This window comes from Chlorocebus sabaeus, chromosome 2 (genome assembly GCF_047675955.1).
Source record: "Chlorocebus sabaeus isolate Y175 chromosome 2, mChlSab1.0.hap1, whole genome shotgun sequence".
NCBI lineage: Eukaryota > Metazoa > Chordata > Mammalia > Primates > Cercopithecidae > Chlorocebus > Chlorocebus sabaeus.
The window spans coordinates 16260354-16837069 of NC_132905.1; the positions used below are offsets into that span (position 1 = coordinate 16260354).

The 576716-nt window shown below is 46.5% G+C and overlaps 2 protein-coding genes, 2 long non-coding RNA genes, 2 other non-coding genes and 1 pseudogene across 13 annotated transcripts in view; 5 read left to right on the plus strand and 2 right to left on the minus strand.

Annotated features, from left to right (window-relative positions):
- Nucleotides 1–66744: 66744 nt before the first annotated feature.
- Nucleotides 66745–68302, plus strand: LOC140710248 (uncharacterized). The gene is made up of 2 exons (XR_012091198.1): nucleotides 66745–66895; nucleotides 67373–68302. It is a non-coding gene; the product is annotated as an uncharacterized lncRNA (long non-coding RNA).
- Nucleotides 68303–73137: 4835 nt separating this feature from the next.
- On the minus strand, nucleotides 73138–104239 carry LOC140708602 (spermidine synthase-like; annotated as a pseudogene).
- Nucleotides 104240–184394: 80155 nt separating this feature from the next.
- Nucleotides 184395–313110, plus strand: SULF2 (sulfatase 2). Of its 4 annotated transcripts, XM_073006046.1 has the most exons (22): nucleotides 185108–185236; nucleotides 186389–186462; nucleotides 212420–212694; nucleotides 232771–233010; nucleotides 268478–268629; nucleotides 280814–280983; nucleotides 286481–286631; nucleotides 287896–288071; nucleotides 292208–292336; nucleotides 293922–293978; nucleotides 294431–294560; nucleotides 298674–298869; nucleotides 304362–304590; nucleotides 304725–304821; nucleotides 305380–305474; nucleotides 306495–306554; nucleotides 307035–307204; nucleotides 307446–307588; nucleotides 308767–308890; nucleotides 311050–311083; nucleotides 311328–311381; nucleotides 312395–313110. In XM_073006046.1, exons 3-22 carry the CDS (start codon nucleotides 212520–212522, stop codon nucleotides 312423–312425), a joined length of 2613 nt encoding a protein of 870 aa, XP_072862147.1. In that variant the 5' UTR covers nucleotides 185108–185236; nucleotides 186389–186462; nucleotides 212420–212519; the 3' UTR covers nucleotides 312426–313110. The 4 variants fall into 4 exon arrangements, with proteins under 4 accessions (XP_008012966.3, XP_008012998.3, XP_037838595.2 ...); XM_008014775.3 differs by lacking the exons at nucleotides 185108–185236; nucleotides 186389–186462 and adding an exon at nucleotides 184395–184534; XM_008014807.3 differs by lacking the exons at nucleotides 185108–185236; nucleotides 186389–186462 and adding an exon at nucleotides 184636–184740.
- A 773-nt stretch (nucleotides 313111–313883) lies between these two features.
- Nucleotides 313884–468251, minus strand: NCOA3 (nuclear receptor coactivator 3). Of its 5 annotated transcripts, XM_073006036.1 has the most exons (24): nucleotides 468112–468251; nucleotides 411145–411340; nucleotides 384586–384664; nucleotides 345528–345629; nucleotides 343737–343909; nucleotides 342042–342142; nucleotides 340033–340207; nucleotides 339459–339647; nucleotides 339185–339286; nucleotides 333607–333747; nucleotides 333046–333193; nucleotides 331546–331937; nucleotides 330498–331369; nucleotides 329478–329613; nucleotides 328068–328262; nucleotides 327438–327689; nucleotides 327209–327335; nucleotides 325439–325610; nucleotides 324009–324302; nucleotides 322363–322455; nucleotides 319544–319823; nucleotides 318214–318388; nucleotides 317717–317858; nucleotides 313884–317403 (listed from the first exon to the last, which is right to left on the minus strand). In XM_073006036.1, the coding sequence occupies exons 4-24, from the start codon at nucleotides 345608–345610 to the stop codon at nucleotides 317392–317394; spliced, it is 4254 nt and encodes a 1417-aa protein (XP_072862137.1). In that variant the 5' UTR covers nucleotides 345611–345629; nucleotides 384586–384664; nucleotides 411145–411340; nucleotides 468112–468251; the 3' UTR covers nucleotides 313884–317391. The 5 variants fall into 5 exon arrangements, with proteins under 5 accessions (XP_072862137.1, XP_008012945.2, XP_008012919.2 ...); XM_008014754.3 differs by lacking the exon at nucleotides 411145–411340 and having other exon boundaries at nucleotides 319544–319820; XM_008014728.3 differs by lacking the exon at nucleotides 411145–411340.
- A 6810-nt stretch (nucleotides 468252–475061) lies between these two features.
- LOC119618747 (U6 spliceosomal RNA) lies at nucleotides 475062–475169 on the plus strand. Its single transcript, XR_005235107.1, has one exon. It is a non-coding gene; the product is annotated as a U6 spliceosomal RNA (small nuclear RNA).
- A 10548-nt stretch (nucleotides 475170–485717) lies between these two features.
- LOC119618749 (U6 spliceosomal RNA) lies at nucleotides 485718–485824 on the plus strand. The gene has a single exon (XR_005235109.1). It is a non-coding gene; the product is annotated as a U6 spliceosomal RNA (small nuclear RNA).
- Nucleotides 485825–576598: 90774 nt separating this feature from the next.
- The window catches only part of LOC140708889 (uncharacterized), an 8262-nt gene continuing 8144 nt past the window's right edge, over nucleotides 576599–576716 (plus strand). Inside the window, exon 1 of the long non-coding RNA XR_012089183.1 lies at nucleotides 576599–576716. This exon is cut by the window's right edge and continues 1163 nt beyond it. This is a non-coding gene — a long non-coding RNA (uncharacterized lncRNA).

Genomic DNA, 576716 nt, shown 5'->3' on the forward strand with positions numbered 1-576716 from the left:
GAGAGTGACTTTACTATTTTGACTATCTGGTATTTTTGCTTTTCTCTGCTAAATTTGATGACTTTTTAAAAATTATTTTTATTCGATCCTATCACTTGGGTACAGATCTGCAGTGTTTTTCTAAGCACATATTTCCATACCAACAAAAAATCTTAAAGAGGAGCAGAAATGGAGAATGGATTAACTTACTTTTATTCTATCCTTACTCTCTATAGACTCTCCCATGAGGTTGGGGGTTTTGTTTTTCTTCGCTTCTAATTTCTATTACGATAAGGACACATGGACTGACATGCAATCTGCAGGTTACCTGAAGCATGGCTGTGAGAGATGCATCCCAAACTGGGATTTTTCTGTGCATGGCCACGTTCAAGGGTGCAAAAGGCAGTAGCCACTCAGAGAGCATAGCTTGGGAGGGCTTTGTGTCACTGTCCAGGTGAGATTTCTCTCTCTGAGTCTCACCTGGTTGAAAATGTTCATCACGGTAACAGCAGACCCTTCAAGTCTGTGTCACTCTTACAGCAAAGATAAGATGCTGTGTTGAATTTTCATGGCAAAAACAACTGCAATTTTAGGTCACTGTAAAACATCTTTTGTTTTGTGCTGAGCCATGGAGAGTGACAACTTATGCAATAAATGCTCAGCATCCAGCATCTGCCGTCCTTCCAAAGCCTCTTTCTTTTTTTTTTTTTTTTTTTTTTTGAGACGGAGTCTCGCTCTGTCGCCCAGGCTGGAGTGCAGTGGTGCGATCTCAGCTCACTGCAAGCTCCGCCTCCTGGGTTCACGCCATTCTCCCATCTCAGCCTCCCGAGTAGCTGGGACTACAGGTGCCTGCCACCACGCCTGGCTAATTTTTTGTGTTTTCAGTAGAGATGGGGTTTCACTGTGTTAGCCAGGATGGTCTCGATCTCCTGACCTCGTGATCCACCTGCCTCGGCCTCCCAAAGTGCTGGGATTACAGGTGTGAGCCACCAGGCCCAGCCCCCCAAAGCCTCTTTCACATTCACTTCCCTCAATCCATTCAGAGCAGTGTCATACAAAAGTGATTTTCAGGCTGGGCACAGTGATTCACACCTGTAATCCCAGCACTTTGGGAGGCCGAATCAGGCGGATCACTTGAGATCAGGAGTTCAAGATCAGCTTGCCCAGCATGCTGAAACCCCATCTCTACAAAAATACACAAATTAGCCCGGTGTGTTAGTGGGCACCTGTAATCCCAGTTACTTGGGAGGCTGAGGTGGGAGAATCACTTCAACCCAGGAGGTGAGGGTTGCAGTGAGCCAAGATCACACCACTGCTACACTGCACTCTAGGCTGGGCGACAGAGCAAGACTCTGCCTCAAAAAAAAAAAAAAAAAAAGTGATTTTCATCGTCCCCCTCAGAGATTATTGGAGGGGACAACATCTTATTAATTTTTTACAATCTTATAATCAATTTTTAATTAATGAGACAATGATGAAAAACAGACTTTATGGAAAAAGAAAAATCACTCATGTAGTTGCAGCTACAGCCAATGTGTTTGAGACCGGGAGCCTTGGAATTGGGTATCTGTGTTCAAATCCTGACTCCACCATGTCCCTGCCATGTGACTCCGGGGACAGCACTCCCCTGAGGACATCACTCATATGACAGTGTCACTTACCTGAGAGGCCACTATCTGGGGAGGTCACTGACCTTCTCTGAACCAGTTTTACTCAGTTTTAAGGATTATTATGAAGATTCAAAGTCAAAATATATTATTAAGGTCTTGCTTCTTTCAGTGTGGTCTGCAAACCAGCAGCCTAGTCATCACGTAGAAGCTTGTTAAAAAATACAGAATTTCAGGGCCCATCCAGGTCCTACTGAATAGGAATCTCAATTTTAACAAGCCCCCCAGGTGGTCTGTGAGCACATTAATGTGTGAGAAGCACTGTCTTCAAGCACGTGTACACCGTTAGGTGCACAGCAGGGCCTCAACTTAGCTGCCTGATTGGTGTACATCTTATCACATTATACTATTTCTTACTTAACAAAATGCATTTCATGCTGTTTCACAGTTTTCACTTCAGTTCATGCTACTTCCTGGTCTACATGGAGTTATTTTGAATGTCTGCGTAATAGTCTACTGAATCATTATCTCACGCTTTCTTCTCCTATTTCCCCATCTTGATGGTTCCCAGCATTTTGCTGTTAGAAAATAGCACTTTACCGAGGCAGGAGACTCTCTTGAACCCGGGAGGCAGAGGTCGCAGTGAACCAAGATTGCGCCATTGCACTCTAGCCTGGGCAACAAGAGTGAAACTCCATCTCAAAAAAAAAAAAAAAAAAAAGAAAGAAAGAAAGAAAAAGAAAATAGTACCTTAGTGAGCATCCTTTTATATAGAGCTTTCCAGAGACAGGGAAGGAGAAGGGACAGGAAAAGAGAAAAAAGAAAAAAAAGAAAAGAAAAGCTTATATCTGTCTCTTTAAAGTCAGGAGTGTTGAACGTCCTCTTTGATCCCACTGTAAACTAAGGGAGAAAACCATGTCCCTGGCTGCATCCACTGGGCAGTGATGGGGGCACAGAGACAATGACCTCACTGAGTCACAGCACAGAGCTTCAGGGATGCAGGATGCGACCAGGACAGAGGTATCAGCCACACCTCCATGGCACCCATGCCTCATAATCACCTTATGAAAAAATTATTTTGAAATTGGCTTACCTGCTCAGGAACTGAAACTGGAGAGAAACCCAGATTACGGGGGGATGCTTGCATTGAAGGGCCTCCTCGTGAGCGGTCTCTGCACGTAGAAATCACCTTGCCGCTCAGGATTCAAAGCCCTAGCCTGGGACGTAATTCACAGGCTTGCAGGAGCAGACATTATGCATTAATGGGTGGCTCCATTGCAGGGAAACCTGGTGACAAGTGACTTCCTCACCACACTTGGAACCGGAGCCCCGCCTAGGCTTTCCCATGGCCTGTCCAGAAAGTTAAAGGCCGGCAGCACTTGAGCTCTGGTCTTCCGTCCCCGCAGCCTTCACGGTCCCCCCACCGCAGGTGCCTCTGACCCTGAGCCACTTCTCCAGTGGCCCGTCATAGCACTTCTCCCTCTCCAGAGCCGTAGCCTGTTTTACATGAGATAAAAATCTGCAGACAAAAGCTCTTGCTGCCCAGAGCATGCGTTCTAGAACTCAAATAAATAAATGAGCAAGAAACTGAGCGTGTGCAAGGGTAGCCATGCTGTGGGGGAAAGAAGGTGGAGGGAGGATAGTAAGGGGATCCCAGGCTCAGGGAGTAAGAGGGGTCAAGGGGATCAGGAAGAGTTGGGGGGGTCTTCATGCCTCAGAGCTGGGGGAGATTGGAGTGGGGATGAGGGAGGACTTGGGTCCTGGGCTTCTTGGCTGCTGGCATGACCAGGGATAGAGGGGAGATAAGAACAGTCTGCCAGCTTCCAGGTAGGTGATGGCAGAGCCACGGCTGTGAGCAGACAAGGGAGCTGGGTTTTGCAGGAGCCTAGAGCTCTGGGCATCTCTTCCATCCCACCTCTGGGGCTGAGCCTGGAGGAGCCTGGAGGTTCCATGTTGTTGCTGTGGAATTTCAGGAACCACAAGGGCTGCCCAGGGGCCAAAGCATCTCCTAGGACCTCCCCCTACCCAGCAGAGGGAGCACCTGGGACCCTCCTCTTTTGGAACACTCCTTCCAGAGGCAGCTGCAGGTGGATTCTCATCTGACAAGAGACAGCATCACTCAGAACTCCTAGAAAGGCCATTGATTAAATGCCACAGAGGACAGCAGTGATGAGGTCTGTGGAAGGCAGTGCACAGCCAGAGGCAGGGCCAGGTGATGGATGGCCCCTGCTGTCAGAAACGCCCCAGGCCCCGCTGCTCCCTGCCCTTGGGCAGGTCACTCTGGAGTTTAAGAGTCATTAAGAGAAGCAGTTCCTTTTTATAACCAGTTCTCTTTTCTCTCTCAGGTGGTTCTGGAATAAAAACATCATGAAAGCAATGTCAGGTGACAAGGAAGAAGCTGCCGCAGGTGAATCTGGCTTCAGAGATGGGGACTCCTGAAGTGAAGCTGGAAGTGAAGGCTGCCTTTAGCTGGCTTGAAATGCAGGAGAGGAAAATACTGCACAGGCTGGTCTCCCTGTGCCTGGGGATGGAGAGGTCTCCTTCCCATCCAGGGCTACTCAGAGCCCTCATCAGGGTCCCTCAGTGACTCCATCAGGCCTGAGAACATCCTCTGGGATAGAGACAGGAGAAAAAAACAGAGATTCATCCAAAGCTCTTTGGAATTTAATAATAAAGGAGATAATAAACAGGCACGGGGGCCAGGCGCAGTGGCTCACACCTGTTATCCCAGCACTTTGGGAGGACGAGGCAGGAGGATCACTTGAGGCCAGGAGTTTGAGACCAGTCTGGGCAACATGGTGAAACCTCATCTCTACTAAAAACACACAAATCAGCCAGGTGTGGTGATGCAGGCCTGTAATCCCAGCTACCTGGAAGTCTGAGCCATGAGAATCACTTGAACCCAGGAACTGGAGGTTGCAGTGAGCTGAGATCACACCACTGCACTCCAGCCTGGGCAACAGAGTGAGTGAAACTCTATCTCAAAAACAAATAAATAAACAAAATAAAATAAACAGCCAAGGGTTCCCGTGCCCCAAGAGGACCAGTAAGTGGTCGTCATGCCCCCGGAAGGGCAGGCAGCACTGTGCCAGCCATAACATGGAGCACTGTTCCATCGACCAGACATAGAAACAGTGTCCGGCCATGCCACTGTCCGGTGGAAATCCTTGGAGTCTGTTTTCACTTCTTCCTGCTGGAATGGAAGTCCAGGGACACAGCCCAGCTTCCCCCAGGCAGGCATTCTATTCTTCCCTCATTCCTTTTTTTTTTTTTTTTTTTTTAACATTATGATATGACTACTTGGGAAAGATGACTCACATTTACTTTGGTTTTAATTCATTTATTCAGACCTGTTTCACTTATGTATCCACAATTTTCTGAGCAAAATATTTATTTATTTATGGAGTGACTTCTCTGAGCACTAGAGCTGTGAGCAGACAGACCTGGCCTGGGCCCTCAGAGGGTGGGCGTTCCGGTAAAGGAGGCACAATAAACAAGGAAATACAAAACAAGATTGGTGAAGAGGGTGAAACTGCTCTACAGGAAATAAACTGGGAATTGAAAGGTTGAAGGGAAGAAAGGCCACATTGGATAGGGAGGTGAGGACGGCCTCTCTGAAGAGGTGAGCTTTGAGCTCAGGCTGAGCACTGAGAAGATTCTAGCCCAGTAAAGGCCATCAGGAGAGCACGCCAGGTCAAGCGCACAGCAGGTGCCAAGGCCTGGAGGCGGAACTGGGCTGGACAAGTGCAGGGAACAGAGAGGACTCCAGGACTGAGGACGTAGGGAAAGCAGGTTGCAGGGATGAGGAAGGGGTGCGGGGTGTGGATCAGGCAGAGCCTCCTGGGACAGGGTGAACCCCCTGGGGTTCACATAGGGAGCAGTGGGAAGTGATTGGAGGAGTTTATATGGTGGGGGCGCAACACAGCTGGTGTGCAGGTCTGGACAGCCACTGATTGGCTGCTGGGAGGAAATGGAGGGAATGAAGATTAGGGCAAAAGTGGAAACCGTGGGTCCAGGCTGAACCCAGACCTACAAGATGTGAGACCTCGTGCAAATGTATCTTTCCTGAGCCTCAGGTCCTCGTCTGTGAATAAGGGAATCATGAGCCATCCTGAGGCTGTTCTGAGGATGTAAGAAGAAGGCGCCCGCGGCAGAGCCCAGCACACAGGGCCAGTGTCTTTCTATAACGACAACAAGCAAACCTTGACCTTCCTAGTCTCATGCCCGTGACCCAGGACATAACTCCGACCAAAATAACGTGCCATCGGGTTGTCCCATGGGTGTGCTTGTGTAGACCCAGCCCATTGATCCGTCGTCCTTCATTCATTCTGTCTCTACTGTTAGGGTTTCTTCAGGTGCTGAGAACGTGACCCTGGTATTGGGACTGCAAACTCTAATTGACATCTCACCTGGGAAAGGCAGGGCAGCTCATTATAGTGACTCAACCCAGAGCAGAGCTGTTAGGGAATTTGATGGTGAAGCCTGGGAGCAAACACCTGCCTTGCTAGTTCAACAAGAATCCAGGAAATCATCTTAAAACACAGGCCGGGCACAGTGGCTCATGCCTGAAATCCCAGCACTTTGAGAGGCCATAGGCGGGCAAATCACGAGGTCAGGAGTTTGAGACCAGCCTGGCCAACATGGTGAATCCCCATCTCTACTAAGAAAATACAAAAATTAGCTGAGCATGGTGGCGCACACCTGTAATCCCAGATACTCAAAAGGCTGACGCAGGAGAATCGCTTGAACCCAGGAGGCCGAGGTTGCAGTGAGCTGAGATCATGCCACTGTACTCCAGCCTGGGCGACAGGAAGAAAAAAAAAACAACCCATACCTTCCTTTGCTCAAGCAATGGCTTGACGATGGCTCCTTTGAGCTCCAACACCCATTCTGGGTTTAATTGAAACTGACACACCTTGGCAAGGATGTCCAGTGGCATTCGCCTGTGGAAGGAATTGAAATGACACCATGAGGCAGCAGACACACAAATCCTGGATGTGGGGCATCCCACAGAGCAACTGCTCCCAGGAATTCAACAAGCAGTGGCATTAAAAGTAAAATGAAGGAGAGGGGATCACTGTCAACCAAAGAGAAGTTAGAGATTAACAACCAAATGCCATGTGGTCCTTGATGAATTTCTGGAAAAGCAACCAGAAAAAAAAATCTGTGCAACACCTGGGGGAATTTGAACATTAGACTTGATTAGGATATTGCAACTTTGTTAGAAAATGTCCAATTGAAGGCCAGGCACAGTGGCTCACGCCTGTAATCCCAGCACTTTGGGAAGCTGAGGCGGGTGGATCACCTGAGGTCAGGAGTTCGAGACCAGCCTCGCCAACATGGTAACCCCGTCTCTACTAAAAATACAAAAATTAGCCGGGCGTGGTGGTGCCTGTAATCCCAGCTACTCGGGAGGCTGAGGCAGGAGAATTGCTTGAACCTGGGAGGCAGAGGCTACAGTGAGCCGAGATCGTGCCACTGCACTCCAGCCTGGGCAACAGAGTAAGACTCCACCTCAAACAAACAAAAAAAAAAAGTTGGCCGGGCACGGTGGCTCACGCCTGCAACCCCAGCACTTTGGGAGGCTGAGGCAGGCGGATCACGAGGTCAAGAGATCGAGACCATCCTGGCTAACATGGTGAAACCCCATCTCTACTAAAAATACAAAAAAAATTAGCTGGGCATGGTGGCAGGCACCTGTAGTCCCAGCTACTAGGGAGGCTGAGGCAGGAGAATGGCGTGAACCCAAGAGGCGGAGCTTGCAGTGAGCCAAGATCAAGTCAGTGCACTCCAGCCCGGGCGACAGGTGACAGAACGAGACTCCATCTCAAAAAAAAAAAAAAAAAAGAAAGAAAAAGGAGAAAAGAAAATGTCCACTTGAGGTCTGGGATTTGCTTTAAAATAACTTGGCAGAAACAGGGGAAAGAGCTGGAAGGAAGGGGGCAAACCCTGAGAGCTGTTGAACCTGGGTGATGGGTAGATGATGATTCACTGTATGCCTCCGGTTGAAATAGCTATAGTGATTGTTTAATTGTGCTCAGTCTATTTTTAAAGATTGGAGTTTTCTTGAGAAAGTGTTGCAGAATATTGCAGAACACTGCCCAGGAATTGTCATTGTATCATTTTTGCTCCTGCCCCTGTAGCCCAGCATGAACAGGGCATTTCACGTGGACATGAGGCTGGGACTGTAAAATATTACCAACTCTTCAGCAGATGTGGTTCTCTCTGCAACCCCCGGCCAAGTCCTGGATGCCAGGATGGGATTTTATGTGCACGCCATCTGAAGCTACCAGCTTGCTCACTACACAAGTCGACAGACTGACGTGACTCTATGCAGCGCTGAGCACAACAGCCGGGGCCTGTCAACCAGTTTGCCAGTGAAGAGCCAGGGGTATTTTCAAGCAGAAATAATGGGCCACTGTGACTTTTTAAAGAGATATGATTTATCTCTGGGACCGCATCCAGGCTAGAGCTGCTGGAGGACAATGACAGGCTCCCGGGCCAGCGAGGAGGCTTTCATACCTCGGCTTGTCTGCAGACGGAGGACAGCTGGGGCTTCGCAGGGCGAGGCACCCAGGAGTTGCGGTGATCAGCAGGGGACACAGAAAAGCAGCCAACTCTGCACCCTGAGGAGGGTGGAGATTTGGAGAATTTCTAATGAATTTGAACCACATGACGGTTCCTTGGAGGAACCGGGAGTCCAGGTGGGATCTTTGCAGGCAGGGTCATGTGGTTTGGTCGCCTTCATTACTCAAAAGCAGGAATCTGTGTTTGGGAAGATGTGAATTATGTACTTTTGATTGAAAACAGCTGCACACCCAAAAATCCCTTTAGCCAGTTAATTGGACCATGACAGGCACTCCAGATGTCTACCCACATGCCCTTTTCTTACCAACAGGACTCTGACGATCACACGCTCCCTGGATGGTGCCCAGCTCCCTGACCGCTTAGCCTGTGTGACACAGCTCTAGCCCAGTGGTGGGGGGAGAACAGGCAGCTGCTAGGGATTCTGGGAAAGTGTGGTCTCTTATGTAAGCCCCTTCCTGCTCTCACCTCCTCCTTCCTCCTCTCCCATCTGGAGGCAGACAGGAGGCCAAGCGCGGCAGCACCAGCAACCACAGGAGGCCTTGAGGTAAAGGCACCAGCTGAGGATGGCGGCAGAAAGGCAGAAGGAGCCAGGCCCTGGGTGATATCCTGTGGCCCCACACCTGCCCTGGCCCCTCTGCCCCTGGACCTGCGAATCTGGAATAAGGCAACTTCCCCCCCGGAGATGCCACCATACCTAGGCTTCTGTGGCTTTGAGCTGAGCACAGCCCTGGGTGATAGAGAGAGACGGTAGTGGTCACCCTACCCAGCAACCACCTGCACAGGTATAAATTCCAGGTCAGCTGAAGCCCTCAAAGCTAAATCCAGAATTTATGAACCTTCTTCTACACCAACCACATCATCCTATGCCTTCAAGATTCTTTGCATGTGTGGCTGGGCTGTCCTGCGAGTGCCGTTAGAGGAGGGAACAGGTCTTGTTGCCTCCTCCTGCCTCCGCTTCCCCTTCCGCATGACAGAACCTGGTGAGCATGTGAGGACTCACCCTCCCCGCCCAATCCATGTGTCTGGGGTGAGCTGACCCTGAACCTCAGGTCCCAGGGTGGACACGGGAGCTGGACCTAGCCTAGCCAGCACCACTTGCCCTGGACAACGATGGGCTCAGTGAAGGAGGGACCTAAGCTGACCGTTCAAGGTGACTCTCATTGGCCTTTGTGGGATCCGCTCTTGTCCCTGGATTTGAACCTGAGAGTGTGAGGCAAGAGCTTCGGTGGGCAGCTGGCACCAGGCAGGGGCACCTGGAGCTGCTGGGCCTCCTCCTGGCAGCGGGTGGACACATGGAGGCCAGAGACTCGGGGGGACAGTGTCCAGGGGTCAGACCCAGCTTGCCTGAAGATCGAGCATGAGTGCTGAAGCCTATTAATGCACTCTCAGCTAAGCCACTGGAGCCATCAGGTCTTCCGTCACTTCTCCCTGAGAGAATCCTGCAGCTATTAGGGCTGAAACTTCACCGGCCCTTGGGAAACCTCCAGCCTGCCCAGAAACCAAGAGAACATTTCCGCCTGCTGAGTTTCCCACCACAATCATCCACCTCGGGGCTCACCCACCTCCATGTGGGGCCATTTCCTTTGGATGAATTCATTGGGCTGTCGGGGAACCGCAGCTGGGGTTGGCTTTGCTCACTTCCGAGTGGGAGAACACATTTTGGTCTGTTTTAACACCTAAGTGACACACGTATGCCCTGCGTAAGGCAGAAATGGAAAGTTCCTATGTGCGGAGGTCATCGTAGGCATCTTTGTTTCCGAGGTTTTGCTCAAAGAAAACAAACGTGCAGCCAGAGTTCCTTGCTGGGAGGTCAGACTCTACTGTTGCAGCTGCTCCGAGGGCTGACATCCCTCATCCCAGGCCCAGGTTCCCTCGGTGGCCTGGCGGCTCAGCCTCTCCTAAGGGCCTCTCCCCTCCCACTGCTGACTCCGCTCCCCACCACCAAAGGCTCTGGCCTCCTGCGAACTTTGTTTCTGAGGATTAAAAAGGCCTCGAGGATCTTGCAGCTCTGTCTGCGGAGGCTGAAGGAGCAGCGATGTCAGTGGCTGTTGGCTAAACTACAACCAGCCACTTCCTTGAAGGGGGTAAAATACTGTGAGCCCCGAAAGAAAGTCCACTCACGGAGGTTCCAAAAGCAGAGAGGCCAAATGCCTCTGAAACACGAACCCACCAAACAACCTTCAAAAACCATGAGTGTCAGGTCACGATAACAGGCGGGGCTGGCCGGGGGTGGCTGTTCCTAACAGCCTCTTTGTGTTTCTGTCCATGAAAAGACTCCACGACGGCCCCATGGCCACTTCTGCGCTTCCTTTCTCCTCTGCTTCCTGGAGGCCCCTGTCCACTTCCTGTCCTTGTGGTTGGATCTCCTTCCCAATTCCATGCTTCCGCCGGACCAGGGCTTCCCAGCCTTCCTGGGATTGGGCTATAAAGCAGCACATTCCTCTCTTTTCTGTATGTCTGAGGTTTTCTGAACCCTGTAGTTTTTAGCTGCCCAAAGATGACATGTCTCCCCAGACTTGAGGCCTGATCCTCCCACCAAAGACGCTCTATCCTATTACCCGCTCTCTTTTCATGTTGGCATTTATCATTTTCTGGAATTGTCTCATTTAGTGACTTATTTACCTCCCTTAGTGTCTGACTCCCCAGACTAAACGTGAGCTCTGTGTGGTCTGAGGCTACATCTGTCTAATTCTCTTGTGTTTCCCTGGAGCCCGCAGCCATAGAGGGTGCCTGATAGGAGCTCAATCAGCGTGAGGTGAAGAGGTGAATGAAGGAAGGGTGGAATGAATGAGTGGAGGCCTCTTGGTCACAGTTCCCCTTATTGTTGCTCTCTTTTTCTTGCTAGTGCCTGTCTCCAACTTGATGTCTTCTGGACTCAAAACCTTATATGTCTGTGTTGTTGAGTACAACTTTCTGCACATGGTGAAAATGTTCTGTGTCTGCACCGTCCAGTGTGGCAGCCAATAGCCACATGTGACTAAGGAGCGCTCAAAATGTGGCTAGCGTGACGGAGGAAGTGAATTTTTAAAGCTATTTAGTTTTAATTGATATAAACTGAAATAACCCCAGGTGCCCAGTGGCTACCATGGAGGACAGCGCAGGTATTGATCTTCAATGTCATTTCGAGCTGTGACCTTCGAACCTCATCCTGCGGTCTGCCTACATCTGGCCTGTCCAGATGCCTGGTTCTCACCCCACCATCAACCTGAGGGTCACAACCTCCCGCTAGGCAGGTATCTTATTCACCTTTGGTTCAGGGGCTCACAGAGATTGGACCGGGTCTCAATTTGATTAGAGCACCTGAGGTCATTTCAGTCTCATCTTAGGTCAAAGGTTTCCCAAGAATACAGGACAAACATGAATCTCCTCCTACAGCCTAGACCCCCCCACAGCAGACCTCCAAAAGCTCTAAAAGTCACTGAGACAAAAGTGGGGAACTGTCATCCATCGGGCAGCACTCTTTTTTTTTTTTTTTTTTTTTTTTTTTTTTGAGATGGAGTCTCTCTCTGTCACCAGACTGGAGTGCAGCGGCACAATCTCGGCTCACTGCAAGCTCTATCGGGCAGCGCTCTTGATCACAAAGGACAGAACACCCACTCAAACTCAAATGAGCCAAAACATGAATATCTTCACTCCAGAAACTTAATGGCCCAACAGTATTTGACTACAGGCACAGCTGGATCTTGGTGCAAAATGACATCATCAGGAAGGGGTCTTTTCCATTTCTCAGGCTGGTATCCTCCTGGGTGGGCTTCCTTCTGGGTCACACAGTTCTCATGAGGTGGCAAAGATGCCCCAGCAGATCCTGATCATCCCGTCAGCCCAGCAAGGACAGTAGAAAAGAGAAGCCTCTTCCCCAATTCCCCAGCAGAAGTCCAGGGACTGACTCAGATCAGACAAGCTGGACTCACGAACCCACCTCCTGATGCCATCACTGAGTATGTTTGATTGGCTGGGTCTGGGTCATTTGTCAGTCTTGGAGCTGGGGAGCTGGGGGATTAAGAGTTGGGGAAGGAGGCCAGGCACAGTGGCTCATGCCTGTAATCCCAGCACTTTGGGAGGCCGAGGTGGGCAAATTGCTTGAGCCCAGGAGTTTGAGACCAGCCTGAGTAACATGGCAAAACCCAAATTAGCCAGGCATGGTGGTGCACACTTGAAATCCCAGTTACTAGAGAGGCTGGGGTGGGAGGATCGCTTGGCCCTGGGAGGTGGAGGTTACAGTGAGCCCTGATCAAGCTACTGCACTTCAGCCTGGGTGACAGAGCCTGGGTGACAGAGTGAGACCTTGTCTCAAAAAAAACAAACAAACAGAGTGGAGGAAGGTTGTTTCTCACAAAGGGAAGCCCGCTAAGAACTAGCAAAACAGAGAGATACCATCCAGGTAGGTGAAACCCAGAGATGCCCCTTCAGGCTGTTCAGAAGACCCCAGCCCCATGTGATGCATGCTGCTCTCTCCTGCCTGCAGTGTCACGAGAACTGGGTCTGGTCAAGTGGAGCCCCAAAGGAGTTGACATGTCCCCACCACAGGTGAACACAGCCCCATGCACCATGTCCATGTCCCAGGAGAACCTGCAAATGGATGGTCTGTGCCAGGGTTGAAAGTCTTGTTTGATTAAAAACTGCTGTCCACTCCTCTACGCATTCTAGATTGATCAATATCATATTCCCAGTACCCCCAGCCTTCCCACCAAAATAGATTTAACCTAGAAAGAGAAGTGAGTTGCAGAAAATTAATCATTTTTTTAACCTCAAAGGATGCCAGCGTGATGAATTTAAGCTTTGATTGGGGAACTTAGAGTCACAGAAATGGCCAAGTGGAGCCTGGAAACGTGAGTTCAGGTGGCCTGTTGTCCACAGTGGCATCGAGAGGCTCCAGGAGATTGTCATTTCTTCTCCCTTGCCTCAGTTCCCTTATCTGTAGAAGGGGGATGATGTGGTAACAGCAGTGCCTACCACACAGGGTTGTTGCAAGAATTAAGTGAGTGTATATGCTCGGCACATAGGAAGAATTAGCTACTATTTATGGAGCCTGAATGGCAATTAAACAACATTAATAACATGCATGCACAAACACATCTGCACACACACACCGACACACTGCAGACTTCCGCCAGGCGGGCCATCACCATGCTCTTCCTTAGGCCACTCCCTGACTTCTACCTAGGAGTGGGCCAGCAACTTAACATGGTCACTTCTCTTTGTACAATTCTCCGAGTTGGCCAAGCACCTTGACACATGTGACCTTGTCTTTGAGCTCCAGCAGTCGTGAGTGATGGATACTGGAGTATTGGTTCATGCCACAAAGGAAAAAAACCTTGACCCAGAGAGGAGGCATCTCTCCCAAAGTCAGGTGCCTGGGAATAGCTGTATCAGGACTTGAGCCCAGGACTCGGATGCCAGGCTCACCCTCGGAGTCATCAGCATCATGTGCAGCCAGCACCTGTGGGCTGGGTACCCACTATAGGTGCTGGGGACACAGGTTCATAAGTCAGGTCAGTCCCTGATTTTCCTTGAGCTCACAACAGGTAAGGAGGGGGAGAGATGTTCCCCAAGTCAACACATGCTCAAGTTCATTTCAGATGGTGGTGAGTGATCCTGAGAAGAGGAAACGGGGTGACATGCTAGCAAGTGCCTTGGTGGAGGGGACTCCTGGGGACAGGGTGGTCAGGGAGGTGCTCACCCAGGAGGTGACACCTGGCAGAGCCCTGAAAGGTGAGAAGGGGCAGCCATGCACAGGGCTGGGGACAGCATCCAGCAGGAGCACGGTCGGTCACACAGGGTCCCTGGGTCGGCAATGAACCTGGTTGTTTGTGGCACAGAAGGAAGGTCAGCGAGTCCAGGAGAAGGGGGAGGAGGAGTGGACAGGCCCCCGGCGCCTGCATGTCTGGAAGCATCGCCAAGTTTCCAAGCATCTTTCCAGGGCAGAGAAGCCTCCCCTCTGGGCAGAAGGGCCTTGCTTCACCAGCAGGAGGGGTGGGGAGAGCAGAAGGGAGCCCTCATGTCCTGGCTGCAAGTCCAGGGCTGGAAAACCAAGTGGGCCTCTGCAGAGGCTGCTCCTTCCCCATCCGGTCTCTGCAATCTGGTTGGGGCATCTCAGACTGAGGAGCAGGAAGTGTGACTGTCACAGGCCAATGTCTGCTGACGAATCTCCCAGCCCAGGTGGTGGCCTGCAGTGGGCTTCCCAGTGCAAGTGGAGGCAGCTTTGGCAAGGGGGTTCCCTCCCCTTTCAATTTCCTGCTGGTTCTGCCCATGTGAAACTGAGCTGGTTGGCTGGGCTTCCTTGACTCTATTTGGTTTTCTTACTCTCTGAATAAAAGATGAAAAGTCAAAACATAGGCATAATGCAGAATTATAACACTTGGATTTGTTTAACTTTATCCCTGCCGTTTCTCGCGTATTCTTGCACTTAAAGCACCCATTGTATAGGATAAGACATGCTTTGGAGAAAGTGATGTGACTCCCGCTTCCAGGAATGGAAAGTATTTTTAACTCAGCTGTTCACAGTGTGAGTCTGCGTATGCGTGTATAGGTGTGTGTCATGTCTCTGTGTGAGTACTGACCGTGTCTTTTATTTTCAGTATTCTGATGCTCTGACATTTCCAGGCCTTGCCGACCCGGGACAGCATGCTCTTCCCATGCTTGCCAATTCCTAAGAGACAGGAAACAACTCACCTGGAGCATGTCTTGCAAATGAAAAACCAGATCAAGAGCCCACACCCCAACCACTTCTTTCATTGGGCTCTCCCTCTCCAGGGCCAGGTACCAGACAACTAGAACAGCCCCTGTGTCCCAGAGCCTGCTGGAATGACTCAAGTAACCACCCTAAGCCTGGTGACTCTGCCCGCCCATTCATTCCTCAATAAAGTCTCTTGCTCATGTCTCACTTCCTCCCTCTTCCTCTTGAAAGAAAGTGTTCCCCATGTGGCCCTGCACAGCACGGTTCCCCGGGTCCCCTGGTCCCCCGTGTGGCCCTGCAGAGCAAGGTTCCCCGGGTTCCCAGGGTTCCCCGTGTGGCCCTGCAGAGCACGGTTCCCCAGGTTCCCAGGGTTCCCCGTATGGCCCTGCAGAGCAAGGTTCCCCGGGTTCCCCGGTCCCCCGTGTGGCCCTGCAGAGCATGGTTCCCAAGGTTCCCCGGTCCCCCATGTGGCCCTGCAGAGCACTGTTCCCTGGGTTCCCAGGGTTCCCCATGTGGCCCTGCAGAGCACGGTTCCCCGGTCCCCCGTGTGGCCCTGCAGAGCACGATTCCCCGGGTTCTCTGGTTCCCCATGTGGCCCTGCAGAGCAAGGTTCCCCGGGTTCCCAGGTCCCCCGCGTGGCCCTGCAGAGCACGGTTCCCTGGGTTCCCCGGTCCCCCGTGTGGCCCTGCAGAGCATGCCATGTCTCCCGCTTCTTGGGACCTAGAGTGTAATGAATGTCTTCCCACATGACAGTCCTTTCTGTGTCTGGGGATCTTACCTACCTGATTAAAGCAAATCCCTGATGAATAGAGTGAGTCTCTGTGTCCCATTCTGCAGGCATGCACACAACAAATACACACATATTCACAGAGTCCCTTATGTGTGCTCAGACATGTGAACTTTGCATCACAAAACCACCGAGTGATGTCAGAGGTGCCATGAATCATAATGACAGCTCCTGGCCTGGTATCCAAGAGACCTCAACACACTGCTAAGTCACTGTCCCCTGCTATGAGAACCGGTCACTCTCTTTGAGCCTCCAGTTGAAGGGGACTAAATTAATCTAGGATGACCCATATTGTGCTGCAGCTAATGACCCAGTTCACCTCTGGTTAATTTTCTGCTTCTGGGTGTCCTGGGAACGGGTGGTGTTTACTCCAGTTGGGACAAACCTTTATTGATGAGCCGGAGTGTTGGCTGCCCTGGGCCGAGTGTTTTAATAGAAATCAGCCCATGGGCCAGGGCCTGCTGAAGTTGCAGAATATGAATAAGGCCCTTTTCTTTACCCTTTCTCCTCTGTCTTGATTTGCATGACTAAGCTTTTGTGCCTTTAAAAAAAAAAATGTGTTTGTTTGTTTCTTGATTGTCCCTCCGTCTCCTATGGAGGAAACAAATTACTTACTCACCAGGCAGGGACCTCAATTTGGCAGAAGTCCAGGTCTGTTCCTCCAGCAAAGGGGAGTGAGACAGCCACACTCAGCTAGTAGGACTATTTCAGGAGAGCTGATGTGGCCCAGGATGTGGGCTAAACGATTACACAGGTCTCCTGCAGACTCCTTAAGAGGGAGTGTTTTCCCTCTTAAGGAGTCCTAGCAAGGGACAGCGGTTGGGAGAGGACAGAAAGTCCCTCCTTGTAAAATGTGACTCAAACTAACGAAGAGCTCCAAGGTATCTCTCAGTGAGGCTGTGGGTTCCCTATGGAAAGAGAAGATGTAGCTAATTCTTTGTAGATGTGTGATTCTCAACTCTATCAGAGTCAATGCCAGGCTTTCAACACAAATATTTTATCACTTCCCCTTTACTTAACTGAAATGAAATTCATAGAAAATATAACCTAGCTACATGCATATTTCTTAATCAACATAATTTCCCCAGAGGGATATAAAGAGAAAAAGAAAGGAATTTAAAATAAAATAAAACACCATTCAACATGTAAGTGCCCTGGTGATAGGGTCTGGCTGTGTCCCCACCTAAATCTCATGTTGAACTGTAGCTCCCATAATATCCACGTGTCATGGAAGGGACCTGTGGGGAGGTTACTGAATCATGGGGGCGGTCACCTCCATACTTTTCTCGTGACAGTGAGTGAGTTCTCAGGATAATCTGATGGTTTTATAAGGTGCTTCCCCCCACTTCACTCTGTACTTCTCCTTGCTGCCACCATGTGAAGGAGGACAAGCCTGCTTCCCCTTCTGCCATGATTGTAAGTTTCCTGAGGCATCCCCAGCCCTGCAGAACTGTGAGTCAGTTAAGCCTCTTTCCTTTATAAATTACCCAGTCTTGGATGTTTCTTCATAGCAGCGTGAGAACAGAGTAATACACCTGGCATGACTAAGCTAGAAAATGTAATAATGTCATCAGATGCTTGAACTTGGATTCAAAATTGCAGTGAACGAAGCCACAGATGAAGACTGACTACAGCTGTACTGTTCTGGGCAACTCAGACACCACAAGAGGCTCTGCCGTTGATAAGGTGATCTTCTTCAAACTGGTGAGCAACATTCAATAAATCCTGACAAAAACTGAGGACAATCTTCCCTTGGTTTACACCATGGGAACAGTGTGGTAAAACTCAGTTTAAAACAGTAAAAATAAAAATGTATTTCTAAGTAAAATGGAATTCAGTTCTGGGCTCAAATCATTTCAAGTAGCTTTTTAACCTATGTGAACATCCAGCAAGGTATTCGAAATGACTGCCAATGCAAGAAGCAGCAGCAGCAGTGGTGGGCTTCGGAGGATGATCCCAGAGCTAGTCCCTCTGGCAGGTGTGGGTGTCCCATTTTTAGGCGATGAAATGCATGCAGAGAGAGAAGACAATCACCCGAGACCTCACAGCCAGAAAGGGCCAGAGCTGAAATAAAATTCTGTGGGATTCTAACCCCAGTGTGGTTTCCTGCCTTTCTTCTAATGTCCCTTGGCAGATCCTACAGTAGCCCAACAAATCTCACAGTCCCCATCACAAGACTGACCCATTCTGTCTTTGAACCTGAACCTGAACTTGAAGAGGACGACCACCTTGATCACTGTCTATTAACAGACTGTTGGAGTGGGAGTGGATGCTATCAGACCCTTGCCTGGATCCCCTTTACTGAGCATGTGCAACTATGTTTGTTTTTTGTTTTTTGTTTTGACAGAGTCTGGCTCTTGTTGCCCAGGCTGGAGTGCAATGGTGCCATCTCAGCTCACTGCAACCTCCACTCCCTGGGTTCAAGTGATTCTCCTGCCTCAGCCTCCCAAGTAGCTGGGATTACAAGTGCCCGCCACCACACCCAGCTAATTTTTTGTATTTTTAATAGAGACCATGTTGGCCAGGCTGGTCTTAATCTCCTGACTTCAGGTGATCCACCCACCTTGGCCTCCCAAAGTGTTGGGATTATAGAAATGATCCACCGCGCCCAGCCTGCCCCAGCCATTTTGAGTGGTGTCTGAAAATGGCTCACAAGCGTCCCCCTCCCCAGAGTACTGCCCTAGGCCACATGAGAACTTCCTTGTCCAATAAGCTGCAACCCCCAGGCTCACCCTAGGGCAGCCCATAGCCAGTGACTAGCATGGAGATGCAAATGCCAGCCCCCTGCCTCAGACCGGGGCCAACTCTGGGGTACAATTCATGCTCCCAGGCTTTCTATGGGACCAGGCTAAAGTTACTCTCCTTCCTTGCTTAGCTCTTTTTTTTTCCTGACTTATTCTGCACCCTCACTCCCTTCTCTCAGGAGCAGCTTCTCAATAAGTCACATGGATAAGCCCTCTGTCAAAGGCCCTGCTTCTAGGAAACCTGACCTAATACAGAGTCAAGACAGAAACCAAGAGCCTAGTCAGGAGACTACTGCAATAGTCAGTTGAGAGATGATGATGGCTTGGACCAAAATGGCAACAGTGGAGATGGAGAGAAGGGATTGCCGACTTTAGAATATTAGTGACTGCATGAGGTGCTCTTCCTGTATACCAATAAGCTAAGTCAGGGGTCAGCAAACTACCTTCTACAAGGAGCTCTAAACCCTATTCATAGGAAGGGGCCCTTTTCCAAGTTTGTCCTTCCTTGGGTTCATTCTCTTAGCCCTAGGGAGCCATATATGCTTTTTAAAATATTCTACAGTTATTCTTTTATCATAGTTTAATAATTATTTATGTAACATTTTCTCTGTTTAAATCGCTGTGTGGTTTCTATCCCCTGATTGGGCCCAGGCTGCTATCCCAAGTGGGTGGAACCCAGCAAGAAACAAACTTGATAAAGAATAAATGTAAAGTCTCTGCTCCAGCATTATAGAATGCAATTTAAAAGGTTGAGTTTGGGGATGAGAAACAGTAACTTAAGAACCAGCACAAGATCCTTTCCAGCTTTAACATTCTATTGTTTATAATCTTTCCAATCCTCCCATAAAAATGGCATATTGAAAGATCACTTACTTGGAAATCAAAGAACACAGATTCCAAGCTGGTGTCTGCAATGAACTCTCTGTCTAATCTTGAAAAAAATACTTCCCCTCCCTGAGTCTCAGTTTCCTCACCTGTCAAAGTACACAGCTACACTAGACAGCTACACTGGATGTCCCCTAAGATCCTTTCTACTGTGAATTGCCTGTGGTTAAGTGAGAGAGATGTATGAAGCAGCATTTCTTGAACTCTAAAGTGCTTAATGATGGTAATGGATTCTCCCATGATAATCTGTGTCTATTTGACTAAGACTGGCACTCACTTTCTCTCACACTCCACACCCAATCCATCAGCATTTTCTGACAGCGCTACCTCCCAAGTAGATTCTTCATCCACTCACTTTTCTCTTCCCTATCACCCCCACCTTTACCCAAGCCCTCATTATCTCTTGGTCGGAAAATTACAATAACCTCCTTGCTGCAAACAATGTGATTTAGGCTGGGCATCTACTTTCCTTCCATGTGTCTGGAATCCTGGTGCGTGCTAAGCAGCGGGTGCCGCCCCAGTAAAAACCCTGGATGCTAGGTCTCTAAACAGCTCCTGTTTTAGTCTGCTTTGTGCTGCTATAAAGGAATACCCGAGTCTGCGTAATTTATAAAGAAAAAATATTTGGCTCATGATTCTGATGGCTGGAAGGTTCAAGTTTGGACGTCTGCATCTGATGAGGGCCTCAGGCTGCTTCCACTCACGGCAGAAGGTAAAGGGGAGCTGGCGTGTGCAGAGATCACATAGCGAGAGAGGAGCCAAGAGCAAGATGGGGAGGTTCCAGGCTCTTTTCAGCAACCAGCTCTCATGGGAACTAACAGAGTGAGAACTCCCTCACCTGTGAGGGAGCACTTAATCTATGCATGATGGATCTGCCACCATGACTCAAACAGCCCCCATTAGGCCCCACTTCCAACATTGGGGATCAAATTGCAACACGAGGTTTGGAGGGGACAAACATCCACTCCACAGCAGCTCTCTACTCGTGTTAGGTGCCCCTGCTCCCTGCCACCCCCACAGGCTCAAGCTCTGCTTTCACAAATACACATCCTGATGTCACTCCCTTGCTTAAATCTCTGCAATGACCTCCTACTGTAGTGAAATAAAATCCAAACTCCTTAATGTGCCCGAGGAGGCTCTGCACGATCTGGCCCTTAGCGTTCCTTTAACATGGAGACCTTGCTTGCTCCGGACTGTTGCACTCATTGCTTCTCCCACCAGGACATGTGCTCCCCAGCACCGAACATGGCTGGATCCTCCACATCCCCAAGGTTGGCTTCCTCAGAAGCCTTCCCTGACCACCCTGGCTAAAGCAGCCTTCCACAGTCATCACTTTTTATCAAACCATTCTTCACAGCACTTATCACAATTTGAAAATGTCTTATTTATTCATTTTCCACCTCTTGCTCTCTCTCCAACCAGAATGGAAGCTCAGTGAGACCAGGACCTTTGTCTTGCTCAGTACTTTACCCCCAGCACCTAGCACAGTGCCTGGGATAGTTTGTGCACAATAAATATTTTCTCAATGACTAAATAAAAGGAAATGTGTATGATCGATTGCAGATAGCCCACCTCCTGTGCCGGCTTCCCGGTTCCACGGTCCTAGTTAAGTCCAAGTGCATGTGCCCCCTTTTATTCCCATCTTCCTCTCTGGTACTCCATAGGCAACTTCACATATCTGTACCATGTATGAGTCAGGGCTTTAGTTGCAAACAACAGAACTCTGTCCAGTAAATTTAGGCAGAAACTTGCTAAAACGTAGCAGGTAACTAGGAGATCTACCCAGAAGGGCTAGATAATTAGACTTAAAGTTACATAGCCAGGAACTTGGTCCAAATCTTACCACAGAGCTATTCACATGAAAATACCTCTGGGTACCAACACCATAGCCTCTACTACCCAAAATACTAATATGGGACTCTCACGTCTGATACATATCCCCTGTCAGTATATCCTGTGGACCTGGATGTAGCTCCTCCCACTAATGGGCCATCCTGAGAAAAGATTGAATGAGGCTGCTGTTTCTTAAAGTTACAAGATTCCAGTTCAAAATGTATGTCTATGGGTACATAGGATTAGTACAACGAGAGCCACTGGACCTAGCCCTTCCTGAGTAAGCTAGCATTGGATAACTGAGTAATTGAAGTCTGCAGAAGATGTAAAGTTTGCTGAACACAGGAAAGTTGTTCCAAGTTTCTATATGGCTGAAAAGAAGAATAAATACTCACTGAACTCTTTAAGCAAGCAGCCATGGATGATCTGTTTTTCCCCTTTAAGCAACTGGCTCTTATCACACCAGAAAAGGTTGCAATAAATCATCCTCTAGTTACCTCTCTCCTCAGTGGTGACAGACGGTGCCAAACCCACATGCCTGAAGGCCCCTGTCTTTTTAGATGATTGAATCGCCGTCGACGTGACTCCTGTCATTACTTATTCTTGCTCAACATACAGTCAACCTCAGCATTGATGTGGCTGTGCCTGGGAGAGTTTTGTGTGCTACAAATCTGGGACAGACATAGCCTTGGAGACCATGGGATCGCTCCCAATTTGCATGTATGAAAGGGGAAATCAGTGAAGAAAGGGTTGCCCTGGCTCAAGACTCACTTTTCCTCTCCTCCCTTCTCTCTTTTATAAATATTCACTGAGTATCAGCCATAGGCCAAGCAATGTGCTAGAAGCAGAACATACATAGATACATACAGAAGCTGAGAAAAACATAGATGTGGTTCCTACGGCCATGGACAGTTCATTTGGGGTAGAGGTGGGGGAGGAGAGATATTAACCTAGTAGCCATTGAAACAAATCTAATATGGAGACTAAGACAAGTACGCCTTTTTAAAGTCAATAAAATCATGTGGCTCCCCTGCTCAAAATCCTCCTGTGACTTCATCCCACACACACAGAGTGCAATCCAGCCTCCTACCAGCCCCCTGAGATGCAGCTCCTGCCTGCCTCTCTGCCTGTCCTCTTGACACTCTGTCCTGATGACTGGGCCCAGGCACGGGGGCCTTTTCTCTGTTTCTTCTACCTTATTTTGGCCTCTATCATTCTAGGTCTCTGCTGCTCACAATCAAACCCAATTCCACTGACACAGCACATTCAGGAGCTTCCGTCTTTATTTTTGGGGCCAGGTGATGCCATAGAAGCGTTTAGACAGCAGGGTTTGATGCACTGAATGATCGCTCTGGCTGCATGGAGGAGATGGGGTGGGTGTTGGATGTGGGGTGGGTGTCGGATGTTGGGTGGGGTTGAAGGAAGATCCTCTGTCCTCACATAGCATAGAGGATGCTGAAGCTTCCCAGACACTGAGCCTGCAGGCAGAGAGATTATGTCGAATGAAGCTGAGTCTTAGAGGCCAGGTAGACCCTGACTGTCCCATGGGTGGGTCACATTTCCAAACCCCAATGTCCCTGTCTGAAAATGTGAAGATTTGAGACTCTGGGACTCAGATAAGGGCCCTTCTGCCTCTAGTCTTATGTGTCTGCCCAAGCTCCCACAACCCATGAGGGGCAAATCTTAAACCAGATGTTGCCATCTGAGTTTCTTGCGCAGTGTCTTGGCTTATTCACTATCCCAGGCAAGGTCACCATGCCTGGTAACAAATGAACAGAAGGAGGTTGGGCAGGATGGCCCACACCTGTAATCCCAACACTTTGGAAGGCTGAGGCAGATGAATTGCTTGAGTTCAGGAGTTCAAGACTAGCCTGGGTAACATGGCAAAACCTTGTCTATACAAAAAATGCAAAAAATTAGCTGGGTGTGGTGGCATGTACCTGTAGTCCCAGCTACTCAAGGGGCTGAGGTAGGAGGATCGCTTGAGCTCAGGAAGCGGAGATTGCAGTGAGCTGAGATTGCACCACTGTACTCCAGCCTGGGTGACAGAACAAGACTCCAACTCAAACAAAAGAAGAGGAAGAGGAAGAGGAAGAGGAAGAAGAAGAAGAAGGAGAAGGAGAAGGAGAAGAAGAAGAAAGAAGGAAGAAGAAAGAAGAAGAATCCCAGTAGAATCATTCAATGCATTCAGCTTTCTGGGCTGAATGTGGCTGTGCCTGGAAGAGTTTTGTGTGCTACAAATCTGGGACAGACACAGCCTTGGAGACCATGGGGTTGCTCCCAATTTGCATGTATAAAAGGTGAAATCAGTGAAGAAAGGGTTGTCTCTGTTGCAACTACTCAACCAAAAAGAACCAGAAATGAACAGAAGGAGAGGTAGAATCATGACATCGGTCCTGCTTATAAGATCAGATATAAACAGGGGCAGGGGCATGGAATCCTGTGATGGCAGAGAGACCGAAGGAGAGAAACACCCCTGCTGCCCTCAGCCAGTGTTCGTCGATGCCTACCCTCCATGAAGGCCCAGGTAATGAGGCCCCAATCAGACAGGGAAACAGGCATAGACACGCAATTCACTTAACTAAATGCCTTTGGAAAGTAATCGTTGCTGTGATGGTGTGAGAGCTGCTGGTGCAGCCCACATGCCCTCCACACACGGCCAGTCCTTGCTGGGCAGGTATCTGACCACGAGCTCCAGGCTCCAGCTGAGGGTTTCTCTTGGCCCCTGGGAAGTGCTGGGAGCTGAAGCCCCAGATGCAGCCTTCTGCCAACGATCGATGGGAAGCAGGGGACTGGCATGATAGCACACACACACCCCCGTCCCACTGCCCCACTCCCCTGTGGGGTTTTCTGGAATCACCTCCCAAATAAACTCCTTACTCTCAAATCCTCGTCCCAGAGTCTGTTTCTGGGAACCCAACTCAGGGTTGATGGAAATCAAATGGGATAGCAGAATAGAACAGGAGCCAACAAACTTTCTGTGAAGTCATGGGCAGCACAGACACGCAAAACTTTAGAGGCAGAAGGGCCCTTATCTGAATCCCAGAGTCTCAAATCTTCCGTTTCTCAGGCAACAATGTTAGGGGCCAGAAATGTGACCACCCTTGGAGTGGTCAGGGCCCACCTGGCCTCTAAGACTCAGCTTTGCTCGACATAATCGCTCTGCCTGCAGGCCCAGTATCTGGGAACCCTCAGCATTCTCTGTGCTGTGCAAGGACAGAAGGTCTCCCTACAACCTCATCCAACATCCAACACCCACCCCATCTCCTCCATGCAGCCGGAGGGATCAGATAGAAAATGCTTTGGGCTTTCTTGTCTACATAGTCTCTGTCGCAAATACTCAACAAAGCCCTTGAAGGCAGCCATAGATGATACGCAGGCAGATCCACGTGGTTGTGTCCCAATAAAACTTTATTGACAAAAACAGGCAGCAGACTGGATTTGTCCCCCAGCTGTAGTTTGCTGACTTTTGGCTGGAGAGTGACCAGTGGTGGACAAAGAGCTCCATTGGATGGCTCCATCACATGGCCTGGCTGGGAGGCCTCCCAAGGGAGCAATGTGTGACCAGAAGTCACTAAATGAAGATCCAGAGGAGGTGAGGGTCACACAGAGGGAGCAGCAGGACCACCAGGCAGGAAAGCATCTAGATTACTAGAGGAACAGGGAAGCGGCCAAGGGCAGAGAACAAACAGAGACATGACAATGATAGGAATGGCAGTAATAGCTATGCAGCCCTTGCTGGGCTCCTGGTGCCTGTTGAATCCTCTCAATGTCATCCTCAGGTAAGTGTGACTATTTTCCCTACTTTCCAGAGGCAAGTGAAGGCACAGAGAGGTGAAGAAGCTGGCCCTGGCCACCCAGCTAGTTAGCAGTGGGCTGGAACACTCCCCCTGACCCAGGCTGGTGCTGCCTGAAGGGAAGGGGTCTACATGGCGTTCACCCCAGGGTCCTGTGTGGAGCTGGTGTGCAGCAGACACCTGGGGATCATGGCTGCTAATGACGTGTGTCCAGCACCAGTCCTGTGCCAGGCCCCATCTAAGAGCTTCATACAGACTAGTTCATCTAATCTTCACATCAACCCTATAGGTGGGGGGGCTATGATCGTCACCACAGCATGGAGGAGGACACAGAAGCACCACAGAGTTAAGTCATTTGCCTGAGGTTGTGCGCTAATGAGTAGCTGATGAGTGGGGTTAAATCTCAGGCCATCTGACCCCAGAGCCCCTTCTGTAACCCAGGTACACACGTGCACATGCACAAACACAATCACACACACGTACACACCCATACCTACACACATACACACATACACACACATACACGTACAAGCACACAAATACACACACCAGCCACTCCAGAGAAGCCGCAAGTGAAGCACCTACTAGGAGAGTGTTAACCCCCCACGGAGAATGGCCTACGTGATATCTGGGAGGCTGATCACGGTGAACTGTGACTGTTGGAGCTACAGCCCCAGGTATAGGCAGAGGCGGGGGCATCTTGGAGTCCTGATTTTTGTGGCTCCCACAGAAGATCGTCTGCCTTATTTTTCCAATGTCGGATTTTCAGATGCAATACAGCTTATAGCTATGCAGCACTTGCCAGGCTCCTGGTACCCATCCGATCCTCTCAACAGCCTCATCGGGAAAGTGTAACTATTGTCCTCACTTTCCAGAGAAGAAACCCGAGACACAGGGAGGTGAAACACCAGGGCCGAGGTCACCCAGCTGCATCAGTCAACCAGGGGGGCCGACTAGCACGGGCTGTGAAACAGACTGCTGCTAATCCAGGTTCCATCTCTTACTCACTCCATGAGGAACAGGAAACACTTCACCATTCCAGGCCTCAGTTTTCCTACCTGTGAAATGGGGCTAATAACATCACTTCTCCAAGGGCCGTCAGGCGGATTCAATGAGATCATGCCCGTGAAGTGCTTAGAGCCATGCTCGGTACACACCAAGTGCTCACTAAATGCCTGCTGAAACAAATAATGTCCTATGCAGAAGCAGTTCCCTCCCTGACCCCTCAGCACCAGACAGCCTCTAGGAGCCCTCCATGAACAAAAGCCATGGGTGGTATCATTGTTTCGAAGCATCACTGTTCCAAGAATGAAATCTCACACATCAACCAGAAAATTTCCCCAGCCTTTGTTCAGCTGTGCTGAGCTGATATGGATCCAAGGTCACGTGATTATTTTTTCCTTTTCTTTGGCTGTTTCTTTTCTGTATGAATCAATAAAAGAGATAACAACTGTACCTGGATTCCGTGTTTTAACAATTTTAATAATGCACAGGAAATTGGATGGCTTAGGGGCTCCACGTCACAAGGCGAGTCGTCCCTGTCAAAGGACCAAGTGGAAGATGAGATTCAAGGGCAGGAAAGAGAAGGGCTGAGGGGGTGGGAATGGAATAATTTGATGGGCTTCAACAATCTAAATTAAATTAAACCTTGTCACTGCTTTCTACACATCACAGTCTTCCAGTTAGGGGAAGAACGGCCCTGAAAGCAGTGAGTTGAAAATGAGGAATTTAGTTCATTGCATCTCCAGTTAGAATAAAGCCATGTCCCTTGCTCCACAGTTTCTCTGGCCCTTCTGTTCCCCAAAATACAACCACATGGCTGTCCCCACCTCCCAGCCTTGAACTCACTGTGCCCTCTGGCAGACTTAACACACCCGCCCTGTCCTCCACATCCAAGTCTCAGCCCTAACGGGTCAGAGGGGCTTCTCCCCAGATACCACAGCGAAGGGGGGCCCATCCTGCTGCCCCCACACCCCACTAGTCCACTGCCCTGCTGTACTTTCTTCACAGCACTCTCTGAAAAGGTCTTATTTACTCAGCTGTTCACCTATATTTTGGTGAATTTTCAGGGTAAGCCCCATGAGAGCAAGGGTCTCATCGTTCCTGTTTACCTCCCTCTCCCAGACACCTAGAATGTGGCCAGGTAAGTGGTGTAGGTGCTCAATACATGCTTGTCAGGTGAGTGAGTGAATGAATGAATGGATGACTTGGCCACTATCTAATAAGATTTGCTACTTTTCCCTTACCAAATGAATTGGGCACAAATCCCCAAGCCATGTGTGTTTGCCCATTGTCCTGTGATGCCTTAAACACAAATCAGATTCTTTCCTCGTATTTGCCTGTAAATACCAGCCTTCCTGGAAAGACCCAGAATGTCTTGAGGGCAAGGGGTGTGCTCTGTGCCTCTCTGCATCCTCCACAATGCTTTGCACTTGGCCAGCTCTCAAAAGATACCCCAGGATTGGATTGGAAGGATCGAAGCAGACTGGATTGAATCAGATTGGGTCAGTGTGGGTTGGATCAGGTGGGGTTGCATTGCATTGGGACATGAAAAGCTGAGTTATCATCTAGAAAGTTTGCTCACTTTTAGGGTATTTCAAATGACGCACTCTTCCATCAGTAGCAGCTCTTTGGCCTCCACATAGTGGACCTTTACATAGACCACTCCCTCTGCCCAGGTGCCTTTCCCTCTCAGTCCCACTTCTGGTGAACTCCTACTCATCTTTCTATTTCTGTCACTTCTTCTGTGAAGCCTTCTCTGATTTCTCCCTTGTTGTCCCACTCCCATCCTCAGCCCAAACATTGATCCCTCTGTCTCTATTATAGTTCAGTTTCCCTAGTGCCTCACCCAGGTTTTTCAAATGGTAAGAGAAACACACACAGAGAAATTGCTTGTTGAACAAATGATCAAAGTAACTACAAAATGAGGTAGAAGGAAATCTAAGAACTAGATGGAGATACAAGCCACATGTTTAATACCCATTTTCCCCTGTGAGAATGTCAGCTCTGGGAGGCAGGAATTCTGTTGTCTTCCTAGATCTAGTCTCCGCTTAGTGTAAAACCTCCCATCCAGAGGCCTCAAAAAGCATGTGTTGGCCACAAACATACGATGAGGCCATTGAGGGAAGAGGAACTGAGTCTGACGGGCATCCTAAGAGGATCAAGAAGGAGGCGGGTCTAGGCTGGTGCTTCAAAGAAAAGCAGACTCACGTTCAGTCAGTAAATATGGGTTGAGGTCCTACTATGCACCATCTTCTGTCCCAAGCACTGGAGCAAAACAAGGTTGTGAACAAAACACAATCCCTACCCTCTTGGACTTGACCTTCTAATGGGAGGAAAGACAATAACCAACTTCAAAAAACAGATATGCAATACGGATGATCCCCAACTTAGGATGGTTTGACTTAATGATTTTTCAACTTTACAATGTTGTGAAAGTGTTCTGAGCATGTTTAAGGTAGGCTAGGATAAATAAGCTATGATGTTTAGTAGACTAGGTGTATTAAATGCATTTTCAAATTAACAATATTTTCTATGTATGATGGGTTTATCAGGACATAACCCCATCATAACTCAAGGAGCAGCTGGAGTTAACTGTTTGATTTAATATATTTTCAGCTTACGATGATTTTGTCAGGACGTGGCCTCATCGTATCTTGAGAAGCACCTGCAATGTCAAATGAAAAGTGCTATGAAAAAATAAGGTGGGATAATGGGATCAAGAGGGATGGAGGAGGGATTTATTTATTTATTTATTTATTTACTTACTTGTTTATTTTTTTTGAGATGGGTTCACACTATGTTGCCTAGGCTGGAGTGCAGTGGTGTGATCTCAGCTCTCTGTAACCTCCACCTCCCGGGCTCCAGTGATTCTCCTACCTCAGCCTCCCAAGTAGCTGGGATTACAGGTGCCTGCCACCACACTCGGCTAATTCTTGTATTTTTAGTAGAGACGGGGTTTCACCATGTTGGCTAGGCTGGTCTCAAACTCCTGACCTCAAGGGATCTACCCACCCCGGCCTCCAAAAGTGCTGGGATTACAGGCATGAGCCACTGCACCTGGCCAAGGAGTTACTTTAGACGGGTGGTCAGGAAGGCCTCCTGAGAGAGAGGACATTGGAGAAGAAACCTGAATTCATTACGGGGAGGGTGAAACATGTAATTTGGCTCCCAGGGAAAGAGTATTGCAGAAGGGTAAACAGAGAGTAGAAACAACCAAGGTGGGCATGAATTTGGCCTCTTAGAGGAAGAAGAAGGGGCCAGGGTATTTGTCTGGAGGGAAGGAGGCCAGGAGGGGAAGCAGGTGGTTCAAGAGGCATAACAGGGAGCATGAGAGGTGCACAGCCACAACACATGGGAGCTGACACGTGGGTCACACACCGTTGTGCATTCGCACCACACTTTGGGGGAATTTTTAGTATTTTTGAGTATTTGCCAGCAATTATTAGTATTCTAATATCATAGAACCCTTCAGAAAAAAATGCTTTAGAAGCTGTTCTCAGTATTGGAAATATGTCCCACATTGATCAGGGTATAAGTATTTTAGGAAGGAGATCTCATCCTCCCTAGCCTGACCCCCTGATCTATTAGCAAAACCTTTCTTTGTCAGGATGCTAATTTCATCCAACAGGGCACAAAAAACATCCAAGCCTCTTTCCTGTTCTGCTGCCTACCTTGAGTGATGATTTCTGCTCCTTCCTTGTAAAAGGACCAGAGCTATGAAAATGGGCACTAAACCCAAAGATCAAAGAATGGTTACTTCCATTGCAAGTAGCCAACCAGAATACCTGGAAAATAGGAAATCTGCCGTGTCCCCCATTGTTCAGATGGAAGGAATTGAGCTTACGAAGGACCGCACAGGATCTCACCACTAACACTGTGGTCTGTTCGTTTATGAGCTGATTCTGTCAAGGTCTGTTGGCTTTGGTTTTGTGTGAGGTTTAACAGGATTTCAGGCTTGGGGGTGGTCTCTGGATGTTTTCCTTCTTCTTCCTTTTGATGCTTAAAAATATCCCACAACACTAAAGAAACAACCGTGGCTGAGAAGATTAGAATTATACAAAATGTAATTCCCTTTTATATAAGTGTTGAAGGGTATCTGGTCATCTCTGGAATTGTGATTTTCCTCTCCTCGTACAAAAGTCAAAAAGCTGAGGATTTGGGTTAAAGAAAAATGGCTATGAATAAAGTATGATCTGTAGGTGACCTTCCTGAGCTTCCAGTTTCAAGCCCTAAAATTCCAAAGCAGAACATTTGTAAAACAGCAGTGATAGAGCATTCAGTCGACTACCAGGTCACACGATACAAAGAGAAAATAAATTCGGTATCTGTAGGTTTATCATTTCTGTGTGTCTGTGTGTGTGTCTGTGTGTGTGTGTGTGTGTGTGTGTCTGTGTGTGTGTGTCTGTGTGTGTGTCTGTGTGTGTCTGTGTGTGTGTGTCTGTGTGTGTGTGTCTGTGTGTGTCTGTGTGTGTCTCTGTGTGTGTGTGTCTGTGTGTGTGTGTGTCTGTGTGTGTCTGTGTGTGTGTGTCTGTGTGTGTGTCTGTGTGTGTGTGTGGTCTGTGTGTGTGTCTGTGTGTGTGTCTGTGTGTGTGTGTCTGTGTGTGTCTGTGTGTGTATGTGTCTTGTGTGTGTGTCTGTGTGTGTGTGTGTCTGTGTGTGTGTGTGTGTGTGTGTGTGTGTGTGTGAGACGCACTGAGTCACAATGGGTATAGTATTGTTTTCTAGGGAGTTTTGAAATTATGAGGGGTGAATTTTTGGTTCCACAATGATTGAAATTATCAAAGGCTAATTTTTAAAGATAAAATCATGACTCAAACAAATATCAAAAGAATATGTGTCAACAGTTTTATTTAACTCAGTAATGGATGAGGGAAGTAGAAAGGTTTTAAAACCAATTCAAAAGGAAATTCAAAGAGCAGACACATTTATAGGCTATTAGGAATGCTGAAATGCATTTGATTAATAGATGCAAAACTGGCTTCTTTCATAATGGAGGAAGGGAGTGCATTGTACCTGACTAGACATAAAGTGTATCTCTATGGACAGGAATTGCATTGCTCTGAATTTGCTACAAACAGACATATCTATAAAGAACTGGAAAATAGTCTAGTTAGAGACAATGAAAGACAAAGATCACCTGGGTTGATGAGCTAGTCAAGACACACACTAAACTTCAAAATGTTCCCTATGTTTTCCTTACGAGGGCTCCTGGCATTTAGTAGACAGGAGCGCAGGACGTTATAACTACCACCCCACGCAAAACAATTCCACACAACAAACAATTATCTTGTATCCTCCATGACTTTTAAATGTCTTTCTGGATATTCCCGCAGATAAAAACTCTATTTATAATAAATAAGCCTCAAATCTAACTCCATAGGAACACAAAGCATTCGACGTATCTTTTAATACACATTAAACGTGTTTTCTTCACTCCTCCTATGCCTTTTAATTTTCTGTACTTCTTAGACAGGATGACTTTTGGTTATCTTGCATTTTTAAGTCCAGATGTATTCATCAATGGTAGAAGCAAATATTTCACTCGTATTTTATGCCTTGTAGCACATCTGTCCCCAAGCACATATTTATTATGCATTGATGTTGTGCCATTCTATTGTTTTGTTATTGTTATTATAAGCAATATTCTACAAGTTAGTTTCCTTTTTATTTCTCCTTGATATTTTAGCTAAGACAATAGTCTAATTTCTTTAATTTTATATATAGGTAGGTCACATTATTTATGAATTTCATTTCAGGGGTGTAAGCAGGCTTCATACAATACTTGTCATAAAGCTGGCTGTTGAGTTAGTCTGGTAGGGTTGACAACCACTGTTTCTTCAGGTGTTTCTGTTTCCCCAGTAACAGCATCCCAATTCTCTTTGGGGGAACAAAGCTTGCCCCCTTGGATACAGTCTGGAGGACCTGCCAATCAAGGTGACAAGTCCCACACTGGCCAATCTGTGCTCTCCTCTTAGAAGCTGCATCTTAGGTCGGGTGACCAAGACATCAAATGCAGTTGAAACTGCTTTACTCTGGCAGCCTGAGTCAGTTCCTGTTGCTTACAAAGAGCCCCAACCCAACACATAACAAAGAAAATAAACCACAAGCAGAAACCCAATAAAAGACAAGTCTTACTGGAATGTGGAATTTCTACCTAAAATATTAATAACGATGATCTTGAAAACCTAAAGAACTAGTTCGAGGCAAAGAAACCTTGCATTCGGCCTTTGACAAAGACTCTCCTTAACCAAACGTTAACCAGGTCCTCTAAGCCTTCTTCTCAACTAGACCTTCACCTTGGCCCCATCCTTGCCAGACTTGCCTAGCCCTATTTCAGCAAGAATCCTGATAAGTCAGTTCAGAAAGCATCCCCTCAATGCTCACCCTAGACATCTGGTCACCCTGGCCTGCCATCAGCCAGAACCTCACTTGGTCAAGTCCAGCAAGAATCTCTCCACTCTTGATGTCTCCTTGGTAAATTTCCATCCGCAACCTTGCAACCTGCTTCTTGGTTATAAACCCTGACGTGTTCTTATATTCAGAATTGAGCTCGATCTCTTTTCTCTGTTACAATCATTTTGACAGCTATTGCAGTTGTCTCGAATAAAGTCTTCCTTACCATTTTAACAAGCATGGGAATACTTTTTTCTTTAACACCGTTCACACAAGAAACATATCCTGGGCTCCTAATGTGGGGTGAGCCCTGTGCTGGGCAGTGGGAACGAAATGATGACAGGCCCAGAGAAGATCCCTGTCCCCATGGAGTGTATGGGGTGGCAGTGAGGGGACAGGACACAGGAAATGGCCAGGTTGGCTATTGCAGGTGGGCCTTATAAGAGGATGGAAGGAGGCGTCTAAATAGAATTTTTGTAAAACAAATCACATGCCGAGGTCTGCTGCTTTGTAAAAATGATAACTCTTATGTAATATGGGCAGCCAACCCCTAATTTCTCTTGTCTCTGAAGTTCTGGATTTACTGTCTGAAATGTTCCAGAAGTGGCAAGTCCTGGTTCAGCAAAGGTTGCTTTCATTTGCATTTTGAATACACCAGAGACTGCGGTGCCAATCAGCATGAGAAACTATTTTCTCATACAATCCTCAATTTATGTAAAACAGCACTTTTCTCTAGTAGTCTTTTTCATTCATTTATAGGCCCCTGGCTGAGGCGCTGTCAAAACTAATGGCTGTATTCTCAGAGGGTACAGGTGACCTGCGGATGTGGGCTTCATTCTCAAGGTCACTTTCATGTGAGATGTCCCCGACTCGTCCCTCCTCGGGAATGAGATCCTCTGCCCCACCACTCTTGGACCACAGCCACCCAGTCCTGGTCACCTAGATAATTCATTTCCTTCACTTTGGGCCAAGTTATGTAATTCCATGTATTTGATATTCATCTCCTCCAAGTTGGACCCTAAGTGTCCAAACTGAACTTAAGCAAGTGGGGCTGCCAGTTATTTAACTAGACTTCTGCTGGGAGTCAATTGGCTAAAAAGCAGAAACAGACCCTGGAAGCATGATGAAATTAAATATCTTGCAGCTTTTCAAATTGCCAGAAGTGCAGAAAGGCTGGAAGTATAAAACAACTGTTTCTGGCCTCTGCCCCCTCACCTTCCGTCACATCCAGGGCCAACCACTTTTGATAGTTTCTGAATCATGTCTATATTTCTGAAAGCAAGACATCTCAAAAGTAACAGCCCTTGTCCATGCTGTTGTATGGATCAGTAGTGTGTTTCTTCTTGTTGCCGAGTGGTATTTCATGGCGTGAACAGATGACAGCTTAGTCACTCATTCCCCTGTTGGTAGACATTTGGGTAATTTCCAGTGTGGGGCTATGATGGATGAAGCTGCTTATGAACATTCTTATTGACATGTTTTTGTTTTGTAGATATACCTCAGAGTGGAATTGCTGGGTGATAGGAGAGATGCATGTTTAATTTTTTTTAATTGCCAAAACACTTTTCAAAGTGGCTATCCCATTTCACATTCCCACCACCAATGTATGGGACTTCCAGTTGCTCCACACTCTCATTTGGTCAGCTGTAGACATCAGATGCTGGCTTGCTGCTGTAACATACGAAGGATTTAGCAGAGGGCTCTTCCCAGTAGCATAATTTTTACCTTCTACTTTAGAAGTAGGAAAGATGGCTCTGTGAAGGTAAACAGCACAGATTTACTACTGTCACTTACTACTGTAGAAACTTGGAAGAGCTGTTGCATTTCTTTGTGTCTCTATTTCCACATCCATTAAATGGGAAAATAATTGTTCCTACTTCGTAATGTCGAAAGTACCAATTTGAAGATTGCATGATATGTAGTAAACAATAAATGTTAGTTACTACTATTCTGTTAGTCTAGTTACTATTAGTTACTATTATTCTATTTTGGGTTATCCTGGTCATTTTAAGGATTTGAACATCTTTATTTCTCTGTCCAACTGTGGACAGTGTCTCTTGGCTCCCCGCTTTGTAAGATAATGCTCCTAAAATACGCATAAAAATGCCTTCTATGTGCCACTGTTTGGGAAACATTATTTATAAACTAATATAGTCTTCACATCAAATATCTGATTCAGGTATTATTAATTATACTCAGGATGGAGATAGGGAAATGTAGGAGCAGAGAGGGGAGATGGCCCACCCAAAGTCCATAGCCCAGAGGTGGCAGGACCAGGACTGGGACCCAGGCAGGTGGAAGCCAGGGCCCACACGCTTCCCCACTGCTACTAGATCTCCTCTTTGTCCCTTTGTCCAGGCCCTCCTTACCCTTACCCACGTCTCCACCTCCACCAGGCATATTTGTCTCTATAAATAAGGTGTACATCGTAAAAGTTTAAGAAAAAGTGGAGTTCTATTTCTTTTTTTTTTTTTTTTTTTTTTTTTTTTTTTTGAGACAGAGTGTCACTCTGTCTTCCAGGCTAGAGTGTAGTAGCACAATCTCGGCTCACTGCACCTCCGCCTCCTGGGTTCAAGCAACTCTCCTGCCTCAGCCTCATGAATAGCTGGGATTATAGGCCCCCGCCACTATGCCCAGCTAATTTTAGTATTTTTAGTAGAGACGGAGTTTCACCATGTTGGCCAGGCTGGTCTTGAACTCCTGAACTCAGGTGATCTGCCAACCTCAGCCTCCCAAAGTGCTGGGATTAGAGGCATGAGCCACCACGCCAGCCTCTATTTTCATATCAGATTAGACATCCACCCAGAAGGAATAAGAGGTATTTGAAGACATTCTCCCTGGCCTGGACCACAGAGACACCAGGTCATCTGTGGGTTTGCTGCTAATTGAGAAGAGTCTTCAGAAGCGCATAAGTTTCTGACATCCATGGGCATCCTGGCCCGACTGCCTTTCGGTCATCATTTGAGGGAGAGTCCAGACGTCCTGAACTCAAAGTGCAGCTTCCTCCACACCAGTCTGTGGACAAGGCAAGTCTTTGAACCCTTTGCTTCAGTTTTCACATCTGTGTCTTCCCTAGTCCTCCTACTTCCCAGGCGATCACATCCTGACTGAAGCCTATACGTACTCATTCTATGCTGAGCGTTCTAAAATATTTCAGTCCTACCTCGACTTCTTCCTGAAATCTCTACTTGTATATCCAACTGCCCACTGAATTCCTCAGACATGTTCTTAACAAAGCTGAACTATTGCTCAACCTCAGGCCCCAAACTTATTCTTCTCACAGTCTATCCCATTTCAGCAAATGGAAATGTCACCATTCCAGTTACTCTGGCTGCAACCCTGGGAGTCTTCTTAGCTCCTTCCTTTCTCTTGCTTGCAGCACCAGCTGAAAATATGCAGCCAGAAGAACTGCCCAGCTGAGCCCAGTTACCCCACAGAACCATGAAAGATAATGAAATCTTTGTTGTTTTGAACCACTGGTTTGTGGTTGTTTATTGTGTGGCTCTAGATAACTGAGATATGGTGCTTTCATAGACAAATATTTTAGCTACATCCTTGATGTAAACTACCAGCTAGGTCTTCAAATATGCCTGCTTTTCTATGTCCCAAACTTCAGAGCCAGCCTACCACAAGAACAGTTTCCCTGCCACTCCTGCATAGTACCTCTACAATTACTTAATATGTTTTCTTTTCAAATGGACCATAAAAGTTGGATCATTTGTATAATGTAGCCTGCCACTAAGAACTAGTAATACTAATGATGGCTGTGCATATTGACTGAGCACTTACCATGGGCCACCCATAGCTCTAAGGGCTTTCCATATGGTCACTTGTCTAATCTTTACCACAGCCCTATGAGGAAGATACTATTATTGTCACCATTTTACAGATGATGACAATGAGGCACAAAGAGGTTACCCAAGGCCTTACAGCTAGAAAGCCAGGGAGGTGAGACTTGACTCCCTATTGTCCAACTCCAGAGTCTAAATTCTCAACTACCCCTCTGAACAACAACAATAGCCACTGGTATCTATCGACTTCTTGCTACATCTCAGACACTTTTCTAGCTCATTATTGATTTCTCCCCACAGATCTTGGAGGTAGGTCTATTATTATATGCACGTTACAGGTGAGGAAACTGAGGCACAGCAGGGCTGAGTCACGCAGCTGAAAAGCCCACAGCAGAGTCAGGATTCAAGCCCAGGCATTCAAGCTGCAGAGCTCACACCCATCACCAGTCCCCTGTGTATCAGTGAAATAATATTCAAATACACCCATAACCATCAGATAGCGAGATTTTTCTTGCTGTCTAACTCATTTCATGAGCCACCATGGACAGGTAGATCACAATTTGGGAAGCATCTTCCCAGCCTCAGGTGCCTCCTACCTGGGGCACCAGTCTCCTCACCTGGGTGGCCTACCAGATGCTGGTGGAGCTTTATTTCCATCTGGGGCCCCTGCACACCCTCCATACCTAGCTGTCCCTGGATGCAGGGCCCTCACTGCTTGAGGCTATGCCTACCCAGGACCACATCCAGCTTCTGGGGCTCCAACCCCTTCTGGCCTGCCCCCTCCCTCCTACTCCCTCAGTTCAGGACTCTCGTCCTGACAGCTGCCCTCTTAGCTGGAGATGAGAACACCACTGGCATCCACATTCCACCTGGATTTGCATAATCAGGCACATTTTCTGCCCTCACTCTGTGCCATAATTACTGACTTGCTCTGCATTCGACACTTTTCAACTCCATGCACGTCCCTTCTCCCTCCTGCATTTTTAAGGTGGTTATTACAGATATGGCAGACCTTGGCTTTCCCAGACATGACTCTGGCTTTAAAAATGCAAAAAGATCAATGCCCTACTTCATGTAATTATTTCTGCCCCTAGAATCAAGGGAAGAGCAGATGGGGCACACTTTGGAGTCAGCATACTTTATAACTAGGGGAAAAATTGAGGCCTGTAGTATTTTCCACAGCGCCATCTGCTCCCTAAAATCACACAAATCCCTCCTTGTCCCCTAGAGAGGGGCAGAATTTCCTGGTCCCTGTGAGTCAGACAGGACTCCTGGGCCAGGGTTTTTCATGATATCTGAGTCAGACAGAGAAGTTTGCAAGGGGGAAGTGATCCAATTGGCTACGGAAAAAAAAAAAACCAAAAAAACAAAAGAACAACAAAAAAAGCAGTGTTCAAATTCTCTAGAGCAGGTTTTTTCTCCCAAATTTTTGAAGAAGGATGCATTATAAGACACACAGTTTTCATCAGAACATGAAATAAGTGTACACACATGCACACACACACACACAAAGGATGTTAGGAAAGTTACAGACTAACAACAGATGGAAGAAACAAAGCATGGGCCTTCACTGAATCTTTATTTTAAAAAGCAGCTGAAGAAAATTTTATGAGATAATCAGGAAAATTTGAACATTGACTAGATATTTGATAATATTAAAAGAATTATTGCTTATTACTTGTAGGCAAAATACTGGCATTGTATTTGTGTTTTAATAAGACTTCCGCTTTTAGAGACACATACTAAAGTATTATGATAAAAATGATACAAGGTCTAGGCCTCAAAATAATCCAAAAGAAAATAAACTAGTGTAAGGCGATATAGAGATGAAATGAGATTTACCATGCATGTTAAAGTTGGGTAATGGGTAAATAAATGGAAGTTTCTTACACTTTATCCTATACTTTTGTGTATTGAAAATATGCATAATATGTTTTATATTAATTAAATTAAAAAACCTGTGGGGAAAAAACTAAATAACTCCTAAACAAATCAAAGGAATTTCCAATCAGATAGTGTTTGCAATAATTATAGCAGGTAGTGTTTTAGAGGGTACTCTCTAAAACAAGACTATTTGGGTTTGAATCCTTTCTTTGACACTTACCAGCTGCATGGCTGTGGGCCAGTTACCTATCCTCTCCCTGGTCCCATTTCCTCCTCTGTAACTTGGAATAATAACAGTATCTACATGCTGGAGTTGTTAAGAGGATTCAACGTGTTAAGTGCTTAGAGGTGTATCTAGCACACAACAATTACTATCCCAGTAGTAGCCATAGTGGTGGCAGCAACAACAGCAACAGCAGTACGCAGTATTCAGAAATCTTTTTTAATATTGAAGCCATCCAAAAAACATGCTGCAGCTCTACGTGGCTTTGAAGGCATTAAAAAAGAAAACTTTAGACAAAGTTAATTTAACAGAGGTTATTTGGACAAAGAACAATTCAAAAATCAGGCAGCACTCAGAACCAGAAGAGGTTCTGAGGGCTCAACTCAGCAAGGTGGAGAGCAAGTGTTTATAGACAGAAGATGTAAATAAAGTACAAAATTAACTTGATTGATTACAGCTAGGCATTTGCCTTATTTGGATATGGGCTGACCTGTTGGCTGCTTCTGATTGGCTGAAGCTCAGCAGTTTGTGATTGGCTGAAGCTCAGCCACTGGTGATTGGCTGAGATCTGGGTATCTGCTACAAAAAATCTATACTCCTAAATTAGGTTTCAGTTTGTTTATATACTAAGGTAGGTTGCAGAGCTTTATGGAAGAACTCAAAGTACAGAGACAGCCTCAGGCTAATGGTCTCCTACTTACTTAATTTAACAAAGTTAATAGGGTGTAAGTGGAAGTGAGGTGTGACAGCTTCTTGGAATGTTCCTTGAAAAGAAACCTGATGCTTTGAGCCCTTTTGACTTCATACCTTCTTCATTCTGGTTGCTTTGGGGGCAACACGTCTGGGGCTGGGGTTGGAGCTGGAGTTGCCATCTTGGACCATGTACTGTTCCTGGGAATAGAAGCCACACCTGGCAGGGAAACCCGAATGAAGAAATCAGGTCCCTGGGTGCTTGGTCAACTAGTGCCAACATGTCAACCTTGAGCTATCGCCCCAGACTACCACGTGGGAGAAAAGTACATGCACGTCTGTTCAGATGTCTGTGACTGGGAGCACCATTACTCACGGCAGTAATCTGGATCAGGTAATCCTACCTGGTACATTAAGTTGTAATTTGTTTATCATAAATCATAAGAATTGTCATCGCAGAGGAGAGAACACAAATTGGCACAGCAAAATACTACACATCTGGAAATGCAAAGGGTGTTGTTCATCCTCCTTTCAATATATGGAGCTGAGAGGAGAGGCAATGAAGTCATTCTGAGTCATCCTGCCTCAGCGATTTATTTATTCTGCTCTTTTCTATTTTTATCAAATGTCATGGTCTTAGGTGAAGCAAAAACATGAGAAGAAGATTCATGAGTGTGAGCTGTGAAGCCATGTTTAAAAGGAACCTGACAGGTTGAGGTAGAAAATATCATGCTTTTTCCTAGACTGCATGCTTTGTCCTCGATCCTTGGCTGACAGCTCCTGATCTGAGCTTCCAGGCCCTATTTGAATGATACCCCTTCTGAGATGCCTTCTCTCAGACCCTAAGAGAGCAGTGGTCAGACGTCCAGCATTGGACACACACTAATACATTCTAAACATCTGCAAACACATCCTGAGCACTTTGTAGTCTCTTGTCCAATATCCATTCTCTTCTTTCAATATTATTAGCTTTTGTGGATGTTTTCCTTCCCAATTTCCAGTTCACATGACCTGGTGGGGCCCCTCCCTTAGCCTCAAGAATGGAAAACATCCTGAAGCCCATGCCAATCAGTATATACCATTACTCTGATTACAGTGATTGGTCCAGTAGTAGTCATGTGACCTAAGCTGGTCCAATCAGAATGAATCTTGAGACTAGGACTTATGCTTCTTTTACAGCCAAGTAAGCCTCTAGGAGGCCAGTCCTCTCACATACAACAGCTATAAACTCTGGACAAATTTTTAAAAACAACGACCTGAAAGCGCAGCAGGATGAAGAAAGGCAGACAGATGTGGGAGGGCAGTTGATGCTTGGACAGAGTTTCATCTGAGAGGAGATTTCAGTCTGCAAAAGGGGGACAACTAAAACTCCAACTAAAAATCAGTCATCTCACCCACTTGAAGAACCAGAGGACCAGGCTCTGGGAAACCATAGCCACTGGAATGGAGGAGGGAGATTACAAATGCAGAGAGACATCAGAGACAGGGAGCCCCAAATTTTATGTATAAACTTTTCAAATGTCTAGCTGGTCCCTAAACCACATATGTGTAGGCAGACTACAAGTAGCCCAGCTAAGGCTGCCACAGAATTGAACTGAAATTTGAGCTATTTCCCACTCCAGGAAACACAAACTTTTTCCTTTTTTTTTTTCTTTTACCTTTAATAATGGAAGGCAAGACCTTTTCAATTTGAGTTCAGCCTCTTTAGCCACTTGCTTAAAAAATCAACAGTTTTCACAGGAAAACAACAGAATCCAGAATTACTGTATTGGTCACAATATTCTGGATATAATGCAAAATTGCAGGAAAATATGACAAAGCCTCAACTTAAAAAAAATAAGAATAGAGACTTATCTGAAGATGACTTATATGTTCAAATTAGCAAACAAAGATTTTATAGTAGCTGTTATACATATGCTAAAGGACATAAAGGAAAATTCATTCATAAGAAATGAATAGATAGGAAATCACATTTAGAGCAAAACTAGAATTGGTATGTGAGCTATTGGAAAATACTTTGACAAAATGTGAAGCTAATTCTCAGGCAGTTCTTTTGAACCAAAGGAAGAGACTAAAACTTCCTGGGACCACAGAATAGAACTTGAGAAAGAAACAAATACAGCAGAAAGAAAATCTCAGAATTGGAGAGAAACCCAGTGTTCATAGGATTAAGTGCTTCAGTTTAGCCATACCTGAAGCCAATATGTCCCCTGGGCTTTCCTGTGAATCATAGGATGATTCAAGCAATCCTTTCATTCAAGCAACTTTGAGTTGAGATTTTTGTCCCTTGAGTAGGAAGAGCCATACTGATTGTCTTATGCAGGGTTCTCTCAGAGGCAGGCATGAAGACAAATTTGAGTGAAAGTCATTTATTTGGGAGCCATAAAACCTACAGTAGGGGAATAGGAAATTGAGACGTGAAAAAGAAAGGAAGCCATCCAAGGTGACTTAATGGGCAGGTTCTAGAATAGGCTATTCAGGCTGAAGACTGTGAGGAACATGGTGAATTTTCCCACTCAAAGGGCAAAGAAACTGGGATTTTGAGCCACCAGCTCACTTCCATCCCTGATTAGGGGCTGTCCCTGGGACATTAACTCTCTGGCACCTCCAGCCTGCCCCACACACAGGCTGAGCACACTCCAACAGCCAGAGAAAGTTCTTGGGCAGAGAGCTGCAGGTGCTCACAGTAGATGTCACTGACATTTATTTATAGGAACAGTGAATTCCCAGGAGAGGCAGGCAGGGTACCAACAGCATCTGCTACACATTACACATGACCTTGGCTTTTGTGTGATTCTGAGGGTCTTTGAAAAAAAGAATTAGCTTTTCTTTCACATTCCCATCCCCAGTGCATAGCAAGGTGTCTGACACGTACATAGTTGCGACCTAATAAATACTTGTTCTCTCTGAATGGCAGGAGGACTATTTCCTATGGGGGTAGGGAAGACAAGGTCTGCAGTGACTGATTATCTTCTTATTAAAGGCTAATGGAAAATCAAAATTAAAGCAGCAAGATGGCTGCCTTTAAATGATTTCCCACATGTTAAGAAAGTAGAAGATTTCCCGTACTCTTGAGAGCCAATGTTTTATTTAAGGAATGTTTTGGACTGTTACAAGTATCCCAGGGTATTGCTTTGCTTTATCTTCCACAGAATTAAAACGGAACATTTATCTCCTGCCTATGGTAACTGGAATGACATAGCAAAGGGTTGATATAGGATATTTTAGGGTAGATCTTGGTCTCTCAGGAGAGTTGCCAGAAAGTGAAAGAAATGGCTCCTGTACAGGTTTTGTGCCCTTCCAAAAACGCTCCCAGTGGGTCAATACCTGAGCATTCAGACAAATGGGGGAGGGGACAGGTACCATTTAATAAAAGAAATACTTTCAACTCAACACATTCATTGAGTAGCTCCTAGAATTTCAATCTACAGAATTCTAGAATTGTGGATTTTATTTGGTCTAATCCTTAACATCCTCATTTTGCAAGTCTCCAGAATTCCATTCATTCATTGAACAAATATTTTCTGAGCATGTACTATATGCCAGGTGCTGTGCTGCGTGCTGAAGATGCAGCAGTGAACAAGACAGAGAAAAGTTTACAGCCACGGAAGCTGGGTTATGGAGAAGAAAGTGATAATAGTGAATAATTCTATGGCACTTACCATGTGCCATGCGATAGGTTATGTGCCTTACCAGTGTTCTCTGGTGAAATCTTCCAGAATTATTCTCTAATCTGGTGTTCTTATTACCCCAGTTTACAGGTGGGAAAAAAGTAGCATAGAGACCTTAGGAAACTTGCCCGGGGTCACAAAACCAGAAAGTGGTGAGGTCTGGATTCAACCCTGCCCTCTGACTTGATTCCACGTGCTCAACCTCCACCCTCTGACTGCCCTGCAGATTGTTTATTCCATAAACTTTCATTAACTGTCTACTGGGTGCCACACACTGTGCTAGACACTGGGGCTGTAATGAGGAAAAATAAGTATGACTGCTGCTCTCATTAAGTTTACATTCTAGTCCTAGACAATGTGGGTCAATAAATTCATTCATTTATTCATTATTACTAAATGACCAGTATGCAACTATCAGCTCTAGGGTTGGCAAAAGTAAGAAAGACATGCTCCCAGTTAGAGTAGAGCAATTCGGAGGTGTGTATAATACTTACGTCACATGCCCAGTTGAGGGGGTAGAATCAAGATCTGTGCATTAAGGTGACCCCTTACCCCCAACTACATGTAGGTAGTCCAGCCATAGGGCAATGCTTCCATGTCCAGTAAATGGTAGATTCTGGAGCTTAAATTCATGTGAAGAGGAAGCTTCCCTGTGCCATTCTCAGCCCAAATCATAGGCAAGACAGAGTGAAGTGAGGGCAGAGGCTTCCAGAAAGCAAGGGAAGCCAGTCTACAGAGAAGCTCCAAGAAGCAACCAAGAAGAACAGAGATTTGATTCTCTCCAGCCCAAATATACCCATAGTTTGAATGGTTTTAATCCCTGTGGATCAATTGAGGAACTTTAAGAGGAAGCCATGTCCATACAGAACAATGCCAAATCCATTTGAAATTCTAACCAATTCAGCACAATGTGAACATGCATGTATACACACGTTGAATGCATTTAGAGTGCTAATCAAGGTGACCAAGATACCTTTGGAATCTGATGAGGTATAGTGAATACTGTTGACTGCCTACCCAACATTTCAATGCCATCTTCACACACACACACACACACAAAGTCCTTAACTTTTCAGGAATCCTGCTTTCCCTGCATCCCAGGGACTCAAGAAAGTTCATCCTGCTCCCATCCTAGCTACAACACTGTTCTAAGGGTGATTCCACTCATTTCATTGACAGGGATTTGGTCAAGAGTACACATATCATGCAATTGAGGTCAGGAAGATTTGAAAATGGGTTTGTTTGTGGTTTCTAGGAAACTCCCTGCTTGCTCTTCTGAAAATGCTTGCAAAGGGTACCTGATTACTTCTTCACCCAGAAAGAAGTCCATCCTTGGGATGAAGTCAACACAGAGCAGCAGGGCAGCAGAGATGGAAAGGGTCTGATCCGTGAAGACATCTTGGGATTGCTGATCACCTATAGATTATACAAACCAACATATTTTGTAATTGTTTAAGCCAGTTGCCGTATGAGTTTCTGTTATTTGTACCAAAAAACATCCCGATACACAGTTAATTTGCAGTATGCTTTGGAGAGCTATGAGCTGATTTTTATTTTCTCTCACATTTTCAACAAGAGTGTTCAAAGTTCAAACCACATTTGGGAGGTGCCAAATACCTTACCAAAACCAAAGAAGCCATACAAGGAAGAATATTCATTTTGAAAAGGAGGTCGTTTTTTAATGGTTGGTATTGGGTTCTATCTTAAAAGCATAATGCACCCAAAAATTGATCAACAAGGCCAGGCGTGGTGGCTCACACCTGTAATCCCAGCACTTTGGGAGGCCGAGGCGGGCAGATCACGAGGTCAGGGGTTCCAGACCATCTTGGCTAACATGGTGAAACCCCGTCTCTACTAAAACAATACAAAAAATTAGCCCGGCATGGTGGCAGGTGCCTGTAGTCCCAGCTCTCAGGAGGCTGAGGCAAGAAAATGGCGTGAACCCAGGAGGCGGAGCTTGCAGTGAGCCGAGATTGTACCACTGCACTCCACCCTGGGCGACAGAGCAAGACTCCATCTCAAAAAAAAACAAAAAACAAAAAAAAACAATTGATCAACAAAACAACCAAAAGTGCTGTTTCTTCAAAGGGTCCCTTTACCTGGGGCCTTGCTCAGTTCTGCTTACCTAACGATGCCTAGATAAATGCATGAAAAGTAATATTTACACTTTTGCTTGGTTGCTGTGTGTGACTAAGTGGATGAGACCGAGACAGACAGAGAGAGAATGAGGCAATGCAACAACTTCTCCAAATTCACTGTTTCCTGAGTTTTCTCTCTTCTGTTAAACTTCCCCAAACCAACTCTCCGAAATCACTGGTGTGATGGGGAATGTGGACACTATTAGCATCAATTGTTTCAGACCTGAAACACAGACCCAGAGAATTCTTTGTTGCCCTTGGAGCTATTTTAAGGTTTAAGATTTAAACCATATTCCTATTTTCTGTATATTTTCCAACATTTCCACTGAATGTAATCCATATGGATGGATTTTTTTCTTAAAAGAGAAAATATGGCCTTGGTGGGAATGCTGGTCTTGCAGCTGCTTCCTCCCCTGCAATTGACCCGTACACAGCCCTAGAATCACTCGGGCTGGGAAGGAGAGAGGCTGCGTTCAATAAAAATGCAAAATGCTCCAGACATTCATGATTATCTGTGCTGTGCATGAATAACGACAGCAGCTTGCAAGTGGGCAGGACTTGGCGGAGAGGCCCCGTCACAAATCCACTGCCACACCAACACGCTCCGACGAAGTGCCTGTGAAATCTGCCTTCAGTCACTAATTTCACACTCTAGGGACAGAGCTGCGAACAGCTCAGAGCACATAATTCTCATTTTAATAACAGTTTCCTTAACCTTCAGACATCCTTTTATGGCATTTCTTCCACCTTTTAAAAAATTAAAATGCTCAATTCCTTTAAAGTTAAGTCTCAGGTTTGCTTTCGTTTAATCATCTCTTTACTGTGTTGACTTTGCAAACAGAAGAGATTTTATTTTGTCTTTGGATCATTTGTGAAGCTGTTTCTGGCTCGGCTGCATTTTTAAAAAACAAAATGAATCGTTCGCATATTCTGCATTCATTTTTTCCCTCTCCTGCAGCTTTCTAAATAATGTAGGTATTTTGGATGCTTCTGTCATGAGCACGGAATGCATTTGCAATGCCTTGCTAAAATATGCTTTTCATCTCCCTTCAGATCATAAAATGAATTTTCTTCTCTGGGTTTCTGCAGACCTGAGAAATACCATCCTCTTCTGGAACGTGTTGCAAGACACAGGGGAGGGTCCTTTGGGACAGAGGAAAGAGTGAGGATCCTGAGTTGACAGATGGGCAGGCATCGACCCAAAGAGGGCAATTTGCAAGATTTCTGGTGGCTGGATTTATGAACCCCAAAAGGGTTTGCCTTGGGAATTCAGGTTTGATCATTCCTGTTAACTCAGTAGGGCATTCCCCTCAATGACTCAGACATAGTATCTATTCAGATGATTGAATATTGTGAAAATCTGGTTCAGTTGCTTTAGAAAATACATCACAGGTTTGTTTCTGATATAAATTAGCATGTTGGGGTTGTTTTTTGTGGTGGTTGTTGTTGAGACAGAGTCTCACCTGTCACCCAGGCTGGAGTGCAGTGACATGATCTCGGCTCACTGCAACTTCTGCCTCCCAGGTTCAAGCAATTCTCTGCCTTAGCCTCCCGAGTAGCTGGAATTACAGGCGCCCGCCACTATGCTCGGCTAATTTTTTTGTATTTTTAGTAGAGAAAGATTTAACATTTTGTTCTTTGTGGATTTTCTTGCTTTGGTTTTGACATTTAAACTATCCCATTACAATAACATTTATCTTGATTTTTCAGAGTTTTGGCATCCCCCCTCAAGAAAGCCCAGGGGAAGAACCGTAACTGATTAATCTTAGCCCGATTCCAGAATTTACTGCAAGCCCAAGGGTGAGGTGAGTTTAGGGGTCCCCTTCGGAGGACAGGAATTCAGGGGCCCCCAACCTTTCCCTCATCAAGATGGTGAGTTTGGATCTTGATATGGTTTGGCTCTGTGTCCCCATCCAAATCTCATCTTGAATTGTAATCCTCATGCGTCAAGGGAGAGACCTGGTGGGAGGTGATGTGATCATGGGGGCAGTTGACCTCATGCTGTTTTCCTGATAGTGAATGAGTTCTCATGAGATCTGACGGTTTTTAAAGTTCTCACACACACACACACACACACACACAGAGACAGACACACACCTGCCTCCATGTAAGACGTGCCTTGCTTCCCCTTCCCCTTCCACGATGACTGTAAGTCTCCTGAGGCCTCCCCAGCCAGGAACAACTGTGAATCAATTAAATCTCTTTTCCTTATAAATTACCCAGTCTCAGGCGCAGTTCTTTATAGCAGTGTGAAAACGAACTAATACAGCTCTGTCTTGGAAAGAAGGAAGATTTAAGAGTTTGTAGCTGGGCCAAGGTCTCAGCTCTCCTGAAGCTTACTAACGTCAGGAATTAAATCCCAAGTGAGCCACTGATACATGCCATTGGCTTCCCACCACCTATCTTACCCTCTCTTTTCCCCTCTCTCTATGTGTTCTCATTGTGACTTGTGGCATGGCTGGCATGGCACTTTCAGGATTATTCCACATCAGAGCAGCAGAGTGCCAGAAAGTTCTTTTTGTGAGGGTCTCTCAGATGAAACCCCCAAATACCAGGATCCCAGTATCATCCTTGTGGACACAAGGCACACACCTGAGGAGAGGGTGGGGGTTTTCCAGGCAAGAATTCCAGATTCAGCTGTGATCCTGCTCAGCCCCACCCTCCGCTGCTCCGAGATTGATGTAAAAGTCAGCTTTGTCACTCTCAGCGCCCTTAAGCGTCTCTACATCTACACGAAATACCAGCCACAAGTTTTGGATATTTGCCCTCCAAAAATGCCAACCCTTCAGACATGTGGGAATGTCTAGAAATGTATACTTGAGTAAGGAATCCCACCGACCATTTTCCCAGATGATTGAAGCCCTGGAGTTGTTTTGGATTGGTTATTACAGTGGCAAAAATGTTCTTTTAACCTCCCAAAACATATTGCCCTTCTTTTCACAATAATGCAGGGAAAAAAATCTGCCATGGCACCCTGATGGTCTTACACATATCAACATAGGCCACGCAGGCAAGGCTTGAACCGCAGCTCACTGGACTCTTGGCAGAATGTCTCAGGATCCTCCAGGAACATGAGGTACCCTGGGCATCTTCCACTCACCTCCCTCTCTCCCTGAGAGGCTCACGGGACAGTTTCTCACTACCAAGCAGGTTCCAGTAGGTTTTCCATCTTGCCCCTCAGAGCATCATTGCAGACCATAAAACTGCTCGCTGCACTCTAGGACTGGCTCCTCTGCATAGAGTGTCCCGTCAATCATGGCAGTCATTCAGGCCCTTGTATCTAGGTGTCACCTGCCTAAGGGCCCTAGGAGCTTGTATCAGGCTGCTATTGCATTGTTATAAACAAATACTTGAGACTGAGTAATTTATAAAGCAAAAAGATTTAATTGGTGCATGGTTCTACAGGCTGAAGCAATAGCACCAGCATCTGCTTCTTGGGAGGCCTCTGGAAGCTTACAGTCATGGCGGCAGGCCAGGCAGGAGCTTGCATGCCACATGGCAAAAGCAGGAACAAGAGGGAGAGAGAGTAGGGGGAGTAGGTGATGCATACTTTTAAATGCCAGATACCATGAGAACTCACTATCATGAAGATAGCACCAAACCATGAGGGGTCCAACCCTATGATCAAAACACCTCCCACCAGGCCCTACCTCCAGCATTGAGGATTACATTTCAACATGAGATTTGGGCAGGGACAAATATCCAAACCATAACAGAACTACCACCATTGGCTACTCTAGGTAAGTCAAAAGCCAGCCAAATCTAAATAGGGCTCATTGTTCCTTCATCGACCAAATCATTCAGGACTCAGCCTTACCTCACCTTGTGCTTGACATTCGGACTTTGTTTTGGAGAATTAACTTTCCCTGTTGTGAATTCTGAGGCAGATGGTAAATTGAAGTGCCCTGCCCCTCCCCCCTCACCAAACAACAGTAAGCATGAGACCTCAGTTGGGAGGACCCAGCCCTCTCTGGACCTCGGATCTTAAGAGAAGCAGCATGGGCTACAGAAACAACCAAGACCACCAGTGATGCCCTTCGGGGCCTGCCCATGACTTCCTGCTCTCCACGCCCCAACATGGTTTTGGTTCCCATGATTTTTCTAAACCTGGTTGCTTGCCTTTCTTTTGATTCTCTGAGCTGCCCAATAGCCTACTGATCAATTCTCCTCTGTGTGAGTACAGCCCAAGTTGAGTTCTGTTGTTTGCCATCAGACAATCCTTCCTGACACTTTCAGCCCCGTTGTTCCTTGGCAATTCCTTCTGGCTTAGTTTGGACCTTTCAGCAACCTGACTGTTACCAAAACACCAGGGGTTTGGTCTAGGTCCTTCTGCTAGCCACACAGAAAGCCGGCCGGGCGCGGTGGCTCAAGCCTGTAATCCCAGCACTTTGGGAGGCCGAGACGGGCGGATCACGAGGTCAGGAGATCGAGACCATCCTGGCTAACACGGTGAAACCCCGTCTCTACTAAAAAGTAAAAAAAAAAAAAAAAAAAAAAAAAAAACTAGCCGGGCGAGGTGGCGGGCGCCTGTAGTCCCAGCTACTCCGGAGGCTGAGGCAGGAGAATGGCGTAAACCCGGGAGGCGGAGCTTGCGGTGAGCAGAGATCCGGCCACTGCACTCCAGCCTGGGCGACAAAGCGAGACTCCGTCTCAAAAAAAAAAAAAAAAAAAGGAAAGCCAATGACTGAGAGGATGAGTATTGCCAAGGAAGAAGGCTTTAATCAGGTGCTACAGCCAAGGAGATGGGAGCTCAGTCTCAAATCCATCTCCCTGACCAACTAAAACTAGGGGTTTTTATATAGCAGAGAAGAAATGTAACAATGTGTAAGTAAACGGGAGTTACTGAGGGGCGAAAAAGCAATCATCTTGAATGCATTTCATTGTCTGGATGTGATGATCTGGTGAGTTTCAGTTCGTTGATACTTTTGAGAGGCCTAGGAATTCTTTCTTGAGGAAGGAACTCAGAAAAAACATGTAAGTTTCAAGCTTTAAGACCAGAAAGGCCAATTTCCATGTTTATTAAAAAAAAAAAAAAAACTGTCTGTGGGACTATTGGGTCAGTTTCATGATCAGTAACGATCCTGATCATTCTTCCTTTGTTTCCCACTGGCTCTTTTTTCATTCCCATCCTCCACCACAGTTTGGACCTCATGTCTTCTTGCTAACTATTAGAACCCCCCTCCCACCGACCCCGGCTGTAGTTCCCTTTGCCAACACACCCAAAGAACTCCATTTTCATGGAGTCTACTAAGACTGTGGCACTTTCCATCACCTCCCTCCCCTGTTCAGAAGACTTCCACAACTCTCCTTATCCCACTAATGAGTTCGAAGTATATGTGTCAGACCACAGGAAGACACTAGAGAATTTCACACATAACATGGACAAACGAGTTTTTTAAAGTCATGTTTAAGTCATGTATTTATTTCCATTCATTTTGGGGAAAAATGTATACTCAGTCATCAACCCCATGTTTTCACAGATATGAACACCGAGGGTGAAGTCTTCATTTGGAGTAAAGTAAATAGAGTCAATTCAAACAACAACAAAAAAATCAAGTAATAATATACAAGTTGCACGCTAATTGGGCAAGCACAGTATATGAGTTATCTATTGCCACTGTAACAAATTTCCACAAAGTTCATAGCTTGAAAAATCACACACAAATTATTATCTGGGGGTCCACAGAGCTGCATCCCTCCAGAGGCTCTGGGGGAGAAGCTGTTGACTTGCCTGCTTTGGCTTCTGCAGGCTGCTCGTGGTCCTTCCTCCCACTCCAAAGGAAGCAATGACATCACTCCCCCTTCCTCTTTCGTCCTCATACCTCCTCCTCTTTTCCCCTGCTCACATCATCTCATTGCCTCTGACCCAGGTTCTCCTGCCTCCTTCTTATAAGGACCCCTGTGATTACACTGGTCCCCGCCAGATAATCCAGGACCATCTCCCCATCCCAAGGACCCTCACTTAGTCACCTCTGCAAAGTCCCCTTTATCACACTGTGTAACATAGTCACAGATTCTGGGCATGAGGACATGAACATCTTTAAGGGACCATTATTCTGTCTACCACACATGGTGATGGTGGTAAATATGTTTTGGACATTTAAATTCTAACTTATTTAGCTTGGCATCGACTCTGGACCCATCTGTCAGTCCAGCACAAATGACTGCCTGACACACCCCTCTTTGGCTTTGGCCAGATGATCTCCTCAGCTCCTCCTGCCAACCCACCCACCCCATTCCACCCTGTTTCATGCTCACAAGTTCCCCCTAACACATACACATACACAAACCTCTCCTCCCTCTTTACTACCCCTATGAACCCTGTAAGGTTCATGCACCACCTCCTCCAGGAAACCTTCCCTAAGCATGAGAGCCCATGGGGATCAATTCCTCTCCTGATCCTTCAGTACCTCATAAACAAGTGCTCACTCAACACTTTCTCTCTGGTACATTTCTCCCTCATGGACCTGACCAAATGCAGAGTGTCCCTCTCACCATCCACACTGGGCAATTCAGAGAAAGTTCCTTTGGAAGGTCCATCCTAAAGGTACAGCTCTCCTTTGGGCAGAAAGCCCCTTGAAGACAAGAACAGAAACTCAAGAAGAAATAAGCAAAATGGATAATTATTGACCTGCATAACTTATGGGCAGTCTAGGATGGTGGTTCTTAGTGGAAGAAATTTCCCCCCAGGGACATTTGTCAACACCTGAAGATATCTTTGGTTGTCACCATGGGAGTGGCAGGTGGGAGGGTGGCATGCTACAGGCATCTAGTGAGTAGAGGTCAGGGATGTTGTTAAACATCTGGCAATGCTCAGGACAGTCTCTACAACAGAGAAATTCCCAGCTCAAACTGTCAATAGTCTCAAGGTTGAGAAAACCTGCCCTAAGGGTGATGGCTTCAGGCATGGCTGCATCCAGTCGCTCAAATGATTGATGTCTACAAGGCTCTATTTTCCTCTGCAGTGGCTTCACAAACAAGAAGTTTCTGCTCTGTGGCCCTGCTTACACTCTCACAGAAGCCAGTTCCGTAAAAAGAGAGGTGTTCTTTCTAGTAAATCAAACCAAAGTTTCATTGGCCACCCAGGAATCACTCGGACCTAAGAGAACGCAGGTGGAGGTGGAGAGAGAGAATACACTAATTGTCCAGGCCTGGGGCATGAGACCGAATCTAGGGCTGGGGGCTTAGTAGAGTCAACTCACACACATGGATTGAAGAGGAGAGGGGTCACTGCTGAGAATAAAATTAGGGCAGTGCAATTAGAAGGAGGAATGAATGTCAGATGGACAAGAGCTGAAGCGGCCCACCCCTACATGTTTATGAGTGAAAGAGAGAGGAGAAGAACTGGTTTGTAGCTAATGTTAAACACACGCTATGGAGAAAGGATGAAATGAGAGAAAAGGAAAGAATGCAAATGTGAGTTCATTGTACTGACCAGAAAGTATGTGCAACTGAGGACCTGCAGGTGTTTTCTTTTTCTTTTTTCTTTTTTTTTTACTTGGTTGGGAAAACAGCTATAAATATGTGCAACATGTAAATACCTTCCACATATTAAATGAGCACAAATGAACTGGTGCATGAGAAAATAGTTTTGGAAAGTGTAATACATTATACAAACAGAACGGAATGTGGAAATTATTGCCCCAAATGCTAGAGCTATTAAACACATATTTCCCTCGGGGTCCTGTTTCTGTAGAGTAATCATGTTTTATTTACCTGTATTTAAAGATTAAAGTTTCAATATGGCACCTTAATTCCTTAAGGAAGAGATAGAATGCGTATCTTGGGGTAATGGGGACCGGCAGCTGTGTGAGTCAAAGCTTTCTGTAGCTCGATCTAGTTCAGGGTCTGAGTGAACGTTTAACGTGCCTGCAAAAGCCTCTGGTAAGCAGGGAGCTGTGTTACAGGCAGCAGAGCCCAAGGGCTTGCCGGAGCTGATGGGGATTTCAGGGAGCAGGTTCAAGCTCCTCGTGAGGTGGAATGAGAGGAAGGCTCTCCCCGTCTCCTGAGTCAGGCTGTACTCAAAGGGGAGAGAAAACTGCTTAAATGAAACAAAACACAGTCATCGCAATAAAATGTGACCATTCTCTTCCCTTTTCTTTTTTCCCCTTTTTCTTTTTTTTTTCTTTTTTTTTTTTTTTCCGTATACATGAGGTCTCACCACATTTCCCAGGCTGATCTCAAACTCCTCGGCTCAAGCAACCTGCCCACCTCTGCCTCCCAAAGTGCTGGGATTACAGGTGTCAGCCACCACGCCTGGCTCCCTTCTCTTTCTATCTCACCTGACAGTGTCTCTGCATCCCCATCTCTTACCACTCTCCCGACTTCTTACATACCGTGGCCTCATCTCTAATCCTCCTGATCTCTGACCTTTGCACTTGCTGTTCCCTCCACCTAGCATGCTGTTCCCTCAAATCACCCATGGCAGCCCCACCTTATTCTTCAGAACTCAGCCCACATGTCACCTCTTCAGAGAGGCCCTCCCAGACCACCCAAAACGAGACAGCAGCTCCACCCCCACGACTTTATCCCATCTCCCAATCTGTGTCCTGTATTCTATTTTTCACAATCTGAATGATGTTTATGTGCTGACCTGTATGCTATCCATCCTCAGAGACTGGAACTTCCTGAGAGTGTCATGAGATCAGATGGCTCTTCCTCACCACTGTGTCCCAGACACCAGCACACCGGCCTGTGTTTAAAGGCGGTCTGTCAGTATTTGTTAAGTGACTGGACAGATACGGAAGTGGACGGTTACACTGGCAACTTTTACAGGGGGATTTGTTTGCCTTTGATTTCTTCCATTGATCTCATGTATAACGTGAGCCTGACCAGGAAGAGGTGGTGCCTGGACATGACGAAAAACTTTCACACGATCTGTCGGACAATAAACCATGTAAGTACCCCTTCTCTATCCGTTACTCTATACCTTCATGGATAAATCACTAAGTCTCATGTGGGTGCAAAAATTTTGAAATATATGTTTTAACAAATTGCAAATGTAGACAGGGATCCTAAAATATAGAGAGACATATAGATAGTCGCCTGGGCCCTGCACGCTCTACACATGACTTTGCAATCCATCCTTCGAGGAAGTCTGCAGTGAAGACAGCCCTTCAGAGCTGCGATGAATTGAGTCAAGGGGCTGGACCTTTAGACCCCCGTGTTTATTACCAGTCTTTGGAGATGGATGGACCCCAGGGTGACTGGGCAAAGCAGCTCCTGTTGGCCGGGGCATTTTCTGGGGAGGGTCTCAGCTGTGAGCTCTCAGCAGGCAATCCCCTGGCAGTGGGGCATGCATGCCTGCTCCTGAAAGGGGATGTGGGGGACACATCCCAGCATCTGGCCCAAGTCATGAGTCTTTCTCACCAAGGCTGCTATGCAAAAGCTTCCCGACAGGCCTCCCGTCTTCTACTCTTGCCCCATTTCCCTATTTTCCACACAGCAGCCAGAGGAAGCCTGTGAAACCGAGGTTGGGTCCTGTGCTTCCTCTGTTCAGAACCCTCCATGGCTCCCACACACTCAGAGTAAAACCCTGAGCTTCATGACAACCATGAGACCCGCAACTTCTGCCCCAAGGCTTCTCTGGCCTCACCTCCCGCGGCTCCTCTCCTCGCTCGGCCACAGCTGTGGCTCCCTCCCCGGTTTTCCTGGAACATGCCAGCGCACCTGTGGCCGGCTTTGGACTCACTGTTCTTTTGCCTGGAAGGCTCCACCCTCGATGTCATCCTGGCCCACAGCCTCAGCTCCTCCGGTCTTGGCTCAAATGGTGGCTTTTCAGTGGGGTCTTCCCTGATCATCCTACTGAAAATCACCAACCACCCTCCATAGGGGACTGAACAAGGGCCCCCCATATGTGTCCACATTCAAACCCCTGGGACCTGTGGGTATGTCCATTGCAAAGAGGCTTTGCTGATGTAGTTAAGTGAAGGATCTTGAGATAGAAAGATGACTCTAGATGACTTTTTGTAATCTCAGGGGTCCTTATAGGAGCGGGGCAGGAGGGTCTGAGTCAGAGGAGCTGTAGTGACAGGGCAGAGACTGGAATCATGTGCTTGAGGATGGAGGAAGGGGCCATGAGCCCAGGAATATGAGGGGCTTAAAAGAAAATAGAGGCCGGGTGCGGTGTCTCATGCCTCTAATCCTAGCACTTAGGGAGGCCGAGGCAGGCGGATCACCCTAAGTCAGGAGTTTGAGACTAGCCTGGCCAACATATACTGAAACCCCGTCTCTACTAAAAAATACAAAAATTAGCTGGGTGTACTGGTGCATGCCCATAGTCCCAGCTACTTGAGAAGCTGAGGCAGGAGAATCACTTGAACCCAGAAGGCAGAGGTTGCAGTGAGCCGAGATCACACCACTGCACTCCAACCTGAGTGACAGAGCAAGAGTCTGCCTTAAAAGAAAGGGAGAAAGAGAGAGAGAGAGAGAGAAAAGAAAATGAGAGACAGAGAGAGGAAAGAGAGAGGTGAGAAAGAAAGAAGGAAAGGAAAAGAAAGGAAAGGAAAGGAAAGGAAGAGAAAGAAAAGAAAGAAAGAAAGAAAGAAAGAAAGAAAGAAAGAAAGAAAGAAAGAAAGAAAGAAAGAAAGAAGAGAGAGAGAGAGAGAGAAAGAAAGAAAGAAAGAAAGAAAGAAAGAAAGAAAGAAAGAAAGAAAGAAAGAAAGAAAGAAAGAAAAATACAGACATTTGAAAACACAAACAATCCTGCCCTCAGCGCTTCCAGCAGGAGCCAACCCTGCTGACCCCTTGACTTAGCCCAGTGAAATTGAGGGCAGACTCCTGACCTCCAGAGCTAGGAGAGAGTCCATCTGTGTTGTTTGAAGTTATCTAGTTGGAGGTGATTTGTCACAGCGACCACAGGAAGCTAACGCACCCTCCCACACATCTGGAGCTTCCTATCCCCAAGCCTGCTGAATGTCTCCCCGTAGCGGGGATTAGCAGCTGACATGCGTACCTTTCACTGATTTGTTTATCCCTCTCCACTTACGGAATGTCTGCTCCATAAAAGCAGGAATTTTGTTTGTCGCGAGATCCCCTGCACCTAGCACACTGCCTGGCAGATAGCAGATGCTCAGCAAACATCCTCTGCAATGCTGCACCTGAGTCCTGAGGAGGGAGAAGGAGCAGATCCTGGGGTGAGCCAGGGAACAGAGCTCCCAGCAGAGGCAGCTGCAAGAGTAGAGTCTGAGTCACAGTCAATCCCATCCTTCCAGATGGCCGCTGTAGGACCCATGGATAAACTTCCACCTAGCCTGGCCTCCACAGAGAAGTCCCTTCAACTGAAGCCATGGAAACTGGGAACTCACTTAAGAGCCCTACAGTGAGACATTAAGAGCATAGACCCTGAAGCCAGGCTGCCTAGGTTCAAATCTCAGCTCTGCCACTCACTAGCTGAGTGACTCTGGGCTAGTTAATTAACCTCTCTGTGCCAATTTCCTCATCTATAGAATAAGGATAATGAGAGTGCCCATCTCATAGGGCTGTCGTGAGGATTGAAACAGCTAATGCATTTAGCACAGTGCCCGGCACACGGTATACATGGTCTACTGTTCCTATTTGGGTGGAAAAGTCCAGCAAGTTGCAAAGATAGCTAAAAGGCAACGAGAGTATACCAGGGTGTCTTAACTGACAAGCAAAGGGTGTGATTAAAAGACAAGCCAGGTTGGCAGCAGAACATCAGCTTTCTTTGTGCCTGAGCCATAGATAAGGAATTGAAAGGTAGCCTGGCAATGCTTTGAGAAAAATTAATCACCCCTGCTACCTGCCTGCCCCTGACCATCCCATTTAACCTGCACTCTCCTGCCCCCCACCCTACCCCAAAGGGATCCTGGAGCCTCCTGTTGCAGACGCCTGGCTGTGACATCCACAACACACCCCAGCTCGGCCCAGTGAATTGTCTCTAGCCCCATCTGCCCAGACACAGCCCCGTAAAGAGAGGGCTGAATGCAGAGCCAGGGCTGTGTTGACTGCAGAAGGGACAGAAGGAAATAGATGGGGGGGGGCGGTTCTGCACAGTGGGGGTTGGTGCATCCTGTGGGTCTCACATGTGGCTTCCCTCCAGCAAGCCCCCTGCACTCCCCGCCAGATGTAAGGAGGGAGGGAGGGGTGAAAATGGGGTTTCCCCCAGAGGCAGCAGAGCTGGGGAAGGGCCCGGGCTGCAGGGACCTGTGTACAGGGCATGAGATGTCACCGGGGGCTTCCTACACGAGACGCAGTGAGTCATCAGGGCGCAGGGTGGAGGCTCTGAAGGAAGAGCCCAGGGGAATACGGGAAAGAGGTGACATGAGAATCCATCAGCCACCACCCCAGTCCTCCCTCCTCTGTCCAGGAGCACGGCCAGGGCCCAGGAGACAGGGTGAGCTTTCTGCAGGAGGGACACCCGCCCTGAGAGGAACCCGGGTTGTCACAGCCGCACAGACACTGCAAGCCAGGAGCAGTGGCCACACCGTGGGGCAGGGGCATCAGAAGCGGACAGAAACAGAGGCTTGTCACCCGAGGGCTGTGAGCATGTGTTTGAGGTAATCAAGGGGAGACAAAGCAAGTGACAGAGACACCTTCTCATCAGCCGGGGTTCCCTCCACAGGTCTCCGGGGACAGTGGGTCCAGGGGGCAGGAACGGTGGGGGGCTGTCATGGGTGCCGCATCAGGATGTCCCCTTCTGCCCTGAGCAGCAGGCAGTCCCCTCAAGGACTCCACATCATCAGCCTCTGGCCCGAGGGCTTCCCAGCGCCTCCCTTTCTCTGTTTTGGGTGACTTGGGCAGGCACTGGCATCTACATCTGGCACTCCTGGCCCCTGGTGGGTGTGACCTGGGCCCTCTCATCAGACACGCTTCAATCCCATCCCACACAGCCCAGGGCCAGGCCCTGGCACCTCATGCACAGCCTCAGACGCTGCACCCGGGATGCAGGCACTGAGACTCTGCACGTGGCCCCATCCCAGTGTTTCAGACAGACATGAGGCTTGAATTTTTCCTGGGACACTGGAAACCCCACATCTCACGGTGTTGCATAAGAGGATGCTTGGCGCTGCATCCTCCCTGCAGTAACCATCATTTAATAAGGCCAGAAGAAGTGGAGAAGGCGCAGCTGATGGGGCCGCCATGTGTTCAAAAGCAGCCCCCACTCATGTACGAGCAGCCCTCAGAGGTACCAAGGCAGCTCCAATCAGCAGGTAACGGGCACCCAGAATGTGCAAAGCCAGCCCAGATCACAGCCTGGATCTCGATCTGCAAGAAAGAACTTGCCAGGTTAAGCAGCTGCCATGAGTCCGGTGACTTGGCATTTTCTCCTGGAGGCTGTTCTCAGAGCCAGACGGGGGGCGGGGGCTCCCCTTGGCCTCTCTGGTCCCCCGCAGTCTGCACCGAGCTTGGAGTCACCAGGCTGATTTCACGGACGTTTACGGAGCCTGCAGGAGGCCATAGCTTAGTGCGTCCCCTGCTAATTAAAGGACAGTGGCCAGTTGTTCCCTGTCAGAGATTACAAAGGATGATTGTTTGGGTCCCCAGGGAGCAGATGGGAGCGTATCAGACGCCAGAACCTGGTACCTGCCACCTGGCATTCTTTGGAAGTGACCCTTTGAGGAGCAGTGGCCATTGTCGGGAGATGGGTATTGGGGAGCCTCCCTCTCAGCTCTGGGGGCTCAACTCTGCCCACGTAGGGCAGGTGGACAATGTCCTGAAGCTATGCCTGTCCTTGTCCAAGGAGGGTTGGGGACTTTGCATGGGGGTGTGTGAATGCCTGCAGGCCTGGGGGTCAGGGGACCTGTGCAGGGTTGGAAGAGGGAGTCTCGGCCACAGGACCAGCCCTGCTTCAGCCAGTGAAGCCATGTGTCGAAATACGGGCCAGCATTGCTCAACCTTCCAGCAGCCAGGACAACTGGGTTTGAGTCCCTGCTACAGATAAAAGAACCGAATCTGACCATTTGTCTCCAGCCATTCTCAGCCTCTGCCTCCTTCCCAGCCCCTCCACCCGCCATGTTCAAGGAAGGCAGAGCCCAGAACCTGTCATGTGGGGCCTTGGGCTTTCCACGGCCTGATCAGTGCTAGCTTCTGGGGAGCACTTTGGGAGACACTTTCAGATTCTCTCGAACGCCTCATACCCGTTCCAGAGAACGGGGACTGGGGGACTGCAATCCCCCATTCCACCAGCAATTTCAGGACCATGTGGGAAATTTCATCAGATTTGCAAGTGTGTTGTTCCTCCTTTTACCCCTACTCTGTCTGTGAGATGCTCTAATTCACCAGATGTCATGTGTCTTTGGGATTCATATTCTATGTTAAGTCCTTTGAAAGCAATCAACAGCTGTAATCCAATTACTACTGGCTGCATCTTTCATGCTCTTTTGCCCCAAACCTCATCCTACCCGTGTGCCAAGCCCACCAAACACACATACACACACCCCACAACAGATGCCAGTTTTGTGCCTCGCCGCCTCACATAACATGGGAGCGTTGAGTAGTGAACAGCTGATGTGCATGGATTAACATGGGAGGTCGTGTGGGCCCTGAAGCTTTCACACTCACAAACCGGTGTCCGGCTGGGTTGTCATGGAGATCAGGTGGAGGGACACCAGGGCTCCCCCCAGGACTCTGGGCCTCCTCTGATGAGCAGGTCACATGGGGGTGTGGGGGGCGGCATGGGCACAAACTGCATATTAAATACACGCGACTCACCGTGTCTGTGAGTGCATGGGCGTGTGTGGGTGTGGGAGTGAGCACGTGTGTGAGTGCACATATAAGTGTGGCTATGTGTGTTGGGTGTGGGAGTGAGCATGTGTGTGAGTGTACATATAAGTGTGTCTGTGTGTGTTAGTGTGTGCATATGAGTGTGTCTGTGTGTGTATCAGTGTGCATATATGTGTGTGCATTGTATGCACACATGTGCATGAGTGTATGTGCACGAGTGTATCTGTGTGTGAGGACATGGATGCGTGAGTGTGTGTGGGCATGTGTATCTGTGTGTGTGTGTGTGTGTATGTGTAAGTGTGCTGATTTGCATGCACATGTGTCCAGGTCCCACACGGGATGAAAACTGAATGGCTCTGAAGATCTACTGGACACATTTCGGATCCTGACAGAGCTCTTAAGCTCCAAGGGGTCACTGAATGGACAATGAATGTTTCTGAGTCCAGGCGGCGCTGACTCAGCAATGCAGGAAGGCAGCTCCTGGAGTTCCAGGAATGACCTGCACCCCTTTTCTCTCCCTCACAGTCACCCCCCCCTCCTCACATCCCTTCCTCTCCCCCTCTCTGTTTGCCTTCCGAGCCTCTGCCTTTCCCGGTCTCATTTCTCACACGTTCATCACTTCATCCTGCGGTTCAATTCCCCTCCACCCCTCATTGTGGACTGTGGGATGAGACAGCCACAGCCTTATCCCTGACGTAACCAAAACTCTTGGCACCAGCTTAGGCCTGTTTCTCAGTCTTATAAACGGGTCTCAAATCAGGGACATGTAAGGTTCTGAGGAAAATGGTCACCACTAGGTGATTCCCCTTTGTGTTACCGTCAGGCCGTAAGACAGAGATTCTCTTAACGGTTTTAGTGCAACCCCCCGTAAGAAACCTATTGCAAACTGCCACCCAGCACACACACACATCCATTTATACAGAAACGCAACACGTTTCCCCAAACGACACTCACCCTCGCTGCACACAACGCGCTCTGATGTCTCCTGACCTAGTCTATTCTGGTCTATTGCAGATTTTCAATGCCGGGCTCAACGCTCTAAATTGATTTCAAGACCCACTAATGCATCACAGCTGCGATTTGATAAACTCCACACTAAGACACATCCCGTTGTGAGGTGTTCGACCCAGAAGCCATTTATCCTGCAGAGACCTCAGAGCAGGATTCACCCTGAGGCGCGTCTCCTTCTCAGTCGGGCGCTGCGGAGGGGGCTCTGTGCCATGGGACCCGCAGCGGTCCTAGTCTCAGAGTTTGTGCCCTGTAGCTGCTGTGTGTCCAGCAGCTGGCAGGGTGAGAGGGTTGTGGGGCGGGCGGGTGGGGTTTTCACTCCCACAGAACCCTGGCCTGAAGCTGCCCAGCCCTGGGGTGTTCCCAGCCCACCTGGGAGTAGGCCCTGGCGGACAGCTGTGGGGACAGGGACTCCCATTGCACAGAACGGGCCATGAGCTGGGCAAGCTGCTCCTTCCCATAACCTCAGACTTTCTTCTGACCCACTCAGACCAGCTCCTGGGAGTCTGCAGACAATCCTGGGCCCAGAGAAGCAGGCAGATGAGGCTGCTGGTAGCACTAATATGGGTTGTTAATATCATCCTGTGGTTATTACTTTACTTACGTCGCCCACCAGTACACTCGATCCTGCACATGTCCCCTCACTTCATGCTCACGGGGTTTGCATGATGGGACGAGCCCTCGCAGCAGGTGATGAGGGTGATAAATGGCACCGGACATTCCTGGAGCACCTTTTGGCACCCAGGGCGGGGCTTACTGCTCCATTCAAGTCTGGAGACTACTCTGCGATAGCAGCTGTGTGACCCCAGGTAAGTGGTTTAACCTTTCTGTGCCTCTTCTTTCTCAACTCTAAACGAGGACAATAAAGTTCCTGCCCCCAAGCAATCAAAGATGTGTAAGAAGGGCCTGGCACATGGCAGGCAGGCAGTATAGATGGCTGGGATTAGCCCTACTATACGGATGAGGAAACTGAGGCTCAGAGGCACTGGGCTGGCAGGAAGTGGGACCTGCACCCAGTCTCGTCTGGCACTGAGTTCTTTGGCCTCCCTACCTTACAGCTGCCTTCAGAAGGGACGGAGCAGAAGACCAACCCCTCGCACACACACAGGAGCTGAGCATCCAAGGACCCAAATCATCTGGCTGAGAGCACCCCTGCTCCCATGGGGACACTGACGGCTCCGTGTGCCCAACATTCAGGCCTTGAGCCACCCACTCCACACAGCACGGGGCTTCCTCAGAACGTGTCCCTCCCCAAGGGCCATTTCTCTGCGGGATGGCGCTGCTGCTGTGGGGAGGACCCCTCCTCCCTCCTTCACAAGGACCTGCCCTCACCTGGCTTGTCTCTTGGCAGACGCTATCCCACATGCCTCTGTCATTTGCACGCCACTGTGGTGACAGTCTTCCTGGCTGCAAGTGTGACAGAGCCTTTTAGTTTCTGACACATTCATAGCCCGATTTCACCTGCTTTCACTTACAAAGGCAGGTTTCCCTTCCCAGCCTCACATGGGGCTGGTCTCAGTGGAGTTCAAGAGGCTGTGGGCTGGGAGGGGGGCAGCAGAGAACCCAGCCCACCCCAAGCAGGAGGTGGCAGGGTCCCTCCGGCCGTCTGGAGACAGCCAAGGACCTCGGCCACTGCAGTTCTCCACACTGAGCCTGGCCACCGCCACTCCACGCTGGGACAGATGCTGGAGGGGCAAACCCCAAATACCCTCCCTAACCAGAAACCGAAATCCACCAGATCCCAGCCCGGCCTGGCCAGATAGGCTGACTTTCCAACGAAGTCGAAAATACAGATTGTTAGGATTAAAATGCAAATGTTGGCAACTAATTTATGTTCAATCGGTGTTTTTTGTTTTGTTTTTTCTGTTTTTTTTATTTTGTTTTGTTTTGTTTTGTTTGCATAGAGGGCTTTCTGGTGCAAACCTGACCCCACCTGGGAGCAGGCCCCGGGCTCCACTCCTGGTGAAGAGCCCTCAGACCCATAGGAGGGGCTTGTCAGTTTCACCTTCTCAGGTGAGCCTCATACACAAGCAGGTGCAGTGCGTTAACCAAGCCTACGTCTTTAACCATGTGATAACCACAGTACCAGGGTTCTGCCATCAAATCTTTTCTATCCTCAGTCCTGCCTTGGGAATTCAGACTAAACCAGAATTCAGAGTTTCACAGACCCAGAAGAGAATGTGATGCCAGATTGTTCTGAATTGTTTAGTTTTAAAGCAAGATCAAATGATTACATTTGTGATCTGAAATCATTTGTTTGTGTCATGCCAAGCTAAATCTCCTCCACATTATTTTCTTTAAATTCTCCCCAGAATGGGAAGCAGTATTAATTGTTTCCAATGAAAACACTGCCCCTTTCATCAAAGCTGTGAGCTTTCTCTGCTGCTTTTGAATCTAACGCTGGCTTGGGGAAAGGATTGTAAATAGCAGGTCTTCTTTGTGCACTTTATGCTTCCAAATGTGCTAGTTGGAATAAGGAGTGAAAAGTTAAAAAATCCTCTCTTGTAAATGTTTAGAAATTGCACTAGAGTTATGTCTTACTCTTCAAGGGGAGAGGTCACCCACCCAAGGCACAGTCACAGCTGTTCAGCTCACCCGGGTTCTGAATGTCACTAGATTTTGGCTTCCCCCTGACCTTGGCAGGTCAGACTGTGAAGGACACTCACTGTCTGTGTGACCTCACACCAGGTACAGGGATGGGGCAAAGAGGCACATCTGGCTCAAAGGACGGTCCTGCACGGCCACTTTTCTGGCAGGGAGGTGACACCTGCAAAGGAATCTCTCATATCTCCCAGCTCCAGTCAGTTTCAACAAGAGGCGGGATTTTCTTTCCTCTCAATTATTATAGTATTTTTTCTAATAGTCAAAGTCACAGCTCATTTTGAAAGTTTTGAAAAATAGAAGAAAACAAGCTTTTAAATCACAAGTGACTCCAACACCAAAGATAAGCAGCATTCGCATTTTGCTATGTAGTGCTCCTGTTAGACAATACACACACATATTATCGCACTTTCGCACTTACACATATTTGCTTCATTAAAATACAATAAAGCTTTATGGGCCAGGCTCAGGGGCTCATGACTGTAATCCCAGCACTTTGGGAGTTCAAGACAGGAGGATCACTGAAGGTCGGGAGTTTGAGACCAGCTTGGACAACATGGTGAAACCCCAGCTCTAAAATACAAAAATTAGCTGGGTGTGGTGGCATGCACCTGTAATCTCAGCTACTTGGAAGGCTGAGGCAGGAGAATTGTTTAAACCTAGGAGGTGGAGTTTGCAGTGAGCCGAGATCACACCATTGCACTCCAGCCTGGGCAACAGAGTCAGACTCTTTAAAAAAAAAAAAAAAAAGCTTTGTTTACACTAAACAATATTTTGTGTCCATATTTACACATTGACAACAACAGATCACTATAGTTTTTGGTGTGGGCATATGTAGATATAATTATTAAACGAATTTCCTACTTATTATCCAGTTACGGTTGTATCACCAATCAGTGATGTAACGTCAGCCAAGACAGAAGTTTATCTCATAAAAACCAAGACCGATCCAGGCACAGTGGCTCATGCCAGTAATCCCCACACTTTGGGAGGCTGAGGCGAGTGTTTCATTTGAGGTCATGAGTTCGAGACCAGCCTGGTCAACGTGGTGAAACTCTGTCTCTACTAAAAATTTAAAAATTAGCTGAACATGGTGGCATGCACCTGTAATCCCAGCTACTCGGGAGGCTGAGGCATGAGAATCACTTGAACCCAGGAAGCAGAGGTTGCAATGAGCTGAGATCATGCCATTGCACTCCAGCCCGGGCAACAGGGCAAGACTCTGTCTCAAAAAATAAAAAAGTGAACACAAAACTGAAGGTTGTCAGTCTAGGGTGGCGTTAGGGACTTTCATTTCCTTCAAGAAGACATTCTGCTGTCCACAGGGTAGAAGCTTAATCCTCAAGGTTCAAGGTGACAAGAATAGCTCCAACCATCATATGCTTATTCCAGGAAACAGGTCAAAGGATGGAACGACTAAGAAATGACAGTAAAGATATGTATCAGTCCATCCGCGTTGCTATAAAGGAATTCCTGAGGCTGGGCTCTTTATAGAAGAGAGGTTTAATTGGCTCACAGTTCTGCAGGCTGTACAAGTATGACACCAGCATCTGCTCCTGGGGAGGCCTCAGGAAGCTTCCAATTATGGCAGAAGGCAAAAAGGAAACAGGTACATCACATGGTGAGAGAAAGAGCAAGAGAGGAAGGAGGACATGCCAGGCCCTTTAAACAACCAGATCTCCCATAAACTCAGAGCAAGAACTCAGTCATTGCCATTGGGACAGCATCAAGCCATTGTGAGAGGGATCTGCCCACATCACCAAAACGCCTCCCTCCAGGCCCCACCTCCAACATCAGGGATCCAATTTCAACATGAGATTTGGAGGGGACCAACATCCAAACCATATCAAGACAGAGGTTATAGAAGGGAGTTTCCAAAAATGCCACTCAACACTTTTATTACCTCCCATTGGCCAGAACCTGGTCACATGACCACAACTCACTGCAAGGAAGCCTGGGAAAATGTAGCCTGTGCCCACCCACTAGGAGAGGGGAGCACTGGTGCCAGGGTGCGGGACCACCAGTGGGCATTCATGCTTCCTACTTCTTTTTATGAAAATCCTTAGAGATCCATCTTTCCATACTTTTCTGACTATTTCCTAGGGACAACTCCCTATAAATGAAATTTGGGACCAAAAGTTATGCACTTCCATTGGCCAGTTGCCAAATTGCCCTCTAGACAGGTTGTACCAATGAACTCACCAAGAGGTGGGGTTCTATTTCATGAAATGTTTCTCCACCCCACGTTTCCTTTTAATCCATACCCTTTGGCCTTTATTAGGCTTACACATCTCGTCAGAATCCCTGCTTCCTACATCATAACCTTGGGATTTAATACATGATTTTCATTCAGGTTATTATCAATATCAGATTTACCTGGCTTTGCATGAACCCAGCCACAGCTTTAGGGAAAGGGTTGTATCTTTCAGCAGTGAAGAGAATAAAAACTATAATCCTCAGAGATTTTGAAAAACTATACTGGGCAGGGAAGGGTGGAAAGAACCGATCTCATTCTATGAAGAACACGGAGGGATTTTCACAGCGCATGTGGTGCTGAGTACAGCAGACCAGGCTCCCGGGGGCACCCAGAGAGCAGCGTTTCCTCAACAGAAGAGGAGTGAGCACTGCACAGAGTTGCGGAAATGGAATCCCGGACAGGGGTAACAGTAGATGCAAAGGCCCCACGGCAGGCCCTGGCTTGGCCTGCTGGAGGAGCGGAAAGGAAGCCAGTGTGTCTGGAGTAGAGGGGACCAACTTGTCCAGGTTTGCCCAAAACTTTCCTGGTTTTAACACTAGAAATCCCATGTCACAGGAAACTTCTGAGTCTCAGCCAAGCTGGGATGCTTTCCCTGGAACTGCCCCTGTTATAAAACTGAAAGGTCTGTGCCCCATGGCCCTCCTCAGTCCTGAGCAAGCTGAGGCAGTGAGTCGCCCTAGACTGGAGCAACGTGCATGATGGTGGGAAGAGTCAGTGACTCTCTTTCATGTCCTCTCTCCCCTCAACCTCAGGAGTCACCCAGGTGGGCACTGGCATCCAGGATGAAAACTTCCCAGCATCCCTTGCAGCAAGCAGTGGCCACGTGACCAGGCAGTGGCCAATGCACATGAGGCCAGTGCACAGCAACTGCCTTTAGAGGAAGCGAGGTTTGTGTCCTCTTGTTCTCTTCTCCCCTCCCTGATGGCTGGCAATAGATAGGATGGACACTGTGGGGAAACTACACCCTAAGGAAGTCAGAGCAGCAAGATGAAAGTAGCCTAAGACCCTGAAAAATGCACAGAGAAGAATCACCCAACTGGCTTGGACTTTCATGTGAAAGGAATGAACCTCTGTCTTAGTAAAGCCACCGTGATTCAGGGTCCTTGTCACATTCACTGAGGCTGTAACGTAATTGTTAGAAAGAACAGGAATGGGAGAGGAGATGGAGTCGGAGGGGCAGGCAGAGGTCACGTCACATCAGGCCTGTAGGCCAAGGCGGAGGAAGAAACAGGTGACACAAGACTCAAGGACCTGTGAAGGGAGTTTGCTGTGGGTGCCCCTCCCTGTCCGTGTGTCCAGTGTGTGGATATTCTTTATACCTTACCCATATTGTACAAATACTTTTTCCTATTCAATATTTAGAAGACATTGCATTAAATAGCAAGATGGCAGATGAACATCAGGAAGGAATGTTAGCAACATCCACGGTGTTCCATCCAGGAACCTTCACCATGGAAATCCTTGTGCTCATGGGCCTGGTCTCAAGACGCAGTCAGCTGTTGGGGATCAGAGGCCACACTCATCGTAGCAGAGAGGCAGGACCAGCTGGGAGAGGGTCCTTCTGTGACACCGACGGCATCACCGGGCTGTGGGAAGTGACTCAGCTGCCAGAACTCACACAATATCATTCTGCACCAACACCTCATGGGAAAAATGGTAAGTTCTCAGTTTCTCCATTAATAACACCTCTCAGATGAATCTCTGTCCTCCATTGCTTCTCCATGAAACAACATTTTATAGCTTTGCTTGGGTCTATTTTTCAATGTATTTTTTATTTTATTAACTGACTGCAAGATATAGATATAGATATAGATATGTGTGTGTATATATATACATAGTGTGTGTGATTTTGCCTCTGCCAGTCAGGATAATCATGGTTTAATTCCTAGTATTATTATTACCAACATCTTTTAGTTTTTTTAAGCTTTTCAATTCCTAAGGGTATTAACCAGGATCTTTCTGCCTTATGAGACAGAAAACAAATCCAAACTGTGTAAGAGGAAAAAGAATGCACTCATCACTAGCATTTAGAAGTTCCCAAGCTTAGCTTGCTTGGGGTACAGCTAAATCTAGTTTCCAAGGTCATCCTGTAACTCTCTCTCTCTACTTCCCCAACTTTGGCTCCATGTTTAGCTCCATGAACCTCAGACTTAAACAGCAGCACTGGCTCCTCCCCAGATCTCCAGCTCCCTGACCCTCAAACTCCAACTCCAGCACCAGCTCCGCCCGGGTCTCCAGCTCCACCATCCTCAAACTACAACAGCAGCACCAGCTCCCACGTGGATCTCCAGCTCAATGACTCTCAGACTTGGGAGGCAGCACCGGCTCCCCACCAAGGCTCCAGCTCCACAACACTCAAACTAGAACAGCAGCACCGGCTACTCCCTGGCTCTCCAGCTCCCTCAAACTTCAACGATAGCACTGGCTGTTCCCCGGTACCACCACCTCCACAACCCTCAACTTACACGGCGGTAGCACCAGCTCCTCCCTAGGTCTCCAGCTCCACGACCATCAAACTTGAACTGCAGCACCAGCTCCTCTTCGGCCTCCACCTCCACAATCCTCAAACAACAACAGCAACACCTGCGCCTCCTTGAATCTCCAGCTCAACAACTCTCAGACTTCAGAGGCAACAACAGCATCTCCCCAAGGCTCCAGTTCCACGACCCTCAGATTTGAACAGCGGTAGCACCACCTCCCGTGCAGGTCTCCAGTTTCACGATCCATAAACTAGAACAGCAGCACCATCGCCTCCCTGGGTTTCCAGCTCCACGACCCTAAGACGTGAATGACAGAACCAGGTCACCCCCAGGGCTCCAGCTCCAAGACCCACAGATTTGAACGACAGCCCCGGCTCTTCCCGGGATCTCCAACTCCACAGCCCTCAGACTACATCAGCAGCACCGGCTCCCCCCTGGGTCTCCCTTCAGCTCCACAATCCTCAGACATGAACAATAGCACCGGCTCCTCCCTGGGTCTCCAGCTTCACTCCCCTCAGACACAAACAGCAGCAGCACCAGCTCCTCCCCCTGTCTCCAGTTCCACCAACCTCAAACTACAACAGCAGTACCAGCCTCTCCCCAGCTCTCCAGATCCAAGACCCTCAAAATACAATGGCATGACCGGCTCCTCCCTGGTTCTCCAGCTCCCAAACCCTCAAACTTCAAGTGACACACCGGACCCTCCCCACAGTTAAACAGCAGCACAGGCTCTTCCCCAAATCTCCAGATCCACGACCCTCTGACTTAAATGCTCAAAGCACCGGCTCCTCTCAAGGTCTCCAGTTCCATGACAATCAAACCATACAGCAGCACTAGCTCCTCCCCAGGTCTACAGCTCCACCACCCGCACACTAGACACCGAGACTACCTCCTCCCCGCGCTCCAGCTACACAACCCTCAGACTTGAAGAGCAGCAGCAGCTCCTCCCTGTACCTCAAGCTCCATGACCCTCAGACTTGAACAAGAGCAACACCAGCTCCCCCCCAGGGCTCCAGCTTCAGGACCCACAGATATAAACAGCAGCACCAGCTCTTCCTGAGACCTCCAGCTCCACTACCCTCAAACTGGAACACAGCACCAGCTCCTCCTTGGGTGTCCAGCTCCACGACCCTCACACTAGAATAGTAACACCGGTTCCTCCCTGGATCTGCAGCTCAATGACTCTCAGACTTGAAAGGCAGCACCGGCTCCTCACAAAGGTTCTGGCTCCAAGACCCTCAAACTAGAATAGCAGCAGCTGCTGTCCTTGGGTCTCCAGCTCCACAACCCTCAAAGTAGAAGAGCAGCCCTGACTCTTGGCCGAGTCTCCAGCTCCTCAAGTCTGAGGGTTGTAGAGCTAGAGACCCAGGGAAGAGTCAGTGCTGCTGTTCTAGTTTGAGGGTCGTGGATCTGGAGACCCAGGGAGGAGTCAGTGCTGCTGTTCTAGTTTGAGGGTCGTGGATCTGGAGACCCAGGGAGGAGTCAGTGCTGCTATTCTAGTTTGAGGGTCGTGGATCTGGAGACTCAGGGTGGAGCCGGTGCTGCTGTTCTAGCATGAGGGTCGTGGAGCTGGAAGACCCCGAGAGGAGCTGCTGCTGCTGTCCTAGTTTGAAGATCATGGAGCTGGAGAAATGGGGAGGAGCCATTTGAACAGCAGCACCGGCTCCTCCCCAGGTCTCAGGCTCCATGACCCTCAGACTTAAAAAGCCATAGTACGGGCTTCACCCTGGGTCTTCAGCTCTACAGCCCTCAGACATGAACAGCAGCAACACTGGCTCCTCCCCCTGTCTCCAGTTCCATGAACCTCAAACTACAACAGCAGTACCGGCCTCTCCCCGGTCTCCAGATACACGACCCTCAAAATAAAATGGCATCACCGGCTCCTCCCTGGTTCTCCAGCTCCCAAACCCTCAAACTTCAACTCACACACCAGATTCTCCCCACAGTTAAACAGCAGCACAGGCTGTTCCCCAAAGCTCCAGATCCACGACCCCCTGACTTAAATGGCGGTAACACCAGCTCCTCCCTAACTCTCCAGTTCCACGACCCTCAAACTACACAGCAGCACCGGCTCCTCCCCAGGTCTACAGCTCCACCACACTCACACTAGACAACGAGACTACCTCCTCCCCGCTCTTCAGCTACACGAGGCTTAGACTTGAACAGCAGCAGTAGCTCCTCCCTGTACTTCAAGCCCCATGACCCTCAGACCTGAACAACAGCAACAACAGCTCCCTCCGGTGTCTCCAGCTCCACAACTCTCAGCCTTAAACAACAGCAGCACCAGCTTCCCCTCCCCCAGTATCTCCAGCTCCACCACCCTCATACTAGAACAGCACCAGTCCTCCCTGTGTCTCCGGCTCCATGATACTCAGACTACAACAGCTCCACCGGCTCCTCCCTGGATCTCCAGCTCAACAACTCTCAGACTTGAGAGGCGACACCGGCAAATCCACAAGGCTCCAGCTCCACGACCCTCAGATTTGAACAGCGGTAGCACCACCTCCTATCCACGTCTCCAGCTTCATGACCCTTAAACTAGAAAAGCAGCACCGCTGCCTCCCTGGGTTTTCAGCTCCAAGAACCTAAGACACGAATGGCAGAACCGGCTGCCCCGCAGAGCTCCAGCTCCAGGATCCACAGATTTGAATGCGAGCACCAGCTCCTCCCAGGATCTCTACCTCCACTACCCTCAAACCAGAACAGCAACACCAGCTCCTCCCCCTGTCTCCACTTCCACGACCCTCAAACTACAACAGCAGTACCAGACTCTCCCCAGGTCTCCAGATACACAACCCTCAAAATACAATGGCATGACCGGCTGCTCCCTGGTTCTCCAGCTCCCAAACCCTCAAACTTCAATTGACACACTGGATCCTCCCCACAGTTAAACAGCAGCACGGGCTGTTCCCCAAAACTCCAGATCCACGACCTTCTGACTTAAATGGCGGTAGCATTGGTTCCTCCCTAGGTCTCCAGTTCCATGACTCTCAAACTCCACAGCAGCACCGACTCCTCCCCAGGTCCACAGCTCCACCACCCTCACACTAGACACCGAGACTACCTCCTCCCCTACACGACCCTCAGACTTGAACAGAGGCAGCGACACCTCCCTGTACCTCAAGCCCCAGGACCCTCAGATTTGAACAACAGCAACACCATGTGTCCCCCAGGGCTCCAGCTCCAGAACCCACAGATTTAAACACCAGCACCAGCTCCTCTCTGGTTCTCCAGCTTCACAAGCCTCAGGCATGAACAACAGCACCCGCTCCTCCCTGAGTCTCCATATTCACTGCCCTCACTAGAACAGCAACACCGGGTCCTCCCTGGATCTCCAGCTCAATGACTCTCAGACTTGAAAGGAAGCACCGGCTACTCCGTGGGTCTCCGGAACCATGACACTCAAAACAACACGGATCCTCCCTGGGTCTGCAGCTCCACCAACCTCAAACTAGAACAGGACCCTTCCTCACTGGATCTCCAGCTCAACAACTCTCAGACTTGAGAGGCGGCACCGGCAACTCCCCAAGGAAGGGTCTTGGGGAAGCTGGTCGCCAGCTTCCAGACCCTCAAACTACAACATTGCTCTTCCCTGGGTCTGCAGCTCCACGACCCTCAAACCAGAACAAGACCTCTCCTCCCTGGGTCGCCAGGTTCCAGACCCTCGAGTTTCAACAACATTGCTCCTGCCTGGGTCTGCAGCTCCACGACCCTCAAACTACAACATGACCTCTCCTCCCTGGGTCGCCAGCTCCCAGACCCTCTTACTACAACAACATTGCTCCTCCCTGGGTCTGTAGCTCCACGACCCTCAAACTAGAACATGACCTCTCCTCCCTGAGTCGCCAGGTTCCAGACCCTCAAACTTCAACAACATTGCTCCTGCCTGGGTCTGCAACTCCACGACCCTCAAATTAGAAGAAGACCTCTCCTCCCTGGGTCGACACCTTCCAGACTCTCTTACTACAACAACGTTGCTTCTCCCTGGGTCTGCAGCTCCACGACCCTCAAACCAGAACAAGACTTCTCCTCCCTGGGTCGTCAGCTTCCAGAACCTCGAACGTCAACAACATTGCTCCTCCCTGGGTCTGCAGATCCACGACCCTCAAACTAGAACAAGACCTCTGTGCCCCAAGTCGCCAGCTTCCAGACCCTCAAACTACAACATTGCTCCTCCCTGGGTCTGCAGCTCCTTGACCCTCAAATGAGAATAAGACCTTTCCTCCCTGGGTCAACAGCTTCTGGACTCTCTTACTACAACAACATTGCTCCTGCCTGGGTCTGCAGCTCCACGACCCTGAAACTAGAACAAGACTTCTCCTCCCTGGGTCGCCAGCTTCCCAACCCTTGAACTTCAACAACATTGCTTCTCCCTGGGTCTGCAACTCCACGACCCTCAAACGAGAAAAAGACCTCTCCTCCCTGGGTCACCAGGTTCCAGACCCTCAAACTGCAACAACATTGCTCCTGCTTGGGTCTGCAGCTCCACGACCCTCAAACTACAACATGACGTCTCCTTCCTGGGTCGCCAGGTTCCAGACCCTCGAACTTCAACAACATTGCTCCTGCCTGGGTCTGTAGCTCCACGACCCTCAAACTAGAACATGACCTCTCCTCCCTGGGTCGCCAGGTTCCAGACCCTCAAACTTCAACAACATTGCTCCTGCCTGGGTCTGCAGCTCCATGACCCTCAAACAAGAACAAGACCTCTCCTCCCTCAGTCTCCAGCTTCCCAACCCTCGAACTTCAACAATTTTGCTTCTCCCTGGGTCTGCAACTCCACGACCCTCAAACCAGAACAAGACCCCTCCTCCCTGGGTCGCCAGGTTCCAGACCCTCAAACTTCAACAACATTGCTTCTGCCTGGGTCTGCAGCTCCACGACCCTCAAACTAGAACATGACCTCACCTCCCTGGGTCGCCAGCTCCCAGACCCTCTTACTACAACAACATTTCTCCTCCCTGGGTCTGCAGCTCCATGACCCTCAAACTCGAAGAAGACCTCTCCTCCCTGGGTCGCCAGCTCCCAGACCCTCTTACTACAACAACATTTCTCCTCCCTGGGTCTGCAGCTCCATGACCCTCAAACTCGAAGAAGACCTCTCCTCCCTGGGTCGCCAGCTCCCAGACCCTCAAACTTCAACAACATTGCTCCTGCCTGGGTCTGCAGCTCCACGACCCTCAAACCAGAACATGACCTCTTCTTCCTGGGTCACCAGGTTCCCAACCTCTTACTACAACAACATTGCTCCTCCCTGGGTCTGCAGCTCCACCACCCTCAAACTACAATAACACCTCTCCTCACTGGGTCGACAGCTTCCAGACCCTCTTACTACAACAACATTGCTCCTCCGTGGGTCTACAGCTCCATGACCCTTACCCTAGAACAGCAGCACCAGCTCCTTACTGGACCTCCAGCTCAATGACTCTCAGACTGCAAAGGTAGCACCGGCTCCACCCCCGGCTGCAGGTCCAACACAATCAGATTTGAGCAGTGGCAACACCAGCTCCTGTCTGTCTCTTCCGCGTCATGATCCTTAAGTTAGAATAGCAGCACCATCTCCTCCCTGGGTCTCCAGCTCCACGAACCTCAAACTGGAACAGCAGCACCAGCTCCTCTGGGATCTTCAACTCCTTGACCCTAAGGCATCAGTGGCAGCACCGGCTCCTCCCGTGGGCTCCGGCTCCAGGACCCTCAGACCGGAACAAAAACACCAGCTCCTCCCCATGCCTCCGGCTCCTTGACCCTCATAAACCATCCCTTCTCCTGAAATGTAGCAGTCAGGAAAACTGCAGAGAAAGTAAATAAATAAATGTTTTCCTTTCTAATTGATGTTTCTTTTCTGTTCACGCAAGTCAGGAAATTTTCTACTTTCCATCAACCTTGCAATCTACTTATATTCAGTTGTAAGATGGAAATCCACCCTTTGAAATGACCTTTAAAAACTTAGTGGTTCTTTTTTACCATGATCTTATCTCACAGCTCTAGAAACCATCTTTCACTTTGCCTGTGCAGAAGTCTTATGAACATTCGAACTATGAATTTACTTGGTTGAGATTCCTAGAATACACATTATCCCCAAATGTTCCTGCCCTCCTTAAAATCTTCTAACATGTTCCCCTCACCCAAGAATAAATGCCAGGTCCCATCCATAGCCCACAGTGCCCAGCACGGCCCTGCCCTCTGCCCTGGCCTTATGGTCTCCCCTCTGTGGTTTCTTTCCTGCCAGACAGGCCTCTGTCACTTCCTCAAACCACACGACTCAGGCCTGACTCCGGGCCTTTCCCCCTGCGGTGCCCTCTGTGTGGAGTGCCTTTCCCCAGCTCCCCAGCCTCCTCTCAACCCGCTCCGCTCCAGCCTGCTGCTCACCCCTCAGGTCGATGAACACAGGATGTCCTCCCTGCATAGGCCTTTGTACATGCTGTTCTCTGTGCCTGAAACACTTCTCCCCAACCATCTGGGCTCACTTTCCTAATTACCATTCATCCTTGGAGTCTCCACTGAAATTTCACCCCCCACCCGCCCCCATCACTTGGACTTCACCTTGGTTAGGTTGAAAACCCCCATCTCCTGACTCCAGGAAGCTAGATGTTATCCCGGCACTTCGAAGTTTCCCATAGCAACGTTTTGCACACTCGTAATTTATTCTATTAGATTGGTGCAGAAGTCATCGCAGTTTTTGCCATTACTTTTAATGAACTGCGGTGCCGGCTCCTCCCTGCTTTTGATGGTCATTACCTTTAATGGCAAAAACCGGGATTACTGCTGCACCAACCTAATAGAATAATTTATATTTACTCATTCATCATCTGTCTTCCCCTCTAGAAAGTAAGCTCCATGAAAATAGGGATCAAATCTACTCTGATCATTCCACCTTCCTAGCACATCGTCAATAATTATTTACCGACCGACTGATAGAGAATATCTTCATTGTTGCTGAGATGAATCACATAACATGATGCGCCCTTTGAAAGTCAATGTCATGGACACTTAGCATTTGCTTTTCACCCCTGCACCCGTGGCTTGGCGGGGCTTAGGCTGATGTAGTCTGGGCTTGACTCCAGGCTGAGGGTTGGAACTCTGCGTGCTCCACATGCCTCTCATCCTGCAGCCAGAGCCAAAGTTCCCTGGGGCACGCTCATCTCGTGGGAAAAATCAGGAGCATTAGAGGGCAGGCCTGGCAGTGCCAACACATTCTAGGCTTCTGCCTGTGCCGTGTCTATGAAAATCCTCTTGGCATAAGCACGTCACCCAGCCACAAGCAATACATATGGGATGGATAAGCCTATCCACCCTCCCCTGGACCCCGGTAAGGATGTGGATGTGTCATACTCTTACAGGGGGAGTGAAATATTGAGGCCCAACATTAAATCACCTACAGCAAGAAGTGTCGGCCTTGGTGTCCCCACGCTAGAATCATGCTTCGCCAGCGGGTTTACCTGAGCTGACTCCCCTTTGCAATGGTGTCTGCAGGTTTAGGCCAATGCTCTTCCCTGTAGAGGACAGAGAAGCCTCAGTTGGCCTCCGACTGTTGGCAGGAACAAGATATTAGGTTGGCGCAAAACAACCACAAGCCCCAGGTGGCCCGTGCCCAGTGAGACAGGAGAGGGGCAGGAAGAACCGTGGGAGCTCAGGGAGGCTCCCATCCCCAGTCCCTCCCGGCTTGCTCCTATCTCTGCTTTCTTTTTTCTTTTTTTTTTTTTTTTTTTTTTTTTTGAGATAGGGTCTGACTCTGTCACCCAGGCTGGAGTGCAATGTCATGATCTTGGCTTACTGCAACCTCCACATCCCAGGCTCAAGTAATCCTCCCACCTCAGCCTCCCCAGTGGTTGAGACCACAGGGGCATGCGACCACACCCAGCTAAATTTTTTTTTTGTTTTGTAGAGACAGAGTTTTGCTGTGTTGCCCGGGCTGGTCTCAAACTCCTGGGCTCAAGCTATCTGCCCACCTCGGTCTCCCAAATGCTAAGATTACAGACATGAGTCACTAAGTCCAGTCTGCTTTCTCTTTACAGTACTTGGAACGTTCTAATGTGCTAAGTACACATGTATTTTCTTTCTTTTTTCTCTTGCCTAGAATAGGAGCTTAACGTGGGCAGGTATTTTTGTTTATCTCATTTATCACCCTATCCCCAGTGGCTGGAACAGTGTCTCGCACATGAATGGTGTTTTCTAAATAAATATTTTTAACAAATAAATGAAATATCCTACAAGAGAAAGCTAGCATTTGGAACTCACCCATCAACAGAACCAACAACCCGAAGACCTTTAGCCTGTCCCTACCTCTGAATGCACCCAGCCCCAGTAGATTAAAAACAGGAACAAAGCCGGGGCAGGGAGCAGGTGGTGCCACCCCCAACTAAGGACCCCGGAGGCTTTGGCTGAACTTGAGCTGGAAAAGGGACTAATCTAGGAACTGGGCGTGAGGTTAAAGTTTAGACTTATCTGGCCTGACAAGTCTAACACCGAACATGAGCTATTTTGTAACACCAAAACATGAGTTTTTGTTTTTTTTTGAGACAGAGTCTTGCTCTGTCTCCCAGGCTGGAGTGCAGTGGCATGATCTCAGCTCACTGCAACCTCCGCCTCCCAGGTTCAAGCAATTCTCCTGCCTCAGTCTCCTGAATAGGTAGGATTATGGGCGCCCATCACCAGGCCCAGTTAATCTTTGTATTTTCAGTAGAGACAGGGTTTCACCACGTTGACCAGGCTGGTCTTTAACTCCTGACCTCAAGTGATCTGCCTCAGTTATAGGAACTCAGGCCTCCCCACAGACACAATCAAAGAGCTTAGTTATTTAAAATGCAGCCACGTGTGGGGGTAGGATGGGGAATGATACTTATTTTTGACTTTATTCTCTTTCTCTGTTGCTTGGCGTCTCTGGCCATGAGCCCGTCATTTCTGTAATCGGAGCACAGAATGTGGAGAGGGGAAGGACAGGCTGCCTGGCAATGTGGTCCTGTTTTTCCTGGACCAGCCTTTGTGTGAGGACCTATGCCCAGTGGGCAGATTCCGGCCCCTGAGGAAAGAGGAGGAGCCGGGTAGTGGAACATTGGAGGTGACGGCCCTTCCCCAGCTGCCCAGGGCCCGCTTGGCACCGATGGTCATTCCCAGCATGTTGGGTTGGCCCTCGGGGATCTGGTCAGGACTCTCGGGGCCATCAGGGTGTGGCAGACCCAGGTCTGGGTGTGAAGACACCTGGGGCATCTCAGACGCCCTCTCTGGCCACTCGCACACCCAGCACTGAGAGGCCACAGCACGTCTGCCCACACCTCTGTCCTTGTTCACTTGGTGGCTGACCAGTCACCTTGGACACTGACCGTTGCTCAAGGGTAGGGTCCCCAAGTTCCTGCTGGGCCAGCATGAAAAGACTAAGGTTCCAAGATTCCCATCTTCTGGCCAGGAACCACTCTCGTCTCCTAGAGGCCTCCTGAGTCTTTGGCGTTCAGGCCCCTTCATTTTTAAGCCAATGGCATTTTGAATCACTCTTGTGATTTGAATTCCTAACTTCTGTCTCTGATCTCTAGGCCCAGATTCAAACAGCTAGTGCGATTAGGTCAGGTCCACCTGCTAATCTGCCTTCTGATTAGCTCAAAGTCAATTGACTAATAACCTTAATTAGATCTGCACAATCCCAGTTGTCATATGATGTCACAGGAGTAGGAGCCTATTCACAAGCTCCACCCACACTTAAGGAGAAGAGGCTTTACCAGGACGAGGGTCATTGGGAATCATTTTGGAATCTGCCCACCACGCCTCTGAACTCTTCAGTGATGTGAGGCCTAACATTCTTTTGTTTGTTCGTTTAAGGTAATTTGAAATGTTCCTCACTTCAAACCAAAAGAGTAGGCTGGGTGTGGTGGTCCACGCCTGTAATCCCAGCACTTTGGGAGGCTGAGGTAGGCAGATCACTTGATGCCAGGAGTTTGAGACCAACCGGGGCAACATGGTGAAAACCCGTCTCTACTAAAAGTGCAAAAATTAGCAGGGTGTAGTGGCATAGGCCTGTGATTCCAGCTACTCAGGAGGCTGAGGCGTGAGAATCGCTTGAACCCAGGAGGTGGAGGTTGCAACAAGCTGAGATTATGCCACTGTACTCCAGCCTGGGTGACAGAGCAAGACTCTGTCTCAAAAACACATAACAAAACAAAACAAAACAAAACAAAAGAGTTATCCATGCAATGGAATATTATTCAGCCATAAAAAGGAATGAAATGCTGATTCATGCTACAATGTGAATGAACCTGGAGAACATTATAACAAGTGAAAAAAGCCAGACACAAAAGATCACATCGTATATGGTCCCATTTATGAAATGTCCAGAACAGCCAAGTCCATAGAGACAGAAAATAAATTAGTAATTCCCTAGGACGGTTGGGGAATAACTGCTAATAGGTACAAGGTTTCTTTTTGGCAATGATAATGTTCTGGGATTGGATATCGGTGAGGGTTGCACAACCTTGCAAATACTAAAAAACACTGATTTGTATACTGTTAAAGTAAGAATTGTGTGTGGATTTTGATTTATATCTCAAAAATCAAAATGAAATGAAGAAACAAAGTGTCTCAGTGTAAAAGGAGAGCAAAAAAATCACAGCTGTGGTCTGACTGGGAGAAGCCAGGCTGTACGGCCTCTCTCTATGTGAAGACAGAGCCCTGCCTCTGAAGTCATCTCCATCACACTTGTCACAGCCATCCCATTCGCTCAAAGGAGGCAGAGGTAAGGAAGATAATCAAATTATTTTTTAAATTTCTCACATTATTGCGGCTTAGGCTGACACACTGCTTCTGACAGCTCTTGCTCAAAACCACCTAATATTTGATAGGCTTGTAAAAGAGAAATTCTTCTGGAATTCATTCCACAAAAGTAAAATGAATGGCTATGATGAATATTACAAATCCGTCTTAGTGCAAAGGGAAACAGACTTTGGCTGCAAGAACCAAAGTCATCTTTCCCCCTAGAGCAGTTTCCGAAGAGGCCATTCATTAAAAAGTAGTTTAGGCCGGGCGTGGTGGCTCACGCCTGTAATCCCAGCACTTTGGGAGGCTGAGGCAGGCGGACCACGAGGTCAGGAGATTGAGACCATCCTGGCTAACATGGTGAAACCCTGTCTCTACTAAAAATATAAAAAATTAGCCAGGCACGGTGGCAGGCACCTGTAGTCCCAGTTAATTGGGAGGCTGAGGCAGGAGAATGGCATGAACCCAGGAGGCAGAGCTTGCAGTGAGCAGAGATCGTGCCACTGCACTCCAACCTGGGCAAAAGAGCGAGACTCTATTTCAAAAAAAAAAAAAAAAAAAGTAGTTTGTAGATTTCCCCCATATGGGGCGGAGTTAATCCATTCAGCCATTCGGTGGGGAAGGTCCGAATGTTGCTGGCCACCATCCTCCCCAGCAAGGGGCACAATCTCCAGGGCTCTTGAAGGACGGCCTTGGGAACACATGCCCAGCCCTGACATCCTTCTCAAACAGCAGCCTCCTCACACTCTCAGGCGTGGCCTGCCACTGCCCTCTCTGACCTGACTCCTGTCCATAGCAGACTGAAGGGAGCAGAGCCCCCTCACCCAGGGGTCAATCAGAATCTTTTAAGGCACTCAAACTAAGGAAATGCACATTTGGGGACCATGGGGGCTGCCATTTTCAGCCATGTCATCAGGGAGACAGAAAGAAGAAAAGAATGAAGTAATGGGCCGGAGAGCACGTGAGGCTCCTGGGAGAGGGGCAGAGTGACCGCCAGGTATCCTGATGGCTTCCCAGGTCTGGTCCTGCCCTTCTAAGCCTGGACCCACCTCTCACCACTGACTTCCTCTAGATGGCCTGTGTCCTGGTCCCAGGTTCCCGTCCTCCCCTGCAGCTACGCTGAGTGGGTGCTTCCATGCACGACCCAAGGTCACCTCACTGAGACCCCTTGATTTCTCCCAGAGAGAAGATTCCAGAGATTCAGAGGAGGGCTCCTCTAAGAGTTGGCAGGGGAGGGGTCTCGCGTCTTCTGGCAGCAGGCGTGTGGGGAATCCAGGGATGTCCTCACCTGGAGGGCCAGACGGACTGCGGTGCAGTCGAGGGTCTCGCCCATGAGCAACAAGGATGCACCTGAAAGGCATGAGCAGAAAAGACCTCATGAGCAGGGTCTCCAGCCCCCAGAGCAGAGGAGGGTGGGGAAGAGTGGCAGGAACCACAGAATCCGCCAAGAGACAGCCCCCACCCAGACCTGGAGTGGAGGTCAGGATGCTGCATCTGGGGCAACAGACTCCCACCCCCGCCCCCACCATCTCCCTTCTTTCCCTCACTCACTCAAAACTCAAAGTCCCAGGAGAGCGCATGTGAGGGGCCACTTAGAATAGAGCTCACCTCTCAGGAAACCCACATGGGGGAGGCAGGGTTGTGCCCTCAGCTTTCCTAGGGAAGCATCACCAGGGATCCCCCTGACCCCTGCAACCTTCCCACATGGGAGGGGAATTCCCAAAAGGAAGTCCAGGCAACTTCAGGGAGGGGAAATGGATCACGGCAGCCAGAAATTATTTCTGTTCCCCTATGTGTCACCTGGGCCGGGACCACAGGGAGCCTTGAACGCTGGGCTCACAGCTCAGCTCTCCATAGAGCAGCACGGGCAGAAACACATGACAGATCTCCACATGTGACAGACAGGTCCATGCCACCACCTTTCAGCATCTCAACTCCAGGTGACATGTGGCAAGGCGGTGCTCAGGGGATTATTTGCTTTTATGATGAATTTTTTATGATAAAAGTGATGTTTTATTTAGAAAATTTGAAAGCTACAAGTTCTGAGACTGGCAAGCTAGCAGGTAAGGCTGATGGGTAACAAATGCCTCCAGCCAAGTCATCTGCACGGGTTTGGTCCCCATGGTGGCTCCAGCACTGTGCTTGATGCCCAGAGCTCAGAATAGTGAGTCTTGTGGACACAGCTGTCCCCAGGTGCCCAGCTGGGCTTCCCATTCCCCAGCAGCCCATCCTTTAGATTCCCCGTGAGACTAGATCAGGACCACAGCACTTGCTGCCTTTGCCCTGTGCAGACACAGCCAGCAAATACACGCCTCACTGCCAACATTTCTTGGACACGGCGTCTGTGAGATGTCCCTCTTCTCTGAAGCAGCCTCCTGCCTTAAGGCAGTCATGCCTCCTGCTGAGCAGAACCTCTTCAGGGTCTTTCCCCCATGCCCTGATGAGCCACTCAGAGGCTGGCAGCTTTGAGGACGTGTCCTTCACTGCAGACCTCCCAGGGCAGTGAGCCTGTGGCTGGGCATTAGTGTGGCTGGGAGTGTGCAGTGCCAACCTCACCAGTCTCCCTTCCTCGAGACCTCAGAGAAAGCATCCCTGGGCCCTAAAATGTCACATCTCAAAGGGGCCCTGGGACCATCTCACCCAGGTGTTTGTCTCTGTTTCATCTGAACTCTTCACAGGGGCCTGGCGGTGCTCCCAGGTCCTGCGTTTCTGGAGACATCACCTCCACTCCATCACCCAGCAGATCGAATGTCAACATCATGTCCAGTCCATCGTGCTTGGGAAAGGACGAGGCACGCGAGACCTGGGGCGGAGAAACACTGACCAGAGATGCTCCCTGGGTAGAGCCTGGATGAGTGACTGGGGCATTTTATAATTTGCAAAGGCCTGTCACACCCTGCTGTTTCATCTGACCTTCATGATGGTTGGCCAATGGCAGTGATCCTGCAGGTCACACATCTAAGGCCAGATTGACTGGATGATGCATCATTGTGCTATGTACCACTAAGAAAGAAAAAACATTGACAATTACATTCTGACACATGATCAGATCCCATCAATTATGTGACACAACCAGACTAGAGAGATATTAACATGGGGAATGCATCTTAGAATCAATGAAACTCAGTGTTCTCTCCATTTTATAGACCAGAAACAGATTGCAAAGCATTCTGATGTGTTCACACACAGGTGGTTGGCAGTCAAGCCTCTGTGTGTCCTCAGCTCCCTGGGGACCCTCCAGTCCACGGTGGACGTGGAGATGTGCTGCACTGATCCCCCTTCAAAGAAGGATTTGCTGCCCAGCGTGGGAAGTGTGCTCAGCAGAAAGGCTCCCTGTTGTTTAAGGCTACCCCAAAGCTCCCAGAAGAGCAACCAGGCGCACCGCATACTCGTTCCTACCCTAAAACATTGACCTTAAGTGGTGGAAGAAATGGAATGGGCTAAAGTGTTTGACCCAAGGCTGCAGCCATGAAAGTCTGTTCCCAAGACAGAGGGAGGAGGCTGGGGTTAGTGCAGAGACAGGGAGAGGAGGAAGGAGAAAGATCTTCACCATCCACCTGTCCACTTTGGGGAGAAACAGAGAAGGGGGAGAAGCCGCAGTTCACTGAAGACTGAAGGTTCTGCCTCCACATTGCCTTCTTCAAGATCACAAAAAAGAAATGAATATTGACAACTTATCCTGAAAAACTTAGTGTAATGGTTAATTCTATAGGTCAACATGAAGAGACTACAGGATGCCCAGATAGCTGGTAAAACATTATGCTAGGTGTTTTGGGAAGAGATGAGCACTTGAATCAGTAGACTGAGTAGGAAAGATCCACCCTCATTAATGCGGGTGGACATCCTGCCATTCATTGAGGACCTGGATAAAATAATAGAACAAAATGGTAGAGGAAAGGCCAATTTGCACTCTCTGTTTGAGCTGGGACATGCGTCTCCTCCTGACCTCAGACATAACTGCTTCTTGTTCTCCTGGTTCTCAGACCCTGGGACTTGGACCGAATTCTACCACCAGCCTTCCTGGTTCTCCATCTTGCAGATAGGAAATCACAAGACTTCTCAGCCTCCATAATCATGCAGGCTCATTCCTATAATATATATATTCTACCTGTTCTGTTGTATTTTTTTTTTTAAACAGAGTCTTGCTCTGTCGCCAGGCTAGAGTACAGTGGCACGATCTCGGCTCACTGCAACCTCCACCTCCCGGGTTCAAGCAATTCTCCTGCCTCAGCCTCCTAAGTAGCTGGGACTACAGGCGCCCACCACCACACCCAGCTAATTTTTGTATTTTTAGTAGAGATGGGGTTTCACCATGTTAGCCAGGCTGGTCTCAAACTCCTGACCTCAAGTGATTCACCCACTTTGTCCTACCTAAGTGCTGGGATTGCAGGCATGAGCCACCGCATCCGGCATATCTGTTGTTTCTCCAGAGATCCCTGAATAATACACCTAGCCTCAATAATCACATCTTCATTTTCCCAGCAAGGGTTGTTTAGTGAATGCATTGGTTCATTTATTTATTCATTCCATAGATATTTACTGAAGGCCTACTATGTGCCAGAAATCTTACAAATGCTTGAGATGTGGCAGAAGAAAATGCAGCCTCAAATTTCTGCCCTTAAGAAGTATACTTTCAGCTGGGCGTGGTGGCTCACACCTGTAATCCCAGCACTTTGGGAGGCTGAGGCAAGTGGATCACAAGGTCAAGAGATTGAAACCATCCTGGCCAACATGATAAAACACTGTCTCTACTAAAAATACAAAAAATTAGCCGGGCGTGGTGGTGGGTGCCTATAGTCCCAGCTACTCAGGAGGCTGAGATAGGAGAATCGCTTGAACCCGGGAGGTGGAGGTTGTAGTGAGCTGAGATTGTGCCACTGCACTCCAGCCTGGGAAACAGAGCAAGATTCCATCTCAATAAAAAAACTAAGTATATTTTCCATTAGAGAAAAACTGGCAAGCAAATGAGATGCAAACCATCCTGCTGTGTATCAGACCCATGCGGCGTGTCACCTCAGGTTTCCCCACCTTCCACTGCAGGAACTGACTCAGCACAGGTCCACAGGACGCCACTGTGTTCCGACTACCTCCTGCTCACCCCATCGGTGAAGGAGGCTTCCTCGCCCTAAGTAGTATGAGATGGTCAAGCACACAACAATCAGCGCTGGAGAGACGAGATGGGCAGCAGGTCAGTTACAAATACAGCCCGCAGGGGAGGACAACACGCGCCCTGCAGAGCCACAGAGGGTGCACCTGGGAACAGAGAGAACAGGAGGGGCTATGGGAGGCAGACCTTGAAGTAACAAGGGGGTGAGGTGCCTCTGGTTCCTGTGGGCAAAGAGGTGAAGCCAGTTAAGCTGAGGACCAGGTGGAGCATGGCTGCTTCAGTTGACAGGAAACCTGCCAGGAGTGGAGCCTTTCCCTCTGAGCTGGGGGCATATCGGTTAGGGAAGGGAACTAGTAGTCTGGCCTCTGCAGCCCTGTGAAGCTCAAAGACGTCAAGGCCATACTTAATATTGCACCTCAATTTCAGGACTTACACCACATATAGCCTGAGACCAACACCCCAAGATTCTGGATCCTCCACCAATTCTGGATTCAGCTAAGGTGCCACAAAAATGAGTGTGGGATCTGGCTTCCCCAGCAGCTGCCAAGGGACTGGGTGATGCGCCCTAATGTTAAGAAAGTGATGACACAGCCAGGTGTGGTGGCTCACACCTGTAATCCCAGCACTTTGGGAGGCTGAGGCAAGCGGATCACTTGAGGTTAGGAGTTCAACACGAGCCTGGCCCAACATGGTGAAACCCCATCGCTACTAAAAATACAAAAATTAGTCAGGCATGGTGGTAGGCACCTGTAATCCCAGCTACTCGGGAGGCTGAGGCAGGAGAATCATTTGAACCTGGGAGGCAGAGGTTACAGTGAGCCGAGATCATGCCATTGCACTCCAGCCTGGATGACAGAGCAAGACTCAGTCTCAACAAGGAAGGAAAGAAGGAAGGAAGGAAGGAAGGAAGGAAGGAAGGAAGGAAGGAAGGGAGGGAGGGAGGGAGGGAGGGAGGGAGGGAGGGAGGGAGGAGGGAAGGAAGGAAGGGAAGGAAGGAAGGGAAAGAGACGACTCCCTGAAGAGCAAACCTGGACCCCCGAGGGAGAGAAAAAAAAGAGAGATTAGCTATAAATGGCCCCTCCCAACCATCCTCGTATGGGCCATCCTGTGGGGAGCATTTCTGCACAGCTTGTCTGGAAATGGTCCACGTGACCTGGTGACCAGCTGGGTCTTTGGGAGGCTGTCACCAGCTCAGTCATCACTTCCCAACCTCCCCACCTCGCTTCCCATTTCCCCACCCTGGACCCCTGAGACTGCATCTCCCCCAAAGGCACGGTGTCGTGAAGGCACTGACTCTTTCTGTTGGCTTTGGCTCTGGGTGAGGAGACCTGGACTAAGATGATCTTCTCTGGGATCCCCAGGAAAGACTGAGTCAGACAGTGACAATGCTACAAAGGAAACTGACACAGAAACAGGGCAGGAAAGGCCAGAGAAAGAGGGCTCAGGCCTCATTTCCCACTGGGTCATGTAGGGCTAAGAGTCCAGGGGATAAAGGATGACCCAGGAGCCCCAAGCTCCACATGGAGATGAACTTCAGCAGGGATAGAAGGCATCCCGAGATTAATTCCATGCTCTCAGGGTGGAATGTGCTGGGGAAGGTGTGTCTTTAGGAGCGGGAAGGTGGGGATCTTTCCAGGCTCACGCGGCATTGTGGAGCTTCCCATCAGCCCCTGTCAACTGAGGTGTGGGCCAGGGAAGGGGTGGCTTCATATGGAGGCCAAGGGACTCCCACGCACCTCTGGACTCGCAGATGGAGTAGTGGAGTGTGGGTAGAGCTGGTCCTTATCAGAGGGAAATGCTTGCAGCAATAAGGAAAGGTCTGAGAGCCACACATAGGCAAGTCCCCTGCTGCTCACCTCGGCGACTTACTGCTGATGCCCCCTGGCTCCGCTCTCCCTTCCTCTGTGCACCAGCCTTCTCCTCTGCCTTGTGCCCTCATAGAGACAAGACAGCTGCTGTCTCACCTGCCATGACATCCACTCAGAGCCACGACCAGAATAAAGAAGAGAGAAAAGAGTTGCTCCTCACAGATCCCCTTAAATTAGAGACCCCAGAAGCCCCCACCAACAGACTCCCAAATTACATCTTATTGACTAGCCTTGACTCACATGTCCCCTCCAAGTCAATTACTAAAAGTAAGTGAGACTGCCATGATGGACTCAGACCAATAGTAATCCATTCCCCAGTGCCAGAGGGCACATTGCTTCCCAACATCTGAGGAAAATCAGGGCTCTGCTTGCAAGGAAGTAGGATATCTGAATGTTGGGGTCTACACCAGCAATTAACTAACTAACTGTAAATTACAGTGGAACAGCCCAATGCCTTGGGAATGAATGAGTAATGTGCTTGCAAAAAGACACATGAAGATTCCACATGCACTTCAGAGTCCTCTTTTTGGATTTTTGGCGAGGATGAAAGTTCAACTTTCCATTAGAGGCTGTGATTCCTACACAGTTCATTTGTAACATCAAGGATCCATTCTCCCAAGGACACACCTCAGGATGCCCTAAGATCAAGATTTTTCTTCTGGGAACATCAGCAGAAACAAGTTCAACTTTTCTGCCACCTCTCCTTTATCTTGCACTGGGCAGAAACAAGGAATGTCCAAAGGAATGTGTAGTTTTAAATAAGGAAACTGAAGCCCAATGAGGGAAGGTGGTCTGCCCAGCTTTCAGAAAAGGTCTTCAGAATTGAACAGGTGCAACTTGGCTCGAGGAATTTCAGTGATGCTTCAACATTTCCATTGAATGTCACAGGGACACTTAGCGTGTCCTTGTATTGCTAAGAAACTTGAGGCTCATTCACAAGAAGACATGATGGATGGACTATGACTGCATCTTCATGCTGTGCCTGGATGTCTTTGATTTTCTGATAGAAGTCTTTTTCACCCGAATTATCTGGGGCACCACCCAGCTTTCCCTTTCTTGGCGTATATTGGTTCTCACGAACACTTGGGCATGAAGTCACATTTGCATCTAAGCTTTCTGTTTGTTTTCTTCTACCCATTTGAATGAGGAGGAACCAGGGACATTTAACAACCTGTTTCCACTCACTGGTTTCATGATAGTAATGACTACACAGGATATTTAACACTTCACCACGGCAAAGACTCAATTTCATAGGTGAATGAGTCAGTGTCAAATGGTAGGAGGAGGAGGAGGGGGGCCTGACATGTTTTCCTGACACCTCTTAAATGGTTTCTCATTTCATATTGATACAGATCAGGGACCGTAGATCATGCTGACAAGCTCATCAATTACCTGCTACTCGCCAACAACACCAAGGTCTTGCTTTCTTGGTGGGGTAGTTGATGTTGATTGCTGAGGATGTCTGTGAACTTCAAATTGTGTTTATCTCCCTGAGACCTTGAACTTGAGAACTTCCCTCCCCACACAGTGGTACAGATGGCGTGCTTGGTGTGAGTATTGTCGAGGGACATAAATTAGAGCAATTGGAGTTGGGAGAGAAGGAAGGATGCTTTGCTAATTGCAGCATCATTACAGGGCTTCCTAGAAGCTAAAAGAGACACAGTGTCGATAGTGAAACCCCAGAAGTAACAGACAGTGTCTATCTGTGCAGAGACCAGTGACTGCATTTGGAGCCAGAGGTCATTACCACGGGCAATTTACAGGCTCTATGACTCTGCAGGGGAGAGAAACTCACTCTGACATGCAACAATATGTTAAAGTGGGCATTTTATTATTTTTCAGGAGCCATAATTTTCAAGTGACGACTTCGGGGATCCTTTAAGGAGGATAATTGATTACCTGACAAAGAACTTGTAGCATTTCCTCCTCACAATGGAAGAGAGAAAAACAGCAACAGTCAGTTCTTTTGAGCAGAAAAGGAGCGTTTTTCAGAGAAAACATTGCAAAGTTTATAACAATGGGAGCCCGAGGAAACACAAATACATCTTGCCTTCTTGACAAATAAGATTTAACTAAGACAACCTTCCTGCTGGAAAATCAGGTCTTGCCTGTGCCGTGCAGGGAAAAGCGACAGGCTTAGGAGTGAGAATCTCCTTGAAATGCGGTCCTGTATCAGCCTCTTAATTATTCGTGAGCATCCTTGCCACTGAATTTCACTGTTTCACCTATTTTTAGTTAATTTTTTTTACTCCAAATGTTACTTGTGTTACTTCATGAAATAGTTAATGCGTCCACAATAGGCACAGATGAAACGGAGAGGCTCGTGCTCACCCCTGAGGAATTCCAACAGTGTGGTGAGCACTTTGCAGGCAGGCCAGGAACTCTGCCGTGGGAAGCAGGTGTCTGAGAGCAAGGTCAGTGACACCATCTTGTTCTTGGGACTGAACCGGAGGCAGGGCAGCCAGGAGAAGCCCTGGGACCTAGATGTTCACCATGGGCAGGCAGCTGTTTGCAGAGAGATGACTGAGTGACCCCCCAAGTTCCTCATGAAAACCTACAGCTCCAGTAAAATCTGCACTTCCTGGCCTGGGATGCTTCCCACTGGATGCTCCCGAAGCCAGATGCCTTCATTCTGACCCCTTGGTGGGTCCCTGCATACACCCGCATGAATCAGGAGGGTCCTGGGGCTTCTCCTGGCTGCCCTGCCTCCAGTTCAGTCGCAAGTACAAGACAGCATCACTGACCTGGCTCTCAGACGCCCGCTTCCCATGGCAGAGTTCCCAGCCAAGCATTTCCTGAAAATCAGTCTTCTCAGATTTTCTCCTGAGATGTGGCCAAGGCCATAAAACAGAGGTCTCCCCTCCCACGCAAGTTCTTACCTGTGAAACAGGCCAGGGTGGGAATGGGGAGGAAAGGGTCAGCCCTAGACAAGGAGGCCCTCCCATGGGGACGTCCAAAGAGAAAGATCAGACCCATCACACCACAGAGGCTGCCCTTGGCCCTCAGGATGACGTCCAAATCCCCACGGGTCCCTGACCCCCTCCAGTAGCACCTTCCACCACTCACTCCTGTGTCCACTCGGTCATGGCCTTTCTGCTGGCCTTGGACAGACCAGACTTCCCGGAACCTCAAGGCCTTGGCACGTGCTGGCCCCTCCTCCTGGAATGTGCCCTCACCCCCACCCCAATCCTCACCCAGTTACCTCCAGAGGCCTCATCACCTGTCAGGTCTCAGATGAATGTCACCTCCTTGGGGGATTCTCCTGTGTCCTCATCACCTCCTCACCCTGGCCCAGGGCCCAGGTCAGGTTCCCCAAGGCCCCTCTTATCACACTGTGGTGTCTTTTCTTCCCAGCCAGGACCACGTGTAATGAAACAAGGCCATTGTTATCCGAGGACAACCCATACAACTAAAAAGCCCATTCAAGGTACGTTCAATTAAATTTAGTACCAGTTTCGCAACAAATGCTTTGTGATTTACTTAACAAACATTTACCTTGGATTCACTTTAGGCCAGGCGCTGTTCCCTGTACTCCATGTGTATTAAATCATGTACTCTCCAAAACACAGGCACTACTGCATCACCGCCCCATTTTCCAGATGAAAACACAGAGGCACAGAAAGGTCGTTGCTCGTGTAGAAATTGGCATCAGCAGGACTGGATCAGGTCACCCTGCACCAGGGCCACTGCTGTCAGCCACGTACTCACCACCTCTTCCGAAAAAAAAAAAGAAAAAAAAACGAGAAAGAAAAGAAAAAAGCTTAACTAGAGCTTTATCAAAAAATATGAAATTAAATTGGTGAAAATAAGTTTTTCTCTCCTATTCAACATTTAGGTTATAGTGGCAAATGTGCCCTAATTCTTGTTTTGTTTCATTTTGAGAGTCTCACTCTGTCGCCAGGCTGGAGTGCAGTGGCGTGATCTTGGCTCACTGCAACCTCCACCTCCTGGGTTCAAGTGATTCTTCTGCCTCAGTCTCCCAAGGAGCTGGGACTACAGGCACACGCCACCACGCCCAGCTAATTTCTGTATTTTTAGTAGAGATGGGGTTTCACTATGTTGGCCAGGCTGGTCTCCATCTCTTGACCTCATGTTCCTCCCACCTTGGCCTCCCAAAGTGCTGAGATTACAGGCCTCAGCCACTGTGCCCAGCCTGTGCCCTAATTCTTAATCAAAGAATGAATCAAGTTCTCATTTTTCCACATAATTCTGCTGATAAAATTGTAGCCACAGTCAACCTCTTCCCCCCCACCCAATTTGAGTTTTGCAGCCTGATCAAAGGAGTCATTTTCAAAAACCGTTACGGGCTCCAGAGCCTCCACAGGGCCGTCTCTTCCTCCTGACATGGTCTCCATTCCCCATGGGAGATCCTGCTTCATCCTCATCCCTGCTGGTTCCACTTCTTCAGTGTTCATTGGTCTACATCTGCCAGGTCCTCACTGCTGGACTTTGTGGGTGATTCAAGTAATGCTGCCCATCGCACGGCGAGATATACAGGCTCACCCACAGCCCCGTGGTGCACCCACCCCACATCCACTGTGAGACCCCCAGTAGGCACCAGACAGTCCCTCACACCCAGTGGAGTGCAGGCAGCCGGCTCTGAGAGCCAACTGTGAAATGTTCAGGAGCTTTGACAATGGGTGGCTACATCTTTGGCAGCTTGAAATCAGCCATGGTGGGAATAGTTACACCAGGGAAACTGGCAATTGCTACAAATCAGGGTTGTTGGAGGCTTTTTTCTCAGAAGAGCTGTTTACACTTTTTTTAACTAGCACCCACTGCAGTCATACCCACCCATGGCCCTCACTTTGAAGGGAGGCACTTGTTATCAAATCTATGAAATTTGGGGCACCCTAACCAGGGGCTCCAATATCCAGGCCCCAGCTGCCTCCTCTTCACCTGCTTCCCTAGAAGTGGACCCTGAATCCCAAAGCCCCTATGCTGACACCACTCCTGCTCCTCAGCACCGTCCCAGGCGGTCTCCCACCCAAGTACCAGCCAGGCCTGACGCTGCTTAGCTTCTGAGCGGGAAGCCAACAGCACCGTCCCCTACAGTGCCCCTGCCTGAGTCCTGAGACACGCATTCAGTGGGTCCACAGATGTTTACTGAATGCTCACTGTGTCCAAGGACTGTCCTAAGAACTAGAGCAATTTTCTTGGGAGTAGTTGGTCACCACGTAGTTCAGGGATCTCAGACATGTGAGAATGCACATTCTGGCTGAATGCACTCATCAGAGAGGAGAGGAGTGCAACGCTTTGCAATAAAATAGGCCTCTCCTTTGCCATCCAGGCACACACAAAGAAGAAACAGCGAACAGTCAGTACTTCACCGGGATTCAGGCAACACATCCCCCCCATGTGGTCTCCTCACTGTGACACAGGAACGGGGTGGGATGGGAGTTCTCTGGCCACTTGCCCCCAAAGCTCATTCATGGGAATGCACCTTGGTCCCAAGCTGTCAGGGAGAACCACAAAACCCCACCTCGGCCGGCAGGAACCTGGCCCCACCCTCTTCTCCATTCACCCTGGTCACTTTCTCCCTTCCTCCACTGACACTCCTCAACCCCCTGGACTGTCCACTCTGCCCCAGACCCTATCTCTTTTGTCCCCACTGTGGCATGACGGTCAGTCATTCCTGCCTGGTCCAGAACTGTCCATGAGGCCTCAGAAAAGAGCATCTAAAACATCGAAGGCATCACCTTGTGAGGTTTCAACTGCCAGCAAGTCCCATCTACCAAGTCTGTGTTCTTTGTACAAACAGTGTCTGCCTCCTTCCTGGCCTGTTGTTACCAGAATCTCAAGAGATGCCAGACCCCAGGAAATGTGGACAGAGTGGCTCTGATCTGTCTCATCTGTTTGACTATTTGATTAATATCCTCCTTTGCGGCCGGGCGCGGTGGCTCACGCCTATAATCCCAGCACTTTGGGAGGCCGAGACGGGGAGATCACGAGTTCAGGAGATCGAGACCATCCTGGCTAACATGGTGAAACCCCATCTCTACTAAAAAACACAAAAAACTAGCCGGGCGAGGTGGCGGGTACCTGTAGTCCCAGCTACTCAGGAGGCTGAGGCAGGAGAATGGTGTAAACCCGGGATGCGGAGCTTGCAGTGAGCTGAGATCCGGCCACTGCACTCCAGCCTGGGCGGCAGAGCAAGACTCCGTCTCAAAAAAAAAAAAAAAAAAAAATCCTCCTTTGCTCTGCCTTCCCCACCATTTCATCATCAGGCCCAGCCACAGGCCTGGCACATCGCAGGTGCTGAACAAATACTTTCCTGAATGAATGATGAACACTTTGGTTCGGACGGGGGCTATTAACTTTTTGACCTTGGGGTGAGAACCATTTCACACACTTTCAATAATCAAGAAATCTTTAATTATAATTCATTCATCAAAGGTATTTTTTCTTTCTGAGATGTTGATTTAGTTCCTATTTTTGTTTCTTTGTCTGTGTGGGAAGTAAACAGCAAATTGCCTGCATGTAGAATGTATTCAGTGGAGCTGCCTTAATTAGCTAATTTACTCATGTCTCACTGGAGAGCAATCAGAAAGAGTCCTTGTCAGTGCTGTTTAAGTTTGCAAAAGCGTCCTTCCCTCCCAGAGTTGCAGGTGTCCTGGGTAGCTGGGGCTGGGGAAGGGGCAATATATTCCCACCACTCACCCTAATTTCCACACCCAGCCGCGGACCCCACTGTAACAAAGCACTGGGCAAAGCCTTCCTGTGCCTAAGATTCTTTCTCGGGGGCATCTTCAAATTGCAGAGGAAGCCCCTGAGTTTTTGCCCGTGGAGCTCTGAACCCTGTAAAGGGCTGGTCAGGGGTGGGGAAGCTGTGCCCAGACCGGCCCCACCCTCCACTCAGGGTTCACCCCAGCCACCAAGTCCCCCAGGGGCTTCTGCTCCTCACTGTCAAGCAAGAGGTGGAGCTCCCTGATGGCGAAGGTCCTGCCAGGGTCATGTCCCACCAACTGTGTAAGAAGCAAAGGAGACAGCACCTGCTTTCCAAGGTCTTCCCACTGGGCCAAGGTTCAACTTAGGTGAGAAGGCCAGGCTGTCCCTACCTGTGTTTCAGCTCAAGGGACACAACCCTTCCTGCTACAAAGTTTCCTTTTACAAACAGATAAACCTTGGTCAGGTTTTTTTATTTTTTGCTTTTATTTTTACTTTGAGACAGGGTCTCACTAAGTCACCCAGGCTAGAGTGCTGTGGTACAGTCATGGCTCATTGCAGCCTCCATCTTCTGGGCTCAAGGGATCCTAACACCTCAGCCTCCCAAGTAGCTGGGACTACAGTTGCACAGCACCACACCCAGCTAACTTTCTTATTTTGAGACAGAGTCTCACTATGTTGCCCAGGCTGGTCTCAAACTCCTGGGCTCAAGCCTAGGCCTCCCAAAGTGCTGCGATTATAGGCATGAGCTGCCATGCCCAGCCAAGGATTTTTTAAATCTCTATGTCCAGGAAGCTTTCCACCAATATCAGCTTATGGCTAATTAGCTTAATCATATTTCTTTGCTGAACATCATTATTTGAGATGCCCAGTGTTTATTTTGTGGCCAAGGGACAGGTTTCTGGCTTCTCTTAGCCCTGATTTTCTTGTGTCTTAAAGGTTGTCATTGGAAGGAGATGAATAATGTAAAAGCAAGTACCTAACACAGTGCCTGGTTCAGACATGCTAATCGATAAATCCTTTCCTTCCATCCTGCCTCCCACCTTTCCTTCATTTTTTCTTTCCCTCCTTTCCTTCCTCCCTCCTCTTTGCTTTATTATCCTTCTCCTGAGTGACAGAGAGACAATTGCTTTTCAGCCTGTCCACATTTATCCTTCAGTCAGGAAAAAAAAAAAAAAAAAAAGGGTCTGCTTTCAATAGCTCACACAGGCAGCAGTGATAGGAGATATATTTACAGAGCAGTCAAAGGGCCAAAGGTTTGTCTCCAACCTCAATACGTGTTTCTTGTCTGATTTATTTGATTTTATTTTTATTTTCTCCAACTTACTATTTGGAAAAATGTGAAAGCTATAGAAAACTTTTGGCTGGGCATGGTGGTTCCCACCTGTAATCCCAGCACTTTGGGAGGCCAAGGAGGGTAGATCACCTGAGGTCAGGAGTTCGAGACCAGCCTGGCCAACATGGCAAAACCCCATCTTTACTAAAAATACACAAAATTAGCTGGGGCGTGGTGGCTCATGCCTGTAATCCCAGCTACTCAGGAGGCTGAGGCAGGAAAATCACTTGAACCCGGGGGGATGGACGTTGCAGTGAGCCAAGATCCCGCCACTTCAATGCAGCCTGGCTGGGCTAAAGAGCGAGATTGCATCTCAAAAAAAAAAAACAACAAAAGTTTGAATGGTAGTGCAGTGAATGCCCGCATACCACCTTCTCTTCTTTTCAGTCAGCAGCTGGCAACACTGCAGCATGCTGGCTTCCGTCTCTGTGTGTATTATTTATAACATGTATGTGTATTTTACTCATGTTTTCTGGGTAAACCACTCAGAAGTATGGCACAAATAACATATTTCTTACCTAAACACTTCAGTGTATGTGTTCTTATAAAATGATCTGGCCAGGCATGTTGGCTCATGCCTGTAATCCCAGCACTTTGGGAGGCCGAGGCGGGTGGATCACGAGGTCAGGAGATTGAGACCATCCTGGTTAACACGGTGAAACCCTGTCTCTACTAAAAATACAAAAAATTAGCTGGGCATGGTGGCAGGCGCCTGTAGTCCCAGCTACTTGGGAAGCTGAGGCAGGAGAATGGCGTGAACCAGGGAGGCGGAGCTTACAGTGAGCCGAGATCACGCCCCTGCACTCTGGCCTGGGCGACAGAGCAAGACTCTGTCTCAAAAAATAAACAAATAAATAAATAATTTAAAAATAATTTTTAAAAAATTATTACAAGGTTGGGCACGGTAGCTCACACCTGTAATCCCAGCACTTTGGGAGGCCAAGGCAGGCGGATCACCTGAGGTTGAGAGTTCGAGACCAGCCTGACCAGCATGGAGAAACGCTGCCTCTATCAAAAATACAAAATTAGCCGGGCGTGGTGGCTCATGCCTGTAGTCCCAGCTACTTGGGAGGCTGAGGCAGGAGAATCACTTGAACCCAGGAGGTGGAGGTTGCAGTGAGCCGAGATCATACCATTGCACTCCAGCCTAGTGAACAAGTGCAAAAAAAAAAAAAAAGATCTAGAGTCTCCAAACCATTTTCACCTCCAATAATGTAATGTTGATGTAGAAATACAGCTTATACCAAGCTTGTCCAGCCCACGGCCTGCAGGCCACATGTGGCCCAGGATGGCTTTGAATGCAGCCCAACACAAATTTATTTCTTAAAATATTATGAGTTTTTTTTTGGCAATTTAAAAAAACTCATCCGCTATTGTTAGTGTTAGTGTATTTTATGTGTGGCCCAAGACAATTCTTCTTCTTCCAGTGTGGCCCAAGGAAGCCAAAAGATTGTACACCCCTGGGTTATACAGTCCAAATTTAGAACTTTTTTTCCTCATTCTGGGATCCGATGGATAATCACGCATTATCTTTGGTTGTCATGACCCATCTCCTAGAACAGTGCACCCTCCTCGTTTGTTTCTCATGATATTGACATGTTGTTAAGATTTCATCTTGTACCAGAAAATCAGAAAGTCCTCAAAGGGGGACAATCAGAACAAGTCACAAAATAGAAGCTGGAAGAATGGGGCTCCCGCTGGCCAGATGTCGGAATGTAAGAACATAAAACAGTTTCAGTGGTGGCTGTGAATGCACGGAGTGAAAAAGATTCCCTGAGTCCATAACCACACTGAAAATAGTGACCGAGAGAAGGGACTGTTATTCCTGGAGGAAGGCCGGCTGGTAAATGTGTGAGACCATTTGCAACCTTCAATGTAATCATTGTATATAGACCATCAGTGGATGCAAAACACTGAGGGAAAGATTTTGACAAACAGCATGTCCACAAGGTCCCAAAATATCACCACACATGTTATTTGGCAATTTCAAAGGGAAAGGGATCCTTTACAGCAGAGAAATCTGATGGCCAGCACCTTAACCAAGCACCTAACTCAAACTCAGCACGAAGGGGGAAGAGACATCACAAGCCTCACTCCAGGCTGCGATGAGCCAGGTGGACGCTCCTTCTGCAGCAATCCTGGCCACGGCGTCGGGGCTGAACCTCCCCCAGGGAAAGAAGCAGACTCACGCAGACTTCGGGCCCTCCTGCAGGCCAGTGGTCCAGGCTCCCATCTAACCTCACTCGGGTGGCCCACAGACACACTTTGCTTTGAGCCCTATCTCCTGCCTGGCCCTGTGCTGGTGCTGGAGATGTGGAGATGGACGCTTTGCTTTCAAGGATGGGGCAGATGGTCAAGAGTCTGTGACTGGGGTCTGGGGCAGTTGGACAACTTCCAAAACAATTGTGACTCCTCCACCAAAGGAAGAAATGAAAATACACATATCTGTTGTTTCTTCTCCTGAACAAACCAGGTGGAACCGTTTCAAAAAAAAGAAAAATGTTGCTAGAGGTACACTCAGGAGCGATTTGTGGGCTCTTGGTCATCCTATCGAGTGAGACGCCGGGGGTAATAGGCACCATTATCGTTGCTCTGCCATCAGGATTCATGACTGTAACATCAAAGGGTAGCTGTACAGAAGCATCAGAAAAAACACCTGGTGTAATGGGAGCTTTTATCAGCGGTCTGAACCCCTCTCCAGAGTTGCTGCTGTTGGGAGCACCAACTCGGCCACAAACAGCATCAACAAGCTTTGGAGTCAGCCCAGAAGCAGCAGGAGTTCGGGTCTGCATCAGCCAAATCAGGGGTGATCTGGGTTCTTTAAAGATGCCAAATATCCATCTCAGAAGCCTGCAGAGGCAGACCCAGGAGGCGTCACTCACTCAGCGCATATTTAAGCAGGGCCAACTGTGCTGCAGGCACAGTTGTAGTCTCTGGCCACAGCAAAGAACAAAACAGACAGAGACCCCTGGCTTCAGGAAGCTCTTCAGGGAAGTGCACTGCACCTGGGAAGGGAGGGGGTGGCGGTGGGGGGCTGTGATTGCTCATGGACATCAGAGGAGCCCCCGGAGAAGGGGGCCTTGCAGCAGGTGCCTAGGCAGTGAGGGTGCAGCTGGCAGATGTCCCAGAGAGGAGCATCCCAGGGCAGACGGGGCAGAGGGTAAGACCCCAAGGCGGGAAGCTTCTGGCTTGAACAGAGTGAGGGGACATGGGAGAGAAGCAGGAAAGAGACCGACAAGTGGACGGCGCCAGAGGCTCAGGGCCCTGTTGACTGGTTGACTGAGGAAAGGCTGTGGTTGCACAGAGCAAGGCTGGAGACCCGGGCTTGGTGCAGGGTGTGGCTGATCTGAACCGTTGAATAGAATAGACTGCAGTGGAGGTTAAGCAGGGAGACCAGGGAGGGCCGCGGTGTGATCATCCTCCAAGAGCAGCCAGGCAGGGACTGCTGCAGGAGAAGACAGGAGGCCAGAGTGCAGGAATCGGTCCGTGTGGACAGCAGATGGACAGAGGTGCTGAGCGGTCAGAGGATGGGTGTCAGGGGAGAAGAGGAGCTGGCCATGCCGGCCTGAGCACCTGGGCAGGAAGAGGGGCCATCATGGAGGTGGGGGATACAGGGAGGAGGTGGCGAGGGAAACCCACGACTATTTGAGTTGGAGAGAGCCCAACCATAGCTGAATGCATGAACCTGGACATCAGTTAAAGGTCTGGGTTGGGCACAGAAATAAGCATTTAAAAATAAAAAATAAAAGGCTACTCCTGATGTCACAGGCAAATCACATCAAAATCCCCAAAACATGACACATGATACTTTTCATCAACCGTGGAACCCCTCGATCTGAGGAATGCATGGGCTTAAGGATGAAAACCTGGAATCAGGTGGGGACTCCTGCTGTTGGAACTGGACCACGTGGATCCCCCACGGTAGCCCCCACACCAACCCACTGCTCTTGCCTTGGGCTGGGGTCTCCAGAAGCAGAGACTGAGATGGAGTTTTCAGTGGGAGTTGTTTTTAGGGATCAACACTTGTGAAAGGAAGTGGGGGTCAGGCCAGGCAGGGGGAGACGCTGATTACGGTAGAGGCGGTTCCAGCTGCCAGCTGGAGACCGTCTGCTGACCATATGCCACTGCAGCCCAGCAGCAAATCCTTCCTTGAAAGGAGACCCGTATGTTGCTCTTCGTGTCTTCCTCTCTGCATCTGCTCATGCTGTTCCCTTTGGCTAGAATGCCCTCTGCACAGCCAAACCCAACTCATCCCTCAAGAACCACTTAGCTGGCTGCTGCCACTCCTGCAAACCCCGTCACCAGTTCCCCATGAGCCTCCCACCCAGCCGTAACCACTCACCTCTCAGAACTCCCAGAGTGTTCCAGCAATATTTCTCTCCTATTTTGCAGATTATAGATTTTGTATAAAGGCGTTCATATGGTCCAAATCTTTATGAATGGAGCCCCCACAGTTATTACAAAGTAGCATAGAGAGATGACGCCATCACAGTCCAAGAGTTCACTAATGAACTGGCTGCTTATCACATTCATCTCCAAAATCCACCTCTGCAGTCTCAGCTGCACTTGTCTCCCCTGTGCCAGCCCCAACAGGTCCTCAGAGGCCAGGCTTCCTGAGGGTGACATGAAAACATCTGTGCACATAACGCAAGTAGATGAAAACCAGTGCCAAATGGAAATGCACATCTTGCAAAGACGATGGGATTTCGTGAATTTCATGAAAGTGAAATTAGTGAGAACAGCTCATGAAGCCATGGGCACATGAAGACATGGCAATTACACCAGTTAACGACACACTACCTGATGGGTACTTAAAAAGAGAATTATTTGTGTACAAAAGAATTGAGTCCTTCATGGAAATGAATGAGCTATGAAATATTTTGCAAAGCTGAATTTCTTTTAGAGAACTGTGAACATTGAACATGAAGTGCAGGGGATTTATAGGAAAACGATAGCCCCAAATCAACGCCTCCCTTCGTTGCAATTATAGCATCAATTTTGTTAGAGATAAGAAATACACTTTCTCTAAAACTTTTCATTTGACTATTCAAGATAAAGTCTCAGTCACTTTTCCCACTCTTTATTTTGAAATATGGTGTCCCTGTCTTAAGTAAATTGACTTTAAGGGACTATTTTTCTTGGTTGACAAAGACCTCCTATACTTTTCTTATATCTCGTATTCAACCAAAAAGACCTTGAGGACATAGAATGAGCATGTTTTTTTAGCCCATTTCACATATTAAGCTGATTCTGCAATGCATAACAAATATCTTCATAGTCACAATCTATACAGCTTTGGTCATCTGTGGGGGGCAATAGGGGGCTCTCCAGATGTAACCCACAGCTGGAATCCAGTGCCTAGTAAGCCATAGTGTGGATTTGGGGGGTGCAGGGAGGCACACACAACACCCGGGATGTCTGTTTTCTTTTTATATACTGTTCATATACTTTTTACATAATAGATGACAACTAATGTCAAATGAATGAGTAAACAAACTAAACAGAGGCACCCCAGGATGTTCTGTTCACTCAAGCTGGTTAGAGAGAAAACAAAACTTATACCCAACATTCACAATGCTCACTGAGCTCTCGAGAAACCACCAGGTAACTTAAGACAGGAATTTATTTGCATAGGAAAAGGATAACTTGTTTAGCAAATGATGCCAGAACAACTGGTTTCCTATTTGCCAGAAAATTAAGGCTGAAACTAAAATGCATCCCTATCTCATGTCTTCTATGAAGCTAAATTCTAACAAGTTGAAGATTTCATTGTATGAAGTAAAATTAAAATTTTGCAAGAAAATCTAGGATTCTACAGATATAATCTAAAGGTTAGGGATATCTTACAAACCAAGAATGGAAATCCTGAAGCAATAAAAGAAAAAAAAAAGCATATTTGAATATTAAAATTTTGTACATTGTAAGATTATGTAAATAAAATATACATATACACTATAAATCTGCAAAATTATTGTAAAGCAAATGATAAGATAAAGGGTTAATTTCTATTACATGCAGAGAGCTCTTACTAACCAGAAAGAGGCAAAGGTTATAAAGAGACCGTTCCCAGAAGAGCAAATCTCAATATTAAAAAAAGAAAATTAAGGAAAGATGGGAGGAAAAGAGGGAGGAAGGAAGAAAAAGGAAAAACAGAAGAAAGTAAAGGAAAAGAAAAGATGTTTGAATTCCTCAGCATTCAAGAAATTTCATATTCAACTCTAAGTTATGGCTTTATGCCTAGCACACTGGCAAAAATGTAAAAGTGCCATAAATCCTATTGCAGCTGGGCTGTGGGGAAAATATACTTTCCTACAGTCTAGTAGAAATGTGGAATATACAATCTCTTCTGAAGGCAATCTGGCAGCATTTAGTAAAATTGTTAAAAGTGCATATACCCTGTGTATGTACCCAGCTCTTGAACCGTTGAAAATCCATCCTATTTGTACCAAAATGTACAAAGATACTTTTACTGCAACGTCGTTCATAGTGGTGCAGAACCAGAAGCAAACAAATTCCCATTACTAGGGGAATGGCTAAGTACTTTGTGAGTATATAAACTTCGTGACATAATGCACATCTGTTGTAAGGAACTAACTTTAATTTGGAACTATACAAGATGACTTGAAGATATTCCTACAAGATATTGAGTGAGAAAATCAAGATGCAGAAAAATGTATGTCATACAATACCATTTTTCCAAAACAATGACTCATTCTCCCTTAAAAAAAGGTTCCTTTTATACCTTTGTGTGTGTGTGTGAGAGAGAGAGAGAGAAACAGAGAGAAAGAGAAAGGAGTTCTAGAGAAAGAAATGAGCTTTGCAGGGTTATGGGGTTATAGAAATACAAAGGAAAACATGGAAGGATATGCTGGTTTTTTGTTTTTTTTTTAATACAAGTTATATTTGGAGATGGAGGGGCAGATGTGAGGGGAAGGGTGGAGAAGAAAAAAGTGTCCACACTCCAGCAGGAGTCATGTGATCCCTTTTATGTAAATGTACATGTGTGTCTCTACATAGGAATGTTACAACTAAGAAACCATCTGGCCTCACATATGTAGTGAGGAAGGTAAATCCTAACCTTTGTCTGCCTGAAACAGTGAGGAAGTCATGAATGAGAAGGGAATCTGAGCCAGAGGATAAAGGAGATTTTGACAAGCAAAGTTGGCAGCAAGATGGAAAGAACTCCTGGCAAAGGAAATATCTGAAACAAAGGAAGGCATTTGGAAGGGCAGGTGTTTTATCCATTCAACAAATGTATTGAGAGCCCATGTTGTAGGCAGAATTTTCTAGATGGCCCGCAAGATTTCCATCCCCACAGCGAACACATCCGGTATAACACCCTCTCTTTGCATGTAGGTGGGACTTGTCGATAGGATGAGATTTCACTTCTGTGATTAGATTATGTCGTGTGGCAAAGATGAACTTTGCAGATGTAATTAAGGTCCCTAATCAGTTGACCCTGAGTTCATCCAAAGAGAGATTATCTCAGTTGAGCCTGACCTAATCAAGTGAGCTCTTTAAAAGAGAATATCAGGCTTTTTGAAGGCAGAGATTTGAAGCCAGAGACATGCTCTCCCAGTGTCCTTGAAGAAGCAAGCTGCTGTGAGTTCTATAGCTATAAGGAAATGAATTCTTCCAACACCACAGGAGAGGAGCCAAGCCTCAAATGAGACCCCAGCCCCAGCCAACACTCTGATTGCCGCCTTTGAGACCTTGATCAGAGGGCCTGACTAAGCCATGCCCAGACTTCTCATCCCCAGAAACTGTGAGATCATAAAAGCACATTGTTTTAAGCTGCCAAGTTTATGGCAATTTATTACATTGCAATAGAAAATTGATCCAGTCTGCTTTGTGACTGCTCCCACTCAAGGCTGTGGAGAAACTGCATGGGATGGTCCAGACCTGGCTTTAACCTCATGGGGCTTATGGTCTGGTTGGGAAGAAAATCTACACTCAAGAATTTAAATCAGCGGCTAGACACGATGGCTCACACCTGTAATCCCAGTGCTTTGAAAAATCAAGGCAGGAAGATTGTTTGAGGCCAGGAGTTCCAGGCCAGTCTGGACAACATAGCAAGACCCCCATCTCTACAAAAAATAAATTTAAAAAAAATTTAGATTAAAAAAAACAACCGTGTGTAGTTCTAACCACTCAGAAGGCTGAGGTGAGAGGATCCCTTTATTAAGGCCAGGAGTTCAGGGTTGCAATGAGCTGTGATCACACCACTGTACTCCAGACTGGAAAATAGAGTGAGACACTATCTCTGAAAAAAAAAAAAAAAGTTAAATCAATAAACAAGCTAGTTAGGAAAAGACTTCGAAAAAACATGAGCATGGCTTTGAGTCAGAGAGTAATTGGGGCGGGGGCTGCATTAGCATGGCTGGTGGTCAGGGAGGGCTTTTCTGAGACTGCTTTGATGCCAAAATCCCAAGAAAGAGAAGAAACTGACTGGTCAAAGAGCCTCAGGAAGAGCAATCCCAGCAGAGGGAACAGTATGTGCGAAGTCCTGGAGGCACAAAGTGTGGTTCCATTTGACAGACCATGTGTATAATCACTTCTCACTGAACAAACCTCCAATTGTGGGTTTAGACTCGCACCCTTGAATAACATCTACCATTTCACATACTAAGCTGATTCTACAATGCATAAAAATACCTCCATAGTCACAATCTATACAGCTTTGGTCATCCATGGGGGGCAATAGGGGGCTCTTCAGATGTAACCCACAGCTGGAATCTAGAGACTAGTAAGCCATAGTATGAGTTTGGGGGATGCAGGGAGGCACACACAACACCCGGGATGTCTGTTTTCTTTTTATATACTGTTCATATACTTTTTACGTGTATGTATTTCCTGGGTGTGTGGTTGTGTGTGTGTGACAGGGTCTCACTCTGTCACCCAGGCTGGAGTGCAGTGGCGCAATCTCAGCTCACTTCAACCTTCACTTCCCAGGCTCAAGCAATCCTCCAGCCTTAGCCTCCCAAGTAGCTGCAACGACAGGCACAAGCCACTATGCCTGACTGATTTTTGTATTTCTTGTAGAGATGGGGTTTTGACATGTTGCCCAGGCTAGTTTCTAACTCCTGAGCTCAAAGTGATCCACCCACCTCGGCCTCCCAAAGTGTGGGGATTACAGGAGTGAGCCACTGCGCCCAGCCACATATATGCATTTCTTTTTACAGCTGCCTGAAATTTTGGCAGGGAGCACTGATTTTTCCATTAGAGTAATGATATAATGTCAGTTCTACGGGGGTATAATTTGCATATAATAAAAGCCACCAATTTTAAGTGAACATTTTGTTGAGTTTTGACAATTGTATGCAGTCATATAAATAACCACCATAACAATCGTAATCCAGAATGTTCCCTCATCCCAAAAATGTTCTCTCCCGCCCCTTGGCAGTCAATCTCTTCTCTCCACTATCAGCTCCTGGCAACCAGTACTCTTTGTCAATTTTGTTTTGAATTTTCTAGAATTGCATGCAAATGGAACCTACATTGTGCCTGGCTTCTTCCTAAACATACTATTTTGTTCTTCTTGTTGTTGTTGTTGTTGTTGTTGTTAATACATGTGTTTGGTGAGTGAAGAGGGTAACAGAAGTGAGAGAGACAGCGCTGTGCACAGCTGGTATAGGCTTGGAGGCTGAATGCCACACAGAGCAACAGAGACACACAGACAGACAGTCCACCCAGCAGGGCAGGCCGGGCAGCATTCTGAGGCCTGTAACACTCGGTTGATCGGTGAGAGCCGGCGGGAGGTCTGGCCCAGGGCTGGAGGCACCCAGGCACCCTGGAGACTCCCTTGTCCGAGGTCCCAGGTGGTGGTGGTGGTGGCAGTGGGGCTCAGCTCACACCATTCAGGGCCGTGCAGGCAAATTCAGGTGGCACAAAGGCTGTGCGGTGCGCGTCTGGGCTGTGGCATTTCAGCTGCATCTGCCCCACCTGCTGATGTGTCGGGTGCTGCACGGGCTCCCAGACATGGGTGCTCATGTTCTGCTGCACAGCATGAAGCCCGTCTGGCTGTAGGGGTAGATGGGGACCATGCAGTCGGTGTAGCCCACCACGGCAACTGGCAGAACTGCCGCATCTCCTTATGAGGTGAAGGTGCAGCCACTGGCGCGCTCTCTGGCAGCAGAGAATGCCGTCCTCCGCCAGGGCCACCTTCATCCGCTGACAATAGGCTTCCTTGAAGAGGCTTTCAGCCGGGCCCATGTGGTCTGAGAAGTCAGTGATAACGTCAAAGGCATCCTAGTTCTGCTTCATGAACTCTGAGAAGTCAGTGATAACGTCTGAGAAGTCAGTGATAACGTCGAAGGCATCCTAGTTCTGCTTCATGAACTCAAAACGGTCACCCACATGAAGGGTCAGCTTTGAACTAGAGTAGCAACTGGCCGTGCCTGGCAGGAACTTCGGAGAGACTTGGATGACGTCCTTGTCAATGTTACACTGGACCACAGACTCCAGGCAGAGGTGCTTCCCCACCTCGTGCAAGATAGCCATCTCTGCCCGCAGTGGTCGTGGTTGGAGTGGCTTTCGTGGGTTGGGGTGGCTGCAGAGAGGCAGGATGGCTACCATCTCCTGGCAGCAGAACTCATCCCTCTCTGTGCCCAGAATGATGCCATCCAACACCAGCACATTGCTGTAGGTTTTACTGCAGAAGACAAGGAGGTTCTGGGAGTGCGAGTGCTGGTCGTGGAGCAGAGACAAGGCCTGCCCAGACTACAGGCTGCACGTCTGGTGGAACCAGCCCTTGGGGAGGGCAGTGAGGCCGCGGGCAGCAGGGCCCTTAGGGTCAGGCTCCATGGCAGGCAGGCAATGTGGGCCACGGACCTGGGACTACAGGCCACGTGGAGCCACAGCACACTGGGACCGGCTGCATCATACTTTTGAACTCCATTCCTGCTGCTTTTAGCGGTAAATCATTTCTTTTGCATTGCTGTTGAGTAGTATCATATTCCATTGTAACTGCATACACTGGTGTGTTTACCCACTCGCCGGGTGATGTGCCTTTGTGTTGTTTTGTGATGAATAAAGCTGCTATGTGTGGACATATGTTTTCATTTGTTTTGGATAAATAGTGAGGAGTGAGATCACTGGGTCAAACAGTAAGTGTGTGTTTAACTTTGTAAGAAACTGGGAGCTGTTTTGACACAGCGGTGATACCATTGGAACAGCCACCCATCATGTAGGAGGGTTCCGTCTGCTCCAAATGTTTGCCTACACTTGGTCTTGTCAGTCTCTCTCGATTTAGCAGTTCTACTGGGTGTGTCGTGGCATCGCATGGTGATTTTACTTTGCATCCACAAAGACGTTGAGCATCTTTTCATGTACTCGGCTACCACTCAGATATCTTCTTTGGTAAAATGTCTGTTCAGATCTCTCGTCTCTTTTTCACCAGGTTTTTCACTTCTCAACATTGAGTTGGTCTCCATAACCTCCACCACCAGATGGGGCTTTCATTATGATGTTATATTGCAGAACAAAGGGGACTCCGTAGATGTGATTAAGATTAAATAGTCAGCTGACCTTAAAATAGGAAGATTATCCTGGATTATCCAGGTGGGCTCAGGATAATTATGTGAACCCTCAAAAGCCAACAGGGAAGGCAGAGAGATTCAAAGCATGGGTAGGACTCCACCCCCCATAGCCAGCTTGAACATAGGGAGGACCACATGTAAAACATGGGAAGGAAATGAATTCTACCAACAACCAAGGAACTTGAAAGAGGACCTGAGTCCCAGATAAGAACTACAGCCTGGCAGATACCCGGATGTTAGCCTGGTCAGACCCTCAGAGGAGAACCCAGTCACATCATGTTGGAAAACCTGTGAGATAAGACATGGTTGCTGTGTTAAACCCCTAAATTTGTGGCAATTTGTTACACAGTAGTAGAAAAGTAATACACCATCTCTTTACTAAAAGCAGGAAAAAAAAAAAAGGAAACCCACGAAAGTTGAGTTAAGAGATCCATAAATTTCAGCACAAATGAGAGTGCATACTCCTTTGTGGAACTAAAGTATTCACAGCTGTGTAGTGCTACGCAAACAAAACACACTTGTGTTGAAACACTACAGCCAACCCCTTCCAGGACATACACCTCCTACCTGGCCCCCGCGGGCATTTGAATTCATGACTCCGTTTTTAGAGTTTCTGGAAACTGTCTTTAGTTCTCCTCCTCACAGCCTCCCATCCCAGGAAGCCCAGGCCTCTTGGTTCTCAGGGAAAGTCCTGCTCACATTTTCCGGATGACATCAACCCCGCGGGAGCCAAGGCTGTATTTGGAGGTGTTTTCTTCCATTCTTTGTGTGTTTCGTTTTGTTTTTTACCTTCTTAGACCCAGGAAGCAGTCCAAGCAATGTGTCCTTCCCCAACATGTTAACACAAACAGCCGCTTCCCAAACTGAAGAGGCACATGTTACCTTAATTACGCGGTTGCTGTTGAAACACTCGAGTGACAGACAAAACCTTTCATTTGGGGAGAAAATTAATTGTACACAAACAAGAGCACATTTCATCTTGAATTAAATTCTTCAACATTCCCTTGGCAGAGAACCCTCCGGCCGTTTCTCTCCTTTTCTTTTTGGCATTAAGTCTCACCCCTTTTATGAGAGATTTTCTTGGCAAACAGGGCCAGCCTTTGAGGTCCCAGGAGGGTTTTGCTGTCACTTCCCTTTCTTGATCATTCTGTCGCCTCTGTTGAAGCTTCATTGGCTCCCGCCCACCCTGAGCCATGACCCAGCCACCCTAGCCCTGTTCCTTCCTAACGCAGTCCCCTCCCCTCAGCCTCTGAAGTGTCAAACTGTCCCAAGTCCAAGATACGCTGCCCTCCCCAAGGCCGGCAGCGGTCTGAGGTAAGTGAATGATTAAACATGATGAATAACAGAGCGGAAAATGCAGCGAGGGGAAAGAGCTCACTTTAGCTGCGACTCTGAGATTTATTGCTGAGTGCCACAAATAATGAAATCATCAATCTTCCCCAAACTAAATAAAGGAATCCACCACAGCAAGTTTGAAAAGGGCAGGGAGGAAAAGTCCTGCCTCCTCATTGGAGCAGTTTAGGGCCTGGTTGCTCTGTGATCTCGCTGCCCAGCTAATCCGCCCTGGACACCCTGGGAACTGTGCAGAGGGGACATCCTTGACCTGTCACCTGTCCCGTTGCTCTGATCCTGAAACTCGCTGACTCACTTATGGGAGGAGAGGACGGTCTCGGGTCTGTGAGCTGTGTCACTGGCACACCAGTGGGTGTTTTCTGGTTCACACATCATCACAATAGCACAGCCCTTGGCCTGGGCCAGAAAGGTGCATTTCAAGGCTCCCACATAGGCACTTCTGGGGCAGGCTTCCTAAATGGGAGGGCACCCAGGCCTGTGGAAATCTACTCTTCTCCAGCCCTTCTTTCCTTTAGCTGCTCATTATCCCCGGATCCTCTAGCAGCCATGACCTGGGGCCCTTTCCACATGTCTCACTGTCCTGGGTTGAACTGTGTCCCTTTCAATATTCCTTTCTTGGAATCCTAACCTCCAGTACCTCAGAATGTGACCTTCTTTGCAGAGGTAATCAAAGTAAAATGAGGGCCGGGCACCATGGCTCACGCCTGTAATCCCAGCACTTTAGGAGGCCGAGGCAGGCGGATCACCTGAGGTGTTTGAGACCTGCCTGGCCAACTTGGTTAAACCCTGTCTCTACTAAAAATACAAAAAATTAGCTGGACGTGGTGGTGCGCACCTGTAATCCCAGCTACTCAGGAGGCTGAGCCTGGAGAATCGCTTGAACCTGGGAGGCAGAGGTTGCAGTGAGCCGAGATCACACCATTGCACTCCAGCCTGGACAACAGAGTGAGACTGTCAAAAAACAAACAAACAAACAAACAAAAAAAAGTAAAATGAGGTGATTAGGGTGGGCCCTTATAGAATATGACCAGTGCCCTCATAAAAAAAAGAAGAAAGAAAGAGAAAGAAGAAAGAAAGAAAAGAAAGAAGAAAGAAAGAAAGAGAGAGAGGGAAGGAAGGAAGGAAGGAAGGAAGGAAAGAAGGAAAGAAGGAAGGAAGGAAGGAAGGAAGGAGAAAGAAAGAGAAGAAAGAAAGAAAAAGAAAGAAAGAAAGAAAGAAAGAAAGAAAGAAAGAAAGAAAGAAAGAAAGAAAGAAAGAAAGAAAGAAAGAAAGAAAGAAAGAAAGAAAGAAAGAGAGAGAGAGAAATTTGGGCACAGAAACACACATAGAGGAAAGATGCAAGGAGAAGATGGCCCACCTACAAGCCAAGAAGAGAGGCGTGGAACACAACATTCCCTCACAGTCCTCAGAAGGAACCAACCCCACTGCCACCTTCATCTCAGACTCCTGGCCTCCAGAACTGCAGAACGATAAGTTTCTGCTGTCAAAGGGCCCAGTCCAGGGTACCGGGTTACAATGGCTTTTGCAGATTAGTGCCCTCACCAACAGACATGTTTCATTTGGCCCTCTCTCTTTTGTGTTTGTTTTTGTTAAATGAGCCAACATTCAAGACTCAAATTATTTTACATAAGAATCTCTTTCACAGAAACTCTAGACACTGGCCAACCCTACTTGGCAGGAGCTGAGTGGAGGCCACACCCCCTCAAGCCCTCCAGAGCCCCCGGTACTGGTCGCTGTCTCCTTGGCGCCAAAACCGAATGTCAGACATTATTTGTCTCAGGAGAGTTGAGTTCCAGATACCAGGAACCACATTAGCCATGTTAGGCAGAAAGGGATTGAATACAGGGGACTAGGATCCCCTTGAAATCATGAGAAGGGCAGGGGCACAGGCTGCAGTCTGGGTCCTCAGAAGTGACACCAAGAATAGGACCCCAGAACTGATCTGCCAGGGACATAAACAAACCACATAGCCAGGCACTCCAGAGAAACGGGCTGTGGGGTTGGGGGAGCAGGGGTAGGAACTGCTGAGTTGAAGGACACACCAAGCATCAAGAAGCAACTGCCTCCAAAATGCACCCCCAACCTACACAGAGGAGCCAAAGATAGCCTCTGAGGATTGGCCCCTGGGCTGTCCATTTCTTTCTTTCTCTCTCTTTCTTTCTCTTTCTTTCTTTCTTTCTTTCTTTCTTTCTTTCTTTCTTTCTTTCTTTCTTTCTTTCTTTCTTTCTTTTCTTTCTTTTCTTTCTTTTCTTTCTTTCTTTCTTTCTTTCTTTCCTTCTTTCTCTTTCTCTCTTTCTTTCTTCTTTCTTTCTCTTTCTCTTTCTCCTTTTCTTCTTTTCTTTTCTTTCTTTCTTTCTTTCTTTCTTTCTTTTTTTTTTTTTTTTTTTTTTTGACAGCGTCTCACCCTGTTGCCCAGGCTGGAGTGCAGTGGTGTAATCTAGGCTCACTGCAATTTCTGCCTCCCAGGTTCAAGCAATTTTCCTGCCTCAGCCTCCCAAGTAGCAGGGACTACAGGTGCATGCCACCATGCCCAGCCAGTTTTTGTATTTTTAGTAGAGACGGGGTTTCACCATGGTGGCCAGGCTGGTCTCAAACTCCTGACCTCTGGTGATCTGCCCACCTCAGCCTCCCAAAGGGCTGGGATTACTGGCTGGAGCCACTGTACCTGGCCCATTTCTTTCTTCACAGCAAACTCAGCCCCATTACCTCGAAAACCCACTGGTGCCAAACTCGAATTTTTACACACCTGATTATTTTTAAAATAACCCAAAGTGATTTTTAACCATTTAGAGCCTGACTGCTTTGCCTACCCTGCAAAACCTCACGTGACAGCTCTTACTCATGCATAAAAGATAGAAAGCTTTGTCATTATAGGGCCCCCAAATGTTCTCTGCCCTTGGGAGCACCCTGACCCAGAGACTCCCTGGGCTATGGTGCTGAGCGACATCACTTCATCACACAAGCTCCTGCCCCTAGAGTTCCCTTGCCCTCCCTGGCTTCTGCTGCGAGGGACCTTTCCTGCTTGCAAACCTGTCAAAGTACTGCCCAGTGAGGCGAGTGTGTGCTACTGCCACCTTGTGGTCAGATTTTCCCCCAATCAGCTCCCAAATCCCGGGAGCAAACCCACAAACTGAATGGCCATGCCCTAGAACCCTGATGCAGAAGACCCAACCCTTCCCACTGTGCCCCCTGCTAGAGGCACTCACTGAAGCGGGGGTCTCAACTCCTCCACGTCCAAGAGCCTGGGAAATGCAGGTTTCAGCTTTCCGGCCTTTGCAGCTCCGGAAGCGGACCGGGTGGAGGTGCCCGCCCACAGTACTCATCACACACTGACCTCAGGCTGCAGCTTCTGCTTTCCTGACACAGGCCCCCTTCATTCATGTATCGGGGTACAAGGAAGCATCCTCATATGTGCCACATAGTGAGGGCTGGGAAACCAGGTGGGCTGGACTATGATCCTCCATCTTCCTCTCCGGGGTCACCGACTATCCAGGATCGCCTGGAACTCTCTAGTTTTAGCACCGATAGTCCCATATCCCAGGAAACCCCTCAGTTCTGAGCCAGTGAGGACGGGTGGTCCCCATGCTTCTCTCCCGGCAGAGCCACCCCTATTCTTCTGCAAATGATTCCAGTGAACAACAAGGGTTCTTTGCTAAAAGTGACTATAAATAATCAGTCTACATCCTCCCCCAGATAGAAAGGAGCATTAGTTATGATACAGGATTTCCCAAAACAAGGTACGCATACCTCCAAAGATGATTTGGGTCTTTCACAAATGAATGCTGCTTTTTCGTTTGTTTTTTTTTTTTTTAAATGGAGATGGGGTCTCACTGCCCAGACTGGTCTCAAACTCCTGGCCTCAAGTGATCCTCCTGCCTTAGCCTCCCAAAGTGCTGGAATTACAGGCATGAGCCACCATACCCAGCCTGTGCTGCTTATTTTAATAGTATAAGAGTACTTGGACATTAGACAGAAATAAAACCAGCATATGAAACATACTAATTTTTAAAAATTAATATTAGAAGAGATTGTATAATGCAAATGATAAAAATTATGACAGCAGTTCGGGAATGTCTGAGATTTGAGAGCTCTGTTGCAGTAGGAAAATCTGAGCCTGGGAGCCTGTGGGCTGGGCTAGGCACCCTCCCTCTGCACCTGCTGGTCGTGTAACAGTGGACATGCTGCATGACCTTGGAATTCAGCTCCTCATGTGTAGCATCATGAAGCTGCCATGGTCCTGTGGGTTCTTCTCCCTCAAATGCAAAGACCAACCATGTCGTGGATGCCAGGGTCTGCACAAGCTGCCCCCCAGTTCCTGCTGCTGAGACTTCCTGGTGTGGCCCCAGACTTGTCCTTTCTACTCCTGGTCCCCAACCCCTCCTATGTCTGAGAACTCCACACAGAGCCAGGCACGAAGTCCCTGTTTGGATTGAGTTAGGGGTCTGCCACTTGCAGCCAAAGGGCCCTAATGGATATAAATGGCTCTAGACCAGGGGTCTGCAACCCCCAGGCCACAAACCACTACTGATTTGTGGACTGTTAGGAGCCAGGCTGCACAGCAGGAGGTGAACACCTGAGCTCTGCCTCCTGTCTCATCAGCAGCAGCACTAGATTCTCATAGGAGGGCGAACCCTGTTGTGAACTGTGCATGCAAGGGATCTAGGTTGCGAGCTCCTTATGAAAATCTAATGCCTGATGATCTGCCACTGTCTCCCATCACCCCCAGATGATACCGTCCAGTTGCAGGAAAACAAGTGTAGGGTTCCCTTTGATTCTGCATTATGGTGAGTTGAATAATTATTTCATTACGTGTTACAATGTAATAATCATAGAAATAAAGTGCACAATAAATGTAATGCACTTGAATCATCCTGAAACCATCCCCATCCCCACCCCAGACCATGGAAAAATTGTCCTCCATGAAACTGGTCCCTGGTGCCAAAAAGTTGGGCACCACTGCTCTAGACAGTCCCATCATCCTGGATCGGGTCCCAGATCCTGTCCCTCTGGCCTTACTGGCTGCACCTTTGCATGTCCTGGTCCTGTTCTCTTCTCCTGGGACCTCCTTCCTCACTCTCCCACCTTCCCTTCTCAGCCCAGCTCACATGTTAGCTCCTCCTGGTAGACTTCCCTGACCTCCTTTCTCTGGGTCTCATGGAACCTGCTCCTCTGTACAGGCTCACCTGTGGCCCTGCCTCCTCCTGAACTGACTGACCACAGTGGGGTCTGGGTGATGTTACATCACCAGCCAGGGGCTGGAGGAACCACAAGGCCCTCCTCCCTCTGTGGACAGGGTACTAGACACCCTGCTTGGGCTCATTCATCCTTATAGGCTCCATCTTTCTGTCTCAACTCCGATTTCCCCCAAAACTGACATCTTTGCGTTTGTAGCAAGCAGCTTGATCACCTCCCAGCACATACACGGCCACGGGATGACTCCACTGATACCTGTGGGCTATTGCAGCACACATTTCATGGGTTGAGGGGTGAACATCATGACTGTGGGTCTCGCTCAAGCTTTGTTTTTCACCATGAGAACATTCTAGAGAAGGCCTGGAAGCTTGCGGCATCTGCCAACATACTCTTAATTATAAATTCATCACAGCTCATCAGTCCCACGTTTGGAGCATCTGCATAGGAACAGTGTGAAGTGACCTTGGATTTGCTCTCGACTCCTTTCTCCCTCACATCACTTCCAACTGATCAGAAAATCCTGCCGGCTCTATGTTCAAAATCAGTCCTGACTCCCACCACTTCCCCCCACCTCCACCGTCCCACCCTGGACCACCAGCCTGCCCTCCTCTCTCGCCTAGAATGTTCCAGAATCTCCTCGCTGCCCCCGACTCCTTCTCACCCTCTATGGAGCCATTTCTTCCATGACAGCCACAGGGCTCCTGTTAAACCCATTGAATCACATCCTCTCTCTGCTCAAAACCCCCCAGCAGCTCTGTCATGCTTGAGTCAAATCCACACTCCTCGCCATGGCACAAGGTCCTGCACGTGGTCCAGAATCTACCTAATTTTTGAATCTCATCCCTGACTTCTCTTCCTACTGCCCACTCCACCCAGGCCCACCAGCTCCTCAGCTTCCTGCAGCCCACGCCCGGCCCACTCAGGTCCTGCCCTCTCTGGAACATTCTCCCTAGATGTTTCCATGGCCTGCATCTTAGCTGAGACTTCATGGAGTGGCCTTTTCCAGCAGTCTTCTGGGGATATCCCTCTCTCTTTATCCCTTTATCCCAAAGGCTGTTACTTTCTCTCCATATCCCCTGTTCACCTTACTTGATGCCCCAGGTGCCTGGTTTCTAGGGATTTTTCCCAGCCTCTCTGGCTTCAGCCCACAGGCACTCTGGCAGGGGATGGAGGACGGGAGTAAAGACAGTTGCCCCAGGGTGCCAGGCAACAGCTGCGGCGTTGGCAGCAGCTGCAATTCTCAACACCCGCAGCTTCTGCGGCCCCTTCCCCTGGCTCACGTTCAAACAGGTTCTGATACACTACCTCCCCCTTTTGCCCTTTCAGGCCTTGGGAGGCTGGAGCTAGTCCCAGGGGCAGCACTCCAACCTTGGTCCCTGCAACCCAGCCCCACCGCTCATGGTCACTGAGCAGTCTCTTCCTTAACTCTCCCCGGCTCTTCTTTTTCGTGAGGTTTTCCTGTCTCACCCTGAAGAGAAGATTTAAAACACTGTCAAATATGCCATGACAGCATCAACTCATAAGATAGATGCCAATTTTAGAGATGTTAAAGATGCGGAAAAATGCACATCTTAGAGCCAACGAAAGGTATTAGACATTTATGTGTATCTGGTCTGTCTCTTTCAGTCCTCCGGCGGGAACTCCACGAGGCAGGGACACTGCCTACTTTCCTGTTGACTTCTCAGAGACCAGAGCGATGCTTGGCTTGCGGCAGGAGCTCACTACATACTTTTGGGGGGTTTTTTTTAATTGGGTTTTCTTGTTTTGTTTTTGTTTTTGTTTTGTTTTTGTTTTTGACACTGAGTTGCTCTGTCACCCAGGCTGGAGTTCAGTGGCGCAATCTCAGCTCACTGCAATCTCTGCCTCCTGGGTTCAAGCCATTCTCCTACCTCAGCCTCCCAAGTAGCTGGGATTACAGGTGCACGCCACCCTGCCTGGCTCATTTTTATGTTTTTAGTAGAGACGGGATTTCGCCATGTTGGCCAGGCTGGTCTCGAACTGCTGACCTCAAGACATTGCCAGATCGCTGTAAGGAGGTGATAAATGCTTGACCCGGCTCAGCGTGTTTTGGGCCAGGGTTATGTTCTGAGATATAGGAGGGTTAACTAAGCTGGGGATGTGGATTGTTTATACCCCACCACCTCCGCCACACAGTGCCTCAGCCTCCCAAGTACTGGGATTATAGGCATGAGCCACTGCACCAGGCCAGTATTTGAATAAAAGACTGAATCAGCAAGAGACATCCAGCCTCTGGTAGCTGGCCTCCAGTGAGCCCCCCTTTCAGGAACTCGGCCGTCCCCTACCATGTAGTACCATATTTGGTGGGGGTGACCAACAGCATTTGGGAGAAGTGATGGTGTGCCACTTCCAATATTAGCTTATAAAGGCAGCCACTTCCATCTTGGTCCTCTCTCTCTCTCTCTCTCTCTCTCTCGATCTCTCTCTCTCGGAAGCCATGTGGTGGAGAGGCCCATGTGGTGAGGGACCAAAGCTTCCTCCCAGTAGCCACGTAAATTATCCTGGAGGCCCATCTGCCTCGAGCTCTTACAAATCTTAAAAGACTGCAGCCCCAGCCAACAACTTCCCTGCAACCTCGTGACAGATTCTGGGAGCTCAGCTGCTCCCAGAATCCTGACCCTCAGAAACATATGAAATAATAAACGTTTGTTGTTTTAAGTCACTAAGTTTTGGAAGTAATTATTTACAAAGCAGTAGATAACTAATCCACAGCCACAGCTTAGTTAACCCTCCTGTATCTCAGAACATAACCCTGGCACAAAACACTTTGAGCCGGGTCAAGCATTGATCACCTTCTTACAGTGATGTAGCAATGTCTTGTCCTCTCCACTGCCAAGCCTTCCAGGATCCACTCCATTTTTCTCTTTCAGCCTGAGCCCTGGGCCCAACTGAAGGTGGGGGCTTCCAGACCTTCCCCCGCCAAGATCCCTGTGAGTTTTGCCCTTCCCCAGTCCTGACACTGTTGCTGGTTAACTTTCCTGCAGACCCTTCTACATGGGGCCCAAAAGACTCAGGGAAAAGAAACAGACGTTTGTTATGGTACATCTATACCATGGAATAGTATGCAGCCTTGAAACAGAAGGAAACCATGTCCTTTGCAACAACGTGGATGCAGCTGGAGGTCATTATCCTAAGTGATTTAACATAGGAGCAGAAAACCAAATACCACATGCTCTCACATATAAGTGGGAGCTAAACATTGGCTACAAATAAACATAAACATGGCAATGGTGGACACTGGGGATGGCTAAATGGGAGAAGGGAGGGGGGAAAGGGCTGAAAACCTACCTATGGGGGAGCCAGGCGCAGTGGCTCACACCTGCAATCCCAGCACTCTGGGAGGCCGAGGTGGGTGGATCACCTGAGGTTGGGAGTTCAAGACCAGCCTGACCAATATGGAGAAAACCCCCCGTCTCTACCAAAAATACAGGGGAGAAGGAGGAGGCACGCCTCAGGCATTAATCCTGCCTCCCCTCCTCCCCCCAACCCCACTTGTTGCAGGATACGTGGCCTCTGGGTTGAACACCTCACAACAGGATGTGTTCTAGCATGGAGTTTATCAAATCACAGGCTGTGATCCATTAGTGGGTCTTGAAATCAATTTAGAGTGTCGAGCCTGGCATTGAAAATCTACAACAGACCAGAATAGACTAGGTCAGGAGACATCAGAGCGCGTTGTGTGCAGCGAGGGTGAGTGTCGTTTGGGGAAACGCATTGCGTTTCTGTATAAATGGATGTGTGTGTGTGCTGGGTGGCAGTTTGCAATGTGTTTCTTACCGGGGGTTGCATTAAAACGTTACAGAATCTCTGTCTTACGGCCTCATGGTAACACAGAGGGGAATCACGTAGTGGTGATTATTTTCCTCAGAACCTTACATGTCCCTGATTTGAGACCCTTTTATAAGACTGAGAAACAGGCCTAAGCTGGTGCCAAGAGTTTTAGTTACGTCAGGGATAAGGCTGTGGCTCTCTCATCCCACAGTCCACGATGAGGGGTGGAGGGGAATTGAACCGCAGGACGAAGTGATGAACGTGTGAGAAATGAGACCGGGAAAGGCAGAGGCTCGGAAGGCAAACAGAGAGGGGGAGAGGAAGGGATGTGAGGAGGGGGGGGTGACTGTGAGGGAGAGAAAAGGGGTGCAGGTCATTCCTGGAACTCCAGGAGCTGCCTTCCTGCATTGCTGAGTCAGCGCTGCCTGGACTCAGAAACATTCATTGTCCATTCAGTGACCCCTTGGAGCTTAAGAGCTCTGTTAGGATCCGAAATGTGTCCAGTAGCTCTTCAGAGCCATTCAGTTTTCATCCCGTGTGGGACCTGAACACATGTGCATACAAACTAACACACATACACACACACAGATACACATGCCCACACACACTCACGCATCCATGTGCTCACACACAGATATACTCATGCATATGTGTGCATACAATGCCCACACATATATGCACACTGATAATACACATTCACACAGACACACTCATATGCACACACTAACACACATAGCCACACTTATATGTGCACTCACACACGTGCTCACTCCCACACCCACACACGCCCACACACTCACAGACACGGTGAGTCAAGTGCATTTAATATGCAGTTCGTGCCCGTGCCTCCCCCCAGATCCCCATGTGACCTGCTCATCAGAGGAGGCCCAGAGTCCTGGGGGGAGCCCTGGTGTCCCTCCACCTGATCTCCATGACAACCCAGCCGGACACCCGTTTGTGAGTGTGAAAGCTTCAGGGCCCACACAACCTCCCACATTAATTCATGCCCATCAGCTGTTCACTACTCAACGCTCCCATGTTATGTGAGGCAGCGAGGCACAAAACTGGCATCTGTTGTGGGGCGTGTGTATGTGTGTGTGGTAAGCTTGGCATACAGGATGAGGTTTGGGGCAAAAGAGCATGAAGAATACAGCCAGTAGTAATTGGATTACAGCTGTTGATTGCTTTCAAAGGACTTAACATAGAATATGAATCCCAAAGACACATGACATCTGGTGAATCAGAGCGTCTCACAGACAGAGTGGGGGTAAAAGGAGGAACAACACACTTCCAAATTTGATGAAATTTCCCACATGGTCCTGAAATTGCTGGTGGAATGGGGGATTGCAGTCCGGGTATGAGGCATTTGAGAGAATCTGAAAGTGTCCCCCAAAAAGTGCTCCCCAGAAACTAGCACCGATCAGGCCATGGAAAGCCCAAGGCCCCACACGACAGGTTCTGGGCTCTGCCTTCCTTGAACACAGGGATGGAGGGGCTGGGGAGAGAGGCAGAGGCTGAGAATGGCTGGAGACAAATGGTCAGATTTGGTTATTTTATCTGTAGCAGGGACTCAAACCCAGGTTGTCCTGGCTGCTGGAAGGTTGAGCAATGCTGGCCCGTGTTTCGACACATGGCTTCACTGGCTGAAGCAGGGCTGGTCCTGTGGCCGAGACTCCCTCTTCCAACCCTGCACGGGTCCCCTGACCCCCAGGCCTGCAGGCATTCACACACCCCCATGCAAAGCCCCCAACCCTCCTTGGACAAGGACAGGCATAGCTTCAGGACATCGTCCTCCTGCCCTACGTGGGCAGAGTTGAGCCCCCAGAGCTGAGAGGGAGGCTCCCCAATACCCATCTCCCGACAATGGCCACTGCTCCTCAAAGGGTCACTTCCAAAGAATGCCAGGTGGCAGGAACCAGGTTTTGGCATCTGATATGCTCCCATCCGCTCCCTGGGTCCAAAGCAATCATCCTTTGTAATCTCTGACGGGAAACAAGTGGCTGCTGTCCTTTAATTAGCAGGGGACGCACTAAGCTATGGCCTCCTGCAGGCTCCGTGAAATCAGCCTGGTGACTCCAAGCTCCATGCAGACTGTGGGACGCATAGAGGCCAAGGGGGAGCCCCCGCCCCCGGTCTGGCTCTGAGAACAGCCTCCAGGAGAAAATGCCAAGTCGCTGGGACCTGTGACAGCTGCTCAACCCGGAAAGTTCTTTCTTGCAAATTGAGATCCAGGCTGTGATCTGGGCTGGCTCTGCACATTCTGGATGCCCGTTATCTGCTGGTTGGAGCTGCCTTGGTACCTCTGAGAGCTGCTTGTGCATGAGTGGGGGCTGCTTTTGAACACATGGCAGCCCCATCAGCTGTGCCTTCTCCACTTCTTCTGGCCTTATTAAATGGTGGTTACTGCAGGGAGGATGCAGCGCCAAGCTGTCCCAGGAGAAATTCAAGTCTCATTTCCCTCTGAGACACTGGGATGGGGCCACGTGCAGAGTCTCAGTGCCCGGATCCCGGGTGCGTCTTCTGAGGCTGTGCATGAGGTGCCAGGGCATGGCCCTGGCCCTGGGCTGTGTGGGACGGGATTGAAGCATGTCTGATGAGAGGGCCCAGGTCACACCCACCAGGGGCCAGGAGTGCCAGATGTAGATGCCAGTGCCTGCCCAAGTCACCCAAAACAGAGAAAGGGAGGCGCTGGGAAGCCCTCGGGCCAGAGGCTGATGCTGTGGAGTCCTCGAGGGGACTGCCTGCTGCTCAGGGCAGAAGGGGACATCCTGATGCAGCACCCGTGACAGCCCCCCACCGTTCCTGCCTCCTGGACCCACTGTCCCCGGAGACCTGCGGAGGGAACCACTGCTGACGAGAAGGCATCTCTGTCATTTGCTTTGTCTCCCCTTGGTCACCTCAAACACACACTCACAGCCCTCGGGTGACAAGCCTCTGTTTCTGCCCCCTTCTGATGCCCCTGCCCCACGGTGTGGCCACTGCTCCTGGCTTGCAGTGTCTGTGCGGCTGTGACAACCCGGGTTCCTCTCAGGGCGGGTGTCCCTCCTGCAGAAAGCTCACCCTGTCCCCTGGGCCCTGGCCCTGCTCCTGGACAGAGGAGGGAGGACTGGGGTGGTGGCTGATGGATTCTCATGTCACCTCTTCCCCGTATTCCCCTGGGCTCTTCCTTCAGAGCCTCCACCCTGCGCCCTGATGACTCACTGCGTCTCGTGTAGGAAGCCCCCGGTGACATCTCATGCCCTGTACACAGGTCCCTGCAGCCCGGGCCCTTCCCCAGCTCTGCTGCCTCTGGGGGGAAACCCCATTTTCACCCCTCCTCCCTCCTTACATCTGGCGGGGAGTGCAGGGGGCTTGCTGGAGGGAAGCCACATGTGAGACCCACACGATGCACCAACCCCCACCCCATCTATTTCCTTCTGTCCCTTCTGCAGTCAACACAGCCCTGGCTCTGCATTCGGCCCTCTCTTTACGGGGCTGTGTCTGGGCAGATGAGGCTGGAAAACAACTCGCTGGGCTGAGCTGGGGTGTGTTGTGGATGTCACAGCCAGGCGTCTGCAACAGGAGGCTCCAGGATCCCTTTGGGGTAGGGTAGGGGGCAGGAGAGTGCAGGTTACATGGGATGGGCAGGGGCAGGCAGGTAGCAGGGGTGATTAATTTTTCTCAAAGCGTTGCCAGGCTACGTTTTAATTCCTCATCTATGGCCCAGGCCCAAAGAAAGCTGATGTTCTGCTGCCAACCTGGCTTGTCTTTTAATCACACCCTTTGCTTGTCAGTTAAGACACCCTGGTATACTCTCATTGCTTTTTAGCAATCTTTGCAACTTGCTGGACTTTTCCACCCAAACAGGAACAGTAGACCATGGTACCGTGTGCCAGGCACTGTGCTAAATGCATTAGCTGTTTCAATCCTCACGATAGCCCTATGAGATGGGCACTCTCATTATCCTTATTCTATAGATGAGGAAATTGGCACAGAGAGGTTAATTAACTAGCTCAGAGTCACTCAGCTAGTGAGTAGCAGAGCTGAGATTTGAACCTAGGCAGCCTGGCTTCAGGGTCTATGCTCTTAATGTCTCACTGTAGGGCTCTTAAGTGAGTTCCCAGCTTCCGTGACTTCAGTTGAAGGGACTTCTCTGTGGAGGCCAGGCTAGGTGGAAGTTTATCCATGGGTCCTACAGCGGCCATCTGGAAGGATGGGATTGACTGTGACTCAGACTCTACCCTTGCCGCTGCCTCTGCTGGGAGCTCTGTCCCCTGGGCTCACCCCAGGATCTGCTCCTTCTCCCTCCTCAGGACTCAGGTGCAGCATTGCAGAGGATGTTTGCTGAGCATCTGCTATCTGCCAGGCAGTGTGCTAGGTGCAGGGGATCTCGCGACAAACAAAATTCCTGCTTTTATGGAGCAGACATTCCGTAAGTGGAGAGGGATAAACAAATCAGTGAAAGGTACGCGTGTCAGCTGCTAATCCCCGCTACGGGGAGACATTCAGCAGGCTTGGGGATAGGAAGCTCCAGGTATGTGGGAGGGTGCGTTAGCTTCCTGTGGCTGCTGTGACAAATCACCTCCAACTAGATAACTTTGAACAACACGGATGGACTCTCTCCCAGCTCTGGAGGTCAGGAGTCTGCCCTCAATTTCACTGGGCTAAGTCAAGGGGTCAGCAGGGCTGGCTCCTGCTGGAAGCGCTGAGGGCAGGATTCTCTGCATTTTCAGTGTCTGTATTTCCTCCCTCCCTCCCTCCCTCCCTCTTTCTTTCTTTCTTTCTTTCTTTCTTTCTTTCTTTCTTTCTTTCTTTCTTTCTTTCTTTCTTTCTTTCTTTCTTTCTTTCTTTCTTTCTTTTTCTTTCTTCCTTCCTTCCTTCCTTCCTTCCTTCCTTCCTTCCCTCCCTTCCCTTCCTTTCCTTTCTTTCCTTCCTTCCTCCCTTCCTCTCTTTCTTTCTCCCTTCTCTTTCTCCTCCCTTTCCTTTCCCTTCCCTTCTTCGCTTCCCTTCCCTTCACTTCTATTTCCTCCCCTCCTCTCTGCCTTTCTTTCTTTCTTCTTTCTTTCTTTTTCTCTCTTTCCTTCTTTCTCCCTTTCCTTCCCTTCTCTTCTGTTCCTTTCCTTTCTTTCCTTCCTCTCTTCCCCTCTTTCTTTCTCCCTTCTCTTTCTCACTCCCTTTCATTCCCCTTCCCTCCTTCCCTTCCCTTCCTTTCCCTTCCCTCCCTTCCCCTCCTTTCCTCTCCTCTTTCTTTTTTCTTTCTTTCTTTCTTTCTTTCCTTCTTTCTTCTCTCCCTCTCTTTCTTTCTTTCTCCCTCCCCTTCCCTCTCTTCGCCTCCCCTCACTCCCCTCCCTCCCTTCCTCCTTCTTTCCCTTCCCTTCCCCTTCCTTCCTTCCTCCCTTCCTTTTTTTTCCTCTCTGTCTTTGTCTCTTTCTTTTTTTTAGAGATTGGGTCTCGCTCTGTCACCCAGGCTGGGGTGCAGTGGTACAGTCTTGGCTCACTGCAGCCTCTGCCTCCTGGGTTCAAGTGATTCTCCTGCCTCAGTTTCCCAAGTAGCTGGGACTACGGATGCACACCACCACGTCTGGCTATTTCTTTTTTTTTTTCTTTTTTTTTTTTTTTTGTATTACTAGTAGAGATGGGGTTTCACCATGTTTGCCCGGCTGGTCTCGAACTCCTGACCTCAAGTGATCCACCTGCCTCAGCCTCCCAAAGTGCTGGTCCAGCCTGTATTTTCCTTTAAGCCCCTCGTATTCCTGGGCTCGTGGCCCCTTCCTCCATCCTCAAGCACATGATTCCAGTCTCTGCCCTGTCACAGCTCCTCTGACTCAGACCCTCCTGCCCCGCTCCTATAAGGAACGCTGTGATTACACTGGACCCACCCAGGTCATCCAGAGTCAGTTTCTATCTCAAGATCCTTTACTTAATTACATCAGCAAAGCCTCTTTGCAATGGACATACACACAGGTCCCAGGGGTTTGAATGTGGACACATATGGGGGGCCCTTGTTCAGCCCCCTATGGAGGGTGGTTGGTGATTTTCAGTAGGATGGTCAGGAAAGACCCCACTGAAAAGCCACCATTTGAGCAAAGACCGGAGGAGCTGAGGCTGTGGGCCAGGATGACATCGAGGGTGGAGCCTTCCAGGCAAAAGAACAGTGAGTCCAAAGCCGGCCACAGGTGCGCTGGCATGTTCCAGGAAAACCGGGGAGGGAGCCACAGCTGCCGCCGAGCGAGGAGAGGAGCAGCGGGAGGTGAGGCCAGAGAAGCCTTGGGGGCAGAAGTTGCGGGTCTCATGGTTGTCATGAAGCTCGGGGTTTTACTCTGAGTACGTGGGAGCCATGGAGGGTTCTGAACAGAGGAAGTACAGGACCCGACCTAGGTTTCACAGGCTTCCTCTGGCTGCTGTGTGGAAAATAGGGAAATGGGGCAAGAGTGGAAGACGGGAGGCCTGTCGGGAAGCTTTTGTACAGTGGCCTTGGTGAGAAAGACTCATGACTTGGGCCAGATGCTGGGATGTGTCCCCCACATCCCCTTTCAGGAGCAGGCATGCATGCCCCACTGCCAGGGGGTTGCCTGCTGTGAGCTCACAGCTGAGACCCGCCCCAGAAAATGTCCCTGGCCAACAGGAGCTGCTTTGCACAGTCACCCTGGGGTCCATCCATCTCCAAAGACTGGTAGTAAACAAGGGGTCTAAAGGTCCAGCCCCTTGACTCAATTCATCACAGTTCTGAAGGGCTGTCTTCACTGCAGACTTCCTCGAAGGATGGATTGCAAAGTCATGTGTAGAGCGTGCAGGGCCCAGGCGACTATCTATATGTCTCTCTATATTTTAGGATCCCTGTCTACATTAGCAATTTCTTTAAAAATATATTTCAAAATTCCTGGGCCCACGTGAGGTCTAGTGATTTATCCATGAAGGTATAGAGTAACGGATAGAGAAGGGGTACTTATGTGGTTTATTGTCCGACAGATAGTGTGAAAGTTTTTCGTCATGTCCAGGTACCACTTCTTCCTGGTCAGGCCCATGTTATATATGAGAACAATGGAACGAGTCGAAGGCAAAGCAACACATGCCCCTGTAAAAACTGCCAGTGTAACCGTCCACTTCCGTATCTGTCAGTCACTTAACAAATATTGACAGACCGCCTTTAAACACAGGCCGCCGTGCTGGTGTCTGGGACACGGCGGTGAGGAAGAGCCATCTGATCTCATGACGCTCTCAGGAAGTTCCAGTCTCTGAGGATGGACAGCATACAGGTCAGCACATAAACATCATTCAGATTGTGAAAAATAGAATACAGGACACAGATTAGGAGATGGGATAAAGAGTCGTGGGGGTGGAGCTACTGTCTCGTTTTGGGTGGTCTGGGAGGGCCTCTCTGAAGAGGGGACATGTGGGCTGAGTCCTGAAGAATAAGGTGGGGCTGCCATGGGTGATTTGAGGGAAAAGTGTGCTAGGTGGAGGGAACAGCAAGTGCAAAGGCCAGAGATGAGGCCAGAGATGAGGCCACGGTATCTAAGAAGTCGGGAGAGTGGTAAGAGATGGGGATGCAGAGACACTGTCAGGTGAGATAGAAAGAGAAGGGAGCCAGGCGTGGTGGCTGACACCTGTAATCCCAGCACTTTGGGAGGCAGAGGTGGGCAGATTGTTTGAGCCCAGGAGTTTGAGATCAGCCTGGGCAATGTGGCGAGACCTCATGTCTACAAAAAAAAAAAAAAAAAAAAAAAGCCAGATGTGGTGGCACATGGCTGTGGTCCCAGCTACTGAGGAGGTAGGAGGATCACTTGAGCCTGGAAGGTTGAGGCTGCAGTGAGTCAAGATCATGCCCCTGTAATTCAGCCTGGGTGGGTGACAGAACAAGAAACTGTGTCCAAAAAAAAAAAGAAAAGGAAAGGGAAGAGAATGGTCACATTTTATTGCAACGACAGTGTTTTGTTTCATTTAAACAATTTTCTCTCCCCTTTGAGTCCAGCCTGACTCAGGAGACGGGTAGAGCCTTCCTCTCATTCCACCTCACGAGGAGCTCGAACCTGCTCCCTGAAATCTCCATCAGCTCCGGCAAGCCCTCGGGCTCTGCTGCCTGTAACACGGCTCCCTGCTTACCAGAGGCTTTTGCAGGCACGTTAAACGTTCACTCAGACCCTGAACTAGATCGAGCCACAGAAAGCTTTGACTCATGGAGCTGCCGGTCCCCATTACCCCAAGATATGCATTCTGTCTCTTCCTTAAGGAGTTAAGGTGCCATATTGAAACTTTAATCTTTAAATACAGGTAAATAAGACATGATTACAGAAATCATTTTCAGTAAAAATTCATCTTGAGTTAAACTTTCTGCCGCACTGAACTCATCTTTTGGGAGTGGATGGTTGTCCCTGCTGCAGATAATTGTGACCCTGACTAGCTGGACCTGTGTTCACTGTGAACTGTTTCCTCTGTGGGCCCCAAAGACCCTGGGTGTGAATTGCCCGAGTGAGTGGGATCTCTCACCTGTGAGTCCTCCCACCAGGGGCCCCGTCCTTCCACCCACCTTCCCCCGGGCCGGTTTCCCTTGAGGTCTGAGCTGGGCTGCCCAGTGAGGGGTCATCCCTGCTGTGAGATGAAACCAAGGCGTGACTCCCCACCCCTATGCAGGGCCCTAGAGGGCGTGCGCGGCTTCAACCATCTGATCAAGGACGGATCTGACTCCCTGCTCAGGGCAGCAGCTCGTGGTTCGTTCAGCCCCAGCAGCATCTCGATGGGGTGACGTGAGGGGCACAGAGAACCGAGGATTGGGTCTGATGGGATTAAACCCCCAACTGGTGTCCCCGTGTCTTCTCTTTGCTGACACCAGACACCAAGAAGAAACAGCCCCAGACACACCGGTGAGTGCATTCTGAAGGGTGAGTGGGGGCCAGGCGGCCTCTGAAGGCTCCACGGGGGTTTTCAGCTTTTGCTCTTTGCAGCAGCAAACCCCCTGCTCTGGGCTGGGAATTGGTGTTTGCTAAACACACAGGTGGTCTGGAGTGATGTTTTCCTTCTTTAGCAAAGTAACACATGTTCCTTACAGAGAGTCAGACATGCAAAGAGGCAGGCATGTTTTTTAAGGATAAGTGAAAACTTCAGCAGGTTCACGGGGACTGAGTGAAAGGTCTCCCCCCAGGTCAGCCCCTCAGCCTCCCAGTTTCTTCTTGCAGAAGCCAGTGCAGGGCCCCGCGGTGGGGGCGGTGGGTGGGAGGCGATCTCAAGACACCAGGACGTGATTAGAGGGTCTCAGTTCATTTTGACACCTGTGCTTGGGAGTCGCTGGCTGGGACTGGACTCCTGGCAGCACCCAGTGAGAAGGGGACAAACCAGGCTGTGACTCTGGCCGTTTTCTCCTCTGTGATTATGATTCCCTTGCTGCACCCCCTCTTTCTGGCCCATCCACAGAGCACAGACCTGTCCTTGCTGGCTGACATTTCTCTGCTCCCTGAGGCCGGGTGTGCACCCTGGGGTGCTCAGAGAGTGTCCCTGGATTGATTTCAGGGCCCTCACTTCTCGGAGGAGATGCCATTCCCTGCAGAGCTCCGTTCACCTGCTCTGAGCACTCCTCGTCCTGCCCCAGGACGTGCTCTCTGGTTTGGCTGGAATGAATGACCCCACCATGCCAACTCTGGGATTCAAGCAAATCAGAGCTGCTGGGCCAGGGCTGTGTTGTCCAGCTGGCCCAGGTGTTTGTACTAAAACACAGCTGTGTCCCCACTGGTTGGTGCAGAGACACTGTCTCTATCCCTGTGGAGACCCTGCGCTGGCACCCCAAGATACAGCAGCCCAAGGGGCACAATTGCTGGCCCAGCAGGAACTTGGGGACCCTACACTCGAGCAACGGTCAGTGTTCACGATGACTGGTCAGCTGCCAAGTGAACAAGGACAGAGGCATGGGCAGACGTGCTGTGGCCTCTCAGTGCTGGGTGTGCGAGTGGCCAGAGAGGGCGTCTGAGATGCCCCAGGTGTCTTCACACCCAGACCTGGGTCTGCCAAACCCTGATGGCCCCGAGAGTCCTGACCAGATCCCCGAGGGCCAACCCAACATGCTGGGAATGACCATCGGTGCCAAGCGGGCCCTGGGCAGCTGGGGAAGGGCCGTCACCTCCAATGTTCCACTACCCGGCTCCTCCTCTTTCCTCAGGGGCCTGAATCTGCCCACTGGGCACAGGTCCTCACACAAAGCTGGTCCAGGAAAAACAGGACCACATTGTCAGGCGGCCTGTCCTTCCCCTCTCCACATTCTGTGCTCCAATTACAGAAATGGCGGGCTCATGGCCAGAGATGCCAAGCAACAGAGAAAGAGAATAAAGTTGAAAATAAGAATCATTCTTCATCTTACACCTACACATGGCTGTGTTTTAAGTAAATAAGTTCCTTGATTGTGTCTGTGAGGAGGCCTGAGGTCCTATAACTAAGGATGTTTTCTCCTTTTTTTTTTTTTTTTTTTTTTTTTGAGGTGGAGTCTCCCTCTGTCGCCCAGGCTGGAGTACAGTGGTGCGATCTTGGCTCACTGGAGCCTCTGCTTCCCGGGTTCAAGCGATTCTCTTGCCTCAGCCTCCCAAGTAGCTGGGACTACAGGCGCACACCACCATGCCCGGCTAATTTTTCGTGTTTTTCATAGAGATGGGGTTTCAACTGTTAGCCAGGATGGTCTCAATCTCCTGACCTCATGATCTGCCTGCCTCAACCTCCCAAAGTGCTGGGATTACAGTCGTGAGCCACTGCGCCCGGCCTGATCAGTGAATTTTTTGGTGTCCCCTTAAACTTTATGCCTCACTTGCTGGACCCTGATAATCCAGAGATGAGCGCCTCCCTCCCCTGCCTCATCCTAGTCCCCATCCTGCTGATAGGCCTCTGGTCTCTGCTTCTTGATGACATCTGGGGAAGTTTCCCTAGGATTTTGGTCACTTTGATTTATCATAACAGACTTGTTAATAATGAATGGAATATGGCAGGGCCTGGTGGCTCATGCCTGTAATCCCAGCACTTTTGGAAGCTGAGGTGGGCAGATTACTTGGGGTCAGGAGTTCGAGACCAGCCTGGTCAACATGGAGAAACCCCGTCTCTACTGAAAACACAAGAATTACCTGGGCGTGCTGACACATGCCTATATTCCCAGCTACTCAGGAGGCTGAGGCAGGAGAATCGCTTGAACCTGGGAGGCGGAGGTTGTAGTGAGCTGAGATCACGCAACTGCACTCCGGTCTGGGAGACAGAGCAAGACTCTGTCTCAAAAAAACAAAAACAAAAAATGAATGGAATAGCTCATGTTTCGGTGTTACAAAATCCATGCCAGACAAGTCTAAACTTTAACCTCACACCCAGTTCCTAGAATTTCCTTTTCCAGTTCAAATTCAGCCTAAGCCTGGGGGTTCCCTAGTTGCGGGGGAACCACCCGCTCTTTTCCCCTCCTTTGTTCCTGTTTTTTCTCTGCTGGTTCCTGTGGGGCTGGGTGCATTCAGAGGTCGGGACAGGCTAAAGGTCTTTGGCTTTTTGGTTCTATTGATGGGTGAGTTCCAAATACTAGCTTTCTCTTGTAGGATATTTCATATATTTATTTGTTAAAAATATTTATTTAGAACACACCATTCATGTGCCAGACACTGTTCCAGCCACTGGGGATAGGGTGATAAATGAGATAAACAAAAATACCTACCCAGGTTAAGTTCCTATTCTAGGGAAGACAAAAAAGAAAGAAAATACATGTGTACTTAGCACATTAGAACTTTCCAAGTACTGTAAAAAAAATAAAGGAGGCTGGGCTCAGTGACTCATGTCTGTAATCCCTGTCCTCAGGGAGGTCGAGGTAGGCAGGTTGCTTGAGCTCAGGAGTTCGAGACCAGCCTGGGCAACATGGCAAAATCCTGTGTCTAAAAAAATGTAGCTGGGTATGATAGTATGTGCCTGTGATCTCAGCCACTGGGGAGGCTGAGGTGGGAGGATTGCTTGAGCCTGGGATGCGGAGGTTGCAGTAAGTCAAGATCACGCCATTGCACTCCGGCCTGTGTGACAGTCAGACACTGTCTCAAGAAAAAAAAGAAAAAGAAAAACGAGAAAGCAGAGATGGGGGCAAGCAGGAGAGGGGCCTGGGGATGGGAGCCTCCCTGAGCTCCCACAGTTCTTCCTGCCCCTCTCCTGTCTCACTGGGCACGGGCAACCTGGGGCTTGTTGTTGTTTTGCGCCAACCTAATATCTTGTTCCTGCCAACAGTCGGAGGCCAACTGAGGCTTCTCTGTCCTCCACAGGGAACAGCATTGGCCTAAACCTGCAGACACCATTGCAAAGGGGAGTCAGCTCAGGTAAACCCACTGGCGAAGCATGATTCCAGCGTGGGGACACCCAGGCCGACACTTCTTGCTGTAGGTGATTTAATGTTGGGCCTCAATATTTCACTCCCCCTGTAAGAGTATGACACATCCACATCCTTACCGGGGTCCAGGGGAGGGTGGATAGGCTTATCCATCCCTTAGGTATTGCTTGTGGCTGGGTGACGTGCTTATGCCAAGAGGATTTTCATAGACACGGCACAGGCAGAAGCCTAGAATGTGTCGGCACTGCCAGGCCTGCCCTCTAATGCTCCTGATTTTTCCCACGAGATGAGCGTGCCCCAGGAACTTCGGCTCCGGCTGCAGGATGAGAGGCGTGTAGAGCACGCAGAGTTCCAACCCTCAGCCTGGAGTCAAGCCCAGACTACATCAGCCTAAGCCCCGCCAAGCCACGTGTGCAGGGGTGAAAAGCAAATGCTAAGTGTCCATCACATTGACTTTCAAAGGGGTGCGTCATGTTATGTGGTTCATCCCAGCAACAATGAAGATATTTCTCTATCAGTCGGTCGGTAAATAATTATTGACGATGTGCTAGGAAGGTGGAGTGATCGGAGTAGATTTGATCCCTATTCTCATGGAGCTTACTTTCTAGAAGGGAAGACAGATGATGGATGAATAAATATAAATTATTCTATTAGGTTGGTGCAGCAGTAATCCCGGTTTTTGCCATTAAAGGTAATGACCATCAAAAGCAGAGAGGAGACAGCAATGCAGTTCATTAAAAGTAATGGCAAAAACTGTGATGACTTCTGCACCAATCTAATAGAATAAATTACGAGTGTGCAAAACGTTGCTATGGGAAACTTCCAAGTGCCGGGATAACATCTAGCTCCTGGAGTCAGGAGATGGGGGTTTTCAACCTAACCAAGCTGAAGTCCAAGTGATGGGGGCAGGCGGGGGGTGAAATTTCAGTGGAGACTCCAAGGATGAATGGTAATTAGAAAAGTGAACCCAGATGGTGAGGGGGAAAGTGTTTCAGGCACAAAGAATAGCATAGGCAAAGGCCTATGTGGGGAGGACATCCTGTGTTCATCGACCTGAGGGGCGGCCAGCAGGCTGGAGCGGAGCGGGTTGAGAGGAGGGTGGGGAGCCGGGGAAAGGCACTCCACGCAGAGGGCACCGCAGGGGGAAAGGCCCGGAGTCAGGCCTGAGCCCGTGTGGTTTGAGGAAGTGACAGAGGCCTGTCTGGCAGGAAAGAAACCGCAGAGGGGAGACCATAAGGCCAGGGCAGAGGGCAGGGCCGTGCTGGGCACTGTGGACTGTGGTGGGACCTGGCATTTATTCTTGGGTGAGGGGAACATGTTAGAAGATTTTAGGAGAGCAGGAACATTTGGGGATAATGTGTATTTTAGGAATCTCAACCAAGTAAATTCATAGTTCAAATGTTCATAAGACTTCTGCACAGGCAAAGTGAAAGATGGTTTCTAGAGCTGTGAGATAAGATCATGGTAAAAAAGAGCAACTAAGTTTTTAAAGGTCATTTCAAATGGTGGATTTCCATCTTACAATTGAATATAAGTAGACTGCAAGGTTGATGGAAAGTAGAAAAGTTTCCAGACTTGCGTGAACAGAAAATAAACATCAATTTGAAAGGAAAACATTTATGTATTTACTTTCTCTGCAGTTTTCCTGACTGCTACATTTCAGGAGAAGGGATGGTTTATGAGGGTCAAGGACCCGGAGGTATGGGGAGGAGCTGGTGTTTTTGTTCCGGTCTGAGGGTCCTGGAGCTGCAGCCCATGGGAGGAACGGTGCTGCCACTGATGCCTTAGGGTCGTGGAGCTAAAGATCCCAGAGGAGCTGGTGCTGCTGTTCCAGTGTGAGGTTTATGGAGCTGGAAACCCAGGGAGAAGATGGTGCTGCTGTTCTAATTTAAGGATCATGATGCGGAAGAGACAGACAGGAGCTGGTGTTGCCACTGCTCAAATCTGATTGTGTTGGACCTGCAGCCGGGGGTGGAGCCGGTGCTACCTTTGCAGTCTGAGAGTCATTGAGCTGGAGATCCAGGAAGGAGCTGGTGCTGCTGTTCTAGGGTAAGGGTCATGGAGCTGTAGACCCAGGCAGGAGCAATGCTGTTGAAGTTCGAGGGTCTGGAACCTGGCGACCCAGGGAGGAGAGGTCATGTTCTAGTTTGAGGGTCGTGGAGGTGCAGACTCAGGCAGGAGCAATGTTGTTGAGGTTTGAGAGTCTGGAACCTGCCGACCCAGGGAAGAGAGGTCATGTTCTAGTTTGAGGGTCTGGAACCTGGTGACCCAGGGAGGAGAGGTCTTGTTCTTGTTTGAGGGTCGTGGAGCTCCAGACCCAGGCAGGAGCAATGTTGTTGAAGTTTGAGGGTCTGGAACCTGGCGACCCAGGGAGGAGAGGTCTTGTTCTAGCTTGAGGGTCGTGGAGCTCCAGACCCAGGCAGGAGCAATGTTGTTGAAGTTTGAGGGTCTGGAACCTGGTGACCCAGGGAGGAGAGGTCTTGTTCTTGTTTGAGGGTCATGGAGCTGCAGACCCAGGCAGGAGCAATGTTGTTGTAATAAGAGGGTCTGGGAGCTGGCGACCCAGGGAGGAGAAATCTTGTTCTAGTTTGAGGGTCGGGGAGATACAGACCCAGGCAGGAGCAATGTTGTTGAAGTTTGAGGGTCTGGAACCTGGCGACCCAGGGAGGAGAGGTCATGTTCGAGTTTGAGGGTCGTGGAGCTCCAGACCCAGGGAGGAGCAATGTTGTTGAACTTCGAGGGTCTGGAACCTGGAGACCCAGGGAGGAGAGGTCATGTTCTAGTTTGAGGGTCGTGGAGCTCCAGACCCAAGGAGGAGGAATGTTGTTGTAGCAAGAGGGTCTGGGAGCTGGCAACCCAGGGAGGAGAAATCTTATTTTAGTTTGAGGGTCGTGGAGCTCCAGACCCAGGCAGGAGCAATGTTGTTGAAGTTTGAGGGTCTGGAACCTGGCGACTCAGGGAGGAGAAGTCATGTTCTAGCTTGAAGGTCGTGGAGCTACAGACCCAGGAAGGAGCAATGTTGTTGTAGTAAGAGGTTTGGGAACCTGGTGACCCAAGAAGAAGAGGTCAAGTTCTAGTTTGAGGGTCATGGAGCTGCAGACCCAGGCAGGAGCAATATTTTGAACTTCGAGGGTCTGGAAGCTGGCGACCCATGGAGGAGAAGTCATGTTCTAGTTTCAGGGTCGTGGAGCTCCAGACCCAGGCAGGAGCAATGTTGTTGAAATTTGAGGGTCTGGAACCTGGTGACCCAGGGAGGAGAGGTCTTCTTCTAGTTTGAGGGTCATGGAGCTGCAGACCCAAGCAGGAGCAATGTTGTTGAAGTTTGAGGGTCTGGAACCTGGCGACCCAGGGAAGAGAGGTCTTGTTCTCCTTTGAGGGTCGTGGAGTTGCAGACCCAGGAGAAGCAATATTGTTGAAGTTTGAGGATTGGGAAGCTGGAGACCGAGGGAGGAGAGGTCTTGTTCTTGTTTGAGGGTCATGGAGCTGCAGACCCAGGGAGGAGCAATGTTGTTGTAGTAAGAGGGTCCGGGAGCTGGCGACCCAGGGAGGAGAAGTCATGTTCTAGCTTGAGGTTCGTGGAGCTCCAGACCCAGGCAGGAGCAATGTTGTTGAAGTTTGAGGGTCTGGAACCTGGCGACCCAGGGAGGAGAAGTCATGTTCTGGCTTGAGGGTCGTGGAGGTGCAGACCCGGGAGGAGCAATGTTGTTGTAGCAAGAGGGTCTGGGAGCTGGCGACCCAGGGAGGAGAAATCTTATTTTAGTTTGAGGGTCGTGGAGCTCCAGACCCAGGCAGGAGCAATGTTGTTGAAGTTTGAGGGTCTGGAACCTGGCAACCCAGGGAGGAGAAGTCATGTTCTAGCTTGAAGGTCGTGAAGCTCCAGACCCAGGCAGGAGCAATATTGTTGAAGTTTGAGGGTCTGGAACCTGGTGACCCAGGGAGGAGAGGTCTTCTTCTACTTTGAAGGTCATGGAGCTGCAGACCCAGGGAGGAGCAATGTTGTTGTAATAAGAGGGTCCGGGAGCTGGCAACCCAGGGAGGAGAAATCTTGTTCTAGTTTGAGGGTCGGGAAGATACAGACCCAGGCAGGAGCAATGTTGTTGAAGTTTGAGGATCTGGAACCTGGCGACCCAGGGAGGAGAGGTCATGTTCGAGTTTGAGGGTCGTGGAGCTCCAGACCCAGGGAGGAGCAATGTTGTTGATCTTCGAGTGTCTGGAGCCTGGCGACCCAGGGAGGAGAGGTCATGTTCTAGTTTGAGGGTCGTGGAGCTACAGACCCAAGGAGGAGGAATGTTGTTGTAGCAAGAGGGTCTGGGAGCTGGCAACCCAGGGAGGAGAAATCTTATTTTAGTTTGAGGGTCGTGGAGCTCCAGACCCAGGCAGGAGCAATGTTGTTGAAGTTTGAGGGTCTGGAACCTGGCGACCCAGGGAGGAGAGGTCTTGTTCTTGTTTGAGGGTCGTGGAGTGGCAGACCCAGGGAGAAGCAATATTGTTGAAGTTCGAGGGTTGGGAAGCTGGAGACTGAGGAAGGACAGGTCTTGTTCTTATTTGAGGGTCATGGAGCTGCAGACCCAGGGAGGAGCAATGTTGTTGAAGTTTGAGGGTCTGGAACCTGGCGACCCAGGGAGGAGAGGTCATGTTCTAGTATGAAGGTCGTGGAGGTGCAGACCCAGGGAGGAGCAATGTTGTTGTAGCAAGAGGGTCTGGGAGCTGGCGACCCAGGGAGGAGAAATCTTATTTTAGTTTGAGGGTCGTGGAGCTCCAGACCCAGGCAGGAGCAATGTTGTTGAAGTTTGAGGGTCTGGAACCTGGCGACCCAGGGAGGAGAAGTCATGTTCTAGCTTGAGGGTCGTGGAGCTCCAGACCCAGGCAGGAGGAATGTTGTTGAAGTTTGAGGGTCTGGAACCTGGTGACCCGGGGAGGAGAGGTCTTGTTCTTGTTTGAGGGTCGTGGAGTGGCAGACCCAGGGAGAAGCAATATTGTTGAAGTTCGAGGGTTGGGAAGCTGGAGACCGAGGGAGGACAGGTCTTGTTCTTGTTTGAGGGTCATGGAGCTGCAGACCCAGGGAGGAACAATGTTGTTGAAGTTTGAGGGTCTGGAACCTGGCGACCCAGGGAGGAGAGGTCATGTTCTAGTTTGAGGGTCGTGAAGCTCCAGACCCAGGCAGGAGCAATGTTGTTGAAGTTTGAGGGTCTGGAACCTGGCGACCCAGGGAGGAGAAGTCATGTTCTAGTTTGAGGGTCGTGGAGGTGCAGACCCAGGCAGGAGCAATGTTGTTGAACTTCGAGGGTCTGGAAGCTGGCGACCCATGGAGGAGAGGTCTTCTTCTAGTTTGAGGGTCGTGGAGCTCCAGACCCAGGCAGGAGCAATGTTGTTGAAGTTTGAGGATCTGGAACCTGGCGACCCAGGGAGAAGAGGTCATATTCTAGTTTGAGGGTCGTGGAGCTACAGACCCAGGGAGGAGCAATGTTGTTGTAGCAAGAGGGTCTGGGAGCTGGCGACCCAGGGAAGAGAAATCTTATTTTAGTTTGAGGGTCGTGGAGCTCCAGACCCAGGCAGGAGCAATGTTGTTGAAGTTTGAGGGTCTGGAACCTGGCAACCCAGGGAGGAGAAGTCATGTTCTAGCTGAGGGTCGTGGAGCTCCAGACCCAGGCAGGAGCAATGTTGTTGAAGTTTGAGGGTCTGGAACCTGGTGACCCAGGGAGGAGTGGTCTTGTTCTCGTTTGAGGGTCGTGGAGTTGCAGACCCAGGGAGAAGCAATATTGTTGAAGTTCGAGGGTTGGGAAGCTGGAGATCGAGGGAGGACAGGTCTTGTTCTTGTTTGAGGGTCATGGAGCTGCAGACCCAGGCAGGAGCAATGTTGTTGAACTTCGAGGGTCTGGAACCTGGTGACCCAGGAAAAAGAGGTCAAGTTCTAGTTTGAGGGTCATGGAGCTGCAGACCCAGGGAGGAGCAATGTTGTTGAACTTCGAGGGTCTGGAACCTGGCGATCCAGGGAGGAGAGGTCATGTTCTAGTTTGAGGGTCGTGGAGCTGTGGACCCAGGGAGGAGCAATGTTGTTGAAGCTCGAGGGTCTGGAGTCTGTTGACCCAGGGAGGAGAGGTCATGTTGTAGTTTGAGGGTTGTGGAGCTGCAGACCTAGGGAGGAGCAATGTTGTTTGAGGGTCTGGACGCTGGCGACCCAGAGAGGAGAGGTCTTGTTCCAGCTTGAGGGTCGTGGAGCTGCAGACCCAGGGAGGAGCAATGTTGTTGTAGTAAGAGGGTCTGGAAGCTGGCGACCCCAGGAGGAAGGGTCTTGTTCTAGTTTGAAGGTGGTGGAGCTGCAGACCCACGGAGGATCCGTGTTGTTTTGAGTGTCATGGTTCCGGAGACCCACGGAGGAGCCGGTGCTTCCTTTCAAGTCTGAGAGTCATTGAGCTGGAGATCCAGGTAGGACCCGGTGTTGCTGTTCTAGTGAGGGCAGTGAATATAGAGACACAGTGAGGAGCGGGCGCTGTTGTTCATGCCTGAGGCTTGTGGAGCTGAAGAACCAGAGAGGAGCTGGTGCTGGTGTTTAAATATGTGGGTTCTGGAGCTGGAGCCCTGGGGGGCAGATGGTGTTGCTGTTGTCTGAGGGTCATGGGGCTTGAGGTACAGGGAGGAGCCGCTGATGCTGTTGAAGTCTGAGGGTCGTGTAGCTGGAGAGCGGGTAGGAGGTAGTCTCGGTGTCTAGTGTGAGGATCGTAGAGCTGTAGACCTGAGGAGGAGCCGGTGCTGCTGTGGAGTTTGAGGGTCATGGAACTGCAGACCTAGGGAGGAACCAATGCTACCGCCATTTAAGTCAGAAGGTCGTGGATCTGGAGTTTTGGGGAACAGCCCGTGCTGCTGTTTAACTGTGGGGAGGATCCAGTGTGTCAATAGACATTTGAGGGTTGGGGAGCTGGAGAACCAGGGAGCATCCGGTGATGCCATTGTATTTTGAGGGTTGTGTATCTGGAGACCTGGGGAGAGTCTGGTACTGCTGTTGTAGTTTGAGGGTTGTGGAAGTGGAGACAGGGGGAGGAGCTGGTGCTGCTGTTCTAGTTTGAGAGTAGTGAAGGTAGAGATCCCGGGAGGAGCTGGTGCTCGCATTCAAATCTGTGGGTCCTGGAGCTGGAGCTCTGCGGGGGAGCCGGTTCTGCCATTTGTGTCTTAGGTTCTTGGAGCTAAAAACCCAGGGAGGCAGCGATGCTGCTTTTCTAGTTTAAGGGTCATGAAGCTGGAGACGTGGATAGAAGGTGGTGCTACCGCTGTTCAAATCTGAGGGTGGTGGAGCTGGAGCCTTGGGGAGTTGCCAGTGCCGCCTCTCAAGACTGAGAGTTGTTGAGCTGGAGATCCAGGGAGGAGCCGGTGTTGCTGCTGTAGTTTGAGGATCATGGAGCCGGAGACACAGGGAGGACTGACTGGTGCTGTTCTAGTATGAGGGTGGTGGAGCTGGAGACACCGGGGGAGGGGAAGCTGGTGCTGCTGTTTAAGGCTGAGGGTTGTGGAGCTGGAGACACCGGGGGAGGGGAAGCTGGTGCTGCTGTTGTTTTTGGCTGAGGGTTGTGGAGCTGGAGACACCGGAGGGAGCTGTTGTTGCTGTTGTTCAGGTCTGAGGGTCATGGGGCTTGAGGTACAGGGAGGAGCCGCTGCTGCTGTTCAAGTGTAAGGGTCGTGTAGCTGGAACGCGGGGAGGAGGTAGTCTTGGTGTCTAGTGTGAGGGTGGTGGGCTGTATACCTGGGGAGGAGCCGGTGCTGCTGTGGAGTTTGAGGGTCGTGGAACTGGAGACTTAGGGAGGAGCTGGTGTTACCGCCATTTAAGTCAGGGGGTCGTGGATCTGGAGCTTTGGGGAACAGCCTGTGCTGCTGTTTAACTGTGGGGAGAATCCGGTGTGTCAGTTGAAGTTTGAGGGTTTGGGAGCTGGAGAACCAGGGAGCAGCCGGTCATGCCATTGTATTTTGAGGGTCGTGGATCTGGAGACCTGGGGAGAGGCCGGTACTGCTGTTGTAGTTTGAGGTTCATGGAACTGGAGACAGGGGGAGGACCCGGTGTTGCTGCTGTTCATGTCTGAGGGCTGTAGAGCTGAAGACCCAGGGTGAAGCCCATACCATGGCTTTTTAAGTCTGAGGGTCATGGAGCCTGAGACCTGGGGAGGAGCCGGTGCTGCTGTTCAAATGGCTCCTCCCCGGTTCTCCAGCTCCATGACCTTCAAACTAGGACAGCAGCAGCAGCTCCTCTCGGGGTCTTCCAGCTCCACGACCCTCACACTAGAACAGCAACACCGGCTCCACCCTGGGTCTCCAGATCCACGACCCTCAAACTAGAATAGCAGCACTGACTCCTCCCTGGGTCTCCAGATCCACGACCCTCAAACTAGAACAGCAGCACTGACTCTTCCCTGGGTCTCCAGCTCTACAACCCTCAGACTTGAGGAGCTGGAGACTCGGGCAAGAGTCAGGGCTGCTCTTCTACTTTGAGGGTTGTGGAGCTGGAGACCCAAGGACAGCAGCTGCTGCTATTCTAGTTTGAGGGTCTTGGAGCCAGAACCTTTGTGAGGAGCCGGTGCTGCCTTTCAAGTCTGAGAGTCATTGAGCTGCAGATCCAGGGAGGAACCGGTGTTACTGTTCTAGTGAGGGTCATGGAGCTGGAGACCCAAGGAGGAGCTGGTGCTGTGTTCCGGTTTGAGGGTAGTGGAGCTGGAGGTCTCAGGAAGAGCCGGTGCTGCTGTTTATATCTGTGGGTCCTGAAGCTGGAGCCCTGGGGGGGAGCTGGTGTTGCTCTTGTTCAAGTCTGAGGGTCATGGGGCTTGAGGTACAGGGAGGAGCTGCTGCTGCTCTTCAAGTCTGAGGGTCGTGTAGCTGGAGCGTGGGGAGGAGGTAGTCTCGGTGTCTAGTGTGCGGGTGGTGGAGCTGTAGACCTGGGGAAGAGCTAGTGCTGCTGTATAGTTTGATTGTTGTGGAACTGGAGACCTTGGGAGGAGCCGGTGCTTTGAGCATTTAAGTCAGAGGGTCGTGGATCTGGAGATTTGGGGAAGAGCCTGTGCTGCTGTTTAACTGTGGGGAGGGTCCGGTGTGTCACTTGAAGTTTGAGGGTTTGGGAGCTGGAGAACCAGGGAGGAGCCGGTCATGCCATTGTATTTTGAGGGTCTTGGATCTAGAGACCTGGGTAGAGGCTGGTACTGCTGTTGTAGTTTGAGGTTTGTGGGACTGGAGACAGGGGGAGGAGCTGGTGCTGCTGCTGTTCGTGTCTGAGGGGAGTGAAGCTGGAGACCCAGGGAGGAGCCGGTGCTATTGTTCATGTCTGAGGATTGTGGAGCTGAAGGGAGACCCAGGGGGGAGCCGGTGCTGCTGATCTAATCTGAAGGCTGTGGAGCTGGAGATCCCGGGAAGAGCCGGGGCTGCCGTTCAAATCTGTGGGTCTTGGAGCTGGAGCCCTGGGGGTGACCTGGTTCTGTCATTCACGTCTTAGGGTCGTGGAGCTGGAAACCCAGGGAGGCGATGGTGCTGCTGTTCTAGTTCAAGGATCCTGAAACTGGAGACCTGCAGGGGAGGTGGTGCTACCGCTGTTCAAATCTGAGGGTCGTGGAGCTGGAGCCTTGGAGTTGCCGGTGCTACCTCTCAAGTCTGAGAGTTGTTGAGCTGGAGATTCAGGGTGGCGCAGGTGTTGCTGTTGTTGTTTGAAGATTGTGGAGGTGGAGTCCGAAGAGGAGCTGGTGTTACAGTTCAGGTTTGATGGTCGTGGAGCTGGAGACCTAGGGAGGAGCTGGTGCTACCGCCGTGTAAGTTGAGGGCTATGGAGCTGGTGGTCCTGGGGAAGAGCCAGTGCTATCGTTGAAATTTGAGGGATCTGGAGACCCAGGGAGTAGCCAATGCTGCTGTTCTAGTTTGTGTGTTGTGGAGCTGGAGTCTTGGTGGGGAGCCGGTGCTGCCTCCCAAGTCTGAGAGTCATTGAGCTGGAGATCCACGCGGGAGCTGGTGCTGCTGTTGTAGTTTGAGGATGGTGGAGCTGGAGACCCGGGCGGAGCTGGTGCTGGAGTTGGAGTTTGAGGGTCAGGGAGCTGGAGATCTGGGGAGGAGCCAGTGCTGCTGTTTAAGTCTGAGGGTCATGGAGCTAAACATGGAGCCAAAGTTGGGGAAGTAGAGAGAGAGAGTTACAGGATGACCCTGGAAACTGTAGATGGAGCTGTACCCCAAGCAAGCTAAGCTTGGGAACTTCTAAATGCTAGTGATGCGTGCACTCTTTTTCCTCTTACACAGTTTGGATTTGTTTTCTGTCTCATGAGGCAGAAAGATCCTGATTGATACCCTTAGGAATTAAAAAGCTTAAAAAAACTAACGGATGTTGGTAATAATAATAACAGTAATTAAACCATGACTATCCTGACTGGCAGAGACAAAAATCACACACACACAATATATATCTTTCAAACAGTTAGTAAAATAAAAAATACATTGAAAAATAGACCCAAGCAAAGGTATAAAAATTTGTTTCATGGAGAAGCGATGGAGGACAGAGATTCATCTGAGAGGTGCTACTAATGGAGAAACTGAGAACTTACCATTTTTCCCATGAGGTTTTGGTGCAGAATGATATTGTGTGAGTTCTGGCAGCTGAGTCACTTCCCACAGCCCGGTGATGCCGTCGGTGTCACAGAAGGACCCTCTCCCAGCTGGTCCTGCCTCTCTGCTACATGAGTGCGGCCTCTAATCCCCAACAGCTGACTGTGTCTTGAGACCAGGCCCATGAGCACAAGGATTTCCATGGTGAAGGTTCCTGGATGGAACACCGTGGATGTTGCTAACATTCCTTCCTGATGTTCATCTGCCATCTTGCTATTTAATGCAATGTCTTCTAAATATTGAATAGGAAAAAGTATTTGTACAATATGGGTAAAGTATAAAGAATATCCACACACTGGACACACGGACAGGGAGGGGCACCCACAGCAAACTCCCTTCACCTGGGAGCAGGTGTGGTCCTTGAGTCGCCTGTTTCTTCCTCTGCCTTGGTCTACAGTTCCGATATGATCTGACCTCTGCCTGCCTCTCCAACTCCATCTCCTCTCCCATTCCTGTTCTTTCTAACAATTATGTTACAGCCTCAGTGAATATGACAAGGACCCTGAATCACAGTGACTTTACTGAGACAGAGGTTCATTCCTTTCACATGAAAGTCCAAGCCAGTTGGGTGATTCTCCTCTGTGCATTTTTCAGAGTCTTAGGCTACTTCCATCTTGCTGCTCTGGCTTCCTTAGGGTGTAGCTTCCCCACAGTGTCCATCCTATCTACCACCAGCCAGCAGGGAGGGGAGAAGAGACCAAGAGGACACAAACCTCCCTTCCTCTAAAGGCAGTTGCTGTGCACTGGCCTCATGTGCATTGGTCACTGCCTGGTCATATGGCCACTGCTTGCTGCAAGGGATGCTGGGAAGTTTTCATCTGGGATGTGAGTGCCCACCTGGGTGACTCCTGAGGTCGAGGGGAGAGAGGACATGAAAGAGAGTCACTGGCTCTTCCCATCGTCATACACGTTGCTCCAGTCTAGGGTGACCCACTGCCTCAGCTTGCTCAGGACTGAGGGCTTAGGACTGAGGGCGGACCTTTCAGTTTTATAACAGGGACAGTTCCAGGTAAGTCATCCCAGCTTGGCTGAGACTCAGAAGTTTCCTGGGACATGGGATTTCTAGTGTTAAAACCAGGAAAGTTTTGGGCAAACCTGGACAAGTTGGTCCCCTCTACTCCAGACACACTGGCTTCCTTTCTGCTCCTCTAGCAGGCCAAGCCAGGGCCTGCCATGGGGCCTTTGCATCTGCTGTTACCCCCATCCGGGATTCCCTTTCTGCAACTCTGTGCAGTGCTCACTCCTCTTCTGTTGAGGAAACGCTGTTCTCTGGGTGCCCCCGGGAGCCTGGTCTGCTGTACTCAGCACCACATGCGCTGTGAAAATCCCTCCGTGCTCTTCATAGAATGAGATCGGTTCTTTCCACCCTTCCCTGCCCACTTCAGTTTCAAAATCTCTGAGGATTATTAATTTTTATTCTCTTCACCGCTGAAAGAGACATCCCTTTCCCTAAAGCTGTGGCTGGGTTCACGCATAGCCAGGTAAATCTGATATTAATAATAACCTGAAGGAAAAACATGTGTTAAATCCCAAGATTATGATGTAGGAAGCAGGGATTCTGAAGAGATGTGTAAGCCTAATAAAGGCGAAAGGGTGTGGATTAAAAGGAAACATGGCGTGGAGAAACATTTCATGAAACAGAACCCTACCTCTTGCTGAGTTCATTGGTACAACCTGTCTAGAGGGCAATTTGGCAACTGGCCAATGAAAGTGTGTAACTTTTGGGCTCAAATTTCATTTATAGGCATTTATCCCTAGGAGATAGTCAGAAAAATATGGAAAGATGGATCTCTAAGGATTTTTATGAGAAGAAAGAAGTAGAAAGCATGAACGCCCGCTGGTGGTCCCACACCCTGGCACCAGTGCTCCCCTCTCATACAGGCTACATTTTCCCAGGCTTCCTTGCAGTGAGTTGTGGTCATGTGACCAGGTTCTGGCCAATGGGAGGTAATAAAAGTGTTGGGTGGTATTTTTGGAAACCCCTTCTATAACCTCTGTCTTGATATGGTTTGGATGTTGGTCCCCTCCAAATCTCATGTTGAAATGTGATCCCTGATGTTGGAGGTGGGGCCTGGTGGGAGGCGTTTTGGTGATGTGGGCAGATCCCTCTCACAATGGCTTGGTGCCGTCCCAATGGCAATGACTGAGTTCTTGCTCTGAGTTTATGGGAGATCTGGTTGTTTAAAGGGCCTGGCATGTCCTCCTCCCTCTCTTGCTCTTTCTCTCACCATGTGACATACCTGCTTCCCTTTCACCTTCCGCCATGATTGGAAGCTTCCTGAGGCCTCCCCAGGAGCAGATGCTGGTGTCTTGCTTGTACAGCCTGCAGAACTGTGAGCCAATTAAACCTCTCTTCTATAAAGAGCCCAGCCTCAGGTATTCCTTTATAGCAACGCAGATGGACTGACACATATCTTTACTGTCATTTCTTAGTTGTTCCATCCTTTGACCTGCTTCCTGGAATAAGCATATGATGGTTGGAGCTATTCTTGTCACCTTGAACCTTGAGGATTAGCTTCTACCCTGTGGATAGCAGAATGTCCTCTGGAAGGAAATGAAAGTCCCTAATGCCACCCTAGACTGACAACCTCCGGTTTAGTTTTTACTTTTTTTGTTTTTTGAGACACAGTCTTGCTGTGTTGCCCAGGGTGGAGTGCAATGGCGTGATCTCAGCTCACTACAAACTCCGCCTCCCAGGTTCAAGTGATTCTCATGCCTCAGCCTCCCAAGTAGTTGGGATTACAGGTGTATGCCACCATGTTCAGCTAATTTTTTTATTTTTAGTAGAGACGGGGTTTCACCATGTTGACCAGGCTGGTCTCCAACTCATGACCTCAAGTGATCCACTCGCCTCAGCCTCCCAAAGTGCTGGGTTTACAGATGTGAGCCACTGCGCCCAGCCCGGTCTTGGTTTTTATGAGATAAACTTCTGTCTTGGCTGAAGTTTCATCACTAATAGGTTTTACAACCGTAACTGGATAAAAAATAGGAAATTCATTAATGCTTATATCTACATATGCCCATACCAAAAATGATAGTGATCTGTTGTTATCAATATGTAAATATGAACACAAAATATTGTTTTGTGTAAACAAACCTTTTTTTTTTTTTTTTTTTTGAGAAAGAGTCTCACTTTGTTGCCCAGGCTGGAGGCAATGGTACCATCTTGGCTCACTGCAACCTCTACCTCCTGGGTTCAAACAGTTCTCCTGCCTCAGCCTCCTGAGTAGCTGAGATTACAGGCACATGCCACACACCCAGCTAATTTTTGTATTTTTAGTTCAGACGGGGTTTCACCATGTTGGCCAAGCTGGTCTCAAACTTCTGACCTTCAGTGATCCACTTGTCTCGAACTCCCAAAGTGCTGGAAGTACAGGCATGAGCCGCTGCGCCTGGCCCAATAAAGCTTTATTCTATTTTAATAAAGCAAAAATGCGTAAGTATGTAAGTGCGATAATATGCGTGTATATTGTCTTATAGGAGCACTACATAGGAAAATGTGAATGCTGCTTATCTTTGGTGTTTGAATCACTTGTGATTTAAATGCTTGTTTTCTTCTATTTTTAAACATCTTTGAAATGGATTGTGACTTTGATTATCAGAAAAAAATACTATAATAATTGAGATGGGAAAAAATCCCTACCTCTTGTTGAAACTGACTGGAGCTGGGAAAATGAGAGATTCCTCTGCAGGTGTCACCTCCTGTCACCACAGAAAAGTGGCCTTGCAGGACTATCCCCAAGCCAGATGTACCTCTTTCCCCTGTTCCCTGTACGTGGTGTGAGGTCACAAGTCAGTGAGGGTCCTTCACAGAGTCTGACCTGCCAAGGTCGGGGATAGCGGGGATCTAGTGACATTCAGAACCCGGGGGAGCCGAACAGGTGTGACTGTTTGTTTGCAGGGTGACCTCTCCCCTCAAAGAGCAAGAAATAACTCTCGTACAATTTCTAAACATTTACAAGAGAGGATTTTTTAACTTTTCACTCCTTTATTCCAACTAGCACATTTGGAAGCATAAAGTGCACAAAGAAGACCTGCTATTTACAATCCTTTCCCCAAGCCAGCGTTAGATTCAAAAGCAGCAGATAAAGCTCACGGCTTTGATGAAAGGGGCAGTCTTTTCGTTGGAAACAATTAATACTGCTCCCCATTCTGGGGATAATTTAAAGAAAATAATTTGGAAGGAGATACGGCTTGACATGAAGCAAAGACATTATTTCAGATCACAAATGTAATCATTTATTCTTGCTTTAAAACCAAACATTTCAGAACGATCTGGCATCACATTCTCTTCTGAGTCTGTGAAACTCTGAATTCTAGGTGAGTCTGAATTCCCAAGGCAGGACTGAGGATAGAAAAGATTTGATGGCAGAACCCTGGTACTGTGGTTATCACATGGTTAAAGACGTAGGCTTGGTTAACCCACTGCACCTGCTTATGTATGAGGCTCACCTGAGAAGGTGATACTGATAAGCCCCTCCTATGGGTCTGAGGGCTCTTCACCAGGAGTGGAGCAAGGAGTACAGCCCCAGTGTCCTGTCTCTGAACACGTTTTGGGGGAGGGCTGTAGAGCCTGGACAGATCACCACTGGCTCCATGGGGAGATTTCAGCAACACTCATTGCCTGTGTCTGTTCTGTGCCAGGCTGTGCTCAGGACTGGGATTTGGGATTCGCCAGGGCACAAGGCGATGTGCCGCTGTCCTCATGGAGCCTCAGTGCTGGTGGAGACGGACAGTGCAGATGTCAACCGCAAATGACAAGGCACTTGCAGGTAGGGGTCACCGCCAAGAAGGAAATGAAGGGTGCGTGTCGCTGACTGTGGCTCTGGTGGGGGCTACTTAAATAGGGCCATGGGGGAGGGCCTCTCTGAGGAGGTGACCTTTGAGCTGAGGCTTCACCAATCAGAAGGAAAAAGCTGTGAAGGGTCTGGGATAAATGCAACCTGAGGACTTTTAAAATAATGGAAGCTGTTCCAGCTCTTTCAGAATTTGTCCAGCACGTTTTCCGGTTGTCACTCCCAGGTGGGCTCGGGAAGAGGCATCTGTGCCCAGCTGGTGGCCTGTTTTTTGCACTTGCAGGGGAGGGGTCCCCTTCTTCCACAGCCGTCTCCCCGGGGCCTGCTCCCAGGTGGGGTCAGGTTTTCACCAGAAAGCCCTCTATGCATAATCAACAACTACATGATTGAACATGAACTAGTTGCCAACATTTGCATGTTAATTCTAACAATCTGTATTTTCGACTCCGTTGGAAAGTCAGCCTATCTGGCCAGGCCAGGCTGGGATCTGGTGGATTTCGGTTTCTGGTTAGGGAGGGTATTTGGGGTTTGCCCTCCCAGCATCTGTCCCAGCGTGGAGTGGGGGTGGCCAGGCTCGGTGTGGAGAACTGCAGTGGCCGAGGTCCTTGGCTGTCTCCAGACGGCCGGAGGGACCCTGCCGCCTCCTGCTTGGGGTGGGCTGGGTTCTCTGCTGCCCCCCCTCCCAGCCCACAGCCTCTTGAACTCCACTGAGACCAGCGCCATGTGAGGCTGGGAAGGGAAACCTGCCTTCATAAGTGAAATCAGGTGAAATCGGGCTATGAATGTGTCAGAAACTAAAAGGCCCTGTCACAAGCATGGTCAGGAAGACTGTCACCACGGTGGCGTGCAAATGACAGAGACACGTGGGACAGCATCTGCCAAGAGACAAGCCAGGTGAGGGCAGGTCGTCGTGGAGGGAGGAGGGGTCCTCCCCGCAGCAGCAGCGCCATCCCGCAGAGAAACAGCCTCTGGGGAGGGACGCGTTCCAAGGAGGCCCCGTGCTGTGTGGAGTGGGTGGCTCAAGGCCTGAATGTCGGGCACACGGAGCCGTCAGTGTCCCCATGGGAGCAGGGGTGCTCTCAGCCAGGTGATTGGGGTCCTTGGATGCTCAGCCCCTGTGTGTGTGCGAGGTGGTGGCCGTCTGCTCTGTCCCTTCTGAAGGCAGCTGTAAGGGAGGGAGGCCAAAGAGCTCAGCGTCAGACGAGACTGGGTGCAGGTCCCACTTCCTGCCAGACCAGTGCCCCTGAGCCTCAGTTTCCTCATCTGTATAGTGGGGCTAATCCCAGCCATCTATACTGCCTGCCTGCCATGTGCCAGGCCCTTCTTACACATCTTTGATTCCTTGAGGGCAGGGACTTTATTATCCTCCTTTAGAGTTGAGAAAGAAGAGGCACAGAAAGGTTAAACCATTTACCTGGGGTCACACAGCTGCTATCGCAGAGTAGTCTCCAGACTTGAATGGAGCAGTAAGCCCCGCCCTGGGCGCCAACAGGTGCTCCAGGAATGGCCGGTGCCATTTATCACCCTCATCACCTGCTCTGAGCGCTCGTCCCATCATGCAAACCCTGTGAGCGTGAAGTGAGGGGACATGTGCAGGATCGAGTGTACTGGTGGGTGACGTAAGTAAAGTAATAACCACAGGATGATATTAACAACCCATATTAGTGCTACCAGCAGCCTCATCTGCCTGCTTCTCTGGGCCCAGGATTGTCTGCAGACTCCCAGGAGCTGGTCCTGAGTGGGTCAGAAGAAAGGTCTGAGGTTATGGGAAGGAGCAGCTTGCCCAGATCATGGCCTGTTCTGTGCATTGGGAGTCCCTGTCCCCACAGCTGTCCCCCAGGGCCTGCTCCCAGGTGGGCTCAGAAGACCCCAGGCTGCGTGGCTTTAGGCCAGGGTTCTGCTGGGTGCTGTGTGTCTGTGGGAGTGACGCCCCCACTGCATAACCCTCTTGCCCTGCCAGCTGCTGGACACACACGGCACGAACCCTGAGACCACAACGTCTGCAGGTCCCGGGAGGCAGAAGTTGCAGTGAACCAAGATTGCACCATTGCACTCCAGCCTGGGTGACAAAGTGAGACTCTATCTCAAAAAAAGAAACAGACATTTATATGAGACAGTCTGTAGAGATTTGAAATACAACATGATCCATCATGTGGAGTTTTTTATAGAGAATTAATTGTTTCAGTTCAGTGTCAAGGGACTTAAACTCCTCTCTTCACTAGAATTTTCCAGACCACTAAGGGGACATATGTAATAGTCACCTGCATCACATGTAATCAGGGGCCCATATGAAGAAGTGAAAGGTTCCTTTCTTCCATGATTGTTTTTGGTGAATTTAGCAGTTTTGTATTCATCATTCAAAATGCACAGGCCAGGAGAATGCCCAGTACTCCCGGCTGCCCACTCTCCCACCGCAACTAATGTAAGCCGGCAAGCAATGGCTGTTGATAAGGACACAACGGTCATCATCACATTTCAGGAGTTTTTGTTTGTGTGTGTTGTTTGTTTGTTTGGAGACGAAGTCTCACTCTGTTGCCCAGGCTAGAGGGCAGTGGCACCATCTCAGCTCACTGCCCCAGACTAGAGGGCAGTGGCACCATCTCAGCTCACTGCAACCTCAGCCTCCCAGGTTCAAGCAATTATCATGCCTCGGGCTCCCCGAGTAGCTGGGATTACAGGTGCCCGCCACCACACCCAGCTAATTTTTGTAATTTTAGTAGCGATGGGGTTTCGCTATGTTGGCCAGGCTGGTCTTCAACTCCTGGCCTCAAGTGATCTGCCCACCTCGGCCTCTCAAAGTGCTGGGATTGCAGGTGTGAGCCACCACATGCAACCAACATTTCAGGGTTGGTTGTTTGTCTTAAAGACAGGGTCTCTCTCTGTTGCCCAGGCTGAATGCAGTGGTGTGATCATGGCCCACTACAGCCTCAACCTCCCAGGTTCAAGCGATCCTCCTGCCTCATTCTCCTGAGTAGCTGTGAATACAGGCGTATGCCACCACGGCTAATTTTTGTATTTTTTGTAGAGATAGGGCCTTGCCATGTTGCCAGGGCTGGTCTCAAACTCCTGGGCTCCAGCGACCCATCCACCTTGGCTTCCCAAAGTGTTGGAATTACAGACATTTCAGTTTTTTTAAAAATCAAAAAAGCATGACTGGATACAATCAGGATTTCAGCAGAAGCAGAAAATATGGGAATGTCAGTGAGCAAATAAGTGCAGAGAGAACAGGGGATGAGAAGAGGAATGTGGGAAGATGGGAATCACTGGGCAGAGATGAGAATGGGGACGGGCTGAGGATTAGGTCTGGAGTGCAGGCTACAGTCAGGAAACCAAAAGCTGCCCAAAGTATTAAGATTGCCCAAACCAGAAGCACATGAGGCAGTTTTCAAGAGAATAAGGAGCAAGAGATCATTAAACTCACTTACCAGGAGAGACAAGAGACCGTGGGAGTAATTTAATGAGAGAGGCCTTGACACTGCAAAAAAATCTAAATTCATTCTTTGCCTGACTGTTCACCAGGGAGGAGGAAGCGGTTGCCTTCAGAAACCATAATACATTTTTTCTTACTGAGGCAAAATTTACAGAGAGGAAGAGATGGGAAAAAGAAGAAACTGGGGTGATGGGAAATGGAGCTGATTTATTCTTGGTGTTGGAGCGGCAGTTTCTCTAACACAGATAAACTTTAAAAACCAGCTCAGACTCATCCCTTGAACCCTCGCTGGTCCCTCTCCACAGGTCCCAGCCCATTCAGAGTTTTCAAGGAAGCAGCTGCCAGGCTACTGTCAGCTTCCTGGGACCTGTGATCCCCTCATCGCCCAAGCTGGCAGAATCCCTTCAACTCACGGCTCCGTGAGATCTGAGTGCCTGCCTCCACTGACCGATTCCCTGGGTGGATTTTCTTCTGGTGGTCAGAAACATATATCGATCTTTTCCAGATTTCTGGCATTACATTCTGTCATTTGGAGTACAGCTGATTCTTGAACAATGTGGGAGTTCGGGGCACCAAATCCCATGCAGTCAAAAATCCCCGTATAACTTTTGACTCTGCAAAAACTTAACTACTGACAGCCTACTGTTGACCAGAAGCCTTACTGATAACATAAGCAGTTTTCATATGTTAAATGTATCGTATACTGTATTCCCACAATAAAGTCGGCCAGAGCAAAGAAAATGCTATTAAGAAAATCATAAGGAAGGGAATATACATTTACTCTTCATTAAGTGGAAGAGTGGAATTGGGTCATCATAAAAGTCTTCATCCTTGTCTTCTTCACATTGAGTAGGCTGAGGAGTGGGAGGAGGAAGAAGAGGGGTTGGTCTTACTGTCTCGGGGTGGCAGAGGCAAAAGAAAATCTACATATACGTGGTCTCTGGCAGTTCTAACCTGCGTTGTTCCAGGATCCATTGTATTTGTTACCCGGTGGGATGAAATTAAGACAAATTAAACACAGGTAAGACCCATTTCAAGAAGTCCAATACATAAAAATCTGCCCATAGAATACTCAAATGAAACAAATGAAAGAGACCCAAGGCTTTTTGGATCCAATTTCCTCAACACTGAAGAGGAGAATGTGGCCCTCCGAGAGGCATTCAGTTGGACTCTGTGTGTACTGGGGTTGCTGTTTCTTTATCTAGGGTCTGGGCACAGGTGTGTGTACCTGGTGAGGATTAATTGAAATGTGCTTTTATGATCTGGGCACGCTTCTTTCCTTCTTTTTTTTTTTTTTTTTTTTTTTTTTTTTTTTAATATAGAGATGAGGTCTCACTATGTTGCCCAGGCTGGTCTCAAACTCCTGACCTCAAGTAATCGACCCCCCTCGGCCCTCCAAAGTGCTGGGGTTACAGGTGTGAGCCACCACTCCTGGCCTGGGCACTTTTCTTATGTATGCTATAATTCAATATTTTTTACTCCCAGTGGGATTTTGATTGAGGAAGAGCAAGGCTTTTTTTGTTTTGTTTTGTTTTGTTTTTGAGCTGGAATCTCGCTCTGTTGCCCAGGTTGGAGTGCAATGGCACAATCTCGGCTCACTGCAACCAACGTCCTTGCACTCGGCATCCCAAAGTGCTGGCATTACAGGCGTGAGACACCGTGGCCGGCCTGAGCAAGGCATTTTTTAAAGGTGAGCCACCCCCCTGCGAGGGTGTTTGAGCCACTCCCTCAGGAACCACCCATTCCTGGTTCTTTCCCATGGGATTTGCTCCAGCTTCTGCTGCTCTGGCTTCCCCAGCTTCCCGCTCCTGGCTCCCCTCCTACCCTCCTGCTTTGTCACTTCGCCTCCAGATCCCCCAAGGACCCTGCCTGGGCTGGCCCTCTCATCCCAGAGTCCCCTGTGGCCCCCACTGTCTTGGCTCAGGGAAGCCTCTTTCCCAGACAGGCCTCTCCTGGCCACCACCCCACGCTCCCTCCCCGAGATGGCACATGTACAAGTTCATCGCAGACCCGATCAGAGCCCATATTTCTTTGGTGAAGATGTGACTTTGCACAGATGAACCCAATCTCTTGAAATTTCATTTCTGGGCTGCATAACCTGGAGGCAGGGCAAAGCTAGCATCCAGACCTCCTGAAATTATTTAGAGAAAGAAATCTTGGCCAGGCATGGTGGCTTATACCTGTAATCCTAGCACTTTGGGAGGCTGAGGCAAGTGGATCACATGAGGCCAGGAGTTCAAGACCAGCCTGGCCAATATTGCAAAACCCTGTCTCTACTAAAGACACAAAAATTAGCCGGAAGTGGTGGCATGTGCCTGTAGTCCAAGCTACATGGGAGGCTGAGACGGGAGAATCGCTTGTACCCAGGAGGCGGAGGTTGCAGCGAGACGAGATCATACCATTGCACTCTAGCCTGAGTGACAGAAAGAGGCTCTGTCAAAAAAAAAAAAAAAAGGAAAGAAGGAAAGGAAGGAGGGAGGGAGGGAGGGAGGGAGGGAGGGAGGGAAGGAAGGAAGGGAGGGAGGGAGGGAGGGAGGGAGGGAAGGAAGGAAGGAAGGAAGGAAGGAAGGAAGGAAGGAAGGAAGGAAGGAAGGAAAGAAAGAAAGAAAGAAGGAAGGAAGGGAAGGAAGGAAGGAAGGAAGGAAGGAAGGAAGGAAGGAAGGAAGGAAAGAAAGAAAGAAAGAAAGAAAGAAAGAAAGAAAGAAAGAAAGAAAGAAGGAAGGAAGGAAAGGAAGGAAAGGAAGGATCTATCTTAGATTCCAGGAAGAGAACAAGAACAGGCCAGGCGGACAGTGACTATTGGCATTCCCCAGTCAGTTTTCCACCCTGCGGCCTCCACGGTCTTTCTCCATCCAGCTCCACGCATGGTCACTCTACTGCATAAAAACCCTCCAGCTCCTGAAATGGAAAACTACACTTCCAAAGCAGCGTGCTTCCATCACTAACTCCCCAAAAACTCACCGTCCACACCCTGTGCATATTCGATGCTGGCTCTTAATTTCCTCTCCCCATTTTATCTTGGCTTATTTTGTTTTTCTTGTTTGTTTTTTCCTATTTTTTAAGAACTCAGTACTTTTACCATCGCCCTTTTGAAATTCTGGAGCAATACAGGCATTTAAGACTATAAATTTTCTTCTGAGTACAGCGCCAGCCGAGTCCCTCAGGGGCTGGTGTAAACTATTCTTGTTGTTTTCTAGAAACCCTCATGCTCGTTTGGGTTTCTGCTTTGATCTGGGAGTTATCTGGGAGATAATTCCTTCCCCAATAAAAGGCACTGTTCTCAGTGTCCCATCAATGCGCTTTGACAAATGTGTCCACTGAAGGAAACATCATCCCAATCAAGACACACGGCCTTCCTAGCAGGGCTATCTTCTGTTTTATTTATTTATGTATTTATTGAGACAGAGTCTCACTCTGTCCCCCAGGCTGGAGTGCGGTGGCATGCGATCTCAGCTTACTACGTTTGTTTCCCGGGCTCAAATGAAAGCTCCCACCTCAGCCTCCAGAGTAGCTGGGGCCACAGCTACACGCCCCCACATCTGGCTAATTATTTGTATTTTTGGTAGAAATGGGATTTCTCCATGTTGGCCAGGCTCGTCTCGAACTCCTGAGCTCAAGTGATCCGCCTGCCTCGGCCTCCCAAAGTGCTGGGATTACAGGCATGAGCCACCACATCTGGCCAGGGCTCTCTCTTTACCATTTCTTTTAATGTCATTTGTAATGATCAGAGTGTGGCCTATAACAATCTTTATTTTTAAAATTTCGTAAAGGTTTCTTCTGTATTCAAAGAAAGAAAAGAAGGGAATGATTTATTAAAAATTCTTAAGCATCAAATATCCTCACCCTTGTGTACATTTCCAACTCTGTTTCTGTATCCCTTCCATGAACTTCCTCTTCACTGCGCTCCTAACCTGGTCTATCCGTCCTTAAACTATAGCTGTAATCATGCCCCAAACACTCCCCCTCTTTCAATAGATTGCGAGTAGCTGAAAGGTCCTGAGGCCACATAGTTTCCATCTCTGTGTCCCTGCAGCTAGACCAGTGCTCGATGTGGCAGAGACGTTCCACCAACATACACTGAGTACAGGTGAATTAAATACACCTGTGCCCTGGGGGACCCAGGCAGGAAGGCAGGTGGTTCAGAGAACCCTTCCTCTAGCTGCAGCCTCATCTCTACCTTGGCTCCATTCGCAGCAAGATATTTCAGATTCTTCTTCAAAAAGCCTGAATAATTAAGGGAAAACATTCTAACATTCGCCTATTGCCTTCTCTGCCAAACTCCACTGGCTTGAAATAAGTAAATCATTTAAACCATCCCATCCTTGTGTCTCAGGGAAGGTGGTGATAGACAGGGAATCGATAGATTCAATCAGGGGAGTGAGAAGCATGTGGATAAAGGTCCCCGGCCAGGGCCTCGCTGGGGCCCTTGGGGCTGGAGATGCCTCGGAAATCCAATCAGGGCTCTTCACAGGGGACATCACCGCTGACCGTCACCGCATTCTTACCCCTGAGCTGACCGAGGCTCCCTGCCTAGAGACAGAGACACGTGGACTCAGGAAATAAAGACTCTAAGTCTCCACTTACCCCAGAGCTCAGCCTCCGAGGGATGTGCGGTGACCTGCTGGGAGGAAGGGACAGAGGCCACACTGGGGGTGGCACATGGGTGGGACCCGGTCCTGCCTGGCTGAATGTCCCCCATGCTTTCTCTTTTGCCTAGGCCACCTGGACTTTAAGAGCACTCATGTGACACCCTCATGCCCCAGCTTTCCAGCCCGGCAGCACCCTTGACGGTGGCTGCCAGGCTCTGTGCCATCTGGCCCCTGCCTGCTCTCCTCTTTCATTTCTTCTGCCTTCCTGTCTCACTGGCTTCTCTCTGGTCCTTTTTTTTTTTGAGACAGAGTCTCATTCTGTTGCCCAAGCTGGAGTGCAGTGGCTCAATCTCGGCTCAGTGCAACCTCTGCCTCCGGGGTTCAAGCAATTCTTGTGCCTCAGCCTCCCGGGTAACTGGGATTACAGGCGTGTGCCACCACACCAGGCTAAGTTTTGTATTTTTAGTAGAGACTAAAAATAGTTAGGGTTTTGCCATGTGGGCCAAGCTGGTCTGGAACTCCTGGTCTCAAGTGATCCTCCTGCCTCAGCCTCCCAAAGTGCTGGGATTATAGGTGTGAGCCACCACGCCCGGCCTTCTCCTACTTCTTTGGACCAGGGGCCTGCTTCTCCTGTCAAGCCTGTGTGATGCTAGCCCCCCTGCCTGGAAGGCTCTTCTTCCAGCCCCGCATCGGCCCTCCTAGCTCAGGAACTCCTGGAGGATAAACAAGAGATGATTTGACAGAGCAAACGGGGCTAGCAGTAAGATCGCTGAATCCTGTAGTGGTTCTTTTCCAATTCTTCAATCACCTCAAAGAAAACACCTCGATATGGTGCTGATGTGCCTATAGCTCCTTTCCAGACCTTGCATTTCATCCTTTTGAACAAAGAAAGGACAGGCCCCGGGCTTCCTGCAGAATGAAGCACCTCTGTTTAGGTTTATTGCTTTTAGGTCTACAGGCATCATCCTTTTGCAAGCAAGAGATGCTAGTTTTCTATTTACTCTGGTGATAGAGTTTTCCTTTTGAATTAAAGTTTCTTAGTAAAAACAAAAATGGTGTTGCTAAGCAACATACACTGATGTTGGAGTTGGCAGAAATGGCCAGAGGACCGGGGCATGGATGAAATCACACTCCTGGGTTGCTCCAAAGTGTTCAGTAAAATGTGCCTCTAGCAGCTGCTTGGGGATGTGGAACTTGGAGAGGTGAAAAGCAGAAGCAGCAGCCCACGATGTGGTTGGGTGGAGGGACCCTTGCAGAAGCGAGAAGGGCAGCTGTGAGATGCAGAGTGGAGAATTCGACCTCAGCAGAGGTCAGAAAACACAGCTGGGAGGAGCAGGAAAAATGTCAGCTCCGTGAATGGCAGAAATCTTGACGATGATGATTTTGGACATCCCATGTGCTCAGGATTTAAACACTGGGGTCACAATAAGATTCTGTGGTCCTTTCAAGCCGGAATTGTTGGTCATGTGAACAAATTTGCAGTGAAAATAACAGCCACCGATAACTCAGGCAGGTCAGGTCCCCCCAGGCTATGGATAAACAGTCACGCCTGAGTCAGCCTCTTTCTTGAACTTTTTTTTCCAGTTCCCTGAGCCAATAAATCCACCTTCGCCTTAGACCATTGGGGTTTAATTTTTCATCACTTAGCAGACGAAATAATCTTAACTTACAGAGACCACAGAACATAGCTACAATTACTCTTCCATTTTACAGAAGAGGAAACTGAGGCCCCACCTCCTTCTGTCTTGATCCTTGGATTTTTGAGACTGTTGCCTTCCGCTTCATCCCAGATATCTGACCCCTGTTTCCTCCCATCCAAAGAGAAGAGAAAAAGAGACAATGTTCACACCCCACTGGCCATGTTTTGGTCACAAGGAGGCCTGGGAAATGTAGTCTGTGTTCCAGGCAGCCGGCTTCCCTGCTACCAGGAGGGATACTGAGGTCATCCAGCAATCTCTGCCATAGCTGGGTAACCCCAGCCCTGTCCCTGTCCCCCATGGGGCAGGCTTGAGTGCAGGACAGAGGACCCGCAAGCCCCACACCAACCTGACAGGGCACCTTCATCACACGGTCTGGCCAGGTCATCCCCAGAGGAGGACAGCACTGGGGTCTGGGCAGGACCAAGGCTCTGGACAGGCCAGAGGGGAAAGGTATGAGCAGTGATGGGAGCAATATCCAAAAAGGGCCCACCCCTTTCCTGGGTGCCCAGGGAATCCCCGGGTCTCCCTCAGTGCTGCTGGTTCCTTCCCGCATCAGGCACCTGAGACAGATGCTGTGGTGAGAAGACCCCGTGGTCAGTCACTCTTGCATTGGATGGGAAACTCCTCCCTTTGAATGAAATGCTAATTGTAGCCTCCATGTATGCAGTCTGTTACCTGCTAAAAATATGCTGTCTTATTCTTGTCTGCACAGGTGCAGCTGAGTTGGGGGAAATCATGCTGTTTTTAGCACTGGTGTAAGCAGACAACTGAATCCTAGACTTTGGGGATGGTGTCTGCCTGGGAACTTGTTTCTAGGAGTGTGACCAAAGTGAAGGGCCAGTCAGAGGAGATACCACAACCCCAGGGGCACAGCAGAGCAGCGCTAACGGTGGGAGGAAGCATCTTCCAACAGTGGTATCGGCCTCGCAGTGGAGGCAGCCTCAGCTTCCAGGGCTGACAGACACGTGTCATCTTGGCAGGAGGGAGGCTGTAAAACAGGCACTGGGGGAGCACAATGGGGCCCCCAATCCACCCGAGAAAGCCCAAAAACAGGGATGTTGGAATGGGATGGGAAGGAGAGGGTCCCGAAGACAGAGGAGGCAGGTATGGGGAAGGACTGAGAGATGTCATTCATTCATTCATCCATTCATTCATTTTACAAATATTTATGGAGTCCTACCACATGCCAGGCACTCTGCTAGGTTGCTGGGTTGAAAGGGACAGATAGATCGCTGCCCTCATCTTTATTACAATAATATTTCCACACATATTGAGCCAGGAACTGCCCAAGGCACTAGAGACACACATTGAACAAAAACCCCTTCCTGGAGCTAAAATTCTAATGGGGGAAGGGGGGTCTGATGTCCCCTCTCCCGAGAACAAATGAACACGGAAATGATGACGAGTTGGGGACTCCCATGGGACCCTCCCGTCCCTATCCCTGGGTCTCCAGTTCAGCCTTCGAGGGTCCAGGAGGTGTCGGCTTTCCCACCTGGCCACATCTGCTGCTCAGTTTGTCTCTCATGCTGCTTAAAGGCTCAAACCAGCATCCTCAGCCCTGATGCGCCCCCTTACTCTGGGGGGAGCACAATCACAGGATGCAAGTAAGCCAGATGTCGAGAAAGGTGAAGACCTCCCGGATCTAGACAAGAGGATTCAGTTGACTGAGCCAAATTTGCTCACAACACCTGCATGGAAAGCAGGTTCTCTGGGTTCAAATCCCAGCCCACTGCCTACCACTTACTAGCCATGTGACCTTGAGCAAGTTATTTAAACCTCTCTGTGCCTGAGCTGCCTCCTCTGTAAATTGAGGATAATGATAGTTCCTGTTACATCATCGGACAAGTTAAGGCAGAAAATACCAGTGAAGTGCTCAGTGCACCATCCGCCCATGGGAGGCGAGGGTTTAAAATGTTAGGCATCATCACCCTCATATTATGGTTGCATTGAATTTTATATTGATTATTGCCTTTATGTTGACTAGTTCTTACTATTACTGACTGGTTTTATATTGTGTGTCATATGGCATCTGATCACATTCTCATGACCTTCATTCCTGGCCCTACAGCATCATGTGTTTCTTATAATGGGATCAATTCCATTCCCTGGATCTGACCTTTCCCTGCAGAAATGCAGGCTGGGAAGGGAGCTCTGAGGTCATCCCCCAACTTTATCACAATCAGTAGCCACAGATGCCCCTGAGCCCAGGGCAGGTGCTGGCCCATCATCCCACAGGTGGTTGCACTCTATGCTCTACAGAACACGTGCTTCTCATTCCCCCTTCCAGCATCTGCTGACCCTTGCCCTGGCCTCCCCTCCTGCTCACAAGCAGCCCCTTCCCCACACAGGAGTTAGAGGAATCCTTCTCATGCTGAATCAACCCCAGGCACCTCTCTGACCGCAACCCTCCAGTGCCCCCATCATGGGACAGATGGGTCAGGCCCTGCCCCCTCTCAGCTCCTGTCTGTGCCCACGCTCCCCTCACACCTGCCTTCAGTCCCTCCAGCCTCCCTGCTGTGTCCAACCACCACCTGCTCTTACTACTAGCTTGTTCCATCTCAGATCCTTCTACCAGGAGTGACCTTACTTAAATATGCCCGCCCTCCACTGGCTCCTCCTCATCAGACAAAGCAGGTCAAGTGACACCACCTTAGGAGCCCTCCCAACTCCCAAGTCCAATGCCGGCTGCACTCTCCCATCTGCCATGTCACTCTCCCTTGCTTCATGGGTCTAAGATGGCTGCCAAACTCCAACCATCACACTGACATTCCAGATAGCAGGAAAGCACAAAAGATAAAGAAGACAATGCTTCTCTCTTTAAGGACACATCCCTAAAGTTGCACATGATGCTTTTGCCTACTTTCCCACTGTCTAGGACTAAGTTCCCTCACCATGCTTAGCTGCAAGGGGGCTGGGAAATGTAGTCATGACTCTGGGTGACCATAGGCACAGCTGATAGTCAGCAGTAGTTCTATTACTAAGGAAGAAGGGGGAACAGCTGAGCTATTAGGAAACCACTTGGACTCCCTGCCACCGCCACCTACTGGCTATTTCACCTTGGGCAGGTTACTGGGGATCTTTGCTGGGAATCTCAGATTTCACATCTGTAATATAAAATGCAAACTCACAAGATCCAGCCTGTTCTGTCCCCTGTATGTCCTTGCGGTCACACCTCTTTCCACTCCCCCACCTGATTCACTTTGCTCCTAGAGCACGGGACTCCTTTGTCTCAAACGTACCAAGCTCATCCCTACCACAGGGCCTCTGCATTTGCTGCTCCCTAAGCAAGGAACTCTCTGATCATTTTTCCAAACTGGTAAATTACACACACAAATTAACCATCTTAACAATTTCTAAGTGTACATTTCAGTGACATTGAGTACATTCACACCACTGTGCTGCTATCACCACCATCCCTCAACAGAACTTTTCATCTGGCAAAACTGAAACTCTGTATCCATTAAATACTAACCCATTCCCCTTCCCCTCAGCCCTTGACAGCCACCATTCCACCTTGTCTTTATAATCTGACTACTCTAGGTACCTCCTATAAGTGGAATCATACCGTATTTGTCCTTTTGTGACTGGCTTATTTCATTTAGCATAAAGTCCTCAAGGTTCATTCATATTGCAGCGTGTGTCAGAATCTCCTTCCTTTCCAAGGCTGAGTAATATTCCATTGCATGGATGCATGCGTTTTCTTTATCCATTCATCTGTCAATGGACGCTTGGATTACTTCCATCTTTTGGACATTGCAAATAATACCACTATGAGCATGAGTGTACAGATACCTCTTCAAGTCCCTGCTTTCAATTTTTGGGGGTATATACCCAGAAATGAATTGCTGGACCACATGGTAATTACATGTTTAATGTTCTGAGGAACAGCCATACTGTTTTCCGTATGGGTATACAATTATACCCCCATGGTGTACCCCTGTGGTATAATTCCATAGGGTAGAGCCATAGGGGTATACAAGGGACATTTCCGTCAATTGTGCACAAGGGTTCCAGTTTTCCACAGCCCCACCAACCCTAGTTAGTTTCTGTTGCCTTGATAGTAGACATCCTAATGAGCGTGAGGTGGTATCTCATTGTGGTTTGGGTTTGCATTTTTCTAATGTTAGTGGTGTTGAGCATCTTTTCATGTGTTTATGGGCCATCTGTGTATCTTCTTTGGAGAAATATCTAGTCAAGTCCTTTGCTCATTTTGTAATAGGGTTTTTTGTTGTTGTTGAGTTGTAGGAGTTTTGTTTTTTTTTTTTAATATCCTGGATATTAGCCCCTTATATATATTTCAAACATTTTCTCCCATTTCATAGGTTACCTTTCACTCTGCTGTATCCTTGGATACAAAGTGTTTAATATTGCTGTAGTTCAATGTATCTATTTTTTTCTTTTGCTGTCTATACTTTTGGTTTCATATTCAATAAATCATAGCCAAATCCAATGTCATGAAGCTTCTCCCTTATGTTTTATTCTAGGAGTTTTATAGTTTTAGGTTTATGTTTAGGTCTTTGATCCATTTTGAGTTAATTTTTACATATGATGTAAGGTTCTTGTGCATGTAGATATAGTTTTCCCAACACCATTTGTTGAAGAGACTGTCCTTTCTCCATTGAGCGGTCTTAGCATCTTTGTCAAAGATCATCTGCCCTACATGTGAGGGTTTAATTCTGGGCTGTCTATACTGTTCCCTTGGTCTACATGCCTATCTTTACGTCAGTACAATACTGTTTTGATTACTATAGCTTTGCAGTAAGTTTTGAAATCAGAAAGTGTGATATCTCTAACTGTTCTTCTTTTTCAAGATTGCTTTGGCTATTTGAGGTGCCTTGAGATTCCATATGAGTTTTAGTATAAATTTTTCTATTTCTACAAAAAAAATTAGAATTTTGATCGGGGTTGCATTGAAATCTGTAGATCGTTTTGGAAGGTAAGAGCATCTTAACAGTATTAAGTCCTCTGATTCATAAGCATCACCACCTGGTGTCTGCAATTAATTTTGTCTGCTTTAATTTTTCAGCAATTTTTCTAGTTTTTTATAGTTTTTGGTGTACAAATCTTTTGCCTCTTCAAATTTATTCCTGTCTTTAATTCTTTTTGATGCTATAGTAAATTGAATTGTTTTCTTAATTTCCTTTCTGAATTGTTCATGTTCACTGATTTTTGCATGCCGATTTTATATCCTGCAACTTGTCAAATCCACTTATTAGTTACAACAGGGGGGATTTGTAGAATCTTTAGGGTTTTCTGCATGTAAGATCATGTCACCTGAATACAGAGATAATTTTACTTCTTCCTTTACAGTTTGGATGCCTTTTATTTACGGTTCTTTCCTGGTTGCTCTGACTAGGAGTTCCACTGCTATGTTGAACAGAAGTGGTTCTCCCACTAGTTTTCCCTGAGTAGATTCCTTCTCTGCATTCGCGTCTCAACTCAAACATGGTCTCCTAATAGAGAGCCATCCCTGATGCTTCCTAGTCCCCAGTCCCTTGCTATCACATCAACACACTTTATTTTACACCACTTAGTATGATCTGAAATTACACGGTGTATTTGTTTAATTGTTCATTTCCTATTTTGCCTCCTGCATGGAGGCTCCATGGGTACAGGGACCTATCCTTCTTGCATGCCCCATGCCGAGGATGGAGTCTGGCACAAAGACTTTCCTTGATAAATGTTTGTCGAATGAGTTGGTCAAAGATGAGACTGAGGCACCAGCAGATGTAGGCTCCTACGCCCCTGGCAATGCTTCCTTTTCTCAAGAGGTTTCTTCTCTGCCTGCCCACAAAAGGTCTTCATCCAAATAGGCTGATTCCTCGCCATCCTCTACAATGGCTCTGAGCAACTGCAGTTGGTCATCTGAGTGGGGATGCATAGCAGTGGCCCAGGATTGGAGGTGCAGAGGACATGCCTTTCTTATCAGAGATAGTCCTAATAATAATATCATATTTACAACCCACTTCACAGCCTGCATGTACTTAAGCATCTGCCATCCCTGAAAGAGAAAGATAAACACAAATTGAGACATTTAGGCAGAAAATGAAAGGAAGATGAAAGGGTTTAAAAATGAGCAAGGGATGCATTTTCCAGCATTGAATGAGAGCATAGGTTTCTTCCTGGTTTCAAGATAAAAGAGGATACCTGAAGGAGAAAAACACTCAAAAAAGGTGATGCTTTATCCTGAAGATTAGCCCACAGCAGAGTGTCAGGGAATCTGTAGTAACAGAGACTCTGGGATAAATTGTTTTTAAATTAAGAAGCAGAAGGAGAAAAGGCAGCAGCCCTGAGCCTCGACTTTGGAACGTCCTCCATCCGTCTGCGTCTGTCATCAGCTGGCAGAGTGGGTGCATCAGGGGGAGCCAGGGCCACCGTTCCTCCCCGTAGTCCTTTCTGCTCTCCGTTTAGGGATAACCAATGTTTTATGGCTTGTCTCTCAAGAACGATTAGAAGCAAAGCTGCCCATTACAGGCTAAATCTCAAAGCGCTCCTACAGAAATCTCACTTCCTAAGCCCAAAGCCCTGATCCCGGGCTGTGTTTTGACCAGGCTCATCTGTGACTCCGACCGGCACCAGCAGACGACGATGGGCTGACACACACAGCGCTTACCACGAACCGGAGACTGCAGTTCTGAGCTCTCCGGGTGCGTGAACTTGCTTAATCCTCACTGAACTCGACGATACTCTTGGGATTCAGCTCACAGATGAACAGAGCCGGGCTGGGCAGAATCAATGCTCCCTGGGCCCATGGCTGCAGGACAGAGGAGCCACTTCCAGGACCCCTGGCCAGCACCAGGTCCACACCACTGACCACTGACGACTGACGGTGCTCTTGACAGAAAAGGGGCCTCGGTGACAGCCCCTGATACCAATATTGCTCCAGATGCCTCTTTCCAGGAAAAAGTCCTCTTCTGAGACAGTGAATCCAGTGAACCAGACTTTTCCAGAGCTCTCAGAATTTTGGCTGCATTCCCACAGTTAGAAGTGTTGGAACCAATTTGTTCTAAAGAGAGTATGGTAATCTCTATGAAAGCCATCTATAACCACCCTAACATGAAAGAGGGACATTCAAAAGGAGATTTCTAGGAGGGAATTAGCAGGAGGAGACACTTTGGCCCAAGACAAGGAGCAAGGCTTCAAGAAACCACCAGCAGAGGCTGGGCTACTCTCCAAGCAGGACAGCATCTCTCAGACTAGTCTTCCCCAAGAGTGCTGGGAAACTCCGCAGGCAGAAGTGATGCTGGACCGAACCCATCTGCGAAGGGGTCCGCTGGGTGGGGGTTCCCTAAGGCTTTACATGGGGCAGGAATTGAGGGTGAGGTTTGCAATAAGAGGTGCATTCCCAGCATCCCAGTGTCTGAAAAGCATGCAGTATGGAGCCCCAGGGTGTCTCTGAACGCTCCTCTCCCCCAGCCCCATATACCTATTTTATGTCAGGTACCGTTGAAGCAGATCCTGAGAGGAGGACCTTCGTGCAAGGACTGGATCTAGGATCTGCACCAGGGAAGATGAGAAAGGGGTGGGGAGAGGGGATCAGGAAGAGCAGGAAGCCGGGTCAGGGTGTGGCCTTAAACCAAGCCCCTTAGGGAGGGAGGCAGGCTTCAGCCCACCCTGCAGGGGAATCCAGCCCAGGGTGTGAGTCACAGCCACTCCTTGTCCTGCCTCAGGGCAGGGAGCTGGGCTTCCGGACACCTGCAGCTCCAGACACAACGAGCTCTCTGTTGAGGCAAGGCAGATCCAGGAGCCCCAGGGCTGTCCTCTCATGAGAGCCAGAGGTGCGGCCCATGGAGGGGAAGGAAGGTACAGCCACCAGGGCCAGGCGGTGAACACAAAATGAAGAAGAGGATCCCAGGGCACAGGGGCTGGCACCCCCGCTGGCCGCTCCTTATTTCTCTGCTCACTGCCTGTGGGACCCTTAGCCTGTCACGCACCCTCCCTGAGCCTCAGTTTCCCCAGCTCCAGAGTAAGAATCGTCATAACTGCCCTGACCTCCAAGGGCTGCCATAAAACCAGGAGAAACTGGCCAGAAAACCCGGCACAGCTGGGACCAGCAGTGGGCTCATTAAGAAAGCTAAATATGCTGAAGTGGGAAATCCAAAAAAAAAAAAAACCCGTTTACACTCACAGCTTTATGCAATTAAAAGAAAACACGTAACTCTCCTATAATTGGTGAATATTTCCATGCCAGAGCTAATGACTTTCCTCATAATGTGGGCCTGCTGTTGGATTCTCCCATTGTCTTTGTTCTTTATATAATTCTACAGTGTTCAGTTTTGGCTTCTTTGAAGTGGAATGAGGGCATAAAAACACTTGCCACGCAATCCGAGTGCAGGATCCTTCCACACCGGCATTGTCCAATAGAAATAGAATGTGAATCACAAACGTAATTTAAAATTTTTCAATAACAACATTAGGAAGAAAAAACTAAAAAGAAACAGAATAAATTAATTTCAATGTTATATTTTATTTAACCCAATATACCTAAAATATTATTTCAACATACAATAAATGTAAAAATTAAGGTCCTTTACATTTTTCATTCTGAGTCTTCAAACTCTGGTGTGAATTTTACCCTTCCACTGCACCTCCATGTTTATCAGATATACTTGACTTCTATTTCGATTTTGGAAATTTGACAGCTGAAAAAGTGGATTCACACAAACCACTTTCCCCAAACATATTTAAAAGCTTTCCAATAATGGAATCACATATCAGTTTTTAATCATTTCAATTAATTACAATTGAACAAAATTAAAAATTCAGTTTCTCAGTCACATCAGCCACATTTTTTAAAAAATATATTTTTAATTAGAGATGGAGGCCGGTGTGGTGGTTTATGCCTGTAATCCCAGTACTTTGGGAGGCTGAGGCAGGTTGATCACCTGAGGTCGGGAGTTCGAGACCAGCCTGACCAACATGGAGAAACCCCATCTCTACTGAAAAAAAATAATAATATAAAAAATTAGCTGGGTGTGGTGGCACACGCCTGTAATCCCAGCTACTCGGGAGGCTGAGGCAGGAGAATCACTTGAACTTGGGAGGCAGAGGTTGTGGGGAGCTGATATCATGCCATTGCACTCTAGCCTAGGCAACAAGAGAGAAACTCAGTCTCAAAATAAATAAATAAAATAAAATTAGAGATGGGGTCTCACTATGTTGACCAGGCTGGTCTCAAACTCTTGGACTCAAGCTATCCTCCCATCTCGGCCTCCCAAAGTGCTGAAATTGCAGGCGTGAGCCACCGCGTCCAGTCACATCAGCCACATTTAATGTGCTCAGTAGTCACACGCAGCAATGACTATTTCTTTCAACCCTTTTTTGTTGTTGTTGTTTTTGTTTTTGTTTGAGACAGAGTCTCTTTGTTGCCCAGGCTGGAGTGCAGTGGCACAATCACGGCTCACTGCAACCTCTGCCTCCTGGGTTCAAGTGATTCTCATGCCTCAGCCTCCTGAGTAGCTGGAGTTACAGGTGGGTGCCACCACACCTGGCTAATTTTTTTTTTTTTTTTTTTGATTATTAGTAGAGATGGGGTTTCACCATGTTGGCAAGGCTGGTCTCAAACTCCTGACCTCTCAAGTGATCTGCTCGCCTCGGCCTTCCAAAGTGCTGGGATTACAGGCTCTCCCGCCCAGGCTGGAGTATAGTGGCACAATCATAGCTCACTGCAGCCTCGAATCCCCAGGCTCAAGAAATCTTCCCATCTCAGCCTCCCAAGTAGTTGGGACTACAAGTGTGCATACCACACCCAGCTAATTTTTTTTTTTTAAGTAGAGACAGAATCTCCCTATGTTTCCCAGGCTGGTATTGAATTTCTGGGCTCAAGTGATCCTCTGGTCTCAAGTGATCCTCTGGCCTCAGCCTCCCAAAGTGCTGGGATTATAGGTGTGAGTCACTGTGCCCAGCCTGCAACAATAACTATTATATTGGGCAGTTACTGGGCAGTTCTAGATATTTTTCCGATCTCTTTTTCAGCTTTTTGCCCTTAACAGATCTTTCCAGACAATTCAACTTGGTTTTCATAAAAACAGAGACTCCCTTTCTTTTTCCCCTCCTAATTATCAATTTGCTACATTTATTAAGTTTTGCAATTGCAATGCCAGGTACATCCAGAGTAAACAAGTTTGGGAACAAAACTCCTGAATTTCAGCAAGCAAAAAAAATGATGGGCATTTCAGAGAGTGGCAGATAGCCCCACGTTGTGGGCTTGTCCATCTACTTACAGAGGAACGGAGGACTTGGAAGCATCAGGGGAGTGAGTTAAGGGAGCTGCACAGAGAAGATTCTACTCTGCATTTAAAGCTCCAAGTTCAGTGAGTGGCATGCAAAACATAATTGTTGTCATCTCTGCTAGTACAAAACCACACCAATCCACCAAAGCCCTGCTCAGACAGCCGCCTAACCAATATCCTTCTTCACATTCCACCTCCTGACAGAAGCCTGACTTTGTCCTGGTGTTTACCTGTTTCCCATGCAGCTCCTTGGTTCAGGGGATGTTGACATGGTCCTCAGCTTCAGGGTCATCCCAATTAGTCTACAGTGATTACTTTCAGCAATCTCCTGGTTATTATCAGTGGTCCCAGAAGGGACACATGTCCCAAGATGGCCAATTGTACTGAAGACAAGGAGTACATCCCACACTTGAAGGAGTGATTTCTGTCTCAATGCCAGGGGACCTGTGATAGGGACAGGAGGCAGAGAAATTCTGAGCAGAAGAGGGCGGTCTCCAGCAAGTGTCCTACCCTCAAACCTGGAACCAACTGTGGCCCAAAGTGAGAACATGGATTCTTGTTTTCTGACTTGAATGTTGCCTTTTCCAAAACCACACACGACATGCCCCACCCCTCACCCTGTGCCACAAAAACCCCAGGCTTCTCCAGCAGAGAAGAGGAGAAGTAGCTGGATGTTGGAGAGAAGCAGCTTGACTTCAGAGGGGCGGCTTGATGGTGTTGCTTCGAAGAGGAGTCCCCAGCGGGGAAAGATTATCTTCCCTCTCCATCTCTTTTCCATCTCCCCTTTCATCGGTAATAAAATCCTCCATACTCACCGCCCTCCAATTCTTTCATGTGACCTGATTTTTCTTGGATGCCAAACAAGAGCTCAGGTGCCACAGGTGTGGACACTAAAGGCTGTCACACTGACCCTCTGCTCTCCCTGGTGGAGAGCAACAACCTCATGCAAAAAGGCAGAGGGCCCACAGAGCTGTTTAACACTTAAGCCATCTGCGGACAGACGGCAAAGCTGAAAGAGCACTGTGACACCTCCTCGGGGGCTTCCGGGTTTGCAGGTACTCCCCCTTACACGCTGCCATGGGGCCTGCACAGAGTTTGCTTCTGCCAGCACCCAAAGGCACTCGCTGCAGCTCCTGAACCCGCTCACCTACATGCTCCCTCCCACAAGGGGTTGAGTGCAACAGCTTCCAGTGAGTAGAGTTTGCCCTGCTGGCACCGAAGTGGCTGGGTAGCTCCAGCTAGCTCCCGACACTCCAGGTCCCACCTGTGAAGGGGTCGGGGAAAATTTCCTGCTTCACCTGGACAGGAAGACATGTGATCCCAGTTGCTGGTGGCAGCCACATTGTGACATCCCACAGCAGGCGAGGGAGACTGGTGGTGTTGCAGAGCCACTGAATCAACCCACCCTGAAGTCCACCTTTCTCATGGGAGATAACATACTCCCTCACCGTGTAAGCCAGATTCATTAGGGGTTTCAATCACTTACAGCCAATAGCAAGCTGACTCACATACAATCCCTCCTAGAAAGTCTTCTCTGACTCTCTCCCTTCTCTGGACCCTGGGACCTTTCTCACTGTACCAACCCACTGCATCCTGCCTGCCATTTATGTCTGTGTGTTTCTCCCACCAGCCACGGGCCCACTGAGAACAAGCTCTGTTTCTTCACTCTTCTCCTTAGCCCTGGGTTCTGTGCTTAGTAGGTGCTTTGTAAATCCCACTGCACAAAAACATATTTTATTACAGTTGCTTTAGAAAGCTGGATAGATGGGTAGAAAGTACCCTTTTGTTTTTTGTTTTTCAGAAACTCACCGATGTGATGTAAACTGCTCTGTCAGACAATACTGCAGTACTTCCATGCCAGTAAAGACAGGCTTTAAGATGCTTTATCTCACTGGGACAAACTGCATGTCCATAAAAGTCCCATCCGTCTTTCTCCCACTTGATGGTATGTGAAGACTCAGTGATTTCCTTCCTGCGATTAATATCCCTCTTTAACTTTCAAACTCCCTTAAACAGATGTAGTGCTTTCCCACAAACCCATCTGGACAGGTGGCAGCCACGTTAAATCTCCTGCATGGGCCTGCGGCACTCGGTATTCACGGAATCTTCTTCCATTCATTCTTTTTTTTTTTTTTTTTTGAGACAGAGTCTCACTCTGTCACCCAGGATGGAGTGCAGTGGCGCGATCTCGGCTCACTGCAACCTCTGCCTCCCTGGTTCAAGCCATTCTCCTGCCTCAGCCTCCCTCTCAAGTAGTCCGGCTAATTTTTGTATTTTTAGTAAAGACAGAGTTTCACTATGTTGACCAGGCTGGTTTTGAACTCCTGACCTCAAGTGATCCACCTGCCTCGGCCTCCCAAAATGTTGGGATTACAGGCGTGAGCCACCAGGCCCAGCTTCTTCCAATAATTCTTTTTTTTTTTTTTTTTTTTTTTTTTGAGGCGAATATTCACTCTTGTCGCCCAGGCTGCAGTGCAGTGGCTCTATCCTGGCTCACTGTGATACAGTTCCAATGAGGGAGGAACACCAGGGCTCTTGTCTCATGTCAAATTAGATAAGATGACACAGACACACATGGAGTGGTTTTAAGGAGCAGAGAGTTTAATAGGCAAGAAGGGGCAAGAAGGAAGGGAGTAGGAAGAAGCTCCCCTGTACAGAGACAGAGGAAGGTGGGGGCTCCAAAGCCGAAAGAGGAGGTCCCCACCTGCATGGATACCAGCTCGGTATATATACAGAGGTTGGAGGAGGCGGTATCTGGTTTGCATTGGGTTCAGGGGATTGGTTTGACCAGGCATGTCATTCACAGGGTAGTCCACGAAAAAGATGGCCCTCCCACCCTAGTCTTGCAATACAGGGCCATGATGTTCTACACACATGGGGATATGTGGGGGCGGCCATGTTGCCAGGAACAGGTCAGGAAAAGGCAAGAAGGCTCAGAAATCTCCATGTTTGGGTGGACCCACTTTCTAATGGATGACATTTGCATATCAAAGGTTGCTGGCCTGGCTCTAAGAGCCCAGGCTTTATGAGAAACTTTTCCGGAGATGCTTTAAAAAATGAAAACTTCCCAAGGACCCTTTTTCCTTTCTATCTGCTTAAAATAATTTCTTTTTTTTTTTTTTTTGAGACAGAGTTTCGCTCATTTTACCCAGGCTGGAGTGCAATGGCGCAATCTCGGCTCACCGCAACCTCCGCCTCCCAGGTTCAAGCGATTCTCCTGCCTCAGCCTCCCGAGTAGCTGGGATTACAGGCATGTGCCACCACCCCAGCTAATTTTGTATTTTTAGTAGAGATGGGGTTTCTCCATGTTGGTCAGGCTGGTCTTGGACTCCCGACCTCAGGTGATCCATCTGCCTCAGCCTCCCAAAGTGCTGGGATTACAAGTGTGAGCCACCGCGCCCGGCCAAATAATTTCTTAATAACTGCTACCACAACTGCAAACTCCGACTCCCAGGTTTAACCAAATCTCATACCTTAGCCTCCCAAGTATCTGGGACTATGGGCGCATGCCACCACACCCAGATAATTTTTGTATTTTTTTTTTTTTTTTAGTAGAGACGGGGTTTCGCCATGTTGGCTAGGCTGGTCTCGAACTCTTGACCTCAAGTGATCCACCCACCTCAGCCTCCCAAAGTGCTGGGATTACAGGTGCGAGCCACTGCACCCGGCCCCATCCATTCTTTCCCCGCAGGGGCTGCCCAGCCTTTCTAGATATGCACCCCCACCATTAGAATAGAATCCAGGTGGAGACTTTAAAAGAGAAACCAATACTGCCCTGGGCAACTTTACGTTAGGGAAGAATGTTTTGAATTTAAATCAAAGGTTAGTGTTTAGGGTCATTTCTGCAGCTGGGCAGGGACCCCAGAGACTAAGGGTGGAGACACTGCTTGGCCTCAGGGTCACCCTTGGGCATCAGGGTCACATGGTGCACACTCCTGCAGGTTTCTGCAGGTTTCTGATGCCCCTTGTGTTCCCTCCAAGCCGTTCACTCCCATTAAAAAAAAAAAAAAAAAAAAAAGGTGCCTACATCCTTCTGGCGATTAGGCCAAATCGTAGAGTTAGCATAACCCTCCTTTCTCTTATTTCTCCACATCCCATCCATCTACCAAACCTGCTGGCTTTAGCTTCCGACGATGGCCACCATGTGATTGCCTGGCCACACCACTCTGAATACGAGGCCTAGGCGTCCATCATCCCTTCTTGACTGTGGCAGTCGCCTCCTTGCTGGTCTCCCTACATCGACTCCCTGCGTTGATCCTGCACTATCCATGCTTACAGGCAGCCAGAGGGATCCTTTTAAAATATTAAGGCAAAATACATCAAGTACTCTGTGCCAAACCCCACCCCATCTATCTCAAAATATGACCCAGATGTCTTTGCCATGACCCACGAGGTCCTCCATAACCTCAGCTCGAGCTCTTCTCCTTGTTCCCTCCACACTGATCCTCCTAGAACACACCCAGCACGCTCCACCACAGGGCCTTTGCACATGCGGGTCTGTCTGCCTGGAAACTTCCTCCCCCAGATGTGCACATGGAAGACTCCTTTAATTCATTCAGGCCTCTGCTCAAAGGGGGCACATCTCAGAGAGGACTTCCACACCCCCAAGTCTAAAGTAAACCCTCCAGCCACTTGATATTTCACATATAGGTGCACACATACGCACATATGTCTATGTGACTGTACTTGCCGGGGCAGGCTATACTTGTTGTTCACTGCCCCTTCCACCCCGCCAGCTCCCCGAGAACAGGGCTGTGGTCTGTTTCATCCACAGTTGCATTGCTGGTGCCTAGGGCGTGCCTGGCATGTAGGAGCTGCTCTGCAAAGAGCTGAGAGTGCTGCCTCCACGGAGACCTCGGGGAGACAGACAGGAGCTGCCTGGCCCAAGGCATCTGATTCCAGGGGCTGGACTTCTTGTCTGGTGTCCCTCCAGGAAGAGTCCCTAAGAGAATAAGTTGTACTTTATCTTCTCAGCACAAAGGATTTTTCTGTAATTCCCTGGCCATGGGAACCATTCCAGAAGCCAGAGTCACCAAGCTTGGCCGCACTGAATACACTTCCTAGAACAAGATTCAAATGGTCGGGTCTGCCCATCTCCAGCAACCCAGTTCCTGGACAGTCACCACAGGCAGCTCCCCTGTCCATCAGGACAGAGCTGGACAATCAGGGTGTAGAGCTTGGTGCATCTGAGGGTTCATCTCGGGCCACCCCCGCTCCAGTGAGGAACCTGCAGGCCAAGGAGAGGACGTGACTGGCCACTGAGGGCGTTGCAGGCAGATCCAGGCCAGGATCGGCTTTCTCCCAGGCCAGGGTGCTTTCCTGATGGAAGTTTCTGGAAGCCTTCATCCAATTCCATTCTCTCACTCTTCTTGCAAGTCAGCAGGGCAGAAGCAGGGACAGCAGTGCCCCACTTGGCAAATGAAGAAACTGAGGCACAGCCAAGGTCAGGGACTCATCTTTCTTCAGAGTTCATTACCGTGGGGCCCCCAGTGAGTGGTTATAGAGTGGGTCCTGAGCCATGGTCTGGGCTGGGTCCTGGCTCTACCACTTTCAAGCTGAGCAAATTGCTCACCCCTGTATGCCTCCGTTTTCCCACCTGCAGAACAGGTAATAAGCATAATTGACCCGTGGCTTTTACGAGCACAATGAAACCCAGGCATCACCAATGGGAGGAGCCCAGCCCTGGAGGCAGATGCCAGTTCCACCCCACCTGGCCCTCCGCCCACCAGCTCTGAGGCTCCCCTACCCCTCTGCAGACGGAAGTAGCGGCAGTGCCTCCCACACAGGGCAATTGTGAGAATTCATGATGGTGTTTTGTTGATTCGATGTGTTTTTGATGCTTCTTGTTTTGTTTTGTTTTGTAAATCAACTAGAGCAGTGCCTCCACACAGCAAGCACAATGTAAGTATTTGTTAAATAAAAATATAGAGAATACATGTAAGGTGCTCAGACCAGTGTCTGATGTGAGTGCTGCTTGGTGAGTTTCAGCTGCTCTGACTTTTAGTGACAAGGACCAGAGTCGTCCTGACCCTCCTGCTTCCCTCCCATCCATGGTAACCCCCAGGCCACATCTCAGGCTCTCAGGATCGCCCAGACACCGTTTCTTCTTGAAGATCACCTTGCTCTCTCTGCTCCCATATCCCACTGCCTGCCTCCTCCGGACACTGTGTCTCCCACACATGCACACACTCTCATGCCCACACATACACACTCACACACACTCACACTCACACACACACACGCCCACGCATACATTCTCACACACACACAGGCTCACACATTCAGTCTCACACATACACACACACACAGGCTCATACACACATATATACACACCGGCTCACACTCACATCTACAGGCTCACACACATACACAGGTTCACATACACCTACACTCACACACATTCACACACACATACACACAGGCCCCAACACACCTACACTCACACATACACACATTCACACGTGCATACATACACACAGGCTCATACACTCACATACACACATACACACATTCACACATGTACAGACTCACACCCTCACTGTCATGCACACAATCACATACACGTTCATAGGTGCACATATACGCACACTGTCACCCTCTCACACACACACACACGGCCCCTGAGGCACATGCTACCCACTGCGTCCTCTCTGAAGCACCCCCACAACTCGCTGCCCAGATGCTCAGCTTGGGGGCTGCCTGCACTGCCAGGACTCGGCTGACGCCCCAGCCCGGGGAAGCTGCTGGGACTCGCCCCTCTGCTAGAAAACAAAACGGGCTGCACAGGCTCCTCATGGTCTCCCTGCCCCACCCACTCCTGGCTTTGTGCCCTTCCCAGCAGCCGTAACCAACCCCAGCTGTCTGCTCAGGCCTCTGGTGCCTCCCCAAACCCAACCCAGAGATCCTGGCAGTGCTGTCACCCTGTAACCAGGCACTCAAAGCAGTGTAGAACTGCCCCCAGGCAGGCTGGACTCTGGTCTCAGTCAGAACCCAGAGAAAAGGCGAACGCCACAGACTCCACGGGGCAATGGAAAGAAATGGATGGACGAGTGCAGCAGCTAAAAGGGGCCAGCTCCCACAGTGCAGCCTGAGCCGTGGAAGGACAAGGGCCACAGTCACACCCATAATCATCCTTCTCTCTGCTGGGACACCTGCTTGTCCAGAGTTACCTGAGGGGCGTCAGGAGTGCCGTGGAGGAGGAAGCTGCCGTCCGCTCTGCTCTTGCACTGGCTCAGCACAGACCATGGGCTCTTCTGAGACAGCACCAGGCCAGGCTCAGAGAGGGCCAGGACTCTGTTCCCACAAAGCACTGGGGCTGGCGGTGGACCACCCTGTCAACAGTCAATAGCACGGCACCAGGATGAAATAATCCCGGAGTGGGGGCAGCCCCAGCAGGAAGCCCTCAGCTCTCACTGGGAGTGGGGGCAGGGTGGGGTTGGGGACTCCCGTGGGGTCAGGAGGTGGTGTTGGAGTCAGGCCTCCAAGCATGAGCAGGACATTGAAAACAAAGGAGAGAGGAGGGGTGGGGTGGGAACAAAGCCAGAGCCAAGAATGTACTTAGTGGGAGCGAGAAGGGGACTTCGGTGGATGGAGTGGACAAGGAGAAGTGAGAACCAGGTTAGAGAGGGGCTGGAACCCAGCGGGCACATGCCTGAGATGCCCATGGCAGAGCGTGCACGGTGTCCCCTTGATTTAGGCATTGCCTGCTACCTGTCTCATGGACAGCAGCCTGGGATGGCATTGAACACTTTAAAAATCAATTTATTTTTAAGTATATAAATTTATTTTAACAGCAAATTTTATATGCTTAAGTTTATTGGAAAAAATTAAGTAGAAACCAAAGCAACATCATCAATTGCAGCTAGGTACATACGATTGCCTACCGAAGACTCTAGGCCGAAGGCTGGCTCTTTCTTGGTTCCAAATGGAGATGAACAGTGTTGGAAAGGAGTTAAGACATATTAGCACCAAACTGTGACTCTTCTCCTTGAGACAATGGGCTGGCTTTCTAACCGTGTGTCTCCATGTTACATCAGGAAGATCTGAGTCACATAGTGTCACTTATCATCCCCAGGGGAGCGGGTGCTGTTTGTGCCCTGCACATAGCCTGGAACACTCCAGCAGGCTCAGAGTCACTTCTAACTGCCAATCTATTCTTATTTTTGCCTGCAGGCTTTTGTCCATGACCTCAGCAGGCCACTCTACCCACACCTGTGGCAGGTGGGAGGTGCCAGGGGATTAACACTCACCTCCAGCAACCCTCAAATAATAACTCACAGGAGTTGGGGTATAAATACCCCCGCTCCCTCCCCCCTGGAATTCCTCTGTTGTGTGTGATTTCTCCATGGGACTGAACTACAGCTGTCCTCTGCACTAGCTGGCTTAATACCACGCCCTAAATTGGCCTCCTCCCTTTCCTGTCACACTTCCTAAAGCCCTGCCAGAGCTTCCTGAGGTCACCTCTCAAATAAACTACTTGCTCTCAAATTATTGTCTGAGTATGCACCTGGGACAACCCAAACTAAGGCATCAACCATCAGTGACATTTGTCCCACCGACCCTCAAAGTCAGACCCCAAGTCTGAGAGATTCAGTCCAAAGAGACCCAGAAGGCAGCTTGGCTCTTATAACTAGATGAGAAATCAACCCAGAAGTAGCCTGCATGGCAGTTTATAATGGGAGGGGCTGGATTTTTCTGTGAAATATTTTCATATGGCATTGATTACTGAGAGTGAAACTCGAACGAAATCAATCAGATCTGCAGTTGGAAAAGCTCACTCTGGCTCCTGCCGTGGAACGTGGATGTGGGCGGTGCTCTGGTCTGCACGGGGAGCTGGGTCAGGTACCACTGCAGTTGTCAGACGTAACACTGGAGGAGACTGGCAGGGGTGGCCGCCCTTGGCAGGTATTTAGGAAGGACAATCACAGGAATTTGAAATGGATTAAGCCAGGGGAGGAGATCGAGGAGGAGGTGATTTCTGACTTATAATGGATAGAAGTGGCAGTTACTCCAAAGACAAACACAGCAGGAGAAGCAGGTTTAGGAAGGAAGGTCAGGAGTTCAGACCCAGGAACAATGACTTGAGTTGCCTTCAAAACACCCAGGTGGAGATGTCAAGAAGTCTATTGGACAAATGAGACCAGAACTCAAAGGAGAGACAAGAACAACAGTGACCATCAGCCTGCAGACATAAATGAGGGAAACGGTGTGGATTTTAAGAGGTACGTATGTATGTTTCTTTTTTCTTTTTATTTATTTATTTTATTTTATTTTATTTTATTTTATTTTATTTTATTTTATTTTTTTTTGAGACAGGGTCTCGCTCTGTCGCCCAGGCTGGAGCACAGTGGTGCAATCATGACTCACTGCAGCCTTGACATCCTGGGCTCAAGCAATCCTCCCACCTCAGCCTCCCAAGTGGATGGAGCTACAGGCACGTACGACCATACCCAGCTAACTGTTGGTTTTGTATTTGCTTTTGGTCAAGACAGGGTTTTGCCATGTTGCCCAGGCTCAAACTCCTGAACTCAAGTGATCCACCAGCCTTGGCCTCCTCCCAAAGTGCTGGGATTACAGGTATGAGCCACCAGGCCCAGCCATGTTTCTTTAAAAAAAAAAAAAAAAAAGTTTAATTAAAAAATAGTTTATTATTTCATTTGTATGGACATGGAAAAAAATGTTGAGTTATGCTAAAATACACAAACATAAAATTTACCATCTTAAACATTCATTTATAGACACTTGAGTTGCTTTCACCTTTTGGCTATTGTGAATAATGCTGCTATGAGCAGGGGGGACAAATCTCTCTTCAAGTCCCTGTTTCCAGTTCTTTGGGGTGTATACCTAGAAACTGGACGGCTGGATCATATGGTGATTCTATTTTCAGTATTTTGAGGAACTGCCGTATTGTTTTCCACGGTGGCTGCCCTCCAGCGTTTTACATTCCCACCAACTGTGTACAAGAGTTCTAATTTCTCCATATCCTCACAAACACTAGTGATTTTCTGGTTTTTGACAGTAGCCATGGTAAAGGGTGTAATTTGGTCTGGCCAAGGTTTTTGAACTGCAGATGTCACAAAGGTACACGGCAAGAAAAGGACTTATGTAACATCATCGTAAGCCAAGGAGATGTTCTGGTCATACCTACATCATTATCAACCTCGTGAACCTGGATCAGTTGGGGATGCTCTTGGCTACAAGTAGCAGTGTTATGAAAGCATTTGCTGTATTGTTAATAAGAACTCCCTGGGCTGGTTCTTTTCTGCTCAGTCATGCTCAGCTGATTGGTGACAGTGACATTGCCCTTCCTGGCCATAGGTTGACTCTTCAATGCCACGCATATGTGCGCCCAGGACCACACATAGAGCAGCAGCAACGGGGCATGAGGCAGGGTCTCCTCCTTCTAAGATTCTGGCCTTTTTAACAGGAAGAAAACAACTTCCCCAAATCCCAGCAAATACTTCCTGACATCTCATTGGCAAGGACCAGTCAGGTGCCCACGTATATGACTGGTACAGGGTAAGAGGTGCTGGTTAAAGCAGAGATGGCTGGGCCCCACCCGCAGAGTTTCTGACTCAGTGGGACTGGGAGGGGGCCCAAGATTTGGCATTTCTAACAAGTTCCCCGGTGATGCAGATGCTGCCAGTCCAGGGACGACACTTCGAGGACCACTGGCTTCAGTGATCTTGAGCTGGGTACATGACCACCCAAACCAATCGAAGGGAAAAAGGAGGTAGGTGGTGGTAAAATTCAAGACTTTCTGCCACAAACTCTGTGGAGCTCACTTGTATCTTTTTTGCCCACTAGACGCTAGGCCCCCTGGGAGCAGGGGGTCACGAAGGTCACCTTTTTGGGCCTTGGGGTCTTGATACAGTTACTGTGACTTGGTGGTAACTTTAAACAAACTTTTCAAATGAGTTGATAAATGAACACCTCACCAAAGATGTCCAAGGCTGCTGCACCCTCAGGTCACCTTGATCAAAACACCTTCCTGGAGCCCACGCAGGCAGCCTCCAAAACACAAAGCAGGCCGGGCGCGGCGGCTCATACCTGTAATCCCAGCACTTTGGGAGGCCGAGGTGGGTGAATCATGAGGTCAGGGGTTTGAGACCAGCCTGGCCAACAGGGTGAAACCCCGTCTCTACTAAAAATACAAAAAATTAGCTGGGCGTGGTGGCAGGCGCCTGTAATCCCAGCTACTCAGGAGGCTGAGGCAGGAGAATCACTTAAACCCAGGAGGTTGCAGTGAGCCGAGATCGCACCACTGCACTCCAGCCTGGGTGACAGAGCAAGTCTCCGTCTCAAAAAAAAAAAAAAAATACAAAGCGGCCCCTTTCCTACCAGGACGGCAGCTCCCCTACAAAGCAGCTCAGGTGTTTTCCCTGTCAGCCCGTCCTCCAGGAGAGGCTGGCTCCCTGCTCTGCAGTGACACTGCAGGATCAGAACCCAGCCTGTGGATAACCCAAGAACAATGCCTGTTTGGGGGTCTTCACTGCTGACACAGAGAGCCTGTGACCATCGATCCCAAATAGTGTCTGTTAATTGCCCACGGGGATGTGGTCCCTTGCTGAGGTCAAAGAAACAAACCCTTAATTCACTAATCGTCTAAACAGACACCACCAGCTAAGAACTCCTATAGCCCGGCGTGTGATGCCTTATGACCCTGAGTGAATGCAGCTGCAAACAGGCAGTACCTGTTACATATCCCTTAGCCACAGGGGAACCTTCTGGAAAGTTGCTAGCGTGGAATATGATTAATGAAGAAGAAAACACCTTATCCTTCTGTTCTGCATTCACACTCATACGTGATCCACACAGTGGTCCTGAAAGGCTCCAAGGTTGGGGCAGATCTGGGAGCCCGTTTACCGGTGAGGATGTACTCTTCAGAGCTGACGTCCCGCATACGTGCAGTGAATATTCAATCAGCAGGAGCTGTGGTACTCATAAATCGCTCACTCTGAGGTGAAGGGGAACAGACTAGGATAAGCCAAGCTCACCCTAGAGGCCTCTGCTGCAAGCCTGGTTGGCAGCCCAGCCCTTGTGGGTACCAGGACCTGCCAGAGCCACAGACAACCGGATATAAGCACAAATTGATGAGTCACCCAAGAACTATCGCAGGGTGAGGACAGACCTGGGTGCCAAGTGGGCAGAGATTCCACCGATGGGTGGCAAAGGACCGGGCTGTGACGGACAGGAGACACCTCTCAGGTCAGACTCACGTGGCAAGGCAAGATCCTGCTGGAAGGCAGGCAAGGAAATGCTCCAGCGGGAGCCCAGCGGAGACCGGCCCTGGGTGCTGATCAGGACCAAGCTGGCCCCAGCCTCTCTCCAGGGTCTGCACAGGGCTCAGGGAGCTGCGCCACGGTGGAACAAGAATAGAGGCCGGAGGCGGTGGCTCACACTTGTATTCCCAGTACTTTAGGAGGCCGAGGTGGGCAGATCACTTGAGGTCAGGAGTTCGAGACCAGCCTGGCCAACATGGCGAAACCCCTTCTCTACTAAACATACAAAAAAATTAGCTGGGCGTGGTGGCACGTGCCTGTAATCCCAGCTACTTGGGAGGCTGAGGCAGGACAATTGCTTGAACCAGGAAGTCAGAGGTTGCAGGGAGCCGAGATCACACCACCGCACTCCACCCTGGGTGACAGAGCAAGACTCCATCTCAAAAAAAAAAAAAAAGAAAGAAAGAAAGAGTCAAAACCCTGGGTCCTCTTCTCCCCTGGTTAGCCTTGCTGTGTGTTCTCGGGGGTGGTGCTTCACCCCTCTGGGGACAGTGAGCCTCATGTACCTGACTCTGGGCCATGCAGGGGCCAGGTTGGGCCCCCTGACACCAACTGACTCCCCTCCAGCAACGCCAGTTCCCAGCCCCCATCCCCCCAACCTAACCAGGGTAGATAGGATGTGTGCACTGAGGAGTGGACACAGGGCTCTCTCCAGCCAGGTGGAAATGGGACCAACCCCTCCCTCCTTAACCCCTCCCCAGACACTACCCACAGCCCAGATGGGCTTTCATTCACCTCAGCAGCTGGTCTCCCGCCCTCTCCCCACCACGGCAACCAAAACTGCTTCTGTGGATGCCTATTGGCATGGTTTGAAGTTACCTACACATTTATTTCGGGGTCAACTAGTCCTGAGCACCTCTGGGGAAACCTTATACCACTCCCCCGTTCCCCCAGGACTCCCCAGGGAGTGGGAATTCTCAACCCTGGTGCAGGCTGGAGCCACCTGGGGAGCTTTGAAAACCACCCATGCCCATGAGGGATGGAATTGGGTTGATGAAAATGTTCTAAAGCCGGATTATGGTAATGGTTGCACAACTTGGGAAATTTAAAAATCATTCAATGGTACACTTAAAATGGGTGAATTTTATGGTATGTAAATTATACCTCAATAAACTTGTTTAAAAAAAAATACCCAGGCCTGTGTCTGTCACTGAACCATTAAGTCAGAAACTATGATTTGGGGTCTGGACTGAGATTCCTGCTCTGGTGTCGCCGTGGGGACATCTCTTTCCACTGCCACCATCACTCACTCACCCTGGGAGAACAGGAGTGACCCCCCTCAATCCCCACCCTGCCCCCCCATTGATGGGCGTATCCATTTCCTAGAGGAGTTATAACAATAACCACGAACTGGGTGACTCAAAACAGCAGTAATTGACTCTCTCATAGTTCGGGAGGCCAGAAGTCCAAAATCAAGGTGCCAGCAGGGCCACACTCCTCCAAAGACTCCAGGGAGGATCATTCCAGCTGCAGGTGGCTGCTGGAATCCCTGATGTCCTTGGCTGATAGCAGCATCACTCCAGTCTCTGTCTCCTCCTTCACATGAACTTCTTCCCTGTGTCTCTATGTCCCCACTTTCTCTCTCTCTCTTTTTTTTTTTTTGGTGAGAGAGTCTTGTTCTGTCACCCAGGTTGGGGTGCAATGGCGCAATTTTGGCTCACTGCAACCTCCGCCTCCTGAATTCAAGTGATTTTCCTGCTCCAGCCTCCCTAGTAGCTGGGATTACAGGTGCACACCACCAAGCCCAGTGGATTTTTGTATTTTTAATAGAGGTGGGATTTCACCGTGTTGGCTAGGCTGGTCTCCAACTCCTGACCTCAAGTGATTCACCCATCTTGGTCTCCCAAAGTGTTGGGTTTACAGGCACGAACGACCACGCCTGGCCCCCACTTTCTCTTCTTAGAAGGATACCGACCATTGGATTAGGGTCCCCTCTAAATAAGTATAATCTCATCTTCACCATCTGTATCTGCAAGGTCCCCAGTTCCACATAAGGTCACATTCTGAGGTTCTGGATTGGCATGAATTGGGGTGGGGGGACACTATTCCACCCAGTACAGTAGAAATGCTAGCCGAGTCAACTGTGTTCAAGCCAGTCATCCCATTACCTATATTACATACACACTTTCTTGGGTAGACTACCTTATTTATTTCCAGTTAAATGCAATTTTTATTGTCCAAATTTCCAACACTTCTCTTACTTTCCTAACTGGAGTGCAGTGGTGCAATCTCAGCTCACTGCAAACTCCGACTCCCAGGTTCAAGCAATTCTCGTGCCTCAGCCTCCCGAGTAGCTGGAACCACAGGCACGTGCCACCACGCCCAGCTAATTTTTGTAATTTTAGTAGAGATGGGGTTTCGTCATGTTGACCACATTGGCTAAGCTGGTCTTGAACTCCTGATCCCCCAGACAATCCGCCCACCTCAGCTTCCCAAAGTGCTGGGATTATAGCCAGGTGGGATTGTGAGCCACTACGCCCAGCCCTAACTCATTTTTTTTTAATGCAGCTTTAGCTGAAAAGCATCTTTACCTACATGCCCCTGCATATGGACATCCAATACCAAATATTCTCTTTTAAAAAATGTACACGCTGCTGGGTATGGTGGCTCATGCCTATAATCTCAGCACTTTTTGGGGCCAAGGCAGAAGGACTGCTTGAGTCCAGGAGTTCAAGACCAGCTTGGGCAACGTAGTGAGATCTCGTCCCTACAAAAAAATCAAAAAAATAGCCAGGTGTGGTGGCCTGCACCTGTGGTCCCAGATACTCAGGGGGCTGAGGTGAGAGGATCATTTGAGCCCAGAAGGTCGAGGCTGCAGTGAGCCATGATTGCACCACTACACTCCAGCCCGGGCAACAGAGCAAGACCTTGTCTTAAAAAAAAAAAAAAAAAAAGTACAGGCCAGTAATAAGGTAAAATTCACAACAGAGTCTACCTGCCAGAGTGGAGTGGGAGAGAATCCACAGAGTCAGACCTTTGGCAGCGGGTTCACTCTCATTTAGCAGAGAGAAGCCTCTGTTTGTCCTCTTCTCTCCAGGTTCCCTGCCTCGGCTCCTGTGTGAGCTTCCAAGGGTTAGTCTCAGGGGTGAGCGTCAGAATGTTTAACCACAGGCCCTGACCCATTAGCCCAGATGCCTGCTGTAAACAACCAGAGCGTTTTCCAGGCAAATGTTGACCTAGCTGGTCTCATACAGGGCAGCAGCGGCGCTTCCAAGAAGTTCTCCCAGGGGCGTTATGCTTGGAGACAGTTTCTGTGTGAGCCTGTGAACAGCCAGTGGTGCTTAAAATCATGGGCCTCTGGCCAGCCTATTCAACATTAATCGTAAGTGCTTAAGAAAGGTTGGCGTTAGATGCCAGACACTGTTCTAAGCTCTTAGTATATAAGCTCATTAATAACTCACAGCAGTCCTAGAAGGTGGAGAGATGATTGTCATTGTCCCTCTCTGGCAGGTAAATTTAAGGGGCAGAGGCCCACAGTAACAGTTGGTGTGTGGTAGCACTGGGATTGAAGTTGTGTGGAGTTATCTCTAAAAACCGGGGTTTAATCCCTCCATTTTACTACCTCTTCTGTTTGAAAACATCACATGTAGGATATTCATTCATTTGTTTAACAAATATATATTGAATATCTACTCTATGCAAGACAATGTTCTGGTCACTGCAGCTACAACAGTGAAGAAATGGACATAGCCCCTGCTCTCCTGCCGGTAGTGTGGGATGGGGAGTGGGGAGGGAGACATAGACCACAGTCACAGACAGAAAATAAAAACAGAATTTCAGATAGTGAAGATGCTAAAATGGGGAAGGGAGGAGTGACTGGGAAGCATTTTTAGGTGAAACAGACAGGGACAAACTCTCCCAGGAGATGACATCATGCTGAAACCTGACTAGTGAGAGTTTTTGGAGCACAGTCTGGGGAGAGAAATGCCAGGGAGAGGCCACAGAAAGTGCAAAGGTCCTGAGGCAGGAAAAGGCTTGAGGAACAAAGTGAAAGATACCTTTGTGTTTCTGTGAGCAAGGGAGTGATTACGGAATTACTGTTCATTTCCTTTGGTGCGATAATAATAGGGAGGTCACCTGGGAAAACAACCGATTCTTAGGAGATGCCTGCCCAACTCCTGAGGGGTAATGTGTCATCATGTCTGCAACCACCTCTCAAATGTTTCTGCAATGTATAAAGCACACATGGCAAAATATTAGCAACTGTTGATTCTAGGTGGAGTATAAGTGTGTCCACCGTACTATTCTTTCAACTTTTCCATGTGAAATTGTCATAATAAAAATGGAAGCAAGACAGCAGAGAAAGATGTTGGAGTGCCAGGCAGGAGCAGGATCGCGTTTCCATCTAAGAGGAGGAGATTTTAGGCCTAGGAGTGGCATGATCTGGTTTCCTTTGGCATCATTGCCTCCACAGCCCTGGATTTCAAAGTCTGGCTTTGCAGACCACGAAGAAGTGTCTCTCTCAGGAGCACAAGACAGCATGTTTCCAATTCTGATTTAGTGAACACTCATTGTGTACCTTCCAGCCAGGCATCGTGTGTGCCTTTTACCTTTACCAATCTCACTTAATCCACATGACAGCCAGCAATGTCCTCCATATTATCCTCATTCGTAAGATGAGGAAACTGAGGCCTGGGAAGATCAACCAAGGAAGGGCCAGACAGTAGAGGCATAGCCTAGGTTCATTAGAAACCTCAGCCCTGGGGGAGCCCTAAGTCATCATTCCACTTTTACTAAATCACCATCAACATTCATCATAATTGATTAATTAATTATGATCAAAGCTTAAAGGTGATTTTTCTGAAATACGATTGCAAAACTAGATGCACTGTTCCAGAGAGAGCCCTAAAGTGAATTGCACTAATGGTCAAATGGATCCTGCTTTTCCCCCTGAGACAACTATCGTCCAACAGAGTTCCACACACTCTCCCTTGTCCACCGAGATCTGCAGCTGTGCTGCCTGGGGCCACATTACTCATTTTAATACTCAATTGCACATTTACTGATGCTGTCTGTGTGCCTGGATTTCATCACATCGCAAAATAGGTGGAACCCACATCTTTAATCTTTCTTGCCTGCTTATCCAAAGGAAAACCACTAGTGTGGTAAGCAACTAGACAAATTGTCCTGTTATCTGTGCTCTTAGAACAGTATCTTAACTGGAGGCAGCCCTACTGTCTTTCACTGGTAAGAAATGAGAATAAACATCATCATTCTTTGAAATCACTCATAAGCAGCCCCCAGGAGACTGCAATTATACCCGTTTATAATTCTCCTCCCTCCCAAACTAACCCTTGATTCATAAATGTGCACTTTTCGGCGTCAGGCGTTAGAATAAATTAGACTATACAATTATGTGTAATTAAAGGGGAAAATGGGTACCGTGCTGCAAAGATTAGCCGTGTTTTGCTGAAGTAAAGCATGTCTGTGTCAGCGTGCTGGCCCAGGGAGGCAGCATGAAATACAATTAATGTTCTTCTTACTTAATGGGGGTTTATGGTACTGTTTTTCATTATCACAGTATCTCAAGAAATATAAACAGTTTTTCTCTAACGCAATTGCATTTCTACTGACAGTACAGCTTGGGTCTAAGTGAAAATTCAGCAGAATTAACCACAGATTTATATTGTTATGGATGATCCTGGAATCTGTATTTTAAAACCCATGCAAAACTGTCTGCACTCAGGAGCTGAGAAGTTTGATCTCAACCTCCTGAGAGTGGTTCTGCTGCCTCTTCTGCTCTTGTAGAAGCAACTTACAGCCAAACTCGTGTGCATTATTAAAGCCACCTGTGTCCCAGTTCTACAGCTCGCATTCCCAAGCCTCTCGTCTGCGGCCATGTTCCTTCTTCTAACGTTTCTCCTTTACACGCCAATTTGCTTGAGACATGTTAAAAGCTTGACTTTTACAACCCTCATAAAATCCCATCGACTCCAACCCAAATCCAGCCAGAAGTGCTCAATCAGATTGAGTTTCAACCTCTTGATGGAAATAAAGAAACACATAGCAAGAATGATTTTTTTTTTTAATTGTTACATATGAGTCAAGGGAATAAAACAGCAACTCCGGCCTTGCAAGGGAGATAGAACCAGACGGGCGTTCTGCACAAAAGGGCTGCCAAGGAATCTGCAGAGGGAAGAAATGAGGCATGGAGGCATCAAGAGAAAGGTCCCCCTGAGGTTAAATCAACAATGCTGGGGAGAATGGGGCGGCATGAGGAGCTTGAAAAGCTTGATCGTCCAGCTAGGATGGTCAGGATCATACCAAGAGATGTCATGGGGGATGAAGGACATGGGAGGAGAAAGGCTGTCTCGGTGTGGGTGGAGGTGGCAGGGGCTGGAGTACCAGGAGGCCGTGGGGGTGCCCAGGATTCTGCTGAGCCCCACCCAGACCAGGCTGCCAGACTGGGGGACATGTGAGCCCTCAGGGCCCCTCACGTATCCCAGACACCCAGCTCCGAGCTCCGGAACGGGCCTCTGGTCCCCACCTGCCTGGAAGGACCTGGAAAACAGGCTGAGGCCTTGAACCCAGAGGACAAGGGAGTTTGCTGGGAATTATGGGGAAGAAACATGGCCAGAGGAGCTTTGCAGACCCTCTGACCTCATGGGTGTCTGAGCCAGTAAGTTAAGTCCAGACTAAAACACGTGACCCATAGCCTACAATGAACACACACACATACATGCTCGGACACACAGGTACACATGCATGCACACGCAAGATCTGTCCCCATCTACTTAAGGAAGGATAAGGGGCCAACATAGACATTACCATGTTTGGTAATGTCCAGCAACAATGGAAACAACATATCCAAAAAGATAAGCAAATGCCACATGTCCGCCAGGCCCACAGCCCCAGAAAGGACTGTAAGCTTCCCCTCTCTGACTGGGGTTACCTGATGAGGAGACAAGGATGGAGTGAAACATTGTGGGCAGGATCCATATGGGTATGAGAGAGCCATGTTCAGGAACTCGAGGCCCAAAGGGCATAGTGTGGTAATGCAGTGGGTTTTTTTAAAACTGTTTTTTGCCGTGGAAATTTCCCCACCCATGAAATATTCTCCAGAACCCAACATAAAAAGTAGGAGGGAGGCAGATCCCATTCCTGGGCCTCCCTCCTCCACCCCAAGCCCCAGACACACCCCCAAAGGGCTCTGAGGACCCAGTAAGAAAATTGCTTCTGCAGTGGGGTACACGTCCCAAAACCAGGGACAGCAAATAGGTTGAAATTCCACTGGCCAAGTTTTTGACTATAGGCAAGACCCTTTATCTCTCTTAGCATCAGTTTTCTTGAAAAGATTGTCAGGAGGAGTACATGAGACGACCTGGTGGAAACAGCCATTGACCGCAGAACCTGCCGGAGTTGCACTGTCCAGCATGGGAACCCTGAGCCACACGTGGCTGGTCCCAGTTGAGATGCGCTGTTAAGTTTAGATTGTACACCGGCTTACAAAACTTAGTAAGAAAAAATAATGTAAAAATATCTCATTAATAATTTTATATTGATTACATGAAGAGATCGATTTTGGATATACTAGGTTAACTATATTATTAACATTAAAATTAATTTTACCTGCTTTTTTCAGACAGGGTCTCACTCTGTCACCTAGGTTGGAACACACTGGAACAATCATGGCTCACTGCAGCCTTGACCTCCCAGGCTCAAAGTGATCCTCCCACCTGAGCCTCCCGAGTAGCTGGGACCACAGGCACATGCCAATATGCCCAGCTTAATTTTTGTATTTCTTGTAAAGATGGGGTTTCACCATGTTGCCCATGCCGGTCTTGAACTCCTGAGCTCAAGTGATCCGCCCACCTTGGCCTTCCAAAATACTGGGATTACAGGCGTGAGCCACTGTGCCCCGCCCTCACCTGTTTCTTTTTACTTTCTAATGCACTACTAGAAAATTCTAAATGATATATATGTCCTTCTACAGAGATGAGGCGGAGGGAGAGGGGTCTCCATTATTTTTTGGTCTATGATGGTGATGCCTGACATTCTGTCCCAAGGCAAAGAAGGTGGGAGCTGATCAGCCTTATCAGTGATGCTAATGGTAGGGCCAGCACCTGATTTGGAAAAGCAAGTTCAAGGTTTTTCTGATTTATTTAGGCTCTAACTTGATTGGGGTGGCTAACAGAGGTTATGCGGAGGAGCCTAGAGCCCCAAACCCAGTCAGGAGATTCGATTTGAATTTCAGATTAAAAAATGAATAATTGTTTAGTACTAAGTTCCTCCCCATAGAGGTCTGTATTTGTTAAGTCTGACAAGTCTAGCATGGAGGATCACACCACAGAAAGGAGATGCTAGGTTGAAAAGTAAAAACATCCTAGGATTTAAGAGCATGAGCCTGGAGCTAAGGCTTCTTGGCTTCACAGAATCCACCACTTATAATTGTGCAATCTTCGGACAGTTACTAAACCTCTCTTGGTTTCCATGGTAAAACGGGCATAGTAACTTACTGTGTGAGATTGTCACAAGGTTTAATAAGTTACTGCTGCTTACAAGTGCTTTCCTACAGCGGCGTCTGTTTCCCCTTAGCAAGCAACTCGGCTGTGTGTTCTGCAGCTGCTGGTGGGTTCTCTGCTCGCTCTTTGCCCACCCGCGTCAGGCCGGTCCCCCTCCGGCCTCTTCTGTGGCGCGAGGGACAGCGGAAACCGCGGTAGACAGCACCCCCTTGAGTCGAATTCCTCCCCTTTCGGAAGAAGCCGGTTTCTCTTTGCTACTCCCGGGCCATTTCTGGGCAACAGCTGCTATTTTCACTTGAGCCCAAGTTAGTTTCTCGGGGAGCTCTGGGGCGCGCACGGGCAGCTCGGTTTGCCCTGCGATTGAGCCGCGGGGTCGCGGCCGGCGCTGGCCTCTCCAATGGCAAATGTGTGTGGTTGGAGGCGAGCGCGAGGCTTTCAGCAAAGGCAGTCGAGTGTTTGCAGACCGGGGCGAGTTCTGTGAAAGCAGATAAAAGAAAACATTTATTAACGTGTCATTACGAGGGGAGCGCCCGGTCGGGGCTGTCGCACGCCCCGCGAAACACTTGGCTCCCTCCAGCTCCGAGAGAGGAGAAGAAAGCAGAAAAGAGGCAGATTCACGTCGTTTCCAGCCAAGTGGACCTGATCGATGGCCCTCCTGAATTTATCACATTTGATTTATTAGCGATGCCCCCTGGTTTGTGTGTTACACACACACACGCACACACGGCTCTGGCTCGCTTCCCTCCCTCGTTTCCAGCTCCTGGGCGAATCCCACATCTGTTTCAACTCTCCGCCGAGGGCAAGCGGGAGCGAGAGTGTGTCGGGTGAGTGTGCGTCTGTGTTTCCCGGCGAGTGTGCGCGCTCGGCGCCGGGAGCGCGGCCAGCCGGGTCCGGAGGCATCCGGAGGCCGAGAGCCGCCGGGACCCCAGCTCTGCGTCCACTGCCCCGTCCGGAGCTGGACTTCGGGGCCGGGGCCGTGCGCCGGGGACAGGCAGAGCCGGGTGCGGGCCGCGCGTCCCCCGAGCTGGAGGTAAAAGCGCTCGCGCGCGGAGGGCTCGGGGAGGGCACCTTGGCTGGGCCCCCCGCGCCCCGGGCCCCCGCCGTCCGTTGCTCCCGGCCCGACGCTCCCCGCCCTGAAGCGCGCCCGCCTCCCCTGCGCTGAGGCCGGCGGGCAGGGGGCGGCAGCGCCGGGCCAAGGGGCTGGCTGGGGCAGAGCGGCCGACCGGGCTGGGGCGATTTAAGAGCGGTCCGGGCGGGGCGCGGAGCCGGACTTTGGCTTGGGCGGCGCGCGGGGCGGGGGCCGGGGGCGGTGGCGGCAGCGGCGGCGGCGCTGGGGGGCGGGGAGGAGGCAGGGGGAGGAGCAGCCGCGCTCGCCGGGGGATGCAGCGGCGGCGGCGGCGGCGGCGGGAGCGGCAGCAGCAGCAGCGGCGGCGGCGCGGAGTCCCCTGCGCCCCGCGGCCCGGCCGGGCTGCGGCAGAGGCGGTGGCGCCCCGCGCCTGGTGAGGCCGCCGGGACCGTGCGCGCTGGTGAGTGGGGCGTGGGGGGCAGGTGGGTGGCTAGGGGACGCGGGGCTCGGGCGGGGGCTCCCGGCGGCCGGAGCCTTCCCCAGCGTGAGCCCGGCCGCGAGCGCCGCCCAGGTGAGCTGGGGCCGGTCCCGACCGCCCGGCTCCGGCCCCAGTGCTGCTTGCGGAGGTGGGACCCTGCAGGCAGGAGGTAGGCTTCGGCGCCGGCCGGCCGCAGGGGGATGACCTGTTTGACCCCGCTGGCTGGCTGGGCGGGCGAGGACTTCCCGACGCGCCCCTGACCCGCGGACGCGCCACACCGAGCCCAGGCGGCCCCGGGGGAAGCGCGCCTGGGCCCACCGTCCGCAGGGGCATGGCCTTGTTGACCCTTGGGGTTTAGACCCAAGGGACCGGCTAGAAGCCAGCCCACGTGGGGCTTGTCCGGGCAGGACTCGGGGAAGCAGTGGGCCGGATCTTCAGAGTGATTAGAAACTCGCAGACATCGAAAGGACAAACAGGATCGAAAAGGCAGACTTCCTCCCAGGCCAGGGCACAACCAGTTTCCATCGCCTGGCGGAGAGATGCTCCCCTCTTCGGCTCCTCGGGGTTTCAGAAGTCTAGCGGTGAATTCTAGGAGTGCACTTTTCCAAACAAACATTCCTTATAGTAGTTCGTTCATTCGTTCTACAAGCATTTCTGGAGCACCCCCTCGTGCCAGGCACCGCGTTCTGTTCCAGGGAAACGCGGCTGAACAGGATCTGGCTCCTGCGCGCCAGAAGCTGCCGGTTCACTTGGAGGGCAGCAGGGTAGAGAGATGCCGTCTTGGGGTGGAAGATGGAAGGGGAAGCCTGCAATCCCAGTTTGCACACTGGCCTCGGTCCGCAGCTTCCCACCTGCACGCTGTAGGCCCAGCACACAGTAGGAAGAGCAAGCCAGACCTGCCTGTGACGACCCCCTCCTCCTCCCCCTCCTTGAAAGCTTTGATTCATTCCCTGCCCCCCTTTCTGGACAGTCTTCCTGCAGCTTGTTTTAATCACTTTTTGAGTTAAAAGTCAATATTTAATTAACCAAGTAATTACATTCAGCTTACGTTTCAATCTGGGTATTTGCTCATCTGTGCATGTTGGGACTCCCGCCCTCTCGCTCCTCCATCTGTCCCCTGCCTGTTTCCCACAGGGTCCACCACCACTTTTGGTGCGGAGACGGGGAGGCTGCGCTGGAGCAGGTTCTCAGGGGGAGACAGGGAGCAGGTGAGAAGGGCTTTCTCTGGAGGACACCCCGGATCTGCGCGCTCTCCGGATTTCAGCTTGTAGTGAATAGTGAAGGGGATTTCTTGACTGAGCCTCCGCCTCCCATTACAGAACCACCAGAGGGTTCTAATTAAATTAGAGCCAATCGTTAAGTATAGGAAGGGGGTGGGGAGGACAGAATGAAGGCCCCTTCCCTTTGAGAGATGTTCTCCCAGCTTCGCCTGTCCCACATCATAGAGAAAACTCGTCCAGACAGCCTGTCAGGTGTGTAATTTAGCGTTCTAATAAGCAGCTTGAAAGGCGAAGGTGGTGGGCTTGGCGGATGGCATCTTGGACCTTTGTACATGAAGGCCTCTTCCTTCCCTGACCAAGTTTATGTACATAAAAGCCGTGATGTTGGCATCACTGCTGCAGCCGAGAGTCAGTGTGGGTTTGGGGTTTGAGCTTTGTGTGTACTTCTTGGGTTTTTTATTTGAATTTATGGCTTTTTCTGAAACCCTAATAACATGTTAAAATTTCAAACTTGAGAGTAGAATGATGGGTTGATTGTAAAAGTCTGGTCTTGGAGGAGGACAGCATAGCAGTGTGTGTGTGTGTGTGCGTGCACGCGCATGTCCTCAAGTTCAGCTGCTGTCCAGAGAACCCAGTTGATACACCTGATTTGGGACATAACATTTCCTTCTCACTTTTTCTGGCACTGGTTAGTTTATCTGCTTGGACCTGCCTCAAGAGGGCAGCTGGGTTAACCAGGCAGAATATCACCCAACTCTGTCAAGCTTTGGCCATTATCTGATCTTAAGACTTCAGTCCTGCAGAAGGAGTCCAGAATCCTTGTCCTAGAGAAAAATATCAGCATTTCTGACCAGCTTGTAGTTAAAAGGTTTAGTCCAGACTTAAGATAATTGATAACACTTAAGTAGTTTTGTATGGGCCTGATCTGAGGCATTGATCTAAGCCCTGATATCTCACTCATTAAATCCACCCTATGAGGTAAGTACTGCAATTGTTACCATATTAAAGATGAGGAAACTGAGGCACAGAGGTGATTGTGACTTGCCTACAGCTGGTCACAGGTAGAGCTGGGATTCAAAAGGCCCTCAAGCTCCGGGGTCCACTTGGAACCACTGGGCTCTCCTCCATGACCTTGGCCTTTGTCCCAGATGTAGAAGAAACACATATGCAGGGGAAGAAAACACCTTCAGACAGTCAAACTTTGCAAAGTCGAAGCCCTTCAACTTTCCATAAACCCCCACTGTTCACACAGAGAGTCATGGGTTTGTATTTGGGGTTTCTTGCCCCAAGGAAAACATGTGCCTGCCTGGTGCTTTTTCTTCTGCTTGTGAGCAGACACGCTCTCCCCTCCCCCAGTCAGAATGCAAAAGGAACATCAAATGCAGCTGATGGAAAAGCCAGGGGAACCGAGATGAAGATTTCAGCCCACTCAGAGCACAGGGGCCAGAGGGCGAAAGCTCTCCTAGAGGTGAGACCTTCCTGTGGTTGGTGATGGAGTCTCACTGGCCTGGCCCTGGGGGTGGTGCCAGGGTGCTCTGTGTCAGGCCTGGGTGGATGTGGAAAATGGGGGCGTCTCAATGCTGACCTGCAGGTGAGGGGGGCCCTCCCTGAGACCTGCTTTCCCTGGGCCTCCTTGGAATGGGCCTTGGTGGAGATTCTACAGACACCCCTGGCCCAGCCGGATTGAAGGCACTGTCTAATTGGGAGAGCATTAAGATCATTATAATTAATTGGCATCCTGATAAATGGCATGGTTGCCTAATTGGGGTGGTTGCTAGGGAACGAGGCCTCACTTGGAGCCTAAAGGGGAAGAGGCGCTGGGCTGGCCACAGTTGGGTGTCAGGGTACAGAGCCAGCGGTGAATGGACCGGAAGGGAGAGCAGTCCATCCGCGTTTACTGAGCAGCTGCTGTGTGCAAGTTGTAAATGGAATATCAGTTAGGGGTACTTGCCTAGAAGGACTGTAAAGTAATCAGATTTCTTTCCCTTACAAGCAACAGAAAAAGAGAAGAAAAAAACTCAAGCCAGATTAAGGAGAAAAGAAGGGGACTTACTGGTTTTCATAACCAAAAGTCCTTAGGTGACTAACGCTAGCTTCAGACACAGCTGGACCCGCAGCTCAGGTTTTGTCGTGAGAATCCATTCCTCTCCACTGCTCCTCTGCCTTCCATGGGGCTGGTGTCTCTCTCCAGCTCTGGGGCGGGTAGTCCCTGGCAGCTGCGGGCACCATGGCGAGGAGAGCCAGACTGCCTGGCTCCCTGCCCAGCAGTGGGATCTGGGGCGTGCTACTTAACCTTTCTGTGCCTTGATGTTCTCATCCAACAAATGATGACGATCATAGCACCTGTCTCCTGCTTGTGGTAAGCATGAAATGAGATGATCAATGTCAAGTGCTTAGCAGGGCATCTGACCCAGGTGAGCCCTCAGTAAGCATTGACTGTTATCATAACTTAGGTGTTAGGACAGATGTCATGGAGCAGAGGGGTCTCATCCCCTCTAGAGTAAGCCCAAAAGGAATATAACAAGCCTCTGATCTGGCAATGCGCACCTGGGCCCCATGGTTCCCTCTGATTGGACTGTTTTTTTGTCCAAACCAGTCACTGGCTGAGGAAATGAGTTGCCAACAATCGGCTTAAGCCAGGCTCACAGGCCTCTCCCTGGAGCTAGATAGGTGCTGATTGCTGAGACCCCAAACCCTGGAAGGAAACAGCAGGGGGAGTCCCCAGTGAAAGGGAAGCCTGGATGCTGGAGAGGCAAATGGCCAGTGCCTACGATGGTGGGCCACTCATGTGAGCAATGCTGGCCAGATGGACCCATCTCCATTTTGGCCATGGTGGAGACCAGGGAAACACGCTGCCTGGGCAGTGCCTCTCCCTCCACCAGGGCCAGCAGACATCAAAAGCCTGACTTTTCTGCCTTACTGTCTGAAGGATAGGGCCTGGCCTTGATCCTGTGCTTTCTGGGGGCCAGGGGCAGTGTTTGTCCAACCTCCCGCCATGAGAATCATCTGGCAGTGTTTGTTTGAAAAGGCAAAGACCAGACCCTGTTGAATCAAACTTCCAGGGAGGGTCCTGGATGCTGGGGGGCATGACCAGTGTGTCACATGGATATTCTATACCGGCAGGAGGTTTTGGGGAAGAGGGCTCTGGAGCGTGGGCCTCTGTCTTCCTGTCTAACGCAGGGGCTGTCAGAAGGCAGGGAAGATGCTCTAGTCCTGGCATGGTGGCTCATGCCTATAATCCCAGCACTTTGAGAGGCCGAAGTGGGAGGATCCCTTGAGGTCAGGAGTTTGAGACCAGCCTGGCCAACATGGCAAAACCCTGTCTCTACGCCTGTAATTCCAGCTACATAAGAGGCTGAGGCACCAGAATCGCTTGAACCCAGGAGGTTGCAGTGAGCTGAGATTGTACTACTGAACTCCAGCCTGGGCAACACAGTGAGACTCAGTCTCAAAAAAAAACACTTAAAAGAAAAATGACTGCATGATGTGATGGGGTGGGAGGCAACTTTTGGCAGGCTGTCAGGGGAGGCCTCTGTGAGGATGTGACCTTTGAGCTGTGACCTAGATTTTAGGAAGGAGTCCACCTTGGAAAGATCTGGGGGAAGAACATGCCAGGTAGAAGGAACAGCCAGTGCAAAGGCCCAGAGGCAGTGGGAGAGGCCTGTCCCAGACACCTGCTCCAAACACAAATAGAAATCAAGTGGGGTAGTCCGGGCGCAGTGGCTCACACCTGTAATCTCAGCACTTTGGGAGGCCGAGGCGGATGGATCACTGGAGGTCAGGAGTTCAAGACCAGCCTGACCAACATGGTAAAACTGCATCTCGGCTAAAAATACAAAAATTAGCTAGGCATGGTGGCATGTGCCTGTAGTCTCAGCTACTTGGGAGGCTGAGACATGAGAATCACTTGAACCTGGGAGGCAGAGGTTGCAGTGAGCCAGGATCATACTTCTGCAATCCAGCCTGGGCAACAGAGTGAGACTCTGTCTCAGAAAAAAAAAAAAAAAAAAGTAGGGTAGAGGGTCAGGAGTAAGTGGGGGAGGGCACATCGGAGATGAGAAATACAGGCCTTGCTAAGAAATTTTAGACTTCATTTTAAATAAAATGGATAACTGTCTGTATGTAGTGGCTCACACCCGTAATCCCAACACTTTGGGAGGTCAAGGCGGGTGGATCACCTGAGGTCAGGAGTTCAAGACTAGCCTGGCCAACATGGTGAAACACCATCTCTACTAAAAATGCAAAAATTAGCCAGGCATGGTGGCACGCACCTGTAATCCCAGTTACTCGGGAGGCTGCAGCAGGAGAATCGTTTGAACCCAGGAGGTGGAGGTTGCAGTGAGCTGAGATAGCGCCATTGCACTCTAGCCTGAGCGACAGAGCAAGACTCCCATCTCAAAAAGAAAGAAAAAATAACATGGAGAATCATTGGAGGGTTTTAAGTCAGAGAATGATATGATTTGTGTTTCGAAAAGATCCTACTGGCTCCTGTGAGAGGCATGCTATGCAGATGGAAGTGGGGTCACCAGGACTGTTAGGCATCTGGGAGGGCCCGAGAGTGGCTTGGACCATGGTGATATCAATGGAGATGGAGTGAAATGGGGATTGGAGACGTATTTTGGAGGTAGGGCCCACAGGACTTCCTAGTAGAATGGATTACAGAGTGAGGGAAAAGGCTTTGATTCTCATCTGAGGGTGATTTTGACACCCAGGAAACATTTAGCACCATCCGGAGACAGTACAGGTTGTCCCAACTGGGACATCTAGAGGATAGAGGCCAGGGATGCTGCTAAACTTGCAACGTACAGGATGACCCCACAATGAAAAATGATTTAGCCCAAATATTTGTGGTGTATCCTGCCAAGGAATCAAAGGTGACTGGGCAGCCTGGTGCAAGGTGATTGCTAAATAGGGAAGATAGGAGAAGGTTTTGGGGGGAGGAGTGATCTGGAATTCCGACGTGGAAATGTTGGGTTTGAGTTGAACCCCACCTGGGTGTCTGAAAGCTCAGTGGGTGGCGAATGTGGATGTCTGCAGCCGGTCGGGGCTGGTAACCTAAGTTTGGGAGTTATCAGCACATCGATGTTATTTTAAGCTGTGGGAGTGGACACAATCATCCAGAGAGAATGTGTTTTGTTTTCTAGTGTGGTTTTCTCCCCCCAGCCTCTCCCCAGTGCTTGTCATGAATCTATTTGATGAATATTTTTAGCACATCCCACATGCTCACCTCTCTGACGTTTCCAAGAAGTTCCTGAAGGCTCGGGCTAAGCCTCCCCTTTTCTATTGCCTGGTTTCTCAGTGATTAACAGAGCTAAATATTCATTGCTCTGCCACAGATGCCCTTGGGAAATTGCTTAAGGTCATGTGGGATCTCGGGCCTCATAGGCAGCATGATGCCTTCTGGGTAGAACAGCTGTTGGCGAGGCCTTCAGAGCTTCTCCTCCAGCCCAGACCAGGACTTTGTGGAATTCTCTAACCAGAATATTTTGAATTCCCCCACGTTCTCTTAATATGATTCCAAAGCACACATTGCCTAGTGGCCCTGGCCTTTGCTATGGAGCATCGTCTTATAAAAGACCTGGCCCATTGCTCTACACACCTGGGCCCAGCTTGAATCTTAGATGAATTCTATCCCAAACTCAGAGTTGTTATGGCCATGTCTTGTGTGTGTAAGTTGGTGGACAGGGCAATCCCCAGAGACCAGGAATAGTACCAAAGATGTGTTTGGCCAGGTGGAAGCCAGATGTGTTAGGGGAAGAATGTGGCCAATAGCTTTTCTTATTGGCTCGTGGTCAGGACCCCAGTGGGTGACTTGACCCGCCCCAGTAGCCAGAGAAGAGGAGCATTTTTGTTTTTGAGACAGGGTCTTCCACTATTACCCAGGCTTGAGTGCAGTGGCACAATCTCAGTTCACTGCAGCCTCAACCTCCCAAGCTCAAGTGATTCTCCCACCTCAGCCTCCCAAGTAGACGGGACTACAGGCACAGGCCACCACACCCAGCTAATTTTTTTTTTTTTTTTTTTTTTTGGTAGAGATGAGATCTTGCTATGTTGCCCAAGCTGGTCTCAAACTCCTGGGCTCAAGCGACTGTCCAAAAGTGCTGGGATTACAGGCGTGAGCCACCCTGCCTGGTCTGGAACTCCTTGAAAAGAGATTGAAAAAACTGTCAGCTCACAGAAGCCTTGGAGAAGTTCGTGTCTGGTGAAAATCAGACCATCTGAAAGCCACATTTCTGGTCTGCCCTCGAGACAGATACTATCCACAGACTTCTGATTACAGTCCACTTATCTGGATATTTCAAAGACCAGGAAAGCCTACTATAATTCTTAGTAGCTTAGAGTCCTGATCATTTGAATGTGAACTGAAATGGTTTCATTGTAAGGAATCACATTTCTGACTGACAGTGGCTTATGCCATAGAAACATTTAATTCTCACATAACACCAAGTCCAAAGCAGGGGAGTCCAGAGGTTGGTTTTTCAGTACAACAGTGTCATCCAAGGTCCCAGGATCTTTCAAGCCTCTGTTCTTCTGCCTTCATCATGTCTTTGGCCTTGTTGCCTCATAGTCTCAATATTGCCGCCACAGCTCCAGACGTCGCATCTCCCTACAAAGTGGGACTATAGGGCAGGACTCCTTGCTGTCTCTCTTTTAATCAGAGAGTAAAATCCTTGCCAGAACACTCCCACCCTAGCAGACTTTGCTTTCTGTTTCATTGGTCCGGGATTGGGTTTTGCTCTTACCTCTAAATCAAACACTGGGAAAGGGCCTGGCTCCTTCTGATCCTTTGGATCTCAGCTCAAATGTCACCTCCCTAGAATGCTGGAAGGACAACCCGTTTTATGTTTATAACACTTACCACTCTCTGGAATTAGCCTGGTTTGCCTATTTGTCCTTTGTCCTCTCTCCCCTCACTAAAAAGTAAGCTCTGTGCTTGTAGGGACATCGTCTGTCTTGTTCATCACTGTATCCGCAGTACCAAGAACCAGGGTGGCAATCTGGATACTAAGTAAATATTTTTTGAATGAAGGAAGCAAGAAGAGAAAGAGGCTTGGAGAGCTACAGGCAGATCTGGCTCGCGTGTTTGCTCGAAGGTGACTGCTCAGGGCAAGGATGTCAAAACCTGTTAGTCATTTGCAAAAAGCTAAGCGGGTGGCTGGGAGGATTGGTTTCACACACACTCACTTGCTCCCCTGTGCCAGAGCTGAGGTTTTGTGCTAGCATTGCTTGCAGAGGAGGGATCGTCCCCTTTATGCCACAGCAGGGACCTCACGGCCTTGCAGAAGGGCTGGTGGAACCCCCCACTGCTGATGACTCTTGGGCCAAGCTAGTCTTCCAGGTCAGTGGTGTGACATTCTAATGAGGGCTCTTGAGTTGAATATTTCTGCATTTGCCCTTGAAAAGACAGCTCCCGTCCCTAAATTGTCCCTTCCTGAAAGAACAGCTGTCACAGCCCAGGAGACCAGCCTCTTTAATCTCTGCTCCCCAACCTACCCTCCTGAAAGGTCACATTTATGGAGCACTTCCTACAGGCTAGTGGTGGTTTAGGTGCTCCATCCTTTGAATGTGTAACTACTCAGTGATGCGGGGATCTTCCAGCCCCGTTTTATAAAGGAGGAAAGAGACACAACGAAGTCTCTCTTTGCTCTGCCATGCTGGTAGAATAGGACATCACAGGCCAGCTAACCAGGGGCACTGTTCAGCTCACGGAAATGTTTTGTTTGAACCTTTCAGAAAGTTGTCAGATTTTTAACAACTACGAGATTTTGCATTTTAAAAATCTGGATTTTCAGCTCCTCCTGAAAAATGGGGAGATGGGGTCCCCACCATTCCCTATAGCCTGAGATTGTGAACCAGTTCATTTGACTTTTTTCATGGCGCTTTCCCTTCTGTTTTTCTCATTGTGGAGCAATATTTCCCTGTTCTATCTCTACCGAAAGTGGCCAGATGAGAGCTGAAGAGGAAGGGGGGGTGTGCGGTTTTCTTATGGGTCCACTTCACCCGATTACGTTACCTGCCCTGCCCATGTAGGCATTTGGGTTCGTCTCCCATTGTGATACTTTGTACCAAATGGCTACACTTCCAGGGACATTGTTTTAAGTGTCCCTAGACACTAACATTGTGCATTGCAAGTGTGTAGTAATAATAATGTCTGATATCTACTGATTACTTTTGCCCAGCATTTCATCATCACAGCAAGCCTTTGAAGCAGGGCCTAATATCATCTTCACTTTATAAGTAAGGAAACTGAGGCACTGTGTGTGATGCCCTCACTAGAACAGGAGGTCTCGAAGCTTGTTCATCTTTGTACCATTTGTGCTAGGCTTACTGGCTGTTTGAATGAATGATTAAAGGAATGAATGAATGATGTTCTCCTCCAAATGTTCATTGGCCCAGGAGGTTGAAAGTCTTAACCTCATAGTCATTTGTGACATTTCTGTTGGGGGAATAGTATCTGATCAGTGTCACTGAGGATTCTTGGGTTGTGTTTCTGCTGTGTAACACACCACTCCAAACTCAGTGACTTAAGGTAGCAACATTTTATTTTGGACGATTCTGTGGGTTGACCAGGTGGTTCTTCAGCTGTGATATCAGCTGGCAGGTCTAAAACAACCTCATTCAAATGGCTAGCAGCTCTTGCTGGTCACCAGATGGGACCTCAGTTCTTCTCCATGTGGGCTCTGCCCTGTGGCTGCTTGGGCTTCCTCACAGTATGGCAGGCTCAGGGTAGCCTGATTTCTAAGAGTGCAAAAATGAAAACTGCAAGGCCCTCTTAAGGCTTATCCACAAAACTGGCACAGCATCACTTCTGCCACCTTCTCTTGGTCAAAACAGGTCACAAAGCCAGCCCGGTTTCATGGGGTGGGGCGCACACAAGGGTTTGAATACCAGGCAGTGTGGCTTTTTGGAGTCCACCAAAGTACCCATTCATCACCGACTGCAAGTAGCAGAGCCCAGCACTTACTATCTCAAGCTGAAACAGGATTTCCTGGGGGGCTCAGGAAAGGACAGGGCAGGAACTAAGGAAATTCTGGGGACCCTGGTGCAGGAGTTACTAGCAGCCGCCCGAAGGAGGGTTTCCATTCCAGTGCGACAAATGCACCTCTACTTTTTCTTTCTGCCCTTGACACTTTATTTGACAGTTGGGGACATGGTGAGAAAGTCTGACTGACTGACCTTGGTCACATGATCATCCCTTGGCAGAGAGGATGGGGGCATCTTGGCAGAGGGGAGGTAGGCCTCAAAAGGAAACTGGGATGCTGTCAAAAGAAGGGGACCAGATGGACAAAAATAGTTAGAAATCTCTGCACCACCCCTGCATAGGTGACTTCACCCCTGGCAGAGCAATGAACATTTCAAAATGAATGAATGGACTTTGAAAGTCCGATATAAGTGGAATGCGCAAATCTGTGTGGCAGCTTCTCCAGCTCCAGGGCCCCATAGCTCAGGTGCTGCTGGGGGTCTGGAAGCTGTTCTCCACTTTATGGGGCAAAGTCAACTCCTAGAACCCCTGCCATGCCTCGATATCCCCCTCCAGAAGATGGGGGCAGTTTGCTTCCGGCTCCTGAGAGGACAGCATGCGCAGTAATGAGGGACCTGGGCTCAAGGCCTTCATTCCTGCACTCCCTCTCGCCAGTGAGACTGCCTTCCACCCCCACACGTGGTGACACCCAGTGAGTCCCCCCGGCAGGGGAGGCTGCTAGTCGGCAAAACTGATCCAGACTCATCCCAGGTCGCAGAGCCTCTGACCCGGGCTTTCCTCCCACTTGCCTGTCTATTTCCGGCTGCTAATTAGATTGCACAGCACGCCACGTTGGGAAGCCGACCTGTCGTTCCAAAGGCACTCCACTCGCATCTCCAAATGTAGCGGGTGATTTGGTAAAAGTTGCTTCTGACTCCTTCTCCCGGCTTCTGAAATAATTGTAAGCATCGGGCCGTTTCCAAGGTGAGCTAATGAGCAGCTCATCTGCTAATAGCAGGGGCAAGCTGGCTGAGGATGGCACGCTCGCCTGTGGATTGGGTGAAAAGGAAAGTAGTAATTGGATTATTAATACCGAGCCGTCAAAATACCTTTTATTCCTTTTATATTCTTCTCGAAGGAAACGACAATCTCTAGAAACATAAATACATGTTCTGTGGGGGTAAGCAGGGCTAGGCTAAGAAAATGTGGGGCTGAAAAGGGGGAGGGGGTTAAAAAGGTAGAATTGTCAGTCCTCACTGTGGCAGTCTACACTGAGAACCAGCCCACAATTAGGCGTGAATAATGACTCTGTTCAAGTCCGACTTTATTGCTTTTGGCCAAAGGCCTTTTGCAGAAATAACTTTGTAACTCCCTGCCAGGGAAGCTTTTGTCCACAGCTGAGACAAAGGAACAAAGAACAGAGGTGGGAATTTCTGTATCTGATTTCTACTTCCTCTAAACAGCCAGAAAGGACAGCGGGTGTGGCCTACCCAGAAGGCATGGGCTGGGGCAAAGGGGTGTCCAGCCTCCTGTGGGCCGCACTGCTGTGCTGGGCTGTACCATGTTGGTTTCATTCTGCACATTCCCACCCCAGGGCCTTTGCACTGACTTCCTCCGTTGCGTAGAAAGCATTTTGCCCACACTGGCTTCTTGCCCACCTCTGCTCTCAGCTCAGATGCCACTTCTTATGCCACCTCCTCATCCCAGAGAGGCCTTTCCCAATTTACTGTCCATCCTATCACCTGACAACTTCCTCCAAAGCTCTTATGACAATCTGAAATTCGTCTTCATTCATTCGTGTTCTCTTCCACCAAGGTGTCACAGCTCTGTGAGGACAGAGGCCTGGCCTGCCTTGTGGCCACTGCTGTTTCTTAGCATGTGGCACGTAGTAGGTGCTCAGGAAAGATTGGATAGCTTGGAAGAGTTGCACATGGCTCCCAGGCCAAGCTCCAGCAGGGCTTTATGGAGCCCACTCAGTGTTTAAAATAGAAAGTTTTTACTTTGGAAATGGCATTTCCAATGTAGACCAGGCTCCACCCCATCTCTTATCCTAAATCTAGGCCACTTCACTCACTCAGGTCTCCTGCCCGACCCTTGTAAGCATTTGCATTTTTGTCCCTGCTTTAGACAAAGGCCACTGTAGACATCTCTCTCTCCAAAGGTCACCAGACAACATCCAGACTTCTTGCAATGCCAAGTCTTGTGCCAGACCGCTGGCCTCCACCAACCAGGTCCCACTGACCGGATCGAGGTGTAGTCTTCATCTTAGCAGTCCACGCGCAGGGCGTAAATAGTGTTGATCTCATCATGTGCAGGTCATGGCGGGAGGAGTGTCTGGCAGGAGACCAGTGAGTGAAGTGGCCTAGATTTAGGATAAGAGACGGGGTGGGGCCTGGACTACATTGGAAATGCCATTTCCAAAGTAAAAACTTTCAACTTTTCCTTTTTCCCTTTTCCTTTTCTGGTCTCCTCCTAGCCTCTGGGTCATCAAGTGGGGAATCTCATGAACTCCTCCTTCATGGTCTTCAAGGAGACCTACTCCCACTGTAAGGGGAAGCTCAGAGGCCTTGGCAAGCAGGAGTGTAACCACGATGTCATTGCCTTTGCTTGTACTGTTGCCATCTAAATATGGCAGGGGTTCTCACCTGGGGCAGTGTTGCCCCCTAGGGGGACATTTGGCAGTGTCTGGAGATAATTTTGATTGTCACAACTGGGGTGGGTGCTACTTGCATCTCATGGACAGAGGTCAGGAACGCTCCTGAACACACTGCGATGAACAGCACAGTCCCCCCATGGACGAATGACCCCGCCCACACGCCAATAGTGCCAAGCTTGAGAGACCCAGGTTTATGGCAATGGGTGCTGGTTCCACCAAGATAGACTTCTTTCTAAATAAATTTACTGAAATAAGAAAGGGAATGAATGAATGAATGAATGAACGAACGAACGAACGAACGAACGAATGAATTTAGGCCCCGATTTGGGTATTCTACTTATACCAGACTTTTAAAAATTCATTTATTTGTCCTGAGACCCTGGCATATGGGATGGAGCACAGAGGGTAACGATCAGCCTTGTCGTCCCTTTCGGAGCAGACCAGGCTGTACTGTTTGCCTCAAATCAGGAGCCCCTGCCCTGGAAGCCTCCATCTTGCCAGAAACTTCCTGGGAGCCGCCTGTGAAAAAAAAACTCTAGCAGCAGTTGATTCTGGCCCAGGAGAAGCTGTGTTATCCCAGGCAGAGTTCTGGCAGGTTGGGAGATGTTTCCAGGTCTCCTGCCCAGCCAGGCATGATTAGCATCCTTCCAAGCCTGGCCCCGGAGCCCTGGCCCAGCACCCCCATTTGAAGCCTGCAGAACCTCATCATCACCATGCCACCCCCACCCCCCGGCCCCATCATGCCACTGACAAGCCAATAACTGCCTGATGAGAGGGGCTCCCAGGGCCAGCAGCCTTCCCTCCTGGACTCCAGGGCAACCTCCATGTTGACGGTGGCTTTGAGCACAGGGCTCAAGGGCAGAGCCTGAGTTGGAAAATTTCTCACCTCTGCAAAAGGGAAGAGCTAAGGGAGGTTGGGGCCTTTTCCCCAAATGAGGTCTTATTCTTCTGTGGGGTTTTCTGGGTTAAGCGGCTTCCCTTCTACTTAAAAATAAGCTGGGGGTAGTTAAAAAATGGGAAGAAATGTTTCCAGCGCACACAGAACTGAGCAGATGTGTTCTCCAGAATAAGGAGGAGAGGTTGTTGCTGTGACCCTGGCTTCCAGTACGAGCCCTTCAGTTCACCCTTCTGCCCTGCTCAGAACCCCCTGGACCCGACATCGTGGCTTTAACCCCCTTGGGTCATGTGAGAAGGAAGAGTGGGGTTGGGGCAATCTTCGGGTCACCCCAGGACTTTCCCAGGCTCAGGGATTCTTTGAAATGGTCGTGAGCACAGATGCCCAGCCTTGACAGCAGGGATGGACAGAGGCTGACTCAGATCGGGTTTCACTTCCTAAGAGGGAGGATGGTACTACAGGGGAGGCCCATGTGGCCCCAGGCCTGGCCAGCCTCTGTGACCCAGCAGGACCAACTGTTTTCCAGGATGGCCACACGATACCCTGCAGACTCATCCATGGTGGGACCTTGATGCTCCTCTGTTGAGAGGTGGGTCTGTGTCCCCTGCCCTTGAATCTGGCCAGACGTGTGTAGCCCTGGTAGAAGGAACACCATGGGACAGCAGAAAAGATGAAGATCACTGGGACCCTCGCTGTTGTGTAAGAAATCAGACCCTACTGCAAGGCCGCCATGCTGTGAGGAAGCCCAAGCCACACTGAGGCCACATGGAGGTGCCCACTCCACAGCCCCTCCCAAGCCCCCAACCGACTGCCAGCAACAACTGCCAGACAAGCCAAGGCCTTGCTGAGCCTTCTCAGCAGTGGCCTCAGATGTTACAAAGCAGAGACCAGCCCTTCCTGCCATGCCCTGCACAAATTCCTGATCAGGAGCCTCTGAGAATAAAAGCAGGATTTTAATTCACTAAGTTTTGTGGTAAATTGTTACACAGTATTTTTAGTAACTGGAGCACTCAGCCAATTCCAGTGTTCCCACCGTGCAGTTATTCATTCATTCACTGAACAATACCCAGAGACTGTCCACCTCTCCCCTTACCTGCTCCCACCTGGTCATCTCAGTGGCCTCCCTGTGCCTGGCCTCATGCCCTGAAGTCTGTGCCCCTCACATAGTCAGAAGGATCTTGTTAAGACCTACATCAGGGCTGGGCATGTTGGCTTACACTTGTAATCCCAGCTCTTTGGGAGGCCGAGATGGGAGGATTGTTATGAGTCCAGGAGTTCAGCACCAGCGTGGGCAACATAGTGAGCCCTCATCTCTACCAAAAATTTAAAAAGTAGTCTGGCATGGTTGCCCTCACCTGCAGTCCCAGCTGCTTGGGAGGCTGAGGTGGAAGGATTGCCTGAGCCTGGGAAATGGAGGTTGCAGTGAGCTATGTTCTTGCCACTGCACTCCAGCCTGGGCGACAGAGCAGGCCTCTGTCTCAAAAAAAAAAAAGAAAAACTACACCAGATCACATTATCCACAGGCTAGAACCCCAGCCCCCCTCACTCAGCTCCGTGCCGCCATGCTTGCCCCCTTTCCGGTCCCCCGTCAGGCGTCTTCCTACTTCAGGACAGTTGCACTTTCTGTTCCCTGTGTCTAGGATGCTCTTCCCCTAAATATCCACAAGGCATGTTCCTTCCCCTCCTGCAGGGATCCACCCAATTGTCATCTCTCAGAGAGGCCTTTGCTGCCCACCCTATTTAAAGTTACACCCCCTTACCCCCAGCACTCCAGCCTCCCTCCTTAGGACTTGATCTCCTTGGTACACATTGCCTCATATGCTGTGTAATTTATTTTGGTGTCTGATCCATGAAGAATTGTTTCCCCTGATTCCCCGCACTGAGAATAGGGCTGGGAGCATAGAAAGTGCTCAGGAAATCTCGGTTGACTACCTGGAAGAATTAGCACGTCGGCTGTGCCAGGAGCTGGGACCATGGCGTCGCACAACCAAGAGACAGCCCCTGCCCATGCAAGCTTCTGGTGGAGGGATGATCCTCTATAAAGTAAAACTCAGGCCAGGTGCAGTGGCTCACGCCTGTAATCCCAGCACTTTGGGAGGCCAAGGTGGGCAGATCGCTTAAGGTCAGGAGTTCGAGACCAGCCCGGCCAACATGGTGAAACCCTATTTCTACTAAAAAATATATACAAAAATTAGGCAGGCATGGCCGGGTGCTCATGCCTGTAATCCCAGCACTTTGGGAGGCCAAAGCGGGCGGATCATGAGGTCAGGAGATCGAGACCATTCTGGCTAATATGGTGAAACCCCGTCTCTACTAAAAATGCAAAATTAGCCAGGCATGGTGGCACCTGCCTGTAGTTCTAGCTACCCAGGAGGCTGAGGCAGGAGAATCACTTGAACCCAGGAGGTGGAGGTTGCAGTGAGTTGAGATCATACTACTACACTCCAGCCTGGGCGACAGCGTGAAACTCTGTCTCAAAAAAAAAAAAAAAAAAAAAAAAAGCAGGCATGGTGGCGGGTGCCTGTAATCCCAGCTACTCAGGAGGCTGAGGTGGGAGAATCACTTGAACCTGGGAGGTGGAGGTTGCAGTGAGCCAAGGTCGTGCCATTGTACTCCAGCCTGGATGTCAGAGCGAGACTCCATCTCAAAAAAAAAAAAAAACCTCAGGCCAGAGAGTAAATATGTTATGATAAGTTATGATAAGTGCTCTGAAGAGAGCAGCACTGGGACCGGGGTGGGAATGACAGAGCAGGGCCTGCTTCAGGGACAGAGGGCCAGGGAGGGCCCAAGTCACAGCCAGGGTGGCCAAGTCAGGTCCAGAATTTGTGATTCCCACACCCAGGTTCCTTCCGCTTTTCCACACCACCTTCTCTTATCAGTTGTCAAAGAAGGATGGGTGAGTTGGCCCTCAATAAGGCGGAGAGTTGGGCACAGGCCGAGGAGGCCTAGCGTGGGCTGGCAGGCCGTGCCCTGAGGCCTCTGTTCACACAGGCACAAGGTGGCCCGGAAACCACTTGAGTCAGCCGTCTGCCTCCAGCCTGCTCCCCTATTTGGGTTCATTTGGTTGCAAGTGACAGAAAGAGCAACTAGGAATGACCTAATTGAAAAAAGGGAATTTCACTCCTGATCCTGAGTCAGAGTATGGGGAAACTGACCTACGAAGAAAACAGAAACTACTTAAAGAGGAATTTATTGGGCCTGAAACAAAGAACCCAACCCAAATCTTCCTCTTTCAGGCTTGGCTGGATCCAGGTGTCCAGTGCTGTTAAGTCTCGAGTATGTTGCATTTCACAGCACTGCTCTGTTCTGTGTGTTGGCTTCATTCCCGACCCCACTTAAGACAAGGTGGTGTCGCTGTCTTCCCTGGTCCTCACATTGGAACCACGTGGAGTGAGTTAGCCAGTTGTAAAGACTGGATGCCTCTTCCTGACCAGTCAGGCCAAAGCACCTGGATTACTCTGGCCCATCACTGAGGCAGGGGGTGGGGAGGCTCTGATTGGCCCAGGTCTAGGATCCCACGATCTAGCCTTGTAGCTCCGGAACTGGAGCCTAATTTGAACTTTATGGACCAAGGGTGGGGAGAAAAGGATCCCCCAATATTTTTTTTTTTTCCCTGAGATGGAGTCTTGTTCTGTCACCCAGGCTGGAGAACAGTGGCATGATCTTGGCTCAGTTCTCCTGCCTCAGCCTCCCGAGTAACTGAGATTACAGGCACACGTCACCACACCTGGCTAATTTTTGGGTTTTTTGTTTTTTGTTTTTGTTTTGTTTTTGTTTTTTGAGATGGAGTCTCGCTCTGTTGCCCAGGCTGGAGTGCAAGTAGCACGGTCTCAGGTCACTGCAAGCTTTGCCTCCTGGGTTCACGCCATTCTCCTGCCTCAGCCTCCCAAGTAGCTAGGACTACAGGCATGTGCCACCACGCCCGGCTAATTTTGTACATTAGCCAGGATGGTCTCGATCTCCTGATCGTGTGATCGACCCGCCTCGGCCTCCCAAAGTGATGGGATTACAGGCGTGAGCCACCGAGCCCGGCCTAATTTTTGTATTTTTAGTAGAGATGGGGTTTCACCATGTTGGCTAAGCTGATCTCAAACTCTGGATCTCAAGTGATCCACCCGCCTTGGCCTCCCAAAGTGCTGGGATTACAGGCGTGAGCCACCAATCCAGCCTCAGATCCCCAAGGAAATTGGGAGCTGTTATAGAAAGGAGGTGAGATAATCCTGGGTGGCCCAAACCTTAGCAGAGAACACAAGCCAGCATTTATTGGGCACTTGCTGCATACAGATCTGTTGCAAGACTCCATACATGTTAAACCATCCACTCTGTAGGCAAGTGCTATAAGCGTCCCCACTTTCCAGATGAAGTCACTGAGAACACAAGAGGTTCAGACCTTTGCCCAATGTCTAGTTAAGTGGTGGAGCTGAGATCTAAACCCAGGCAGGCTAGCTCCAGATCATACCCCTCTTCCTACTCAGCGTGTTCCCTGCTGCATTTTCCCCCAAGTAAGTATCAGGCTATTTTCTTGCCTCTGTCCACTCTGTCAGCTCCGTGAGAATCGAGAGTTTTGTCTGTTCTTTTTTTTTTTTTTTTTTTTTACGGATCATGAAATAGCATAAGGCAAGTAGCAGATGCTCAGGTATTCGAGGGTGTGAATTATATGGCCTGTCAAACATCTACCCACTTGACATACAAAACATTTTGGTGCTCAGCTTCCTAAGACTTGAATGTATTGTTTCTAAATTTCCTTCGTGCTCTAACTTTAATCTTAACCATGGCCACTCTGTTCACACGGCTTGCCTGTGGTTTGCCATTATTTCCAGTCCTCTTTTCTGATCATTCTCACATGTAGCTGGAGTCTTTCAACTCCAGCTTTTCCTGTGTTGACTTAGAATATCACTTCCAGGAGGGCAGGGAATTCTCTTTTCACTGCTTTATCCACAGTGCCAAGAACTGTGTGCCTGGCACACACGAGCCTTCAGGCATTTCTTGTTACATCAATAGTTAGGCAGGTAACTGGATTCCTAAGCCCTGCATTTTTGGTCTACAATCTTTATGACCCTAATTTCCTTTCCAGATCCTGAGCCTTTGTCTTGAAACCTGATCTTTCCGTCCCGCCTCTGAATGACCCTTCTGTTGTCCCCTGCCCTGTTCTTGAAAGCCGGGTTGGTTCTCTGCCTCCATTTGGAATTCCAAGAACAGGCAAGGAGAGCCACCAGATGGCCTGGACCTAGGTAGGGGAGATGGGGAGAAGCTGTGGCCCGCAGGTTACAGGAGCTTCTGTGCTTTCTTTGACAGCCCCAAAGAGGAGAAGGCTGGAGAAAGCCTGGGGCCAGGAAGAAGGGGAGACACAGGGGAGTGTATGGTTTAACAGATGTGCGTGTGTCATCCCCTGTCTAGACAGCTTCTGGGTTTGTGAGATTTGGGACCACACTTCCCCACCCCTCCAGGGGCCTCTCTGTTTCCTCTGCCTGCTCTTTGCCCAAACTGCTTCTCCTGCCTGAAGCATCCTGTCTTCTACCCTCCTCTTCACGGGCTATCCAAATCCTGTGGATTCTTCAGAACTTTGCTCCTATTAGGCTGCTCAGAGTTTATGCTAAGTACTCCTCCAGGAAGCCTTCCCTGACTGCTCCAGGTCAGCAGTTTCCCCTTTCCTCTTCCTGTTTATGCAACACACTTAACCTCGGTCCCTTGTGTCATTTGTTGCTTTCTAAGTCAGCATAAGTGTCAAAAGAGTAGGCTCTGGGGTCAGAATGTCTGTGTACAAAGAGTAATACTGGCTTGCTTGCTTGCTTTATCTGTCACTTGGAGGTGGCACATCTAAGTGAACCTCCCAGGGGACAGGGAAGAGTGGATTATTGTTGTAATTGGGCAGGATTCTCCTATCACTGAACACTGTGCCTCACATATAGCAGGCCTTTCATAAATATTTGTAAAGTAAATGAAGGAAGAGAGAAATGATCAGGCTCTCTGGACCACCTGGGGAGGCCCCCATTTCTGTTGCGGGGCTCTGGCCGCAGCCCATGGGACGTATCTGCACACCCACAATTTCCTTTCTTCCCACCTCTCGTGAGTGTTTCCCGTCTGACCAATGCCGCCTTCTGCCTCTAGCCCGTTCTTCCTCTCCCACCACCTCAGCTACCTAATTATTACCAAACTCTTCTCTCTCCTTCTCTTATTGGATTTGGGGGTGGAGAGAAGATGGGAAGGGAGGACCAAAGGGACAGTATTCAGCACCCATGCTGCATGACACTGGGCAGGTTCTGGAGCTTGTCCGTGCCTTATCTTCCTTGTCTGTAAATGGAGCATCCCAACTCACAAAGTTGTTGTAAGGGTGACATGAGTTCACACACTGAAAGTGCTTAGAATTGCGCAGGGCCTGTCATGTGAGCTATCCTTCATCGTTGTTGTTCTAGGGTGTTTCCTCTGTTGGTCTTATATACAGTAAGAACACCTGTGGCCTCAAAGCACTAATAGGGGTTGTTAGCAGGAGGCGGGAGATCATTCTTTGTTAAGCCAGTAAATATTGTGAATCCCTGCTATGCCCCAAGGACTGTTTTAACTGTTGAGGATATAGATCTGAACAAAATGACAAAAACCTGCACCTTCATGGGGCTGATATTCTGCTGGAGGACACCCACAAAGAAATAAAGGAGCTAGTTGTGAGAGGGGATAAGTGCTACTGGGGAGGGCATAGATTTCGGTTTTAACCTGCCAAGGTGAAATTTGAGCAAAGACCTGAAGAGGGGGAAGAAGGGATGATGAAGATAACCTGATGAAGGCTCCAGGCAGAGGAAGCAGCAAGTTCAAGGGCCCTGGGGTGGGGTGTGCTAGCATGTACAAGAAACAGTACAGAGACGGTGTGACTGGAGCCAGGTGTGCAAGCGAGAGGGGAAGGCAATAAGGTCGGAGAGGTGATGGAGCAGGTTGGGTGGGTTCCTGTAGCCTCTTTGGAGGTTTTTTGGGTTTTACTCTACGTGGGATGGGAATTCTTGAAGGCTGTTCAATGGAGGAAGGCAGGCCCTTGCTTTTGTTTTAACAGGATCTGTCTGGCTGCTTGATGGAAGGGACGAGGTAGAAGCAGGGAAACCAGTTAGGAGGCTGTTGGAATCCAGGCAGGATTCTCCTATCACTGAACACTGTGCCTCATAAAAGGCCCTTCGTACATACTTGTAAAGTGAAAGAAGGAAGAGAGAAATTATCAGGCCCTCTGGACCACCTGGGGAGGCTGCTAGGTCTGTTATGGGGCTCTGGCCCCAGCGCATGGGACATATCTGCACACCCACAGTTTGCTTTATTCCTGCCTCTCGTGGACGTTTCCCGTCTGACCAGTGCCTCCTCCTGCCTCTGGCCCCTTCTTCCTGTCCCACCACCTCAGCTGCTTGATCATTCCCAAACTTCTCTCTCCCCCTCTTGTTGGATTTGGGGATCCTCAGAGGAAAACAGCCTATCTGGGTCTCTAAACTGGTCTGGATGAGGTCCCGGGTGTGTGTTCACTGCTGTGGTGTGTGGCATTGGGAAGGCAGGGGCATCAGTCACTCTGAGACCAGTTCCTTTCTGCAGATCGGCAGAGAAGTTGAGAAGTAAAAATGATGTTTCTAAATGCTCAGGATGTTAGGTGTTTCCAGAGATGTCTCCTGGGCTGGGGAGCCTTTGCCAAGGTCCTGGAGAAGATTCAGGATGGAGAGGAGGAGCCAGAGGGACCTGGAAAGGAGCTGGTGGGAAGGAGAGGTGTTGTCCACAGCAGGGATGGAGTGGCAGGTGACTGGTGCTGCATGGGTTCACTGGGTGCTCTCTCGGTTCAGCCACTTTGAATATTTTACCAAGAAGAAGGAAAAAAACAAGGCAGAATCCCTTGTGTCATCTTTAATTGATTTCTTCAGCATCCGGAGAGAGACTGGCACGAGGCCAGGAGAAGTCTGAGCCAGGGGAATTCATCAGAAATCGACCCACTGATGACTTGATCTGATGAAATAATTAGCTCCTGTTATTCTCTGGCTTCTGGTGCCAGAGCTTTGACTTCCATCCAGAGGATAGCGGGTGAGAGCTGCCCAGGAGTGGGGGGTGCTCTGAAACCAACATGGGAGCCAGGAACAAAGTCCAGCTGACTGTGCCCCGGGCTCCATCTTTACCCAGCCCAGGGCTCCCAGTGAGAGACAGGCTTATGTTATTCATGGCTGTCTCCAGGCCTTGGCCCTTCCCAGCCCCCCTGTGCCCTGGCATCACAGGCCCAGGGTCAAAAAGGCCCTCGGAGGGCGCCTGGCCACCTGGCAAATGAGGAGACTGAGGCTGGAAGACTCTTAGGAACTTTCTCAAAGATCTGCTTCCAGGGGGTCCTGGTTGAGCTGCCCAAATCGGGCCAGACTAGGTTTGAACCCCTGCTCTGCCACTTACATACCCATATGATTGTGGGAAAGTGATTTTAACTCTGTGCCTCTGCTGCTTTATCCATAAAATGGGTGGAATACTGACAGCTGGGTGTGCGTATTAATTGGGTTGACACCTGCAAACAGCTCAGAGCAGAGAGTGGAGCGTGCTGCAAGCTTTCACAAAGCTTTTACGAGGATTGGTTTCTGGGTTCAGAGAGTTGCTATTTGTAGGGTATCCCATCGGAATTCTCCCAATATTAGCACTGCACTTCTGTGTCTCTGAAGGAACGTGAATGTGCACACTGGCTGGTGCACTCATAGTTTCAAGTGCAAAGCATCCCATAGTGTTTCCCGATGGAGGGACGTGGGCCACTGATAATGTATTAGTCTGTTTTCACGCTGCTGATAAAGACATACCCGAGACTGGGTGATTTATAAAGAAAAAGGGATTTAATGGGCTCATAGTTCCACGTGGCTGGGGACCTCACAATCATGGTGGAAGGCGAAAGGCACGTCTTACATGATGGCAGACGAGGAGATGAGAACCAAGCAAAAGGGGAAACCCTTTGTAAAACCGTCAGGTCTCATGAGACTTATTCACTACCAGGAGAACAGTATGGGGGCAAACCACCGCCATGATTCAGTGAGCTCCCACCAGGTCCCTCCCACAACATGTGGGAATTGTGGGAGCTACAATTCAAGATGAGATTTGGATGGGGACACAGCCACACCCTATCAGATAAACAACATAGTTAAAGGATTACTGTGATTTGGGGTGGTTCAGGGACTGATTCAACGGCTAGAGCTTGTCTCCTTTTCAGCTGTCGCAGCCTCCAGTTACCTCCAGCAGAAAGTCTCAGATGGTGCTAATGTGCTTTGACTCCTTTCAACACCTGCTAATCTCACTGCAAAAGAGAGAGTGAGCACGAGGGCACGCGAAGCCTGGGAAGCTATTTGAATCAAGTTCCACTGGTTCAGCTTTCTTTGACTTTTATTTGTACAATTAGCTCTACAGGGAAGCGATGTCCACTTTCCATGTATCTTTGGATAGGAAGTTTTCTTTTCCCAAAACATGTGTTTGTGTTTTTATTTTGAAATGAGGGCATTTAAAGAAGCACGTTAAGCAAATAATCACTGAAGGGGTCTGCAGATTCAGCAGAAATCAGGGCCGTGGTCTTTGAATGGAAAGAGTTGGGAAATCCGAGTTTCGTGATGAGAAGCCCACACTGAACGGTGAGGGAGGGCAGAATTCTCATCCCATCCCTGCCATCTCTCTGGGTGGCCTTAGGACAGTCATGAAGCCTCAGTTTTCTCTGGAGCTAGTAATAGTACTTGCAGGAGGGAGCCTTGGTGGAGGTTGAAGGAGATACCACAGAGTGCCCAAAGCAGGACAACTGCAGTGGTAGGATCAATCTAATAATGGTTTATACTGTGGATTATGTATTCCAGTCAGTACCATGGCCAGGCTCTAGTCCCAGCACACTATATCAACACATTTAATCCTGCACACCCATTTCATAGATGAGAAAACTGAGGCACAAAGGTGCTAAGTTACTAGCTCAGGGTCTTTCAGCAAGTAACTCCAAAGTCCATGTCCTTAACTCTGACACCACGTGGCACAAAGCAGGTGCCCAGCAAACAGTCGCCGCAGTGGCTCTGGCTGTCATGAGGTGTATGTTTCTGCAGATGAGAGATTGAGAAGGAAGCTGTTGTTCGCCCTCTGGTCCCATGAAACTCACAGTTCTCATGTCAGACAACTGCACTGAGTGTGTCCCCAGTTCCCCTGAAATTGTGACTCTCTCTCAGAGCCACTTAGGAAGGCGGCTTTGAGCGGAGCCTGCTCCCTGCTTCCAGGGGAGGTGCTAGGAGGGAGACATGCTATCCTGGCCAGCCTGACACAGGATACAGGTCCCTGAATGAAGTAAATTAGGATGCGCATCGGGGCAGCTGGGAGAGTTGATTGAAAGCACTATTTTCAGAGGCAGGTGGGCAAAGGGAGCAAAGAAATGATGCTGCACCCAGGAACTGGTAGCAAAAGGAGCCCTTACTTTCCCTAGACTTGATGGGGCAAGAGGAGGGAGAGGTGAACTCAGAACTGGGGAGACACTAGAGCCAGGAGGTGTCCCCAGCAGGAGCTGCATCCACACGCAGAGACACGAAGGCTACTGCCTGGGGAGCTACTGCGTGCGGGAGGGAGAATAAATGCACTGACTTCCTACACCTCCCATGCTGCAGCCTCCCAGCCGGAAGCCGGAGAGCAGGGATGTGCCAACTGCACCATTTATAGAGCTCAGCCTCCCAGGGTCCCAAGCAGAGCTGAGGGAGAAATGGAGCAGGAGGGACCCTTGCTGGAATTTTTCAACCATAGCACTGCCCAGAGAACACAGTGGCCAGCTCCTTGTTGGTGTCCATAGAGGGTGGCTGGGGCAAGGCATCACTGATGGACACCTCTGAGCCATGTAGACCCAAGGTATGGTGTGGCCCTGCCAAGTCCAGCTTCCCTCACTCCGCAGAACTCAAAGGACCTTAACAGAACCTCCATTCCTTTATTTACCTAAGTATTTGTTTGTGCCAAGGCCTGGAGACAGCCGTGAATAATATAAGCCTGTCTCTGTCCTCAGGGAGCTGACCCCCTAGTGGGGAAGAATTGGACAATGAATAAGAAATTGCAGGCCGTAGTAGTGATTACAAGAGAAATAAAACCGGTTATAAAATGCAGAGTACCTGGGTTGGGGGCCCCACTTTAAATGGGGTGGTCAGGGCAGGCCTCTCTGAGGTGATGACGTTTGCTCTTTTGACAGAAAGAGCCAGGAGTACAAAGCAGGAGCTTTTGTTGTTGTTGTTGTTGTTGTTTTCGAGACAGAGTCTCACTCCGTCACCCAGGCTGGAGTGCAATGACATGATCTCGGCTCACTGCAACCTCCATCTCCCAGGTTCAAACGATTCTCCTGCCTCAGCCTCCTAAGTAGGTGGGATTACGGGGGTGTGCCACCATGCCCAGCTAATTTGTGTATTTTTAGTAGAGATGGGGTTTCACCACATTGGTCAGGCTGGTCTTAAACTCCTGACCTCAGGTGATCCACCCGCCTCGGCCTCCCAAAGTGCTGGAATTACAGGCGTGAGCCACCGCGCCCAGCTGCAGGAGTTATTTTTTAAAAGAGCAGGTGCAAAGACCCTGGGGCAGAGAGCAGCTTGATTTGTCCATTCAGCAGAAAGAAGCCAGTGGGGCTAGAAAGGAGAGGTTGGGGAGAAGTGGGCAGGGGCCAGAGCTCACAGGCCCAGGCAGCCCTGGCGAGAAGTTTGCATTTTATCCTGTGAGCCATGAGCAGCCAGGGAAGGTGCGACAGGTGAGCACAGGACTGGCACTAAGGCGAGGTGAGTGCCTGGCACTTGTACAGCCTGGGAGTGAGCACCCCCTTCAGTCTCCACCTGCACGAGGCACGGTGCCCTCCCCTGCCCAGTGCTGGGATCTGATCTGTGTTTTAGGAAGATGCCTCCGGCTGCCCTGGGAAGAATGGAGGATAGGGGCAGGGAAGAGGGAGGCGGGAGACCCTTCAGGCCGCCTTGCAGTCCCCAGGAGAGGTGAAGCAGGCAGCACATCCCCCTGCCGAAACCAGAGCCCTTTCTGAGCCTCTGAGTCATGACTTTGAGCTGATGGCCGGGGTACCTCCACGGAGGGCAAGGACAAACAGACCCTTTCAAGGTTACAGCGACACAGCTGCCCCCATGGCGTTTGGCTTCCTCCCGGCGCATCTGCAGGCTGTGGCTGTCTCACTTGCACTCTCGTTTTAAATAAATGATACCAGAAGTCTATATCTGGATAGGACTTGAAGGCTCATTTCCTCAAGAAGTGAAAAAATGACCGCAGAGAGCAAAGAGCAGGGCGAGATTAGAGACCTGCTCGAGCCAGAGTCACGTCCCCACCTCCCTGCACCCACCTTTGCTGGTGACCTAGTCTGACCTGGGGCTGGGGAGTGACTGAAGGCACAGTGGCCCGTGGCAGGTTGTCCCCCTCCACGTGTTAGTGCTCAATTTTCTCTGTTGTCATTTCATTTATTCTGCAACTTAGGCTGGGCACAGTGGCTCCCACCTATAACCCCAGCACTTTGAGAAGCCAAGACGGGGATCACCTGAGTTCAGGAGTTCAAGACCAGCCTGGCCAACATGGTGAAATCCCATCTCTACTAAAAATACAAAAAATTAGCCGGGCTTGGTGGCAGGCGCCTGTAATCTCAGCTTCTGCAGAGACTGAGGAGGAGACTCGCTTGAACCCGGGAGGCAGAGGTCGCAGTGAGCCGAGATTGCGCCACTGCACTCCAGCCTGAGCGACGAGCAAAACTGGGGAAAAAACAAAACAAAAGCTAATAGGAATACCTTTTTGCCCAATTATAAGATCCCTTAACAAGGGGCTTTCAGGCACATCCCCAGCAGACTGAAATCTTACAATGGCCCCGTCTACCCATTTTATTCATGGGGAAACCGAGGGTTCCAAACAGGCTTGCTCACGGAAAAAGTGAGCCAGTGAGTGGAAGATCTGGCACTCAAACATGCCAGTTGTCCAGCCCAAAACGTCCAGCTCCAGGCTCTCGTTTAAACCCCTGATTGAATCCCCTGCTGATGGGGAGCTGCAGCTTCATCTCCCTCACCTCCGTACCCCACGGTGTGGGCAGATACAAGAGGACGCAAATATTCACTCCCTGAGACCAGCCCGCTGCTCTTCCTCTCCCTGGGGACGATTTGGTGGTGGAATTGGGCGGATTATTCAGAGACAGCTATTATCTGACTCGGGTCTTGGGCTGCCACCAACACATCAGAGGCTCGCTGGGTCCAGGGAAGAAATTTTTTCTGCAGAAGTGGCCACAGAAGGCTTTTCTGCCCGTTTGTTGACCAAGCAAATTGTAAAGACTTTGCTAACTTCGGCGGAGTTGAGTTTTCACTCTGCCATAGCCACCGCTGTTCAAAGAAACTCCCATTGTTCATGCCAGCCACCGTACAAATCATTATGCAAGAATGAGCAGCCGGCAGCCTTGACGTAAATATTGACCTGATTCTTCCTCCTCCTCTAGATCTGCGAGTAAAGAGGGACGAGGGAAAAGAAACAAAGCCACAGACGCAACTTCAGACTCCTGCATCCCAAAAGAAGCACCAAATCAGCCAAAACAGAAGATGGGTCCCCCGAGCCTCGTGCTGTGCTTGCTGTCCGCAACGGTGCTCTCCCTGCTGGGTGGAAGCTCGGCCTTCCTGTCGCACCACCGCCTGAAAGGCAGGTTTCAGAGGGACCGCAGGAACATCCGCCCCAACATCATCCTGGTGCTGACGGACGACCAGGACGTGGAGCTGGGTAAGCCTCAGGGCCCCAGGGTGGCACCTCGGCCTCTTGGCACAGGGTCCCTGGGTTAGGCTGAGGCTCCTGAGGCGAGGCGGTGGTGTTGATTCGTAGTGGTCATTTTTGAGTTTGTTGAAACCAAGACATGGCACCCACACGTGTTTGGGGTCACAACTGGGTCCTCAAGGTTAGGGGTCTCTACCCTCCTCCAGTTGCAGAACCATTCCTGGATTTCTCCAAAGAGTTAAAGAGAACAGGCTGGGCGCGGTGGCTCATGCCTGTAATCCCAGCACTTTGGGAGGCCGAGGCGGGTGGATCACCGGAAGTCAGGAGTTTGAGACCAGCCTGGCCAACGTGGTGAAACCCCATCTTTACTAAAACTACAGAAATGAGCCAGGCATGGTGGCACACACCTGTAACCCCGGCTACTGAGGAGACTGAGGCACAAGAATCTCTAGCATCCGGGAGAAAGAGGTTGTGGTGAGTGGAGATCACGCCACTACACTCCAGCCTGGGTGACAGTGTGAGACACTGTCTCAAAAAAAAAAAAAAAAAAAAAAAAAAATGATGAGACATGAGCCTGGAACCAGATTTTGGAGGCTCTTGTGGGTTGTGGCAAAGACTGCCAATCATTGATCCCATGAAAGGTGGTCCCTCGGCCTCCATCCACTCTCAAAGGATAACAGCACGTTGTTGGTGGCAACAAATGTAAAGGCTGACTAGGTTAGCCTTGACAACCTGAATTTGTCTTTTAGCTACCAGCAAAAGGTAATTTACATAAAACCAAGTTGTTCCTTGCAATGCTTTGTATTAATGATGACAAGTATAGATTTTTTCCTCCGGGAGCTTCTCAGTGCAAGAAGAATTCGTAGCCAGGAAGCAGTCAGAGCCCAGAGCTTTTATTGACCATATGACACATAGGATACCTAGCTCCCGGCAGCATTTAGAATGAGGTGCATTTGATAACTACGGGGAGTCTGCACACTGTGGCCAGAAAGGTGTGTTTTGTTTCTTGCAGAATTTTGCAGAGAGGTCTGGCAGGCAGCACCTGGACCTCAGAGCTTCTTGATCTGACGTTGCGTAGCCCCCACACTGTTTCGGTTGTAGTCATGCCTAGAATTTCCGATGCCCTGCACGTTCGTTCATTCATCCAGCAGATGTTTATTACGCATTTGTTCCATTCAGTGCACTGTGTCAGGAGCCAGAGAACTGGGGGAGGCTCATTCCAGGTGGGGAGAACAGGAAATTCAAAGATACTGAGATAGAAATGAGCTCGGTGGTTTGGAACCAAAAAACAAAAAGTGCCAGGGAGCCGGAGTGGAGGGAGTGGGGCCGTGATGGAGAGAGATGAGGCTGAGGAGCCGACTTGGCCCGGGTCACATCAGGCCTTGTGGCCATGGTGGAGGCTTTGAGTTTGATTCTTAGTAAAATAGACATGGATGAGGGGGCCTTAAGAAGAGGAAGGCCGTGACCTCACTTAGGTTCCAACAGGATCCCCCCAGCTCTTTTGAGGAAATTAAATTGCAGGGGTAAGGGCAGAAACAGGACACCCATTCAGAGGCCAATGTCGTGATAGGGCAGTGATGATGGAAGCTCAGACCTGGGCATGGAGACACGGTCCCACCTGATGTATGTTTGGGAAATAAACTAATCAACGGGTTAGGTATGCGGGTTAAGGAAAAGAAACATTTCAGGGGCAACTCCTAGTTTGGGGCCGAATCAACAGGTGAGTGACTGAATACCCACTGTTAGGAACAACACATTTTTGCAACATGATCCAGCTAAGTCTCATGTCTGAATCTCACTGAATTTTGCCTGTGACTTGTGAATAAAACCAACAGTGTATCCAGATAAAAAGAAACCAATGGCATATGCAGATATAAGGAAACCAACAGTGTATGCACATACAAGGAAAGGAGCCACGGGTATGAAGTAGACACAGGAGAGAGGAGAACAAAGAAAGCCGTGGCTGACTTAAAATACAGAGATTTCTTCTCTCCATTTGACAGATGGAAAAACTGAGGCAGAGAGAAGACCCTTGTCCAAGTTTGCACAGCTGGAATGTGATTAAACATGATTTGAGCTGGGTGCAGTGGCTCACATCCCAGCACTTTGCGAGCCTGAGGAGGTAGGATCACTTGAGGCCAGGAGTTCGAGACCAGCCTGGGCAACATAGTAAGACCCCGTCTTAACAAAAAATATAAAAATCAGCCAAGGATGATGGCACACACCTGTAGTAGCAGCTACTGGGAGGCTGAGGTGGAGGGATCACTTGAGCTCAAGAGGTCAAGGCTGCAGTGAGCCTAGGTCACACCACTTCTCTAGCCTGGGCAATAGAACAAAACCCCATCTCAGAAAAAAAGAGAAAAACAAGATTTGAACCCAGAACACGTGATCTTAGCCACTGCTCTGTTTAGTCAGATTCCTGGGGTGGATATTGAGTTGTTTTCAGATTGGTAGTGTGTGCGTTTGTTAGTTTTTCACTGTTACAGATATTGTTGCTGGACATTTTAACAGGCATCTTTGCGCAGGCAAGGGAGTGCTTCTGAAGGATAAATTCCAGGAGGTGGATGCCGTGGGTTTAGAGCCCCTGGTGTTCAGTGGCCTCTGTCAGCTCTTGCCCAATGGCATTACACAGCATAGATCAGGGCCTACAAGTCTTGCCCTCTGCAAACAAGCCAGACCTCTTCTCCCAGCAGCACTGGGTTTCGAAGGAGACTGAGCCTCCTTCAGGAGGTGAGGGATGGGAAGGTGGTTGTGGGAGGAGCATGATAGGCTTTTTATAAACCACTAGACAGACCCAGATCAATAATGCATGTCCCAAAAAAGCCCAGTACATTATCTCACAGTCTGTTACAACTGGCATGCAGCGGGTGGTCCTAAAAAATTTATCATTTGCTATTTTCTGCTCATCCGTGCAGCAGTTCTGACAGCCCTCTGGACTGGAGACTTCTCAACTGAGATAATCCCAGGATTCTTTCCAGTCCCAGGACAGAGAACAGACGTCCATCCTCATTAGGGTCTGGTTGGGAGGACTGGTGCCAGATACACAAGATGAGGGACTTGTTCTGTTTCCTAATTGCAAGGCTGGGGGGTCGGAACTGTACCACGTATATTCGATTTTCCTTTCCCTGCACGCATTTGACTCCCTGAGCTGTCTTTTGAAATTGTCAAATGCCCAGGGGAACTGCTTTCAGGGCCATACTAGTTTGTAAGTGGCCTAAATTATCATTACATGTTCAAAGTAGTTGGGGACATCCCTGTGTCTCGGTGACCCTCAGAGACCAGCGGACTTCTGGTGGCCTTTCACTCCAAAAGAATAAGAGGGAAGCACATGGAGGTGAAGGTCTCGTTTGCAGACGTCCTTTGTTCAGGGAGGCTGTAGAATCTGTGGGCTCTGCCAGGGTTTACTGGTTTAATTTGATCTAAACCTCTGGGGAGCCTCTGGGGCTCTGACAGGCTCTGAGACACCAAGAGGATTAAGACATGATTCTGGCCTGGAGCAAGAGAATTTTTGCAGCATCCCAGTTCTGATGTATGACTTGAGAATTTCTTTAACTGGACTTATTTTTGACGCTTAAATATTATTTTAAAAGAAACCTCCAAATTCTGACTGTAAAGGAAAAACACAATACACATTGCGTTTGGTAAAGGATCACTGCAAAACCAAACACAGTGAAAACCAAGTAGTGTTTTTAAATGTCAGTAAGATGCTGCCTCCCACGAAGCCGGTGTGGCTGTGCTGTAATGAGGGCGATGGGCAGTTTCAGAAGCAGCGTTAAAGGTGAAGTAGCACCTGCCAGACTTCCTTCTTGACCTGATCAGCAGGATAGAGACTAGAATAGAGAAGAACTTTCTCAAGCTTTTGATGTGAGAGCCCCACTTACATGGGCACCACTTAGTGGTGGCTCTTGTGTCAGAGGGTTAAGGATACAGCCAGACTCCAAACCCCAGAATATCGGGGTGGATTCCCTAGTGCTCATCTTCCTGAGTGTTCACACCAGGCAGAGATGGTTGCCTTTTAGGGGCCCCTCAGATGGTCAGATTTGAAGTGTGCCCCGCGAGACTACATGCAGTGTTTGCATTTCTTTTTTTTTTTTCTTTTTGAGACAGAGTCTCACTCTGTCACCCAGGCTGGAGTACAGTGGCGCGATCTCGACTCACTGCAACCTCCACCTCCTGGGTTCATGTGATTCTCCTGCCTCAGCCTCCCAAGTAGCTAGAATTACAGGTGCCTGCTACCATGCCCAGCTAATTTTTGTATTTTTAGTAGAGACGGGGTTTTGCCATGTTGGCCAGGTTGGCCTCGAACTCCTGACATCAGGCAATCCGCCACCTTGGCCTCCCAAAATGCTGGGATCACAGGCGTGAGCTACCATGCCTGGCCTGATGTTTGCATTTCAAAAGAATTCTTTGCCTTTCAGAACATCTTTGTTTGTTTGTTTGTTTGTTTGTTTAGTTTGTTTGTTTTTTGTTGTTGTTGAGACAGAGTCTCGCTCTGTTGCCCAGGCTGGAGTGCAGTGGCTGGATCTCAGCTCACTGCAAGCTCCGCCTCCTGGGTTTACGCCATTCTCCTGCCTCAGCCTCCCGAGTAGCTGGGACTACAGGCGCCCACCACCTCGCCTGGCTAGTTTTTTGTATTTTTTTAGTAGAGACAGGGTTTCACTGTGTTAGCCAGGATGGTCTCGATCTCCTGACCTCGTGATCCGCCCATCTCGGCCTCCCAAAGTGCTGGGATTACAGGCTTGAGCCACCATGCCCAGCCTGTTTATATTTTTTGAGACAAGGTTTCGCTCTGTCACCCAGGCTGGAATGCAGTGGCGTGATCACTGCTTACTGCAGCCTCAACCTCCCAAGCTTAAGCAGTCCTCTTACCTCAGCCCCCGAAGTAGCTGGGACTACAGGTGCACACCATCACATCACACCCAGCTAATTTTGGGAGTTTTTTTGGTTTTTTTTTTTTTTTCTCTCTTTTTTTTTAGAGATGGGCTTTTGCCATGTTGCTCAGGCTGGTTGCAAACTCGTGAGCTCAAGCAATCCGCCCCCGTCGGCCTCCCAAAGTGCTGGAATTACAGGTGTGAGCTGCTGCCCCCAACCTTTCAGAATATCTTTAAAGGAAAATACTCTGAGCAAAGTTGCAAGGGTAAGAGGCTGTCTCATTAGCCACTGGGTTCAAATCCTCACTCTACCATTGACTGTGTGCCCTTGGGAAAGACTTGCCCTTTCTGTGCCTCAGTTTACTCATCTATAAAGTGGAGATGATGATCTTCTCCCTGGCAGTCTTGTGAGGACTGAATACCTGGCACCTGTCATGTGTGACTGTTTGCTCTCACTTGGGTTGTTAAAGCCATCGTCTGTTAGAGCACCCTGGGCCAATACCACGTGTTGTTTGTCTATAGCAAGCTTTACATATCAAAATGACATTAAAATCTAAGTGTCTCATGGCACTGAACAGCAACATTATGTTAGAGTCTCCTCCGGCTGACAGTGGGGTGAGTGCCGCCCACACTCATGCAGGTGAGCCGGTGCCCACTCTGCTAGGTATGTGTGAGCCTGGCATGGCGACATACCCCATAATTTGAGTGGCAGTTGTCCATCAAGTTTGCCATGGGTTCTTCTGCTGTTACTGCCTCTGCCGATGAACAGAGTTGCACCATCATGGCTTGCAAAAAGCAACTGAGTGGTGGTTTTGGGACCTGCAAAAGTACCCCGGGAACCAGTATTCCACTGGATGTTAAAAATGCGTGTGTCACAACCACTCTCTGTCAGCCTAGATTCTCTCAGTTACGAGTGATGTAAACCCAACTCAAGCAGGATTGAGGAAACAAAAAGGGGACTTTATTGGACTCGTATAAGTAAGTCCAAGTATACACTGAGCTGCAGGTGCGGTTGAATCCAGAAGCTTTGTCTCTGGATGGCCTCTGTTCGTCCATCTCTCCCTGATCTCAGCTCTCCTCCAAGTTGGCTTCACTCTCAGGCCAGCTCTCCAGGCAGCGTTCCTGGCATTGCTAGACCCACATGAACACCATACAGGTGCAAACCATCCCTGTGGAAAGAGAGCTTCTCTCACCTAAAACACAATCCCCAAATTGAGTCTTTTTGGTCTGACACTGTCTGGGACTTCTGGTCAACCAGATTCAGGGGAATGGAACACAATGGTTGACCGGATGGAGTCATGTGCACGTTCCTGGAGCCAGGACTGAAGCCAACCCCACTTGAACCACGAGGACTGGGATTGGGATAGAGCAAGTTCCCTAAAGGAAAATTCAGAAGCTGGCGCCAGAAGAAGGCAGGTAGCTGGTGTGCAATCCATTTAGAGAGATGCTTGTGACACCCTCACGTGGTGCTCTCTGAAGCAGCTGTTCAAACTGTGGACCAGACTCATTCAGCAGGTGTTTCCTGAGCACCTACTGTGTGCCAAAGGAGATCCAACAGCAAACAAACTAAACTAGAGCTTACATTCTAATGTGTTAACAAGACACATCGAATCTATAGTACACAAGAGAGCAGAAAGTGAGGAGGATAGTAAAGCCAGGAGGGGAAGCTAGGAGGGGCAATCAACCAGGAGAAAGGTGGAGAAAAGAATCGCTGGGATTTTCTATAGGGTAGTCTCATTGGGAAGGGGAAATCTGAGCAAAGGAGGTAAGGAAACTAGTCAAGGGGGTTCCCTGGGGAAGAGTACTCCAGGCATAGGGAACAGTGTGTGCAAAGGCCCTGAGGCAGATACTGTGCCAGCAGGCTCAGAGCAGCAAAGAGGCCAGAGCAGTGTGCACAAGGACAGCAGGAAGAGTGAGTGGTAATGGGGAGGTGGTGGTTGGATGGACCGTGCAGGGCATGAGCCTTTGAATGGGAGGAGGATTTTGGCTTTCTGAGTGAGATGGACACCAACAGAGGACATTGAACAGAGGAGGAACATCACCTGATGTGTGTCTTCCAAGGACACCTCTAGAAGATAGACTGAATAGGTGTAATGAGAGCGGGGTGTCCAGTAAGGAGTCTACTGCAACAGTTCACGTGTGAGATGAGCCCAGTGAGGAGTCTATTGCAATGGTCCAGGCATGAGATGATGGCGGCTCAGACCAGAGTGAGGAAAGTGGTAAGTGCTGGTCATAGTTCAAAGGTAGAGCTGATACAAGTGCTGCTGATGGAACTGATGTGGGATGGGAAAGAAGAGTTGAGAATGACTCCAAGGTTGTGGCCTGAAAAACCATGAGAATGGATTTTCTGTGTATACAGATGGGGAAAACCATGGTTAGAAGCTCTGGGCCAGGTGTGGTGGCTCAAGCCTGTGATCCCAGCACTTTGGGAGGCCGAGATATGCGGATCACGAGGTCACGAGATCGAGACCATCCTGGCCAACATAGTGAAACCCCATCTCTACTAAAAATACAAAAATTAGTGGGGCCTGGTGGCATGCGCCTGTAGTCCCAGCTACTCGGGAGGCTGAGGCAGGAGATTTGCTTGAACCTGGGAGGCGGAGGTTGCAGTGAGCTGAGATCGCACCACTGCACTCCAGCCTGGCAACAGAATGAGACTCTGTTTCAATCAATAAATCAATAAGCCAATCAATAAGTAAAGAAAGCTCAGTTCTGGACCTGGGAAGTTGCAGGTGCCTGTGAAAAGCCAACAGAACTGTCCAGTAGGCAACCACATCAATCAGACGTTGAGAGAAGCCCAGGCCTGGGTGGGCTTAGAGTAGGGGAGGGTGGGGATTGTATACAAACTGTGTGCTTATTTTTGCTTCGCTGAATCTGAGACTCTTCCCAGATCCTGAAAGTTGCAGGGATCCAGCCTAGAGAGCTGTCCAGTGGGAGAGGCAGGCTTTTGAAAGAAAGGCGTAGCAGAGGTCTGGCTGGCCTCCTGTTTTCCACTTTCCATCTGTGAACACAAGGAAACCACACCCTGTGCCACAGACTGATATCCAGGAGATCAATTCCAAATCGCAGGCTCAAGTACTCTCTGTAGGGGCCAAATGGCTGGAAGCCCAGGACAACATGCCCAGATTCCAGACACCAGATCGGTGCTAACTTCCAGCTCAGCTTCTCTGAGATCCCACCTCCTGGCCTTCCTGCCACTGATCACTAGAGGAGGAAAAACATGTGGATGCAGGTTATCTCAGAAAGAAGAGAGGCTCATTTGGACCCACACTGATGTTCAGCTTGCCAAGCACATTCCTGTAAGATGATTTTTTTTTCAATTCTGCAACATTTGGGAGATCACTTGAGTTCTGGAAGTGAAGTGCATCAGGATTGGATTTGGCTGCATGTAAAAGCAAACATAAAATAACACGGCTTAAACAAGACAGAATTATACAGATGTCTGGAGGTAGGCAGTCTAGGAGTGGCTTGGTGGCTTCAAGGTTATCAGGGACCCAAGCTCCTCCTCTGCCTTTCTGTTCCATCATACTTAGTGCGTGGCTTCCATCTGCAAAGTCACCTTGTGGTTAGAACAGCTGCCGGAGCTCCAGCTGTCACAGCCACATTCTAGGCAGCAAGAAAAAGGAAGCAGAGGCAGAAGGGCAGGATAAAGAAAAAAGAACCCACTTCAGAAGTCACATGCAACACGAGTAGATCTTATTTACTTAGCCACTTGATCTCAGCAAGAATTATAAAGCACATGCAAATTTGAATCATTCAAAGGCAGTTTAAGTGTTTTTTGCTAAAGTGTGAGCAAGTGTGAGGAAACCACTAGGGCTAATGCAGTGCCCCAGGCTAATTAGCATCAGTGGGACAAGAGGTTACTGGAACCCAGAGACACAGAGGGTCACCTCACAAGAGCTGTCACCCTCTGTTGGCACCACAGAGAGGAAGGTGGAGGAATCTGTCTGCCAACCTCACTTTCTTCTTTCTCTATTCTCCTGCCAGGGGCTCTTGTCAGTCAAATCCAACCCAGAGCCCAGAGAGTGAAGGGGCTTGTTGAACCAGCACCTCCAGGCCAGTGCCCTGGGGTGGAGAACTGGACAGAGAGCAGGGCTGGAAGGCCACAGGCAGGCTCCTGGCACATCTTTGGCCATAAGGGAATCTGGGAAATGTTTCCTGGATGGGTGCATTGAAAATAAAGTCAGGGCCTGATCAGAGGAAGAAGGGGAAAGAGATACTGGTGGGCAACTGAGGGTCTCAGCCACACCGGAGATCAGGAGCAAGTGTCCCAGCGAGGACAGCTCCTCCAGCAGTGGGAGGTGTGGCTGTGCGGCCGAACACCGGGGAGACCTGCGTCATGAGGAGATGTTTAGATGTTCACGTGGAAACCCGAGGCAGAAGCACGGCACATACAAGAGCCCTGTGGCAGCAACCGGTTTGCCAGGACCTTGGAGGAGGGCAGCAGGACCTGGGAATGAAGGGGAGGAGGATGGGGAAGGGGGCAGAGAGCAGACAGGGGAGACCCGGTGGTCCCCAGCAGGCTGTGCAGCAGGGTCTGGATTTGATTGCAAGCCGGATGGAAGGACCCCAGAATGTTCTGAGCTGATGAGCTATGCGTGCGTGTTCTCAGAGGTACACCCCAGCTGTGGGTGCAGAGGGTGGCCCAGGGACAAGAGCGGAAGCAGGGAGACCAGGTGGTGGTTGCAGTGGTCCAGGTGGGAGATGCTGGTGGCACGGAGCAGGACGGGGCACTGCAGAGCGAGAGGGGTGGGTGGATTCCGGCGCTGCTTGGAAGGTCGGCAGGGTTTGCTTGATGGATCATGAGTGGGCGGGTGAGGGAATAGGAATCGGGGATGACTCCTAGGTTTTTGGCTGAGCCGTTGGGCAGATGGTGGTGCCATTTACAGAGATGGGAAGGCGGGGGCAGGAGGAACAGATTGGGAGAGGTGGGGAAGGGTGGACATTAAGCTGCTTTGCAAACATCACCCACCAGGCCTGTGGCTGGGGAGCAGCTCTGCGTAGCCCCTTCTGAAAAGTGGGGAAAATACTCTGGAAGCCCTGCCCCACTGAATAAATATCCCCTCCCAGGGATAGTGATTGTAGCCTTTCGAGTTAGAGGAATATTTCTGGGTGGAGCTTCTCCAAGAGGAAATGACCAATCATTGCAGAGCCCCATCAATTACACCCAAGCCCTGCCCTTTCCCGTGTGTGCCCTGCCCTTTCCCATGTGTGCGCTGCCACCTCTCTGCTGTGGTTGACAATTACCGTAGCAGAATTTTCTCCCAGGAACTTCTACAACCAGAGGCAGCAGAAAGCAATGGAGAAAAAATTAACTGCATGGTCTCTCTGACAACTCGATGCTTATTAATAGAATCTCAGTCCTGCCTCTTCGACATCTGCTTAATTGATTTTGGGTTTAGGAACCGATTTGGAGGCTTGGCTTTTCGTAGCTGAAACCAGCAGTAACATTTGACTTTATTTTGTAATGTCCAAGAGTCGGGAATGGCTCACCTTTGCACCATCAAAAGAAAAACAGCCTCCTCTGAGCAACAGGTCCCCGGAATCCAGTGTCATTATTCTGGATTGAGTTACAGGCACAGCAAGAGTTGCCACTGGCAGCAGTGAACACATTACTAGGTGAAAAATAAGAGATTCCCTTGCCCAAGTGTGGCTGCCGATTTCTGCTGTTTGTGCCCCAGGGCTTTCTCTCCCCTTTCCTAGAGACAGAGCTATTCTGGGGCAGTTGGTCAGATTTGAGAGGCCCAGCCTGCTGCAGCCGTTTCGCACGTGTTGCCTTGGGCATGGTAGGGAGCTCACAAGCTGATCCTACAGCATTGCAGACATTCCAGGGACACTTGAGGGCCAGGAGAGGGCTGCTGAATGAATTCCAGCCTGTTAGGTGGACACCAGTGGCCAGAGGACAGTGCAGGACACAGGTTCTTCCCCATCTGTGGCTTGACCTTATAGCCCTCTTCATCCCCTACCTGTCCAGGTCAAGGCTCTGATCCAACCTGTACCTGACCCCGCAGGCTCTCGGGAAGCCTCCCCACTGAATGCCTGTTCTCTGCAGGTCTCTGGGCCCCAGTAGACTATTACCTTTGCAGATTTATTTAGCTGCTCCCTTCACTTGGAATTGAATCAGCTAAGGGTTGCAAACTCCATGCCCACCGGGCCAGGGAGGTGCTGGCAAGGAGGAAGTAGACATGGTAGGGGCCGTGGAAGACCGGAGGAGGACCTTCTCAAGTGGACCTTCGCTACTCGGGTCCAGCCCACTGTGGGCCCATCAAAGCCAGATCTTTACATTTTTCAAGCAAAGCCAGAAAGCTGAATTGATGTGAAATCTCACACTTTAAGAAAAAGGCCATTCAATTTTTAAAATCCTTTCCTTTTGGGCAGACCTAAATCAAACACACATGCAGACAAGATTTAGTCTGGAGGGACTCCGTTTTTTAACTCCGTGTGAGACGATACTTGTTGAAAAGCTGACATGCGGCCAGGCGCGGTGGCTCACTCCTGTAATCCCAGCACTTTGGGAGGCCAAGGCAGGTGGATCACTTAAGGCCAAGAGTTCAAGAACAGCCTGGTTAACATAGTGAAACACTGTCTCTACTAAAGATACAAAAAATTAGACAGGCATGGTGGTGGGAGCCTGTAATCCCAGCTACTTGGGAGGCTGAGGCAGGAGAATCACTTGAACCCAGGAGGCAGAGGTTGCAGTGAACTGAAATCATGCCATTGCACTCCTGGGTGACAAGAGAGAAACTCTGTCTCAAATAAATAAATAAAGCTGACATGCATTAAGTGCTTTCTGTATGTCAAGCATTGAACTGAAAACCATATATATATATACACACACACATATATATATATATATATTTTTTTTTTTCTCTCAAAACTCAGAACAACCCTGAGAAGGAGGCACTGTTATTCTCCCTGCTTTGCAGATGGGGAAACTGAGGTGCAGGGTGGCTAAATCATTTGCACAAGGTACCTGGTTAATAGGAAGTAGCAAAAATCAAGATTTGGAATCAGGCCTTCTGACTGAAAATCCTTTTCATCCTATTGGGTATGGTGACATAGCGATAGGTTCTAGAATCTATCCTAGAATTTCATAGTCAAACCTTACACCTAAAGTTATCTATGGGCTGTGTTTTTATAGACAGGGAAGCTGAGGCTCAAAGAAAGTCAGTGATTTAAGGCAGTTCACACCTCATTCTTGGTCTCTCAATTCAGTGCTCTTTGGCACCCAAAGTCTACAGACCAAAAAGGGACTGGTGATTCAGTCTAGGACCGAAGTGTGTACGTGCCTGTGTTTGTGTGTGCGTTACACATGCACATTCGTTTGTGGCAGTGGAACCATTTCAACTACAAAACAAAACAGGTAAGAGAGGAATCAGGAGAAGGATGTGGCCTGGAGAGGGGTGTGTGGTGCCCCCTTCATCCTCAGCCTGCCCCATGCCAGGTGGCCCCTAAGGTCCCTCTCCTCAAGGAAAGAATGCACAGCTTGGGGGCCCCTAGGAACAGACTGGCCCCAGGTAGAGTGTAGCTGGTGATATGTAGCCACAACAGAGAGTGTCCTATGTTTCTCGGTCATCTGTAGAAAGACCACAGTGTGCCCTTTTCCCCTAAATCCCAGGGCCTGCTTCACATAGGGGTAGCACACGGACAGGCCTGCAGACCGGTGCGAGAATGCTAGGTGCCAAATCCTGCGCTCTTCCGTTGTTCTGGAAACGTGTGGCCCTCTCGCTGCATTTATTTTATTTATTTTGTTTATTTTTTATTTATTCAGGAATTTAAGACCAGCCTGATCAACATGGTGTAACCCTGTCTCTACTAAAACTACAAAACAAAACAAAACAAAACAAAATAGCTGGGCGTGGTGGTACTTGCCTGTAATCCCAGCTGCTTGGGAGGCTGAGGCAGGAGAATCGCTTGAACCCAGGAGGTGGAGGTTGCAGTGAGCCGAGATCGCGCCACTGCACTCCAGCCTGGAAGACAGAGGGAGACTCCATCTCAAAACAGTCAATCAATAAGATTACACAAACAAAGCTTTAAAATATTCAAGTAATGCAAAGCAGAGATAGCCCTTGACTCCCCACCCACCACGTACACCACTCACCCCAAAGGCACCATCTGTAGCCCGCGTGTCCCCTGAGAATGTTTACTCTTCATTTACTCACACAGAAGCACCAGGAAGAACAGCAAAAGGCAAGAAGGAAGGGGATGGCATGATTCTAATCAGCACAGTCCAGAGAAAGCCTTGCTGAGAAGGCAATATTTGCAGAGACCTGAAGGCAGTGAGGGACTTAGTCTGGGCTGAGGAGTGGCAGGTGCGAAGGTCCTGAGGGAGGAGCATGCTCGGTGTGTTCGAGGAACAACAAAGAGGTCAACATGACTGAAGCGGAGGAAGCTTGAGAGAGAGAGAGAGAGTGGTAGGAGTTGTAGTTGGAGTGAGTGAGTGTCCAGATCACTGAGGACCTTGTAGAACAGAGGGAGGACTTTGGTTTTTACCCTGAGTGAAGCAGGCGGTCCCTGGAAGACAAAGAGCAAATGAATATGATGATCTCACTGACTGTTTTAAAAGGAGTCCTGGCCAGGCAGGCACGGTGGCTCATTCCTGTTATCCCAACACTTTGGGAGGCCAAGGCGGGAGGATCACTTGAGCCCAGGAGTTCAAGACCAGCCCGCGCAACGTGGTGAAGCCCCGTCTCTACAAAAAATACAAAAATTAGCTGAGTGTGGTAGTGTGTACCTGTAGTTCCAGCTACTCGGGAGGTGGAGGTGGGAGGATCACCTGACCCTGGGGAGGTCGAGGCTGCAGTGAGCTGTGATCACACTACTGCACTCCAGCCTGGGCAGCAGAGTGAGACCCTGTCTCAAAAGAAACAAAGGCCTCTGGGCACCAAACGGAGAATAGAAGAACAGCTTAGGAGCCTACTGTAATAGCCCAGGCAGAGAAACCAGTGATTCGAATGAATTTACGTCGATGTCCTGAGTTTACTGACTCTGCCTTTTTCTCCCTGCCCCATTCTTCCTCCTGCTACTTTCCCTGGGAGGCCCTGCCATCACAGACTCTAATGATATGTCTATCATTTTAAGAAACTAGTCATAGGGAGGATCATCTCATTAGTTATACATCAAAATCACCCAAGTTGGGGGCTGCAGGGATTTGTCTAGGAAGGGTGAGGTGTGCCCCTGCTCCCAGCTGAACCAGGCCTCCAGCAGATATGAGCCACCTAAGCCTCAGGAATGGCCAAAAAAAAAAAGGGTGGGGGGGCGGCCGGGGTCATGTTTTAAATCCTGAAACTCCCTGGCACCTTGCTAAGTCCCCATAGATAGTGTTCATTCAGCATTTCCTGTGACACTGGCAACGTCATCATCTGTGGCAGGTCAGCAAAACATTGATTTTATCACTGATGGACTTATTGGATGGTGCATCAAAAAATAAATAAATATATATATATATATATATATATATAACTCACACCTTAATTCTCTAACTCAACGTAGTTAACTTGGATTGAGATTAAAGGGTTTTTTCTTAAATCACGTTAAATAAAAATATCAAACAAATGATAGCACAGTGGTACACAGAGAGGCCCCCAAAAAGCCACCCTGAATGGGGAGGCGGTTCAGGACTGTCATGAGAGAAACCGCATTCTGGCAGTTGGATGGTTTGGGCCCCCAGATTTAAATCCCAACTGATGGGGGTGGGGGTGAGGTCTCTCCAGCCCATCGGAGTCACAGAGGCGTCAGAGTGACCTCACCCTCCGCCCGGTGTTGTGGGAAAGTTTGGTCATGGAAAGAAGCCGGGTCTGTTTTTGTCTGCATGTCCCCAGGTTTATGTTGGACGGAAGTTGAGGTTGGCTGGCCCGACTGCATTGAAAAGCTTGAAAACTGGCCTTTTCATTTCTGTGTGGCCGTGTCGTTCAGGTCCTTCCCTCCCATCGGAGCTGTCCTTCTGCATTAGGGCCGGGGCTGGGCAAGGCGATGAGATCATATGTTTTTTTGTGTTAGAGATGTGGGTTTACACAGCCTCGTCGCTATGGCAGTTTTAATAAAGCAGGTTACTGTCCCCGAGGGGAGGCTTAGCACATAACACTGCCCATGCACAGATGCTGCTGTCATTCCGGGGCACTGTTGTCCTTTACTCGTGGATTGACACAGCGCTCCTCCGCCAGCTGATTTGGGAAGGGTGAGTGCCGGCCAGGAGCACCCCACAGCTCGCTTCCTCTGGAATGAGGAGGAAGGAGATTTAAGCATTTCAAGACCCTGGATCTGAGCCCATTAAAAACAAGAAATGTCTCTGGAGGCTGTTCACTGTTTGCCAAGGCAGCACTGGGGGCTGTGGACTGCAGGTGATTTCATCAGGTGACGGTCTGCCCTGCGTTTCGTTCCAGGAGAAGGGTCTGACCATTCGGGTGGGTGGCCAGCTTTTGTCCTTTCTGCAGGCTCTGGAGACCGAGAGAGGCCGAGCTTTCACTACCAGCTGCTTCGTCCTTTCTCCTTAGCGTTTGGGACCAGAGAGCAAAGGATTGATTCCACTTGGGGTGCCCTGGACTCAGGCATTTAAGAAACATTTATGAGCACCCGCTGCATGCCAGGCACTGTTCTAGGTTTTGCGGCTAGAATTGTGGAGCCATCAGAAGTCGCAGGGGACAGCAGACGGGATCAGTAGATAAATACATAAAAGTATATCGTGTGTTAGATGATGAGTGCAGGGTTGAAAATGTCAGGGAAGGAAGGCAGTAAAAAATATTGGGGGCCAGGGAAGGCTCCACGGAGAAGGAAACTAAAGACAAGAAGGGGGTGAGGGCGCCACTGCGGGGCTCTGGGGGAGAGGTGTTCCAGGCAGAAGGAACAAAGGCTCTGGGATGGCAGCACGCCTGGTCAGTCTGCAGACAGAGGGGAGGCCCCTGTGGCTGCAGAGAGTGGGCAGAGAGGGGGATGGGGTTAGGGAGGGAGGGAATTGGGTCCCACCACTCTCTGTGGATGGCCTGAAGGACTTGGGATCCTCTGAGTGAGCAGGAGCCCCGGAGAGTGTCAGGAGAGGAGACTCTGGCTGCACCATGGGGAATAAGTGACTGGAGTCCAATCAGGAAGTAATTGGCCTGATTTCAGGGAGAGAGGATGATCGCCTGGCCCACAGGGGAGGTGGCAAGGGTCCGACCGTGGATGCTTACATTGAAGAGAGAGCAACAGGCTTTGCTGATAGATTGGTTGTGGGAACTGAAAGATGGGAGGAACCGTAGCCAAGATGATTGCCCGAGTACCCAGAGGAAAGGAGAGTGGCTTTGGGAAGAGCTGGAGGGACGGTGACATCAGGGCTCGGCTGTGGGTGTGGCACTCGAGGTCTAATCGACAGCCAGATGACATCAGCGGATGTCAGGGTTGTACCAAGCCACGTGTCAAGGGATGTCAGGTCCCGGTTGTACCAAGCCAGTGATTGCCAAATTCTAATCATTCCCTCACAATTTTCATCATATATCTGTATGCCACTTGTACTTACTTTTTAAAAATTGGCTGTAATTGTTTGTTGTTGTTTTTAAAAGAAGGATTTCTACTACCCTAAAGGAAAAGCTGAGGTTACTTGCCCTAAATAGAAGGAAACCAACCCACGCAATTAACCTAAGTCAGTGCCACCCCCTGCCTGGAGCTCCAAGCGGCCTTTCACACCACCAGGGTCCCTGGTGTTTGGTGATGTGACTCTGTGCCGCCCCACCACTGGTGTGCCTGATGAAGTCACCACTAGGTGGCCCCCTTCTGGGTCACCAAGAGACCATTCTGAGCTTAACTGAAGCCAAGAGGGGACCAAGAGCATGGGGACCTCGCTGTACTTCCTCAGGACACTGTTACCACCTCCCGTGTGACAGCAATGTTTTGTGAATGTGAAATTCAACACCCCACCTCTACTGGGTTTGAGTCTTCGCTGCCTGCCCAGCTGTGCAGCCTTAGCCAGTCATTCAGCTCCCAGGATCAGTTCCCTCTTCTGTAAAATGGACCACTGGCAGAATTAAGTGATGAGTGTCTTCAGCCCTGCCATAAGCATTCCGCCAGTGATAGTCGCCACTATTAATTGTAATGATTATTGTTGGCATAGAAGACTGCCCTCTTCCCCAGGAATAAGTTGGAGCGCTCTCAGTTCCTGCGTATACCAGAAGGTTGCAACACCCAAGCGTTCAGGGGTCAGGCAGGTAATGAGAGTGGGTGCAGGTGGCGTAAGACTGTAGGGAGTGCAGGGGAGTGTGGCAAACTGGAGAGCAGATATTCTGTGTGATGCTATTAATATCAAATTTTTAAAATCCACTCTATAAGACACCAACACACAGATCTGTGGACATCAACTGGTTTGGACTCCTGAGATATGAAAACCCAAGAGTGTAAGATAGTATTTGATGTGTTATTGTAGCTGGTGTCTGTTGAGCACATGATGTGCCAGGCACTGTGCTAGGCAGTGAACAAAGTAGGCTGAGTCCCTGCCCTTGTGGAGTGCTCTGGTGAAGGCAGCAACGTACAAATAAGTGAAATCAAAATGACTTATGTTTGAGGACAGTAACTGCTGTGGAGAGACACGGAGTGGGGAAGCAAAGTGGAGAGTGCTATGGGTTGGGGGAGGTAGTTTCAATACAGGCCAGGGAAGGGCCTCTCCAAGAAGATAGTGTCTGATCAATACTTTGAAAAAGACAGAGGCAGCCCTGTGACTGGAGGAGTGGGAGCATCCTAGGCTGGGGGTATGGCTGAGGCAGAGACCAGGAGGTGGGAGGGCAGCCAGTGTGCAATCCTGGGACCTCAAGGGCAAGACCTTGGTGCCTTGATTGGTGGTAAAAATTGAAAGTAGAAGCAGCTGATTGGTGAGCAGAGGGCCCTCCCCAGATCCCCAGGAGGCTGTGGTGGGTCTGATGTGTGTTTTCAGGTCTCTAGGGGGTTGCTAGGTGAGTGGGATCACAGCCTTCACATGCCTGGTAGACCCTGTTTTGGTTTCCCACTGCTGTCCTAAAAAATCACAAACTGAGTGGCTTAAAACAACAGAAATGTACTCTCTCAATAGTTCTGGAGGCCGGAAGTCCGAAATCAAAGTGTTAGCATGGCTGTGCTTCCTCAAAAGGCTCTAGGGGAGAGCCCTTCGTTGCCTCTTCCAGCCCTGGGACCCTAGGAGTTCCTTGTTCCTTGGCTTGTATGTGCATCCCTCCAGTCTCTGCCTCCCTTTGAATGTGGCCTTCCCCTCTGTGCCTGTGTGTCTTCTCCACTTTGTGTCCTATGTGGACACTTGTCACTGGATTTAGGGCCCACCCGGGGAATCCAGAACAAATCTCACCTCAGTATCCTCAATTTAATTACATCTGCAAAGACCCCCTGTATTAGTCTGTCTTCATGCTGCTGATAAAGACATACCTGAGACTGGGTAATTTAGAAAGAAAAAGAGGTTTAATGGACTCAGTTCCATGTGACTGGGGAGGCCTCAGGATCATGGCAGAAGGTGAAAGGCACATCTTACATGGTGGCAAGCAAGAGAGAATGAGAACCAAGCAGAAGGGAAAACCTTTATAAAACCATCAGATCTCGTGAGACTTATTCACTACCAAGAGAACAGTATGGGAAAAACCACCCCCATGATTCAGTTGTCTCCCATCAGATCGCTCTCACAACATGTGGGAATTATGGGAGCCACAATTCAAGATGAGATTTGGGTGGGGACACAGCCAAAATATGGTCATGTTCACAGCCTCCAGAAATTAGGACATGGTCTTATCTTTAGGGGACGGGGGGCACCATTCAACCTGCTGCACACCTTAAGAACTGCAAGGAAAAGGGGAAAATCCAGGGATGGCCATAGAAGGAAGAGAGAGGATTTCCATGGAATGTTTCCATCAAATCACTAAAGGTCTGGGCACCAACCACAGCATACAATTGAGCATGCACTTGTCACACCTATGTTGAGTACCCACTGTGTGTCACACGGCAGCAGTGCTGAGGATTCAGCACTGAGTGGAGCACACGGCCTTTGCCCTCCTGGGACCGTGGCCTGCACACAGTAGGGCTCCCACACACGTTCATTTGCTTCCTTCCTTCCTTCTTTCCTTTCTTCCTAAGTGTCTTGCTCTGCTTACAGCTTGGTTGAGAAACAAGAGCAGGCATGGCCAGACAAGGTGGTTCATGACTGTAATCCCAGCACTTTGGGAGGCAGAGGCAGGCAGATCACTTGAGGTCAGGAGTTCAAGACCAGCCTGGCCAACATGGCGAAACCTAGTCTCTACTAAAAATACAGAAATTAGCTGGGTATGGGGGCTACTTGGGAGACCGAGGCAGGAGAATCTCTTGAATCTGAGAAGCAGAGATTGCAGTGAGCTGAGATCATACCACTTCACTCCAGCCTGGGCAACAGAGCAAGACACTGTCTCAAAAAAAAAAAAAAAAAAGAAAAGAAAACAAAGAAGAGCAGACATGACCGAAACCTCAAAGCCTGGGGTATGATCAGTACTTAGGACACATGCTGCAAGAGTGCTCAGAGCTCTCAAGCCCCGGCAGCCAGGGTGGCGCCAGAGGCTCCTTACGAGAGGCCGATGGTTTGGATTTGGGGTGAGGGTTGATGGGTTCCAGGCTCGAAGAAACGTGTGGACAAGAGGCCAGCAGGGTTTGTGGCTGATGGCAGGGCACCCCAGCCAGGGAATACTCAGGGAGAAGGTTTGCCACCAGGTTGGCATGACCAGATTTCAATAAGAGCAAACAATTCTTGGGAAGGTTCCAAAGAAAACAAAGTATAATCTTCCCTCAATTTACATGGTGGTTGGTTTCCGAAAGAAAAAACAAAACAAAAACAATGTTCTGTTTAAAATTTGTAAAACAGTTTGATTCCAGTCTCAGGTCATTTATAAACAGGTTTTTACCTGCCCTGCAGGTAGAGATGCAATTACAGTATGGGACAGTGACAGTACAGGCGCTTACAGTCACGCACCTCCAGCACCATTGCAAAATCCTCCAGACTCCAGACCTGGACCGCAGGAGTGTCCAGGCAGACTCAGGACCCAGGGTCCTCCCTGATGGTGCCGGTCGGTCCCACCGTGCAGCAGTGGCCCCTGTCCACAAATGCCACCAGTGGCCCCTGCCCCGTCTGCCCCGTAGGTCTGCAGAATGTGCCCGCTCCAGACCTAGGGATGCCACGGTGAGAGTCCCCCCAGTGCCGGTGCCCCCCGGGTCTCCTGCCCTGCGCCTCACTTCCACCTTCACCTTGCAGGTTCCATGCAGGTGATGAACAAGACCCGGCGCATCATGGAGCAGGGCGGGGCGCACTTCATCAACGCTTTCGTGACCACGCCTATGTGCTGCCCCTCACGCTCCTCCATCCTCACTGGCAAGTACGTCCATAACCACAACACCTACACCAACAACGAGAACTGCTCCTCGCCCTCCTGGCAGGCGCAGCACGAGAGCCGCACCTTCGCCGTGTACCTCAATAGCACTGGCTACCGGACAGGTGAGCAGGGACGGGGGTGGGTGCAGGAAGGGAGTGACAGCCGAGGCGGGCATCCCTGGGTGTGGTCCGTGCGCCACTGTGGTACCCGAGATGATTCTGGATAGCCCCTAGAGCAACTCTCTTATAATTTCAGAGTTGTGCATTTATTTCTGTGTGTATTAGAGAAATATAGATGTATTTGCCTACAGTAGTGATGCAAAGTGACCTTGTCAAAGGAATTTGAGTTCCCCCCCCAAAAAAGTGAGTCTTTTCAAAATATGAATTACAGTGCAGAGAGGCCAGAAGGTGCCCATGCATGGGTTTGCATCCTCTGTTTATTATTATTAAAGCACATCAGGGACTGTTGTGTTGACTTCAAACCATCAGCTTGAAAGAAGGTTCCAAAACATGGGGGTGGGGGATGGGAATTCGTGGAGGGCAACAGATATGGGGCTGTGTGGTTGCTCTCTACATGGCGGTAACCAAGGTGGTGCAGAAGCTGACATGGCGGTTGACTGTCCACACTCACCCGGTAAGTGTCGTCCTCGGTGGAGGGTGACCTGGTTCCTGTTTGCTTATCCTGCAGGAGGTCTCTGGTGGGCTCTGAAGGCTCACCTGCCAGGCTGGTTGTCTGAGATAGAGATGCAATTACAGTATAGTCACTTACCTCCAGCGCTATTGCAAAACCCTCCAGACTCAATTAATTTAACTTGCTTTAATTAAAAATAAATAAATACTCCCCACCTTGGGTAAGAAGCTGCGGCAGTTGTGAAATCAGATACTGTGGTTCCGATGTTGCAACCCCAGGAAGTTGCATCCAAGTGACAAGGGGTTTGTTTGGGTGGGAGTGCCGCAAGGGAAGGATGGACGCCTCCTTCAGCCCTGTTCACAGCCCTGAACCTGCAGCCCTCGAGGCTGGGCAGCTACCTCTCAGATACACATTGTGGGCTGGCAGGGATGCTTTGGGGTGGGGAGCAAGCCAGTAAGGTGTGTCTTCTTACAGCCTCATCCCACAGCCAGAATCACCTAGAAAGTATGTTCTGCTGAGAACTAGGAAGGCCTCGTTCCTATACCTTGTTCCTGTATATCGTGCGTGCCATTGTGCAGAATCAACCACCTGTTGGTTCCCCTGAGCGTCTGCAGAAAGCCACATGTGTCAGAGGTTACCATGGCCACCACCCTAGATGGTTGGAGGGCCTGGATATTGCTAGCAGAAGCAGGGCAGGCAGGCCCGCAGCAGAGCACTGGGCCCTTATTGAAGATGCACCTGCAACTTGGGTCCAGAAAGTACAGCCATGCATTCAAGAGTGACAACCTTGAAATGTTTTAAAGTGTGAATATTTCACTGAAAATATTATTTTAAAAGATGCCGGCACAACTTACTTTCTGTTTAATGTATACTGGGGGCCAAAAAAAGTATGTCTGAGGGGTGAGTGTGTGGCTCACAGACTCTCTTTCCACAACCTCTGGGTGAAAGGTCTATAAAGAAACCTTTCGTTCTGGATGCCGGAAGATCAGTAAAGACCCTAAACCTGTTCTCATCAATCCCCCTCATTTCACAGCCAGGGCCACTGCGGCCCAAAAAAGAGACCTGCCCAGAGGTGAAGTGTTTGTGGCATAATTAAAATGGAATGCAAGATCGTGGGAACTCAGAGGGGGCATGGAAAGCGTATTCATCAGACTGAAAGGAAGCTCACATGTTCTGTGACATTCTGAGGGCCAAGGGTGGGAGCTTAAGGCTAGTGTTCCAAAATCTCACAGACAACATGAGAAAACAAACCATCTGAAGAATAAACATTCTCTAAAGTGGATTTCCCAAACTTGTCCTTGAATGTACGCAAGTCACCAAAAAGCTGTCTCCCTACAGAAGTGCTTTGATTCAACTGTGCTTCATTATTATACCCTCATGAAGACTGGGAGCATAATGTCAAGTGTAAAGAGCCAGACACAGAGAACACTTACATGTTTGTAAAACTGCCACTGAGAATTTTATTCATTATATTTAGAATGCCACTCTGTACAAGGAATCCCATTGCAGCCTTACTTTCAGAACTCAGGACCCTGAAAGCACCGTTTAGTCTGATGAACTGGTGTACTCCTGGTTATTAAATAATACGAGCCACATACCCTGTATACTTTCCCTCTTTGCCTTGGCAGCTAGGAAGCTCAAGTTTGAGTTTTATATTGTTTAAAGTGGAAATATTTTAAAGATCCAACTGTATAGTATGTCATACTGATCAGTGTTGACTAAGAAAAATGACAAAAAATCTATAACGACTTCAAAACCTTCTAGATTATTTTTTTCCTTTTAGATTGATCTGTACATACATATTAGAATATATTGTAAATTTTTAATCCCTCAGGGACCAAAAATAAATTGTTCCTGCTGAGTCTTCAGCCATATTAAATCCTGTGTTCATGTAGCCACCTGGCAAAGTTGGTTCAGTTGGATTTAAGTTTGGCCATGTGTGTGAGAGACCGGGAATGTCAAATAAAATTCCAAGTTCTGGTGGCCCTGATCTATGAAGTGGTCAGAGACTCAGACTCCCTTTCTCCTTATTTCCCATTGGTGAGAAACAAGTCACATGGCCATGCATGGCTGCGAGGGGGCCTGCGAAATGTAGTCTTATTCTAGGTGGACATTTACCCAGATGAAAATTATTTTACTGTGGGAGAAGCAGCAAATGGATACTGAAGGACAAGTAAAGTCTAGGCCACCCTAATGGTTATTAGACATTTGTGTTTGTGATAGTCGTTTGAATAGAGGAGATGAGCCCAAACTAAGGAAGACTGACCCCAGAAAAATGCTACTTAAGTGGACCCACATTTCATAATAAATAGTGCTTTTAATGTACTTAGTAAGGTATTTGATCTAGAAATGAAACTACGATATTTCAAGAATAATTCTGTTATGTTACGTCTCTTTTTTTCTTTTTTTAAAACAGAGTCTTGCTCTGTCACCCAGGCTGGAGTGCAGTGGCACAATCTCAGCTCACTGCAGCTTCCGCCTCCTGGGTTCAAGTGATTATCCTGTCTCAGCCTCCTGAATAGCTGGGATTACAGACGCCTGCCACCACACCTGACTAATTTTTGTATTTTTTATAGAGATGGGGTTTTGCCATGTTGGCCAAGCTGGTCTCAAATTCCTGGCCTCAAGTGATCCACTTGCCTTGGCCTCCCAAAGTGCTGGGATTACATGCGTGAGCCAACGCACCCAGCCCTCTGTTAGGTTGTATCTAATGATATTTAACAAAGACTGGGCTCTAGCTGTAACTAATGAGTTGATTCTTTAAGCAAGTGAATTGATGAAGTGTAGGGAGGAATATAATGTGTTTCACAAATTTAAATGGATGGCACAAGATGATATCCTTTACTTCACCAGGGACATTTTTGCAAAAGTATTTGAGATTTGATCAGTTTTTCCAAGGGCCTCTCCTAATTCTTTGACATCTGAATCTTCCCCTATGAAGTGCATCTCATACTTCATCATCCTTCTCAATAGTCTCTTCTACTTCATGTAGTATCTTTATAGACCAGGTAATTATTCGTCAGTGGATTTGCATGTGTTTTTTGAGCTATCTTCCAGCATCATCTTAATTAATTTCACAAACCCTGCATCTTTTAAAAGATTTGCAATTTCATTTTGCAGTGATCTTGCTTTGCATGGCCCCATGTTTGCAATGGAGATTGACAAAGGACAAAATGAGAGAAGCTAAGTTTAAGCAGGATAAATATCAATTTGTTCATGAATATTTCTCTGTATGGCTTCTTACAACTTGGGGGATTGGATCTCAGATATGAATACCCTTGGAAGGATCAATTTCATCCTCAGATTTTTTTGTTTGTTTGTTTGTTTGTTTTTGAGACAAGGTCTCACTCTATTGCCCAGGCTGGAGTGCAGTGGCACAATCTTAGCTCACTGCAACCTCCACCTCCTGAGTTCAAGCTATTCTTCTGCCTCAGCCTCCCCAGTAACCAGGATTACAAGTGCACGCCACCATGCCCAGCTAATTTTTTGTATTTTTAATAGAGACGGAGTTTCACCATGTTGGCCAGGCTGGTCTCGAACTCCTGACCTCAAGCAATCCACCCTTCTCAGCCTCCCAAAGTGCTAGGATTACAGGTGTGAGCTACCATGCCCGGCCACATCCTCAGTTTTTACAAAGGTTTTATAGTCATCCTTTAACACAGTTCAGCAGTTGAAGTGCCGTTGCCCTGCCTGTGATCACATATACACGCAAGTCAAAGTTATACAGTGTTCCCAGAATGAGACACCTCCCAGCTCTCTGCAGAGTGGTTGAGGACATTAGCTTTGCCTGGGTTCGAATCCAGTCTCTGCTGCTTTCTGGCTGCATGAACTTGGACAAGTTATTTAGCCTCTGTGTCTTGGCCACCTCAGCCACAGTTAATAGTGTCACTTAACTCATGGAGTTTTGTGAAGATGAAATATATTAGAACAGTGTCTGGTACAGGGTCATGGTAGGCGCTTGAGAAATTTAGCAATGATGGTTGGGCGCGGTGGCTCGCACCTGTAATCCCAGCACTTTGGGAAGCCAAGGTGGAAGGATGACCTGAGGCCAGGAGTTCGAGACCAGCTTGGGCAAAACAGCGAGATCCCATCTCAATTTCTAAAAAGCAACAATAAAAAAAAATTTAGCAATGACGATGACGATTTGCACAATCACACAGCCCACCTCAGGCCAAAGCCCACCTCAGGCCAATGTTCTGATTAATGTCACAATAAGTTGCGCTCACGGGTCAACATGTGGCAGCATGTGTTCAACCTCTCTGGTAATCAGCAAAATGCAAATGCAGCCAACAGTGCATGATCACATCCCAGCCATGAGCACGGCAGATACAAAGAGACCCCATCGCACCACATGTTGGTGAGAATGTAGGAAAACAGGAAATCACATGCACTTAGCAGTAGGATGGCAAATTGTTCCCTCCACTTTGAAGAGCAGTTTGCCAATTTCTGGCAAAACTGATAATGGGCATCTCCTTCCACTCAGCAATTCTACTGTAGCTCTGTCCCCCTCGATTCTGAGGAGGTGATGCTGATGTGTGAGCTCTGCTTGAGCAAGGGAATGCACTTCCTGGCTGCTCTGTTTGCTCTTGAAGATGCGTGATGCCCATGGCAATAGATTGCCTTTAGATCCGACGGACAGGAACCCCGACTGCAGCTGGCTTCAAAAACATTGAATTTTTTGCTCCCTAAACAAAAGAGACAGGCCAGGCAAGGTGACTCACACCTGTGAGCCTAGCACTTTGGGAGGCCAAGGTGGGAGGATCACCTGAGGTCAGGAGTTTGAGACCAGCCTGACTAACATGGTGAAACCCTGTCTCTACTAAAAATACAAATATTGGCTGGGTGTGGTGGCGGGTGCCTGTAATCCCAGCTACTCGGGAGGCTGAGGTAGGAGAATCACTCGAACCCAGGAGGCAGAGGTTGCAGTGAGCCGAGATCGCACCACTGTGCTCCAGCCTGGTGATGGAATGAGACTCCGTCTCAAAAAAAAATAATAATAATAATAATAATAATAATAACAACATCAACAAAAAGCCAACCTTTTCCAGCCCTTTCTGGTGAACTAGATTGGAGTGCCATTTTCTCCCCATTGGGATAATGCTTTTCTCCTTCCACACCTGAATCTGGCAGTTCTGAGATTGTTTCCCGACCCCAGCTTCTGCCATCTGGACCAGGCTTTTGCAGAGATGGTGGCGGGCCCTCTGCCCTTCCGCATCATGTTCTAAAATGCACCAGGGGGGCAGGGAGTACATCCTCCTCATAAGACCAGGCCTCGCCAGGGCTCTCGGAGCCTGTTTTGGGGTTTGGCCCTGAGCACCCCAATTATTTTCACTCTTCTCACCCAAAGCTGGGTAGAGAGGTCGGCTGAAGACCGGAACCTGGCCATCAACCTTGGGCAGCTAACCCTCACTAGGGGCTGGGGGGGCCTCTGTGCCCTGCTGACCCCTACCATGGTGGGACACGTGGGGCACCCCATCGCGCTCTCACGTGGGAGGATGGAAGGGCGCCTGCTGGGCGTTTTGGCATCCCCAACAAAAGACATGCTGCCGTGTGTAAGTGAGACTTGTCTTCTCCCTGAAGTGGTTTCATTCAGGACCACAGGGGCAGGAGGGCCGCTGCGTGGGCCATCCTCCTCTGCGATGCTATAAAGTGGCCCCACGCCCCTCTTTCCCTGCCACTGTCTTGGGATCTGCCCTTAGCCCCTTGTCCTGAACCCCATCCACCCTGGTCGCTCTGCGTCCTGGCCATCGGCCCTGGAGCTCTCCCCGGCACATGGAGCCAGAGTCTAGCATCCCTTCCTGGTGGTGCTCCCTCCTCCGCGGTGCCTCTTCACAGGCTTCTCCCCGGCACCTCCACGTTTCCAGTTGCTCAGGCCAAAACCTTAGTGCCATTCTTGATTTTTTTTTTTCCTATTCCTTTCACACTCCACATTCAGTCCAGCAAACCCTGTCAGCTCTGCCTTCAAAATACGCCCAGAGTTCCCTCTGCTGCCACCAGCCCATCTGCGTCACTGTCTTCCCCGCCTGCCCTGTTCCAGGTTTCTCCTGGGATCCCCCAGCTTCCGCCTTTATGACCTCTTGGTCTGTTTTCAACACAGCAGCCAGAGGGGTCTGGTCAGAACCTAGTTCAGATGTTCTTTAACCTCTGGGCAGAGCTCTCCTTGGCTCCCACCTACTCAGGGTAGAGGCCCCTACAACCACCTCAGGGTCCCAGTGATCCTTCCCTTCCCTTCGAACCCTCTCAGCCTCCTGGTCTCCCCTCAGTCACTGTGCTCCAGCCACAGCTTCTTAAGCAGTCAGCCACGCCTGACACGCACACACTCATAGTACTTTGCACTTCTTTCCTTTTCTCGAAACTTCTACACACCTGCACTTTCCTCATGTCTGTGTTCCAATGCTGCCTCCTCAGAGAAGCCTGCCTTGACTACCCCATGCCTCCTCTTCATCCCAGGTTTTCCCACCAGTGCCCCCGTCACCCCTGAACACCACTGACTGTGTATTCTGCCCATTTGTCTTGTTGATCGTCTCGTTTCTAAAATGCCAGCTCCCAGGCCGGGCATGGTGGCTCATGCCAGTAATCCCAACACTTTGGGAGGCTGAGGCAGGTGGATCACTTGAGGTCAGGTGTTTGAGACTAGCCTGACTAACATGGTGAAACCCCATCTCTACTAAAAATACAAAAATTAGCTGGATGTGGTGGTGCACGCCTGTAATTTCAGCTACTCGGGAGGCTGAGGCAGGAGAATGGCTGGAACCAGGGAGGTGGAGGTTGCAGTGAGCCGAGATCGCACCACTACACTCCAGCTTGGGTGACAGAGTGAGACTCCATCTCAAAAATAAAATAAAATGCCAGCTCCCTGGAGGCAGGGGCCTCTGTTCTGTGCCCTCGTGGATCCCCAGGCCTAGAGAGTGCCCACCCCATCGTAGGTGCTCAGGAGACCTTCCTAGGATGAGTGGTGACTGAGTCTCCACATTCTGTCCCAGCCAGCAGCCCACCCCCATCTCTTCCATACCCCTTTCTCCTCTCCTGTTTCTCTCTCTCCACCCCCATTCCCACCATCTCAGCCTTTCCTCCTTTTTCTTCTCAGCCTTTCTGCACACCCAGGGAAGAGAAGACTGAAATTTTTCCCGGGATGCCATCCCTGGGCCCCTGGTGCAGCTGTCCCTGCCTTCACAATGGCAGCCTTCTCTTTGCTTGGCTGTTCTCCTGGGTTTGCTCCCTGCTGTCTTCCTCTCCCCTCGAGTGCACACAAGTGTGCACGCACGCACACACACACACAGCTCCCTTCTTCCCTCGGTCCAGCTGCCTCTCATCTGCCCATCTTCCCTCCCCTTCTCCGGCCTGTGGGGGGACAGCAGAGCCTCTCCATTCATCCCGTGGAGTGTATCCGCTGCTCACAGCAGGGAGCCTTCCTGTCTTTCTCCCTGCACCGAGGACCCAGCCATCCCCACCGTGGGGATCCGAGTATCCACGGGATTGCACAGCCCCTCTTGGGACCCAGGCTGACCCAGCATGTCCTCGAGAGGCACAGATTTGCCACCTCCATGCGCATCATCAAGAGAAATTTCTTCCTCTAATTTGATAGTCCCTTCCTTTCTCCAAGACCTCAGATTTCAAAATAAGTGAAGCGCTTGTTTTGAACAAGAGTCTAAAGAATTAGACTCTGCCTTAAGCACCCTTGTGACTTTGAGCTGAGACCTCATCCCCTCTGGGCCTCAGTCTCCATCTGTGCAGCAGTGTTGTGACATATAAGCACTAGTCACCCAGTGCCTGTGATAAGACGCTACCCTGAGCGACACATGACCTGTGCCCACAAACCCAGGAGGAGAGGTTCCCTGTGTCGTGAGAGGAAGTGGCCACAGGGAAAGAGGAAGCTGGTGTGAGGCCAATGGGGCAGGGTTTCCATTTGTTTCCAGGCAACACCCTTTCTGACCCAGCCCCTTAGCAGGTGTATCCACTTTCCTAGTGGACCACAGACTGGGTGGCTTAGAATAAAAGGTGTTTTTCACAGTTTCAGGAGCCAGAACCCCAAAATCAAGCGTCATCAGGGCCACGCTTTCCCTGAAGGCTTCAGGGGAGGGTCCTTTGCCCTCGAGCTCCTGGGGGTTGCTGGGAATCTTGGCACCCCTTGGCTTGTGGCCGCATCACTCCGGCCTCTGCTTTCATCTTCATGTGGCCGCCTCCCTGTGGGTGCCTCTCTTGCCGTGGCCTGCTCCTCTCTGAATCAGTGTCCAAAGTTCCCTCTTCTGTCAAGACACCAGTGATTGGACTAGAGCCTGCTCTGATCCAGCATAACTTCATCTTACAACACTGTGTTACAAACACGGTCACCCTCAGGTACCTGGGCAAGGACTCAAGCATATCTTTTGGGGAACACAGTTCAGCTCATAATGGCTGGGTTCTTTCACACGTTAATCCCCCCAGCCCCCCCGCCCCCGGTAAAGGCTGCAGAGCCGATGTCAAACTGAGCAAACCTGCTGCTCTCTCCTCTTCACTGTCCCGGCTGTAGTCCTGGGTGGGGAGCAATGTGGCTGCCCCGCAGATCAGCTCTGTGTGTAGCCTTCCCTTCCCAACGAGGCTTTCTCTCGGAATCTCCACCTGCAGTGGGCATTGAAACCTCAAAAGTGAGGGAAGGGGGACTGTGGTGAGAGACACGTACACCCTGTCTCCTGGGCCTCAAGAAGCTTCCAGGGGGTTTCAGAGTGCATGAGACCTTTTGCAGTCCTCTCCCGGGTGCTACCTGCGACTCCCTGAACATTCTGGAATGACTTAGGCTGGAGCCACGTGACCCAATACCATTGCCACTAGCCACAGGGAACTATTTAACTTTATGTTAATTACAATTAGCATTTCAGTTTCTCGGGTGCACTAGCCATGGTTCAAGTCTTCAGTAGGCGCACATGGGTGCTATACTGGATAATGCACATACAGAATGTTTCCATTGGTGCAGAAAGGACTCTTGGACAGCGTGAGAATAGAGCCTGTGGCTGGGCCTGTAATCCCACCACTTGGAAAGGTCAAGGCAGGAGGATCTCTTGAGGCCAGGAGTTTGAGACCAACCTGGGCAACATAGTAAGACCCCTATCTTTACAAAAAATTTGAAAAAAAATAAATTAGCTGGACATGGTGGTCCATGCTTGTAGTCCCAGCTACTTGGGAGGCTGAGGCAGGAATATCACTTGAGCCTAGGAGTTTGAGGCTGCAGGAAGCCATAATCACACCACTGTACCCAGCCTGGGCAACAGAGTGAGACCTTGTCTCTAAAAAAGAAGAATAGAGCCTAATCAAACGAAATCTTTTGGGAGTAGGGAGTGATACAAAGCTTTGAGAAGGGGCAATAAAAATGCAGGGGTGGTGGCTGTCGAACTTTAGGCGAGTGCTTTCCATGATTCCTCATCAGTAATCCAATGTCTTCCTTGTCATCCCTGCATTCATTTCCCCTCATGCTCCCAGTACCTTGATCTGTCTTCCCAAACCTTCCCGGATCTCGGGTCAGGGTCTCAGGACAGGTTCCTGTTCTCCTGGCAGCAGGTACCATCCATCCTGGGGCCCACAGGTCGTGCCAGCCCACACAGCGAGTCCTTTGGGAACTCATCTGTGTCACAGGGGATTTGAGCAAATGAAGGGAAACTGAGCTCCTACACGGAGGCTGGGAGTGGGGCTTCCTCTGCCATCCCTGTGTGAACCTGTTCTAGCCTGGGGGCTCCAAATGCATAGAGGGCTGGGCAGGTAGCCCAAAGCAGAGATGCAGGCTGGGTGGAGAGGGGGTGCCCAGATTTCAACTGTGGACTACTATTCACTCTACTTTTTAAGAATGAGCAACTGAAAACAGGCAGGCCCACAGCAAACACACCTGAGGGATGGATTGGTCTGCAGGCCACCAGCTTGCAAACTTCTTTCTAAACTGGTTGTTCTCAAGGGAGCACACCGCCCCCTAGGGGTTAAACTCTGTGACAGCATTGCCGGTGATGGTGAAGGATTTGACTTTGCTGGCTTCCTGGGGGCGGGGACTAGGAAGGACTTTGATGTCCTGCTCTGCACAGCAGAGCCCACGTGGCCCCCACATTGCATTGTATTCCACATAGCTTCTGAGTTTCCTACCACATCACTCATATGGGTAGATTGTTTTATGTTTATTGTCGCCTGAGCCTTGAACCTATGTCTGTTTTGTATGTAAATACTGCAGGGTTTTTGCATATTCCCAGGAATGTATGGAACAAGAAAATGGAGTCAATATTATACTTGAGTGCAAAACTTTCCCAAGAGTCATTCCTTATTTCCGAAAGTCCCATCCCCGATGGCAGTGCTACCCCAAAGGATTTGAATGGCAAATGTCACCCGCCCACCCAGCTGCCCTTGTAACTGTCACATTCCCAGTGAATCTGTGTCTAGGTGCAGGCATCTGGCTGACTACTCTGTTGTATCTTCTTGATGGATGTGCTGGGGAAATTTTATATTGAAATTTATCTTCATTATAAATTGCTTTCCTTTTATTTTTCTTGTAGATTGCAGTTAGAGCATTATATTGATTTTCTGGAAATGACATGCGTAGGTAGCTTTTGTTGCCTATAAATTTCCTTTCAAGAAAACAAGGTTGCTCTACAAAATATTTGTCATAGAAATGGGAGGTCAGTCTAATGGCGCTGAGAACAGCTCTTTGAAGGATCCAGGTAGTGTCAGATTCCTCCAAGGCGATAATTAAATATCCGTTGAGTGACAGGCCTTGTTCTGAGGGTCTGTTGTGGATTTTCTGCCCCCCTCTAGCCCATCTCTCTGAACAAAACCACACTTTAAAAGGCACAAGACAGATATTTAAGATACAGCTTGTCCTGGTGGTGACTCAGCAGGCAATAAAACCTGTCACTAGAGATGGAGCCCTCCATGCCCAGCTAATTGAGTTTCCAGGGAATGAATGGGCCTCGTCCTCATTTGCGGGAGCTGCAAGACCCTTCTGGGAGCGGATGGCTAGGGCCAGCATTTAATTAGGCACAGGCAGTCCGCCCTCCATGCCACTGACACCCAGAGCTCTGCCTGGCCCTGCTACAACCAGTCAGCAGGGCCTTGGTGTCCTCTGCAGCCCAGTCTTCCTCGATAGCTCCAGCCTTGCTAAAAACAGGCAGGTGGAGACAGGAATGCATGGAGTGGCAAGACAGAAGCAGCTCTCGCCTCTCGCCCTGGTGATCTGCTTGTCCCTGTTTGTCCCCAGCAGCTGGCCATTCCTTATCGCCACCCACAGCCAGAGGAGACTTTTAAAAAATGTAAACCTAACCCATCGCTTCCGGCTGCAAACCTCCCATGGCTGCCCACTGCTCTTTGGGTAAACTGGCATCTCCTCGTCAGGGCTGCCAAGACCTTGCTTGGCCTGGGCCTACTCACCTCTGTGTCCACATCTCCTACCTGTGCCTTCCTTGGTGACAGCACTCAGGCTGCCTACCCTCTTTGTTCCTCAGAACTTCCAAGGTCATTCCTGCCCCGGGCCCTTTGTACATGCAGTTACCTCTGTCTGGAGCACCAGCCCACAACCTTTTTGGTACATGCAACCAGTTTCGTGGAAGACAGTTTTTCCACGGACTGGGGGTGAGGGATGTTTTGGGATGATTCAAGTACATTACATTTGTTGTGCACTTTATTTCTAATATTATTACATTGTAATATGTAATGAAATAATTATACACCTCACCATAATGTAGAATCAGTGGGAGCCCGAGCTTGTTTTCCTGCGACCAGATGGTCTCACCCGAGGGCAATGGGAGACAGTGACAGGTCATCAGGCATTAGATTGTCATAAGGAGCTCGCAACGTAGATCCCCCGCATGCACAGTTCACAACAGGGGTCACGCTCCTATGAGAATCTGCTGCTGATCTGATGGGAGGCAAAGTTCAGGCAGTAATGCGAATGGGGAGCGGCTGTAAATACAGATGAAGTTCGCTCACTCACCTGCCACTCACCTTCTGCTATGCAGCCAGTTCCTAACAGGCCACAGACTGTCTGTCTGCAGCCCAGGGGTTGGGGATCCCGGGTCTAGAGCATTGTTCACACACCGCGGAGAACTTCCTCCACCCATTCTCTCTTCCTTCCTGCCCTTCCTGTGTCGGTTAGTACTCCTCACCCCCGTCCTCAACCATGACACCTGGCTTTATGTTCTTCTTAGGACTTCTCACGCCCTTGAAATTATCTTGCATGTTTGTGAACTTTTTTTTTTTTTTTTTTTTTTTTTTTGAGATGGAGTCTCACTCTGTCACCCAGGCTGGAGTACAGTGGCATGATCTTGGCTGACTGCAACCTCCACCTCCCAGGTTCAAGCAGTTCCCCTGCCTCTGCCTCCCAAGTAGCTGGGACTACAGGCACCCACCACTACACTTGGCTAATTTCATTTTTTGCTTTTGGTTTTCTTTTTTTTTTTGGAGACAGAGTCTCACTCTGTCACCCAACCTGGAGTGCAGTGCCACGATCTCAGCTCACTGTAGCCTCCACCTCCCAGGTTCAAGTGATTCTCCTGCCTCAGCCTCCCAAGTAGCTGGCATTACAGGTGTGTGCCACCACACCCAGCTAATTTTTATATTTTTGGTGGAGATGGGATTTCACCATGTTGGCCAGGCTGGTCTCGAACTCCTGACCTCAAGTGATCCACCTGCCTTGGCCTCCCAGAGTGCTGGGATTACAGGCATGAGCTACCGTACCCGGCCAATTTTTGTATTTTTAGTAGAGACGGGGTTTCACCATATTGGCCAGGTTGGTCTCGAACTCCTGATTGCAAATGATCTGCCTGCCTCGGCTTCCCAAAGTGCTGGGATTACAGGTGTGAGCCACCACACCCGGCCAGTGAACTTATTTTTTACACGTTTTGTTTGCTGCCCATCCAGAAATAGCACCAGGCAGGTATTGGGTACCCAGTAAAGATTTGAACAAGGCCAGGCATGGTGGCTCACACCTGTAATCCCAGCACTTCAGGAGGCTATGGCGGGAGGATCACTTGAGCCCAGGAGTTCAAGACTAGCCTGGGCAACATAGAGAGACCCTGTCTCTACAAATAATTTTAAAAACTGGCCAGGCATAGTGGTACACACCTGTGGTCCCAGCTCCTTGAGAGGCTGAGATGGGAGGATCACTTAGAAGCCCAGGCTGTTAAGGCCTGCAGTGAGCCGTGATCGTGCCACTGCACTACAACCTGGGCAAGTGAAACCTCAACTCAAAAGAAAAAAAAATTGAACAAATGAAGAACTCTTGGGCCCTAGGCTTGAAGTAAGCAAGAAAATGAAAACAAAATGGAATTTAAATTACTATCTCATTTATCCAGCATGAAGAAACATAATTGAAATTAGTTCAGGCAAACTCCCAGGTCCCAGTGCGCAAACGCTGTCAGAACCCTGTCTTTCTGCTTCTTGGGTTTTCTGTCATTTGGGTTGGCTTTATTAGGAAGGTTCCCTCTTTGTGATGGCAAAATGGCCCCCACACGTCCATCTCCCCAGTATAGTGACCCCAGCTGAAAGGCCGCTTTCCAAGGGCTCCAGCAAAAGTTCCAGGGAAAGCTCTCATTGGCTCATCTAGGGTCCTATGTCTCTTTCACCCAAACACAGCAGCCAGGCAAAAGGAGATACCCTGATTGGCCAGGCCAACATCATGGGCCTGGTCCAGGAGTCAGAGCTAGAAAGGGCCTCATCAGAACATGTAAGGCTGAGAAAGGGAAAAAGTTGGTTCCTTCCCTCTTTTTGGTAACTGAAGGCACAGTTATGAAGACAAGAGAATGAATTCTGGGTAGAAAAATAAAACAGATATCCACTATAGAAACCCACATGCAGGCTGGGCACGGTAGCTCACACTGGCAATCCCGCACTTTGGGAGGCCGTGGCGGGCGGATCACTTGCAGTCAGGAGTTCGAGACCAGCCTGACCAACATGATGAAACCCCGTCTCTACAAAAAAAATACAAAATCGGCCAGGCGTGGTGGCGCATGCCTGTAATCCCAAGTACTGAGGAGGCTGAGGCAGGAGAATTGCTTGAACCCAGGAGGCGGAGGTTGCAGTGAGCCAAGATCATGCCACTGCGCTGCAGCCTGGGTAACAAGAGTGAAATTCTGTCTCCAAAAAAAAAAAAAAGCTTCTCCTTAAAGGACAAGTGGGAGGAAAGCGTTTCTCCCAGCCCCCAGCTTGCTCTGCTTCCAACATAAGATGCCTCCTTCGTGCGGAATCATGACCCCACCTTCCTCATTTGTTTTCACACAGCTTTCAGTTCAGCAAGATCCCATCTCTGGCATCCAGAACTTTTACAGCATTGATTTATCACTTCGTGCAGTGATTTGCATTTAGTGTTCTTTTTTCTCAAAAGCAGAAGAACTCAACTCAGGCTGTAACCTTGCAAAGCAGCACAAAGTTAAAAGGATCCAGTTACAGAATATCAGAAATACCCCAGCCCTGAGAGCTTTGGAGCTCTGGGTTTATTTACTGCGTTTCTTCCCAGCCCTGCCTCCTCAGCCAATTTGTCTGCCAAAAAAACAAAGACTTCAGTCCTGTGGCGTTTCACATCTAATATTTATGCTGTTCTAGAGTTTGCAAAAGGGCTTCCTTTTCATTTATCACTGTTCCTTAGGAGCCTCCAGCTCCCCTGCTGGGTTAATGGGATTGTTCTCTGCTGCCCAGACCAGGAGCCCCAAGAAGCCAAATGACAGATGGTGAAAGTGGCCCAGTGGAGGACTCTTCTACTGGTGTCGGGGTAGGATCAAAAGTCAGCCTAAACCAGCTCAGCTTCTGTTTTGCAACCCTGGGGGCCCAATATGGATCTTGCAAAATGGCAGCTGGCAACCTGGGTCTACACTTCAACCCCAAATTTCTGTCAGAGTTACAAGATGCTTTTTAAAATCTAGAAATTTCACCAAAAATATCCAGATTCCAAACTTCTCTTAAAAAAAAAAAAGATGATAGGCTGGGCACGGTGGCCTGTAATCCCAGCACTTTGGGAGGCGAAGGTGGGTGGATCATTTGAGGCCAGGAGTTCAAGACCAGCCTGGCCAATATGGTGAAACCCTGTCTCTACTAAAAATACAAAAAAAATTAGCCAGGCGTAGTGGCGTGCACCTGTACTTCCAGCTACTCAGGAGGCTAAGGTAGGAGAATCACTTGAACTGGGAGGCAGTGGTTGCAGTGAGCCAAGATCGCACCATTGCACTCCAGCCTGGGTGACAAAGTGAGACCCTGTCTCAAAAAAAAAAAAAAAATTATATATATATATATATATATATATAAAGGCCAGGTGCGGTGGCTCAAGCCCGTAATTGCAGCACTTTGGGAGGCCAAGGTGGGTGAATCACGAGGTCAGGAGATCAAGAGATCAAGACCATCCTGGCTAACACAGTGAAACCCCATCTCTACTACTAAAAAATACAAAAATAAAATTAGCCAGGCATGGTGGCAGGCACCTGTAGTCCCAGCTACTCGGGAGGCTGAGGCAGGAGAATGAACCCGGGAGGTGGAGCTTGCAGTGAGATTGCGCCACTGCACTCCAGCCTGGGCAACAGAGCAAGACTCTGTCTCGAAAAATAAAACAAAAATTTGAAATGATGATGGTGATGATGATGATATTGCCATTACTGGTAACATTCCTGCATGGTGGGGGTCAGTATACTGTGGCCTACAGGAGTCTGCTGCCAGGTCTTATAAATAAAGTTTTTTGGAAGACAGCCACACCCATCAGTGTAGGTACTATCTGTAGCCGCTTTGGCTCTGTGGTGGCAGAATTGAATCGTTGCAATGGAGACCTTATGGCTGCACAGCTGAAAACTCTTACAGTCTGGCCCTTTGCAGAAATAGTTTGCTGAGCCCTCCTAAGTGGGGCTAGCCCATGGGATTTGTGTCACAGGTACCCTCAGGACTTATTAGAATATAGGCAGAGTTGAGGGTACTTCAGTCCCTAATTAACAGTGGTTTAGAGATGACAGGTGCTTATTTCTCTCCCATTTGACAGTTTGGGCATAAACAGCCTAGAGATGATGTGGCAGACATGATGTTGACTCTCAGGCTCCTGATGGGTGATGGTTGGACGGCGTTCCATCATCCTGGGCGATCGTCCTTATCTAAAGCAGCATCTCATCCTGTCCGCATCCAGCCAGCAGGGCACAGAAACTATAAGAGAAGCCCACTTCCCTTCCTGGAGGGGAGCTTCCAGAAGTCACGCACCACCTGGTGTACCCCTCCAGTTCACAGAAAGTACAGAGAATTACAAAGGAAGCCAATTATATCAAAACAGTTATCAAAATATTTTACAAACTGTGATATGTGTGCTTCTTTACACATAAAATGGCACGATGAAGCAGTTATTTAATGGACAGTTGGTAAGTCTGATAACTTCTATGATTTCGAAGTAGTGCTGACTCAAATGATATTTCAGGAAGTCCATGTTGACTGCAAGGTGATATGAAAATATCCATGATTCCCATTAGTGACGGAGTCCCAGGGACCATCATTCATAATTGAAGGGGATGCTAGTTACAGGTGGATGGAAAAAAACAAATACATACTTTTCCCATTCAATTTCAGGAAATTATATCTTGAGACAACAGATTAAGAACCTCTTCCTCAGGTGATCTGATTCGATTCCACAGCATTAAATGCCATCTAAATGCTTACAGCTCCTCAGTTTCTAATTCCAGCCCAGACCTTTCCCCTGAACCTGGTCTATTTCCACCTGCATGTCTAACCTGAGTCTCAAGGTTAATGTGTCTGACTTCTTTATCAACCCCCTTCCCCAACTCTGCCCCTCCCAGTGTCCCTTTCCTAAATAAGGGCACATCTGTCCTCCTTGTTGCTCAGACCAAAAACCTTGAGTTATCCTTGACTCTCCTTACTTCTTTCCCATGCTACATCAGCAAATCCCATTGGTTCCACCTTCAAAAATAGCCTGGAACCAACCACCCAAGCCCTTCGCCTACCGTGAGTCCAGTCATTACAGTCTGTCTCCTGAATGACTGAGAGAGTCTCCGAACATTCCAGTTCCCTGCCTCGGACTGGCCTGAACTCTAGGACAGAAGCTCCAGGAAGGTGCAGGGTTTGTGCTGCTTTGATTTTTTTCTGTTTTGTTCACTGGTATCCCTAATGCCCAGAACCATCCCAGCCACATAGGAGTCCTCCTTTAATGTTTACTGATTGAATGAATGAATATATAACATCATGATCAATAATATTATTATAATAACAATAACCATTTAGAGGCAGTTGACATATTTTCTCATTGAATCTTTTCCAACAACTTTGTCATGTAGGGATATTATTATTATCCCCATTTTGCAGTTGAGAAAACTGAGCTGGAAGGCAGAGGTAGCTGAACTTAAACCCAGGCCATTGGCTCCAGAGCCCATGCACAACCCTTAGCCCTGCCTGCCTCAGAGGATAAAAATCATTTCTGAGGCCAGGCCAGGTGGCTCACGCCTGTAATCTTAGCACTTTGGGAGGCCGAAGCGGGTGGATCACGAGGTCAGGAGAACAAGACCATCCTAACCAACTAGGTGAAATCCCATCTCTACTAAAAATACAAAAACTTAGCTGGGCGTGGTGGCGGCGCGTGCCTGTAATCCCAGCTACTCCAGAGGCTGAGGCAGGAGAATCGCTTGAACCCGGGAGGTGGAGGTTGCAGTGAGCTGAGATCGCACCACTGAACTCCAGCCTGACGACAGAGTGAGATTCCATCTCAAAAAAAATTACCTCTGAAACCCTACACTTCTGGAAAGACTGATCTGGATAATGACTGTGGCTCCTACCTGTGTCCCCCACCTATGCTTCAAGAAAGGCAAAGTGCTTGGGTTCTGGGAATGACCCTCCCTCAAAAACCCACGGCTGGATGAATTCTGGGAGGATGCAGCGTGGGAAGATAACCTCAGTGTGGAAACTCCCTTTGCCTGGAATTCTGGCAGAAAGCTCTTCGGGGATAGTCTGAGCCACATCAGAGAGGAGGAGCTCTCGAAGGCTGAGTCCCATTTGTGTGTGTCCCCACCTTTAGCCATAGGGCAGTCCCTCTGCTGTTCCCTCTTCCCTGGAGGGTTCCCTGCCTCTCCACATCCCCATGGATGGGAAGTACTCTAGTCTGTGGTCACTGGAGTCCTGCTGAGAGGCTGAACAAGGTAGTCACCAAAAGCCAGGTGGAGACAGACAACCTGGGGTTGAACCTCATCTCAGCTCTGACACTTGGCAGTTGTGGGATGTTGGGTGAAGAGAGGACTTTGCCTCTCTGTGCCTCAGTTTCTCCATCTGTAAAATAGGAACCAAAAAAGGATCTACCTCACTGGGATGTTGTAGATCATCGTCTAAACCAGTGGCTCTCAAAGTGTGGTCCAGGATCTCTAGACTCAAAACTATTTTCATATAATACTAGGACACTATTTACCGTTTTACCCACATTTTCCTTCTGGTAGACAGTGGAGTTTTCTAGCAGGTTCATAGCATATCTATGTATCTAAAAAGGATTAAAATACCCTTCCCTTTTCCATCTGCATATCCATTTTATTTATTTTTTAGAAATCAGGTCTCGCTTGTCACCCAGGCTGAAGTGCAGTGGCACAATCACAGCTCATTGCAGCCTCGAACTCCTGGGTTCAAGTGATCCTGCCACCTCAGCCTCTCGAGTAGCTGGGAATACAGGCACACACCACCACAACTGGCTACATATTTCTTTTTTTTAGTTTTTATAGAGATGAAGTCTCACTTTGTCACCCAGACTGGTCTTGAACTCCTTCAAGCAATCCTCCTGCCTTGGCCTCCCAAAATGCTGGGATTACAGATGTAAGCCACTGTCCCTGGCCTCCGTCTGCATATCTGTGTGAGGCTGGATTTTTCATGTTAACCAAAACAACATATCTCAGCAGACTGAATGCCAAAACAGATATAAGAATCCTGCTGCCTTCCAGTAAACAAGACATTGAAGAGATTGGCAAAAATGTAAAACAGTGCAACTCTTCTCATTAATTGTATTTTGTTTGGGAAAAATAAAGTTATTTATCTTTTTTTTTTCCCAGGACGGAGTCTTGCTCTGCTCTGTCACCCAGGCTGGAGTGCAGTGGTGCGATCTCAGCTCACTGCAACCTCCACCTCCTGGGTTCAATCAATTCTCCTGCCTCAGCCTCCCAAATAGCTGGGATTACAGGCGCCCATCACCACACCCGGCTAGTTTTTGTATTTTTAGTAGAGACGGGGTTTCACCATGTTGGCCAGACTGGTCCTGAACTCCTGACCGCATGAGCTACCACACCCAGCCTCTATTTATCATTTTTTAAATGTATGCTAACAAGTAGTGAGTTTATTATTTAAATGAGTGAACGAATATGTTTTAAATTTCTCAGTTTTCATCTCTAATATAATAACTGTCACTAGATATAACCAACATAAACAAGACTCTGGGTTCCCTAATAGATTTTGACCATATTGAAAAGCACTGCTGTTGCCTTACACTGACCTTGAGTGCTTGTTTGGTTTTATAAAGCACACCCACAAATGGAAGTCATGTCCCATGTGGGCCAAATAGATCCAGATTCAGCCAACCAAACACCATACAATCAAATAGGAAGATAACAATTTAACGATTCTCCCCACTCCTCCATTCGCAGAGGGTGTGCGCTGGATGATAAAAAAAGAAATCTACGTTCCCAGCCAGGCACAGTGGCTCACGCCTGTAATCCCAGCACTTTGGGAGGCTGAGGCGGGTGGATCACTTGAGGTCAGGAGTTCAAGACTGGCCTGGCCAACATAGTGAAACCCTGTCTCTACTAACAATACAAAAATTAGCCAGGCGTGGTGGCGAATACCTGTAATGCCAGCCAGTCGGAGGCTGAGGCAAGAGAATCACTGGAACCTGGGAGGTGGAGGTTGCAGTGAGCCGAGATTGTGCCATTGCGCTTCAGCCTGGGTGACAGAGTGGGACTCCATCTCAAAAAAAAATTTAAAAAGTCGACATTCCCTCACTCAGCTGTGCCTCCCACAGGCCTCCCATTACAGGGTGTTCGTTGGTTCAGTGATTTACCCATTTATTCCACAAACGTTCATTGAGGTATCATTGCTGACCAAGCCCTGTTCTAGATGTGGGGACACAGGGGACAAGGGACACAGCAGCCCCTGCCCTCATGGGGCTGGTACTCTGGTGGGAGAAGCACGTGATTAAAACTAGAAGACAGATAAATGTGACCGGTGAATAAATATGTGGAGAAGCAATGTCAGGGGAAAGGGGAGAGCCTGGGTGGTGTGGGGAGATGCCATTTTAATAGGAGGGTTAGGATTGAACCCCAGTACGTTAACATTTGAGGCTGGACATGGTGGCTCACGCCTGTAATCCCAGAACTGAGAGAGGCCAAGGTGGGCAGATCACTTGAGCCCAGGAATTGAGACCAGCCTGGGCAACATAATGAAACTCTTTCTCTCCAAAAAAAGAAAAAATACAAAAATTAGCTGGGCATAGTGGCTTGTGCCTGTGGTCCCAGCTACTCGGAAGGCTGAGGTGGGAGGATAGCTTGAGCCTAGAGAGGTTGAGGGAGCAGTGAGTCATGACCTTACCACTGCATTCCAGCCTGGGTGACAGAGTGAGACCTTATACTGGAAAAAAAAATAAAAATGAAAAGCTTTGGGCAAATAGCTGGGAAAGGTGAGGAAGCAGCCCATGCAGGTGTCCGAGGAAGGTGATTCTTCCAGGGAACAGCAGAGGCAAAGGCCCGGGGGCAAGAATGAGCTTTGAGGCTGGGGTGCTGGTAGGATAGAGGGAGACCTTGGAACAGGAGGCCAGGGGAAAGTGGGGGCAGATGCAGTCAGGGAGCGGGACAGGAGACAGTTGTAGGACTTTGTAGGGCATGGCGTGGACTTTGGATTTTAGTTTAGGTGGATGTGGAGCCACTGAAGGGCTTTGTACAGAGTTGGGGGCTTGAACAAATTTGCGATTTAATGGGATCCTTCTGGCTGCTGTGGAAGATGGGCTGAAGGTGGAGGGAGGAGGCAGGAGGACCAGGGAGGAGGTTCCAGCAAGATCCAGGCAGAGGCAGAGGTGGCTTGGACCAAGATGGTGACAGGCGGAGGATGGGAAGTGGTCAGACCTGGATGTGTCCTGAGGGTGAAGTTGCTGGGACGTATGTGAGGGAGGACAGAGGAGCTGAAGTCCCCCCCGTGGTGCATAGCCTTGACCCACTGGCATTGACGGATGTATGGATCACAGGGTGAAAATCAAGAGGCTGGTGTGAAATGCTGGTTTGACACCAAATGAAGTGATTTGAAGGAAATTACTAAGTATGCAACGGTCCAAATGATACATAAAAATGGCCAAACGTGCGTGAGAGGCACGCGGACAGCCGGAATTTAGATGATGCCACGAAGGGCAAAGAGCCCATTTTGTTTTCGCAGACTCTGTGCATGTGAAATAGCACAGGTCTGTTTCGGGAAGGATGGACTTTCCACAGGGTTCTGCTTCATTTTTCACCGACCTTTCTGAATTGCTTTGGCAAACACTGTTTATTGTCATTGGCTCAGCTCCACGCTCCGGCCCATCTCTGCTAATAGATGTGTGTCATGCTCAGCCGACTTCGCTGTGCGGCATGAACACTCCTCCCCAAGCTCATTACTGGAGTCTCGGAGGGGCCTTGCCATTTTCCAAAATGGTGTCACATCTGGTTTCTAACAACCATTTTTATTTCTCCAGAGGCCCAAGTTTTCATCCCCCTCCCTGAAAAAGGAAAACAGGCTGGATTTTGGGAACTCACAGTTCCTTTTTTGGGTTTGTTTTTCTTTTTGTATTTTTATTATTTATTTATTATTTTTTTTTTTGTTGGTTTTGTTTTGTTTTGTTTTGTTTTCAGAGACAGAATCTCACTCTGTTGCCCAGGCTGGAGTGCAGGGCACAATCATGGCTCACTGCAGACCTGAACTCCTGGGCTCAAGTGAGCCTCCTACCTCGGCCTCCCAAAGTGCTGGAATTACAGGCGCCAGCCACTGCGCCTGGCCCTTTTTCAGAGTTCTTACTGCACAATCTCATTTGCTGCTGCTCCCATTTTATAAGAATTCACTGAGGCTCAGACAGGAGCACTCACTTGCCCAAGGAGTCAGAGTCCTCTGACTCTGTAAACCAAGCTCTTGAAAGCCACACTACACCCCTGTGGTTACTGGCACGTTTGGACAACTTTTTAAACTGTGCACTTGACACAGTTTCACAACCTTGGCACTGGTGACACTTTGAGGCCGGATCATTCTTTACTAGGGGAGGAGGGCTGTCCCATGCGTTGGAAGATGGTCAGCAGCATCCCTGGCCTCTGCCCGCTGATGCCTGTAGCGCATTCCCCCACCCCCACCCCCAGGTCATAGCAGTGAAAAATGTCTCCACACACTGCCCAATGTCCCCTGCAAGGCAAAGTCACCCCTGGTTCAGTGTATTCTGCACACAGACACGTGCAGTTGGCAGCCCTACCTGCTCCGTTGACCCGGTTTTTTTCAGCATGCAGCATGGTCCTGCAGACACTATAATAGAAATTCCTTCCTTTCTTTTTTTCTTTTTCTTCCCCCCCCCCCCCCCCCCCAAGACAGGGTCTCGCTCTGTTACCCCAGCTGGAGTGCAGTGGCAGGATCTTGGTTTATTGCAGCCTCTGCCTCACTTCCTGGGCTCAGGTGATTCTCCCACCCCAGCCTCCCAAGCAGCTGGAACTACAGGCGTGCACCACCACACCTGGCTAACTTTTTGGTTTTTTGGTAGCGACTGGGCTTCTCCATGTTGCCCAGGCTGGCCTCAGACTCCTGAGCTCAGGCAATCTGCCCATCTTGGCCTCCCAAAGTGCTGGGATTACAGGCGTGAGCCACCACGCCTGGCCTGGAACCCCTTTTAGTAAGACATGCGGTTGCCACTTCTCCTGCGCTCCTGGGCGAGGGGTGTGAGGCTTAACATTAGAGGGCGCTGCCCTACCTTGCATGTCTTGTGTACCTCAATCAGGTCCACCTACCAGCCCTCCTGTCGGCCGCTGCTCACCGTACGCACATGCTCACCGTATGCACACCCTGGGCCAGGTACTGGGCTGGGGCTACAGTGGCCAGGCACGGCTCCTGCCTTATGGACCCCACACCCTAGTTGGGGAGATGAGGATAAACAAGAAAACAAACGCATCTATAGGATAATTTCAGAGTGCAGAGTGCTGTGGAGGAAATAAACAGCCCGGTGAGTTTAGAGGGATGAGTGGTCACAGACAACTTCTCATCTCACCTGAGGCGCCACTGTGAGGAGGAGGCAGCCTGTGTGAGAGGGAGGGGGCAGGCATCCCAGGCAGAGGGAAGAGCAGGTGCCAGTGCCCAGCGGGGTAGAGAGCTTGGCTCATAGGGAGCGTGAGGCCTGGAGAAGTCGAAACAGAGTGAGCCCAGCAGCGCATCCCTGAAGGGAGATGGCCTGATGGCTCTTGGGCTCAGAAGGGTCCTCTGGCCATTTGGGGAAGTCGGGACTCTGGGAAGGCTGCGGAGGCAGAAGTCCAGTTGGAAGTTGGCTGTGAGAAGGAAACAGGTGAAGAAGCAAGATGCATTTCTGTCTTTTTGGGGATTTTATACCCTGTGTATATGTATATGTTGTGTATTCGTGTATGTGTGTATATGTGCTTTTATTGTATTTTCATGCATTGTGTATATATGTACATGTATATTCATGCATTGTGTATATATGAATCTTGTATATCTATGCATGTGCGTATATGTGTGCCATATATTCATGTATATGTGTATTTTTATATGTCATATTCATGCATTGTGTATGTGTTGTGTGTTCATGCATGTGTGTGTATGTGGTGTATTTGTGCTTGTGTATATGTATTCATGCATGTGTGTATATGTATGTGTTGTATATTTATGCATATGCGTAGATGTATGTGTGTGCTGGTTCCAAAATATGAGGACAAATTGCCAAATCAAAGTGAATAAATATTTAATGAAATGGTGTCGCATGATTCAGCGAGTCAGCTCTGGAACATTTGGACTCTTAGAGAGTTGTTTGTCAATTACCTTTAATGTAGGGTGTGGGTGGAGATGGTGTGGGATGAACATGTACCGAAAGTTGCTGATGTCCTTAAAAAAGCCCTGTTGATATTTCCAGCCAGATGGCCCGTCGTGGGGGAGAGAAAGTCCTCCGAAAGCAGTGGGTGCTGTCTGTCCTGCTGGCTGCCTCTTGGGAGGCCCCTAGGACAGATCAGGTCCTGTTTCACCCTTTGCATGCCTGTCAGCTCATCCACATGCACAGCAGTGGGTGGGGGTGCACTGTCATCTTACTCATTGCCAACAACCACAGGGGACGAAGTCCTTTGTGGTCCCCCAGCTAGGAGGTGGCAGATCCAGGATTCAAACCCAGACAGTCTGACTGCAGAGACACTTTGGCCGCTCTGCCACATCACCACCTGTGTTACTAGGAAAAGGGAGAACTAATGCTGGGAGGAACACCGTGTTCCTACGCCGGCCCGGCATGGCGGGGACATGTCTGCAGCAGGGAAAGGTGGCCGAGGTTCCCAGTGGTTTCTGGTTGCAGGAGCCCTCTTTCTCACCTATTGCCCTTGGCTTGCTTAGTATCCCCAATGACGCCTTGTGTGCCCCTGTGCCGGGTTTACCACCAACTAATCTCAGTCCCTGGTCGCCACGAGACACAGCTTTCACAGACCACAAATGCAATTATTACAAGGCAATTTCAGTTAGATTTGGGGCTGGGAGAGAAAACAGAAGGGTCTCCTCCTCCCATCAGGCTCCGAATCGTTCCCCGGGAGCACTTAACTCAGACAAATGGGGAAGCAGCCGCGTGGAGCCTCCACCGCAGAGCTGCCTGCAGGGGAAGTGGCCAACCTGCTGGGCCATGAAACAGGGTGCAGGAAGGATTGGGGGAGCTAGTGATCCCCTCCAGGGGGGCAGAAGGACTCCATTAAGCCAGATGTTAACAGCAAGAAGTTGGCTATAACAGGGGACAGGCCCGTTGGTGGATAATGAAAATATAAACCTTAGTAGGCACTTGCTGTGTGCCGGTTCCAAGCAACGTACGGCCGTATGTCACAGAACAATGGGGATACATGCTGAGAAATGTGTCGTTAGGTGATTCTGTCTTTGTGCGAGCATCATGGGGTGCACTTGCACCTGAATGGCATAGCCTGCTACACACCTAGGCTCTGTGGTGTGACCTATTACTCCTAGACTACAGACCTCTACAGCATGTGACCCTACTGAATCCTGTAGGCGATGGTAACACAATGGGAAGTATTTGTGTATCTAAACATACGTGAATGTATTAATAGAGTACAGTAAAAATATGGTGGGTATGGTGGCTCACGCGTGTATTCCCAGCACTTTGGGAGGCCAAGGTGGGAGGATCACTTGAGCCCAGGAGTTCCAGATCAGCCTGGGCAACATAGTGACACCCCGTCTCTACTAAAAATTAAAACATTAGGCTGGGCGCGGTGGCTCATGCCTGTAATCCTAGCACTTAGGGAGGCTGAGGCGGGCAGATCACCTGAGGTCAGGAGTTCAAGACCAGCCTGGCCAACACGGTGAAACCTCGTCTCTACTAAAAATAAAAAAAATAGCTAGGCGTGATGGTGGACACCTGTAGTCCCAGCTACTTGGGAGGCTGAAGCAGGAGAATTGCTTGAACCCAGGTGGCGGAGGTTGCAGTGAGTTGAGATTGCACCACTGCGCTCCAGCTTGGGTGACAGAGTGAGACTCCATCTAAAAAAAAGTAAAAAACATTAGCCAGGGGTGGTGATGTGCATCTGGAGCTACTCAGGTGGCTGAGTTGGGAGGATCACTTGAGCCTAGGAGTTTGAGCTTGCAGTGAGCCATGATAACACCACTGCACTCCAGCCTGAGCAACAGAGCAAGATCGTAGCTAAAAAAAAAAAAAAAAAAAAGTATTATAATGTTATGAGACCACCATTGTATATACAGTCTGTCATTGACCAAAATGTCGTCTACACATATATTAGTTCTCATAGCAATCCTCTGAGGTAGATACTGTTTTTAACTCTATTTGACAGCTGGAGAAACGGAGGTATTAAGAGGTTAAAAGACTTGCCTAGGGACACGGGGCTTTCAACGTTGTAAAATATCTCCAGGAACTCCTTTCATGTAAGGGGTTTTCTTTTTTTGTCAGCAGCATTTCCTTAGGAACATCATCCTTTTCATCATTTATGTCGCATAAGTCTGCCTTCCGCTAAGCTCTTCTGTCTGTGTATAGAGTCTGTCAAACAGTGACACTGTCAACATTCCCACGGTCTGCTTCCATTTCTTTTACAATTCCAGTTTACTTTAAAGTTTCCATTTCAGCATCTTTTCATTTCTTTGCTGCACTTTCATCTCTGTTGGCCAGTTCTCTCCTTCACAATCCACTTTTGTAAACTGCCTTGTAGATGTGTTACTGAGTGACAAGGAGGTCACACCACTACACATTTTGCTGTCTGTGCACGAACTGAATCACAGATGCACAACAACCAAACACCTGTAATAGGCTTTGTGAGGAGCCACATGCTGGGCCATTGATCACAATGTGCATCGGTCATACACAGCAACCTGTGCACCGAAGGGTGAGCAATGGCATTTGTCCTTTATGCTGTTCCTCACAGTTAATCTACAGTAGTAACTAAGTTTAACCTGTGTTGCAGGGGACTGGTGTTATTGGACTGAACTGTGGAAGCTAAAGTTTGTGCTTATTGGAACCATGCAGAGCGAGTGATCCTCCCAACCTGTCATTGGCTGCTCTTCTTGTCATCATTGTCTTCCTCATTACCATCCTCATCATTGTGTCATTGTTGCTTTTCCTTTGCACCACAGAGCCCCATGCGCTATCCTACCCAGTTTAGAGTCTACCTCTGCTTAGCTGTCATCACTTCTTCCAGGTTACCACTATCCTATTTGAAATTCCAAAGGGATCCTTTATTGCACACGGGGAATTTTGCTGTACACCAGGGGTTGGCAGACCCTTTCTGCAAAGAGCCACATAGTAAATATTTTAGACTTGCACCCCCACCTCTGCCACCTCTGTTGCAACAACTCAACTGTGCCATTGTAGTGTGGATCCAGCCATTATGATGTGTAAACAAATACAGTGGCTGTGTTCCAATAAAGCTTTATTTATAAAAGCAGACAGCAGGCCAGATGTGGTTTCCAAACCGTGTGCAACACTAAGCATCTTGGGCCTTTTAATTGCAGGTGAAAGAACTCGAACTAAATTAAGCAGATAAAACAACACAAAAGTGCAGTGATGGGGTTTATGGATTTGCATAACTCAGGGTTTTTCAACTTCAGCACTAGTGATATTTTGAGTGAGATATTTCTTTATTATGGATGCTGTCTTGTGCATTATAGGATTTCTACCAGCATCCCTGGCCTCTGCCCACTGAATGCCAGTAGCAGCCCTTCAGCACCCAGTTGCGATAACCAAAAATATCTCCGTTGCCCAGTGTTCTCCCTAATCGAAAGACACTGATAAACTGAAAATGCTAGCATTAGAAATGGTTTCAGGCCAGACACGGTGGCTCACGCCTGTAATCCCAGCACTTTGGGAGGCCGAGATGGACTGATCACCTGAGGTCAGGAATTCAAGACTACCCTGGCCAACATGGCGAAGCACCTTCTCTACTAAAAATACAAAAATTAGCTGGGTGTGGTGGCGGGCACCTGTAATCCCAGCTACTTGAGAGGCTGAGGTAGAAGAATCGCTTGAACTCAGGAGGCAGAGGTTGTAGTGAGCCGAGATCGCACCACTGCACTCCAGCCTGGGAGACAGAGTGAGACTCTGTCTCAAAAAAAAAAAAAAAAAAAAAAAATGTGGTTTCAGGTAAGAGTGGATCCCCAGGGCCTCAAACCAACATCTCTCTATCTCTTATATCTCTGTATCTCTCTCTCTCTGTCTCTCTCTGTATCTTTCCCACCTGCACTTTTTTCCATATTGCTCACACACACACAGACTCTTCCCTTTTGGTGGCAAGATGGCTGCCAGCAGCTTCAGTTATGTATCCCACCATTTCCAAGCCCTGAGGAAGAAAACCTTCTCTTTTCTAGTAGCTCCCTAAAAATCCCAGGGCTGACTCGCTGCAGTTGGCCCAGCTTCGGTCACATGCCTTTGCCTCAACGAACCAGTTTACCCATGATCACCAGGAGAATGCAGTACTGATGGCTCAGTCAAGGATTTGCACACGTTCCTGGAGTCAACAGTGAAGCTCAGCCTGTGTGACTTAAATAAGGAAGTGCCGGTGCCCAAATTATGACAGAGCCAGGCGGGTGAAGCCTCCACCTAGTGCCGGGCACACAGGAGGCAGTAAGTGCTCTGGCCTTTTAGCAGATGCCAGCCCTGGTACCCAGGGGCAGACACCAGCCAGCTCATTGTCAATGGCCTTTCCTGGCCTGCCATTAATTCCTCTTAGTCTGCCTGCCACATTGTCCCACCCCCACGCCAGCCCCCAGCTTGCCCCTCCTCTTGTGCTGTCCCCGCCTCAAAAGCTCAGCGAATCCGAGCTTCCCGGCACCAACCACCTGCCACAATTTGGGCTGGGCTTTTAATCTTGGTTTTAATTCCAGCTCATTCTCTTGGCTGTATCTCCCAGCCCAGGAGCCCCAGGGCCCACGCTAATTTGCTTCTCCCACCTCCACTGGTGCCGGAATAACCATTTTTAAAAGTGCCTTGGGGAAATCTAATCAAATGAGAGCAAAATCTAATTTGGCACTAAAAGCCTCTGACTGAAGCTCTGTTTTCTAGAGCCTAGTGGAGACTGAATAATACACCCTTTTGGGGCTTTTAAGGGTTGGGGGTTGGAGAAAGGAAAGAGATGTGAAAGGGGAGATTCTAGCAGAGGAAACAACTTGGGACATGCTGACTTCTGTGGCACTGAAAAGAATGGGCAGGAGTGAGCTTCCATGGGCAGGAGGAGGATCCGCACCCACTCCCCACGAAGAAATTCTTATCCCAGCAGCCAAGCCAAGAAGCTGAACTCTAGCATTCATCAGAAAGACCTTGGCCCAAGTCTTCAAGAACCAGTGGCTTCAGTGGGTGGGGACTTGGAAGATGTGGGAGTGTAGCGGGAAACCCAGTTCCCCAGTGGGGAGTTCAGTGAAGCTTTTTTCTCTGACTTTCGGTTCACTTTTCTGCAAACTGAGGGGGTGAAAATCTATGCTTCTTAAATGACTTGTGGTTTGGGCTCCTTTCAGAATGTGTCAAAAGCTGTGGACCTGTTTCCAGGAAAATGCACAAAAGGCAAAATCTGGCATGCAATATTCCAGGAGAGGTGCGGACCCTGCCACTCCTCAAGACAGTCTCCAGGACCCTATGGGATCTGTCCCCTCTTCCCTGCGATGTCATTTCCTCCCTCCCTCACTGTCCCCTGGGTTTCACGATGCCCCCACGCTTGTACCGGCCTCGGGGCCTTTGCACCTGCCAGTTCCCTCTGCCTGGAGCAGTTTTCCTCCTATCCCCTCTGACTCACATTCTTCAGCCCAGCAGGGCCTCTCAGAGCACCGTGTGGGGCCACTCTGTCCTGTCATTCTCCCTTATTTTCTTCATCGCATTTGTCACTGTTCCCCACTAGAACATCAGCCGCACGAGAGCAGAAGGGATCCTGGTGGTCTTGTTCACTCCTGTGATTCCAGTGCCTGGGACAGCTCCCTGCATACCATAGGTGTTTCATCAGTACTTGCCGAATGGATGTAGGCATGCATACCTTCCCTAGGGCAGTGAGACCTCAAATTCAGCAATTTCAAGTGCCACCATCATCATGTTTACCATGCCCAGTTACACTGATTCTATTAACATTTTACTCCAGATTGTTTCACCCTGGACTTCAGTTGTTTCAAAAGGAATCTCTTACATCACTGCCAGTATTGTTTGCTCTGAGTAGAGAGTGTCGGGGCTCTGTAGGGGGGTGTAACCAAAACGCAGGTAGTAAGAGCGAGATCTGGTATAAGGAAAGTGATTTTTTATTCCAAAGCTAGCTTAAGGGAAGAAGTACAGTCTTCCTGCCTTAAGAGTACTGCTTTGCTTTTAGGAGCAGAAAGGAGGTGCTTTTAAAAGGGAGCCTGGCATGAATGGCACACAGGGGAGGAAGTGGGTGCTGGGGGGTCCGCATATCTCACTCGAGTACTTCATCCACCGGGAAGTCAGCTGACAGCCACTGGTGCCTTTGTGGGGGGAACTAGGTTCTAAGGGTGGCCAGAAGCTCTCCACCTGGGAGGGAGTTTCACAGCAGGCATACTTTGGGTTGTAGATGGACCATTGTCTCTCGAGGCAACCTCCTGGTGAGTGAGAGTTCCGCTCCGGAGCCTCTAAGCAGGTGATTAGATGAACTTGGCCTGAAGAGACTGTCTGGTGTAGGGGAGGTAAAAGGTTATAATTGCATTTCTAAAGGGCAAAGTGGGGCATAGGGGAAATGGAGAAAAAAGAAGAGTGAAAAATAATAAAACTCTGCCAGGCTGGGTGGCTCACACCTGTGATCCCAGCGCTTTGGAAGGCCAAGGCAGGCGGATCACCAGAGGTCAGGAGTTAAAGACCAGCTTGGCCAACATGGCAAAAACCTGTGTCTACTGAAAATACAAAAATTAGCTGGGCGTGATGGTCACGCCTGTAATCCCAGCTCTTCAGGAGGCTGAGGCACGAGAATTACTAGAACCTGGGAAGTGGAGGTTGCAGTGAGCTGAGATCATACCAGTGTCCTCCCGATTGGGTACAAGAGGAAGACTCCATCTCAAAAAAATAATAGTAATAACAATAATAAAGCTCATTTTTTTCTTAGAAAAATGGGAATACCAATTTATGAGGGGGCTTATTTTACCCTCTTCCTTGTTGAGGTCCTGAGCCGATTAAGAAATCAAACCCGAGAGTCAGCAGATGCCAGTCAACACTGCACTCTGATGAATCTGGTGAAGGCTGGGTTTGAGGGCATGGCTTCCTTCTGAGGGCATTTGGGCTTCCTGACTAAACTCCGAGTGTGACGGACTTTTCACTGATGCTGGTCCACACCTCTCCTCCCCACGCGGACAGGACAAGCCTCCTGAAAGCTAGCACTCCCTGGGGGCAGTTCAGTCCCCCGAGGAAAAGCACGGGAAGGATTGGGCTACCCACTCTGGCCCTTCAAACCCACCAGACACATGCTAGGGGTCAGCAAACCACAGCCAGTGGACCTAACCAGGCCCTCCATTTGTTTTGGTAAATGAAGCTTTATCAGAACATAGCCCCGCCCACTTGTTTATGTCTTGTCTGTGACCTTTTTTTTTTTCTTTTTAACAATAGCAGGGTTTAGTAGTTGTCACAGAGACCCTTTGACCCTCTGGCCCACAAAGCCTAAAATATCGACTATCTGGCTTTTACAGAAAAGGTTTGGTGGCCTCTGCTGTATATTGTCCCCCTCGGAGGAGGTACAGGAGAGCATGGAGAGAGGCCAGGAGTGTTACAGGAGTGGAGCCCCCCACATGGAGGGCAGCGTCAGAGGTGGGGGTCAAGGTCACTAGGTTTAGGAAATCTGGTTTCCTGACCTACACTTGGCCTCCAGGGGCCTTCCTGGCTCTCACAATATGACTCTAAAGACCTGAAGGGTGAGATGCTAGAGGGTTGGACCATAGACAGGTTTATTTAAATAAGAGAGGATTTCTCAGCCGTGCATGGTGGCTCATGCCTGTAGTCCCAGAACTTGGGGAGGCCGAGGCAGGTGGATCACTTGAGGTCAGGAGTTCGAGACCAGCCTGGCCAACATGGTGAAACCTCGTCTCTACTCAAGATACAAAAATTAGCCGGGCATCATGGCGCATGCTTATAGTCCCAGCTATTCAGGAGGCTGAGGCAGGAGAATCCCTTGGACCCAGGAGGTGAAGGTTGCAGTGAGGCGAGATCACGCCATTGCATTCCAGCCTGGAAAACAGAGACCCTCTCTCCAAAAAAAAAAAAAAAAAAAAAAAAAAAGGGTTATTGTATTAGGGGCTGCTGACATTTTGTCCTGGCTCAGTCTTCGTAGCGTGGGGGCTGCCATGTGTGTCGGCGAATATGGAGCAGCATCCCTGGCCTCCACCCACCAGATATCAATAGCACACCAAGTTGTGATGAAACCAAAAATGTCTCCAGACATTGCCAAGTGTCTCCTGGGGACAGAGATGACCCCCCTTCTGGCCAGGAGCCACTGCTTTGAGGAGCTGGATGCATTGAGGCATCTCCAGCATTGTAGGTGCCAGAGAAAGAGAAGCACAGGCCTTTAGCTTGCCCGGGACTCTCATGCTGCCTCCCACTCCATCAGTGACTCCCTGACACCTAGCCAGGGACGCCCAGTCGCTGTTTAATTAGGCACCCACCACCTAATTACATTTCACTCCGTGAAAACTGGATATGACTCAGAGACTGCAGTCGGTTCCCCGCCTCCTCCTCTGCAGAATGCCAGGTTCTTCCCGTTTATTTTTGCTCCATCCTCCCACAGAAAGGGAGGTTCCATCCTGGACCTTACCCCTGAGGCTGCTGGGGGATCCTCCCTTCCTATTTTCACCTCTCCTGTGTACCCAGATCCTTCTAGGAGGTGTTTCATCAGCTCCTCCCTCTGGAGTGGTCCCCTCCCAGCCCTGCATGGTGGGCAAGTTATTTAATGAAGTGCTCCCCTTTGCCTTGTACTTTGGGAGTTCCAGAATCCCGCTGCTTGGGTTCCTAAGGGGTCTTCCCACTCCCGGAAAGTGTCGGCCATCTCCCAGGTCACCAGGAAAACCCCTGCAGAGGGAGCCAGCTCCGTCGCAGCTCTCCCAGGGCCAGGTGGCTCTGTACTTTCTCCAGGGACACTGGTGGATGGGTTGTCCTCTCCTGTAGGGGCACCAGAGCCCCATCCCACCCACTGTCCTTCCTCTGGGGGTTCACCTCCCCGGCCTTTCTCTTTTCATCCTGAGTTCTTAGCCGAGCTTCTGTTAGCAAGATCTCCTTATATCCCTACAGCTGCCTGGAACGCGCGTGTTCTGTGCTCTCAACAATACTCGTCAGAAATTTCAGAACCGCGGCGTCCTTATCTAGAAAGAGAGGACCAGAATAGGATTGCTGTCTCTAGTCGGCAGTTATTGTACATGCAAACCAGGCACCATGGCTCACGCCTGTAATCTCAGCACTTTGGGAACCTGAGGCAGGCAGATCGCTTGAGCTCAGGAGTTCAAGAACAGCCTGTGCAGCATGGTGAAACCCCTTCTCTACAAAAACTACAAAAATAAGCCAGGCATGATGGCATGCGCCTGTCGTCCCAGTTACTAGGGAGGATGAGGCGGGAGGATCACTTGAGCCTGGGAGGTTGAGGCTGCAGTGAGCCGTGATGGTGCCACTACACTCCAGCCTAGGTGGCAGAGTGAGACGTGTCTCAAAGAAAAAAAAAATGTATGTGCAAAATAAAAACAGAAGAAGACCATGAAGAGGACTTGTCTGTCTCCTCATCACAGAGAGTTTTTAGGCACTTCCCCTTCCCTATGAATTAGGATGATTTTCTTTAAGCTTTGTTGTTGATGTAAAGCATGCATGTGGAAAAGTGCACGGTTCCCAAATATCCAGGCCAGTGAGGTGTCACCAACTGAACCACCTGCTCCAGCAAGACATAGAACAAGACCATTCGTTAAACTCCCCTTACTGCTCCCACCCACCCTCCCCCCGTCTCCAGGATACCCACTGTTTTTATTCTAGCACCATAAGTTAGTTTGGCCTGTTCTCGAATTTCACACAGATGAGGTCATATGGCATGTGTTTTTTTGTATCTGGTTTATTTGTCTTAACATTCTTAGGTTGCTGAGATGCATCCCTGTTCTTGAATGTAGCACTAGGTCTTTCATTCAGGTTTCAGTGTAGACTTCCATTCTCTAAATATGCAACAATTTCTTTACCCATCCTTTTGTTGATAAACATTTCATTTGTTTCTACTTATTTACTATTACAAATGTGCTGTCATGTCTTACACCTGACTTTAGGTGAATGTACGAATACTTTTCTATTGGGTAATACCCAAGATTTAAATTGCTGGGTAGAAGTTATCAATGCGTTCAAATTTAGCAGACAAGGCCAAAGAGTTCCCCACCGTGGTTGGACCAGTTGGGGCAGCCACCCAGTGTGTGAGGGCTCAAGTTGTCCCACATCCCCACCCATACTTAGTGTTGCCCATTTTTTTAATGTTAGCCATTCTGGTTGCTGTGTAGTAGACAGAATCCAAGGGATCCACAAACTTCAATGGGGAAAAATAATTACAGTCTCATTTTCACTAACCTACAACTGAAACTTAGCATTTGCTTCCAATATGAGCATAGGCCATAAACCACAGTATGTTGGCAGAATCCGTAGCTTTGTCATCTGTAGAAACCAGTATTTTAATATCCCATTGCAGTTGTTGCAGATATCACAAAATCAAATATTTTCACTTGTAACTGTTTTCAAATGATCGCTGTCTACAAGGTTTTAAAAGACATAGTAGGCCAGGTGTGGTGGCTCATGCCTGTAATCCCAACACTTTGGGAAGCCAAGGCAGGCAGATCCCAACACTTTGGGAAGCCAAGGCAGGCAGGTCAGGAGTTCGAGACCAGCCTGGCCAACATGGTGAAACCCCGTCTCCACTAAAAATACAAAAAAATTAGCCAGGCATGGTGTAATCCCAGCTCCTCGGGAGGCTGAGACAGGAGAATCACTTGAACCCAGGAGGCAGAGGTTGCAGTGAGCCAAGATCGTGTCATTGCACTCCAGCCTGGGCAATAGAGCAAGACTCCGTCTGAAATAAAACTCAAAAGACACACTGTATCGCAAATGCTTTTGGTGTTTTGATAATCGTATTTCCAAACAATTGATTTTCTCTGTAACCGTATATCTTGTATTCAATGCATGTAATAACATTGGAGAAGGGATCCGTTGGCTCCGTGCGCCAGGGGACTCCATGGCAGAGCAGGTGTGCATACTCAGGCCTTGGGCATACAATGGTTTAATAAACATCGTCAGGCACTTTCTCACGTGGCCTCCTGATCCATCTCTCTCCACAGCTTTCTTCGGGAAGTATCTTAATGAATACAACGGCTCCTACGTGCCGCCCGGCTGGAAGGAGTGGGTCGGACTTCTTAAAAACTCCCGCTTTTATAACTACACGCTGTGTCGGAATGGGGTGAAGGAGAAGCATGGCTCCGACTACTCCAAGGTAAGCTGCGACCTTTCCGGCCTGGGAGAGACCATGAGGCCCAGCAGTTAGGGGCCCAACTCAGGAGCCAGACTACCTGGGTTCAGATTGTGACTCAGACACTTAAAAGTGTGACCTTGAGCATTTTACATCCACCTCCTCATTCTCAGTTTTTTCATCTCTCAGCCAGGTACAGTGGCTCATGCCTGTAATCCCAGCACTTTGGGAGGCCAAGGCGGGCGAATCACTTGAGTCCAGGAGTTCAAGACCAGCCTGGGCAACATGACGAGACCCTGTCTCTACAAAAAAATACAAAAACTAGCCGAGTGTGGTGGCACATGCCTATGGTCCCAACTACTGGAGAGGCTGAGATGGGAGGATTGCCTAAGCCTGGGAGTTTGAGGCTGCAGTGAGCCAAGATCTTGCCACTGCTCTTGGGCCTGGGTGACAGAGCAAGACTCTGTCTTTAAAAAAAGAAAAGAAAAGTATTCATTTCTCGAAGAATAGTCTTTGTTTCCAAGAGTTTGTTTTTTTAACATTTTGCCCAGACAGAATATTCTTACAGAAAGTGCATATACAGAGTGTACCACTTAAGGGCTTGTCGCAAACTGAACGGACATGTGTAATGAGCACCCAGGTAGGCCAAGAAGAGAATGTCACCACCGCCCGCAGCAGTTCCCTCACGGAATTCCCCCCACTCGACACCCCTCCCACGAGCATAAAGATGATTCAGACTCTTAGCGTTACAGATTCTCTCTGCCTCTGGCTTCTCTTGCTTGGCATTATGTTGAGTTCATTCTTGCTGTCCAGCATTCCGTCATGCGCTTATACCGCAATTTGTTTATTTATTCTACTTTTATTGGGCATTTAGGTATTTCCAGTTTGGGGTTATTACACATAGTGCCGCTGAGCACCGTCTAGAACCTAGTTCCTGGTGAGCACGGGGGCTCGTTTCTGTTACACCCGCTCCTCACAGCGGCGTTGCTGAGCACAGGGCGTGTGCATGTTCAGAGTGAGTGGTTCCTGCCTAAGCACCTGCTGAAGTGGTTGATCTTCAGTCGTCGTTTTTTCTATTTTTAATTTAAGATGAATTGTGAGGTAGCATGCACAGATCTTAGTGGACCGCTCAATGAATTTTCACATACGTGTGCATCTGTTTCGAATATGCGTGCATCTGTTTCACCACGTCTCCGATCAAGACGTACAGCATTTCCAGAAGACTCCCTGGGACCCCTCTCCAGTCATGACCCCCACCCTGGGGATGGCATCTACTCTGACTTCTGTCACCGTGGATTAGTTTTGCCTGTTCTAGAACTGCACCTAAATGGAATCGTATAGTCTGTTCTCTTCTGCGTCTACCTTTCTTCAGCCAGTGCAGTGTCTGTGAGATCTGTATTTATCCACTCAACAACTCATGGACATTTGGTTGTCTCCAGTTTGGGTCTGTTGTAAACTAAGCTGCTGTGAACATCCTTGTCCATGGCTTTTAGTGGATATATGTGCCCATTTATTTTGGTTAGACACCCGAAGAAGAATTGCTGGGACATAGGATGTGTTAAGATGTTGCACCCGGCCGGGCGCAGTGGCTCACGCCTATAATCCCAGTGCTTTGGGAGGCCGAGGCGAGTGGATCACCTTAGGTCAGGAGTTCGAGGCCAGCCTGGCCAACATGGTGAAACCCTGTCTCCACTAAAAATACAAAAATTAGCCGGGTGTGGTGGCAGGCGCCTGTAATCCCAGTTACTCGGGAGGCTGAGGCAGGAGAATGGCGTGAACCCAGGAGGCAGAGGTTGCAGTGAGCTGAGATTGCGCCACTGCACTCCAGCCTGGGTAACAGAGCAAGACTCCATCTCAAAAAAAAAAAAAAAAAAAGATGTTGCACCAGTTGACACTCCCAACCAGAAATGGGAGTTGCTCTGCACCCCTTATCAGCACTTGGTAGTGTCTTTTTTGTCAGGGCTGCTTTGCTGGGCGTGTAGTGGTGTTTCCTTATGGTTTTACCACAGAGGTTTTTGAGGATCACATGAGTTAATACATGTAGAACATTAGAAGCACCTCCTGGCACGTAGTAAAGACTCAGTATGTAGTGGCTTAGATCAGGACAAAAAATATTTTCTGTAACGGGCCGGATACTAAATATTTTAGACTTTACAAGGCTTACCGTCCTGTTACCACTGCTGAAGTCTGCCATTATAGTGTGAAAGCAGCCATAGATAATATGCAAACAAATAAGCATGGCCCCGTTCTAAGGAAGCTTTGTTTACAAAAACAGGCAGTGGACCTGCTTGGCTGTAGTTTGCTGACCCCTGGCTTAGATGATGAGGAGGAGGAGGATGATGAGGAAGAGGAGAGGCTGACGGTGATGTTTCATCCAGATGTCCCATTTTAAAAGAAATATGGAAATGAAATGAACAAATCTTCCTGCCCCATCCGAATCCTCAGAGTCAGCTCTGACATCCCCCCACAGCTGGTACATTCTTTCCCCAGACCGGCTGCCAAATCCATCCCTCTTTCTCTTTTCCCCTCCACACTGCCACCAGTCCTGGGCCCTGCCTACTGTGACTCCCCAGGTTAAAGTCACTAGAGAACAGGCAATCACTGAAAGAGGGTAGCAAGCCGGGAGTGAGTGGACAGTAGTGACTGGTGGGGACTGTGGAGAAGGCGTCTGTCTAAAAGGGGCAGATCGGGCCCAGGTAGAACTGTGGACCCAGACGGCCAGTTTTCCTGATTTTTCAGCAGAAGCTGCAAATTTGTATTTTTTACCTATGAAATCTCCTGATTCGTAAATATTGGCAGCTAATTCAGACTCTTCTAAAATCCTGCATGAGTCGAGCACGCCTGACCCACAGGCCTGCGGCCCTTCAGCCCATCATGTCATTCTTCTGCCAACACCCTCCAGGGACTGTACAGTGAGTTTCGCATTTGGAGTCAGTGGGATCAAGCTCAGAGCCCCAACCTGGACACATATTACGTGATCTTGGACATGCTGCCTACTCCTAAGAGCCTCAACTCCCAAATCTGACAAACGAGCATACGCTTGCATACTTAGTCATGTGCACTTCCATTTACTGAGCACCTACTGTGTACCAGGCACCCTGCTGGGTGTTTAACACGTAGTACTTCTGATACTCAGAACAATCATATGAGGGGAGTGGACTAGTCAAACTTGATTCCATTATTCATTCACCACCCCCAACAAGTATTCATTGAGAGCCTGCTGTGTGCCAGGCACCATGCCAAGTGCTGGCTATTCCAGGGTGAATGAAAACAGACCCAGCCATGGTCCTCCTGGAGCTCACAGTCTGGCACATGAAGATGTGATATAAACCATTAAGTGATGTGCACACATCATTAATGCGCGCACACACACACACACACATCACACCCATCTATTTTGTCATCCCCAGTATGAGCCATTTCAACCTACAAGCTTGCTGGTTGTTACAATCATCTTAGTTGTTGTTTTTTGTTTTTGTTTTTGTTTCTGAGACAGAGTTTTTGTGCTTGTTGACCAGGCTGGGGTACAATGGTACGATCTTGGCTCACTGCAACCTCCTCCTCCCGGGTTCGTGTGAGTCTCCTGCCTCAGCCTCCTGAGTAGCTGGGATTACAGGCATGCGTCACCACGCCCAGCTAATTTTGTATTTTTAGTAGAGATGGGGTTTCTCCATGTTGGTCAGGCTGGTCTTGAACTCCCAACCTCAGTGATCCACCCACCTTGGCCTCCCAAAGTGCTGGGATTACAGGCGTGAGCCACAGCACCCGGCCACTATAGGGTAATTTTTTGTAATCAGACTAGGCACTTGCAGTTGTTTATGAACAGAAATTTAACTCCCATTGGCTTAATCAAAGAGGAAATATATTCACCTGTTTAACTGAAAACCAGCTGTAGGGGTATCAGGCATGGGTGGATCCAGGAGTTCAAATGAACCCCCATGGAGTTGGTTTCCCTCTACTGTCAGCTCTGTTTTCTTCTGCTCGACTGTATTCACAGATGCTCTCTCTCCTCCTGGTAGCCATGTAACCTTCCTTACATCCTCCCAGTTTCCTGGCCAGCTGCAGGCGTGGGAGTCTGTCTCCCAGGATTCCCAGTGAGTCTCAGTGCATCTCATTGGCTCTGGATCAGGCCCATGTCTGTCCCTGAGCCAATCAGTGTGGCCGGGAGGACGCCTGGTTCCCTGGACTATAAGTCACATGGTCCACTCCTGAGCCAGACGTGGGGGTAGCAGGAGCTCTACCCTGGAACCTTGGCTGAGAATAGAGCCCCACATAAGAATGGAGTTTCCACCAGGAGAAGGCTGACTAAGTGCTCAACGGCCAAAAAATACTCTGTCCCGCTTCTGTTCTGGAAACACCGGCACGCATGGAGACCCCTCTGCCTCTGACAGGTCATCCTCGGCTTCCCATAAGTCTGATGGGTCCAGGCCCAGGGGGCAGAAGCTGCCTTCCACCTGCCCTCAAGTCTCACTCTGCACATAGTAGGCCTGCGGCCTCCCAAGTGAATTAATTCCAAAGTTCTGATGAGGCAGTCCAGCATGGACTCCTTGGAATATAAATTCCAGTCCCAGGGCTAAGCACGCTGTTTCCCTCCTCCCAGCCTCAGTGCAGGCGGATTCTCTAAATATCCTGAAAAACACATTCCCTCCTTTTTAAAATTCTTCGCCACATCCACGCCTCGTCTCAGAGCAGCCCAATAATCAGGTTATCCCGGGGTGCTCAGGGTTCTTTTGGGGCTAAGCATGGGGACATAGAACGTCCGTCCTTTTGCCCAGTGTCCCGCCCCCACACATCTCCTCGTGTGAATGAGAACAGCCCTGTGAGAGAGGCGTGAGAGGATTCCTGTCTGCACCCCCACACCCTTGTTACCAGGGGCCTGGGAACAGACGCTCTAACAGGGATGTGGTCAGAGGGCGGGGCGGTGAAGTCAGAACTGGCTCAGATCCAGGGTTCAAATCCTGAGGGTAGCAGTGGGCAGCAGGAGCCCAGGTGTCAAGGGAACAGGCGTGAGCCCCGGGTTCCAGCCGAGGCAGAGCTCAGGAGCCCTGTGCCCTGGGCCCTAGACTCAGGCAGTAAGATGCCTCTGGCAAGGTGGAACGTCACTGCTGGCCTCGGGGAGGGGCTTGTTGAGAGGCCCAGGCAGGGAGGAAGCTCAACCCTTCGTAAGCCCCCCTCAGAAGGCCTCTGAGGACTCTGTCCCAAGTCACTAATCCACAGGGGGGTACATGCCACCAAAGGAGTCCAGATGTCAAGGGCAGACAGAGAGGCGGTGGCGATGAGAAAACAGTGATACAGGACAAGCACTAAAGGCAGAAGAGGGTTGGAGAAGGGAAGACAGTTGTTGGTGGGAAGTGAAGTGAGAATGACCTAGGGTTGAGTCCCCTGAAGGAGCTTCCAGGTAGCTGGTCAAAGCGGGCCTGGGTGTTGGGTGACTCCGTGGGGAGGTGATGGCAGTGCACAGCCAGTCTGGGGGCAACCTGGCAGATTCTGTGAACTTAAATGTGCCCCACCCCTTGCCGCAGCATGTACACTTCTCTGTCTGTCTGGAGAAGCCTCAGTCATATGCAGGAGAGGGTGTGACAGAGCAGTTGGTTGTAGCTTTGTTTGTTACTGAAAGAAATCAGCAGAGTCCACCAATACACGAAATAACTAAATGACTATGAAGCATCCCCCCCCTGGAAGATCCTGGGCAAAGGATGGGGCAGGTCTGCCTTATGTCCTGAGCGCATCAGGCAGAATGGAAAAAGCAAGTTCTAGAACTCCTCAGGTCCTTAATGAAATGTCACCTCCCTTCAGCCTTCCTGGACCACCTTGTATAAGAGCACCCCCACACACACTCCTTACTGCAACAGATCACCATCTGACGCGTTACACCCTGTGTATATTACTGATTCATTTGTAAAGTATCTCTCTTCCCATAAGAATACAAGCCCCTTGAAGGCAGGAATGCTCATTTGTTTTGTTCACTGCTGTATTTGTCAGATAGATAAATGAATATGTACAGTATGCTGCGATTAATAATATAAAAAGATGCATAAAGTGATACTATAACTTACCTAATAAAACACTGGAAAGGTTATTCTCTGAAGGGGACCGAAGAGCCAAGGTTATGGGGGTGGGTGGGGGGTCAGTAAGGAGTAATCTAATTAAATGAGACTTCACTGTCCTTTGTACTATTTTAATTTTCACAAAGAAACTGCAGGCATATGGTTCTTGAGGAATAATGACTAACGCTCATTTAGACATATCATGTACCAGATACTGTTTAAATCATTTTACATAAATTAACCCATGCGTTTCTCACCATAGTCTGTGAGGTATATACTGTTAGTATTCCCAACTGTCAGATGAGAAAACTGAGGCCCAGAGAGGCTAAATAATGTAACCAGGCCACACAGCCTAGTAAGTGATAAAGCAGGATTCGAACCCAGGCCATCTGGCTTCAAAGTCCATGCACTAAACCACAGCCTGTGGGCCCAGACTAGTGGTTTTTGTATGGCCCCTGAGCTAAGAATGGTTTTTTAATTTTCAACTAGTTGAAAAAACAATCAAAAGAAGAGCATTTTTCACATGGTGTATACAAAAAAGGAATGTTATTCAGCCTTTAAAAAGAAGGAAATCCGGCTGGGCGCAGTGGCTCATGCCTGTAATCCCAGCGCTTTGGGAGGCCAAACCAGGTGGATCACTTGAGGTCAGGAGTTCAAGACTAGCCTGGCCAACGTGGTGAAACCCCGTCTCTACTAAAAATACAAAAATTAGCTGGACATGGTGGTGCATGCCTGTAGTCCAGCTACTTGGAAGGCTGAGGCAGGAGAATCGCTTGAACCTGGGAGGCAGAGGCTGCAGTGAGCCGAGGTCACGCCTCTGCACTCCAGCCTGGCCAACAGAGCGAGACTCTGTCTCAAAATAAAACAATAAAATAAGGCAATCTTATGATATGCAGCAACGTGGATGAACCTTGAGAACATTATGCTAAGTGAAATAAACCAGACACAGAAGGACAAATACTGCATGATTCCACTTACATGAGGCAGCTAAATTAGTCAGACAATAACAGCAAAAAGGAGAATGGTGGTTGGCAGGGCCCAGGGGAGGGGGAACTGGGGAGTTGCTGTTCAAGATGTATGAGGCTTCAGTTATGCAAGATGAAACAGGTCCAGAGATCTGCTGTATGACATGGTGCTTAGAGTTAACTCTACTTCACAGATAAAACTTTGTTAAAAAGCGTACCGCTCGTGTTGTTTTACCACAATAAAGCTTTTAAGAGTAATTTTCATGACATGAAAAATATATGAAATTAAAACTGCATCCATACATAAAGTTTACTGGAGCACGGACATGCCCATTCATTTTCCTGATAGCTGCTTTCAAGCCACAATGACAGTAATGAGTAGTTGCAACTGGGACATGGGGCCTGCAGAGCCTAAATATTGACTATCCGACCCTTTACAGGAACGGTTTGTGCATACTTGCTCTAAACCACTATGTATGCTTCTCATTAATAATTTTATCTGTGTGGGGGAAAAAAAAGATGGACCTGACCCAAAAATACAAAGGCCTTGGCTGCAGGTCTGGATGCATGGCTTATTTGTTTGGGGACCTCACTTCCTTATCTGTAAAATGGGTATATTGTCCACTTGCGGAAGTTGCTGTGACGGTCAGCTGAGCTAAGATATTCCATAATACTAAGAGCGTATGTTCATTCATTACGAGTTGTCTGGAGCCTGAGGAGCCGCTGCCACCCACACCCGCTGCCTTGGCCTTGGAGGGAAGCCTGGTGCTGAGTGCCCACTCGAGGGAAACACGCTTTTGCCTGGGGCTGAGGCTGGCGCCTCCGCAGACACTAGCTGCTCAGTCGGTGAAGCTTGTGGATGCCTGCAGGAATCACCTGGGGCTCAGAGGGTGCCTGCCAGAGGGAGCCAGATGCATCTCGGGGTCCCGGCTGTGGCTTCTCAGCCCTGTGGAGCTGCGCAGGCCAGGAGCTCCTGGGTAGAGCCTGACTCCTGGGCGCCGGATTCTGGAAAACACGCCTGGGCCTGCGTGGCCCCCACCCGTCTCACCCTCCCGCTCACAGCTCTGAATTTCAGAGTCCTTCCTCATGGCTCTCCCCAGGCACCCCAAACACAGTTTGCCCATATCTGAACTCGGCCTTTTGCCCAGCCCAGGCCTTCTCTGTACCCTTCCCCCAACTGCCCAAACCAGAGACCAACAGGGATGGGGTCACCTACCCCTCCCATCCCCCACGTCCACCCAGTGGCTGTGTCCTGGCTGCCACTGAGCGTCATTGGATGCCGCCCCTGCCACCTTGGCCCAGGCCCCCAGGTCTCTCCCTTAGATACCTGGGTGTGACTGAAGCCCTGTGGCTGGAGGGATGGGCAGCTCTTGTTGGCCCGCCTGGCACTAACTGCCTGCCAGTGGAGCAGCGTGGCAGCTTTAGAGGCAGGTGTGTCATGTGGCATTGTGGAGCCAGCAGAGGTTGGGGAAGACTTAGCCAAGGAGTGGCCACTGAGGAGGACAGATAAGGAGGGGAGCTGTCAGACATGGAGAAAATCTGCCTCGCCACCAAGACAGTCCTGATTCTTAGTTGAATGGCGACAGAGAGCTGGCTGTGCACAGGACACTGTGGCAAGAGCTTCACATCTATCAGAGCTTTAACCCTCCTGTCAGTCTCGAGAGGCAGGTATCGTAATCACCCCACACACACTTCCAAACATGAGACTCTGGGAGCCCCTGACCTACCCTCCTGGCTCTCATTCTTCCCCTGGCCTGAGCCATTCCCTGGAGGTAGCCAGTATCCTGGAGCTTCTTCCCACACATACCTTTATTATTTCATCCCATATGCAGATGTCTCAAACAATGTACGATGCTGTGTGTGTGTCCTTAGACTTTTCATGAATGATACCATATACAAATCCTTCCACAACCTGCTTTTCTCACCCAATATAACGTTGTAAGATTTATCCATGTTTGATCCGTGTTCATCCACGTAGCTCTGTTCTTTTTCACTGCTTTGTAATCCCATTATGTATCTTCTCCTAGGAATGGAGTTAATGGTAGCTTTATTTTTAAAAAAGTTTAACCACAGCCAAACAGGCATATAGTTCTAGGATGAAGTAGTGAAGATGAGTCTGTTATGAAGAGCAATGGGGGCTTCCCACCCCACTGGCGGGTGGCAGCAAGTGTCTACTACTGGCGGTTCTACCTCGTTCTCATGCCATTTCTTGATTTGACCCCTTCAGGCCCTGACTGTTGATGTCAGGGTACAGAGCTTTGCACCATTTTTAGATCCACTGTAAGTTACTTTTGTCATTTTAAGAACTTTTCTAATACCTTTAGATCATGTTCCAAAACTATAGCAGCAGCTCTTTGATTTATGTAACATGTATTATTTTTATGTAATACATTCTATAGAGCCCCCTTATAAAATTGTTTTTACTCCCCAAAATTAATCCATAAACAATATTCAAGGACCAATATATAAAGTAGCAAGTAACTTTCTCTGCTTCTCTCCTCTTCCCAGTCTTCAATCAGCATTTTGATATCCTTCCAGATTTTTCCTTGATGCTCAAAAATACATGAGGTTAGAGTTTGGTTTCTCCTCTTCACCCTCCCTTCCCTCTGCCCCCCCCCAAAAAAATAGAATGTTTCTGGGTTTGACTCTGTTGCTTGCTCTTAGCCTTAACCATGTGTCTTGGACAACTTTACACATCCCTTTTTAATGTCTGCACAGCATTGCATAGTATGGAAGCAATGCCACCAGGTGTGTTGGCTCATGCCTTAATACCTATACTTTGGGAGGCTGAGGCAGGAGGACTGCTTGAGATCAGGAGTTGGAGATCAGCCTGGGCAACCACTTGCTAGCTGTATCTACTTGGGCTAACCACTGTTAGATACTCAAGACTGTCTGTAGAGACCCTGTCTCTACAAAATAAGAATAAAAATGAAAAATTAGCTGGGTGTGGTGGCACGTGCCTATAGTCCTAGCTACTCAGAAGGCTGAGGCAGGAGGATCACTTGAGCTGAGGACCTCAGGGTTACACTGAGCTATGATTGTGCCACTGCACTCCATGTCTCCTGAGCGACAGAGCAAGACCCTGTCTCTAATATGTACTTGTGTGTATAATATATATACATGTATACTATTAAACATATATCCTCCTGCTGGTCACTGCAATGTTTTTGTTTTATAAACAATATTGCAGTGGCCATTCTTGTGCATATGGATATAGTGGATGAGTGTACCTGAAAGAGTGTCTGTAGATGTGTGAATACATCATAGTATATGTATATATGTTGTATACTTCAGGGTGGAAGCTGTAGCTACCTCTTCACCTTTTTTTCAGGAAAATAATCACTTTTTTAAAGTAATTGTTTTGGGCAGAGCTGCTTTCTAGCAGAGGGTATGTTTCAAGAACTCATTACCTTCAAGAAAGATTAGCAGCTAAATATTTACTAAATTCAGGAAGAGTTGTGTGGGTGCTATGGCTCATGTCTGTAATCCCAGCACTTTGGGAGGCCAAGGTGGGAGGATCACTTGAGCCTGGGAGATGGAAGCTGCAGTGAGCCATGATTTCACCACTGCACTCCAGTCTAAGCAACGGAGCAAGACCCTGACCAAAAAAAAAAAAAAATTAAGAGTTTAGGCAAATCTCAACTTCTTAGCTGAGCTTTTAAAGCCTCCAGTTCTGGCTATTTACTTTTCCTCCAACTCTTCTCTCCTCTTGCCCAATATGTAAGTCAGTTCCTTATTTTCCTGGAGACATTACTGCATCCCCATCCCTTTTTTTTTTGTGCTGCTCCTTATATCATTTCTGCATTTTACCCTCTTTCCAAGGAACCAGTTGCCATCTGCCCTCTTTTCTATTTTTAGGACACATGGCAAGCACATTCCTGCCTCAGAGCCCTGTTATCTCTGCCTGGAACTCTTCCCTGGATCAGTGATTCTCAATCCTGAATACCCATTAGAATCCCCTGGGGAGTTTTTAAAAAGTCTGATACCTGAGCCAAACCGCAGGCCAATCCAACCAGAATCTCTGGGGGTGGGCCCAGGTATCAGTAAGCTCTCCAGGGGATTCCAGCAAAATCCAGTGACATATATCTTCCTATGCCCAGCTCCTTCTTATCATTCAGGTCTCAATTCAAATGTCACCTCCTCAGAGAGGACCTACCTGACTGCCCCAGCTAAAATATGCCCCTCACCTCAGCTCCCAGTTACTCTTGGTTACATTTCTCTGTTTTATTATATTTCCTTCATCTGTCACACCTTTTAACTACCTTGGTTCTTTATTTATACACGTGTCTACTCCTGCCCCACTGTAGGCACCCCAGGAACTTAGGGATATACCCACCCTGCGTGACAGTGTCCCCAGAGCCTTGAAAAAACTTCAGATTTATGAGCCAAGACTCTGTGGTACTGGGTCCAACATTTACTAGCTGTGTGCCATTGGGCAATTTACTTAGCTTCTCTGTGCCTTAATTTCCTGTTCTGGAAAATAAGGATTAACATCATACCTACTTTCTATAGTTATGTCAGAATTAAGTGAGCAAATACAGGTAAACACAGAACAGTCCTTGGCACGTCGTAAACACTCAATAGTGTTAGCTATTATTCTTTTAATATCTTTTTCTTTTTTTTTTTTTTTTTTGAGTCAGCACCCAGGCTGGAGTGCAATCATGCAGTCTTGGCTCACTGCAGCTTCCACCTCCTGTGTTCAAGTGATTCTCTTGCCTCAGCCTTCTGAGTAGCTGGGCTACAGGTGCTCACCACCACGCCTGGCTAATTTTTGTATTTTTAGTAGAGATGGGGTTTCACCATATTGGCCAGGCTGGTCTCAAACTGACCTCAGGTGATCCACCCACCTCAGCCTCCCAAAGTGCTGGAATCACAGGTGTAAGCCATCCCACCCAGCCTATTCTTTTAATATCTATCTTGAATGATATATTGCAATTCCTGCCCTGTTCTCCCTACCCACTTCTCTGCTTTATCTCCAATGAGCTTAGCACCATTTGCATCATTTGTCTGGCATTTCATTTATTTTACTTGCTTATTTCTTGTCTGTCTCCTCCCTAGACTGTCAGCTGCACAAGGGCAGAAATTGTTTCGTTCACTGTTGTGTCCCCAGTGCCTAGCACGGTGCCTGGCACATAGCGGACACCAGTATGAATACCTGGCTCCTCACCTGTTCTCCTTTCTCTCCCCACCCGCCAGGATTACCTCACAGACCTCATCACCAACGACAGCGTGAGCTTCTTCCGCACATCCAAGAAGATGTACCCGCACAGGCCAGTCCTCATGGTCATCAGCCATGCAGCCCCCCACGGTCCTGAGGATTCAGCCCCACAGTATTCACGCCTCTTCCCCAATGCATCTCAGCACATGTAAGCCTCAGCCCTCTGCCTGCCAGAGGCACTGCTTAGCATGAAGGGGAAGGGTCAGGCTTTAGCAACAGTACTGTCACCACCATGACTTCACTCTGCCTTCTCTCTAATCCTCCTGGTTGAAAGACCCCAAGAACATGCTGCTTGTCCATGGTGAAACTGGGTTGCAATTCCCCACAGACCAAGGCAGGAGAATTTTTAACTTGAGATACACGGCCTCCCACCAAGAGGTCTGTGGATGGAACTGCGTAGAATAGGTTTCCTTTTAATGCCATGTGTATTTTATTTAAGACATCTGAAAACATTCTTTTGAGTAAGGGGTTTATAGTTTTACCAGACTAATGATTTGCCACCATTTATTGAGCCGTGGGCTATGTAGCAGGTGCTGTGCTAAGCCCTTCGCATTGTGTCCAGTCCCTGAATACTCACAATGACCCTTGGTGTACCAGTTATCTATTGCCATGTGACAAATCATCCCAGAATCTAGCAGCTTAAAACAACAAACACAAATTATCTCATGGTATCTGGGAGTGGCTCTTCTGAGCTCCTGGCCCAGGGTCTCCCGAAGTTGCAGTCAAGCTGTCAGCTGGGGCTGCAGTCACCTGAGGCTTGACTAGGGCTCAGTCCCATGGCTGGGCCTTGCCACATGAGCCTCTGTCCATAGGATGTTTGAGTGTCCTCACAGCATGATAACTGGCCTTGCCCACAGCAGATGATCAGAGAGTGAGGCCAAGAAGGAAGCCGCATTGTCTTTTACAACCTAATCTTGGAAGTGGCGCCATCACTCTGCCACATTCTGTTGGTCACACAGACCAGTCCTCCTACAACATGGGAGAGTCTGCACAGGAGTGTGAAGGCCAGGAAGGTAGGGATCATCGAGGGCCATCTTGGAGGCTGCCTGTCACACTTGGTGTTCCCATTTTACAGATGAACAAACTGAGGCACAGAGAGGTGAGGTAACTTACCTGAGGTCACCCAGCTCTAAGTGGCAGAGCCAGGATTCAAGTCCAGCCCCTACTTCTGCTTCCCATGCCTCTGCCCACCCCTGCAGGCCTCCATCCAGCTGGCTGGGAAACTTCCTGGAAAGTTCTCCTGCTTCTCTCTGCCTCAGGCCACCCCCTGCTTAGCGGTAACTCAGCAGCCCTCGCAAGGATGGGGCAGTTTGGAAACTGCCTGAATATTCAGGTTGTTTAGCTTCATTACAATCGGAATACATTGCTCTCCTCAAGCCCCTCCTGTGATTACTTTTTGACAGCCCTCGAAGCAGCTCAGAGAGGGTACGAAAGGCACCGTTCACCTTCCCATCCTGGTCTCTGGGGAGGAGGCTTTGACAGATGATGACAAGCTGGGTCCCAGGGGCTGCAGCATTGCTTCTGTGCACATCTGTCTGGCTCCCCCTCCAAACACAAGCCCACTCCTCTCCACCCAAGCAGGTCAGCCTCCCCCAGCAGCTGGCACCCTGCCCCACCCCCACTTAGAACTCATCCCTGCAGGGGGTAGAGGCCACTCAGCCCTATCTAAGGGAGAAGCCGTGGGTGGGGGAAGGGACGCTTTGCTTTGGCAGCATCTCTAAAAGAGGTGCCAGCTTCACCCCAAGCAGCAGCGAGCGGCGCCGGAATTTTGTGGTGGAATTGTTTGACATTGCCTGTTGGTTTATTTTCCCTTAGAAATGAAAATTACAGAAATTGAAAACGAGCACTGTCTGCTCTTATGTGGAGAAACCCCCTTTGCCTTCTCAGGGGCATGTTTGGAAGGCTCTGTTATCTCTGGGGTATAATCATTTCCAAAAGAAACCAAAAAAAGAGAAAGTTCTGCAGCTAGGATGTTTAATGATGACAGTCAAGACGGGGTGGGCGGGGGACAGAGCCGGGGCACAAGGTTAGAGCACTGGATCTTTCTGTCAGGGGTCTCCTATCCCATCTCTCCCCTAGAAAGCTGGCACATGCCCTGTCCTGGCACAGGCCTTATGGATTCTGTCAAAAGTTGGTAGGTGGTGGTACCATCCACCCCACAGACCCCAGGGCCCTGCACCCTCACACACAGTCACATACATACGGACACACACAAAGACATGCAAATACACACAAGCACACAGAGGCATACCACACAAGCAGACACACATGCGATGAAACACACGCAGTCCTGGGCAACTTAGTGAGACTCTGTCTCTACAGAAAATTTAAAATTAGCCAGGGGTGGTGGTGCACGCTTGTAGTCCCAGCTACTGGAAAGGCTGAGGTGGAAGGATCGCTTGAGCCTGAGAGGTCAAGGCTGCAGTGAGCTATGATTGCGCCAGTGCACTCCAGCCTGAGTGACAGAGTGAGACCCTGTCTCTAAAAAAAAAAAAAGAAACATACACACATGCAGACACACACAGAAATACACAGACACACACACAGACATACACATGTGCAAACGCAGACATAGGCAGAAATACAAAGATACACACAGGCAGGCCCACAGACACAGCCCACCAGCCCTCAGAGCTTCCCTGCGAAGGGCGCTGATGGTGGCTTCAAGGGCTTTGGGGCGAGGGGTGTCGGGGCTGCTGCTGAAGGCCGCAGACACACAGTGGAGGGGCTGTGAGGACACCACGATCTCCCCACCGTTTCCCCAGCAGAAGGGAAGGGGATGTTCTCTTTCATGCCCTTTCGTGAACGCACCAGACGTTCCTGAGATGCTGGAGGAGGTGAAGTTTTCAGATCTTTGTTGAACGGGCAGCTGAGCCCATGGGAAGATGCTGACATCCTCCCTTGTGGAGCCTGGCTTGACACAGGCGACCGGCAAGCTGGCGTTGACCCCAAGCTCCACCCGGCTTTGCTGCCTTCTGGCCTCAGTGTCCTTCTCCAAAAGCGCTGTCTCAGAGCTGAGGCTGCAGAAATCGTCATCCTCTGAACAAACTCACCCCTCACTGTTCTCAAGGGCTGACATCAGCCTGACTTCTCTTGGATTCAGGGATGATTGCTGAAAATTGCATCCTGGAATCCAGGCCCTTGGGCCTGCGGGACCAATTTTCCCACATGCTGGGCTGTGTGGGACAGAGAACATCTCTGTCCATCTGCTGCCCCCTGCAGCCTCCTTTCAGTTCCTTGGTGGGACAGATCTGAGAGGGGAGCTGAGCTTGTTCCTGAGAACGTTCTACATGGCAGTCAGGGCCTGAGACGGCAGAGCCAGCCCGCAGAGGAGCCTGGCCGTTCTGTAATGAAAGGAACGTGGGCCCTGATGGATTTAGTGGTGGGAGGCTGCAGATCAGCCCGGGGCTCAGAAAACCGAGTCCAGGGGAGCCTTGGAGACAGTGACTCACCTCCCGCCTTACATAGCAACGGTGTCCACAGCTGCCAAGCTACCCCAGCGGCAGCGTCACAATGTCTGCCCCGGACGATCACGATATTTGAGACGCTGCTGAAGTCCCGACGAGCCAGGTCGGAGGGAGACATGTCTGTGTCCCTCTGACCAGGCTCGTTTTTCCTCTTCTTCTTCGCGGGAGCTCCTTGCCCCCGGAACACCCACTGTGAAAAGCAGTGGAAACTCAACCTTCACTTCAGCCTTGACTGAGAAGGGAAGACAGATTTGCAGGGAACCTGGCCTTCAAGAACCATCAGACCCAGGGCGAGGAAGCCCACTTTTTGTGAGGCCTTAAGCAGTGCTTCCTGTCAGTGGTGCACCCCACCCAGGAGACCCCACATGCTGCGGTTTTCGGTAGCTCAGATCCAGGGGCCCGGCATAAACCGAGGTGACAAGGAGGTGCTTTTGGTTTGCTCACAGTGATTCCTCTGGTTTTGGTTTAATCTTCCATTGACTAACTAGGAAGCAGAGAGGGTCAGAGAAGTTTGGGGACCTGCCCGCTGTCTCACGGAGTGAGTGACAGACCCAGTGTACCTGACTTCTGCCGTGGAGTCACCTGTGATTACTAATGACAAAGGGATACACCAGTGATAACCTCTCGCGAGCAGTCATCACGCACTGGCCATGGTTAGAAGGGCTCCCCTTACAGCCTCTCCCTCAGTGCTCACAGCCATCCTGGGAACTGGCACTGTCTGTATTCTCCTTGGGTAGGAAATGAGGGAACTGATGCCTTGGGAGGGAACTAACTGGCCAAAGACAGAACTGGGGTTCAAACCCCAGCAGCTGGTATGGGCCACCACTGCTGTGATATCATCATAGATACCTGCCTGGGGTCCCTCCATCCCTCATGTCACAGGTGCTCAGACGGAACTTTGCCCCACACACTCCTGCTGCAAGATTAAGCAACATGCCAGGCACAGTGGTTCATGCTTGTAATGCCAAAACTTTGGGAGGCCGAGGAGGGTGGATCACCTGAGGTCAGGAGTTAAAGACCAGCCTGGCCAACATGGCAAAACCCCTTCTCTGCTAAAACTACAAGTATTAGCCAGGTGTGGTGGCACATGCCTGTAGTCCCAGCTACTATACAGGCTGAGGCAGGAGAATCACTTGAACCCAGAAGGCAAAGGCTGCAGTGAGCTGAGATCCCACCACTGCACTCCAGCCTGGACAACAGCAAGACTCCATTTCAAAAAAAAAAAAGAGGCCGGGCGTGGTGCCTCACGCCTATAATCCCAGCACTTTGGGAGGCCAAGGCAGACAGATCACGAGGTCAGGAGATGAGACCATCCTGGCTAACACAGTGAAACCCCATTTCTACTAAAAATACAAAAACATCAGTCAGGCGTGGTGGCAGGCGCCTGTAGTCCCAGCTACTTGGGAGGCTGAGGCGGGAGAATCGCTTGAACCAGGAGGTAGAGGTTGCAGTGAGCTGAGATCGCGCCACTGCACTCCAGCCTGAGCGACAGAGCGAGATTCCGTCTCAAAAAGTAAAAGAAGAGAATGTGGCATGTCCCAAATGTACACATTCAGGTGCCTTCCTCACAATTCTGGCCTTACACATATAACCATAACTTATTTAATTTTTAAATCAATTTCTACTATTTCAAACTAAAATCTATTGCAAACGGATATTCTGTGGTCCTACCTTAACCACAATAACTGCCACCTGCCGTTCCCCAAAGGTAACTGCCATCTACCAAAAATAGGTCCAAGGCACACAAAGCAATGTTACGGAATTCGAGTTGGGTGCTGGTTCCTGATGAAGGCTCTGAACTCGACTGTCTTCCCTTTTTTTCAAAAGGGAGATGAGCAAAGTCTAGAGAGGTGTTAAAGAAACACTAGCACCAGACTGAGACTTTGCCCTGAGAGAACCGACAAGGGACTGGCTGTCTCACTTTGTCGCTCAAGATCACTGAATGCTGTGCCTCTTAGGAGCTTCCCACGTGCACACTTCACATGTGGAGAAACGCTGAAACAGGGTTTGGATAAGCCCCTGACATGCCAATGTCCCCTGTCCCACCAGGGCAGCACAGCTGGCCCTAGGCTGCAGACACAGCACAGGGTGGCTGCTGACCCAGGCGGATCTGATAGGGGCCAGGCTGGGTCCAGGCTGTCCCTGGCTTTGACTGATGCGTATGTCCTTGCCCACCAGCACGCCGAGCTACAACTACGCGCCCAACCCGGACAAACACTGGATCATGCGCTACACGGGGCCCATGAAGCCCATCCACATGGAATTCACCAACATACTCCAGCGGAAGCGCTTGCAGACCCTCATGTCGGTGGACGACTCCATGGAGACGGTAGGCGCCCACTGCATGCCTGTTGGTGGGCGTGGCTCCGAACCCCCAGCCAGGCCAGGGCCAGAACCTCCTGGCCCTTCAGGGTTTTCCTGGAGGAATGGAAATCAAAGGCAGAATGAAGAGACCGCATGCTAGACCTGGGGAGCAGCTCAGAGTGATCCAGACAAAAACCTCTTCCTTCATGAAACATATTCTAGATCCGTGCTGCCCAGTACGGTAACCATGTATGCTAGTTATATTTTTTTCCTGCTATTTACATTTTTGAATACCTTTATTGGGATGTAATTCACATACCATACAATTCATCCCATTAAAGTGTGCAATTCTGTGGTTTTAATACACCCAGAGTTGTATAACCATCACCACATCCATGTGAGGACATTTTTCTTACCCCAAAGAGAAACCTCACAGCCCTTAGTCACCACCCACTAAATCTCCGTCACCCCCAGCCCCAGACAACTGATGATCCCTTTTCTGTCTCTATAGATTTGGTGTTCTGCACATTTCCTATGAATGGAACTGTACACGCTGAGGCCTTCTGTGCCCGGTGCCTTTCTTTCACTTAGCACCATGTGTTCCAGCTTCACCCCTGGTATCCCATGAATCCGTCCCCCTCATTCCCTGTTATTGCTGAATAGTACCCCGTTGTATGGGTATTGTCACATTTTATTTAGCCATGGCTATTTAAACTGAATACAGTAACATTATAAAGTCACTTCTTCTGTCACACAAGCCTCATTTCACGTGCTCAGTAGGTTCGTGTGGCTGGAGGCCACCGTATCGGACAGTGCAGACATTTACACGGCCACCAATGCAGAAAGTTCTGCCACACAGCGCCCTTCCAGATGGCAAGCTCCTGCCACAGGCTGCAGCCCAAGTTTCACTCATTTCATTCATTCACCCGATAGCATTTATTGAGTGCCAGTGTACGTGAAATACAGCAAGCAGGGAACAAAATGACAGAAGTCTCTGCCCTAATGGAGGCAGCATGGCATGCCAAGGCAGGGACACAGACGATCCACAGATAAGCAAAAGAGATGGAGGCCGAGAAGGGCTGCGAAGAACCGTGGGGGAGAGGGCGGGCCAGGGAGTGACGGGAGGCAGGAAGGTGCAGTGACAAAGGGGACAGCCCCCGGGAACGTTAAGCGAAGACCTGAAGCAGGGGAAAGATGGGAACTGAGATCTCAAGCCCCTGCGACCCCAGGTCGGAGACGGGTCAGGCACCCGGTCCCCACTGCCCCTTGCCTCCTTGCCTGTGTTGCAGATTTACAACATGCTGGTTGAGACGGGCGAGCTGGACAACACATACATCGTGTACACCGCCGACCATGGCTACCACATCGGTCAGTTTGGCCTGGTCAAAGGGAAATCCATGCCGTACGAGTTTGACATCAGGGTCCCGTTCTATGTGAGGGGCCCCAACGTGGAAGCTGGCTCTCTGTAAGTATGGCATCCCCCAGGGATCCAGGGGGCCCCTGGGCCCAGCTCAGGGCTGCAACCGTGCAGCCCAAACCCAAGCCACACCCTGGGTGGCTCACAGTTCTGACAGATGAACCCCAGGGCCAACGGAAAGCAATGATGTCATGCATTTTATACCCCTCTGCTGGGGAAGGAGAGGCCAGGGCCGTGAGCACCTGTGGAAACAGATTGTGGTGTGGCCGTATGCCAGGAAATCCAGGGAGCTGGGCTGTATACGTGTGTGCGCGCACACGCGTGTCACCAGCGGGTGGGAATGGCGCTTGGATTTCTGTTCTGGGCTGGGCAGCCATTGGGCCTGGAGGTTGTCAGGGAGGAATCCCGGACCTCAGCACAGGCAGCTGGTTGTCAGCCGGGATCAGCTGAGCCAGCTCCGGGCAGCAGCACAAAGGGAAATGCTTTTCCCTCCCATCCTTCCTGGAGGACCACGTGGGCCGCAGCCCTCAGCCAGCAATTCTCCTTGGGTTAACCTTTGAGATGACACGTTCTGGCAGCGAACATGCTGCGTCTGGGGCAGGGGAGTGGACAGGCCGCTGTTCATGGCAGCAGCCTCCTTGGATCGGCTGGGATATTATGGAGACTTGCTCAAATGGGGTTTTTGAAAAGCAGATGTGTTGCTATTAAGACTCTCATTTGGTCTGACTTCTGCCCATGCCCAGCTGTGGGAACACACACCCAGCACTCACACAGGGCTGGCTGCAGAACTGGTTCAGAAGAGGCATCGACAGTGCAGTGTGGAATTCCAGACTGACATGTTCCCACTGCCTTGGACATTTTGCGAGAATTCCAGGAGGCAGGCTGTGTGTGTTCAAGGCCAGAGAAAGTGATGACTGTGTGTTGACCTTATCAGATCATGCCCGTCTTTGGCTCTCAGCACCCCCTCTGGAATAAGAGCTGTAATAACGAAAGCCCACGCGTATGGAGTGTCTACTCTTCAGGGCCTGGTCTAAGAACTACATAATGATTCACTGCAGGCCAGGCCCTGTGGCTCATGCCTGTAATCCCAGCACTTTGGGAGGCCCAGGTGGGCGGATCATTTGAGGTCAGGAGTTCGAGACCAGCCTGGCCAACTTGGTAAAACCCTGCCTCTACTAAAAATACAAAAATTAGCTGGACATGGTGGCACACACCTGTAATCCCAGCACCCAGGAGGCTGAGGCAGGAGAATTGCTTGAATTGCGGAGGTTGCAGTGAGCTGAGATCATGCCACTGCACTCCAGGCTGGGTGACAGAGTGAGACTCCATCTCAAAAAAAATTAATTCATTGCAGCATCACAACAGCCCTGTGACGTGGATGCACATAGTGGCCTCATTTTACACCCAAGGCCACTGAGGCACAGAGAGGTTAAGTTGCCTGAGGTGACAGAGCAAGTAAGGGAAGGGGCTGGGGCTTGAAGCCAGGCAGTCTGTATTCCCATGTGCCACACCTCTCAGAAACCTCGAACCATCCCTGTGAACAGAAAGCATCTGACCCACTCAGGGCTCTACAAACACTGACCCTGGGGGTTTGGTCAGCCTTGGAATCTGTGATCTGACTCATAGGACCCAAAACCACATCCCACATGGTCAAGAAAAAGGGAGTGCTCACGTCAGGTTTGGGACCAAAGACACACAGTATCTGTCAGCCAGGACTCCTTTGGTTGCAAGCAGAAACGACCTTTGAACCAGATAAAGCATATAAGATAAAAGGAATGCAGTAACTATAGTTGCTGAAAAATCCATGCACAGCTCCAGCCTCAGGCATGGCTGGATCCAGCAGTCTTACAATGCCACTGGGAAGCTCTCATTTCTTAACTCTCAGTCCCACTTCCGCTGAATTGGCTTCATTCTCAGGCGGGTTTTTCTCCTTATGGCAGAGTCAGCAGCTCCAGATTTTCAGCCATCCTGTCTAGGAAGCCAAACTGCTTTGAACAGAAGACCTGAGGCTGACTCCCACTGGCCTGACTGAGGTCATGTGTCCTTCCCTGAACCAATCACTGTAGCCAGAGGTGACAGAAACCCTTGAGTGGCCAGGCTGAGTGCACTGGGCAGTGGACTCTGAATGGGGCCAGGTAGTTCCTACAGAATGAGAAGCTGTGACACAGAGGAAGGCATGGGTGCTGGCCAGGAAACACGACCACTGTCCTCCTTCCCCTGAGACTGGGGGAGCAGGACCACTGGACAAGCTCAGCCCCGTCGGCTGCTGGCTGCTGGCTGCTGGGTTGGGCAGAGTGCCCGTCGCTCAGCAGTCTTCCCAGCTCCCTCGCCTCTGGATTCAGTTGTAGTGCCTCACGCTGGCCTTCGAGCCCCCCATGACGCAGCTTTAGCCCATCTTCCCCAGCTGCACACATGCTTGGCAGCCTGCCCGGTGTTCACAGAGCACTGGAATGGGGAGAAATGGGAGGTTAAAGATGACAGAAACCCCAGGACCCAGGCCCTGCCCCAGTCCCCAGGGGACTAGCAGGGAAGGCACTCAGGCGCTCTGACGGGTCTGTCCACCATTCAACAGGTCCTGGGCCCTGTGCTGTGCACACCCCTCAAGTCCCTTACCCTCCATTGAGAGTGTCATCAGCCAGAAACAGGAGCCAGGAGAGGTGGCTCATGCCTGTAATCCAGCACTTTGGGAGGCCGAGGCAGATGTATCACCTGAGGTCAGGAGCTTGAGAGTAGCCTGGCCAACGTGGTGAAACTCCGCCTCTACTAAAAGTACAAAAATTATGGGTGTGGTGGCACATGCCTGTAATCCCAACTATTCGGGAGGCTGAGGCATGAGAATCGCTGGAACCCGGGAGGTAGAGGTTGCAGTGAGCCGAGATCGTGCCACCACACTGCAGCCTGGGTGACAGAGCAAGACACCTCTCAAAAAAAAAAAAAAAGAAACAGGAGCCGGGAAAGGTGGCAGATGTATGGAACTCACTTAGCCAGTATTGACTGAGTAGCTACTGTGTGTTCTAAGGGTGTAAGTCCTGGAGATACAGAAGTGACCACCTGAGCCAGCCTTCCTGCAGCTTACAGTCTACCTGGGCAATAGACAATAAGCCAGAGAAATAAGTCAGATATATAGCATATGAGACGGTGATGGGTCTTCAGGAGAAAGATAAAGCAGGGAGGGCAGGGAGGGGCGCAGTTCCAAGTAGGGTCCTCAGGAGGGCATTGTGTTGGGTATCTGTGCTGCAGAACAAACTGCCACAAACTCAGCAGCTTAAGACAACACATGTACAAACTCACGGTGTCTGAGGGTCAGAAGCCAAGACCCAGCCCTGCAGGGTCATCTGCTTAGGCTGAAATCAAGGTGCCAGCCAGGGCTGCGGTCTCATCCAGAGGCTTGACTGGGGAGCACCCGCGTCCCTGCTCATGGGGCAGGTCAAGTGCAAGCAGAGGACTTGAACCCATGCAGTCTGCCTCCCAAACTGCTCACCGTCCAGCTGCTGATTTAGAGTGGCTTGCTTCTTCCAAGTCAGCAAGGGGAGAAAGAGAGACCAGCGCAAGACCACTAGCAGGATAGAGTTGACTATCTCGTAACACAACCACGGGAGTGACAGCCCATCACCTTCATGTCCCACTGGTGGGCAGCAGGTCCGGGTTGGTCCCCCAGGGACAGGGATCCCGGGGACCACTGAGGCCTGTCACGGGCCTCCTTGGTAATAGAGCAAAGAACTAAAGGGGTGAGGGACGGTGGCCCCTGATCTCCAGGGAAAGGACATTCCAGGCAGAGGGGACAGTAAAGAAGGCGGCCCTGAGGCTGGACTGTGCCTGGGCTGTCAAGGAACAGCAAGGAGCCAGTGTTTGCCCCAGAGATCCAGGGGAAGGGCCAGGATTTGGGCTGGCTGTAAAGGCAGGTCGCCTTCACTCAGGAAGTGGGGACAGGGTGGGGCTGTCAGCTCACCACATGGCATGTCTGAGACGCAGAAGCTAAGTGGGGGGCGAGTGCAGAGTGGGGATTTGGCTGAATCTGGGCCGCAGAGGGGAGCTGCTGAGGTTGAGGTGCCAGACTGCAGCTTCCATACCTGCAGATGTCAGCCCCCCACAAACTGCTGCCCACCTACCACCGCCCACCCCTCCAGCGAGGCTGAGGCACCACCACCCGAGTGGCTGAGTCCCCGATCTCCTGCCTCCCCCAGGAATCCCCACATCGTCCTCAACATTGACCTGGCCCCCACCATCCTGGACATTGCAGGCCTGGACATACCCGCAGATATGGACGGGAAATCCATCCTCAAGCTGCTGGACACGGAGCGGCCGGTGAATCGGTGAGGAAGGAGCAGGGCAGGTGTGGGGGGCTGGGACATTGGGGCTCCTGACCTGCAGGAACTCAAAGCAAAACCCTGTGGGTCTAGAACATGGGGTCTCCAAGGGTCGGGAGCTGGGGTTCTCAGGTCCCCCCACCCCAACCACTTACCTGCTGTGGGAGAGAAGCATTCCCCTCTCTGAGATTCTGTCTTCCCATCTGGAATGTGGCCAAGGTGACCAGTTGGGGACCTTCTCTGAACTAAAATTACACAAAGCTTGAAATGGTAGCAGCAGTGATCGTAGGAGTTGGTGCTAACTGCACGGCGATTGTGTGTGAGGCCGTGTTCTAAGTACTGTGCAGGGGATTCTAGGAGTTTGATCCTCATGGTAACCCAGCGAGGTGACGTTATCGTCATCCCCATTTTGCCAGTTTGGAATCTGAATCCCAAAGCGACTGAGTGACTTGTCAGAGGTATCCCAGCAAGTCTGGATGTAGCTCTGGGAATTCAGATGCTGACTTACCACACCCCATAACTTTAATGCTGGAGGGTGTGATGGGAACATATTCCAGGTGTCCAGAGAGGCAGAGTAGGAACCGCGAGGGTGAGCAAGTCAGACAGGTGGGAGGTGGGCTGAGTCAGGGCGGGGAGGCTGGTGTGGCCACAGCGACATCTGGTGGCCAGCGCTCTAATAGCCACCAGGTTCCTGGCCTCCAGGTGCTACTTCAACTCCTGGCTTGCACCTCCGGCAGCGGAGCCTTTCCTCTGTGGTCTCCCAGAGGCTCCAGCCAGGTGAGCACTGTGTGCCCACATCCGGCTGCCCTGTAGGGGGACCGTGTCCATTGAGGCTCCTCCCCTGACTGTGAGGCCAGGCGAGCTGTAATGGTATAAAATGGACATGTTTGGGGACACTGGCCTGGGAGTCAGGACAACTGGGGGACAGGGGACAGGGTGGAAGCTTCTCCTCTCAGCTTCAGAGTCCCCATCTAGGAAATGGAAATGACCAGGTGGCACCGGATGAAACCCACAAATTACATACATGCAACTGCAAAGCACCAAAGAAGAAAATACCCCACAACCCAATGCAATGAACCCGACGTCAAGACAACCACTGCGCCTGACGCTGAGCTCAACACAGAGCTCAAGACGCCAAACCACTGCGCCTCACGCTGAGCTCAACACAGAGCTCAAGACGCTGAACCACTGCGCCTGACGCCGAGCTGGAGACAGAGCTCAAGACGCCAAACCACTGCGCCTGACGCCCAGCTCGAGACAGAGCTCTTCCAGCTCCGGGAGTTGTTGGGCTTCCTGCGGGGGCGTGAGATGTGCGCGCACACACAGTTACTTGGGTGGGACCTACAGTGACTTTGACCTGGGTCATTTCTGCCCTGTGTGCCTCCAGACCTGAGTCTCTGGGGAAGGGGTGGCTCAACTCAGGAGGGTGAGCAAGGCTCTCCAGTGCCCGGCTGGGCGCGCTCGCCACAATTGCTGTCCAGGCTGACTGTAAACCAAGGCTGACTCCTGGTGCCGTCCCTGCTCCTGGGGGAATAGGGGGTCGTGGGAAGCCCTCACATTGTTGAGAAGCAGGATCCGTGCTTTTTTCCAGGTTTCACTTGAAAAAGAAGATGAGGGTCTGGCGGGACTCTTTCCTGGTGGAGAGAGGGTGAGTGCCGGGTCCTGGCAGGGACACCCCTGCCCACCTCCCTCCCTCCGCCCAGGGCAGCAGGGAGAATCGGGCTATGATGGTGCCTTCCAACAGTGGCTCTGAAGTTGTGTCCAAAGGCCCCTAAACACAAAGCCCATTCACTGCTCCTATAGACGACACAGAATTGGGGTCTGAGGTCGCGCATACCCTTTTGGCATGTTTTGTCCAGCCTCTACAATGTCTTCAATTTATTTAAGTTATTGCCAACTCATGCGATTTGGGAAGTTTCTTATAAAATGCCAATCTTAAGTTTCCTAAACATCAGGAGACCCGGGCAGGGTGGCCCTGTGTCCTCCACTGTGAGGATAAGCCAGAGCCGAGGGGGCACCCCTCTAGGTGGGCACACGTGCCTCCGAGGCTCCTCCAGAGCTGAGAGGCCGGCCCCGCGGCTCCTCCTCTCTGCCCCACAGCAAACTGCTACACAAGAGAGACAATGACAAGGTGGACGCCCAGGAGGAGAACTTTCTGCCCAAGTACCAGCGTGTGAAGGAACTGTGCCAGCGCGCTGAGTACCAGACGGCGTGTGAGCAGCTGGGACAGGTAAGAAGGTTCCCTTTCCTCCCGACCGCTCCCCCTCCTGACGGCAGCCAGCCCTGACCTGTGGGGCCCTGAGAGCCGCTGAGCCAGCAGGGCCAGGGCCTCCCAACGGGTAGCCCTTTGCTGTCGTGTGATGCCCAAGATGCAGTTTGGTGATGCAGGATGATGCTCATGATAAGTGATTGATTTCTCAGCAGCCTTTGGACCCTGACCGTGTCAGAGGCCAAGTGTCCCGTGGGTGTGCTGTGTGCCCTTAGCACCTCTCTAGCCCTTGCCAACCCGTCTTGCACTGAGGCCCCCACAGGAGTTAAATGAGTTTATTTTCACCGTGTTTGCTTTGACAGTATTGTCTTTGTGACTGGTTTTCCTTTTACAGGAGTAATAAGACGTGGCTTTTTAAAATAAATATATGTAAGTTTTTAAAAAGTGAATTGGTTGCAAGAGAAATAGTAAGGAAATTATGGCCAGGAACAGTCAGTGGCTCATGCCTATGGTCCCAGCTACTCCGGAGCTGAGGCGGGAGGATGGCTTGAGCCCACATGTTGGAGGCTGCAGTGAGCTGTGATTGCGCCACTGCACTCCAGCTTGGGTGACAGCATAAGACCCTGTCTCTAAAAACGTAAGAAAAAAAGAAAATAATCTGGGAAGTATTCAGAGGTAGCAGAAACTGACATGCTGGGAAAGCCTGAATGAGGCTTTTCTGAGGCTGGAAGGCCAGGGCAGGCTTGGAGAAGGAGGGTCAGGGAAGGGGCAACCCCAGCCAGGCAGGGTGGAGAGGGCAGTGGACATGGTAAAGCTCTGCCTTGGCTGGCCCAAGGGGTGCCGGAGGTGTGTCCCTGTCTTGCCCGTCAAAGACTGGGACTTGGAGCTGGGGCTGGAGTTGCGTGCCTGTTCACCAGTGAGAAAAAGCAAAACCAGGGCCCTGGTATCGAAGGCCAAGGCCAGAGGTGGATGGGTTTCTGATGGACTGCGTTTGAAGGACTCCATCTTATCAATGTACATAGAATTAGTACAGGCTCGTACAGGCCTGACAGTGCCTCCTCACCCAGTGTGTGTAAACCACAGACCCCACTGTGTCACGGAATTAACCCGTGTCTGCCACCAGGCAGGAGCTGTGGATTTCTTCCTTCTGTTGTACAGCATGAACGCGTACCTCTGCTTGCCAGGCGCTGTCCTGGCGCAGGGCTACAGCCTTGAATATGCTCAACAGAAACTCCTGCCCTCCCAGAGCTGACGTTGTAGAGAGAGTTCAGCCTTGACTTTGTACGGAGACCCCAGAAGGGATTCTGATGTTAGTTCTGGGCTAAAAGAAATGAAATGACGAGGCCAGGAAGCCTTTGCGCCCCCCCGCCAGGGAACGCTGTCAAGTCCCCCACTGGTTCTTTCTGCATGTCTCCCCTGACCCAGATCAGCGCTTGGGCAGCCAAAATGACCTCTTTGCTGGGGCCAAGAAAGAGGAGGTATCAGCATTTTCCAAACAATCAGAGCGCACCACTGAAACCAAAGGAAGAGAGTGTGAGGGCGTGGTTGGGGCACATAGCCTAGGCCAGCTGGGAGGCAGCAGCCCATGTGCCCGGACCCAGCCCCGGGGCTGTGGGGATCCCAGGCCCAGACCTCTGCCCGCCATCCCAGGCAGCGGCCCTGCTCACAAGCCCGCACTCCCCGCGTGCCGTTGCCACGTCTCTGCTTGTGCCATGCTTCTGGAATGCCCTGCCCAGTGTAGAAGCTGTACCCTGTGGCCCGAGGACGTCTCTTAGGGGGCCTCACGCCCAGCCATAGCATTGCCTTGGGTACCTTTTCTGTGCTACCCCACGTGCTAGATGTTCGTTTGTCCTTCACTGAACAAACATTCCCAGGAACCAAGCTTTTGTGCATCTGCCTGTCTCCCGGTGACACGGGGACACTAAGGGCAGGGCCTGGCTGGAATTCATGTCATCATTCCTAAAGCCCAGATCAGGGCCTGGCCCGGGCAGGAGTAAATGTGCCCTGGACACCTCGTAATGATGACCATCACAGGCAACACTGAGTGTGAGCTCTGCCTCCAGCCACCCTATCTGGCAGGTATGTTCTCTACACGGGGGAAACTGAGGCCCAGGGCTTAGACAGCCTACCCACAGCCTCACAGCTTCAAGTGGTGGAGCCAGGATTTGAACCCAGGTAGTCAGGTTGTGCAAGACCTTTGTTCTCAGCAGCTGTAGGGACCCAGAGTCAAGCCGACACTGGCCCAGCCCTGTGAGGCTCACGCACCACCCCCACCAGGAGAGCCTCAGGACAGGGCATGCGGACACGGCTTCTCCATGAGTAGTGCAGAAGCAGCAAACACTTTCCGCACAAGGTCAGACGGTAAATAGTTTGCGGTTTGCAGGCCACACATTTGTTTTTTTTCTTGCTTTTTACAACTCTAAAAATGTACAATGTAAAAACTGTTCTTGGTTGGCAGGCCATACAAAAACAGGCCATGGGCTGGAGTTGACTAGAAAGAGGGCTGCAGTTTGCCGACCCCTCAAGTCGTGCCCCGGCTGAGTTTGTCGGGTTGGAAGGGAGAGCAGGCAGTGGGGAAGGAGAATTCCAGGCAGAGAGAGCTAAGTGGACGGAGGCTGCTCGCCAGCGTGTACAACTCAGGGCCTCACGCAGAAGTCAGAGCCTTGGCTTTTCTTGAAAAATCAGACCTGGGCCTCTGGGTCTGTGCTGCCCTCTGGCGACAGTCAGATGGGTATAGCCAGTCACAGTGCTCACTTTAGCCTCCCCAGGTCCCCCAGTCCCTTCTGGGCCGGCCTCATTCAGGGCCATGCCTGCTGGCCCATCAGTCTCCTGCACTAAGGAATCCAGGTTGCTGGAAGGGCCTGCGTGCATTGATGAGGGTGGGAGGGTGGCAGGGCGCTGTGAATGCAATCAGAGTCAGCCTCTAGGTGAGAACAGACGGTGGGGACGGGGACAACATGAGCAGGTGAAAGGCAGCAGGGCCTTCAGCGGTGGCGGGGGGTGGCCTGTGTAGCAGAGGGTTGAGGGGGATGGTAGCACCAGATTCCACACTTTTCCTTACAGCTCTTGCACCTCCCAGTTGTGTGACCCAGGACGCATCTCTCTACCTCTGTGTGTCTCATATTGAAGCAGCACAGTAATGACAGCACCTGCCTCGTACGGTAGTGGGAGGTGTAGTAAGCAAGTTAATATTAACACACAGTGCTTGGCACATGCTATGTGCTGTGCTGGAGAGAACAAGGGAACAGATCTGATCCGTGGCCTGGAAAGGTCACTTTGGCACAGAATAGGCCCTAAAGAGTCACTGGGTCAATGGGCTGGAGCAGGTGTAGACAGAAGGGAAGAGAATCCAGTTTACAGGTGGTTGCAGAATCCCACGAGGGAATCCAGGAGGCTGGACCTAGGGAAGGGAAGAGGGATCAACATGAGAGATTTGGACGGTGATTCTGTCTACATTCAGCTTCTGAGCACAGGCCTGGAGTTGAATGCACACGTGGAACCTCTGCACACAGCACTGACTGAGTCTGGGAAGGTGGTCAGGGGAGACTCCTTGCGCTGGAGCAGAGACGGGAAGGAAGAGAAGGCTCCAGCAGCAGGAAGGGCTGGGGAAAAAAGGCATTCCAGGCAGAAGGAGCAGTGAGCGCCAAGTCCCTGGGGCAGCAGCCCACGGGGGATACTGGAGAGAGGGCTGGGGCTGAGGGAGAGGAGGACTCACGGGTAGGCCAGGGCCAGATTGCAGAGGGTGTTCAGAGACTAGTATGAGGAGCTTGGGTCTTGTCTTAAAGACAGTGGGAGCCATTGAAGGGTTTTAAGTAGGAGAGTGACATGATCCAACTTGCCCTTTAAAAAGATTCCTCTAGCTGCCATGTGGGTTGATTTTAGGAGCAGACAGAAGCGGGCAACCGTGAGAGTGGGGGGCTGTTGGAGGCATCTCGTGGGGGGATGATGGTAGCTCTGCCCAAGGTTCAGCGGCAGTGGAGAGAAGCGGCACTTGGAGATAGCAGACGTGGGGCTCAGTAACAGCTGGATGCAAGCAGGGAGAGGGATGTCTCCAGGGTGGATGGGGGTGGCAGGGGAGAGTTGGGTTTAGGGGAGCAGACGAGCAGCTGGCCGAGGCCCTGGCATGTCTTGCAGAAGTGGCAGTGTGTGGAGGACGCCACGGGGAAGCTGAAGCTGCATAAGTGCAAGGGCCCCATGCAGCTGGGTAGCAGCAGAGCCCTCTCCAACCTCGTGCCCAAGTACTACGGGCAGGGCAGCGAGGCCTGCACCTGTGACAGCGGGGACTACAAGCTCAGCCTGGCCGGACGCCGGAAAAAGCTCTTCAAGAAGAGTAAGTGTCACAACCTGGCTGAGTGGGACAGCAGGAGAGAGACCATGCCTGGGGAGCCCATTCATTCACTCAGACGATTCCACAGAGACTATCGCTTTGCCAGGTGGTGGTCTAGGGGCTGGGGACACAGCCACACCTCCTCACAAGCCATGAATTCTAGTGGGGAGCGGCAGTAATAAACAGATAAGGCCAGGCATGGTGGCTCACACCTGTAATCCCAGTACCTTGGGAGTTCGAGATGGGTGGATCACCTGAGGTCAGGAGCTCAAGACCAGCCTGGCCAGCATGGTAAAACCCCGTCTAAAAATACAAAAATTAGCCAGATGTGGTGGCTCACGCTTGTAATTCCAGCTACTTGGGAGGCTGAGACATGAGAATCGCTTGAACCCGGGAGGCAGAGGCTGCAGTGATCTGAGATTGCGCCACTGCTCTCCAGCCTGGGCAACAGAGCAAGATCCATCTCAAAAGAGAGAGAAAAAAAGGAAGAAACACACATACAAGGTTCTGTACTGATTGGCTGGTGAAAATGCTAGGACCAGAGGTTCGCAGGAACCCAGCTGTGTGCTTCCCCTAGGAGCCATGGTTCAATGTTCAATTAGTCAGTGCAGTGTTTGCGGTGACTTTATAGAACTACTCTGGGCTGGGTGCGGTGGCTCACACCTGTAATCCCAGCACTTTGAGAGGCCGAGGTGGGCAGATCACTTGAGGTCCAGAGTTCAAGACCAGCCTGGCCAACATGGTGAAACCCCATCTCTACTAAAAATACAAAAAATTAGTTGGGCGTGATGGTGTGGGAGGCAGGAGAATCCTGGAACCCGGGAGGCGGAGGTTGCAGACAGCTGAGATCACACACCATTGTGCTCCAGCCTGGGAAACAGAGTGAGACTTGGTCTCAAAAAAAAATTAAAAAGTAAAAAATAAACTACCCTGAAGAACAAGAATAGACTATACTTTAGTTGAGTGGGGAAAAGCCTCACCCAGCTAAAGAAGTGTCTACACCTTCATACCTCATGCTCGGCAGGGGCCGGGGAGAGGACAGGCAGGCGGAAGCCAGGGAGCAGGTGGAAGCCAGGGCGCAGGCGAAGTGGAGATGGGCTCTTCTAGACCTGGCCAGAAGGCCTGGCCGCCACCCTGGGCTATCACTTCACCATTCTGAGGCTCAGCTCCCACCATCAAATAGGAAGAATGGTCCCTGCCTGACTTTCAAACAGGAATGAGCCTGTGCCCTGAAAATGTGTGGAAGCGTTGGGGTCTGCCGGCTAGAAGTGTGCCCTCCAGGGCTGGGCAGCTTCCCACACAGCCCATTTCTCTGGCCTAAGGACAGCCAAAGTCTGATAGATTTCAGGTGTTGTTTTAAAAACAATTATGGTGAAATACACATAAAATTTATCATCTTAACCATTTTTAAGTATCCAGTTCAATAGTGTAAACTATATTCACACTACTGTGCAGCCTATCTGCTAAACAAACTTTTCATCTTGCAAAACTAAAACTGTCCCCATTCACTGTCGTCTCCCCATTCTCCCACCCTGCTCCCGCCCCGTTCTCCCCCCCGTTCTCCCCCCATTCTCCCACCCCGCTCTCACCCCGCTGTTACACTGGTCTCCCACCCCATTCTCCCACCCCGCTGTTATGCCGTTCTCCCACCCCATTCTCCCACCCCGCTCTCACCCCGTTCTCCCACCCAGTCCTCCCACCCTGTTCTCACCCTGTTCTCCCACCGCGCTCTCACCCTGTTCTCACCCCGTTCTCCCACCCCCACCCCATTCTCCCACCCCGTTCTCCCACCCCGCTCCCACCCGTTTTCCCACCCCGCTCCCACCCAGTCCTCCCACCTCATTCTCCCACCCCGCTTGCACCCAGTCCTCCCACCCCGTTCTCCCACCCTGCTCTCCGACCCTGCTCCCACCCAGTCCTCCCACCCCGTTCTCTCACCCCGCTCTCCCTGTGTTCTCCCACCCCGCTCCCCCTCCCTGATCTCCCACCCCATTCTCCCACCCTGCTCCCACCCGGTTGTCCCACCCCGTTCTCCCACCCCGTTCTCCCACCCCGCTCTCCCACCCCGCTCTCACCCCTTCTCCCACCCCATTCTCAGCAACCACTCTTCTACTTCCCTATGAGCTTGACTGCTCTAGGGGCCTCGTGTAAGTGGAATTGTACAGTATTTGTCCTTCTGTGGCTGGCTTTTTTCTCTTCGCATAATGTTCTCCGCGCTCATCCACATGGTAGCCTGTGTCAGAATCTCCTTCCTGACCGGGCACAGTGGTTCACGAACGCCTGTAATCCCAGCATCTTGGGAGGCCGAGGCAGGCAGGTTGCCTGAGCTCAGGAGTTCGAGATCAGTCTGGCCAACATGGTGAAACCCGTCTCTACTAAAAATACAAAAATTAGCCAGTCATGGTGGTGGGCACCTGTAGTCCCTGCTACTCAGGAGGCTGAGGCACGAGAATGGCTTGAACCTGGGAACGGGAGGTTGCAGTAAACCGAGATCACGCCGCTCCACTCCAGCCTGGGTAACAGAGCAAGACTCTGTCTCAAAAAAAAAAAAAAAAGGTCCTTTCTTTATACAATGGATGATATTGTGCCACAGACTAATTAGAGATTGAGGATCGAGGTCTCCAACGGCAGGCGCAGTGGTCTCCTCTGGGCCATCCGGCCAGGCAGCAAATGTCCTCATCGTGGAGCAGATAAGTCTCTTTCTGTAGCAGCCCAGCCACTGCCTCAAACAACACTTCCCAGCTGATGATCCTCTGGTCCCTTTCCTCACCAGCTGATTAGGAACTACTGCATTAACTTTTCTAGCTGAATAGGATGATTGGTTTCCAGATTGGATTACACAGCCAGCATCTCCTTGCTTCAGTATGTGGCACAGTCGATAATCTTTAAATAATACAACATCTTGCAGGGAGAGATTCAGCTGTTTTCCCCCCTATTAATGCTTAGAGGAAAGAAAAATACCTAAAAGTAGCCGAGAGTCAGCTCAGCCCTGGTCAGAATCCTCATGTGAGTGTATGTCAGAGCTGGGACCCCCCGTGATCCTCACCTGTACAGAAAGGAGCAAGCCTTGTGACCGGCCAGAGAACAAGTGTTCTGAGGAGGAGGAAGATGAGGTACAAAGGCCCTGTACTCACAATGAGTGTGGCGGGTCCCAGTCACAGAGAGGTGACTGGTGTGGCCAAGAGTGGTGAGAAGCACAGTGGGCACGGGCAGCCACATCACACAGGGGGTCACTGGCGTGGAGAGGCAGGGAGTGGGCGTAATGGTGAGGTTTCGGGGCTGCGCGGCATCACCTTAGGTGAGGACATCACCTGCAGGCAGAGTCCCCACCCCCTGCCAGCTCATCAGGCATGAATGCTTCACTAGTTGTGTTTCGTGCTATCCTCCAAGGAGCCCTTGTAGGGTAGGCACCATCCTGAGAAGTTACCGAAATCGCCGAGGCCACACATGTGCTCAGGGGTTTGCACCTCAGCCATCCGATTGCAGAGTCAAAGCTCTTGGCCACCGGCTTACGAAGTCCTGTCCCATGCCCTGTTGGTGTGGCAGGAAGGGGACCTCCGGGACTCTGGACACGGACACAGTGAGAGAGACGGGGAGAGCAGGTCGTGTGGCTTCGGTACAGGAGAGGATTCACACAGGGCCGGCAGACCGTGGCTATGAAGGGCTGGAGAGTGAAGGTCTGGGGCTTTGCGACTCAGCCCTGCGACTGCAGAGGTGTGAGCGAACGCGAGCCGCTGTACCCAGTGAAACTGTATTCGCAAAGACAGATGGAGGCTGGCCTGGGCCCTTAGGCCATGGTTTAGGGACCCCTGAGTCTAGAGCTGGGAGATGGAGGGTGGAAAGAGACAAAACCACTCACTCATAAGCCGACTGGGACTAAAGGAGTGAAGAGGACACGCTGGGTCCATTTCCTGAGCCTCTCAGGGCAGGACCTGCTCGGCACAGGGAGCATCCTCGGCTCTTTGTGTACGTGCGTCAGGAGACTCAATCGAGGGAGGGAAGCGCCCAGGAGAAAGGCCCAAGGCTTTGCCGGAGAGGGGAGGCCTTCCCTCTCCCCTTAGGATCCTTCGGCCCTTGTGACTGTGATGCAAGGTGTCTGAGAACTAAAAGATACAAAACATCCCCCAAGAGTGGCCACGTGGGAAAGGAAGCCCTTTCCTTCCTTCTTCCACCGCCTTCCGCCACCACCTGCCTCCAGCTGGTCCTCCTTGGTCACCATCTTGGGGTCACTTGGGATCCAACAAAACCTGGCACTCACTGGCTCCAGGCCCTTCTCTTTAAATGAGGCACATCTGGAGAAGGATGACAACTGCAGTGCATGCATGCTGAGGCCAGACTTATGTCAGGTGGGCAGAGATTTTAAAACAGAAAGGAGTGACGGGGGCTCTGGCCAACAGGGACGACAGTGGGCAGCCAGAGGGGCCGCCCGTCTCCGGCCCGTCCTGACCGTATGGAACTGTGGGCTTGTGAGACCTGTCTCCTTTCCGGAAGCTGGAAATCTGGATCCCTACATCACCGCCACCTTTTTATTTAATCTCACCAGCTCAGATTTGGTTTTGAGCCATAGAAGATATAGGCCACCTGGGGCGTCACTCCAGCCTGCACGCCTGAGTTTTCAGCGTCGGGGCGTATGCTAAAGCCCCTCTCAGCCTTGTCGCCGGCCCACCTGGATGTAGCACCTGCCTACCACCTGGTGGGCAGCCTCCAGCTCCCTGGGACTCACAGAAGCTAAGTGGCTTCCCCAGTCCCCGTCCATATATACCCAGAGACAGGCACTGCAGGGCCCCTTTTTCCCCTGTTTAAATCAACGTTTTTATATCCATGATACTTCTTTCCTTTTTAATTGAGGTGAAGTTCAGATAACATAAAACTTACCATTTTTACAATTGTATACAATGCAGAGACATTTAATAGGTTCACAATGTTACACACCTCTAGTTCTAAAATATCACCCCAAAAGGGAACCCCGTACCCACAAGGCAATCACTCCTCAACTACCCTCTCCCCCAGCCTCTGGCAACCACCAATCTTCTTTCTGCCGCTATAGATCTACCCATTCTGGTTAGTTCCTATAAATAGAATGTAACAATATGAGCCTACTTTGTGTCTGGCTGCTTTCACCCAACATGCTTTTGACATTCATCTGCGCTCTAGCGTGAATCAGAACCTCACTTCTGGTTCTGGTCGCATATTCCGTCGTACAGATGATGTACCGCTATTTGTTTACCCACAAGCAGCTCTTGCTTGAAATCCTCTAGAGCCAGTGGCTTCTTGGCTCCAGGACTTCAGTTTTGCCGGCGTGATCGCCTTGAGGCCCTCCCCTGCGGTCCAGGATCTGCGAGCAGGCGGGTAGATTTCACAGCCCCTCAGGTCACAGGCAAAGCTGAGCCTCATGCTTGGAAGCCCGGCCCTATCTTAATGAAGGACCCACTGCCCAGGGAGCCTGGCCAGCCTTTCCCGCCTCCCTAACTCCACCACCCCTCTGATGCCCACAGAGTACAAGGCCAGCTACGCCCGCAATCGCTCCATCCGCTCAGTGGCCATCGAGGTGGACGGCAGGGTGTACCACGTAGGCCTGGGTGATGCCGCCCAGCCCCGAAACCTCACCAAGCGGCACTGGCCAGGGGCCCCTGAGGACCAAGATGACAAGGATGGTGGGGACTTCAGTGGCACCGGAGGCCTTCCCGACTACTCAGCCGCCAACCCCATTAAAGTGACACATCGGTGAGTGTCCAGGTGGAAGTCGAGGGTGAAGGGGACAGGACAGACCTCAGCAGGGGCTTCCCACACCTCTTGAGCCCCTGGGCTGGGCCCCCTCCACCTCCTCTGAGCCACACGTGATCCCTTCTCTCAAGCAGGTGCTACATCCTAGAGAACGATACAGTCCAGTGTGACCTGGACCTGTACAAGTCCCTGCAGGCCTGGAAGGACCACAAGTTGCACATCGACCACGAGGTGAGTGGAGAGCAGGAGAGGAGCGTGCCGTCAGCCACCAAGGGCCTGGCAGGACCCCCGGCTCATGGTGGGAGGGCAGTGAGGCCCAACCCAGGGAAGGGGCTGGAGAGGTGAAGTGAGGTCCCCACAGATTCCTCCACCCAGGGATAGGCGTCAGTCCCAACATGAGACAGCTTGCTGCCCAGTCTGTCTGAGGGAGGATGGCTTAGCCACCTTGTCCCCCTTTTGACTTACAAGAAGTCTACGCTATGATGAGGCCTTTCATCAAGCCCAGGGAAGACACTGGAGCCGCCCTCGGGGCTCAGCAGTTTCCTCCGCAGGCCAGGCCAGGAAAAGGACTCGGTTCCCTTGCAAGGGCTGCCCGGAGGGGAAGGTGGGCTTCCTTCAGCAGGCAGAACAAGTCCTCCCCACCCAAACATGCCGGTGCTGGCCCTGAGGCCCGGGCAGGGCAGGCTGCCGCTGCTGAGCAGACACGGCAGCATGGGGGCGGTCACCAGGCCAAGCCTTTCTTGTCCAGCCGTGAAGGTTTCAAGGCCTCCTCTCCTGCCCCTCCCTCAGATTGAAACCCTGCAGAACAAAATTAAGAACCTGAGGGAAGTCCGAGGTCACCTGAAGAAAAAGCGGCCAGAAGAATGTGACTGTCACAAAATCAGGTGAGGCAGTAGCACAGGGACCTAAGACCCCATCCTCCTACAGGACAGTTCAGTTCATCCCCTCTTGTGATTGACCCCCTTTTTTTTTTTTAATCTTTTTAAATCTCCCCTCATGGCATAAAAAAAAAAAAAAAAAAATCCATAATTTACATCTCTATTGTCAGCCAGTGTGGCACACAGAACCGTTCCTCAGCCAGGCTGGCGCCCAGATTCCAGTACTGCTGGCAAGAGACCCGTGCTGGCTGTGCAGAGCCGGCTCCAGGCCGGAAAAGTGCCTCTGCCGATTGCCCTTTCAGAAAGCCCCCACGTGGTCTGAGGTCCATGTTCCTGGCTCAGGGATCCCCTGGCCCAAAGGACTGAACTCTAGAACAGCTGTGTCCAGTAGAACATTCTGTGCTGATGGAAATGGGCTATGTCTGCACTATGCCACGCGTGGCTGGTGCACACTTGAAGTTGTGGCTGGTGTCACTAAGGAGCCGAATTTTTTATTTTGCTTAATTCAAACTGAAGTAGCCACCTGTGGCCAGTGGCTCCCGTACTGGACAGCACAGCTGCAGAAGCCCTGCCGTCTTTCCAGAAAGTCTTGCAAAACACAAGCTCCCCTGTGCTGGCCCCAACCAAGCGTGAGTAGGCAGGGCGGTGAGGGAACCAACCTCACGATGCTGAGGCTTTGATGTGTACAATTAACCATCACAAAAGGAAAGGAAAAAGGATGCTGAGGCTGACGCACCTAAAGCCAGGCCCAGTTTCTAGTCGTGGCTAAATTACAACTAACGCGACCTTCTAAAGTCTAGCAAAATCCCAGGAAGAGTCCTGGTGCACGCCTGGAGAATGAAGCCACCCAGGCAGGTACCTGCTGCCTTGGGGATAGGGTTGTACCCTCCCCACCACCATCCCAGAAGGAGGAACAGGGGAGTGGGGCAGCAGCAACACACGGGAGTCCCAGAAACCACAGCTTGCACGTGCCAGCGGAGCCCTCTGAGCCACTCCTGAAGCCTGGGGCTGGGGGGTCTGTTACAGCTACCACACCCAGCACAAAGGCCGCCTCAAGCACAAAGGCTCCAGTCTGCATCCTTTCAGGTAAGGGCAGCTTGAGGTCCTGGGGAAGAGATGCAGAGGCCTAGCATGAGGAGGTGGCCCTCCCTTAAGCTAAAATACAGAAGAAAAGGAAAGAAGTCCAGGCCCTTCCCTGGGAAGTCCGCGGTGGCCCTCGAAGAGGCCTTATTTCCCAATCAACACTGTAAATGGGGTTGCGGCAATTCCACCAAGCAGGGCAGGACACAGGAAGGAGGGGAAAGGGATGCCAACAGGAGTCCCAGTAGCTGCCTGGCTCTGTCCCCAGCTCTGTGCCCCCTTGGGAGTTAAAGTAGAATGACAGAAGATCCAGGTTCTGGTCCCAGCTCTGCCTTGGATCAGCACTGGGACTTGGAACCCTGAATTGCTATGCCCATGGCTGCTGGAGAAGCCTCAGCCCAGCCCCTAGGTGGACAGGAAGAGCAGAGACACGGGGTCACTGATCCCTCAGAGGCCCAAGGCGTGTGTGGCCCTCTGCGCCCATAGGAAGGGTCTACAAGAGAAGGACAAGGTGTGGCTGTTGCGGGAGCAGAAGCGCAAGAAGAAACTCCGCAAGCTGCTCAAACGCCTGCAGAACAACGACACGTGCAGCATGCCAGGCCTCACGTGCTTCACCCACGACAACCAGCACTGGCAGACGGCGCCTTTCTGGACACGTGAGCAAGCCCAGGGCAGAGGTGGACAGGCTGGGGCCCGGGGCGCCAAGAAACTTCTCCACTTAAGTGACTCAGACCTCTCTCAGAAAGGGGGTCCCTGACACCAGGGGTCCACAGTGCTTGGGACAGCCTCTTGGCATTTGATGAACTGGTTTCGGGGGCTGTCCCTGATGGGAATCACTATTGGCAGATGGGGCTTCCTCCCGCAGGCACTCAGGACATGCTCTCTCTTCCTTGCCAGTGGGGCCTTTCTGTGCCTGCACCAGCGCCAACAATAACACGTACTGGTGCATGAGGACCATCAACGAGACTCACAATTTCCTCTTCTGTGAATTTGCAACTGGCTTCCTAGAGTACTTTGATCTCAACACAGACCCCTACCAGGTACAGACAACCTGAGCTAGAGAGATGGGGGTATAGGTTACCCCAGTGCTGCCAGGTAGGCCACCCCCCCAACCTCAGGGAAGTCATGACAAATTATCCAAGTCCCACTGAGTCCCTGAGCCACTGGGAGTAAGTTGTGAAGCCGCTGAGATTGGGGGATTCCATGTTCAATCAGCCTTTTTTGCCTCCATCACCCTGTGTTTTGCCTCCATCACCCTGCATGTGTAATATATGTGGCTTCTTCCCTCTAACTTAACATGCAGCATTCAACCAGGCTTTGCCGGAACTTGTGAAGACTCCTAAAACCGTCAAGCTGTAGGATCAAGCCAGATATTACCCACTGCAGGGCCTGCACAGACCACACGGCTAATGTAACAGTAACACACTGCACCAAGCACTCTGCTAAGTGCTTCCGTACAGTAAGCCATCTAAACACACACACGACTCACGTGGCTCAGGACCACACAAGACCAGAAGGAGCAGTGACATGTCTGGTCATCGGAACATGTGGGCTCTTGTACAGGGACAGTGACTGCTGAGCTCCAGCACTAGAACTTTCCTGTCCTGTGGCCTTGGTATTGCCCAGGCTTTGACCTTTCAAGAAAAGCCTGAAATAATTTTTTAAATGAAATCTGATGTTTAAATATCAGCAGCACAAATGCTTTAATTACTATATAGGTGTCCAGTCTTTCTCCTTAGATAGGTTCACCCTCATACTTTACCAAAGGGGTGGTAAGTCCGTCACCGGTAGCTCCCAGACTACACAAGAACCCAAGTCACTTACCCATCCTTTCATCAAATGGCTGCTTTGCAATCAGGAGGATTGCAAATCTGAATGAAGGCTGCTGAGAAAACCAAGACTTGGAAGGCTTTCTTTCCGAGCTTGGGAAGTTTCCTGACTAGTGGCTGCAGAACTCCAACATTAAATACAGACAGACATGGTGTTTATTCTCCTGAGTTTTCATTCTCATTAAGAGAGAACCTGGTGGGACTCGAAGCCAAAAGGTCACCTAACTCTTCCAAATGCTGGCTCTTGCAGAAGTTGAAGTTGGAGTAAGCAGGTCACCAGCCCCTAGCACCTTCCACCTGCCTGAAATATGTCCCCTGGTTGGTAGAAGAAGGGCACGGGGAGAGTCCCTGTACTTACCTTGTTGACAGACTACCCTTTTTGCAACTAGCTGATGAACGCAGTGAACACACTGGACAGGGATGTCCTCAACCAGCTACATGTACAGCTCATGGAGCTGAGGAGCTGCAAGGGTTACAAGCAGTGTAACCCCCGGACTCGAAACATGGACCTGGGTGAGTAGGCACCCCAACATGGGGCCTTTGGAGAGCAGGGTAACCAAAGGAAGGGACTCAGGAGGTGGTGTCTACCCCAAGAATGAGCCCGAAATGACCAGGCTTTGGGAAGTGATGCAGTTCCAGACGAGTCATGGGAGCCCCTGTCCATAGCAGGCAGATGACCTTTGACAAGCTGTGCTTCCTGAGAGAGGAACACCAGCATCAGCTGTCCAGGAAACACACAGAATTCCCTCGTTTCATTTCCTCCCTTTTGTTCACTCATGCATTCAACAAATATTTCCTGAGAACTTAGACCTGAAACCATGTTGACTAAAGATGACCCCATCCTGGCTGACTTGTGTGGAGCCGGTGTTGTCCTAAGAAGAGCAGTCCACAGCGGGAGGCCTCTGGCTTGTATGGAAAGAGTAAAACTGGATGGTAGAATCCAGTGTGACTGGGGAAAGGCACCACTTAATAAAACCAGGGTCAGACCTCTGAACTGAGTCCTGAAGAGTAGGACGCAATCGACCACTGAGAAAACGTGGAGGGCTGGCGTTTCAGGAAACTTGAAGTGTGAGGAGCAGAAAGCAGCCTAGGTGGTACAGCCAGCACAACTGAGGCCAGTGGAGAGTGGCAGGAGGGCATCAGGATACCCTGTGAGAGGCCGTGGTAGAGTTGAGATTTCATTTGAGGTGTATCAGGAAGCCAATGGAGGGTTTTAACCTGGGCACTGACATTGCTAGGTGGAGAATGGGACTTTATGGGAGCAAACAGCGAAGATGGCACAGTTATCCAGGGAGAAATGATGGTGGCTTGGACTAGAGGTGGGAGCAGTGAAGATGATGGATTTCAGATTCAGGTGGTGAAGCCCCCAGTAGAATATGGTGATGGGAGGTGCAGGATTAGGAGTCCCAGGTAAATCCTGAGTTTTGTTTGGGACAGGACAAAATCTGCAGTTTTAAATCTAGAATGCCAACTAGATAGAAATTTTAAGATGAAAAAAGCTGACCAGGCATGGTGGCTCATGCCTATGATTCCAGGGCTTTGGGAGGCTGAGGTGGGAGGATACTTGAGCCCAGGCGGTCAAGGTTACAGTGAGCTATGATAGCGCCACTGCACTCCAGCCTGGGAGACAGAACTGTCGCCCCATCTCTAAAAATAAAAGTAAAAAAAAATTAAAGCTAAAAGAAAAATGAAGTTCACTTACTAGTGAGAGAGACTGGCCTAAAACCTTTGATATTTGAAGTCCCTTGGGGAAGGGACTGTGTCTAGGAGGACGCCTGGAGTTCATGTCAGGAACATGGCTACACAGCTTAGGAGGAAGAATTCAGATGCCACAGTCAGCTCTAGTTATGAAGAGGGGAGAGCTACTGTGTTTACAGAAGATGTTGCACTAATACTTCCTGGTGAGGAGCCTGATATGATTGGAATTTTCACTAGTGGCTTCCTAACCTCTGCCACTCAAGCGCTGCTACTCTTGTGATCAAAGTGCAATGACAATAAGTCACTGTGTGCCAGGCTGTGTGCTGAGCGTTTTACATGTGTTAGCTGATAAGCTTTTAAGGTGAATCTTCTTATCCTCATTCTATGGAGGAGTAAAGTGAACAAGGTGGGCTGACCCCAGAGCCCACACACTCGATCCTGCCATGTCCTCAGGAAAACTTCCCCAGAGCCCACACCACCCTTCATTTGTTCTCATAATGAGGATGGCGGGGAAGTACTAATGCACATCTTTCCCTAAGAAAACACTTGAATCCATTTCGTGTTTTACATTAATGCCTTGTCCGGTACACTGCTGTTCTCACTATAATCTGTGCTTGGTAAACTTGAGCTATTACTCCCTCCTGCACTTGGTCAGGGCTCTTGGCTTTCTGTCCTCTGGAGCACAGATGTTCAGGCCCGCGTCTACCTCCCTCACCATGACTAAGGTCAGCACTGAATGAAGCCATCAGGGTCCTGAAACTGATCGTGGTGACTCTGGATTTTAGGCAATCTACAAGGCTACCTAGGAGACTTAGGGCAGGTTCCCCTCATAATTCCGTCTACTCTTGAATAGGGAACACTATCAACATCATGGGATTGTGACAAAAAAGTGTAAGATGGTTTTCTGGTGTGTTGGGGTAGCTTTGCCTGAACTATCTGCTCCTGTTTTGTTTTTTTATTTCTCCTCTATTTAGGACTTAAAGATGGAGGAAGCTATGAGCAATACAGGTATTTCTTTTTATTATTCAAGCCTAAACAAAGTTATCCTATCTTGGCCCATCCTTCAGTCTCATCTCTGTGAGTCCGCACCTGTTATGTTGAGACACTGCCCTTCCTCTTGTCTGCCCGAGACCAGGATCACCCACCAAAGATAGCTGTCACCTAGGAGACCTTCTTTGTATAGTTCTTTGGGGACTTTTTCTTTCTTGGTGATGGTTAACATTCATTCTCCTTTTGACACTTGAAAACTTAGGCAGTTTCAGCGTCGAAAGTGGCCAGAAATGAAGAGACCTTCTTCCAAATCACTGTGAGTTGAGGAACCAGCTTACAAATAGAGATATGGTTCTGACTGCTTCATTTTGCCAATGCTATTCTATTTGCATGCCATTTCTTACATACCACCCTTCATTTGTTCTCATAATGAGGGTGGCGGGGAAGTACTAATGCACATCTTTCCGTAAGAAAACACTTGAATCCATTTCATGTTTTACATTAATGCCTTGTCCAGTACACTGCTGTTCTCGCTATAATCTGTGCTTGGTAAACTTGAGCTATTACTTAGCGGTTGAGAAGCATTTAAATATTACAAACTGCCAGGCATCTTGAAGGCTATGGCTGCGAAAGTGCTAACTGGTATACAACATCAGCAGTAGGATGGCCTCATTAAATGGTTTCCAAAAAGCCCATGCTACAGCTACAGACTCTCACTCCAGTGCCATTGGAGGCTGGCAGGGACTGAGACTGGCAACCTGGAAAGTTCACGTCTATTCTAAAGGGAGCAGGCCAGTTTGCTCCCCGCAGGAATGGGCTGAGGTTTGCCAGATTTTCTAATTCACTGAGCAAATCCAAAAATGCAGGTATGTGTGAGAATTCTTTATCATTATCATCTCATTTGACATTAAGTTAACCATGTGGGCAAACTACCCTCCTTGGTAAGCTGCCATTTGCAACCTCTGGTCTACTCATTTATTCCTTTATATGCATATAAACCTGTGTGGCTTTAATAGGACATTAGTAACAGGCCACCTAAGCCTTTCTTTGGTGCTTCTAGAATTAAGGTACAGAATCTTTACATATCACAATCTCCTTAGCCACTATTCTATCCAGATCCTTAAATGCCATCCTTGCCAGGCATTGAGTGTATAAGTAAACAACTAAAAATTGAGGTGACTAGGTGGTAGCAATCCCTTTCTAAGTAACCTAGAAATATTCATTCTCAGCAGCCTTGAAGCAAAGCTTCCTCAGCTATAGGACTGATTAGGAAGTCATGATAAAGACCGTGATAGCTAAATGCTAAGATGAGTTTGTTTCGTTCTTTAGGGGACAACTGTGGGAAGGCTGGGAAGGTTAAGAAACAACAGAGGTGGACCTTCAAAAACACAGAGGCATCAACTGACTGCACAGGCAACGAAAAACCATGTGGGTGATTTCCAGCAGACCTATGCTATTGGCCAGGAGGCCTGAGAAAGCAAGCACTCACTCTCAGTCAACATGGCAGATTCTGGAGGATAACCAGCAGGAGCAGAGAGAACTTCAAGAAGTCCATTTTTTGCCCCTGCTTTTGCTTTGGATTATACCTCACCAGCTGCACAAAATGCATTTTTTTCGTATCAGAAAGTCACCACTAACCCTCCCCAGAAGCTCACAAAGGAAAACGAAGAAAGCGAGCGAGATTTCCTTGGAAATTTCCCCCAAGGGCGAAAGTCATTGGAATTTTTAAATCATAGGGGAAAAGTAGTCCTGTTCTAAATCCTCTTATTCTTTTGGTTTGTCACAAAGAAGGAACTAAGAAGACAGAGGCAACGTGGAGAGGCTGAAAACAGTGCAGAGAGTTCGCAATGAGTCAGTAGCACAAAAGAGATGACATTTACCTAGCACTATAAACCCTGGTTGCCTCTGAAGAAACTGCCTTCACTGTATATATGTGACTATTTACATGTAACCAACATGGGAACTTTTAGGGGAACCTAATAAGAAACCCCAATTTTCAGGAGTGGTGGTGTCAATAAACGCTCTGTGGCCAGTGTAAAAGAAAATCCCTCGCAGTTGTGGACATTTCTGTTCCTGTCCAGATACCGTTTCTCCTAGTATTTCTTTGTTATGTCCCAGAACTGATGTTTTTTTTTTTAAGGTACTGAAAAGAAGTTGATGTATGTCCCAAGTTTTGATGAAACTGTATTTGTAAAAAAAATTTTGTAGTATAAGTATTGTCATACAGTGTTCAAAACCGCAGCCAATGACCAGCAGTTGGTATGAAGAAACCTTTGACATTTTGTAAAAGGCCATTTCTTGGGAGTTTTTTGGTGTGTCTGTTTTTTTAACGTATTCAAGATACTACCAGTCAACATCTTTTTGGAAGAAAATGCCTTTGGGTTTAGAAGATTTTCTTAAAAGGGGAGTAGATGGTTGTAGATTGACTAAAGTCTACCATACTTCAAGGGACTACAGGTAAGTCTCATAGTATACCAGCTTTGCTACTTCATTTTTTAAAAGTATTAATCAATTGCAAAGAAATTCACCTTGGCCAACCCTTCTTTGTATATCAGGTAATCTAACCTGATACAAGTAGTTGACAGATTTCAGCTATCACCAATCCAACCCATTTCTCATTTAACAGATGACAGAGATAATCCCTAAAGCACCCACATTTGTTTCAATGCCCCCAACAGGCCAAGGCTCTCTAGCAACTCCCTAGTGGCGTTTTTTAACTTCAGAAACTGTTACCATAATTTGAAATAGACTTCCTTAATCTTCTTTACCCTTAATCCAACAGGGATTTAAAAAAAAAAAAAAAAAAAACTCTTTAGGCTCCAATTTTAAATAGAAACCTTTATTTACAATGACATCCAAAATGGTCAGCAAAGCAGTCACAGCTCACCATCCCCATAAGTCATTTCATGTGGTTTTGATTCTTTGTAGGATAAAGAATAATTTCTATTTTTTTTTAAAGCAACACAATGTAAACTTGATTGAAACTGAATTCATTCTCAAGAGTGTAAGTCAATTCCTGAGAATTTAAATATTGCTCTCATATTTCATTCTTCAAAATTCCATATATTAGAAAGGAAGAAAGAAAACACCTGCTCGTGTATTAACAGTGTGCCCCTGGAGTTGAAAACAATTCTTATTCCTCTGATTAAATCAATCCTTGAGGTTTTGCTCCTATGAACCTAATTGTGAACAAAACTCACAGCTTCTGCAAATAAAAAGGGAACTGGGCAGGCATACATGTAACTGGCAATCCATTCTGTTTACTTTCAGCTGCACCTACCTCTGGATCAAAGAACTTCTAGGACATCAAGCCAATTATCTTCTGTAATACCCTACCCCTAATATAGATACCCCCAACTCACCTCAGATATTAAATACTGATAACTAAGTAGCACTGTTATTGATATTTACACCTTTCAATCCAGATGCAGTTTAGAAAAGTGGCATCATAATATGAACATTAACAATGTAACTTCCATTTTTTTTTAAAGGAAGAAACATGTATCTCCTTTATATCATTCTAATCTTTATAAAATATATATATTTTATTTATATATCTTTGGATTCAGCAAAAAAAAAAAAAAAAAAAAAAAAAAAAAAAAAAGTAGGTACTGGAAATATCCCACATTGTAAAAGCAGATGAAAAGATTATACTGTTCACCCAACAGATACCAAGGTTTGAAAAAATGGGGGGTGCTGGGGTGTGGAGAGGTAGACAGCAGGAGTACAAAGAATTATCTAAAAAAGATAAAGGGCAATACAGGTAAAAACAAATTATCTCAAAGACTGCACCTATTAAAAGAAAATCAAAATCTTGAGTTTGCACCAAATGAACAAGTAGAAAATATAAAAACTTACAATAAACTTCATTTTTCTACCATATAAAAAAGGGAGTGCTGCCTTCCAGTTAGCCTGCAGCCAGGTCTGAGGAAAGGATTGCAAAAAAATTTATTTTTTTTTTTTTAATAATTTTTTTAAAGTCAAGAAAGGTAAGAGCACCATTCTGTTTCTCCCCACACACATCGCTTAAAGAAGGTTCAGACACAATTGAGCTGAAAAACACAGAGACAGACTGACTTGGTTGTACCTCTGTCTCCAAACAGGAGAGTATACTATCTGAAAAGCACAGGCCACTACAATGGAAGTTTTCAGATTTACAATCTTAAGATATATTTTGAAGTTGGTGGGGGGAAGAGGGCAAACTCATAATTGTCTATACTGCTTTGAAACTAAGATCCACTCTAGTGGTGGATCTGGAAATAATCAGGATTCACTTGTAAGCATATCAAAGATATTAAATGATCTTACCTTCAGAGACATCTAGAAAGACTGACTAAATGTGTGAAATTCTTAAAATTACCTGGCTCTCAGTTATTGCTAGAAAATGACACCAAGGCTAGCAGAGACCTCTGAAATTCACAGACATTCAGAAACCCAATTCCTTCAACTATCTGAACCAAATGAAGTAACCCAGATAAAGGGAATTAAACTTCATGTTTCCCTTCCTCCCAACTGACTAAAACAGGTGTCAAAGAGAGGCAACAGCAGAAAGTGGCAGGGGGCAGAAAAGGGAGGGGTTTCAAAGGTGCTCAGTTAGACTGTGGCTCTGAATCACAGTCAAACTGGCTGTTCTGGGTACTGAGTTCCTTAAGAAGTAACAGTGACACTATTCTAATCCACAGGGACATAATGAAAGCATCACATTAGTATAATGAGGGGACAGCTGAGCAGACACCAGAAACCACACCAAGGATTCTACTCGAGATCTCAATGTGGGATTCAGGTCTTAGCAACCAAAATCTGAAAACGCTCCTAAAGGGGATGAAAAGGTAACATAATTGAACATACACACACACACACACACACACAACTCATGAATTGCTATTATTTTGAACTGCTTAAAATCCAAAAGATTCTCTTCAAATTGCTCGATTTTTTTAAATTCCTGATTTTTTTTTTTTTAAGTTTATTTCCCCATATCTATTCTTTCCCCCCAAATTAACAAAGTGCTTAGTTCTGGTAGAGGAATTTTTAAAAAATTAAAATGCCTACATCTAAACAAATAATCTCTTTAAAAAGCATTTAGATTAAGAGATTGAAGAGCGAGGCATCTAAGGCTGGGGGTGGGGAAGGAAAAGCTGTGGAGCACTACCCCTCCGCCAGGCCACGGAAGTCAAGGGATGTCTCTTCCACTGGTAGCCTCTCCACACACAGCTTACTGAAATCAACAATGTTAAATATTTAGCTTCACAAACTCTGTAAAAATGAGTTGTTGTGACCTACAAAAAAAGGTATATACATATTTTACATAATACAATATCTTAAAGGTCGTATTTACAAAAAAGTCTATTCACAGAAACACTGCGAGATTCTGATTCAGAATGCAGTACCTGGCCTTGGGTTTTCAGAAGTTTATTTTCAAAAAGCATTATTGCTCTACCATATAGGCAAAGGGTGACACCAGTACTTTAAAAAAAAAAAAAATCATAGTTCTTGTCCAACACGTAAGTGTAGACAAAAACCAGGAATGTGTTTCACTATTCCCTCAAGACCTCAAGAATATTGCATTTATCCATTACTTTTTAAATAAAGTGCACTCAGCTGCACATTAGCATGTGAAAAGTTTGCTACTGCTGCAATTAAATACTGTCATCTCATTTCCCTTCTGCAAAGCCATCTGGACATCCATGACAGTTCCTGGAGGTGAAGTATTACAGCACATGAACGGCAAATGAAAACCTTCATTAGGAGAAAACCTAGGACAAATAATAGGGACAGAGCAACTCAACACCATCAGTAAAGGACAATTCAGAATCATCAGTTCCACTGGACAGAGGGTCAACACAGAACTACTTGGTAGTGACAAAAACACCTGAGGGCTGGGACTATGCTCTTTGTCCAATACTGCAACTAGAGAAACCAGATGTTCTAATCTCTCTTGATTTGTCCAATGTTCTCTGGCCCACCTATGTGTATTTAAGAGACTTTGGCTAGCAAGGCAGAAAAAAGTGACACAAAAGTTTTATGATCAGTAGCACTCCATATCTCCAGAATTATATCCCTAGGAGGTGGAATGCCAAAAAATATTTCTGTTTTGAACACCATGATACACAGCAGGAGGAGAAGAGAAAAAAAACCAGGTAGATACTGCCCTTCGGCTTAAAATCCAGTCCTGCTCAAATGACATCACTTAAAATACCCTTGACGGAGCTCAAAGCTGGTCCTTTCTTCAAAGATAGATGCCTGGAACAATGATTCCTTCCCAATAATCCTAGTGCAGTGTCATTTGTACAGTGGTTTCCTTAAGAGGTCCTGGTGCAGAGATGTCAGCAGTATTTCTGTTAGCAACCAGAAAAACTGAGTAAAATACATGCTTTACACAACAAAAAAATCCATGCCCACATTCATGGCTTATAGTGCAGCTCTGGCTGAGTGATTCAGGTTCCTGAGATCCCATCTTACAATGCAGCTTGGCTTACCAAAAGTATCCAATGGCCCAATGCCTTCAAACCAAGTTTTTTCAATTACTATATTTTAAGTTATACATTCAAGTTAAAATATACCTAGGACATTCTGATTATAGCTGAGGCTTTAGTTCTATCCAGAGAACAAGAAAAACTTTTTGAAAAAGGTAAGGAATCGATTTCATACCTGATCAGGGCCCATAGGCATGCCAGACATGGGCATGGGGTTCATGTTCATCTGTCCCATGTGACCACTGCTGCCATTCATGTGTACCATACTATACACTGCAGGATTCCCCTGGTGGGCAAACTGCTGCTGGGAAAAGGAGCTGTAAGTAAAGAAACGGTAATATTACCTCTGGAAGTCACTTTAGTGACAAAGGGCATGCCCACAGAAACTACTACAATTGTGTCAAGCATTGCTATACTTAAGCTGGGAATGTCAGAGAGAAAACTCCCTGACAGCCTGTGATCCATTTTTCACAGCTTTCTGTACTAGATACCCTAATAGATAATGTGCATGCTTGAAGAACTCTCAAAATGGACAAGCCAAATAACACACCTTCTAATATGAACCCAGTCCTTTCAATCTCTCCATACAAAAAGGCTTGACTGAAAATTACAGTAAGTTCTTGGACTTCTGGGACTAAGATGTGACTAACTTTAGAAGTCACTGTTCTTTACCTGTTCCTGGCCAAATTTCCTGATGGCCAGCCCTTCATTTCTGAGGACTGATAGATGGATGCAGCCTGGGGGTGTTGCATCATGGGATTCTGGGAGGGACCCATTCTTGATGATATCATAGCACTGGGAGGACTAGACACTCGACCAAAGGCTGGATCTGGTTGTTGTCCCATTCCTTACAAAAATAAAACAGAAGAAATAAAAATGCCCAAATGCCTTCTCCTTAGAATATCAGATTTCTGTAGTAGTTTTATGTTTTTTTTTTTTTTTTTAAAGCGGGGGAGGGTGGAAGTGATAAGTATAAGATACAGAGTGCTATAAGATGGTGCCCCCCAGGTATTCTAGATTCTCACCAAGATGACAACTAGAGTAACAGGCTTACTACAGAAAGGAGCACCATCTGGATCACTGAAAGGCCACAGTTGCTTCAACGGGCTTTCTGCAGAAAACGGACTCCGTATGAACTCACATCACTCTATCCCTCTTTAAAGGGCAGGGGAGTTACAATCCTCAGATGACAGGGCTCCCCAGTAGACACCTTTATCCCCACCATGTTCCTGGAACCTCTCAAAGGCTGAACTGAAGAGGTATCTGCATCACTGTAATTAATAATAAATCCAGGACCCGGCGCGGTGGCTCACGCCTGTAATCCCAACACTTTGGGAGGCTGAGGCAGGCAGATCACGAGGTCAGGAGATCGAGACCATCCTGGCTAACATGGTGAAACCCCGTCTCTATTAAAAATTCAAAAAAAAATAGCCAGGGGTGGTGTGATACACCTGTAGTCCCAGCTACTCGGGAGGCTGAGGCAGGAGAATCACTTGAACCTGGGAGGCGGAGGTTGCAGTGAGCCAAGATCGCACCACTGCACTCCAGCCTGGGTGACAGAGCAAGACCCTATCTCAAAAAAATAATAAATCCAAGTCACCTAGAAAATCAACGTAAAAGTCCACAAAGTGCATTCCTCTCACTGACTTGACCAAGCATTCAGAGATCACAGAGTTCTACTATACTGGAACATATAAGAAGGGGCAAGGGGACAACTTTGCAGTGTTTCTTCCAAAATAAGAGTTTGGGGACTCTTAATGAGTGGGACTGAAAAAAACAACACCTGAAAAAAAATACTCAACTATGACAGGATACACCTGTCTCAATTACCTGTGTGCTGCAGCACTTTTGTTTTCCAATAGTTTAAATTAACTTTGTTTTCCTTGTGAAGTAAAGAGGGAGTGAATCGTATTTTTTGTCTTTCATGTGCAACAAATGTAGTGAAGCTTATGTCCTTAGTAATGTTAACTTGGAGAAGGCATATTTACACTGTCAGATTTACCATAATTTGGTTGATATGGAAACTGTTGTGGCGGAGCTTGTGGCATTGCAGGTCCCGCCAAAAGCCCATCCATGCTGGGGGAAGCAGTCACATTAGGAGGTGGGCTGAAGGCCTGGGTTTGCTGCTGCTGCTGCTGCTGCTGCTGCTGCTGTTGTTGCTGTTGCTGTTGTTGCTGCTGCTGCTGCTGCTGCATCATCATAGCCACCCTCTGTTGTCGGAAGTGATGACTTAGCAGCTCTCTGCTGCGTTGGGCGACCATTTGAGCATTAAGAAAACCCTGCTAATACCCAAGAAAGAGTGCAATTACATATATATAGCAAGAACCTGCCAGTTGCATACATATAGTACCCCCACAATACACCAGGTATAAGACAGAAAACACCCAGGGTCTTTTTTTTTTTTTTTTTTAAACAGGGTCTCACTCTGTTGCCCAGGCTGGAGTGCAGTGGCACAATCCTAGCTCACCGCAACCTTCACCTCCCAGGTTCAAGCGAGTCTCCTGCCTCAGCCTCCCAAGTAGCTGGGATTACAGGCATGCACCACCACTCCAGCTAATTTGTGTATTTTTAGTAGAGATGGTGCCTCACCATGTTAGGCAGGCTGGTCTCAAACTCCTAACCTCAGGTGATCCACCTGCTTTAGCCTCCCAAAGTGCTTAAATTACAAGTGTGAGCCACTGCACCAGCCAAAACATACAATTCTTTACATAAAAGCTTTCGGATCTGGTGCAATGGCTCACGCCTGTAATCCCAGCACTATGGGAGGCCAAGGCGGGGGGATCACTTGAGGTCAGGAGTTCGAGACCAGCCTGGCCAAAATGGTGAAACCCTGTCTACACTAAAAATACAAAAACGAGCCAGCCATCGTGGTGAGCACCTGTAATCCCACCTACTTGGGAGGCGGAGGCAGGAAAATCCGTTAAACCCAAGGAATTGAGACCGCAGTGAGCTGAGATCGTGCCACTGTACTGCAGCCTGGGCAACAGTGACTCTCTCAAAAAAAGAAAAAAAAAGAAGCTTTCTGGCTATTGCAGGGGGAAGGAGGAAGGGAGAACTAAAGAAGAAGGACCTGAAAATTATTTGGGGTTAAAAGACAAAAGACAGGCCGGGCGCGGTGGCTCAAGCCTGTAATCCCAGCACTTTGGGAGGCCGAGACGGGTGGATCACGAGGTCAGGAGATCGAGACCATCCTGGCTAACATGGTGAAACCCCATCTCTACTAAGAAATACAAAAAACTAGCCAGGCGAGGCGGTGGGCGCCTGTAGTCCCAGCTACTCGGGAGGCTGAGGTCGGAGAATGGTGTGAACCCGGGAGGCGGAGCTTGCAGTGAGCTGAGATCCGGCCACTGCACTCCAGCCTCGGAGACAGAGCGAGACTCTGTCTCAAAAAAAAAAAAAAAAAAAAAAGAGAGAAAAGACACACTGTCAAGCTTTAACATGACAAACATTCCACAACGTGAGAGAACATTTAGGGGTAGAATCTGAGGACAACTTTTTCAGGAACTATGAAGGACAACTACAGGAAAATGAGGATTCAGTGTGTTGGGGTGGTGGAGGGCTAAAACATGAAACCAAAAAAAAAAAAAAAAAAAAAAAAAAAAGATGGGGTTATACTTAGATAGCAGGGGTCCACCTCAGAAAATCCTGTACTTTCTTTAAACTTTCAGAAAGAGGTAGGGGGCAAGGAGAAGCTGTCTGGAGGTTCAGAAGGTGACATAACCAAAGTACAACAAGGAAGCTGATTTGGGCTCTACTAGCTACGGATCATCTCCAAAAAGCAAACTTTTATCATCTTTCTGTAGGGCATTCTAACTCAGCTTCCACAAGAGGTTTTATTATCAAGAAAATGTAAATATCAGTACTTCCAAGTAGGCATAAGACAATGAAAATTGAGCATTTCACAGTTGTTTTTTAAAAAACAATTATAAACAATATTTCAAACCACAGTAGGGGACTGCTGTGTGGTCATCTGCCTCATGCACATTAAGAAAACCCCTCAATACTGTCTCCACCACTGGCTGGAAGTAGAAGGGAATTTTAATATCCCCTCCTACTACAGGAAACAGGTCATCTCAGAGGCTATCACTGAGAACAGGATTATGTATTCTTTATTTTATTCTTTACAATTTCAGAATTTTACCCAGTGTGCATGTTGTTTCATAATCCAGGAACAGAGGAACATTTACAGGTTATTTTAAATTCCTAAAAAGCCATGTGATAGCTGTTCTCACAGTATAGCAACTGATCACAAAGGGAACCAATTAAAAAAACACTAATCTATGGTTTTGTGTTTTTTGTTTTTTTTTTTTTTTTGAGACGGAGTCTCACTCTGTTGCCCAGGCTGGAGTGCAGTGGCCGGATCTCAGCTCACTGCAAGCTCCGCCTCCTGGGTTTACGCCATTCTCCTGCCTCAGCCTCCCGAGTAGCTGGCACTACAGGCTCCCGCCACCTCGCCTGGCTAGTTTTTTGTATTTTTTAGTAGAGACGGGGTTTCACCGTGTTAGCCAGGATGGTCTCGATCTCCTGCCCTCGTGATCCGCCCGTCTCGGCCTCCCAAAGTGCTGGGATTACAGGTTTGAGCCACCGAGCCCGGCCTAATCTATGGTTTTAATGAAGAAACCTCTCCCTCCTCTGATTCCTCCCAGTCACCAGCCAGAGAGAAGAATGGAAGAGTTGAAAGTCTTTAATACGACTGCTTTCATACACAAGAAATTCAGAATTACCTTCATTTGTTTAACAAACATTTACTGAGAGTCAACCACAGGCCAAGCCCTGTCCTGAGCACAGAGCAATGCATGTGGAGAGGCTCATCATCCTCACCTGGGGCTGCATCATAGGCCTCATCACCGCAGCACCACCAGCAGTAGGGTTTTCCATTTTCAATTCAAGTGCCTGTCTGCTCTGATTCAAAAACTGAGGTGAGACAAGTTGGTTAGAATGCAAGGAGAACATGTCAGTCTGCCAACACAGCTTTCCAGACCCTCAGCACCAGCCAATGAGGTAATGATATCTCCAAACACAATAACCTGGCTAAGTCACATCTAAACTAGTACTTTCACACTACAAAAAGGTCAATGTTGAAAAGTCTTAGGCTAGCATATGATGGGCTACTGTTTGGCATTGGGAAAAAAAGGTAAAGTGCAATTTTGTAGCTTAAAGAATATCTCCACACCTGTAATCCCAGCACTTTGAGAGGCTGAGGTGGGCAGATCACTTGAGCCCAAGAGTCTGAGATCAGCCTGGGCAACATGGAGAAACCCCATCTCTACAAAAAATTAGCCAAGAGTGGTGGCACACTCCTGTAGTCCCAGCTACCTGGGAGGCTGAGGTGGAAGGATCACCTGAGCCTGAGAGGTCGAGGCTGCAGTGAGCTGTGACTGCACCACTGCGTTCCACCCTGAAACCCTGTATCAGAAAAAATAATAATACATAAATAAATTATATATATACACACACAGCAGAAACTCAAAAGATTTATAAAGTCAGGCTTTCTCTGGGATTATTCGGGCACATGGGGAAATACCTTTAAGTTTATCAGAGGAATTCTGAATAAACTCCATTAGCTTTCCCTAAATGACTTTTTGTGAAAAGAAATGGCAGAAAGTAAAATGAATGCAATAACAGCTTTTCTGAGTACCTAAACTGACTTTTAAGAATACTTATGCAATGGAGAGTCTCTGGCTCTTTGGATTCCAAACTCAGGCATTCGGCCGTACACGGTGGCTCACGCATGTAATCCCAGCACTTTGGGAGGCCAAGGCAGGAGGATCACCTGAGGTCAGGAGATGGGCCTGGTCAACATGGTGAAACCCTGTCTCTACTAAAAATACAAAAACTAGCCAGACTTGGGTGGCTCCCCAGCTACTCAGGAGGCTGAGGCACAAGAATCACCTGAACCCAGAAGGTGGAGGTTGCAGTGAGCCAAGATCATGCCACTTGCACTTCAGCCTGGGTGACAGAGCAAGACTCTACCTCAAAAAAAAAAAAAAAAAAAAACAAAAAAACTCAGGCATTCATCTACTTATATGGTTTGGTTCCACCACATTTAATAACTCTAGACATTTTATAACTTAAGACAGCTCTAGAAAGAAGAGGTTCCATTTAAAATGCTGAAATCAAGATGGTTTAAGTATTTGGTTATTAGTAGTAAGGATTTTTTTCAAAAAAAACTTATCTACCTTTAAGACTACAAAGTCATCAAGTAACATTTTTCTTCCCCAAGAGCAATCCTTCCTGACTTTTTACTTTTTAATTTGTAAAATGGAATATTCTCATAGTATCGAATTCCAACACAACTAACTCCTTAACAAGGAGCCATTTGTACAAAGAAAACCTTACACAGAAGTAAAACAAAAATAATTTCTTTAGTTGACAGGGATAGAGTGCACCAGTAGTAAGAACACTGAGAAACACAGTCTGAAAACAACAGAAGGAGAAGCCAGAGGGAAGAACACATGACCGGTTACCTGCTGGCCCTGCAGCCTCTGCTGAAGCTGCATTCTAAGTTGCTTGGGGGTGTTTGTCCGGGGTCTCATGATGTTGGCTCGCGGGTGCATTCCTTGGAGAGGAAAATTGCCTTGCTGGTTCATCTGATTCATCATAGAGTTAAAAGATGGTGATTGTCCCTGAAGATGAAAGCCTCCTTGCATTGGAGGCCCCTGTGCTGGGTACGTCTGTCCATATAATCCTGCCTTCTGATCCATCATTACTGCTGCTTCTTGGCCTTGGAAAGCATCCTGTTTGGGTTCTAATGCCTGTCCCTTAAACACAACGCATAAAAGAACACTGAAGAACATCTACGAAAGCAACAGAAGTCAAATGCTCTAAAGAAGGTGCAAAAAAAATCCAGTTTCTATGTCACTGGTATCCCCGAAGGTATACACAAGAACTGCTCAGCATTTCCCATCTGCACTGTGACAGCATTTGCCACATGGCAATGTACTTCCATATGTACATATCTATTTCCCCAACAACGACTGATAGCCCCTGATGATCTTTCCTGCTTACTGTTGAATGCACAAACCTATAGAGTGGCCCCTCCATAGCCTTTAAATAAAAACAGTCATGGCCGGGCACGGTGGCTCACACCTGTAATCCCAGCACTTTGGGAGGCCAAGGCAGGTGGATCACTTGAGGTCAGGAGTTTGAGACCAGCCTGACCAACATGGCAAAACCCCGTCTCTACTAAAAATACAAAAGAAATTACCTGGGCATGGTGGCGGGTGCCTGTAATCGCAGCTACTCGCAAGGCTGAGGCAGGAGAATCACTTGAACCCTGGAGGTGGAGGTTGCAGTGAGCTGAAATTGCACCACTGTACTCCAGCCTGGGTGACAGAGCGAGACTCCGACTCAAAAAAGAAAAAACAGTCACTACAGAATGTGTCTTTCAGAAATACAGATTTGTGAATGGCATGTTTTCATAAGGCTGGGTATGTAAACAGGAACAGGAGATGATGATGTTAGGATGTTCAGATTGGCCATTGTAAACAAGTATTGTTTAAACAAACAAAAAAAAAGCTTGCCTCATCAGAATACACATGGCTTGGCTAAGTAGTAGAGAAAGATAGTTATAAAAATGAGAACTTTTAACATGAATAAAAGGTCACACTTTAGTAGTTTCACTAAATCATTTCTACAACTGCCAAAAATAGTGGGTTGTTGAAGGTAGTATCACAATCATAAGTATATTTTCTATTTTAACATACGAATTGAGACCAAAAAAGTATATTTTCCAAATTTAATGCTGGTATCCATGAATGTAGTAATATAACACAAGTACCAGGAAAGACACACACAGGTATTCTTGTTTGTGGCTTCATGAATTTGTACACACACACTCATGCATGCACACACACACAAATACACACTCTCCTACTTCCATGTTAATGCAACCTACCTGATTGACAAGTTCAGGGATTCCCAAAGCTCTGTCAATTTCTTCCAGGCCTGTGGCATCTGTGTTGCTGAGAAGAGTGTGCAGCTGGTCCAATAATGCTCTTTCATCACTCTGGCCTTCCAGGTTGGAAGGTGGCCCGACAAGATCATCCAGGGAATTCCTAAGAAGGGGCCTAGAAAAAGGCTTGCAATCAATTTCAATGGTGCTTTTTTGTTTCTAAGAGTAACAGATCACAGCAACCATGCACAATATTTTTAATGAACAGTAACTCAAATACTACAAACACAAATAATAAACCAAGTGGTAAAAAAGAGTGAATGGCATCAATTTAAGTTTAAGGCCCACAATTTAGAAATTGCACCAGGCCACTTTAGACCACCATATATAGCTTAAACCCCCAATCCCACCATCAAAATGTAATTGCCAAACCCTAGGCATCTGGGGTATAGCAGAAATGGGGGCCAGGGGAGGGTAGGGAAGGATGGGACAAGATACTCCTCACGAAAACAATGAAGAAGGAGGTAGTAATTATAATACTTGAAAATTAGCAAAATCAAAAGAGTAAAAGAAAGGATAGAAATGTTGAGCTATCACTGACGTGAGTCTGCAGAAATGCCAAAATCACTTTGTCACACTTGGCCCAGAGCTCATATTGGCAAGTGTAACACAAACCCCATACACCCACAGCAAGTTGCCTCAGTTCTCCAACACATACAGGGGCATGAAGTTAAACATTTATCCTGCCTCAGAAAAGTTCTGTTAACTTGAAACTATTTGCTCTCTATTGACTAGAGAAGCATTCAAATAAATTCATATAGTTACATCACTGTCTGCTCAATAGATCAGTTCATTTTAGTTTCCTTGCTTAACTGTAGAATTCCCATTAGAGCTGACATTGACAGTGGCCTCTTGCATGCCACTTAGTAAATAAGTTACTAAGCTACATAAAAATAAAATATCAATGAAAAATAAAAATGAAATACAATCTACAGTTTTGTTTTTTTTTTTGAGACAGAGTCTTGCTCTGTCTCCCAGGCTGGAGTGCAGTGGCGTGATCTCAGCTCCCCGAGTAGCTGGAATTACAGGCACCCACCACCACGCCCGGCTAATTTTTTGTATTTTTAGTAGAGACGAGGGTTCACCGTGTTAGCCAGGATGGTCTTGATCTCCTGACCTTGTGATCCGCCTGCCTTGGCCTCTTAAAGCGCTGGGGTTACAGGCGTGAGCCACCGCACCCGGCCTACAATCTTTATTTTATGAAACATTTTAAAGATGCTATATAGTTCTTTCACTGTTGTCACTGAAATGTTTAAAATATTTTTAGAAAACAATTAGCCAATCCTTAAAATAATTTTCTCAACAGGCAGCAGGTGGTTGGGGAGAAAAAAAGGTTTAAAACAAAAAAGTGTAATTTTCTGGAAAACTGAGGCTAACCCTCTGAAGAATATAAAACCACCAGAAACTTCCCCTCCTCATGGGACTAGAGAGACAATCATCTCACAGAGAGGCTCTCAGATGTTTGGCCACTGAATGGCCCTAATGGCTGGACAACATGGTTGTATCTCCTCCCTCTCCTGTGAATGCCACATGCACTGCTTACTGCCTCAGCCTCATTTTTACACACAGTTACATGAGAAATGCCCAGCTGGCAACCAAGTACCTCAATTACAAGGAATTCTCATTCTCTCTCACGTTTGCTCCTGTGCTCCAACTCTTTTCTAAACTACCCAATGCTGAGATTTTCTACAGAGTCACAAAATAACGCCCCACCTATTTTGAGTGCCATGAGGAACTTGTTCCATCGACAACATGCCATCGGGCCAGGAACCCAGTTGGTTAGATGCTGCTGCTTGGCCATAGGGATTAGCCCCCATTCCCATGGGGAGTTCACCAGGCCCTGGGGGAGCAAAAAGAAAGCACAAATTATCAAATAAGAGCAAAAATTATCCTGAAACATCTAACTTTCTTTTTTCATGAAGGGAGGAGGGGGGACACTTACTCATTTGAAGCATCTGCTGCTGTTGCTGCGGCTGCAATATTGGTCTTGCACCTGGTATGCTATTAGACCGAAGAGGCAACGTGGGCATAGAGCCACCCACTGCAGGTCTGGGTAAAGAAGTATTATAATCTCCTCCTGGTCTTCCCATGGAGTTTGAATTCATAGGTTCCATTCTGCTGGCCTTTGAGTTTGGTAAGCCCCAGTCTCCTGAGGAAGGAGTCTGAGTCACAGTCACATTTCTGTTTGGTCCACCTGAAACAGGTAGCCATACTTAGGTCTTTTCCATATTATAATGAAATCCTTCTTATACCATATGAGTACAGCCATTATACACAACATCAGCCTTAACAAAACAGTACTTTGTCATGGTAAGAAAAGGGCTGGCCAACTGTAGAGACATAGGCCACTATTCTCATGTATTCAATAGGTTGGAAAATGTCATAGACCAAAAGACTCTTTAAGAGTTTACATAACCAAGACATAAAATAAATGAAGGATACTCATGGAAGAAACATACTAATGTTATTCAAAAAGTTATTATTTACTCCCAATTATTCAGATGGCTTAAAGTATTTTAAATATGCTTTTCCCAAAATAAATTAATCATAATTCTAATTAGAAATAACATACCCATACTTGAGCCATAATTTTCCTGACTATCCATCATTCTTGGATTCCCACCCAACATGGGTTGCTTTGGTAACATGGGGAAAGCACTGATATTTTTCACTGGAGGACTTGAGCCAACAGAAACAGGACTATCCAGAGACACTGCTCGGTTATATGGAGGACGAACAGACTGCACAGACTGTGGACTTTTCAAACCTGTTGAAAACACAATACAAAAATATTTATTGGTGATTTAATACATAAATAATCAAGTACAAAACACAAATACCACCACGCCCCACCCAAGAATATCTTTCTTACAAAAACAAACACTGTCTTCCTTTTACAAAATAAGTACCAGCCCTCACCCAACCACTACCGCCCTCCCCCCATCACCAAAAAAAAGTCTCATATCCCATATAAATTAGAAACAACAATTCTCCATGTCAGCTGAAGTACTGAGAACTCTTCTGTAGCCTGATATGGTCACTGATATTCTGCTTCACTTAATATTAAAAAATTCACAAATGTTCCAAGCTCCTAAAGGTTCTTGCATATTTGTACTTAAGTATACTGTTTATAATTTTACAATCAACTTAACCAGATAAGTTGCCTTCTGATCAAAAAGAAATAAAATATAAAATTCCCTTCTAACCTTTTTTTCCCCCACTCTAACTGATCTATCCATTCTAGTTTAGGAAATAATGCTACTGAAAATGAATAATGACCATTCTGAATGATTGTGAGTGCCGCCTTTTCAATTGATACACACAATATATCTTTCTTTGTTTGTTTGTGACAGAGTATCACTCTGTCACCCAGGCTGGAGTGCAGTGGTGAGATCTTGGCTCACTGCAACCTCTGCCTCCCAGGTTGAAGCGATTCTCATACCTTAGCCTCCCAAGTAGCTGGGACCACAGGTGTGAGCCACCACGCCTGACCTACCTTTGTTAAACAGATGAAGTAAACACACAGCAACAGGAGAGGGGCTAGATAAGAACCAGCAAACACCAAAGAAGAAAACTATCTTAATTAAGTGACAAGATTCTGTTAAAACACCAAGGGACAAGTTTTAATCTAGAGTTTGAGTTGCTTTTTAATCCAATTCTCTATGGCTAAGAAAAACATATGCCCTAGTACCTACACTACTCACCTGGAATAATCAAAGATGAACATTTTTCTGTAAGTGCCATGATTACTGGCATATTAGTTAGAAGTGGGAAATTTATTTTAAAGTAATTTTAAAAAAACAGGAAAATGTCCAAAAAGCTTTCCAAAGCACATACAATATAAATTAGTACAGAAAACAGAGGCAGAATACATGTTCTGAAGTTATAAGTGCTATTTATAACCTGGTCTTAGTGTAAGAGTATTTACAGATATGCAGAAAAGTTTCAAAGGCGGCAAAAACAAAACCTAGTTCATTCTTACCCACAGAATTAGTTCCTTGAAACACCTGTTGCTTAGTCCCCAGATGACTACCATTTGAGGATATGGAATTATTGTAAAAGTCAGAACTAGTCAGATCACCAAGAATAGCATCTAAATTATCCAAGTCTCCAGATCCCTGAAAATAAAGTTTTAAAAATTAACCTGTGTACATTACTAGACACACAGGTATAAACATACCCATCAGAAAAAACGATATATGAAATAGAAGCAAGTAAAATACAAAAATTACCTACAATGATAATGCCCACCTTAAAGGCCAGTTTATTATGACCCCCATCTCTAATCTTCCTCCTGTGAGATTAAATCACTCGATTTGGTCCTTTCAAAGGGGCATTTTTTAAATTTACACAAGACATTTAATTCTCAAACTGTAGAATATTTTGCAGGTAACATTAGTCACTAGCAATGCATTGATAATTAGCTAACAGATATCTGCATCTACATATACCTTCTGAAAATAAGTGTGATTAATAATAAAAGGGGCAAGCTGAGATGTTCATAGGCATGCTCTAACAAGGACTTTGGTCAATGAATTTGGTGAACACTAGGTTAAGCCCACATTCTAACTTTAAGCCTTTCATTTGCTCAAGTGCATATTAATATATCCTGTAAGTTTGGGAAATGCTTATACAGAATGTCATCTTGTACATGAAACTTGATTTTACCTTAAAATCAAAATTATGCTGCTTAATACAAGCTTGTTTTTTTTTCCTGATTACTTCTACCATTCTCTTAATGACCCATTCTGCCCATTCCAGCAATAAACGCCTCCATGACAAAATTTCATAGTGGCTACTAAAGAGTTATATTCGCATCTTAAAACATACATTTCTAAATTACATCATAATTTTACTGACACCCAAAATAATTATAAAGAAATGGCAGCTAAAGATTTAACTTTCTTTATATAAACCTAAAATCGAAGAATTTGTATATTACATTAAATTTCTAACAGAAAAATGATGAAATATGAGCTGAAATATACAGAAAACAAATTACCTCTTCACTTGTCTCTGTCTTAATTTTAGGGTCTTTCTCTTGACTTGAGCTAGGAATGGTGGAGCTGGTGCACTGACTTATTTTATTATCCACTCCTTCCACTTGGGGCTGTAGTTCTTTAGAGAGTGCATCACTAGGATCATCCCTGTCCAGCAGGTATCTAAGAAGTGCATTATTCTCCTTCTTCTTAGGACTTAGCTGCTCCTGCTTGACAACATTTCCGTCCCCACAAGAAGTTATACTGCTGGTGTCTTTCCCAGTGGCTTCTGCAGTAATCTTGGCTACTTCAGCTGGTGAATTCCCATTCTGCAGCAACTTGTGCAAAATCCGGTGCTTCTCTTGTAACAGTGACCCATGCATATTGGATGTAGAGGATACTCCTCCAGATGTAGAGGAGGAGACTCCAGAGGGGCTGGTGACACTAACAGAAGATTCTTTACAACTTGAATCTAGCGGGGAGTTGGTCAAGGAGGAATGACCCCGGTCATCAGAAGAACAGGTAAGTAACTGCAGTAATTTTTTGTGACCTTTGCTTTCCAAAGGACCCCTTTGATTCTCTGACCCCTCAACACTGCTCTCCTTACTTTCTTTGTCACTGAGGTGATCTCTGCTATTTGACTGACACATTGAACTCTCCACTGGATTTTGGTCGCAATAAAAGCCCAGTGGACTCTTGGAATCCTGACTGCTTACTTTACTTGGTTGGGTTATATTCATATTGGGAGAGTTATCCAATTTGGGGCCTGGTGATGACAGAGTAGATAAAAGAGAAGTCCCTACACCCTCACTGATGGCTTGCAGGGCACTGAGAGAGCTGCTGGAAAAGCTGTGGTTCCCACTATTGCCAGAAGATCCCATTGGAGAGTGCACACCTGAATTTGAAAAAAAATTTAGGAAAATAATTAGACTACCAGTCACTGTAACAAAATACAACTTAATTACTCAAAGTTTATATTATAAAAGAGATAAACTTTACAAGAATTACAGTAGTATGGAAAAAATAATTACTTTAAAAAAAAAAAAAAAAAGGAAATGTCAACATAAATACCTGCAACAGGAGAAAACTGATGTGAGGCTATCTTTGGACTTCCACGATTACGAGGAGAAATCATGATATTCTGCTGGTTTGGGGCAAGACCAGGACTTCCACGTGGGGGGCTACTCATGCTGAGTCCATAGTTGTTGTTCTGGTAGGAAGATGGTGATTGCATGCCTGGCCCAGGGGTCAATGAGGCTATGTTACTGGAACCCCCATACCTAGTTCCACTCATCTGCCCTGTGGTGCTAGGGTCTGCCAAGCCATAGGCCCTGCTGCTTGGCATCTGTAAGCCTTGGTTTGGTGACATACTCATGCTGCCTACTGAACTGTTGCATCCAGCCATAGGTGGTCTAATCCCTTGTCCAACAGGATTTGGGTTTGGTCTATATCCATTCTGTTCTCTGCAAAACAAACATCAAACTTTTACTAAAAAATTATAAGCATGCATGAAAGCCTTTCATCAGATTTAAAATAAAATTTTAAAACACCGGCCAGCTACAGTGGCTCACACCTATATTCCCAGCATTTTGGGAAGTTGAGGCAGGAGGATCACTTGAGCTCAGGAGTTTGAAACCAGCCTGGGCAACACAGCAAGATCATGTCTCTACTAAAAATTTAAAAATTGGCCAGGCATAGTGACACACATCTGTAGTCCTAGCTACTCAAGACGCTGTAGTGGGAGGATCGCCTGAGCCCAGGAGTTCGAGGTTGCAGTGAGCTGTGATGGCACTACTGCACTCCAGCCTGGGCGACAGATCAAGACCCTGTCTCTGTTTAATTTTAAAAAAAAAGAAGAAGAAGAAGAAAGAAAGGAAGGCGGGGAGAGGGAATTTAAAAAATGGGATGAATTAACTACCCAGGAACTTAACTTTTTAGGCAACATTCCAATACCTAGTGACAATTCCAGTCTACGTATCGATCAATTATTTACCTAATAACATATTTTTCAGTAAGCGACAGAATCTATATGACTAAGACCACTGTAGTATTATGAAAGACCAACAGCTATGTTAACTGGAGTTTCAGGTGGGCTTTATTAGAGTTGCCACATTATCCAGGGCTTCACCTGGAGGTACCTGCAAATTATTCAAGATAATTAATGGGTGAATATCCTCCCCTTCATGCATTTCTTATTTGCCACTACCAACACTGACAGTAACTACCTTTATTCTTAAAATGTAGCCTCAAATTTTAAATGCAGTCCCCAAAGCAAAACACATCATCAGAAATGAATGGTAAGACATGTAATCAGATTTTATATGCTCTTTTATCCACCCATTAGCCTTCCCATCCCCTAGCTTTCCTGTAAAGTATTTAATAAATAATCACTTTCACATAAAAATACAACCTTAAACAAATCATAATCCAGGAATCTAAACTCATTTCATCAAACCCAATAACCTTCCTAAGTTTTGTCTCATTTTGTCCCTTCCTTTTTTACTTTAATAATAAAGCATTTTGAGAACACTGCTGCATTTCATATTAGAATACACAGTAATCTATCATTACCTCTGAAGAAAGTGGGTTGAGACAAAGCCATGTCGATCATTTGTTACAGGATTTCGGAAGAGTTTGCTTTTTGTCTGTGCAGTCACTATAGTTCCATCAGCCAACGAGAATCGATATACTGGGGTTTCTGCATGGCCATTAAGATAAGCTGTTGGGGAAAATATCCCATCACTGGTAACTACAGTCAGCAAAACAAATATATATAGGAGGGGATAGGGAGGAAATATACTTCAAGTACAACATTTCTAAAAATCCAAGGAAAGACTGGATCTGCACCAAAATTATCAACAGGGTGAAATAAGAACACTCAGGAATCATTTTTCTACCCCTCACCAACAAAACAGCAGCAACTACAGCCATGTGTATACCAAACATAATGACAAACAGGATCAAGAATCAACCCCAAAACCAGGTATGGTGGTGTGCACCTGCAGTCTCGGCTACTCAGAAGCTGAGGCAGAAGGATCACTTAAACCCAGCAGTTTGAGTCCAGCCTGGGCAAGATAGCAAGGCCCTGTCTCTAAAGAATAAAATGATAAAAAGAACCCCAAAATTCTTTACCTTCTTGATAGTGACGTTTCTGGGACCATGACTGCCCATCATTTAGACTAAAAAATCTCTGAATACACCTTCGGATTATATCTTCAAAGCCAGGCCTCATGGAGGATCTTAGTGAATTTGTATCTATATTGACAACCTTTCCTATTAAACAGAAAAAGGAAAAAAATAGTTATATCCAGCCCACAAGTATTTACCGGCTGCCTACACATGGCTTAGCACTGGAGAATAAAATAAAAGATATTAAATCTTTGCTCCACCTTCTCTGATCCAAATTTCTACTACATCCAGAGCTTTTCTCCTTAAGACATGGCACCACAGGATTCTCCCTACAAGTTCTGCTAAGGAGTATAATAATACATTTGGCCTTTGTCAGATTTCTAGCACAGAGCTCCTATCTAAAATCCTCAGAATTTCCTGAGTAATAAAAGTATTTTCAAGTTATTCATAAAGAGCCCCTTCGGAACACACCTCAATTTATGCTAATGAGGTGACTTAGGTTGGGGTCTCTAGATCACCTCGGGATGGAGCTGGTATCAGAAAAACCAAGTAATTAAAGGACTGGAACTTTCTGTTAGTAGTTCCACCTACTAACCTCCAGGAATGGGGGATGAGGGAGGAAGGAGAGCCTGGTGATTAAATTCTATAAAAAAAACTCTTGGCCGAGCACGGTGCCGCACACCTGTAATCCCAGCACTTTGGGAGGCCAAGGCAGGTGGATCACGAGGTCAAAATATTGAGACCATCCTGGCCAACATGGTGAAACTCCGTCTCTATTAAAAATACAAAAATTAGCTGGTTGTGGTGGCGCATGCCTGTAGTCCCAGCTACTAGGGAGGGTGAGGCAGGAGAATCGCTTGAACCTGGGAGGCGGAGGTTGCAGTGAGCCGAGATCACGCCACCGCACTCCAGCCTGGTGACAGAATGAGACTCTGGGCCAGGAACAGTGGCTGATGTCTGTAAACCCAGCACTTTGGGAGGCTGAGGCGGGCAGATCACAAGGTCAAGAGTTCGAGACCAGCCTGGTCAACATGGTGAATCCCCGTCTTTACTAAGAATACAAAACTTAGCTGGGCGTGGTGGCACGTGCCTGTAATCCCAGCTACTTGGGAGGCTGAGGCAGGAGAATGGCTTGAACCCGGGAGGCAGAGGTTACAGTGAGCCAAGAAAGTGCCACTGTACTATAGCCTAGGTGACAGAGCAAGACTCCGTCTCCAATTTAAAAAAAAAAAAAAAAACAAAAAAAACTCTTGAACAAGAGATTTGATGAGCTTCCAAAGGATGAACACATTAAGGTGCTGGGAAGGCTATAAGCCCAGAAAGGGCACGGAACCTCCAAACCTCATCCCCACCCCCTAATACCTTGTCCTATATATTTCTCCCATTGAGCTATTCCTGAGTTGTATCCTTCATAAGAAACCAGTAAACCTGAGTAAAGCATTTCCGGATTTCTTGAGCCATTCTAGCAAATCATCAAACCTAAGGAGAGGATCAGAGGCCCAATTTATAGCCAGTCAGTCAGAAGTACGGAAGGCCAGGACTTGCAACTGGCATCTGAAGTGAAGTACAGGCAGTCTTGTGGGACTGAACCCTTAAACTTATAAGATCTAATGCTAAACCCAGGTAGAAATTGTCCAAACTAAAACTGTAGGGTACCCAGCTTATGTCAGACAGAGCACTGGTTTAGTGGAGAAAAAAATACATCTGGGGTCAGAAGTGATGTGGGAGTATAGAAAAACAGTGCTTTCCCAAATGCTGTACAGAATTTATGAGTATATCACACAAACTCCTTTTACTTTCTGAATGTACTGACTATAACATGTCCAGATAACCTTAAGTTCATTTTCGTGTAAAGGAAAAAAAATAACACCTATGAGGACAGTTGTTTGTCCAAACAGATTCTGTCCCTATAACTATGAAGCAAGAGAAAACACCTGCTTAAAGAGCCAGCAGGGACAATTCTTTGCATCTGAGAGATGATCGCATTTTTGTACACTTAATACCTAAACTTGGAGGGTTAACCAAATACTCATTTCTACAATGCTGGAAGCTTCTGACAACTTTTGCTTAATATCAAATACAGTGAAGACACCAAATATACATACTCAAAAATACCATGGAATTAAAGAAGGTTTCATGACAACAGATGGTCCTTTAAAAATGTCTAGGCCTTTTCACTCTAAGCAGCACTAGGGTGGCTGGCAAAAGCAAGTGCCTTACAAAAGTCGCAGAAAGGGAGCAAAGAAGAAAGTGGTTAATCCATTTTCTAAAAAAGACTGGTATGATGTGAAAGCGCTAGCTATGTTTAATTGGTAACAAACTAGTCAAAAGGGCTCAAGGAACCAACACTGCATCTGACGGCCTAAAGAATTGTGTTTTTGAAATGAACCTTGCTGATCTGCAGAATGACGAAAGTGTCCTTAGAAAATTCAGACTAATTACTGAGGATATACAGGTCAAAAACTATGTGACCAGCTTCCATGGCTGGTCTTGGATCAGCTTCTAGGCCTTTTCTGTATCTTTGAATGCAGACAGAATGATCCAAGCCATAATAACTGGTCACACAGTTTTTGACCTGGACATCCTCAGTAATCTTTTCTGTGACAAAATATGCTCCATGGTTAAACATGGCAGACTTCATATGAAACTTCTGCTGATGTCAAGATTGCCAACAGTTATCTGTTTTGTCTGTTTTGTGTAGGTTTTACAAAGAAATGCAATAATCAGATCTAGGCAATCTCTTATGCTCAGCACCAACAGATATGCCAAATCCCAGTGATGATGGAAGTCGTGACCCAAGAGGTACAGACAAATAGCTTGAAAGAAGTGGGCAATAAACTGATTCCACACAAATCAGGAAAGACATAGAAAAGGCTTGCCCAGGCCAGGCGCGGTGACTCACGTCTGTAATCCCAATACTTTGGGAGGCCGAGGTGGGCGGATCACGAGGTCAGGAGTTCAAGACCATCCTGGCTAACATAGTGAAATCCCATCTCTACTAAAAATACAAAAAATTAGCCAAGTGTGGTGGCACGTACCTGTAGTCTCAACTACTCAGTAGGCTGAGGCAGGAGAAAAGTTTGAACCTGGGAGGCAGAGGTTGCAGTGAGCCGAGATCGCACCACTACACTCCAGCCTGGGCAACAAAGCAAGACTTCATCTCAAAAAAAAAAAAAAAAAAAAAAAAAAAAAAGGCTTGCCCATGTATTTATCCTTTCTATGACATCTTCATTAGAAAAGTAAAAATACGGAAGAAAACCAAGTTTGGTTTGGGAAAACTTATGGGGCTTCATAGTGAAAAGTAATTCTGCAAAAACTACTGGATATTTAAAAGGCACTAATATTGATAAAACACCAGTCCAATAATCAGTTTAAAATTCAGAATTTTAATGGTGACCAAAAATCTTACTAGTAGCAGGGGCAGAGTAGGGAAAAGGGACAAATGCATTCCAGGAAAGAGTAAATACCTGTACACTTGTGCCCAAAATAGAGAAGATTTGTCCTCAACCACCTCCCCTGAGTTTAGCCCTGGGCCACATGACAAATACAAAATAGATGTTCATAAAAAGTTTATTATATGAAACACATCGGGGACAGAAGATAAAATATATCCAGAGGTCAAAACATGTATTGTGTTGAGTGCAGTAAGCCTCCTATAAGAGATACCCGTGAAAGGCATTAACTGTAACTACGGTAAGTAGGATCTCAGTTTTACATGATGTTAATCACACAAAGCATTTGATCTTTATTGCTTGGTAATATTTTTCTTCATCATGTCCTGTTTTCTTTCATGCTTGGTAATTTCTAACTTTTGTAATAAACATGTATTGCTTTTATATACCAATGAGATAATTTTCAAAGATGCTAAACTGCTTAAAGATGTTTTATTTAGTATTTTCAGTAACAAATGTAAAACATGGCTATTCAAGTAGAAAATTAACACTGCCAAACCATAAGACGTGCAGAGAAAGACCCACTCTAAAAACATAAAATAAGCACTTTGGGAGGCCGAGGCAGGCAGATTACCTGAGGTCAGGAGTTTGAGACCAGCCTGACCAACATGGTGAAACCCTGTCTCTACTAAAAATAGAAAAAATTAGCCGGGCATGGTGACAGGCACCTGTAATTTCACCTACTCGGGAGGCTGAGGCAGGAGAATCGCTTGAACCCAGGAGGCAGAGGTTGCAGTGAGCCGAGATCATACCACTGCACTCCAGCCTGGGTATGACAAAGCAAGACTCTGTCTCAAAAAAAAAAAAAAAAAAAGTAATATCCATCAGCGTAAACAGATTGTACTTTGACTTGTCAAAATAATTCTTTGCTACTTCTTTTTAATTGTGAAAATTAATCTCAAAAAGCCTGAAGTTACTGAGTATGGCATAAAATGGCTGAATGACTGCAAAAATAGCAATATTTCTTTAAAAATATTCTGTATTATGTATATTATATATGCATATTACAAACATACACATACATATGTAATAGCGATAGCTATGTTTTATGTTTATGTATACCTACTCCAGTTTTATATCACTTGGTAAAGGTCCACATTATAAAATTAGTGTTACACAAAGCAAAGAATACAGGCTAAGTCAGGCAGACAGAGCTATAAATTTTCTTATTAGCCATGATCTTGGACAATAACCCAATCTCTGTTACCAAGCCTCTGTTTCTTTATCTCTGAGATGGGGCATATATGACAAACCCTTGGCATCCTCATTTACACTTAGGTGACCATAAGAGTAACCCCGAAGGTAAATACAAATAATATTGCCACAGTGCTTAATTTCATTAATGCATCTTACCAATTACAATGTCTTTAATTTTTTATTTCTATGATTAAAAAAGGCAGACCAAGACTGAAACTCAGGTTGACGTCAAGAATGACTCCCAGCCAGGCACAGTGGCTCACAACTGTAATCCCAGCACTTTGGGAGGCAGAGGCAGGCGAATCACTTGAGGTCAAGAGTTCGAGACCAGTCTGGGCAACATGGTGAAACCCCATCCCTACTAAAAATACTAAAATTAGCCGGGTATGGTGGCACGTGCCTGTAGTCCCAATTGTTTGGGAGGCTGTGGCAAGAAAATTACTTGAACCCAAGAAGTGGAGATTGCAGTGAAGCAAGATCACACCATTGCACTCCAGCCTGGGTGACAGAGCAAGACTCCATCTCAAAAAAAAAAAAAAAAAACTACTCCCAATAATTCTCATTAAATTACCTGTAATTTTTTTTAAACATGTTTCTTTATGACAAATAGGTTTGAAGTTAGAGTAAAGAAACACTAAATTCTGACGCAAAATGCCATTTGGAGAGAAAACCAGGTGCCCCTAAATTTGTTTTTTAATTTATTTGGGGGATTTAAAGTGCCAAACATACCCAACTCAAAATGCCAAGAATTTTAGTGAAATTCTTTTAGGGTTGCATAAGAAACATAAAAAATGATACACATAAAGCACTCATTGTAGTAGGTATACATTTTTATGATAGTACAGATTAAAAATAGTAACATTTACAAAAATTTCCAAAATAAAAATGTACGTATACACACATACAGAGAGAGGGAGGGAAAGAGTTTTTACCTGAAAGATCATGTCTGGTAATAAAGCTCTCAGGGTTTGATGGAAATGCTCTTTCTCCTGTAGTAATGCGGCGTGCCACACAGATCATACAAGATTGCAAATCTATAATAAAAAATTCACCCTGATAAGGATTATGCTTAACTTTTGGATATGTATGTTCAATAGGCAAGCAAGGACATGGAATTCAGTAAGAAGAGTTTTAACAGAAGTTTCAAAACTCCAAGTACGGCTACTATTTGTTTCATGAACATCACAAACATATGATAGCTCTTACCTTCCCCTTCCTCCATCATAGCTCGTGGCTGAGACAGGGCAAAGCACTGCATTGTTTCATATCTCTGGCGCATTTCAGGACTGGCATTTATGTCTTCCAGAATATCATGTGGTGTTTTCATCAACATACGGCAATTAAATGTATGGCTTTTTTGTCTCTGGGTCTCATTTGTCCAGGAAACTCCATTAACTTTGGAAAACAAATTGAAATGACATTTTAAAAAGCGTGTAACTCATTCTATGACCATTATCAAGAATTCAAGCTGCATTTTCTCATTATGCGTGTTTTCCATAGTTATATCTATACTAACATTTCAGGCTGGCAATATACAAAACATATGAATAATTTCAACTTTAACAGAAATCTCACTGCATATTTTGTAACTATATGCCTCTTAAAATGTATACCAAATTTTTTAATTCACTGACACCATATGTCAAAATTTTGCTATTAAATCACATGCCTTTCTACCCTCATTTGATCGCTTGACTTCCTAAAAGATACATTCAATTTTCTAAGAAATGGTCAAGGAAAAAAATTTAACCTATTCAGAAAATACACATTAAAAGCCTACCTGTAGATTTTGGTAAATTTTTAAGAAAATCCTTTCTGTCTTCTTCATGTAAGATATTGTAAACACTTGTGTTAACCAGGTCCTCTTGCTTATATTGCAGGTATTGTGTGACATTTTCTGACACAAATACAATGTTTCCGTCTCGATTCACCACAAATAGGAAACCATCCAATGCCTAAAATAGGATATGTTAATACAGGCTGTTATTGACTGAATTGTATCCTCCTCCCTCTAATTCTTAAATTGAAACTCCAACCATCAACCTAACTGTATTTGGAAACAAGACCTTCAAGGAGGTAATTAAAGATAAATGAGGTCATATGGGTGGGGACCCTAATCCAATATGACCGGTATCCTATAAGGGGAGAGAAAGACACCAGGAATGTGCATGCAGAGAAAAGGCCATGGGAGAACACAGTGACAAGAAATGGAGAATCCAATTCTGCCGACACCTTGATCCTGGACTTCCAGCCTCCAACACTGTAAGAAATAAATTTATTTGGTTTAACCTACCAAGTCTGTGGTATTTTGTCACGGTAGTATCAGCAAACAGCAGCCATACTAATAAGCAAAATGTGTAAAAACTACTGCTGACTTAATTACTGCAAACAACTATAAGCCACCATTACTACTAACATTAGCACCATTATTACAGGCCTTATTGGGGGGAAAAAAAAGAAGAATTGGGGGTGGCAGAGTGTGTACATAAATATGTTCAGCATGAAATCTGAATTAATGTCTAACTTAATTTTTAAAGAATTATATCTTCAAAGGAGCTTTTAAAAGTGAGAAAAGCATCCTTAGCTCTTCTCATTTTTTCCATTTGATGCCAAGTCAAGCTACAGAAACTGCTACAGCATTCCTTAATGAGAATTTACAAAGATGAATTTCACAACTGATCAACTAAAAGTAGTTGGAACAAACTACCTGAAACAAAAAGAAGTTGACAAGTTAACTTTATGAAGGGCTTCAGCCCCTAAACAAATACAATGCACATATTTAAGTGTTAACAATTCCTCAAGAATATAAAACCAAAGCATGCCATGTGATTAATCATGCAAAAATTCACCAAAAATGTCTGAGCTAAAACGTACAGTCATCATCCCCCGGTATCTGTGTAAGATTGGTTCCAAGACCTTCCAAAGATGGCAAAATCCAAGGATGCTCAAGTCCCCAGTATAAAATGGTGTATTTGCCTATAGCCTATGCATATATATTCCAATATAATTTAAATCATCTCTAGATTACTTATAATACCTAATACAATGTAAATGCTATATAAATAGTCATCACACTGAAGTATTTTTTTATTTTTTATTATTATTTTTTTTTGAGACTGAGTCTTGCTCTGTCACCCAAGCCAGAGTGCAGTGGCGCAATCTAGGCTCACTGCAAGCTCCACCTCCCAGGTTCACGCCATTCTCCTGCCTCAGCCTCCTGAGTAGTAGCTGGGACTACAGGCACCCACCACCACGCACAGCTATTTTTTATATTTTTAGTAGAGACGGGGTTTCACCATGTTAGCCAGGATGGTCTCAATCTCCTGACCTCGTGATCCACCTGCCTTGGCCTCCCAAAGTGCTGGGATTACAGGCGTGAGCCACCGCGCCCAGCCATATTTTTTATTGTTTTAACATTATTTTTTATTTCTTCCCCAGCCTCCAAATCTGCAGTGCAAAACCCATGGATATGAAAGGGCCATTTGTACCCAAATATCTCTGTGAAATTACAGGTTACCTTTCCTTTCCTGCTTCTTTATATTTTTATGTTTGTATATGTGGGGTTTCTCAATTTGCAACTATATTTTTACTAGGGGGCCAAGGCTTCCTGAATTATGTATATTGTAAATATAAGAGCATTTTACCATCATATTCAGAATACTGAATTGTCTCAAAGAAAAATGTTTTCTTTTTGTTCTCATTTCCTAACAAAAATTTATTTTTTTTATAACTTTATAATAAATCAAACTGCAACACAGCTTACTGGATAGTTAAAATCTTTATACTTGCCTGAAGTAAAAGCGGTCCTAAGGAGTCTTTATCAATAACTCCCTGCCCTGTAGAAGATACATCGGCTTTTTGAACATCATCATCATTGGAAATAGTTTTTCCTGAAAAGACAGAAGGTGGTATAACAAATAACACACTTATCAGTTATAGATTAAATCATCTTGAAATAGTCCCCAGAAGAGACATAAAGATACACATGCACATGCCCATACATACATACAAAATGTTTGCTCATAAGAGAATGATGCTACAATATTATAACATCAAAACTAAACTTCATAGTTACCCAGGAAGCCAGAAGATACCTAAATTGTTTCACTACTAAATGTACTATCCCACAGCTTCCTGAAAGGGAACTAACAAATGACAGGGAATTGTCTGTTAACCATTTCTAAAGAGCATAGCTGGGCCGGGCGCAGTGGCTCAAGCCTGTAATCCCAGCACTTTGGGAGGCCGAGACGGGCAGATCACGAGGGCAGGAGATCGAGACCATCTTGGCTAACACGGTGAAACCCCGTCTCTACTAAAAAATACAAAAAACTAGCCAGGCGAGGTGGCGGGCGCCTGTAGTCCCAGCTACTCGGGAGGCTGAGGCAGGAGAATGGTGTAAACCCGGGAGGCGGAGCTTGCAGTGAGCTGAGATCTGGCCACTGCACTCCAGCCTGGGCGACAGAGCAAGACTCTGTCTCAAAAAAAAAAAAAAAAAAAAGCATAGCTGGAGGCCTGGTGCAGTGGCTCACACCTGTAATCCCAGCACTATGGGAGGCTGAGGCAGGTGGATCACCTGAGGTCAGGAGTTTGAGACCAGCCTGGCCAACATGGCGAAACTCCATCTCTATTAAAAATACAAAACTTAGCTAGGCGTGGTGGCGGGTGCCTGTAATCCTAGCTACTTGGGAGGCTGAGGCAGGAGAATCTCTTGAACCCAGGAGGTGGAGGTTTTAGTGAGCTGAGATCACACCACTGCACTCCAGCCTGGATGACAAAGCGAGACACTGTCTCAAAATAAATAAATATATAAATAACAAAAAGAACAGCTGGTCAACACATTTGTCTATTCCCATACTTGCTAACCTCTACCAGTTGTAGTCTCTACCCAAATAAAGGAGCAAAAAGGCAAATATAGCAACAAGTCCCTTCTAAAACAGGGGTCCCCGACCCCCAGGCCACAGACAAATATCAGTCCATGGCCTGTTAGGAATGGGGCCACACAGCAGGAGGTCAGCAGTGGGCAAGTGAGCAAAGTTTAATCTGTATTTACAACAGCCCCTCCCCATCGCTCACATTACCACCTGAGTTCCACATCCTGTCAGCTCAGAAGCAGCATTAGATTCTCACAGGTGTGCAAACCCTAATGTGAACTCCACATGCGAGGGATCTAGGTTGTGTGCTCCTTATGATTCTCTAATGCCTGATGATCTTGTTACCCCCAGATGGACCCGTCTAGCTGCAGGAAAACAAGCTCAGGGCTCCCACTGCTTTCTGCATTATGGTGAGTCGTATAATTATTTCATTATATGTTACAATGTAATCATAATAGAAATAAAGTACACCACAAATATAATGCGCTTGAATCATCCTGAAACCATCCCCTCTACCAGGTCCATGGAAAAACTGGCTTCCACAAAACCAGTCCCTGGTGCCAAAAAGGTTGGGAACCACTGCTGTTTTAAAAGACATGAGTGTTTTTATTACCTTGCTCTTTTATTTGACGTATCTGTCTCACTGTTTCCTTTAAAATCGCACATTTATCTGGTTTGACATTGAAATTGTCAATATCACTAAGATTGGCAGATATCAGCTCAGCCAATTCTTCAATATATTTACTTTCCTGCTCCCGTCTCCGCTTTTCACCACTGCAGGTAAGACTAAGGGAAAAGGGGTAGAAAGGGAGGAAAGGAAACATAATACGTATCACAAAAGAGCTGTTAGCAGAATCAGCCCCTATACAACACTATTACCTTTTTTTTTTTTTTTTTCCTTGAGACGAGTTTCGCTCTTGTTGCCCAGGCTGGAATACAATGGTGTGATCTCAGCTCAATGCAACCTCCGCCTCCCGGATTCAGGCGATTCTCCTGCCTCAGCCTCCCCAGTAGCTGGGATTACAGGCATGCGCCACCATACCTGGCTAATTTTTGCATTTTCAGTAGAGATGAGGTGTCACCATGTTGGTCAGGCTGGTCTCGAACTCCTAACCTCAGGTGATCCACCTGCCCTGGCCTCCCAAAGTGCTGGGATTACAGGTGTGAGCCACCACACCCAGCCTATTATTTTCATATGTAAACAAACTAAACTCAGCCAATGTAAACTATCAAAAATGCTGTCTTGGAGAAGTAGTACAACATAATAGAGATTCATGTAAACCTAAATCCAGTTCCATCTTTGTTAGCTAGGTGGCCTTGGGCAGAGTTAGCCTCAGTTACTTCATCTAGAAAATATGAATAAATAATCTTTACTTCTTAGAGATAATAAAACAACTAACAAATAATAACAAAAACACTGGTAGCTACTTACTGATGATGAAGTTTTATTCATCATAGATTGATATTTTTCAACTATCACATTAAACCTCAATTGACACTGACTTTGGCAAATACTTTAAAAGCTATGGAGTAGTGTTGTATAGATTACATTATTTTGTTTCTAATTTTTAAGCTTCTCATTTCACTTGGTAAAAAAAGGATGCAACCTAACAAATGACAAAATATCAACTTATAACCCATTCTTAAAAGACGGCAAAGATTCTTTCTTATAATAACTGTCAGGCCTCTGAGCCCAAGCCTGCATGTTTACATCTAGATGGCCTGAAGCAACTGAAGATCCACAAAAGAAGTGAAAATAGCCTTAACTGAGGACATTCCACCATTGTGATTTGTTTATGCCCCGCTCTAACTGATCAATATACTTTGTAATCTCCCCCACCCTTAAGAAGGTTCTTTGTAATCTCCCCACCCTTAAGAAGGTTCTTTGTAATTCTCCCCACCCTTGAGAAAGTACTTTGTGAGATCCACCCCCTGCCCAGGAAACATTGCTCCTAACTCCACTGCCTATCCCAAAAACCTATAAGAACTAATGCCACTACCCTTTTGCTGGCTCTCTTTTCGGACTCAGCCCGCCTGCACCCAGGTGAAATAAACAGCCTTGTTGCTCACGCAGAGCCTGTTTGGTGGTCTCTTCACATGGACGCATATGACATAACCTTGGTCATCTATTTGTAACTCCTACCCCGCCTTCCATTCAGAAATTCTTATAGTATCACAAATTGTTAATATTCTACCTTCTATCTGAATCAGCAATAAAAAAAAAAAACTTCTATTACATCAAAAAGATGTCCATCTCATCAGTAACACTCTATTTACCATGAAGTGAAACCACCAAAAAATCTAACCAGAGAATGTAAATGACCAGAAGTTAAAATGTTATCCTTAAACAAAGGCAGAGGGAGGAGAACAAGTGTGGTAAAGCACCAGGAAATAAGTCACCTACCCTTGTCCTGGAGCATCACATGGCAATTTGTGTTTTCGTGAATCAGTGGCCAGTGGATCCAAGTTTTCTCCTAATCCACTCATCTTGAATATACATCAGCAACTAAGACAGAATAATTAGAAATAAGCACATTAAAAAATATACATGACTCTATGAAGGTGTTATATGACTGAATGCCTCTTGTAATTCAGAACTACTTTCTTTAAACAGATAATTCTCAATATTCTTTTTCATAAATGCCTATACTGAAAACAACCTCAGATTTCATATTCTAATATAACTATGCAGAATGTATGTACAACTCCAAGTCAGAAATGTTCCTCAAGTCCTACTAAAAATGTGTCTCTTGCAGGGAATGGTGGCTCATGCCTGTAGTCCCAGCACTTTGGGAGGTCGAGGCAGGTGGATCACCTGAGGTCAGGAGTTTGAGACCAGCCTGACCAACATGGTGAAACCCCATCTCTACTAAAAATAAAAAATTAGCTGGCCGTGGTGGCGGGCACCTGTAATCCTAGTTATTTGGGAGGCTGAGGCAGGAGAATCACTAGAACCAGGAGGTGGAGGTTGCAGTAAGCCGAGATGGCACCACTGCACTCCAGCCTGGGTGACAAGAGCTAGACTCAAAAAAAAAAAAAAAAAAAAATTGACTGATGGAAAAATAGGATGCTTTGGTTAAAATTTCATTGATGAAGAAGATAAATGTAGAGTACTTCTTGTTGAGAAAGATGAGCAGGTTTTAATACTCAGTAACAATTTAAGACATCTACTAAGCTCTCATTTGCTAAGAATTTTATCTGTACTAAACTCTTGTTTAGAATAAGGCATTCACTGTTGTAAAGAATTACATGTCAACCAACGAATCTCAACGATTCTAAACTATTTTTTACTTATTAAAATGCATCTTGCGTTCCACCTAATTCTGAGACATATGTTGGAGGACATAAATTTCCACTAGGTGGCAGAATGCTACCAGGAAGGAAGACAGATTTATAAAAATGAAAATTTACTCAAGATGCTGATCAAACTTCAAATGTGTAGCTTTAAAAAAAAAATCAAAAGCAAAAACAAAAAAAAACAAAAAAAATTAAAAATTAAAATCACATAATATAAATCAGAAAATCTAGATTGCAACATTGTCTTTACAGATGCACTAAATATGTATTAATTACCAAGAAAATTCATTCTATAACTTTGGTTGTAAAACGGAAAGGCTAAAAAGCTGAGATGATTTCAATATTTGCTTTTTTCCCCATGACAAGTTTAAATGGAGGACAGAAAAATACTTAAAATAACCTTTATTAGTAGTGGCTCACTATTATGACTTTAAAACACAGTCAGATCACACAATCTTGGGGGTATTGTATTTTCAAAAAGACAAAGAAAGTCTGTAAACAGTCCAGATTTTTAAGGAAGCTATAAGAAAATACAACTAAATGCAATATTTGATCCTAGACTGAATCCTGAGCTGGAGGTAAGAAAATGCTATAAAGAATATTATTGGATCAACTGACAAAATTGGAATATGGACAACTGACATAAAAGTATATTGTCAATATTAAATATACTTAAGTTGATAAATGAACTATGGTTATTTAAGAGATCAATATTCTTAGTATAATCTTTGGGGTAAGAGGGTATTACATATGCAAATTATCCTCCCATGGTTAAGAAAAATTGCATATATGAGTGAGTTGAATAAACCTGGGAACGGGGACAGGCAGGGCAAGGATGAGGAAGGGAGTTGACACTAGGTGAATCCTGATGAGGGGATAAACTGAAAAACTCTTCATACTATTTTCTTGCAACCTTGCTTTAGTTTAAAATTTTCCTCAAATAAAAGAGTTTTAAACTTAAAGGTATGTTCAGTTTTGATTTTCCAATTTTCATATTTAAAAAGAATATCTCAAGTAATCCCAGTGCTTTGGGAGGCTCAGGCAGGAGAATCACTTGAGTTTGAGCCCCATCTGTTCAACACAGTAACACCCTGTCTCTACAAATTTTTTAAAAAACTAAGCCAGGCATCATGGTGTACACCTATAGCATTAACTACTTAGGAGTAAAACAGGAAGACTGCTTGAGCCCAGGAGTTTGAGGCTGCAGTGAGTTGTGATCACGCCAATGCACTCCAGCCTCGGTGACTAAGTGAGACTCTGTCTCTTAATAATAATAATAAATTAAATAATTAAAAAGAACGAGACGCAGTGGCTCACAACTGTAATCCCAGCATTTTGGGAGGCCGAGGTGGGTGGATCACAAGGTCAGGAGATCGAGACCAGCCTGGCCAATATGGTGAAACCCTGTCTCTACTAAAAATACAAAAAGTAGCTGGGCATGGTGGCATACACCTGTAGTCCCGGCTACTCGGGAGGCTGAGGCAGGAGAAACGCATGAACGCGGGAGACAGAGGTTGCAGTAAGCTGAGACCCAGCCACTGCACTCCAGCCTGGGTAACAGAGAGCGACTTCATCTCAAAAAAATAAATAAATAAAATAAAAAGAATAGTGATTCCATTCCTTAAGTACAAAAATAGAATAATTCTTGCTATGTCTCTATAATTGGTTTTATATTTGTTTCATTCAAAGGTTATTTTTAAATTGAATGTCAAACTATCCATTGAGTAACAACTTTTTTTTTTAAAAAAAAGACAGGTTCTTACTGTGTCACCCAGGCTGAAGTGCAGTGGCACAATCTCAGCTCACTGCAACCTCGGCTTCCCAGGCTCAAGCAATCCTCCTGCCTCAGTATCCCAAGCAGCTGGGATAACAGGTGAGCACCACCACGCCCAGCTAATTTTTGTATTTTTTGGAGAGAGGGTCTCACCAAGTTGCCCAGGCTGGTCTTGAACTCCTGGGTTCAAGTTATCTGCCTGCCTCAGCCTCCCAAAGTGCTGGGATTACAGGTATGACCCACCACACCCAGTCTACATTTTTTTATTTTAAATATGTAATTTATTCCACATTCTAGATATTATTTCCTTACTTTGGCTTTTGTCTATAAGCTGAATCCCTGAAACAAATGGATAAACTATTCGGTGGATAACAGCACTTCTTTAATTTGAAATATATAATTTCGCCTATATTCTCAGTATTATTTCCTTTCTTTGGTATTAAATATAAGTTGAATTCTCGGTATGGAGTAAGGGGTCTACCATGTAATAGGTGGTCAATAAATGTCTTGAATAAATATTGAATACATATAAAAGCAACATTCAACCTACTAAATCATAGTGTAGAATTTTCCTTTATTCTGATCTATAACAATCATTCAGTGCAATCCTACTGCTTTAAACTCTTTAAATGTTTACTTCTACAGTTGATATACAGTGTTATAATAAATTCTGGCAGCATAAATTAAATCAATAGAAAAACTAAGCCATGACAATCTCTTAATATGCAAAAAAATTAATAAGTACAAATATCAGTTTAAACCAGAAATGCAGATTATTTGTGTTAAGTCAATGTTTATGTGCATATAATGAAACCTAAATATGTCTACCTATATCCATAGACATGTGCAGCTTTTTCTCTTGATCTCGCAAAACAAGCTACACTGTACACATAAGCCTGTGCCATCTTCCTGCTACCAGACTTACTCCTTCACAGAGTCGAACCTAATTATCCAAAAAGGTACTAAGGGAAGGCTGGCAGGGGTGCCTCATGCTTGTAATCCCAGTACTTTGGGAGGCCGAGGTGGGCGGATCACCTGAGGTCGGGAGTTTGAGAGACCAGCCTGACCAACGTGGAGAAACCCCATCTCTACTGAAAATACAAAATTAGCCAGGGACGGTGGTGCATGTCTGTAATTCCAGCTACTCAGGAGGCTGAGACAGAATTGCTTGAACCTGGGAGGCGGAGGTTGTGGTGAGCCAAAATTGGGCCTGGGCAACAAGAGTGAATTCTGTCTCAAAAAAAAAAAAAAAAAACCTAAGGGAAAATAACTTAAAATCATGAAAAAGGTGCTTACCCAAACATGAAGGTATAATTATTTAAGATATAAAATATTTCTATCTTATTTTTGTTTTGCTTTTGAGACGGAGTCTCACTTTGTCACCCAGACTGGAGTGCAGTGGCACGATCTCAGTTCACTGCAACCTCCGCCTCCCGGGTTCAAATGATTCTCTTGCCTCAGCCTCCCGAGTAGCTGGGATTATAGGTGTGTGCCACCACACCTGGCTAATTTTTGTATTTTCAATAGAGTCAGGGTTTCACCAAGTTGGCCAGGCTGGTCTCGAACTCCTGACCACAACTGATCTGCCCACCTCAGCCTCCCAAAGCGCTGCAATTACAGGCATGTGCCACCATGTCCAGTCTCTATCTTGGTTTTTTAGGAATAGGTTGGATAGATTTGTAGTTCTTAATTAGACATGGACAAACCTTAGATACATTTACTGTATAACTGTATAAGACACCACAATGTCTAAGAGTAAATGACAAATTGTTTTACAACAAAAAGCGAAGTAAAGCAAACATCTCCTGAATTTCATTAAACTAAAGAAAAAGCTCAATATGAGAAATAAAAAAGCATTTCTGGTCCCAAAATAATAATTTCAACATATACAATATTATATTCCTGAGCACAAATGACTATGACAAACCCTTCAGGTAGTTTCTATTTGGTATTAATCTTAGTTATAAACAAAAAATCAAAAATGGCATTTGTTTTAGTTGCCATACCTGTTGTCTCCTTCTCATTGGGAGGATGTTAGTTTGGTAGATTACTCATTTTAAGATATAAAAGGTAAATGTCTAGCACACACTAGATCTAGATCAGTCAACAGTCAAGAATGAAGATGAGAGAGGGGAGCAAGGCATGTACCAAGACCATGAAGTTCTTAACCGGTAAGAAATATGGATCAATAACTGCCTGAGACTAGCTTACAGTTTTACATCTTAAATTACAACCCATGTAGTTTGGAGAATATATGGAGTTGATAAAATCCATCTTCAAAGGGGAAATAATATAGCACAACAGTCTCACAATAAGTTTGATTATAAGAACAGTCTAGGCCAGGTGTGGTGGCTCACGCCTGTAATCCTAGCACTTTGGGAGGCCGAGGCGGGTTGATCACCTGAGGTCAGGAGTTCAAGACCAGCCTGGCCAATATGGTGAAATCCCATCTCTACTAAAACTACAAAAATTAGCTGGGTGTGGTGGCATGCACATGTAGTTCCCGCTACTCGGGAGGCTGCGGCAGGAGAAAAGCTTGAACCCGGGAGGCGGAGGTTGCCAGTGAGCCAAGACCGCTCCACTGCACTCCAGCCTGGGTGACAGAGTGAGACTCTGCCTAAAAAAGAAAAAAAAATAACAGTCTATTAACATAAAGTCCCTTCTTAATTCTGACTCCCTACAATTAGATATTATCACCGATAGTTGAATATAAAAGAAATTAGGGCCTATACTTGCCCCCAAGTAATCTGTCCTCCTGAAGTTATATCATACATCCAACTGTGGATGCATCCATATTTTGAAGTTTCCACTGCACCTCTAATGCACTTCCAAGAAGATACACAATCCAGTCTCAGAAGCCTTTTCAAGCCCCTGGCCCCAAAGTATTGAAAAGAACTAGAAGGAGGAACTTCTCGTTTTATCAGAATTCAAAGGCTAAAACCGAGTTAATCTTTCAATATAAACTCTACCACCCAGATCCATAAGCCATTTTTACAATTATTTTCCTTATCTAAAATGTTTCTACTAAAAAAAGTTCTATGCTACACTACTTAAATGTATTAAATATGGCAATGCACACTAAGACTGCATTTTAAAAAAGGCTGGGCGGGATGGCTCACGCCTGTAATCCCAGCACTTTGGGTGGCCGAGGTGGGCGGATCACCTGAGGTCTGGAGTTCAAGACCAGCCTGACCAACATGGTAAAACCCCATCTCTACTAAAAATACAAAATTAGCCAGGCGTGGTGGCACATGCCTGTAATCCCAGCTACTTGGGGGGTTGAGACAGGAGGATTGCTTGAACCCAGGAGGTAGAGGTTGCAGTGAGCGGAGATTGTGCCACTGCACTCCAGCATTGCACTCCAGCCTAGACAACAAAAACGAAACTCTGTCTCAAAAAACAAACAAACAAACAAACAAAAACCTGCATTTAAGCAATATATTCTATGCAATTACTTTTTTTTGGAAGAGGGGTGCAGTGGTGCAATCTCAGCTCACTGCAATCTCCACCTCCCGGGTTCAAGCAATTCTCCTGCCTCAGCCTCCCAAGTAGCTGGGACTAAAGGTGCCTGCCACCACCCCAGCTAGTTTTTCTGTTTTTAGTAGAAATGGGGTTTCACCATATTGGTCAGGTTGGTCTCAAACTCCTGACCTCAAGTGATCCACCTGCCTCAGCCTCCCAAAGAGTTGGGATTACAGGCGTGAACCACTGCGTCTGGTCACAATTACTTTAATGTAGAATAGTAACAATTAGAATATCTTTCAATGCTATCAAAATCTAATGCTATTTCTATATTATATGAAAAAGTTCAAAGTATATCCATAAGATTTAAAAGGAACAAGTATCTTAAAACAACTGGATAGAATGTTTCCTATAAATACTATAGGCCTTTCTATACGTAACATTCAAGCTATGGAACATGCTGAAGCTTAGACATCAATGGAATATATAATAAATTGCTAGAAAATGAACTTTCATGGAATAACTAATTAAAGCTAAAAAGCAGCAAAGGATTATACCTGCTAGCTCAAAAACCATGAAAATTTTGGTATAAGGCTTAGCAGCACTTATCAGCTTTCCTTTTGGTTATTTGGGATTAAGACAGGAGGGAAAAAGTTTGATTATACTCAGCAAATTAGCCAAATGGACAAGGATACAGGAAATACTCCAGGTCCAAAAGGAAAAGGTATCAATCAACACTACCAGTGTTCATTAGGCACGCAAGAAGTTATTTTGGGGGACCTAAGAAAAGCTATACTGTGCCAAAACAGGAGATGGGTTATCCAGTAAATCTAAATTGACATAGGGACCAACTAAAATGGTTTACTTTTCCTGAATTAATAAGGGAGAAATGAGGAGATAATTTTGTGGTAGTACAATGCTAGGCATCTCACATACACTGGATAATTTATTTACCAGGACCCTCCAGAGTATGTATTACTACAATAGTCCCATTTTACAGATAGGGAAATGGCTAAATAACTTTCCACTAGATCACACACAGACTCTGGATGGCAGAGCTAGAACTACAATATTTTTTCAGACTTCATAACCAACAAAATATGTATCAAATGTTTCTTGGGCATTTTATTGCACCCTCAACCACCACCAAAACAAGCCATTTATACCACTGAATCACACTATAGCCAACCAGCTAGCCAGAAAATTTCTCAGCTTATCAGTAAGAACACTGAGAGGTTATGACAGCCATAGTTTAGGGGCATGCAGTATTAGGGATAGAGGCAAGGAGTTGCTCAAGCTTAGCAGATACTAATGCTCCCCTCAAGCACCTTACCTAACCATTACCCTCCAAAGTCACTAAACTGCCCTTTGTGGTGTTCTAATATTACCCATGACCCTTACTTCCACTTGAGACGGTCAATGGCTCACATAGCAAAAGGAAAATTTGAGATCAAAAAGTACAAACTATACCCTAAAATGGTCAATCAAGTATTGTTATTCTTTGGTTTGCTATGATGAAATGGTGGAGCTACTTGACTATCCCAGCAGCAATTTAGTTTATCTGTGAGGCTTGTTTCCCTAACTTATATAAGGTATGATTAAATACACTAATCAGAGAGAGGTTTGGTGTATTTCTTGAGAATCACAGTAACTTAGGGAAATTTTTTCAAACAGCTATGGATCTGAACTGGTTTATTAAAAACTGCTTCAAGCAATATGCAAAGCAGAGACTGCTCAAGTCAACCAGAAAAACAAGTTCTTGGGAAGAATGAGACAGTCACACATAAAAGTTTTACCCAAAACTCAAATTCCAAATTCTCAAATTCCTAATTAGGCAACTTAGAAAATAACTACCACTAGCTAACACAAGGGCTTAATTTTACAAGGTTTCTTTCTCTACCCTAAAAATATCAGTAAGTTTCTTAATCTTCTTTCAATCGTCATTCATACCCTTACTAATAAAATAAGAGGAGCTCCCAGAGAACTGGTACCATGGAGAAAGAACTGAAGACAAATATAACATGTGTGTGTAAGGGACAGGAGAAGGCAGGGAAGAGACAAGTTCATAAACATGGAACTGTTATAAAAGCTTCCTCCTCAACTGGATGACTCTTCCAGTTAGTATCTCCTATCTTTGTTTCCTTTCAGTTCTGGTAAGGAAGTTAAGAGCTCTGAGGAGAAAAGCAGGAGAGGAAATAATTTTTTTTTTTTTTTTTTTTTTTTAAAGACAGAGTCTTGCTCTGTTGCCCAGGGACAGAGCAAGTGGCAGTGGCACAATCTCAGCTCACTGCAACCTCTGCCTCCCAGGTTCAAGCAATTCTCCTGCCTCAGCCTCCCAAGTAGCTGGGATTACAGGTGCCCACCACCGCGCCCAGCTAATTTTTATATTTTTAGTAGAGATGGGGGTTCACCATCTTGGAAAGGTTGGTCTCGAACTCCTGACCTCATGATCCACTGGCCTCAGCCTCCCTAAGTGCTGGGATTACAGGCGTGAGCCACTGCGCATGGCCTACTTATTTATTTTTCTTTTGCTTCCTCATCCTCTGCCAGAGAGAGTGAAATTTTTTATATCCTTTCGTTTTGTGGCTAATTTGCTATAATGTTTTGTAGGATAAAGTATAACACAATCCTTTTTTTTTTCCCCCCAATTTAATTCCATTTCAGCTCAAACATTTTGCATGCCCAGAATCATTTTAGGCCCAGAAAACAGAGATAAATGTCACTACCAACTATGAGAACTCTCAGGCTAGCAGAACAGGAAAAGAGAAAAACAATTAAATGTGATAAGTGTTTTAAAAAAAAAAAAAAAAAAAAGGAACCATATGAACACAATGAATAGCAAAGCTAGGAGCCTACAGTTTTTAGAAACAAAACATAAACATGGTATCTACAAGAAAAACTACCTTGGTGGAGACATATACAAGAAAACAGTACAACCTCAGTTCTTGGTAATTTCTTCTCCACTATCTTTCCTTTATAATGTCAGCATATTGGGTGAAGGGCTAGCAAGAAACAATAAAGTAAAACATCCAATTTTTAATATATAAATTGAACAGAAAAGCATCTGAATGTAAATTATTTTATGCACAAGGTTCCATTCTCTCTTCCTTTTTGCATATTTATGTTCCAGTTTAAACCTGATGACGTTGAATTCAAACATAAACTCCCCAGAGAGTAGAGTGCCAGAACTGGGCATACCAATTAGCCAACTCAGGTGTTAGTTGCAACTGGAAGCTTGCTGCCAAGAGACTTCTCAACCTCTATGTGAGCAACAGAGTTGAAGTTCACAGATATACACTGTACAGAGGGAGTTAAGGAAGCCAATTCCATCTAAACCTAAATCAAATTACCCTCTCCTGACAGCATACTAACTAGCTGGGTAACTCTTGTTTTAAAGATTACACTGACTTCTACAATTTAATACACTGAACCTATCTCATATACAAGAACAGACTTAAGTCTGAGCTTCATAAACTTGAATTTGGCTTCAGTTTAATCAACCTGTTACCAGTCTTACTTCTTCCTCATCAATCACCACCAGCAACCACCAAAATGATTTTTATACTAAAAGTTTTTAATAAAGGTAACTGAAACATTTCCTTTATTTTAACCTTAGGTCACTATTTTTTTTTTTTTTTAATCTTTCCCACACCGCTTTTCCATCTAGAATATTCTTGCCCTTCAAGATTAATTTGTCACCTCTGGTAAAACCATCCCCAACTCTCCCAATTAGACAAAGTTTTCCCTTCTTTATCCTAAGCATTTTCTATACTTTTACTATAACATTTTATATATTACACTATTTCTGTCTCTGCTTCCTACCTTGTAAGCTCTAAACCATTGTATAAAACTTGTATGTAACTCTATTTTATTACAAACTCTTTTTTCTCACTACCACCATTCCTCTTCTCTTTTCCAACTCCAGTTCTCTTTTGCCTTCCCATCAGCTATACTTTTGACTAACTCCATATCTTCTTAAAAGACACAGAAGGTTCTCCTTTTACAGAGTTAAAAAGAGGTAATTTGGCTGGGCATGGTGGCTCACACTTATAATCCCAACACTTTAGGAAGCCAAGATGGAAGGGCAGCTTGAACCCGGGACTTCAAGACCAGCCTGGGCAACAAGGCAAAACCCCTTCTCTACAAAAAATACAAAACACTTAGCCGAGCATGGTGAAGCACACCTGTAGTCCCAGCTACTCAGGACTGAGAGGTGGGGGTATCATCTGAGCCCAGGAGGCAGGGGTTTCAGTGAGCCAAGGATCGCACCACTGCACTCCAGCCCGGGCAAAGGGAATGAGACCCTGGTCTTGAGGAGCAGAAGGAGTGGGGCTTTTTTGTTTTGTTTTGTTTTTGAGATGGAGTCTTACTCTGTCGCCCAGGGTGGAATGCAGTGACACAATCTTGGCTCACTAAAACCTCTGCCTCCCAGATTCAAGCGATTCTCCTGCCTCAGCCTCCCAAGTAGCTGGGATTACAGGCAGCCACCAGTATACTCACCTCATTTTTGTATTATTAGTAGAGACGGGGTTTTGCCATGTTGGCCAGGCTGGTCTCAAACTTCTGACCTCAGGTGACCCACCCGCCCCGGCCTCCCAAAGTCTTGGGATTACAGGCATGAGCCACTACGCCCGGCCAAGGAGGAGATTTTTAAAACCCCAGTATTGTGTACCACTTTTTACCTCTGGGGTTTGTAGTTTAATTTTCCTTCGACAGACATAAATATCTCTACAACAAAAGTAGTATTTATACCTAAGTTTGTCCCTGTGGCATATAATGAAAATATAAACAGCAGAGGAAGAAAGAGAGAAATAAAAATCAAAGATTTTAGCCATGCTAAGGTAAGTGAGAAAGAACTGGATAAAGAAGAGTGGTGGGGAGGGAGAAGTGGGTATGTGCACAGAGCAGAAATGAAATCTGATATAAATTAAATTAATAAGCAATAAAGATGTAAAGGAGAGATGATCACAGCATGTGCCCCATTCTCTTCTAATCTATTCTTTCCATCTACCTCACAGAGGAAAAGACGTATTGAGAAATAAATGTTAAAGCTTAAGAGGTGACAACATTAGCCACCTGGTAACCAAACAGCTGAGAGCAGCAAGGATGGTACATAAAGTGTACCATGGTACACTAAGTAAACAATGAAGAGGGGGAATGGTAACCATGGTCAAAAGCAAGACAGATAAATACTCCTAAACCAGAGTGCTTGTAGAGTAAAAAACAAAACACACTTCCCCTGTAGTACTAAAGTTAGCCCTGTCCAGCAATATCAAAAATAGAGGATACAACGAGTTTGCTTACCTGCAACACTGATATTACAAAAATTACCATTGTAGAAATAAATGTAAAGCTAATAAAAGACTTCTGGGTTAATTTTTCAAAGAAAAGATATTGAAGGTAGAACACAGAGAGAGATGTCCTTCTTATAAAAGCAAAGAGGTTGGAGCAGATCTGTAACTCTAGCAACACGACATGGCAAGTCTGACTCACAAGACTTCCTGAATAGGTCATCATCTGTACTGCTGCTTAGCCTGTAGCTCAGTCCTTTCTTTCCTGACCTCACAGCTTGTTACTCTTCAACAATTATTAAATAACTTTAAATTCAAAATAATCCTTTTTTAAAAATGTTTCCAGGCCAGTTTCAGTAGCTCACACCTGTAATCCCAGCAATTTGGGAGGCTGGGGCAAGAGGATTGCTTGAGCCCAGCAGTTTGAGACCAGCCTGGGCAACACAGTGAAATTCTGTCTCTGCAAAAACACCAAAATTAGCTGGGCAGCATGTGCCTGTGGTCCCAGCTATTCAGGAAGCTCAGGTGGGAGGATCACTTGAGCCCAGGAGGTCAAGTCTGCAGTGAACCATGATCACTACACTCTAGCCTGGGGGACAGAGCAAGACCCTATCTCAAAACAGTAACAATAATAATAGTTTCCACATCCCTAGAAGTTACGTGTCTGATAACAGAATTTGTCTTTTCAAGTAAATCTCTAAAGCCATTATTCATCTGATGACAACAATACAAATAATGAACAAGAAAATATATATCAAAAAGTTAAAAAATAAAAAAAGCTTTCAACATTATTTGCTTTCTGGAGGGTGAGTAAAAAGGTTAAAAGGTATCAAAACTGAAACTCAATAAAACACTTGACCCTCTCCATTCCTCTCTAAAAAATAGCTACAGTCTTATGTGGAGCTAAACATTTACACCATTAGGTCAAGATTGCTTCAGGGAAGAAATCTGCAGTAAGCAAAAATATAAAATACTGAAAACAGGAGGAGAAGTACATCATTCAATTTTTGTTTTTTCTTTGTTGCTATTCAAATGTTAGTTTCATGATCCACAACTTTTTTTTTTTTTGAGACGGAGTCTCGCTCTGTCACCCAGGATGGAGTGCAGTGGCACAATCTCAGCTCACCGCAATCTCTGCCTCCTGGGTTCAAGGAATTCCCCTGCCTCAGCCTCCTGAGTAGCTAGGACTACAGGTGTGCACCACCATGCCTGGCTAATTTTTTGTATTTTAGTAGAGATGGGGTTTCACCATGTTGGCCAGGATGGTCTCAAACTCCTGACCTCGTGACATGATCCATAACTTTAAAGAGCTTTTTTTCTGTACTTCACAAAACCTGCCTATCCATGTCTAGTAAATGAAGCTGGGGGCACCTCATTACTGTTAGAGAATATTTGAGGCAAGAAAATTTTATTATGAACTTCTATAAAAGCATCCATACACCTAAACTGGTTAAAACCAAAACCTACTTCACCAAGTATCTTAAGAGTGGTCACTGTTCAACATATTGGGTGTCATCCACATAGAAAAAAGAAATAGTATCCCCTATGCTAAGTGCTTGGTGTGGATGAATTGTTGATCAAAACAGGTATTTTTGCCTTCAAGGAGCTGATGACTCAGTGTCAGGAATTAACAAACTAGTAAGTAGATCATCAGAAACTGTACTATGTGCTACAAAACGTCTTTATTTAAAATTAATGGCTGATCTGTGACTCAGAAACAGAAACAACTGAGTACCAGACATATCCTATAATGTTATATAGCTGTTCAAAGTCCTAAATCTCTATAGTAGGTATGTTTCTTACTAATAAAAGAAGTATATTCAGGTTAACAACTAAATGCCCCTGAAATTGGCCAAACTTCAGATTGGTTAGCTCAGACCTTCTCTGTATTTAAGCAGCACAGAATAGAGGCAGTTGTAGCAGGAACTGGGTGTGCTATAAGACACCAAATACAACAAGGTGAAAGGTTTAAGTCAATTGCTTCTAGAGTTCCAACCAAATTCACTAGATTTCAAGCCTTTTGATCTCAGGATTCCTTTACCTCTTAAAAACTAGAAACCTGTAATAACTTCTGCTATATGGGTTATGTCAGTATTCACTAATATTAGAAATTAAAACTTAGAAACATTTGAAACATTCACTTTTTTTTTTTTTTTTTTTTTTTGGTGGAGACAGGGTCTCAGCTCTCACCCAGGCTGGAGGGCAGTGGTGTGATCATGGCTCACTGTAGCTTCGACCTGCTGGGCTGAAGTGATCCTCCCACCTCAGCCTCCCAAGTAGCTGGAACCACAGGCATGTGCCACCATGCCCAGCTGATTTTTTTTTAATTTTTAGTAGAGACAAGGTCTTGCTATGTTTCCCAGGCTGCTCTCTAACTCCAAGGCTCCGCCTTGACCTCCCAAAGTGTTGGAATTATAGGGATGAGCCACCACGCCAGACTCATTCACTTTTTTTGTTTGTTTTGTTTTGTTTCTTGAGATGGAGTTTTGCTCTTGTCACCCAGACTGGGCTGGAGTGCAATGCCGCAGTCCTGGCTCATTGCAACCTCCACCTCCCCAGTTCAAGCGATTCTCCTGCCCCAGCCTCCCAAGTAGTTGGGATTACAGTCGCCTGCCACCACGCCCAGCTAATTTTTGTATTTTTAGTAGAGACGGGGTTTCACCATGTTGGCCAGGCTAGTCTCAAACTCCTGACCCTCAGGTGATATACCTGCCTGGCCTCCCAAAGTGCTGGGATTATAGGCATGAGCCACTACACCTGGCCCTCATTCACTTTTTAAAGCCCATCATATATTAACGTAAGTAACAATTTTTGCCAAAAAAAAAAAAAAAAAAAAAATTCTGAAACAATGAGAAGAATTACACTGTTTACATATTTGCAAATAATAACCTGACTTACTAGAAAACAGTTATTTACTTCTGCATTCAATCTGGCACAATGTTATCTCGATTTAAGGATATAAAGAAAATCTGGCCTCACAAAGACATGTAAAAGGAAAGACTATTTTAATAGCCTTTTATAAGTAATTATGGATATTTCTTGATATTACACTAAAACAAGTGGTAATTTCTTAAAGATGAGTTTTATAGGAGAGAAAAAAATAATTTTTCCTCTACCCTATCTGAATTCCTAGTTGGGTCAGACTCCTTAACAAAAGACAAAATAACAAGAGAAAATCAGAAATATAATAAATATACCTCACATATCCATGAGAGATACCCAGAGAAATGAGTAAAGTCTTTTCATTTCTAAGAGGTGACTTAGAATTCAGACTTCAGCTGAAACAAATAAAGAAGGGCACAGGGGCTGGGGAGCAATGGTTATGGAGAGGTGACCAACACCAAGAAAAGCATGGTAAACAACAGTAAGGCTTGTTATACAGATTTAAGTCTATGCCTTCTCCATTAGTAAGTTTCTAGTGATTGAGTCATCCTTTTCCTGGTAATGAGGAAGACACCCTTACAAGGGAGATTTCCTTTATAGATATAAATTTTCCCTTACAAAAGGGTAACTTCTACTCTGTTTTCAGAACTTCTCCTATGTCTGCTTCTCAAAATAATACTTACACCAAACAGGCATATTTTAGGGTGGCATATTCTAGTCTCCTACAGTTGCAAAGTAGAATCTGAAACCATGTAAATGAATTTTCATGCTGTCTCATTAAAATGCACTGGATCTAACTTGCACTCTGAACAGATCTTTAACCCATGCATCACTGTATAATCAAACACTGGGTCGTTTAGATAATACTGGTTCACTGAGTTAAAGTAGATCTTCCAAATGCTGGTACATCTCATTACACAACTTTTTTAACCCATATTCATTAATGTCATCACCCATCTCATCAGGAAAGTAATAAAATGCTGTCATGCTCAAGGTGGCAGATTGAAGTTTATTTACTTATAATTTCACTCGAAGCTCAAATGTTATCACTGTCAACCAATACAGTCAGATGTTTTCCCTGTAGTGATAGATTCACCTCACTCAATTTCAAGACAGTCTCCAAATAACCAAGACTCAATAGCCACGGTTTGTCAGTCATTCAAATAAAAATGGTGTTCCATGAAAAAAGTGGATACTTCAGTTCACAATGCAAACAACTGCGCAAGTGCTGTTCCTGGAGACAGCCATCATACTTTGGTAGGCAGAAGTCTTTGTGCACATTTTCCATTCTCATCACACAGAACATTAAAACAACAGTACTTAAAGGTACAGTGAAAGGTACTTAAGGAAAAAAGTGAATGAGGGCCAGGTGTAGTGTTGTTGCTTCATCATGGACAATCCTCAGATCCTCAGTGGAAAATTGATTTTTTTTTCTTTATGAGCCCATGGCAGTGAAGAATGCAATGTCTACCTAAAAGCAGAGTCTGGTGCCACTGCCTTAATTCATGGTAAGGTGTCAGCAATTTTATGCATCACTGCGTTTCCACCATCAGTGCAAACACCAACAGGATGAAAATAGCAAATAACACATTAGCGTTATTATGAGAACAGTCCTAACCATGTAGACCCCTTAAAAGGTTGTCAGAGACTACCAGGGGTCCACGCACCACACACTGAGAGCCACTATATTAGATTAAGGTTGGGGCTGAGAGCCTGAAACTGGGTCTGGCTTCTCCAAGATACTCCACGTTCATATAATAAATGTTTTAGGGCCAGGAGCAGTGGCTCATGCCTGTAACTCCCAATACTTTAGGAGGCTAAGGTAAGAGGGTCACTTGCCAGAAGTTCAAGACCAGCCTAGGCAACGTGGCAGGACCCTGTCTCTACAAAATACAAAAAAATTAGTCAGGTGCGGTGGTAAGTAAATAAAGCAAGTAAGTAGATAAGTAAGTAAATAAACAGATGCTTTAGTATCTACTATCTGCAGGTCTATATAAACAAGCCATGTTGTGAGATCAAAAGAACATGAAGATTTCCTGACAGGATGACAGAGAAATGCTGCTATTAATCAACAACACCTTATCCCATTGCTCCAAATATAATAATGACAGATAAAACACGAATTCTGTATTAACTTCAAAAGACACAGTTATGCTCAAACATGACAAATATATTTGTGGACCATGACAGAGGGGAAACATAAAGCAATAAATTAGTAACTCCATGAACCCAACTGAGCTCCAAGACAAGAAACAAGCAAAGGCAGTCAGGAAATCAAATTATGCACAAGGTAAGAAAACCAAAAGCAAGGCTCACAGGTAAAACGAAAAAATCTCATAGGTAGAAACCAAACAAAAAACTCATGAAAGGAAGGTGAAAAAAGGTATTATCAATAGCTAAAGTTATTATTTCAAACTGCCACAGGCAGTTGTAGAGGAAATAAAAAGTACTCTAAATAAAAGGTACTATATATATACATATATATGTCTCATACACATACACACACACACACACACACACACACACACACACACAAAACCTAAGTAATGCATATCACTGACATTGCAATAATACCTCAGAATTAGAATCCTAGATCTAGACTGAAAGCATGGTGGAAACGTATGAAGGCAACAAAAACAGAGGTATAGGTGACATACAGACAAGAACACCAAAATAAATGAAAAAAATTAATTTCCCACTCAGCATATAAACTATAGACTAAATTTCTAAAGTGTATTTAAAAACAACTAATGGGCCGGGTACAGTGGCTCACACCTGTAATCCCAGCACTTTGGGAGGCCAAGGCAGGCGAATCACGAGGCCAAGAGATCAAGACCATCCTAGTCAACATGGTGAAACTCCGTCTCTACTAAAAATACAAAGATTAGCCGGGCGTGGTGGCACGCTCCTGTAGTCCCAGCTACTCAGAACGCTGAGGCAGGAGAATCGCTTGAACCAGGGAGGTGGAGGTTGCAGTGAGCAGAGATCTCGCCACTGCACTCCAGCCTGAGCAACAGAGCAAGACTCCGTCTCAAAAAAGTAAATAAAATAAAAATAAAAAATAACTGAACTAAGGAAGATAGTCAAGAAATTCATCAATATCAACAGATGAATTCAATGCTCAATAAAAATCTTGAAATTAGTTTAAAATAAATGTTTATGATCCTTAATGAGATAAAGAATTGGCCAGGCACAGTGGCTCAAGCCTACAATGCCAGCATTTTGGAAAGCTGAGACGGGAGGCTCACTTGAGTCCAGGAGTTTGAGACCAGCCTGGGCAACATAGCAAGCCCCCATCTCTATTTTTATAATAATAATTGAAAGCCATTAAAAATGATAAAAAGAAACAGAAGAATGGATGTTAAAAGAACTTATAAATAATTTGAAAAGATAGTATCATCAATTATCTGTGGCCAAACTCTAGAAAGACATGGGATACTTGTCTGAAACGAAGAATCAATAGACAAGGTTAATTCCTAGACTGGACACACAAACACACATCATCAGTGAACAAGAAAACGACGGATCCAACTCGAATGAAGCATCGTGAAGTAAACAGGGAAAAAGAATACAGACCCGACAGCTGATTTGAGCCCAGCATGATCTTACCAAATTTGCATCTCTGAACCTCAATTTCATCTTCTCTAAAATGGACATCCATCACCTTTACAAAGTTGTTGAAAGGATTAAAAACCATAGATAAAACAAAACCTCAGTGATGTCTGGCAAATGGTAGGCTCTTGAAAAATGGCTCCCTCAAGAACCGTATGATTTACAAACAGAATCAAGGTTATTAAGAAAAATGGAATTTGGCCTCTTAACTACAAAGTAACTAGGCCTACAACCTAGTTTACAATAAAAGATATTCATGTTTCCTAATTCCTGTATTACTGATACGGACAGGAGACAGGGAAATACTGGGTAGAAGGGGGCGGTTCCCTGGCAAAGGCCCCACTCAAGTCTGAAAACCCATGACCCCTAAATGAGAACAAGCATTCCTGTTTTCATGCCTAAAAGTTGCCTTTTGACCCACCACACCCCCATATAAACTCCAAGCCCCTGGCTCCACAAGGAGACAAACAAAAGAGCAGAAGAACCGCAGAATGGCGCAGCAGAGAAAGAGAGAAGAAAAGGAACATCTGAACACTAAGAGGAGTTCGGCTGAGGACGGTCAAAGAGGAGATGGGCCACTGGATGGCCAAATTCCAGGGGAAGATCATTTTCCCACTCCATCCACTTTCCAGCTCCTCATCCATTCCACTGACAGCCAGCTCCATCACTCAATAAAATCCTCACATTCACCATCCTCAAGTCCATGTGTGATCTGATTCTTCCTGGATGCTGGACAAGGACCAGAATACCAAGAAAGTTCTGAGCTGTTTAACACTTAAGCCATCCATGGTCAGCAAAGCTAAAAGAGCATACTGTAACACATGCTCACTTGGGCTTCGGGAGTTGCAGACTCCCACCCCTGGACACTCCCATGAGGACAGAGCCCAGAGGCACTCGCCCCAGATTCGGCACCTGCCCGCATGCATGCTCCTCCTCCCAAAAGGGGTTTGAGAGCAAGGAACAGATGAGCCACAGCCCTGTCGCACGTCCTGTGAGAGGGGTCAGGGAACTCTCTCATTAGCTGAAAAAATTAAGCAAATTGTCTAAATCTTGGTGCCTACAAGAGAATTCAAGAGATGCCTCATGCTAAGATCTTCAAATAAAGTTTTGGTAGTGGTCTTGAATTGTTCTTATGTCAGGCACGTAAAATGTTTTCTAAAAATCTCTCGGATATCATACATTTCTTTGTCAAAAGAATTTGTAGAAACGGAACTCTTATTAGGAAAGGCATTTTGGTTACAAGTCACTAAGGATTACTTCTTCCTCAAAAAATCATGTTAACGTTCATAACTGATCGCTCTGCAATTTTTTTTTATGTAAAGACACTGGCAATTTAGCCTAAAAAAAGTCTCTTCACTATTCATCACTCTTAATAAGATGGCTTCCTTTCCAACCGCCAAAAGGAAAATGGAAAGAAACTCAGGCTTCTCATATTTCAAATAAAATTAAGAGAGAGCTACTTATGGAAACACCAACAGTTTAGATGGTACCTTCACACCACAAACTAGACTTATCAAAAACCTAAGTAAAAATTATCATACACAAAAATAAATTTCAACTTTCTTCTCAGCACTTAGGAATCAAAGCCTTAAACTACTGAATCATGTCTGGAAATGAAAAGACAGTAGGATTACAGCTGTGCATGGCCAATTTATCTTCTGAAGTCAAAGCATGTCTCCTGTTACCTTGCAGCAAGTCAACGTGATCTGCATATCAATATATCAAATGGTCACAGTATCTGAAACCGATACCAACCACAAAAGGTGTTATTTTAATTAACAAGTTGGCAACATTATGAGCTTTACAGTTTTTTTCTACAATTCTTTTTAAATTATCACAATTTAAAGAAAATTTTTAAAGGCTAAGAACCCAGACTAACAATTATGCCATTCCAATTCTATTTATGTCACCCTCCAGTAAAACAGCACTATAAATAGCTTTGCAAAGAGAACAGCAATATACTAATAGTTGGCTTAGAAAAAAAGTTAATTTCTACAATTTAGTTTTCTACAATAGGACAAAATTTTATGGTAATGAAATTAAAGAAGGGCCAAATCAAGCAACATTATATAACAAAAGGGCTATCTGGAATGTGTTACATTATTTGTAATAGCACAGAAACTATAAAAGATAAATTCCATGTAAATGAATTAAGTAGCCTACACTGCTGATCTTCCAAGTGCTTGTGTACTCACATAAGTTTAATATATTGAGCTCACTAAAGATTTACACTTAGTTTTTTGTATTAATGACAAGCAATACATGATGGAAAATATATTTAAAGCTTAGGAACATATGTTGAGCATGTGTGCACATGCAAAGCTTTCAAAGTTGCTTTAAAATGTGAAAATGAATATGGCTCCCCCTGTTATCCTTGATAAATGTCAGCTGTCATGTACTCATGTCCAATACATACTGTTTTTCACAGAGCAGAGACCCAGAAAAGGCAATTTTGAACCTACCAGCTGCATGTAATGGTTATACATAAGCAAATTCTATTTGAGGTCAGAAGTTTAAAGGTTTTCAGTATCAACTTCTAAATAATGCAGGCTTTATATGTTAAACATTACACAGATTCAAAAGCATACTCTAATTAGAAGTTTTTGGAAACAGACAAAATCGTAAGAAGGCAATTACTCTAAAAGTTTGGCACATGAGAGACAGGGTTATTTATAACAGTGATACAAACTGGACTATTTGTACAGCAGTTCACCTTTTATTAGATTATTGAGCTGATATTTAGGCCAATTCTATTTCTTAACTAAGTTACAAATTAAGTACTATAAAGCTATATTATTACCAATCTAACGATTTTCATGTCTGTATCTGAAAGCTTAGCAGAAAGTAAACCACCGTAACCTTTGGTCTTTGCTATGGTTTGAATATAGTTTATCTCCACAAAATTCATGTTGAGGCTTGGCCCCCGATGTTGTGGTATTCGGAAGTGGTGCCTTTAAGAGGCAATTAAGTCATTAAGATGAATTAATGCCTTTCTCACTCCCTTGAGTTCTTGCTCCCACAGGTTTGGACTAAAGAGTGGGTTGTTATAAAGTGAGACCCCGTCTTGTGTTGGTAACTTTGCACATGTCTGCTTCCCCTTCCACTTCTCCACCGTGGTGTTACGACATGGCACAAAGCCCTCACCGGAAGCTGACCAGATCTCAGACCTCCCAGATTCCAGAATCGTGTGCTAAATAAACCTCTTTCTTTTATAAACTACTTAGTTTCTAACCCCAGAACACCAGAACACTAGAACAGAACACCAGAAAACAGACTAAGACATTCTTTGACTTTAATAATAAAATACAACTATCAATAGGAATTGTCTTTTGAAAGCATCCCCTGTAGAGTATGTGACCTATACTCAAAATAAATTACCTTTTACAGTAAGTTGTCATATGAGCAACACTAAATTCAAGATAGAATTTTTGAATTCTTTTTTTTTTTTTTTTTTTTTTTTTTTTGCCGGGCACAGTGGCTCATGCCCATAATCCCAACACTTTGGGAGGCCAAGGAGGGCAGATAGCTTGAGCCTAGGAGTTCGAAATCAGACTGGGCAACATGGCAAAACCCCATCTCTACCAAAAATACAAAAAATTAGCTAGGTGTGGTGGTGTACACCTGTAGTTCCAGCTACTTGGGTGGCTTAGGTGGGAGGACTGAGCTTGGGCGGTGGAGGCTGGAGTGAGCCAAGATCACACCACTGCACTAGAGCCTGGGTGACAGACTGAGACTCCATCTTCCCCAACCCTCCCCCCACACCCCTGACAAAAAAAAAGACATTTAAGCTTTTAAAATTATAAATGCGGCCAGGTGCGGTGGCTCACGCCCGTAATCCCACCAGTTTGGGAGGCTGAGGCGGGGAGACTGTCTGAGGTCAGGAGTTCGAGACCGGTCTGGCCAACACAGTAAAACTCTGTCTCTACTAAAAATACAAAAATTAGCCAGGTGTGATGGTGCATGCTGGTAATCCCAGCTACTCGGGAGGCTGAGGAAGGAGAATCACCTAAACCCAGGAGGCAGAGGTTGCAGTGACCTAAGATCGTACCACTGCACTCCAGCCTGGCAATAGAGTGAGATTCCATCTCAAAAAAGTAAAAAATAAAATAAAATAAAATAATATATATATGCATTAATAATCTCCTACATACTACCATAAAAACAAGTTACCTCCACATTTTAAATACAGTATCACTAGTCAGCAGTCTTCCTGCCATAGAAGATGACATTCTTAAAAGTTTAAAAAGTATATACAAAGGAAGTGAGAGAATTAGCCATCAGATCATCTCAAGTAAAATAATTGGAGCTTTTCTACTTGTAACTACTGCACTTAACTAGTCCTAAACAGCAGATCTACCACGATTATGAATTTTTTGGTGAATTTTTCTAAAACTGTAGTTATAAACTTGAGAGCAAAAATTGATTTCTGGAGGCATTGCGCAATATAGCCATAAGTATCTCACAAATGTTTAGTGGACAAATAGGAAAGTGGAGATGGATCGGGCATGGTCTTTTTAAGAATACAATCTTTTCAATGTAAACTTTCTTGACAAATGAAAAATATATGCTGCTGGAATTCAAATTAACTGTATAATTAAAGGATGACCTCTATAAAAAGACTGAATAAGGTTCTTTAAAACTTGAAGTGAGTGCAATTAACATGTTATTTTTGAAATCTAACAACATTTGAGATACGAAGCATTTTGAGATCAGTGTCATGAGGAAAGTAACAATATTTTTCTGTAAAATTTCTTTATGACATCATAGTGCTCTTAGCAGTTTTGCGTACATCAGCTAGATTCTTTAACAGCTTTACTGAGATATAATTCACATATCATATGCTTAAAGTGCACGACTGGCTTTTAGTATATTTCAAAGTTGTGTAACTCTCACTGTAATCAATTTTAGAACATTTTCATTATTCCAAAAAGACCTCAACATCCCTCAGCTGTTACTACCCCCTGCTCCCATTCCCACCCGCTCAACCTCATATAACCCAATCTTCCACCCATTCACCCCTGCGCTTGGCAACCACTTACGTATTTTTGTCTTTATGGATTTACCTATTCAGGACATTTAATATAAATGGCATAACACAATATCTAGTTCTTTGTGACTGGCTTCTTATACTTAGCATAGTGTTTTCAAATACATCGACATTGTAGCACATATTGGTTCAGTCATGCCTAGCTTAGTGACAGGGATACTTTAGGAGAAATATGTCTTTAGCCCATTTCATCATTATGCAAACATCACAGAGTGTCCCTTAACAAACCTAGATAATACAGCCTAAATCTAGGCTATACAGTATAGCCTACAGCTCCTAGGCAACAAAACTATACTGCATATTAACATACTGAATACTGCAGACAAGTGTAACACAATGGTATTTGTGTATCTAAGCATATCTAAATATAGAAAAGGTACAGTAAAAATACAGTATTATAATCTTATGGAACCACTGTCATATACATGGTCCTAATTCTTCAGTGACTGAAACATTCACTGTTACATGCTACATGACTGTACTTCATTGCTTTTTATTTCTGGCTAATACTTCACTGTATGGATACACCACATTTTATTTATCCACTTATCAGCTGATGGAAATTTAAGTTGTTGTTCTGCTATTACGAATACTCTTGCTATGAATATTTGTGTATAAGTTGTGTGATTATGTATATTCTTAAATGAGAAATCATGAGCACTAATAAAAAAATAGGTTTCAGCCAGGTGTGGTGGCTCATGCTTGTAATCCCAGCACTTTGGGAGGCCAAGGTGGGAGGATCACTTGAGGTCAAGGGTTCGAGACCAGCTTGGCCAACACGGTGAAACTCTGTCTCTACCAAAAACACAAAAATTAACCAGGCATGGTGGCGTGCACCTGCAATCCCAGCTACTCAGGAGGCTGAGGCAGGAGAATCACTTGAACTCAGGAGGTGGAGGTTGCAGTGAACCGAGATTATGCCACTGCACTCCAGCCTGGGTGACAGAGCGAAACTCCATCTCAAAATAAAATAAAATAAAACAGGCTTGATAATATATGCCAATGATGCTTCCAAAGTTCTCTAGCAAACAGTAAAGAAGCCAGGTTCTCTTTTTTTCTTTTTTTTGAGACGGAGTCTCGCTCTGTTGCCCAGGCTGGAGTACAGTGGCACGATCTTGGCTCACTGCAAGTTCTACCTCCCAGGTTCATGCCATTCTCTTGCCTCAGTCTCCCGAGTAGCTGGGACTACAGGAGCCTGCCACCACGCCCAGCTAATTTTTTTGTATTTTTTAGTGAAGACGGGGTTTCACTGTGTTAGCCAGGATGGTCTCGATCTCCTGACCTCGTGATCCGCCTACCGCAGCCTCCCAAAGTGCTGGGATTACAGGCATGAGCTACCGCGCCCAGCCAAAGCCAGGTTCTTTAAAAACATTTATTCTAAAAATCTAAAAACCAATCATGGAATCTTAACTATGATTAATATATTAACGGGCTCTAATGGTGAAAGCAGACAACACGCAAGAAGAGATGGGTAACGTAAGCAGAGAAATGAAAACTCTAAGGAGGAATCAAAAGGGAAGGTTAGGCCAGGAGCAGTGGCTTATGCCTGTAACCCCAGCACTTTGGGAGGCCAAGGCGGGTGGATCACCTGAGGTCAGGAGTTCAAGACCAGCCTGGACAACATGGAGAGACCCTGTCTCTACTAAAAACACAAAAAGTAGCTGGGCATGGTGGCGAGTACCGTAATCCCAGCTACTCGGGAGGCTGAGGCAGGAGAACGGCATGAACCAGGGAGGTGAAGCCTGCAGTGAGCCAAGATCACGCCACTGCACTTCAGCCTAGGCGACAGAGTGAGACTCCACCTCAAAAAAAAAAAAAAAAAAAAAAAGGACAGGTTAGAATCAAAAACACTAACAGAAATGCAAAATGCCTTTGATGGGGTCATCAGTAGACCAAACATAGGAATGGAGAACAGTGAGCCTTAAGATCAATACAAACTCCCAAAATTGAAAAAGAAAGAGAAAATGAAAAAGAAAAGAATATCCAAGAATGGTGGGACAATTATAAAAGGTGTAACGCACACAAAAAGGAAATACTATTCATATGAAATTTTAGAAAAGGTAAAACAGTAGTGACATAAAGCAGACCAGCTGGAGGTTTCTTCTGGTTGCTAGGGACCAGTGGAGATGACTGATTGCACAGAGGCACAAAGAACTTTAGAGAGTGGTAGAAATGTTTCATATCATGACTGTGGTGATGGTTACATTTGTCAAAACTTATTAAATTGTAAATGTAAGGTTGGTAAATGTTTTGTATGTATATTATGCTTTAATAAAGTTTTTTTGAAATCAAGTACTTAAGAAAAATTACAGTGCTTATTGCTAATCCTATGATAAATAAAAAGTGGTATGAAATAGCTAATAAAACAAGAAACAACGTATAAAACATTTCACTAAGAAAATTTACTTTTGGCTTAGCATGGTGCCTCACACCTGTAATCCCAGCACTTTAGGAGGCCGAGGCAGGTGGATTGCTTGAGCTCAGTTCAAGACCACCCTGGGCAACATGGCGAAATCCCCATCTCTACCAAAAATATAAAAATATTAATTAGCCAAGTGCGGTGGCAAGTGCCTGTAGTCCCAGCTACTCGAGAGGCTGAAATGGGAGGATCGCTTGAGCCCGGGCGGCAGAGACTGCGGTAAGCCAAGATCATGCCACTGCAGTTCAGCCTGAGTGACAGTGTGAGATCCTGTCTAAAATTTAAAAAAAGAAAGAAAATTTACTTTTTCTAAAGTAGTACCACTACACTGAAAGTAAATATATTAGCAGTTAAAATCAAGGTTTTAAAACTTTACAGCAATAAAAATATTTTAAACAAGATACAAAAAATGATCATTGCAATGCTGTTCACACTTCAAAAGCTAGACGAAAATCTAATGTTTAACAACTGCAGATGTGAAAAATGAATTCTAATGAAGCCACGCAAAATAATACAATACAGTGGTCGTAAAAATGAATTATACACAACATGGCTGGATCTTACAATTTATAAAGCCACCACATTACATCCATTTTATTTTTTTAAAACTAATAAAACAAAAAAAAACTAAACATTGTTCAAGGGCACATCCAAATGAGACTTTTTCAAAGTTTTTAAAATAAAGTTAATTATTAACTCAAAGACAGCTGTGACTTCAAGGATAGAAGCAGGATGACTTCAGGGAGAAAGATTCAGGGAGCAGGTACACTGAACGAACTGACCGTCCCATTCTTCAGTTCCAGTAGTGGGTTCAAGAGTAGCCTTCAAAGTATACTTCATAATTCAAATAATATATACTCTTTATTTATATAAAATAATGCAGAATTTTAGTGTTTAAAGTAAAAAATCACTATGTGAACAAATACTTGATCTAACATCTGAATGAGGTATTGTGATAAATGCATTCCACTTATTACTCCCATTTAATCCTCCTCACAGCCCTATGAAACGAAGAACAGTGAGTAGATGAAAGTACACTTCAACATTATCCCTACTTCACTGGAAAACACTGAGAAATAGAAAGGTAAACTCAACCCAAAGTCATACATCTAGTAAGTGGTGGAGCTAGAAATTAAATCCAAGTCATTCTAACTTCAGAGCCAAGCTTTTAACCAGTCCCACCAAAAAATAAAAAAATTTAAAAAAAAAAGCCTTATGTCATGGCATCAAATATTTTACTTTTTTCATGGAATCTCAGTAAAGCCACATCACTTACAGCTATTCTAACAGTTTGGATAGAACTGGCCTTACTGGACTTCCCAACAATAAATCACTGTTTTCCAGCCACACCAACTGGAAGCTCCCACCAGTCTAAAAAATTTTCAAACAGTTATAAATCACGGTCCTTTGCAAGTAATCACCAGCCAAGGACTGTAGATTCCTGACCTATCCCTATAGACATCTCCTTTAAAAAATCATTTTAAGGCCGGACGTGGTGGCTCACTCCTGTAACTCCAGCACACTTTGGGAGGCCGAGGCAGGCAGACCACCTGAGGTCAGGAGTTTGAGACCAGCCTGGCCAACATGGTGAAACACCGTCTCTACTAAAAATAAAAAATTAGCTGGGCATGGTGGTACACGCCTGTAGTCCCAGCTACTCGGGAAGTTGAAGCAGGAGGATCCCTTGAACCCGGCAGGCGGAGGTTGCTGTGAGCCAAGATGGCGCCACTGCACTCCAACTAGGGCAACACAGTGAGACTCGGTCTTAAAATAAAATTAAAATTAAAATAAGTCAGTTTTTTTGTGTTTTTTTTGAGGCAGAGTCTCGCTCTGTTTCCCAGGCTGGAGTGCAGTGGTGCGATCTCGGCTCACTGCAAGCTCTGCCTCCCGGGTTCACTCCATTCTCCTGCCTCAGCCTCCAAGTAGCTGGGACTACAGGCGCCCCCGCCACCTCGCCCGGCTAATTTTTTTTTTTGTATTTTAGTAGAGATGGGGCTTCATCGTGTTAACCAGGATGGTCTCGATCTCCTGACCTCGTGATCCGCCCATCTCGGCCTCCCAAAGTGCTGGTATTACAGGCATGAGTCACTGCGCCCGGCCTAAAATAAGTCAGTTTAAAGGTTTTGAACCAAACCTTCAAAAATAGAGTGAAAGAGAGACATTTTCAGATAAATAAAAGTTGAGACAATTAGTGATACACAATTCTGGAAATGAAATTATATCCTTCAGGCCAAAGGGAAAGGGGCATCAGATAAAAAGGCACATCTTACACTTTGGGAGGCTGAGGCAGGCGGATTGTCTGAGGTCAGGAGATCAAGACCAGCCTGGCCAGCATGGCAAAATCCTTAATCTACTAAAAATACAAAAATTACCCAGGTGTGGTGGCAGGCGCCTGTAATCCCAGCTACTCAGGAAGCTGAGGCAGGAGAATCGCTTGAACTCCGAAGGCAGAGGTTGCAGTGAGCTGACATCGCACCACTGTGCTCCAGACTGGGCAACAACAGCAAAACTCTGTCTCAAAGAAAAAGTCAGGTGTTCCGCCCGCCTCAGCCTTCCAAAGTGCTGGGATTACAGGCGTGAGCCACCATGCCCAGCGATATCGTCATGTTATAAAGACCTTTATCTTCTCTTTTTTTTTTTTTTTTTTTTTTTTGAGACAGAGTCTCCCTCTGTTGCCCAGCTTGGAGTGCAGTGACACAATCTCCACTCACTGCAAACTCTGCCTCCCAGGTTTCAAGTGATTCTCCTGCCTCAGCCTCCTGAGTAGCTGGGATTACAGGTGCCTGCCAACACTCCAGGCTAATTTTTTTGTATTTTTAGTAGAGACGGGGTCTCACCATGTTAGCCAAGCTGGTTTCGAATTCCTGACCTCAAGTGATCTGCCCACCTAGGCTTCCCAAAGTGCTAGGATTACAGGCACGAGCCACTGCGCCCAGCCAAGACTTTCATCTTCTATCTGACTGGTTATCATGCATCTTGAGTGGTGGAGTAGCAGTTACCAGATAACTAAAAGGTTCTGTAATGTAGAATCTGATACATCAATCGTAGAAAACTAAAGCTGGAAAGAACCTGAGATTATGTGTAAAACAAGTGAACTGGTCATTATGAGGAAAATGATGCCAAGATAAGACTACTACTCTTTCTAGTTCCCATCTGGCAACATGTGTTTTCTGGCTTTAAATATGAGAGGTGTTATATCCAAGGCAAAATTAACAAATGTTGATTTTTATACATAAGACAATACAAACCTAAAAACAATTCACTTAAGTTGTTTAGTTTTTAAGCAATCATTGCTTTATAAGATTTCTATGATTTTTGTTCATATTTTAATTAGAAGGCATGAATGCAGAATTTATGATTAAAATGTTTATCTTTAAACTTTAGAAATTTAATTTCAAAATAAACTGAAGGAGAAATATAAATAGTTATTACAACTAACAATGTCATTCTTATGCCAGTAATTCTTTTTCCATACTAATTCTCTAATAAGGTTATAACAGAACTTTAGAAATTAGAATTTTAGGAAAATGTTTATATAAAGGCACTTGATAATTATCCTGGCTTAGTAATGCTTTCATTCCTTTACCAAACTTTGTAATGTTCTTATTTTAACTAACATGACACAAAAACTGGTTTTAAAATTTTTCATGAAGTTAAATCCATCAACTCAAGAGGAGGTACTCCAAAGAGTTAATTTCCAAGACAATGAATGATACTGCAGTCTGGGATTCCAAAGTCTTGATTTTAAAACGTCTGTGGTGGCCGGGTACAGTGACTCATGCCTGTAGTCCCAGCACTTTGAGAGGCCGAGGCGGGTGGATCGCCTGAGGTCAGGAGGTCAAAACCAGTCTGGCCAACATGGTAAAACCCCATTTCTACAATATACAAAAAATTAGCAGGGACGTGGTGGCAGGCGCCTGTAAACCCAGCTACTTGGGAGGCTGAGGCAGGAAAATCACTTGAACCTGGGAGGCAGAGGTTGTAGTGACAGGAGATCACACCATTGCACTCCAGCCTGGGCAACAAGAGCAAAACTCTGTCTCAAAAAAACAGTCTGTCATTAGAATTAAATTTTTCTGTTGGGTAAGCACAGACATACTTTCACTGCTGGAGGAATGTCATCTAAAAAGTTAGTTCAAGGTATTACTGATTTCAGGATACTTAAATTCTTCAACTGAAAACCATTTTTTAAATGAGAAGAACTTCAATTTTCTGCAATTCGACAATGTTGTTAATTAAGTAGCATCCCCTACCAGGACCACCACTCACACCAGTAACAGTATGAACATTTTAAATGACAGCAACTTATTAGAAGATAAAGTTCACTGAATTATGGAAAGAAAATGGTCTGTAGTTTGTAAATAATCGAGTTAGGTTCTAATTTCAGTTTTGCCACAAACTAGGTATATAACTTTAATAAACCTGTTACCTTTTCTGAAGCCTCTATCAAACCCCAACACAGGGCTGTAAGAATGAAACAAGAGGTAAAAGTATTTCATTGTTGAATAGTGCTTAGAAATTGAGTTGGCAGAGAAAGTCACCGAACTTGAAGGGATATCAAAAGAATTATCCAATTTGAAGAAGAGAAAGAAAAAAGATTGAAGAAAAATGGGTAGAACCTTAAGGACTTATAAAAATATCAAATGGTCAGCTGGGCATGGTGGCTCACACTTCTAATCCGAGCACTCTGGGAGGCTGAGGCAGGGGGATCACCTGAGGTCAGGGGTTCAAGACCAGCCTGGCCAACATGGCGAAACCCCATCTCTACTAAAAATACAAAAAAAAATTAGCCAGGTGTGGTAGCAAGCACCTGTAATCCCAGCTACTCAGGAGGCTGAGGCAGGAGAATCACTTGAACCCATGAGGCAGAGGTTGCAGTGAGCTGAGAGAGCACCATTGCACTCCAGCCCGGGGAACAAGAACGAAACTCCACGTCAAAAAAAAAAGCAAATCAAATGGCCTAACAAGTATGACTGGAGTCCCAGAGGAAGGAGAATTAAATTGAAGCAGAAAAAATACTTGAAGAATGGCCAAAACTTTCCATATTTGATGAAAACACAAATTTACAAATCCAAGAAGCTCAAAGAATACCATGCAGGATAAATACAAAGAAAACTAGACCTAAATACATAGTCAAACTATTTTAAACCAAACATAAAAAGAAAATCTTAAAAGTATCCACAACAAAAAAAGACCACACATACTGAGAACAAGATTAAAAATCACCTCTTCAAAAAAAGGGGCGGGGGGTGGTTACAACACAACAGAACAACATCTTTAAACTGCTGAAATAAAAAAAATCATCAACCCAGAGTTTTCTATCCAGTGAACCAAACCTTCAAAAATAGAGTGAAAGAGACATTTTCAGATAAATAAAAGTTGAGACAATTAGTGATAAATAATTCTGGAAATGAAATTATATCCTTCAGGCCAAAGGGAAAGGGGCATCAGATAAAAAGGCACATCTATAAAGATGAAGGAAGAGTACCAGAAATGTCTTACTGTCAAATGGGTGACGGCTTCTGCTACTCTCTGTCTTCCTTTGAGGACGCGTATGCTATAATTTGTCTTCAAAGGACAGTCAAAGATTCTCATGGAAAAGACTATACAAAGTACCTTTAAATATTGATAATTTATGAAACACTCCGGACAATGAATTACTAACATTTTTAAGTTTTAAAACTATACTAAAGGACAAAATGTCTGGGTATCTTATACATCCACGCAGACAACTTAAAAGTGACTACAGAATAAGACTAAGAAAAACAGAATTAACTGCACAGGACTAAATGAACTAGTGAGAGAAATTTAACCAGTGATTTGTTTCACACTATGGTTTTTTTCTTTTGATTTTTTGTTTTTTGTCTTGAGACACAATCTTACTCTATTTCCCAGGCTGGAGTACAATGGTGAGATCTCAACTCACTGCAGCCTCTGCCTCCCGGGTTCAAGTGATTCTTGTGCCTCAGCCTCCCGAGTAGCTGGGATTACAGGCACCCGCCACCATCCCCGGCTAATTTTTATGTTGGGGATTTCCCCATGTTGGTCAGGCTGGTCTTGAACTCCTGACCTCAGGTGATTTACCTGCTGAGCTCAGCCTCCCAAAGTGCTGGGATTACAGGCACGAGCCACCATGCCCAGCCGTTTTTTGCTTTGTTTTGAGGCAGGGTCTTGGTCTCTTGCCCAGGATGGAGTGCAATGATGCAATCACGGCTCACTGAGGCATCAGCCTCCCAGGGTCAAGTGATCCTCCCACCTCAGCTTCCCCAGCAGCTGGGACCACAGGCATGTGCCACCATGCCCAGTTAATGTTTTTATTTTTTATTTTTGTAGAGACGGGGTCTCACTATATTGCCCAAGCTGGTGTTATTTTTTAATATTCTGTTTTCTGATGGCTATATGAGGAAGCCCTTTTCCTTTCTTCTTCATCTACCTCTAGCTCACAATTTAATATGTTATGTTTTTGTAGGAAAATTTTTAAATGGCATTTGAGTGTGGCGGCACATGCCTGTAGTCCTAGCTACTCAGGAGGCTGAGGCAGGACTGCTTGAGCCCAGGAATTCAAGACTGCAATGAGCCACGATCATACCACTCACTCCAGGTAGGTCAAGAGAGTAAGACCCCGCCTTAAAATAAAGTAAAAATTGAGTCTATTTTTCATGTTATTAACGTTATTTGCATATGCTTAATCAAATTCCATCAGGACAAAGGTAAATAAAATTTACCAGAATGACTGGACAAATCGTTGTACAATCAAGGTCATATACTATGTGTTATAATTAAGAAGGATATAATGATATAATGTCACATAATTATAATATAATGGTATGACAAGTCCAGCAATATAACAAAGACAGTAGGGCAGGACACAGTGGCTCATACCTGTAATCCCAGTACCAACACTTTGGGAAACCAACACAGGGGGATTATTTGAGCCCAGGAGTTCAAGACCAGCCTAGGCAATATAGTGATGCCTCACTTCCTCAAAAAAATTTCAATAAACATCTTATAAATTAAAAAATTTTTTTAAAAAGAAAACAAAGATTGTATATTATACAGGAAGTCAATGCCTATGGGCCTGGTACCTGTTCTTGGTTTACAGGAACTAGCTTCACAGATGGAAGGTCACTTAGTAGCAGCCAATGACTCAGTAAATTTAGGGAACCTGGACAAGAGATGACTTCATCCAAATTCATAAGTATTCCAAGTGAAATCTGGTAGAGAGGGTATTATATTTGCTTCCTAGTTTCGGGATCAAAGAATAAATAAAAGAGACATTAAAAGTTCAAGTCAGCCAGGCACAGTGGCTCATGCCTATAATCCCAGAACTTTGGGAGGTCAAGGAGGGTGATCACCTGAGCCAGGAGTTTGAGACCAACCTGGACAACATGGCAAAAGCCCGTCACTACTTTAAAAAAAAAATTAGCTGGGCATAGTAGCAGGCACCTGTAATCCCAGCTACTCGGGAGGCCGGGGCAGGAGAAACACCTGAACCGGGGAGGCGGAGATTGCAGTGACCTGACAGAGTGCACCACTGCACTTCAGCCTGAGTGACAGAGCGAGACTCTGTCTCAAATAAATAAATAAATAAAGTCCTGTAATCAGACAACACATATGGGCATAAGGATGGCACTGAATAGAGGCCTGAGACTTTGGCAAATATGGTCAATTAATCAAGTTACCAAAGCAAACCAAGAAAAAAGGAACATCTTTTTTACAAATAGCTCTGGAACTGGATATCTATAATTTAATCAAAAGTTGGTCCTCTGGCTGGGCGCAATGGCTTATACCTGTAACCCACACACTTTGGGAGGCCAAGGCAGGTGGATCACCTGAGGTCAGGAGTTTGAAACCAGCCTGGCCAACATGGTGAAAACCCGTCTCTACTAAAAAAAATACAAAAATTAGACGGGCATGATGTTGGGCACTTGTAGTCCCAGATACTTGGGAGGCTGAGGCAGGAGAATCCCTTGAACCTGGGAGGCAGAGGTTGCAGTGAGCCGAGATTGTACCACTGTACTCCAGACTGAGAGACAAGAGCCAAACTCTATCTTTAAAAAAAAAGGTATATTTTATGTTCTGTAAATGTTACTACAATTAAAATGAATGGGAAAGATCTCTTTGGCATGACAGGGCATTATTTCCAGGAGATATCCGTTAAGTAGGGGAAAAAGCAAAGTGCAAAAGAGTATATATAGTATGCTATCTTTTGTATAAAAAATAAATAAAACATACAGATATCATCAAAAAAAAGAAACAGGAAGGATAAGACAGAAAACATTTACGTTTGTTACCTAAGAAAACTGAAGAAAAATGGCATGGAAGAGATACAAAAGCAATGTATGCCTTTTGTATAATTCTGACTTTTGAAAGCATGTTATTATTCTATATATTACAAAAATAGAAATCAGAATGAGAGGCAGCATAAGCAAACAAGTAAATGAACTTAATTTTGTTTCAAATGAATACCTTAACTAGATTATACAGAAAGTAAGGTGGGAAGTAAAAGTGGGGTGGAGGTCGGGCGTGGTGGCTCACTCCTGTAATCCCAGCACCTTGGGAGGCAGAGGCAGGCGTATTGCCTGACATCAGGAGTTGGAGACCAGCCTGGGCAACGTGGTGAGACCCTGTCTCTATTAAAGATATACAAATTAGCTGGGTGTGGTGGCACGCACCTGTAGTCACAGCTACTCAGGAGGCTGAGGCAGAAGAATCGCTTGAACCCAGAAGGCAGAGGTTGCAGTGAGCCAAGATGGCACCACTGCACTCCAGCCTGAGCAACAGAGCGAGACTGTCTCAAAAAAAAAAAAAAAAAAAGTGGGGTGGAGAAGGGGTATGGAGGGCTAATCCAAGCAATTTAAATTTTAACTATTTACTCTCTGTCTTGGGTAAAATTGGGAGGTGGAGAAGAATTACAGACAAATGCTCCACTCATTTTCAGTTTGTTTATTGTAGTGAAATGAAAAAACCAATTCTGAAATTGTTTTAGATGTATTAGAGGATTAGGCAAATGAGTAAACGTACCACATAATAAGAAGGGACATAAAAATAAAAAATGGGGTACAAAGAACCCTGTAGACATGGAATAAAGAGGTACATACTGATATAAACTCACGATTTCTAAAATACGTATATCAATGTTTCAATGAACACTTGTGCAGTCGGCCCTCTGTATCCATGGATTCTGCATCCACGGATCAAAAATACTCAAAAAATAAATTGTAAAAAACAATACAACAATAAAATACAAATTAAAAAATACAGTTTAACAATAACCTACACAGTATTTACTCTCTGTTACATTCTTGTAAGTAATCTAGAGATGATTTAAAGCATACAAGAAATTGAACATGGGTTACATGCAAATACAATTGCTCCTTTATAGTTTAAAGAACTTGAGCATCAACAGATTTTGGTGCACACAAAGGGTCTTAGACCCAGTCACCCTCAGGTATGAAGGGATGACTGTATGAGTATGTATATGTATGTGTATGTGTATAAGCATGCATATTATTTTCTAGCTCTATCCACTAAAAAGGCCAAGATGAGAAAACAGCCCAGAATTAGTGAGCACACCTAGCACTCAGAGAGATCCTGGTCTCTAAAACTTTTATTCCCCACAAGGACACAGCGGCCCACTTACAGGAGTTTCTCTAGCCAAACTTCTAGGACAATTTGAGCACTAAAATAATTAAGCAGGGTAAGTGAATCATAAACCATTCAAAAAATAGGAATTCATGAATCCATAACCAATACATAGGGCTACTGATTACGGAATACAGCCAAGAGCTGACAGGTAATGTGAAAAGAATGCTGGAAAGAAAAAAATGACCATTTTGCAATCATCACAATAAAAGGCTGGATCAGACAAGAGTCAATGAATGCTAATTCTAGAAGAAACTGTGAAAAGAATCAGAATATCTACATTGTTTCCCCACAGGCTGTTTACTGCTTGGCAAAAGAGAGGGCGAAAAAACCATACAGTGGAGAAATCTGGCAACACCTTGGCCAAGGGATCAAAATTTGCATCACAATAAGGGACAGATGGACGTCATATGACTCCATCTCAGAGTATCACATTAACGATGTAGTATTCCTGCCAAGAATATGTAACATCTTCATCTAATTACAAGGAAATTTCAGACCAACATAAAATGAAGAACATCTCCATTGAAGAGAGTAAGGGGGTTAGGGAAGGGTTGTGTTCTCAAAAATGCCAATGTCATAAGAGATAAAGGCTGTGAAAATATCCCAGGAAAAGAGAGGCTAAAGAGAAATAATAACTGAATGCAGAACCTGACCCCAGACTGCAGTCTATACGGGAAGCATAGAAAATGCTACAAGAGACTTCCTTAGGTCAACTGACAAAACTGGAATATGGGCGATAGATTTCATCAATGTCCATTTATGAAGTTATTAACTGTACCATGGTTATATAAAAGAATTACCCTATTTGTAGGAATACAACAGAAGTATTAGGGGAAAGAAGCATAATATATGTAATTCACCCTCAAATGGTTAAAAAAAAAATTGTGTGTTTATGTGTACAGAAAGAGAAAAGAGAGTAGGACAGCACAAATACAAATAATAAAGCAAATGGGTAAGTCTGGATAAAGGATATCCAGATGTTCTTTACACTATATTTTTGCAACTTTTGTAAATGTATACTTCCAAATAAAAGGAATTAAAAAAATTGGCCGAGCACAGTGGTTCACACCTGTAATCCCAGCACTTTAGGATGCCAAGGCGGGTAGATCACCTAAGGTCAGAAGTTCAAGACCAGCCTGGCCAACATGGTGAAACCCCATCTCTACTAAAAATACAAAATTAGCTGGGCATGGTGGTGGGTGCCTGTAATCCCAGCTACTCGGGAGGCTGAGGCAGGCTTGAACCTGGAAGTGGAGGCTGCAGTGAAACAAGATTGCACCACTGCACTCCAAACTGGGTAACAAGGCAAGACTCTGTCTCAACAACAACAACAAAAAAAGAAATCTGTGGAGATAGTTCTCTGCCATGTTCAGAAGAATGGGTATGTATCACAATTAACTGAGGGATTTCATAGGGAAATTACAAGACCTAAGGCTGGTAACTTGGATAGATTCTCAGATAAAGTACCATTGGAAATGTCAGAGAAGGGAGTTTGTACTTTTTTTTTCTGTAAGCCAAGGAAAGGTAGCACAAAACTTAGAGCACAACATAAGCTTGGCTAGAAGTATAAATTTAGGAAAATCTAGCAAAACTTTGAGTGGACAAGGAAGCAGTAGAGACAAGGACAAACACCCTCATGAAATTATGGGGTCTTGGCCTCAGAAGCTAAAATTAGGAACAGAAAGTGCAACAAATACAGGACATATGAAACTAGAAAGCCAGATAAAGCCTGCTTACCAAATGTATCAGAGTGTGGTGGGATTCAAAGACAACTCAGATTTCAAACCTAGCTAACCAAGAAAATGACGAGATTACTAAAAGAAATTTAGCTAAGCAAAGCATGATTGCTTTCTCGGCAACCAGGCAGCTTTTTCTATTCTCATTTTTCCTATTCTGATATAATATTAAAAGTTAAGAAAAGGGGCCAGACAGCAGTGGCTCACGCCTATAATCCCAGCACTTTAGGCCAAGGCAGGCACATCACTTGGGGCCAGGAGTTTCAGCCTGGCCAAGATGGTGAAATCTCATCTCTACCAAAAATACAAAACTTAGGCGGATGTGGCAGTGCACGCCTATAATCCCAGCTACTTGGGAGGCTGAGGCATGAGAATTGCCCAGGAGGCAGAAGCTGCAGTAAGCCGAGATCACACCACTGCACTCCAGCCTGGGTGACAGAGGGAGACTCTGTCTCAAAAAAAAAAAAAAAAATGTTAAGAAAGGGGTTAGATGAAATGTTATTTGCCGCACAAGCAATTTGGGGAAATTTGTCTTCACAAGGTGAAACAGTAAATATAAGTTGGGGCTAATTCAGATGTTTGACTAAATGCCATTAAAATATTCACACATAAGGAGGGAGAATTTCTTCTCTTCCCTCAAAATTATGTTTGTATATGTATGTATATACATATATACGAATACCATCACCCCTTGTATGACACATTGGAATTGCACTTGTTCTGTTACATGCAGATTTTTCTCTACTTCTGCCATGCCTAAGACAGTAGGACCAACATTTCCTCTTCTTTCTCCTCCTCCTCAAGCCTACTCAACCTCACAAGAAGAATGAAGACCTTTATCATGATCCACTTAATGAATAATATATATATTTTCTCTTCCTTATGACTTTTTTTTTTGGGGGGGGGGGGGGATGAAGTCTCGCTCTGTTGCCCAGGCTGGAGTACAGTGGCATGATCTCAGCTCACTACAACCTCCACCTCCAAGGTTCAAGTGATTCTCCTCCCTCAGCTTTTCGAGTAGCTGGGATTACAGGCACACGCCACCACGCCCAGCTAATTTTTGTATTTTTACAAAAATGACCAGGGGTGGCCAGGCTGGTCTCAAACTCCTAACCTCAGGTGATCCACCCACCTTGGCCTCCCAAAGTGCTGGGATTACAGGCATGCGCTACCATGTCCGGCCATGACTTTCATTTTTAATTATTTATTTATTAACTTATTTTCTAGAGACAAGGTTTCATACTGTTGCTCATGCTGAAGTGTAGTGGTGCAATCATAGCTGATAGCAGCTACAAATTCCTGAGATCAAGCAATCTCCCACCTCAGCCTCCTAAGGTAGCTAGAACTACAAGCGCACACCACCTTGCTGGCTAATTCTGTGTGAGTTTTGTAGAACTGGGGATGTTGCTATGTTGTTTAGGCTGGTCTCCAACTCCTGGCCTCAAGTGATCCTCCCGCGTCCAACCCCCAAAATGCTGGGATCATAGTTGTGAGCAAATGAGTGAGCTACATGCCCAGCCTCCTTACAATTTTCTTCTTTTTTTTCTATTTCTTTTTGGATACAGGGTTTCATTCTGTTGCTCAGGCTAGAGTGCAGTGGCACAATCACAGCTCAGGCGCAGCCTCAACCTCATGGGCACAGGCAGTCCTCCCACCTCAGTCTCTCTAGTGCCAGGGACTAAGGCACAGGCCACTATGGCCAGTTTTTGCATTTTCTGTAGAGATGGGGTTTCGCTGTGTTGCCCGGACTGTTCTCCAACTCCTGGACTCAGGTGATCTAACCACCTCAGCCTCTCAAAGTGCTAGGATTATAAACATGAGCCACCGCACTCGGCCATGATTTTCTTAATAACATTTTCTTTTCTCTAGCTTACTTTATTATAGGAATACAGGATATAATACATGTAACATACAAAATATGTGTTAATCAGCTGTTTATATTATCAGCAAGGCTTCTAGGCAAGAGGAGGCTATTAGTAGTTAAGTTTGGGGGGAGTCAAAAGTTCTGCACATTTTCTACTGAATCAGTGTCCCCAGTCCTCAGTTGTTCAAGGGCCAAGTGTATATATATACATATGTATTCACTCAAGTACTCTAAGCTCATTCAAGGGCCAAGTGTATATAAATACGTATTCACTCAAGTACTCTAAGTTCATTCATTTAATAATCATTAAAGAGAAAAACATGAAGCATAAAGTTTTAATTAAATCATATATTAAAGAGGAGGGTAGTATCTTCAGAAGGTTGAAGACAAAAAATTACAAAGGATCAAATCAAAGTCAAGTTGAATTACCTGGCTAACCCGTCTAAGGATGTCCAAGCAGTTTATTTTTATTGGTCTCTGAGTCCACCGTCCAGAAAATATTTTGATCCTGAGGACAAAAAAAAGAAGAGGGATTGAATTTTACTGTCTTTTCTTCATTTAAGCATTATGATTAGTCACCCACAAATTAAGTCTTCCGGCCAGGCATGGTGGCTCATGCCTGTAATCCCAGCACTTTGGGAAGCAAGGCAGGCAGACCACTTGAGGTCAGGAGTTCAAGGCTGGCCTGGCCAACATGGCAAAACCCCAACTCTACTAAAAATACAGAAATTAGCCAGGCGACGTGGTGTGCGCCTGTAATCCCAACTATTTGGGAGGCTGAAGCAGGAGAATCATCTGAACCTGGGAGGCAGAGGTTGCAGTGACCTGAGACTATGCCACTGCACTCCAGCCAGGATGACAGAGCGAGACTCTTTCTCAAAAAAATTAGGTCTTCCCATTTTTCCCTTCCCTGGACATACGGAACAAACAAAAGCTATCAAGTACAACACCTCTTCCTAGAAATTTGAGTAGTTGTCTTACTGTACCCATAAAATCACTACTTCTGTTTGAAAAGTCAAGCATAGGGTCAGGCGCAGTGGCTCATGCCTATAATCCCAGAACTTTGAAAGGCTGAGGTGGGAGGACCACTTGAGGCCAGGAGTTCAAGATCAGCCTGAGCAACATAGTAAGACACCATCTCCACACAAAAAAAAGTAAAAATTAAGAAATTAAAAATAAAAGTCAGGGCCAGGCACAGTGGCTCATGCCTGTAATCCTAGCACTTTGGGAGGCCGAGGTGGGTGGATCACATGAGGTCAGGAGTTTGAGACCAGTCCAGTCAACATGGTGACACACCCCATCTCTTCTAAAAATACAAAAACTTGGTTTGGCGTGATGGCATGCGCCTATAGTCCAGCTACTCAGGGATGCTGAGGCAGGAGAATTGCCTGAACCAGGGAAGCAGAGGTTGCAGTGACCCAAGACCATGCCATTGCACTCCAGCCTGGACAACAAGAGCGAAACTCCATTTCAAAAATTAATTAATTAATTAATTAAAATAAAAGTCAGGCATGGCAATATATAATATATACTCTGTCAGTCTGTAAAAATGGATAATGCAAAGTGGAGGTGGTGGAGACCAGATCTTGAAAGGTGATCAAAACAGATGGGTACTCTGACCTTGTGGGGGTATTCATTTGTACAAAATGAGTGCTCAACAGAGAATAAAGACAATATTAATACTCTGGCAGAAGCAAATGTTTCAATGCCCTAGTCCAAAAATTATCAGATGAGGGAGGGATGGATAAAGCAAACAAGCAAGAGCCAGAGGAACGGCTCAGATGTTTTCTTGCCTTGTATAAAAGGATGCATTTTGACCACCAAAACAAAATATTAACAGGGAAATGAGAAACCGTTCTTCAAAATAATCTGCAATAAAACACATGAACATATAAACAGCAGGCTTTTGCACTTGAAGAAATGGTATGCAGGTTCTGCTGCGATAAATAAGTGAGCCAGTAAGAACATTCACTTTACCTTATGAATTTCCAAATTTAACAATAAAGCAACAATCTGATTGCCACTAATTCCAATGGTATCGAACCAAGATAACAACCATAATTATGGCCTAAAGTTAATAGCTTTCATGCTGGAATTGGTAGATCTGTTGGTATGGGGGAAAGGAAAAATGATATATTCACAAGTTACAAGTAACATACATATTAGAGCCATGGCCATTCCACGTAGTGTAGTCTGCAGACAGTGTATGGGGAGAGCCACCCACAATCTAGCTGCATTATGGAAAGGTCTGCTGTACTTCTGAAACTAAAATTAGAGGGGAGAAAATCAGTGAGCATGGAATGGGAGGCACATTACATGTGGCTCACAAAGGAAAAAGAGAACTCTAGGTAGTGCCGGGTGACTATCCCTTATGCAAAACGCTTGGAAGCATAAGTGTCTCAGATTTTTTTTTTTCAGCGTTTTTAAATATTTGAATATGCATACTGAGATAGCAAGCAGAAGAAACCCAACTCTAAACATAAAATTCATTTATGTTACTTATACACACAGCCTGAAGGTAATTTTATATAATTAATATTTTTAATAATTTTGCGCACCAAAGTTGTAGCTTTTTTTTCTTCTTTTTCTTTTTTAGACAGGATCTCACTCTGTGCCCTGGCTGGCTGGAGTGTGGTGGCATGGTCATGGCTCACCTCAGCCTCGACCTCCGAGGCTCAAACAATACTCCCACATCAACTACCCAAGGATCTGGGACTACAGGCACACACCATCATACCCAGCTAATTTTTATATTTTTTGTAGAGACAGGGTTTCACCATGTTGCCCGGGCTGGCCTCAAACTCCTGAGCTCAAGTGATCGTCTGCCTCAGCCTCCAAAAGTGTTGGGATTACAGGTGTGAGCCACCATACCCGATCGAATGTGATGTTTTTTTAACTTGAATTTTTATGTTATCCAATTTAATTCGTGTAAGATGAAGGGAGAAAAGGTAGGCAGAACTTCTGTAAAGCACTTCTAAGATCTTCTGGCCCTGTTTTAAATCAGGTTTCACTTCTAAAATGGTTCTGGTTTTTCCTTAATTAGGAAAAAGGAAGGAAGGTCATGGAGTGGGGTTAGCACCTAAGGAACAAGAGAGGTGGGATAAGGACAAGATTTTTGGGGGAGATGGGGGTGGAGGATGGAGTTTCACTCTGTTGCACAGGCTGGAGTGCAGTGGCATGATCCCAGTTCACTGCAATCTCTGCCTCCCAGGTTAAACGATTCTCCTACCTCAGCCTCCCGAGTATCTGGGATTATAGGTGCATGCCACCATGCCCAGCTAATTTTTGTAGAGACAGGGTTTCACTACATTGGCCAGGCTGGTATCAAACTCCTGACCTCAAGCAATCTGCCCACCTTAGCTTTCCAAAGTGCTGGGATTACAGGCATGAGCCACCATGGCCGGCCAGGAAAGGAATTTGAGTCAGAAAGTATCCAGTAGCATAATGGACCTAGGATAGCCAGGCGCGGTGGCGGGCGCCTGTAGTCCCAGCTACTCGGGAGGCTGAGGCAGGAGAATGGCGTGAACCCCGGAGGCAGAACTTGCAGTGAGCCGAGATTGTGCCACTGCACTCCAGCTTGGGCAACAGAGAGAGACGCCGTTTCAAAATAAATAAATAAATAAATAAATAAATAAATAAATAAATAAATAAATATAAAAAAATAATAATAATAATAGACCTAGGAAACAATTACTGCTGCCTAGTGCAGAAGGTGATGAGAGGGCCTAGATTAATACTGCAGTGTTACAGTGCTGGTTTTCATACTTCTCAAAGGAAAGCTGACCCTGCCAATCTGCACCCTTGGACCCAAATTTGAACTGCTGGACTCCCAGGTGGAAGATCATGTAAAGTCAGCATGCCCAGATGAACCAAGAATGCAACCATGGGTGGAATCTAAATGATCAAACTGAGGAACAGCGAATTAATAAGAGCAGACACCACATGGCAAGACAGAAGATCCAACCAAATCAAGCCTTGACATCACCCCACGGTAGGATCCACTCAGATCACACCTCATTACTCTCCAAATATAAAACCTGCACCCAAACTCTAGCTCAAAAAGGCAGATTTGAGCCCAACGCCTGTCTCCTTACACAGCAGCCTTGCAATAAACTTTTCTTCCTACAAAAACTTGGTGCTCAGTGTTCAGCTTTCCATTGCATACACAGGAAAAGAGACCCAGTTCAGTTCACTAACATAAAGACAAGCCAGGTACAAAATTCTCCCCTCCGAGGAAGTGTATAATTAAACCAGAGAGATTGACAAATAGTCACAGAACAGTGATTGGCTTGCCTACCAGGAACCTGGAAAGGTGTACTACTATATACCAGGATCCTGTAAGTATGGAACTATTAGTAAACTTGCTGGTGAGTTAAACTTGTCTGGAAAAAAGATTCTGCAAATGCAACAATCCTAGCAGATTTCTTAGGAGAGTATTTTTTTTTCCTTTATCAAAAACAAGATTATCCCTTTTCACAATGCAGATTTTAGTCAATCACACATACAAAAACCAAATCATACTGACATAAAACTAAATGTGACAAGTTCCAGAAACATTAGATATCTGAGAAGGTGACAGAAACATTAAATTTTCTAGTAGAATTAACAGTTTACTGATGAGATCTACATTACTAAAACCTGCATCACCAGGCCAGGCATGGCAGCGCACACCTGTAATGCCAGCTACTCAGGAGGCTGAGGCAGGAGGATTGCTTGAGCTCAGGAGTCTGAGTCCATCTTGGACAACACGGCCCCTGTTTTAGTTTTAGGTTTTTGTTTTATTTTAAACCTTCATCACCAGAGACCTAAAAGGACATGGGGGGAAATCAAACATCAAATTAAGCCTTGTTAATAGCTAGTCTGAGAAGATGTGCCTCAAGGCCAGAACAAAGAATAAAACTAGGGGAGAGGAGTTGATACACAGGAAAATCCAAACTATGTAATATATAATGCTTGGAAACACCAACAGGGCAAAAAACAGCCACTGAATATTATAAACATGTTTTTCTTTTACTGTTGAACATGGAAAGGGGCAAGGATTCCACAATCATATTAAACCCATTGTTCTTTCCAAGCTCCTGCTGGCACTGCTCCCAGGATCACCTTCTTCACTTCCCTAAAATCATAGAAAAGGGGAACCACTGTCATTGGGAAAAGTCAGCTGTTGCCCAATAATCTTCAAAGTACTACAGAGTAGACTGGTTCACCAAATGAATTTCAGGTTAAAGACTGCATAATATTAGCGTTAAATTTAACATCAAAATCCAACACTTTTGCGATTGGGATTATTTATCAAGTGATAAATATCTTTGATCAAAACTCTGCCCACAGATTTCACTAGTAACAATCAACTACAGCTAATCTATAGCTATAATGAAAGGAAAAGACCAAATGCAAGTTGAAAATCATATGAACATTTCAAGTTATATAAAACGGGGCTGGGTGCAGTGGCTCATGCCTGTAATCCTAGCACTTTGGGAGGCCAAGGTGGGCAGATCACCGGAGGTCAGGAGTTCAAGACCAGCCTGGCCAACATGGCTAAACCCCACCTCTACTAAAAATAGCTGGGTGTGGTGGCGGGTGCCTGCAGTTCCAGCTACTCAGGAGGCTGAAGCAAGAAAATCACTTGAACCTGGTAGGCAGAGGCTGCAGTGCGCTGAGATCATGCCACTGCACTTCAGCCTGGGCAACAGAGCAAGACTCTGTCTTAAAAAATAATAATAATAAAGTTATATAAAATGGACCACATTTTTTGAAATACATAAACTTAACTCAGTTTAAGAATTTTTTTTCCCATTACTTAATCCATTATTCTATGTTCAATTAAGTAAAAATGTATTTGCTTCCCAGGAGAACACTGGTAAGACATTTATTACAATCTTTTTTAAATACTATAATCTTCTTGATAAGGGAGTGGGGGACAAGGAATTATTTCAAATTACAGCATATGCATGCCTAGTAAAATAAGGACAGGTATTACCACGTATCTTGAGATATATACTAGAAAGAATCAAGCTGACTTATAATTTATTCTACATATTTAATAAATTAAACATTTAGTTCTATACTGAATCAGCCTGAAAATTCACAATAACACAGTGAAAACAGATGCCTTGGCTTCTGAAAACCTAGATTTTGTAAAGTCCTGCTTCTTGAAATGATCTTGTGTTAGACTTCAATTTGATTTCAATTAAACGCTTGCTGTGTATCTATTAGATGTCAGTCACTGCACTGACACTTGGAAATAAGTAAATCACGGTCACTGCCATCATTTAATTAGGAAAAGGGAAGCAGGTATAAACAGACACTAAAGTTCCTAAAATGAAAGCTATGTTCACTCAGTAAGCATCTGCTAAGCATCCATGTGCCACATTGTGCTAGACACCATGGATAAAAGGAATAATTAAAAAGACCAGAGTCCCATGAGAGCATAAGGAAAGAATAGAGAAAAGCTACCCTGCCTTTTTCATGGGGTTGTTGTGTTAAGCACTATTTACATGTGAAAGCAAGACAAATCCAAAACCATTTATCTCAGCCAAAGGGGGAGGTATTAATTGTACAATTTCTGCAATTATGTCCAGAGTTGTCATAACCAAAATGCCATTTGAGTTTCTTTATAATAAAAGGCAAAGGAGAAAAAAACTTCTATGAAATGGCCATTTGTGTAAAAATTACATAGGGATACAGGAAACATAAATGGGGTATTTAAAGGTAGTTAATACTGAAAACTTATTTTTAATTCAACACATCCAGGAAATCACACCACATATTTTTGCTTATACAACGATACTATCCACTGATGAACTATGGCACTAAACTAGCCTAAATTTTATTTAATTCGCTTTAGATTAAGGAGAAAACTTAAAAATCTGGTTGGCAGATTAGTATAACAGGCCCGGTATCTTTGGCTGAGTTGAAGTTACCAAGAGTTACCAAAACAGGCATGCAAGCAAGCTGCTTGCTTGTGCTTGTTCTGCCTCTCTCTCCCCACCACTTTGGAAAAACTGCATGCAGTGCTGCAGGATCACACAAAATAAATACAGGAAAGAGGGTGGGAGGGTTGGGTGGGGAAGTGAGCAAAGCTCTGGGCTCCACCAGTGGAAGGCGTTCCACAAGAATTGCTACAGGGTCAAAAGTTTACAGTGGTTTCAATTTCACCTTTTAGCAGCCAATCAGGAAACACAGGCTGCATGCTGACCCCTCCGGCTACAAATGAACATTAACTCATTGGCTACCAGGATTGCACATTTTCCTTTTCTTATAAGGCTTTCCCTTCTTTTTCTTTTTTTTTAAGGGCAGGGGAGTGCAGAAGGCAAAGAACATAAGTTCAAGGTGACAATTTTATTCAAGATAACATATTTTACACAGGTGTTTGAGGGGAGAAACGATCAAGTAATTATCTTCTTTCTTCTTGAAATCTGAATTTATCCTGTAGTATCTAACAAACCAATTATTAATGCTAGTATCAAGACAAAGAATGAATTTAGGCAGGTAAAGAAGATGGATTTTCCTCCATGAGGCTGCAATTCTACGAACAATTTATAGGATGGTAAAAAGATAATACTGGTTGTGTATCCAGTAAATGCTTTAAAAGTAACTCAGATAAGACATCTAACTTAAGGATTCGCCTATACCCCAATTTTCTTATTTGCATAGATTCCCTACCCTCTCCTCAAACCACTACTATACACACGCGATGTTCCTCTATCCTTTTCATAATGTGGATCCACAGAAAAATAGGCAGAGCTCCTAAGGTTTAAATTTTTTTTTCTTCTATTTCATTACCTGGGAGTAACTATACGATAAACTCAGGAGTGAACCATTTGGCAGTAGGTACAACTGCTCCCTATTTATGTAAATTTCTTCAAAATGCAGAAACCAATAAACTAATCCATTAAATAATATTTTCAACACTCTATATTTAACATTGAGCAAGGTTAAAATGAAAACCTCTACTACATACACCTTAACCAGACTACATTTAAAAACTAGATGCCTTTGAAGCACCACAGGATAAAAGTGAAATCGCTGTATTAACTGCTCTCCTATCAAAATGATTAGTCAAATCCTAATGAACACACTGTGAATTTGTAGTTAGCAATATTTCTCTCTCTGACACAATAGGTAGTTGAATTTTAATGGACTCATTGACTTAAATTTACCTTTACATTTAGAATACCCTGTAGGCACCACCATTGCCTAAGAAAACGATTTCATGTAAGATATTAGTTCTTATCCAAACCAGCAAAGTAAGACCCCCATTCTTTCTGAATACAGGAAAGTAAGCAAATATACAGAATTGTGTTACTTAATACAACTGCTGAAGGGTTCCAAAATAACTTCAGTGTTTAAAGTTTATAAAGCAATATAATGTCAGTTAAGACAGTAAATAAACTCGATGCTGGTAGTTTTTTCTTAATTCAGCATTAAAAGAGGTAATTTTCTAGTAACAATTTCCAAGCCTTCGTGATTTAAAGTTTATGCATATTTGACAATAAAAAGTCTACTTTAAAACAGACCTAGTTGTTTTTTCAACATGGCTTGCGAAAGCGTTCCATATATGTATATATAGATATATATTAAATTAGGGGTTTTCTGTATATCTTTTTACAAAATGGCCTCATTTTGAAAGAAAATGGATGCGATAAAATTTTACATCAAGTCAGCATGTTAGCAAGAAGCTTTTTTGTGTGTTCTGAATTTGATTAATACAAGCCAAGGTCACTTCCTGAAAGATGCCTAGCACTGCAGCTGCAGGCAAACTAGGCTCTAGCATAAGGCTGGGGGAAGGGAATGGGTGATGGCATTATTACTAACACTCAGATAGGATTCCATCTCCAGCAGCAGCTACTGGGGGGAGTGGGGAGGTTGGGGAACATCCCACAGTTCCTAGTATATTAACATTAAAATATTTCCATTCCTTAATACTTAAAAATAGAAATGTAATTAAATATATAATGCTAATGTCAAAATTGTATCAGATATCCTCACTGCTACAATGCACAAGAACATTTTACATAATACTATGCAAATCATTTAATGCCAGACATTGTGTTGAATGCTGAGTTTACGCTAAAGCATTCAGTTTACACTGAAATAAACTCAACATTCAACACAATGCTAAGCATGACCTGTACTTGTTATGCAAAGCGTATACAAAGGAAGATACAGGCCCTTGAAGAAAACAGAATCAGATTCAAATTTCAAAAACCAAGGGTGGCGTAAAAGTTAATGAAGGTAGAAACTTAAAACACAAAAGCCTATATTGGAAAATATTTGATAAAGTTTTGTTCCGAAATTCAGTTTAAATTTTCATTTCACCAACATTAATACAAATATTACTATGCCTCTATGCTAAAAAATCAAAATATACATAGTAGCAACTAGAAAAAACCACTTCCCTGAATAATTAATAATAATTTATTAACTAGCTACAATGCAGAGCTAGGAAACCATAGTAATTACTTTGTTGTACTCTGAGGTTCTTTACACATTTCAATTCATTGATAAAATACCAGGTATAGTCAGGAAATCTACATGTTCCTTGTAATTTTATATATGTAATCTTAGAAACATTAAATTAATTTTGTGTGCCTTTTTCCTACGCACCAAATGGGGGTTATACTTTAACCATGATATTCCACAGAGACAGAGAAGCAGCAAGGCACTGCTGTATTTTTAATGGTTGTATGACAAATGCAAAATGTGGCCTTTTTATCTTGTCTGTATGTTCAAAATTGTTGTTTGTATTTTCTACACAACTTAATAATATAATTTTGTCACTCTGTTGTGCTCCCCACCCTTTTTTTGAAGTTTGATTCAGTAATTTCAACAAAAAAACTGAACAAATGATGTTAGATGCTCAAGTTCAAACAAACTGACCACTTGAATTTTGGAGGTCAATGACTGGCAGGAAAAGGGTTGTTATTTAATGGCTAAGGAGCATTCTGTATGTGCAAAGGACTTCTTAAATCATTTTTAAAGAAAAGGAAGGCAACAAAGTAAAAACATACAGTGAGAAGTCCCTGAATTCAGAGAATCTAATCGCTAGGTGTGGCTAAGAAAGGCACTTCAAAAAGATCCCATCACATGCTCTTTTGAAATAGAACAAACCTGAAAGACAAAGGGTAAAACTAAATTAGTTTTTCATACTCCCTCTCCCCAAGACACCTGTGAGGCAGTGAAGAGGAATGAATTTTTCTTCAATTTTTCCTGGTAGCTACAGGCATACCTCATTTTATTGTGCTTTACAGATATTGTACTTTTTACAAATTGAGGTTTGTGGCAGCCCTGCTTCAGATAAGTCTACTGGTGCCAATTTTCCAACAGCATTTGCTCACTTTGTATGCCTCCCTTACATTTTGTTGATTCTCGTATTATCTCAAGAAGGTTTTTCATTATTATTATATCTGTTACAGTGATGTGTGATCAGTGATTTTTTTTTTTTTTTTTTTGAGACTGAGTCTTGCTCTGTCACCCAGGCTGGAGTGCAGTGGAGCTCACTGCAAGCTCCACCTCCCAGGTTCACGCCATTCTCCTGCCTCAGCAGGAGTAGCTGGGACTACAAGCGCCTGCCACCACGCCCAGCTAATTTTTTTTAGTAGAGACGGGTTTGACCGTGTTAACCACGACGGTCTCCTGACCTCATGATCCGCCCACCTCGGCCTCCCAGAGCTGGGGCTACAAGCATGAGCCACCACGCCCGGCCTTCCTTTTTTTTTTTTTTTTTGGAGACAGAGTCTCGCTCTGTCACCCAGGCTGGAGTGCAGTGGCCGGCTCTCAGCTCACTGCAACCTTCACTTCCCGGGTTCAAGCAATTTTCCTGCCTCAGCCTCCCCAGTGGCTGGGGTTATAGGCACCTGCCAGCACACCTGGCTAATTTTTGTAGTAGAGACAGGGTTTCACCATGTTGGTCAGGCTGGTCTTGAATTCCTGACCTCAGGTGATCTACCCACCTCAGCCTCCTAAAGTGCTAGGATAACAGGTGTGAGCCACCGTGCCCAGCCTGTGATCAGTGATCTTCCATGTTACAATGGTTCATTGTTCGGGGGCACCATGCACTGTGCCCATATAAGATGGTGAACTTAATCAGTAAATGCTGTGTATATTCTCACTGCTCCAACAGCCATTCCCCATCTCTCTCCCTCTCTTCAGGCCTCCTTATTCCCTGAGACACAACAATATTGAAATAAGTCCAAATAATAACCCTATAGTGGTCTCCAACTGTTCAAGTAAGTAAAAGGAAGAAATGCACATCTCTCACTTTAAGTCAAAAGCTAGAAATGGGCCAGGCGTGGTGGCACACACCTGTAATTCCAGCACTTTGGGAGGCCAAGTCGGGCAGATGACTTGAAGTCAGGAGCCCAAGACCAGCCTGGCAGGTGAAACCCCATCTCTACCAAAAATATAAAAATTAGCCGAGTGTGGTGGCGCAAACCTATAACCCCCAGCTACTTGGTGCGCTAAGGCATGAGAATCGCTTGAACCCGGGAGGTGGAGGTTGCAGTGAGCTGAGATCGTGCCACTGCACTCCAGCCTGGGCAACAGAGCGAGACTGTCTCAAAAAAAAAAAAAAAAAGGCTAGAAATGATTAGGCTTAGTGAGGAAGGCACATCAAAAAGCTGAGACAGGCTGAAAGCTAGGACTCTTGCACCAAACAGCCAAGTTGTGAATGCAAAGGGACAAATATTGTTTTTATTTTTATTTTATTTTATTTTTTACTAGATACTGGGTCTCATTCCGTGGCCCAGGCTGGGGTGCAGTGGTGCAATCACATCTCACTGCAACCTTGAACTGCTGACTGTTCAAGCGATCCCCCTACCTCAGCCTCAGAAAAAGTTCTTAAAAGGAAATTAAAATTGCTACTCCAATAAACATAGGAATAACAAGAAAGTGAAACAGCCTTATTGCTGGTAAGAATAATGTTTTACATGATCTGGAAAGATCAAACCAACCACAATATTCCATAAGCCAAAGCAAGACCGTGACTCTCTTCAATTCTATGAGGGCTGAGACAGTTGAGGAAGCTGAAGAAAAGTTAGAAGAGGTTGCTTCATGAGGTTTAAGGAAAGAACTCATCTACATAACATAAAAATGAAAGGGCCAGGTGGAGTGGCTCACACCTGTAATCCCAACACTTTGGAAGGCCAAGGCAGGCAGATCACTTGAGCCCAGGAATTAGAAACCAGCCTGGGCAACATGGTGAAACCCTGTCTCCACAAAGAACAAGAAACTAAGTCGAGCATGGTGGCATGTGCCTACAGTCCCAGCTACTCAGGAGACCGAGGTGGGTGGATTGTTTGAGCCTGGAGGCAGAGGTTGCAGTAAGCTGAGATTGCACTACAGCACTACAGCCTGCAGTCTGGGTGACAGAGGGAGATCCTGTCTTTAAAAAAAAGAAAAGAAAGAAAGAAAGAAAAAAAGAATTACACTGAATCTGTTCTGCCCGTGCATTATAAATGGAACAATAAAGCCCGAATGACATCTGTTTACAGCATGATTTACTGAGTATTTTAGGTCCACTGTTGAGACCTACTGCTCACAAAAAAAATTCAAAATACTACTGCTGGCAGGGCACCGTGGCTCATGCCTGCAATCCCAGCACTTTAGGAGGCTGAGGCAGGTGGATTGCTTGAGGCCAAGAGTTTGAGAGCAGCCTAGGCAGCACAGTGAAACCTCATCTCTACTAAAAACACAAAAATTAGCCGGGCATGGCGGTGTGTGCCAGCAGTCCCAGCTACTCTGGAGGCTGAAGCACAAGAATCGCTTGAACACAGGAGGTGGAGGCTGCAGTGAGCCAAGATCACACAACTGCACTCCAGCCTGGGCAACAGAGCCAGACTCTGTCTCAAAAAAAAAAAAAAAAAAAATTAGCCGGGCATGGTGGGTCACACCTGTAATCCCAGTACTTTGGGAGGCTGAAGTGGGTGGATCACCTGAGGTCAGGAGTTCCAGACCTGCCTAGCCAACATGGTGAAACCCTGTCTCTACTAAAAATACAAAAATTAGCCAGGTGTGGTGACACATGTCTGTAATTCCAGCTACTTGGGAGACTGAGGTAGGAGAATTGCTTGAACCTGGGAGGCAGAGGTTGCAGTGAGCCAAGACCATGCTACTGCACTCCAGCCTGGGTGACAGAGCAAGACTCTGTCTGGAGGAAAAAAAAAAAATTATATATACACATACACACACACACACACACACACACACACACACACACACACATATATTACTGCTCATTGACAATGTACCTGGTCACTCAAGAGCTCTGATAGCAGTGTACAAAGAGATTAATGTTGTTTTCATGTCCATTAACACAACATCCATTCTGCATTGCAAGGATTGTGGAGTAATTTTAACTTTCAAGTATTACCATTTAAGACATATTTCATAAGGTTACAGCTGACACAGATAGTGATTCCTGTGATGAATATGGGCAAAGTGAAATCTTTCTGGTAAAGACTTACCATTCTAGATGCCATTAAGAACATTTCCAATTCACGGGAGGAGGTCAAAATATCAACACAAATAGGAGTTTGAAAGAAGTTGATTCTAACTCTAACGGATGACTTTGAAGGGTTCAGGATTTCAGTGGAGGAAGTAACTGGGAATGTGGTGGAAATGGGAAAAGACATGGAATCTGAAGATGTGACTCAATTACTGTAACCTCAAGATAAAACTTCAACAGATGAGGAGTTTCGAGGAGTTGCTCCCCCTTTTTTTGGAGACAGGGTCTTACTCTGTTACCTCGGCTGAAAAGCAGTGGCGTACCACAGTTCACTGCAGCCTCAACCACCCACGCTCAGGCAATCCTCCTGCCTCAGCTTCCTAAGGAGCTGGGACTACAGGCATATGACACCACACCTGGCTAATTTTTGTATTTTTTGTAGAGATGGGGTTTCACCATGTTGCCCAGGCTAGTCTCAAACTCCTGGGCTCAAGCGATCCACCTGCTGGGATTACAGCTGTGAGTCACCACGCCCAGCCTTAAGGAATTGCTTCTTACAGATGAGCAAATAAAGTGGTTTCATAAGATGGCATCTACCCCGGTGAAGATTCTGTGAACATTGTTGAAATCATAAAAAAGGACTTAGAATATTACATAAACATAGTTCTTAAAGGAGCAGCAGGGTGTTTTTTTTGGGGGGGTGAGGGGGGAGGTTTTGAGACGCAGTCTTGCTCTGTCAACTAGGCTGGAGTGCAGTGGTGCGACTCGGCTCACTGCAACCTCTGCCTCAGCCTCCCGAGTAGCTGGGACTACAGGCTCCCGCCACCACGCCCAGTTAATTTTTTGTATTTTTAGTAGAGATGGGGTTTCACTGTGTTAGCCAGGATGGTCTCAATCTCCTGACCTCGTGATCCCGCCCTCCTCGGCCTCCCAAAGTGCTGGGATTACAGGCATGAGCCACCGCGCCCGGCCAGGAGCGGCAGGGTTTTGAGAGGATTGACTTTTGTTGTTGCTGTTGTTGTTGAGACAGGGTCTCTCTCTGTCACCCAGGCTGGTGGCACAATCTCAGCTCACTACAACCTCCACCTCCCGAGTTCAAGCAATTCTTGTGCCTCAGCCTCCCAAGTAGCTGAGATTACAGGCGCCTCCACCATGTCTGGCTAATTTTTTTATTTTTAATAGAGACAGGGTTTCACCATGTTAGCCAGGCTGGTCTCGAACCCCTGACCTCAGGTGATCCACCCACCTCAGCCTCCCCAAGTGCTGGGATTACAGGCATGAGCCACTGTGTCCAGCCTTTTAAAAAAAAAAAAAAATTATTTATTTTTTATTGGGGGGCAGTGTGGGGTGGGGAGACAAGGTCTGGCTCTGTTGCCCGGGCTGGAGTGCAGAGGCACAATCTTGGCTCACTGCAACATCTATCTGCCTCCCAGGCTCAAGTAGCCCTCCCACATCACCCTCCCGGGTAGCTGGGACTACAGGTGCATGCCACCATGCCCAGCTAATTTTTGTAATTTTTTATAGAGATGGGGTCTTGCTGTGTTGCCCAGCTTGGTCTCAAACTCCTGGGCTCGTGATCCTCCTGCCTCAGCTTGGGAGGCTGCAGCAGAAGAACTGCTTGAACCCAGAAGGCAGAGGGTATAGTGAGCTGTGATCGTGCCACTGCACTCCAGCCTGGGCGACAGAGCGAGACTCTGTACCCAATGCATTCCTCACTTGTCAAGGAAAGTAAACTCAACTGGAGCCACAGCAGCTTGTTGCCTGGTCTTCTCCCAGGACCAATGCAGCTTCTGTGCCAAAAATAGAACTTGAAAGGAAATACTGACTATAAAACAAAAGGAAACAAAATAGTGGCCTGTATGTCTTCTTGTTCTGCCAGAGTTGTTTTTAACAAAAGACTTAAAAGCCACCAGGTATGGTGGCTCATGCCTGTAATCCCAACCCTTTGGGAGGCTGGAGCAACACTTGAGGCCAGGAGCTCAAGACCAGACTGGGCAACACAGAAAGAGCCCGTTTCTACAAAAAGAAAATAAAATAATTGCCCGGGCGTGGCAGCTCACACCTGTAATCCCAGCACTTTGGGAGGCCAAGGTGGGTGGATCACCTGAGGTCAGGAGTTGGAGACCAGCCTGGCCAACATGGTGAAACCCTGTCTCTACTAAAAATACAAAATATTAGCCAGGCATGGTGGCAGGTGCCTGTAATCCCAGCTACTTGTGAGGCTGAGGCAAGAGAATTGCTTGAACCCAGGAGGCAGAGGTCACAGTGAGCCAAGATCGTGCCATTGCACTCCAGCCTGGGCAACAACAGTGAAAATGAGTCTCAAAAAAGAAAAAAAAAGAAAAGAAAAGAATTAGCCAGGTGTGATGACATGAACCTTTACTCCCAACTACTTGGGAGGTTGAGGTGAGAGAATCACTTGAGCCCAGGAGTTTGAGGTTGAGTGAGCTGTGATTGCACCACTGCACTGCACTCTAGCCTGAGCAACAGTATAACATCCCAGCTCTTAAAAAATAAAAATAAATAAATATAAATAAAAACTCAAATATTTTCTGTTACATCAAACGGGATAGACTGGCTATAATTTTAAAATTCTGTTTAAAAAAAAAAAAAAAACAAAGTACAACCAAGCGCAGTGGCTCACACCTGTAATCCTAGCACTTTGGGAGGCCAAGGCGGGTGGATCACAAGGTCAAGAGATCAAGACCATCCTGGCCAACATGGCGAAACTGCATCTCTACTAAAAATACACAAATTAGCTGGGTGTGGTGGCACACGCCTGTAGTCCCAGCTACTCGGGAGGCTGAAGCAGGAGAATCGCTTGAACCCAGGAGGCAGAGGTTGTAGTGAGCCGAGATCACATGACTGCACCCCAGCCTAGCGACAGAGAGAGACTCTGTCTCAAAATACATACATATATACATACATACATAGTACTATACCATGTAAACTGTTAGTATTATATAACATATGCATACGTTTACTCCTTTTTTTAATTTCTACTTTTTCTTTTTTGACAGTCTGCTATGTTGCCCAGGCTGGCCTCCAACTCCTGGGCTCAAGCAATCTTCCTGCCTCAGTCTCCCAGGTACCCAGGACTACAGGTACACACCACCCTACCCAGCTGTGCTTACTCTTTAAAAAGCACATTAGGGCTAGGCGCAGTGGCTCATGCCTGTAATCCCAACACTGTGGGCAGCCAAAGCGGGTTAAGTGCATGAGTTCAGGATTTCAAGACCAGCCTGGGCACATGGCAAAACCCTGTCTCTGCAAAAAAAATACAAAAATCAGCTGGGCATGGTAGCACGTGCCTGTGGGCCCAGCTATTCTAGAGGCTGAGGTGAAAGGATCGCTTGAGCCCAGGAGGTTGAGGGTGTGGTGAGCTGAAATGGCACCACTGCACTCCAGCCTGGGAGACAGAGCAAGACCCCATCTCAAAAATAAATAAATAAATAAATAAATAAATAAATAAGGTGATATAGATAAGGGGGAAGAAGAGGGAGAAGAAAGTAATTTCAGGTCTGGGAAGGGCTCTAGAAGATACAACATTTAATCCAAGAGCTGAAAGGAACTAACCACACAGACTGTTCCAGACAGATAGCACTATCATTATCTATTCATGTTAATTATTGTTAATCAATTATCTATTTTATTATCATTATGTCTACGTCCAATAGCCCCAACCTTCTTCCAAATTCCACCCTGGGACTCACACTGTAGACCAATGAGAACTGGGAACAAAAAGGGAGGGGTGGGAGAGGCCAGGCACAGTGGCTCAAGCCTACAATCCTAGCACTTTGGCAGGCCAAGGCAGGTGGATCACTTGAGGTCAGGAGTTCGAGACCAGCCTGGCCAACGTGGAGAAACCTCATCTCTACTAAAAATACAAAATTAGCCAGGCGTGGTGGCACATGCTTGTAATCCCAGCTACTCGGGAGGCTGAGGCAGGAGAATCCCTTGAACCCGGGAGGTGGAGGTTGCGGTAAGTCAAGATTGCACATTGTACTCCAGCCTGGGCAACAACAGCAAAACTCCATCTCAAAAAAAAAAAGAGAGAGAGAGAGACATCCAGGGGCCTCCCCCTTATCTGTCTTATTTAAACTCAACTCAATAGATGGCATGTATCTGGTTTCCCAACCTCACAACAAATTAAAAGGGAGAGATTATTAGAAGCAATAAAGTACTGAAAACAGCAACAAAGTACAGCTAACTGACTAGCAAACAGTGAAGGAAAACAGGAAAAATAAAATAAAAAGCAAACACAATCGGGAGGTGGGTAGATGAGGCCAAAAGTTCAAGACCAGCCTGGCCAATACTGTGAAACCATATTGAAAATAAAAAAAAAAAAATTTTTAAATAAAAAATAACTGGCTGGATGTGGCAGCACACGCCAATAATCCCAGCTACTTGGGAGGCTACTGCACTCCAGCCTGGGCGACAAAGAGAGACTCTGTCTCCAAAAAAGGAAAGCAAACACAAATATTCTAAATTACATTTAGAGAGCTAGACTCAAGTTATTTCCACCTAAAAAGAAATAATCCTGTTTAATTCATGAGGTACCAAAGGTGTCACCACTGTGGGAAAAACAATGCTCTTCATTTGTGAATCGTTCAGAATAGATTAGGTATACTTAGACAAAGTGTGAATATGCTTAAAAATGTCCATTTCCATGGGTTAATTTTTTTTTTTTACAAGTGTTATGCCTTAATGGTTGTGGTTTTAGCTATCCACAGCAACCATTTCACTATGGACTTCTCTGTATCTTTCTCCTCTATTCTCTACTACTCCCAGTGTGGTGCTTATAAGCAGGGGAATGGTCAAAGGGCAAGCAGCAAAAGTTACAAAACCATGGGACTTAGATGATCAACAATGTTTAATGGGATATAAGGTAAGAAGTAGCTTCTCCAATTATGACACAAAATCCAGACACCTAAAGAGACCAGTACATTTGAATACCTTTTTTAAAACAGCATAGGTTTCATATATTTAAAAAATCATACCATAAACAAAGTTAAACATCAACTGGCTAAATATGGCACAATTTAAACATCAAGATAATAATTATAACCTATCCAATAAACTAAAAATTCATGAGTCCACAATAAATATGAAAATATATACAAAGATTAAGTTCTTGCTTATAGTAGAAAGTCAACTAATAAACACAGAAGGAATAATGGAACTAGAAAATCCCCCATTTGTCCAAAATACTAACAACTGAATCAGGAGGCAAGAATAATCAAAGGAATCTAAACTAGTAGGTAAAACTTTACAGAATAAGTAGCTTGTTTCCCTAATCAGTCAAAATGCCACAGGATACTTTACAGTATCTATCTACAAGTAACTTTATAGTGGAGAAAGTAGCAGACACCACTTCAGTCAAAGTTAACACTGCCAGTAGCAGGACTAAATAACATGGTGAGATGGACTGAGAAGCACACATCACGTCTATGTGTTTTCTGACTCCAAAATGCAGAACCTGAATCTAAACATGAGGAAACACCACACAAGCATGGAGGAATTTTCATAAAATAACTGATCTCTATTCTCCAAAAGTATCAATGTCATGAAACAACAAAGATCAGAAAATATCTCAGATTAAAGACCAAAGAAACAGAATAATGGAATGCATGAACCTGGATTTCTCTTCCTTTAGAGGATATTATTAGGACAACTGGTGAAATATTATCTATAGAGTAGATTATTGCATCAATATTAATTTCCTGATTTTTATAATTGTAATATGATGAGTATTTAGAAATAAAGGGGCATCCTGTCTGCAACTTAGTCTCACTCAAATGGTTCAGAAAAACATAATTTTATGCATATATTTTTTAATCAAGATAAAAAGAAGGCAAATGTAGTAAAATGTTAACATCTGGCGAATATGAGTAAAGGGTACCCAGAATTATTTATATAAATGTCATGCAACTTTTCTGTAAGTTCCAAATTAAGGAAAATAAAAATTTGCTTAAAAAAAAAACCTGGCCAGGCTCACGCCTGTAATCCCAGCACTTTGGGAGGCCACGGCGGGCAGATCACAAAGTCAGGAGATCGAAACAATCCCGGCTAACACAGTGAAACCCCGTCTCTACTAAAAATACAAAAAAATTAGCCGAGCATGGTGGTGGGCACCTGCAGTCCCAGCTACTCAGGAGGCTGAGGCAGGAGAATGGCGTGAACCCGGGAGGCAGAGCTTGCAGTAAGCCAAGATCACACCACTGCATTCCAGCCTGGGCAACAGAGCGAGACCATCTTAAAAAAAAAAAAAAAAAACTTTGCGAGGCCAAGGTAGGCAGATCACCTGAGTTCAGGAGTTGAGACCAGCCTAACCGACCAGACTGACATGGAGAAACCCCGGTTCCACTAAAAATACAAAATTAGCTGGGCGTGGTGGTGCATGCCTGTAATCCCAGCTACTCTGGAGGCTGAGGCAGGAGAATTGCTTGAACCTGGGAGGCAGAGGTTGCAGTGAGCCGAGACCGTGCCATTGCACTCCAGCCTGGGTGACAAGTGTAAAACTCCTTCTCAAAAAAAGAAAAAAAAGAAAAAAAAAAAACACCCTATAGTTATGTAACAGAAAGAAAACATCTCTGGTGTATAAACATACAACAAATTAAAGGTTACGCTATATAGGAGCTTTACAAATTAGTTAGAAAAGACAATCTACTAAGAAAAATAGATAAGACAAGACAATCTACTAAGAAAAATGAACAAAGAAGCAGAGTAGGCAATTTACGGTAGTACAAATGGCCAGTAAACACATGAAAACATGCACAACCCTTCCAAGCATTCAGGAAATGTAAAATAAAGAAAATGGCACTGTGGCAAAAATTGAAAACTTTAAATTCATATATCCTTTAGACTCAACAAGTCCATGGCTAGAAATATAGCACAAGTACATTAAGACACAAAAGATGTAGACACCACTGAGGTTTTAACAAAGATAAAAAAATGTAACAAGGATATTCACTACAATATTCTACCTTAAAAAAAAAAAAGGGGGAAATAAAGAATGAGCATCAATAGGGGAATATAAACTCCAACTTGATACAAGCTCCTTGAGGTGAGAGATTTCAGTTTGTTCTGTTTGTTGAATATATCCCCAGTAACTTGCACATGACAGGTACTCAATAGTTCTTTGCTGAATTAATAGATAAATGACTAAATAAAGGACATCCAACAACGGTATATTATATAGCCGTTGAAAATAGTGCAGGAAATGTCCATATACAATCACCTAAAAGGATGCTGATGCTACAATAACTGAAAAATAAATGCAAGAAAAATAACACGATTCTTTTAATGTGTGAGAACAATGTTTATATAGATGTATCTGCTTATACTTGGGGAAAAAAATGGAGAAAGGTGCCTACCTTTTTTTTTTTTTTTTTCCTTCCATTTTTTGAGACAGGGTCTCGCTTGTTCCCCAGGCTGGAGTACAGTGTCACCATCATGGCTCACTGCAGCCTCACCCTCAGGGGGATTCAAGCAATCCTCCTGCCTCAACCTCCCAAGTAGCTAGGACCACAGGTGCACGCCACCACACCTGGCTAATTTTTGTATTTTTATAGAGACAAGGTTTCATCATGCTGCCTAGGCTGGTCTCAAACTCCTGAGCTCAAGTGATCCTCCCACCTCAGCCTTCTTTTTTTTTTTTTTTTTTTTTTTTCCCCAGATGGAATCTTGCTCTGTAGCTCAGGCTGCAGTGCAGTGGCACCATCTCGGCTCACTGCAAGCTCCACCTACCAGGTTCAAGAGGTTCTTGTGCCTCAGCCTCCTGAGTAGCTGGGTCTACAGGCACCCGCTACCACACCCAGCTGATTTTTTTGTATTTTTAGTAAAGATGGCATTTCACCATGTTGGTCAGACTGGTCTCGAATTCCTGACCTCAGGAAATCCACCTGCCTCGGCCTCCTGCTAGGGTTATAGGTATGAACCACCGTGCCTAGCCCCACCTCAGCCACTTAAACTGCTGGAATTATAGGCATAAGCCACCATGACTGGCCTGCACTCAAATTTAATATGCAACTGAATTGAGGGCATGGTTTAATTACTGTATCACTTTTTTCCCTAACTTCTTAGAGCAGTTTTAGGTTCACAGCAAAATTGAGCCCAAGTACAGAGACAGCGTATCTATTCCCTCTACATATGCATCTCCTCCCCGATCATAAACACATCCTACCAGAGTGTTGAGTTTGTTACAACTGGTGAAACTACACTGACACATCATCATCCAAAATCACTGACTTTTAAGTGGTAAAATTACAAATAATTTTGCATTGTAATTTTTAAATAAAACAAAAATGATGCCATCAAAAAACTTTTTAAGTTCTACAAAATGTTAAACTCCTTAATGTAATATAAAAAGGATACAATAGGAAAACAATTAGTAACATCCAGCAGTAGTCTCTGATCCAGAATCTACTTCCAGTACTCTAAACAAAGAAGTATGAGAAATGCAGACAAAGCTTGTGGTATCTAATGCTCACATAAACATTACTTTTAGCCAGGCGCGTTGACTCACGCCTGTAATCCTACCAGTTTGGGAGGCCCAGTGGAGAGGATTACTTGAGGCCAAGAGTTCAAGACCAACCTGGCCAACATAGCAAGACCTCATCACTATTAAAAAAAAATTACTTTTAATAAAAGTAGCCTCTAAAATATTAAAAGTTCTGCACAATTACATGTAAAAGGATACAGAAACATATGGAGAATATATAGAAGAAAAACAATTTAGAAAATGTAACAAAATGTTAATCCCCACAATTACTAGTAGTACTTTTTCCTGCTTTGAAAGTATCCCAAATTTTCCAACGTGATTGCTATGCTTTTATAATCACAAAATAATAAAAGGTTTGTGGCACAGTTGTGATTTATCACTCTATACAAACATTCCTAGGCCTTTTTACATTCAAAATACCAAACCCTAACTAACTCCTTAAAGCTAGATCCCAAATCCAATTCCTGACCCTCATTTGCCAACACAAATTAAAAAAAAAAAAAATCAAGACACAGGGACAGATGGCAAACAAGTATATTAAAAGATGATCCATATCATACGTCATCAGGGAAATGCAAATTGAAATGATGATACTAATACACACCTGTTGGAATGGTCAAAATCTAGAACACTGACAATACCAAACACTGGAAAGTATGTGAAGCAACAGAAATTCTCATTGATTGCTGGTAGGAATGCAGAAGCCATTTTAGGAGACAGTTGGGCAATTTCTTAAAAAACTACACATATTCTAACCAGCAATCATGCTCCTTGGTGTTTTACTCAAAGTTGAAAACTTATATCCTACACACAAAAACCTACACACAGGTGCTTATAGCAGCTTTATTCATAATTGCTAAAACATGGAAGCAACCAAGATGTCCTTCAATAGGTGAGTGGATAAATTGTGGCACATGTAAAAAATGGAACCTCATTCAGCACTGTAAAGAAATATGCTATCAAGTTATAAAAAGACAGGGAGGAAACTTAAATGTATATTACTAGGCAAAAGAAGCCAGTCTGAAAAGGCTACATACTTTATGGTTCCAACTACATGACATGTCAAAAACAAAGCAAAACTATAGGGACAATAAAATGATCAATGGTTGTCTGAGATTGTAGGGAAGCGGGGAATGAATAGGTGCACCATAGGTTTTTTAGGGTAGTGAAACTACTCTGTTTGATATTTTAATGGCAGGTCACTGTAAATTTGCCTAAACTCACAGAATATAGAACATCCTATGAATTAACCCTAATGTAAGCTATGAACTCTAGGTGATGATGTGTCAGTGTAAATTCATCAACTGTAACAAACCCACCACTCTGGCAGGGAGTTGTTGATAATGGAGGAAGATATGTATATATGGGAAATCTCTGTACCCTCCTCTCAATTTCCCTATAACCTTAAACTGCTCTTTAAAAACATAGCCTAAGCGAAGTGCAGTGGCTCATGCCTATAATCTCAGCACTTTGGAAAGCTGAGGCAAGAGGATCACTTGAGGCTTGGAGTTTGAGACAAGCCCAGGCAACACAACAAGACTCTATCTCTATGAAATAAAATAAAATAAAAAAAAAAAGAAAAAGAAAAAAAATAACTGGGTATGCTGGCACAGGCCTGTAAGTCCTAGCTTCTTGGGGAAGCTGAAGCAAGAGGATCACTTGAGCCTAGGAATTTGAAGCTGCAGTGAGCTATGAACATGCCACTGCACTGGAGTCTGGGCAACAGATCGAGACCGTGTAGCTTTAAAAAAAAAAAGTCCACTTAAAAAAAAAAAAAAAATTGGGTCAGTCCCAGTAGCTCACGCCTGTAATCCCAGCACTTTAGGAGACTGAAGCAAGCAAGCAGATCCCTTGAGCTCAGGAGTTCGAGACCAGCTTGGGCAACATGGCGAAACCCTGTCTCTACAAAAAATACAAAAAATTAGCCGAGAATGGTGACTGCACACCACTCAGGAGGCTGGAGGCTGCAGTAGGAGGATCGCCTGAGCCCCAGAAGTCAAGCTGCAGTGAGCCAAAATCACACCACTACACTCCAGCCTGGGTGACAGAGACCCTACCTCAAAAAAAAAAAAAGAGGGATAAGACTATATATTAGGTACAGTGTACACTGCTCGGGTACACCTAAAAACTCAGAAATCACCACAAAAGAACTCATTAATGTAACCAAAACCACCTATAACCCAAAAACTATTGAAATAAAAAATGGTTTTAAATCAAAGCAAGCCAGACTATGAGAAAAATGTTTAACACATCAGGAATTTACATTCCAAGATATACAAAGAGCTCTTCAATGACAAAATGGTAACACAAGAGACCGGTTAAAAGATGGACAAAAGACACCTCATTGAAGACATACAGATGGCAAATAAGCATACAAAATGCTGAACATCATCTGTTATTACAGGACTGCTAATTAAAACAATGAGATACTACGACATACCCATTGGAATGACTAAAATCTAAAAAACTGACAATACCAAATGTTGTGAGCATGCAGAGTAACAGGAACTCTCATTCATTGCTGGTGAGAATACAAATGGTACAGCCACTTCGGAAGACAGTCTGGCAGTTTTTCACAAAGCTAAAACCGAGTTTAACCACAAGATCCAGCAATCACACTTCCAGGTATTTATCCAATTGAGTTGAAAACATGTCCTCATGGCCAGGCACACTGGCTCACATCTGTAATCCCAGCAATTTGGGAGGACAAGGTGGGCAAATCACTTCAGGTCAGGAGTTTGAGACCAGTCTGGCCAACAGGGTGAAACCCTGTCTCTACTAAAAATACAAAAAGCCAACCATGATAGCGCACACCTATAATCCCAGCTACTAGGGTGGCTGAGGCAGGAGAATTGCTTGAAACTAGGAGACAAAGGTTGCAGTGAGCCAAGATTGTGCCATGGCACTCTAGCCTGGGCAACAGAGCGAAATTGTCTCCAAAAAAAATTAAGGCCAGGTGTGGTGGCTCACTCCTGTAAAACCAGCACTTTGGAAGGCCAAGGTGGGTGGACTGATTGAGGCCAACAGTTTGAGACCACCCTGGCCAATATGGTGAAAGCCCATCTCTATTAAAAATACAAACTTGGCCAGTGCAGTGGCTCACGTCTGTAATCCTAGGATTTTGGGAGGCCGAGGAAGATTGCCTGAGTTCAAGAGTTCGAGACCAGCCTGGGCAACAAAGTGAGACCCCCGTCTCTACTAAAAATACAAAAAATTAGACAGGTGTGGTAGGGTGCACCTGTAGTCCCAGCTACCCGGAAGGCTGTGGCAGGAGAATCACTTGAACCTGGGAGGCAGAAGTTATAGTGAGCTGAGATCACGCCACTGCACTCCAGCCTGGGCAACAGAGCAAAAAAAAAAAAAAATTACCCGGCGTGGTGGCGCATGGCTGTAATCCCAGCTACTCAGGAGGCTGAGGCAGGAGAATTGCTTGAACCCGGGAGGCAGAGGCTGGGGTGAGCAGAGATCGTGCCAATGCACTCCAGTCTAGGCAACACAGTGAGACTCCGTCCAACATAACGTAACATAAATAAGAAAAACATGTCCACACAAAATTTATATGCAAATGTTTATAGCAGATTTACTTATAACCACCTCAAACTAGAAGCAACCAATATGTCCTTCAATAGGTGAATGGATAAGCTGTGGTACATTCATACAATGGAATATTATTCATCAATAAATAGAAATGAGTGATCAAGTCAAGACACGGAAGAACCTTAAATGCAAACTGCTAAATGAAAGAAGCCAGTTCAGACTGGCTATGTACTGTATGATTCCAACTATATGACATGTGGTAAAGCCAAAACTGTAGAACCAATTAAAAAGCCAGTAGTTGCCAGAGGTTCCAGCGGGGAAGGGAGGAGGCATTGATAGGTCTGAAGTACAAGTAACTTATTGAGAGGTGAAACTATTCTGTATGATACTGTAATGGTAGGTATATGATACTATGCATTTGTCAAAGCCCACGGAATTGTAATACAAAGAGTGATCTTTAATGTAAACTATCGAGTTTAGTTAATATTGTATTATATCAGTTCACTAATTATAACAAACATACCATGTACCACGCTAATTCAAAATATTAACGGTAAACAGGAACTCTGCACTATCTGCTCAGCTTTTCTGTAAATATGAAATTATTTTATAAATAAAATCTATTAATTTTTTTAAATCATGAGTGGCAAACAAGATCCACTTGATAAAGCAGTATACAGCACACATTAAGTCATCAACTTTTATGATTTGTTTTTATAAATGGGTTGGATTTCATAGAACTTTCAAAATTAAAGATGCAGAATTCTTACACCACATATTTATTTCTATATCTAACGTCACCCAATGCTCCCAAGAGGAAAAGTAAAATGAAAATTCTTCAAAGACTTAATGCAATCTCTGGGTCATTAACCCAAACATGTCTGGTTCTCAATTGCACATTTTAACTTGCTCTTTTTTATACTTAATCAATGCAGGTGTTTCTTTCAAATTCTCATACAGGCCAGGCACGGTGGCTCACGCCGGTACCAGCACTTTAGGAGGCCAAGGCAGGCGGATCACCTGAGGTCCGGAGCTCAAGACCAACCTGGCCAGTATTACTACTAATATAAAAATTAGCCAGGCGTGGTGGCGCACGCCTGTAATCCCAGAATCGCTTGAACCCAGGAGGCGGAGGTTGCAGTGACCCGAGATCGCACCATTGCACTCCAACCTGGGCAACAAGAGCAAAACTCCTTATCCAAAGACAAAAAAAAAAAAAAAAATCTTTATCATCAAATATATAAGTATCAGACTGAATATATAACAATATTCTGAAATTGACTTGATTATGCAATGAAAACCTCCTTCCATAAACTTGCCTTGAAAACTGTACTAACTTTGATATCACCAAAACATGTTAGAGTTACAGACTGCTGGCAATTCACATAAAAATCATACAGCTATTTTACAAAGAAGTAATTTATCTTGTAAAATTGTGAAGTATTCTGATATTTTTGGATTAAATACAAAAGGCACAAATATGTAGCAAAAATGAAATAACCTTATTATCAAGAATTAGGAAAGAAAATATTTTAAACCAGTTTCACAGGTAGCTCCTTCTTCCCATGGATAACCTGACAGGCAAGGTGGGGTGCCTCAGAGGCCTGTAATCCCGGCACTTTGGGAGGCCAAGGCAGGAGGATAGCCTGAGGCCAGGAGTTTGAGACCAGCCTGGGCAACACAGCAGGATGTCATCTCTACACGGAAAAAAAAAAAAATTTAATAAGTAATAAAGCATAACTTGACAGTAGCTGGGTAGATTCACAAATAAGGAAAGCAATATTGACCCTGCCAATTTCCAATAATGACAAAATCTGCAAGTACTAGGTGAGTACTTAAAGTACTGTCACTTATTATACCAGTATCTTTTGAGATACATGTACAAACAGAAAAATGGCACTTTTAGCACAGGTTTTGGAGAGTAGAAAAACTTGCACTGAGGCCTTTTTTTTTCCTATTTTTTTTTCTTTTTTTTTTTGAGATGGAGTCTTACTCTTTTTGAGATACATGTACAAACAGAAAAATGGCACTTTTAGCACAGGTTTTGGAGAGTAGAAAAACTTGCACTGAGGCCTTTTTTTTTTCCTATTTTTTTTTCTTTTTTTTTTTTGAGATGGAGTCTTACTCTGTCACCTAGCCTAGAGTACAGTGGCACAATTTCGGCTCACTGCAGCCTCTGCCTCCTGGGTTCAAGCAATTCTCCTGCCTCAGCCTCTGAAGCAGCTGGGACCACAGGCATGCACGCTCAGCTAATTTTTGTATTTTTAGTAGAGATGGGGTTTCACCATGTTGGCCAGGCTGGTCTCGAACTCCTGACCTCAGGTGATCCTCCCGCCTCGGCCTCCCAAAGTGGTAGGATTACAGGCGTGAGCCAGTGCACCCGGCCAAGGTCATTCTTTAAAGCTCCAAAATGGGAAAGTACGTTCAAGCTTTTCAAGAACGGCACTAAAAACAATCTCATATGAATCTCATATGGCAATAACACTTAAGAGTTTTGCAGTAAAATAAAACTGTTAATTACAGTAAAATACCATTAAGTTATCAGGAAAGCATTTCATGACACAGATAAGGAAGAACTCTAGAAACTGTGACTGTCCACTCTGATGAAGCACACCCTCAAGTTTGTTAAGATTCCACTTGTGACAAGCAGGAAATCTTAGCATAATAAAAATATTCTAAGCAGAATTAAATCAATCAGGCTATTTAGCTAAATTAGAGCCAATAGATTCATTCAGATAAAAACCCAGGAAAAAGCCAACCCTCTAAGTTCTATAACATTTTAAATAGAAATAAACTGGTTAACAAAAGCCATTTACAAACAAATCAATGGAAAGCAACAGCAAAATAATAATATTCAAAAATAAGAAAACCTCGAGTTGAATGATACTGAACTAGTACAATTGTTTAGCATGTAGCATATCCCATAACCAGGAATAGCCCAAAATCATCTTGCTTCCTTTCAAATCACCTAATACTTGCTTATCTCTATAATTTAAAAGTTTATACCATACCTAATGTAATCTAGTTAAAATCTTTTCTTTCAGCAACCACGATTTACCAAAAAGCTTAAACCATTTTTTTAACCAGAACTGTTCTGTTTGAGATCTAGCTTATATTCATTTTTAAAAAGGAAGATAGAGTACTTGTCCAAAAAGACTTTATTCTGTGTTTCTCTAAAATGCCTAGATTAAGAAAATCTGGGTAGAACCACATATTAACTAATTTTTATTAGATGAAAGGTTGTGCTTTATAAACAATCCCAAATAACTTCTACCCATTTTGTCACTCCAATTATTTTCACTCACCACTTTAAACCCAGAAAACATGTTATTTAAATTACTCTAAACTAGACCCTACCACAAGAGAAAGAAAGGAACAAACATTTATTAAATTTCTAAGATGCACACCATTTCATTGTCCATGGATGAGAACTAAAGTTGAGTTAGAATAATTTGCTCAAGGTCTCTCAACTGATAGAAACAAGAATCACAACTCAGAATAGCTTAAATTCCAACTTCATAAATTGTACTATCCTCCCTCCTAATTTTAATTGTACTAATCACTATGATTATATAAATTTGAATTCTAAAATTACCCAATAGCAACTATTTTGCAATACTGGGGAAAGAAGGGACACAGGCAGAAAACAAGTTCCCAACAACTATCCAGAACTAACCTTTTCAAATATGTAACCAAGGAATCTTAAAAGTCAGGTCCTATCTCCTTTTTTTGAAACACAGTTGTGCTCTGTCGCCCAGGGTGGAGTGCAGTGGCGCAATCTTGGCTTATGCAATCTCCACCTCCTGGGTTTAAACAATTCTCCTGCCTTAGCTACTAGGGTGGCTGGGATTACAGGCATGCAGAACATAGCAAGACCCAGTCTCTTTTTAATACTTTTTTAAATCAAAAAATAATAAAACCAATTCAGTTAATCCGTCCTTCCTATAGTTTAGTCTAGAATGGTGCCTCTCAAAACTAAGCAGAAACACCTGGGGGTCTTGTTAAACATATTCCTGGGCCCAAAACCCAGAGATTACAACTCAGCAGGCCTGAGGTAGAACCCAGGAATTTGAATTTCTAGTATCATCCAGATGATACAGATACTGTAAGGAAATAGACTACACTTTTGAGTAGCAGTGGTCTAGAACAAATCCTCTGATAGCTCTCAAATATCCCAACCTGAAAAACACTTCCACCCTTTCTCATACTTACTACTTGCTCACTGAGAGTCTCTCAATCCACAAATACTTTTGAAAGTTTCAACTAGTTCCGTCAACTCCATTTCTCAAAATATACCAACGGAGGTTAAAGATTCAAATAAATCATATTTAGAGCAAAATATTACAGAATAAAGTCTTCAAAAGCGATTGGATAAGCCTTTAATATAGTTAAATATGATATGTGGCCACACAAAAAAATATATCCTATAAGACACCAAGAGCAACACTGAGTTGACAGAAGACCTGGATTCTGCCACTTCCCATCTAACCTTAGGAGAAAACATGAAGTAATTTCACAATCTGTCTTTAATAGCTTTTTGTAGAGACTTACATGAAAATTCCATATTTATGTTCTCATAATGGCAATTCCCAGATGACAAAAAAACATGTAAAACTGAGAAACAGTAGGTTAGGCTTATAAACTCTATCAGTACCAAGATTACCTATTTTATTCATTTATACATTCAACAAATAGAGCTGGCCCTTGAAAGACACAAAATTAAAATGTGCATATCCAGCCAGGCACAGTAGTTCACCCCTGTAATCCTGGCACTTTGGGAGGCCGAGGCGGGTGGATCAACTGAGGGCAGGAGTTCAAGACCAGCCTGGCCAACAGGGCAAAATCCAATCTCTACTAAAAATGCAAAAATTAGGCCAGGCACGGTGGCTCATGCCTGTAATCCCAGCACTTTGGGAGGCCGAGGCAGGCAGATCACCTGAGGTCAGGAGTTCAAGACCAGCCTGGTCAACACGGCAAAACCTCATCTCTACTAAAAATACAAAAATTAGCTGGGTGTGGTGGAGTCTCACTCTGTCACCCAGGATGGGGTGCAGTGGTGCAATCTCGGGTCACTGCAACCTCCACCTCCCTGGTTCAAGCAATTCCCCTGCCTCCGCCTCTCCAGTAGCTGGGATTATAGGTGCAGGCCACCACGCCCAACTAATTTTTTTGTATTTTTAGTAGAGACGGGGTTTCACCATGTTGGCCAGACTGGTCTCGAACTCCTGACGTCAAGTGATCCACCCGCCTCAGCCTCCCAAAGTGCTGGGATTACAGGCGTGAGCCACCACGCAGAGCCTGAAAAGATTTTTAATGCAGATGAAAGTGCCCTATTCTGGAAGGAAAAGAAAAACCGCAAAGGACATTTATCTAGTAAGAAAGAGAAGCAAGCATCAGGATATAAGGCAGGAAGAGACAGGCTAACTCTACTGTTGTGTACAAATGCAGTAGGGTTTATGATCAGGACTGCCCTCATCTAAGCTGCTGCTAACCGCCACCTCCCTCCCCTGTCCCAAGCGTTGAAGGGAAAAATAAACACCAGCTGCCAGTCTTTTGGTTGTATAAGAAGGCCTGGAGTATAAGAAGTCTTTTTCTGGATTGAATCCATCAATGCTTTGTCCCTGAAGTCAGGAAATGCCTTGCCAGTAAGGGACTGCCTTTTAAAGTTCTTTTACTATTGGACAATGCCCTGACCACCCAGAAGCCTATGAGTTCAACAATGAAGGCATCGAGTTGGTTTACCTGCCCCCAAACATGATAACTCTAACTCAGTCTGAAGATCAGGGGGTCATAAGGGCCTTAAAGCTCATTACACATAGTGCTCTATGGGAAGGATTACGGATGCTACGGAAAAGAATCCTAATAGAGAAAACATCGTGAAAATCTGGAAGGATTATACCATTGAAGATGCCATCCTTGTTACAGAAAACGTTGTGAAAGGTATCAAGTCCAAAACAATAAATTCCTGCCGGAGAAAACTGTGACCAGATGTTGTGCATGACTTCACAGGATTTACAACAGAGCCTATCAAGGAAATCATGGAGGTTGTGGATATGGGAGAAGAAAAAAAAAAAGTGAAAAAAGTAGGGAGTGAAGAGTTTTAAGATATGGATCTTAAAGAAGTGTAAGAGCTAAAAGACATCACACACCAGAGGAATTAACAGAAGATAACTTGATAGAGATGAGGGCTTCTGTGCCAAACAATGAGGAAGATGACTTAGAAGAAGCAGTGTCAAAAAAAAGAGACTGACATTAGACAATCTGGCAGAAGGGTTTCAATTATTCAAGACTGCTTGTGATTTCTTTTACTGATAGGGACACTGAAACTGATGCAAACAGTGGAAGAACTGGTAGAGTTCTTTGCATCCTGCCAAATTTCATGTTTTAAACCTAACCCCGACAATGTGACTGTATTTAGAGATAGAACTTTAAAGAGGTGATCCTATTCAAAATGAGGTGACTAGGGTGGCCTTAATCCAATATGACTGGTGCCCTTGTAAGAGGAAATTGAGGTCGGCGCAGTGGCTCACACTTGTAACCCCATCACTTTGGCAGGCCGAGGCAGGCAGATCATCTGAGGTCAGGAGTTTGAGACCAGCCTGATCAACATGGAGAAACTCCATCTCTACTAAAAAAAAAAAAAAAAAAATCAAAATTATCTGGGCGTGGAGGCGCATGCCTGTAATCCTAGCTACTCGGGAGGCTAAGGCAGGAGAAATTGTTTGAACCCGGCGGGGGAAGGTTGCAGTGAGCCAAGATTTCACCATTGCACTCCAGCCTGGGCAACAACAGTGAGAATCTATCTCAAAAAAGAAAGAAAGAAAGAAAGAAAGAAAAGGAGAAGAGAAGAGAAGAGAAGAGAAGAGAAGAGAAGAGAAGAGAAGAGAAGAGAAGAGAAAGAAATTTAGACAAAGCCATGTACAGAGAGAAAACCATGTGAAGACACAGGGAGATGTCAGGCATCTACAAGTCAAAGAAAGAGGCTTCAGAAGGAAGCAACCCTGCTGACACTTTTGATTTTGGGATGCCAGCCTCCAGAAGTGTAAGAAAATAAATTTGTTGTTTAAGCCACTCAGTCTGTGGCACTTTGTTATGGCATCCTTAACTAGACAGGTTTGTAGACTAGTAGTATATTTCTAGTTGTAATCATTGGTTTCTCAAGTTAAACATGAAACCACTAAGGATTATACTCATTTGAAAAGTCAGAAACCTAAACATCTAAAGCCAGAGTTATATCTCATACATAACTTTGTCAATAAACTGAATTATCTATATTGTTTTGGCTATGGCTGATTTGAAGGACTATTAAGTTTCTATGTATTATCTGACTATATCACTTAATTTGAAGGAAAATATGTACTTCTCAATTTGTATATATGCACCTATTTACAGATGGTCCTCTCAATATTAGAAACAGTCTGTGATTAAGAGAAACACAGACTTCGGAATCAGACAGGTGGCGGTTTAAACCCCAGTGTGTTACCATTTACTAGTTATGCAGCCTTAAGCAAGTTATTTCACCTCTCTGACCCTCAAATTCCTCAACTGTAAATGGGGATGAAAATAATCTTACAGGATTATCAGGATTAGAGAAAGTCAAGTTAAGCACCTGACACAATTCCTAACACATGGTGGGCACTCAATAAATGGCTGCTATAAGATCATCATCCAAAGAAAATAGGCATGAGAAAAGTAGGTGTCACTGTTGACAGGACTGTAAGCTATTAAAGCTTTCTGAAAAGCAATTTTGAAATATCCAACCAAATATGAAAGATATCCCTTGGACATCCACAGACCCAAAAAATTTGACTTTCAGGAATCTGTTCTATGAGAATATTTGCAGGAGTGGGTAAAGATGGGAGAAAAACGATGTTCTTTGTGGCACTGTTTTAACAGCAAATAGCTGGTTTATTATTAGACTATATGAATATAGTCTAATAATTCATATTTGCCATTATTTTTTAAATGAAAAAGATCTCTACGTACTGACAAAAAGATGGCAATGGCAGAGTAAGCACAATGTGAGCCAACAAAGTAAAAACTGTGTGTTTGTATATGCAAGGAAATGGGTATGAAAAGATTTAATTCTAAAGCTTTCACTTTTCACATATACTCTACTTTGTAAACGTTTAAAAACAATGTTTTAATAAACAATGATGTCCACCATCTTTTGAGACTATAATGCTTTCCTGGGCTATAGAATGGGACATGTTAAAGAAAACTTCACCAGCCTGGCCAACATGGTGAAACCCCATCTCTACTAAAAATGAAAAAAAATTAGCCAAGCATGGTGGCAGGCGCCTGTAATTCCAGTTTCTCAGCAGGCTGAGACAGGAGAATCACTTGCACCCAGGAGGCGGAGGTTACAGTGAGATCACACCACTGTACTCCAGCCTGGGCAACAGAGTGAGACCCCATCTCAAAAAAAAAAAAAAAAAGGGGGAAAGGAAAGAAAACTTCAAAGAAAAATACACTACACATTTAACCCTCCCTTCTCAATGAAAAAGTCCAGAGTCTACATTAAGCCCAGGTTCAAAATACTGCAAAATCAATTTCTACTCTATATTCTTTCAGCAGCTATTTCTACAGTCAATTCTAACCTTACAGAGTTAGTCACAAACATTTTAAAAACTGCTAATTATTTGCCATATAAACAGTCCCATCATAAAAACTCTTCCCCTTCTTGTTCCAAAACAGCCTGGTTAAATATACATGTGGAATACAAAATAACTTTAATAGGCTTGGCATAGTGGCTCATGCCTGTAATCCCAGCACTTTGGGAGGCCAAGGTGGGTGGAATGGTTGAGCTCAAGAGTTCAAGACCAGCCTGGCCAACATGGTGAAACCCTGTCTCCAATAAAAATTCAAAAATTAGCCAGGCATGGTGGTGCGTGCCCGTAGTCCCAGCTACTCAGGGGGCTGAGGCAGGAGAATAGCTTGAACCCAGGAGGCAGAGACTGCAGTGAGCCAAGATCACACCACTGCACTCCAGCCTGGGCAACAGAGGAAGACTCTGCCTCAAAACAAAAACAAAAACAAAAACAAAAACAAACAACAACAACAACAAAAAAAAAACTTTAATAGTACCTAAGGAAAAACAAAATAAATCTGCAACCAAAGTCAAAGAATCAGTTTGAAAGCTTCAGCATTTTAGATTGGTATGAACTACAATTCTCCCCATTACTGAAGATAATCCAAATTTTACTACACAGAATACTGACACTGGAATTATGGATGGTCACAACAGAAATGGAAATACCTTGTTTTACAAATGAGAAACATGAACCACAACAAGTGACTTGACCAAGTTCACACAGTAAAAGATAGATAGAAGATCAGTGCAGGGCCCTCGCCTCCCAGTCCAATATTCTTTTTTCTAGATCATGTTGCCTAACATCATAGCTTACAGAGTTTTAGATCTATACCTTTTTCCAAATAAATTAGCAAATATAGCATCAGATAACATACTTGGCTTCATAAATATGCAAAAATGAAACAAACATTAGCTGGCATATACTACCTCGCATATTTGCAACAATATCTATAGAGCTTTGCATTCACTGAAATTTCAAGAGTGTAAAAATATCTTGATCAGACATTGCAAAGGTGTCTGCTCTATAGAAGCAGAAATGAAAATGCTTTAGGAGAACCAATTCATCCAATTCCCCTGAAAGCAGAGGAACTAGTTAGATTCTAATTAGTTAAAAGACCAAATTTTCAGGCCAGGCGCGGTGGCTCATGCCTGTAATCCTAACACTTCAGGAGGCCAAAGCGAGTAGATCTGTTAAGCCCAGGAATTCAAGACCAGACTGGGCAACATGGTAAAACCCCATCTCTACAAAAATTAGCTGGACATGGTGGTATGTGCTTGTAGTCCCAGCTGCTCGGGAGGCTGAGGTGGGAGGGTCCCTTGAGCCCTGGAGGCAGAGGTTACAGTGAACCAAGCACTCCATCCAGGCTGGGTGACAGAGCAAAACCCTGTCTCAAAAAAAAAAAAAAAAAAAAAAAAAACCTAACCATGTATTTTGAAAAGCATGTTTTTGTTTCAATCACATTTTTCCTTTTTACAGTAATGCTTTTCATCTCTGATTTCAAAGTCACCTTTCATCCTAATGAAGACATATAGCTCTGATTTTTCTCTCTAGAACAAGACCCAGATGAAATATAGACTAATGCAAAGGGGAATTTCTTTTCATATTTTCCTTTACTGAAAACTGGTTTGATAATAACAACAAAAACCTTTAATGAACAGCTTTTCTGGTATAATGTTTGTATATAACAAAAAAAAAAAAAATTGAAACCTAGAAAGTAAGAACAAGGAAAATTAATTAACAGCAGTATGAGACAAAGAATAGATGAAATAAAAGCTAGGTAGATAGTAGATCTCTGCAATCTGGTTTGGGGAAACATAATGATCATCCTATTCTTATATGGACAAGGGCTTTAGCAACTGGCAACTTCAAGCTAAGTTTACTAGAAGAAAAAATAAATCCTAAGAAATCTTTGCTCTTGTCTCAAATCAAAAAGCAAATATTGAGGGAAATATGTTTAGATATCTTCAAACATAACCATAATAAAATTATGCTGCTGCATTTTTAAAAGTCAGAAATGGAATAAAATCAAAGTATTACAATATGGGCTATGGCTAATTTATAGATTTTCCATTAGCCTTCTAATCTGGCAGGTTAAAACTCAATATTCAAAAAAATACAATTTATCAATACTGACACAAAATGCTGTTTATAAGTATAATTTTGCTAGATTTGCTTCAGTAACTTGATGTGATAATTAACTTCATTTTATCAATTGAGTGTTATTTTTCCCTTAACAAAATCCAAATACTCAGGGCTATGAGTGATGAGTGACCTTGAGACAGCACTTGGCAAGCAGTCACCATGGCAACATTACCACAAAAGTGCCTCATCCTCAGCAAAAGGGCCAACCTGGTGCATTAGGATTTAAAAACCTAGAGATATGGAGCTTCCTTAAAGCCCAAAAAACAACAGTAAAATTTTTTAAAAACCTAAAAATTTAGTTTTAAAAAATGTTTACATTTTCTATTTTAGCCTTCCTATTTATTCCTCATGGAAGGATACACACATATTAAGTTATCTTAACAGTGAAATATTGAACCATATAAAAATTCTTCTTTTCCCTTTGTTTCCTATGTGGGCAAAATAAATTGCTATGGCATAAACAAATGATGTTTTTCCATTTTTTAAAAAATACATGTTTAAAATTTTTCCAACGGATCACCACTATTTTAATCATCTTTTAATCACTGTCAAAATGAAACATTCATCTTAGTAAGAAAATTTCTCTTCCAGCCTGCACTTTCATAAAGAAACATACACACACCCTGGAGGGGAGGGGTCTTAAAATTTCAAATACAAAATATGCATTTGTAATTCTGTTTATAAAAACACGAAATGTAAAGATCTTTAGTGTGTACAGTTATATGTCTTTGCTTCAGACATAAATTAAGTCGGCTGCTGTAGAAAGTCTACTCCTTGAAAGACAGGAATGTGTCAATTCAGGGAACGTGTCATTACATCACCAACGCAGCCAGCACAGAGACTAACAAACAGGTACCAAAGGACTTGAATGTTTTTGCTCAAGTACCTACCAGAAGATTCTTGAAAAACTATAGGACCCAGAACATTTGCAAGTTGACATTTAAATTTTTCTTCAATTTAGTTACAAAGCAGTCGCTTCCAAGATATTATGAGTATTAGCATTTTAATAAGCTGTTATATCATTCTCATGTATTGAAAAGAACCTAGATCATCATCTCTTAGTCAGAAATTTTACAACTCTTCCTTTCTCCTGAAATATAAAATTTCCATTCTTCTTCCCCAGAATTTAACCATGAGGAAATGCCATTTTACACTTGAATGTATTTTATTATCCTATATCTGAAAAAAAGATATATAAACTGAAATAATTAAATTCCACCTGATCATAAGGTCTAAGTGTTGAAAAACATCTTATTCTGAGTTACTATGATCATTATTAGGATGTAATTGTTCAAAACATAAACATATTACAAATTTGGGTAATATATACATAAAAAATACACTTTTCACTGTGAGTGAATCTGTTCAGCTACAACGGGCAAGGCGTTTTGTCCCTCTCCCACCACCAACATGCATTCATTTTTTGTAAGATTAAAAAAATGTGCTGACATGAGTAGATTAAATACATGGAAGGAGTTATGTGAAAGCAATGTCGTTCAATTCTTTCAGTATAATCTTAATTACAAGATAAAAGTCTCAGTGAACTACCATCAAAAATTATGTTTTCATGATCTCTCAGAGAGCAATTTGATTAACTCCCACCTCAATTCGGATGAAAACACACTTAGAAACCAACTAATAGGTCGTTTGTTAACCAGCCATTGTGAGTCATTCACTTTTTAAACTCTGACACCAATATTTCCAATTGCCCATGTGTTTCAAACCCCCCTAACTTTTTTTTTTTTTTTTTTTTTTTTTTTAACTGAGACAGAGTTTTGCTCTTGTTGCCCAGGCTGGAGTGCAATGGCACGATCTCAGCTTACAGCAACCTCCGCCTTCCAGACTCAAGCAATTCTTCTGCCTCAGCCTCCCGAGTAGCTGAGATTACAGGCATGCACCTCCACAACCGGCTAATTTTGTATTTTTAGTAGAGATGGGGTTTCTCCATGTTGGTCAGACTGGTCTCAAACTCCCAACCTTAGGTGATCTGCCCACCTCGGCCTCCCAAAGTGCTGGGATTACAGGTGTGAGCCACTGCGTCTGGCCTTCAAACCCTTTAAAAAAAAAAAACTGAAATACAACACAGTAAAATGGGAGACTTCTTACTTTCTGTTGGCAGTTAGAAGAATAATTGTAAAAAGAGACATCTGGAGAATAAGGCTCTGCAAGCTTTCTCAGGCCAACTTAAAAATTTAAAAGAACAGCCAGGCACAGTGGCTCGCACCTATAATCCCAGCACTCTGGGAGGCCAAGGTAGGCAGATTGCTTGAGCTCAGGAGTTAAAGACCAGCCTGAGCAATATGGTGAAATCATGTCTCTATAAAAAAATTACAAAAATTAGCCAGGCATGGTGGTGGCATGCACCTGTAGTCCCAGCTATTTAGGAAACCTAAGGTAGGAGGATTACTTGAGCCTGGGAGGTCGAGGCTGCAATGCCTTGATTGTGCCACTGCACTCCAGCCTGGTGACAGAGGAAGACTGTCTCCAAAAAAAAAAAAGAAGAAGAATTTAAGAGAACAAAAGGTTGCGAATCTGAAAACCTGGAAACTGATCTCATTAAATCATCTGTGCTCAAGCCTCTAGATCCAACCACCACTAATTTATAGAAAATACAGAAGATAGGCCGGGCGCGGTGGCTCAAGCCTGTAATCCCAGCACTTTGGGAGGCCGAGATGGGTGGATCACGAGGTCAGGAGATCGAGACCATCCTGGCTAATATGGTGAAACCCCATTTCTACTAAAAAATACAAAAAACTAGCCGGGCGAGGTGGCGGGCGCCTGTAGTCCCAGCTACTCGGGAGGCTGAGGCAGGAGAACGGCGTAAACCCGGGAGTCAGAGCTTGCAGTGAGCTGAGATCCGGCCACTGCACTCCAGCCTGGGCAACAGAGCGAGACTCCATCTCAAAAAAAAAAAAAAAAAAAAGAAAATACAGAAGATAGACATAGACATAGATATACTTTCTTTTTTTTTTTTTTTTTTTTTTTTTTGAGACAGTCTTCACTCTGTTGCCCAGGATGGAGTACAGTGGACAGATCATAGTCTGCTGTAGCCTCGACCTCCTGGTCTCAAGTGATTGCCATGTCTCAGCCTCCCAGGTAGCTGGGACCACAGGTACCTGTCATCCTGTGCCCAGCTAATTTTTTTTTTAACCACACCATGCCCTGCTAACTTTTTAAAAATTTTTTGTCAATATGGGGTCTTGCCATGTTGCGCAGGCTGGCCTTGAACTCCTGGGCTTAAGTGATCCTCTCACCTCAGCCTTCCAATGTGCTGGCATTACAGGCAAGACCACAGCACCAGGCCTAAAAACTTTATTACAAAGTTAATACATGTTCTCCACAGGTGATAGAAAAGTAAGGCTAGGCGTGATGGCTCAGGACTGTAATCTAACACTTTTGGAGGCTGAGGTGGGAGGATCACTTGAGCCCAAGAGCTCGAGACCACCCTAGGCAACATGGTGAGACTCCCATCTCTACAAAAAATTTAAAAAATTTTTTAAATAAAGTTTTTACATCTTTGAAGTTTATGCATTACATCCAATCCAAACAAAGAAAACACTAATTTAACAAATGTTCTCAATCATAACTAATAATTTTTATAATTCATTAAATGGTATTTTTAAGAAGCCCTTTAAAATGCTAATTGATTTTATCATATTCACCAAATGAAGACCTCACAGATATTATTTCACATCTTGTGCCTAATAGCATTACGCAGAACACAGTGGCCCTTCCTGGGGAGACTACACAGTAAACTATCATGACATAATAAATCCTTTCTAGATTACTGCAACTCTCTTGATTTGCTGAAACAGAATTATAAAAACATTGACATAATATAGACGTACACTTTTTTAAAGGCATTTGTCAATTGCATGTTAATGTCTATCGACATGTGCCACGCCTTCTCAAACTGCCACTGAAAAATGCAGTAAAAGAGACTATTTTATTTTATTTTATTTATTTTATTTTATTTGATGGAGTTTCACTCTTGCCGCCCAGGCTGGAGTGCAGTGGCATGATCTCAGTTCACTACAATCTCTGCCTCCCAGATTCAAGTGATTCTCCTGCCTCAGCCTCCCGAGTAGCTAGGATTACAGGCGCCCGCCACCATGCCCAGCTAATTTTTTGTATTTTTAGTAGAGAGGGGGTTTCGCCATGTTGGACAGGCTGGTCTGGAACTCCTGACCTCAGGTGATCCGTCTGCCTCGGCCTCCCAAAGTGCTGGGATTACAGGTCTGAGCCACCATACCTGGCCTAGAAAATAATTTTTTTTTTTAAAGGAAACTTTTTTTATTAGGCTTAGAGAGTAAGGAAACAAACAAGAAATTATCTTACATATATGACAGGTGGTAACTCACAATTCCTCTACATTAATAAACCACCCTAACTTTATTCAACCAATTTCAGAGTCAACTTCCATCTTAAATGGATTTCTAGAAACAGTTCCAGCCTAAAAACACAGGAAGCTAAAATAAAACCAACAAAGGCTGAGCGTGGTGGCTCACACCTGTAATCGCAGCACTTTGGGAGGTCGAGGCAGGTGGATCACCTGAGGTCAGGAGTTCAAGACCAGCCTGGCACTAAAAATTAAAAAATAAAAAATAAAAAAAATTATCGGGGGTGGTGGCAGGCGCCTGTAATCCGAGCTACTCAGGAGGCTAAAGCATGACAATCACTTGAACCCAGGAGGTGGAGGTTGCAGTGAGCTAAGACCATGCCACTGCACTTCAGTCTGGGTGACAGAGCGAGACTCCATCGTAAAAAATAATAAAATAAAAATAAAATAAAACCAACAAAGACTAGGAACTTTCCTAATGTACTCCCACCACAGGGTTTAAAAAGAAATGACATGCTATGACACAGAAAAACATCTTAACACCACAGACAGGGGTGGGAGAATGGCTTTAGGAGGACATCATCCTTTCAAGGAAATACAGGGTATAGTTATTCACTAGACAAACGAATGATGACCGTCTACCATATGCCAGGCACTTAGATCCAAGTGTTTGAGATATATCAGTGAGCAAGGGGGACTAGGATTCTTGTTCTTGTGGAGCATATGCTTTATAATTAAACACAATAAATAAGTAAAGTATTAATATGTTAGAGCATTCATGCTATAAGGTCAGAGGCTCCAGTATTAAATAGGGTGGTAAGAGTGGGCCTCATTAAGAGTGTAAGAATTGAGACTTTAAAGAGATGAGGAACTTAATCAGATATACGACAGAAACAACATTCCAAGAAAGGGCATACCCAAAGGTAAGAATGTGCCTGCACTGGATGAAGAACAATACTGGATCAAGAATGAACAAGGAAGACAGGAATGATAGGTGAGATCAGAGATACAACAGAGGCAGGCCAGGCGCGGTGGCTTACGCCTGTAACCCCAGCACTGTGGGAGGCCAAGACAGGTAGATCACCTGAGGTAGGGAGTTCGAGACCAGCCTGACCAACATGGAGAAACCCTATCTCTACTAAAAATACAAAATTAGCTGGGCGTGGTGGCGCATGCCTGTAATCCCAGCAACTTGGGAGGCTGAGGCAGAAGAATCATTTGAACGTGGGAGGCAGAGGTTGCAGTGAGCCAAGATTGCACCACTGCACTCCAGCCTGGACAACAAGGGGGAAACTTGGTCTTTAAAAAAACAAAACAAAACAAACAAACAAACAAAAAAACAGAGGCAAGTCACAGAGTCTCATCGAAACAAAGTAAGAACTTTCACTGCTACTCTAGGTGAAATAAGAAACCTCTATGTAGTCTAAAAGAGAGGACTGACAAACTGGTTTAGGATTGTAAAAGATCCCTCCAGCTATTATGTTACTAACAGGCTGTAAGGAAACCTGTTTCCTAAAATGCAGGAAGACCTGTTAGGATGTTATTACAATAACTCACAGAAAATGTTAGTTCAGTGGAATTATTGAGATGTAGCCAGATACTAGATATATCTTAAAAACAGCAAGGAGATAAAAGAGTAGTCAAGGTTTTTAGGCCTAAGCAACAGCAAGAATGAATGACCAACAATGAGAAAGAAAAGGCTTTAGTGAAGATCTTACAGGGAAGATGATGAGATCGGTTTGGGACACGTTGTGCTTCAGCTGTCCATTAGAAATCTAAATGAAAAGGTTCAGAGGACAGTTGGTTATACAAGTGAGGAAACAAAAGAGAGGTTTATCTCACATAAACAATATACAGACCTGGTGCAGTGGATCACATCCGTAATCCCAACACTTTGGAAGGTTGAGGTGGGAGGATCACTTGAGCTCAGGAGTTCGAGACCAGCCTGGGCAACATGGCAAAACCCCACCTCTACAAAAAATACAAAAATTAGCGAGGCATGATGGCATGCACCTGTAGTCCTAGCTATTCAGGACACTGAGGTAGGAGGATCACTTGAGCCCAGGAGGTGGAGGTTGCAATGAACCACGATCACACCACTGCACTTCAGCCTAGGCGACAGACATCTCTATATATATACCACATATGATCCAACATATGTACAGTAGGAGTCCCAAAGAAGAAAACCAAGGCAGTAAGACAACAAAAACAAAAAGCAAATTAAAAAAGGAAAAAAAAACTCAACACTAAGAAAACCTTCATGACATCGAGAAAAAGACAAAAAGAAGAGGGGAAGGAAGCTTGAAACTATTAACACATATTGAAAAGAGACCACCAACACCAATAAGACTACAAAGACTACACCTGTAATCCCAGCACTTTGGGAGTCCAAAGGAGGTGAATCACCTGAGGTCAGGAATTTAGCCAACATGGCAAAACCCTGTCTCTATTAAAAATACAAAAATTAGCTGGGCATGGTAGTACGCACCTGTAGTTCCAGCTACTAGGGAGGCTAAGGCAGGAGAATCCCTTGAACCTGGAAGGCAGAGGTTGCAGCGAGCTGAGATCCTGTCACTTCACTCCAGCCTGGGCAAACAAAGTGAGACTCTGTCTCAAAAAAAAAAAAAAAAAAAAAAGACTACTAACAAAAAAATCCTGTGGACATCTAAACAATGACCAAAAAAAGGCTACATTGCTCAAAGAAAAACAGGTCAACATGATACTGTAACAGCTATGCTCTGTGTCAGAAGACAGTGGAATGACGTATTTCAAATACTGTGGAATAGAATTTTATCATCACCAAGCCAGACAAACTTTTTAAACATAGTGGAACACAAGGAATACTGTTCCCATAAGCTCTTCCTGAGGAATTTATTAGAGAAAATGAATTCCAGATGACCCAAATAACTGGAAAGTCCATATCAACATAAAAATGGTAGTGGGTATTAAATATATATTTATCTGTAAAAACCTGAATGGGGGTTCTAAGTGACACATTATACTACATAATGACTATATGTTCCAACAATGTAGAGAGCACAACTATCCAAAAACTGAAGTATGAAGAGATAAAAACTGGGAAAAAAAAAAAAAAAAAAGAAACTGATTACTTGATAGTAACTGAAAGAAAAAGATATTACTTTAAATCAAATGCCTGGGAAGAAAAAGTTACTAGGTAATTTCAATAGTATTCAAAGTAAGAAACCAACAGAAAATAACCAAAAAATGTGGGGAGGGGGGCGCCCACTAAGTCTATTACATAAGAATTTTAATATAAAGGCAACATCTAAAACAAAATACAAACTTCGTAAAATTTTTTAAATACCCACAACAATGAGTCAGGCATGCTGACACATGCCTGTGGTACCAGCTACATAGGAGGACCACTTAAACCCAGGAGGTTGAGGCTGCAGTGAACCTTGTCAGCACAACTGCATTCCAGTCTGGGTGACAGTGAGACCCTGCCTTAAAAAAAAAAAAGTAGTATTGAATAAGGACAAATAAAGATATATTATCATGGACATGCTACACCTAACTGAAAAAAAAAAATACTTGAAAAATTACAAAATAACTCCCCCCAAAAAAAGGGAGAGATTAATAAAGAATAGGATTGGATCCTGGAACAGAAAAAAAAACACACAATCGTGAAAATTTGACAATATGTGCTACTTAGTTAACAGTATTACACCAGTGTTAGCCTTAGTTTTGATCACTATAACATGGCCATGCAAGTTATTAAATTTGGGAAACCTGGGTGGAGTATACAGGAAAACTCTACTATTTTTGCAACGTTCCCAAAAGTCTAAAATTATTTCAAAATAAAGTTTTTTTAAAAACTTTGAGAAAAAAACGGTTTTTTTAACACAGGAGAACACTAGTAAACCAACTTGTTATTTTAAATACTAGTAAATAAAGAGAGTCTAACATAATCCCATCTTTCCTATGTAAACTTTACCCACACGAGGTAACCAAATACTTGATTAGAAAAAGTTTTTCTTGGCTGGGCACAGTGGCTCACCGCCTGTAATCCCAACACCCTGGAAGGCCAAGGCAGGCGGATCACCTGAGGTCAGGAATTCGAGACCAGCCTGGCCAACATGGTGAAACCCCATCTCTACTAAAAATACAAAACTGAGCCAGGCATGGTGGTGCGCACCAGTAGTCCCAGCTACTCAGGAGGCTGAGGCAGAAGAATCACTGGAACCCAGAAGGTGGAGGTTTCAGTGAGCAGAGATTACACCACTGCACTCCAGCCTGAGCAACAGAGCAAGACTCTCTCCAAAAAAAAAAAAACAGAAAGAAAAAGTTTTTATTTACAGTATCTGCTAATATTAACAACTCAAAGAAAAACAGGTATGTGTCTTCTGATAAACCACACTCCCTGGGAAGTAGTCTCACTGTAGTAGCCAGCACCAAGATGTCATCGCCAGCGACACCTATCTCTAGGTATTGATGAACTTAAGCAGTCCCCTCCCACACTGTATCAAAGTTGGTCTATGTGACCAAAAGAAAAGTGACAAGCTGTCACTTCTGAGGTCATAAAGGCATTTCAAATTCTCTCGTCCTTTTCTCCTTCTCCCTGATCACTAGCTCTGGCAGTACCTTTAGGACACTCAGGCAGAAACTGAGACCTCCCATCAATGGCCACTGAGTAAGCCACCTCGAAAGCAAATCCTCCAGCCTTTGTTAAACCTTCAGATGACTGCAACCCATTGAGAGCACTAAAACCAGAACCACCCAGGTAGGCTACTCACAGAGTGCTAACCTTCAGAAACTGTGGAAGATAATAAATACTAAGGAGCTTGGGAGGTTTGTTTTGTTTTGAAACAAAGTCTTGCTGTCACCCAGACTGGAGTACAGTGGTATGTTCTCAGCGAACTGCAACCTCCACCTCCCAGCTCAAGAGATCCTCCCTCCTGTCTCAGCCTCCCAAGTAGCTGGGATTACAGGTATGTGCCACCATGCCTGGATAATTTTTGTAGTGTTTGTATAGATGTAGTGTTTGTATACAAACTATAGTTTGTATAGTTTGTATAGATATATAGTGTTTGTATAGTTTGTATAATGTTTGTATAGATTGTATAGGTTTCGTCATGTTGCCCAGACTGGTCTCAAACTCCTGGGCTCAGATGATCCACCTACCTGGGCTTCCCAAAGTGCTGGGACTACAGGCGTGAGCCACCATGCCTAGCCAATGTTTATTTTTTAGAGACAGGGTCTTGCCTAGGAGTTGCCTATTCACAGGTGCAAACACAGCTCACTGCAGCCTCAAACTTCCAGGCTTAAGCAATCCTCCCACATCAGCCTCCTGAGGTGCTGGGACCAATAAATGCTGGTTTAAGATGTCAAGATTGGAGACAATTTGTTACGCAGCAACAGATAATTAATACACTTGTCAAAAATAACTGAACCAGAAACTGATCAAGACTTGAAAGCTAACTACCATTTTAAAAAGAGAGAGAGAGAGGACAGAGGGCACAATGAAAGACCACCATAAAGATATACTCCGCAAAATCCAGACAGTAAGAAACTCTACAGGAAGCCAGGCATGGTTACTTGTGCCTCTAATCCTGGCACTTTAGGAGGCCAAGACAGGAGAATCACTTGAGGCCAGGAGTTCCAGAACAGCCTGAGTAACACGGCAAGGGCCCGTTCTCCACAAAAAAGAAATTTTAAATGTAGCTGGCATGGTGGTGTGCACCTTTAATTCCAGCTACCTGGGAGGCTGAGGTAGGAGGATCGCTTGAGCTGACGAGTTTGAGACTACAGTGAGCTATGATAACAGCACTGCACTCAAGCCTGGGTGACACAGCTCTGCCCCTCCCAAAAAAAAAACTCTACAGGGCAAAAAATAATTTGATAAATTGGAAGGAAAAAAGAGATGGAAGAGAAAACCTATACTAACAGAGACTTGGGATGCATAAAAACCAAACTGCAATGTCTGCATCTTGTTTGAATCTGATTCCAACTAATTAAAAAATGAGAAGAGAGAACTAGAAAACTGAATAGTGACTGTGTATTTGACACTACTAAGAAATTAATGTAGTTTTTCTAGATGAAACAATGTATAGTTTGCTTATGACAGGTGTATCTTTTATAGATACTTAAGGAAATTATATAATTATATAATGTCTAGTATTTGCTTCAAAATGGTATGAAGGATTACTGCCAGTAATCCCAGCACTTTGGGAGGCCTTGCAAGGCAGTGGGGTAACTTGAGGCCAGGAGTTCGAGACCAGCCTGAGCAACAACCTAGTTGCTCAGCGCAATCGTGCTGTCTCATCTCACTATAAACTCCACCTCCTGGGTTCAAGCGATTCTCCTGCCTCAGCCTCTCAAGTAGCCGGATTACAGGCACCCACCACCATGCCCAGCTAATGTCTGTATTTTTAGTCGAGACGGGGTTCCTGACCTCAGATGATCCGCCCTCCTCGGCCTCCCAAAGTGCTGGGATTACAGGCATGAGCCACCACGTCCGGCCAAGAAATTTGATTTTAAGGAAAAATAGGAAAAATCAATTACAAAGAAAATGCTTAAAGCCATGCCAACTAAGTATCTTCAAGCCAAAGTTGACAGGCCAATGTACTATTTTATTTCCTTGACTCCTAAGGCAATGTAGGGTGGTAAAAAGGGCACGGCCTCTGAAATCTGAGAGACCTCAATCTGGATCCTCTACCTGGACAGCTTATGTAATTAACCCATGGGCTTCAATTTCCTCCTCTCTCAAATGAAGATAGAAACCTCTAGAAGGTTTCATGATTGTTAAATGAGAGTTTATGTAAAACTAGTATCCCTTAAATATTTGGGGGTTTGTTCATATTTTTACATCTTCAAATTCAGAATATGTCATGCTATTGACAGTATCCAATTATTTATTTGGCAGTTTTACATTTTCTTTCCCAGTAGTACATAAAATAGGCCGGGTGCAGTGGCTCATACCTGTAATCCCACCACTTTGGGGAGCCGAGGCAGTGGATCACTTGAGGCCGGGAGTTTGAGACCTAGTAATACGTAAAATAATGTTGTGTTCTATAATTGATGGTATCCTAAACTTGATGAAATTTAGTAATAGGTAGCAGCACCCTCAACAACTCTGGCTTCATCTCCTCCTTCCTCCCTCACACCCACTCATAAACTATCATATGGACAGAAAACAAGCTATAATATGGAAAAACCACCAAATCCATTCAAAGAGCTTAGTACTTTGCCATTCAGTGTGTGCTCAATAAATAAAAACCTGCTACTGCTACTCTAAATTTATTCAGCAAATATTTGAGTACCTACTCTGAGTCTGCCACCATTCTGAGCACTAAGGATACAGCAGTAAACAAAACAGATAACTCCCAGCCCTCAGAGTTTATGTTCTATTAGCACAACTTTTATTTTATTTTTTCCTAGAGACAGGGTCTCGTTCTGTCACCCAGGCTACATACAGTACGATGACATGACCATAGCTCACTGCAGCCTCAAACTCTTGGGATCAAGCTACCTCCTACCACCTTATCAAGTAGCTTATCAAGCCCCTTATCAAGTAGCTGGGACTACAGGAACATGCCACCACGCCTGGCAGCACACACAAATTCTATGGCACAAGAAATGAAAAGCCAAAATTCACAACTAAGTCAACAGATTGTCCCAAAGGCTGAAAAAACTAAGCAACCCAAGAAAGATACTAAAACACAACTTAGGCAAACCACTAAGGAAAACCTTACCCAAAAGCAAAGTGAAGTCTTGAAATCAATTCATCCAAGTTTTTGCTCTAAGTAAAAGGTTTGGGAAAAAGTAAAACAGCCAGAACAGATGCTGAAACTTAACAGGGAAGAGGGAGAATATAACATCTTCTCCAGTTTCTGAAAACTAAACATCTCTTACATTCATCTGAAAGAGAAGAATAGTGGCTGGGCGCAGGGGCTCACGCCTGAAATCCCAACACCTTGAGAGGCCAAGGCAGGCGGATCACGAGGTCAGGAGTTTGAGACCAGTCTGGCCAACATGAGGAAACCCTGTCTCTACTAAAAATACAAAAATTAGACCAGCATGGTGGCACACGCCTGTAATCTTGTAATCCCAGCTACTCAGGAGGCTGAGGCAGGAGAATCACTCGAACCCAGGAGGCAGAGGTTGCAGTGAACTGAGATCACACCACTGCACTCTAGCCTGGGCAACAGAGTGAGACTCTGTCTCAAGAAAAAAAAAGAAAGAGAAGAACAGTAATAATGCTGGTTATTTACGAAACACAAACTTCTTTCAGGAGGCAGAGAAAATTATGTTTTTAAAAATTATCTTACATGTTCACAAATCATTTTTCCAAAGCTCTTCCAATTGCAGTTACAGACTGGAACATCAAACTCTCTTAAACAGAATGTTACAAGCTCGGGTTCACCACTACTCTCTAACCCAAATAAATTAATATTATTCTTTGCTTCTAATGTGGTGCCTTAAAAAACCACATCATGAATTACTATAGCAGTCCAGACCCAAAGACTTGTGTCAAGTCAACTAAAGATCATCTAAATGGGACATTTTTAATCATCTTGGGTTTTTTTCCCCCAGAGTTGGAGCTTAAAAACCTATTAGTTCAGGCACGGTGGTTCATGCCTGTAATCCTAGCACTTTGGGAGGCCAAGGTGGGTGGATCACCTGAGGTCAGGAGTTCAAGACCAGCCTGGCCAACATGGTGACACCCCCGTCTCTACTAAAAATACAAAAATTAGCCAGGCATGGTGGAAGGCGTCTGTAATCCCAGATACTCAGGAGGCTGAGGCAGGAGAATCACTTGAACCTAGGAGGTGGAGGTTGCAGTGAGCCAAGATCGAGCCACTTTAGTCCAGCCTGCGAGAAAGTGAAGCTCTATTTCAAAAAAAAAACAAAAAAGGCAGGCACATTGGCTCACACCTGTAATCCCAGCACTTTGGGAGGCCGAGGCGGGCAGATCACAACGAAGTCAGGAGATCAAGACCATCCTGGCTAACATGGTGCAACCCAATCTCTACTAAAAGCAGAAAAAATTAGCCGGGCGTGGTGGCAAGGACCTGTAGTCCCCAGCTACTTGGGAGGCTGAGGCAGGAGAATCACTTGAACCTGGGAGGCAGAGGTTCCAGGGCGCTGAGATCGTGCCAACTGCACTCCAGCCTGGGTAACAGAACAAGACTCCATCTCAAAAAAAAAAAAAAAAAACACAAAACAAAAAACCTATTAAACCCTTTGGTTTTTATAGGTGGTCATTTGTTGAAGTAGCTAATTTGGCAGTTTTACATTTTCTTTCCTAGTAGAATATAAAATAGGCCAGGTGCAATGGCTCACACCTATAATCTCAACACTTCCCCCAAGATTATCATAAAAATGTTTGAGTTACATTCTATAACCTCTCTATAGAAAAACACTCCATTACGACGTAGAAGTGGTGACCACAGGCAAAAGTAAATTATCCTCAATTTACTTCTCAGATAAGTTATTTACAACTCTACAAGTAAAGAACTTAACTGAAAAGCACTACTTTTACCAACTTTCCTTCTCCTTGTCTAAAAGATTCAATCCCTTCCAGACCAAGGAAATGTAGAGAACTCAGTTGTATATGGATAGATAGCATATCCTATAATCCAGACAGCATCTATAAATATGAAGAACTTCTTTGCTGAAAACAAAACAGGCCGGGCGCAGTGGCTCACGCCTGTAATCCCAGCACTTTGGGAGGCCGAGGCGGGTGGATCACAAGGTCAGGAGTTTGAGACCAGTCTGACCAACATGGTGAAACTCCATCTCTACTAAAAATACAAAAAAAAAAAAAAAAACTAGCCAGGTGTGGTGGTGCACACCTGTAATCCCAACTACTCAGGAGGCTGAGGCAGGAGAATTGCTTAAATCCACGAGGTAGAGGTTGCAGGGAGCCGAGATTGCACCACTGCATTCCAGCCTGAGTGACAGAGCAAGATTCTGTCTCAAAAAAAAAAAAAAAAAAAAAGGCCAGGCGTGGTGGCTCAAGCCTGTAATCCCAGCACTTTGGGAGGCCGAGACGGGCGAATCACGAGGTCAGGAGATCGAGACCATCCTGGCTAACACAGTGAAACCCCATCTCTACTAAAAAATACAAAAAACTAGCCGGGCGAGGTGGCGGGCGCCTGTAGTCCCAGCTACTCGGGAGGCTGAGGCAGGAGAATGGCGTGAACCCGGGAGGTGGAGCTTGCAGTGAGCCGAGATCTGGCCACTGCACTCCAGCCTGGGCAACAGAGTGAGACTCCGTCTCAAAAAAAAAAAAAAAAAAAAACAATGAGGCCAGGCACAACGGCTTCATACCGGTAATCCCAGGATTTTGGGAGGCCCAGGCAGGAGGATGGCTTGAAACCAGGAGTTTGGGACCAGCCTGGGCAACAAAGTGAGACCCATCTCTATTTTTAAAATAAATAAATAAGAACTCAAAGCAGAGACATCAATCATCACTTAATAAAGAGGCAAAGAGCCCCTACAAGCTTTAGAATGACAAAGGCATGACAACAATTTGTTTTGCAGTAAATGATAACACAATATTATCCTGTAAAAGGAGACAAAATGTATATAGGATATATTGTCTGCACCAAAAAATAAGCTCCTTTTTGGGCAGGGACCTTTTCTTGCAAAACTTTCTATCTCCTAGGGTGTTTTGCATATACCAGGTAAGCATTAACGTTCATTGGCCAGATGGTGGGGAGCTCATGCCAGTAATCTCAACACTCTGGGAGGCCAAGGCAGGAGGATCACTTGAGACATGGTCCATGTAGCAAGACACTATCTCTACAAAAAAAAATTTATATTAGCTGGGCATGTAGGTGTGCACCTGTAGTCCTGATACCGGAGTAGGGCAGGGAAGTGCGTGCTGGGTAGAGAAGGGTAGGGTCCATGGTGAGGGCTCCACCCTCGGGCCTGTGCTCACGGACCTAAGTGTGAACAAGCATTTCTGTTTTCGCACCCAAAAAGTTGCCTTTTGGCCTGCTATGCCCCCTCATCCTGTGCCCATAAAACTTTAAGCGGACACACACACAAGCGGCTGGACATCGAGAGGAACAGAGGAGCAGAAGAGTACACTAACAGACACCAGCAGACGCCAGCCAGTCATCTACATTTAAGTTGATGTGGAATTTGGTAGGGGCGGTCAGAGTAGAGTCCGGCCACTGGGCAGCCGAACTCCAGGGGAATACCAGCTTCCCACTCCATCCCCCTTATGGCTCCCCATACATCTGCTGAGAGCTACTTTCACCATTCAATAAAACCTTGCACTCGGCCGGGCACGGTGGCTCATGCCTATAATCCTAGCACTTTGGGAGGCCAAGGTGGGCGGATCACAAGGTCAGGAGATCAAGACCATCTTGGCCAACATGGTGAAACCCCGTCTCTATTAAAAATACAAAAATTAGCCGGGTGTGGTGGTGCATGCCTATAATCCCAGCTACTCGGGAAGCTGAGGCAGGAGAGTCGCTTGAACCTGGGAGGCAGAGCTTGCAGTAAGCAGAGATTGCGCCACTGCACTCCAGCCTAGCAACAGAGCAAGACTCTGTCTCAAAAAAAAAAAAAAAAAAAAAAAAAAAGCCTTGCACTCATTCTCCAAGCCCGTCTGTGATCCAATCTTTCCAGTACACCAGGGCAAGAACCTGGGATACAGAGAGTCCTCTATCCCTGAGATAAGGCAGAGGGTCTAACTCAACTGATTAACACAAGCCACCTACAGATGGCGAAACTGAAAGAGCACACTGTAACACAAGGCCACTGGGGCTTCAGGAGCTATAAACACTCAACCCTAGATGCTGCTGTGGGGTCAGAGCCCAAAAATACTCCCTACCACCTGCCCGTCTGCATGCTCCCTCTAGGGGTTTGAGCAACGAGGCATGGAAGAAGTGAGTCTAGCTACTTAGGAGGCTGAGGTGGGAAAATTCCTTGAGCCCTGGAGTTTGAGGCTGCAGTGAGCCATGATGGTGCCACTGCACTACTGCACTCAAGTCTGGCAAGAAAGCAAGACCCTGACTCAAAAACTAATAATAATAATGCTCATTATTTTAAAAGAAAAAAAAAAGAAACAAGCCTGGGCAACACAGCCAGACCTTGTAATGATTCTTACACTGGATATAAGGAAAATAACTATCCAAACACCTTTTTTTTTTTTAATAATAAAAAAAAAAGAGATGGAGTCTCACTCTGTTACCCAGGTTGGTGCAACGGCGTGATCTCTGCTCACTTCAACTTCCATTTCCAAGGCTCAATCAATCCTCCCATCTCAGCCACCTGAGTAGCTAGGACTACAGGTGCACGCCACCACACCCAGACAATTTTTTATATTTTTGGTAGAGATGGGGTTTCGCCATGTTGCCCAAACTGCTCTTGAACTCCTAAGCTCAAGTGATCCGCCTGCCTCAGCCTCCCAAAGTGCTGGGGTTACAGGTGTGAACCAGCTCATCTGGCCCAAACACCTCATTCTCAAAAGACGTCAGTCATCTAAAGTAAAAGCAGACAGTTACTTTAGATGACTTTGAGGTTTTTTCATATCTTGTTCTTAAGCCGGAAAAATGTACAATCAATAGACATTTTCTGAATGTCCACAATGTACTCAGAAAGTTACAGGTCCCTGAAAAGATTCAAATTCAGCATGATCCAGTAAAAGGATGCTCACTACCCAGTTAGGGAGACTAATGCTAGTGAAACACTTGTTATATATAATATCTTGTGGTGGGTACCAAGTACCAAGTTGGACAGTACAAACTAGAAGCCTGGTAAAAGAAACAATCACAAGTTCATGCTTTGGTTTCTCTGTAGAGCAAATAAATCTTTTGCCTTTTATTAAAAAAAAATCACGAGTTCAAATGGACAGGAAGGAAACAACAAAGAGCCTTGGATGGGTAGTTTGACAAGAAAATGAAGCCAAACAATTCTGGCTGCTCAAGCCAAAAACTTTTGAATTATGCTTGATTCTTCTCAGGGATAGCTCTTTCCCCCTCTTCCCCACTGAAACCATCACAAAATCCTGTTGGCTCCACCTTCCAAAGAAGATACATACGATCTGATCACTTATCATCTCTCTTGCCATAATCATAGCCTAAACCAACATGGATTACTCTAACAGCCTTCTAATAGGTGATCCTGGGTTTTTTTTGGTGTGTTTTGTTTTTTCATTTGTTTTTGGAGAGAGGATCTTGCTCTGTTGCCCAGGCTAGAGTACAGTGGCATAGCCACAGCTCACTGCAGCCTCAACCTCCTGGGTTCAAGCAATCCTCCCAGCTCAGCCTGCCCAGTAAGCTAGGACCACAGGCACCTGCCACCATGCTCAGCTAATTTCCGAATTTTTCGTAGAGACAGGATCTGTGTTGCCCAGGCTGGTCTCAAACGCTTGGGCTCAAGCAATCCACCCTCCTCAACCTCTCAAAGTGCTAGGATTACAAGTGTGAGCCACTGCCCCTGGCCTAGCTCTCACTGCTTCTACTCTTGCACTCTACAGGCTACTCTTCATAAGACTGCTAGAGGGTATGAAGACCCTGATAGAGTTAATTTGCTCTCTGCTAAACCCATATACCGTACAAGGTACTGCGTACGTGTACAAGAACGAAGAAAAAAAGACTGGAAAGATATACATACATAATCCATAATAATGGATGATGCGGTTAGTAGTAATCCTTATTTTCTTTGTACTTTTCTGGATTTTCCATGTTTTCCACATAAACATGAATTAATCACCTTCACAACCAAAGAAAAAAGAAAAGCTTTAATTTGAAGAGGAAAAAGAAAAAAAAATCAATGATTTTCTTGTTTTTTGTTTTTCATTTGAGATGGAATCTGGCTCTGTCACCCAGGCTGGAATGCAGTGGCATGTTCTCGGCTCACTGCAACCTCCACCTCCCAAATTCAAGCGATTCTCCTGCCTCAGCCTCCTGAGTAGCTGGGATTACAGAGGTACCCACCACCACACCCAGTTAATTTTTTTTCTTTTTCTTTTTTTTTTTTTTTGAGACAGAGTTTTGCTCTGTTGCCCAGGTTGGAGTCCAGGGGCACAATCCTGGCTCACTGCAACCTCCGCTTCCCGGGTTGAAGCAATTCTCTGCCTCAGCCTCCTGAGTAGCTGGGATTACAGGCGCCTGCCACCACCTGTGGCTAATTTTTTTGTATTTTTAGTAGAGACGGGGTTTCACCATGTTGGCCATGCTGGTCTCGAACTTCTGACCTCAAGTGATCCGCTCGCCTCAGCCTCCCAAAGTGTTGGGATTACAGGTGTGAGCCACCGTGCCCAGCTGAAGGATTTTTCTGGAATAACCAAAAATACAATTAAAAACCTGCAGGAAGCCAGGTATGGTAGCTCACACTTGTAATCCCAATACTTTGGGAAGCTGAGATGGGAATATTGCTTCAGGCCAGGAGTTCAAGAGTAGACGAGGCAAAAAAAAAAACAAGACCTGTCTCTACAAGAAAAAAAAAATTTCTTTAATTAGCTGCATGTGTTAACACTCACCTGTAGGCCAAGCTACCCATAAGGCTGAGCTGGGAGCCCAGCAGTTCCAGACCAGCCTGGGCCTGGGCAATATAATGAGATCCCATCTCAAAAGGAAAATAATGGAAACCATGCATTTATATGCTATTATGCTATTTTTTTTTAAAATGAATTTTTTTTTAAGCTGAAGTCCTTACAACTGTCTGCAAGGCCTCACTGTTACCTCTCAGATTTCTCTTGCTACTTACGTCTTTGTTCACTGTCCTCCAAACACTGTGCTCCAAAACACTGGTCACCTTGCTGCTCTTCAAATTCACTAAGAATGCTCCTAACAAAGGGCCTTTCCACAGGTAGCTCTCTCTACACAGAATGCTCCCCATCCCAACCTTACCCCAACCCAATCTTCTCAGGGCTTACTGACTTCCTGGTGTCCTTGTTTAAGTATTACTTACTCAGCAAAGCTTACCATGATATCTAAAATGTAAACCCTCCAATACACACAACACACACACACAACACACACACACACAAGTCCCCCTACAAAGTTTTTTTTCCATAGCCATTCTGGTCACTGGTATATTCCTAACATCTAGGGAACAGCCAACACATGGCTAGCACTCAATAAATCTTTGCAGAATAAATTAAAGCATGGAAGAAGAAATGAAAGTTAAAGGATTTTGAAGAGTGTGAGGATGTACATGTTTGAGGGGTCAAGGACTAAACAAAAATCAATCTGACAGTAGCAGAGAACACATGCAGTAAAGAAGCTTCCAAAGGTAAAGAAAAGACTTGGTTAACAGTTAGAAACCAGAAAAAGTGAGGGACCTGAAGGATGGAAAGTTGACAGAGGTAAAAAGGTTACAAGCCAGATGGAAATTTAGGCTGAGGGAAGGGATAAGACAGTTGCAGACTGAAGGAAAGTTGAGAAGGGGAAGTGCATGAAGAGGTCAAGAGAAAAGTTATAGATACAGGAAAGGTCAAGAGGAAGGATGCTACCGTACAAGGGAGGAGCAGATCACAGGGAAGGGGTGGAGAACACTGTTATGTCACAACACTGTTCTTGCTCAAATCTAGCCCCTGACAGTCCAGAAGAGAGATACTTCTGCATTAATATGGCTTTACTTCCAAAATGTAAGTGATGTGCAAATGTAAAAACACACAAAGATATCTATAATACATCTGTTTCATCACTTTCAACCCTTAAATTCCTCTCTGCAAAAGTGCAGTTTAAAGGTTAATTTATAAATCTTGAATTACTCAATTTCTTTTTGTTTGTTGGTTTGTTTGAGACAGTCTCGCTCTGTCGCCCAGGCTGGAGTGCAGTGGCACAATCTCGGCTCACCGCAGCCTCTGCCTCCTGGGTTCAAATGATTCTCCTGCCTCAGCCTCCCAAGTAGCTGGGATTACAAGCGCCCACCACCAAATCCAGTAAATTTTTGTATTTTTAGTAGAGACAGGGCTTCACCACATTGGCCAGGCTGATCTTGAACTCCTTACCTCAAGTGATCCGCCTGCCCTCAGCCTCCCGAAGTACTGGGATTACAGGCGTGAGTCACTGTACCCAGCCAAATTCCTCAATTTTATTCCTTAATACCACTGTTAGGCATTAGCCATGGAAAAGATGAAAGATGAAACAGGGTAGATAATTACAATGTATTTGTAATCTACTCTTCACCTTACTGCTACGCCAGTTTACAGATCTAGGCAACCTGGACTTACGTCATTAGAAAAATTGGATAATACCATGTTTGCCTTTAAATTTCAAGGAGCCAAACAAAAACACAGTATCAATTTTAATATAAAGTGTACTGACATTTTAAAAGATTAACAGGAACCTAAAATAGTTAAATTGTTGGCCGGGCACAGTGGCTCACACCTATAATTCCAGCACTTTGAGAGGCCAAGGTGGGTGGATCACTTGAGGTCAAGAGTTCGAGACCAGTCTGACCAACATGGTGAAATCTTGTTTCTACTAAAAATATACAAAAATTAGCCGGGCATGGTGGCGGGAGCCTGTAATCCCAGCTACTTGGGAGGCTGAGGCAGGAGAAATGCTTGAACACGGGAGGTGGAGGTTGCAATGAGCTGAGATCGTGCCACCACCCTACGGCCTGGGCGACAGAGTAAGACTCTGTCTCAAAAACAATAAAATAAAATAAAATAGTTAAATCATTAAAAATGTATTGAATCAAACCAAAATATTGAGCTATGCAAATCTTTTTAAAACTTTGTTTCAATTTTTTCCTCTATACAAATCCTTTTAAAACTTTAATTTACCATCATTCTTCTGTAGTATAAAACCCTGTAAAATTTTATGTATGCAGCACTGTAACTAAAAGCATGATTATATATCTTCTCAGATACATAATCTACTGAAATAAAACAATCAAAATCATCTAAAAACAATCAGGAATTTTGGAATCAGAAGTTTTTAAAATAATTTTACAATTTCAGTGTTTATGGCCACACTATTCTGGCAGAGGTGAAACAAACATACAATACCTTGGATGTGAAAAATACACGCACTGCTCATTAAAAGCTGGCCAGATGCCATTTTATCACTGACAGAGTAGCTTCAAATTCCACTCAGAGTGCAACTGCAGTTGCAATGAATCCAGCAGCATAAGCATGCCTGCATGTTATTATGGGAAATAGTGGAAAATTTCACAGGCTGACATCCAGAATGTCTGCGGTTCTTTTTCATATTTCTTTCTTCCTGCAAAGCATTTAATAGACCAGAAATTAAGTTTTTTTAAAAGGTGGAAATTTCCACTGTTTCTTTTTAAAGTAGCCTTCTTAAATGTAAGTTGTAAAATGTTCCAAAATTCCAGAATGAGAGAAAGAATAATTCAGACAGAAAAGAATTGTTTATCATCTTCACATTTGGGTGAGGGGACTGTTAAATAAATTGAGGTAAGGCCAGGCGCAGCGGCTCATGGCTATAATCTCAACACTTTGAGAGGTTGAGGCGGTGGATCACTTGAGGTCAGAATTCGAGACCAGATCAGCCAACATGGCAAAACCCCACCTCTACTAAAAATATAAAAATTAGCCAGGTGTGGAGGCATAAGCTTGTGGTCCCAGCTACTCGGAGGCTGAGGCGCAAAAATCAATTGAACCCGGGAGACAGAGGCTGCAGTGAGCCAAGATCAGACCACTGCACTCCAGCCTGGGCGACAGAGATTCCATCCCAAAAAAAATTTTTTTAGAGGCTGGGCGCGGTGGCTCACACCTGTAATCCTAGCACTTTGGGAGGTCAAGGTGGGTGGATCACCTGAGGTCAGGAGTTCAAGACCAGCCTGGCCAACATGGTGAAATCCGGTCTCTACTAAAAATACAAAATTTAGCTGGGCGTGGTGGTGCCTATAATCCCAGCCACTTGGTAGGCTGAGGCAGGAGAATCACATGAACCCAAGTGGTGGAGGTTGCAGTGCTGAGACCATACCACCACACTCCAGTGTGGGTGACAAGAGTGAAACTCCATCTCGGGGGGGAAAAAAAAAATTTAATAAACAAACAACTAAAGTGAGTTAAGTATCGCCCTGAGTAAAAAAAAAAAAAAAAAAAAGTGTCCAGCCAGGCACGGTGGCTCACACCTGTAATCCCAGCACCTTGGGAGGCCAAGGCGGGCGGATCACCTGAGGTCAGGAGTTCGAGACCAGCCTGACCAATGTGGAGAAACCCTGTCTCTACTAAAAATACAAACTTAGCTGGGCGTGGTGGCTGTAATTCCAGCTACTCGGGAGGCTGAGGTAGGAGAATTGCTTGAACCCAGGAAGCGGAGGTTGCAGTAAGCTAAGATTGCACCATTGCCTGGGCAACAAGAGCGAAACTCCATTTCAAAAAAAAAAAAAGGAAAAAAAAAAAAAAGTTTCCAGGTAGATACTTAGGTAATATAGTGTTACAATAATTTAATATAAATGCTAAATGTGACAAACAGCACATTGTAAAGCTGATTTTTTTTTCTCATTAGCTTATACAGCAAGCATTCAAAAACTAATTCAAGTCAATAGAACAGTTACCCATAGCAAGAATAAAGAGAAGACAGTATGTGTACATACTTGATGCAAAAGGAATATATTCTACACTAATACAGGTAAGCCATAAAGATTGAGTTTTTCACTGAGGGTTAGAGAGGGAACAATAGCAAAAGCTCGTAGGCAAGATTAAGTTTTTTTTTTTTATTTTGGTAACTTTTCATTAGGTTTGTACCAGACCAATATATTCACTGTTTTTCATTTTAGTTTGTAATAATAAATAATGAAACAGACAAGGAATTATGTATTCATTTTTATTAGAGACATAAAAAGATTAAGCTCTAAGCCATTTAAATACAGTAGACCTTGCCATGTTTAAGAACGTACATGCTCCAGGCCGGGCGCGGTGGTTCAAGCCTGTAATCCCAGCACTTTGGGAGGCCGAGACGGGCGGATCACGAGGTCAGGAGATCGAGACCATCCTGGCTAACACAGTGAAACCCCGTCTCTACTAAAAAAATACAAAAAAAACACTAGCTGGGCGAGGTGGCGGGTACCTGTGGTCCCAGCTACTTGGGAGGCTGAGGCAGGAGAATGGCGTGAACCCGGGAGGCGGAGCTTGCAGTGAGCTGAGATCTGGCCACTGCACTCCAGCCCGGGCGACAGAGCAAGACTCAGTCTCAAAAAATAAAAACCCAGAATGTACACGCTCCAGATTAACAATCTAGGTTTTCCTTTCCATATATATGGATTAAAGAATGCAGTTTGTAGTATATGTTTGCATAACTATTATTTTGAGCTTTAAAACACTTGCTATTCCTCAAAATATACATATGACCAAGAAATGGAGCATTACTACAAAGACTCAGCTGATCAATTAGGATCATACCACCAAAGCCTGGGAGAAAATATCTGCAAACCATATCTAATAAAAGATGGATATGGAGAACATTAAAAAAAAATGTTTTTTCCCTAAGAACTCAGTTTTTTCTAAGAATTCAGAAACAGAAAAGCAACCTGATTTTTAAGACAGAGGGGAAGGAGAAAAGGAAAGGAAAGGAGGCAAAAGATCTGAACAGACACTTCACCAAAGAAGCTGAATGAAATTTCAAACTAAAATCACAATGGGATACCACTACATATCTACCACAATGGCTAAAACATAGGAGAATATTAATACCAAGTGTTCGTGAGATTATATAACTGAAACTTGGCTATATTGCTGGTGAGAACACAAAATGGAACAGACAGGTAAACAGTTTCACAGTTCCTTATAAAGTTAAACATACATTTACCATATGATCCAGCAATTCCACCTCCTAGGTACGTGTCCAAGAAAATGAAACCTTCCACTCATGCTAAGGTTTATATGCAAATGTTCACAACGGTTCTATTCATAATAGCTAAGAAATGTTGCTCAACTGGTAAATAAACCGCCATATATATTGTCTATATACTATATTGTATACTCAGAAATAAAATAAGAACTCCTTATATATGCAACAACATGAATGAATCTCAGGAAATTAGACTAAGCAATAGAAGTCTGACACAACAACAAAAAAATACATAAAGAAAAAAAGGAAGCCTGACACAACATACTTTATGATTACAATTACATGAGATTTATATGAAATTCTACAAAAGACAATAATATACTAAAACAAAGCAGATCATCAGACCTATAACATTTTAATACTTGCCCTGAACATTGAGAACAAAACAAAGATGTCTACTCAACACTGTACCAGAAGTACTCGCCATAAAATACAGCAAGAAAAAAAAAGGTATACTGACTGGAGAGGAAGGAATAAAACTGTCTTTATTCATAGACATGATCACCTATATATATAATCCTAAGCCCACTACGTAAAAGCTACTAAAATTAATTTAGCAAAGTTACAATACATTAGACAAAAATACAAAAATCAACTGCATTGCTATATACTAACAATAAATTATTCAAATTGAAATCTAAAAACCAATACTATTTATAATCCATTAAAAAATATGGAACTGGCCAGGAGCAGTGGTTCATGCCTGTAATCCCAGCACTTTGGGAGGCCGAAGCAAGTGGATTACCTGAGGTCAGGAGTTCGAGAGCAGCCTAGCCAACATGGTGAAGCACCGTCTCTACTAAAAATTAAAAAATTAGCTGGGCATGGTGGTGCATGCCTGTAATCCCAGCTACTGGGGAGGCTGCAGCAGGAGAATGAGGCAGAGGTTGCAGGGAGCCAAGATCGCGCCACTGCCCTCAAGCCTGGGCAACAGAGCAAGACTCTGTCTCAAAAATAAATAAATAAATAAATAAATATATATCTTACTGATAAATCTGACAGAAGCTTGATAAGATCTGTACACTGGGGGAGACTCCTCTTTTGGCTTTGGAGCCCCCTCCCTCTGTCTCTGTACCAGGGAGCTGCTTCTTTCTTCTCCCTTCACTTCTCCCTTCACTTATTGCCTATTAAACTCTCTGCTCCTTAAAACCACTCCACGTGTGTCCATATCATTTTATCTAAACTGGCAAGACGACCAAGAACCCTGGTGTTCCCCCATTCATCAGAGCCATATCATTTTGGTGCATGGGCCGGGAAAGGAAATTTAATCATCAGAGTGGTGAGTATGGAATGGATTTCAACTTTAAATCTGTTCTTTAATTTCAAGGCTCTCTTCCAGCTACCCTGTCGCCAAACTTTCTTTCTCTTTCTATCCTCGGTCTCTTATCCCCTCTCTGTGTGTCTAACACGCAGGAGTCTTTACAGTTCAGGGAAACAGGTATGTTAGAAAAGATCGCAAATCCCGGCAGGCAGTAATTCAATAAACGTCTCTCTCTCTACATTCTGGCGAGCACATGGCATTTCTAAGCTACCTAGTAGAAATCAGGCTCTAGGCCTCTTCTGGGAACAGCAAGTTTCTGCTTTTACCAGTTAGGAGTAAAATGTCTTCCGTAGACAAATTTTAGTCTTAATATTGTCCCACTGACAGGAAAATGACCATTCGGTTCCTACGTTCCTTTAGGCCATCTATTCTGGCTCCTATTAAGACAGTACTTAATTAGTAAGGGGATTTTAAGTTCTGAAGTTAACCGGAACCGTTCTTCTTTGGGAAAATGCTTTAGCATGGGCTATGGAAATTACCTACCACATCACACTTGTGGGAATTGCTGTCCTCACTCTACTATTTGCAATAGGGTTATACATGGTAGCACCTTCTAACTGAAATATTACACAGAGTTTCCACTGCTGTAGTATTTTGCTTAATTATTATCCTTGTAGCAGGGATAATAGTTGACAAAAAAGGAAGCATGAAAGTTTTATTATCGCTGAGTTCGCTAAGACTTTTTATTGGGTTTAGTAATGTAGTTTTAAATGAAACATGCTACTTTGGGATTAACACCTCTAGTAAAGTAGAGGAAAATCTACAGGTACTTAAAAATGAAAATTGACAGGCTCAGGGAAAATGCCGGCTTCAGCCCCGAGTGGCTACAACCCCTCTTTAATAAATTCCAGTCTTCTTTATGGAATTGGTTAACCCCTTCATTAAGCACTCTCTTGCTTATACAGTCTTATATTGATATTTGGACCCTATGTACTTGATACTGTAACTCGAATTGTTTCTTCTCGCCTAGAAGCAATCAAACTCCAAATGGTGCTGTAAACTGAACCACATATGGACACGCCAGCCATCTTCCAAGGACCCTTAGATCAACCCCAGCAGGAGCCCTAGCTGCTGTTTCCCATTTGACGCCCCTTTCCAGCAGGAAGTAGCCAGAAAGAGTCATCACCCAAAACCCCCTAACAGCAGTTAGTGTGGCATCTCCACAGTGGATAATAATGTAGGAAAAGGGATCCTTGGGAAGTTTTCGTGGGATTTTGTTTGTTTGTTTTGGTTTTTTTTTTTGAGACGAAGTCTCGCTCTATTGCCCAGCCTGGAGTGCAGTGGCGCGATCTCGGCTCACTGCAAGCTCCATCTCCCGGGTTTACACCATTCTCCTGCCTCAACCTCCCAAGTAGCTGGGACTACAGGCATACGCCACCACGACTAGCTAATTTTTTTGACTTTTTGTATTTTTAGTAGAGACAGGGCTTCACCATGTTAGCCAGGACGGTCTACCCATTCCCTGATCTCGTGATCTGCCCGCCTCGGCCTCCCAAAATGCTAGGCCTCCCAAAGTGCTGGGATTACAGGTGTGAGCCACTGCGCCCAGCCAAGTTTTCGTTTTTTTAAAGCATCTCTGGAAAAGTTTCTTGTAAAGCCTCAGCTCTTAGAGCCAGGCCAACAACCTTTGATATGCAAATACAGACCATTAGAAGCTGGGTCCACCTAAACATGGAGATTGCCCCAGCCTTCTTGCCCTTTCCCCAAAAGTTCTGGCAACATGGCCTCCCCCACATATCCCCATGTGTGTAGAACATCATGGCGCCCCTGTATTTGCATATTAAAAGGCTAGGGTGGGAGGGTCAGCTTTTTCACCGGCTATATGAATGACCTGTCTAGTCAAACCAATCCCCTGAGCCCTATGTAAATCAAACACTGCCTCCTCCAGCCGCTGCATATATACCTGGCTGGTATCTGTGGCAGGCGGGGACTTCCTCTTTTGGCTTTGGAGCTCCGCCTCCCTCTGTCTCTGTACGGGGCAGCTTCTTCCGTCTTCTCCCTTCCTTCTTGCCTATTAAACTCTCTCCTCCTTAAAACCACAAACAAAAAAAAAAAGGCCAGGCACAGTGGTTCATGCCTGCAATCCCAGCACTTTGGGAGGCCGAGGTGGGCAGATCACGAGGTCAGGAAATCGAGACCATCCTGGCTAACACGGTGAAACCCCGTCTCTACTAAAAACACAAAAAATTAGCCAGGCATGGTGGCGGGCACCTGTAGTCCCGGCTACTCGGGAGGCTGAGGCAGGAGAATGGTGTGAACCCGGGAGGTGGAGTTGCTGTGAGCCAAGATTACTCCACTGCACTCCAGCCTGGAAGACAGCGAGACTCTGTCTCCAAAAAAAAAAAAAAAAAAAAAAATCTGTACACTGATAACTATGAAACACTGCTGACGGAAACTAAGTAAGACCTAAATAAATGAAAAGATATACAAGGTGTTCATGGAAACAAAGGCACAATACTGTTAAGATGTCGATTCTCTCCAAATTGATCAACTGATTCAATGCAATCACAATCAAAATCTCAACAGATATTTCACAGAAATAAGCTGATACTAGCAATTACATGGAAATGCAAAGGGCCTAGAATAGCCAAAACAACTTGAAAAGGAATAAAGTTAGAAGAATTACTCTATCTGATTTCAAGACTTCCATAATCTATATGGTATGGTACCAGAGTGTTGGATATGAGTTCTAAATTTCTCTTCAAAGAAAATGTCAGTATGTTCAATTCTTTGCCTTCTACTTTTAAACTTAACTTCCTTGTAGAGCAACTTTTTTCAATCACCTGTTCCACTCTGACTCACTCCGATTACCTGCTCCACCCTGACTCATTCTCCACCTTGACTCATTCCTATTTCCTGCTCTGCCATAGCCATTTTTCCCGCCAAACCACTCACCCCAGCTCTCTCTTTAAATTAGCCAATCGGAATTAGTTTAGCCTGTGCAGTCTAACCCTAGCCAATAGGGGAAGGACACAGCGGCAGAGGCATGTGAGTCAGGAATAAGAACCCCTTCCCCTCCCTTGTCCAGGTGTGCGCTCACCATTGCTCCATCTGTGAGGGTGCACCCTTCTATAAGAGTAAATTGCCTTGCTGAGAAAAAAAAAAAAAGAAAATCTTATATTCGAGTGTTGTTTATTTTGTGGCACCGAAACTTTATACCAATTTGGGGGCTCGACCGTGATTATATTCCCCTCCAGGGGCAGTCTCTGATTCTCTCTTGTGAGGAGGTGCACCCCGCCCCCTTGTGGCAGCCTCAGGGGTGAGAAATCAGGACCCACCCAGTGCAAGGAATAACCCGGGCTTTCAGCAACGGAAAGAAACTGGCCGGCAACCTAGGTAAAAGATCCTCACATACTGCGGCAATAACTCTGTGCACAGACAAAGGAAGGAGAAGCTGTGGGAGCCAGTAAAGTACTTCCTTGGTGGTCAAATTCTGGAGGGCTAAATGTATGTGTGCGTGAATGATCACAAACAACCCTACTTGCGGTATTGTTCGTGTGGATTATGACAAATCCAGACGGAGTGAGTACCGGGTACCCTCCGCGGTTCCCTAGCTACCTCATATGGCTTAGGGCAGATCCTGCTGTGGGATTTATACCAGTACGCTAACGCTAAGAGGGGCCTAATTCTCCCTTGGGGGAGCAGCCAGAGAGGACAACACAAGTGCGAAGAGCACAAGGGATCTTCAGAGGGTGAAAGGGAGGAAACAGGTCAGCCTTCCAGGGCAGCAAGGTAAGACACCCCCTAGTTTGAGGGGTTGAGCCTTCCAGGGCAGGCAAGGCAAGAAATCCCTGGTTTGAGGGGTTGAATCTCACACAAACTTCTGGTAGTGAGGAAAATATTCAGAACTCCCCTTTCCTTTCTTCTCAGGGGAAGAAAGAGTAGCTCCACTCCCACCGGTCCCTCCCCTAGGGGAAGGAGAAGGAGAGGGGAGAACAGCAGCTTAAGTGGCTGTCAGAGGCAGGGAAAGACCAGCAGAGAGGAAAGAGAAAGAGAGAGAAACAGAGGCAGAGACACAAAGAGACAAAGAGGGAGTCAAAGAGAGAAAGAGAGAGAAGTAGTAAAGAGAAAACAGTGTACCCTATTCCTTTAAAAGCCAGGGTAAATTTAAAACCTATAATTGATAATTGAAAGTCTTCTCCCATGACCCTGTAACACTCCAATACCACCTTGTTGTCAGTGTAAACAAGGGCGTAGTCCAAAAGCACTGAAGCCACTGACAACCCGTGGCCTTTTCTTTTTTTGGCTGGGCACAGTTGCTCACACCTGTAATCCCAGCACACTGGGAGACTGAGGCCGGCAGATCACAAGGCCAGGAGTTTGAGACCAGCCTGACCAATATGGTGAAACCCAAGCTCTACTAAAACAAAAATTAGCCGAGCGTGGTGGTGGGCATCTATAATCCCAGCTACTTGGGAGGCTGAGGCAGGAGAACTGCTTGAACCCGGGAGGCAGAGGTTGCAGTGAGCAAGATCGCACCATTGTACTCCAGCTTGGGCAACACGGCGAGACTCCGTCTCCACAGAAAAAAATTTTTTTTTTTTTCTTTGAGACAGAGTCTCGCCGTGTTGCCCAAACTGATCTTGAACTCCTGGTCTCAAACAATCCTCCCAAGTGGGCTCACAAAGTGCTGGAATTACAGGTGTGTGCCACCATGCCCGGCTTCAAATTCCTTAACCTGATACTCAGTTCTTATCACTGTCTTTTTCAGTCTTTCAGACTTTTTTCCCTTGGTTTCAGACATGCTGTTTTTTCTCCGTCTTCTCCCTTGTTTCTCCACTGCTTTCTAGTCTAGCTGTTGGGCCCATCTCAGGTACCATCTCATGTAAGTAAATTTACCAGAACACCACTACTAAAAATATCATTTCTTTTTTGTTTTTTGAGACGGAGTCTCGCTCTGTCACCCAGGCTGGAGTACAATGGCACAGTCTCGGCTCACTGTAGTCTCCGCCTCCTGAGTTCAAGTGATCCTCCTGCCTCAGCCTCCTGAGTAGCTGGGACTACAGGCGCGCGCCACCACACCTGGCTAATTTTTGTATTTTCAGTAGAGACAGCATTTCACCATGTTGGCCAGGATGGTGTTGATCTTCTGACCTCAAGTGATCCGCCCGCCTCGGCCTGCCAAAGTGCTGGGATTACAGGTGTGAGCCACCGCGCTCAGTTTTTTTTGAGATGGAGTCTCGCTCTGTCACCCAGTGTGGAGTGCAATGGCACAATCTCGGCTCACTGCAACCTCCACCTCCTAGCTGCAAGCGATTCTCCTGCCTCAGCCTGCTGAGTAGGTGCCTGCCACCACGCCCGGCTAATTTTTGTAATTTTAGTAGAGTCAAGGTTTCACCATGTTGGCCTGGCTGGTTGCAAACTCCTGACCTCAAGTGATCCGACTGCCTCAGCCTCACAAAGTGCTGGAGTTACAGGCATGAGCCACCGCGCCAGTCATTTCTTATACGAATCTTAATTGTTCATGTGCGTGTGAGTCAGTATTTATTGATTGGTAGGGTGGATTCAAATTGTCTATTTCTTGAAGGTAAAGAGCAATCCTTTTATAAGCTTTAAAAATCCTCTATTGGCCAGGCACGGACTGGTCAGGAATTTGAGACCAGCCTGACCAACATGATGAAACCCCCTCTCTACTAAAAATACAAAAGTAGCCACGCGTGGTGGCATATGCCTGTAATCCCAGCTACTCGGGAGGCTGAGGCAGGAGAATGTCTTGAAAACCTGGGAGGTGGAGCTTGCAGTGAGCCGAGATCGTGCCAACGCACTGCAGCCTGCACAGGCAACAAGAGCAAAACTTTGCCTAAAAAAAAAAAGAAAGAAAGAAAGAAGAAAAATAAAATCCTCTATTTTTTTTTCAATTAGGTTTCCTTTTTTTTTTTTCCCCCAGTTATGTTTCTTTTAGGTGCCCCAAAATGCTTGGTGTTTGGATGTGAAAGTTCTAATTTATTTATTTTGAGGCAGGTTCTCCCTCTGTTCCTCAGGCTAAGTAGAATGGTGAAATCATGGCTCATTGCAGCCTGGAACTCCCGAACTTAAGCGATCCTCCCACCTCAGTCTCCTGAATGGCTGGGATTACAACAGGTGCACATCAGCATGTCCAGTTAATTTTTTTTTTTTTTTTTTTTTTTTTTTTGGCAGAGACGGGGTCTCCCTGTGTTGCCCAGACTTGTAATGAACTCCTGAACTCAAATAATTCTCTCACCTCGGCCTCCCAGAGTATTAGGATTACAGGTGTGAGCCATCATGGCTGGCCTGGATGTGAAAGTTTTTAGAATTCAACTCTCAAGTCAGTTTTTCTACCTGGAAATGGAGTTAAAATTAAATAATCCTAGGGATTTGTTTGGGACCTGTGTCTCCCTCATAGAGTTGTCCCAGGAAAATCATATCAGCCTTAGCGTACATTCCATGTTTTCTAAATTGCCCGAGGACTGGACAATCCTTCTTTAAATCATTTAAATGTTTTTATTCAGTACCACTGTTTTTCAAAGAACTGTGCTAAGTATTGTGACTGTTAGAATCCCTATGTGATCTAGAAGTTTATAATCTAGTTGAAAACTAAGTATAATTGGCCAGGCGCGGTGGCTCACGCCTGTAGTCTCAGCACTTTGGGAGGCCGAGGCAGGCAGATCACCTGAGGTTAGGCGTTGAAGACCAGCCTGGCCAACACAGCAAAAACCTGTCTCTACTAAAAATACAAAAATTAGCCCGGTGTAGTAGCGAGCGCCTATAATCTCAGCTACTAGGGAGGCTGAGGCAGGAGAATCGCTTGAACCCAGAAGGCAGAGGTTGTAGTGAGATGACATCACACCACTGCACTCCAGCCTGGGTGACAGAGCAAGAAAAAAAAAAAGTGAAGAAAATATAATTGCATCAACATAAGCAGGTGGTTCAGAAGTTCAGAGAAAGAAAAGTCCTTTTCAACTGGATTAGGGAATACTTGGAGAAGATGGAATAGAACTAAAGGAAATTGACTGCTGCTTCAGTTTCTTCTCTTTCCCATCTCTTTTTACTCTGTACTGTTTCACTATAGTAAAAAAATCATAAGGTAATTTTTTTTTTTGAGAGGCAGTCTTGCTGTCACCCAGGCTCGAGTGCAGTGGTGCTATCTCAGCTCATGGCAACCACTGCCTCCAAGGTTCAAGCGATTCTCCTGCCTCAGCCTCCCGAGCAGCTGGAATTACTGACATGTGCCACCACGCCTGGCAAATTTTTGTATTTTTAGTAGAGATGGTGTTTCACCATGTTGGCTGGTCTCGAACTCCTAACTTCAAGTGATTCGTCCGTCCAGGCCTCTCAAAGTGCTGGGATTATAGACGTGAGCACTGCGCCTGGCAATTTTTTTTTTTTTTTTTTTTTTTTTTTTTTGAGACAGGGTCTCACTCTCGCCCAGGCTAGAGTGCAATGGCGTGATCTTGGCTCAACCTCTGCCTCCTTGGTTCAAGCGATTTTCCCACCTCAGCCTCCCAAGTAGCTGGGACTACAGGTGTGTGCCCCATGCCTGGCTAATTTTTGTATTTTTCTGTACAACAGGGTTTCACCATGTTGGCCAAGCTAGTCTTGAACTCCTGACCTCAAATGATATGCCTGCCTCGGCCTCCCAAAGTACTGGGATTACAGGCTTGAGCCACTGCGCCCAGCCTGCTTGACTGCCTGAAATCTCTCATTGTTGTCTGTTGTCTAAAATTCTAAACTAAACTTCGCATGGGGCTCCCAAAGATTTTCATAATCTGACTCTAATTTTCATTTCAACCATTATCTTTCTAATTCTATGTGTGTATCTTATCCATACTTCAGTTGCTTGATAGTCTAGACTCTTGCTCTGTCTTCTACCCTCTTATTCCAGTAAAATTCTCTTCCCTGTGTCCTGATCTACATACATTTCAGTTCCTATTCCTGGGTATAAAAGATAAAAGCTGCCATTTGTTTTTAGAGCTATTTTAGGTTCACAGCAATACTGAACAGAAGATACTGAGATTTGCCATATACCTCCTGCCCGAACCCACATGTAGCCTCCCCTATCACCACCCCCCACCATGTTGATACATTTGTACCTACATTGACCCATCATCACCATCCAGTGTACAGTTCACATTAGAGTTTACTCCTGGTATTGCGCATTTTGAGTTTGGAACAATTTATAATAACATATGTCTACCATTATAGTATCTATCATACACAGTAGTTTCATTACCCTGAGAGTACTGTGCTCTGCCTACTCATTCTTTCCTACCCACTAAACTCCTGGCAACCACTGATCTTTCTAGTGTTTCCAAAATTTTGCCTTTTCTAAGATGTCATGTAGTTAGAATCATACAGTATGTGGCCTTTCCAAATTGGCTTCTTTCACTTAGTACCGTATATTTAAGTTTTCTTCACATCTCTCCATGAGTTGATAGCACATTTCTTTTTAGTACTGAATAACATTCCATTGTCTGGATGTACCACAGAAAAGCTACCATTTATTGATTGATGATAATATTGGTATTAAGGCTGAGAGCAATGGCTCACGCCTGTAATCCTAACACACTGGGAAGCTGAGGTGGGCGGACCACTTGAGGCCAGGAGTTCAAGACCAGCCAACATAGCGAAATCCCATCTCTACTAAAAAATAAAAAATTAGCTGGGAGTGGTGGTGCATGCCTCTAGTCCGAGCTACTCAAGACACTGAGGCATGAGAATCACTTAAACCCAGGAGGCAGACTGCAGTGAGCTGAGATCATGCCACTGTACTCCAGCCTGGGTTAAGAGTGACCCAGTGACCTGTCTTAAAAATAAATAAATAAATAAAAACTTGGGTGCAGTGGCTCATGCCTGTAATTCCAGCACTTTGGGAGGCTGAGGGGGGTGGATCATGACATCAGGAGTTCGAGACCAACACAGTGAAACCTCATCTCTACTAAAAATACAAAAATTAACCAGGCATGGTGGCACAAGCCTGTAGTCCCAGCTACTGGGGAGACCGAGGCAGGATAATTGTTTGAACCCAGGAGGTGGAGGTTGTGGTGAGCCAAAATCGTGCCACTGCACTCTAGCTTGGGCAACAGAGTGAGACTTGGCCTCAAAATATATATACATAAAAAATATGTATATACATTTATATATATGTTTATATATAAAATATGTATATACGTTTATATACATTTATATACGTTTATATATTATATATACGTTTCTATATAATACGTATATATTATATATACGTTTCTATATAATACGTATATATTATATATACGTTTCTATATAATACGTATATATTATATATACGTTTCTATATAATACGTATATATTATATATACGTTTCTATATAATACGTATATATTATATATACGTTTCTATATAATACGTATATATTATATATACGTTTCTATATAATACGTATATATTATATATACGTTTCTATATAATACGTATATATTATATATACGTTTCTATATAATACGTATATATTATATATACGTTTATATATAGCTATTAAAAGTTGCTATTTGTGTGTCTGTCCCTGGGCAGTGTTAAATGCTTAATATACATTATATCATTCATAGTCCCAGTTTTTCAAACCTCTTTTGCTGTTTGCTGTAGAATTTTTTTTCTTTTTTAACACAAATGAAATCTTATACAAAACACTATTTAAACTACAAGAGGACGGGTGTGGTGGCTCATGCCTGTAATCCCAGCACTTTGGGAAGCTGAGGCAAGCGGATCACCTAAAGTCACAAGTTCAAGACCAGCCTGGCCAACATGGCAAAACCCTGTCTCTACTTAAAATATAAAAATTATGGCCAGGCGCAGTGGCTCACGCCTGTAATCCCAGCACTTTGGGAGGCCGAGGTGGGTGGATCACAAGGTCAGGAAATCGAGACCATCCTGGCTAACCCAGTGAAACCCCGTCTCTACTAAAAATGCAAAAAATTAGCCAGGCGTGGTGGCGGGCGCCTGTAGTCCCAGCTACTTGGGAGGCTGAGGCAGGAGAATGGCATGAACCCTGGAGGCGGAGCTTGCAGTGAGCCGAGATCGCGCCACTACACTCCAGCCGGGGCGACAGAGCGAGACTCCGTCTCAAAAAAAAAAAAAAAAAAAATATATATATATATATATATATATGCATTCATGCCAGGTATAGTGGCAGGCACCTGTAATTCCAGCTACTCTGGAGGCAGAGGTTGCAGTGAGCTGAAATTGCACCACTGCTCTTTAGCCTGGATGACAGAGCGAGACTGTCTCAAAAAAAAAAAAAAAAAAAAAAAAACAGCATGCCTGTGATCCCAGCAGTTTGGGAGGCCGAGGTGGGCCAGATGACTTGAAGCCAGGAATTCGAGACCAGCCAGGCCAACATGGCGAAACCCCATCTCTACCAACAATACAAAAAAAAAAATTAGGTAGGCGTGATGGCACATGCCTGTAATCCCAGCTACTCCAGAGGCTGAGACACGAGAATCGCTTGAACCTGGGAGGCGGAGATTTCAGTGAGTCGCAATTGTACCACTGAACTGCAGCCTGAGCAACAGAGACTCTGTCTCAAAAAAAAAAAAAAGATTTGTTACAAGTTTATTTTTGAAATCTATACTGTTTTTTCAGTATAAATTTCAGAGAATGAGACTGTTGTGATATGTAGAAAATTTGAAATTGGGTTATGAAGAACTGTTATGGATCTAAACCCATCTCTGCCTCTACTTTATTTCTATATTAAGAAAATATTAACTTAAAGAGAGTTGCAAATGGTCTCAGTTAAGAAAATATTTTTTTAAATAAACTACAGGTACACATCAGATCAATTTAAAAGTTATCAAAGGGTATACAGTGGCTTTCTTAGCTGCCTCCTCCCCTGCGCTGCAACCATTGTTACCCTAGTCTAGGCATACATATAGAGAGAGAGAGTTTAAAGTTTTTAAGTTTAAGCATTTCTGGCAAACTTTAAATTGATGCAAAACATACAGTTGCTTAGAAATTTCTAATAATTACACTGCATTCCATTGTATGGTTATATAATGATTTATTTAGTTTCATATTATTTCAAACAAAACTGGAAGTAAATATACTCATATGTATTCGATGGTAAGTAAGCAGCTTCTCTGCACATTTGTGTACAGGGTAGTGTGTGGACTTAAGCTCATATTTCTCTTGGGTGGAACCCAAAAGTAGAATGGCTAGGTTATATGGTAGATGTATAATATTTACAAATTTATTTTATTTTTTTTTAATTTTTTGAGACAAGAGTCTTGCTCTGTTTCCCCGGCTGGAGTGCAGTGGCAGGATCTCGGCTCACCGCAACCTCTGCCTTCCGGGCTCTTCTCACGTCTCAGCTATTCTCATGCCTCGGCCTCCCGAGAAGCTGGGATTACAGGCACGTACCACCACACCTGCTAATTTTTTGTATTTTTAGTAGAGACGGGGTTTTGCCATGTCGGCCAGGCTGTTCTCAAAGTCCTGACCTCAAGTGATCCCCCTGCATCAGCCTTCCAAAGTGCCCAGCCAATATTTACAAATTTAAAGAAACTGCCTACTGTTTCTCAAAGTGATGGTACCATTTCACATTTCTCCTAGCCACGTATCCATGTATGATACAGTTCTAGTTGTTCCACATTCTTAGCAACAGCTGGTATGGTCAGTTTTTTTAATGTTACCCCTCATAGTGGGTGGATAGTGATATCTCGCTGTGGTTTTCAGTTTCCCTAATGGCTGATGTTGAGCATCTTTTTTCGTACTTACTTGCCATTGGTGTACTTTTTTTTCTGTGAAGTCTCTGTATATATCTTTTGCCTTTTTTTTTTTTTTTTTTGTGAGACAGTCTCGCTCTGTTGCCAGGCTCGAGTACTGTAGCGCTATCTCGGCACACTGCAACCTCCGCCTCCTGGGTTCAAGCAATTCTCCTGCCTCAGCCTCCTGAGTAGGTGGGATTACAGGTGCCTGCCACCACACCCCGCTAATTTTTGTATTTTTAGTAGAGACAGGGTTTCACCATGTTGGCCAGGATGGTCTCCATCTCTTGACCTCGTAATCCGCCCACCTCAGCCTCCCAAAGCGCTGGAATTATAGGCATGAGCCACCAAGTCCAACCTCTTTTGCCTATTTTTAAGTTGGATTGTTTTTATCTTATTGAGATGTAAATTAGTTATTTTTTCTAGATGAAAAACTTTTTGTGTTTATATTTTATTTTTTGTAAAAATTATTTATTTTATTATTTCCTTTTTTTTTTTTCATAGGATTGGGTCTCACTACATTGCAAAGGCTAGTCTTTAACTTCCGGCTTTAAGTAGTCCTCCTGCCTCAGCCTCTCAAAGTATTGATATTATGGGCATATGCCCCAGGACCCAGCCTGATTTTTTTTTTTTAATTTTGTATAAATTTATGGGGTACAAGTATAATTTTGTTACATGCATAGATTGCCTAGTGGTGAAGCCAGGACTTTTAGGGCATCATTTACCCAAATCCCATACATTGTACCCATTAAGTAATCTCTCATCATCCCCCCTCTCAACCTTCCTAGTCTCTTGTCTGTTATTCCACACAATAGGTCCATGTGTAGCATAGTTCCCACTTATTTTATTTTTGGAGATGGGCAGATCATGATGCCAGGAGTTCAGATCAGCTTGGCCAACATGGTGAAACGCCGTCTCTACTAAAAATAAAAAAATTAGCTGGGTGTGGTAGTGCTGCCTATAACCCCAGTTACTCAGGTGGCTGAGGAAGGAGACTCACTTCAACCGGGGAGGCAGAGGCTGCAGTGAACTGAGACAGTACCACCGCATTCTAGCCTGGGTGACAGAGCGAGACCCTGTCTCAAAAAAATATATAGATAGATAGATAAATAGATAGATAAATAGATAAATATGTATCTATATATCTCAAGATATACATATCTAGTACCACTGCACTCTAGCCTGGGTGACAGAGACTCTGTCTCAAAAAAAAAAAAAAAAATTAGGCATGGTGGTGTACAAGTGTAGTCCCAGCTACTTGGGAGGCAGAGGCAGGAAAACTGCTTGAGCCCTGGTGGTCAAGGCTGCAGTGAACCATGATCATGCCACTGCACTCTGGCCTGGGCAACATAGTGAGACCCCATCTTGAAAAAAAGAAAAAAAAATGTTTAAATCTTATTCTTCAACGTGCTGTACCCTGATGGCCTGGATAAGTAGTAGTCCCTTGCCTCCTCTGAACTTCTCTACAATCTCTGTAGGCGAAACCGACTTATCACTGATTGCCTTGTACTGAAGGGATGTGAGTACCTGATTGATTGTGCACACTTGGAGGTCACAAACTTTGTTAACTCTCACAGTTCCTTAAATAGGAAAAGCATAATAATCACTGATTAAGTATGTCTGTGCATTGATGAGTAGGTAACAATTTAATTTGCCACCAAGCAGCAGCAAATTAAAGATGATTGAAGTTTAAGGCCTCAAGACTTAGAATAGTGGTATGAAAACTCAGTTTAAGAAAACTCACTATGCTGGGCACGATGGCTCACGTCTGTAATCCCAGCACTCTGGGAGGCCAAGGCAGAAGGATCGCTTGATCCCAAGAGTTCAAGACCAGCCAGAGACATACCCTCTACATGAAACAGAAACATTCGTCTACACAAAACTTAAAAACATCAGCCGGGAATGGTGGCATGTGCCCATAGCCACAGCTACTGGGAGGCTGCGCTGGGAGGATCGCTTGAGCCCAGGAGGTCAAGGCTGCGGTGAACTGTGATGGTGACACTACACGCCATCCTAGGTGACAGCAAGACCCTCTCCAAAAATTAATTTTTAAAAGTCACATGTAGATTACTATATTGTGATTTGGGGAAAAGAAAAGGGAAATTGAAGGTTACTGCACAAGTTCATGCTTATAGTTTTGCCAAATCTTAGAACCCATACACTCAAGGCTTCTACCATTCTAGATATGATCATGTACTTTTTTTTTTTTTTTGGAGTCTTGCTCTGTCACCCAGGCTAGAGTGCAGTGGCGCAATCTTGGCTCACTACAACCTCTATCTCCAGGGTTCAAGCGATTCTCTTGCCTCAGCCTCCCAAGTAGCTGGGGTTACAGGTGCCCTACACCATGCCCAGCTAATTTTTTTTTATATTTTTAGTAGAGACGGGGTTTCATCATCTTGGCCAGGGTGGTCCCCAACTCCTGACTTCATGATCCACTCACCTCGGCCTCCCAAAGTGCTGGGATTACAGGCGTGAACTACGGCACCTGGTCATTATTGTGTACTTTTAAAGTCGCTTTCTGGATTCCATTTTATTAACTCCTGACGAAAGTAGTTTTAAACTTAATATGGTAACCGTCCTGTCTTCTTATATGACAAAGATATCACTGACCCTCCAGTGATGTAAGATGTGTGGAGTTATTTTTCTCACTGGTGGAGTTTCCTCACTGGTAGATTTTCCTAGATGCAGTCAAATACTATTCCAACTGCAGTGACGGCAACTACCTCAGTTGAGATTAACGCATTGTCATAAAACACAATTACCACCAAGCAAGCAAAAGGAAACAGATGAGCTGGGATGGAACACAGTGTGTAGTAGACTAAAGGGACAATTTGATAAATAGTACTGAGTAAATCTTATAACATTTTCAAATAAAATTGCCAGATTTTTTAAATAGAGATGGGGGTCTTGCTATGTTGCCTAGGCTGGTCTTGAACTCCTGGGCTCAAGCAAGTCTCTGGTCTCAGCCTCCCAAATTGCTGGGATTACAGGCATGAGCCACTGCACTCAGCCCAAAAATTGCCAAATTTCAATCTGGAAACAAACTCAAGCTGATATAGCTACTCTACAAGATGACTTAAATTCAATAATCCATTTCAATGACAGCAATTTCACTGAGAGTAAAGAAAATTACATTTGCTTTTCTTACACCAGAAGGAGGGGGCTGAAAATCTCTCTCTCTCTCTCTCTCACACACACACACACACACACACACACACACAGTTACCCACTTATAGCATATACTATGATGAAGTCAGGAGATTAAAGTCCCTTTTGAGACAGGCTCTCATTCTGTCACTCAGGCTGGCATGCAATGGCACAATCACAGCTCATTTCACCCTCGACCTCCTGGGCTCAAGTCATCCTCCCAGCTCAGTTTCATGTGTGGCTGGGGCCACAGGCGCACATCACCATGCTCGGCTAATATTTTTCCTATTTTTTGTAGAGACAGGGTCTTACTTTGTTGCCCAGGCTGGTCTCAAATTCCTGGGCTCAAGTGATCCTCCTCTCAAAGTGCTGGGATTACAGGTGTGAGCCATGGGACCCAGCCTCTAAATTCTTTATGAGTCAGCACTGAAAGCTGCATCTAACTTCACAGTATTATCTGGTATAAAGAGCTTAATTCATTTACGTTCAATCAATAAAATTTAAACCATTGTACATATCTATATAATGCCTTAAGTTTATACAATTGTATAAAATAAGGAACCTTGAAAGATCATACAGCACACCCTTTGTTTTAAAATTTTTAAAACTGGCCTAAAGAGATTGATTTGCCCAAAGCTTATAGTACATGCTTACAAATTATTCTCAACTCTGCCCTAGGTAAGTTTTTTCAAAGTAACAAGCTAACAAAATATATTGATCAGGTACCAAAAAGGAAAAAAAAGAGTTTCACATGTAGATTTCTTTTTAATCAAAGTTCTGTTTTGAAACTGAACATATGATCATGCTGCTCTTTCCACCAACAGCAATTAACTTTCATTTACAAAGATGTCAGTTAGGACATTTAGATTATGATACACATTTTCTTTCAAAGTAAAAATAATATGGCTTTAGATTTCATTTAAAACAGAAGGGCAAAGAATATTTACTCCAAAATTGCCCCCTTTTTTGTTAAAACCCTTTCTTCCCCTCCCCATGCTTTCTCCTCTTTTGTACTAAAGTTCACAAATGCATGAGATGGAGGAACAATACCACAATACAACTGCAGGCTTCCTGCCTACTAGTCAGTCATTATTCTTAAGTCTTGAGAATTTTCAAAACACTGCTTGGGTTGCTTTGAAATTCCTTCTTTCAGATTTTCCCCCTTTCATGGAACATCTATTTAAAAGAATGACTTCAAAAATGTCTTGCTGCACCCAATCAAAATTCTCTAAACAAACTAAAAATGCTAGCCTTAGATATGAAGGTGGGATGTAAATACCTGAAGCTTGGCAAACACCAATCTAATAAAAGTACAAGACAGAAAGAAGTATATTTCTGGCCAAGGATAAGAACAGTCTTTTTCTTATATGTATATAAATTAAGCTTGTTTCTGAAAAGTTTCATATTTATATGCATAGTATCACAAAGTTAAAAACTACATCATTACTATCCTTTTTTTAAAAAAATACAATTTATAGACCTAAAAATCTCAAACTACATTGATAGCTGAGGAGAAAAGAGCTAAGTCAATTATTACTGACTTAAATTTCAAACGAAAATATTCTTTTTTTTTTTTTTTTTTTTTTTTAAGTTGTTGGCCAGGCACAGTGGCTTACACCTGTAATTCCAGCACTTTGGGAGGCCGAGGGGGGTGGATCACCTGAGGTCGGGAGTTCAAGACCAGCCTGACCAACACGGAGAAACCCTGTCTCTACTAAAAATACAAAATTAGCTGGTGTGGTGGCACATGCCTGTAATCCCAGCTACTCCAGAGGCTGAGGCAGGAGAATCGCTTGAGTCTGGGAGGCAAAGGTTACGGTGAGTCGAGATCATGCCATTGCACTCCAGCCTAGGCAACAAGAGTGAAACTCCATCTCAAAAAAACAAAACAAAAAAAAGTTGTTGGGTGCTCTGAGGATCAGGGTTAAAAAAAAAAAAAAAAAAAATGTTGTTGGGGACAGAAAAAATTAATAGCACCAGTCACCTGCAAACCTGGGGAATTTCCCATTCTTCTGACCACACTTCGATGGTGGTAGTGCTCACTAACAAACTTACTAGGTTGTTGACATAAACCAAGAGCTACTCAAAACATGGTGTGGAGGGGGTGATATACATGCTCTGCCATTGCCCAGCTCAACATGCGTTCTTTCCTTTTTAAAGGTAAAAGCATTAAAAATGGAAGATTCATGAACAACTTGCCAAATTGTTACAATAAATTGAAATTTTTCCAAAATCTCTAACACCTCTAACAAAAAGACTGTTTTAAACAATATTTAATAAAGTCTAATCCCAGTACAACAAAATAATTTGGCCAGTCCCCTGGAGTTCGTTATAATGGGATTTAACCTGTATACTCAACATTCAATTAACCATAAGGCTTATCCTAATTGAGGATTATGCTTACTTCTGCAGTCCTTTCCCATCTATCCATCTACCACTCCAACTCAGCTGCCATAGCCACCAAAAGCAAAGCCCTAGGGAGCAGATTATCCATTACTGTGTGATACCCAGGCCAATATTCCCTTTTCATCATTATGTGGCTAATCAATAAATTCAGTAATCTAGTCACCCTGGTTTCCAAAAAGTAAAGCTGCATAACCCTCACTCATAGCCTCTAACCAAGGAAATTAAACATTTCAACAGAATACCTTTTCATAGGAATAACAGATGAAAAATGTCACACCCTTTCCTAGAACATATCAATAAAAAAAATTAACAGAAAATTTTTAAAAGACACAGATGTTCCTAAAAAAAATATTTAAAAAGCCAGACAATTGCTCTTAGAATATTATTTTAAATGGGTTAAACCTGTTTGCCAGTCAGGTCAGACTCCTTTCCTTTGCCTTTAGGCCACAAAGTTTACTACACAGTTAGTTAAATAAACCCTATTACTGTGCCCCCCACTGTAAATTGACCTAGGCTGGCAGTACCTACCAAACTGAGTTAATGCTAACATAGGTACTGGCAGTATGCAGCCTAAGAAGATTATCTAGTTTGTGGATAAATCAGCCTTCTACACACTGCAGGTCTCCCATTCTACTCCTGCTGTGTATTTTCTGGCCATTTTCCTGTTCATTTAAAAACTCTCCACCAGAAGGTAGGAAAGGGAAGGGCAATTAAATTCAATTCCATAATTTGTTAAGGGGCTGAAAATAAAGTTAGGCTCTGGATAAATTGCATCTTTAACCCAAAATAATCTTCTCCCAGAAACCCTCTCAGAAAAACGATGGACAAAATGAATTTACCTAGCAAAAACATGACCAAACTCATGGAATATGCCTCATTACCACAAAGCCCCTCCTCCACCTTAACTCAGACATGTTTATTTTGTAACCCCTCCCCAACCCCAAGAAGCACTCATAAAATGGGAGAAAATGGGCCAGGAGCAGTGGCCCAAGCCTGTAATAGCAGCACTTTGGGAGGCCAAAGCGGGTGGATCACCTGAGGTCAGGAGTTCAAGACCAGCCTGGCCAACATGGTGAAACCCCGTCTCTACTAAAAATACAAAAATTAGCCGGGCATGGTGGCGAGCGCCGATAATCCCAGCTACTCGGGTGGGGGCTGAGACACGAGAATCGCTTGAACCTGGGAGGCAGAGGTTGCAGTAAGTCAAGATCACCACTGCACTCCAGCTTGGGCAAGAGTGAGACTCCGTCTCAAAAAAAAAAAAAAAGAAAGAAAAAAAGGAGAAAATGCCTACACTTCACTGCAGCACTCAATCTCAAAGCTATTCCTGAGAATCCAAACCAACATATAGTCCCCTTGTTTTTCAATCTTTTGAAGTATGAGAAAAAAAGAAGAAAAAGTTAACACATATTTCCAATACTAATTTTCTGCTCTCAGAGCTTTAACTGCTCAATAATGCTAAAAAAAAAAAAAATTATACCAAGGATTCAAACCAAACTGGTACAGGTAATCTCTTCAATCATGATCAACAAGTCTTGTTGTTTTTTTTTTGTCCTAGATAGCTTTACAGGGTAACAATTGTATTAAATTGCGACAAATTTGCTGTTGTAGACCAAAAGTCACTGGCCGCTACATGCATTCTAAACTTGCAACAAATTAAAAGTTTTCAAAAGTACTCTACCTCCTCTGGCCAAAGTGTGAAATTAAATAGTTTTTAAAAACGCAGGCTGGCGTGATGGCTTACACCTGTAATCCCAGCACTTTGGGAGACCAAGGCAGGTGGATTACCTGAGGGTGGGAGTTTGAGACAAGCCTGGTCAACATGGCAAACCTTGTCTCTACTAAAAATACAAAAATAGCGGGGCGTGATGGTGCACGCCTGTAATCCCAGCTACTCAGAAGGCTGAGGCAGGAGAACTGCTTGAACCCAGAGGTTGCAGTGAGCCAAGATCATGCCAGTGCACTCCAGGCTGGGCAACAGAGCAAAACTCCATCTCAAAAAAGAAAAAAAAACTACCCCTGCCTGCAAAAAAAAAAAACCCCAAAGCCATTTATTTTAACCATCAATTTGGGATACGACAATAGCAGAGTTTTTAAAATCTTACCCTATTGTCCAAACTAAAAATTTATTTTTAAATTATTTTTTAAAAGACTTTTCAATTACAGTACTCCAAGTTAAAAGGAATTATTCCAGAATCATACTGTTAATGCACAAGACTGAATTTTTTTTTTTTCTTGCGACAGAGTCTCATTCTGTCGCCCAAGCTGGAGTGCAGTGGCTCAATCTCGGCTCACTGCAACATCTGCCTTCCCAGTTCAAGCCATTCTTCTGCCTCAGCCTCCTGAGTAGCTGGGACTACAGGTGCTCGCCACTACGCCCGGCTAATTTTTGTATTTTTAGCAGTAACGGGGTTTCACCATATTGGCCAGGCTGGTCTCAAACTCCTGACCTCGTGATCCACCTGCCTCGGCCTCCCAAACTGCTGGAATTACAGGCCTGAGCCACTGCGCCCAGCAGGAAGAACTGAATTCATTTAAAAAAAAAAAAAAAAAAGAAAGAAAGAAAGAAAAAAAAAAAAAAGCCACACTTAGCTTTTATCTTTAAGAAACTGCAAGAAACCTTATTTCTTATATCCCTGCAAGAGACCTTATTTCAAAAGACCGTCAAGAAGACATTAGTAAGCAACCATTTTTAAACTACTTTTTATTTGCATATCGCCTAGAAAAAGGGTCCCAGGTGCAACAGTACTTCACTCCTTACTGAATTCGAATTTATTTGCTTAGAAGGTGGGTGGCACTTTTTAGAAATAATTTGTATACAAAGAAGGAAATGCACAGCATAATCATTTTCAAAATATAGTGAAATTATTTAATATAAGCTTTAATAACCTAGCTCTAATATCACTGAATTTCCTTAACAAATTGTTAGTGTTGGCAAATTGTTAAAACAACCATTTTGAAATATAAAAATATAAATACTGCTATTGATGCTCAAGTCGTTGTACATTTTCAAAGCCTTTGTAGTTAAATACGGTAGAAACATCTCCTATAATTGCTCTAGAAATATTACAGCCTCCTGCTTACTCCACAATCCCCATCTTCTATGTGGGAAAAGCTGGTATATGCCTCTTTTATTTTAAATGCTGATTGGACAATTAAGTCATTTCTATCTATATATAAAATGCCCCTATAATTTAGGATCACAGGCAATTTAGATTACTGCTCATTTAAATGCAGAACCTGAAGCAACCTCTAGTGACAGGAGCTACAGTGTTCAATATCATTTTACATGTTACAAGCAGAGGCTTCATTTTACATACAAACAATGAACCCTGGCAGAGTTCTTTATCCTAAAGCCCCACAGATTGTTATTTCTTTAACGGTATTAATAGATAAGGTGACATAAAGAGTAAGTTCAGAAGAGCTTTTTCCAATAGCTGTCAACATTTTTTTAAGAGAGCAAAAACACTATTCCCACATTTTCTGTTTCTTCTGTTCATTTTATTTCCCTGCTTTTGGTATCCAACAGAAGTGGTTTCAAATGAAAATCTTAAAATAATTATTCCAAAGACCAAGGATATTCTAAAAACCAATAACAGTCTTCGCCTCTGAGAAGGGGAGGTTTGGCGTGAAAGGGAGATTTCACTTTTCAATGTGTTTGTACCTTTCCAATTGGGTATCATGCGATAGAACCGTATTCTTAATGAGCATACATTTAAAATATTTTCAAGAACAAACAATTCACAAACTTACAGGTTTCCATCAACATTTTCGTTTGTGCAGCATTCGCGGAAGACCTAAGCTTTTTATTCCTCCAATCACCTTCTCAACAACCTGCTGCAACAAATACTGAAGCTTTTTTGCAGCCAGGGATCAGTTAGGCGGATCCGAGGCCAGGCATTTAAATCAAAGAGATGCAGCAATCTTACTCAATACTACTACCACTCTCACACATCTCATTCAACTCCATTTATAACCACTGCAGCAAGACAGCTGGTACTCTCCTTCCTGTTTCTTTACCGTACAGGCTTAATAACAAAAACAGGTTGGTTTTGAAGCCCTGCTCAAATACTGCAAAAAGGAAGTCTTCGCATTCGGGAGGGGGAAAAAAAAAGTTTCGACTTCGAGAGAATCTCATAGCTTCCCTGTCATTCCATTTGGGAATCCCAAACTCCTGCTAGCGAGGTAGATGCTCGCTCTCTCACGGCTGCTCTCTCGGTTAACTTTCCCACCCTAGATGCCCTCAAACCGCCTAGGAAACCACTAAGTCTCCCAACGACCCATGGCTAGTTTTGTTAAGGCAGGTACAAGACAAGTAGTTTATTTAAACCATGACGAACTGACTCGATGTGCATAAAATAAGAGACAGGGGAGAAAAAAAAGAGTAGTAATAAAGACAGACAAACCCCAAATTTAATCAACCAACTTCCCACTTGCCATTTCCCAGCCTTCACACCAGAGGTAGTAAAACGCCTTTTTACCGAGAAAACTAAGAACCTACCCGAGCCCAACATGAAAATTCCGCGGACAATTCGTGTTAAAATATTTTTTAAATGCCCAAGTGCAGGAGGAAACACAGCAACCAAATCTCACCCGCCTGGGAGGCTGGGGTGGGGGGGGTCCCCGCAGCTTCTCCCTCCCGTGCTTCCCAATAGCTGCTAAGGAGCCGGGGCAGTAGGAGGAGGACGCGGGGAGCTTTCAAAAGGGCTGGGGGAGGCAAGAGGAAGAAAAAACTTTACGGACAGAAGGGGAAAGTGGGTCCCTGCAGTCCCCCCCGCAAACTCCTCGGGTGACCCCTCCGCGCGGGGACCCCCTCGGATCCCCAAGCCGGCGGCCACCCAGCCTCGTCTCCGCTCCGACCGCAGCGGGCCGCCCCCCGGGCTGAGGGGAAGCGGCGCGGCCCCAACACCCTGAAACTACCTCAGTGCGTCCCCCGGCTGGCGCGCCCCTCGGTGTCTCGGCAGATCTGAAGCCGCCGGCTCTGGCAGCCTGGGGAACTCGCCCCTCTTCCCTCCGCCTCGCACTCCACGCCCTCGCCTGCCGCCGCCTCCTCCTTTATCTCCACTCACCTCCCGCCGCCATTTTCCTCGCAGCTCAGCTTTAAATCGGAAACTCGCCGCTCAGCCCGCAGCAGCCGCCGCCGCCGCCACCGACTCAGCCGCAGCCGCCGCCGTCGCCGTGGAGGGGCTGAGGCGGCAGCTGAAGTCGCCGCGCGGGGGCCACTGGGATATGTAGTCCCGAGGCCACGCCCAGCACTACCGGTCCCAGGGGGCCTTGCGCGGCCGGCCCAGGGTTCCAGCGTCCCCACCCTGGCTTCCGCGGCGGAGGGCGTGGCCACGTGGGATCGTGCGGCAGCTTTCGTCCAGCAGCAACTGGGAGCTGCCTCGGGATCCGGAGAACCGGAATGCAGCCCTAGCCCTGCCCTTAATTTTTTTCATATTTGCCTTCGTCCAGTAATACCTAACATTTGTGGAGCGTTTCTGGTATGCCAAGCACGGATCCTCAAAACAAGCATCCCATAGGGACCATGATCATCCTCATTTTTCAGATGAGCGAACTGAGGCACAAGGTCGGAAGCCACGAGGCTGTTCCTTAGCTGCTGAAGTCGCTGGATGAAATGTTGTTGGGCAGCAGTATATTCACGGTATATTTAGTCCCGAAGTATCATCCCACAGCGTATTTATGACTTACAATAAAGAACAGCGTATTTATGCTTTACAATGGAGAGATCTGGCAGGCACCCCCTTACCCAAGTGATGGAACTTAGCACCACCAATAATGGGTCAGGACTGTTGTTATGTGTCTCCTAATATGATGCAGTGAGGAAAGCATATTGCTACCTCTGTCGTATTCTTGCCACATACACACACACACAAAGCTAACCTGAATCTAACCATGAAAAAATAAACGAATTCAGAATATGGAACATTCTACAAAACATCAAGCCTGGAGTCTTAAAAATATGACAGCATGAAAGAGGTGAAAACCAAACGCAATAGATGAGACTTGATTGGATTCAGGATGATTTTTTTATGTAAAAAGAATTTGGGGGGCAATTTCAATGTAGACCGTATGTTAGGTAATATTGAATCAGTATTAGATGTGTTGAGTGTGAATAAAATAAAACAATCTGACCACTTACCCCCTCCACGGTCAGCACCATCATTTCCCACCTAGACCACTGCAGCAGCCTCCTCAGTGTTCTCCCTGCTTCCACTCTTTCCCCTTAGAGACTATACTCAACACAGCAGCCAGAGGGATCCTGATAAGAATCAAGTCAGTTTATGTCCCTCCTGCAAAATTCTTGCAGTAACCTGCAAAGCCCCCTACAGCCTGTCTCTTGCCCTCCCCTTCTCTCTCTAAACTCATCACCTTCTTCTCTTCCACTCACTTCTGTAATTTAGCTACAGTGGACTTCTTGGGCCTCTCCAATGTGCTTAAAGATCGTACACTTGCTATTTCCTCTGCCTAGAACACTATTTTCCCAGAAAATTCAAATAACCCATTCCCTAATCTCCCCACGGTCATTGTCCAAATGTCACTTCTTCAGTGAGGCTGTCCCTAATTGCTCTATTTTAACTTCCTGCCCACTCTGATCCCAGCTTTCCCTACTCCTATTCCTTTCTTCATTTCTTTTCAGAGCATGAATTACCATTAAAATCACGATATATTTCTGTTTACTTATGTTATTTAAAATATCTCATTTCCGCCAGGAGGGGTGACTCATGCCTGTAATCCCAGCACTTGGGGAGGCCAAGGCAGGCAGATCACCTGAGGTCGGGAGTTCGAGACCAGCCTGACCAACGTGGAGAAACCCGGTCACTACCAAAAATACAAAATTAGCTGAGCATGGTAGCGCATGCCTGTAATCCCAGCTACTCGGGAGGCTGAGGCAAGAGAATCGTTTGAACACGGGAGGCGGAGGTTGCGATGAGCTGAGATGGCACCATTGCACTCAAGCCTGGGCAACAAGAGCGAAACTCTGTCTCAAAAAATAAAAACTAAAAAATAAGTAAAAATTTAAAAATTAAAAAATAAAATATCTCATTTCCGGGCCTGGCACGGCGGCTCACACCTGCAATCCCAGCACTTTGGGAGGCCGAGGCGGGCAGATCACCTGAGGTCAGGAGTTCCAGACCAGCCTGGCCAACATGGCGGAAACCCCGTCTCTACTGAAAATACAAAAAATTAGCCGGGTATGGTGGCAGGCGCCTGTAATCCCAGCTACTCAGGAGGCTGAGGCAGGAGAATCACTTGAACCCAGGAGGCAGAGGTTGCAGTGAGCCGAGATCATGCCACTGCACTCCAGCCTGGGCCACAAGAGTGGAACTCTGCCTCAAAAAAAAAAAAAAAAAAAAAAAAAAAATCTCCTTTCCGCCAGGGCACAGTGGCTCAGGCCTGTAATCCCAACTCTTTGGAAGGGTGAGAGATTGCTTGAGCCCAGGAGTTCAAGACGAGCCTTGGCAATACGCAGAGACCCAGTCTCTACAAAAAATTTTAAAATTAGCTTGGCGTGGTGGCGCCTGCTTGTATTCCCAACTACTCAGGAGGCTGAGGTGGGAGGATTGCCTGAGTAGGGGAGGTCAAGGCTGCAGTGAGCCATGCTTGCACCACTGCACTCTAGCCTGAGTGACAGAGTGAGACTCCATCTCATATATATATATATATATATATATATATATATATATATATATATATATAATAAAAATAACAAAATACTGTGTTAGATGCTGAGAACCCAGAGATGAAATGCTCACACCTGTATGGCCTTTCACCTCAGCAACTGCACCTATCTCCTAGCTACTCTCCTTGCTTCTCTCCCATTGGTCCTCTATAAGGCACTCCCCATACAGTAGCCAGAGGGATCCTTGAAAAATCATGTATTACATCATGTTACTTCCAACCTAGGCCAGGTGCGGTGGTTCACACCTGTAATTCCAGCACTTTGGGAGGGCAAGGAGGGTGGATCACCTGAGGTCAGGGGTTTGAGGCCAGCCTGACCAACATAGTGAAACCCCATCTCTACTAAAAATACAAAATTAGCTGGGCATGGTGGCACACACCTGTAGTCCTAGCTACTTGGGAGGCTGAAGCAGGAGAATCTCTTGAACCTAGGAGGCAGAGATCGTAGTGAGCTGAGATTGTACCACTGCACTCCAGCCAGGGCAACAAGAGTGAAACTCCATCTCAAAAACAAACAAACAAAAAACAAAAAACAAAAAACTTCCAAACTAGACAGCTTCGAATGGCATCCCATTGCATTTGGGATGAAACTCAGACCTCAGCTGGGTGTGGTGGCCCACACTTCTAATCCTAGCTACTCAGAAAGCTGAGGTGAGAGGATTGCTTGAGCCCAGAAGTTCGAGGCTGCAGTGAGCTATAATTGTGCCAGTGCACTCCAGCCTGGGTGACAGAGTGAGACCCTGACTCCATTAAAAAAAACAAACTACTCTGACCCTAATTGATTTGGTCTCTGCTCCCCTCCCTGATCTCAAGTGATATATCTCTCTCTATTTCTCACTCACTGTCACACTAACATTCCTGAACACACCAAGCACATTCCTGCCTCAGGACCTGTGCACCTGTTGGGTCCTTTTGTCTAGAATTTTCTTTCCTCCTGGCTGGCTCTCTATTGCCATTCAAGTCTCTGCTGCAATGTCTCGTCCTCAGATAGAACTTCTAAAGCACTAAACACACACACAGACACACAGTCATATTACCCTGCTTTGTCTTCATAATGATTCATACCATATACCATCTGAATTTTTTTTTTTTTTTTTTTTGAGACGGAGTCTCCCTCTGTCACCCAGGCTGGAGTGCAGTGGCGCGATCCCGGCTCACCGCAAGCTCCGCCTCCCGGATTCACGCCATTCTCCTGCCTCAGCCTCCCGAGTAGCTGGGACCACAGGGGCCCGCCACCTCGCCCGGCTAATTTTTTGTATTTTCAGTAGAGACGGGGTTTCACCGTGTTAGCCAGGAGGGTCTCCATCTCCTGGCCTCGTGATCCGCCCACCTCGGCCTCCCAAAGTGCTGGGATTACAGGCGCGAGCCATGGCGCCCGGCCACCATCTGGATTTTTTTAGAATTTTTTTTTCTTTTTTTTTTTTGAGATGGAGTTTTGTTCTTGTGGTCCAGACTGGAGTGCAGTGGTACAATCATGGCTCACTACAACCTCCGCCTCCCGGGTTCAAGCAATTCTCCTGCCTCACCTCCCAAGTAGCTGGGATTACAAGGCATGCGCCACTACACCTGGCTAATTTTTGTATTTTTAGTAGAGACAGGATTTTACCACTTTGGCCAGGCTGGTCTTAAACTCCTGACCTCAGGTGATCCGCCCGCCTTGGCCCCTCCAAGTGCTGGGATTACAGGTGTGAGCCACCGCACCTGGCCATACTTGAACATCTTATCTGAAACCAGCAGTAGATCTGGAGAAGATCAATCATTTTATCCTGTCCTCTCATTACCCTATTCCAAGATTCAAATTCCAAAAAGTAATCTATTCAATTGATCTAGCTTGGGTCACATGTTTTATATGAAAGGAACTCCAGACGGGTAACAATGGTAACTAGCCTGCTTGCAAATTACTCTAAATGATTTAGGGAGAAAAAACGCACACACACAGGAGAGAAGTACAGGTGAGTAAATGTGGCAAAATATGATCAATTAGTACATTTAGGTTTAGGTTTTTTGTGGGTTTTTTGGGGTTTTTTTGTTTTTGTTTTGTTTTGTTTTGTTTTGTTTGAGGTGGAGTCTCACACTGTCGCCCAGGCTAGGGTGCAGTGGCGCGATCTCTGCTCACTGCAACATCTGCCTCCCAGGTTTAAGTGATTCTCCTGCCTCAGCCTCCCGAGTAGCTGGGATTACAGGTGCCTGCCACCAGGCCCGGCTAATTTTTTGTATTTTTAGTACAGACGGGGTTTCACTATGTTGGCCAGGCTGGTCTTGAACTCCTGACCTTGTGATCCACCCGCCTCGGCCTTCCAAAGTGCTGGGATTACAGACATGAGCCACCTTGCCCAGCCTTTGTTTTTATTTTTTGAGATGGAATCTCGCTCTGTCACCCAGGCTGGAGTGTAATGGCAAAATCTCAGCTCACTGCAACCTCTGCCTCCCGGGTTCAAGTGATTCTCTTGCCTCAGACTCCCAAGTAGCTGGGATTACAGGCGTGCACCACCACGCCAGGCAAATTTTGTTTTTAGTAGAGACGGGGTTTCACCATGTTGGCCAGGCTGGTCTCAAACTCCTGACCTCAAGCAATCCACCTGCCTCAGCCTCTGAAAGTGCTGGGATTACAGAAGTGAGACACTGTGACTGGCTGATTTTTTTTTTTTTTTTTTTTTTTTTTGAGACAGGGTCTCACTCTGCCACCCAAGCTGTAGTGCAGTGGCATGATCACGGCTCACTGCAGCCTGGACCTTTTGGGCTCAAGTCATTTTCCTGCCTCAGTTTCTGTCCCTACCGCTGTCTCCCACATTCTCCCTTCTTTCATTGTGTGAGATATAGCCAGATACCCTAGTGGTTAAGAGTGTGGGCTTTCCAGGAGTTCAAGACCAGCCTGGGCAACAAAGTGAGACCCCTGACTCTACAAAATTAGAAAAATGATGGGCAGGCGCAGTGGCTCTGCCTTTGATCCCAGCATTTTGGGAGGGCCAGCTGGGCAGATCACTTGATCTCAGGAGTTTGAGACCAGCCTAGGCAACATGGCAAAACCCTGCCTCTACCAAAAAAAAAAAGCAATTAACCAGGTGTGGTGGCATGCGCCTGTAGTCTCCCAGCTACTCAAGAAGCTGAGGTGGGAGGATCACCTGAGCCGAGGAGGTTAAGGCTGCAGTGAGCCAAGATCGCGGGGCTCACTGTCTCAAAAATAAATGCATACATACATGCATACATACATAAATTAGCCAAGTATGGTGGCGTGCACCTGTAGTCCCAGCTACTGGAAGGCTGAGGCAGGAGGCTCACTAGAGCCCAGGAGGTCAAGGTGATTATACTCCACCCTGGAGTCTAAAAAAAAGAGAGAAAAAAGAAAACGTGGGCTTTGACACTCACTACCTAACCTGCTAAGCTGGTTCTGCTACTTACAAAGCTGTGTGATAGTGGATGGTTACTTGAACTTTCTGTGCCTCCATTTCCTAAAGTGAGAACACTGATAATGATAATAATAACAACAACAATAATGCTTATGTCATTGGGTATTAGGATTAAATAGAATAAGATAGTGAAAGCTCTAAAAACAGTGTCAAGCACAGAGCACTCAAATGTTAATAATGATAATGTATGGCAGTTCCAAACTTGCTTTGTAGGGGTTAATATCCAAGGGTTAGTAACAATGTTCTCCTCCCTCACCCCACACCACATTTTGCTTCATTATAGTAATTACAGTGTGAAATTTCCCTGCAAGTGAAAATAGATTCCTTGGGTAGAAGCCTAAACCCTGCACATGCCTAAAACTCTGTTTCGAAATACCTAATCTGAAAATGAACTGGCACAGCCCCAAGCTCCACCCTCAGACTGTACTCTGAACCACTTTTCTCCCTGGGAAGGACGCACAAATGAGGGGGAAAGAGCAGAAGAGAGAGATCAAAAAATGCAATTTAGGGTAAACAAATACTTGACTTTTTGTTTTGCTTAAAAGAGGAGAAAAACACCCCTGAGAAGAATCATATTTAAGGCAAATTTTTGGTGGTAAAGAGCAGCCTGAGCTTTACAACCCAGAGTCGCCTTGTTCATGCCTCTTCCTTTAAACTGAAATCAGGGTTTGGCGACCTGTGATTTTTGTGCCAGAGATGACACATGAGCCCGTTGGAACTGGCACCTGGCCTGACTGCAACAGACTTGTCCTGCTCCACAACCTGCAAATGACTCTGCAGCTGGAAGAATTTGAAGCCCAGCTCATTTTTGTTTTGTTTTTTCTTTCTAGACTTACATATTAAACATATTTGCTTTGGAAGAAAAATCATTTGCTATCAAATGCTTTAAAAGCACCCATTGTAAGAGGGCTAAAATAAAAATAAGCGCTATGCTCATGTTGGCAGCACTTACACTAAAATTGAAACAATACAGAGAAGATTAGCATGGTCCCTACACAAGAATGACACGCAAATTCTGTAAAGCATTCCAGTTTTGGGGTTTTGTTTGTTTGTTTGTTTGTTTGTTTTCTGAGACGGAGTTTCGCTCTTGTTGCCCACGCCGGAGTGCAGTGGCGCCATCTCAGCTCACTGCAACCTCTGCCTCCCGGGTTCAAGGCATTCTCCTGCCTCAGCCTCCCAAGTAGCTGGGATTACAGCCGCCCGCCACCACGCTCAGCTAATTTTTTGTTAATGGAGATGGGATTTCATCATGTTGGCCAGGCTGGTCTTGAAATCCTGACCTCAGGTTATCCGCCTGCCTCAGCCTCCCAAAGTGCTGGGATTACAGGCGTGAGCCACCGCGCCCAACCCCAGTGTTTTTGTTTTGTTTTGTTTTTTTAAGTGTTAACAACAATGTAGAGAAATTGAACCATTTGTACACTGTTGGTGGGACTGTAAAATGGTACGCCATTTTGGAAAATTATTGGGCAGTTCTCCAAAGTGTTAAACAAACAATTGCCATATGACCCATCAATTATACCCCTAAGTATATACCCAAGAGAATTGAAAACATATGTCCATGCAAAATCCTGCACAGTAACATCCTTAACAGGTTTGCAATGTAATTGATTGATAATAGCCACAGGGTTTTCATTTTTATTTTTTTAAAGCTAGAATCTTAACTTACCTTATACATTCACCCCTGGCATAAATACTGTTTTCATGCTGCAACAAGTCTACTCCTTCCATGTTCCTACTCTGTAAGTACTAAATCATTGGAAGAGGGTTTATCCTCTCAAATAAGCTTACTGTCATCACTTTAAAATACTATTTCTTTTTTTTTTTTTTTTTTTTTTTTTTGACAGAATTTCACTCTGGTCACCCAGGCTGGAGTGCCATGGTGCAGTCTTGGCTCACTGCAACCTCCATCTCCTGGGTTCAAGCAATTCTCCTGCCTCAGCCTCCCAAGCAGTTGAAATTACAGGCACCCACCACCATGCCCGGCTAATTTTTGTATTTTTAGTAGAGATGGGGTTCCACTATGTTGGCCAGGTTGGTCTTGAACTCCTGACCTCTGGTGATCCGCCCGCCTCGGCCTCCCAAAGTGCTGGGATTGCAGGCGTGAGCCACCGCACTTGCCCTCCAAATTCATGTTTTAAAAAAGGAAGTGTTTTATTCCAGAGCTGGAATCAGCCAACCTCTATATGATGGGATACCATGAGTCAGCCAAACTCTATATGATGGGATACCATGGGTCAGCCAAACTCTATATGATGGGATACCATGAGTCAGCCAAACTCTATATGATGGGATACCATGAGTCAGCCAAACTCTATATGATGGGATACCATGTAGCCAGTGAAACATTATGAAGCTGCTTAACACTCAGCAGTTAAAAAAGATCTCCCAAATACTTTACTTTTTTAAAAAGTTGTGGATACATTGTAGGTGTCTATATCAATGGAATGCATAGGATGTTTTGTTACAGGCATGCAATGTGAAATAAGCACATCACAGAGAATGGGGTCCAGACATTTTAAGTTTAAAAAAAAAAAACAGTAAAGCAGTGTGTAAAACAGGCCTTTGTGTTACAAAAATATATATATATAGGCCAGACACAGTAGCTCACACCTGTAATCATAGCACTCTGGGAGGCCGAGGCGGGTAGATCACCTGAGATCAGGAGTTGGAGATCAAAACTTAGCCGGCCATCTTAAAAAAAAAAAAAAAGGCCAGGCGCGGTGGCTCACGCCTGTAATCCCAGCACTTTGGGAGGCCAAAGTGGGCGGATCATGAGGTCAGGAGATCAAGACCATCCTGACTAACACAGTGAAACCCCATCTCTATTAAAAATACAAAAAAATTAGCAGGGCGTGGTGGCGGGCACCTATAGTCACAGCTCTTTCAGAGGCTGAGGCAGGAGAATGGTGTGAACCCGAAAGGTAGAGCTTGCAGTGAGCTGAGATGGCGCCACTGCACTCCAGCCTGGGCAACAAGAGCAAAACTCCATCTCAAAAAAAAGAAAGAAATACAAGTGTCAATACTGAATCACAATGTGAAATATATTTGTTGCTGTCTGTGATTCAGTCAAAGGTTTGAAGACACTGAGCTAGGAGGGTGAGTCTTTGGCCCCCACATTCTTTTTCATACCTCTGGACCAGGCTTGGTATATAGATCTGCGATCCCAATTCCTCTCAAGGGTAAAGTCAAGAGAGAAGTACTGCCAGTGGGAAGGCCATGGCTTGTGGGGTGTCCTTTCTGAGGAACTGACTTAACCCTTGCCTTTTTCTAGAGACAGATAAATGTGAGGAGTTGCCATTCTTCAGCAAATATCTTCCCACCTTGGCTTAGGAGCTATTCTTACATTTTCTCTCTCTCTCTCTTTTTTTTTTTTTTTTTTGAGATGGAGTTTTGCTCTTGTTGTCCAGGAGGGAGTGCAATGACACGATCTCGGCTTACCGCAACCTCTGCCTCCCGGGTTCAAGCAATTCTCCTGCCTCAGCCTCCCGAGTAACTGGGATTACAGGTGTCCACCACCACGCCCGGCTAATTTTGTACTTTTAGTAGAGACGGGGTTTCTCCATGTTGGTCAGGCTGGGCTCAAACTCCTGACCTCAGGTGATCCACCCACCTTGGCCTCCCAAAGTGCTGGGATTACAGGAGTGAGCCACCACTCCCAGCCCATTTTCTTTTTCTTTGACAGAGTCTTGCCCCGTCACCCAGACTGGAGTGCAGTGTTACGCAGTCTCGGCTCACTGTAACCTCCGTCTCCCAGGTTCAAGTGATTCTCATGCCTCAGCCTCCCGAGTAGCTGGGATTAAAGGCGTGTGCCAGTATACATGGTTAATTTTTGTTTCACCATGTTTGTCAGGCTGGTAAGGAACTCCTGACCTCAGGTGATCTGCCTGCCTCAGCCTCCCAAAATGCTGAGGGATTACAGGCGTGAGCCACCATGCCCAGCCAACATTTTCTTTCCTTTCCTCCTCTTTTCCTCTTTCCTTTCTTTTTCCTCCTTCCTTTTATTTTATATTATTTATTAATTTTTTATTTTTATTTTTTTGAGACAGAATCTCAGTTTGTCACCCAGGCTGGAGTGCAATGGTACAATCTTGACTCACTACAACCTCCACCTCCCGGGCTCAAGCGATTCTCCTGCCTCAGCCTCCCGAGTAACTTAGACTACAGGCACATACCACCATACCCAGCTAATTTTTGTATTTTTAGTAGAGATGGGGTTTCACCATGTTGCCCAGGCTGGTCTTGAACTCCTGACCTCAGGTGATCCACCTGCCTCAGCCTCCCAAAGTACTGGGATTACAGGCGTGAGCCACCACGCCTGGCCCTTTTTTTATTCTATTAGAGACAAGGTCTCGCTCCATCACCCAGGCTGGAGTACAGTGGTACAATCATAGCTCACTGCAGCTCAAACTATTCCACTGCTTCTCAGGCTCCTGAGTAGCTGAGACTACAGGTGCATACCACCACGCACAGCTAATTTTTAAAATTGTTTGTAGAGACAAGATCTCACTATGTTGCTCAGGCTGGTCTTGAACTCTTGGCCTGAAGTGATCCTTCCACCTTGATCTCCCATACTGCTGCTCACACTTTGATTACAGGTATCAGCCACTGCACCCAGCCTCTTCATTTATTTTTAACTTCTACAAAGGAAATGAGATATAAGTCCCTCAGCCACCCACTTCCTCTTCCAGAGGAGCCACCATTGCCAGTTTCTTAGGTATTATTTAAGAGATGCATTTATAAATAAACACACACACACGCACACACACACATACATATTTATATATATTCTTTTTTTTTTTTTTTCCTGAGATGGAGTCTCCCTCTGTCACCCAGGCTGGAGTAGTGTGGTGTGATCTCGGCTCACTGTAATCTCTGCCTCCCGGGTTCAAGCAATTCTCCTGACTCAACCTCCCAAGTAGCTGGGATTACAGGCGTGTACCACCACGCCCAGCTAATTTTTTGTATTTTCAGTAGAGATGGGCTTTCACCATGTTGGCCAGGCTGGTCTTGAACTCCTGACCTCAAGTGATCCACCTGCCTCGGCCTCCCAAAGTGTCAGGATTACAGGCACGAGCCACTGCGTCTGGCCTATATATATACATTTTTGTAACACAAAAAAAGGCCCATTATACACACTGCTTTACCTCTTTTTTTTTTTTTTTAACTTAAAGTATCCGGACCCCATTCTCCATGATGTGCTTATTTCACATTGCATGCCTGTAACAAGACATCCTATGTACCCCATTGATATATACACCTACAATGTATCCACAACTTTTTTAAAAAGTAAAAGTATCTGGGATCTTTTTTAACTGCTGAGTGTTAAGCAGCTTCATAATGTTTCACTGGTTACATGGTATCCCATCATATAGAGTTTGGGGGGCATTTAAAGGTTGGCTGACTCCATCCCTGGAATAAAACACTTCCTTTTTTAAAAAATGAATTTGGGGGTTAGGTGCGGTGGCTCACGCCTGTAATCCCAGACTTAGGGAGGCCGAGGCAGGTGGATCACCTGAGGTCAAGAGTTTGAGACCAGCCTGACCAACATGGTGGAACCCCTGTCTCTACTAAAAATATAAAAATTAGCCAGGTGTGGTGGCAGGTGTCTGTAATTTCAGCTACTTGGGAGGCTGAAGCAGGAGAATTGCTTGAACCCCGGGAGGCAGAGGTTGCAGTGAGCCAAGACCATGCCATTGCACTCCAGCCTGGGCAACAAGAGCAAAACTCCGTCTCAAAAAAAAAAAAAAAAGAAAGAAATAGTGTTTTAAAGTGATGACAGTAATCATTATTCCAATGATTTAGTGTTTACAGAGTAGGAACATGGAAGGAGTAGACATGTTGGGGCATGAAAACAGTATCTATGCCAGGGGTGAATGTATAAGGCAAGTTAAGATTCTAACTTTAAAAAAATAAAAATAGGCCAGGCGTGGTGGCTTACACCTGTAATCCCAGCACTTTGGGAGGCCGAGGCAGGTGGATCACCTGAGGTCGGGAGTTCAAGACCAGCCTGACCAACACGGAGAAACCCCGTCTCTACTAAAAATACAAAATTAGCCAGGGTGGTGGTGCATGCCTGTAATCCCAGCTACTCGGGAGGCTGAGGCAGAATTGCTTGAACTCAGGAGGTAGAGGTTTTGGTGAGCCGAGATCACGCCATTGCACGGCAGCCTAGGCAAAAAGAGGGAAACTCCGTTTCAAAATATATATATATATAACATATATATATATAACATATATATTATATATAACATATATAATATATAACATATATATTTTATATATATATATAAAAAACCTTCTGGGTTGATCAATCAACTACATTGCAAACCTGTTAAGGATGTTACTGTACACGTCAGTCATGATGTCTGCCCCACTTATCCACAGACCCTTCTAAAGACAGGGCAGAAGTCACCTTCTTTGGTACCATGTGACTGGCAACTTCTGCTCACACCACAGTTGATTGAGTCAGACATGGGCATCAGCCCCAGGGGCAGCCAATGCATGGGCAGGGCAAGTGATTTATGAGATGGCTGGACCCAGAATATCTGGCCCAACAGGAACCAGGTTGACCTGTGAGATGGCCACTTGGGATGAATTTAAATTAGAAACTCTAGAGTAAATCAGCTAGTTAACAAAAGGATTTGAAGCTGAAGGGATAAAAGATATATAAGATAGGAGGGAGTAGGGTGGGAAATGAAAGAACAGAAACTGAATTTTCAGAGCTAGGAGGTAGAGAAAATATACTAAAAAAAGCTCAAAGGTGGTCAATTTCCAACAATACAGCAGATTAGATAGCCTGAAACACTTAACCCCACCCGCAAAAACATCTGGAAATTCTGAGTAAAAGATAACAAGTACTCTTTTACACGAAACACAGGGTTCACAGGAAAGTAAGGGAAATCCCCTATGTCAAAAAACAAGAATGGAACTGAAACCCAACTGGCAGTGTGAACTGATACTATGCCAGGGGAGGAGGTGTCACGGGTCTCAGAAAGCAAAGACCTCCAATTGAAATGCAAACACAAGGGCAGGAAATCAGGCCTTGGGGCTCATATAATCCGAAATTACAGCACAGAAACCATCCTCCTGGAGCTAGGAGTCAATCCACCAAGCAAAGGTGTAGCTTCAGATAACAGCATGTTTGCACAAAAACCATCGAAAGATGAGCTAATAATTATTAAAGATACAAAAGAAGGTACCAAAATATGCAAACAGAATAATATTATCAAAAAAAAAAAAAAGAAGAAGCAGATTTGATAAAGAACCACGCAGAGGGCCGGGCGCGGTGGCTCACTCCTGTAATCCCAGCACTTTGGGAGGCTGAGGTGGGCAGATCACGTGGTCAGAAGATCAAGACCATCCTGGCTAACACAGTGAAACCCCCGTCTCCACTAAAAATACAAAAAATTAGCTGGGCGTGGTAGCAGGTGCCTGTAGTTCCAGCTACTCAGGAGACTGAGGCAGGAGAATGGCCTGAACCCGGGAGGCAGAGCTTGCAGTGAGCCGAGATCGCGCCACTGCACTCCCCAGCCTGGGCAACAGAGCGAACAGAGGCCAAATGAAGCTGGGAAGAGGGAGGAAAGCAAACAAGAAGACCCCTGGAGAAACAAAAATAGAGAAAGTAACTGAGTTCCATTAAGGGCGGAGCTTTAATTTTGCTGAAGGTAGAGTGAAGTGCTGCAACCTTGCTATCAAGGCAACAGAGCTCCGGGAACCACCTTAGAGTTCCCAGCAAGCCTTTTTCTTTTTTTTTTTTTTTTAACTGAGTCTCATTCTGTTGCCCAGGCTGGAGTGCGGTGGCACGGTCTCGGCTCACTGCAACCACCGCCTCCTGAGTTCAAGCGATCCTCCTGCCTCAGTCTCAGCCTCCCAAAGTGATAAGATTACAGTACAGGCGTGAGCCACCACACCTGGCCAAGCCTTCTTCCTCACTTGTCTGTTTGACTAGTACTTACGGAATGATGTGTTTATTTCCAATTGCTGCTGTAACAAATCACCATAAATTTAGCAACTTAAAACAATGCAAATTTACAGTACTGGGTTGGGCAAAAGTCTGAACTGGCTCTGTTTTTTTTTTTTTAAATTGGAGACAGGGTTTTCCTCTGTTCCAGGTTAGAGTGCAGTGGTGCAATCATGGACCACTATAACCTTGAACTCCAAGCGATCTTCTCACCTCAGCCTCCTGTGTAGTTAGGACTACAGGCACATGTCACCAAACCTGGTTAATTTTTCTTCTTATTTTTTGTAGAGAGGAGGTCTCATCCAGGCTGGTCTCAAACTACTGGGCTCAAGCAGTCCTCCCGCCTCAGACTCCCAAAGTGCTGGGATTATAGGCATGAGCCACTTAGCTCTCCCAAAGTGCTGGGATTATAGGCTTGAGGTACTTTGGTAAATGCAATCGAAGAAATAAAACAGGGTGGTGTAAGAGAGACTAGGTGCTGGTGGGGCTACTGTAGCATATCAGGTCAGGCTCTTGAGCATTTGAGGTGACAAATAAATTATGAGATGATGGTAACCCTCCAAATGTCTGAAGAAGGCCGGGCGAGGTGGCTCACACCTGTGATCTCAGTACTTTGGGAGGCTGAGGTAGAAGGATCACCTGAGCCTGGGAGTTCCAGACCAGCCTGGGCAATATAGCAAGATCCCATCTAAAAATGACCTATAATGGCCAGGCGCAGTGGCTCGTGCCTCTAATCCCAGCTCTTTGGGAGGCCGAGGCAGGCAAATCACCTGAGGTCAGGAATTTGAGACCAGCCTGACCAACAAGGTGACCCCATCTCTACTAAAAATACAAAAAATTAGCCAGACACAGAGGCGTATGCCTGTAGTCTCAGCTACTCGGGAGGCTGAGGCAGGAGAATCACTTGAGCCCTGGAGGTGGAGGTTGCAGTGAGCCGAGATTGAGCCACTGCACTCCAGCCTGGGTGACAGAGCGAGACTCAGTCTCAAAAAATAATAATAATAAATATAAAATAAAATATAAAAATGACTTATGAGAACCAAAAAGGGTTGGGTACAGTGGCTCACACCTGTAGTCCCAACATTTTGGGAGCCCAAGTCAGGCGGATCAGTTGAGCCCAGCAGTTGGAGACTAGCCTGGGCAACATGGCAAAACCCTGTCTCTACTAAAATACAAAAAATTAACCAGGTGTGTTGGTGCACACCTGTAGTCCCAGTTACTCAGGAGGCTGAGGAGGGAGGATCACTTGAGCCTGGGAAGCAGAGGTTGCAGTGAGCCGAGATCGTGCCACTGCACTCCAGCCTGGGCAACAGAGTAATGTACTATCTGGAAAAAAAAAAAAAAATCAAGGAGATCAAATGTCAATTGCCCCATAGAGATAAATCACAAAGAATAGATGAGTATGCCAGGCATGGTGGCTCACATCTGTAATCCCAGCACTTTGGGAGGCCAAGGCAGGCAGATCACGAGGTCAGGGGATCAAGACCATCTTGGTCAACACGGTGAAACCCGGTCTCTACTAAAAATACAAAAAAAATTAGCTGGGCATGGTGGCACACGCCTGTAGTCCCAGCTAATTGGGAGGCTGAGGCAGGAGAATTGCTTGAACTCAGGAGGCAGAGGCTGCAGTGAGCCGAGATCACGGCACTGCACTGCAGCCAAGGGACAGAGCAAGACTCCATCTCAAAATAAATGAATAAATACATAAATAAAATAAAAACTAATTTCTTTCTCCTTTTTTTCTTATTTATTATTACTTTTTTTTCTAGAAACATGGTCTCACTCTGTAGCCTAGTCTGGAGTGCAGTGGTGCAATCATAGCCCACTGTAACCTCAAATTCCTGGGTTCAAGGGACTCTCCAGCCTCAGCCTCTTGAGTAGCTAGGACTATAGGCATGTGTCACCATGCCTGACTCAGGACTCATTTATTGAATGACACTATGTATCAGACCTGTCCCAAGCACATGCCAATGCAGTTCCTATTATGAAAGCTTACAGCCCAGACTTGACAAATTCCCAAATGACTACCCTGGAAAATTTCAACCCCTATCCTGGGCCTGTTTCTGCATTTGTGAAATGGGCAATTTAAACTCATTATTTCCCCGAGTGTAGGTAAGATTATTTTTGGTAAAATATTTGGGCACCATTAAAAAGCACTGTGGAAAATAATCTCTTTTTCATTTTTTTTTAATAGAGATGGGGGGTCTCACGATGTTGCCCAGGCTAGCCTCAAACTCCTGGCCGCAAGTGATCCTCCCATCCCAGCCTCCCAAAGTGCTGGGATTATAGCCGTGAGCCACCACACCCAGCCAGTCACCTCTCTTTCTCTCTTTCTTTTTTTTTTTTTTTTTTTTTTTTTTTTTTTTTGATGGAGTTTGGCTCCCGTTGTCCAGGCTGGAGTGCAATGGTGCGATCTTGGCTCACTGCAACCTCTGCCTCTCGGGTTCAAGCAATTACCCTGCCTCAGCCTCCTGAGTAGCTGGGATTACAGGCACCACCACCACCCCTGGCTAATTTTTTGTATTTTTGATAGAGATGGGGTTTCACCATGTTGGCCAGGCTGGTCTTGAACTCCTGACCTCAGGTGATCCACCCATCTCAGCCTCCTAAAGTGCGGGGATTACAGGCTTGAGCCACCACACCCGGCCTCAGTCACCCCTTTTTCAATCCTCTTCTAATTTTACCTCTAGTAGGAATCTCAATGTGGTGCAATCTCCTTTTTTGTTTTTGATTTTTTTTGAGTCAGGGTCTCACTCTGTTGCCCAGGCTGGAGTGCAGTGGCACAATCATGGCTTACTGCAGCCTTGACCTCCTAGGTTCAAGTGATCTTCCCACCTCAGCCTCTTGAGGCAGGTGCCATTACACCCTGCTAATTTTTTTTTTTCTTTTTGTAGAGACAAGGGCCTCCCTATGTTGCCCAGGCTTGTCTCAAACTCTGGCCTCAAAATATTCTCCTACCTCAGTCTCCCAAAGTGCTGGAATTACAGGCATGAGCCACCACCTCCAGCCCAATCTCCTTTTTGACAGAGGACAAGCAGATCTGGACCCTAAAGCCTGTACAGGCAACAGTCTCTAGTCAGCATATAATTACATTGTGGTGTTTCACTGTCTTTATTTTTACTTCTAGCTCCCATTTATGGCAAGAGGTATAGGTTTTCTGCTTATGTATTGATACAACGTTTCCTTTTGAAATAAAATTTATATAGCTAAAAATAAATGAAACAATGCAAGAAAAATGCTAAGTAAATAACATAGATGGTACAGATATAAAAATGCTAAATAATATAGACGATATGGCAAAACTCATAAAGATAGAACAGGAACAACTCAAGTTAGGCAAACTCAGATCTATTTCACTCAGCCCATTTTGCAGGCATGAAACCTAAGGTCCAGAGCAGGTAATAAAATCTCAGCATTATCTCACTGACTCCGACATGGCAAGGAAATTGCAGAGGATGGGCATGCATTCAGAATTCGTTAGACAGTCATGAATTTCAGGAGGTTCCAAGCCAGCAAGCAGGTCTGCCGGTCAGGTATGCAGATCCTGAATCTACAAGTGATTGTATTGCACCTTCCTTTCCACCTTGTCCCCACTGGACAAGATTCATTCATTCAACAAATACTTATGCTCCCTGCAGCAGTACATATACTAAAATTGGAATAACACAAAGAAGATGAGCATGGCCCCTGTGCAAGGATGACATGCAAATTCATGAAGTGTTTCATATTAAAAGAGAAAAAACACCAGCCAGGCACAGTGGCTCATGCCTATAATCCCAGCATTTTGGGAGACCAAGGCAGGAGGATCCTTTGGGTCCAGAAGTTCGAGACCAGCCTGGACAACCTGGTAAAGCCCCATCTCTAGAAAAAATACAAAAATAAGCTGAGAGGCCGTGTGCAGTGGCTCATGCCTGTAATCCCAGCACTTTGGGAGGCTGAGGCGGGTGGATCACCTGAGGTCAGGAGTTCGACACCAGCCTGGCCAACATGGTAAAACAATAGTTAGCTGGTCATGATGGCACGTGCCTGTAGTCCCAGCTACTCTTGAGGCTGAGGCACAAGAATCACTTGAACCCAAGAGACAGAGGTTGTGGTGAGCTGAGATCGTGCCACTGCACTCCAGCCTGGGAGACAGAGCAACAGACTCAGACTCAAAAAAAAAAAAAAAAAATTAGCTGGCATGGTGGCACGTGCCTATAGTTCTGGCTACTCAGGAGACTGAGGCTGGAGAAGCACTTCAACCCAGGAGTTCCAGGCTGCAGTGAGCCGTGATAGCGCCACTGAACTCCATCCTGGGCGACAGAACAAGACCCTATCTTTAAAAAAATACATATATATATATATATATATATACACACACACACACACACACACGTGCGCGCGCACACACACACAAATTAGCTGGACTTGGTGGCGGGTGCCTACAATCCCAGCTACTGGGGAGGTTGAGGCAGGAGAATCACCTGAACCTGGGGTCGGAGGTTGCAGTGAGCCGAGTTTGCGCCACTGCACTCCAGCTCGGGCAACAGAGCGAGACTCTGTCTCCGGGGGGAAAAAAAAAAAATCCCAAACAAATATTTGTTGACATCCTGCCATTTACCAGGCACTGTGCTAATTCTTAGGAATGTAATGGTGAGACACAAAGAGCAACAGTCTCTCCTCTCAGGACTTTGTAATCCAGTGGGGACAGGGACAGAAAATCAGTTAACACATACACGAAAGCAAGATAATTACAGATTGTAATCAGTGCTACAAAAAAAAAAAAAAAAATAGCTTGTGACAGGTACGGAATAACCACATAAGTACTTATTTAACTAGTTAGGCTTGATGGTATTTATTTGTTAATTTACTTCGACCAGGTATAATGTGGTTCAAAATTCAAAAGGTACAAAAGATTTCTGGTAAAAATCTTTTTTCTACTCTTCCCTAGACATCCAGCATCTTTCCCTAGGGACAACAAGAGTTAACCATTTATTGTGTATCCTTTCAGAGGTATTTGAATCATGTACAAGCAAAGGGCTATATACCTCCTGTTTTTTACTTAAATGGTAACATAGAGGCCAGGTGCAGTGGCTTTTGCCTATAATCCCAGTATTTTGGGAGGCTGAGGTGGGAGTCACTGGAAGCCAGAAGTTTGAGACTGGACAACATAGCAAGACCTTGTCTCTACAAAATTTTTAGGCCAGGTGCAGTGGCTCACGCCTGTAAACCCAGCATTTTGGGATGCTGAGGTGGGCTGATTACATGAACTCAGGAGTTCAAGACCAGCCTGGCCAACATAGCCAGGGTTCGGTGGCTCACAGGCCAGGCTGGATTACAGCCTGGCCTGTAAGCCCAGCACTTTGGGAAGCCAAGGTGGGTGGATCACTTGAGGTCACGAGTTCAAGACCAGTCTGGCAAAGATGGCAAAACCCTGTCTCTACTAAAAATACAAAAATTAGCTGGCATGGTGACACGTGCCTGTAATTCCAGCTACTTGGGAGGCTGAGGCATGAGAATCACTTGAACCTGGGAGGCAGAGGTTGCAGTGAGCCGAGATCGCACCACTGCACTCCAGCCTGGGCGACAGAGAGAGACTCTGTTTCAAAAAGATATAAATAAAAATGAAAAATAAAAATACTGCGGCTGGGCGTGGTGGCTCACACCTGTAATCCCAGCACTTTGGGAGGCCCAGGTAGGCGGATCACCTGAGATCAGGAGTTCGAGACTAGCCTCAACATGGAGAAACCCTGTCTCTACTAAAAAAATACAAAATTAGCTGGGCATGGTGGTGCATGCCTATAATCCCAGCTACTCGGGAGGCTGAGGCGGGAGAATTGCTTGAACCTGGGAGGCGGAGGTTGCAGTGAGCCGAGATCATGCCATTGCACTCCAGCCTGGGCAATAAGAATGAAACTCCATCTCAAAAAAAAAAGAAAAAAAAGAAAAAGAAAAATACAAAAATTAGCCAGGCATGGTAGTGCACGCCTGTAATGCCAGCTACTTGGGAGGCTGAGGCAGGACAATCGCTAGAACCTGGGAGGCAGAGGTTGTGGTGAGCTGAGATCACACCACTGCTCTCTAGCCTGGGCAACAGAGTAAGACTCCACCTCAAATAAATAAATAAATAAAATAAATAGGTAACTTGTGTACAATACATACTTCCCACCTTACTTTTTTCACCTACCAGCACATCTTAGACATTTCTTCACTTTCTTTAGGTAAGTGGATAGAAAAGGTAGCCTTTTGTCAAGCACAGAGTTCAGACTGCGAGTGGGGTACAATCCAGACAATTACAAGTACCAAGAGTTTGACATGCACAGAAAGAGGAAGACTCCAGTGTACCTGGGCGTGATAAGCAAGGCTCAAGAAGCAACGAGAATGCCAGACAGAGAGGCAGGGTCTGGGCATGCAGGTTCTTGTCAGTCACAAAAGAAGTTTGCCATTTATTCTAATTGCAGTAGCCACCGGATGTGTTTTTAACAGAGTGACACGATCTAACTTGCATTTTCCACTGATAACCCGGTGACTATGTAGGGAGATGGGTCAAGACTGGGAGAGGATACCAGATGAGAAGTGGCTGTGGTATTCTAGGCCAGAGGGGATATGAGCTTGGGCTAAGATGATGTAGGAGAAAGGATGGGGGTTCAGGGTATATGTTGAAGCTAGACAAGAAAAACTTCGAAACAGATTAGATGTGGAGAGCAAGAGAAAGTAGAGAATTGAGCCCCTGGGAAGTGGACGTGGTTAGGGTTTATGGGTGACATCATGTCTGTAACTTGCTTTACGATACTTCAATATAATCAGTTTGTCTGTTTTTGTTTTTTGAGAGAGTCTCACTGTCTCACTGTGTCACCCAGACTGGAGTGCAGTGGCGGGATAATGGCTCTCTCTGGCTCAATCTATCCTCCCACCTCAGTCTCCTAAGTAGCCGGGACTACTGGCGCACACCACCACACCTGGCTATTTTTGTATTTTTTGTAGAAACGGGGTTTTGGCCAGGTATGGTGGCTCACACCTGTCATCCCAGCACTTTTGGAGGCCAAGGCAGGCAGATCGCTTGAGCTCAGAAATTCAAGACCAGTCTGGGCAACATAATGAGACTCCATCTCTACTAAAAATACCAAAAAAATAGCCAGCATTGTGGTGCACACCTGTGGTCCCAGCTACTCAGGAGGCTGAGGTGGGAGGATTGCTTGAGTCTGGGGGAGAAGCTTGCAGTGAGCTGAGATTGCACCACTGCATTCCAGCTTGGATGACAGAGCAAGATCCTGTCAAAAGAAAAATAAAGGAAAGAAAGGAAAAGGAAGGAAGGAAGGAGAAAGAAAGCAAGAAAGAGAAAAAAGAGAAAAAGGAGGGGAGGGAGGGAAGGAAGGAAAGAGAGAGAGAGAAAGAAGGAAGGAGGGAGGGAAGGAAGGAGAGAGAGAAAGAAGGAAGGAGGGAGGAAGGAAGGGGGAAGAAGGAAGGAGGAGGAAGGAAGGAGGGAAGGAAGAAAGGAAGGAAAGAAGGAAAGGAAGGAAGAAGAGCTGAGAATTTGTATTTCTTTTCTTTTTTTTTTTCTTTTTAATAATGGGGTTTCACCATGTTGCCCAGGCTGGTCTTGAACTCCTGAGCTCAAGCAATCTGCCAGCTTCAGCCTTCCAAAGTTCAAAGTTTACAGGTGTGAGCCACTGCACCCAGCCTAATCAGTTTGACATTATATAAATGTCAGTTTAAGCCAATGATTTTTTTGGTTTTCTTTTAACATACAGGGTCTCCCTCTGTTGTTGCCCAGGCTGAAGCGCAGTGGTGTGATAATAGCTCACTGCAGCCAAATTCCCGTACTCAAGCCGTCGTCCTGCTTCACCCTCCCAAGTAGTTAAGACTACAGGTGCATGCTACCATGCCTGGCTAATTTTTTTTATCTTTAGTAGAGATGAGGTCTTGCAGTGTTGTCCAGGCTGGTCTCCAACTCCTGGCCTCAAGGGATCTTCCTGCCTTGGCCTCCCAAAGTGCTGGAATTATCAACACAAATCACAACACCAAGCTCCTAGTGATTCTCGAAGTGTTGTCTGTGGACAAGCATCACTTGATTAGATTAGATTAGATTAGGTTAGATGAGGTTAGAAATACAAATTCTTGCCGAGCACTGCAGCTCATGGCTGTAATCCCAGCACTTTGGGAGGCCAAGGCAGGCAGATTACTTGAAGTCAGGAATTCGAGACCAGCCTGGTCAACATGGTGAAACCCCATCTTAAAAAAAAAAAAGAAAAGAAAAGAAAAGAAAAAAGAAATACAAATTATCAGCTCCTCCCCAGAGCTACTGAATCAGAAATTCTGGAGGTGAAGCCCCCAGCTAGTGTTTTTAAAAAACCCTCCAGGTGATTCTGATGCATATTCAAGTTTTATAAGCTTTGGTTTAAACCATAATTGTGGAGATGGTCAGCTAACTGTCTATTAAGAATGTAGAATACACTGGGCACAGTGGTTCACGCCTGTAATCCCAGCACTTTGGGAGGCTGAGGCGGGTGGATCACGAGGTCAGGAGATCAAGACCATCCTGGTTAACATGGTGAAACCCCGTCTCTACTAAAAATACAAAAAATTAGCTGGGTGTGGTGGCAGGTGCCTGTAGTTCCAGCTACTCGGGAGGCTGAGGCAGGAGCATCACTTGAACCTGGGAGGCAGAGGTTGCAGTGAGCCGAGATCGTGCCACTGCACTCCAGCCTGAGCAACAGTGCGAGACTCCGTCTCAAAAAAGAAAGAAAGAAAAAAAAAAAAGAATGTAGAATATGAAGACAATTAACCACCATCTTAACAGTAATGGCCACACCAGCAAACTAAAATAGAAGTAAATTCCAGCATGTTTTGGAGACAGGTAAGAAACAAAGGGAGCATTCTCAACAATGGAACCTTATCAGAAAAAGGGAAGCAATGCTAGACTTGTCTGGAACAGCCTCTTCTAGGTGTGGTTCCCCAGAGCCCTGGGAAAAAACAGGCCTTATCTTGAAAAGAGGAAGGAATGGATGCAAGGAAGTTTGAAGCAAACAATAGCAGTTCAGGCCTTGTCAGAGAGAACTGAGTTGTGTGCAAAAGTAATAAGGGAAAAAGGTTTTTTAAGCGGAGTTCTGACCACAGAAGGCATGCTGTAGGTGGGGGGAGGAAAAAGTTTGTTTCTAAGAACAGAGAAGACAGAAGAACATATAGGTACAGAGAGACAAGGAGACCAGGATTAGAGTCTGGGGTCACCAACTGAAAGGCACATATGACCTTCGGCAAGGGATTTCACCTTCACCTTTTAGTATTTCACTATATTCCCACTCTAAGAAGTTAGACTCTCAGCTGCTGTAAATTTAAAAATCATTCCCCAAGGCCTTTCTCTTTCTACCATCTTGGAGACTGTCTGCTTGACAGGGCTTTTTTTTTTTTTCTTTTTCTTTTTTTTTTCTTTTTTTTTTTTTTTTTTTGAGACGGAGTCTTGCTCTGTCGCCCAGGCTGGAGTGCAGTGGCACAATCTCGGCTCACTGCAACCTCCACCTCCTGGATTCAAGTGAGTCTCCTGCCTCAGCCTCCCGAGTAGCTGGGACCACAGGTGCATACCACCACGCCTAGATAACCTTTTTTAGTGTTTTGTAGAGATAAGATCTCCTTATGTCATATTTAGAGATCCAGGCTGGTCTCTAAATCCTAGGCTCAAGGGATCCTCTCTCCTTAGCCCATCAAAGTGCTGGGATCACTGGTGTGAGACCCTCCGCCCAACCAGGACAGGACTTCTTAAAGGCAGATATGTCTGGAAGGCTGTGGTCTAAGACCATTTCTCATTTTTCTTTTCCTTTTTTTTTTTTTTTTTTGACACAGACTTTCACTCTGTCACCCAGGCTGGAGTACAGTGGCACAATCTCGGCTCACTGCAACCTCTGCCTCCTGGATTCAAGTGAGTCTCCTGCCTCAGCCTCCCAAGTAGCTGGGATTACAGGTGTGTGCCACCACGCTCAGCTAATTTTATATTTTTAGTAGAGACAGAGTTTCACTATGTTGGTCAGGCTGGTCTCAAATTCCTTGGCCTCGGGTAATCCTCCTGCCTCAGCCTCCCAAGTAGCTGGTATTACAGGCACCAGCCACCGCACCCGGCTAATTTTTTCTCTTTTTAGTAGAGACAGAGTTTCACCATGTTGTCCAGGCTGGTCTGGAACAACTGACCTCAGGTGATCCACCCACCTCGGCCTCCCAAAGTGCTGGGATTATAGGCGTGAGCCACCACGTCCGGCCAAAAGTAAATTTATTAAAACGTAGTAATAAAATCATTCCCCAAGAAGGACACACACAATATCACTTTTGTAGTATTTTTGCCAAAAATATTCAACCTGAATCTAAACCTGTGGACACAATCAGACAAGTTCAAATAAAGGGGCTGAAAAAAGTCAAACTGCAAAATATTTAAAGAGGTTTATTCTGAGCCAAATATGAGTGATGATGGCTAGCAGAAGACTTTTGTTGTTGTTTTTTTGAGGCAGGGTCTTGTTCTGTCATCCAGCCTGGAGAGCAGTAGCATAATCTCAGCTCACTGCAACCTCCACCTCCCCCCGGGCTCAAGCAATTCTCCTGTCTCAACCTCTGGAGTAGCTAGGACTACAGGTGTGTGCTACCACACTCAGCTAATTTTTTAATTAATTAATTTATTTATTTATTTGTTTTTCATTTTGAGACGGAGTATCGCTCTGTCACCCAGGCTGGAGTGCAGTGGTGTGATCTCAGCTCACTGTAACCTCCGCCTCCCAGGTTCAAGCAGTTCTCCTGCCTCAGCCTCCCGAGTAGGTGGGACTACGGGCCCACGCCACCGTGCCTGGCTAATTTTTGTATTTTTAGTAGAGACGGGTTTCACCATATTGGTCAGACTGGTCTCAAACTCCTGACCTCAGGTAATCCACCCACCTTGGCTTCCCAAAGTGCTGGGATTACAGGTGTGAGCCACCGTGCCTGGCCTAATTTTGTATTTTTAGTAGAGACGGGGTTTCACCATGCTGGCCAGGCTGGTCTCAAACTCCTGACCTCAGGTGATCTGCCTGCCTCGGCCTCCCAGAGTACTGGGATTACAGGCATAAGCCATCGCGCCAGGCCTTTGAGGTTGGTTTTATACATTTTAGGGGGACATAAGATATCAATCAATACATGTGAGGTATACATTGGTTCAGTCCAGAAAGGTGGAACAACTCAAAGTGAGCAAGGGTATTTACAGGTCACAGGTGGTTTCAAAGATTTTCTGATTGGCTGAGAGTTAAGTTACTGTCTAGAGATCCGGAATCAAAAGAAAGGAGTGTCTGGGTTACAATAAGGGGCTATGGGCCGGGCGTGGTGGCTCAAACCTGTAATCCCAGCACTTTGGGAAGCCAAGACGGGTGGATCACGAGGTCAGGAGATTGAGACCATCCTGGCTAACACAGTGAAACCCCGTCTCTACTAAAAATACAAAAAAAAAATTAGCCGGGCGAGGTGGCGGGTGCCTGTAATCCCAGCTACTGGGGAGGCTGAGGCAGAAGAATGGCGTGAACCCGGGAGGCAGAGCTTGCAGTGAGCAGAGATCCGGCCACTGCACTCCAGCCTGGGCGACAGAGCGAGACTCCATCTCCAAAAAAAACAAAAAACAAAAAAAAACAAAACAAAAACAGTAAGGGGCTATGGAGACAAGGTTTGTATGGTTTGTATGAAGTAGATGAAGTCTCATAGGTGGCTGCCCTTAGAGACAACAGAGGACAAATGTTTCCTATTTGTTGGGCAGGCATGGTAATTCGTGCCTGTAATCCTAGCACTTTGGGAGGCCAAAGTGAGAGGATCACTTAAGCCCAGGACTTCAAGACCAGCCAGGGCAACGGAGTGAGACCCCATCTCTATAATTTTTTTTTTTCAAATGTTTTCTATTCCAACCTTTATAGGATGCTAGATTCTCAGTTAATCTCACCAGGATTGGGAGAGCCTGGAAGAGGAAAAATCTAGTTATGTTCATAGAAATTCTTTACAATGAAAATTTTCCCCCACAAAAGAAGCCTTTGTAGGGCCATTTTTTTTTTTCCTAATGGGGTGAGGTGGGAGAAAGGAGGAGGATCCTGGGGCCATTTCAATATATGGCAAGGTAACATTTTTTTTTCTTTTTGAGACAGAATGTTGCTCTGTCGCCCAGGCTGAAGAAAGAAACAACCATAAAAATAGCTAATCAGCAGCCCATGCTACTGCTCTGCCTATGAAGTAGCCATTCTTTTATTCCTTTACTTTCTTTTTTTTTTTTTGGAGATGGAGTCTCGTGCTCTCCCTCAGGCTAGAGTACAGTGGCGCAATCTCGGCTCACTGCAGCCTCTGCTTCTTGGGTTCAAGCAATTCTCCTGCCTCAACCTCCCGAGTAGCTGGGATTAGAGGCATGTACCACCACACCTGGCTAATTTTTATATTTTTTTTAGTAGAGACAAGGTTTCGCCATGTTGGCCAGGCTGGTCTTGAACTCCTGACCTCAGGTGATCCACCCACCTTGGCCTCCCAAAGTGCTGGATTACAGGCATGAGCCACTACCCAGGACTGAAATGTTGCTTTTTTTTTTTTTTTTTTGTCTTTGTTTTGTGGCTGGGTGCGGTGGTGCACACCTGAAGTCCTGACTACTTGGGAGGCTGAGGCAAGAGTATCCCTTGACAAGTTCAAGGCTGTGGTGAGCTACAATTGCACCACTGCACTCTTGTCTGGGTAACAGAGTGAGACCTTATCTCAAAAAATGAATGAATATATCTTTGTCTTTTGAAATCTACCCTCTTCTTCCAAGTCTGGTTCAGGGACTAGTTGGACGAGGGTGACTGATTTCTCTTCCTTTGCCCAGGACTCTCTCAGTTCTAGTTATTTATTTTTTTGAGACAGAGTCTCACTCTGTTACCCAGGCTGGAGTGCAGTGGTGTGATCTCAGCTCACTGCAACCGCTGCCTCCTGAGTTCAGGTGATTCTCTTGCCTCAGCCTAGTGAGTAGCTGGGATTACAGGCATGTGCCATGACACCCAGCTAATTTTTTTTTTTTTTTTTTTTTTTTGAGACAGAGGATCACTGTCACCTAGGCTGGAGTGCAGTGGTGTGATCTCAGTTCGCTGCAACCTCTGCCTCCTGGGTTCAAGTGATTCTCCTGCCTCAGCCTCTCAAATAGCTGGGATTACTGACATGCACCATCAAGTCCGGCTAATTTTTGTATTTTTAGTAAAGATGGGGTTTCACCATGTTGGCCAGGCTAGTCTCAAACTCCTGACCTCAGGTGATCCACCCGCCTCAGCCTCCCAAAGTAGTGGGATTACAAGCGTGCACCACCACACCCACCTGGCTAATTTTTGTATTTTTAGTTGAGACGGGGTTTCACCATTTTGGCCAGGCTGGTCTCAAACTCCCGACCTCAGGTGATCCATCCACCAGTAATCCCAAAGTTCTGGGATTATAGCCATGAGCCACCATACCCATCGACTCTTTCGGTTTTAGCACTGCAAGTCCTACAATCCAGAAACTTCCCTCAATCCCAGGAACATCATGATAGTTGGTTACCCTAAAGGGAGACCCAAATCCTCTCAGCTGGGCATAAGTCTCCCTACAAAAATGAAGAAACGAGGCCGGGCACGGTGGCTCACGCCTGTAATCCCAGCACTTTGGGAGGCCGAGGTGAATGGATCACGAGGTCAGGAGATCAAGACCATCCTGGCTAACACGGTTAAACCCCGTCTTTACTAAAAATACAAAAAATTAGCTGGGCGTGGTGGCTGGTGCCTGTAGTCCCAGCTACTCGGGAGGCTGAGGCAGAAGAATGGCGTGAAACCGGGAGGCGGAGCTTACAGTGAGCCGAGATCGCACCACCGCACTCCAGCCTGGGCAACAGTGCGAGACTCCCTCTCAAAAAAAAAAAAAAGAAGAAGAAGAAGAAAGGAAAGTATTTCCATTAAAAGCCACCATTTACCCTCCTGCTGGCCTAGGAAAGTTTCTCTAGGCTCAGGTCTATACTTACCTGAAAACCCCTGGGAGATAAGCAAAAGATAACAATGACTGTGCTAATTTTCCAGTTGCAAATGTGGCTATTAAAGTCAGGGGACTGGCCAGATGCGGTGACTCACACCTGTAATCCCAGCACTTTGGGAGGCTGAAGTGGGTGGATCACGAGGTCAGGAGTTCAAGACTAGCCTGGCCAAGATGGTGAAACCCCATCTCTACTAAAAATACAAAAATTAGCTGGGCGTGGTGGCAGGTGCCCATAATCCCAGCTACTCGGAAGGCTGAGGCAGGAGAATCACTTGAACCCCGGGGGTGGAGGTTGCAGTGAGTCAAGATCACGCCACTGAACTCCAGCCTGGGCAACAAGAGTGAAACTCCGTCTCAAAAAGAAAGAAGGAAAGAAAGTCAGGGGCCCAGAGATACTTAGGTCCTGAAACTTTGTTAAATTCTGGTAAACTTTTAAAAGCCCTATATCAAATTGATTCAAATTAATGAGAAATTTTAGCTCTGTTCCAAGCATTATTCATGTAACAAAACAAATGATCACAAGTTAAATCCTACTATTCCTTCTAGCCCTCAAAGAGAAGCCCTGTTGTTCAGCTGCTAGCTCTCTTGTGTGCTTATCTCAGTTTTCAGTTCCTCTGGGTGGGTGGATGGGTGTGTGTGTGTGTGTGTGTGTTTGAAATAGAGTCTAACTCTTGTTGCCCAGGCTGGAGTGCAATGGTGTGATCTCGGCTCACTGCAATCTCCACCTCCCAGTTTCAAGCGATTCTCCTGCCTCAGCCTCCTGAGTAGCTGGGATTACAGGAGCCTGCCACCACGCCAGGCTAATTTTCTTTTTTTTTTTTTTTTGGAGGCGGAATCTCGCTCTGAATTTTCATATTTTTAGTAGAGACAGGGTTTCACTACGTTGGCCAGGCTGGTCTGGAACTCTTGACTTCAGGTGATCTGCCTGCCTTGGCCTCCCAAAGTACTGGGATTACAGGTGTGAGCCACCACGGCCGGCCGAGTTCCTCTGTCTTGAACTGAGAAGTAAGATTCTCTTTCGAGGAGGATTGGTTAAGAGGCAGCCCCTAGAGCCATATTGCTGAGTTCAAAACCTAGCTCAGCTGTGTGACTATGAGCAAATTACTTACTTTGTGCCTCAGTTTCTCCCTTTGCAAAATGAGGATAACAATTATATAGGGATGTTGTGAAAATTAAGATTAATAAATGTTAGGTGCTTGGAATAAGGGTTGGCAAACTTTTTCTGTAAAGGGCTGGAGAGTAAATATTTTAGGCTGTGGGTCCTAGGGTCTGTGGTGAAACTATTCAACTCTGAGGAGCAGTCATAGACAAAATGTAAATAAATGGCCATGGCTGCGTTTCAATAAAACTTTATATAAAAACAGGAGGCAGAACCAAAGACTGGAATTAGCCCAGATGTGCTTCAACAAGTAAATAGTTAAACTAGTACATCCACACCTGGAATACTACTCAGCAATAAAGAGAAATGAATTATTGATTCATTTGACAGAAAGAATCTCCAGAAAATTATGCTGGGGGAGGAAATAAAATCCCCTAAAATTACATACTGTATGGGGATTGGGTATGCTTCCGATTGTGTAACTTTGTGTGTATGTGGAGGGGAGGGGGCAGAGTCTGCTCTGTTGCCCAGGCTGGAGTGCAGTGGTGTGATCTCAGCCCACTGCAACTTCTGCCTCCCAGGTTCAAGTGATTCTGCTGCCTCAGCCTCCTGAGTAGCTGGGATTACAGGTACCTGCCACCATGCCCGGTTGATTTCAGTATTTTCAGTAGAGACGAGGTTTCACCATGTTGACCAGACTGGTCTCAAACTCCTGACCTCAGGTGATCTGCCCTCCTCGGCCTCCCAAAGTGCTGGGATTACAGGCGTGAGCCACCACATCCAGCTTGTAACATTTTTGAAATGACAACATTTCAGAACTGGAGGACAGATTAGCAGTTGCCAGGGGGTGAAGAATGAGGGCTGGGAGTGCAGTCTGTGGGAGAGAGGTGTGGGTGAGGTTATATAAAGGCACAATGAGGGATCCCTGTGGTCTTGAAACTGTTCAGTATCTGGGCTGTGGTAGTGGACACACAAGACATATGTGATAAAATTTTATAGAACTTAATACACACACAAATGAGTACAGCTAAAAAGAGAAATCTGGTCAAGCACGTGGCTCACGCCTGTAATCCCATCACTTTGGGAGGCTGAGGTGGGCAGATTGCCTGAGGCCAGGAGTTCAAGACCAGCCTGGCCAACATGGCAAAACCCCATCTCTACAAATAAGAGAAATCTGAATAAGATTCGTGGGTCATATGAATATCAACATCCTGAATGTGGTATTATACTATACTTTTGCATAGTTGGAGGAAAATGGACAAAGTGTAAAAGAGATCCCTGTATTATTTCTTACAAGTGCATGTGAATCTGCAATTATCAAAATTATTTACTTCTCATTTTAATTTGTACAGACGGGATCTCCCTGTGTTGCCCAGGCTGGTCTCAAACTCCCAGGCTCGAGCAATCCTCCCATCTCAGCCTCCCAAGTGTGGGGATTACAGGTGTGAGTCACCACGCTTGGTCTAAAATTTTTTCAATTAAAAAAAAACAAACAAACTGTGAGTTGGCCCACTGCCTATTAGCAGTCCCTGACCACTGACTTCATGCCTGGCAAATGCTAAGTACCATATAAATAGGATGATCAACTCCTTCTGGTTTGTCCAGGACTTTCCAGGTTTGCAGTGTTAAAATCAGGAAAGTCCTAGTCAACTGGGTTGAGTTGGATGCCTGCTTATACTTTTTTTTTTTTTTTTTTTTTGAGATGGAGTCCCCCTTTGTCACCCAGGCTGGAATGCAGTAGTGCAATCTCAGCTTACTGCAACTTCTGCTTCCTGGGTTCAAGTAATTCTCCTGCCTCAGCCTCCCGAGTAGATAGGATTACAGACATGCGCCATCATGCCCAGCTACTTTTTGTATTTTTGGTAAAGACGGGGTTTCTCCATGTTGGCCAGGCTTGTCTAGAACTCCTAACCACAGGTGATCCACCCACTTCAGGCTCCCAAAGTGTTGGGATTACAGGCGAGAGCCACCATGCCCAACCATTTTTTAAATACATTTTTAAAAGACAGGGCCTTGCTATGTTGTCCAGGCTGGATTGCAGTGACTTTTCACAGGTGCAATGATAGCACACTGTGGCTATCATTCACTGCTGGCCTTGAAACTGCCTCTGCCAAATTATGACAGTAAGATAAATTTCACATAGTTGACCCCATCTTGCTTCTGACCTCCAAACTCCTTGGTCATTCCTGGGCATAGGCCAAGCTAACTTTGGGAGGAATTTAGTTTACAGCTTTACCTTAAAGCGAAAATGATAATAGCCCTCCCCAAAACTAAACCACCTTTGTAAAACTAATGAAAGGCCACAAGGTTAGGAGGATGAGAGGGAACTGAATTCTGATAAAATAGGCACAGTTTCTATAATCCTTTACTGCTTGGGAGTCATGTCGCCAGAGGTCACAAGATTTGTGATTTTCCCAATTGCTCCTATAGATAACATCACCTGTAGAACCTAAGGTTGTGCTTTTTTGTTTTTTGTTTTTGAGACAGAGTCTCGCTCTGTCACCCAGGCTGGAGTGCAGTGGCATGATCTTGGCTCACTGCAAGCTCTGCCTCCTTGGTTCACACCATTCTCCTGCCTTAGTCTCTCGAGTGGCTGGGACAACAGGCACCCGCCACCACACCTGGCTAATTTTTTGTATTTTTAGTAGAGTCAGGGTTTCACCATATTATCCAGGATGGTCTTTATCTCCTGACCTCATGATCTGCCAGCCTCGGCCTCCCAAAGTCCTGGGATCATAGGCATGAGCCATCACGCCCAACCAACTTAAGGTTGGTTTTTAAAGATTTTTTCACACTAACCCCACCTGGACTCATGACTCAGTTGATCTTGTGACCCCACCCAGAACATTTTCCACACCCCTATGAATTCATCTCCAACCAATCAGCAGTACCCATTCCCTAGCTCCCTGCCCACCAAATTGTTCATAAAAACCCTTACCTCAACCGGGCATGGTGGCTCAAGCCTGTAATCCCAGCACTTTGGGAGGCCGAGACGGGTGGATCACAAAGTCAGGAGATCGAGACCATCCTGGCTAACACGGGTTCAAGCGATTCTCCTGCCTTAGCCTCCCGAGTAGCTGGGACTACAGGCGCCCACTACCACACCCGGTTAACTTTTGTATTTTAGTAGAGACAGGGTTTTGCCATGTTGGCCAGGGTGGTATCTAACACCTACTTCAGGTGATCCACCCAACTCAGCCTCCCAAAGTGCTGGGATTACAGGGGTGAGCCACCACACCAGGCCCATACATGCGTTTGGTTTTGTTTGTTTGTTTGAGATGTAGTCTCGCTCTGTCGCTCAGGCTGGAGTGCAGTGGCGTGATCTGCCTCAGCCTTCCCAGCAGCTGGGACTACAGGCATCCACTACCACACCCGGCTAATTTTTTGTATTTTTAGTGGAGACGGGGTTTCACTGTGTTAGCCAGGATGGTCTCGATCTCCTGACCTCACGATCCGCCCACCTCGGCCTCCCAAAGTGCTGGGATTACAGGCGTGAACCACGCGCCCGGCCCATACCTGTGTTTTAAATAATCTGAATGAGTTGTCAGTATTTGAATATTGGTAGATTTCACATAAAGATCTGAATTTCTGTCAATTTCTGGCTTCTTTTGAAATATGTATATAAAAGTATGGGAAAACACAGTCTACTTTCCTGATGGCTGATCTGAGGACCTGGAAAGGAGCATGGGCTCTCCAATTCACCATGGTACCCACTACTCCCTGATGCCTTCCAGACACTGAGACCAGTGAAGATTATAGGTTATCTTCCTTAAGCCAGATCTATTCATTACATCTTAGGTGTCTGTTATGCATTTCAGTTTGTTACTCCTGTCCGGAAATTAAACTCCATCTGAGTTGACATTATTTCTGTTTTGGTTTCCATTATGTCCCCAGCATAGTACCATAGGACGTACTTAATAAAGTTGAGAAAGAAAGAAAAGAAGGAAGAAGACCGGGCATGGTGGCTCACGCCTGTAATCCCAAGGTGGGCGGATCACAAGGTCAAGTGATCGACACCATCCTGGCCAACATGGTGAAATCCCATCTCTACAAAATACAAAATATACAAAAATTACAAAAATATAAAAATTAGCTGGGTATGATAGCACGTGCCTGTAGTCCCAGCTGCTTGGGAGGCTGAGGCAGGAGAATCGCTTGAACCCAGGAGGTGGGGGTTGCAGTGAGCTGAGATCATGCCACTGCACTCCAGCCTGGCGACAGAGTGAGACTCCATCTAAAAAAAAAGAAAAGAAGGAAAAAAGGAAGGAAAGAAGGAAGGAAGGAAGGAAGGGAGGGAGGGAGGGACAGAGGGAGGGGGAAGGAGGGAGAACCTCCCTCCCTCTGTTGTTTTCTCCCTCTGTTGCTCTGTTATTTGATCAGAGCAACCCAAAAGGACTAGTATGGGTTTCCTTATCTTTCATTTCCAGATGTAGAAGATAGAACAAGAATATTTGCAAGGGGAATAAAAAAAGGTCAAATAATAGGGTTGAAATAAGAAGAAAGAAAAAGAAACAAAAATGACCCCATTAGCTGGGCATGCTTGCACGCACCTGTAGTCTCAGCTACTCAGGAGGCTGAGGCAGGAGGATCGCTTGAGCCCAGGAGTTCCAGGCTGCAGTGAGCCATGATTGCACCACTGCACTCCAGTTTGAGTGACAGAGTGAGATGCTGTGTCAAAGAAAAAAAAAAAAGGAAAAAAATGACCCCATTATTTAGACCTAGCAGCATATTGCTGTTTACCAGATTTAACAGCCATGCTATGAAATAAAGATGTTTTTAAATAACAAAACATGCCTTTTCTTTTCTTTATCAGTTTTCACTTTTCACTGAGTAATACAAAAGAGGCATGTGTTTTTGTGGGGTGGGGAGGCACTGATGCAAATTGGGGTAGCGAAAAACATGCTTGAACTTGCCCCCTCTGGGTTTAGTCGGCACTCTCTATGCCCTGTCAAACCCTTCTTGAATTGAACATTTGATGTTCTGGGGGCAAACCAAAAATAACTCCAAGGTGACATGAGCTGCAGACCCTTGAGATTATGTGTTTGTAATTGTATGAGATAAAAAAAAGAGGAAGCAGAAACACACACATATATATACATGCAACCTTTCTACAGCTGGGCGCGGTTTCTATCAGCCTGTTCAACAAAGCCAAGCTTTCTGTAAAGAAACAAGCTGGGATCTTTCAAGGCCTTGGGTTCTGGGTGCCACTCTAAGGTCCTGCCTGTGCACTTGACTTTTACACGTCTGTTTTGCAAGACTCCAAAACCTCAGTGGTCTGGCCACTCGGTTCTTGCAGCTGGCAGTTGGTACATTTAAGGCCTCTCCCCAAATTAAGGCCTTTGAAAATATATTTCAAAAATGTAGCCCCCACAAGTTTAAAAAGGCTACGAATAAAGACCGTTTGAACTTTGAAACTCCACCTGAAGGCAGCAGTCCTTGGAAAGATTCCAAAGATTCCTTAGAAAGATTCCTTAAGCTGGGCATGGTGGCTCATGCCTGTAACCCCAGCACTTTGGGAGGCCAAGGCAGGAGGATCATTTGAGCCCAGAAGTTCAAGAGTAGCCTGGGCAACATGGCAAAATCCTGGCTCTACAAAAAACTGCACAAAAATAGGCCAGGCGCGGTGGCTCACACCTATAATCCCAGCACTTTGGGACGCCGAGGTGGGCAGATCACGAGGTCAGGAGTTCGAGACCAGCCTGGCCAACATAGTGAAACCCCATCTCTACTAAATATACAAACATTAGCTGGGTGTGGTGGCATGTACCTGTAGTCCCAGCTACTCGGGGGCTGAGGCAGGAGAATTGCTTGAACTTGGGAGGCAGAGGTTCCAGTGAGCTGAGACTGAGCCATTGTACTCTAGCCTGGGTGACAGAGTAAGACTCCATCTCAGAAAAAAGAAAAAAAAAAAAACCCACAAAAATAAATTAGCTGGGTAGCTGGTTGTGTGCCCACAGTCCCAGCTACTTGAGAGGCTGAGGCAGGAGGATCACCTGAGGCCAGGAAGTTGAGGCTGCAGTGAGCTGTGATTACATCACCCAATGCCAGCCTGGGTGACAGTGAGACCCTGCCTCAATCAATCAAAGAAAATATTCCTCTAGCACCAGTTTTCATGCAAGAGAATTTTTGTTCAGTTTGGTTCAGCCAAAGTCTGGTCTGGGTGTATCAGAGTTCCCCAAATTTCAGTGACTCACATAACGCCTTTGAGATTTTTGCCATAGCCACAAACCACGTTTTTTTTTTTTTTTTGAGACAGCGTCTTGCTCTGTCACCCAGGCTGGAATGCAGTGGTACAGTTGTTACAGTAGGTAGCTAGTCAGACACGAACACAGCAAGAGACAGTTTCCCCCACAACACACACACCCCAGGAATGCCAGGTGACCACAGGCGACCATCAGGTGATGCTCAGGCAGTTGTTAACTCTCTCTAAAATAATGATTGCTCTCAGCCGACGCCAGGGAAAGGCAGTCTCCCAATAAACAGAAAAAAAAAACCTGAAACTGGTGATCAGCAGCTTCCCAATAAGATCTCAGGACTGGGGGCCAGGCGCAGTGGCTCAAGCCTGTAATCCCAGCACTTTGGGAGGCGGAGACGGGTGGATCACGAGGTCAGGAGATCGAGACCATCCTGGCTAACACAGTGAAACCCCGTCTCTACTAAATATTACAAAAAACTAGCCGGACGAGGTGGCGGGTGCCTGTAGTCCCAGCTACTCGGGAGCCTGAGGCAGGAGAATGGCGTGAACCCGGGAGGCGGAGCTTGCAGTGAGCCGAGATCTGGCCACTGCACTCCAGCCTGGGCGACAGAGCAAGACTCCGTCTCAAAAAAAAAAAAAAAAAAAAAAAAAAAAGATCTCAGGACTGGGTAAATGGGCTCAAGCATGGCAATTAAGAGGCAAAATGGCAAAGTTTAACTGATGACCATCTAGGGACGTTCAACTGGTAAGGGAAGAATGGCTCAAGTGAGCACGTACACAACTCCAGTAAACACACTGCACGTGCAGACAGCCCATCGCCAGTGAAAAATCGCGGGAGAAGGAAGTCAAGATCCCGGAAGTATGTCAGCGTATAAAACCCCGAATCACAGGTGAACCAGGGTGCTTGATTTCTCAAGTCGCCCGCCTGACGTTCTTCCAACATAGAAAGGCCCTGTTTCTACATAAAATTTAAAAAATTAGTCAGGCGTGGTGGTGCACACTAATCTCAGCTACTTGGGAAGTTGAGGTGGGAGGATCACTTGAACCCAGAGTTTGAGGCTATAGTGAGTTACGATTATATCACTGTAATCCAGCCTGGGCAACAGAGCAAGACCTATCTCAAAAAAAAAAAAAATTGGTTTGGCTTGGCCAGTTAGAATTTTTCATTCATTCTGGGTACAGTGATTGGTTCAAGAATGGGGTTGTGATCCAAGCCAAGTCTTTGAGGCTCAGTTCTTAAACTTTTGTTGTAACAGTTGCCTAAAAGATTCCTCTGGAATTGCTAACTAAGTAGGAAGTAAGTCTATAGTTGCTGGAGCCACCACTTGGTAAGATTCTACCTGAGAATAAAGCAGAGATGAACAATGAAAAGAGAGACCGAATAATTATGACACTGTTGCCCAGGTCCAGCCATGCCTGAAGCTGGGAAACTCTGAACTTTTGAGTTGTGCCAACCAACACATTTCTCCCCAACATCTTTTTTCTTTTCGTTTTTTTGTTACTTGCAATTGACTGATATATATACCAATATATATCACAAATGGCAGGATACATAGCAGACACTATTGTTGGCCTACTCAAAAATCTTTCTTCCTTTTTAAATGAGAATTCTGGCTGCAACCAGATGTCCACCTTTCTCCTGCTGGCCATGTGCTTCCAGGGAGATGGATCCCAGTCCCAACCCCAGCCTGAGGGATAGATATGAGCCAATCACGGTGATCCAGACCACTTGTCAGTGGTTGGTTTAGGCTTATCATGTGATGCCCTCTAGCCAATATTACAAGAAAAAAACTCCGCTGCATGCTGGGAAAGGCTTTTCTTATTAACAGAAACATGTTGTTATGACTTGAATGTCTGAAATTGTGGGCATTATCGTGGCATCACCAGTGAGAATATCTAACACACTAAGAGAGGCAGAGAAGAACTGCAGAAATAATTTAGGTTCTAACAATATTTGAGCCCCTGAGAATTATCTATGCCTATGGATCCTTGACAACTTGCAAGAATTGCTCTCTTGGTGGCAAAGTGACTGTAGTAACTGAAGCCTCCCAAACCGACACCACCACACAGGAGAAGAGCGTATGCTCAGGGCTTTCTCTTGAAAGGGAAGAAACTGCTTTCCTTCCGCCGGTGTCCCAGATAAAACCTTGTATCTCATTGCCTCTCACTCTGTCATGCGTTCATCTGTGAACCTAACGAGAAAGCTAGGGAGGCCAGGCGTGGTGGCTCACGCCTATAATCCCAGCACTTTGGGAGGCCGAGGTGAGTGGATCAACTGAGGCCGGGAGTTTGAGACCCGCCTGGCCAACATGGTGAAAGCCTGTCTCTACTGAAAAAATACAAAAAATTAGCCGGGCATGGTGGCATGTGCCCGTAATCCCAGCTACTCAGGAGGCTGAGGCGGAAGAATCACTTGAACCCGGGAGGCAGAGGTTGCAGTGAGCCGAGATTGTGTCACTACACTCCACCCCGGGTGACAGAGTGGGATTCCGTCTCAAAAAAAAGAGAAGGCCAGGGTGAAGAAAATACTTTGATTGATGTAAGCCAATCAGAACCCAACTCTGGAGCATGGGGTAGAGTAAATCCTATTCCAAAACACATGGAATTAGAGTGTGGAAGTTGGTGTCCTGTGGTTCCATTACTGGTGGGTGTCCTGGAAAGATTACAAAAGAACACTTACGTTCTCTTCCAACCCAGAAAGCCATAGGACTTTGGGGGCGGGCGTGGAAGGAGAAAGAAAGAAACACGGCATTTGCTCAACATGGTACTTAGCATTATAGAGGATTAAGAAAATGTATAGCACATGATCCCTGCTCTCAGAGAATTTACAAGTGAGATTAATTGCCCCTTAATATATCAGTTTGGGAGATCTGCCCTTCAAAGACGAGATTTTTTTGTTGAATACTCTATTAGAGTAACGCTAGCCACTATACAAATAACGCTCACATTTCAGAGGCTTTTATAATAGAAGTTTATCTCCTCTAGCACTGCGTTGCCAGTTGACTGACAGCTCTCTTCCATCCCTGGGGCCTCTTTGTTGATGTCTGCATCCAGTAGTGGCAGGGGAAGGAGAATGGAAAAGGCGCACACGTTTCTCAGCTGCTTTGTGCAGAGCTAATACACATTGCTTTTGCTCACATTCTATTTGCAGAATGAATCACAGGCTGTACCCAGATGCAAAGGGGATTGGGAAATACTGTCCCTGGCCGCTTTCCAATGACAACTCTACATCCTGAGGATAACTAGCCATCTCTGTCACTCAAAAATTGCCTGTAATAATGGCAAGTACCCACAAGGATGCAGAAATGCCTTGATCATGTTTAAGCAATTTAAATCATATACCAACATTTCTCACTCTCAGCCTGATTGACATTTCAGGCCAGATAATTCTTTGTTTTGGGGTCATCCTGTGCATTGCAAGATTCAGTTTAGCAGCATCTCTGGCCTCTACCCACTAGATGCCAGTAGCACCCCCCACCACCAGTTGTGACAATCAAAAACCTCTCCAGACAGTGCCAAACATCCCCTAGAACACAGAACATTTCCATCCCCCAGAAAGTTCCCTCTTGCCCCTTCCCAAAACAAGATAACCACTATTCTGACCTTTATCACCCTTAGTTTTGTCTATTCTTAGACTCCACATAAATGTAATCATACTTAATGAACTTTTTTTTTCTTTTTCTTTTTTGAAACAGAGTCTCACTCTGTCACCCAGGCTGGAGGGCAGAGGCATGATCTTGGCTCACTGCAACCTCCGCTCCCTTGTTCAAGGGATTCTCCTGCCTCAGCCTCCCAAGTAGCTGGGATTACAGGTGCCCACCACCACACCTGGCTAATTTTTTAATTTTTTGTAGGGACATGGTCTCACCATGTTGGCCAGGCTGGTCTCAAACCCCTGACCTCAAATGATCCACCCACCTCAGCTTCTCAAAGTGCTATGATGACAGGCGTGAACCACTGCGTCGGGCATGAACTCATGTATTTGGCTTCTCTCACTCAAATAATGCTTCTCAGACTGAGTCACGTTGGATGCCCCAGTAATTCTTTCCTGGCTGTGGTTGAGTTGAATTCCATTCTGGGACCATCCATCATTTGTTTACCCTCTTGTTGTTGGGCACTTGGTTGTTTCCAGTTTGGACTATTATGAAACAAACTTCTATGAACATTCTGGAACAAGTTTTTTTTTTTTTTTCCCCGAGATAGAATCTTGCCCTGTCGCCCAGGCTGGAATGCAATGGTGCGATCTCAGATCACTGCAACCTTCACCTCCGGGGTTCGAGCAATTCTCTTGCCTCAGCCTCCTGAGTAGCTGGGACTACAGGCATGCACCACCATGCCCAGATAATTTTTTCCTCAGGTGATCCGCCCACCTTGGGCTTCCAAAGTGCTGGGATTACAGGTGTGAGTCACCGCACCTGGCCTGGAACAAGTTTTTTTATGGACATGGGCACACATTTCTCTTAACCCCAAAATGGAATTACTGGGTCAGCAGTAGGTAAATGTCAAACTTTGTTAGGCATTGTAGTTAACCTATATTATTTTTAAGACATATTTATTTATTTTTATTTTTTATTTTTTGAGACGGAGTTTCACTCTTGTTGCCCAGGCTGGAGTGCAATGGTGCGATCTCGGCTCACTGCAACCTCTGCCTCTCGGGTTCAAGCAATTCTCCTGACTCAGGCTCCCGAGTAGCTGGGATTACAAGCATGCACCACTACGCCTGGCTAGCATTTATTTATTTTTTAGAGGGTCTTGCTATGTTGCCCAGGATGGTCTCAAACTCCTGACCTGAAGTGATCCGCCTGCTTCAGCCTCCCAAAGTGCTAGGATTATGAGCATGATCCACCACAGCCAGACTTCTCCTTGTACCCTTTCCTTCACCCTTCTTCAGAGGTAACTACTCTGAGCCTTTCTGCTCTGTCCTTCTAGAACATTCTTTCGATTTAGGGAGCTAGTTTATAGCAGTTAAGAGCTTAATGTGGCCTTGGGCTCATGTATGAACTCTCTGTGTCTTCCTCATTCCTAAAAAAGGCATTTTGTTTGTTTGTTTTTTGTGACAGTCTCACTGTGTCGCCCAGGCTGGACTGCAGTGGCATGATTTCAGCTAATTGCAAACTCCTCCTCCTGTTTCAAGTGATTCTCCCACCTCTGCCTCCTGAGTAGCTGGGACTACAGGCAGGCGCCACCACACCCGGCTAATTTTTGTATTTTTAGTAGAGACAGGGTTTTGCCATGTTGTCCAGGTTGGTCTTGAACTCATGACCTCAGGTTATCCACCCACCCGGCCTCCCAAAGTGCTGGGATTATAGGCGTGAGCCCTTTCATCTGGCCTGTTTGTGGCTTTTTGCACATTTCTATCTGCTGTGGTTTGACTGTCCCCTTGAACATTCATGTTGAAACTTAACACCCAGTATGGCAGTACTAAGAGGTTCTGCCTTTAAGAAGTGATTGGGCTGGGCCCAGTGGCTCACACTTGTAACCCCAGCACTTTGGGAGGCCGAGGCTGGCAGATCACCTGAGGTCAGGAGTTCAAGACCAGCCTGACCAACATGGTGAAACCCTCATCTCTACTAAAAATACAAAAATTAGCCAGGCATGATGATGTGTGCCTGTAATCCCAGCTACTGGGGAGGTTGAGGCAGAAGAATTGCTTGAACCAAGGAGGCTGGAGGTTGCAGTGAACCGAGATCGTGCCACTGCACTCCAGCCTGGGTGACAGAGTGAGACTCTGCATCCAAAAAAAAAAAAAAAATCAAGCCTGTAATCCCAGCACTTTGGGAAGCCAAGACAGGCGGATCACGAGGTCAGGAGATCCAGACCATCCTGGCTAACACGGTGAAACGCCATCTCTACTAAAAAGTACAAAAAACTAGCCAGGCAAGGTGGCGGGCGCCTGTAGTCCCAGCTACTCGGGAGGCTGAAGCAGGAGAATAGTGTAAATCCGGGAGGCGGAGCTTGCAGTGAGCTGAGATCCAGCCACTGCACTCTAGCCTGGGCGACAGAGCAAGACTCCATCTCAAAAAAAAAAAAGCGAAAACCTGAAGTGATTGGGTCATGAAAGTTCTCATGAATGGATTCATCCATTCATGAATTAATAGATTAAAGGGTTAATGGGTAAATGGATTAATGAGTTGTCACAGAGTGGGACTTGTGCCTTTAGAAGAAGAGAGACCTGAGGTAGCATGCTCAGGCCCCTCTTCATGGAATGCCCTGTGCTTCTTTGGGTCTCTGCAAAGAGTCCCCAGCAGCAAGAAGGCACTCATCAGATGCAGCCCTCCGAGCCTGGGACTTCTCAGCCTCTATAATTTTAAGAAATAATTCTTCATATATGTACCTACTATGTACCCACATAAATTAAAAATTAAAAAAGAAATAACTCCTTTTATTTATAAATTACCAAGTTTTATGTATTCTGTTATTTCTGTTATAAACAACAAAAAACAGACTTAAGACGATATTATTGAATCTTCCAGAAAGGTCACTTCTGTATAAATTAAGGGAAGATTGTACTTTCTTTTGTTTGGAACATTACCAAAACTTGTTCACTACTTTAGAAAATCATGTCATTTCTGGCAATGCAACTCAATAAAACTCAAGGGAGTTTTCATCACCAGTAATCACCCCTGTGTGGGTCCACATTCAAGGCTGTCCTCTCACAGTGAATGTGCACACCTGACCTCTCCGATGCGTCCTCAGTTAGATGGGGCTGAACACACTCATACCAAAATCTCTGTGTTAGGGCATCATATGGTGGGGTGGGGGGTTCCAATGACTAAAGGAAGAAGGGGAGAAGAGATGCTGAACAGACATTAAGAAGAGTTGGCCAAGACAGGGAGATAGCCTGAGCTCAGGAGTTCGAAAACAGCCTGGGCAACATGGTAAAAACCCGTCTCCACTAAAAATACAAAAAAAATTAGGCGGGTGTGGGCGGCATACGCCTGTAGTCCCCGCTACTCAGGAGGCTGAGGCAGAAGTACTTGAACCCAGGAGGCAGAGGTTGCAGTGAGCTGAGATCCACTGCATTCCAGCCTGGGTGAAAGAGTGAGACTCCGTCTCCAGAAAAAAAGAAGAAGAGTTGGACTTGCTGTAATTATTCCCATTTCATAGGCGGCTAATGCAAGGCATAGAGAGATTCAAGTGGTTGAGGAGAGGAGGAGGCAGACTCAAACCCAGTTACCACCACAACTTACTTACTGCCTATGTTAGTCAGGGTTCTCCAGGGAAACAGAACGAGTAGAATAGATAGATAGATAGATAGATAGATAGATAGATAGATAGATAGACAGATAGACAGATAATATATTAATAGATTGATAGAAGATAGATAGATCGCTTCTCGGCCTTTTGGCTAAAATCAAGTGTAGATTGATAGATGATAGATAAGTGATAGATAATAGATGATAAATAGATGATAGGTATATAGGTACATAAATAGATGACAGGTAGATAGATGATAAATAGATGATAGGCAGATAGAGCAATAGATTGATTTATAATAGATAAATAATAGAAATAGATTGATAGATGATAGATAATAGATTAATAGATGATAGATAATTGATAGATCATAGATGAGACAGGTGATATATACTAGATGATAGATAGATAGATAGATAGATAGATAGATAATAAATAGATAAATAGATGATAGGTAATGCCCATAATCCCACCACTTTGGGAGGCTGAGATGGACGGATCACCTGAGGTCAGGAATTTGAAAACAGCCTGGGCAATATGGTGAAACCTCATCTCTACTAAAAATACAAAAATTAGCTGGGCGTGGTGGCACGTGCCTGTAGTCCCAGCTACTTGGGAGACCGAGGCAGGAGAATCACTTGAACCCAGAAGGCAGAGGTTGCAGTGAGGCAAGATCACACCACTGCACTCCAGCCTGGGCAATAGAGTGAGACTCCATCTCAAAAAAAAACACAAAAAACATCAACAAAAGGTAGACAGATAATAGGTAGGTGGGTGGATGGATAGATAGATAGATAGATAGATAGATAGATAGATAGATAGATATGAATAGGAAGAGATTTATTACAGGGATTGACTCAAAGGATTATGGAGGTGGAAAAGCCCCACTATCTGCCATCTGCAAACTGGAGGCCCGAGAAAGCTGGTGATGCAGTTCCAGTTCCAATCTGAAAGCCTGAGAACCAAGGGAGCCAACAGCATCCGTCCTGGTCCAAGTCAGAAGGCCTGAGATGTCCAAGGGCAGGAGAAGGTGGATGTCTCAGCTGAAACAGAGGAAGAATTCACCCTTCCTCTGCCTTTTTCTTCAATTGAGACCCTCAAGGATTGGGTGATGCCCATGCACGCCGGCAAGCAAGGTTCTTCTTTACTCAGTCTATTGTTTCAATGCTAACCCCTTCTGGAAACACCCTCCTGGAAATGTTTTGCCAGCTACCTGGGCATCCCTTAGCCAGTAAATTAACTATAACACTGTCTATGTGCCACATAATTTTCTGGCAACAGTTCTCATAAATTGCTGAAAACTTGCATTGATAAATAAAGGTAAACACAGGCTCTACTGTTCCTTGTGTTCTCTGACACAGCATCCAATCGCTGGATGTCAGGGAGTGAGTCCCAATGTTACAGGGTACAGAGAGTTCAGCAAAGAAATGCTCTCAGCTGGGAAATTTGAATATATCAAATACCTGCATATTTGATGACATTAGGAATTATTGTTTTTTTGTTTTTTTGTTTTTTTGTTTTTTTTGAGACAGAGTCTTGCTCTGTCACCCAGGCTGGAGTGCAGTGGCACAATCTCGGCTCACTGCAACCTCCACCTCCCAGGTTCAAGCAATTCTCCTGCCTCAGCCTCCTGAGTAGCTGGGATTACAGGCACACACCAGCACACCCAGCTCCTGAGGCCAACCTCGGCCTCCTAAAGCACTGGGATTACAGGCATGAGCGATCGTGCCCGGCCATTGTTAACTTTTAACATGTATGATATTAGAATTGTGATTATGACCAAAGTCGAGTCTTTATTTTTTAGAGATACACACGGAAGCATCCACAGAGTGGTGTGATAACTGAGATTTGTATCCAAGTAATCCAAGCAGCAGGGAAGAGAGTAGAGAGAAAGATGAAGCAGGATTGCCCCTAAATTGCTCATTATCAGTATTGTTTTTATGTTTTCATTTTTCTTTTAGAGATGGGATCTTGATTTGTTGCCCAGGCTGGAGTGCAGTGGTGGGATCATAGCTCATTGCAGCTTCCAACTTTTGGGCTCAAGTGATCCCCATTCTGCTTCAGCCTCCTAAGTAGCTGAGACTACAGGTGTGTGCCACCACACCCAGTTGATTTATTTTTTATTTTTTTTATTTTTATTTTTTGAGATGGTGTGCACCCAGGCTGGAATGCAGTGGTGCAATCTTGGCTCACTGCAACCTCTGCCTCCCAGGCTCAAGTGATCCTCCTGCCTCAGCCTCCCAAGTAGCTGGGACCACAGACGTGCACCACCACACCTTGCTAATTTTTGTATTTTGGGTAGAGATGGGGTCTCACCATGTTGCCCAGGCTGGTCTCAAACTCCTGAGCTCAAGTAATCCACCTGCCTCGACCTCCTAAAGTGCTGTGATTACAGGCATGAGCCACAGTGCCCAGCCCACCCAGCTAATTTTTAAATTTTTTGTAGAGACAGGATCTCACCATGTTTCCCAGGCTGGTCTTTAACCCCTGGGCTCAAATTATCCTCCTGCCTCAGCCTACCAAAGCACTGGGATTGTAGACGTGAGCTACTGTGCCCAGTTGAGCTGATAATTGTAGAAACCGGATAATGGACAAGGGAGTTGAATTTTCTCTCCTTTTGTGTGTTTGATTTTTTCATAATAAAATAATAATAATCAATAAAGGAAAGCTCCTGCTATAATTTTTCACTTTTTTTTCCTTTCTTCTTTTTTTTTTTTTGTTGAGACAAAGTCGCTCTGTCGCCCAGGCTGGAGTGCAGTGGCATGATCTCGGCTCACTGCCACCTCTGCCTCCCAGGTTCAAACGATTCTCCTGCCTCAACCTCCCAAGTAGCTGGGATTACAGGCGTGCGCCACCACGCCTGGCTAATTTTTGTGTTTTTAGTAGAGATGGGGTTTCACCATGTTGGTCAGGCTGGTCTGGAACTCCTGACCTCAAATGATCCACCTGCCTCAGCCTCCCAAAGTGCTGGGATTACAGGCCTGAGCCACTGCACCCAGCCTTATTTTTCGATTTAAGTCTGTAAAGCTGACTTCTCCATAAAAGGCATTCTAATTTCTATTGATAGAAAGCCACGGTTAACAATCTATACACCATGTATGAAATTAGAAGTAGGTGAATTAAAGCTATCCAGTCATGAACTGCTTTCACTCTTGCTCAGAGTTCATCTTGATGGCTTCCTAACCTAATTCCCTGAAGACTGTCAGATGAGGCAGAGAACAGTATCTCCCAAAAGTTTTTGTGGTATCTGAAGAAAGTGACTCATTGGAAACTCAAAGTCAGGGCCTGTGGGTTACTTATGATGATAGTTAACGCTTACATAACAGTGACTGCATGCCCATCTCTCTTGTTAGTACTTGACAGATATTAACCCATTTAATTTTTATCAATCTCAGTAAAGAAGTACTATTATTAAGCCTATTTTACAGATAAGGAAACAAAAGCATAGAGCATTTAAATGACTTGTCCAAGGTCTCATAGCTAGTAAGAGATGGGGCCAGGATTTGAACGCAGGCAAACAGATTCCATGACTACATTCTTCAATATGATTTCGACCACCTCCATATTATTTTGGTAATGCATCTCTGACAGTTTACTGAGTATCAGGTAACAGCGAATTGGGGGTAGTTGGGGAAAACAGTAAAGATCAGTGTTCAGGCCGGGCACGGTGGCTCACGCCTGTAATCCCAGCACTTTGGGAGGCCGAGACGGTCATATCACGAGGTCAGGAGATCGAGACCATCCTGGCTAACACGATGAAACCCCGTCTTTACTAAAAAAATACAAAAAACTAGCCGGGCGTGGTGGCAGGCGCCTGTAGTCCCAGCTACTCGGGAGGCTGAGGCAGGAGAATGGTGTAAACCCGGGAGGTGGAGCTTGCAGTGAACTGAGATCCGGCCACTGCACTCCAGCCTGGGCGACAGAGCGAGACTCCATCTCAAAAAAAAAAAAAAAAAAAAAAAAGATCAGTGTTCATTCTGTGCTAACCTGAGGTATTCCTAGAAATAGCAGATAACGGAGGCCTGCGCGGTGGCTCATACCTGTCATCCCAGCACGTTGGGAGGCCGAGGCGAGTGGATTACTTGAGGTCAGGAGTTGGAGAGCAGCCTGGCCAACACAGTAAAACCCTTGTCTCTACTAAAAATACAAAAATTAGCTGGATGTGGTGGCCCGTGCCTGTAGTCCCAGCTACTCAGGAGGCTGAGGCAGGAGAATCACTGGAACCCAGGAAGCAGAGGCACTGGAACCCAGGAAGCAGAGGTTGCAGTGAGCCGAGATCGCACCACTGCATTCCAGCCTGGGTGACAAAGCAAGACGCTGTCTCAGAAAAAAAAAGAAAAGAAATAGCGGAAAATTTTACATTATTTATCTCCCCTAAGAAAGTTATAATAATAAAGTAGCCACCATTTAGGGAACCACTGCTGTGAATAAGCTGCTTTGCTCACAGAAAAATACACTACGATAATCTCAGTTGCATCAATAAATATTCTGTGTACCAGGCTCTGTTCTAGGCACTGAGGATACAGCGCTGAAAACACCAACGTGATTTAAACCCACGTGGAGCTTCCTGGGACCTGCACAAATCAACCTAGTGGAGCAGAAGAGACACTGCACACGTCTAGAGCTTATACCTTGAAAAACTTTGCAACTTCCATTTTCACTCTTTTGGAACTCTGCCCTGAGACCACCACACCAGAAGAAACTCTGAAAGAAAACCCACAGAATGAGAGAGACTTAGCCACCTGGCTGTCCCAGCTGAGCCTTCGGCCACATGCAGCTTCATGAGCGAACCCAGGTGAGACCAACAGAAGGGCCATACAACCACCCAAAAACTCATAAGAAATAACAGGCCGGGCCCAGTGGCTCACGCCAGGAATCCCAGCACTTTCAGAGGCTGAGATGGGCAGATCCCTTGAGTCCACGCCAGGCACAGTGGCTCACACCTGTAATCCCAGCACTTCGGCAGATTGAGGCAGGCAGATCACTTGAGGTCAGGAGTTTAAGACCAGCCTGGCTAACGAGGTGAAAACTTGTCTCTACTAAAAACACAAAAATTAGCGGGGCGTGATGGTGCATGCCTGTAATCCCAGCTACTTGGGAGGCTGAGTCAGGAGAGTCGCTTGAGCCTGGGAGGTGGAGGTTGCAGTGAGCTGAGATGATGCCACTGCACTCCAGCCTGGACTACAGAACGAGACTCTATCTCAGGGGTTGGGGGGAGATCCCTTGAGTCCAGGAGTTACAGGCAGCCTGGGCAACACGGTGAAACCCCGCCTCCACGAAAAATTAGTCGGGCATGGTGGCACAGGCCTGTAGCCCCAGCAACTGGGGAGGCTAAGGTGGGAGGATCGCTTCGGACCGGGAGGTGGAGGTTGCAGTGAGTTGAGATCACACCACTGCACTCCAGCCTGGGTGACAGAGAGACACTCCATCTCAAAAAACAAATAAATAAATAGTGGCCATTTATTGTATCAAACAAATTCCCAACACATCATTCAGTGTCCAACTTGGGGTGGGGATGTGTTTTTTTTTTGGGGGGGGACCTAATTTATCTCAGATCATAGAGATTCAAACCAAGATCAAAAGAGCTGGTGGTTGGTTGTTGTTTTTGGAAACTCATAGCTAGACCCTCAAAAGTTAATAAATGCAACAGGACCTAAAACTCAGCTTTGTTTTCCTTGGTGTGTTACGAAAGAACACAAGAAAAAAATTGCATTTCATCACTCCTGTGGCTTAAGAAGAAAGCGACCAAACAAGTCAATTAACTTGTAAGTGAGGGCCCAGTCATGTGGTGGAGAGACTCTCTTGCCGCGCATAATCACTTACAGAGGAGTGGAGTCAATAACAGCCAAAGATTTCACCTGATAATTGTCAACATGTTTACACCATTACAGTATGCAAACAGGACTTTATCTTCAGCTCCAAGCACATCAAAACTGCTGTTTTAATTCCAGCAGCTCATGCTTTCAAAGGAGTATTGAGTGAAGGCATACAGGGATGGGCTGAAATCTACACCTTCCCCCGGGCAGATCAGCAAACCTTTCCGCTGGGCTGAGTCCAGCTTCTGAACTTTTGTACAAAATCTGTAATATCCACTGTCACAAAAAACTGAAGACCTGTCTTAGGAGCAGGGATGGATCCAGGTTTTGTGGTACCTGAAGCTTAGACAATTTGGGGGAGCCTTCTTTAAAACAAATACAAAATTTTAAGTACAAAATTAGGTCTAAAAGTGAATGTTTAGGCCGGGCGCAGCGGCTCATGTCTGTAATCCCAGCACCTTGGGAGGCCGAGGTGGAAAGACGGATTGAGGCCAGGGGTTTGAAATTAGCCTGGGCAACATGCGAGACCCTGTCTCTATAAATTTTTTTTTTTTTTTTTTTTTTTTTTTTTTGAGACGGAGTCTCGCTCTGTCGCCCAGGCTGGAGTGCAGTGGCCGGATCTCAGCTCACTGCAAGCTCCGCCTCCCGGGTTTACACTATTCTGCTGCCTCAGCCTCCCGAGTAGCTGGGACTACAGGCGCCCGCCACCTCTCCCAGCTAGTGTTTTGTATTTTTTTAGTAGAGACGGGGTTTCACTGTGTTAGCCAGGATGGTCTCGATCTCCTGACCTCGTGATCCGCCCATCTCGGCCTCCCAAAGTGCTGGGATTACAGGCTTGAGCCACCACGCCCGGCCGACTAAAGATTTTTAAAAATTAGCCAGGTGTAGTGGCATGTGCCTATAGTCCTAGCCACTCAGGAGCTGAGGCGGGAGGATCGCTTGAGCCCAGAAAGTTGACACTGCAGTGAGCCGCGATTGCACCATTGCATTCCAGCCTGGGAGACAGACTGAGTCCCTGTTTCCTCTTTCAAAAACATAAAAAAGAAGAAGAAGAAAGAAAAGAAGAAGGAAGAAGGAGGAGGAGGACGAGGAGAGGAAGAGGAGGAGGAGAAGGAAAAAGGTGAATATTTAAAGTGAGGACAGGGCCAGATGCAGTGACTCACACCTGTAATCCCAGCACTTTGGGAGGCCGAGGCAGGCAGATAGCTTGAGCTCAGGAGTTCGAGACCAGCCTGGCCAACATAGTAAAACCCTGTCTCTACTAAAAATATGCACACACAAAAAATTTAGCCAAGTGTGGCAGTGTGCACCTGTAGTCCCAGCTACTTGTTGGGGGCTGAGGTGGGAGGATCACTTGAGCCCAGGAGGTTGAGGCTGCAGTGAGCCAAGATCGTGCCACTGGACTCCAGCCTGGGTGACGAAGTGAGATCCTGTCTCAAAAAAATACATAAAATAAAATAAGAAATCACAAAAAAGTCATGGGGCCGTGTTAGCCAGACTCCGAAATGCCCTCCAGTGACCCAACGATCCTTTGCTCCTGGTGTGCCCACCTCGTGCAGTGCCCTCCTGTATTGCACCAGGGTGGTCTGTGTGACAGGTAACATTTAGCAGAAGTGATGGTGCATCATGACAATACCGCTTCTGTCTTGTTTTTTTTTCCTTTTTTTTTTTTTTTTTTTTTTGAGATGGAGTCTCACTCTGTTGCCCAGGCTAAAATGCAGTGGCACCATCTTGGCTCACTGCAACCTCCATCTTCTAGGTTCAAGTGATTCTCGTGCCTCAGCCTCCCGAGTAGCTGTGATTACAGGTGTGCACCACCACGCCTGGCTAATTTTTGTATTTTCAGTAGAGGTGGAGTTCACCATGTTGGCCAGGCTGGTCTCAAACTCTTGACCTCAAGTGATCTGCTCACTTCAGCCTCCCAAAGTGCTGGGATTACAGTTGTGAGCCACCACACCAAGCCCCTCTCTCTTTCTTAAAACTTCTCTCTTGGTTTCTCTCTCTCTCTTGCTTAGTGAGGGAGCCAGCTTCCATGTTATGAGGGACTGAAACCTTCTGACCACAACCACATGAACAAGCTCAGAAACAGATTCTCTGGCCCCAAAGAGGCTTCCAGCAGCAGCAGCCCAGCCAACAGCATGACTGTAAACAGGGGAGATACCCTGAGGCAGAACCAGCAAAGCCACTCCTGGATTCCTGGCTCACAGAAACTGTTAAATAAATGTTTATTGGTTTAAGCTGCTAAATTTTGAGGCAATTTGTTACACGGCAATAGATAGCTAATACAGTGGCCTTCAGAGACTCATGTTCCTGTCTTCTGAGATGGTTTAAGTCATTATTTATTTACTTACTTATTTTTCTAGACGGGGTCTTGCTCTGTCTCCCAGGCTGGAATGCAGTGACTCAATCACGGCTCACTATAGCCTCAAACTCCCGGGCTCAGGAGATCCTCCCACCCCAGTTTCCTGGGCAACTGGGACTACAGGCACGTGCTACTGAGCCCAGCTTTAAGTAATTTTCCAGAAGCCTTCACATACAAATGCTTTCTCTTTGCACCCTGGCTTCTATCCCCACTGAAAACTCCTTCCAATGTCCAGCACTACGGAATCTCTGCTTCCTAGAGGCGTGTGGAACACCGAGTAGGAATTCAAGCTATATTTGTTGAATACATGGATATATAAGAGCCTTGCAAGAGTGGTATTTCATCCTTATTTTTTAGATCAGGAAATGGAAACTCAGAGACATTAAGTAACTAGCTTAAGATCACACAGCTGGAGACCGACTAAGTCTTAATTCCTCAATGGAAAGTTTTTAGAACCTGTAGTGTCAGTTTCTTTGATGCTTTCCGTAGCACCAAGTACATACTAAATGCTTAATGCAGATTGACTGAAAAAGTTAATGGTGTGAGATGGGTGTGGTGGCTCACACCCGTAATCCCAGCACTTTGAGAGATTGGGTGGTTAGATGGCTTGAGCCTAGGAGCTCAAGAACAGCCTGGGCAACACACTAAGACCCCATTTCTGCTAAACAGTGTGGTGGCTTATGCTGCACCTGTGGTCCCAGTTACTTGGGAGCCTGAGGTGGGAGGATCACTTAAGCCAGATAGGTCAAGGCTGCGGTTAGCTGTGATCGTGCCACTGCCCTCTAGCCTGAGTAAGACCCTGTCTCTAAAAAAAAAAAAAAAAAGGAAATTAAGTGAGTAGCATGGCATGTCTTTATCTAGTTAGGTAAATGTCTCTTTAATATAGAAACAAAAGGCCGGGCACGGTAGTTCACACCTGTAATCCCAGCACTTTGGGAAGCCAAGGCAGGCAGATCACTTGAGGCTAGGAGTTGGAGACCAGCCTGGCCAATATGGCAAAACCCTGTCTCTACTAAAAATTAAAAAAATTAGCCAAGCATAATGGCACACACCTGTAGTCCCAGCTACTTGGGAGGCTGAGGCAGGAGAATTGCCTGAACCCAAGAGGTGGAGGTTGCAGTGAGCCAAGATCACAGCACTGCACTCCAGCCTGGGTGACAAAGCAAGACTCCGTCTCAAAAATATATATATATATATATACACACACACACACACACGTATATATATGTGTATATATACATATATACGTATGTATGTGTGTATATATATGTGTGTGTGTATATAATGTAAACAGGAACCCCATGGTGGGGTGGTGGCGGGGGCAGAGAAAATAATGTGTTATATTATACTTTCTTTCTCACAAACAGTAATGGAGCAGTGGCAGTATTTTATGAAAAAAAAAAAAAAACTGACAAAACCACTTCAAAAGTGTCCAGACACTAAAATTTAATATAATAAAGGGTTTGTATTTCATTTTATGAACAATATTAAAAAGTTAATTTTGTTGGTTTTAAAAGCCTGTGTACAACCAATTAATTTGTGGTTCATGTCCCACTCTTTTGAACAATAACAACATCTCCAGATTGACGCACACAGTTAGGGGTCTAGCCACCCAAGAGTAACGATGGGCAATCCTGGGATGGCACTTTCTTCCCTTCAAATGATCACTGGAGTTGGTCAAGGTCAAAAGTTAACCAAGTGTTCCAGCAGCCTGGGGGTTGTGGTGAATCGCATGAGTGCCCTGCTTTCCTTTGAACCCTCCAATTCTCTGAAATTGCAACAATTTAGAGGGAGTGCGGAGATTCTAATTAGGCCATGTGAAATTTAATTTCATAGTGGTGAAATTTGCAAGGTCTTTTAAATGTGTACGGAATAAACATGAAGTCTTTGAAAATTCATGGACTTGTTGGTTGAGTTATTATTCACAAAAGTCTCTTCAACTCCAAGCACAAAGTCTGGGACATATTAGGTGGTCAATAAATTAATAAAGTTGACATGAATGGGAGTTAATTGGACATCTAAATGAGAATCGATCACTCAGTATTTCCAGAAACTCCATCTCTTTTATCAACAAGGCCTCTGGACTCTGCTGTCTGGTCACAAGGATTTCATTCTCCTCTTTGCCTAGGAGAGTCAATATCTATTGACTCCAAATATCTGTTCCCCTCTTCTCTGGAAATAAGTCCTTAATTTATTTCTAGGATTCTATCCCTCCCATCCCTAATCCATGTGTTTTGTTTTGGTTTTGAAGACAGGGTCTAGCTCTTTCACCCAGGCTGGAGTGCAGTGGCACGATCATAGTTCACTGCAGCCTTGAACTACCCGGTTCAAGCAATCCTCCCACTTCAGCTTCCTGAGTAGCTGGGACTACAGGCACATGCCACCACACCTGGTTAATTAATTTAATTTTTTTTTTTTTGAAACAGGATCTTAGTATGTTGCCCAAGCTGGTCTTGAACTCCTGGGCTCAAGCAGTCTGCTTGCCTTGGCCTCCCAAAGTGTTGAGATTACCGGCATGAGCCACCAAACCTGGTCTCCATGTGTTTTGGAGAGCTGATTCCACTCCTGGCTCCAGAGATGAGCACACACCTGAACATGACTAACCAGTGTGCTCAATTCCTCTGGCGACATTCATTAGAACAGGGACACATGACCTAAGTTGATCCATTCAGGGCCAATCCCCTCTCCTTTTAAAAAATAAACTGGGCCCGGGCGCGGTGGCTCAAGCCTGTAATCCCAGCACTTTGGGAGGCTGAGACGGGAGGATCACGAGGGCAGGAGATCGAGACCATCCTGGCTAACACGGTGAAACCCCATCTCTACTAAAAAATACAAAAAAATTAGCCGGGCGAGGTGGCGGGCGCCTGTAGTCCCAGCTACTCAGGAGGCTGAGGCAGGAGAATGGCCTAAACCTGGGAGGCAGAGCTTGCAGTGAGCTGAGATCCAGCCACTGCACTCCAGCCTGGGGACAGAACGAGACTCCGTCTCAAAAATAAATAAATAAATAAAAATAAACTATAGGCAAGGCACAGCGACTCACGCCTATAATCCCAGCATTTTGGGAGGCTGAGGTGGGTGGATCACCTGAGGTCAGGAGTTCGAGACCAGCCTGGCCAACATGGCAAAACCCCATCTCTACTAAAAGTACAAATAAATTAGCTGGGCATGGGGGTGGGTGCCTATAATCCTAGCTACTTAGGAGGCTGAGGCAGGAGAATCACTTGAACCCAGGAGGTGGAGGTTGCAGTGAGCCCAGATTGTGCCCCTGCACTCCAGCCTGGGCAACAAGAGCGAAACTCCATCTCAAAAAATAAATTAATTAATTAAAATTAAATTTTAAGCTGGGCACTGTGGCTCATGCCTGTAATCCCAGCACTTTGGGAGGCCGAGGTGAGCAGATCACAAGGTCAGGAGATCAAGACCATCCTGGCTGATATGGTGAAACCCCATCTTTACTAAAAATACAAAAAATTAGCCGGTGTGGTGGTGGGCACCTGTAGTCCCAGCTACTCGGGAGGCTGAGGCAGGAGAATGGCGTGAACCCGGAAGGCGGAGCTTGCAGTGAGCCGAGATCACGCCACTGCACTCCAGCCTGGGCGACAGAGCGAGACTCCATCTCAAAAAAAAAAAAAAAAAAACCAATATAGGCTGGGCGCCATGGCTCACGCCTGTAATGCCAACACTTTGGGAGGCAGAGGCAGGTGTATCATTTGAGGTCAGGAGTTCAAGACCAGCCTGGCCAACATGGTGAAACCCCGTCTTTACTAAAAATACAATAAGCCAGGCATGGTGGCCCACACCTGTAATCCCAGCTACTTGGGAGGCTGAGGCAGGAGAATCACTTGAGCCTGGGAGGCAGAAGTTGCAGTGAACAGAGATTGTGCCACTGTCCTCCAGTCTGGGTGACAGAGTGAGATCCTGTCTCAAATAAATAAATAAATATACTGGGTGCCATGGCTCACGCCTGTAATCCCAGCCTTTTGGGAGGCCGAGGTGGGTAGATCACCTGAGGTTGTGAGTTCCGAGACCAGCCTGGCCAACATGGTGAAACCCCGTCTCTACTAAAAATACAAAAATTAACTGAGCATGGTAGTGCATGCCTGTAATCCCAGCTACTTGGGAGGCTGAGGCAGGAGAATCGCTTGAACCCAGGAGGCAGAGGTTGCAGTGAGCAGAGATCACATCACTGCACTCGAGCCTAGGCAACAGCGTGAGACTCCATCTCGAAATAAATAAATAAATACTATAAAAAAATATGGAGAGTTCCCATATACCCAGTCTCTTCACATGCACAGCCTCCCTGACTATCAACATCCTGAACCAGAGTGGTATATTTGTCAAAACTGATGAATCCTCATGACCCCTCATTATGAATTAACGTCCATGGTTTACATTAGGGTTCACTCTTGGCGTTATGCAGTTCTATAGGTTTTGACAAATGTAGAGTAAAACATAAGCACACTATGGTATCAGACAGAATCATTTCATTGCCCTAAAAATCCTCTGTATACCACCTATTCATCTCCTTCTTCCTAACCCTTGGAAACTGCTGATATTTTGACTGTCTCCATAGTTTTGCCTTTTCCAGATGTCATATAATTGGAATCATACAGTTTGTAGCCTTTTCACATTGGCTTCTTTTCATTTGATAATAAGTATTTTAGGTTTGCTATGGCTTAAATACAGTTTATCCCCACCCAAATTTATGTCCTGACTTTGTCCCAATGAGGTAGTGTTGGTAGGTGGTGGTTTTAAGGGGTGATTAGGTCATTAAGATGGATTAAGGTCTTTCTCATTTCCTTGAATTCTCGATCCCATGGGATTGGATTCATTAGCTCCGAAGCAGGTTGTTATAAAGCGAGACTGACGGCCGGGCGGTGGCTCACGCCTGTAATCCCAACACTTTAGGAGACCGAGGAGGGTGGATCACCTGAGGTCAAGAGTTCGAGACCAGCCTGATCAGTATGGTGAAACCCCGTCTCTACTAAAAATACAAAATTAGCCGGGCTTGGTAGCACATACCTGTAATCCCAGCTACTCGGGAAGCAGGAGAATCGCTTGAACCCGGGAGGCGGAGGTTGTGGTGAGCCGAGGTTGTGCCATTGTACTCCAGCCTAGGCAACAAGAGTGAAATTCTGTCTCAAAAAAAAAAAAAAAGCAAGACTGCTTCTTGTGTTGGTCATTTTGCACATGTCTGCTTCCTCTTCTGTATCATGTTATGACACAGCACAAGGCCCTTACCAGAAGCTCAATTTTTCTTTGTTCATTCATTTTTTGGTTTGGTTTGGTTTTTTTGAGTCAGAGTCTCGCTCTGTTGCCCAGGCTGGAGTGCAGTGGCACGATCTCGGCTCACTGAATCATCTGCCTCCCGGGTTCAAGCAATTCTCCTGCCTCAGCCTCCCAAGTAGCTTGGATTACAGGCATGCACCACCACACCTGGCTAATTTTTGTATTTTTAGTAGAGATGGTGTTTCGCCATGTTTCGCCATGTTGGCCAGGATGGTCTCGAACTCCTGACCTCATGTGATCTGCCCACCTTGGCCTTCCAAAGTGCTGGGATTACAGGCACGAGCCACCACACCAGTCCATTCATTTGTTTTTGAGAGAGGGTCTCACTCTTTCACCTGGGTTGGAATGCAGTGCCATGATCATGGCTCACTGTAGCCTTGACCTCCTGGACTCAAGCAATGCTCCCACCTCAACTTCCTGAGTAGCTGGGACTACAGGCATGCACTACAATGTCTAGCTAATTTTTAAATTTTTGGGTAGAGATGGGGTCTCACTATGTTGCCCAGGCTGGTCTTGAACTTGTGGGCTCAAGCGATCCTCCCACCTTGGCCTCCCAAAGTGTTAAAATTAAAGGCATGAACCACCATGCTCAGCTTGCTTGTGTTTAACAGACAGGATCTTCCTGTTACCCAAGGCACCATCACAGCTCACTGCAGCCTCAAACTCTGGGGCTCAAGCCATCGTCCCTCCTCAGCCTCCCCAGTAGCTGAGACTGCAGGCCACCATGTCCACCTAATTTTTATTTTTATTTTATTTATTTATTTATTTATTTTTGAGATGGAGTCTCACTCTGTTGCCCAGGCTGGAGTGCAGTGGTGTGATCTCGGCTCACTGCAACCTGTGTCTACCAGGTTCAAGCGATTCTCCTGCCTCAGCCTCCCCAGTAGCTGGGATTACAGGCATGTGCTACAACACCCAGCTAATTTATTTGTTTTTTAGTAGAGGTGGGGTTTCACCATGTTAGCCAGGGTAGTCTCGAACTCCTGACCTCAAATGATCCCCCACGTCGGCCTCCCAAAATGCTGGGATTACAGGCATGAGCCACCATGCTCAGCCATTTTATTTATTTATTTTGAGATGGAGTTTCACTCTTGTCGCCCAGGCTGGAGTGCAGTGGTGAAATCTCAGCTCACTGCAACCTCTGCCTCCCAGTTGCAAGCAATTCTCCTGCCTCAGGCTCCAGAGTAGCTGGGGACTATAGGCGTGTACCACCATGCCTGGCTAATTTATTTTTTTATTTTTTAATTTTTAGACCTAGTCTTGCTCTGTCGCCCAGGCTGGAGTGCAATGGCGTGATCTCAGGTCACTGCAACCTCTGCCTCCCAGGTTCAGGCGATCCTCCTGCCTCAGCCTCCCTAGTAGCTGGGATTACAGGTGCGTGCCATTATGTACTGCTAACTTTTGTATTTTTAGTAGAGACAAGTTTCACCACGTTGGTCTTGAACTCCTGATCTCAGGCTCTCCACCTGCCTCAGCCTCCCAAATGCTGGAATTACAGGCGTGAGCCACCATGCCCGGCCTAATTTTTGTATCTTTAGCAGAGACAGGGTTTCACCATGTTGGCCAAGATGTTCTCCATCTCCTGACCTTGTGATCCGCCCGCCTCAGCCTCCCAAAGTGCTGGGATTACAGGCATGAGCCACTGTACCTGGCCCATTTTATTTTTATTTTTGTAGAGAAGGGGTCTCCCTATCTTGTCCAGGCTGGCCTCAAATTCCTGGTCTTAAGTGATCCTCCTGTCTCAGCCTCCTGAAGTAGTAGGATTATAGGTGCCAGCTATGGAGCCCGGCCAGAAGCTCAGTTTTTAAAAGCTGACTCCCACATCCTGCAGATCTTGGACAACCCAACCTCCAGAATCTTGAGCTAAATAAACCTCTCTCCTTTATAAATTACCTAGTCTCTAGTATTCTGTTATAGTAACGGAAAACGGACTAAGACAAGGTTTCTCCACATCTCTTTATGTTTTAGCAACTTATTTCATTTTAGCACTGGATAATTTTTTTTTTTTTTTTTTTTTTTTTTTGAGATGGAGTCTTGCTCTGTCATCCAGGCTGGAGTTTAGTGGTGCAGTCTTGGTTTACGGCAACCTCCACCTCCCAGGTTCAAGCAATTATCCCACCTCAGCCTCCTGATTAGCTGGGATTACAGGTGCATGCTACTATGCCCAGCTAATTTTTTTTTTTTTTTTTTTTTTTTTTATTTTTAGTAGAGAAGGGGTTTCGCCATGTTGGCCAGGCTGATCATGAACTCCTGGCTTCAAGTGATTGGCTGGCCTCGGCGTCCCAAAGTGCTGGGATTACAGGCATGAATCACTGTGCCTGGCCAGCACTGAATAATATTCTATTGTCTGGATATATCATAGTTTATCCATTCACTTACTTACTGAAGGACAGCTTGGTTGCTTCCAAGTTTGGCAATGACGAATACATTTGTTATAAACGTTTGTGTGCAAGTGTCTGTGTGGATGTAAGTTTCCAGTTCGCTTGGGTTAAATGCCAACGAGTGCAATTGCTGGATCATGTAGGAAGAGCGTTTTAGTTTTAGAAGAAACCGCCAGACTGTCTTCCAAGGTAGCTGTGCCATTTTGCATTTCCGCAGCAATGAATGAGAGCTCTTGTTGCTCAACACCTTCACCAGCATTTGGTGTTGTCATTTTTAAAAATTTTAGCCATTAGTCATTCAGCCAGGCATGGTGGCTCACGCCTGTAACCTCAGCACGTTGGGAGGCTGAGGTGGGAGGATCACGAGTTCAGGAGATCGAGACTATCCTGGCCAACAGGGTGAAAACCCATTTCTACTAAAAATACAAAAATTAGCCGGGCGTGGTGGTGGGCACCTGTAGTCCCAACTACTCAGGAGGCTGAGGCAGGAGAATTGCTTGAACTCAGGAGGCGGAGGTTGCAGTGAGCCAAGATCTCGCCATTGCACTCCAGTCTGGTGACAGAGAAAGAAAGAGAGAGAGAGAGAGAGGAGGGAGGGAGGGAATGGAAATGGAAATGGAAATGGAAATGGAAAAGGAAAAGAAAAGAAAAAATTTTAGCCATTCTAGGCCAGGCACGGTGGCTCATGCCTGTAATATCAGCACTTTGGGAGGCTGAGGCAGTGGATTACTTGAGCTCAGGAGTTTGAGACCAGCCTGGGCAACATAGAGAGACCCCTATCTCTACAAAAAAAAAAAAAATTTAAAAATTAGCCAGGCATGGTGGCATGCACCTGTAGTCCCAGCTATTCAGAAGTCTGAGGTGGGAAGCTCCATGTTGGTCAGGCTGGTCTCGAACTCCCGACCTCAGGTGATCCATCCGCCTTGGCCTGAAAAAAAAAAAGAAAGAAACAAATGGGGCCTGTAATCCCAGCACTTGGGGAGGCCATGGCTGGAGGATTGCTTAAGCCCAGCCGTTTGAGACCAGCCTGGGCATCACGGCAAGAAACCATCCCTAAAAAAGTTAGCTGGGTATGGTGGCGCACACCTGTAGTCTCAGCTACTTGGGAGGATGAAATGGGAAGATTGCTTAAGCCTAGAGAAGTGGAGGCTGCAGTGAGTTATAATTGCAGCACTGCACTCCAGCCTAGATGAAAGAGCCAGACCCTGTCTGGAAAAAAAAAAAAAAGGAAGAAAGAAAGGGAGAGAGAGAGAGAGGGAGAGAAAAGAAAGACGGAGAGGAGAAGGGAGAGGAGAGGAGAGGAGGGAAGGGGAGGGAAGATGGTTCACAGACCCAAAACCCCACAAATGGCTCAAAGTCTACAAAAATAAGATCAGCTCTTATCAGAAATGAATTTAGAACTATGAAATGACACTACTTTTTCACCTGTCAGATAGGCTAAATGAAAAAATAACCGATAATACAGCATGTAGCCAGGGCTTGAGGAACATGGCACTGTCGATCAGACTCAGCTTTGGATATAGTAACAGAGACAGGACAAATTGGTGGCTTCAATGAGATAAAAGTTTATTTCTCTTCTCATGTAAAAGAAGTCTATAGATGCCGGGCGCGGTGGCTCAAGCCTGTAATCCCAGCACTTTGGGAGGCCGAGACGGGCGGATCACGAGGTCAGGAGATCGAGACCATCCTGGCGAACACGGTGAAACCCCGTTTCTACTAAAAATACAAAAAACTAGCCGGGCGAGGTGGCGGGCGCCTGTAGTCCCAGCTACTCAGGAGGCTGAGGCAGGAGAATGGCGTAAACCCGGGAGGCGGAGCTTGCAGTGAGCTGAGATCCGGCCACTGCACTCCAGCCTGGGTGACAGAGCCAGACTCCGTCTCAAAAAAAAAAAAAAAAAGAAGTCTATAGATTAGTTCTCCAAGGCTGGTATGGTGGGTCCTCTTTCACCAGAAACCTTGTTGCTGTCTGTCGGCTTCATCTAGCACTCCATTCTTAAATCCACATGACTCAGGCTAGTGGCTGGAATGCCATCCATCAAATCTGCATTCCTGGAAGCAGGAAGCAGGAAGGGAGAAAAGGCTTCTGGAAGCCTCCACTCATGTCAACTTACATCTTATTGGCCAGAACTTAGACATATGACTAAGCTATAAAGTGACACTACTTTTTCACCTATACCTAACTGCAAGGGAAACTGGGAAATTTAACCTTTATTCTAGGTGGCAATGTGCTAGAATAAAAATTGGAATCTGGCCAAGCACAGTGGCTCATGCCTGCCATTCCAGCCCTTTGGGAGGCTGAGACAAGAGGACCACTTGAGCCCAGGAGTTCGAGAACAGCCTGGGCAGCATAGTGAGACCCAGTTTCTACAAAAAAAAAAAAAAAAAAAAAAAATTAGCCAGGTGTGGTGGCACGTGCCTCTGGTCCCAGCTACTTGAGAGGCTGAGGTGGGAGGATGGCTTGAGTCCAGGAGACTGCAGTGAACTGTGATTGTACCACTTCACTCCAGCCTAGGTAACACACTGAGACCCTGTCCCCCCCACCAAAAAAAAAAGAAAAAATTGGAGTCTCTTAACATGGAGAAGGGTGAAAAATGGGTGTTAGGAAAGAACTGGCCATTCCTGGATGGGTTTTTTTACATTTTTAAAATTTTTATTTATTTTATTTTTATTTTATTTTATTTATTTATTTATTTATTTTTGAGACAGAGTCTCACTCTGTCATCCAGACTAGAGCACAGTGGCATGATCTTGGCTCATTGCAACCTCCGCTTCCTGGGTTCAAGCGATTCTCCTGCCTCAGCCTCCCCAGTAGCTGGAACTACAGGTGTCTGCCACCACGCCTGGCTAATTTTTGTATTTTTGTAGCGATGGGGTTTCACCATGTTGGCCAGGCTGGTCTCGAACTCCTGACCGCCAGTGATCCCTCGCCCTCGGCTTCCCAAAATGCTAGAATTACAGATGTGAGCCATCACACCTGGCCAGACAGTGTGTTATTCAAGTTATACAAGTGACAAAAATCACGATCAAATTGGTTATGAAAAGAGAATTCACAGACTCACCTGATAGCAAGGGTATAGTTTGTACCAGCTTCAGGTATGGATGGACCCAGAGAATAACACAGTGAGATCAGTACTGTTTCCCTATTTCTTGATTCATTTCCTTTGTGTTAGCTTCATTTTTTTGGTTGTTTTTTTTTTTTTTGGGTTTTTGGGTTTTTTTTAGATGGCATCTCTCTCTGTCGCCCAGGCTGGAGTGCAGTGGCGTGATCTCAGCTTACTGCAAGCTCTGCCTCGCGGGTTCACGCCATTCTCCTGCCTCAGCCTCCTGAGTAGCTGGGACTACAGGCACCCGCCACAATGCCCAGCTGATTTTTTGTATTTTTAGTAGAGACGGGTTTCACCGTGTTAGCCAGGATGGTCTCGATCTCCTGACACCGTGATCCGCCCGCCTTGGCCTCCCAGAGTGTTGGGATTACAGGCGTGAGCCACTGTGTGCGGCCCCCACTTTTTTTTTTTTTTTTTTTTTTTTTTGAGATGGAGCCTCATTCTGTTGCCCAGGCTGGAGTGCAGTGGCACCATCTTGGCTCACTGCAACCTCCACCTCCGGTGTTCAAGCGATTCTCCTACCTCAGCCTCCTGAATAGCTGGGATCACAGGCACATGCCAGCACGCCCGGCTAATATTTGTATTTTTTCAGTAGAGACAGGGTTTCACCATGTTGGCCAGGCTGGTCTCGAACTCCTGACCTCTGGTGATCCTCCCACCTCGGCCTCCCAAAGTGCTGGGATTACAGGCGTGAGCCACCGTGCCCGGCCTGTGTTAGCTTCATTTCTCATTTTTATTTTTATTTTTCTCAGCAACTATAGGAAAGGTAAACACTTCATTCTTAGGCATTTCCCATATGGTAGCCCACCGAGGCTCACAGCAGTCAACCTTACATCCCACCACAAAGCAATCATGGTAGAAAAAGAACATCTCTTTTCCAGTATTTCTAGAAAACATCTCAGAACTGACTCTCACTGGACTCTCTTAGGTCACATGTTCATCTTTCAGCCAATCACCACAGCCAGAGCTGAGCTATGTTGGTGTCCGGGTTGACCTGAGTCACCTGCTCATTCCTGGAGCCCATGGGTGGCGGTCTGCCTCTCCAGGACCACAAACACCAAGTGGGTGAAGGAAACCCCACCCAGGAAACCTAGAGCTGTTTCCAGAAGGAGGAGGAGGGGTTGCTAGGTAGACCGAGCTACAAACATCTACAACAGTCACGCAGGGACTTTAGGGGAAGGCCACCCCAGAAGCCCACAGTTTCCTAAGGCGCAGCTCACTGTGCACGCAACTACCCTAGCTCTTTCTGTTGCCTAGGAACTCACGTCTAAGGAATCACAAAATGTAAACACGGACTAAAGGAGAAGTCATCAGAGGAGAAGAGTATGCAAAGGGAAGAGGTTCAGAAGGGTGGGAAAACATCCACCTCTTGGACTTTGTTACCATATTCACCTTGTCAAAAAGTTTCTAAACCTGATGAATGACATTCCAGAGAACTGAAATAATTGGCACATGTGACAGAGGAAATGCTGGCAGTAATCTTCGAGAAAGTGTGGAGAGTGGGAACAACTGGAAGATTGGAGTTGGGCAAATGTATGTAATTTTTAAAAGCTGAATCCCAAACCCTGCAGACTGATTGGTTTGGGTGGTTATTCTTCTGCTTCCGCTTCCTCTTTTTTTTTTTTTTCTCTCTCTCTCTCTCTTCTTTTTCCTTTTTTTTTTTTTTTTTTTTTTTTTTTTTGAGATGGAGTCTTGCTCTGTTGCCCAGGCTGGAGTGCAGTGGTGTGATCTTGGCTTACTGCAACCTCTGCCTCCTGTGTTCGAACAGTTCTCCTGCCTCAACTTCCCAAGTAGCTGGGACTACAGTCGCACGCCACTGCACCCAGCTAACTTTTGTATTTTTAGTAGAGACAGGGTTTTGCCATGTTGGCCAGGCTGGTCTCGAACTCATGACATCAGGTGATCCACCCGCCCTAGCCTCCCAAAGTGTTGGGATCACAGGCATGAACCACCATGCCTGGCCTTTTTACTTTTGCTTCTTCTTTTCTTCCTTTCTCTCTTTTTTAAAAGACAGTTTTATTGCTATGTAATTTACATGCCATGAAATCCACTGCTTTTGTGTGTGTAATTCGATTATTTTTAGTACATTTTTAATATAATGCAGCTTTTTCATCACCTCAATAGGAACTCTCGGGCCTACTTATCCTTATCTCTGATCCCACTCCCAGCTCCAGGCAACCACTAATCTACTTTCTGCCTTAATAATAGGTTTGTCTTTTCTGGCTGGGCGTGGTGGCTCATGCCTGTAATCCCAGCACTTTGTGAGGCTGAGGCGGGCGGATCACGAAGTCAGGAGTTCAAGACCAGCCTGGCCAATATGGTGAAACCCCGTCTCTACTAAAAATACAAAAATTAGCCAGCAGCAGGGACGCGCACCTGTAATCCCAGCTACTCGGGAGGCTGAGGCAGGAGAATCACTTGAACCTGGGAGGTAGAGGTTGCGGTGAACTGAGATCACTCTACTGCACTTCAGTCTGGGCAACAGAGTGAGACCCTGTCCCCGCCCCACGCACCCACCCCCCCAAACAATATATATCTATAAAAATGAAAAATAAAAATAAAAGGGAAGGTGGGTTGTGATACATTTTCATTCTGATGGCCTCACCAACACAGCGTGCAGTGAGACCCAGACAGATGGGATAAGTGCTTTATTTTTGTTTGGAGACCACAGCTTTTTAAAATATTCTCTAAGAAGCAGCAAGAAAATTCGCAATTTAATTTTTAGTTATCTTAAGCCATTTCATTTTTTAAAGTCCTCATGGAATGGTCATTCAGTATTAAATATGAACTTTCTATTTCTAGAAGCATGTGAAAGATTGTTTTTGTTCTTTAATTAGAACAACAATCTGTAAACTGTTTATGTAAAGGACCAGATAAATATTTTAGGCTTTATGGGCTCTCCGTCACAATGACTCAAGTCTGCCAGTGTAAGGCAAAGCAACCACAGACAGAATGCAAATGAATAGGCAGGGCTGTGTTCCATTACACTTTATTTGTGGACACTGAAATTTGAATTTCACATAATTTTCTTTTATCACAAAATATTCTTTTTTTCCCCCACCCCCTTCTCAAAATATTATTCCTTTTTGGGTTGTTTTCAACCATCCAAAAATGAGAAAACCCGGCCAGGTGTGGTGGCTGACGCCTGTAATCCCAGCATTTGGGGAGCTGAGCTGGAGAATCACCGGAGGCCATGAGTTCAAGACAAGCCTGGCCAACATGGTGAAACTCCATCTCTACTAAAAATACAAAACTTAGCTGGGCGTGGTGGTGCATGCCTGTAGTCCCAGCTGCTCAAGAGGCTGAGGCAGGAGAATCGCTTGAACCTGGGAGGCAGAGGTTGCAGTGAGCCGAGATGGTGCCACTGCACTCCAGCCTGGGCAACAGAGCCAGACTCCATCTCAAAATAAAAAAAAAAGAAAAAAGAGAAAGAAAGAAAAAAGAGAAAGAAAGAAAGAGAAAGAAGAAAGAAAAGAAAGAAAGAAGAAAGAAAGAAAGAAAGAAAGAAAGAAAGAAAGAAAGAAAGAAAGAAAGAAAGAAAGAAAGAAAATTTGCCTTTTTGAAACCAGCCAGAGCAACAAAGTGAAATGCCATCTCTATTAAAAACAAACACACAAACAAACAAAAAACTAAACTAAAAACCATTTGTACTCACTGGCCCTGCAAAGAAAAAGTATGTGGTAGGGAAATAAATTTGCTTACCTTTTCACATTTTTATTTTGTTTTCTGAATGGGTAATAATTTCAGCTTGGTTCAGAATTCAAAAAGCACAAAGGAAAGTATTTTCCAACTGAGACGCTGAGGCACACGGTTTCCTATCCCAGAAATAAGTAATGGGTCCACTTTCTTATGGATACTTCCAGACATCGGCTATAAATATACAAATAATTATTTATATAAATTTATATATTTTTTTCTGACAAATCCATACTGTTCTGAATCTTGCTTTCTTCCCTTAATCTTAGAAGTCACTGTGGCACAGAACATAGCCACCTCACTAATTTTTCAGCTCATAATATTCCATTGAATAGATCAAGGATCAGCAAACAGGCTCATGGGCCAAATCTGGCCATTGCTTGTTTTTTGTAAATAAAGTTTTATTGGAACACAACTATGCCCATTCACTTATATATGATGTATGATGTATGACTACTTTTTTTTTTTTTTTTTTAAATGGAGTCTCACTCTGTCGCCCAGGCTGGAGTGCAATGGTGCAATCTCAGCTCACTGGAACCTCTGCCTCCCAGGCTGAAGCAACTCTCCTGCCTCAGCCTCCCGAGTAGCTGGGATTACAGGTGCCCAGTACCACGCTGGCTAATTTTTGTATTTTTGGTAGAGACGAGGTTTCGCTATGTTGACCAGGCTAGTCTCAAACTACTGACCTCAGGTGATCCACCCGCCTCAGTCTCCCAAAATACTGGGATTACAGACGTAATCCACAGCACCTAGTCTGTATGACTACTTTTGAGCTACAACTGCAGAGTTGAGTCGTTGTACCAGAGCCCTCTGGGTCTGCAAACCTAGAGTACTTACTATCTGGCCCATTATGTAAAAAGTTTGCTGACTCCAAGTATAGATGTTCTTCAGTGTACTCAAACATCACTTGATAATGAACAGTTAGTGTTCATTCCAAATGTTTGTGGTTACAGATAGAGCTATGATTCTTACCGTGTCCATGTGTAATTGTCCACATATGCAACTTTCTCGAATGTAGGATAAATCCTAGAAGCAGAATTACTGGGTCAAAAGGTATGTGCATTTGTAATTTTGATAGAAATTGTCAAGTAATTTCTAGAGGTTATATCAGTTTACATTTACTCCCACCAGCAGCAAATCAAAGCAATCAATTTCCCAACACATTTTCTGACTTAGTCTGTTATCAGGCTTTTTGATCTTTGTCAAAGTGGCAGGTTAAAAATGGCATGTCGGTATAATTTTAATTTTCATTTCTTTTATTGTGAATATATTTGTGTCCTAGGGCTGCAATGACAAATTATCAAAAACTTAGTAGCTTTATACAACCAAAACGTGTTCTTTCGCAGTTCCAGAGACTAGAAGCTCAAAATCAAGATGTCAGTGGGGCTAGACTCCCATCTAAACCTCTAGGGCAGATTCCTTCCTTGCCACCTGTACCTTCTAGAGGTTGCCAGCAATTTTTGTTTTTCCTTGGCTTGTAGACGCATTACTCCACACTCTGCCTGCATCTTCACCTGCCTTCTCCCCTTGCATGTCCATATCTCTGTGTCCCAATTTTTCTCCTTTTTCCTTTTTTTTTTTTTTTTTTTGAGACAGAGCGTCACTCTTGTCTCCCAGGCTGGAGAGCAATGGCACAATGTCCGTTCACTGCAACCTCCGCCTCCCGGTTCAAGCGATTCTCCTACCTCAACCTCTGGAGTAGCTGGGATTACAGGTACATGACACCACACCTGTCTAATGTTTGTATTTTTAACAGAGACAGGGTTTCACTGTGTTGGCCAGGCTGGTTTTGAACTCCTGACCTCAGGTGATCCGTCCGCCGCGGCCTCTGGGAGTGCTGGGATTACAGGTGTGAGCCACCGCGCCCAGCCTAAATTTTACAATATTAGACATCAAGTATGACGTACTACTCAGCCTTTGATTTCAGTTGCTTATTAAGTACATTTACACTATTTATGACACCAACCTTTTCTTTCTTTTTCTCCCTTCCTTCCTTTTTTCTTCCTTCTTTCTTTGCTTTTCTCTTTCCTCCCTCCCTCCCTTCTTTCTTCCCTTCCTTCTTCACTCTCTCTCCCCTTCACTCCCTCTTCTTCTCTTTCTCTTCTTCCTTTTTTTTTTTTTTTTTTTTTTAATGCTCCATTTCCTCCACATTCTTCCTTTACCCCAAGTTGCTGTTTCAGATCAGGAAGATTAAGAGGCCATAGATAACCTTTCTTAACTTTTCTGTAAATTTTTTTTTTTTTTTTTTTTTTAAGACAGAGTCACTCTGTCGCACAGCCTGGAGTGCAGTGGCGCAATCTCGGCTCACTGCAGCCTCCGCCTCCGGGGTTCAAACAATTCTCCTGCCTCAGCCTCCCCAGTAGCTGGAAAAACAGGCGCAGGTCACTATGCCTGGCTAACCTTTGTACTATTAGTAGAGACGGGGTTTCGCCACATTGGCCAGGCTGGTCTCGAACTCCTGACCTCACATGATCCACCCACCTTGGCTTCCTAAAGTTCTGGGAGTACAGGCATGATTCACCATACCCTGCAGTTTTCTGTGAATTATTATTCTACAGGAAGTTCAACTTGATCAGATCCCGTTTGTCAGTGCAGAAGCCAAAACGAACCAATACACAACACGCACCAGGGTTTCTTAGCGCAAAGATGAGTGACAGAGCTCTCTCAACAATCCTTCAATAAAGAGATACTATACAGAAAGTGTTTAAGCCACAGCTTTAAATAAACAGTGAGTAATTGATCATCTCCCCTACTGTTTTTACACAATACATGATGGTTAAAAAAATTAGAGTGGCCGGGCGCGGTGGCTCAAGCCTGTAATCCCAGCACTTTGGGAGGCCGAGACGGGTGGATCACGAGGTCAGGAGATCGAGACCATCCTGGCTAACACGGTGAAACCCCGTCTCTACTAAAAAGTACAAAAAACTAGCCGGGCGAGGTGGCGGGCGCCTGTAGTCCCAGCTACTCCGGAGGCTGAGGCAGGAGAATGGCGTAAACCCGGGAGGAGGAGCTTGCGGTGAGCAGACATCCGGCCACTGCACTCCAGCCTGGGTGACAGAGCAAGACTCCGTCTCAAAAAAAAAAAAAAAAAAAAAAAAAAAAAAAAAAAAAAAAAATTAGAGTGTTTCTTGAATAACTGGAAGTCGAATAATGTACTTATGTGTTACAAAAGTTTCCAGTTTCAATGCAAGAAAATATACCATAAATCGGCCGGGCGGGGTGGCTCACGCCTGTAATCCCAGCACTTTGGGAGGCTGAGGCGGGCGGATCACGAGGTCAGGAGATCAAGACCATCCTGGCTAACACGGTGAAACCCCGTCTCTATTAAAAATACAAAAAAATTAGCCGGGCATGGTGGTGGGCACCTGTAGTCCCAGCTACTCGGGAGGCTGAGGCAGGAGAATGGCGTGAACCCGGGAGGCGGAGCTTGTAGTGAGCTGAGATGGTGCCACTGCATTCCAACCTGGGCGACAGAGTGAGACTCTGTCTCAAAAAAAAAAAAAAAGGAAAAAAAAAGAAAATATACCATAAATCCATAATTATATTTTCCTTTTAAGATATGATACACAGGGCTAGGTGTGGTGGCTCACCCCTGTAATCTCAGTGCTTTGGGAGGCTGAAGTGGGAGGATCACCTGAGGGCAGGAGTTTGAAACCAGCCTGGGCAACATAGTGAGACTCCAATATGTACAAAAAATTTAAAAATTAGCCAAGCGTGATGGTGCCTGTCTATAGCCCCAGCTACTCAGCAGGCTGAGGTGAAAGAAGGAGTATCACCTGAGCCCAGGAGTTCAAGGTTACAGTGAGCTATGACTATGCTACTAGTCATAGTAGCATATGGAGATCCTGTCTCTAAAAAAAAAAAAAAGATACAATGATACATTTTCAACATTTACATATAGTTCCATGACTTGAACCTGGTTGACACTGACCAGCTTAAGCTGACCAGTTTAAGATGAAGAGCATCCGACTGTTTTACATTCCATTATTTTTTGATGTGTTAGGAGGGAGAGGGGAAGATAGGCTTTCAAGATCTTCCTAATAAATGCATTCAGTTGAATAAATGTGCTCTGAGTTAGAACCATACCTTCTGAAAATTAAGAGCAGTCATGCAGGCTGGAGTGGCTCTGCCTGTGTGACTTTGAGTAAGTTACTTAGCTTCTCTGTGCCTCAGATTTCTTACCAGTAAGTAGGTGAAATAACAGTATCTGCCTATTGATACATAATATATAATGTTATTTTATATTTATAAATATGTATATCTATACAATATATAACAGTAAATACAGTAATGTAATATACAGTACACATGCATCTATACAGTATATATACTATATACAGTAATATGTTAATATGTTACTATTAACTATTACATATATTATAAAATATATTATATGCATAATATGAATATAGTATATATTTACTAATACATAAATATATATATAAGTATGTAGTGTTTAATTTATAGCAATGGCTCAATTAATGTTTATTATTCTTTTTTATTTTTATTTATTTTTTATTTAATTAATTTATTTTTTTTTTTGAGATGGAGTCTCGCTCTGTCACCAGGCTGGAGTGCAGTGGCACGATCTTGGCTCACTGCAACCTCCGCCTCCCAGGTTCAAGCGATTCTCCTGCCTCAGTCTCCCGAGCAGCTGGAACTACAGGCACGCACCACCACGCCCAGCTAATTTTTGTATTTTTAGTAGAGACAGGGTTTCACCATGTTGGCCAGGATGGTCTTGATCTCTTAACCTCATGATTCGCCCAACTCGGCCTCCCAAAGTGCTGGGATTACAGGCATGAGCCACCACGCCCGGCCTTTATTTTCATTTTTTAACAGGACAGCGTCTTGCTATGTTGCCCAGGCTGATCCTGAACTCCTGGGCTTAAGCAATCCTCTGGTCTCAGCCTTCTAAAGTCCTGGGATTGCAGGCGCGAGCCACCTCACCCAGCCTAATGTTTATTATTATTATTGGCATAGCAAGAGTTCTCACACCAGATCACAGCATTCTAACCTCCGTAACTGTCCCATGATGTTAGAAATGGACCATCACGCTGAGAAATGACCTTGTCGCAACCACATACTTGTATGGGCCCATTATCTCACATCCATACTTTTATCAAAAAACAAAAACAAGGCCGGGCGCGGTGGCTCAAGCCTGTAATCCCAGCACTTTGGGAGGCCGAGACGGGTGGATCACGAGGTCAGGAGATCAAGACCATCCTGGCTAACACGGTGAAACCCCGCCTCTACTAAAAAAATACAAAAAACTAGCCGGGCGAGGTGGTGGGAGCCTGTAGTCCCAGCTACTTGGGAGGCTGAGGCAGGAGAATGGCGTAAACCCGGGAGGCGGAGCTTGCAGTGAGCTGAGATCCGGCCACTGCACTCCAGCCTGGGCGACAGAGCGAGACTCCGTCTCAAAAAGAAAAAAAAAAAAAAAAATGCAGAGGTGGGAGGATTGCTTGAGCCCAGGAGTTCAAGACCAGCCTGGGCTATAGTGAGACCCCCATCTCTATGAAAAACAAACAAACGGCCGGGCGCGGTGGCTCAAGCCTGTAATCCCAGCACTTTGGGAGGCCGAGACGGGCGGATCACGAGGTCAGGAGATCAAGACCATCCTGGCTAACACGGTGAAACCCTGTCTCTACTAAAAAATACAAAAAACTAGCCGGGCAAGGTGGCGGGTGCCTGTGGTCCCAGCTACTCCGGAGGCTGAGGCAGGAGAATGGCGTGAACCCGGGAGGCGGAGCTTGCAGTGAGCTGAGATTCGGCCACTGCACTCCAGCCTAGGCGACAGAGCGAGACTTTGTCTCAAAAAAAAAAAAAAAAAAGAAAGAAAAAAAAAGAAAAACAAACAAACAAAAAAGTTTTCTGTCCAGGCACAGTGGCTCACACCTGTAATTCCAGCATTTTGGGAGGCCAAGATGGGAGGCTCACTTGAGCCCAAGAGTTTGAGACCACGGTGGACAACATAGTGAGACCTTGTCTCTATAAAAAACAAAAATTTTTTTAAAGTTTTTTGAGCACAAATACCTTTATGCGATCATGTTAGATACTGGTAGTTGAAATGTCTATGTGTTTGAACTTGCTGGCTGTCAACCAGTTGAGAGAATGCAGACAAGGACATCTACAAGGTATATTGCTTAAGAACAACAAAGGAAGAGGGCTGAAGTTCATGCCACTGGGTTGCACATTCTATGAATTTTTCTTCTGTTTCTTCTGTTATAGAAATGCACATGGGGTAGGCAAGGGGGTTGAAAAGTTAGAGATCAAGGATAGTTGTATGCCGGGTGCAGTGGCTCACTCCTGCAATCCCAGCACTTTGGGAGGCCAAGGTGGGCGAACACTTGAGGTCAGGAATTTGAGACCAGACTGGCCAACATGGAAAAACAACGTCTCTACTAAAAATACAAAAATTAGCAGGACAGGCCGGGCACGGTGGCTCACTCCTGTAATCCCAGCACTTTGGGAGGCTGAGGTGGGCGGATCACAAGGTCGGGAGATCAAGACCATCCTGGCTAACACAGTGAAACCCCGTCTCTACTAAAAATACAAAAAAAAAAAAATAGCCGGGCGTGGTGGTGGGCTCCTGTAGTCCCAGCTACTTGGGAGGCTGAGGCTGAAGAATGGTGTGAACCCCTGAGGCAGAGCTTGCAGTGAGCCGAGATCGTGCCACTGCACTCCAGCCTGGGTGACAGAGTGAGACTCCATCACACACACACACACACACACACACACACACAAAAATTAGCTGGACATGATGGCGGGCACCTGTAGTCCCAGCTACTCGGGAGGTTGAGTCAGGAGAATCGCTTGAACCCAGGAGGCAGAGGTTGCAGTGAGCCGAGATCATGCCACTGCACTCCAGCCTGGGTGACAGAGCAAGACTCTGTCTCAAAGAAGGGAACGGGAGGGGAGGGGAAGGGAAGGGAGGGGAAGAGAGGGGAGGGGAGGGGAAGGGGGGGAGGGGAGGGGAAGGGGGGAGGGGAAGGGGAGGGGAGAGGAAGGGGGAGGGGAGGGGAAGGGGGGAGGGGAGGAGGGGAGGGGAGGGGAGGGGAGGGAGAAAAAATTGTGCTCAGCAGAGCCCGGTAATAAGGCCTTGAAACTCGATACTTATGAGCATCATTCATGGAGTGAGGAGAAAGGTCACAGTCTTAGCTCCACATCCAACCTGCTGTGGCACCTTTGAAAAGCCACTTAACCCCTCTGAGCCTTCATCTTGGTCTGGGGTCAGTGGTCCCACGAAACAGTCTCTGGGAGGGAGATTTGCACCAGAATATTTATTGGAGAGTGCTCTGGAAAACACCACCTATGATGGAACGTGGGAAGGAGGATTGGGCAGAGAGGAATTTACGATGCAATCTCAACGAAGGCTGAGATGGCCCTCAGAGATATTCCAAACTGAGTCAGGGGGCTGGGCCTTTGTGCTCCTGTATTAAGCAGGCACTGGATACATCAGTGGTTCCTAATGCAGGGAGGGGGAGAATTTTGCCTCCCAAGGGATATTTGTTGATGTTCAGAGGTTCAGAGATATTTTTGGTGGTTGTAATAGGAGAAGGGGTCCAGCCTGGCCAACATGGTGAAACCCTGACTCTACTAAAAATACAAAAATTAGCTGGGCGTGATGGCACACGCTTGTAATTCCAGCTACTTCAGAGGCTGAGGCAGGAGAATTGAATTGCTTGAACTCGGGAGGCAGAGGTTGCAGTGAGCCAAGATCACGCCACTGCACTCTGGCCTGGGGGACAGAGCAAGACTGTCTCAAAAAAAAAAAAAAAAGGAGGGGACTGCTAGCATCTAGTGGGTAGAGGCCAGGGATGCTGCCACGCGTGCTACAGGGCATAGGACAGTTCCCCCAACCCCTGCTACAAAGCAGTGATGTCAACAGTGCAGAGGCTTCTCAAGCAGAAAGGCTGTTGAACAAGGCAGTTTCCTTCAGTTAAGAGCAGCTTCTGAAGAGGGACTCATCAGAGTGTGAGGCGGCAGCAGCCAACACTCCTGTCAGCTGGGGGAATGCATGCTGTGTCCCGCAGAGGGAAGGTGGACGGCGGATCACAGCATCCCTTTTTTTTTTTTTTTTTAATCAGGCAGCCTCCCAGACCAGAATAGTTTCAGAGAGACTCCTCCCCGCCACATCATTTTTTTTTTTCAGTCCTTGTTTAATTACACAAATAATACTTGAATCCTATCTCCTTATAAAAATTGAAATAGGAAGGCCGAGGCGGGCGGATCACAAGGTCAGGAGATCGAGACCATCCTGGCTAACACAGTGAAACACCATCTCTGCTAAAAAATATAAAAAATTAGCCAGGCGTGGTGGCGGGCGCCTGTAGTCCCAGCTATTTGGAGGCAGAGCTTGCAGTGAGCCGAGATCTCGCCACTACACTCCAGCCTGGACGACAGAGTGAGACTCCATCTCAAAAAAAAAAAAAAAAAAAAATTGAAATGATCCAGTTTCTCAACTTCAGTATCATTGCCATTTTAGGCTGGATACTTCTTTGTTGTGGGGGCTGTGCTAAGCATTGTGGACTATTTTGCAGTATCCCTGGCCTTGATCCACTGGATGCTAGTAGTACCCTCCCCCATCTTAACCATTTGTGATAAACCAAAATATCTTCAGACATTGCCCAATACTCCTAGAGAGCAGAATCAACTACTTTGGGCACACTGCCTATGGGGTAGCCCTGCTCTGCAAAAAGCAAGAGGAAAAAAAAAAAAAGGTAGAATCACCCCCGACTGAGAATCATTCTAGGTAAATCTGAAGTAGCCTTCAACTACAATTCCCAATCCCAGGCCCTTCCCTTGAAGTAACCATTGTCGTAGGTTTTAGGTAGATCCTTCCAAAAAAAAAAATTTTTTTTTTTTTTTGGAGACAGGATCTTGCTTGGTCACCCAGGCTGGAGAGCAGTAACGTGATCTCTGCTCACTGCAACCTCTGCTTCCCACGTTTTAATGATCCTTCCACCTCAGCCTCCCAAGTAGCTGGGACTACAAGTGCTTGCTACCACACCCAGGTAATTAAAAAAATTTTTTTTTGGAGAGATGAGATCGCATTATGTTGCCCAGGCTGGTGTTGAACTCATGGACTCAAGCCATCCTTCTGCCCGGGCCTCCCAAAGCACTGGGATTACAGGTGCGAACCATTATGCCCAGCCTCCAACATTCTCAGTACACATTTACATAGGTACATAACTGCCCAGTAGGTTCTCCTTGCCCACTGCCCAGATAGAGCCAATTTATTAAGACAGGAGAGTTGTAACAGAGAAAGAGTTTAACATGCCTAGAGTTGGCTAAGCAGGAGACTAGAGTTTTATTACTACTCAAATCAACCACCCCCAAAATTTGAAGGCTAGGGTTATTCAAGGATAGGAGGCAGGAGGCTAGGGAATGGGTGCTGCTGATTGGTTGGGGATGCAATCACAGGGCTGGGGAACAGTCCTTGTATACTGAGTCTGCTTCTGGGTAGGGGCCACAGAGGAGTTGCTCATCCAGGTGGAGTTACCTGCTAGTTAGAAATGCAAAAATCTGAAAAGATATCTTGGAAAGTCAATCTTAGGTTTTTGTTTTTTGGTGGTTTTTTTTTGTTTCTTTGGTTTTGTTTTTTGTTTTTTGTTTTTGTTTTGTTTTGTTTTTTTGAGACAGGGCCTCACTCTGTCACCCAGGCTGGAGTGCAGTTGTTGATCATGGCTCACTGCAGCCTCTACCACCCAGGCACAAGCGGACCTCCTGCCTCAGCCTCCCAAGTAGCTGGGACCACAGGTGTGCACCACCACGACTGCTATTTTTGTTGTTTTCTGTAGAGACAGGGACTCCTTATGTTGCCCAGGCTGTCTTGAATTCCTGGACTCAGGCAATTCTGCCTTGGCACACAAAATGCTGGGAGTACTGGTGTGAGCCACCCCGCCTGGCCCCAATCTTAGGTTTTATAATAGTGATGTTATTTACAGGACTAACAAGGAAAGTTACCAATCTTGTGACCTCCAGAACAATGGCTGGTAATTATTTAACTATGCCTACGTTTTAGCAGAATTCAGACCCCTTTTATAGTCTTAAACTTGCGGCTTTTTATTAGTTTTATAAAGGCAGTTTAGTTTAGGGAAGAGCTATTATCATTTAAACTATGAACTAAATTTCTCCCAAAGTTAGCTCAGTCCACACTCAAGAGTGACCAAGGGCAGTTTGGAGTTTAAAAACAAGATGGGGACCAGGCGTGGTGGCTCATGCTTGTAATCCCAACACTTTGGGAGGCTGAGGCGGGTGGATCACAAGGTCAGGAGTTTGACACCAGCCTGACCAACATGATGAAACCCTGTCTCTACAAAAAATACAAAAATTAGCTGGATGTGGTGGTGAGCACCTGTAATCCCAGCTACTCAGGAGGCTGAGGCAGGAGAGTTGCCTGAACCTGAAAGGCGGAGGTTGCAGTGAGCGGAGATTGTGCCACTGCACTCCAGCGTAGGTGGTAGAGCGAGACTCCTTCTCAAAAAAAAAAAAAAAAAAGGGATGGAGCGTGGTGACTCACACCTGTAATCCCAGCACTTTGGGAGGCTGAGGCAGGCAGATCACCTGAGGACCTGAGGTCAGGCATTCAAGACCAGCCTGGCCAACATGGTAAAACCCTGTGCCTACTAAAAATACAAAAATTTGCCAGCTATGGTGGCCCATGTCTGTAATCCCAGCAACTTGGGAGGCTGAGGCAGGAGAATCATCTGAGCCTGGGAGGCAGAAGTTACACTGAGCCAAGATCACACCACTGCACTCACTTAAGCATGGGGGACAGAGCGAGACTCTGTCTAAAAAGAGAAAAAAAAAAAAAAAAAAAGCAAGATGGGGTTGGATAGGTCAGATCTCTTTTACTGTCATAATTTTCTTTTTTTTTTTTTTTTTTTTTTTGAGATGGAGTCTCGCTCTGTCTCCCAGGCTGGAGTGCAGTGGCCGGATCTCAGCTCACTGCAAGCTCTGCCTCCCGGGTTTACGCCATTCTCCTGCCTCAGCCTTCTGAGTAGCTGGGACTACAGGCGCCCGCCACCTCGCCCGGCTAGTTTTTTGTATTTTTTTAGTAGAGACGGGGTTTCACCGTGTTCGCCAGGATGGTCTCGATCTCCTGACCTCGTGATCCGCCCGTCTCGGCCTCCCAAAGTGCTGGGATTACAGGCTTGAGCCACCGCGCCCGGCCTATAATTTTCACATTGTTATTATTTTTACAAAGGTGGTTTCAGATAGATATGTAGTCCATAGTAAGTATAGAATGTCTTTTTTTTTTACATAAGTGTAAAAATATAAATACCATACATATCTTTTTCTTTCTTTCTTTTTGAGACGGAGTCTTACTCTGTCACCCAAGCTGGAGTGCAACGGTGCAATCTCTGCTCACTGCAACCTCCACCTCCCCGGTTCAAGTGATTCTCCTGCCTCAGACTCCAAAGTAGCTGGGATTACAGGCATGCACCACCACACCCAGCTAATTTTTGTATTTTTCTTTTTTTTTTTTTTTTTTTTTGAGACGGAGTCTCACTCTGTCGCCCAGGCTGGAGTGCAGTGGCCGGATCTCAGCTCACTGCAAGCTCCGCCTCCCGGGTTCACGCCATTCTCCTGCCTCAGCCTCCCGAGTAGCTGGGACTACAGTCACCTGCCACCACGTCTGGCTAATTTTTTGTATTTTTAGTAGAGACGGTGTTTCACCGTGTTAGCCAGGATGGTCTCGATCTCCTGACCTCGTGATCCGCCCGTCTCGGCCTCCCAAAGTGCTGAGATTACAGGCTTGAGCCACCGCGCCCGGCCAATTTTTGTATTTTTCATAGAGACAGGGTTCACCATGTTGGCCAGGCTGGTCTTGAACTCCTGACCTGAGGTGATCCACTGCCTTGACCGCCCAAATTGCTGGAATTACAGGCATAAGCCACCACGCCCAGCCACATATATTTTTCTATAGATAGTTTTTCATTTAAAAACTTGTGATTATCTTTTTTTTTTTTTTTTTTTTTTTTTTTTTTTTTTTTTTTTGAGATGGAGTCTTGCTCTGTCACCCAGGCTGGAGTGCAGTGGCGCTATCTTGGCTCACCTCAACCTCCGCCTCCTGGATTCAAGCGATTCTCCTGCCTCAGCCTCCCTAGTAGCTGGGACTACAGGTGCATGCCACCATGCCCCGCTAACTTTTATATTTTTAGTAGAGATCAGGTTTTGTCAATGTTGGCCAGGCTGGTCTCAAACTCCTGACCTCAGGTGACCCCCCCGCCTCTGCCTCCCAAAGTGCTGGGATTACAGGTGTGAGTCACCACACCCACCTTTTTTTTTTTTTTTTTTTTTTTTTTTGAGACTGGGTCTCCTTGTGTCATCCAGGCTGGAGTGCAGTGGCATGATTATAGCTCACTGCAGCCTCAAACTCCTGGGCTCAAGCAATCCCTCCAAGTTGTTGGGACTACAGATGCATGCCACCACACCCAGCTTGCTCACTCTTACAGACACTGAGGATACAGAAGTGAACAATACCAGACTTCTACACAGGGAGGGTTTGGTTTTGTTTTGTTTTGAGAGAGAGTCACTTTGTAGCCCAGGCTGGGAGTGCAGTGGTGGGATCTTGGCTCACTGCAACCTCTGCCTCCCAGGATAAAGTGATTCTCCTGCCTCAGCCTCTGAAGTAGCTGGGATTACAGGCACGCACTACCATGCCCAGCTAATTTTTGTAGTTTTAATAGAGACAGGGTTTCACCATGTTGACCTGGCTGGTGGTGAACTCCTGATCTGAAGTGATCTGCCCACGTTGGCCTCCCAAAGTACTGGGATTACAGGCGTGAGCCACTGGGCCCGGCCATACACAGAGAGTTTTAATTCTTGCGCAGTAGATAACATAAATAAAATACAAAAGACAATTATAAAACATAATTTTGACCAGGCACGGTGGCTCCCACCTGTAATCCCAGCACTTTGGGAGGCCGAGGCAGGTCATGAGGTCGGGAGTTTGAGACCAGCCTGGCCAATGTGGTAAAACCCTGTCTCTACTAAAAATACAAAAATTAGCCAGGCGTGGTGGCACGTGCCTGTAGTCCCAGCTACTTGGAAGGCTGAGGCAGAAGAATCGCTTGAACCCAGGAGGCGGAGGTTGTAGTGAGCTGAGATCGTACCACTGCACTCCAGCCTGGGCGACAGAGCGAGACTCTGTCTCAAAAAAAAACAAAAAACAAAAAACATAATTTTATAAAATAACAGAATGTCATATAACATACTAACATAACAATATATACTACATGATAATGCAACTACTAAGTCTGTGGGCAAAATGATTGATTTTTGCCAGTCATGGTTTTCTGGACCCAAACCTCTTGCTGCTTGAAGGCCCCTTTTTTTTTTTTTGAGACAGAGTCTCACTCTGTCACCCAGGCTAGAATGCAGTGGTGCAATCTCGGCTCACTGAAACCTCCACCTCCCAGGTTCAAGTGATTCTCCTGCCTCAGCCTCCTGAGTAGCTGGGACTACAGACATGTGCCACCACGCCTGGCTAATTTTTGTATTTTTGGTAGAGACAGGGTTTTACCACGTTGACCAGGGTGGTCTTGAACTCCTGAAACTCCTGACCTTAGGTGATCCCCCCGCCTTGGCCTCCCAAAGTGCTGGGATCACATGCGTGAGCCACCACTCCAGGCCTGAAGGCCCTATTTTCTAGGACGAATTCAGTTGAGAAATCTGAGTATAGATAGCCCTGCTTACAAGAAGATCAAACATCCAGTTGCTTAGAGTAGCCTTCGGGTTATGTTTCAGGATGTGACTGCAGGTTAAAAGCCCCAGGGAAGGTGAAATTTCCATGTCAGGTCATTAGCACTTGTTAGCAGTCTCCCTTTTTACGAAAGTGGCCAGGGAATGGCTTACTAACTCCCTCTTTCATTAAATCTGATCATCACCATTAATTAACATGGCCACTATGGAAATATAATCGGAGCATTTCAGAATCAAAGACGGATTGAAACAAGTTTAAGGAAAGGCTTTCAGACTGGAAGCCTTAATGATTGAGAATGCACGGCCTTTAAGATGACAGGAAAATGTTAATTCCAGGAGGGAACTGGTTTGGAAGTGGAGAAGGTTAAGCCAGGGCTCGCCATTCTGTTATGTTGAAAGGTATCAACATATGTCTAGGTCTGTTGCTTATTGCTTGTAATATATTACATTTTTCTCCAGGCTATTTAGCTCTTGACATTTAAAAATAGTTTAGTTTGCTCTTTTGCCTGGAAAACAATTGTGCCATCCGATCAATTTTTTTATGTTTCAGAACATGTTCCTCCGTTCTCCCCATCAATACCATCAATATTACCCATGGTATTATTCAGGCCTTAATTGTTGTTGGAATTTTAAGTGTCATAAAAAGTAACATCCTCTTCCATCACCTGAATTCAGAATAGATTGAAAGACAAATGCTAATCTCAGAGACAGAACAAATGATCACCATTATCCCCAACAATGCTGGCTGGAGAATATGCCTTTTGGTGTGTGGACAAGCGAGCTTGCAAGCATTCCACCCCAAATGTGACTTACCTTGTTCATCATTTAGGGTACTGCCAGGGTCATGGACAGAGAAGCTCCAAATCTTGATGGTTTGATGCAATCACTTAATTCTTGCTCCTATAAATTTCACAATAGGAGTTCTTCTTGTGGCTCCACTGTTCTTAACACTTGGCTTCCAAGGATGCTTATCTGTACCAAGCCAGAAAGTGTGTGAGCCAGCGGGAACTCTGGAGAGAGAGTGTTCTGGGCAGACAGAGGGAAGTACAGGTGCAAAGGGAATGTGTGCAAGCCACAAGGAGACAGCGTGGGTGGAGTAGTAAGTGACTGGGAGGGTGGGAGGAGGCTTTTAGAAGGATAAGACAGAAATGGTCCCTGACTTCTCTAAAGGCAAGATATTGACACTGAACTAACACAAGGAGTGAAATGCACCAAATGGGGACCCAGAGGAGAACATGGGTCTATTTAAAAGAGGCAGTCATGGCCAGGTGCGATGGCTCACGCCTGTAATCCCAGCACTTTGGGAGGTGAGGCGGGTGGATCATGAGGCCAGGAGCTCAAGATCAGCCTGGCAGATATGGTGAAACCCCGTCTCTACTAAAAATACAAAAATTAGCTGTGTGTGGTGGCATGCACCTGTAGTCCCAGTTGCTCGGGAGGCTGAGGCAGGAGAATTGCTTGAACCTGGGAAGCGGAGGTTGCAGTGAGCTGAGATTGTGCCACTGCACTCCAGTCTGGGAGACAGAGTGAGACTGTCTCAAAACAAATAAATAAACAAATAAATAAAATAAAAAATAAAAAAGGCAGTCACTTCTCATTTCAACGAAGAGCTGCAAGGCAGGGACGTGGGCCCAATGTGGCCCGATCCTCTGATTTTCTTAAGATTAGAAATTCGGAGGAGACGGGTCTCAGAAGGTCATTTGTGACCAGGCACAGTGGCTCACACCTGTGATCCCAACACTTTGGGAAGCTGAGGCAGGCACATCACTTGAACCCAGGAGTTCAAGACCAGCCTGGGCAACAAAGTGAAACTTCATCTCTACAAAAAAATGAAATAATTAGCCAGGTATGGTGGCATATACCTGTTATCTTAGCTACTTGGGAGGCTGAGACTGGAGGATCATCTGAGCCCAGGAGTTCAAGGCTGCAGTGAGCTGTGTTCACACCACTGCACTCCAGCCTGGGCAAATTAATTAATAATTATTAATTAATTTTTTTTTTTTTTGAGATGAAGTCTCGCTCTGTCGCCCAGGCTGGAGTGCAGTGGCGTGATCTCGGCTAACTGCAAGCTCCGCCTACAGGGTTCACGCCTTTCTCCTGCCTCAGCCTCCCGAGTAGCTGGGACTACAGGCGTCCACCACCACACCCAGCTAATTTTTTGTATTTTTAGTAGAGACAGGGTTTCACTGTGTTAGCCAGGATGGTCTTGATCTCCTGACCTCGTGATCCGCCTGCCTTGGCCTCCCAAAGTGCTGGGATTACAGGTGTGAGCCACTGTACCCGGCCAATTAATTTTTTTTGAGACAGAGTCTCACTCTGTTGCCTAGGCTGGCATGCAGTGGCACAATCTCAGCTCACTGCAGCCTCTGCCTTCCAGGTTCAAGCGATTCTCTGCTTTGGCCTCCTGAGTAGCTGGGATTACAGGCACCCGCCACCACGCCTGCCTAATTTTTGTATTTTTAGTAGAGATGGGGTTTCACCATGTTGAAACTGGTCTCAAACTCCTGACCTCAAGTGATCAGCCCGCCTCAGCCTCCCAAAGTGTTGGGATTACAGGCATGAGCCACTGCACCCAGCCCTAATTATTAATTAATTTAATAAATAAAAGAAAGTCATTTGTGGCCGGGCACGGTGGCTCACGCCTGTAATCTCAGCACTTTGGGAGGCCGAGGTGGGCGAATCACCTGAGGTCAGGAGTCCAAGACCAGCCTGGCCAACATGGTGAAACCCCCATCTCTACTAAAAATAGAAAAGTCAGCTGGATGTGGTGGCAGGTGCCTGTAATCTCAGCTACTCAGGAGGCTAAGGCAGGAGAATCGCTTGAACCCAGGAGGCGGAGGTTGCAGTGAGCTGAGCTCACTCCACTGCATTCTAGCCTGGGCAACAGAGTGAGACTGTCTTTAAAAAAAAAAAAAAAAAAATGAAATGGGGGTTTTGCCATGTTGCCCAGGCTGGTCTCAAAATCCTGGGCTCAAGTGAGTTTCCCACCTCAGCCTCCCAAAGTACTGGGATTACAGGCATGAACCATTGCTCTCCCAGCTCTGAGATCTTATTTCTAGTCCCTCTGTGCAGAGAGGGGGTGCTCAGAGAAGTGGAGCAGGAGGGACAGGGAAGATAAGGGTGCTGGAAATCATTCCTCCTCCTCTCTGCTTGCCCTTCTGTGAACTCCTTCCTTCTCCTAGGCCCCTCTAGTTGAGCATCTTAATCTGATTCTACAGAGTAATGTAGTTAGGGGCATCCCTCTCTTCCTGCCCCAGGTCTCCCAGCACACATCTTTCCTGAAATTGACAGAAGGAAGCAAGAGCCCATCTGTGACACAGGACAGACACGCACAGTGCTGTCTCCATGCAGACAAGCAAAGCCACCTGGTTTGGGTGGCCTTCGTGGTCAGGAACCACCCCTTCCCTACATCTCATAATGTAAGCGGCCATTTTAACCCACCTGTAAGATTCCCCTGGTTAACTCACATTTGGGAAACCCAGTTTGCTGCTGTGTTCTCAGCTGTGCCTGGAACAGCCCCTCTCGTCAGGTGATGACAGACGGTGGTAGTTCGGTTTTATGGCTCTGGTCTAAGAACTGCTTAAATTGATGCCTGCTTTCACCCCAGCACCGCCTTCCTTTTAAGCTCCTACTATGTGGGGACAATTTGCATATTAAGAAAGAGGTAGTGTGGGCACAGTAGCTTATGCCTGTAATCCTACCACTTTGGGACCCAGAGGCAGGAGGATCGCTTGAGGTCAGGAGTCCAAGACCAGCCTGGGCAACATAGTGAGACCCCTGTCAATAAAAAATTTAAAAATTAGCCAGTTGGCTGGGTGCGGTGGCTCAAGCCTGTAATCCCAGCACTTTGGGAGGCTGAGATGGGTGGATCACAAGGTCAGGAGATTGAGACCATCCTGGCTAACACGGTGAAACCCCGTCTCTACTAAAAATACAAAAAACTAGCCAGGCGTGGTAGCAGGCGCCTATAGTCCCAGCTACTCCAGAGGCTGAGGCAAGAGAATGGTGTAAACCCGGGAGGTGGAGCTTTCAGTGAGCTGAGGTCCGGCCACTGCACTCCAGCCTGGGCCACAGAGTCAGACTCCACCTCAAAAAAAAAAAAAATTAGCCAGTTGTGGTCAGGCGCGGTGGCTCATGACTGCAATCCCAGAACTTTGGGAGGCCTAGGAGGGCAGATCTCCTGAGGTCAGGAGTTCGACACCAGCCTGGTCAACATGGTGAAACCCAGTCTCTACTTAAAATACCAAAAAAAAAAAAAACAATGCCAGGCGCTATGGCTCACACCTGTAATCTGAACACTTTGGGAGGCTGAGGTGGACAGATCACGAGGTCAGGAGTTGAGACCAGCCTGGCCAACATGGTGAAACCCCACCTCTACTAAAAATACAAAAATTAGCTGGGCATGGTGGCTCGCGCCTGTAGTCCCAGCTACTTGGGATGCTGAGGAAGAAGAATCACTTGGACCTGGGACGGGGAGGTTGCAGTGAGCCAAGATCGCACCACTGCATTCCCGCCTGGGTGACAGAGAGAGACTCCATCTCAAAAAAAAAAAAAAAATAGCTGAGCGTGGTGGCAGGCATCTGTAATCCCAGCTACTAGGGAGGCTGAGGCAGGAGAATCGCTTGAACCCACGAGGCAGAGGTTGCAGTGACCCGAGATCGCGCCATTGCACTCCAGCCTGGGTGACAGAGTGAGACCCAGTCTCGAAAAATAAATAAATAAAAATTAGCCAGTTGTGGTGGCACATGCCTGTGGTCCCAGCTACTCAGGAGGCTGAGGTGGGAGGATTGCTTGAGCCCAGAAGGTCAAGGCTGCAGTGAGCTGTGATCACACAACTGCACTCCAGCCTGGGTGACAGAGCAAACAAGATCCTGCCTAAAAAAAAAAAAAGAAAAAAGAAAGAAAGAAAGAAGGAAGAAAGGGAGGGACAGAGGGAGGGAGGGGGCATTTAACAGTGCAGGGGCTGAGGGCAGGCTGGCCAATGAGAAAGTTACCTGTGAAGAAAGAAGGGAGGGAGAGATTCTTGGTCCTGTCTGATGGTCTCAGGGCTAAGGGAGGGAGGATGCTGGGAATTCAATGGAAAGAACATCTTGAACTAGAAACATTTTATTTCCTGGATTTTCACATCAAGTGTGCATGATAAAAAAAATGTGGATGATTATTCTTGCTGTTATAGGAACCGGAGTTCACAATAAAATGAGGCCAAACTGCCTCTTTACCACCTCCGTGAATACTGTCATCAATAACTGTGGGGATTTTTTTTTTTTTTTTTTTTTTGCTTTTCCTGATCACTGTGTCATTCCTTTCCCGGGGGCATAAAATGATGACTGTTGAGGCAATGCAGTGAGTGGTAATGTACATGGCAATGTTACTGTGCCAGAATCATAAAGGATTTGATTTTTCCTTGGAAAGGTAGTAATTATTGTGGCATGAATCATCTTTTTCTCGAACTTTTGCCTAATATTTTGGGAGGCTATTTCATACTTTTCCAAATGTTTGCGTTCATTTTCGTATTTGATCCCTACTGTAAATAGGGAGAAATCTTTGTCTTAGTATAATATTCTTTGACCTCAGCTCTAGACAAAAGCACTATCCTACCAACCAGTGCATTTAACAAAGATCAGCAAGCGTTAAACAAAGACCAGCCAGCACCTTATATGATTCAGGGTCACTACCCTCATAGTGCCTTGGCTTTACTTCAAAGGGATCTGTACTTTGAGAGAAAAGTCAACTACCTAGACCTCTGTTCCTTCCTTGACCAAACAAGTTTCTCCTTCTGCCCAAAGCCAAGCCTTGCCTGTCTTTCTTTCTTTCTTTCTTTCTTTTTCTTTCTTTCTTTTCTTTCTTTCTTTCAATCTCTCTCTCTCCTTCCTTCCTTCCCTCCCTCCTCCCCCTTCCTCCCTTCCTTCTTTCCTTCCTTCCTCCCTTCCTTTCTTCCTTCCTTCCTTCTCTGTCGTTTCTTTTTAACAGGGTCTTGCTCTGTCGCCCAGACTTAGAATGCAGGGGCACAATCTAAGCTTACTGAAGTCTCAACCTCCCGGGTTCAAACAATCCTCCCACCTCAGCCACCCGAGTAGCTGGAACCACAGGCACAAACCACCACACAGATAATTTTCTGTATTTTTTGTAGAGGTGGCGCTTCACCATGTTACCCAGGCTGGTCTCAAAATCCTGAGTTCAAGAGATCCTCCTGCCTCAGCCTCCCAAAGTGCTGGGATTACAGGCATGAGCTACCACACCTGGCTGTTCTGATTTCTTGGGGCTAATTGTCAGTGCTCTTTGACCTCTGACCAGAGGAACTCTTCAAACCCCTCTTTGGCAGTTGTGTGCTGATAAACAGGCTCTCCAAGGGAAAAACAAACAAACAAAACAGGCCTGGTTTGCAGCATTTGCCAATTCCTGTGGTGTAAATACTTCCACCGTGGCTAATTGCAAGCTACCTACAGTGTACAACTGACTTAAGATTCCTGACTTTTTAGGAAGTGGCTCTCCGGAGCAGGGACAAGCCTATTTTGGCATTCTACTGCCTAGGTCTGAAGCACAAGCAAAGTTTTTCTCTACTTTTTTTTTTTTTTTTTTCGCAACAGGGTTTCACTGCAGCCTCAAACTCTTGGACTCAAGCAATCCTCCCACCTCAGGCTTCCAAGTAGCTGGGACTACAGGCCCACTACACCTGGTTAGTTTATTTATTTTTGGTAGAGATGGTGTCTCACTGTGTTGCTCAAGCTGGTCTCAAACTCCTGGGCTCAAGGGATCTTCCCGCCTCGGCCTCCCAAAGTGCAATTTCTTATTAATAGGCAGCTGTGCCACTTCTAATCTTTTGCCTGCTCTACTAAAGCTGTGAAGAATAACCTTACTGTCACAGTGAAAAGGGGGTGAAGGGTGCTCCAGGCAGAGGGGAGGATATGTACAGAGGCCTACCGTGGACACCTGTTGTTTTTGCTTGCCTGCAGCTATTTACCTTCTTGATTGCCAGTGTTTGTTTCAGATGGGGCAGATTCCCCAACCAGTGCTGGTGGGAGGGTGACTGACCCAAGGCTGACTGGTCAGTGAAGGCTACTGTACTGATCACAGTGATTGGTTCAGGGATGGTTGTGTCACCCCAGCTGATTCAATGAGCCTTATCCACAGGACCTTTTTCTTTTCTTTTTTTTTTTTTTTGAGAAGGAGTAGTCTTGCCCTGCGGCCCAGGCTGGAATGCAGTGGCACCATCTCAGCTCACTGCAACCTCTGCCTCCCAGGTTCAAGTGATTCTCTTGCCTCAGCCTCCCAAGTAGCTGGAACTACAGGTGTGCACCACCACGCCCAGCTAATTTTTGTGTTTTTAGTAGAGACGGGGTTTCACCAGGTTAGCCAGATGGTCTCAATCTCCTGACCTCGTGATCCACCCGCCTCAGCCTCCCAAAGTGCTGGAATTACAGGTGTTAGCCACCGCGCCCGGCCCACAAGATCTTTTTCTAGAGCAATAAAGAGGAAATGAGAGTCCTCTTTCCACCTGGGTGGCTAATTAGGCTGCAAGCTTAGAACCATCCTTCCATCCCCTTGGGAGAGACTGAGAATGAAGATAATGCGGTGGAGACTAGGGGCAGCCAAGGGAAACTAGAGCCATCTACATCTGAATCCACCTTCTTAGGACCTACCTTTCTCTTTCTTTTCTTTCTTTCTTTCTTTCTTTCTTTCTTTCTTTCTTTCTTTCTTTCTTTCTTTCTTTCTTTCTTTCTTTCTTTCTTTCTTTCTCTCTTTCTCTCTTTCTCTCTTTCTCTCTTTCTCTCTCTCTTTCTCTCTCTCTCTCTTTCTCTCTCTCTCTCTTTCTCTCTCTCTCTCTTTCTCTCTCTGTCTCTCTGTCTCTGTGTCTCTCTTTCTTTCTTAGAGTTTCGCTCTTGTTGCCCAGGCTGGAGTGCAATGGCGTGATCTTTGCTCACTGCAACCTCTGCCTCCTGGGTTGAAGCGAAGTGATTCTCCTGCCTCACCCTCCTGAGTAGCTGGGATTACAGACGTGCAACACCATGCCTGGCTAATTTTTGTATTTTTAATAGAGACGGGGGGTTCACCGTGTTAGCCAGGTTGGTCTCAAACCCCCATCCTCAGGTGATCCACATGCCTCAGCCTCCCAAAATGCTGGGATTACAGGCGTGAGCCACCGCACCTGGCCTTCTTGGGACTTTTCAGTGGTATGAGCCCAATACACTCTAAAGGCTTAGGCCAGTTCGAATTGGGTTTCAGTCACTTGAAACTGAAAGAGTTCTGACTAACCCAGTACGAGGCCGGAAAGGGCTTGGTGCAACTTGGAGGAAGTGAAAGAAGGCGCAGAGACCAAGGGGAAGAGCGGTACCAGAAAACTGGCTACAGGCCAGGTCACAGAGGAACTTGTAGGCCACGATGAGCATTTTGGTTTTTAACTCAGTGAACTGGGAAGCCATGGCCTGGTCTGAAGCAGGAAAGTCACATGAAAATGGCTTCTTCAGGGACACGGGGCATTGAAACATGTAGTTATTAGCTTATCAGAACCAACAAACATTCTAGCTTTCAGCGTGTCAGGTTGAAATTCTGCTGCGAAGAGCACCAGCTGCTGGGATTTTTGTGTCCAAACACCTGCAGTGATCTTTCTTTGGATATGAGCCATCAGAAAAAGGGCAGAATAATACAAAAGTATTTCAGGGATAATAGCTACAGGAAATTGCTGATCCCATTCCTGTTCTTTTTGTTTTTGTTTTTAAAGAAAGGACAACTGTGTGTGTGTATTGATTACTGTGTTGATTGGACTATTACACCAAACTGGTAACAGTAATTGCAGTAGAAGAGTGGGCTTTCTTCTTTGTACATTTCTTTTTTCTTTTTTTTGTTTTTGAGACAGAGTCTTGCTCTGTCACCCAGGCTGGAGTGCAGTGGTGCGATCTTGGCTCACTGCAACCTCCACCTCCCAGGTTCAAGCTATTCTCCTGCCTCAGCCTCCTGAGAAGCTGGGATTATAAGTGCACGCCACCATGTGTTGCTAATTTTTGTATTTTTATTAGAGATGGGGTTTCACCATGTTAGTCAGGCTGGTCTTGAACTCCTGACCTCAGGTGATCCACCCGCCACAGCCTCCCAAAGTGCTGGGATTACAGGCGTGAGCCACTGCACCCAGCTGTCTGTTAGAATTTTTAAAACATATACCTTTTTCCCTTTCCATAATGTAGGTCCTATATGATAGAGCAGAGGTTAGCAAACTTTCTCTGTAAAGGGTGCCAGAGAGTAAATATTTTAGGCTTTGTGGGCCATGCAGTCTCTGAATGACTCCATTTGGCTGGGGTACTGCAAAAGCAGCTACAGATATTATGTAAATGAATGAGTTTGCTGTGTTCCAGCAAAACTTTGTTTACAAAACAGGTGCCAGGCCAGGCAAGATGGTTCACGCCTGTAATCCCAGCACTTTGGGAGGCCAAGGCAGGTGGATCATCTGAGGTCAGGAGTTCAAGACCAGCCTGGGCAACATGGTGAAACCCCATCTCTACTAAAAATACAAAAATTAGCTGGACGCAGTGGCAAGTGCCTGTAATCCCAGCTACTCGGAAGGCTGAGGCAGGAGAATTGCTTGAACCTGGGAGGTGGAGGTTGCAGTGAGCTGAGATTGCACCATTGCACTCCAACCGGGGCAACAGAACCAGACTCTGTCTCAAAAAAAAAAAAAAAAAAAAAAAGGGCCAGGCAAGGTGGCTCACGCCCGTAATCCCAGCACTTTGGGAGGCTGAGGCAGGTGGATCACCAGGTCAGGAGTTTGAGACCAGCCTGGCCAACATAGTGAAACACCGTCTCTACTAAAAATACAAAAATTAGCCAGGCATGGTGGCACGTGCCTGTAGTACCAGCCACTCGAGAGGCTGAGGCGGGAGAATCACTTGAACCTGGGAGGCAGAGGTTGCGGTGAGCCAAGATCGCACCACTGCACTCAAGCCTGGGCAACAGAGCGAGACTCCATCTCAAAAAAAAAAAAAAAAAAAAAAACCGGTGCCAGACTGGGTTTGGTCTTCTGTGGGCCTTGGTTTGCTGACCAGGGTTATAGAAAAGACAACATATGGCCGGGCGCGGTGGCTCAAGCCTGTAATCCCAGCACTTTGGGAGGCCGAGGCGGGTGGATCACGAGGTCAGGAGATCGAGACCATCCTGGCTAACACCGTGAAACCCCGTCTCTACTAAAAATACAAAAAACTAGCCGGGCGTGGTGGCGGGCGCCTGTAGTCCCAGCTACTCGGAGGCTGAGGCAGGAGAATGGCGTAAAACCCGGGAGGCGGAGCTTGCAGTGAGCCGAGATCGCGCCACTGCACTCCAGCCTGGGTGACACAGCGAGACTCTGTCTCAAAAAAAAAAAAAAAAAAAAGAAAAGAAAAGACAACATATAAGGATATATAAGGTGACTGGGCACGGTGGCTCACACCTATAATCCCAGCACTATGGGAGGCCAAAGTGGTGGATGGCTTGAACTCAGGAGTTCGAGACCAGCTTGGGCAACATGGTGAAACCCCTTTTCTACCAAAAATACAAAAAATTAGCCGGGCATGGTGGTGCATGCCTATGTTACCAGCTACTCAGGAGGCTGAGGTGTGAGGTTGAGGTTACAGTGAGGGAGGTAGAGGCCAAGAAGGTGGAGGTTGCAGTGAGCTGAGTTTACGCCGCTGCACTCCAGCCTCAGTGACAGAGCGAGAACCCTGTCTCAAAACAAACAAAGGATATATAATTTTATATTATAAGGATATATTTACCAAGATGTTTGTTGCTGTTTTTTGTTTTTTGGGTTTTTTTTTTTTTTTTTGAGACAGGATCTCTGTCTGTCTGTATGATTGATGGAGGTCTGTTGTTTTTCCCATTCAGCAGCTATTCACCACCCAAATCCTGACAACAGCACCCTGATTTCCCTTCCCCACCTTCAGTCCCTGTGGAATGCATGGGGTGCCTCAACTGCCTCTGCTCAACAGGAGACACATGAGCCAGCCGCGTGTTTGAGCCGGCTCGAACTGGCTCACTAGAGCTGATGGGACATGATGAGATTTCTGTAAACCGGTTGACACTACACTGGTAATTGAAACCAGCTATGGTTTCAAGCTGATGGGGGTACTTACATCATAGAAATCAGGAAACACTACAAATCAAAGCTTTTTTTTTCTCAAAAAGACTATTGTGAGACATTTATCAACACACCACTGCGTGTAGCTCAGATCTGGTCAATCAGAGGGCCACAGCTTCCTGGCCATAGAGCAGGACTGGGCACAGAACTCAAGTCAGGCCATGAAAGTCAGCTCAGATGTTAGAAAGGGTGCTCTGTTCTACTGGGGCTCCTGGACTGGTAGGATTAAGCCCACAGTTGTGACAAGCCACTTACAGAGGATATAAGGTGTAAGGAACTAAAAGATGGTGAAAGTTCAAGTCCTGTTGACATTATTTGAGGCCCTTGATTCAGCATTGCCTAAAACTAGAATGTCCCCTGTGCTACAAGCCAGTACATTATCTTTCTAGCATATGCTGTTGGTGCCCTATAGCAAATCCCCTTGGCTTGCTTCTGAGATCAGCTACAACTATGATGCACAGGCTGGAAGCTCCCACCTTACACACCTGTCTCTCTTCTTCTTCTTCTTCTTTTTTGAGAGAGTCTCACTCTGTCACCCAAGCTAAACTGTAGTGGCATGATCTCAGCTCATTGCAACTCTGCCTCCTGGGCTCAGGTGATCCTCCCACACCAGCCTCTTTTTTTTATTATTATTTTGAAATGGAGTCTCACTCTGTTGCACAGGCTGGAGTGCAGTGGGGCGATCTCGGCTCCCTGCCACCTCCACCTCCACCTCCCAGGTTCAACGGATTCTCCTAACTCAGCCTCCCAAGTAGCTGGGATTACAGGTGCAAGCCACTACGCCCGGCTAATTTTTGTATTTTTGTAGAGATGGGGTTTCACTGTGTTGACCAGTCTGGTGTTGAACTCCTGACCTCAAGTAATCCACCTGCCTCAGCCTCCCAAAGCGCTGGGTTTACAGGCATGAGCCACCGCATCTGACTTCTTTTTCTTTTGTCTTGCGACGAAGTCTCACTGTGTTGCCCAGGCTGCGTATAGTAGCACAATCATAGCTCACTGCAGCCTCAACCTCCCAGACTCAAGCAATTTTCTCATTTCAGCTTCCTGAGTTGCTGGGACCACAGGTGCATGCACCACCCCTGGCATGTATTTTTTTATTTTTTTATTTTTTGGTAGAGCCAGAGTCTCCTTATGCTGCCCAGGCTGAACACCTGTGTCTCTTAACCTAAGAGCTGTCTCCAGCACAGGATGCAAGACAGCCCCAAAAAAGTGTTAGGGACTTAAAGTCACCAGACACTATTCTTAACCAATGGAATATAGGAGTCAATGGGTAAGTACCCCAGCTTCTCAGTCCCCTGGAGGGACAATTCTGAGTTGGGTTTTTTTGTTTTGTTTTTCCTACCCTCATCAAAAGAGGAATGCAGAAAATATGTCCACTATATATTCTATAGTTCGGGGATTTTTTTTTAAGACTGGATGAGGGCCAGGTGCGGTGGCTCACGCCTGTAATCCCAGCACTTTGGAGGCCAAGGCGGGTGGATCACGAGGTCAGGAGATTGAGACCACCCTGGCTAACACAGTGAAACCCCGTTTCTACTTTAAAAAAATATAAAAAATTAGCTGGGCATGGTGGCGGGCACCTGTAGTTCCAGCTACTCAGGAGGCTGAGGCAGGAGAATGGCATGAACCCAGGAGGTGGAGCTTGCAGTGAGCTGAGATCATGCCACTGCACCCCAGCCTGGGCGACAGAGCGAGACTCCATCTCAAAAAAAAAAAAAAGAAAAAAAGACTGGATGAGGCTCTCTAACCCAGATGCATGCTAAGTTTTGAGGCTCAGAGCTTAGTGAAACTAAGCCTTGTGTCCCACAAAATTCTGATGCTCATGCAAGAAATGTCCAACTGGAGAGGATACTCTGTCCATGGATGATTTGCCCAGGCACAAATTCAGGCTGAAAATAGCAAACTAAAGTTAGCTGAGATGTTCTGCCTTGTGGCCTCCTTCAGGAACATCCTGTCCAGAGGAACGGATATTTAAGGAGAAAGGAAACAGCACAAGTTCAACTCAGCCAAGAAACAGAGGAAGGACATCCCAAGCACGAAGTGGGGCTCCGGTGTGTGTTCCAGCGAGAGATGTGGGATAAACAACCACAAAGCATCTACCGAGTGTGTGTATATTCATGTATTTTATAGATCATTCTCTTCTCTCACTTTGTCCTTTATGTTTTTAATTTTCTTTAAACTTCTTTTTCTCTCTGTTCACTTACACATTGTTTTTTTTTGTTTGTTTGTTTGTTTTTGTTTTTGTTTTGGGACAGAATCTTGGTCTGTCTCCCAGGCTGGAGTGCGGTGGCATGATCTCGGCTCACTGCAACCTCTGCCTCCCGGGTTCAAGTGATTCTCCTGCCTCAGCCTCTCAAGTAGCTGGGATTACAGGTGCCTGCCATCACACCTGGCCAATTTTTGTATTTTTAGTAGAGATGGGGTTTCACCATGTTGGCCAGGCTGTTCTCCAACTCCTGACCTCAAGTAATCTGCCCACCTTGGCCTCCCAAAGTGCTGGGATTACAGGCGTGAGCCACTGCGCCTGGCTTACTGATCCGACTTTGGAAGCACAGTTAGTCAGTGCATTTTGCTACAATGATTTGGGGTTTGTATTGGGAAACTCATTTGCAAGAAATATAGGCACATCCTAAACTAGCCTGAACAACAAGTTTGGAGGTCAACCTGAACCCAGAGGCTCAACAACATTTCTCCATCATCTCTCAGTGCTTCTCCAAGTCGGCTTTCCTCTCCTGTAGCTTTGCCTACATGCTGGTTCTGGGGTTACTTCTCACCAGCACAGCAATACCAATGGAAAGGGAAAATACCCCTGACAATAGTTCCAAGAACAATCTGAGGAGGGCTTCATTGGCTCAGTCTGAGTTACCATAAGCCAATCACTTAGCCAGGAAGATATAATGTTTTGTTTTTTGGGTTTCTTTTCTTTTTTTTTTTTTTTTTTTTTTGGTGGGGAGACAGAGTTTCACTCTTGTTACCCAGGCTGGAGTGCAGTGGCGTGATTTCAGCTCATTGCAGCTTCTACCTCCTGGGTTCAAGTGATTCTCCCATCTCACCCACCAAGTAGCTGGGACTATGCCACCACACTCAGCTAATTTTTCTTTCCTTCCTTCCTTCCTTCCTTCCTTCCTTCCTTCCTTCCTTCTTTCCTTCCTTTCTTCCTTCCTTCCTTCCTTCTCTCTCTCTCTCTCTCCCTCGCTCCCTCCCTCCCTCCCTCTCTCTCTCTCTCTCTCTTTCTTTCTTTCTTTGTATTTTTAGTAGAGATGGGGTTTCACCATGTTGTTCAGGCTGGTCTCAAACTCCTGACCTCGAATGATCCACCCACCTCGGCCTCCCAAAGTGCTGGGATTACAGGTGTGAGCCACAGCGCCCAGCCAAACCATTTTAAAGTATACAATTCCGGCCATATATGTGTCATAATTTGGCCATATATGTGTCAGTATCGGCTGGACTTTCTATTCTCTTCTACTAACCTATTTGTCTATCCTTCTTTATTTTATTTTTTTATTTTGAGATGCAGTCTTTCTCTGTCACCCAGGCTAAAGTACAGTGGTAGAATTATAGCTTACTGCAGGCTTGACCTCCTGAAGCAATCCTCCTGCCTCAGCCTCTCAAGTAGCCGGGACCACAGGTACGTGCCACCACACCCAGCTAATTTTGTGTAGAGATGGCATCTTGCTGTGTTGCCCAGGCTGGTCTTGAACTCCTGGGCTCAAGCAATCCTCCCACCTCAGCCTCACAAAGTCCTGGGATTACAGGTATGAGCATCGTGCCCTATATATCTTTCTGTTACCTTTTGAAATATGTAAATTGTCCATGGATACCCAATCATACAACACAATAGCCCTTGTTCATACAAGTATTTTCTGAGTCTAATCTGTGCCAGTCATTGGGCATACAATGGTGCTCAGGACCCAGCACCTACCCTGGCCTCATGGAGCTTGGGGTAGTAAACACCTGCTGGTTTTGCCTGCTCAAAATCCCCCTGCTTCAAGCAACAACTTCCCCCTCTCCACTGGGAAGCCACCTTCCAACCACTCTCACCCCACGTGTTCAGAGAAGGCTGACCTCAACATTCCCTTCAAAAGGTGAATGCATAGGCCAGGTGCAGTGGCTCATGCCTGTGATCCCAGCACTTTGGGAGGCTGAGGTGGGCGGATCAACAGATCAGGGGTTCAATACCAGCCTGGCCAACATGGTGAAAACCTGTCTCTACTAAAAATACAAAAATTAGCCAGGCATAGTGGTGCATGCCTGTAATCCCAGCTGCTCAGGAGGCTGAGGCAGGAGAATCGCTTGAACCCGGGAGGCGGAGGTTGCAGTGAGCCGAGATCACGCCATTGCACTCCAGCCTGGGCAACAAGGTGAGACTATCTCAAAAACAAACAAAAAAAGGTGGATGCATGATCCAGGTTTGGCCAGTGAGCAATAGCACTGTTGCTTATTGAACAACTTTTGTCTAGACCTACCAGGAAGATGTAGTTTTCTATACTCTGGTTTTTGAAGTTGGGGCGCTACAGGGGGCACTATTGCCTGAGATTCTCCTCCTGAGAAGCCAACATGGAGGACATCAGGGTCTCCAGGTGGAGATCAACAGGTACTTACCCTGTGGCCATAATTCCGGCTGTGCCTGAAGCTCACGAGGCTCCTGGGATTTCCAATTCTATGAGTCAATAAATTTTGTTATAATTATAATTCTGTTTCTCTTTTTACTTTTTTTTTTTTTGACACGGAGTCTCGCTCTGTTGCCCAGGCTGGAGTGCAGTGGCCGGGTCTCAGCTCACTGCAAGCTCCGCCTCCTGGGTTTACGTCATTCTCCTGTCTCAGCCTCCCGAGTAGCTGGGACTACAGGCGCCCGCCACCTCACCCAGCTAGTTTTTGTGTGTGGGTGTGTTTTAATAGAGACGGGGTTTCACCGTGTTAGCCAGGATGGTCTCGATCTCCTGACCTCGTGATCCGCCCGTCTCAGCCTCCCAAAGTGCTGGGATTACAGGCTTGAGCCACCGCACCTGGCCTTTTTTTTTTTTTTTTTTTTTTTTTTGAGACAGAATCTCACTCTGTCACCCAGGCTGGAGTGAGTGGCACGATCTCTGCTCACTGCAACCTCCACCTCCCGGGTTCAAGGGTTTCTCCCTGCCTCAGCCTCCCGAGTAGCTAGAACTACAGGCACATACCACCATGCCTGGCTAATATTTGTATTTTTAGTAGAGATGGGGTTTTGCCATGTTGGCCAGGCTGGTCTCGAACTCCTAAGCTCAGGTGATCCACTTGCCTCGGCCTCCCAGAGCGCTGCGGTGTAAGCCACTGCACCCAGCCTTATCTTTTTACTTAACACCATTTGAGTTGAGCCTACTTGCCCTCTGCTCCATAGAAAAGAGTTAATGCAGGCAAAAAGGACAAAGGCTGGGTCAACATAGACATCTCGGGGCAATTCCTTGGCCAACTTTTGAGGCAATGGTTATGAATTCCCTCCTTTGGAGGCCTCTGTCTAGCCCCTCTATCCAATCAAATAACAAGTCCCTAGAGAAGAGTATTTTTCACACTGAAGATTATGACCCACTAGTGAATCATGAAATGAATTTATTGGGTGATAGCCAGCACTTTTTAAACAATGAAATAGAAAAGAATACAAAAAATAGAAAATATCAGAGGGCATTCCACGTTGCAAGCCTAAGTATTATTAATAAAAATTTTTCTGTTGCGTGCATGTGTGTACTGAGTCACCATGTAAAATATATTTGTTACTGTGGGATACGGTTGAATAAGCTGGAAAACCTCCACCGAAGAGCAATCTGTGGCAGACCCTGTGGACTGCCCACCCAATGCCCCCGCCCGCCGCCTTTCTCCTTGCCGAGAGAATTATTATTTTGTTCGGGAATGGAAGCAGCCATGTGTTTAGAGGGAGGTTGAGCTGTGTGGAATTATGGGTAGAGGCTAAGCCTCTTTATAGCCCAGGGAGTGTTGTTGATGTTGATGTTGTTGATGTTGTTGTTGTTGTTGTTGTTGTTTTGAGACAGGGTCTTGCTCTGTCTCCCAGGCTGGAGTGCAGTGGCGTGATCATAGATCACTGCAACCTCCACCTCCTGGGCTCAAATGATCCTCTCACCTCAGCCTCCCAAGCAGCTAGGACTACAGGTGCACACCAACACATCCAGGTAATTTTTTTTATTTTTATTTATTTTATTTTTTATTTTTTCGAAATGGAATCTCGCACTGTCACCCAGGCTGGAGTGCAGTGGCACAATCTTTGCTCACTGCAACCTCCACCTCCAGGTTCAAGCAATTCTCACGTCTCAGCCTCCCAAGTAGCTGGAATTACAGTGTGCGCCACCATGCCCAGCTAATTTTGGTATTTTTAGTAGAGACAGGGTTTCACCATGTTGGCCAGTCTGGTCTCAAACTCCTGACCTCAAGTGGTCCACCCGTCTCAGCCTCCCAAAGTGCTGGGATTATAGGCATGAGCCACCACACTCGGCCTATTTTCATTTTTTAGAGACGGAGTCTCAATATGTTGCTCGGGCTGGTCTCAAACTTCTGGCCTCAAGGGATCCTCAGAGACTGAGTTTTAATCAATCTAAGTCAGTAGTTCTCCAATTGTGAATGCTGAATCCTCAAGACCTTTCCAAGAGGTCCACAAAGCCTTTCTTTTTGCAACAACATATCTGTATGAGACCAGAATTTCTCCATGTATTTAAAGCAAAACAGAGTATCACAATGGGTTGAATGCAGAAGCAGACATGAAAATCCAGCTTCTTCTGTTAAGCAGACATCAAAGAGATAATAGCAAAATGCAAAACAATGCTACTCTGCCACTTGGAGGCCAAAGCCAGAGGATTGCTTGAGCCCAGGAGTTCAAGACCAGCCTGGGGAACACAGAAGGACCTTGTCTCTATAAAAATCATGAAATAGGCCGGGCGCGGTGGCTCAAGCCTGTAATCCCAGCACTTTGGGAGGCCGAGACGGGTGGATCACGAGGTCAGGAGATCGAGACCATCCTGGCTAATACGGCGAAACCCCGTCTCTACTAAAAATACAAAAAACTAGCCGGGTGAGTTGGCGGGCGCCTGTAATCCCAGCTACTCGGGAGGCTGAGGCAGGAGAATGGCGTAAACCCAGGAGGCAGAGCTTGCAGTGAGCTGAGACCCGGCCACTGCACTCCAGCCTGGGCGGCAGAGCGAGACTCCATCTCAAAAAAAAAAAAAAAAAAAAAAAAATCATGAAATAATTAGCTGGATGTGGTGCTGCACCCCTGTGCTTCCTGGTACTCAGGATGCTGAGGCAGGAGGATCACTTCAGCCCAGGAGGTCGAGGCTGCAGTGAGCTATGATTGCACCACTGCACTCTAGCCTGGGAAACAGAGCAAGAGCCTGTCTAAAACAAACAAACAAAGAAACAAACAAAAATACCACGCTTTCCACTATTTTTTGTCTTGCAAAGTATAGCTATTTTTCATTAAAAAAATTATTTGTGTTAATATGTAAAAGGTCATTTTAAATGAACTAATAAATACATGTTTAATTTTTTTACTTTTAACTTATAGCAAATATCAATAGACATAACCGCATAAACCAGAGCTCTTTGGCGTCATTAATAACCTGACAACAACTTTTTTGTCTTGCTTTGTTTTGTTTTGAGACAGAGTCTCACTCTGTTACTCAGGCTGGAGTGCACTGGCACAATCTCGGCTCACTACAACCTCCACCTCACATGTTCAAGCGATTCTCCCGCCTCAGCTTCCCAAGTAGCTGGGATTACAGGTGCATGCCAACACGACCAGCTAATATTTGTATTTTTAGTAGAGATAGGATTTCACCATGTTGGCCCGGTTGGTCTCAAACTCCCGACCTCAGGTGATCCACCCACCTCGGCCTCCCAGAGTGCTGGGATTACAGGCATGAGCCACTGTGCCTGGTCCTGAGACAACCGTTTGCGAACACTGACCTAAGCCACTCGTGCTTGCTTCCTTCTACTTGCCAGTGATTTTATTAGGAATGTGATGCAATTCTAGTAAATAAGATTGAAAGTTAGCTGAAGACTTCCGAGGAAGTTTTCCTGCTAGAAAATTTTTAAAAAGAGCAGCATGGGAGGAAATAAGTTCTCTTCTACTCCACTGGGTTAATGTGTGTGTGGTGTGCCCTCTGGAGCAGTGGCAGCCATATTACAACTATGAGGTTACAAGGTTGAGAAAAAAGCCGACACACTGAGGATGGCAGAGTGAAGAGATGGAAAGAATAAGCTTCCTTGAAGACAGTGTTGAGCCTCTGTATCCACCAGTCCAGGACCACCTATCTCTGGATTTCCTGTTCTGTAAGATAATGAATCTCTCCCCGCAGATCGAAAAATCTATAAAGCCAGAGTTTTGCTTGGATTTTCGAGGGCGGTGGCGTTGGTCTGTTTTATTCATTGCCATATCCCCAGCACCTAGAACTGTGCCTGGAACATAGTAAGTGATAGGAAAATGTTTGTAGAATGAATGAATGACTCCTTGAAGATATTCCTTGTTGTATTTTGTTATCCTTGTCACTTATAGCCAAAACACCGTGTATGTGTGCGTGTGTGCGTGCGTGTGTGTGTGCATGTATGTGTGTGTGCGCATGTATGTGTGTGTGCGTGTGTGTGTGTGTGCGCGTGTGTGTGCATGTGTGTGTGCGCGTGCGTGTGTGCGTGTGTGTGCGTGTGTGTGTGTGTGTGTCAGGATCTTGCTGTTTCACCCAGGCTGCAGTGTAGTGGCATGATCATGGTTCACTGCAGCCTTGACCTGCTGGACTCAAGCAATCCTCCTGACTCAGCCCCCCAAAGTGCTGGGATTACACATGTGAGCCACCACTCACAGCTCAAAACATCTTTAATTGATTCAAACGTCCAACCCTACTCCAATTTCTGCTTGTTGGAATTCTTTTCGGCCATCCTCCTCAGTAAGCCTTTCATCAAACAGTGTCTCAGCCCAAGTTGAGCATGGCCTAACTTTTTTTTTTTTTTGAGACAGAGTTTCATTTTTGTTGCCCAGGCTGGAGTGCAATGGCGCAATCTCAGTTCACCACAACCCCTGCCTCCTAGGTTCAAGCGATCTCCTGCTTTAGTCGAGTAGCTGGGATTACAGGCATGCGTCAACACGCCCAGCTAATTTTGTATTTTTAGTAGAGACTGAGTTTCTCCATGTTGGTCAGGCTGGTCTCGAACTCCTGACCTCAGGTGATCTGCCCGCCTCAGCCTCCCAAAGTGCGTGAGCCACCGCGCCCGGCCAAGCATGCCCTAATTTATAGCCTTACAACACCATGGGGTTATCTCTATTTCAGAACTTGTCACTGTTTTGGGGGAGTGGGGGGCAGAGAATAGCTGTCTCTTTGGTCTATTTCACTAGAAGTGGAGGTCAGAGGCTTATTAGTTTGAGTAAAATCTAGGCTGCTATAACAAAGAGACCTTAAGTTTAGTGGCTTAAACAAAATCAAGTATACATCTCTCTCACTAACAACCCAAGTTAGGAGGTCCTAGGGTAGCAGGGAGGCAATGACCAGCCTCAACACACAGCTTCAATCTCTGGGTCCGAGGTACCTGCTCTAGGTCCCGCCATTACACCTGCATCCTGGCCAGTGGAAAATGGCAGAAAAAAGGGCAAAGGGAGAACATATCCATTCCTTTTAATAGCATGACCCATTAAGTGATGATAAAGTGTGTCTGAGGAAAAAAATAGCATGACCTGGAAGGAGCATTGATCATTGTTGCTTACATCTCACTGACCAGAACTCGGTCACATGAACATTTAGATCCAAAGCAGGCTCAGAAATGTAGTCATCGGGCCAGGCACAGTGGCTCACGCCTGTAACCCCAGCACTTTGGGAGGCCGAGGCAGGCAGTCGCCTGAGGTCAGGAGTTCGAGACCAACCTGGCCAACATGGTGAAAGCCTGTCTCTAGTAAAAACACAAAAATTAGCCGGGCATGGTGGTGGGCGCCTGTAATCCCAGCTACTCAGGAGGCTGAGGCAAGAGAATTGCTTGAACCCAGGAGTTGCAGTGAGCCGAGATCACACTGCTGCACTCCAGCCTGGGTGGCAGACCTAGACTCTGTCTCTTAAAAAAAAGAGAAAAAGAAAAAAGAAATGTAGTCATCAGGGGCCAGGCATGGTGGCTGACCCGTGTAATCCCAGCACTTTGGGAGGCCAAGGTGGGCAGATTACCTGAGGTCAGGAGCTGGAGACCAACCTGGCCCACACAGTGAAACCCATCTCTACTAAAAATACAAAACTTAGCCGGGCACAGTGGCCAGCACCTGTAGTCCCAGCTACTGGGGAGGCTGAGGCAGGAGAATCACTGACCCGAGGTGGAAGTTGCAGTGAGCCGAGATTGTGCCACTGTACTCCAGCCTGGACAACAGAGTGAGACTCCATCTCAAAACAAAACAAAAAGAAATGTCGTCATCAACTGGATAAACATGCACCCAGCTAAAACTGGTAAGTTCTGTTATTAAAGAAAGAAGGGGAAAAAAAGAGACAGTAGTGCTGAAACAACTATATCTGCATAATACTCAGTTTGATTCATCCTTGTATCCTCAGAGCCTCAGACAGGCTTGGCACATAGCTTTGAGGAAATGTTTAATAAAAGAACAAATGAGAAAGAACGGAACCCAAGAATCTTGCTTTTTTTGGGGGGAGGGGGACCAGGTCTTATTCTGTAACCCAGCCTGGAGTGCAGTGGTGCAATCACAGCTTACTGCAGCCTCAACCTCCTGGGCCCAAGCTATCCTCCCACTTCAGTCTTCTGAGTAGCTGGAACCACAGGCATGCACCACCATGCCTGACGAATTTTTTTTTTTTTTTTTTTTTTTGAGACGGAGTCTGGCTCTGTCGCCCAAGCTGGAGTGCAAAGCCGCGATCTCGGCTCACTGCAACCTCTGCCTCTCAGGTTCAAGTGATTCTCCTGCCTCAGCCTCCCGAGTAGCTGGGATTACAGGCACCCGCCACCACATCTGGCAAATTTTTGTATTTTCAGTAGAGACGGAGTTTCACCATATTGGCCAGGCTGTTCTCGAACTCCTGACCTCAAGTGATCCACCCACCTCAGCCTCCCAAAGTGCTGTGATTACAGGTGTGAGCCACTGCGCCTGGCTTTTTTTTTTTTTTCTTTTTTCTTTTTTTGGTGGAGATGGGGTCTCTCTATGTTGCCCAGGACCGTCTCAAACTCCTGGGCTCAAGTGATTCTCCCAATTAGGCTTCCCAAAGTGTTGGGATTACAGGTGTGAGCCACGGCCCCAGGCCAAGAATACTACTCTTGATGGATATACCATTAATCTGGAGATCAAACAGAAACCAGATGGATGAGACAACATTATCTCATGAACACAGCCAGTCACGTTGGCTCACACCTGCAGTCCTAGCACTTTGGGAGGCAGAGAGAGGAAGACTACTTGACCCCAGTAGTTCAAGACCAGCCTGGGCAACATGAGAAAAACTCGTCTCTACAAAAAAATACTAAAATTAGCCGGACGTGGTGGCACGCACCTTTAATCTCAGACACTCAGGAGGCTGAGGCAGGAGAATCTCTTGAAACCAGGTGGCGGAGGTTTCAGTGAGCCAAGATCGCACCATTGCACTCCAGCCTGGGCAACAGAGAGAGGCTGTCTCAAAAAAAAAAAAAAAAAAAAAAAAAAAAAAAAAGACATTGTGCACTTTAAATATATCCAGATCCTAAGATCCTAGCACAGTTGGAGCCAGGTGCTCAAAGATGCCATCAGAATCTTCTAGTCCTTCACACTCTCAGCGTCTTCTGTGAGGCTTCACTTTCAATGTGGTGGGAGGGGCCAGCAGTCTCAAGAAAGGTGTGTCTCTGACAGTTTCAGCAGGAAGTGGTAGAAATTAATCCTCTGATTGGTCCAGTTTGGGTCATGTGCCCAGACTTGACCAATCACATTGGCCAGATGAATGAAGTCCTCCGACTGGCTAGGTCTGGGTCACATGTTCACACCAAGAGCTGAGAAACCCAGATCTGGAGTAGAAGAACGAAAGTGATTGGCAAGGGCCTGCTCAACAGGAAAAGCTCTACTGATCTACTCCACAGCTCCCTCTCTGCTGTTTCATTCTCCCCATTACAAAAATCCAGGGAAACAATTGGGCAAAGGCAGAGTCTCTTCCAAGGGCCTCAGTTGCTGGGCAGGCAAAGACCGAATGCTCTTTTCTTTAAGGGGGTGGGGTGCTATAAGCACTTATATTAATTATTCAACCACATAAATTAACTTCCGGTACTCCGGATATATTTCAGGGGGAGATTCTAAATAATTCATATTTGACTCATAATACATACATATTCTAATACCAGATAATTGGAAAATTATACACCAGAAATACTGTTCATGCAAATATGGGTTGTTACCCTCTGCATAAAGGAGGCATCACAGGCATAATAAATAATGATGATGCCATAGTAAGTTTAATTCTATGTTAAATTCTGTTTGATTATAATACATTAAAAGTCTATGATTTAACGGTTTTATACATGTACATGCCCATGCATATAATTTTACATAAAATCATAAAGATGATCATATATATATTGGAGGAAAGAACGTTTCTTTTTTTTTTTTTTTTTTTTTTTTTTTGTGAAACGGAATTTTGCTCTTGTCTCCCAGGCTGGAGTGCAATGGCACAATCTCGGCTCACTGCAACCTCTGCCTCCCAGGTTCAAGTGATTCTTCTGCCTCAACCTCCTGAGTAGCTGGGATTACAGGTGCCCACCACCACGCCAGGCTAATTTTTACATTTTTAGTAGAGATGGGGTTTCACCATGTTAGCCAGGCTAGTCTTGAACTTCTGACCTCAGGTGATCCACCCCCACCTTGGCCTCCCAAAGTGCTGGGATTACAGGCATGAGCCAACATGCCCAGCCAGGAAGTTTCTTCTACAGAAATCTTTTTGGTTTTCTCTTTCTTTTTCTCTTGGCTTCTCCTTCCATATTTCTCCTTTTTCTCTCTCGTTCTCACCTCGGATTTGTATACTCCCTTCTTTTTCTCCGTGCCTAGGTAATTTTATACAAATACACATATACGGCCAGGCTCAGGGGCTCATACCTTTAATCTCAGCACCTTGGGAGGCCAAGGCAGGCAGATCACTTGAGGTCAGGAGTTTGAGACCAGTCTGGCCAACGTGGTGAAACCCATCTCTACCAAAAATACAAAATTAGCCAAGCGTGGTGGTGGGCTCCTGTAATCCCAGCTACTCAGGAGGCTGAGGCAGGAGAATTGCTTGAACCAGGAGGTGGAGTTGCAGTGAGCTGAGATTGAGCCACTGCACTCCAGCCTGGGTGACACAGCAAGACTATATCTGGGGAAAAAAAAAAAAAGGGGCCAGGTGTGGTGGCTCACGCCTGTAATCCCAGCACTTTGGGAGGCCGAGGCGGGCAGATCATGAGGTCAGGAGATCGAAACCATCCTGGCTAACACGGTGAAACCCCGTCTCTACTAAAAAAATACCAAAAAAAAAAAAAAAAAAAAAAAACCCACCTCTACTAAAAATACAAAAAATTAGCTGGGCATGGTGGTGGGTGCCTGTAGTCCCAGCTACGAGGCTGAGCTTGCAGTGAGCCAAGATCGCGCCACTACACTCCAGCCAGGGTAACAGAGCGAGACTCCATCTCAAAAAAAAAAAAAAAAAAAAGTACACATATACATACCCATTTGGATACACATACCTGTATATGTAAATATAGACATGCAAACATACATATATACGAATTGAATACACGGGTTTATATAAATAGCTTCATGTTATACTCATTTTTCTGTATCCTGCTTTTCTCATTTAACACATCACATTGACATCCCTCCAGGCCACCTGGCAAAGAGCATTTCAGTGGCTGTGCAATATTCTGTGACGTGGCTATACTGTGATCTCTTCAGAAACTCTGTACGAATGGATATTTACTTTGTTTGCCATTTTTGCCAAGATGAACAATATTGCACAAATCTTCTTGCACACATATTCTTACACATTAGTTCCCAAGAGTGGAACTTATCCCATGGAAATGTTAAAAGGCCTTGCCCAAAGGCTGTAACAATAATGTATTAGGGTTGCCGGGCGCGGTGGCTCACGCCTGTAATCCCAGCACTTTGGGAGGCCAAGGCGGGTGGATCACATGAGGTCAGGAGTTTGAGACCAGCCTGGCCAACATGTTGAAGCCCACTCCGTACTAAAAATACAAAAAATTAGCCGCATGCGGTGGCACATGCCTGTAATCCCAGCTACTCAGGAGGCTGAGGCAGGAGAATCTCTTGAACCTGGAAGGCAGAGGTTACAGTGAGCCGAGATGGCACCATTGCACTCCAGCCTGGGCAACAAGAGCAAAACAATGTCTCAAAAAAAAAAAAAAAAAAAAACCACAATAATGTGGAGGCAGGCGCAGTGGCTCACACCTGTAATTCCACCACTTTGGGAGGCTGAGGTGAATGGCTCACCTGAGGTCAGGAGTTCGAGACCAGCCTGGCCAACATGGTGAAACCTCACCTCTAGTAAAAATACAAAACATTAGCTGGGCATGGTGGTGGGCGCCTGTAATCCCAGCTACTTGGGAAACTGAGGCAGGAGAATCGCTTGAACGCGGGAGATGGAGGTTGCAATGAACGGAGATGGCGCTATTGCACTCCAGCTTGGGCGACAAGAGCAAAACTCCATCCAAAAAAAAAAAAGTATTAGGGTTTTTTTTCCATATGGCCACCAGCAATAACTGTCACGGTTCTTTGATTTTCTTTCTCTCCTTCCCTTCCTCTGCCTTCTGCGTCTCCTGTCCCTCTCCCTCTTCCTTTTCCTTCTCCTTCATTTAAATTAAGGTGAAGTTCACATAAGGAAAAATTAACCAAAGTGGCATTTACCACATTCACAATGCTGTGTAACCACAACCTCTATCTAGTTCTAAAACATTTTTAGCACCTCAAAAGGAAACCCCATACCCAATTCAGCTATTTGTGCAAAGGCAAGGTCATTAAGCATTGAGTGGCAGCCAGAAGGACTTGGCAGAATACAGGCATGGATAAATTGGCTAATTTTAGTTCACGAATGCTGCATTTTAATAACCCTTAATAACTCACATAGTGAATTACTATTAAGTCGCCTGTGGATACATATAGACCTGAAATGAGTTCTGGCGGTGTCTGTCATTCAGGGGCAAGAACTGAAAGGAGGACAAGAGATTTCAATATTCTAGAACACTGTGGCTTCTATGATCTTTCTTGTGACAGATACAGCCTCCTAGCTAAGCCAACTACCATCCCTAACCTGTGACTCTTTTCTTCTTCCTATTTTATTTATTTTATTTATTTTTTGAGACGAAGTTTCGTTCTTGTTGCCCAGGCTGGAGTGCAATGGCATGATCTCGGCTCACTGCAACCTCCACCTCCCGGGTTCAAGTGATTCTCCTGCCTCAACTTCCTGAGTAACTGGGATTACAGGCATGCACCACCACGCCTGGCTAATTTTGTATTTTTAGTAGAGACAGGGTTTCACCATGTTGGCCAGGCTGGTCTCAAACTCCTGACCTCAGGTGATCAGCCTGCCTCAACCTCCCAAAGTGCTAGGATTACAGGCGTGAGCCACCATGCCCAGCCATTCTTCTTCCTATTTTAGAAGCTGGAAAGCTTCACATTTGTTCTCCCAGGTTCCTTTGCAACTGCAGTTGCCAACTATGCTGTTGGATTTCCAAGAAATGTTTGCTTTCCTGAAAAAAGGGAGAGACACAACTGGCTCCAGCCCTTTTCCTGCCTCTTCCTGCTTTGAATACTCACGTGATGCCTGGAGCTGCAGCAGCCATCTTGTTTACCAAGAGGGAAAGCCAAGATGATCACAGAGTAGCCAGTACTGGTACTGTTCCGCCAGCAACAGCAGATACTTACCTCCAGATTTTGGGGGGAAAAACGTAAGCCACTCTTTTTCTCCTTTCTTCTGTTTTTTGTTTGTTTTGTTTGTTTGTGTTTTTATGAGACAAAAGTGAATCACAGGTATTTATTTATTTATTTATTTATTTTGAGATAGAGTCTTACTGTGTTGCCTAGGCTGGAATGCAATGGTGTGCTCTCCAGCCTGGCCAACATGATGAAACCTCGGCTCTACTAAAATACAATAAGCCAGGTGTGGCCAGGCGTGATGGCTCATGCCTGTAATCCCAGCACTTTGGGAGGCCGAGGCGGGCAGATCACCTGAGGTCGGGAGTTCAAGCCCAGCCTGACCAACATGGAGAAACCCCATCTCTACTAAAAATACAAAATTAGCTGGGCATAGCCGGGCGCGGTGGCTCAAGCCTGTAATCCCAGCACTTTGGGAGGCCGAGACGGGCGGATCACGAGGTCAGGAGATCGAGACCATCCTGGCTAACACGGTGAAACCCCGTCTCTACTAAAAATACAAAAAAACTAGCCGGGCGAGGTGGCGGGCGCCTGTAGTCCCAGCTACTCCGGAGGCTGAGGCAGGAGAATGGCGTAAACCCGGGAGGCGGAGCTTGCAGTGAGCTGAGATCCGGCCACTGCAGTCCAGCCCGGGCTACAGAGCAAGACTCCGTCTCAAAAAAAAAAAAAAAAAAAAAAAAAAAAAATTAGCTGGGCATGGTGGCACATGCCTATAATCCCAGCTACTTGGGAGGCTGAGGCAGGAGAATCGCTTGAACCCAGGAGGCAGAGGTTGCGGTGAGCTGAGATCACGTCATTGTACTCCAGCCTGGGCAACAAGAGTGAAACTCCATCTCAAAAAAGCAAAAAAGCAAGGAAGGAAGGAAGGAAGGAAAGAAGGAAGGAAGGAAGGAGAGAAGGAGAGAAGGAGAGAAGGAGAGAGAGAGAGAGAGAAAGAAAGGAAAGGAAAGGAAAGGAAGAAAGAAAGAAAAGAAAGAAAGAAAAGCAAGCCATGGTGGCGGGCACCTGTCATGATCTAATTGTCTGAAAGCAAAAGGAACAAAACTGAAGTGCAATGAATGAGCTCACATGTGTCTTGTTTAGCCTTAGAATTTATATTTAGCAAAATAAATAAGCCTGTGTTCCTCACCTGAACTCCTGGATAACTCACTGTGGGTATTTACACATCACTGGGTAGTTGTCTCTCATGTCTCATTTATTCCCACACATGAACTCATTCGTTCATGCAACAAACATTTGCAGACAGCCCCTTCTCTGCTGTGCCGCCCATTGCTTTTGTGCAGTGTATCTTCATACTTTCTCTAATAAATCTGCCTTTCTTTACCAAAAAAAATGAAGAAACAAACATTTGTCCTGTGACCTACGGTATGCCTAGCACTGGGATGGGTGGGGTTAGTCTGACCTCTTTTGCCTCTGAGTGACCTAAGCCCAACTCAAATTGGTTTATGTAAAAAAGAATTTGGCTGGGCACGGTGGCTCACACCTGTGATCCAGCACTTTGGGAGGCCGAGGCAGGTGGATCACTTGAGGCCAGGAGTTTGAGACCAGCCTGGCCAACATGACAAAACCCCATCTCTACTAAAAATACAAAAGTTAGCTGGACCTGGTGGCACGCACCTATAATCCCAGCTACTTGGGAGGCTGAGGTAGGAGAATCACTTGAATCTGGGAGGCAGAGGTTGCAGTGAGCTGAGATTGCACCACTGCACTCCAGTGTAAGCGACAGAGCGAGACTCCGTCTCAATAAATAAATAAGGAATTTATTGGCTTATGTAACTGAAAGCTCTAGTGCAAGTCGCCTTCAGGCATGGTTGGTTCTGGGGCACAAATCATAGTATGAGAATTAGCTTCTCTCTCTGTCTCTCAGCTATGCTCTCTTCTGCAGAGGCCTGCTTCACCATCAAGTAGCTTCTCCTCTGAGATGGGAGCAGTCCTGGCCTCCACCCACTCCAGCTTAACCACCCACAGAGAAAGGGAGAGCCTTTTTCCCAACAGTTCCAGTAAAAGTCCTGAATTGGCTCTAATTTGATTCAGTTTGAGTCACATGCTTTCACTGGATTGATTGGGCGGCGCTAGATGGTGGTTAGCCAGTGTGTCGTCACACGGTCACACCAGGAGGTAAGACATTCAGTCCCATCTGAATCACGTGGATTGAGAATGAGGGAACAGGTAGTTTCCCAAAATAATGCTAGGGCACAGTGACCAAAAAAAGGAAGAATGGATGCTGGCCATGCAAAAAACAACAGATGTCCAACTACAGACATGACAAAAATGAATAAAATACCTTTCATGGGACTCTAGAACCCCCACATGCACCTGGCAGGAGTGTGGGCTGGCAGCTGCTATGTGGGAGAGCAACCTGGCAGTGTTTTGCACCCACAGAGCCTATGTCCCAGCATCTCCTTCCTGGGGAGAAGAGGCAGTGATGTGTGTGGAGGCGGCCATATGGGGGCCATTGCTAGGAGAGTACTTTGATAAAATATGGTGACTGCACAGAAGATGGGGAAGCCGAAGAAATGGACTAGATATTTACAGAGACCTGTGTTGAGATCTTCAAAACAGAGTGAAAAGAGAAACCAAAGGAACTCTGTAACAGGAGGCTATTTGTGTAAATGTAAAACGCATGTCACGGTGAGTAATCAAAATAGCATTGCCCTTGGAGGATGTGACTAAAAGGAAGCACAGAGCTACCCACTTAAATATTACATTTCCCAGCTTTCTTTGCAACTAGGCGTGGCCACATGACAAGGTTCTGGCCAATGGGATGGGAACAGAAGTAATGTAGGCAACTTCCTGGACCAAGACCATGAGTG

Coding starts and splice junctions, on each gene's coding strand:
- SULF2 (XM_008014775.3), top strand. CDS start 184,395: ATGCCCCCTGGTTTGTGTGTTACACACACACACGCACACACGGCTCTG. Junction 304,591..304,724: donor CCCATTAAAGTGACACATCG/GTGAGTGTCCAG, acceptor TCTCTCAAGCAG/GTGCTACATCCTAGAGAACG. Junction 311,382..312,394: donor AGACCTTCTTCCAAATCACT/GTGAGTTGAGGA, acceptor TTCGTTCTTTAG/GGGACAACTGTGGGAAGGCT.
- NCOA3 (XM_008014728.3), bottom strand. CDS start 345,610: ATGAGTGGATTAGGAGAAAACTTGGATCCACTGGCCACTGATTCACGA. Junction 343,910..345,527: donor TGTGATGCTCCAGGACAAGG/GTAGGTGACTTA, acceptor CTTTTCCCTTAG/TCTTACCTGCAGTGGTGAAA. Junction 327,336..327,437: donor GCAGCAGATGCTTCAAATGA/GTAAGTGTCCCC, acceptor TTGCTCCCCCAG/GGCCTGGTGAACTCCCCATG.